Source organism: Macaca fascicularis, chromosome X (genome assembly GCF_037993035.2).
Source record: "Macaca fascicularis isolate 582-1 chromosome X, T2T-MFA8v1.1".
Classification (NCBI taxonomy): Eukaryota; Metazoa; Chordata; class Mammalia; order Primates; family Cercopithecidae; genus Macaca; species Macaca fascicularis.
This window is the reverse complement of record NC_088395.1, coordinates 17142933-17645387: the sequence shown is the minus strand read 5'-3', so window position 1 is coordinate 17645387 and position 502455 is coordinate 17142933. Positions and strand designations below refer to the sequence as shown.

General features: G+C 41.8%; 2 protein-coding genes and 1 non-coding gene across 21 annotated transcripts; all 3 read right to left on the bottom strand.

Annotated features, from left to right (window-relative positions):
• Positions 1 to 39357: 39357 nt before the first annotated feature.
• On the bottom strand, positions 39358 to 57389 carry SCML1 (Scm polycomb group protein like 1). Of its 13 annotated transcripts, none has more exons than XM_045383534.2 (8): positions 57315 to 57389; positions 50029 to 50177; positions 48713 to 48796; positions 48147 to 48230; positions 44843 to 44947; positions 43945 to 44458; positions 42391 to 42542; positions 39358 to 41103 (listed from the first exon to the last, which is right to left on the bottom strand). In XM_045383534.2, the coding sequence occupies exons 2-8, from the start codon at positions 50059 to 50061 to the stop codon at positions 40969 to 40971; spliced, it is 1107 nt and encodes a 368-aa protein (XP_045239469.1). In that variant the 5' UTR covers positions 50062 to 50177; positions 57315 to 57389; the 3' UTR covers positions 39358 to 40968. The 13 variants fall into 13 exon arrangements, with proteins under 13 accessions (XP_045239469.1, XP_005593133.1, XP_073885570.1 ...); XM_005593076.4 differs by lacking the exon at positions 57315 to 57389 and adding an exon at positions 56899 to 57086; XM_074029469.1 differs by lacking the exon at positions 57315 to 57389 and adding an exon at positions 56899 to 57086 and having other exon boundaries at positions 44059 to 44458.
• Positions 57390 to 58542: 1153 nt separating this feature from the next.
• Positions 58543 to 422364, bottom strand: NHS (NHS actin remodeling regulator). Of its 7 annotated transcripts, XR_010584371.2 has the most exons (10): positions 421255 to 422364; positions 107338 to 107490; positions 102756 to 102889; positions 75810 to 75872; positions 73552 to 73744; positions 70475 to 70606; positions 66557 to 69538; positions 66129 to 66255; positions 60840 to 62680; positions 58543 to 59384 (listed from the first exon to the last, which is right to left on the bottom strand). XR_010584371.2 is itself a non-coding variant. In XM_005593069.5 (9 exons), exons 1-9 carry the CDS (start codon positions 421820 to 421822, stop codon positions 62074 to 62076), a joined length of 4959 nt encoding a protein of 1652 aa, XP_005593126.2. In that variant the 5' UTR covers positions 421823 to 422364; the 3' UTR covers positions 58543 to 62073. The 7 variants fall into 7 exon arrangements, 6 of the variants coding, with proteins under 6 accessions (XP_005593126.2, XP_045239466.2, XP_045239465.2 ...); XM_005593069.5 differs by having other exon boundaries at positions 58543 to 62680; XM_045383531.3 differs by lacking the exon at positions 421255 to 422364 and adding an exon at positions 160330 to 160411 and having other exon boundaries at positions 58543 to 62680.
• A 19938-nt stretch (positions 422365 to 442302) lies between these two features.
• Positions 442303 to 442406, bottom strand: LOC123571515 (small nucleolar RNA U13). The gene has a single exon (XR_006695667.1). It is a non-coding gene; the product is annotated as a small nucleolar RNA U13 (small nucleolar RNA).
• Positions 442407 to 502455: the final 60049 nt, after the last annotated feature.

The following is a 502455-nucleotide window of genomic DNA, read 5'->3' as shown; positions in this document are numbered from 1 at the left end:
TGGGTAGAGGTCAGGGATGTTGCTAGACATTCTGTAACACACAGGACAGCCCCTAGCCCCCAACAGAGAATGATCTGACCTGAGATGTCAGTTGTGCTGAGGCTGAGAAGCCTTGGTTAAGCCATTTCTTGATGGACAGAAACGATGCGTGTGGAAGGAGACTGCAGCTCTACCCTGACAGCAAAGGCCACCCACACAAATGAGGAACGGGAGGAACTGTGAATGTGCATTTAAAATAGACCTGCTAGGTGGCACAGCACACTTGTGTCTGAAACTATACTGGCGAGAGACTGATGATTGCATGCCTGCTTTTAAACTTAAAGCTCTTTTTTTTTTTTTTTCACTTCTTGCAATTAGTATGTATCTAGCTGCTACAGGGAGCATGAACAGGAGGAAAAGCAGTTGTGAGACTGTTCTTTTATTACCAGGCCCTCTGTGTACAGGGTTACAGCTTTAGCTGGCCCTGTGTCATACACCCAGAGTGAATTTTCTTTCTCCTGCTCTTTTCCTGTGTTGTTAATTTTTTTTTTTTTTTCCAAAATGTGACCAAGTAGCTGTTTCTCGTCAGGCTAACTAGTCCCAGTCTATAGCATCAGCCACACGCCATCCTTTCAGCATCTATGTGGCACAGTCTTTTTTTCCATTTTTATTCCTAGTGTGGGTTTCTGGCCATGTTTCCTGAGCATAGCACATGTCTTCTGGTTTCAAATGGAACACAAAGGTGCCTGGGAACCGGCGTTTCCCATTCGTCTGCTGTTGTTTTTCCCCATGCTTACGGTTATTTCCTCCTGCCACTGCAGTGCTGGGTGGCCTTCCTGCACCAGCTGATGGGGCCCGTGTCTTTGCAATATGCTGGGAAGAACTGCTGAGTCTCTGGCTTTAAGGGGACAAAATTCGCCATTTGCCCTTTAGAAGCAAGTGCTTAAAGCCGAGTGACACACAAGAGAAAAGGAAGGCAATGGTAGCCTGTAATTACCTTATAAACCTCAAGCCGCATGTTTCTCTTTGTTGTATCTGGGAAGCCCTTTTCCTGTTCTTTTCCTGTGTTGTTAAAATTTCTTTTTCAAAATGTGACCAGATAGCTTTTTCTTGTCAGGTTGACTAGTCCCAGTCTATAGCATCAACCAGACGCCATCCTTTCAGCTTCTACAAATGGCAAGGTTTGTCCCCTCAAAGTCAGAGACTCAGCAGGTCTTCCCAGTGTATTATAAAGACACGGGCCCCATCAGCTGATGCAGGAAGGCCGCCCACCCAACTTGAGACGGCGGCACTGGCTGGGTGAGAAAGGCTGGCTACACAGCCGACCCTGGGTGTTGAGCCAGTGTGGGACAACTCCCATCCCTGGGATAAATTCCTGGGGCATGCCTCCCTACCCGCCCCAGCCAAATCCATTTATGATCCTTCCCATTCAACATTGGGAGGCTATTGTAATGGGGACTGGCTGTGGCATTGGGAGGCTTGCCCATTGAGCTTTGTGAAGGCTGCACACTGAGTGTTGTGTTGGGATCAGGGTTTTGCTACTGGGGCAGCAACACCCTCTGCCTGCCCCTCATCCAGGCGTTTGGTGGAAACTGGGATCCAGTCAGCTTGGCTATAAGCAGGCCAGGAATTAAGAGAAGGGAAAGCACCCATTGTTGTGGCCCCTGTGAGCCTAAGGTTCCCTGGTGGTTCAACTCCATGCCCCTTCCCCAGTCAGGAGTATGCAACCTTTCACACAAACCTTTGAATAAAAGCCATTAGCCCAGAACCATGGTTCCTGGACAGAGATGTGTGGTCCCCACAGGGCTCACAAAGAGGGCCACCAGCACACTCTCAGGCCCTGTGGTTTTTCTGCTTGATTCAGCCAGCTGTGATCACTCCTATCTCCCACCCCTCACAACTATGTCCAGTTCACCTACTCTCAGGTCTCGGCCATACAGGATTTCCAGCAGGCTTTTCCTCAAGACTTGATTTGTCATCTCTTTCAAAAATGCTTTGGGCCAACCAGAATAAAGATCAGCCTTTCAGGAAATAGGATTAGTCACCAGGAATGTTCAAATTTGCTCAGACTTGTCAAGATGGCTTCAGCTGGCTTCAGTTCAGAAATTGTAAGAAACTGGAGCAAGTTGTGAAGATCTGTGTTTGTGGGTAGTGATCATCCTGGCAGAGGAAAAACGAGTAGATCTAAAGAGGGAAAAAAGAGAAAGATTTAAAGAAGGAACAGGCACTGTCCTAACCACGGAAGTCCTTGACATTGAGTAGAATATTCTGAAATGAGGTCAAAGATTTGTTTAGATTGAAAGGCAAAAGTCTCACACTTTTAGCATGAAAAAATATGCTTACAACAGTAAAACTCCAAACAAAAAGAGAGAAGGAAGGAAGGAGAGAGACAGGGAGAGAAGGAGAAGCCAATTACTGAGAGAATATGGCAATAGACTCATTATCTTCATAAGGAGTATAATTAATACAACAGGACAGGAAAAGATTTAGATTCATTTTACAAGTGAGGAAATTGAGGCTCAGAAGAGCTTTCTGCTTTCAGATTTTAAGCGCCAACAACTAAAAACTATGTACTTGTCATAGTCTTAAATGTTGGGTCTAAAGCCCAATGAACCCACAGGAATTTGGACTCTTTAGGGGCAAAAGCCAGGATGAATTAGCAGAGAGTCTGAATTACGGATTTTTCTTCAATTATTTTCAAGACCATTCCAGTTAGCTGGAATGCCCAGAGCACTTGGCACAATGGTGAGGGGGTGATTTCAAGCTGAAGAGTGGGGAAGCCAAGCCTCTAAAAGCCGCACTCAAAAGCTGCTAAGCTGAAAACTTTAACAGCAGGGAAAAAAGCATAAGAGGTCATTTTAGCAGACTTTACTCCTCATTAAATAAAAAAGGCAATTTTCCACGACTCACTACCACCAGGTCAAATAACTCACCTCCCACATCAGCAAGACAAAATAGGGTGTAGTTGAGGTCCTTAGGGTGCTATTTTAACAAATTGATCATTTAATTTAATTAACCCATATTGGTTGACACTATCGTAAGTAGTATATATAAGTGCTTGAAAGAAGTAGTTCCAAAATATTGCAAATAATCCACCTGCAAGTGTTATTAGACCAAGGGATTTCTAAGTAAAGTGAGATTTTAGTTATGCCTTGCTGAGGTTTCAAACAAATTCGAGTTAAAGGCGAAAAACTGTTGAGATTTACTATTATTAATTCCACTTGTAGATTATTTTCCATCCAAATGTATTCTTTGTATACACTCAGATCAAACTGTAGGCACCCACTGGGCACAGTGGCTCACACCTGTAATCCCAGCACTTTGGGAGACCAAGGTAAGAGGATAACTTGAGCCCAGGAGTTCCAGACCAGCCTGGGCAGCATTGCAAAACTTTGTCTCTACAAAGAAAAAAAATATATATATATATATATATATGTGTGTGTGTGTATGTGTATATATATGTGTGTGTGTATATATATATACACACACACATACACACACATACACACACACATACGCAAAATTAGCCAGGCATGGTGACGCCTATAGTCCCAGCTTCTTGGGAGGCTGAGGTGGGAGGATCACTTGAGCTGGCAAGTCCAGGCTGTAGTGAGATGGCGCCACTGCACTCGAGCCTGGGCAACAGAGCAAGATGACCCTGCCAAAAAAAACAAAAAACAAAACAAAAACAAAAACAAACAAACAAACAAAAAAACACCTGTAGGCTCACTCTGCTAATAAAGATGATAAAGGCCACCAGGAAACAGTCCTCCCCCTGCTTAATAATGTTTTAAATCTAAAGTTTGGTAAGCCAGGCAATTAGTAAGAATGTAATAAACCCTTATTACATTATAGCTCCATGTGGTCAGTCCAGGATGGTATTGGGAAAGTGGATTTTCCCAATTTATGGTCTCTTCAAGTAAGGAACTTGAAGATTTTTTTAAATGCAAAAATTGTTATTAGGACTCCTTTCAAATCACATTTAGAAACATCACAATGAACAGGGGCTGAATTCTTTGACAGCAGGAACCGAATCTTATTTCTTTATCTCAAGGTTTCTCAATCTTGGCACTATTCACAGTTGAGGCTGGATGATTGATTCTCTTTGTGTGGGGCGAGGACTGTCCTATGCATTGTAGGATATTCAGCAACATCCTTGACCTCTTCCTGCAAGATAACAAAAATGTCTGCAGACATTGCCAAGTGTTCCCTGAGTGGCAGCATCATCTTTGATCCAGAACCACTGCTTTATCTCTAGGGCCTGACACCTGGCCCACAGCAGGGGCTCAAAAAGTCCTTGATGAATGAGTGCAATCAAGAAACAATCAGAAAGAGGAATCTGTAGCTGTAGCTGTGGTTTCTGGTGCCTCACTCACATTTTCTTATTTACTACCATGAGGCGGATCTTATCAGGAAACTTACTTGGTACCATTGTTCACCCATCCATAGGGCTGTCATTCATTCGACATGCTATGGGCCCTTTAGAAGCTTCTCTCTAGTAAACAGGGGTCAGCAAGACTACCCCCATCTCACAGAAAGGGCGGGCACTCTGCCAGTCCTGACAGGATCCTCATTATTTTACAAACACAAAACTGGAAGGACTTATTCATTATTCAAATCTCACTCCATAAATTGGTCTTATTTCCAAGGACAGCATAACCCAGGAATTTACAAACATTGCCAGGAAGTTTTCTTTTTTCTCTCATGTTTTACCTAAATCCTTTTTGCTGTAAGTGAGCCCAGTGTTTTGTTTGTCTTTAATGGAAACAAAAGTCACATCTCCTTCTTTTAGTAGTTCCCAATTTAAGCACCAGAGCTTTTTTGCAGCCTCCTATCCTCAAGACTCAAGGATCCTGTCTCCTCTCACTTTCTCCCAATTCCTATCTTATAATCTTTTGTCATCTTGGTTGCTCTTTCCCCAATTTCTTCATCTACTTTGTAGAATCAAGAACTCCAGGTAAGTGATGAAAAGGTTCTAAAATTGATTGTGGCAGTGGTTGTACAACTCTGTGAATATACTTTTAAAACTTTGAACTGTACACTTTAAAATGGGTGAATTGTTATGGTATGTGAATTATATCTTAACATAGTTACCTTTTAAGAAATAATAAAAGGACCCCAGATAGAAATTGGGAACTGACTATGGGTTCCAGCAAATCCTCCTGGAACTGAATAATTACTGCCCATCTTTGATAGTTATATCTCTGTTACTATGTCCCCATTTTCCATTGGGCCCCACCATCTTTGATTGATTATATGCCCATTAATACCTCCTCATTTCCCACATTTTCTTGGCTGTCACAACTTTGCTTGGAATGTCATCCTCCATGGCTCGTTTCCTGGAATCTGGAATCTCCTCCCCTAAGTGGTTTCCACTGAACAGACCTTCCCAGGCCCTCAGTTTGGTCCTCACTATTTCTCTGTCAGGGTTCAAACTCTGTTAGGCCATAGGCTTCTTAACTTAAACTCTCTTGAAGCAGACTAGGGTGTAAAAAGAAAAATCATAGCCACTCTGGCCTGGAGTCCCACCTGTCTGGTGCCTCACCCTGTAGGGCCTTCAAGCATTGCAACTTTATGCCATCTCCCCCTCCCTCCCCCAGCACCTCCCCATCAGGACTCTGGAGAGCAGAACAATGTGCCTTCCACTATATTGCTTTACATCTTATCCAGGAGCAGAAAGGACACTTAGGGCACATGTGATCTAATGACCTATAGGCTTAGAAGGAGGAGAACAGACTCCTGACCATACTTCCCTTCCACTGAAGGGAGATCTAGGCCCAGAGTAACAGTCAAGCATTCAAGCACTGTCCCCACAAAACAAAGACTTGGTCTCTGATTACAGGATGTCAGCAGTTGTCAGTGCCCAAGGTGGACACCATAGCAATGGAGAGATCATTGGAATGACAAATGTGCTCAGGAATTCAGTCTTCAGGGTGGCAGGGCCAGCATACAGAGTTAACCATTTTTTATTAACAACTGATGGTTTTTTAATGAGGCTTTGTGATTTCAGGCACAGATGGAAAGCAGCTAACAAGGTCTTGCCTGGTAGAAGTCCTTGGGGAAATCGTGTTAACACATGGATAACATTATTGGTAAAGAGGATCTCAACTATTGTGAGTGAATGGGTGCTCCTAAGGTACTTGAGCGTGGAGGAGAATAGCCTGTTTTCTTTGTGTGGCTGGGGAATACCACTCAACAGGCAGTATGAGAGCCAGATAATGGAAGGCCACTTCTTCAAGATCTGAATCCTTTTATTGGAAGTGTTTTCAATGGGAAACTTTTCAAAATGCATTAAGCATCTTGGCAAAGGAAACCTTTCCTTGACTCGGTCATTGTTATGAGCAGGGGCGACTGGCCAGAGCTGGGATGACACGATGCCCTCCAGGCTGTCCAGGGAAGGGGCTGTTTGTCTGTAGCTGGTATTGCCTCTCCTGTCTCCAGTGCCAACTCCACATGAGTGCCTTCCTTCTTTGCCTTTTTATTGGTTTGTTTTAAAAATCTTTTCCAATCCTGTCCCTTCTCAGCTTCCACGACAACAAGGCATGATTTGATCACCATCACTGGCCAACTGGCTCTCATCCAGAAACTGACCCATAGCGTGAAATTGTCCCCTGTTCCCTTTCAAGTGCCTCTTCCTTCCCCAGTCTGCAAGGCCCAACCCCAGTGTCACTGCTAGGGAGACCATCCCCAGCTCCTCTCCTCCCCATGCTTCCCTGAGACCCCCTGCACGGGAGGAACAGGCTAGAAAAGCCTCTCCCATTTTATTGAGCCAGTCTCTGTCCCTTGGGTGACAAGCTCCCTAAGAGCAGGCACAGCTTTTGGTCCATAGCGCGTAGTAGGAGTAGCTTATTGAATTGAAACCTGGAGCACCTTCTCTGCTTTCATACGTATCATTTTTTGGCCATATTGGCTCCATCCTAAGCTTGGCCACTGTCAGGCCTTTTTGGTTTGGCCCTATTTTGGATCCTAGTCAAAGATGACTTGTGCAAGCACCAGATGAATGGAACACCATGATTTAGACATGTGGGGTGTGATCCCCTGTCCTATGTATTTACTCTTTAGACCCTTCGTTTGTTGTGACCATCAGGGTTAAAATCCAGCAGAGCCCATTCGAGCAATCACAAATTTTCAAATAATTAAAATTGTAATTGTTTTACTGAAGTTTTCCTTCCTTCCTCCCTCCCTCTTACCCTCCCTTCTTCCCTCTTTCTTCTCTTTTTCTTTTTTTCTTTTTTTTTAAGCCACTCCCCAAAGTGCTGCTTCTGCTTAATTTTATAAATGGCAAGAACTCCCCAGGGAGCCCTGGTTGTTTCCCAGGCCTCATCTCCCTGACCTCTGGGAGGTACAGGTGTGAAGGCATGGAGGCACAAAGTACTTTCATCCCCCTCCTCCTCCTTATCTTTCATGGCACACCTCTCTCCCCATGCTCCGGTCTCTCTGCTTGTCTCTTCATTTTGACCTCTGCAGATAACGATGCTGATGCTCCACCTCTTCCCTCTCTTTCTCTTTCATAGACTCTGTTCCCGGCCCACAGTTCTCATTCCTTGTGCTTTCCTAGGATGACATTCTCATAGTTGTCTCCAACATTTTTTATTTTGTTTACTTATCTCTATCTTCAACCCTGACTTCTCTCTCCCCCTTTCTGTTTCTCTCTTTCTTTCCTTCTCTCCCTCCCTCCCTTCCTCTCTCTCTTTCTCTCTGCCTCTTTCTCTTTCTCTCCCCCTCACCAACCTACCATATTCATAGGCTGGTGTCTCATTCTCATTATCCTAGAACTAGACTTAGCATTGCCCATCCTCACCCCCTCCTCAGATCCAATGAATACCCTCCGCCTCTGCTGCTGCCTGCTTCCTGGTTCTCCAAGCAAGAAATGTGGAGCTGTTCTTCATGACTTCTCCCTCACCTTCACCTCCCAGATACCTGTCTTCTTGACTTTGCATCCCCAGTCTTCCTCAAATCCATCATTCCTTTCCGCCATACTACTGTTCTTGAGCCTGCCCACATCATCCTCTGTCTAGACTCTTACAATGGTGTCCAAATTGGATGGGCGCCATGCACCCATCTTTAGCTTGCCTGATTCTCTCCTCTATACTGCCACTGAGATCATTTTGGTAATAGGCAAGACTCACCATGTCATTCTGCTGCATAAAAGCCTGTGGTGTTGGATACCTCCACGCACCCTGTGGCCTCACATGTCAGCAGGCCTCCTGAGGTCAGGGCCAGCCCAGCACTGTGGCTAGAATTCCCTGCTTCACCCTATGTGTAAGCTCCAGGGATACAGGAAGGCTAGCAGTTCCCAGCCCTGCCTGTGAGGTTCCACCCTTGAGTGCCCTCCTCTTGACACTCCCTCCCCACTTTCTTGGGTCTTTTTTGTTTTTGTTTTTTTGTTTTTTGTTTGGAGATGGGGGTCTCTCTTTGTTGCCCAGACTGGTCTCAAACTTTTGGCCCCAAGCGATCCTCCCACCTCACCTTCCCAAATAGCTGGGATTATAGGCATCAACCACTGCACTTGACCTTCGCCATCTTCTTACTCTGACTAATCCTTCAGGATTCATCTCAAAACAACACCTCCTCCAGAAAGCTTTCCACGACAGCTCTGGCATAGGCTAAGAGCCCCTCTTGCCCTCCCATAGCAACATGTGCACACATCTGTATATCATCTCATCCATCTCATTCAATTGAAAGTATGACTCTGTCTATCCCACTATGTCACATACTCCTCTAGGGCCAAGGTCATTGTCATTGTATCTCACACACCTAACACAGTGCTTGACATGTAGGGGACCCTCAATAAATGTGTGTGGACTGCACCGAACCTATGTGGAAAGTGCAAGTGTGCCCTTCTTAGCCAAACCAGTACAATATATGGAAACGCAAACATACGAAACAGAAATATCTGGAATCTATAATTGACTTTGCAAAAGAAGATGAGCTACTTGATTCCTTTAAACCGTATGACTTACTCTGTTTTCAAAACAAGATGGATTCTTCAAAAGTGGTTTCTACACTCTTATAAAAATATACGTAAAACATAAAGCAAGCAGTAGTCAACATCTCATCACTGGTATACAAAGAAAACGTTTGAGCATTCACCTCCCCAGAGTTTGTGGATTTCTTTATAAACGACATGCATGGACTACCAAACAAATATGTACATTATAAAATAAGTGCAAAAATAGAAATGTTGGAAAAAATGAAACAAACATAAATAGGTTCAATATTTTCTTTCTACGCCCCAATTCATTATCTTATGTATCCCACCGGATCATAATGAAATGAGACTATTATAAATCTTTCAATTGGCTGAACACAACCTTTAAATTCTCTTAGAGAGCCATGCATTTCTCTTTCTTGAAATATGGGAAATAAACAAGCACAAGAGGTTTCTGCATCAGAAGTAGAATGAGTGCCTGTCACTACACCTAAGCAGGGGGATGGATGGAGACCCTGAGTAAAAGAGTGCCAGTGTTAAAGCCACAAAGTCTGGATACAATTGCCAGCTCTGCTCCTTTCTAGCTGTGTGGCTTTGGGCAGGTCACTTAACTTATCTGCTTCCATTTTCTCAACTGTGAAATGAAAATAATAAAATATCTTCAAGCATCTGAGTTTGTGCATTTGGGGTACCAAGGACAGGGTACTCAATAAATGAGCACACAGTAAGCATGAGCAAGGGATATAAATGATATAAATAATGACAAATAAATGTATTTGTATTATATCTTGTTTACGGATAATAATAGGGAGGAAGGTCACTACAATTCTAGATTTTAAAAAGCCTTTAATTCCAGTAAGCAGAGTTTTAGATTCCACTTTGTTCCATAAAAGTGGGTTTCCAGCCAGGCACTTTCATGCCTGCTTCCAGACTACTGACTAATATTTGAACCTAATGTAAATGTCATTTTGATTTCCTTCCCATTGGCCTGAGGAAACGGTTGATCGCTTGGCTATCAGCAAGAAAATGAACTCGTTAGAATAGGAGAAAAAGTGACACAGGCTGAAAGAAAGAAGCCTGAAGGCAAAATTGGCCTGGAATCAAAGTGGCATGTGTTCTTAGACCTCACCCTGCTTTGGATTCCTCGTCAGTAAAACCACAACTCAGCTGCCTTTCTCATGGGGATTGATGAGATAATGCAAGCGCCCAGGGCCTGTGAGTAGGAGGTGTACACAGGCCAGGGTTCCCTTCCTTGCTTGCAGTGAATAGACGCTAGGTGAGGATGGGACTTTCAGGTGCCCCCACCCAGGGACCCCTATCGAGAGGCCACGGTCCAATCACAGGGTCCATGGAAAGCCATGCCCTGGGGGCAGCTCTGTAGTGACACCAAGAGGCTATGCAGCCTTAGAAGTCTGCAACCTGGTGAGCAGAGGGGTTGAGGCTTCCACAGAAGTAAATTATACAGCTGACCCCCCTTATGAAACCCTTCTTACAAGAATCTGATGCCTTAGAGTGGATGAATTGTTATTTGAATTAGAAATCTGAAGTTTGCTTTACAAGAGATAACATCAGTTTCTTTTTTGAATGATGGAGGTTTCTTGAGTGCACTTGAGACACGATCTAGCACGTGGGCAACTTCTGAAGAACACATCTGCTATATAAATTGGGGGCAAGTGTATTTGAAATAACTACAGAAAAGGGTTTGTGAGGTGAGCATAGAAAAGGAATCTCTTGTTCATGCCATTTAAGAGCTGCTGACCTCTCCACCACGGGAAGAGGATTTTTTTTGCAGCAAAGGAATTCAAAAAGTCAGAACACCTCGGCTTCTCCACCCACCTGCTGGGAAGAAACCACCCTCTTACCCACTTCATCTGCGCTGGGATACAGCGTCCTCTGCTGGCAGACTACAGCAACAACCTCAGGGATCTTCCCTCCAGAGTGGTCCTGGCACCGGCACCGCCTAGCAGATCCGCCTCCTCTGTGAGCCTCTTGGGATATCCCTGGGGAGGGCCCAGACCGAAAATCCTGAAGGGTCCACATTTTCAGAAAAGAACCACCTCACCCTTCATTAATGGGAAACTGTGTCCCAGCAAAGCCAGGGAGAGAGAAGCTCACTGGCCTGGGACTTGGTAGCCTTGGTGACAGACTAAAATGAAAGCTGGGGACATAGCACACTGCAGGGTGTGGAGCTGAAGCAGTAACCTTGACATTTCTGTGGACGATAGGAACAGAGCAGGAGAATGTTGGGGATCTTCGAATGCAACTCAGGGGAGCTGAGGGACAGAAGGGGTGGTGGGAGCACAGGCCTAGCCTGGCAGCCACTGCCCTCAAGTGAGCAGGGAGGGCGGGCCAGGGGTGCTCCCACGACACAGCTGGTATTGGTCACTCTGCCAGACACCGGGTTTCCCACCCCGGCTGCATCCCAGGATCACCAGGGGAACTCTCAGGACGCCTGATGCCCAGCCTGAGCCCAGAGATGCCCATGTGCCTGGTGGTTACCTACAAAAGGGTGGCCTTGGTAGAGTAAAATTTGCCTGAGAATTTCAGCCTGTCTCCCAGGCTGAGTCTAGCACTGAGATCCCTGGGAAGAGGTCCGGGAAGTGGGGCCTCGGGTGTGCCCCAGGAGTGGTAAAAGGCAGCAGCGCCTCTAGCTGGAGGCAGCCTCCTAGTGAGGCACAACCTGGGCTGTCGCCTCCTCTGACACCGTCAGCCGACGCTGATCTCTGTGAGGTGCACGACTCCAGGCCCACCTCTCACTCACCTCCCTCCTGGTGGTGAAGCAAATCCCAGGGGGCATCCTGATGGATGTCCTCCTCCCACACCTGCATTTGGGTGAGGGGACCAGTACACACCATCCCACCCTTTCAGGGCCCCAGGAGGGTGGGCCCTGGTGCCCACTCTGCTCTCCTGCCCAGCCCAGTTCAACAGCAAGTCTGCAGCCTTGAGTCCAGATTGCAGAAGGCCAGGCTCTGGTGACCCTTCTGGATTCCATATCTTGATGTTTCAATGTCGAGAAAGCAAACAGGAAAGGCGCCCTTCAAATGCTCCAGTCAAAGGTTCCACTGAGACCACTGCAGAAAGCTCAGCTTCTCAGACCTCACCTCAGGCAAGCTTGAAAGTACTTTCCTCTACCATTTTAAAGAGAGAGAGTCGTGCTTTGCTTGAGGTCATTAACCTAACAGCTTGGGCTACTCTCAGAGGGACACTTGCTCTTCTGAGCACAGCCCAGGAAAAGGCAGAAGAAATCCCTCTTCTGTGGACCCCAAGGAACATATGTGGATGTGATGTGCATCTCAGGTAGGGCACAGAACACACGGTCAGCTCCTGTTGGCTGAAAGCTCCTGTCTCCACCTCAAGAGCTCCCAGAATGACCTGTCTAGAATGCGGATCTGATCATGTGGCCTCCCCACGTTGATCACCACCTTCAATTTATCCTCATGGCTCTTGGGATCCCCTTCAAAACCTACCCAAGTTCCTTCCTGCTCCAGGCCCTGCTTAGCTCTCCAAGTTCATAACAGTTCCCCAATATCCATTCCGTGTTCCAATCATATCCAATATCTGTGGTTTACCAAATGTTTCTAGATTGCACAGCCTGGCAATGACCTGGAATGCAGGGAAAATGTGTTGAACTTTAAGTATGGCCCCAAGTGCTCCAGCAGTCAGTTGAGTATGGAATAACGTGAGGATGAACAACTTGAACCTGAACTGAGAGAATGCTCACAGGCAGAGCCAAGATACTTCTGAGGAATTCAAGGTTTGCTCTACCCCACAGATAAATAGAGGGCCATTCAAGATCCCAAGTTCCTAGGACAAAGAGCTACAATCTTAAGTTGGCAGCACATAGGTCAAATTAGTCCTGCAAGCACATTTTGTTTGGCTTTTTTTCCCCCTATATTTAAGACTACATTTTAAAATTGGGGGATTTTACATGAAGATCTACATTTCCATTTTCCTTTTAAACATTGGAAAATCTGTAACATAAGGCACAAAACCTTGCACGCAAGAACTGGAAGGATTACTACCATCCTTAGGAGCAACAGGTGGGCTCCAGCCAGACACCACTCCCTCCAGTCACCTTTGCACACCTATGCACTACACCCCACAAGTGTCACTCAAAACACCAAACTGGCCCATCTCAAAAGCATGTTTGCAATTACTTTAGTGTGAAAAACGTTTAAAGCTTTGTGGTAGAAAAAATGCGATTTGTATCACCAAATCATTCATTTTCCTCTTCCTCTTGTTGGGAAAACTACTCTTTCCAGCTCTCTTGTACTTAAGCAAGGTCATATGACTAGTTCTCCCAGTGGGGTCTGAGTAGCACTGCCACAACATGTCACCTCTGGACTGAAGCAACAAAAAGACCCTGAACTACCTTCCAGCTTTTCTCTTCCCTTGATGTGATGGTCCTGGAGGCCATGTGTTAGAATAGCACAGCTTCCCCTCCCCCTGAAAAAAAAAAATAGAATAACAGAGCCACACAAAGAAGCAGCACCTACAGAGAACTAGACTTTGCCTGAGAGAATAAGCAAAGCTACTGGGATTTCAGGCTTTGTTTGTTACTGCAGCATAGCATGACTTATCTTGACCAATATGAGCATATTGATTCAAACCACATCTGAATCAGGCAGTTCACTTATGATCACATAATAATAAGGCTTAAAATCCTTTGCATTATCGTCATAAGTATGTCCATTTAGCAGGTAATGCAAACATTTGACAATATCTGGAGTAGAACTCAATGCTGATGGCCACCATTCCTTACCCTGGCCAGGGCCTCTTGATAGTTTTCTGATAGAGGGATGCTCATGTGTCACTGACTGCCCTAGGTAGCTCAGGAAAGGGTGTAACAGGGCACTCCTTTCTAACCAGAGTCATTTCTTGTGTACCTGCACTGTTTCTATCAGAAGCATTGCTATTGATTAACAAGCAGCCATGCTGTCTTCCGAAATACATTGATACATAAATTAATAAAGTAAGATGCAACATTAGAAAATAGTAATCTTCACTCAATCAATATTTCTCAATGGTGACACTAATGTTGATTATATATTATAGCTAAACTTCACATACATGAATAAGATGTGCACTCATGTATAGAAAAAGTAAACAGCAAAAACCAATATTTTAAGAACAAAAGGGGTAAAAAACAAATAAATCTACATATCCATAACTGCCTCCTAAAGCATATTCAAGAATTCCTTATTCTTCCTTGTAATTGACCTCATTCAGTCATACACAAACACCAAAAGACAAGTGAAAACAAGACCCAGGCACTCCACAACAGAGAAGATCTAAAAATAACTTCCAGAGCAGGTTGCACATATCAAACATTTCACACACCAAGAAGGAACTTTGCATATTTTCACTTTCAGGAAAGTGCATTCACTCCTTCAAAATCTTACTGGGACTTTCTGCAAAGATTTGCAGAGTTCAGATTTAACAGATTAGGACTTTAATCAAAAACCAGCCATCAAGAATTTCCTGTGCACTTATAAGCAACAGACAGCTTTCCATCAGATTCTGTGGTTATTACCAGTGGAAAGAGGAAATCAAGGGGAGGACAGCTTGGCAGTGAGATTTGGGGAAAATAGATTAGTAATCAAAGACGCTTTTTGTCTTTAGAAACAAGGCAGAAGGCCAGGTGTAGTGGCTTTTTCCTGTAATCCCAGCACTTTGGGAGGTCAAGGCAGGAGGATCACTTGAGACTAAGAGTTCCAGACCGGCCTGGGGAACCCAGGCTAGACCCCATCTCTACAAAAAATACAAAAATTAGCCAGGCATAGTGGCACAGGCTTGTAGTCTCAGCAACTTGGGAGGCTGAGGTGGGAGGATCACCTGAGCCCAGGGAGGAGAAGTCTGCAATGAGCTGTGATTGTGCCACTGCAGATCACATTTCTGATCAGACTCATTTCTTGTGTAGCTGCACTTTTTCTAACGGAAGCATTGCTATTGATTTCACAAGCAGCCAGGCTCACTCATGAAATATGTTAAGACATAAATTAATAAAAGAAGATGCAACATTAAAAAACAGTAATCATCACTCAATAAATACTTCTCAATGATGACACCCTTGTGGCACTACAGCCTGTGTAACAGAGCAAAACCCTGAAAAAAAAAAGACAGAAAAAGCAGGAAGTCATTATTTTAGTTATGTATTGCTGCAGAACAACATTGATTATCTCCCAGTTTCTCTGGGTCAGGAGCCCAACCCCAACTTAGCCAGGTGGTTCTGGCTCAGGATCTCTCATGAGGTTTCAGTCAAGCTGGTTGAGATCTCATCTGAAAGTTCAGTGGGTAATGGGGTAGGAATCCACTTTCCAAGATCACCTGCAAAGTTGTAGGCCAACCTTGGATCCTGCATGTGCAACTCTTGGGCTGCCACATGACATGGCAGCTGACTTCCTCTAGAGCAAGCTATTTGCGAAAATGTCTAAGACAGAGCCCATAGCATTTAAAATCTAATTGCAGAATTGACATCTCATCACTTCTGTCCTTAAGGGGATTCAGTAAGTTCAAGTTACACTGAATGGGAGAGGATTGCACAAGGGGTACAGATACCAGGGAGCAGGGATCATTGGAGGTATCTTTAATAGTCAAGAGAAAAGACCTGCTTTATCTATTTCAAATGGTTTTGAGGTGAGAGGAAGGTCTGTGTTCAGAAAATTGAAGCAGTTTAAAGATAAGTGGGCTGGCACAAAGTGTGTGGGTCAGAATATAGTAGGAAATGAGTTTAGCCAGGTAGGAAAGGCTCATATTAGAGATCTGAGGGCCACTATTATGATTATGTATTCAGGTTACATAAAAGTTATTTTAGATTCATGGCGCATAACAACCTGGAGAAGACAGCCATTATTGACTGTAAATGTGGGTAGCTAATGTCTGTAAAATGACGCAGCAAGAGATGAAGACAAAAGGGACAGACAGAATGAGCTGTGTTTTGGAGAAGGAGGCAACGGAATCTGATGACTGACTGCGTGTGTGTGTGTGTGTGTGTGTGTGTGTGTGTGTGAGAGAGAGAGAGAGAGAGAGAGAGAGAGGGAGAGAGATTAGACACCTACTTTCCAAGGGGGCTCCAATAAATATCATCCCTCTTTTCTTTGCCCACAGGTTCTGAAAAGTGGAGAAATAAAACAGCAAAGATGGAGGCTAAAATATCATCTTTCTCTTACTAGAGGATGCAGTTGAACATGAGAGTGCAAGAGGTCTGCAAGAGGATTCCAGTATTAGCCAGGCTCACCCACCCAGAAATCCCAGAAGCAGAAGATGGACCTGGACAGATTAGTGCCTAATCTACTCTTCCCAAATTTACTGACCAGAAAAAATCCCATCCATTTCCCCAGGAATGGAGTGAGCAAAATGGAGAAAGCGTCCAATAATTCAGCTGCCTTTACAGTCAGTAATAAGTGATACTCTCAGCCAGGACACTATGTGAACATAGTCCATACCAATGTATGGGATCCTCCCAGCCTCACTTTATAGATAGAGAAACAGACACCCAGAACCCATAGCTAGTGACTCCAACACCCAAGCTCAAAATAATTTGAAGAAGGAATTTAAAGTCTTCCTCAATAGTAAGGCTTCCTGGGGCTGCAGTTCCACTGTGTGTGGTGGGGTGAGCTGCGGCCAGGCTGTAGAAAAAGAAGCAGCGGGGCCTGGGGATGGGAAAGGCAAGAAGGCAGGCGGGGACAGGGTGGGCACCTTTTGGGACAAGATGCTTTCCCTTCTTGATCTCTCTGAACTGTCACAACCCTTGGGGGAGGGGTGATCCTCATTGGACCAAGGAGAAAACAGACTCGGATTGCCTGAGCTCTGTGAAAAAGCCACACAGGCAGAGGGTCCAGCCCTGAGCGCCTTGGGCAGGTCTTTCCCTCTCCAATCCCTTTCTGAAAGGCTCTGAGGCTCTTGGACGGAGAAGGGGCCCCGAAGGAGAGGCAAGGAAAGCTCCATGGAGGAGCCTCCTTGGATAGGGCCAAGCCAGCAGGAGCCGGCCCTGAGAACAGGCGGCCCCCATAGGCCCTCCGCAGACCCTCAGCAGGAACTGGTAGACCGTCTGCGTGCACTGGAATTTCTGACTTGGTGTGGGTTTGGTGACCCGCGCATGTGTTGGTACAGGAGTCCGTGTGTTGCCTTCACCCAAGGGGCACCCTGTCCTGGACTCGCGCCTCCCTGGCTTCCAGTGCTGGGCCGCTGCGCTCTGTGGGCCCGCGATCCTGGCACCCCCAGAGGATGGCTTGAGAAGCCTCCCTACCTCCCCTCCAGGATCCACGACTCCTCCCCCTGTGGAATGATGCCAACTGCGGTTGGACCCCGGCCCGCACCGTGGCCCAAGGGCTATCTCTGATGGTCTCCATTTTCACTGCTCTCTCCAGCCCCTCTGCTGCACCAGGAGATCAAGCTCCCCAGCCCTTTCCCTGAGCCCGTGGTCCTCACCTGCGAATCCCACCTGAGCAGTCCTCCTGCCTCTTAACCTGCCTCAGGGCACAGTGTCCTCTAAACACCCCCCTTCCAACCTGAGCTCTTCGCGCCTGTCTTACGTGTAGACAGCGGCTCCTGGTGACTGAAGTCAAGCCCTGTCTATAGGCCAGGAGCCCCAGCTCCCTCCCACGATGGCAACACGGCAGCAAGCACGACAGCAGGACCAGCCCTCCCCGAAGGAGGGCCAAGTCCCTGGCCCAAGGCGTGCCTCACACGTTTGCTGCCGAGTGTTTTCTTCTCCGGCCACTGAAATTCTCACGTTTCTTTTCCTCCCTGAACCCACCCCCCAGCCCTCCCTCCTTCCACCACCTTCCGCCTCCTGGGTCCTGCAAGCGCAGTTAGCCATAGCTGACTGCCGGCTTTCTGCAGTCCAAATCCTCTGGCTCCTCCCAGCTTTCCTCTGCCTTGGGGTCCCGTGGATTTCAGCGTGCGTGGCCACTCCTGCTGAGTTGTGTCTTGACTCCTGGAATTCACTTCTTCATTGAACACATCCTCACTGAGCACCTCCCAGGGTGCCAAGCACAATCCTGAGGCGGGGACAGAGCGGGCAGCCGCACACACCAGGCCTTGACCTTGACTTTCTGGTCAGCAAGGAGAGGGAAAACAGAAATGAACAAAATACTTTCCAGAGGCGTGGAGCACTGTGAAGAAAGTAAAAGGAGATGACAAGGAAGGGAGGACATGCCAAGAGGGACAGTCACAGAAGACTTCTCTGAGAGGCCACATTGGAACTGAGACGTGAATGGTCCAAACAGGAAGAAGCCCCAACACCTGGGAGCAGAGGAACCCAGGAAGAGCCACTGCAAGGGCGGGGCCTGAATTCAGGAGGAAGCTGGACATGCCGAAGCATCCAAGAAATGGCCAGGGCAGCTTCACAAGGGTGGCCGAGGGGAGAAGGATGGGTCTAATATTCAGTAAGGGTCAGAATCAAATGAGACAATGAGAGAAGGGAAGGAAACACAGCGCGGGTAGGTATGGACCCTACTAAAACAGAAAGACACGGACAGGAGCAGAAGAGGTGTGAGGATGGAGCACAGAAAGACAGAAGAGATGGGCGGGGGCAGATCCTGTGTGAGTATCAATGGCAGGAAGACAGGAAGAGATGGTCAGAGCCACATCATGTGTTGGTGTGAGTGTCAGAAAGACTGTAAGACATGGGCAGAGGCAGATCATGCGTGAGTATGAATGTCAGGAAGACAATAGGACGGGAAGAAGCAAATCATGTGTGGGCATAAATGTTAGGAACAGAGTAAGAGATGAGGACATGGAGATCATATGTGAGTATGAATGTCAGGAAGACAGAAAGAGATGGGAAGAGGTAGATCAAGTGTGAGTATGAATGTCAGGTGGGCAGTAAGAGATGGGAGAAGGCAGCTCATGTGTGGGTATGAATGTCAAGAATGCAGTAAGAAATGGACAGAGTCAAAACATGTCTGGCTATGAATGTCAGGAAGTCAATAAGAGATGGACAGAGGCAGACCATGTGTGGGTATGAATGTCAGGCAGACAGCAAAGAATGAACAGAGGGATATCATGTATAAGGATGAATGTCAGGAAGACAGTAAAAGATGGGCAAAGGCAAATCATCTGCGGGGATATATGTCAAGAAGGCAGGAAGAGATGGGTAGAAGATGATCATGTGTAAGTATGAATGGCAGGAAGACAGCAAAAGATGAATAGAGGCCCACCATGTGTAGGTATGAATGTCAAGAAGACAGTATAAGATGGAGAGATGCAGATCATGTGTGAGCATGAATATCAGGAAGGCGGTAAGAGAAGAACAGCCTCAAAGCACGTGTTGCTATGAATGTCAGAAAGGCAGTAATAGATGTGTAGAGGAAAGCATGTGTGGGGATGAATGTAAGGAAGGCAGTAAGAGGTGAGCAGAGCAGATAATGTGCTGTTATGAGTATCAGGAAGAGAGTAAGATATGGAAAAATGCAGATTACGGGTGGATATGAATGAAAATAAGAGAGTAAGTGAAGGGCAGAGGCAGATCATGTGTGTGTGTGAATGTCAGAAAGACAGTAAGTGATGGGAAGAGCAGATCATATGTGAGTATATATGTCAAGAAGACAGTAAGAGATGGGTGGAGGCAGATCATGTGTGGTATGCAAGTCAGGAAGCAGTAAGTGATGGGTAGAGGCAGATCATGTGTGGTATCAATGTGAGAAAGGAAGTGATGGGCAGAGCAGATCATATGTGAGTATATATGTCAGGAAGACAGTAAGTGATGGGTAGAGGCAGATCATGTGTGGTATCAATATCAGCAAGACAGGAAGAGATGGGTAGAGCAGATCATGTGTGGGTATGAATGTCAGGAAGACAGTAAGAGATGGGCAAATGCAGATCGTGTGTGGTGTCAATGTTAGGAAGGAAGGAAGTGGTGGGCAGAGAAGATCATATGTGAGTATATATGTCAGGAAGACAGATAAATGCAGATTATGTGTGGTCTGAATGTCAGGAAGACAGTAAGAGATGGGCAGTGGCATACCATATGTGGTCTGAATGTCATGAAAATAGAGATGGGCAGAGACAGATCATGTGTGGGTATGAATGACATAAAAACAGTAAGAGATGGCCAGAGACAGATCATGTCTGGGTATGAATGTCAGGAAGAAAGTAAGAGATAGGTAGAGGCAGATAATGTGTGGTATCAATGACAGGAAGACAGGAAGAGATGAGCACAGCAGATCATGTGTGGGTATGAGTGTCAGAAAGACAGTAATAAATGGACAGAGAAAGATCATGTGTAGTTATGAATGTCAGGAAGACAGTAAAGAATTTGCAAAGGCAGATCATGTATATTTATGAATGTCAGAAAGACCGTAAGAGCTAGGCAGAAGCAGATTATGTGTGTGTATGAGTGTCAGGAGGACAGCAAGGGATGGCAAGATACAGGTCATGTGTGGTATGAATGTCAGAAAGCCAGAGAGAGATGGACAGAGGCAGATCATGTGTGGTATGGATGTCAGGAAGAGATGGGCAAAATATCATGTGGGCATATGAATGTCAGGAAGAGAATAAGACATGGGCAGAGGCAGATCATGTGTGGTATGAAAGTCAGGAAGAGACTAAGAGATGGGCAGAGCAGCTCATGTGTGTATGAATGTAAAAAAAGACGGGAAGATATGGGCAGGGGCATGTAATATGTAGCATGAATGTCAGAAAGAAAGTAAGACACAGCCACAGGCAGACCATGTGTGATATGAATTTCAGGAAGATGGTAAGCGATGGGCCGGGGCAGATCTTGTGTGGTTATGAATGTCAGGAAGACAATAACACATGGGCAGAGGCAGATCATGTGTGAGTATTAGTGTCAAAAAGACAGTGGCAGATGAGTACAGGCAGATCATGTGTGGTTTGAGTGTCAGGAAGACAGTAAGAGATGGGCAGAGGCAGATCATGTGTGGGTATGAAAGTCAGGAAGACAGGAAGTGATGGGCAAAGCAGCTCACGAGTGGGTATGAATCTCAGGAAAACAGTAAGACGTGGAGAGTGGCAAATCATCTTTGGGTGTGAATGCCAGGAAGACAGTGAAGATGAGCAGGGGTAGATTATTTGTCATATCAATGTCAGGAAGTCAGTAAGAGAGGGTAGAGGCAGATTCTGTGTGGCATGAAGAGGACAGTAAAAGATGGGCTGAGGCAGATCATGTGTGGTATGAATGCCAGGGAGGAAGGAAGTGATGGGAAGAGCAGATCATGTGTGGGTCTATATGTCAGGAAGACAGCAACAGATGGGCAGTGGCAGATCATGTGTGGTATGAATGTCACAAAAACAGTAAGAGACAGAGGCAGAACATGTGTGAGTATGAAAGTTGAGAAGACAGTAAGAGATGGGTAGAGGCAGATGATGTGTGGTTATGAATGCCAGGAAGACCATAAAGGGTTGGCAAAGGCAGATCATATGTGTGTATGAATGTCAAAAAGATGTAAGAGATGGGCAGAGACAGATTATGTGGGGGATGAATGTCAGTAAGGCAGTAAGAGATGGGCAGAGCAGATCGTTTGTGGGTATGAATGTCAGGAAGACAGGGGAGAAATGGGCAGAAGCAGATCATGTGTGGTGTGAATGTCTGGAAGACAGTAAGATATGTGCAAAAAGGTCATATGTGGTACGAATGTCAGGACAACAATAAAAGATGAGCAGAGGCAAATCGTGCTTGCTTATGAATGTGAGGACAACAGTAAGAGATGGGAAGAGGTACGTCATGTGTGGGCACCAAAGTCAGGAAGCAAGTAAGTGATGGGCAGAGGAGATCATGTGTGGGTATTTATGTCAGGAAGACAATAAGATATGGGCAGAAGTAGATACTGTGTGGGTATGAATGTCAGGAAGACAGTAAGAGAGGGCAGAGGAAAATCATATGTGGGTATGTCACAAAAACAATAAGAGATGGACCAAGGCAGATTGTGTCTGGGAGTAAATGTCAGGAAGGCAGTAAGGCATGGACAGAGACAGATCATGTGTGACTATGAATCTCACAAAACTGGGTAGAGGTGGGAGAGGCAGGTCATGTGTGGTATGAATGTGACAGTATGACATTCATGACAGTGTGGTGTGAATGACAGTAACAGATGGGCAGAGGCAGATCAATGTGGTATCAGTGTCAGGGAGCAAGTAAGTGATGGACAGAGCAGATCATGTGTGGTTATGAATGTCAATTATACAGTAAGGGATTGGCAGAGGTAGACCATGTGTGGGTGTGAATGTCAAGAAGACAGTAAGAGATGGGCAGAGGCAGATCAGGTGTGGTATGAATGTCGGGATGACAGTAAAAGATAAGCTTAGCACGTCACATGTGGCATGAATGTCAGGAAGATAGTAAGAAGTGGAGAGGCAGATCACGTTTGGTATGAAAGTCAGGATGATGGTAAGAGTAGGACGAGACATATCATGTGTGACTGTGAATGTCAGGAAAATAGAGATGGGCAGAGGCAGGTCACATGTAGGAATGAATGTCAGAAGGGCAGTAAGAGATGGGCAGAGGCAGATAATGTGTGGCTATGAATGTCAGGACAGTAAGAGATAAGCAGAGGTAGATCAGGTGTAGATGGGCAGAGGCAGATAATATGTGGCTATGAACATCAGGACAGTAAGAGATAAGAAGAGGTAGATCAGGTGTGGCATGAGTCTCAGGAAGACAGTAAAAGATATGCCTAGCATGTTATGTGTGATATGAATGTCAGGATAACAGTAAGAGGTGAACAGAGGCAGATAAAGTGTGAGTATGGATGTCAAGATGACAGAGATGGTCAGAGGCAGATAATGTGTGTTGTGAATGTCAGGAAGATATAAGAGATAGGCAAAGGCAGATCACATGTGAGTATGAAAGAAACAAATGAGAATGGAATGGGCATAGCTCCTTCTTGTGTAGGTAGGAATCTTAGGTAGACAGTAGGAAATCAGCAGCGCCAGACAATAAGTGGGTGTGCATTTCAGGAAGACAGAATTTGTAGGGAAGAACCAGATCTTTTGTGGGAATGGGTCACAGGAAGACAGAAAGTGAAGACAAGTGAAAAATTGTATCGGAGAATGGAACAGAGGAAGTATGAAAAAGATGGAGATAGTGAAGTAATAGATGGGTATTGACAGAAAAACTGAAAAACATGGGTAGGGAGAGATTATGTGTGCATATGACACAGTATGACTGAAACTTATGAACATAGCCAGATCCTGTGTGGAAATGAGTCTCAGGAAGACAAAAAAATGTGCAGAGTCATATCATGTGTGTGTATAAATGTCAAAAAGACAACAAGAAATGGGCAGAGGAAGATCATGTATGGGTATGACTATCAAGAAGACAGTAAAACATGGGCAGGGGCAGATCGTGTGTGGGTATGAATGTTTAGGAATATAGTAAGAGCCTGGAAAATGCAGATTATTTGTAAATATGAATGTCAGAAAGACAGTCAGAAATAAACAGAGGCAGAGCATCTGTGGGTATGAATTTCAGGAAGACAGTAAGAGATGAGCAGAGTCAGATCATGTGTGAGTATGAACGTCAGAAAGACAGTAAAGATAGAGGCAAATCATGTGTGGGGAGGAATGTCAAGCAGACAGTAAAAGACGGGGAAAGGCAGATTATATGCGAGGATATATGTCAGGAAGACAAGAAGAGGTGGGCAGAAGTTGATCATGTGCAAGTATGAATGTCATGAACACAGTAAGAGATGGGCAGAGGCAGATCATGTGTGTGTATGAATGTCAGGAAGAAAGAGATGAGCAGAGACAGGTATGTTGAGTATCAATGTCAGGATGCCAGCAAGAGATGGGCAGAGGCAGATCATGTGTGGGTATGAGTGACATGAAGACAGTAAGAGATGGGCAGAGGCAGATCGTGTGTGGGTACGAGTGTCAGTAAGATAGGAAGAGATGGGCAAAACATCATGTGTGCATATGAATGTCAGAAAGAAGATAAGAGATGGGCAGAGGCAGATCATGTTTGGGTGTGAATTTCAGGGAGACAGTGGGAGATGGGCAGAATCATGTAATGTGTGGGTATGAATATGAGGAAGTCAGTAAGCAATGGAAAGAGGCAGGTCATGTCTGGGTATGAATGTCAGGAAGACAGTAAAAGTGTCCCATCGTGTGTGAGTATGGACCTCAGGGAGAATGAATGTGATGTGCAGAGCCAGATCATGTGTGGGTAGGGATCTCATGAAGACAGGAAATCATGGGCAGAGCCAAAACATGTATGCTTATGGAACACAGGAAAGTATTAACTGATAGGAAATAAGGGATCACGTGTGTGTGGGAGGCATAGAAAACAGACAGAGGTGATCAGAGGCAGATCATGTGTGTGTGTGATGCTCAGGAAGACAGGAAGAGGTGACAAGATACAGATCATGAGTGGGTTTGAGGCTCAGGAAGGCTCAGGTAAATGGGCAGAACCAGGTCATGTGTGGATGTGGGGCTCAGAAAGACAGAAGGAGACAGGCAGAGTCAGATCATGTGTGGATATGGAGCACAGGAATCAAGTAACTGATGATAGGAAATGGCAGAATATGTGTGGATATGGAACACAGACAGACAGAAAGAGATTAGCAGACCTAGATCATGTGTGATATGAATGTGAGGAAGGCAGTAAGAGATGGGTAGAGCAGATCATGTGTGAGTATGGATCACTGAAAGTGACTAACTGAAGGACAATTACAGAACATGTGGGATTTGGAACACAGAAATAAAGAAAGAGATGAGCATACCCGGGTCATGTGTCAGTAGAGATCTCAGGAAGATAGGAGATAGGCAGAGGCAGATCATGTGTGGGCATGGAACACAGGAAGATAGTAAGAAATAGGGGGGCAGTGCAGACTTGTGATAGTGGAGTTGTAGCAGCTGCAGGTGCAGGAGATGGACTCCATGGTGAAGAGTCTGGAGAGAGAGACCATCCAGAAACTGCAGGGCTCATGTTCTGGTGCAGCACCAGCGGTTGTGCACATGCGGCAGGTGCACCAGTGCATTGAGTGCTGCCATGTGCCTCTGGCTCAAGCCCAGGCCTTGGGGACCAGCTAGCTGGAGAAGTTCCAGGACTGCCTGACTGGGTGTACTGTGCATTGCAATGACAAAGCCAAAGATTCAACAGATGAAGGGAGGAAGGAACTGCAGGTGAAGCAGCCACTGGACGATTGTGTGCCCAAGGGTGTGGGTGGCCACACGCTTCTCATCCAGACCATGAGCAAGGCAAGGAAGGTGTCTCTCTTATCCACTGGGAAACCAAAGTCTTTGTCAGTGGCCATGGGGACTGAGGGCAAAAATATATTTTTAAAAGGAATGGGAAGTTTAATATTTTAAGCCAAGTTCATGAATGAAGAAATTAAGGATGGCATCAAGTGTAAGCTATATGCCACTTGCCTCTGGAAACTGGTTCAATCCTAAAAAGTGAAATGGAAAAAAACAGTGCTAAAATTTGGGTCAGAGATATTACAGGAGAATATTTTTAAGTCGATATGTTCTGTGTCCAGGGCTTGTCCTGGCAGCAGGGATCTCCCTTGTCAGAAGCCAGAGCCCTCTGCAGGACCAAATTCTTCCTCCACAGGACCCACCAGGCTGGTAGGGCAGATTCGGTGGAGCTTGAGAGCCGTTTCTGTTCGTTGCCAACCTCCTGTTTCCCAGAAGCATCACCACACCATTTTCTAGAAGCTGGGCAACAAAATCCATGAGGTCACTAACTTGGAAGAGGAAAAGAGTTTTCAGGGTCTTTGTTTCCTTAGTTTTTTAAATTATTTATTCAAGGGCATAAAGTTGATTTTAAGATGTGGAATTGGGAGGGATAGTAGTTTAGACAAGAAGTTTGAAAGTTTCCTTGCGGATACCCTCTTTTGACCATCAAGGTGTGGACGCGCACTTCTTAAAATTCTTGCACACTGCATCTTTCAGCCTGGGGACCACACAAAAACATGAGCAGTGACATCACACTAATTATGGGAAACAGAGCTTCCCTCTTATTGGCCGATGGGCCCTGAGACTGTCTGCTGAAGAATGACAGGACAATCTTCCCCTCACATTTTCCCCTGGAAGAAAAGGAGGTTTTGGTTGTGATCTATACCAGTATCCAGGAATGAGCAGGAAAGAAGGAGCTGTTGGCTACTTGGTTGATTATAAGAGAGTTGTGAAGTAGTAGATTTGGAAAAACCTGGTTTTCATAGAACAGAATGCAATGGAAGCCTAAATCCAGCATTGCTTACATAGCCCCTGAATGAACAGAGCCCAATTGAGACAAACCCCTGACCACAGGAAATTCAAGGAAGAGAAAGTAAGCAACTTGAGCTAAGATAAGCCGTGGCAAAGGAGGGGCAGTCCCCCATTATGAAAGATCATTTTTGCCTGGGGCCTTTGCAACACACAGTGTTCATGCCCTAGCATGGCACCTGATTGTTTTGATAGCAACCTCATTGTAGTTTTACAAGGTTATTACTTGAAATGGTAATATGCCTGTCTGTTCACTGTTTCCAGGTAGTGATATATTTTCCTAGTGGTTTGGTTTTTAAAATAAATAAGGTTTAATTTCTCCCCTCCCCCACAAAAAAGAAATAGGCAGATAAAACAGTGTGTGGGTGTGGATCACAGGAAGACAAAAACTGATGAGCACAGGTAGATCATGTGTGGATATGAATATCAGGAAGACAAAGAGATAGGCAGAGATAGATTACCTGTGAGTATAGAGGACAGGGAAACAGTAACTGATAGGACATGACAGATCATGTGTGGGTACAGATCACAGGAAGACAAGAGATGAACAGAGCCAGGTCATATGTAGCTATGAATCTCAGGAATACAGTAGGAGATGAGCAGAATGAGATCATGTGTGGCATGAATCACAGGAAAACAAAAACGGATGGACAGAGTCATATAATGTGCCAGTATGGATTTCAGGAAGACAACAATAGTTGGAATGGACAGAGCACATGTGGATATGGATCTCAGCAAAAAAAGAAAGAGATGAGCAGAGCCAGATCATGTTTTTGCATGAATATCACAAAGACAGAAAGAGATGGGCAGCACCAGATCATGTGTGTATGGATCAGGGAGACAGTGAGTGAAGGGCAATGACAACTGCCCTCATGTATCATGGGAAAACAGTACATGACAAGCAATGACAGATTATGCATGTGTATAGAATACAGAAAGAAAGAGTTGGGAAGAACCAGATCATTTCTGGGTATGTATCCAGGAACACAGAAAACAATGGGCAGAGACACAGAGTGGGTTTTTCTGAATCACAGGAAGACAAAAAGGGATGGGCAGAGCCAGATCATGTGTGCCTGTGGATCTCAGGGAGACAGCAAGAGATGGCCAGAGTCACATCATTTGTGGGTGTGAATCTCAGAAAGACAAAGAGGTGGCCAGAGCCAGATCCTATGTGGGTGTGATCCTTAGGAATACAGTAAGACATGGGCAGCACAAAACCATGTGTAGGTGTTGGTCTCAGGAAGACAGAGGGAAGGATGGAGCCAGATTATATGTGGGTATAGTTCTCAGGAGCACAGAAAGAGATGGGCGCAGCGAGATCATGTGTGATTTTGGAGCACACGACGACAGTAACGGAGAGGAAATGACAGATCGTGTGTAGATATGGAATACAGAAAGAAAGAGATGGGCAGAGCCAGATCGTGTCTTGCTATGAATCTCAGGAAGACAGTAGAAGATGGACAGAGCCAGATCCTGTATAGGTACAGGGAACAGGAAGACAGAAAGATCTGCATGTCCAGATCACGTGCAGGACACAGGACACGTGGATCACAGGAAGTCAGAAACAGAGCCGAGCAAGGCTATGTGTTGATGTGGATCACATTTAGAAGGGGAACAGTAGGACCAGACCTTATGTGGGTACAGAAAACAAGAAGCGAGAGAGAAAGTAGCAAAGATCAGATAATGTGTGGGAAAGATGGAAATAGAAGAGCAGAGACACTGTAGTGCCTGAGTATGGATCATATTCAGAAAAAAAGAGATGGGCAGGGGTTAGACCCTGTGTTGGTGTGGACCACAGGAAGACCAAAATGCATGTGTAAGCTGAGACCAAATCATATGCATGGATGGATCACATTTAGACCAAAAGAGATGGGTAGGGGTACATTCATGATTGGGTGTGGATTGCACTAAGACAAAAATTGTGGTCACAGATAATATATAGATTTGTATCACAGGAAGACAGAAAAAGATGGGCAGAGCCAGATCATATGTGAGTAGGAATCATGGTTAGACAGAAACAGATGGGCAGGGCCAGATTATGTGTGGGTATGGTTCACTGGAAGAAGAAAGAAATGGGTAGGGATAGACCAGACTGTGTGTGTGGATGGATCACAGCAGGAAAGAAAGGTGTGGGGCAAGGCCCAGGTCATATGTGGGATGAAAGATAGAAAAACAGGAAATGCCAGGCAGGGTGGCATTGTACATGGGTGGGCATGTATTAGTGTAAGAGAGTGAGATGGGCTGGGATTATGCCATATGTAGGTGTGGATCACAGAAAGATGGAAAGAGATGAGCAGAGCCAGACCATGTGTGGATATGGAACACAGCAAGGCAGAAGGAGGAGTGTAGGCCAGATCAAGTGTGGGTGTGGACCACAGTAAGAAAGAAAGGAATAGGTAGGGATACACCAGATCTTGGGTGTATATGGATCACTCTTATACAGAAATAGATGGGAAAGTATGATATCGTGTGAGGCATGGGCACAGGAAGGCATAAGGACTGGGCTGGGCGTGTGGCCATGTTGGGACAAGACTTTCCAGAGGCCAGGAGTGGCCAAGTGGGGATGTGGATGTGACGGCAGGAGTTATGGCAACCACGTCAGCCCACGAGCTGGAAGCCACATGCTGAGGAAAAGAAAACAAGATGGGAGGGAAATGGATCCCTGATATGGGAACACTTTCAGACCACCAGTGTGAAGAGAAAAGATAAATCAGTTTCTACCATTGGGAAGCTCTGGGGACTCAGGCTGTCTCTGTTGAAGTACCCAAATGCCATCCTAACTACTGCAATAAGAACTAAAGGATGCAGGAGGTGGGCATTTCACCACTCCTTGCTTTCTATTCCTCCCCACCCCTGCTCCTCCAGGGAAGTTTTAGTGCCCAAGGACATTGAGGAAGTGGGAGTGCCAATACAGGAGCTGGGGCTCAGGCAGGTGTACCTAGGAGTGATTTGGGGCTGCACAGGCAGCAGCAGATGGCAAACCCACACTCATGACTCCTCCCTGAGGGCGCTATTGACACAGGCAGAACTGGAGAGGGATAAAGTGGTAAAAAGAGGAGGGGAAAAGACTCAAGGATGATGAACAGGAGATGGCTGTGGCTTCGAGGTGGAGACATTAGCTGAGTGTTGGATGCACGGGCCAGGAACACAAGGAGAAAGTTCAGGAAAGAAGTTTTGCCTAGAAAGGTGGTGGTGGTGATTGTTGATTTTGTTGTTAGTGCCTCAGAGACTCTCATTAACTTCCAACTTTTTGCCCCAGGCCATAGCCTGTACTGTGCTTTCTGACATTCAGAGGGTTCTGGTAGCATAGTAGGTACTCAATTTTGTGAACATTCTATGGAGTCCAGAAAAGGCTGTGTTCCCTTTTTGAATTTGATGTCTATTAATAATGCTTTACAATATCAATATCTGCCATTTAATTTTGCATACATCTATCAAAAGCTGAGAACAAAGTCTTTCATCCCTGTTGCCTTTCTATTAAATTATCCATAAGGTCCATCTGGTTCTGCTTTCTACTGTTGATTACGTTTAATTGATCATACACACGTTCATGATCTGTACTTGAACCTCTTACCGGGTAGCCAGTCCTGATGCATTGACTGTTTTTGCCTCTAATTCTCCCTCACCTGGATCAGTATTATCACGGTGGCACTTTCTGTTTGCTTGCTGATCAGTTTCTGTCCAGTCCTTTATGTATAGGTCTGTCCAGTCCTTTATTTATAGGTCTCCCTATGTTGCCCAGGCTGGTCTTGAACTCTTGGGCTCAAGCAACCCTCCCGCCTCAGCCTGCCTAGGAACTGGGACAACAGCAGGCACCACCATGCCCAGCTCGACCCTTTATTCTAATGTTTAAGGTAAATGATAAGGTAGGCAAAAGAATATGATTGTTTCAATCCTGGAATCTTTTTAATGTGGACTTTTAATCTATTTCTATATGATGTCATTACATTAAATTAGTCTTCTGACACACATTATGTTTTTTCCTTATGTTTTTACTGTTTCTACTGCCTGCTAAATGGCAATGTTTTATTGCCTTTTGTCTTCCACAGTGATTTGGACATGATATAGCCTGTGTTCTTGAAATTGAACAATTATTATAACAGCAATGCGCTGCAAAGAAATCAGAGAGTGAAGATAAGCAAAACAAAGAAAACATGGCCAGAATCCCACCTGCCCCTCCACACCAACTATAGACGGGTTCATGTGTGTCTTCCAAACGTCTTCTAGACATGTAAAGATATGTGGGCATAAACACACAATGGGATCCCCTGGAGAAGGAATGCTACGAATCTGCTTGTGACCTGCTTTGATCAACATACCGTGTATCTTTCCATGTAAATAAATAACTTTCCCCTGTATAACTTTCATGACTGCAAATGTGTGCATTGAATGGGTGTAACATAATTTCAAGAGTTCCCCTATTGTGAACTCGTTTATGAGCTCTTTGTCATTTCTAACAATATTGTGATGAACAGGCTTGTTAATACCTTACTCTTTGAGCACATGGTTACTTCTGCAGGATACATTGGAAGCAGAGAAATTACTAATTACTAAATCAGTAGGTGTGTGCCTTTTACAGGCTTTTTCTGTGTGATGCCTAACTGCCTTCTGGACATGTTAAACCAAATTCACATACCATTAGCATGAGTATTTGACATTGCTTTGACCTTTGCTAAATTTTGTTTCAACTTTGATTTTAGATTCAGGGAGTGCACGCACAGGTTTGTTACCTGGGTATATTGTGTGATGTTGAGGTTGGGGGTACGAATGATTCCCTCACCCAGGTAGTGAGCATAGCACCCAACAGTGAGTGTTTCAGCCTTTGCTCTCTTCCCTACCGCACCCATCTAGTAGTCTCCACTTTTTTATTGCTGCCATCTTTATGTCCACCAGTACTGAATGTTTAGCTCCCACTTATAAGTGAGAACATGCAGTATTTGGTTTTCTGTTTCTACATTAATTCTCTTAGGATATGGCCTCCATGACTTTGTTAAATTTATAAAAAGTGAAGAATCACACACACCCTATTTGCTTCATGTTTCTTTAATCACTGGCGAAGCTCAACATTTTTCATGTGTGGCATCAGCCCACAAGTTGACCTGCAGTGATCCCTACCCCCTGGTATTCCCGATTCTGTGTAATCCACCCCATGGTGAATCAGGGATGGTCTGCGGGCTAACAGAACATCGCAGAAGTCGTCATCTGTCACTTCTGACCCCAGGCTACAAAAGACAGTATTTGTTTCCTGTAATTCACATGTTCCTTGTTGCTGAACCTGTGCTCAATTTTGTGATAGGTCTTTGGGTGCCTGTGCCTCTCTTCTGAATCGCTTCTGCTTCCCATCTGCTGCAGCCTTGGGAGCCTTTTACTGGAAGGAATAGGTGGCTGAGGTGGCAGCCCCATGAGAATGGAGGCCTTCTGCCAAAAGCCACAGTGGAGTCGAGGGCTCCAGTCAACGTGTGTGGGTGATCAACCATCCCGGGACTGCGGGGTGAGCCGGGGCACAAGTCTCTCAGTGCTAACTCCGGGGACATGGTGTAATCGTCCTACATGTGAGTGAGCCATCTGGGAAGTAGAGCCCCATCCTAGTCAAGCCTTGAGATGACTGCAGTTCCAGCCGACAGCATGTCTATGACCTGTAAGACCCTGGGGTAGAACCATGCGGCTGAGCAGCACCCAGATTTCTAATCATCAGTGTTTGGCTGGGCGCAGTGGCTCACACCTGTAATCCCAGCACTTTGGGAGGCCGAGTGGGAGCAGATGACTTGAGGTCAGGAGTTTGAAACCAGCCTGGCCAATGTGGTGAAACCTGTCTCTACTAAAAATGCAAAAATTAGCTGGGCATGGGTGTGGTGGCGGGCATCTGTAGTCCCAGCTACTCCGGAGGCTGAGGTAGGAGAATTGCTTGAACCCAGGAGATGGAGGTTGCAGTGAGCCAAGATCACACCACTGCAATCCAGCCTGCGCGACAGAGCAAGACTCCATAGAGAGAGAGAGAGAGAGAGAGAGACAGAGACAGAGACAGAGAGAGAGAGATCCTGAGTGCTTGTTGTTTTAAGCTGCTAAGTTTGGGGGTAATTTTGTTCCACACAAATAATACATTATGTTTTTAAAACATTTTATAAGGATTTAATATGTGATAAAGGTGATAAATTTACCCTTTGGGAAAAGTGTAGGAACAATTGGTTTATCCTGGGGAAAAGATAAAGGTTTTCAATCAAATGATCACCAGATGTACTGAGGATGTCTTGAAAAGAAAGCCACAGACCTACTGGAAGAGGGACAGGTGTGTCTTGACAGAAGCTCACTCCTGCTCAGGGTCTTTGGCCTTCGACACACACCTCCCTTGACCCCTGCCCATCATCCTTCAGGTCTTGGTGGAAACGACGCTTTCTCCAGAAGCCCCGCACAATCTTCTCAGCCAGGTAGAGGCTGCCTGGTGGATCTCTCATGGCTACGCCATCTGCCGTATTTTGCACACTCATGAGTTACATAGGCGTTTGTATGTTTCATGCTGTCTTCCCAGATAGACTGCGAGCATCCTGAGGCCGGGGATGGTGCCTGTGCTGTGCACTCTCTCATGCCCAGCTGCCTGTCAGTCTGCAGTGCCTTATATGGGGCGTTTTCCTCCCCCACTTCCTGGTTCTTTGACACGGGGTTTTGAAAACTCCACTTGGCAGTGTGTGCTCCCATCAGGGCTCTTCTGCTTCAGCTTCCACCTGCAGTGCTGTGCCTGTGGGGTCCACATGCACTACCCGCGCCCCGGCTCCAGGAGTTGCAGCCGCCTCCTTGGCTAGGGTTTGCTGGGTGTTTTGGAATTGACATAACCTGAAGGAACAACGCAAGGCGTGCAGCATGGCCACGCCCCGAATGACCGTACTACATGGCATCTGAAGACGCCATGGATTGTAAAACCCATCCAGATGTCAGACACGTTCATGCCTGGGAAAAAAAGAACATCTTAGAATTGATGATGTACGTATTTTCTCAATCCAGCTTCAAGGGCCTGAGAGTTGTAGAAATATTTCCCAGATGGGCAAACGCTTGCCTGCCCTTCTAATTTTCAGGGGTACCCTGTGTTCTGGTCATTTTCATTTTCTGAAAGGTATTTAGTGAGAAGGCGAGAGTGAGTGACTCAATGGCTGCTAGCAAGCTGTCATGTTAAACCAGTTTTTAATTCTCTTCAGAGCCACACCGTCCTCCAATAACTCCCTCTTTCTTCTGATAGTTTTAGTGCTTGACTGGCTGTATATAAAACACAGAAGTGAAACCAACCAGAAAATAATCCAAAGGCCAAATGGCACCTTATGCCAGTCATTCACCGATACTTGTGGAATGGCTCAGTATGTGTTTGCTACTTAAAAACTCAGCCTCAATCTCCTAACTCATCATGTGACTAAGAACGCCTGGCCTCCTGGGAATGCAGCCCAGTAGGCTTCAGCTTTATTTCACCATCTATTCTCTCTGAAGGCTGCTACCTATGAGGCTTCATCTACATAACAAGAATCTGGACCCCCACAATTCCCCTTATCTTAATGCAAGCATTTCTTTCTACTGACTTCAAGTCTTGGGACAAAGCTTAACTCTTTCAACAGGTTGCCAATCAGAAAATCTTTGAATCTACCTATGACCTGTAAGTCCCTGCTCCAAGTTGTCCTGCCTTTCCGGTCGAACCAATGTATACCTCCCATGTACGGGTTTTTGTCTTTGCCTGTAATACCTGTCTCCTTATACTGTATATGAAACCAAACTGTAACCCAAAAAATAAAAAATAAAAAATAGAAACTCAGCCTCGATCTGATTCCCAGGATTACGATTCTATCAGCAAGTAATTGATCCCTGATGGCAAGAATCAAAGCTGGTGAAACTCAGTGCCCTCATGAAGAGTTCATTCTAGTGGGGAAAGACATCCAATATGCAAATAAATAAACAAGTGAAGGAATGAATGAACCATGGCAGGAAATGTATCAGTTGCATCTCACCATATTTTTAAGCTGTGGTAATGAATCCCTAAATCCCAGTAAGTTACAACTGTAGACACTACTTCTTCCTCACATAATATGAAGGAGGCCACAGGATGGCCTTGGCCCAGCCCCACAGGCCTTCTTGCTTGCTCCAGAACCCAGTCTGAAGGGGCAGCCCTGTCTGGCCAATGCTGGGCTCACAGCCAAGGGAGAAGCATGAGACAGATGATCTCTCCCATGGGAAGGCTTCTGCTTGATGTGGTGCTCTTTAGTCCACTTGTGTACCTCCCAAAGGCCAAAGCAGGGTTCAGGGCCAAGTGCAACAATGGGCTGGGCAACAGAGTTCACCTTCAGGGAGGAACTGCAAATCCCATTGCAATGAATGGGAAGAAATATTCTTTGCAGGGAAGAGTTGATTGCTGGGAACAATAATCTAAGCAGCCATAAGTTTAAGTGACGTAAAGATAATATATCAGGGAAGGAGGCTAAGGGGAGCCAGGTGTGTGAGTGTCATGGGGTTAGAGGGGTGCCACAGAGAAACTGACAAACTTACAGGAGGAATAAACAGGTGATGTTCTGACGTTAGGATCGTGATGTATAGTGGAGACTGCTGGCTAGTTACCAAAAACCCATTTCCTCGTCTTCCTGGGTACACAGACTTTTCCTGGCCACTGTTAACAGTGAGGTGTGGCCATGTGACTGAGGTCCAGCCCATGGAGTGAGAACAGAAGTGATGTGTGCCCTGCCACCAGGAGTCCAAGGACCCCAAGGTCCTAGGGATGGTGGAGCCACAGACGGAAGGAGCCTGGGTCCCCAAATCACCATCCAGCAGAAGGACATCTACTTTGGATCGTGAGCAAGTAAGCTGGAGTGCAATGGCGCGATCTCAGCTCACTACAACCTCCGCCTGCCGGGTTCAAGTGATTCTCCTGCCTCAGCCTCCCAAGTAGCTGGGACTAGAGGTGTGCACCACTATGCCTGGTTAATTTTTGTATTTTAGTACAGACCAGGTTTCACCATGCTGGGCAGGCTGCTCTCGAACTCCTGATCTCAAGTGATCTGTCCATCTTGGCCTCCCAAAGTGCTGGGATTACAGGAATGAGCCACCGCGCCTGGCCAAAACCAGGGATTTTATGGTCTTTGGAAACCCACTGGTAGTGACTTCATAGTGACGTCGTTTACGGTGATGTTGACCTAGGTGGACTCTTCTGGGAGAGAAACTTCCCAACATGGAGAACGGTGTATATTGGCAAATGTGAGTCATGAGGGGCTTCTTCAGGTGTATGGAAGAGAACAGTATATGGGGAAAAAGAATGAAAAAGGAACTGAATCCCTTTGTCTGAAAAGCAAACACAATTAGAGAGGTAATAACTGGAATAACCAACTGAGAGAGTGCTAACAACTTTCAAACCACCAGCCCTTGTACTTGGAGGAATTCCCCAGAATATCCTAGAGGCAGAGGCCCCTTTGGAGAGGGCAGAGTGTGGAGAGCATGGGTGAAGGGATGAGGGTCTTCCCTTTCTGACCATCGCTTCCTCCAGGAAAGCAGATCAGATTCCACCATACACTGATGAGTTTCAGAAACACCTGTCATTTCATTCAACAGAATGGCAGACCTGCCACCCTGCCATTTATCTGGATTTGTGTCTTCAAGTCTTCCTGTTTTCTACATGCCTCCCAATTATTTACTGACAAAGGAATGAGTTGATCCTTTGCCCTGTTTTGTTTTTCATCTATTACTTCAACCTTGTTTCCTTTTCAACTACGACAGGAAGAACAGGTGCTTCTCAGTTGTAGGTGGCTTGGCTGTCTTTGGCTAATATTAAGAAACCTCAAGCAAGAAGTCTAAATATTATTGATCATTAATTTACTAAAATCCTCTGTATATTGAATGTTGCTTGACTTCAGACATCTCTGAAAAGTATAGAGAAATTTGTCTTCATATTCTGCATACTTAAACTTTTTATTATGGAAAATTTCAAACATGCATGACAGTAGAGAGATTTGTGTAATGGATTCCCATGTATGTATCACTGGCCACAACAAATACCAACATAAGGCCAACCCTGTTTCATCTGCATCTCCTTCCCCATTGAATTATGTCAAAGCAATCCCAGATATCATCTCATTTAATATGTAAAGTTTTTATAAGATACTTATTTCCAAGAGATAGGGGCATCATCTTTTCAAAATACCATTATAATACCAATTAGCACCATTGTTAGAAATGAATAGCAACTCTTCAGTATCATCTAATATCCACTGGGTATTCACCTTTCCCTGGATTGTCTCATGTATGCATTTTTCCTGTTGTTTTCTTTTAATCAGCATCTAAACGAGGTCTGTGCATTTACATGCCTTGCTAAATATGATGACTTCATCCTAGTACTAGTTAATACCTAAGGACAAAATACACACTTGTGGTAAGGCTTTTTACTTACGACAATGGATATAATTTCACATTTCAAAGTCTCCTTGGTAATTGTGAATTTGGGGCAGCTCTGATTAGATTGCTTTTGTTTTAATTTGTATTAGTCTTCAATTCAATTAGTGCAGTTTCTTTGCATTAAGCTTTTAAAGCCACCTGTTCAGCTTCTGAGAGCTAATATTTTATGTCTTAAGCCACCCATCTTTTCACATGTTAACATCTATGAAATCAGTTTGCATTTTATAATCAATGGTGATAGTTTAATAGGTAGCATTTTCCTTTACTGTTTATTAAACAGTGGTGCATCTTACAATCAAAGAGGTCTTAGATTTGATGAAATATACTAGTTTATTTAAACTAGGTAATATAAAGGGCCCTTTCTACGGAAGTTTTACTCTTCTTCCTGAACAGTGGGCCACCTTTACAAGACAGATATGCCGAAGAAGGTAGACAAGTCCAGGTCTGGTCAGAAACATATGAGCCATTCTGAATCTTCAGAATGGAAATGGTTTAATACAGAATCAGAAGCTTATATGGCTCCTGGAAGGCAGGGGCTAAGGTGAGGAAGTTTCTAGAATCCAGGAGTGCAAGAGTCACAGGGAAGCTCCCCGGCCCCCAGTGGTCTCAGCTGCCTGCACGACTGAAGTGGGTGAGTCTCAAGGTGATATCCAGAGGCTGCTGGCAAACCCCACATCTGCCTCCTGTTGATGCTTGAAAGCCTGTCCTGTGCAGCCACCAGAAGGAAGTGGTTTCTCCTCACCTCCCTCCTCCCCAAATCAGGGCACAGGGTCTCTTGGGGCAGAATCTTAAGAATCCACATCTACCGGCAAAGGAGTGTGGCAAGTGTCACGTCCAGGCTTTATGCCTCTAAGGACAGGGAGGAACCAAGAAGGGCTGGGATGGTGGCAAGTACCAACAATGTTCAGCACTTTAGAACACATCAGTGAATCCGTACGTTAACTGCAGAAAAGCTTAATCTTTTTCCTCTTACGTGAATATAAAAGGAAGTTGTAAGATATGTGTCCTGCTCCCAACGGACTGATTTCTGCCCCTGTGGAATATGTGCACCCACCCCACCCCTGACGTCAGTGGACTTGAGCCTCTGAAGCCAGCCAAAGCCAGGTGGAGGAGTGAGGCTAAAGGAGGAGCAGGGCTTGGCAAGGCCAAAACCCTGCCCTGGCCGCCCCATTGTCCCTGAGGGATTATTTCCACAAATGCATATGCTTAAGTGCTTCAGTTCCATGGCAGGAGAACAGGACACAGAATTATTGATGCATGAGGACACGTCACTTATGGGCACTTGGCACTGACTCACATGCTCTGTCATAAGTGCCCTGACGTTCTCCTTTTCATGAACGTTGGTTTGTCCGTTATGTTCTAGGCAGCTCAAGGGGAGGAGCTAGGTCCCTTATTTCTTAAAGATCTCCCCTCATTGCTGATAGTATCCCTAAAGCCAGAAAGGTGATCCCATAACAAGAGAGTTGCCTCTATTAGAGCAGGGGGAGTGGCCAAGCTCAATTTGAGCATGTGCTAACTACAGAGCGTCACTCTTAAGGTTTAGCGGCATCAACCTGCTGACAAAATAGGGCAAACAGCCAGAAGAGAGGAAGAACTGTCTGCCACACATTCCAATGGTGGGCTCTCGCTTGCACATCTTCTCAAACCTAAAGCTCTCCCACATTGCCTGGATCAGCCTCAGGGGACTTTGTGTGCAAGCCCCAGCATCAAGCTATAGCCCCAGAAATTTTAACCTACTTCATGTACTCAACCAACTGCGAGGACAATCCCTTCTGCAGCTTGAAAAAGCAGCGCTTTTCCTCCCAATTACACTGTCACTACTCACAGTATTTACTTTTTACTTTTGAATGTTACAGAAGGGCATGGTGTTTCTATGCCTGCAGAGGGAGGCCTTGGTTTAAAAGTTTGGGAAATCACACTCTAGAACATGTACTGTAAGACATTTCAACGATATGAAATCAAGCAGATGAAAGACCAAAGCAAATGCTAGGTGTTCCTGGAAGGTCATAGAGCTCAAGATGCAGAATTCTGCAGGTTACAAAGCATCGAAGGATGGAATGAGAGGCAAAGCTAGAGGAAGATCATTTCAAGTCTGGAAAATTCACAGGAAGGGTAATATGGCATGATAGTCTATGGACTAAAAATTTATAAACCAGATAGGAGAAAAAAAGGAGCCATGAATTACTCAAGTCTCAGATCACTCAAATTGACACCCCCGTTCCAGTCACTGAGCATCACCCCTGGAGCCTCAGTCAGGGCCCTATTGTCTCCAGTGAATCACAGGACACGCTGCTGGGGAGCAAGAGCAGTGAGGGTTTCTGTGTTAATTAGCTGGAGCCGCAGCTCCTGGGGTCGGGGTAGGGGTTGGATAAATGAGGCTACGCAACTGTAACCCCAGTCCTCCAAGGGCATCCCACCGGGGCAGCTGGACCATCTGAAGGCAGAGGGCCAAGAGCAGGTGCATGCAGGAGGCGGCCTCTGGCCCCCAGTGGTAAAAGAGCAGCCGGAGTTGCCAGCCAGGCGTACAGGCTCAGATGGGATGAGACATCTCGGGGCACGGGCATTTTCTAGCACTCTCGCATCACTGATGATATAAATAACAAAGGCTCTGAGTACAGATACAGCTCATCGACTGAACTTCTTACAGCCCCCCCGGGATCTCACTGAAGACACCTATAAGAAATCGGCCCTTGGCTCTTAGACATCTGTTTAGCATTAGAATCTGGGCAGGTTTTAAAACTCAAGTATTTGGACATGGAAAGCCACAAGCTTACTAGAGTGGCTCTATTTCAGTTCACACATTACAACAAATACACACATTAATGTAATACGGTGATGATAAATGAAATCACAGCTGAGGCTTTCAATGAACTACTGTGATTTAATTTTATTAATATTTTAAAATATGAAAACTGTAAAACATAGTATTTATGTAAACACCTGAGGACTGTTCAAGTGGGTACAGCATCTTCATACAAACAATTTGAAAGAAGACCAAGTTTAAGTAAGAATCTTTTGACATATAAGGAATAACATAGATGAAGCTATTCTTTAAATAGTTGCATTCATGTCTAAAGTACATCTGGCTTTCTAAAAAGAAAAGGTACATTCTTGCACCTGGTGAACATTTTCTTGACATTTATAACGAATAGCTAATGGTGATAGCACCAATTCTCATAGCTTATAAACCTTGTATTTGTTATACAATGTAATAACAAAGTTATAAATTTGTAACAAAATAATAGTGTTGAACATGTTTCCCTTGAAAGTTCTAACTTACAAAATAAAGCATCCAAAGATTAGTCTGAATTAATGTATCATTCAAAGTGTAGCAGGATTAATGGCTCAGAATTAAGCAAATTAATTAGAAACATTGCATAGGACAGAGAACTTCCCTGTATGGAAACCAATCTACAGATTGTTTCTTGTCCTCTAAAAAGTAAGTTGAGAGGTACTAGTGATGGCAAATAATCCATTTACATTTTACAAAATAAAACATCTCACTAATATATGGCTCATCCCACCTCTGTGGCAATACAAAATGCCATTTTAAATTTTTTTTAAAAAGATTACTTGTGTGTATACTTTAGGTGAGAATAAAATATAAAATACTATCTATATAAAGAATAAACACATAAAATAAAGTTATGTCTTTTAAAAGTTTGGACAGAGGTATCTTCATAGAGAGATGCAAACAATGTAAGTGTAGTTATATGTCCAAACTTAGCCAAAATATGAAAGTTTTAATATAATAGTTTGTTTGAAAAAAAGTAGTCAGACTTCATCCAAACCACCCTTGCTGTACAATATTTCTTGCATAAAATAACTATTCTATCTATCTTATAGTTTATCTTAAAACTGTTAGGAGCACTTAATAAAAGTTTATGAGCTTATTTTTTTCTCTAAATCTGAATAAATAAAACACATAGAGAAATAATAGCAGAAAGGAAAAGAATTTATATGGCTATTCTCTTTCTGGAAACTGGTAGAACACTGCAACATCAGACAGATAAAATACTCCAGAAAGAGATATCTATGGGTATACCTTTAAATTCTCTTCTGGGGAATAATTCCCATAGATTCAATCATAGAAGTTGTCAACCCCTGATAATACCTCTCTTAGCTGTTTTGGTTCTCTGTATCGAGATGAACCAGAATCAAAGGTTTTTTTTGCTTTTTGGTTTTGTTTTTCTGTTGCTTGCATGAAATATATTTGTAAACAATATAATAAAAGTAATGTTTAAAGACCTATGAAGAATGAATTTCCTATTGGACTATTCTAATACTATCTAGCAGTTAAATGGTTTTTAAAGAAGTAGACTGGACTATAACATAGTTCTACAATTCTAGCTATAATATATTTTGAGTGATACTTTCTACAAAACAAAAACGACTAAAGGGCAGAAAAATGATTCTACACTAAGAAGGCATTGGTACCTCTAGAAGTTGGCCCAATCTAAATTTGCACAAGGATTTTTTCAATTTTCAAAGCATTTTCCTTGTTTAAGTCGGTCAATGTAGTAGCATAGCTTCACAGCCGTTCCCAGCTTCACCCCCAAGTGCTTCAGCAACACGTCGCTCGTGAGTAGGAGCAGAGCCTTCCCATCAATTTCCTGTGGAGAGAAGAAACAATGCTAATTAATAATGATTCCATATTTTCATCAGAATGGTTAGTTCTTTATGAGAACATGTAAAGCAAACTAGAGAGCAGCTCATTGCAGATGTATATTCTTTGAATACACATCTACTTTATGAAAACTATTAAAAATATAACTTGTACAGTGAAGCACCATTTGGTAATGTATAAACTCACTTCAAGTTCTAAGAAAAAGGAAAATTTAACATAATATCTTAAAAAATAAACTGTGTCAAACTTAATTTTAAATATATACTGTACGTTGAATAAAATACTACACATTCATGACAAAATAGTAAAGACTATGAATAGTAAAAATGAATTTCAGATGTTCATTAGCTTTCTGAGAAGGGCTGGGAAGATGAGTATGTCAACATCAGTGCAAACTGTAAATGTCTATACAATGTTGTCTTTATGATGGATGCCAATTAGTTGTCTGAAGCTAATTAGATGCTAAAATTAATCACCAATTTTTTTACTATATTAAAAATCAGATATGTGGCTACTAATTTTGTTAGGACACACTGTGAAAATATCTGAATAAATAAAACATAGTCACAAAGCATCCTCCTAAAATTCCTTATCTTAATTGATCAACTTATGCTGTTAAAGCATGTAATTTGGTTTTATATGTTCCAGTTTAAAAATAAAATTTTATTTACTCATTTAACACTATCTGAAAAGACCTGAAATCCTTTATAGTACGACCTTTGTTTGGCGCCTTCTATACTTTTTCTACTAAGTAAAACTCAAAATTAAAGAAACTAGAACTTATAAAACTTCGGCCTAGGATATTACTTTGTGAATGGTCTGATAACAGCAAGAGGGTATTAGCATCACAAATCAATAATCGAGGCAAATGGAATCAGTTGTTGAATCACTGGTTATATAAAAAGAAGGCCACCCTGTTATAGCTTGTGGTTACCCCCTCCTCCTTGTGGTCCTGGTGCCCAGCTGGGAGCAGATAGGGGGAGGATCCTTATATCTGTCATTACAAAGGTGAGGTACACCTGAGTGGCCATGCTGAATCATAATGTTTTGAGAGGCTGAGGCAGTTTGTATTTTAGGCACTGAGATACCCATTTAAAGAACAGACCATTAGCCTACCATTTAAGGCTAACCTTGGGCAAAATAAGCTTTCTCATATATGGAAAAATCAGCTAATAGGGTTCTCCCACCATTCACACAGTATCCAACTGAAAGACCTGCACAGAGGTCATTCAAAGGCATTACAGCAGGAAAACAGGATCACAAGATACATTACATGGCTTCTGAAGAGGTCGACAAGAGGGCATAATGCAAGAGGATCTGTTTGTTTTAGAAATAGGACCACTGCTTCCACCGACCAGGTTGAAGGGTGCTTAGTGATGCTTCCTTCCTCTATATAACGGTCATTTTCAAATGGTGAGCTTGTAACTTCAATGTGGGGGGTGGGGGAGAGAAAAAAAAAGACAAATCACACTCGACCTGATCATTATCCTGAAAGAAGAGATGTTAGGTAGGGAGGAATGGTCTCTTTGTTGGGATCTTCTGTGACGTTCCTAGCAAGGAGTCAAGACTCCAACTGTAAAATCTAGTGAAAGCCTATATAAAGATGATGTGGGGATGCCTACACAAGAGTGTCCCATCTGACCTCCCCCAATAGCAAAAGCATGTTCAGAAGTTACATTAAAGTTTCAAAGATCACAAAACAGACTAAGCAAACCAAGTCTTCTTTGGCCACAGGCAAATATGGCAAAAGATCTGTCACTTGGGTAAAATTAGGTTAATCTAACCTAACGTATGACCCTCTTCAAGTATTTCAAGGAATTTCTCTCTTAATCTCTTTATCTAGATTAGGTTGATTTTACTAGCAAAATATAATGGAAATTCTCCAAATTTACAGTTTTATAATTGCTTAAATTTGTTCCTTTTAATCAATGAATCTCAATAACAACCCCATTATCTTTAAGAGCCAAATTAGTACTTTTATCAAATCTTCCCCATGTATTCAATAAGGTTATTTTTAGTATCATTTTACTCTTTAGATTTCCTGTCTCTCATGGCTTAAGTGCTAATGTGCATTTTGAAGAAAACAAGATTATTTTCTGCTGAACTAGGTCAGAAGTAACTAACATTTTATTTAATTCCTCTTTCATGTTTAATTGCATAGTAATAGAGATTTTGGTCAAAAGTTTATATGTTAAAAAAATAACTGAGATAAACTAGTGCTCATACTTCAGGAAGTTTTAGCTATGCTCTACACTAAGTTGTGTTGAAATTTCTTTGTGTATTGACAAGTATCCTTTTACTCACCCAGAGTGTTAGACTCCCTAAAATTAGTGTGTGATGACTAAAGTGGGTTTTGTAATTAGTTAAGAAAATTTGTTTCTCCAACCAGGACTATCAACACAATTTGATCTTTGTGTGTGTGTGAATTAGCCAAAAACATACCCTTTCTTCCCTACCATCTGGGCTCTTGCCATATCAGGAGTGTTTTTTATTTATCTAGGGAAAGGGTAAATAAAAATAGAAGATTTTAAAAAGCACAATGGGGCAGAGTTCTAGAAGTGCTACTCACCAGCTCTGTGAGCTTGGGGATGGCGTAATAAATGTGCCAACACCATGGGGTCATTATAAGTGGAGAAGAGGCATGTCAGTTGACTGATGCAGTGCCTTGCACATAATATGCACTCAATAAATGTTAGTCATCATTCTGATTATCACCTAAAACCAGCCCTCAAAATAGGAAACAAACAGCTTCCACTAGTTTGCATCAAGGATGTTGATAAATACAGGTCAAAGAGTGCTACTTGTAAATATGGCATTTCAAACTCACCAAAACCAGAAGGGAAGCAGAGAGATGATCCAGTGTACCTATTCTCCATCAAAGCTGAGTAACTCATCATCTCAGGGGCATGTACCAAACTGGGCTCTCCCTGGGCCAGCATACCTGAAGGTTGTGCTGCAGAAGCATGGTCAGTCGAGTAAGTGTTGTAGATGCTGTTAGCCCCAGGGTTGCCAAGGCAGGGCCCTGAAGAAGAACCATGCATTGCACCATCAGATGCATAATACGGCTGATAATTATGCTCGGAGAAATCTGAGGGATGCACTGGACTCGGAGTGCGGCTGAGGATCGGGTCCTCCTCCGGCTCAGCTCGCTGGTATTCTTCCATGCGAAAGGATGGCCTTGGAAGGTTGCTCGGGGAATTATTCTCACGCCTTGACACTGGCAAAGTGGGGCTATAACTTTCAGGGTAGGAGAATGACTCGTGAACCTCATTTTTCTTCATTTTCTGGCGTTTCAGCTTTTTAGCAAGCTGGTAAGAATAATTTTTGTATCCGTATCGCTTCTGAAATCACACAAATACAGCATAAACCAATAGAGAGTAAAAAAGTAAATGAGTAGTAAATACATTAATACTTATTTTCCATGAAACATTGCTTTACGTTATTAAAAATAAATGCTCCCTTTTGATTATATAATTCTTCAATCCTACATTTTAATTGTATTTTACACATTATAATTACAAACATAAAAATACGCAGTGTCATAAGTCATCAAACCTAAACTTCAGTGTTCTCCCAGCAGAGTTTAGTCTCCATCTATTGCTACAAGTATAGATATGCCTTGCTAATCTCACACAGATACTGGTACTCTCTCACTTCTAGCTTATTGGCATCTTTACAAACCAGAGGTTTATCACAGTTGTAAAAATGTTTTTTATAACACTTACACGGTTTGTCCACAGGGATCTTGCACGGAAACGTTGGATTTTTGAAACCTTTCTACGAATCACATCAATCTTCTTATCCAGGTTTTGCATAGCATCATATATAACCTATTATAATACAATGTAGTTATATAATTAGTATACAATATATAATTTCTATTTCAAAGAAAAGTAACGCAAAAATACCATTAAGCCAAATGTTAACTGCTAGACACAACAAAAGTTCTCAAGCCATCAGAAATGTCTTGCTCCTATTCAAGGCCTGGCTGTAGGTGACACAGAGCCAACAGGCTGAGCTCAGGAGCCCCAGCGTCCCCTCCCCTGCTCTATTCCATGTAGGCACTGAGGAAGCTCTAATGCTGGTGAATGAATGTTACACAATGCCTCTACGCCAGCACATTGATGATAAAGACTGCACATCAAGGAAGGTGCTATTTTAGGAAAGAAATCTGCTAAAAGAACAAAGACTCACTTTATGATATATATATGTAACATATATGTTCATATAGGTACAAATATGAAGTCTATATTATATACAGACAGTGAGTGTTCCATTCCAGAAAGAACACCGAACCAAATATAACAGATGTGACTTTTGGCTTCAAAGTATTTTTAAATCATGCAGTCAGCAATTAACCTTATAAAACCGTTAAGTACACATCTCTTATGTGCCAATCGAGCACATAGGAGACTGATAAAAATCTGAGAATTCTTCTTGAAATACACAGAAACTTTCGGCAAAGAAAAATACACTTAACAAAGGGCCAGAAACATTTCCTCATTCATTCATTCATTCACTCATTCAACTAAACCTTTATTGATGGCCTACCACCTGGCAGAACTACTTTGCTAGGTATTGAGAACATGAACCGAAAAAAAAGCTCCTGGCCGGGTGCAGTGGCTTATGCCTGTAATCCCAGCACTTTGGGAGGCTAAGGCAGGCGAATTGCTTGAGCTCAGGAATTGGAGACAAGCCTAGGCAACATGGTGAAACCCCTGTCTCTACCAAAAATACAAAAAATTAGCCAAGCGTGGTGGTGCATGCCTGTAGTCCATGCTACTAGGAAGGCTGAGGTGGGAGAATCACCTGAGCTTGGGAAGTTGCGGCTGCAGTGAGCCATGACTGCACCACTGTACTCCAGCCTGTCCTAGAGGAACTACCATCTCAGCTGGGAGAGAGACAAGTAAAAAGAGGATTCCAGTAGACAAAGTAATAAACAGCCTGGAACAGTGGTTTGCAAAGTGTGGTCCATGGACCGGTAGCATCAACATCACCTGTAAGCTCATTAGAAATGCCAAATGCCAGGTTGTACCCCAGACCTATGGAACCTGGAACTCTGAGAGTGGGGGCAGTGGTCTATGTTTTCACAAGCCCCCCATGTGATTCTGATGTCCCTAGTGAGAACCACTGGGCTGCAGCACTGAGGTAAACAGTGCAGGCTCTCGGGGAACATGGTTGGGGTCAAATACTAGAGTCCAGCCACTTATTGGCTGTGTGACCCTGGGCAAGTTACTTAACCTCTCTGTGCTTTGATGTCCTCATGTAGGGAATCAGGATGAAAATCTCTCTCAGGGTTCTCTCAAGGATGAGAACCTTGCTATAGTATTAGGTTAATACTAACAGTAACAGCACTACACTATGCCCAGTCCAACAGTGCTTAGTGGTCTCTTAATGTTACTATTGTGATTACCAGTGGTATGACACAGGCTGGAACAGGAAGCTAAGTGTGCACAGAAAAGCAGTCCTAACCCACGCTGCAGTCATGGAGACCTTTTCAGAGGAGGTAAGGTCTGAAGTGAGAATTAAAACATGAGAAGGCCCTCGCCAGGTGAGGATGCATGGAAGGGCTTACAGCATAGAAGGAACAGCAGCTTCATAAATACCCAGAGAGAAAAACAGGAAGCCAGGTGTGGAGACAGCGAGTATGAATGACATTCCAGGAGCGGGGCTGTCACCGGAAGGAGAGAGTGAGGATGACAGGAAAGGAGGGATGGGAAGCAAGAGAAGTGGCTTCTCCAAGATGTGGGAGAACTTGTAGAGGGGAAGGAGGGACAGGGACTGGAGCCAGAGGAGAGAGAGAGGGACGCCCGATGCAATGCGGGGCAGCTCTGAGTGTGGGGGAGGGGACTAGATGCAGAAAGCAGCAAGGGCATCAGCCCTGGTCACTAGAATGGTCAGGAAGGGGTCAGAAGAAGGGCGGGGATGAGGGCAGTTGGTTGGCTGTGGGTACAGTTATGAGGACTTGGAGGAGAGGACTGCCCCAGGTGCTCCACTATCTCCAGGAGTGAAAAGGCAGGACTAGGGAGCTGAGGTATGCAGGGGATGGCCAGGTCTTCCTCTGTTCCCAGCCTAAGCAGGATGGAGATGGACCCAAGAGGGAACTGGGATGGAAGAACAAGGCAGACTGGAGCACCACCTCTGTGATCTAGAATGGGTAGGGGAAGAAAGAGCCAGGCCCTTGGCAGCAATGGAGAGGGGCCCTTGGGGCCATTTCAGGCTGACCATGGCCCTGGGCACCTCCCCCTACAGATGCTACCTCCCACCTCAGCGTGCAGGCTTGCCAAGGGGGACCCTGACCTAGCAGTGCATGGGGAGGCAGGCTAGGGAGAACCTGCTCCCTCCCTTCCCAGCTCGCCTCTGCACCCACTTCCCCCCAAGACTGCATGTGTCCCTTGGAAGCACTCCACTTCTGTTCTCCCCCATGATCATGATAAACACCCAAACAATCTTACTTTCCAAAGTATGTTAGCTCATTCCATTCAAGAAACCTTATATATGGTAAGAAACATTATTTTTAAATATGTATAAACCTTCATTACCTCTGGGGTATGCAACTCACAAAATTCCCAGTAATCACATCTCTACCAACATGGTGATTCTTACAACCCCTCAAAACTAACTTAGGTATGTTTCTCTACAAAACCTTGATGGGTTGCCATTTTGTTTCCATTGAGACATCTTGATGTGCAGTTAGGCACATACTAAATTTCATCCAAATCAGTCAATTTCCTTTAAGGATTTTGTAGGGGAAACTAATTCATTACTGAGCAATGTAGATGAAAGAGACATAACTACATTTGGTTGGTAATGGGATTTTTAAAAAGCTATAAAATCTACATGTTGCTATTCAGGAGATGCAGTTCTAACTAGAAATTGTTTTAAAAAAATCATCACAATGGGGTGATAATCATAAAGAATTTGATAGGCAAAATTTCAATTAATTGTACACTTTCCCTTTATGTGAGATAAAGAGAATTTTTGCTTAACATTTTAGAAAGCTACATTGAAGAGACAGAACTTCCATACCTGGCAATGGATAAGGACATCATTAACTGTCTTCTGTTGCTCTTCAGTATTACAGGATGCATCAGATACAGTATTCGGTTCCTGCTAATATTTTAAAAGTAGTTAATGATTTATTTCTGTAACAGCCAAACTGAACACCAGGGGCAGGGGGGGAACTATATTTATTTATTTAAACTGTTTTTATTTATCACCAACTTTTCAAGGGGTTTCAGAAGTCTTAAAATAATCAGAGATTTTTAAAATTCACATTAATATGACAATGAAAATAACTGACAATTGAGGAAGGGGGCAAGAAAAGAATTTATTATATCAGAAGAACCCAGGTTTAGAGTTTTATACTGAAAGTAAGTACAAAACTGCTCTTAATTTTCTACTATATAAGAAAAAGGGGAAAGTAAATTGGTTAAGTGCTCATTCTCTGATGAAAGAAAGCATACAAATTCAGGGGAGAGAGATTTTCTTGAGTGTGAGTTTATGGGAACTCCATAGTATATGAGGAATTTACATCTTTTCCTTTAAAACGGCAAATGTTAATATATTTGGCAATTAGCAATTAATATACTTACTTTATTGACAAAATCAGGTTTTGTTTCATATGCATAAAGAATAGTGTCGTCATCTTCATCATAAGTAGGTATTCTTGTTTTTACCTGAGGAAGATGTATCAACAAATTAAAAGGAAAGATGAAAGACAGAACTAAAAGAAAAGTTGAGGGTTTAAATTTCACTTTCAAGAGGTTACAAAGGCCTATTTCTGATATCAAAGGACCTTTGCTCATTGTAAATACTATGACTACGTGAAAAGATGTATTTGCAGAACTGTGTTCTCATTAACCCAACTACACTTAAGACAACAGTTTTCACTGAGCTTAACCCTTTATATGCTTCATGGTAGAAAGACTAGTACTTTAGCACCAGAACTACTTTAAAAGCAAGTATTTCTAACCATGAACAAAGAAATAAATGTTACATGGTTTTTGATTTCTAAATAACCCAACAGTGCCCCTCTGTGGACAAGATAGAAAATATTTGAGCACCTGCTTTTCTTGATAAATTAATCTCTAAAGTACCTTAAAACTTCAAAAAATAAGGCAGGGTATAAATAAGTAAGGAGTAAATAACCATTACATTTCAGTATAATAACTCTTCATTCTAAGAATGAATTATGAACTATGGGAATAATTTTATAACAAACATACTTGGTAGTTATGTATGTTTTTGTTTCAAAATACATGATAGAAATCACAAAAACATATGGAATTGGGTTACAGTTTAGTACTTTTAAAAATATACTATCTTACCCTTGTATAGTGCCTTATGCTTTTCAAAGTGCTTTTACATAGTTATGTCAGAGAAAAATGACTCTTGGTAGGCAGTTAACATTATCTCCAAAGATTTTTGGAAAACATCAGGACTGATAGTAGTTAAGAGAATTGCCTAGACTACTTAGGTGGCATTAATATCTATGTGCTTATGTAACAAAAAAAGATGTTTTCTGTTAAGCCATATTATTTATAGTTTAATAATCTACATACTGATTCAACTTGAAGGATTAAGAAAGACAGAAGAATATAACAGAAATGTAAAAACAGCACAACCACTTTGAAAAACTGTATGGCAGATTCTCACAGAGTTAAATTTACATGAACTCCATGACCTAGTAATTCAACTTCTGTCTGTTCACCCAAAAGGAACATGAGTGTGTGTTCACAAAGAAACTTGTACACAAATTGTCACAAGAACTTTATATATTACTGTTAAAATACATAACAAAAATTTACTTACGATCTATGCATTTCACTGTATAAAATTAAATTAAATTTAGAATAGAAGTATAGCACAATAAAAAGAACAAAGACAGATTTTCAATTTGAATACAAACCACATCGATTTCACTGGAGCTGCTAGACATCATTTTTGTGCAACAGGAGAAACTCCACTTCCTCTGAGTTGGACCTAATTATTTTTAAACTTGCTGGAGGGTTTATTTGTGATACTGCTTAGTCACCTAAGAGTGGTAAACCTCTACTCCTGAAAAGCAACGCATAAAAAAGTTACTTCATACACTTACTACCTTAATAATATGGATATACTCTCAGAATGCTAACTCAAATAGAATTGGACTTTGGGTTGAATTTTAGAGAGTGACAAAACCAGAATTCTTCCATGGCCAATTTAGAATAAATCTTTTAAAACTGAAGGGCTATATTGCCCATGACTAGAAATAAGAATCAAATCAAACACAATTACAAACTGTGAAGTAACTGCTTAGTAACTTAAAGCCTACAGAGTAAATGCTGGAAACAAATGAACAAGAGAAGGGCAAACAAATGAACAAGCAAGGGCTAACTGCTTTTGTAAAGGAGCTCCAAAAGGCTCTTGACTAAGGAGAAAGCATTGCCTACAAAATGTAAGCCAGCAGTCTATTCTGGATTGGGTCCCCACCACTATGTAGGCTGGGCAGACCAGGAGAGACACCACCTCCTCATCCACCAGGTTTCGAACACCAGTTGAGATGATCTCTAAGGTCCATTTCAACTTTCAAGTTAGGATTGCCTTATTAAATTTTATATTAAACCTAAATAAATGGATGTGAAAGGTAAGCCAAACAATCTAAAATTAGGAAGATTTGGTTATGGCTCTGAGCCACTTAACTATGGAACTAGAAAACATTGGCTGCAACAGTATCAGATTATATCTTGTACTAGAGATTTGCTTTGAATGTCTGCATCACAGTTACTGGGAAGGGTACCTTAATGAAAGAGCTACCCCACTTTATTCTTCCTGAGCCAGAGCAGTAATGAGAGGCACAATTAAGGGATTCAGGTTTCATCTCTTTCCTGTTTCCCTTTCATTCTGTAGTGGAGACCATGAACCCAAAAGAGAGAAATAAAAAGGGGATAAAGAAGATGGGAGAGCTAACTCGAGTTAGATAAATGCAGACTAATGTTGCATAGAAGTATCAAGTTATAAAATACCTCTAATTGGAGCTGTAACTTCAATCAAATTTCACTTTTTAAACTATCTGAGTTTTCTGACCATAAAACTTATACAAGCTATCAGTAATTAAATTGTGGTATATTCATACAAAGGAACTTCACAGCAATGAGAATAAACCAACTACTGCTGTACACAGCAAGGCCGAATCTCACAACCATAACCTTGAGTTTAAAAACAGCCAGACACAAAAGAGTATAGTATATGACTCAATTGATATTAAACTCAAAAACAGGCAAAACTAACCTGTGGTGGAAAGAGTCTTTCCAAACCAATACTTTTAGGTCTACTGTAGTTACTGTAATGACTTCTTCGTATTCTATCTTGTAAATATGCCATGATTTATTAAACACAGCCCCCAATTCATAGATATTCAAGTTACTTCTAAAGTTTTGCTCTTATAAAGAACACTGCAGAACAGTCTTGCACCTGTGCAAGTAGTTCTATGGGATAAATTCCTAGAGGTAGAAACAATGAGTAGGTCTCCATGTTTGAAAATTCTCCTCTACTTCTTCCCACCAAGGAGGGCTGTTGGGGTCAACCAGATGTTCCAAAATAAACTAAGGTAGTATCCTGCTGGTCCTGCATGTAGTTTTAAAACCAGGACAGATAATAAATAGTACCAAATAGCTTCTTGGCATCAGATGACTAAGTGACTTTTCTCCTTAGATCTACTGATGCAACATATTAATACATTTCTTAATGTTCTTGGGGTGAGGGGTCCAGCTGACTATAAAGAACAACATTCAATTTGTTGGTATTTTATTTAGAAATTGTTTGCATCTCTATTTCTAAGCTCTTACATTAGTGAGATGGTATATTTCTCACAATTAATGAATCAGTATTGTATTGATACATTATTAACACTTGGTATCAAAATTTCTCTGCAAAATTAGCTGGGAAGGCTTTCACCTCTTTCTATACTCTAAAAAAGTTTACATCACACCAGAATTTTTGTGCTCTAAAGGGTTGAATTTATTTAAAAAAACTCTCTGGGTCCAGTTTTTATAACATTTTCTTTTTTGTTGTTGTTGTTGTTGTTTTTTTTTTTTTTGAGACGGAGTTTCACGCTGTTGCCCAGGCTGGAGTGCAGTGGCGCGATCTCGGCTCACTGCAAGCTCCGCCTCCCGGGTTCCCGCCATTCTCCTGCCTCAGCCTCCTGAGTAGCTGGGACTACAGGCGCCCGCCACCGCGCCCGGCTAATTTTTTGTATTTTTTTTTTTTTAGTAGAGACGGGGTTTCACTGTGGTCTCGATCTCCTGACCTTGCGATCCGCCCGCCTCGGCCTCCCAAAGTGCTGGGATTACAGGCTTGAGCCACCGCGCCCGGCCTATAACATTTTCTAAGTTCCTCCATGGTTGATGATCTAGTCAAATTATCCTATTTTTTCATGAGTTGTTTTGACAAATTATTTTTATCCAGAAGGATAATCATTTCATCATAATTACAGAATTTTTAGCAAAGCCACAGTTTTAAATTTTTATTTCTAATTTAATTTGTACTTTCTTTTGATTCTTTCATTAGGTATTCTATCTTGCTAAATTACTGACAACCCTGTGGGATAGGTTCTATTACTGTCCCCATTTTCCTTATGAGGAAACTGAAGCAAAGAACGTTTATTAGAGGTGTCCAAGGGAGAGAATACAGTCATGGGTTCTTAGTTTGTTTCTGGTTGGGCCAGTAAAGCCCCTTCCTCATCCCTCTTTTCCACTTATCCCTAGAGACAAAAACTAAAAAGCATAGCTTCAGGCTGCCAAAAGCCTAAAACAAAACAGAACAACAACAATGACAACAACAATAAAATACGGCGGGTTGGACAAGCTTGATTTAAGTAATTTACCCAGGTCCCATAGCTAGTAAATGGTGCAGTCTACCACCACACTCTATGCACTTTACTTCATTATTAAAATCACCTGGAATACCTTTGCTATCAATAACACAGTAAAATTCATACTCTCACCATGGCCTGCAAGGTCCTTCCATAATCAGGACCCCGCCCACTGCACAGAGGTCACTTCTTACCACTTGCCCCTTTACTCTAAGCCAGGGGTCCCCAACCCCCGGGCAACCGCCTGGTACTGGTCCTTGGCCTGTTAGGAGCACAGCAGGAGCTAGGAAGGATTATCGCCTGAGCTCCGCCTCCTATCAGATGAGCTGCAGTATTAGATTCTCACAGGAGCATGAACCCTATTGCGAACAGCACATGGGAGGGATCTAGGTTGCACTCTCCTTAAGAAACAGTTTCATTAGGAAACCATACCCTGCTAGCACTCCCCCGTCCTTGCATCTGTGGAAAAATTGTCTTCTACAAAACCAAAACCGGTTCCTGGTGCCAAAAAGGTTAGGGAGGGCAGCTCTAAGCCTAAAATATTTACTATGTAGCCTGTTTCAGGCGAGTTTGCAGACAATGGTTACAAGCTCTTACATCCAGAGAACAGAGAACTCCCTAGACACAGGAGCACTGTGCAGTGAGTCCACCACTGGACTCCCAACATGTTTACATCTCTGGTACATATACAAATCAACACCAATCTTGCACTCTTTGAGCTTCTCGCTCCTGTTATCCCCTCCGTCCATAATACCCTGTTGTATCTCCGCCTAGGAGAACTTATTCAACTTCAAGGCTTAACTCAAGTTTCACCTCCAAAAAGCAAGGGCACCATGCCAATGATCATCCCATGTGGATGTGACATGACTTTCCCTGAACTACAAGGACACTCACACTTTAATACTTCTACGGCAACTGTCACACATATCTGGTTACGTGAGAGGCAGCATCAAGCAGCATTAAGACCTTAGGCTTGTGGTCAGAATACCTGGGTTTGGGTCCCACCTCCTCCACATACTAGCTGTGTAAATAAGTTGAACAACTTACTTAAATCCTCTGTGCTTTTTTTTTGTCTGTAAAATGGGAATGATAATAGCACATACCTCATGGAATTGTGAGGATTAAATGAATTAATACATGTCAAGTGCTTAGAGTAATGCATGGCAAAGACAGCAAAGGCTTTTGAGTATTGACCACATCTATCCAACAGAACTATGTCTCAAGGAGCACATAGACAACAAGCCTGGGTCATAACATGTAATTTTTATTCACATTGCACCTGAAATGAATTGTTGTCTTTTAGGTACCAGGGCATGATGCAAGGAGCTGGGCTATAGTTATAAACACTTGAATCCAAGTCCAAATTGCCAAATTTGCCACTTCACTTTAGGTAAATATTTCACCTCTCTGTGCCTCAAATTTTCTAACCGGTAAAGTTGTAATAATATCTACTTCATGGGGCTATTTAGGCCAAAAATACAGTTAAACTCTCAGCATCATGCCTGGTTCACAGTAGACACACCACAAATTTTAATTCCTTTTCACTTCCTCCCTTAAGGTAAACAATTACACTTTACGACATTTTCTTAGAGTCTAACCATGACTAGAATGTGCAAAATTAATTTCATTTTTAAACCTCAAATCCCACAAAATGAGTTTACTTAAAATGAAACTCACTTATATTTACCACAGAAGTCTAAACTCTTTGTTTTCTTTTCTTTTTTTTCTTTTTTTGAGACAGAGTCTTACTCTGTCACCCAGGCTGGAGTGCAGGGGCATGATCTCGGCTTACTGCAACCTCTGCCTCCTGGGTTAAAGCAATTCTCCTCCCTCAGCCTCCTGAGTAGCTAGCGTAACAGGCGTGCGCCACCATGCCCAGTTAATTTTTGTACTTTTAGTAGAGACTGGGTTTCACCATGTTGGCCAGACTGGTCCTGAACTTCTGACCTCAAGTGATCTGCCCGCCTTGGCCTCCCAAAGTGCTGGGATTATAGGCGTGAGCCACCGTGCCTGGCCAACTCTTGATAACACCATAAATTTAAGTTCTTTTTCACTTTTTCCCACAAGATAAATTACAGCTTTACAACATTTTCTCAGAGCCCAACCATGACTAGATTGTGCAAAATTAATTTCACTTTTAAATCTCAAATTCCACAAAAATGAGCGTACCTAAAAGGAAACTCATTTATATTTACCCCGGAAATCTAAACTCTTGATAATACCACACATTTTAGTTCCTTCTCACTTCTTCCCACAAGATAATTTCAGCTTTACAACATTTTCTCAGAGCCCAACCATGACTACTACATTGTGCAAAATGAATTAATTTCACGTTTAAATCTCAAATCCTGTAAAAATGAGTTTACTTAAAATGAGACTCACTTGCATTTACCACAGAAATTTAAACTCTTGATTACACCATATACTTTAATTCCTTTTCACTTCTTTCCATAAGATAAATCACAGCTTTACAACATTTTCTCAGAGCCCAACCATGACTAGATTGTGCAAAATTAATTTCACTTTTAAATCTCAAATCCTGTAAAAATGAGATTACTTAAAATGAAACTCACTTGTATTTACCACAGAAATTTAAACTATTCATTACACCATACACTTTAGTTCCTTTTCACTTCGTCCCACAAGATTAATTACAGCTTGACAACATTTTCTCAGAGCCCAAGGCTAGATTGTGCAAAATTAATTAATTTCACTTTCAAACCTCAAATCTCGCAAAATGAGCTTACTTAAAATGAAACTCACTTATGTTTACCACAGAAATCTAAACTCTTGATAACATAAGAACAAGAGGCCGTCTGCTTTTCTAAGAGACTTTTTTAGACATTAAAGACATTTTCAAAAGTCGTAAATATTCGCTCCGGAGGCTCAAGGCTTTCACCTGCCATTAATTCATCAGATAAGGCACAGCTCACAATGAAGCACCACTCACGCCGGGACCACTTTGAGAAACACAAGCAAAACGGGGCCAATTACAACAGCCAGACCGCTCCGTTTGTTTTAAGAACAATCACTTTCTAAATCCTCCTGCGAGACTCTCAAAGGCAGCCCTTCCATTGCCGCCAGAACCGTATCCCATCGCCCAGCACTTGCCGCAGGCCGGACAAGTGAGGCCCAAAAGGGCACCCAGCCCACGGCCCGCTTTAGAAAACACCGCACTGCAAAGCTGCTGGGAAAATCGCTCTCTTTTAGTCAACCTGAAGCCACTTTGCCGCACTTGGGGAAAGTCGGGGAGAGGAGGGAGGGACGCGATCCGCCACCAACCAAATCAGAGCCTTTCCTGTTAACGACCGTGCGGCAAGGGGGCCGGGGCCGGGCCCTCGCACACCTCGACGGCCTCCCCCGCTCCACAGGGACCCCGATATCGCAGGATCTCCCGACTCCCGCCTCTGCTCCCGACACCCTACGTTTTTCTCTTCTTTCTCATTTACGTATTTACAATAAAACAGCGAAGCTGCACGGTCTCTAATCAAACGCGGTTACCATCAAAGCCTCACACTCTGTCTCAACCGCAAAAGGTCTGACAGGAAATCAACTCCGGAGTTTGTCAATTCTTTAAACTCAAAGCTCTGTTAACAAAGTCTGGATCCTTCCTCGCTCCCCACCTGCCTCCCCTGACAGGAGAACGACTGTAAAAGGATCCTGTCATCCCCGAAAGTCAGCACCAAGCACTTCACAAATTGTCAAATCTCAAAAGCTCACACGCGCGGGCACTCCAGAAAGGCTGTGGGGACCACCCAAAGCAGCCCCCTCCACACCGCGGCTGAAATTTGAGGCTGCGAAGTGCAAAACTCGCTCTTCCCCGCAAAGCAAACCCTCTCTCCTCAGGAGAGCCCCAGCCCCTAAGCCAAATCGTGTATTCCCGTGACAGGAAAGCTCAAGGTGAGGAAAAAGTACGACTGGACAGACCTATTTTAGCGACAGAGCCTGTCACGCCGGCCTCCGGAGGTCGCGGTAAAACTGCTCGCAGTAGTCCTGCCTCCCCGATGGGCGACAGCTGTGACCGTTAGGCCGCTCGACGCTTCGGAAAGGCCCTGGCGCCGGAAACCTGGTCACACGCACGAGAGACCAGTGATGCCTTGACCCCTGAGTGGATCAGAGAGCTCCCGCGACGCCGAGTTCCCACACTAGCGGTGAAGGGGGGGCGGGACTACCCGCTGACCAATCGGCGTCTGGCCACTGACAGGCGTCGCCTTTGATCGGCCAATCCGCGGGCGCTCTCCCAGCCCTTGGGTGAGGGCGGGAATTTGCTAAGGAGTGGGATGTGGGGCGGGGCCGAGGGCGGGAATTTGCTGAGGAGATGGCTGTGGGGCGGGGCCTCTTACCTCAGGTTTTTCTTGGTAAGACCCGCAGGATTGAAAATGGAGGTTAGACCTTTCAGAGACTCGCGAGCCTCTCGCGCTGAGGGTGGTTTCTGCGGCTGCGCAGGAGGCTGGCGCGCATGCGCAACCCTTCCAGTGGTGGTGTAGTTAGGGACGTGGTGTCCCCACTTCGTTGTTGGGGTGTCCGAAGCTTTTTTTTTTTTAATGTGATCCCGCCCCTCCCCCACGCCCTGTGACGCACCAGAGACGTCGACGTAAACTGGGTTTCCTGGACGCACGCCAGTGATTGACTTGGAATGAGGAGAGGGGCGGGGCCTTAGCAGTTGCCCGAGCCGGGTCTGGGAGGAAGGGCGAGGGAGGCGGAGGAGGGGACAAGATAATTCCAGTCTCCAACACCCAGAAGTTGTACTGGGGAACTAACACAGACCTTGAAGGCAGATTTACTGGATTGGATCCCCAGCTCCAACACAGTCCTTCTATGGCCTTAGGCAAACCATGTAACCGCTTTGTGCTTCAGTTTCCCCATCTGTAAAATGGGTATAATATGGGGATTACATGAGTTAATGTATGCAAAGCACTTAGATCCGTACCTGGCATAGAATTTTGCTATTGTAATAAAGGCTATGTGACATCATCTAGTGGCATATAGTCTTACATACTTATATCGAGGCTGCTCATCTTGGGAAGGAGACACAGTCTGAATAATTATCAGAAGCAAAGCAGGCAGATATTTCAAAGTAAAGCTATACATCTTTTCTTGGCCCAGAGAGGGGCCAAGAAAAGAAAGTATACTTTGTAGTAAACTACAAAGAAAGTATACTGGACGTTGGAAATTCTTTTTCCTCTCAAATACGAAGCTAGATTAGAGTCTGTTATAGATATAGTATATGTTATTTTTTTATTTTTGTTTTTGAGACGGAGTTTCACTCTTGTTGCCCAGGCTGGAGTGCAGTGGTGCGATCTCGGCTCACTACAACCTCCGCCTCCTGGGTTCAAGCGATTTTCCTGCCTGAGCCTCCAGAGTAGCTGGGATTACAGGCGTCTGCCACCATGCCCAGCTAATTTTTGTATTTTTAGTAGAGACGGGTTTCACTATGTCGGACAGGCTGGTCTATGTTCTTTTTGTTCCTACTTTTGCCATAATAGATCCTGCCCTTATGTCCTGTTGCCTATAAAACACTTGTGAAGCCCAAGAAATCAATTACGTAACAGTGAAGAGAAAAAACGATTGTTTAATTGCAGTCACGTTTATTTGCAGTTTCTATACACACTTTCTAGGTAATCAAACTTTTCTGATACATTTTTTTGAGAGGGGTTCACAATGAAACTGTCACCGTTTTTACTAAAAATAAATACAAGACTTAAAGTGTTGCACAGCTCTAAAATATACAAAGGCTTGGATTGAATGTAAACGTTGAAAACATCTTACAAAAGAAACCATCTTTGCAGCAATTTAAAAAGTTCATATTTACAAATATTACAAAAATACAAAATGGATGCAAGTCCATAAACCATTGTCGTTTCGGCCAGCATGAACTGGTTCTAGTACCAAAATAGTTACACTGTAACCTTCTTCATAGTTTTAAATCTTTATTACCATCTAGTTCTCTACGTGCCACCACTGCAGCAAATGTACTCACTCACTGACCTTTGGCAAGAGCAAACAGCATGTTTTGTTTGCTACAACTAGTCCATGTCCTCTACTTAGCCAAAAACAAAACAAAATAACAACAACAAAATCAAAGTAGAATTTTTTAAAAATGAAAAAAAAATTCCCCTACACAACACAGATATGTTGTATAAACATAAAAGAACAAAAAATCGCATCAGTGCAAACAACAGAAGAAAAGTTCGGATTGATGTTCTTCACAATACCTAACGTGTGTACTCTGCTTCAAGACGGCAGTGATGTTAAAGACAGCCCTAAATCTTGGTTTTGTTTGCTATGTAATCAAGTCATGTAGAATATTCCAGATTATTAAGGAACTTCCTGCTTTTTCTTCTCAGTTTGTAACTCAATACTCTTTTCCACAGTGAATTTTTAAATCCATCTTTATTTGGGTTTTTTTAAATCTATGAAATATAAAATAGAGAAACTCTGTTATAGATTTTTAGAGTAAACAAAATAAGTAAAACTATATTATAAGGGTTAGTTCTGTGATCATTACATATAGAAGGTATCTTATTGCCTCACAATTCAAGTCAATATGTATTTTAAAAAATATATGGTACCATTACTTAAATTAATGTCAATAATAAAAAGGTGACATTTTTATTAAAGCCAATTCATGTATTTTCTATTCAAGATTTAGAATCACTTTTAAAGCCCACATACCTTTCTTCACGCTTAAAAAACCCCTAACTACACAAAAGCCATACTGCAAACGAACTGCTTTTATGAAATTACAAAAGATCACCTACTGTGACTGGAAATGATGGTTTCTTATCGCATTTGCCTAAAAATTTTATTTTTAAAACTTTGCAAAGTGTACTTTTCAAATCATGAGACAGATTTATTCATATTCCCATGTGGTGTCAAACCATGCTGGCTTTCTTAATTGATGGGTTCCAATGAGAAATGATGGTCCATTTTATTCAAACCCTAAAACATTTTTCTTTTAAGAAAAAGTGTAACACTTTGTAAATGTTCAAACCCTTTACCAGGTAGCTTATCTATCCCCAGTGTGTGTGTGTGCACACACACACTCACACTCGCACACACACATACACACTCTCTCTGACTCTCCCTCCTCTTATACCCCTCCACCCCCAGCACCCATTTTACATACAAGGATGACAAGAAATTTAGTAACACAGTTTGTTAGTGAAAACAAATAGTAGAAGAAGCCAGACATTATTTTTTCTTTCCAAACAAACAAAACAACAGCAATCAGATTATCCATTCTTAGCCTGTAGCAGTTTAGAAATCATTTCTATTGAAAGACAGTATCTTCTTAGACCAGGCTTCCTCCTTCATTTTGCATGAATTATTCCGAAACGCAAACCCCCTTCCACACCTCCTACTTTCCCAACTACCACTTGCATAAGCTTAAAGCCAGCAGCTTGTCAATTTCTTGGTAACCTTGGTATGTTCTATCATTCTAATCACATTCTAGTCTTTTATAAGTCAGATCCCTTCTTAATTCTCTCTACGTTCTACCTCTCCCATTCAAAACCTATTCTAGCTGCTTGTATTTCTGACACAAGATTCCAAACATTAGTATCAGTTCATGTTAAAATCAGAGGTGTAAAAACCATTTGCAGATTTTAACTTGTAACTACATTTTTTTTCAGTTTTAAGACAAGAAAATTCAAGTAATTTCAAGTAATTCAGCTTGTTTCCCTGCCTTTATTTTATCAGAGCACCTGCCCTGACATTTCCTCTCCCACCCACCACCCTCCCCTTTTGCCATCAAGCAGACACTATAGTAAAACCAGACAAAAACTCAGTTGTATGTAGTATTGTGAACCAGAGCTGTTCCCCATTCCCAGTTTAACAATGAATATAAATAATGCATATACACATACCTATTTTCCAACTACGTTGTTCACAGTGTCATTTCTGTTAATTTTTAGGTAGCATGAATCTCATCAGCACAGAGAGAAAGCTTCACTGAAAACTCATTACAGGTACTTACTGATTAATCAATAGCTCTGTGGCATGCTTAGGTTTTATTTTTGTTAGTTTAAGAACGTGGAGCTAATTTCTAAACTCTTTAAGGAGTTTAACAATTATAGTCATTAGTTATGACTGTTTATGTCCCCAGTAGCCTAATATAAAACATAACCTAAAATTAACTACTGTTTTCCCTACTCATTCTCTTTAAAGCAATCCATTGAAAAAATTAAAATCTAAAGGACACTGTCAGATGCTGTTGTTCAGGGCTTTGTGTTGAGAATGATGACTTCTCTCATTGATTAAAAAAAAAAATCAAAAGCATGCTTTTCATTCTGTCCAAATTACCACACAACAAATCACAGCCATGGGTTGCTATTAGCTTGTTTGGTGCTGCAATTTGTCACAAACATGATTAGATCTGAATTCATTATTTTAAATTATTCATATTTCAGTATATGACCTCAAGATTTCCTTTAGTTCACCAGTTTAAAATTCATATTTGAGGTTTACCATTCAGAAATCATATTGGTGGACATTTAAATATGGCATTTGATATGAAAATGGTATTCACAGAATACAGTTATTACATTTTATTTTTGTGTATTCTATAAACAGTTGGTGTGCAGTAGATAATTGACCACATGTCCACTCATCATTGATAAATCTATTTACACATTTTTATCAAAAATATGGTATTTACATATGTGTAGTTCTTTCTTCTAAATTTTGCTTTAGTTTAATGTAAAAAAATACCAAACCTCCAGAGTAATTTCATCTTCTTAAAGAATAATGACAGTGAGGGCTTTATTTTCTGAATAGGCAGCTCTGGGAAAACGTTTTCTAGGTGTCATGAAAATTAGACATTTTTGTATCCTCTATTTTTGCAAGGAAGGAGATTGCGTAAATCAAACTATGCTAAAGAAAAACATGAAAGACTGCAGCTACTTAAAACATGGAAACTAATCAAGAATGTCTAAACCACTTTCTGTTTACCCAGCACATACTGTATTTAGAAATTCATTCATTGCTTAGCAGTGATGCTACCCCATTAAGTTGAGACTTTTCCCAAGTCCTCTATTCTGTTCCTTCATCCTCATGTGAGTAAGGGTTTTGGCCTTTGCCAGGCAGCCTGGTACAGGCACTCTATGTTGAACTCTGGGAGGAACGGTCGTCATGTGGGCTTCCGTCAGAATTTTCCGTCTCTCCCTCGGAGATCGCCTGCATGGGCGTGTTGTACAGCCGGCAGCGGACACTGTAGCGACTGCTGCTGGCTGCAGGAGGGGCCCGAGAACGTCCAACCCTTGCTGATGCTGAGGTGGCAAAGCTCTTCGAGGAAAAGCCTTCTGCATTAACTCGTGGGGAGCATGGAGAGAGTGGGGACAATGCTTCAGTCCCTTGTGACCCCTGATGGGCATCATCAGTGCTCTGAGGGGACTCTGTTGTGAGCTCCCCAGGAGGTTTGGGCAGGATGGGACTCTTCAGGATCTCAGTGGCAGACATGCGGTAACTGGAATCTGAGCGGCTGCCTTTCTTGAGCAGTAACAGCTTAAACTCTTCATTGGATGTGTTGGACTTTTTGGCATTTCGGTATATGAGACCAGGAGACCTCTGGCTGTTTGGGGTTGTCACACTGCTGCTGGGTGAAGTGATGGAATTGGCGCTGCTGCTGCTACTGCCAAGAGGAACTCTCGATTTGCTTCGAACAGACATGTCCCCGGAATCTTTTCTTCCCAGTACTTTCCTCTTGGATCTTTGAGAAAAGGAGAAAATGGGGCAAACATCTCAGTCCACGTTTTTATGAAACTGAATTATTCAGTTGTATTCACATATCTGTTTAAAATGCATTTTGAGCCTGTCCTATATGATAGGATACTAAGCATTAGGGCTATAGAGATGAAAAATAAGATACGTTCCTTGTCCTTGTAGCACCCACAATCTGAGAGAAATTCTCTGATAACCAGTGGACACAAATTAGGTCCTAGAGATGATCATTTCAGATAATGGCTAATGTGGAGGCTAGAGGTTCTAGAGGATATTCTGTAAAAGTTTAAGAAACTATACTGCTAACTGCCGGGTGCGTTGGCTCACACGTGTAATCCCAGCCCTTTGGTAGGCTGAGATGGGCAGATCACTTGAGGTCAGGAGTTTGAGACCATCCTGGCCAACATGGTGAAACCCCATCTCTACTAAAAATACAAAAATTAGCCAGGCATGGTGGCGTATGCCTGTAATCCCAGCTACTCAGGAAGCTGAGGCAGGAGAATTGAATGGCTTGAACCCGGGAGGCGGAGGTTGCAGTAAACCGAGATCATGCCATTGCAATCCAGCAGCCTGGGCGACAGAGCAAGACTGTCTCAAAAAAAAAAAAAAAAAAAAAAAAAAAGGAAAGGAAAGGAAAAAGAAACTATACTGCTAAGTAAACTATATTTCTGCTTCCAGGGGGTGAAAGACTATACCTTTTTCTTATTAACTCTGTCTCTGTAACACAGATGAAATGATCTGATGTCTGGGATTGGCTTCCAGATGATACCAGAGAAAGCAAGTGGATGGAGGTGTGGGTGGGATAGGGATTGTCCCTAGTTTGACAGTTGATAATCCTGGGTGATGGTTATGTCAGCAAACATTATACTATTCTACCTTTTAAAATCCCTCCATATAAAAAGATAATTAAATGACGTTTTAAGTCAATTCATCTTGGGCTGCAAATATCATTTCCTATAGCTTCGTAAGAGCATCAAGAGCATATTAAGCAGTAAGCCAGCTCTCTGTGAGGAATTGAAATCCCAGACCATCTCTGAAGCTCTTAAAGCTTTGTATACTGTAAGCTCTCAAGAAAACAAAATAATTCTTTTTGCTGTGATGTAAATAAACAAGTAAATAGATAAATAAGTAAACCCTGCACAAATGCAAGTCTAAGATTACCAACCTGAATACATCTATTGAACCTTGACACCCATCATCATATTATTGATTTTCTTTGGTAAATCAGCAGGCATAAATTTGTGGATCTTCAGTATGACTCAGTTCATTGATAAGCATTGGCAGCATGCACTTTCCTCAACTTAAAGATTCATACGGTAGAGAAAATGTGAGTTTCACAAGTGTAGATCTGCTTGATTTTGGTTCACAGAAACCTCTGTGGTTGATATCTTGTATATGCCAGTGTCTGGCACTCCACTAAGTTAGGGCTTTCAAACTAACATTAGCTTTTAGCACCTACCATATTCTAGACACACAAAAAAAGTTATCATCAGAATCAAATACGTGAGCTATAGGCATTCCCATGTGCAATAAGGGAATAGGTCCAGAGGTTTCAACTTACTCAAGACTGGCTAGGAAGTGGCAGAGTTGGGATTCAAATCCAGGTCTTTCTGACCCCACTATTTACATCCTGTCCACTATTCCACACACTTGCATTTGGTCCTTTGGGAGTAACTTTTTAACTTACATAGCTTTTTAACTTACATAGCAGTTTAGTAATTTTTCCTAGGATTGGAGATAAAGTGTGGGGGTGATGGAAATATAATTAGAACTTAGACTAGACAGGGGTGAAGGAAAAGAAACTAATGGTTCTTCACTCTCTGAGTAGAGAAGTATGCCTGCTAAGGTATGCACAGAAGGTGTTTCTGATTGGCTCTGTTTAAAACAATTGTTGAACAGCAGTACTCCTTCTTTATGAGAGAACCACATCAACAGAAAACAGAAATTCCTATTAAAAAGTAGAACGCGGTGGCTCAAGCCTGTAATCCCAGCACTTTGGGAGGCTGAGACGGGCGGATCACAAGGTCAGGAGATCAAGACCATCCTGGCTAACACGGTGAAACCCCGTCTCTACTAAAAAAAATACAAAAAACTAGCCGGGCGAGGTGGCGGGCGCCTGTAGTCCCAGCCACTCAGGAGGCTGAGGCAGGAGAATGGTGTGAACCCGGGAGGTGGAGCTTGCAGTGTGCCGAGATGGTGCCACTGCACTCCAGCCTGGGCGACAGAGCGAGACTCCGTCTCAAAAAAAAAAAAAAAAAGTAGAATTCCAGGAGAAAAAGATTGTAAGCTGCTTGCAGTGAATTTGTTTCAAAAATGATAACTTTATGAGGTAGAAAAGACAATCCCCAAGTTGTATTTCTTGGGAGTTTCATCTAGGTTCCCGAGGTCTAAGAAGACAGTCGTGTTTGTGAAAGGAGGAGGCACGGCACATCATGATTGGCTAGCTCAGTTGGATGTAGGTTAGGTGTCCAAGGGCTAGTTCCTGCTCTGTTCTTTGGTCATCAGCTACAAGGAGTATTTTTTGCAAATATGGACCACGGATCACAAGGGCTCATGGGGGCAGACGAGGAAGTATGCCTTTGCAGCATGGACACAACACTGTCCTGCAAAAGCAAACCAAAGGACCTGTATTCATGGAATATGGACATTAATTTTGGAGATGAAGGCCAGTACTATTAAAGAAATTTAAGTTCTAAGAAGAAAGAAAAACAGACAGCAAATATTACTTGTTCTGAGTTATAAAATGGACAGGAACATGTATTGTCTTTTCTCAAACTTGAGACTCTGTTTTGTGAATCAACTTTGTGTGCGTGTGTGTGTGTGTGTGTGTGTTTGTGTGTGTTCTCTAAGTTTTATTTTATTTTAAATTGACAAATAATTGTATATAGTTACAGGGTACAATGTGAGTTTTTTATTTTTTATTTCAATAGGTTTTGGGGGAAGAGGTGGTATTTGGTTACATAAATAAGTTCTTCAGTGGTGATTTCTGAGATTTTGGTGTATCCATGGTGAATCAACTTCTGTTTGTCTCTGCTGGAGTATGACTACAGCTTTGATCATATTTTTTAGGTTCAAGAAAATATTTAAAAGTCAGAGATTACACTAGAGTTTGAGCTTTCACTCCAGGTCACTTAACCACAGATTGTTTTCACATAAAAGCTTGTTCCAGAATGTCTTTTCCTGGGGAAAAATAAAGCCACTCTTACGAAAGTCTCTCAATAGAGGTCTATCAAACTCTATATAAAGATCCTATTTCCCAACTTGCATATCAGTCTATCAACTTGATTTGGAAAAATTATTCTTTGCTTGCTTTTGTTTTTGCTGAATGTATTACAATTACGAAAACCTTTCCCGTATTTGCATTTGTGAGAAGTACCTGAAAGGGCAAAACCTTTGTTGTACCTTTTGTTTTGGGGGACTTGGTAATGTTGCCTCACCTGTGAATGACTGCAAATAAATCCTCAGTTGTTCGAGGTTTGTTTGGGGACACGAACACACCCTCTGCTTCAGCTTGGGAGTCTTCACTAAGTGGTGAAATGATGGAGTCATCACTCGGTGATGATTCTTAAAATAAGAACAGAAGAATCTTTAAGAGGAAGTTACCCAGCACATTACTGTACTTCACTGACTCAGGGAACAAACAAACAGAAATTACCTTGCTGCCATTTTTTAAAAATGAGAGAGATACTTGTCAAAGCTTACTCACCCAGTAACAAAAGATTTTATCTCAATTGTTTTAATAAGTGCAAAGAAAGAGTGGAAAGAAACCAACACCCAGCTGTACCGTATTATTGGGAACATAAGAAAAAATTCCAGGAAGTGCCATGAGACGCATTTCCTTTATGACAAGTTATCAGTGACTGACCTTTCAATGAAGCCTCATCCACATTTCCTTGGGTCTCCTCTGCTTTGCTGTTATCAGAGGCACTTTTGGCTGAAATACCTGAAGCAATATTTTCCTGCTTGGAACATTTTTCAGGGAATGAATTTACAGGTGTTATCTCCAATTCATAGCTGATAGTACCAGGCACTTTGTCGTGGTGGCGGCTCATAATAAATTGATGCTTAAGTTGATTGCTTACAGCTGTTGCTCTAGTTGGTGAGTTTGACTGAGATGTGATTACATCCACAGATTCAGGTTGTGCAACTTCCTCCCCACCTGCAGAGTGTGCCTTCTGTACCTGTTCTAGGGTTTCATCTGGACCAGCTCCATATTGTATTATTTTACCATCCAAATCATTTGGGCGGGCAGCAGAGACCCTTTGAAATCCTTCTGTGGGAAATGCACAGTTTTTGGATGGTGTGTTTTCTGCAATAGGCTCAGTCTCTGTATGCACTTGGTCTTTTGTGACATTTGAATCTAGAAGACTGCTACCAGCTGAGGTTATAGTTTCTGGATTGCAGCGATTCTTCACATCAAAAGTAGGATTTTTTTCTAAATGTAGTTTAGCTGGTCCTATTTCAACTGCAGAAGAGTCTAAAAAGGACAGTATGGTGTCTTCAGTGGAGTACTGACGAGATACTGATTTATTTGCTGTATGCGGCCTAATCTTACCCGGAGACAAGGCAGCCGTTGTGAGTGTGCTTTCCTCTAAATAAGGGAGATCTGTATTATTTTCTTCTTTTTGCTTAACTTCTTCAGACTTGTTAATGGACCTAAGGTTAACAGATTTCAGGATCGTTGGTGTAATTGCAAGGGACGGTGGAGGATTTGACCTCAGTGTTTCTCCTACTGTGTTCTGCTTATTATGAGTAAAAACATGCAATGGATGACGGTGGTGGAATGGTTTGTTCAAGACATTATGAAGAGCACTTAGATCAAGATGGGTAGGAGGTATAATTGGAAGTTCAAGGTCTTTACTCAGTGATATAGTTCCATCTTTTAAAGAGGGTTGCTGTAGTGAGGATTTTCTTTCTGGGACTTTAGGTTTTCTTTTGCTACCTCCGGGAGACAATGGACCTGAAAAGAAAGCTGTAGGGAAAGAGGATGTTGGCGTTTCAGACTGGCTTGAGTAGCCACTTGATGGAGATGCCAAGCCAGCCAGCTTTTCTGGTGAAGCCAGTTTAAACTCATTGTCAACAGAAGGAAGAGATGGGGTAGTGGCTCTTGATTCTGATTGCGATGTTTGGGATTCAGAGCTCTCTGGAGATTTGATGCATTCAATGACTGTGGTACCCGTAGCGGTGCTTGAATTAGATAGAGATCTATAAGGATCATTTGTTTTCAAGTCATTTAGGAGCCAGAGGTCTGCATAGTGCGTGGATTCGGCACCTTCATCTTTGAATGGTGGGATATTCGAAGTGTCTAACTGAGGTTCCTTAATGTCATGTTCACTCTGGTTTATCCAAGAAGGTTCCTGCTTGGTGGGAAGACTGGCATTTTCCATTCGAGAAGGCGTGTTGGCGAAATCAAGAGGCAGCTTCATTTCTCTGGAACTGTGAGGCAGGTGCTGACCACTGCTTATCTTTGGTTCTTTCTTCTCAGAAATATCTGCGTTTCCATCAGACTTCCTCAATGATGAGCTACGTTTAGGTGGAGTCGGCTTTGCCTTTGGTTTCCTGAAAGAGATGCTTGGTCTTCCCTGCCTCTTGTGGTCTAAGTAGTCCTGCCAGGCACAATCTGGAAGACCAGGGGAAGCCCCTACACCCTGGCCATTCTCTGGGCCCAGGGCTGCATAGTGACAGACATAGCTCTTACTACCTTTGAGACCACAGTCAAAGTGCATGGACGTATAGTATCCTTCTGTGTCTACTGAAAAGTGAGAGCTAGTGTCTGCTTTGTCTGATGGAGACTTTTCCAGAAAGCTGTCATAAGTGGCCACGCTTGTGAAGCTTGGGCAGCCCAGGCTGTCTGCCTTGGGACGCTCAGGACTAAAATCCTGGCGGCAGGAGGCATCATGGTGGTGGTGCAGGTAATTCCACTCACTGTCACTTGTGTTGCTGTTGTTGGGATCATCCAGCAGGTCTACAACAGTGGAGGTAAAGGAGTTTGCCCGATGGCCTCTCACTTTATCCAAGTGGTCATTGTATTGTTCTGTCATGAAAACACTGGCATCCTCATTGGCATGAGGGGCTGTGTTTAGTGACAACTCCGAGTCACAGTGCGAAGAGCCAGTAAGTGGAGGAGAAGCTGCAGGAGGGATGGTTTCTGAGGTCTGCGAGGGGCATGTGGAGCTGCTTCCACTCCAGTTGCCGCTGGATGACTGGTGGTCATCTTTCTGGTCCATGTGGCTGCTAAGGAGGACACCAGCCGTGGAGATGCAGTGGATGGGGCTCCCAAACGTGTCTGAGTTGGAGGAGATGTCACAGCTGCCGGAGTCAGCAGCCATTCGGGACAGACGTGACCTTCCCCTCTCACTTAATTTGTGCTGGGGGCTGTGGAGATGTTGAGAGCAGGCTAGGCCCAAAGTAGGCTGGTGGTCCTGGGCACTCGGGCTGCTTGGAGCCTCACTGCAATCATTAGGGGTTCTTTCATGGTCACCCACAAAAGACTCTCCCTCTTCATATGCTGAGGGTTTAGCACCAACTTTGAGCTCAGCATCCCCACCTCTATTACCTTCCCGGGGAAGGCTCCGAGATCTTGTGCGGCTGCTCGCTGCAGGAGTAAACATGGTATCACCTTTGTCTGCTAGGGCAGAAATGTTGCCAGCAGAATGAGAAAGGGAAGCTGCAATGCTTTGACCCCTTTGAGCTCTGATTCTCCTTCTGGATGGGGCAGCAATCAGAATATCCTCGGTTTGGCACTCAGAGTCCCTGGTTCCGGATCTCCTATTGACAGTGTTGGAGGGGTCTGGGTTTGTGTGCACAATCACATTCCTTTCCCTGGCCACTGGTGATTCATCAGAATCTAGGGCACATGGAAAGCACAGTGAGATATTTTCTATATCAGCAGACCAACAGACATTCTGAGCTATGTCTGCAGATCTGTGGGCTGGCAGGTTAGAGCTGTTTTTTTTTTTTTTTTTTTCTTTAATAGAAAAAAAACCACATAGAATTAGGAGAGAGTTAAAATGCTTTAGGGTGTATATACATGTCCCCCTCATATATGTATATATACATACCAAGAGAAGATATGCTTTTATGTCTTTTGTGAATTTTCCCTCTCTTCACTATCACATAAATTTGCCACAATAAGTGACTACTTTTAAAAACTAAAGTACATTTTATCTTTTTGGCCACTACTCTTCATTTTTATTTTGTAATATAAACATGATGAAATAAAAATCATAGCTCTCATTATTAGAAATAAAAGTCTTATTTACAAGAGATGCTACCCTAATAATTTTTAAAAACTCGTAGGCAGAGATATTTTAAATGCACTAAACAGAATTGTCACCAAAGGTATCATATTATCAATATTCAATATTTCATTGCATATGCCTGAAATTTACCTTCTAAAATAATTAATGACATGAAAGTATATCTCTCTTAAATTAAGTTACAATTTTCCAAAAAGAAAACTTTCATTTACTCCTGCTACTTTTTATTCACAATTTCCACCTTAATAAAACTTTCAAAAATCAGCTAAGTATTACATTTCAGCCATAAGACCTGAATGTATATGCCTAAATCTATAAGGTCAAACCTTCACAGTCAAGAACAGAGAGTTAAAAAGTAATACCACCTGGCTTGCTGAATACAGAACAAATACACACCATTTTAAAACCTCTACAAGTTAAAATGTTTAATCATTTTTCTGTTTCATCTATTTCTTCTGTTTAATCTCCCTATCATCTATACTAGGCGGAGGAATGTTAACCATTAACATTTTTTGATATCACACCTATTTCTTGTTGAACTCTTCTGGGAATACCCGAGATGGTTTTCCTCCTCCTCAATTTTCGTCTCCGCTGTAGTACCGATTGTGAATGAACCAGAGAGCAGCGTATACTAGCCTCTCTGTCAAAGCCAACTCCTGCAACCCACAAATAGGTCTCATTAGCTTTAGAAATGGCAAACAAATTTTCATTTACTTGGAACACAGTGATATTAGTTGACAGGAAGTAAGGAAAGAGTTTGGGTTAAGCCTGTGAATGAATATAAGGGAGCTGTTATTCAGCTCTTATTTAAATTATGCTGCAGTACATTAAGCTTTACTTCTAAATGCAGCTCTCCACAACAGCTTGCACTGCCAACTAAAACAAGCAAAGAAGAAAAATCAAAAGAAAGAGAAGGGAAAAAGACATCCAAAAAATCCCTCTCACACAGAAATGGCTCCTTAAGGATTTATAACCTTTAGTTACTACTATTTACTGATCTATTTCTGGGCTCTTTGAAGCTGATACCTTTGCATAGGAAATTAGCAACCAGGATGCTAACCTGAATTAGCTCAGCTAACATATCCTGACCCATTTCTTCATTAAAAGCCATCTTTGTGAGGTTTTGTTCCCTCCATCTCTTATGGTCCAAACCTTCTCCCATTCCCCACGTGCGCGCGCGCGCACACACACACACACACACACACACACACACACACACACACCTCTTGCTGTGAAGAAACTCAACAGTCTAAGGATTTGTTTTTTTAAATCATCACCCAACTCTGTCTACTTTCTTCTGTTTACTAAACTCAGTGCTTTGTGGTTTAGCATGAGATGTCTTTTCAATATAAAATAAACATACAAGGCAGTTCCCAGTTCTGCACTTAAATGGATCCACTTTCTATACCAACTATAAATCTGGAATTCCCAGTCTTTATGCCATAGGTTTGTTTTTGTAAACACAGAGGGCAAACCATGGTGCTTGTTAGTTTATCTCTCCATAATCACATTATCAGCATTACATGCAGTCCCATCACAACTAGAATGATGAGAGGGGAGGTGAGGAACTCAAACCCTTGTCTGCACCATGGATTTTTCAGAGTGAACTTTGCCTCAGAAAGCCACGATGCCGTGCTTTGGAATTTGGTCACCTCATCATTTATCCTGATTGTTAAGCGTGGGGCTGGGTGGTATGTCAAGTCTTGGTTCAGCTGTATAATGAAAGAGTTGAGTTCTGTTTAACATCACAGTGCCAACAGTTTCTAGAACTCACTTTGAAAAATCTGTATGAGATATCATATGATGAATAATTACAATATTATTGGAGAATTCTTACTAATGGAATCTTTCTTAGTTCCAACCCAAAATTAAAATCCTTCATTCTGATCTTAGTAATTGTAGAATGCATTATATATAGACACAGACATTTTGTGTTATGTGGACATCATTAACAATGTTCTCATTAAAGCTCTTGAAATCAACATCTAATATAAGTTTTAATCAGAGAGTTCCTGAAATAAAGCAGAAGGAAAAAGTGTCCCTTTCCCTCAATCATAAAATAATGGCCCATAATCATAGCACTAAATTTGAAAACGAGATTTTACTTACAGTGCCATGAAAAAAGCACGTGCTGCTAATAATCAGAGGTTTCCAGAACCGAAAATTAGCTTAAGAGGGTGCCAAAATCATCCATTTTGGCAGCTGAACTCCCCTAATACATCCCATTTAGATTGTGGAGATCAGATAGGGGCATAGCTTTAGAATAATTTATCTTACAAGTTTAATAGGTCATCAGGAAAATTAACTCCCAACTCACCACAGGCCCATGAACTAGGACTCCTTTTTCTCAAGAAAAACATAATATCAGCACTTTGGGAGGCCGAGACGGGCGGATCACGAGGTCAGGAGATTGAGACCATCCTGGCTAACACGGTGAAACTCCGTCTCTACTAAAAAATACAAAAACTAGCCGGGCGAGGTGGCGGGTGCCTGTAGTCCCAGCTACTCGGGAGGCTGAGGCAGGAGAATGGCGTAAACCTGGGAGGCGGAGCTTGCAGTGAGCCGAGATCAGGCCACTGCACTCCAGCCTGGGCGACAGAGCGAGACTCCGTCTCAAAAAAAAAAAAAAAATAATAATAATAATAATATCTGTCCCAGATGTCTGGTCCATTTGCTTCCCCACTTTATTTGAGAGAAATCTGAGTGGGGTTAATAATAGCTGTGTGCAACATGCATCTCAAGTGACATGCAATATTTAGTCACATAGTACCAATATGCAAATCAGTCATAACATGGCTGTTTTGAAATTTTCAATATACAAATAAGTTAAAATGTAACTATTAGAGATGTAAGAAAGCTCAATGGATAGACCATTTAATTTATGTCTTTGAAAGTTAGAATATTTTATAACATGATTTTACTTACAACTAAGTTTACCAGATCCAATTGTGGAATTTACAACTGCTGCCAATAAATTTTTCAGAAAGGTCTGGCTGTGCTTCCATTCTATCTAGACTAATATTCACACTCTCAGTACACAGGAGGAGGAAAAAAGAGAGTGAAAGGAAGACAGCCTTGCTGGTTTTAAAATAGAATTCAGCCTTCATCTATGTATCCATGTATTTTTAGGTCAAAAATCCCCCAAATCAATACAGAAGTCTTAACAGTCTTTTAAAAAAAGCCTACCTTCATCCAAGGAAGCATGAAAACAGATTTTCTAGTTGGCCTACAGGACCATTACTTGCAGTTTGAGAAGCCTGGGTTTGCTGTTTTCTTTCTTGCAGTGCCACACATCATTATCATATGATTAATCACTGCCGCCTTCTCCATTATTTCAGTCAGCTATGGCCAAAGAGCTATTTGGTGATTTTTTTCAAAAAGAAACTGTCCATAATTTACATAACAAGTGGCCCAGTGGAAAACATGTAAATTGATGTTCAAAACCTGACAAAAGCATATCGAACATCCTCTGGGTTTGTATTTTGATGAAAAAGGCATTACTTGTTTACAAAATGGTATTCTTAGCAGCACAGATTTTGAACATATTTCGTACACAGAATATTCTGACCCGTCTGCCCCTAAGAAAAAGCCAGAACGATACCAGTGACATTGATGGGAATAATGCAAGAAGAAATCACTTGGGCATCTTGTTTCATCTTCTCCTCTGGCGTTGGGAGAGGTAGTGCTTTGCTCCAGTTGGTCTGCTTGTCCAGTGTAGAAGGGATATTGTGTATTGGGTTTTTCGGCCTCTGCCCTAACATGACATCTGTATCTTCATCCTCTGGGGGATGTGACTGCAAACAAAGTTCAATCAGGTTCAGCCATCATAGATTATACATAAACATACATATAAGGAATTTCCTAGTTTAGAGAAGTAAAAATGAGGTCAGAAATAGGCCCTTAGGACAAAGGAAGAATTCCTAGAAATAGTTAGTAAGCACAACTAATTGCAAGTATTATTTCAATAGTCAAGCAACACAAAAGGAAAGAAATGGGCTAAATAAACATGCTTCTCAGGTTAAATGGAATTAACAGGAGAGACAAGGTAGCCAGAAATCTGCAAACTTTACACCAAAGAAAACTGAGTCTCTATTCCAATGAAAGATCAACTTTTAAGCTCTCTCACCATAAATTTCTATCAAAAGTTTTGAGATCTCTAGATGACTAGGATCAAAGGAAGAAGATGAGTTAGACGCCTGTGAAAAGGTTCAGAAAACCTGGAGTCGGGAGACATTCCAGAACACATACCTGAAGGACAAGCCAACCTAATCTGAGAAGCCACATTAAAACATGAGGAGTTAATTTCACTGCAGGACTATGGCATTTTTAAATAACATTTAGAAAATTCAGTTTCATGAACACTGTATGCACGTGGAAAAGCAAAAGTGAAGAATTTCCCCCCACCAACGATAGTGGAAAATACACATCCTGTTACTGGGGAGAAATATTCCAGTAAGTTTATTTTTCAAATTAGGAAAGGTAAAACAGTCCTAGTTTATTTTCTTTTCAGCTTTGTGGTGCGAGACTTTTCCTCCAGCTGTGTAGTTATGGGCTTTGATTTCTATATGACATTGGAAAATTCTCCATCCAAACTTTTGATAAATATCAATATTGTCTAACTTTTATTTCAGGGTTGGGCTCCTAGGCCAGATTATTTAAAAAGCTCCATCCCAGTTTTGATTTCAGGGTTGGGTTTCTAAACTAGATGATTAAAAGACTCAGTTTTTACCACTCAACCTAGTTTTATTTATTTTTTACACAATTTGGAGGAAGGTGGGTATCTGTATAAAATAAATATATTTTGCTCTTATCCCAGTAAGACTTTAATAATATTCTGTCCTAAAATTAGGATCATCAAAAAATTTTTTCCCATCTTTACATTTGGAAGTATCATGCCCTGTTGACTCAGAGGATTTCACCTATTGTCAAACGAACTGTTCTCAAGTCCCCTTAAAGAGCTGATTCCAGAGCCACTTGTCTAAACTCACCCCCGGCATTTACTTACCTTGTCAGAGGTTTCTGCAAATCCCCCAACACACCCAACAGGATATGACTCCCCCCTTGGGAAAAATGTGTTCGTCATGAACGTTTTAGTAAAATATTGCAACCTTCTTTCTCTCTTCAGCTTTTGTGCAGATTCCCAGTGAAGCGAATAGCTCAAATAAAGTTCGAGAACAAAAGACTTTGTTTCCTAGGTAACTTCCAAAAAGAAAATAAGTTTGGTGCATGCAGAGAGAGAGAGAGAGAGAGAGAGAGAGAGAGAGAGAGAGAGAGAGAGAGAGAGAAACTGATTGAAAGAGAGACAGAGAGAAAGAGGGAGACAAAGAGAGAGAATGAGCACTAGAGAAAAACCCCCCACCACCAGAGGCTTCATTTTGTAGGCGATTCCTTCCTTGAATAACAATGGACTGCAAAGTGTTGAAAGGATAGTGACCTGACTACAGGCTCTGACCAGCAGCCAAAAGCACTTTTTATTTAATGGTGACAGTACGATCGGCTGCCAGATAATCCGTTTGTCTTGTTCTCCTTTTTTGATTTGAGAAGCTGAACATTTACAGTTCTGATAAATTAAATATAGGACAAGTTTCCTCTGCCGGACTACAAAGTCCAAGAGTAGTGTTAGGTGATGCAGTTTGCAGAGTGGGGGGCAGTGAATGGGGGAAAAAGGCAAATGGCATGACTGTCTAAGTTATATTACATTTAATTCAAGTTAGGAAAATACCACTTTTTAAATTAATTTTAAAGAAAAACCGTTAGTTAGAAACAAGAAAGTTTTCCATAAAGTTAAAAGAGGGAACAAGGAAGAGTGTCTGGACAGAGTGGGATAGGGCTGTGAAGGAATGTTCTCAGAACCAATACCTTTCTACTCCATGGGGTCATGTGGCAACACTCAGTGGGGGAGGGCGAACGGGTGCTGTTAAACTATGAACATGAAATGCAAAAAAGAAAAAATTAAAAATGTGCACACAACACACAGTGTATACTGGTTAGGCCAAATCTATGATATTAATGAAAGAATATACTGGGATAACTTTCTTCTTTCCTTCCCTCCTTCCTCCTTCCTTCCTTCCCTCCCTCCTTCCTTCCTTCTCCTTATTATTCCTTCCTTCTCCTTATTATTCCTTCCTTCCTTCTCCTTATTATTCCTTCCTCCCTTCCTCCCTTCCCTCCTTCCTTCCCTCTTTCCTTTTCTTCCCTCCTTCCTCCTTCCTTCCCTTCCTTCCCTCCCTTCCTCCTTCTTTCCTTTTTTCTTCTTTCCTTTCTTCTTCCCTTCCTTCTTCCCTTCTTCCTTCCCTTTCTTCCCTTCTTTCTTCCTTCCCTCCTTCCTTCTTCCTTCCTTCCTCTTTCCTTCCTTACTTCCTCCTTCCTTCTTTCCTACCTTCCTTCCTTCTTCCTTTTCTTCCTTCCCTCCTTCCTTCCTACTTCCTTTTCTTCCTTCCCTCCTTCCTCCTTCCTTCTTCCTTCTGTCTTCCTCTTTTCCTCCCTCCTTCCCTCCCTCCTTCCTTCCTTCTTCCTTCCCTCCCTCCCTTCCTTTTTTACTTTCCTCCCTCCTTTTCTTCCTTCCTACTTCCTTTCCTTCCTTCTTCCTTCCTTTTTCCTTCCCTCCTTTCTAATTTCCTTCCTTTCTTTCCTTCCTTTCTTCCTCCCTCCCTCCCTCCCTTTCTTCTTTCCCTCCTTCCTCCTTTCTTCCTTCCTTCCTCCTTCCCTCCCTTCCTTTCTTCCTTCCCTCCCTTCCTTCCTTTCTTCCTTCCCTCCTTGCTTTGTTTTTCCTTCCCTCCCTTCCTTCCCTTCTTCCTTCCTTTTTCCTTCCCTCCCTCCCTTCCTTTCTTCCTTCCCTCCTTCCTTCATTTTTCCTTCCCTCCCTTCCTTCCCTTCTTCCTTCCTTTTTCCTTCCCTCCCTTCCTTCCTTTCTTCCTTCTCTTCCTTCCTTTTTTCTTCCCTTCCTTTCTCCTTCCCTTTCTTCCTTTCTTCCTTCCTTTTTCCTTCCCTTCCTTTTTCTTTCCCTTCCTTTTTCCTTCCCTTCCTTTCTTCCTTCTCTTCCTTCCTTTTTCCTTCCCTTCCTTTCTCCTTCCCTTCCTTCCTCTCTTCCTTCTCTTCCTTCCTTTTTCCTTCCCTTCCTTTCTCCTTCCCTTCGTTCTTTCCCTCCTTCCCTCCCTCCCACCTCCCTCCCTCCCTCCTTCCCTTCCTTCCTATCTTTATTTTTTCAGAGGTAGCATAAATAGTGGTTAAGACCACAGACTCTGAAGCTAGACTGTCTGAATTCAAATCCTGCCTCCACCACTTATTTTCTGTGTGGCCAGGGGCAATTCCTCAACCTCTCTAAGGTCAGTTTCCTCATCTGTAGTAATACAGAGAAATAATAGAATTTTCCCTCCAGTGCTGTTTTGAGGATTAAATGAGTAAAGTATATGTAATATACTTAGAAGAATCCTGGCACTTAATAAGTTCTATACATTAGTGCCGGGTACTACTACAACAATTATTATTATTAATGTACTTACCTTGTAGCTGTGAAATATCTGTGAAAATGTCTTTGCAAACTGTAACTTTGTTATCTTTTAGATTCCAACACCACTTGCTAATTTGGCAAAGAATGAATTATTTGCTTCTGTTGGAGTGATTTTATTTTCCTGTGAACTACTTGAAAGAAAATTCTCTATGTGTAATTTCCTTCTCTAGACTGCTCAAAATTTACTTCTTTCTCCTATTCATAGACCACATTTGCAGACAGGGCCAGTTTCATGAGTGTGTGATCTGTGTAGCATTCCCATAGGGCCCTGCACTCAGAACGCCCCCATGCTTGGTTTCAGGTTGTGCTGTCACTGTTTTGAAATTCTTGAGTAAAGGATTCTTCATTTTCATTTTGCACTGGACCCCACAAATGATATAGCCAGTCCTATTTGGAGAATAATCTGGTAACCAGAATCCCCTCCTCAGGATCTACTGAGAAGGCCATTGAAACTTTTAAAACTCTAAGCCATATCAGCTTTAGATTCAGCTGGGCCTCTATTATAGCACTTATCTTACAGCATGGCTTTAATGGAACAGGAATTGGCCCTGGATGTGTCTATTTCATTTGTTAGATTGCGAATTCCTGGAGGTCAGGGGCCACATTTGATTTGCCTTTCAGTCTTCCATGATCCATCACTGTAAGAACCCATCAAAATATTTGTGCACCCGAATGATATAGTCTCTGTGTGTTTTAGCAGTGATGGGAACCCCAAAGAAAGTAAGGGGCAGCCAGGCACAGTGGCCCATGCCTGTAATCCCAGCACTTTGGGAGCCCAAGGCAGGCGGATCACTTGAGGTCAGGAGTTCGAGACCAGCCTGGCCAATATGGTGGAAACTTATCTCTACTAAAAATACAAAATTAGCTGGGCATAGTGGCGCATGCCTGTAATCCCAGCTACTCGGGAGTCTGAGGCAGGAGAATTGCTTGAACCTGGGAGGCAGAGGTTGCAGTGAGCCAAGATTACACCACTGCACTCCAACCTGGGTGACAGAGCAAGACTCTGTCTCAGAGCGGGGGTGGGGGGCGGGGGAGGAAAGTAAGGGGAATGCTGAAGATCTCAGGAGGAAGCAAATTCCTCAGAATCCAAGGGACTTATCATCTTCATGCAAACAGGTGGAAACAAGTAGAGGAAACTGCCAGTGATACTTGCTTCCTCTGACGCTGGGCCTCGTTATTCTTAAGCCCATGGCAGACATGTGTTTTTGTGGGGAAAGCTTGGTTTCTAATTCTGTTCTATTTTTCTAAGTTTTAACTGAAAGAGTTGCTCATTAATGTTCAAAGCAAAGCAAATGTCCCCTCCTCAGGCCCAGTTAACTTTGATCTAGATCTTATTTAAGACTAATGATTTTGTAGGGTCTATGGCTCCCTCGCTGAAAGTGACCATTTTGACAGATGTGGTATATGTGGTCCGAGTTCAGACACTAACCTGGTTCTTTCCTAAAAATCAGCCACAGACAATGACGTGGAAGTCTCAAGTAAGAAACCAGGGTGTGTAAATGAGAGAGAAAGCTCACGTAAGTAGGAAAAAAGGGAGCCTGATAACAAAGCCTACATGGGAAAGGAACCTACTTCAAAGAAACCAAAAGCTTTGGTGTCTCATGGAAGTATTTTCAAAAAATTTCATCGTCAGATACTGCAGGTCAGTAAACATATTAATGATATTAATGTTAATATATACATTATGGTAGTTTGTCTTAAATCTCCTAAGTCAGCTCTCCTGTTGAAGAGTGAGGGGTGAGGAGTGGACTTCGTTTTTCATCTGTTTGAGAAACCCACCAACCCCATTAAATAAGCATGAGGTCATACCTAACAATGACTAAGGATGGCAAATCCAGAGAAAGCACAAACTTTTCAGTTGTGGTCATTGTGATGGAGAGTTAAGGTCTCCTTGGGTTACACTCCATAGCAGATTTCTCCTCAGCTAATTGGTCTCTCCACTATTTTGATAGTAGCTCCAACCTCCAGCTTGTGAGGGTTGAAACTAGGTACTCTGGAGCTTGGATGTGGAAGGATTGTGTTCTTTGGTTCCTCTACTTAGACACAAGCTCTAGAGTCCCTGCAGATGGTCTGCAGATTCAGAGTATTTAAGTTTATAATATTAAAATGAGCTATAAGTATATAAATATACAGTTATATTTCTGGCATTAATTAGTAACTGCCTTAGTCTGGTATTTTAGAGGGCCCTCCACATAGAGGGGAGCAACACACACTGGGTTCTATTGGAGGGTAGAGAGGGGAAGAGGGAGAAGATTAGGAAAAATAATTAATGGGTACTAGACTTCATACCGGGGTGACAAAATAATCTGTACAACAAACCCACATGACACAGTTTACCCATATAACAAACCTGCACATGTAACCCTGAACTTAAAATAAAAGTTAAATAAAATTTAAAAACAACTAAAAGTAGAACTATCATTTGATCTAGCATCCCACTACCAGGTATCTACCCAAACGAAACGAAGTCATATATGAAAAAGACACTTGCACATGCATGCTTATAGCAGCACAATTTGCAATTGCAAAAATATGGAACCAACCTAAATGCTCATCAACCAATGAGTGAATAAAGAAAATGTGTTAAATATACACCATGGAATACTACTCAGTCATTAAACGGAATAAAATAATGTCCTTTGCAGCAACTTGGATGGAACTGGAGGTCATTATTCTAAGTGAAGTAACTCAGGAATGGAAGACCAAACACCATATGTTCTAACTTATAAGTGGGAGCTAAGCTATGAAGACGCAAAGACATACAGAGTGATATCATGGACTTTGGGGACTCGGGGCAGGGGACTTTGGGAGCAGGGTGAGGGATAAAAAACTATATATTGGGTAACAGTGTACACTGCTCAGTTGAATGGGTGCACTAAAATTTCATAATTCACCACTGAAGAACTCACTCATGTAATCAAAAACCACCTGTACCTAAAAACTATTGAAACATTTTTTAAAAAACCTTAAAAATAAAATAAAGCATCCTCTTTCCTGGATGTTTAGTCAAAAGAAGTAAGATTGTTCTGAATATTTCTGACTACATTGTTTATATGATGAATGCAATAATCAGTTCATAGTATATATATTTTTTCTAAATTATCTAAGAAATACAACTGCAAGAGAACTGCTACCTCAGGTCATCTCTGCATGGCTCAGCCTGCCATGCCTTAATGGGTGCTGATGGATAAGGTTAGGGAAAGCTGGATGCTGATCAAACTTATATGAACTAAATTATTCTTCCACAACTGTTTAAATGAATCCCGTTGCTTATTCAGAGAAAGACTAACCATTTCTTGTTCATAACTCTATTTTTCTGCCTCAACAGTGCTCAATAAATATGTGTCGTACAGCTAACATGCTCACGTGCCTGGCATAAGCAAACAAAAATTCTCTTCTAGAGAAATAACATCAAATTATTTCCACCCACATATAATTTTTCAGTACAACATCCAGTACAAGGTCAAAGACAGCAAAGCACAGGAGGAGATAAGACAGCATGAGCAGGAAACATCCAAAACAACAGATAATGGAAGCAGATCCACAGGGGACTCCTGATTGTGGAATCATCACTCAGTACAAGAGTGGCAGTGAACAACTTTGGTTTCCCCAGAATAAGCATGGTAGGAGAAGTGTTAGGCATTCATTCATTCAATTATTCATTCGTTCGTTCAAGATCATTTATTTGATGTGGATCAAAATTGGCCCCAGTGGAAACAAACTGTCAGGTTAAAAATAATTTCTCCCTCATGGGTATATGTATATTCACTGTACAAGTCTTTCAACTTCTCTGTACATTTGAGATTTTTCATAATAAACCGTTGAAGAAAAATGCAAAAAAAAAAAAAAAAAAAAAAAAAAAAAAAAAAAAAAAGAGTGATTTCCTCCTCTTTTTCCAGACTCCTATTCTGGCCCTTCTACCACTGATTTTGAGAAGCCTCAGACTCCAACTTGCAGCATTTTAGAATCAGCAACTACCAGCCATGCCCATCTTGTCCCTGACAAAAGATAATTCTTTTGATGCTTTCACTCCATCTCTATCCCTGCTGGCCTCATCAGCCATATCCTCAAATCCTTTTCCTAGCTTCCCATGAGTTGCTTCAACAAAAGCCAGAATTATACTTATGACCAGTGTTCAGAATGCGAAATAACAAACATTATGCTCAAAAGCAGCCAAATAAATGTCTTTGGTATATAATGAAGGAAGATTTTTCAAACCCCAGTCTTTCTTGAGGTATGTGTGTGAGAAAAGTTCATTTCTCCCCTTTTATGGCTATGAACAAGCACTTCCCCAAAGGTTTCAAGATGATCCCCAATCTTTCTCTTACTACCAAAAGAAAAATAATCCCTCCACTCCATATTTTACTTTCTTTTGGGTTTTATTTTATATGCTGATGGGGGCTTATTTTCCTTCGAAACTTTCCAAAAGACATCTGTTAAAATGTTGTGGGTATTCCAGCAGGAAATGTTTTGAAAAATTGGCTTTGGTTTGTGATCTAACTGATACCACATGGCACTTATAGCAGTTGACTTTCAGAGCTGATTTATTGCTATCATGCTGTCTTAAACATGAAAAATATTTACTGGAGGCTGGATGCTGTGTTACATTTGAAAACAAGAATGAGACCTTACTGCAAAGATGTCCATTGCAAACCACACTGGGTTTCTAGTGAGACGATATGGGCTTTTATTTTCACTTGACCATGGGGCTTGTTTGTCCTTAAGCCAAATCCTTGCATTTTTGCACATACTATGTCCTATTGGCCTCAGCTTTTCCTGCGCAGGAGTGTTTGTGGATGTGTCGTACATAAATATGAACTGCTTTGATCTTTCTCAAAGGCTTCAAGAAGTCTGACAATGCCTTCTTCACATGTCATTCTTGTTGCTACAATTATGTAGTACTTTTATTCCCTTGAGACTGTCTCAAAGTCTCCCAAAGGCTGGCACTGTGCTCTTATCTTCCAAACATGTTTAGTAACATCATTCTACATTCACCCTGTGCTTCCCCCTTCCCCTCTCCTCAACTCCAACATTCATCAAGGTGAACAATCATGGGTAAACACAATGAAGAGGTAGGCAGAAGTTTAAGGCACATCCTATGCTTTCTCTGTTTTAGGCCTTCTTCCCTCTCTGGGTTTGTCCTTTGCCACCACTCTCTCCTCGGCAGTCAGAGCCTTCATGCTTACCCAAAGTACCTGAATGCAGCACTCCCACCTGGCATGCCATCCTTAACCCCAAGTGCCGAAACGCTTCACACTAACCTTTCAGCCAGCTTCAAGGCTAGAAAGAAGCCCACAAATGCACCCTTATTAGGGTGCTGACAACACATCATGAAAAACCCAATCCACAGTGATTTATTCCAGTCACTGTGGCGAAGTTCTGGGTAATGGTTGTGGAGAGGGATATTTGGGAACAGGTGCCTACTGAGTTCTTTCTCTAACCACTATATACATTAATATTTATTTAAAACACAAAAAGCATTATTATTCAGGCCTGGGGAATATCCTCTTATTAATAAGTCTGTTTTTCCAAATCATGCTTTACTTCCTTTCCCTGAGAGATATAGCTATCACCACTTTCTTGATTCTCCTGAGGGACACTTTGCAAAAAAAAAAAAAAAAAAGTGTGTGTGTGTGTGTATATATATATATGTATGTATGTGTGTGTGTATATATATATACACACACACACACACACACACACACACACACAGAGACACAAAAGGCCAATAAGCATATATTAAGGTGCTTGACATCATCGCTCATCAGGAAAATTCAAAAGAAAACCACACTGTGGACTAGAGGGGCTAAGATGAAAAATATTAATACACTTAATGTTGATAAAGATGTAGAGCAACTGGAACTCTCATAAATGCTGGTGGGAGTGTAAAATGGTGTAGCTTTGGAGACTATTTGGCAGTATACAATCTTAAACATATATATATACCCTTTAATTCCATCTCAGGTATATAGACTTAAGAAAAATGAGTATGTCCACAAAAAAACTTGCACAAAAATACTTATAAAATACTTATAAAACTTATAGTACCTTTATTCATAAAAGCCAACAAACAAACAAACAATACCCCACAACTAGAAACAACCCAAACATCTCCCAGCAGCAGAATGGATAAACAGATTGTACAATCCTATATTCATACAATGGAAAACTACACAACAACATCAATCTCAAAAAAGTATATGTAGCAAAAGCAGCCAAGACACAAGTACATGCTCATTCATTTTTAAATCCTATCCTGTTGGTAGATGTTTGGGGTGTGACAACTCTCCCTAGTGAGCAAAGCTTGAATGGCGATGACAATGGTGCAGTTTTCACCCAAAAAGAGGCTTTCTGAAAGAGAGTGTGTGACTGCAAAGCATCTCTCTCTCTCCTTTTGATCTCAGCTGTAATGGAACAAAAATTCTTAGGGTAATGGAATGCAAAATAATTTTATATATGTTAAAGTTCAAGAACACTTTGTTTAATCACATCCTATTAATGAAGCATTTTAAATGTGCAAAGCATAACACAATTATATTTTGGAACATTTGTGGAAAATAATCCCCACATGAATGGAAAAGAGGGCTAAAGGGAACCCAGGATGGAGACTGCTTCCTGCTGGCTGGTCAGCACAGTCATTTATTCCCAGGAATTGCTCTGTACTGTCAAGAACACAAAACAGGGCCCACTGGACCATGATCACTGTGATGTTGATGCCAGTATCTTATTCATTCCCTGTGGTCAGCTTGGCCAATTAGTGGAGCCACTGCCAAGGGCCACTCAGTTCCATCAACCCTCAAAGGTTGCTAGAACCAAATAAAAGACATGAGTAAGGAAAAGGCAGGCCAGGCTTTGAAGTGCAGGGAAGAAAGAATCTTTGAACTCCTACAAACAGTGCAAATACCCTCACTCATATCAGAGAAGCTGGCAGTGTGAGTCAACAGAACAGCCCAGAAGTGATAGGAGCACTCCTCTATGGCCCTCAGCTGGGGGAGTCAGAGGCGTGTGGTAACTGCAGAAATGTCACACACACTCAGGCCCACTCCAAGGGAACCTTTGCACTGCTAACTCAGGCCAGCTGTGGCTGAAGCTCAGTAGAGCCATACTTGACCTCATCACTGCAAATTTTTAAAAAGCAAAAAATGTCAGACCTCACACATAAACCATGCACATTCTGCCTTTACTGTTTTTCCCTTTTTATTTGTTTTGAGTACAGATCTATTAATGTTAGCACATGTATAGACTCTTGTAACCACGACCACAATCAGGACATAGAACTGTTCTATTACCCCCCCCCCCCAAAACTCCCCTGTGGTATTCCGTTATAGTCGCAACCTCCCCCCACCTCTACCCCTGGCAGCCACTAATCTGTTCTCCATCTCTGTGGCTGTCTTTTTGAAAATGTCATATGAATGGAATTATACACTAGGTAACCATTTGAGACTGGTTTCTTTCACCCAGAATAATGCCTTTGTGATCCATCCAAGTTGTTGTGTTTATCAATAATTCATTCCTTTTTATTGTGAGTAGTGTTCCATTGTCTGCCTATATTTTGAACAGTGAAAAAAGTCTCAGGCATGCAACAGAATGTCAACCTGAGAATATTCTGTAATGATATGTATAGACAAGTACTTTTATTGACAGTTCCACTGCCAGGTAAATATTTAAAAGAGAAAGAAAGAATTCCAAAACTAAACTGTAGTAAGGAATTTTCTTTATTTCTCACAGTATTTAATATGAACCAGACTCATTGGTTAATGTTTTCATTAGCTATTGTGCTGGCTATTAAGCTATTGTCTCTCAGTTCTGAACCTATTCTGTGCCCTGCTGGGACTTTGCAAACATTTCTTCCTTGCCAGCTCCTCCCTGTTAGGTTCTTTCAGTGGGAGTGCAAGAGGGAGATTAGAAGGCTGGAAGAGGAAGAAGGGACTTACTTCTTGGCACTCACTGTTTCTGTTAGCATCATCCCAGCAGTGGTCCTTTGCCCCCAGCTATGGCAATTGGTTTCAGCCCTCATCTGTTTCCTCACTCCCAGAACCAGCCTCATTATGGCCCCCGTCAGAGATGCTAGTCAGACCCAGCCGTCTAGTACCCCTTTCTAGATTCCAGCTGTGTGTGGTCCTTCTTTGGAGCTTCTGATGCATTAGCACCTGGCAGGCAGCACTCCCTACTTGGAGGTCTGGGTCCCAGTTCCTCAGAAGCTTCTGAGCTCCAGAGCTCCTGAGGCACCAGCACCAGCCAGGCCATGGTTACTCTCCAGAGGTCTGAGTTCTAGTACCGCAGGCTGCTCCAATAACTCCAACCCCTTCCTTCCATTCCTCCAGCCCTGGGAGTGTTAGCTTCTTGCTGCTGTTACTATCTCAGTGTCACCTGTTTCCCATTTGCCCTGTTAGTCTTGTAATAATAATGTCCCTATGTTAAATTCCTTTTGTGAAAATAGCTGGTGTGGTTTCTGTTTTCCTGACTGGAGCCTGACTGATAAACCACATGGAACCAGGCTTTTACCCTCTGGCTTGCTCTTGACTAAGGTATCTAAGGTCCTTGCTGCTTCCTGTTCTGAGTCCAATCAGGACAATATGAACCAGCGTGATGTGGGGAGTCAACATGACAATGATCTCTGCAGCTTATGTTATGGCAGAGAGGAGAACTGAAATGATCTTAAAAGCAAACTGCTTCTGGTTAGCCTTGAAAATGGGTATAGAGGAGAAAAGAATTTGTTGTGGTCAATAGCTGTATCATTCCACCGGCCAGGTGTTGTGCTGATTTACTTCAAGAAAAATACCACATCTGAACAGAAGATACAATTAAAGTCACCAGCTGTTTATAGCCAGTCTCCAAGATCCATCTCCCTTCTCCAAAGACCAAACAGGTGAGTTAAATGGGAGGTATATAGGCATCACCACTTCTGCAATCTTATACCTGACACTAACATCAAACACTCCTCTCTCTACTAAACCAAAAAGCAATCTCTAGAGATTCAGGAAATTAATCCTATACACACATACCCTGACATTGTCATAAAGCACAGCTTCTTCAGGTCATTGTTATTTTTGTGCCCAAAACCCTTCAATAATTTGCTAGGCTTATGGAATAAATTCAAACTTTCTAGTCTGGCATTCAAGATCCTTCAAGATCTGGCCTACTGAAGCATTATAGCCAGTGCCCTCTATTGACACACCACTTTTCTCACCAGCCAAAGCAAAGTATTTGAACTCGTGTATACACTCCATCTCCTGACTCTTACGGTTTCCTCGGTCTATAATCCTTTTCCTCCCAGTGTTCACATCAAAATTCTACCCCATCCTCCAAGGCCTTCTCAAATACTACATTTTCCATGAAGTTTAATCCTGCCACCCCACCCCATTCCAACACCACACACCAGTTAGGCATTCACACTTTCAAGTCAATACAATAGAATTGCCTCTAGTCTCCATGTACTCTGGATGAAACAGATTATGTATCATTCATGTTTGTATCCTTCTAGTACTTATTAATAGTAGGCACTCAGTTAATTTTTTTTTCAAAATGAAGGAATAAATGAGAAAACAGTGGGAGAAAGGGCATTTCAGGTGGAGATATTATTTCGAGAGTACAGGAGGTTTTCTGGAGAAGCATGTGTAGTTTGGGTTGGCTGAGGTCTACAGTCTGTGCAAAGGATTTATGGGAAATCCACCCGGAAAGGTAAGTTAGTACCCAACTATAGAGAGTCTGGAGAGTTGGGCTAAGGATTTGAACTTATTTCTTTGGGCAGAAGGGAAAAACTGAAGGTTTGGGATCAGAGAAGAATTTGTATGTCAAAGATTCGCATAGCAAGGTTAGTATTTTTCTTAACTGATTTAAAGGAGCAAATTATCTGAGATACAGAGAACACCTAAGCCGAAGCAAGAAAGATTTAATTTGGATGGACAGAACCATTTTAGACAGAAGGTCATAAAACAACAAAATACTTTTGAGAGAGCTTATGAAGACATATGAAGACAATTTATAAAGGTAAAATAGATTTGTCTAGGACAAGTCTGGATATATCTAACTCTTATATAGCAAAGGCAAGGCTTGATCAGCGTTTCTCAATCCCAACTCTATTGTAAACAAATGGAAAACTGATTATCTTAAATGAACCCACAGAGAAAGGGAAGGATGGAAGAGGATGAACAACAGAAGACAGGGCTGGGGATAGGAAAGAGAACAAGGCAGTGAGAAGGTCTTTATCTCTTGGTCAAGTACTATTGAAACACCCTTCCTGCCAGCTCTGGTCTTTGACCTTCTCTCCTGGCTAGCTCCCCTGTAAGTTACTTTGATTTTTCTCAGAAGCTGCTTTCTCATAAGACTCATTTTTTTCTTCCTGATAGAAAATGGGAGAGTAAACATGGTCATTGTTTATAGCTCTGAACTATGACTAAGACGGTCTGGGTCCTAGTTTGAGTGACTTCCTTCATTTCCTTCCCAGTAAGGCAGTTGGAATGTCCCCTGCCCTTCAAAGACACATCCTTGCTAAAAAGAAAAGTTTGATTTGACATCAGTCTTTTATTTTAAAATCCCTGGATTATCAGGCTGTGAAATGACAAAGAATCCCTGATATTTTATTCCTGGCTAATTTTATCAAGTCTGGCAAACAGTACAACTGTAAAGGCAATATGTTGAAATGAATTCACTGTTGATCCTGATGATGAGGATTTAGGTCTTAGTGTTCCTCTGGAACCAAATCAACTTTTGCCATAGGGGCTCCATCTCATACCAAGTATCTTCATCCACTGCCATAGAGACCATCAGATATCCCACCCCTCGATCATTCTGATGAGGCTTGGAGAGGAAAACTTGTTGAGACTGCTGGCATCCCACTACATTTAAGGAAGGGTGACCTTACTTATCTGTCTAGATAACAGAATCTAAGCAGGGACTTGGACTTCAAGGGTCCTCATGGACTCTACTGCAGAGTGAAAGCAGAAAAAGGAGATGTTCCAACTCAAGTACTAACCCTGGTGAGTAGTGACTGTGTGGACTCAGTGGAAGACAGTGCTGTAATTGAATAGGAATGTCTGCCTTAGGCTTGCGAAAGGGAAGAGCAAGTGCATGTCCCAAGTATTTGCAGATCCAGGCCTGGACTGAGAGACATGACTGATGAGAACCAATGAGCTGAACATTCCATTCAGCAGCGGGTAAGGGTGAACTGCTATGGCTAATTGATTCCATAGTCGGAAATGGGAATCTATGCTGTGACAGTGTGTGCGGAGCCGAAGTGCTCAATACCATGACAGCTTTTAATCACCTTAGATCAGATTCTCTGCGATCTTCTAGATTTTGTTATATAAACTAAAGAAGTTCTGCACTAAGCATTTCTTGGGTGAACTCACCTTCACCTGAAGTCATATATCCATCAGAAGCACTAGGGGTGTAAGTGCCAACCCAGAAACTGTGAAATGTCTATGGTGCCAACTGTGTGTGTGTGTATGTGTGTGTGTGTGTGTGTGTGTGTGTGTGTCTATTTTGAAATAATTTAGACTTAAAGAAAAGTTGTAAAAATAGCAGAGTGTTCCCATTACTCGTTACTCAGCTTTTCCTAATGGAAAAGCTTACATAGCCATAGTACATCTGTTGAAACCAGGTCATTAGCATTGATAAATACTATTAACTAATCTATTAACCTTATTTAAATTTTGTCAGTTTTCCCATTGATGCTTTTTTCCTCAACCAGGATCCAATCCAGGATTGCACATTGCATTCAGTTGTCAAATTTCCTCAGTCCCCTTCATTTTTGTTTTATTTTGTTTTCGAGACAGAGTCTTGCCCTGTCATCCAGGCGGAAGTGCAATGATGCAATCATGGCTCACTGTAGCCTCGACCTCCCAGGCTGAAGCAATCCTCCCATCTCCACCTCCCAAGTAGCTGGGACCGCAGGCATATACCACCATGCCTGGCTAAGTTTTAAATTTTTTTTTTTTGTAGAGATGAGGTCTTGCTATGTTGCCCAGGCTGGTCTCAAATTCCTGAGCTCAGCCAGTCTTCCCACTTCAGCGTCCCAAAGTGTTGGGATTATGGGCGTGAGTCTTTGTTTTCCATGACCTTAGTATTTTCAAAGAGTACTGGTCAATTATTTTATAGAGTGTCCTTCAGTTGGGGTTTGTCAGATGTTTTCTCATGATTAGATTGAGGCAACATATTTTTTGACAAGGGTCTCTCACAGAAGTGTTATCTCAATGCATCACATCAGGAGGTCCATGTACAGGTGTGTTCCCTTACTGGTGATATTAACTTTGGTCACTTGGTTAAGATGGGGAGGACCAGGTGAACTTCTGTGGATTCATAAGAACCTTGGCTCATTTCTGACCCATTGATGATGACAAAAGGAGCAAAGATGTGAATGGACCAGAACCACTTGACAGCTGAAGCAGCAAACTGCACTTTGCTTTTTAATTATATGATTTGGATAGATGTTAGACAACATCTGCAGTGAGCTGTTACAGGAGCTATGCATGATGGTCAGAGGGAATAACTCAGATGAGCGACTGGGCATTATCACAGACAGAACCATCCAGGAGGCTAACTGGGATGGGGATGATGCAATATCTTTCACAGGATATTTTAAGTTTTTGGAGAAGGTGGACATAGAACAGAAAATGAACATCTGATTTCTTGACTAAAGAACTGAGACTAAACTGTTCCATACTCTCTAGTATTTAACAACTGGAACTTGAGAGTCCTCCTGTCCACCAGCCCCACCTACACCCCATCATGCCCCATCTCCCAAAATGCTACTATTGATGCATGACAACTCCAGATGTGCTTGGTCAACACAAGCCTGCCTTTGATGCAAACAGGGCATTACAGAATAGTACACCCAGTCTATTTCTCTTCAGTCTGAATTCACTGGTTCTCCATTTCTAAATGTTATCTCCACTCTTCTGCTGCTGACGCCACATGTCCATCCAGTCTGAGAAAGTGAGAGGGGGAACCATGCCAAGCTAATTCACTGGACTAGACTGTAGGCTTCCGCATGCTCCTTCAATCTTGTCCCTATGTCCTTTGCTTCCTGCTTCTGTCACCCAACAGAGGTGTGAATGCAGCAACTGCACTTGGTCTTTTAGTCTCCCTTCTTTTTATTAACCCCCCAAATTCCCTCTGTTACACATGGAACCCCAAGCTGTGCCTATTGAATATATTTCTGACTTGGCAAGAAAGTTCTGTGGTCTGGAAGTTTTTATTTACCTTCACTCATAAATGGGACTCTGGGATGTTGTCTCCCCGTGAGCTTTTCAGGGACCAGCACTTCTCTCAGAACAATGTGACCATCTCTTGGTCCCCTCCATTCTGCCCAGTCAGTCATCAAAGGTCTGCTTGATAGAGATACTTTTCTTTTAAAAATTTTTGACAGGGCGCAGTGGCTCATGCCTGTAATCCCAGCACTTTCAGAGGCTGAGGTGGGCGGATCATGAGGTCAGGAGATTGAGACCATCCTGGCTAACACAGTGAAACCCCATCTCTACTAAAAATACAAAAAATTAGCTGGGTGTGGTGGCAAACGCCTGTAATCCCAGCTACTCGGGAGGCTGAGGCAGGAGAATGGTGTGAACCCAGGAGGCAGAGCTTGCAGTGAGCCGAGATGGCGCCGCTGCACTCCATCCAGCCTGGATGGAGTAAAGGAAGCAGGAAGACCTTTATGAACTGATAAGGAGTGATTTCTAAGACATACTCTTAATTGAAAAAAAAAATTAATTCAAAAAAATTTTTTTTTTAATTTTTAATTTTTTTTAGAGATAGGGTCTCACTCTGTCACCCAGGCTGGATGGAGTACAGTGGTGTCATCATGGCTCACCGCAGCCTCCAACTCCTGGGCTCAAGCGATCTTCCTGCATCAGCCTCCCAAGTAGCTGGGACTGCAGACACATGCCACTGCACCTAGTGGAGATGCTCTTCTTGAAAGGCGCGAGGTGTACAACCAAGTGTTCTAGGTGGCTTGCCCAGGTCATTCTCTTTCTCTGGCCTGTGATTCTCCACACACATATCTACATGGCTACTTTTGTTAGTGCAGTGTTGGTTCTTCAGAAAATAGCCATATGCCTGCTGATTTGCTTAGTTTGGGGACACCATCACCACCACAATGGCTGCTCTGACAATATGCCTGGGGGCTTTCTCATGGCTTTTTGAACAAGGAGGCTGGGCACCCTATTGAGCCTCCTGCATTCACACCTCTGCAGCATGGTTTATGCCTCAATGTTATGTGCACTGGAATGCTTTCCACTTCACATTTCCAAATAGATTACTGTTAAGGAAATTCCTAATTGATCCTATCTGAGATTTAAAGATTGTCCTCAGTATCTTGAAGGATTTTACATGGGGCAAATGATTATGCTGGGAAGCTATAGTCAGCTCCTAATGGAGGTCTAAAGCATCAAATGTACTGTAGCATCAGCCGCCTGGCTGAGGAGCCTCCTGGCTCCTCATGTAGACCACTGCTAATGCCTTAGAAACATGGTCTCGCATTTGTGGCCAATCTGAGGTGGAATGATAGGCCTTTGAGCAAGGCAGTGCAGCTTCTTTGCTAGAGTCAGCTTAGTTTAGACTTCATTGAATCAGGTAATCAGGTTGTTGTCATCCTAACATCTGTCTGTGTAAGTCTCTTCTAAATCTGTCCTTGGTGGACTTTCTCTGACTCATTGCTTACTTGTTTGCTTGCTTCCTTGCTTAGGAAGGAAAACTTACACACAATTCTTTTTTTATTATTTTTTTGAGACACAGTTTTGCTGTATCACCCAGGTTGGAGTGCAGTGGCATGATCTCAGCTCACTGCAGCCTCTGCCTCCTGGGCTTAAGTGATCCTTCCACCTCAGCCTCCCGAGTAGCTAGGACTACAGGTGTGCGCCACTATGCTTGGCTGTTTTTTCTTTTCTTTTCTTTTTTTTTTTCTTATAGACGGGGGTCTCACAATGTCGCCCAGGCTGGTCTCAAACTCCTGAGCTCAAGTGATCCACCAGCCTCAGCCTCCCAAAGTGTTGGGATTACAGGTATCAGCCACCGCGCCTGACCCACACAATTATTCAGGAAGGGAATGGCTAAAGAATACCACCTTAAAGGGATGGGGAAGGGGTGGGAATCAGGGGAGTGGCCAGGTGGGATGACTCAAGTGTGAATGAATGTGAAAGAATGAGGAATTCCTTTTAAAGTATAATTTTGACTTTGAGATCAAGTGATGTAATACAGGAATTGTATAAAAGGGAAGAATTATCTGATAGTCATCTGTGGGGTACCTCAAAGGCTCTTTGACTTGCATATTTAAAATTCCTAAGTATATGACTTTCCCCTTTTGGTTGTATAGCAAGCTGTTTTGTTTTCATTTTGAGACAGAGTCTCACTCTGTCACCCAGGCTGGAGTGCGGTGGTGCAATCTCGGCTCACTGCAACCTCTGCTTCCCAGGTTCCAGTGATTCTCCTGCCTCAGCCTCCTGAGTAGCTGGGATTAATGGGTGCCTGCCACCGCAACTGGCTAATTTTGTATTTTTAGTGGAGAATGGGTTTCACCATGTTGGCCAGGCTGGTCTCGAACAAACTCCTAACCTCAAGTGATCCGCCTGCCTCAGCCTCCTAAAGTGCTGGGATTACAGGCATGAAGCAAGGTGTTTTAATCCACAAGTATGCCTTACTGTTCCATTTAAAACTATATTCATTAATCTATCAATAAATATTTGTGGTTAAAATGAAACAAAAATACTACTTTCCAAAGTTATTAAAGGTTAGCTATTTTCTTCCCCACCTCTTTCAGGGTGGTTGTTATTCATTTGTAATGTAGTTAGGTTTATGTGGTGCTGTTTGTTTTCCATTTGGGGTTCTCCTCACATCCTGGTTGATGATAATTATTTATTTATGGGGGGATATATAGAACATTACCTGAGCTATAACCCAAAAAATATACTCAGAGAAATGCCATCCCCCTTGAACCTGCCACCACCATCCCATCCCCCCATTTTTTCTATCCCACTCCCACTCATCCCCTGTAGGGAAATCCATCTCATTTATTTTTGGTTTATCCTTCCTGTACAGTCAATTTCATTATAATGCATGTTTTGAAAGTTCAAGTTTGTTCCACTGTGATCAATATCAATGTGATTGATATTGATTCAAATTTGTTCCAATGTGATTGATATCTTAGGTATCACATGAATATCTAAGATATCTTAGGTATTCACGTTTGAGCATAATGTGAGACTCTCTAGATGAACACAGCAACTGCACACAGCCGAACTGAGCTGCATAAGAGTACATAACACACACACATATCAAGTATCTACCCGCTACCTCAGTTCACTCCATATATTAGGAGCCACACCTGCCCACACCTGGTGTTATGACCTTCCCTCCGGTTTCAGGTAACCTTCCTTCCTGTCCTTCCCAGTAACTCACAAGCTGTGGCCCTTCTGTTGCCCAACCCCCAGCCAACTCTAGGACTTTTTTGGGTGAAGTGCCAATTTATTGCAGTATTTGTGTATTTTTAACCATTTACAATGTGTAAAACTGTGCTATTGTATTTTATTAGGTTCCTATTTGTGTGTGTGTGTGTGGTCATGGAAGAAATTTTTGAGTGTTGTGCCCCTAACTTCATTTTCTCCATAAGCCCTTTGTTTTTTATTGTGCAATTTTGCATAGTGTGGAGAGTTTTAGGGATGCGTATGTTGTGTCACAGCAGAATGGACTCTTTTATCCAAATAAGTGACTACTTGTATATTTTCTTATATAGTTATAGATCACTTATGACTGGGATGCATTCTGAGAAATACGTCCTCAGGCAATTTTCTTGTGCAAACATCTTAGAGTGTACTTACACAAACTTAGAAGGTACAGCCTACTACGTACTTAGGCTATATGGTAGAGCCTATTGCTCCTAGGCTACAAATCTGTATGGCATGTTACTGTACTGAATACAGTAGGCAATTGTGAAACAATGTGAAGTATTTGTGTATCTAAACACAGGTAAACATAGAAAAGGTACAGCAAAAATATGACATTATAATTTTATGGGCCCAACAGACTATATGCAGTCTGTTGTTGACAGAAATGTTATTATGTGCTATATGACTATATACCCTTATTTCTAAAGTGAAGGGTAGCATACTGTGGACACTTTTTTGGGCTTTGCCTTTTTCAATTAAGAGTATGTCTTAGAAATCACTCCTTATCAGTTCACAAAGGTCTTCCTGCTGCTTTTACTCCATCACTCTTCTATGTATAGGTATTTGGGTTGTTTCCAACATCTTGTAATTGTTAGCAATGCTGAAAGAAATAACCTTTTTGTGTTACTGGAGGTGTATCTTTAGTAGAATTGCAGAAGCAGAAGGTAAGTGCATATGTAGTTTGGTTAGATATTGCCAAATTGCCCTCAGTTAGGTTGGACCACGTTTGAATTTCCACCAGCAATGTATGAGAGTGCTTATTTCTCCAGTTTCACTAACAGAATACATTGTTATATTGTTTAATTTTTGCCAGTCTAATAGGTAATATGTGGAATCTCAGTGTTGTTTGCATTTCTTTTTTTTCTTTTCTTTTTTCCTTTTTTTTTTTTTTTTTGAGACAGAATCTCCTCTGTCATGCAGGCTGGAGTATAGTGGTGTGATCATAGCAACCTCAACCTCCCCAAGCTCAAGTGATTCTCCCACCTCAGCCTCCTGAGTAGCTGGGACTACAGGCACACCCCATCAGGCCCAGCTAATTTTTGCATTTTTTTGTAGAGATGGGGTTTCACCATGTTACCCAGGCTGGTCTCAAACTCCTGGGCTCAAGCGATCCTCCTACCTGAGCCTCCCAAAATGCTGGGATTACAGGCTGCAGAATGCTCCGGCCTGCATTTCTAATTGAGAGTGAGCTTAAACAATTTTTCTTCAGTTGAAGAAACATATCTATATTTTTTCTGAATTGTCTGTTCACATCTTTTCCTCAATTTTTCTTCCAAGGTTTTGCTCTTTTCTTTATCCCTCAATTTTTAAGAGGTATTTATCAAAAAATTATTTGTCAACAGTGCTGAGGTTGAGAAACACTGATCAAAGTTTTCCTTTCACCAAATGGCTATGCAGTTGTTCCAGCATCATTAAAAAACTCCATCTCTTGCCTCAGTTATTTGTGATGTTGCCTTTATTGAATGTTTTTATATATACTCTGGTCTCCTTCTGGACTTTGTGTTTTATTCTACTGATACATCCGTCTATTCATGTGCCAATACTACAATATTGTAACTGTAGAGGCTTTAAATATATCTTAATGTCTGGTAGGGCTAGGTTTCCTTTTTCAGGGAGATGTCTTTCTATTTGAAAAAGTCTAATTTTGTATCTTTAAGGAGTGCTTTAAAGTTTTTCTCATAAAAGTTTTACACATTTTTGGTAAATTAATTCCTAAGTATTTAGTCTTCTTTGTTATTGCTGTAAATGGGGGTTTCTCTAACATTAGATATATATACATATACATATATATAGAGAGAGAGAGGGGGAGAGAGAGAGAGAGAGAGAGGCATATATATGTATGGAAACATTAGAGGCATTTCTAATTAAAAATAGATATTGAATTTTGTTTAAGGCTTAGCCAGTATAAAAGGAGCTAACCATATAGGTTTTCTCCTCCTAGATCTGTTAATATGATATATGATACTAGTAGATTTCATAATATTGAACCAACCTTCCATTCCTAGAATAAATCCCATTTAGTCACAGCATATTAATCTCCTACTGTGATGTTATATTCTGTTTGCTAATGTTGAATTTAGTATTTTTGAATCAATAATCATAAGTGATATTGGTCTATAGTCATCTTTCTTTTTTATGGACTGTCTTTATCAGTTTAGGTGTCAATGTTATACTTGCTTCATAAAAGAAATAGGGAAGTTTTGCTTCATTTTCAATGCTCTTAAACAATTTAAAGAGCATTGGGAACATCTGGACTTTGAAGGTTTAGTAGAATTCCTCTGGGAAACCATCTAGGCCTGACGTTTTTTAGTGGCATGGCTCCTTAATAACTTCTTCTGGTTCTACCATGGAAGTCAGTCTGTTTAAGCTTACCAACTCTAATGAGGCCAATTCTGGCAATTTTTCTTCTTCTAGGAAATTACCCATTTCATCTAGGTTTTCAAATTTATTTGCACAGAGGTCTGCAAAATAGTCTCTTATAATTTTTAAATTTTCTTTTGTTTCAGTGGTATTTTTTCCTGTCATTGCTTATTTTATTTGTGCTTTCTCTCTTTTTCTTGGTCATGTTTTTTCAAACAATCACGACCTAATTAATAAATAAAAATCTTGTGTGTGTTTAATGTATGCAGCATATAGTTGGGTTTGCTTTGTGAGCCAAATTGAAAAGTTTTAAAATCGGCAAATTAAGCTCACTCATATTCATTGATATGACTAAACTCTGATAAATATTATAATTATGTGTATTTTGTTATATTTGTTATGTTTCTTCCTCCATAAGATGTGTTGTCTTCTCTCTTTATATAAAACAATTTTTTGGTATTTAGGAAGTTTTTTTTGTTTTTGTTTTTGTTTTTTTTTTGTTTTGTTTTGTTTTGTTTTTTGCTAGTAGTCTTCTTTGTTCTTATACCATTTTATTTATTTTTATTTTATTTATTTATTTATTTATTTATTTGAGATGGAGTCTTGCTCAGTCGCCCAGGCTGGAGTGCAAGCTCCATCCCCCGGGTTCCCGCCATTCTCCTGCCTCAGCCTCCCGAGTAGCTCAGCTCGGACTACAGGCTATTTTTTTTTTTTTTTTTTTTTTTTTTTTTAGTAGAGAGGAGGTTTCACCGTGTTAGCCAGGATGGTCTCTATCTCCTGACCTCGTGATCCTGATCTGCCCGTCTCAGCCTCCCAAAGTGCTGGGATTACAGGCGTGAGCCACCGTGCCCGGCCTCTTATACCATTTTAATGTCCTTAGTCCCCTGTTTTATTTTTCAAGCCTTTACTATCCGGTTGACTAGTTCTTACTGGTATCCTTTAACAGTCACTTATTGCCTAGACAATAATCAATTAGCTTATTCTACTTTCTTCTTTACCTCTCCCTTCTCTCATTTTTAGTTGTATCATTCTCTGTTGTCACAACATTTAAAATTGCACGTTAGTTTTCTATCTTCATGTCCACTTTAGTTTTAGTTTTAGATCTACATTTACTTGTATTAAAATGTATGCTACCCATCCTTTTGCTGACATTTCCCCAATTATTCCTTGGTTGGATGAAGCTTGTCCTCTGGTAGATTCCTCATAAAGGACTCATGGGTGTAAAATTCTCTAAGTTCCTGTATGTTGAAAATTGCTTTTCTATACTTGAAGTACAGCATGGTTGGACATAAAACCCTTGCTTCATATATTCTTTAATTGATCTTTTGCAATCACTCTATGTAGATCTGCTAATCTATCTCTTACTCCATTTGTGTGGCTTTGGTGTGTTTCACAAGATCCCTGGTTTAATGGCACCATCTTCTGTCAGTTCGTCGAAGTCGAATATTTTAGTGTATTTGTTTGTTTTGGTGGTGATGCAGGAGTTGAAGGACACACACAACTCCTGCGTGTCCTTGAATGTTTTGGTTTTATTTTGTCTTGCAGGGTCCTAGAAATTTCCTTTTTGCCTCTTTTTTTCTTCACTCCCAATTGCTGAAGGGCAGATTTCCCTTCCTGTTTGTCTTTGTCTCCCCCAGAAGCTTTATATAGAGAAAACTGCTCCTGTAAAATATACATACTTTTAGGTCCTTTTTTGTAGTTTGTGTCTATCTGAAAAAATTTGTACTATTTTTCAGACTTAGGGCAGACAATTTTTCTGGTGGTGGTTTTATATCAATCTTAAGACCCACTGCTAGTTCGTCTCTTCCATGTAGCTTTCTGAATCTGCCCTCCCTCACCTTGTAACAGGAGGAAATATGCTGAGACTTGGTGTTTTCTCTCTTTTTACTTAACAGTCAATGTGATGTTTGGGAATTCTCTGTCCTCAAGTTATGCTGATGGTGTGTTTTTCTGTGTAGTTTTATTTTTACCTTCTTGTTCGATATCATTTTTGGAGGAAATAATAGGAGATGGGGACCTAGGGTATCACCATTATCATCAGTTACCTGGGAGTCTCAGTGTATATTTTGATCCACCAAAAAACCTATGTATTCAACTGCCTCAAACAGGCTACTTTCCAGCCATCAGCACTGTAAGTCTAATAGTTTTTGAGCATATAAAAGTATTGTTTCTTACCAAAAAAAAAAGCTGTGTGGACTACTTCTAATGGTTAGTACCAAGAGTGAAAACACATGGTTGGATTTGCAGGGAACAGGATACCTGTTACAGCTCTGGCAAACGCTCCTGTTTTGATACCCATTTGCCATTCTCAATTTGACCACAGCCTAGAGAAGGAAGAAAAATTCCCCAGAAATTCTACCTGGAGGCAAATGGCTTTCAGTAACCGGGTTTTTGTAAACAAAAGTACTAAAGTACACAAACATACCTCACTGGGGACCCTTTCCTCTCCCTACCTTTCCCTAAATAATCAGTATTCTGATGCTTAACAAGTCAGTCTGCAACCAAGAGTTCATGTGGACAGAAGTCGATCCCAGGCAATTTCTCTTTCATATTGCCCTTGGGAACATTTTTACTACAAACTTTTTACATTTGGTTCCTAGCTAGGCCCAGATAACTCTTCAGATCCTTTACCAGCCTAAAGCTGTAGTTTCTGTGGTGCATTAAAGAAAAGGTTGGGATGCTATGTGCTAGTGTTGATTTCGTGAAGTTTGTTTCGATCTCTTCCCTGTAGCTGAGGTCGACAGTAACTTCATGTCCCAAATAAATGATCTTAAACTAATCTCTGGCTATAGAATTTCAGAATCCAGCAGGATGGAATAGATACCCTTTTTTTAGGAAGCCTTTCCCTGAAATGACCTCCTTTGCCACCCTTAATGAGTAAGGACTCCTAGAAGGGCTTTAATTAGAGATACTCCTTGAATTTTCAGCTAACAAAGCGTTTAGGGTTTTATGCTCAATTGGCTTGTCCTGTTTCCTGTGAGTTCCCCCTAGAGAACTTTTGGTACAAATTAAATGTCAAGAAACCAAGTGTCCTCTCTTCTCATTTGTAGGAGTTATGAGGTTACTTTGGAGCCATCACCAGATGCCACCAGACAGATGACACTTTGTCCCTTGAAATTTTAAAATATCCCATGGCACCCTTAGGAGTTCACTGCAGTGCCCTAAGGCACCTAAGCACACAGTTTGGGAATCACAGATATACAACCTTCCAGCCTTTTCCCCCTATGCATATGTATATGTACACATACATATACAGTCATTGACATTTTTTGAGATTATACTATACACAAATTTATAAACTATGTAAAAATCCCTGATAATAAAACATACATTTTCCCATGTCATTAAATATTCTTCTCTAACACTATTTTTGATATTGTATTCTATCCTATAGTTATATCAGTATTCATTAAACTAAGTCCCTATTGTTGGACATTTGAGATATTTGTGATTAATTTTCCCATTGTAAACAGTGCTTTGATGAACACCCTAGTGAATAAATCTTTGCATACACTGATTATTGCCTTGGGATAAATTCCTAGATGTAAAATTGCTGGATCAAAGGTTATGAATATTTAGAATTTTGCCCTCTAGAAAGAGTGTAACAGTTTATACTTCCTCTAGTATATGTGAGTATATGTTAAGGTTTTTCATTTGATGGTAAGAATTTTATTATAAATGATTTCAATATAGACTGACATTCAGGTATTTTAGGCATTGTGCTGGGCACTTGCACAAATACACATGCATAGTTTAATCTTATTTATAAAATGTCATATTTAGCCTCCTTAACAACCTTGAAAAGTTGATATTATCCCCATTTTACAGATAAAGAGACTGGGAGTCAGAAAGATACAATAGCTTTTTCCAAGTTACACATCCAGAAAGTTGTAGTGCTGGGATTTAAACACAGTTAGACCTATGATCTTATCACCATATAATAGATACTTCAGGGAATTGATTGGCTAATAATAACGTCTGATGCTTATATAGTACTTATGTATGAGGTACTGTTTACATGTATTATCACGTTCAATTATCATCCCAAGGCTATGAGGTACTATCTACTCCCATTCCCAAGACACTGAAATGACTAACTTGCCAGGGTCATACAGCTTGCAAGTGTTAGAGCTGGTATTCAAAGTCAGGCAGTTTAACTTCATGGTCCATGCCATTAATGATCAAGGTACAGTACAATAGCCTGCAGAGTTGCAGAAGACTGTATATCAATCTCATTATGAATACTTTCTTAAAGGAAGAAAAGCATGGCTTCACCAAATCTCATACATGAAAGGAGAGTTGTCTAAGAAAATGTCTATCTAGCAATTTAACTTCAAATTTCCTGTCCCTTTACCTGCAGCCATTTGTCTTTCAGCAATATACAGTCTTGTAAGCTTGAACTATGTTCTATCCAGGCCTAAGGGATATAACTCAAATGAAAATCTTCTAATCATTGTAGTGACCCAAACTCTTGAACAAATAAACAGTTAAAATTACTTAGAAATACTAAGTATTATCATTTGGGATGGACAAACTTACTGAAGTTTACCTAAGTGTAATCCATAGTCCTCTTTTATTGATATTTTTTAGGTAAGTAAATGAAGTACTCTCATTGCTATTCATCATTTTAAGCTTTTCCTATAGTCTTACTTTAGTATTTAGACATTATTAAAAATTATGCAGATCATGAAAAGGGTTATATTTTTATGTAATTTCTGTAAATGCTCAAAATTCTTCTCTTTCACCTACCCCTTCCAAGAAAACCAACTTAATTAGCCATAAAACATGTTATAATGAATGGGAAAATATTTTTAACATTTTAATGCAGAAAATGCCTCATTAAAAGCAAATGCCTCAGCAAGCAGATTTGAGCTGCTTAAGAACTTCTTTATGACAAATCACTAGCATGTGAAACTGCTCTATCTGAAGAACTAGAAAGCCCTAAGAGGCCCTTATCTCCTTTTCTTATCCTTGGGCTGCAGTGCAACAATGTAGTGAGTGCGACATGGCACTCAGTGTGCACTTGATGAGCACTGAAGGACCTGCCTGCAGTCCAGCTACAAATAGGAAAAATGTTTTTATATTTTGTCCAATATCATTCAAGGTCTTATCTGGATATGTTATATCATGTGGATTCATTTAGATGAAGTCTGTTTTTGGCTGGATATTTGGCACCATGTGACCCAAATATTTTGCATCTCTCTTGCATATTGTAAAAGCCATAAGAGTGCACAATTTAGAGTCATACATGCAAATTTAATTTCTAATAAAAACCTTAACTCATACCCACACTGTTGTAACTTCTTTAGACTTTGGATCTTGAACCAGAATGACAAGACAGCAGGAATGCAGACATTCAGAAAGGCAGTGTGGGCTGATTTGGTCCCAAAAGCCATAGTCCCTCACTTCAGTGTTGCCTGCTTAGAGGCACAAAGTGCTCAGTTGTCCCCACTGAGGCCCTAGAAGGCACATCTGCAGTGATGTGTTTGTAGTGGCTGCTGATAGTGCTTGCGGGTGTTCTGAGCTGGGCTCAGCTTCATCATCTGTGACCCATGCTTAAGGGCTTGGGCTGAGTTACAGCCACATCCATCTGGTCAGGGCTGAAAGCCGCAGAGGCAATGACATCACCATGGTATTAAGTTACCCTGGAGAATTAGCCTCCTTTGGAGAATGGGAAAGCATGAAATAATGACATGATTACTCTTCAAATGGTAATTTTTCACAACACTAAAGTTCTTTACCAGATCACCCCACCAAGTCAGCCATGCTGTTACTTTACTAGTAATAACAGTAGTAGCAGTTGTGGTTAACATTTCTTGAGGTCTTACTCTGTATCAGTCAGTCATTGGGCTAAGCACTTTACATGCCTTATCTCATTTAATCCTCTAGCCCTATAAACCAGGTACTATTAATATCCCTGTATTACAGATGAGGGAACTGAGGGCAAAGAACATAAGTAACATCCTGAATCCTTCAGCTTGCAAGCAGAAGAACTGAGGTTTGAAGTACATATTTTTTTTTTCCTGATTTTAGTCTGTAACTATTCTTGCTTTACTGCATTGTGCAACCAGTTAACTAAAAAATATGTCTGTATTCCAAAAAAGAGGCATTTCTTTCAGGAATGAAAGCAGGGGAAATTAATTTGTTCCCAAATGCCCGTGATTTGAGCTCTTAGCCAGCCCAGCCTCTTTCACTGGGAGGCAGGAAACTGACTCCCAGACAAACTGATGTTTCCTCAGGAGCAAGCATAGGGCTACAGGTGGCCACCAAGCTTACCGTTAAAAAGTGACGGTCCTTAACCTCACGCCTCCTCTGGCTGTGAGCTGGAGGGTAGGCTGGCAGTGGAGGAGCTGCAATGGAAAGGGGGGCAGCTGCTCTTTGCTCTCGGCGATCGCTCCGGCTCCGGTGTTCTGAGAAGGAGAAAAAGCAGTAATACTGAAATACACTTGGCATTTTCCATTTATCTTTTCCCCTTGGGAGTGTTAGCAAAAGGCTGTAAAAAAAAAAAAAGTGAGCTTTCATTACGTTAGCTAATTTGTATACCAAATAAGATTTTCAGAATGGTTTTTAATTGAACTTTCACTTACTATTAATACGAAATTGGATGCATACATTTCAGTGGGTCCATCTCATAATCTGTACAAGAGGGTTCACTTCTGAGTTCAGTGTGACTTATTTCAAAATAACACAAGCAACAACAACAACAACAAAAGTTGAGAACATAGTGGAAGATTTGCTGCCATCAGTACTGGAGTGGAAAGTAGGCACAGACACACCAGAGCTGCCTGGCCCACTCACTGGGTACAGGAGCTGGCTGTCACTGGCTCAGGGGAGCTGATTGCTACATATTCAGGAATTTGTGTGAGTCAATTTTTCAACCGTTGGTACCTGGAAATAACTCATGTTGCGAGTATTTGCAGCACATGTTTGTTGAGTGACTGAAAGTGAATTTATGCTTTCATTAGAGTCTAGTTTTAAAAATTAGAATGTGTTCAATTTCTCTGTATTTTGAATGGGCTGTGGCAGGTGCCTTCACTGCCATAGGCTTTTCTAGGTCCTGTTACTTGTTTCTGACAGGCCTCCCCAATGCTGGCTCCATTTTCTTTGCCCCATTCAGTGTGCTGCCTCCTAAACTAGGAACTGAGCACTCTTGAACTTTTTGATTTCTATCCATGTCTGACTTGGCTGTGCGTGTGCCTCGCCGCCTGAACATAGTGTCTGTGTCAAGAAGGTGTGATAGTATTCCCCATCTCCCTTTGCTTGGGATTCTTCTGACAAATGTTGGCTCCCATAAGCAATTAGAGCAAAGTCTTCAAAACCATGTAGGTAGTCTTTGCTAAACTGCCTCCAAAGTCAATGTTTATCAGAAGGCTGTTTAAGATAAATGTCTTCCTTGTTAAAGTGCCCACCTCCAATGCCACCATCATTATGCAAGCAAACAGTGGGCTTTTCTAAATGGGTAACACAATGAAAAGTGTTTACATTGTTAAATCCATAGAGAAGAGCCGCTTACAGGTGTTCCTGGTTAGGAAGAAGTGAAAGGAGGGGAGTAGTTGGAAGGGAAACATCAACTCAATTTTCCATTCAATTGCTCCCCTCCTACACAATCTTAAATATATATCTTTCTTTGCCCTAGGCTGGGAGTAGGCAGGCTAGATTAATGGCTCCCTAATAATACCTTTTTTCTGGTGCTGAGGTAGGGAGAACATTAGTTCACTAGAGCCTGAAACTGCAGTGGAATCCTGCTCCTTATTCCCTCAGACCAATGAAACTTATGCTGCAGCCCGAAACTTGAAAGGAAAGGAAATATAAAATATAATTATCTATTTATAGTTGCTTATGAATCTCTCTCTCCATGATTTATGAACATAAACAATAGCATCACATAAAGCCATTACTGGCTCTGAGCATTAAAGAATTACTAAGAAAACGAAAAAAGTAATCAGAGCCTAAATAACTTGAAATACATTTAGATGCTACTTCCTCCATGAAGCCCTCCCTGAAGCTCTATGGAATGACTTGGTACATTTCTTCTTAGCCTCCCTATCACTGTATTGAAATGACCTGGTTACTTGTCTGTCTCTCCACTAGACCAGGGATTCCTTGTGGGCAGCATATGTTATTGCTTTTTGACTCCTAGGTTCTAGAACACTCCCTTGCCTTCAATAAAATTTGTTGAGGGGTTTGCTATTAAGCAGATCTTGAAGGCAGCCAATTTCTAGGTTTTAATCTTGGTCCCCCAGCTGTCTCCTTACAGTCTCACCTCCAAAAGAAGCACAGAGCTGCTGCCACCACAGCCTCATTTGTCTGTGCTTCATTATCCACTCCGTCATGGTGGAAGTCAGGCTATTCCAGCTGTCCAAATAGAGAACCTACAGGGATGCTCACTGCGGCATTTGCTGAGCATGGCAGTTGTCTGATAGGTCAGTATTATTCATGGCCACCAGATGGCAGAAGCAGATTATGCTGATGAATACAGCAGTATGCTATTGTGTTTCTTGGACAAGGTTAAAAAAAAAAAAAAGTCACTTTCTAATTTTAATTCTACACTGCATGTTTTTAATTCCATGATGGCTATAATTCTTGTTTATGGCTCTCTGCAGTGCTATTAAAACTACTACACCCAAGATATGCTATCGAGCCAACCGCAAAACAAGCCAGTCTGTGGAGGGTAAAACGCATCTCCACAGTCTTCCTTCCAAACCCCAGGAGGCCCTACATCCCTGTCTCACCACCCCCAGGAGGAGGTTCAGAGAAAACTGATATTGGCACTTGCTGTTCTTCTGTTCTGCTTTAAGTCTAAACATGACAAAGCAGTGAAATGTGATAGTTTACAAGCAGCTTGGTGTTATCTGGTGGAATCCATAAAATCCTAATCAGGGATGACTTATTAATAAAATAAAGGGATAAAAATAATTACACCTAAAGGGCTAATGTTACCCAAGCTATCTAATGATGAGACCTGAAAAAGGATTCTGTGAGAACAATCAGATTCCTTTATAGTCATCCTGTGCCCTCAGTGTTCAATCAGTTTTCTGCAAAACTTGATTCAGTTCCACAAATGTTCATTGAGGACCTACTATATGTCAGCTTCATACTAAGTGCTTTGAATAAAATAAATTAATAAGATATCATCCTTGCCCTTGAGTTGCTCATAGATTAATGGCTTATTAGTGGTTGGTTGGCAAAACAGGCCCATAGTGGTTGCTTATAAGATTATAAGTGGCAGGATGGGAGGATGCACAGAATATTATGGGAAGGGTGCCTAATCCAGGCTGCAAAGGAATGGCAAGTGTGGAAAGAAAGATTTTCAGAAGGTGGCTTAAGTTAAAAAAGAACTTTTTAGCCAACTATAAAATTGAAGTGAATGGTAAGTATGCCAAAGATGCTTCTAGAGGATACTGATCATCACTCTTCATTTTAAGTGTCACATTGTCTTCCCCTAATAACCAAGGAAAATTTTTAGAAACAATTGCCTTAGGGATATTAGGAGGTTAGCTCTTTCATTAAAATGAAAAAAAAAGATGAAGAAGGGAAAAAAGAGGAGGAGGGAGAAAAAGATGGTAATTGAAGGCAACAAACTATTAAAGATGAGGATAGGGGAAAAGGCAGGAGTTATACAAATGTGGAATAAATAAGATGAAAACAATATTTATCACCATTTTGTTTCTCCACTTTGATAATGACATTAAAATATTTTACTTGCATTTTAATACTTTTGCAAAATGCCATTTCTTAAAAGAGTGCAGGGAATTTGGAAGAAAGACGTTGAATGTGTAGACACCATCTATCTCCATAGCAAGAATCTAAAGGCCAGAAAAAGCTGACATGTCCCCTACTGATGCCCACTTTAGGGGGCTCTAAAACAATGATGCTACTTTTTATTCCCCTTGTCCTAATTAGAATGGTTTTAAGGCACTGAAAAGCAACCAGTGTAAGAAAGAGCTGTATTCCTATTTTGACTGCTATGAGCCTATCTCTAGATTTCTCAGGACTGTGAGAGACATGTAAATATCAGTATCTATTTCCATGAGACACAGTGTATGACAAGGAGGAAAAGAGCTCTGGCAGGCATTTCAGATGCTTAGGTTGGGTCCTGGTACCACACCTGATCTGCTATGTGTGACCCTGAACAAGTTTCCTCACCTTTCTAGGCCTCCATGTGACCCACTAAAGAATGGGGGCATTAGACTGATCACTGGTTCTCAAGAGAAGCAGAAGAGCCCTCTAGGGGATCATTCTAATTGTTAGAATGATTGGGTGGGAGCCAAAGATGACAGCCATCCCATAATGCAAAGGATGGTCAATGAAAAGGTGTCCCAGGTCTCACACAATTTTAAATGTTCCATCAGAATCTCTTATAGGGGAAAAGCCTAGTGCCTATTTATGAGTCAAACTCATATAATCCATTATAATCCAAAGTATTTATTTTTTTGCCCATATCTAAAATATACTGAATGTACCAGTTTTAATGGCCATGCCATCCTGCCCCTTGGAATAGTTTCTGAAGGTCTGTACTTAATCCAGACTTACTTTTGACAAGTGCAAACATCTGACTGCTTCATGATGTCTTCTAGTGAGGTCACGCCTGAGCATTTGCATATTGAAATAGATATTATTATAAATAATTTCCTTTCAATTTCTCTTTATTATCATATTTAGACCATAATGCTATTTTTTCTTACATGTATGGGTAGGGCATATTACCCATAGATTTCATTTCAGGGTAGAAACGGAAGCATTTCAAAGTACTTGCTACAACGAGGGGGTGTGTTGGGGCTGATGGGACAGAGGACACCTGGATGGGACAACCTCTGAGTTGTCTCCTGCAAAAGCCCCCGAGCCCAGGATCTGTCACCTCTGCGCAGGGCTTGCAGGCTCTGCCGGGCATGGCGGTGCAGCTCCTCCACGCAGGGTGGCCTTGTGGCCGGGAGGAAGATGTTGCGCTGCTGGTGCCACGGGGCGCGGTAGTACACACTCAGCTTACTCTCGATGTCCAGGTTGGAGACGGCTGCAAGACAAAGAAACAGAGCATTGTCCATCAGTGGTTTTAAGTTGTGCTTTTGGCCAACCCTGGGGTGGGGAAGAGGACAGGAGTAAAGTCTGGGTGGAGTGGAAGTCCAGACTACTGCATTCACATTAAGAACTAACTCAAGGCCGGAGAAAGGTTTGGCATTTACGATACTGATAGGAACAACCTTTGCCCCTGAGCCGAGGCACAGAAGGCTCCAAGACACCAACAGTCTACCTATGACTAGCTAATTTCCTCTCCGTACCTTCATTCCTCACCCTTGGCACAGTCGCTCATCAACACTGACAAGCCCCTGGCTAGCCTGCTTGGGGGTGTAGATGGGGTCCTGTTTCTGAAAAATGTGGAGGAAAGCCTCGGAGATGAATGGAAAGGCTGCCTCACCTCCAGCCTTCTGGCTGGAAGTTCTCAGAGCTGTAGTTCTGCACGCTGCCCCTGCTGTCCACCTGAACTTTGGCCCATACCTTGCCCTGCCTTTGTCCCTTGTGGTCCCGTCCCCAAGGTATCCTTATCATGCCCTCCACCTACCGGCTCCATTGCCTGTCATCTTTCAAGCATCGCTCAGTTTCCTTGGTTTCACCTAGGGATGAGCATACACACTAAAGAAACCATCACAGGGGTAATGAGTATTAAGGGAGGGAAACTGCAGATGCAAGATGAGTTTTTGCAACTCATCCAAGAGATCAAGGAAGGAAGGCTTCCTTCCCCCAAACACAGCATTTAACCCACTCTCATCTTCTTCATGTACACATGGATCCTAGGATGGAACGCTCCGTGAGTTAAACAGAAATTCTGCTTGAAGCAGATGTTAGGAACGAGGAGGATTTTTACTAAGAAATGGCTGCAAAGAGGACCTCACAAGCACCTGGGTAGCCTGTCAGCCTCGGGAATGGCAAGAACTGACCCAGTCTGCTTTACCCTCCAGACACACTATCCAGATCCAGACTCCTGTCCTGGCCCCACCCCACTCCTCCCACCTCCCAGTCTCATCTCTTTCCACTCTGGTTCAGTAATGGGGGATTGACTGAAAAATCAGGCTCTGTCTGCATAAAGAAGTCAACTCCTACCCAATGGGGCAGAGGTCATTACCAAACCCAACAGAGAGGACCATGAATTCATGTGCTCATGACAGCTGGGAGAAGGGACAGAACATAAAGCCTGGCAGTGGAAAGAATGGGCAGGAAGCCAAGTGGGCAGTCCTAGAAGTAGAGGAGCTTCTGAGCACCCCTTCCCTTAGGCTTGTCTTTTCAGGAAGGTGGGAACCAGGATAGAGGGCTGGGCCAAGGTGACTAAGAGGTAGACCAAAAGACTCTTTCCTAGTCCCTCATTCCCTCAGCACAGCTGCCCAGAGGCTTAGGGTGGTAACTTTTGACAGCCCCTCAGAAACCAGGTCAAGTGGCCATAGCTCTTCAATTCTTGTGTGGGGAAAACCTGACACCCTCCTATTTATCTTAATGTTGGTCTGAAGAAAAGACTCATCAGAAGTGCATGGCAAAAACACAGATTCCTGGGCATCAACCTAGACTTTGAATCAGAATTTCCAAGAGAAAGGTGTGGCAATCTATATTACATGAAAAGTTATTTTTATCATCAGGCAGGTTTGAGAAACACAAAATGTCTTCTGATAATGTCTTGGGATCTTGTGGGAGTGAAAGGAGTTGGGCAACATGAGGGAAGGGAAGAGACTGATGAAAATGGAAACATCCATCCACCCATGGAACATTCCCAAGTAGCTCTTAGTCTCAGGCATGGTGCTAGGTGTTGGAACACAGCACAGAACAAAACACACAGGAATCCCTGCCCTCATAAAGCATTTGTTTTCTGGCTTCGTGCAAAATGGTTTAACTGTGATTCTGCCTGGACAAAATAGTTTGGGAGCAATGACATTGGCAGACTCTTCCTATTTTGGTTTCATACAGTTCCCTAGGGATGGTCCCGCATCAAGACTCTAGAGGCCCTGAACACCAAAAAGGTTATAGTCCTCACTCCTCCACCTCCACCTTTCTGCAGTAGGTGATCCCAAATTTCAGAATAAATTGGCATATCATAAAATTTTAGTGTAAAGATGTTCAGCAAATTATCTTCCCTCATTATTAAATATTAAATATCAAGTTACTTGAAAAAAAGCATTTTTTGGTGCCCATGCTTTGCTGATACCCTAAACACATTTCTACTGTGCTTGTTAGGCAAGCCAGTGCTGAGTTTCTGGGCTGCTAAACTCTGCCTGCTGCTTGGGACTGTGAATTCACAGATGCAAAGAGTAATGCATGAGTTCCAGCATGGGCAGCCTAGTCATGGCTCCCGGGAAGAACCAGCCCTCACAATGACAGCCTTCAGGGCCAGGTATCCTCACCTTTTCCTTTCCAAAATCTTTTTCTTTCTCCATTGAGAAGCTATATCAGATTTCTGCCACATATTAGCAGGTGAACATTTCACTCATCAGTTGCCACCATCCTGTCTATCTCTTAGACAGGGAAAGGAGGAAAACTCTTTAATGCCTTTGCTCTCAGTGACGTCATTTGGTCACAGAGCATTAACTAGTATTATGTGTCCACTAGAGCCAGGCAGACAGGCACTAATGGAGCTCTTCCAGGGAAAACTGTCCCATTTTTCCTTCTTTAAAAAATCTATTCCTTTTCTTAAGTAACAGTTCAACCACAGTTCAATCCATTCATTCATGAGCTGCTCCACTGCCATTGTAAGGCTGCCCTGCATCTTTGGGTTCACCATGCTCCCTTTTCCTCCCTATTTAACAATCTCACCATGGCTGAGTTATGCAAGATAGCAGGCTTAGTGCCCTAGGAATGTTTGTTCTCCTAAAAATGGAACAAAGCAAAACAAGAAGGTTTTTCCTCTGTTTATTTGGATACATCCAGGGGCCACTGTGTGATAGGCAGAATTTTAGGATGGTTCTCAAGATTCCTGCCTTCTTGTGCATGTACCCTGTATAATCCCCTATAATCCCCTTCCCTTGAATGTAGGCAGAACCTGTGACTTATGTTACATTACAAGGCAAAAAGGGTTTTACGGTCTGTACTCAATCTACTTTGAGTTAATCAAAAGAGAGAGTATAATCCTGAGTTAATACTTAAAAGAGACAAGAAGCAGCAGAGATGCTCTCCTGTTGGCCTTGAAGAAGCAAACTATCATGTTGTGGACAGGGACATGTGGCAGGGAATGGCAGGTGGCCTCTAGGAGCTGAGGGCATCACTCCTACAACTTCAAGAAACTGAATTCTGCAGACAACCAATGAACTTGAAAGAGAACTCTGAGGCCAGGCACGGTGGCTCAAGCCTGTAATCCTAGCACTTTGGGAGGACGAGACAGGCGGATCATGAGGTCAAGAGATCGAGACCATCCTGGCTAACACGGTGAAACCCCGTCTCTACTAAAAAATACAAAAAAATTAGCCGGGCATGGTGGTGGGCACCTGTAGTCCCAGCTACTTGGGAGGCTGAGGTAGGAGAATGGCATAAACCCGGGAGGCGGAGCTTGCAGTGAGCTGAGATCTGGCCACTGCACTCCAGCCTGGGCGACGGAGTGAGACTCAGTCTCAAAAAAAAAAAAAAAAAGAAAAGAAAGAAAGAAAGAAAGAAAGAAAGAAAGAGAGAGAGAGAGAGAGAGAGAGAAAGAAAGAAAGAAAGAAAAGAAAGAAAGAAAGAAAGAAAGAAAGAAAGAAAGAAAGAAAGAAAGAAAGAAAGAAAGAAAGAAAGAAAGAAAGAAAGAAAGAAAGAAAGAAAGGAAAGGAAAGGAAAGAAAGAAAGAAAAAAGAAAGAGAACTCTGGGCCTGAGATGAGATGAGATGAGATGAGATGAGATGAGATGAGATGAGATGAGATGAGATGAGCCCAGCTGACACCTTGATTTCAGCCCAGTTAACCCTGAGCAGAGGACCCAGTTAACCCATACCCAGACTCCTGACCCATGGATATTGAAACATAATAAATGGGTGTTGTGTTAAGGTGATAAGTTTGCAATGATTTGCTATGCAATAATAGAAATAATAGTAGAAAATTAATTGTATTAGTCTGTCCATTCTCATGCTGCTAATAAAGACATACCCATGACTGGGTAATTTATAAAGGAAAGAGGTTTAATGGGCTCACAGTTCCACATGGTTGGGGAGGCCTCACAATCATGGCGGAAGGCAAAAGACGAGCAAAGTCACGTCTAACATGGTGGCAGGCAAAGACAGCATGTGCAGGGGAACTCCCCTTTATAAAACCATCAGATCTCATGAGACTTATTCACTACCACAAGAACAACATGGGAAAAACCAGCCCCCATGATTCAATTACCTCCCACTAGGTCTCTCCCATAACACTGGGAATTATGGGAGCTGCAATTCAAGATGAGATTTGGGTGGGGACACAGCCAAACCATATCACTAATGCACATTCCCACTACTTTATCTACTTCTCTAGAGTCAGTCACTTGCTTTGTCTTGTCAACTCCTCCCCTCTGTTACTGCTCCCCAAAAAAGGGGAAGATAATGACAAGGGTTACAATAGGAAATAAGGCTCTATGTGTCATTTTTATCCTCCACAGCAGGAAAAAGGTTATTTGGATGTATCATTTCCCTCATCTAAGACTATAAGCTCTTGTGGGAAGCTCCAACCATATGCCAAGTTCTAAGCCAGGTGCATTATATTGATAATATCATGGTACCCTCACACAACTCAAAGAGGAAAATATTGCCCCTATTTTATAGATAAGGAAATGGGAACTCAGACAGAGTAAGTAAATTTGCTAAGTCATCCACCTGGTAAGTAGAAGATCTAGGATCAGAAACCATCTCTGTTTGGCTTCTAAGCTGCCACTTTTTCCCAAACCAATATTGAAATAAGTTTCCCTAAGCTAAGGGTGATGGGGTAGGGGAAGGGGAATGGGTCGTCTGCCACATAAAAAGGATCTAGTGCTTTTCAAAATAAAGAGAAAAGATTCAGAACTGCTACTATCTCTATCATTCATAGCATCAGGTATAACCAAGGACTGAGTGACTCTTCCAGAAAGTGCCTAGCAGGAGGTTGGGAAGATGGGTTCTACTATACCAGAAAGACAACAGCATAAACAGATAACCACAAAACCAAACTGCTGAAAGAAAATGCCATCGCAGGAAATGTCCACAGGCCAGTGAAAAGTCTTTATAGACTGATCTTAGTTCATTCCCCTGTCGAACACTGGAGATAATGTAATTGTCTAGATCTTGATTCATAGTGATGTATTGGAAGGATGGATATGGTCACTGGGGTCCTCTGAAATGAGCTAACTTAGACATTAAGGAAAACTAGTGGCTGCCACTCTTTTGGAAAGACCAGGCCCATTTCTAAGAGCAGGAGGAAGCCTGGTTTTAGGAACTACTGGGAAGGGGTAAAAATCAGGGGCAAACTTAGTCTTGCCCCAGCCTCTCCAGCCCCATCTCCCCTGCCCTGCTAGGGGTGTTACTCATTTAATCCTCTCTTTCCTAGCCTTGTGAGCATCCCACACTGCCTTACAGCTTTATGCCCTCTGGGAGCAGTGCAAAATGCTTATTCTTGGCCTCCCTTCCTAGAAAGCCTCCTTACCTCACATTCCCACCCCACACTGGCTTTCTCCCCTGCTACTCCTTCTTCCTTAAGAAGGGAGAGGTGACAGCTGAGATCAAAGTTTGACTGCTACATGTGGTGAAATTTTCAGAAAAAATGCACAAAATGACTGAGAAATGGAATTTGTACCCCTTCAAGGGAGGGAAGAAAAATTTTTAAATGTTCTCAAAGTGCCTGCAGACACATTTACCCACCCACACCTTGCTAATCTTTTTCCTGCCCTTCTACCATCATAGCCACCCCCAACACACAGCTTTGTGGGCAGGAACACATCCCTCTACAAACCATCCATTCTGATGCCCCATGACAGGGAGGAGTGTGTTGACACATTAATCAATTAATAAGCATCTGAAATTGTCAGTGTCACAGATATGTAGCCAGTTTGCTCTCCGGGTCTCTGCTACACTGAAGCCAATCCTCAGGAGCCATCAGCTTGGTAAGCAAAATGGTAAATCTCCCTAAGGTGTCTGTTGCTGCTGCCTGAGTGCTCAGATCTATTGGGAGGATGGGAAGAGGATTTCACCAAGTGAACCCCATGGTAACCATCCCCTTGCCCACTCTGCTTGGCAGTTTGGAGGAAGGAACAGGGTAAATTACAAGGAGAGCAAGGACCACCAAGGCTCCTGTCACCTGCAGAGCAGCCCAAAGCCAGAGCCAGTTTCCCAGAGTCTTTCCTTGCTGGGTTTCCTGTTCTGTAGAACCATAATAATTCAGATTTGTTCCCCACTATGGATGAAATGTCTAATGTTCATCTCTCAGCATCAGAAAGATCTAGGTCTCTTAACAAATTCCAGCATCTTGAAACATTCCAACACTTACAGGATAACATATCTGTGTGTTTATTTGTACACTAAAAGGACTAGAACAATTTTTCCCATAGAAATAGTTTTCCTAGCTTCGAAAACAAAATGATGCTTCATGCCAGGAAGACTGTTTAATTATTACTGTTACCATTGTTGTTTTAATGTCCAACATCCTGTGGAAAGACCAGTAGAAGCCTGGGTTCTAGTCGCAGTTCTGTCACCATGTGACATTGTACAAGTCATTGAACCTTTCCTGGATTCAAGTTCCCCATCTTTACAAAGGAGGGGTTTGAACTTTTTGATCTCTGAGTCCTGTGCTGTCCTGCCTGTCCTGTACTGCCCTCCATTTGATGCCAGTCACCAAAATCCACCCAGACTCTGTAGTTGAGCTATGGCAGGATGGGATGGTGAAAAGAGCCTGGGCTCTGGGATGGAAAGATGGATCACAGCATCAATGTGATCCAGAGCAAGTCTTCTATGAAAGGGAAATCACAGAGCCTTCATGCAGTGGCTCAGGCTCCAATTTAAGTAACAACGTCCTTGGCATGTGTCACTGCTTAATAAAGATTAGTACCCTTTCCTGGGCTGAAAACAAAAGAAGATTGGGAGGCCAGGATTAGGGTCCAAGTTCACAAGAGGAAAGTCTGGAGCTCTCCAAGTTTCTTTTTGCTTTATTTTGCCTGTCTTCTTGTTGAGTGAAGTATAAACAAAGATGAGACTACTAAAGATCACTCTTTGAGGGTCTCATTTCTGGAAACTGGAAAGAAGACTGCCCACAACTGGGGAGCCTGTGACCTCTCTGACAGGTTCAATGTCCCCAGGTCTCTGCCATCTGTTGACATGGACAGCATTTAGTGAAATGACTCAGTGATCTTAACTCTCTGAGCCAGTGGCAGAGTTGCAGTCCTAGACATTCTTCTTAGCAGCATTTTGTAATTTACTTGTTTATCTTCAGGTCATTCTGCTGCCATATTCTATACCAGACACTTCCTCCAGAATGTAAGCACATAGTCATCTGTCACAGCTCAGCTATTGTTTTAAGAAAATTCCTTTAGGCATCTAGCAGAGTCATTGGATTCTACTGCTGGAAGGGACTTCGGAAATTATGGACTTCTGTATGTTTTTTTGTTCAAACTGCAAGAGCATGACCCATTAGTGGATTGTGAAATCTATTTAGCAGGTCAAGACTAGCATTTTAAAACTGCACGTTCTGCACATGTACCCCAGAACTTAAAGTATAATTAAAAAACAAACAAAAACAATGAAATAAAATAGAGCAGACTGGAAAATACCCACGTGCACTGTATGCAGTGTTGTTTTGTAAAGCTATCACTTGTGTCACACATGTGCATGTGCACACATGTGTGTATGTGTATACTGAGTTGTGATGTAAAAATGTGTTTCTTACTCTGAGTAGCAGTCAAAACACTGTGAAAGCCATTGTTTAGGCCACTCCTTTCATGTGCTGATGAGAAAACTGAGATTAAAATATTTGACCCTAGATCACAGAGCTGATTTTTGGCAGAGGCAAAAACCAAAGCCAAGGTCTTCTGAGCCCAGGCCCATGCACTTCCCTCGGCAGCCTCTTCCTTCCATGGGGATAATCAGCCTAGCTTCTGCACCCTTCGTGTTTCTCGGTCATTATTTTCTACCTTTCACATTTATCAGATTGTCCTTAGGGGGGAAAAAAACACTTCTCACCTGTGGATAGCACACATTCCATCCATTTTAAAATTCCAGGTGCACTTCAGCTCAGAGAGCAGTTGTTGGGATGAACCAGCCACAGAAGCCAGGGTTTGCCCTGTGTTCCTTTACAGAAGGACACACCCACCAAGAGCTGCTCTGAGGGGACTATGGCTGCAAGAGAGGGCCCTGCCCATTTACAGTAACAACTATGAGCCACTTTGAGACTTAGAGTATACATATCATCAGGGAAAGATGACATTGATGGAAAACCTTTGTTACAGCAGTGGAAACGCACATACTCCCCTTTCTTCCTTCTTGTTAAAGATAGAAAGCTGGGTATTCAATGTACTCAGGTATTCAGTATATGAAATATCTGAACTCCTTTCCTTCCCTGTGTTCTGCCTCTTTTGCATTCTGAGTTTTCCAGAGCAAATAACTCAGAAGAGGATTGGATCAGGGAAAAAGGAAAGCCCAACTTGGTTACCTTGGTTGGCTTGTATGCCTAGAATGCCTGCACTGTTTGCCATCTATCTACCCTCCAAGCCTCATCTTCAACAAAAGCCTTCTACCTCCCACCCTCAAGCTGCTGGGCCACTCACTGTTTCCCACCTCTCATTTGCACTCCTCACAGACTATCTTAGATTGCCATACACATCTGCAGCCACATCCTTATGCCCCTGACAAGAAGAGCCACAGTTGATACTTCTTGAGATCCCTGACAATGCCAGGCATTGTCCCATGTAAATTCTTAAAGGAAATGTGTTTGATTGCTTTTGTTACTTGTTAATGACTCCCTGTATACTTTGGCAGGGAAATGAAATTGGCATAAATAGCTCAAGTGGGGTTTTACACCAACTGTGGGTTTCATTTATCCACAGGATTACAATAGAAGAAATTTAGATTCAATACAAAGAAGAAATTCTCAACCACAGGGGTCTAGAGAGGGGATGGATGGAATTATCAAAAGAGGTTAGAGAGAAGGGGTAGAGAGGGGAATGTGGTAAAAGAAAGAAAAATCGCAGGGGTGGGGAAAGTGAGTGGGGGAGGGCATGACCTTAGAGAGATAGTACACATTCTAGGGCCTGAGGATATTTTAGAAGAGTCTCTGATTTATAGAAAGCACTGACTCAGGTGCAGTACAAACTTGGTTTTTCAGCAGGAAAAATGTATTAGATAAAGTTGACATGTCCAGCAGCTCTGGGAGTCTGGACCTTCACTCAAACCCACTCACTTGTATTGAGCAGCTACTTTTGCAAAACTCTGGGCTAGGAACTAGGGGACACACAGATAGCTAAGACAGGATCCCTGTCATCCAAGTGCTTATGATGTAGTATTCATTTATTCTTTATTTATTTCCAGCATTTATTAAATGTCTATTATGTAGTAGTGAAAGGGCTACAAAGATTAAAATACAGTGCGTGCTCTCTCTCTCTCTCTTTGATATGGTTTGGATGTGCGTCCCTACCCAAATCTCATGTTGAAATGTAATGCCCAATGTTGGAGGTGGGGCCTGGTGGGAGGTGATTGGATCACAGGGGTGGTTTCTCATGGTTTAACACCACCCCCATTGGTGCTGCCATCACAATAGTGAGTTCTCATGAGATCTGGTTCTTTAAAAGTGTGTGGCACCTCCCCCCAACCCCTCTCAGTCCAGCTCCTGCCATGTAAGAAGTCTGGTTCCACTTTGCCTTCCACCAGGAGTAAAAGCTCCCTGAGGCCTCCCCAGGAATAGATGCTGCCATGCTTCCTGTACAGCCTGCAGAACCATGAGCCAATTAAACCTCTTCTCTTTATAAATTACCCAGTCTCAGGTATTTCTCTATAGCAGTGTGAGAACAGACTAATACTCTCTCTCTCTCTTTCTCTCTCTCTCTCTCTCTCACACACACACAGTCATTCAAAAAAGTCTAAAAGAACAACAAAAAGCCAACTCTTAATCCTGTCGCCAAAGGCCACTGTTAGCATGCTAGCATGTTTCCAAGCAGTTTTTTCAAGTACATTTCTAAATAGTTGAGATATAGCATATATACCCTATTGTATACTGCTTTTTAAAAATAAAAGAAATTGGCCAAGCGCAGTGACCAAGGTGGGCAGATCACATGAATCCAGGAGTTCAAGACCAGCCTGGGCAACACAGCAAAACCCCATCTCTACAAAAAAAAAAAAAAAAAAAAAAAAAAACAACTAAAACAAAACAAAACAAAACACAATAAACAAAACCCTCAAAAATTAGCTTGGTGTGGTAGCATGCGCCTGTAATCCCAGGTACTCTGAGGTGGGAGGATTTCTTGAGCCTGGGAGGAGGAGGCTGCAGTGAGCTGAGATTGTGCTACTGCATTCCAGCTTGGGTGGCAGAGTGAGACCCTGTCTCAAAAATAAAACGAAATAAAATAATTTTCCTTTGTGAATCAACCTCAATACTTATTAACAGCTGTATAATGTTCTGCCACGTGGGTGTACTGTAGTTTATTTACCCATTCTCCTAGCATTGGACTTGGATTAGCTCCCAGTTATAACACAGACTGCAAGGAACATCTCTCCTTAAAAACCCCTGTCTAGGCCACATTCTCCATGTGATTGTGAGTATGCTGTGAGCCAGACTGGAGATTTTGCTATCCTTAGCATGAACCAGGCTGTCCTTTCCTTGGCCAGTTTGAACAGAGGCTATCAAGACCTAGCTAACCCCGGAGTCCAGCTCCCTAATCAATGGATGGGGAGCAGACTAGCATCTTAGATGTACACATGGCCTAGTGTTTGATATATATATATATATATATATATATATATATATATATATATATCATATATATCAGATATATCTATATACATATATACATATATATATATATGTGTGTGTGTATATATATCTCAGCAAGGTACATCCTTTTAAAAACACCAGACACTAAGGTGGCAGTCGCTTGGCAAAGCTAGAAATTGTATTGTTTAAGCTACCATTCCACAGAGCACACAATAGGCAGAGGATTCACATTTGTTCTTGTCAAAATGTACCATCCTGCCTCAACAATGCTGATGGAAATATTTGTTCTTAACCAGGAACCATCATTGTACGTGAGGCTGTATGGATACAAACCACACCATTGGGGAACTAAGAAGGCTGCCCTCAAAGGCAGACTTAAACATTAACATAATAGGTTAAAATGGAGCTTCCCAAACTCCAGTATGCATAGGAATCACCTGGAGACTTTATTAAAACAGATTCTACTGCCAGAGATCTTGATGCTGTAGGTCTTGGATGGGATCTGAGAATCTGCCTTTCTAACAAGTCCCAGGGGGATGCTGATGTTGCCAGTCAGTGGACCACAGAGGCCTAGGTAACAAGGTAGGTATTAGATTGAACCATATTAAATTGGTGATATTCAACCATCTTAATCTTAAAAAACTATCTCAATAGTTCAATCTAATAATTAGTTCAACTCCAAGGTTAGCTTTACCAGAAGGGCCACTGTGCTCTTAGATAGCATTAAAGTGCCTGCTTTTCAGCAACCTGTACTGAAAGTGACCATCCCATCACTAAGTCATGAAACATTTGTGCCAGTTTTCAAGGCTTCCATGCCTGAGTTCAAACCAGGGTAGGAGAAATGGGGGCTTGACCCAATCCTTACTTCATCAGCCCGACACCGAAGAGACACTGTCAGTGTTACAAGTTTGCAAACAAGTAAAAGTATAGAAAGATAATACTGATCAGAAATAAGGAATTTGCTCTTTCAGGAGAGTGAAAGAAATAGTTAAGAAATACTTCCAAGATTATGGGTTTAACAAGGGTTAAAAATAAAACTCCTTGGTGAATGACACAAATCTGTTTCCATTATTTGAGATGAACCAGGTGAGGCTAATTACAGGGAAGACCGTGAGTATCATCCTTTAGCACCCATAGTTTCTTGAAAGCAGGCTCTCTCCATAAAATAAAGAATAAAGGAGGGAATGCACCCATGAAGATGAGTATGACATGTTAAAATCCCTTCACTCCTGTTCAAAGTAAGATAAGATGTCATAAACATGGGTGCCTCTGACATCCCAGGGAAGAAAATGGAGCTGGAGTGGGACAGGCAGGTCAGAGAAAGCATGTGAAAATCACCATTTTATTCAAGAACCACTGCACTCAGTCACTGGATATAAGAGAAAAAGGGTTCTATTTTTCAGTATGGCTCATGGAGCCTCTTCTGTCCTCTTGGACAGATGCCCTTGGCTTGGTTAGATTGTGAAGCAGTAAGGTAATTAGCACATGCATCCAATTATATATGCTAATAAATCCCTTCTCCTAGGTGGAGGTTAGTCTCTTAAAATCTACTTAGAGAACATCAGTGATGATGGAAAATTTTAAAATACTTACAAAAGGCCCCACATACCACCTCCACTACATTTACTTAGAATCACTACTTGCTAATTAGTATCTTTGCAGGTAGAAGAGAAGTGATGCTCTTTATTGGGCCAACAAAGAAGCTATAAATACGTGAGCCTGCAAGCCAAAAGGCATTCTTTTCCAAGGACATTTCCACCCCAAAAGCCTAGATATTTGTAATGAGTTATGTGCTCTCTATAACAGACATAGCTAGATGAGTGGCAAATACTTAACCCATAATGGATTCATTCTGGTGTCAGAAGAGATGGGTTCTCTTGTGACTCAATTAGCTTGAGTCTAGCTGAGTCTGCAGTGGTATCAAGGGAGGTGTACTACGTTCATCTTGCACATTTGCTGCCTCAGACCTAGAATCAGCCCTTTCTTGAAGAAGCCCTGACTCCTCTCAGATGGAATAGACTTTAGAGACCACACTCTGCATGGTAGGGGTATTCATCATTGCTAGGTTGTCATTAGTTCTAGCCTTCTTCAGTAGACAGGACTAGAAAATATGTAAGAAGGTGAAAATAAATAATGAGTTTAAACCATTATTGCCAATTCATATCTAAGATTACAGGTTTTAACTTCCTTGATTTTATAATTGATCTCTTTTGTCTTGTGCTGAAAATCTTGATTCCTAATGGCATAATTACTTATTTGAATAGTTGCAAAATGACTACAATAAGACAACTTAATTCAGTTTTAGATTTTTTTTTGTTTTTCATTTGTCATTAGGATATTTTCTACTAGAAATGTACAGTAAAGGGTACTTCGTTTGGAAGTCACATGAAATGACTGAAGGTGTTGAATGCAATGATTGCTAAGGTCCTGTGTATTCCTTTGGGTACATAAAGTAAGAAAACTATGAAAGGCTCCTGGCCATCCCATTCAGGTGGATCTAGTTCATAAATAACTAAAATCCATGTAAAGTTCCTGCATTTTTAATTTCCAGTTTATTTGAGAAAAACATAAAGACTTCCTTCCCTTCACATTCATCTGCTCCACGTGTTGCAGTATTTCGAAAACTAGGAGCTCCTCCTCTTCCTTCCTTAACTCGTGAACTCTGCCACTGGCCCCTGCAGGAGCTGGGGTTGCTTTGTTGAGTAACAGCACAGAGAAGCCCACACAGTGATGAGGAGAGACTTTGATCTCCAGAAGACTTGAAAACTCAAGTCTGGAGGTCTTGGCATTTATCCCAGAGATCAAACACATATGTTGGCACCTGCAGGGAAAAGGGAAATATGAACTAGCCCTTTTTGAGTCCAGAGCCTATGATGGAAACTCCACAAGCAATGGCAGAATCTACCAAAGGCCACAGGCCCATCAGAAGCTATGAGTAGCCTCCATGGGGATCTCTTTACCAAGGATTTGGTGAGTAGACCACCCACAGGGATCAGACAACTTCACCCCTGAGTGACTGTGCATGAGCTCAAATACTAAAAACTAGGTTGAACCCTATGAAATTGACATTTTTGTAGGTCAAAATAGTTGAATATTGGCAATTTCATGTGGTTCAACTTTACAGCTCTTAAGTAAGCAAATGAAGAGCCAAAAACTCAATAATCGCTCAAGCCAGATAAATGACACCCTATTTCCCCCTCCCAAGTTCAAGGCATTTCGTGCTTCTCTTCTCAGGTTCATTTGCTAAGGAGGCAGATAGAGATGAGGGGAGAAGAGAAAGCAAAGTTATAACAGGCAATTGATTCTAGAGGGTCGCGTTAGAGAACAAGTGACTTGGGCCCCGGTGCTGGCTGGCATGATGTGGAGGATCATCAGCAAAGCTCAACTCCAATCCCTCCAAGTGTACTGGAGGCCCCAGCTAATCACACTTGGGCCTGGGAAAGGAAATATGTCACCTCTTATTATGTCCAAGGGACTGTGCAGAGGTGCTTTAAAGAGAAAAGAACACCATCGGTGCCGTCAAGCAGTTTATAACCTGGTAGCCATATTAGACAAATGAGGTGATAATCCAAGGTAGGATCAAGTGTGCTGCCACACAGGTTCAAGAGACATGCTCTCTGGTTAAGGAAGAGGTGCAGGGAAGAGGTAACATTGAAGTAGGGAGGAGGGTTAAGGGCTGGCTAGGATCGGCAAATGCTGGGAGAGATTAGCATATGCTAAAGTGTTAGGTTGAACCATATGGAATTTCCCTTTTGAGGTAAAAATTTTTGAATATTGGCAATTTCCTGTGATCCAACCTAATATGAAGGTTAGAACGAGTCTGTTGGTATAGGTCCCAGGAGTAGTTCATTGTGGCTTGGCCAGGAGTCATGTGAATCAGAGAGGGGCAGGTAGGGAGCTTCTTAGGAAGAAGATGAAGACTACTTAGTGAGTATGTCCATGAACCACACAGTGGGTTAGGCTCTCGATATAGCTAATCTTATTTGGTTCCCACAATAAATCCAAGATGAACATTTCATTATTTCCCACTTACTGTATAGGTACAGAAAGCTTAAGATGCTTGCTAGAGGGCCGCAAGATGATAAGTCATAGAGGCAGGACTGGAAGCAAATACATCTGATTCCAAGGCCCAGGATCTTTCTGCCCCACATCACTTCCCCACAAAGGAGCAGATATTGGTGTGGGGAGACATTGTTCACCCCAGAAAAGAAGACTGAAGTGGTTCAGTGGAGGATGTTGGTGGCCGGGATGTGGAGCTCAGGCCTAATCCTCTTATGTAAAGGGAAGTGTCTTAGTCTCTGGCTCAAAGCAGAGCTCAAGACAAGTTGTTTGAGGATAGAGATGAGCTTTCTTGTGTGTGTGTGTGTGTGTGTGTGTGTGTGTGTGTGTGTGTGTGTGTGTTTTCTCTTCTAGCCGAGCAATGGTCTAGAACACTGGCCTGTGTGTAATAGGTGCTCAAATGTGAGTTGAATGGATCTGGCTCAATTCCATAAATGGTTCAATCTGTATATCTTGTGGTCCTTTTTGTCTCCTTTTAATCTATGTCCTTTCTTTCCTTGATCTCTCCTCCTAGACAAATTCTACTCAATACCAAACTCAAGCTGCACCTCTTTTGTGAAGCCATTGAAGACCTCCCAAGGCCCAGCTGGTTCATTCATTCATTGATCAATGAGTTATTAAGGACCTCCCATGTGCCAACCACTGTGCTAGGCACTGGAATAGAATGGTGGACATGACATGCACCATTGTCCTTGTCCTTATAGAACTTACTTCCAGGTAGGACAAAAGCCAGTAAGTAAATCGATTGATAAGGAAGAATGTCATTGGTAGTGATAAGCACTCTGATGTACTAAAACAGGGAGATGTGAAAGAGAGTAAGAATAGTGGGAGGTGTGACATTGAGGAAATGACAATGGCGACCTAATGACCAGGAAGGCCTGAGATTCTCAAGTGTAGGCATCAGAGACACCAAGGAGAGGGAGTGAGGGTCCCTGTCCACATGGAGCTGAAATCTAGTGAAATGACCTCTTCCTGTAGCTCAGAGTGGCCATCTGGCTTCACTGGTCACCAAAGCCATTTCCTCTTCTTTCTGGGCACAAAGCTAAACTATATTTCCCAGCCTCCCTTGCAGTTGGGTGTGCCACATGCTGAGGTCCACCTGGTAGAATGTGAGCAGAAGTGACACACACCACTTCCAGCCTGGCCCATTGAAACCTCCCACACATTCCCTTTCATGTTCTTGATGAAGATGAGTACAGAGACTTTGGAAGTCATCTGCTGAAGATAGTAGATTCCTAAGATGGAAGGAATCTGCATCCTTCAACCCAGCTAGGAGAAGAGATACCCACCAATGAGGCAAAACTCATTTTGGACACTATGCAAGTGAGGAATAAACCTGAATTTTATTAAGTCACTGAGATGTTTGGGTTTGTTACAGCAGCTAATGGTACACTAATTCACTGAACTCGCTGTATCATTGCTATGGGTACTCATTTGGTCCCTGTTTATCCTAGGACATGGCTTCTATTGTATCACTGTTGGATTCTGTGCTTTTCCTTAGTTTTTCCTTCCTGTATGTCCCATCCCTCTCAACTCAGATGGCAAGAGTGCAGTCAGAGGCTCGCCCTTCCAGTGCTTTGGTATCTTACCAGCTCTTACCAGAAGTGGGCGTCTGCTTTCACTGCTCTATCATGTCAATGGATGCTTTTATGTCCCTTTAAGTCATTGGTACTTTTAGGTAAGGGAATGACCAATTTTTTCATGTTTTTCTCTTTTAGTTTGCTGAGAAGACATGATTTCTAGACTACTATTATACAAATGTAATCCTATCATAGCCCCTTTCTAAATGGTGTTCAGTTCTGAATCGGGGACCTGAGTTAATAAGACAGGACCACCCATACACTGTTTTAATTGCTTGTTTCCCTGTCAAACTAGATGCTTTTTCAGGGCAAGGGGAGTATTTATTCTCTATATTTCAGCATCAAGGACAGTGTTGGACACATAGTAGGTGCTGCATAAATGCTTGCTCTATGAACTAATAAGGTTGTCTAATGTTGTTAAATACACCGGTAGGCTATAGAAATAATCTGCCAAAGTTTTTGTTCTTCAGAAAACATTGCTAAAGCCACATCCTCAATTTACAGTCAGTATTAACAAAAGCTTTTCCTTGAAAACCAGATGTATAGGAGTCAGGCTGAATTAGGAGTTGCTTTGGGGCATCCACAAAAATGAAGATTGTGCGGGAGAGTACACTAAATAGGGCTCTGCTTCTCTGCTGCAGCTCTGCTAAGTGGTGGCTTTCCCCCTCCTCTTTTGCTTTTTCTTCTCTAACTCAACCTTCAAATTAGCTCTTGGAATCTGCAGGTGGAGTAACTCTTTGTTCTAATACACCCTTTGCCAAGACTTGCCAGTGAAAGCTGCAAGTACCTGGTTGGCCCAAAGAGTGAGTTTGATTTCTCTTCAGGGTGGATCCTCAGGCAGTGCATGAGGAACTGGGAGTGCCTGTAGCCCAGCCCATGCTCAGATGCCTTCCCAGCACCCTCTCAGAAGTCACCCAATCTGACACTGCCTCTGGCCTTCAGGCACCCTCCAGCCCCAGATAGTGACTTTCGTTGCAGAGCTCACTTACTCAGAGACATCCAGGCCAGACCAACTTGGCCAAAGATCATGATCAGAAAAGGAACGGGCTACTCCATAACCTCAAAGAGTAAGGAAGTACTTTTTTGCATGTCATTTTTTTAAGCCCTCAAACCCATGCAGCAATTGGAATAGAGGTCAAATTGCAGAGGACAGCAACCTGCAAACCGAATGGAATGAGTCAGTGTCATCAGACTAGAGGTCTGTTTTGAACCCAAGCAATGGTTCAAGCTACACGTAGGGTCACACTGATTGTTCTAACAATGGATCAACTCCAGACATAAGCATTTTTGACAGAATTTGACATTGCAGAAACAGCTGGCTAATCTGGTCATTCCAGTAACAAATGAGAACCATTAATTATTTCATTACACTTAACCCATAAACCAGTCCTCTAACTGGATGTTTCCCAAAAGTTGCCAGTGAATTCAATTAAATGTGCTGATTCAGTCCTGTGTAGACATAGCATAGACCCCTGTTAGTGGGTGGTTATGAGGCTTCTTCTGTCAGTTCTGTGAGGGATTAAATATCAGGGCAAGAATGCTTACATGAAAAGATAAAGGTATTGAAGAGAAGGCAATTGGAACCTAAACACAACTTGGGAATCTCATTTTATTTAAGAATGAGCTTTGGCCACTCTTCTGACTTTTTGTAACCTGCTTTTAAAAGCTGTCAAACCAATAGGTTTGGTGAATACAACATTTATTTGCCTTTTATCCACCCACAGAAAAGTGTTCTTTCCAGAACAAAAGCCACTGGGGACAAGTGGTGCACAGAGATGCCCAGATTCCCATCCCTTTCACCATTGTGTCAGCTTACCATTGTGCACTTCTGAGTCTTCTGAGTAGCTATGGGCTCAAGTCCATTCTAGAAATGCCAATGTCCTTTGTGATGGAGTTTTCTGCAAAGCCACAGAGAGCAGGATCTACTGGGGCTGCCCAGGCAAGCTGCCTTTTCAGCAACAACATACTGCAGAAGTTTCGTCTTCCTGGGGTGAATTCAAGCCAGGGGCCTGGAGCAGAGCGTTCAGGGCCTGAACTATGGTACTAACAGGCCTTTACAGTAACAAGTGAGGATTTGGGGCTTTGGGGTAGGTTGTGTTTACTCGAATAGGTCCCCAAAAGCTCATCTCAAAGTTAATAAAATCCCAGTTGAATATTCCATTTTTAGTGAGGACTCCAAGGTTGTTAGGCCCTTCCTTTGCCACCTGCTTCCCTGAACTGCATTTTCTCCATCACTGTCTCTCCCTACTTCCTTCCTTTGTCCCCTTCACATTTCTTTCCCTGTTGTCCTTGGCCTGAGCCCTCTAGTGGATCAAGATTAGGGGGCCCTTTTTTGGACATATTAAATTTCCCAGTCTGCAAAGAAACTCTTGTTGTTGTTGTTGTTTCCATTTGGTATATAGGTCAAAAAATAATAGCTGTTATGGCCATGGCAAGGATGAAATCTTTAAGTTCCCAGAAACATCAGACCAGGAAACTGGAATAATGTTCTTATCCATTCATATTGAAGCCCCTGCTATGGCCCTCATTGTCCAATGCTTACCTTCATTTGTGCAACTGATTTCTGCCCTGCTTCTCTCACTCTTTCATGTGCTGAGGATAATATTGATGTCAATGAATTTCAGTCTTTCTCTGAATATTCATTCACTCAACAAATAATTACCGAACACCCACTACCTCCGTCTGAGGCACTGAAAGACATATGAGGTCTCTGTCTTCCTGGAACTTGCTGTCTACTGGGAGAGATAGATGACAAATAAGCATACAGATGTACTGTCAGGTGGCGTAAATTCTGTGAAGTCAGAAAGTGGAACAAGGTGATAAAGAGTGATGGGGTTGCTATTTTAGAGAGGATGTTGTGGCAGATGCTTCGTGCCTTGCCAATGTGCCTTCAGTATTCACTTCAACACTCAGAAGGCTGCTTCTCGTGATTCCCCAAGACCCTCTGCCTAATGGTGATTTTTTTCCCCTTTGACGATGGGAGAATGCTTGGCCCACATGCAGGGCAAGCAGGAAGTGTTAGATATTTAATGACACTGGGAGCAGCCCTGGAGCAGTGACAGATGCCCTCCTCTGCGGTCAAGATAACTCTGAAGTGTGTTCTACACTATCTCTCAGAGTTCCTCAGCAGGACTGAGTCACAGCTGCCCACATGGTAGCTGCTTGATAGCACACCTTTCTTAGATCCTTTCCCTTATCCCTCTCACTTCCCCACTCCCCTGCTGTGTTACTTGGGTTCATCTCTCTGATAGACTACTTGTACTCAAATTCTTGTCTCAGGGTCTACTTCTGGGGGAATTCAAACTAAGATAGTAGTTAGGCAAGGCATCTCTGCAAAGGTGACATTTGAGCAGTCTCCTGATCCAGTGAAGGGGTGAGCTGTGTGAAAACATGTGGTAAGAGAATTCCAAGCAGAGAGAACAGCAAGTGCACAGGCCCCAAGGTCGGATCTTGTTTGAATGTTTGAGGAACAGCAAAGCCAGAATGCAGGAACAGAAGGAGTGAGGCAAAAGGCATTAGGACAGGTCTTACTTTCCTCATTTCATAGTTACAGTATCTCCTTTAATCCTTTCTTTCACGATTTCCTCCAATATGCTCACTTCTCATTTCTCTGATGGCTCATTTTCTGAGAGTTGTCATTTTTTTTGTATTATTAATTTCACTCTATTTAACTGTATTTGTGTGTGTGTGTGTATGTGTGTGTGTGTGTGTGTGTGTGAGAGAGAGAGAGAGAGAGAGAGAGAGAGAGACAAGGTCTCACTGTGTCACCCAGGCTAGAGTGCAGTGGCGTGATCATAGCTCACTGCAGCCTTGGCCTCCTGGGCCCAAGCAGTCCTCCTGCCTCAGCCTCCTGAGTAGCTGGGACTACAGGTGTGTGCCATCACCCCTGGCTAATTTTTGTAATTTTTTTTTTTTTTTTTTTTTTTAGAGAGAGATGGGGTTTTGCCATGTTGCCAGGGCTGGTCTCAAACTCCTGGGCTCAAATTATTTGCCTGCCTTGGCATCCCAAAGGGTTAGGATTACAGGCATGAGACACCATGCCTGGTCCTTAACTGTACCTTTAAAAAGGAAAAAAAAATGTGAGGCAGAAAGTCTGATGTGGAACCACTGATTGGTGCAGGGGAGCTGGGGGACTGTCCATGACCCCTCTTAGGGAAGCCGCCTCCAGGGGAAAGCAGCAGGCTCTCTGCATTGTCATTGTCGCCCCCTTTCCTTGCCAAATTTAAGAAAGATGAGAGACTTCTTTTCTCCTGCTCCATGGTTATCCTCCTATCACTAGTACCTTCTCCTGAGAACTCACCTTAGGCCAAGCTTCATCCCATGTGCTTGACCTTCATCATCTCTGATGCTCACACCACTCTGAAAACCAAACAATACCTACATCTAGCTGAGGAACACAACCTCCTTCCATCTAGTTTACCCTCCTGTGGCAGATGAGGTGCTTCCCCTCACACCTCTGGCTCCACCTGAGACACCCCGGCAGCATTTTCCAAGGCCACAGAGCCCTCACCATGCATTCCAAGCCCTGTGGAGGCAGCTAGTTTGATCCTGAACGGGAGACTCCAGATCACAGAGGATGTGGAGTTCTCTTTAAGGCAGCTGGCATGAGCTCAGCACAGATGCCTCCCAAAGCAGGACTGCTTTGCTGACTCCTGGGAGGTTTATCATCAAAACTCCCTGCCTTGACCCATATCCTGCCTCTCTCCATTTGTGCTTCTGGCTGGAGCTACCGTGTAACCAACGGCAGGGTCTATTAGTGCTTCGTTCTGCTCACAGTTCCTCTTGGAGGAGTTGGCTTCTAAAAATTAGTTAGCAATAAGTGAGCCACGAGATTATAAATGTTAAAGCCTGAAAGGCAGGCCAGAGAGTCTGAGCTCTATTGACAGAAGTAATCTGTAATCTGTATGGGGAGTCCTCAATAAGTCCCTTAACATCTCTAGGACTTAGCTTTCTCTCAGGCTGGAAGCAATAACAAATAGTTTTAGGGCTCCCTTTTGCTCCTTTCTAATTGTCCTTAGTGTTTACCAAATTTCCATTCTACATCTGTATTTTCCAGCTTTCTCGGCAGTTTGATGGGGGCCAAATGACTGAGTGTTGGCTAATGGGATGTAGGCAGAAGTGATGTACACCACTTTCAGGCTGGATCCTTAACAAAACTTCCCAAGAGCCTTGGTTCTCTCTTTTCCCCTGCTGCTAGGAGGGTACATGTTCTAGACTTACACCAGACTTTGTGTAAGGAAGGAAGAGAAATTTTATTGTGTTAAAGCACTGAGCTTTGTTGGTTTATCTGTTATCATAGCATAGCCTAGCCTATCCTGACTAATCCAGTTTTTTATCCTGCCTGCTCATTCACTTATTCATTCACTCATTCATTCATTCATTCATTCATCCAGTTGCTCATTCATATTTTCAGCTTTCATTCATTCACTTGGTATTAACTAAGTGCTTACTGCATGCTGGCACTAGTACTTTAGCATAGATAAATCTTGGGGACTTTCCCCAGAGGAGCTGGATGTCCAGGTGAGGAGATGGATATGCGAACAGAGAAAATATTAAGAGTGTGATAAGTTTGTACTAGGTGCATAACACCATGTTGTTTACAGAGAAATAAATACTCAGAGGCCTACTCGGTCCTAGCTCCATTCTTTATCAAACTTGTTTCACCTAGGCAGTGCTTACCACTGCATACTGCACCATTCTAAAAGAGTTGCATTTACCTCTACCCTTCTTTCACCAGTCCATCATTCTAAATCATTTCCCTCAATACCATTTCTGCAGGCCATGCCCCTGTTTGGAAATAATATAGGGGTTTTTCATTTCCTACGTAAGATCTAAACTCCTCAATTTGGCATTGATCTGGCTCCAAGGTATCTTTCTATCATTGTTTTCCATTTCTTCTTTACCCAAAACTTCCACTACAACCAGATGGGGATAATCCATATTTAAACAACCCACATCACTGGTAATCCCATGCCCCATGTCTTTTCTCATACCATTCTTTCCCCAGGACTTCCCTCCTTGTCTAGCCAATCTCTTCTCTTCAAAGTCCTACCTCAAGTGATATGTTTGGTCTTTCTGCCTACTCTAGCCTACAGTACTGATACATTTAGCAACTTAGATGAAACATAAAATTCCTTGAAAAACTTAGCAAGGGACACAGGAGAAATAGAAAATACAAATAGTCCTGTAAATTCTAAAGAAATGGAATTCTTAATAAAAACCACAAGGAAAATTCCAGACCCAGATGGCTTCACCAGTGAATTCCATCAGACATTTAGGGAAGAAATAATACCAATTTACATAAATTTTTCTAGAAAATAGAGGAGGAGAGAACACTTCCCAACTCATTGTATGAAGTCTGTATAATCCTAATATGGAAACCTGATGACAGGCATCTCTGAAAAATCTATAGCTAATATACTTAATGGTGAAACATTTATTTCCCTTAAGATTGGGAAGAATTTTAAAAAACACTCTCATCAGTGTAATAAGACAAATAGATAGAAAAAGAAGAATACTGTCATTATTTAGACAACATGATTGTGTAGGTTAAAAACCCTATGGAATCTACAAAAAACTACTAGAACTAAAGAGTGAATTTAGAAAAGTCACTGGATACGAGAAGGTCAATATATAAAAATCAATTGCATTTATATATATACACATACATATAAATATAATTGATTATATATTGATTTATATATTGATTATTATATATAAACTAGTAATGAAAAATTAGAGAATGAAATAAAAAGAATACCATTTATAATAGCATCACAAATATCAAATACAAAGGCCAAACAAATCTAACAGAAAATATGCAAGTCCTTTACACTAAAATCTGCAAACTTTGCTAAGAGAAATTAAAGAAGACCTATTGATCAAAAGCTATAGCATATCCAGGGCCTGAAGATACAACATTGTTAAAAATGTCCATGCTCTCCAAATCCATCTATACATTCAAATGAATGCCAATCAAAATCATACCATGTTTTTTTGAAGAAATTGACAAGCTGATTCTAAAATGTATATGAAAATGCACAGGTTCTAGAATAGCTAAAACAATCTTGACAGAGAACAAATTTGAAGGATTTTTACTATCTGATTTCAAGACTTACTATAATTCTACAGAGGTCAAGACAGTGTGGTTTTGGCAAGAAAGTAGACATATAGATCAATGAAGCAGCACAGAGAATTCAGAAATAGACCCACACATAAATAGTTGAATTGATTGTTTGAAAAAGGCATTAAGTCAATTCCATGGGAGAAAGGAAGGAGTTTTCTGGTTTTCTTTTTACAAATGGTTCTGGAACAAATAAATATACATATGGGGAAAAATGAATTTTGACCCTACCTTACTCCATACACAACCAGTAATTAGAGAAGGACCATAGACCTAAACATAAAAGCTAGAACCATAAAACTCCTAGAAGAAAATGTATGAAATAATATTTATGAACTTGAGGGAAGCAGATTGTTCTGACAGTGTCCAGAGGCTAGTCATAAAAGAAAACATTAATAAATTGGACTTTGTCGAAATTAAAAATTTCTGCTCATCAAGAGAACACTATTAAAAAACAGGCAAGGTAAGTACTTGGAGTAAACATTTGCAATACAAATATCTAACAAAGAACTTTTACTCAGTGTATATAAAGAGCTACTACAAATAAAAAATATCAATAACAAAAAGACAAAAGAATTAAAAACAAGAAAAAGTCTTAATTAGACACTTCACAAGATATATGAATGCCTACTAAGTACATGAAAAGGCGTTCAACGTTATTTGTCATCACAGAAATGCAGATGAAAGCCACAATGAGATACCATTTCATATCCACTAGAATGGCTCCTGACATACCAAGCATTGATGAGGATGCAGAACAACTAGAACTCTATACGTTGGTGATGAGAGTGCAAAATGATACAACAATTTTTGAAGAATCTCTGCCAGTTTCTTATAAAACTAAACATACATTTACCCCATAACTAAGCAATTTTACTCCTAGATATTTACCAAAAGAAACGAAAAATGTAAATCCACGAAGATTTGTAGAAGAATATTCTTAGAAGCTTTATTCATAATATCCCCAAACTGGAAACAGCCCAACTAAGTCAGTGAATAAAGTATGGTATATTCTTACAATGGATTACTGCTTAGCAATAAAAAAGAATAAACTACTGATACATACAACAGCATGGATAAATTTCAAAAATACTATGCTGAATGAAAGAGGCTAGACATTTTTTAAAGTCATACTCATGATTCAATTCATGTAAGCTCTTGAACCAGTGAATCTAATCTACATGATAGAAATCAGAATAATGGTTGCCAAAAGGTGTGGCAGAGTGACTGGAAAGGAGTACTGAAGACATTTTGGGATGATGGAAATGCATTATATCTTGTTTTGGGGGGTTGTTACATGGATGTATATGTCAAAGCTCATTGAACTTAACACTTAAGACTTAGGCATAACTCAACTGTATGTAAATTATATCTCACTTAACAAAAAATATTACTCCTTCTCTCCCCCCCACCCTACAAAATGACATGTTGGATGCTACTGTGTTATATCATTATTTAGTATTTCCATGCATGGTTATCCATTTTAAACTTTCTTAGATTCCTCAAGCAGAGCCTGCACAATACTAGGGACTCCTCATTTGTTGAATGAATGAATGAATGAATGAATGAATGAGTAATAATCAGACAGAGTAAAATGGAAAGGAAAAGTAAAGAAAAATCAAAATATAACATCATACCAATTTCTACTGTTTCTATTTTCCTGGGAGTCAACACCACTGCAAACACAGGTCCCTATTCCCAGTGAAAAACAATAACCCAATATCTAAGACATTTTGCTTTTATCTACAATAAAAGAGGAGGCAAGGAAATAAGAGAAAGCTTTTTGTCTCCTAGATTTTGAGGTAACACCACATTATTATTACTATATTTCTTAACTCTAGTGAGATAGACCAAAAGACATCTGATGAATCACCTTTTCATTCATAAAAGCCTGCTTATATCTTTCATCACTTTTATCCTGCTAGAATAATAGCAGAGAAACAGTACTTGATGGGCCTGCATTATCAGATGCTATTGGAAAGGTCTAGATAAGAGCACTGAACCACCTATTAGTATTCTGCATGCAAACCCTTCTCTATAACCCAGAGTCATCTGTATCCTGGCAACCCTCAAAATTTCATTCTCATTGAATTGCTAGATCTTTATCAAAATATAATTATAGCCCTAATTTGAAAGATAAATTTTGATTGCCAGTGCCATGCCCAAAGGAAGAAATAATCAGGTGGGAGAGCACTTAGGCACAATTGTTAACCATATAATCAATGTCATGAATCATCCATCCCCTAAAAATCGCAAAATACAACTTTGGGGGACGTTGTAAGGGGTAGTATGAGGAGGGGAAAATCCTTGAGGCATCAGACTTACTTGTGACTCTGGTACATTATGTTTGCTTAACTTCTCATGCTGTCACTTAAGTGCTTGTCATGTCTTCCCAATTGGAAGTCTGAGGAAGGCCCAGGCTTCTGTGTGTGCCCACAGTGGCCCAGCCTGTAGTAGGAAGTAACTCAGTCTATAACCCCTCCTTCACTTGACCTCCAGGTAAAGTTTCTTGGAAGTAAGCTTTGAGACAGAAATTGGGGTGTGGGAAGCATATCAGGAAATGTTCTCTGGGCAACACCTGTGGAAGAAATGGATTAAGCAGGGCTGGGCAGAGGGAGAAGTTGGGCTAGAAGAGTCACAACGAAGGCTCAGCCCATCACATGGGGAGCTCTAGAGCTGCGATGGATGGCCCTGTAGAATTGTCCTGAGTTGAGGCAAGGTGGGTGGGCCTTTATACTACTGTATTGACCATTCATCAGATGAGTGCTGCCCTTGGAAGGAGTGTGACCTTAGGCGGGGTTACTTTCTTCAGGGAAGGACAATTTGCAAAGAGGGATGCAGCTGTGAGCTGTCAGCCATGGCACCTAGCTCTGGCGAATGAGTGCTTGGGGAATAAGTGCTTGAGCCCTGACGAAGAGGGGTAGACAGTGAATCAAAGTAGCCATTGCACCCTCACTGACTACAGTGACTCAGAAGCCTGGGGAAAATAATCTGAAATGGATTCCCAATGGATTGAACCCACCAGCCCATTTCTGCAGGAGAGCAGTTCTACCTCCTGAGGCAGGCAGGGGCTCCTGCTGTGCATGCTGAATCCCCTCGGAATGTGTGACTTGCCAGAGAAGAGTAAATGGAGATTAGAAATACTCCTGTCTTCAAGAGGGGAACATCACACACTGGGGCCTGTTGGGGGGTGCGGGGCAAGGGCAGGGATAGCATTAGGAGAAATACCTAATGTATGGGGGGCTTAAAACCTAGGTGATGGATTGATGGGTGCAGCAAACCACCATGGCGCATGTATGCCTATGTTACAAACCTGCACGTTCTACACATATATCCCAGAACTTAAAAGTATAATAAAAAGAAAAAAGAAATATTCCTGTCTTCTCATCCAATTGGTATGCTCCTGCCTTTTCACAAACTATCCTTAGTTTATGTCTGAGGATAGGTATTGATACCTTTTAAAAAATAGATACCTTTGAGACAGTATGGCAGGAGCAAGAGAGCAGAAATCACACACTTCTGTTCCCCTTCTCTTTGGGCAGTCACATCTACAGCCTCGATGCTTCCATAGGGCATAAATGATTTGTTAGTTTCAGGATGAAGAAATAATCAAGCATCTATTAATATAATAGTCTTGCTCCATTGGAGCAAAAGGAATGGATTTTATTTAACCTATATTTTAATGTACAGTCAACTCCTGCTGAGATCTTTGGGAATCCTCAAATTTGTAAATACAGAAGCTTCAGACTTTACCTTTGTGGATGTCTGTTTCCATGTCTCCTGTTATTTATTCCCCTGGTTAATTCCCTTACCTGGGGTTTGGGCTGGGCCTGTGACTTGCCTCATTCTGTTGGCAAAACAAGACACAGGCCCAACCTAAGAAAACCTGGAAGCTCCTGCCTTTGCACCCTTGGGCACTCTGAGTTGCCAGGTAAGAAATCCAGTTACCCTGCTGGAGTGATCACATGGAGAGACCACTGGGAAAGACTATGTGGAGAGGGAGAATCCCTGAGACTACCCAGAAAGAGACGTAAGCACAGCCAGTCCAGTGACCCAGCTGAACCTTGCCTGCAGGTGACATACCATCTGACCAACCACCAGCAAGACTAGCAGAGCTGTCCAGTTGAGCTTATCCCAGATTGCAGAATTTTGAACCAATAGATTGGCTTGTATCTTAAGCCAGTAAATTTTGGGGTGGTTTCTCCTGCAACAATAGATAAACAACCACAAAAAGCAATTTCTTCCAGAGTTAAGTGACTATGATGGCCTTGCCTGCCCCTACCAAGTCAACTGCCTCTTAATCTTGCACCGAAGGTTACGGTTGACCATGGCTGCTTTTCACAAAGAAACAGACCTTTTTATTACTTCACAGTGGTAACGGACTACACAACAGTGTCTATCCCAAAAATCTTGAAAGAAAAAAAAAGCTTCATTGGGCTGTTGGAGCTGGAGGTTGGGAGCTGAGCTTCTTCACTAGCTAAGTAGCTCAATCCTGTGTATCCATTTTATATGCTTGAGGCTCAAAGACATGCCTCAGCAAATTTACAAATGACTCCCCTCATGGATCTTCAAGGTCACTCACTTAAAAAGGAAATTAAAAATGTCCCAGTTGGACATCCCAGAAAGGGCTGGAGAAGGAGTCTACCAGATCAGAGAGGTAGTATAGTAAAATAATCCAGGGTTGGATTCTAGAGCCATAGTACCCAGGATCAAATCTCAAATTTGTCATTTGTTTGCCGTAAAACCTTGAACAAGTTATTTATCTTCTCTGTGCCTCAGTTTTTCATCTGTAAAATGGGGATAATAATAACCTCTACCTCCTAGGGTTATTGTGAGGATTAAATGAGCTATATATGTGCAGGGCATAGATTAGTGTCTGGTTATTCTTTGCCTGATTATAAGTGATTATACAGTAAGAACCAGAAGAAAATCATACATGGATTTTAAATCATATGAAGTCATTTTTAGTGACTACACATTATGAAAGCATGTCAGCTTTCAGAAACAATATCCTATATAACTGTTTTCATAAGAGGGCAGGGTCAACATAGCATGGTAGAAGGAGCACTGAGCCAAGAGAAGGGGATCTAGGTATGATTTCAGCCCTGCTATAAACCAGCTGTGTTATATGGGGAAAGTTATCTATAAATTGAGGAAAATGATAATGACCTTGCCTACAGAGGTTGGACTAGATGGTCCCTGTAGGAGCCTTTTATGTTTCTACATCTTTCCAAATCCCTTTAAGACAGGAAAGAGGAGGTGGAATTACTACCATTTTTAAGATGGAGATCTGTATTTGGCCATATGACTTGTCCAGAGCCAAACTCCAATATCAAAGTAGAGCTTAAAAAGGGCCCCTCCATGCCAGAGAGTGTACTGCCATAGCACAAAATGCACAGACTACATTTCCCAGTCCCCTTGCAGTTAGATGTGGCCATGTGATTGAGTTCTGGCCATGGAATGTGGGTGGGAGTGAGAGGTGCTGCTTCCAGGGTAATCTTCCATGTTCTTGTTTTCCCTTCTCCTGGTTGGATGCAGAAGACCCAGTAGGGGCTTCAAGGCCCTAGGAAATGGTAGATTCATTAGAAGAGACTAGGTTCCTTATAATCACAAGTCAAAAAGCTGTTTTGACATTATATAAGAAATAAACTGCTATTGTGTTAAACCCTGAAATTTGGGGCTCACCTGTTATGGTGTTTATCCTTCCCTGACCAGTATACTCACTGTGGGTCTCTAGTCAATTGCCGGTTCAGGTTCTGATCTTCAAGAGGAAAAGCTTATTCGACATTATTTAAGAAATAAACTGCTATTGTGTTAAACCCTGAAATTTGGGGCTCACCTATTATGGTGTTTATCCTTCCCTGACCAATATGCTCAGTGTGGGTCTCTAGTCAATTGCTGGTTTAGGTTCTGATCTTCAAGAGGAAGCAGCCCTTTCTATTTAAGACCAAGGGATCATTGATATCTTATTTGGTACAGGTCAAGTCAAGCCAATGATGTTCTTATAAAATTGAAATCTCAACCCATGGTCTTCCCATATCTACTCTTCTAAGCTGGCCAAACTTGGTCACTGTTGCACTGGGTCCTTATACTACATTTCATCATCATTAATCCTTTGTCTTCCATGGGGAACACAAAGATGGTGGAAATTTTAAAAATAAACTAGCAACTGTGTGCAAGTCTCCACTAGAAGACTAGAGGAATGATGGATATCTCGAAGGTGCTGTTTCTTGGTCTCTTCCTTCCCCCCAATCACGATCTCTATCTTAATAGTTGCCCAGTGATTATAGTTATGACATACAGAAAATAAAGGTAAAAATTTTAAATCGAAATTCATTTTGAAAGAGAGGGGAAAATCACTTGGTAGATTCCATCTTGAACAGAGAATGCTTGCCCTTACATTCCCTTGCTGTTTAGTTCATTTATTTCACTGGAGGAAAAAATAGGCATTTACATTTTTCAGCAATCGCTAATGCATTCTTGCCAAAAAATAAAAAATAAAAATCCCATCATCCAACCAAATCAAGAACAGAGGGGGCCTTTTTTTCTTCCAGCTGGACTTTGCCACCATTGCCATGAAAGAAAAAGTGAACAAGGAAGAAATGAAGGCTTTTGAAAATAAAGAATGAGGGAAGCCTAGCAGGCTTGCAGAATCTAGGACCCACGGGAGAAGACCTGCGCTTCCTGCTTCCACTGCAATCACTGCAAAGTCCTCAATCCCTTCCTATCTCCATTCCAGGTGGCCTCTTCACCATCAGCTGGAGGCGGCCCCCTTCAGACAGGCTGGGGCCACCCTCCTGCTGACCAGGAAGAGGCTCCTCACTCAACTGTCCAGGGGTTTCCACCTGGAAAGGAAAGAGTAGTAGCCCAGCTGCTATCCACACAGTAGGAAGTTGGCATGGTTTGAGTGCCACCTGGCCCCTTTTGTCCCTCTGTATTCTGGAACGAACTCCATTGTGAGGGAGTTGCTTGTTGGCTTTAAAGTGCAAAGGAGGAAGCCCTTTGGGGCAAGAGAGGGACCCTGTCCAGGCTCCCATCCTCCAGTCTTGCAGCCCAGTGGCTTTGGGCCTCACCCAGAAATGGATGAGGCTGCTCAGAGCTGCTGCCCTTCTCACATGGACCAGCATTCAACATCCCTGCCTTGCCTTGAGACCTGAAGGTGAATTGCTCTGAAGGATGTGTGGACCTGGTCTAAGGCTGTCTGGGGCCCCAAGTTTGGCCCACCCTCAGGGAGCTGGGAAGGAGACCCCACCCCTCTAAAAGCAGGGTCAAGCCAAACTGTACCTCCAACTGCAGGGCTATTTTTAGATGCTGTTATCTTTGCCTTGCTCACAAGCAGCTGTGAAAAACAAACTGGTCACCAAGAGGCAAGAAACTGCAAAATAAAAACCTCATAAAACAAAAGCTCCAAAACTCCAGAGCATACCACACTATGGCAAAACACTGTGCACCATCATGGCGGGACCTGCTGAGTCTTCCCCTCAGCGGGGTGAGGGAGGGTGTTGCTCTTTCACTGCCCATACATTCCTGGCCTAGCATGCCATGAGCAAGTCCAGCTTTGGCTCACTGTCCCTGGAATGGGTAGTGGGTCAGGCTGCCCCACGCATGGGCACAGATGGTGAGTCCTGGGGACAGGTGTGCCAGGTAAGTGGGAGTGATGGGGTTAACACTGCCACAAAAGGAAAAGCTCCAGCTCACTCCCCTCTCTTCCAGCTCATCCTAACAGCCCATTTGCCTTACAGCATCACAGCTCCTTGACAGTGAAACCCCTGCACAGGCAAAATGTCATCTAACACCAAGTGGCAGGGCAGGAACACAGGAGAGGGCACCAAGCAGGATCCCCGACTTCTCCCCAGCCCTTAGAAGCCCTCAAAAGGCCAAACCTCAGGGCGCCCTTCCACTCACAGCGCCGTGGAATCATCATTCCCCCTGCAGGAAACCCAGCACCAGACGCTGCAGCCCCTGCAGACCCCTCCACCCAGAGGGTAGGCAGCGTGGAAAAGTGCCGCCCCGCCCCAGAACCCGGGATCCGGGGTAGGGAGGAGGCGGCAAACTTAAAAGCTGCAACTGCAATATGCTTTTAAAAATAATAAAAGACCCCTGAAAGCCAGTGCTGTTCCCTTCGCCCCTCCGAGCTATGTGCGGTCCACCTTGACCGTCAGCTCACCCTCGCTCAGTTCTGCCAAGGGGACCCAGTTCTCAGATCTCGACCAAGGGGGATCTCCTCTCCGGCTAGCGCGCGGCTGGGCTGCGCCTCGAGCCTCCCCCGACCCCCAAGTTCACCCAGCACCCAGAGGTGCGAGAAATTAGTTTAATATGATGTCACTTGCCCATACCCCCTCCCCCCAGGCTGGTCCCATCTCACACACCCGCGTGGCCTGGGCTGCGAGTCGTGGAGCATCCCGGAGGGTTGCGGTGGGGCGCCACGCCGAGGCTAGCCTCCCCCGGCGCCCGCTCAGGTTCAGGCTCGGCCCTGGGCAGCCCGCCCGTGCATCGTTCCCCTGGTGCAGAAATCCTACCGCCGGTGCGCCCTGGGCGCGCCGCCGGGCCCCGCGCCGGCTCCCCGGGAATGCGGCCGTCAGGTGAGGTAGGCATGCGTGCCGGCTCCGCAGCGAAGCAGCAGCTGGCTGGGGCGCTGGGCTCGGAATCTGCCTCTTCTCCCTCTCCCCGCAAAAGAGAGGCCTCTCGGGGACTTTCCAGTGCCTTGTTGCGTTAGGACTGCATTCCCCCTTCCTTTTCCCTTTTATCTTAGTTTTTCCTTCAGATGCAAAAAGAGAGATCTCAGGAGTCCATGCCCAGTTCCAGCCTAACTCGGTCCACAGGCAGAGAATTATGAATGGATGCTGCCTTCTGATGAGGAAGTCGACTGGGGAGGTCTCTGCGCACGGCGCGCTCCATCAAAGCAGGGGCATTGGCCCCTCCACTGCTTCAATGCTGCAGGCTGAGACACCTAATTGACCACTGGGAAATCAGGTGCCCGGAGACCTGGGCGGGACGTAGCCCTGGGGCCACGCTAGGATCCAGAGCCTTGCCGGTGTAGACAGCTTCGATTTACAGCTCAGTGAATGGAGAGGACTGCGGCAGCCAAACCTCCCGGGCAGTAAGGCACGGCTGCACCAATGCTCCGCGGACAGCCGCCTGGCTCCGCGAGCATCTCCTAGCTCCACAGGGCTAAAGGGAACCTGCTAAAAATAATCCGTCCCCTGCCGCCAGCCGCAGTGAGCTGCAGGACTCAGTCCCCAGCCCCAAACTCGGTGGTGTGCGGGAGCCGGCCACAAAGCCCGGCCTGTGAGCTTAGACAAGCTGGAGGCTGCGGAGGATCCCGGATCCGGATTTCTTGTACCTCTGTGTTTCCTTCTCCCGTAGCGCGACCGCTGGGGCTGCGCGTTACCCATGCCCAGAGTGGCGGCGGGCTCCGCACATCACCAACAGGCTGGACCGACCGCAGCTGCTCAGCACCGCACCCCCGTGGCTCTCTTCTCACCTCCCTTATTCCTAGTTTATGGCCAACAGCAGAGGAAGGAATCAGAAACGCCGACCGTGCCAACCCCTCCAGCCCGGGCAGGAGGGTGGACACAGACTGGCGTAGAGCATGTCCCCGCATATAACAGGACTAGAGCACCCCAAAAATGTGACATTGCGTCCCCTTCCCCGATTCATCTCCGTACGCTGAAACCTCGCATCCTAGACACATCTCACCCTGCCCGGGCTGAAAAACACTGCAAGGACAATGCCTTTGCAGCCATGTATTAATCTCCAGGGAGCAGCGATTTACTAAACCAGACCTGAGGTTGAACCAGGGTTAAAAACTATGGCAATGTGTGCCCATAGCTTAAGTTGGTAGGCTCTCCATATAGCAACCTAATGCAGAAGGCAGAGAGCCATTTAGGGCCACTTCAAAGACAACACTTATGGGATATGTCCTAATCCCATACACAACAAGAAGAAACCCAGTGAATGAAATTATCCAAAGATGATTTGTGGGATGTTGTTTTTGGTAATACGTCTTTGAAACCTATTTAGGGAAAACTTGACTCTTTTCTGACTAGATTGCCTATTTTCAACTAGGGATGTTTAGGCGCTGGGCAGATTTGCATGTGTGGGCAATACTATATCCACCAGGCCTGTAACTTCTCCAGAATTCACAATTGTGAAACACTCCACTTGCCAAGGTCATAAGAAATATTGGGTTTTGCCTGTGTATGAAATAAAGAATATTTCCTAATTGGCATTACTATGAATTAATGTAGTATCACATGAAGTATCACCTAGAACCCAAGTCAGTCTGGGTTAGCTGTTCTCCACTAGCCTCCTTGGAGGGCTGCCAGTTGCTGGCAAGTACAGAATCTAGTGGGAGTCCCCCAGAAGACAGAGTGTGACTGGGACAGGAAGGATGAGGTGGGAGGAGATGGCATGGCCACTCCCCCAGTGAAGGTGAGAAGACAGCCATGTACCCCAAAGTTTAAGGGGTGGGTGGGTAAAGGAAAAGGTCATCAGAGAGGAAGAGAGACATTACTCAGAGAAGCAGGAGACCAGGATGGAAGGGGGAAGGGTCCCATCTCAGAAACAGGGGGATGGACGAAAGAGTTTTAAGAAGGCAGGGTGATGTATAATGTCAAATGTCACTGAGGGGTCAGTGGGAGGAGTTCTGCCTGCCAAGGGCAGACCTGAACCCCTGAGGCTTTGGGAAGGCTTGATGGATTGGCTACTGATGGGAGATGTGAAGTGGGTGCGAACACCAGTCAGAGCTTCTCAAAGGTAAAGGGAAGTCCTTCCCTTAGCCTTGCTCCTCAAAGCACCGGCAGCCCCTGGGGGTTTGGTAGAGATGCACCTTCTCAGGTCCTCCCAGACCTGCTGAATCAGACTCTGGAGTGAGGCCTGGCCATCTGTATGTTAACAAGCTCTCAGATCAACTTCAAACAGGAAGCCTCACCATATACGAATTCAAACCTCTCAGGTCTTGACATTAGAATTTACATTAGGGTGAGCAAAACGGCTGCCCTCAACAGCAATCCCTGGCAAGTGCATGGGTAGCTAGTGGCCAAGTCACTAATCATGCAGCCCAAGGAAATGAACTGCATTGCTTGGCGTTTTCAGGTCTGCTCTATCATGGGAGAGCCTTGACAATGAAGTCTGCAGAATTCCACAAAGCAATGAAAATGGCCATGTCTTTTCTCCTTTGTATTGATCTTTACAATAATGAGGTGGTTGTTAACAGTGATGGCAAAAATAATGATATAACTAGATTGCTTAAATTTGAATGAGATTTTAGCAAGTCCCTTGGCAGAGAGGTGAAAAAAAAGAAAAAAAAAAAAAGAAAAAGTAAAGAAAAGAAAAGAAAACCACATAGGCTTTGTACCCAGAAAGACCTGTGTTTGAATCCTAGCTCCTCCAGTTCTTAACAAGTGTGGCCTTGGGAAAACTATTTGACTTCTCTGAATCTTGAATCTTCTTTGAATCAGTTTCTCATTTGTAAATGAAAATAAGAATACCTAATTTATAGCGTTGCTTAAAAGAGTAAATAAAACAATAAAGCACCATGATAGTGCCCAGCACATAATAAAAGCTCAACAAAGATGGTTCCTTCCTACCTGTGTTTGAGGTCTTTGCACGTAATGCTCATATTGCATTTTTTTTGAGGTCCCCCTATCCTCTGTATGGTGGTTAGGGTATCGGATGCTTCCTGTGGCTCAAAGGTTCAAATATAAGCCCTTATTGAGTATCTCTTAGATGCCAGGTACTGTGCTGGGTGCTTGTGGGGATACAGCAGAGTCTGGATCCAGTTGGAGCTGACGTTCTAAGGAGTGAGTTTACCTCCCAGTCCATATAGGTATCCTTTTCTGATATATATTTTAAATTATTATTTTAATTGATACTTAATAATTATGCATATTTTCAGTATACGGTATGATATTTCAATACATGTGTACAAGGTGAAATGATCAAAATAGGGTAATTAGCAAATTGATCATCTAAAGCATTTATCATTTCTTTTTGTTGGAAACATTTAAAATCCTCTATTCTAGCTATTTCAAAATATACAATAAATTCTTGTTAACTATAGTCACCCTACAGTGCTATATGCCACTAGAACTTATTCCACCTATCTAGCTGTAATTTTTTAATTCATTAACCAAACTCTCCTTATCCCCACACCACCATCCCCAGCCTCTGGTAACCACTATTCTACTCTCTACTTCTATGTGATCCTTTTGGTAGCTCTCACATATGAGTGAGAACATGCCATGTTTGTCTTTCTGTGCCTAGCTTATTTCACTTAACATAATGTCCCCCAGTTTCATCCATGTTGCTGCAAATGATAGGATTTTATTCTTTTTTTATGGCTGAATAGTATTCTATTGTATATATAAGCCACATATTCTTTATCCATTCATCTGTCAATGGACACAGGTTGATTTCATATCTTGGCTATTGCAATTAGTGCTGTAATAAACATGGGAGTGCAGATGTCTCTTCGACATACTGATGTTTTTACTGAAAGCCAAGGGTACCAGGTCTCACAGACAATTGTAAATGTGTCCTTCTTTAGGACAGTGATGATCTATAGCAGGGGTCAACAAACGTTTTCTGTAAAGGGCCAGGTAGAAAGTATTTTAGGATTTGCTGGTTATGTAGTCTCTGTTGCAACTACTCTACTCTGCTGTTGTAGCTCAAAAGCAGCCATCAGTGGTGCATATATGGATGGATGTGGCTGTGTTTCAATAGAACCTTCTTCATAAAAATAGAGAGTGGGTGGGATTTGGCCCATGGGCCATAATTTGCCAACCTCTGATCTACAGTATGGCTCGGGAAATAACTATTTCCTTTAACTGGTATTGCCAGGAAATGGTAAAGTCTACATAGATAATTTTCCATATAACTAAAGTTTATCCAACCAAGAACAATTTTCTGAAGCCCCTTATTGTTCTGAAGCATATTTTATACTTTCCCTGGAAGAAACTGGTTAATCAGTTGTTCACTAAACTATCTCTTTCTTTCTCCTACAGCTAAACTACTTTCCCAGCCTCCCTTGCAGTTAGGTACAACCCTGTAACTGAGTCCTGGCCAATGGAATGTGGGCAGAAGCTATGTGTGCCTCCAGCCTTGGCACATAAAAGCTCTTACCTATTCCTACACACATTTTCTTGTCTTCCCTGCTGGCTGAACACAAAGGCTCTGTGGGATGGTGGATTCCCAAGATGGGAAGAGCCTAGGTACCCACCTGCATGCTAATCAGCATTAAACTGCAAGGAAAGTGAGAGGTAAGCCACTGAAATATTGGGGGTTTATTACCAGAATTAGCCTACCTTGAGTAATTCACTTTCCTATCTCTTTAATCAGATGCTACAAAACACAATTTAATGTTTTGTTGATTACTTAGGGTCTTTATTAAGAAAGCTTATTATTGGTCTCTATGGTAACACATTTCTAAGACTCCTTTTTGGATTTCCATGCTCTTTCCTTGGTATTTATTTCTCCACTATCACTCCTTTCTCAACCTTCTTTTAGCTCCTTTCCCCAGAGTTTAAGCCTCCAGTGAGCTGAGGATAACAGACACCCACGGTTGAGAAACATCTGTCCATTAAAGACGAGTTACCAATTCTCCGGCAAGAACCAAAAGGATACATGTGGGCTTGCTGACAATTGTTTGTAGCCTTGGGAAACTCTTTTCACTTACTTCCAGGTTTAGTGCTGTATTCCTGAAAGCTGAAATTATTGGAAGTTCAGCAGCCCTGAGAAGAGTGGGGGTATTTCTGTATTGTTGAGCTTACAAATTTTCAAAGCTTTCATTCTTTTACTAGCCATCTTGGGGGAGTCCATGATACAGATTCCAGTTCTGTCCTTCAACATGCATGGACTATTCAATTATCAAAATACTGTCATTTCCTGATTTTGTACATATATATTTTAGCTGTTATATGCTCCAAATCTCCATTTTAAATTCACCTTTTCTGGTTAATTTACTGTTTTGGTGACACAAACAGATCTTAATTGACTCCTATTTTACAGAAGCTGGAAGAATTGACTCTAAAAGGCTAAATAGTTTTAATTCAGTTCAAGAGGTGGTATGCCTCAGACAATTTACCAAGAAAATCCAGGTGTGCTTTAGACATGGTCTTTGGATTATTCTGACAGGTGGGAATGTGGTCCTTTCCCAGCATGAGGTGGGATACAGGAGAGGAATTCGTGGGGCTGGATCAAGGGGAGAAAGACTGGAGGAAGTCAATGGAGCCCAAATACTTTGACAGTCTGATTTTACTTCTTTATTGTAAAAACTAAGATGATCATATTTAAATGATCCTCTTGGTCTGTTTCTTCATCTATAAAATAAGGAGGGTGGAGATGATCTCTAAAATTTTCTCTACGTTTTTCATTGTGTAAGTCAATTTTTCTATGAGACTTGGAACCAAAAATACCTTCTAAAATGATTTCTGATCATCAGTACTTATTTTATCTTCCTGTTTAGGCTGAGCATCCAGAATTGGCCATTCTACCTATAAACCTCAGCATCTGCAAGGGAAGTAATATGTTCTGTGATCTGCCCAGGGCTGGATAACCTTTTGGTCCCAGAATGACCTTGAGGGTGAACTTGGGGATCCCAATTCTAGCTCTACTGTATTTATACCACACCCATTCTCTCCTTATGTTTACCTAGGGTGACTTTCCTGCTTTATTCTCTTTGACTCAAATACATGCTGAGACCCAATTATGAAAACTCAGTTTTGTCTCCAAGGCTTACTTCCCTGGAGCAAGTTGAATGTCCCCTCCAGAACTATGCATGTGGTAGAGCTTTACTTCTCACTTATCCCAGTAGCAGCACATTACTATTGCTGCTGCCCCACCACTGTTCACAAGGGACTCCCTTGACTTCCAGAAGAAATAGCTGCTATAAAATGGATCACTCATTCATAAGGAACTATATGTTTATTCATATATATTTTATATCATAACAAATGTAAATTAATTTCAGGGTGCGACTACCCAAGCTAGTATCTATGTGGCTGCCTGTATAAAATTTCTCCCTCAAAATTCTCCGAACCATCTGGCATAAACTACTGTATTGTGACCTGTTAAAATAAGTAACAGCTGTGATAATCCCTCTCAATTTATAGCAAGCTATAAAACTTTGCATATACTGGCAATGAATATAAAATAATAAATAAAACCATTATCATTCTGTGCTGTCTTGGTGGGAATTATGATGATTTAGCCAAAATGGAGCCCTATAGAATGCATCAGAGGAGAAGATTAAGCAAAGGTTTTGCCCAACGTGGCCTCCTCTAGCCCCCAAAGACTAACCTCACTATTTAGAATTCCTGGATGTGTTTGAAAATCTTATCCAATGTAAATACATCCTTTCTGAAAAAACATGGTTCCCATACATTGCTGCCCAACTTCTAGTATTTCAAAGCCTCCTTTTCTGATGGTGGGTTTCCAAAATTGCACAGTATATCCAGACCATAAAGAAAAAGCAAGCTATGCATAACTCAAAAATGTGAATAATCTATAGCACCAAAGCTAAGAATTGTCTTGGAATTTTTAACTGTAAGTTTATGTTTGCAAACATTGCAAAGATCCCAGGTTGAAAAATATTGTATTGAAGTCGTCTCTCAAAGATATGTAATATGTGAACAAAGACAAGCTGGTATCTGGAAGGGAAAGGGGTGGGACAGCTTTGATTCTGAATGAAAGAATCACTATGCCCACTACACACCAATTTTACAAAATTAAGGGGTCAAGGAAGGAAACTAGCACCGTGAATGGCTCTTTACTAGGTTCTGGGCATTACCCCATAACCTTATTTAATCCTCACAACAGATATGTGCCTTAAATATTATTATTCCTGTTTCATGGTTAGGAAACTAATGTTCAGAGAGGTTAAATAAGTTGCCCAAGGCCATCCAACTAACAAGTTGGAGAGACGGAGTTTGAACTCAGGTCTGTATGATTTCAAGATTCGTGCTCTTTCTACCTCACTATACTGTCTCTTGGGCAGCTGTTCAAAACCTTTTTCTGCCATGACCCATAGTATTTACACGAACCACTCATTATCACAACCGTGGGAAATTCCCACCCCTTTTTCTCACATTTATTTGAATACAAGGAGAGTTAGCCTACTATTGGAAGAACTTCAAATCCATTTTAATTTATGCATATAAAAATTTGCAAATACAGGTGCTTCGTTATTGCGATAGATTTCAAAAATAGCCATGCTACTTTTCAGCTCTTCCCAGCAAGAGGCGGAATCTGTTTCTCCACCTTGAATCTGAGCAGGCCTTATGACCTGATTTGGCCAGAAGAATGTGGTGGAAGTGACATTGTACATGTCTTAGCCTGGGCCTCAAGAAGCCTTGCAACTTCTGCTTCTGCTGGTCTTGGCACCTGTCCTCCTTACTGCTGCTCATGAAGAAGCCTGGTCCAACCTGTTGGATGATGAGGTACAGGTGGCCCAGTTGTCTCCTACCCCCATCTTGATCTGCTAATCACCAGACATGAATAAGGCCACTCTAGGTCATTCAGCCCACCTGACTATAGACATAAGCAAGCTCCACAGAGCTTAACTGAGCCATCCCAGACCAGAAGAACCAAGCACTAAATTTTAAGCCACTAAGTACTGGGTGATTTTTTATGCAGAAAAGGCTAACTAATGCCGTTCTTTAAAATAAATTTCTGGCCATATGTCAAAACAGATACTAATGCTTGAGGATTGTTGGTTTGAGCACAAGGATCATAAACTAAAGACTTAAAAAAATAAAAGATAAATCCTTTCTGATGGCTCCAAATACTGTCGCTGCTCAAGGTCTTCACAGTACTTCAATATGCCCCATGAAAGTGCCAGTTCAGAAAGGATTCCTATGGATACAGTTCCAGAAGACCACCTTTCCTCCTCCAATCCTGGGCTTGGCAGCTTGATTTTGGGTGATATGGTTTTGGGGAAAGAATCACCAAGGCGAATGGCTCAGAGCTTCCCTCAAGAAACAATCAGTGGATGGAAGCAAGAGAAAAAGAGATCATGTGTTTCAAGAATGCTAATGCCAATACATGATCCATTATTGAAATCCATCATTGAAATTAAAAAGTAATGCTGTGGGCCAAGAAGAACTATGATTTGTTAGAATATGGGGTCAGTTTTGTATTTAAAAACATAGTCATGCTGTCTTCCTAAGAAGATAAGGTATGCAAAGACACAGGTGGGAGAGAGGGAAAGAGATGTCCACCCTCCCTTTCCACACACTTGGGAAATGTACAGATGGAAACCCTCAAAAGGAAGGAAGGAATGCTGTAATTATAAACCAAATTAGAGCCAAAGTGAACTATCTGAGAAAGGAAGTTACAACTAAGTACTTAAAGCAGTGTTCTCAACCTTGACTGTATGTTGGAATTTCAGCATAGTGAAAGCAACTCCAAAGCTTGCATTCTTAATCTCTACAGGGATTACTAGCTTTATTTATTATACTCAGAAAAAATGTTCAGATTTGGACTTTCCACCAGTTTCTACAAAAGCCATTTCTTTTTAAGAAAATGCTGGGGTAACATATTACTTGATCGTTCAGCTATCTTAGCATGTGAATGCTTGTGCTCTTTTTCTTAGTATCTTAGCATGTGAATGCTTGTGCTCTTTTTCTTATTTTCTTAGTAAATCTTGGAGCCTTTGAACTTTGAATAATTTCTTTTTTCTTTCTCCCAGTGCCCTCTAGTTACACAAACACACACACACAAAATTACAGAAGCAGTATTTACATCTATACGTCTATGGCTTTTTCATTTGGTATTTACAGTGCTGAGTGAATGAATTAATTCAGTTCATTTTGCTTCTTAGGAAAAAAGATGTGTAATGAAAAGAGGTCCCTTCTGGTCTACTCTTGCAAGGTTTCATAAAGAGTAGATAAAGGAGAAACAGAGAGAAGGAAACCCTCCTTATAAACCTAAAAAAATATATTGGTCTGTACCCTAAACATTTTTTTTCTACATCTGCAGTTAAAAACGTACTAATTTTGTTCCAGAAAAGGGGATGTTTTGCTGAGCAACCTTATAAATTAAAACAAACCTGTCTATACCAGTATTTGCAGTCTCACCTAGTTCAGGTTCTGAACTTGTTTCCCAACAGTTTTTCCCAGTCTGAGAACATGCCTAGGACAGTGGATTAAGGCTCTAGTCTGGGACGTCCATTGGTTGCCTTCCCAGCAGAATCAGAAATGACATTTCCAGAGCAGAGGAGACATAAAAGTAGTATCATGTACTCAGTTGGGAGGGAAGGCTTCCTCGTTTGAGGATAGGGTTGAGTGGAATAGCAGGAAAGAGAAATGACCAGGTATGGAGAAATGACCAGGTATGGAGAAATTACCAGATATGGAGAATCAATGGCCCCTCTGAGATACTAGAAGCTTTACTAGAGAAGCCAGGTAAAGAAGTCTCCTGTTCTTGTCAAAAGCCCCTTATCCATGTCTTACCACCTAGACTTTGACATGAAAGAGAATCAAGGCACAGTTTGGCTTGCTCTTGTAAGGTTTTGGTTTACAGTAATTCACTTCTAAAAGGAGAAACGAAACGGCATGGTGGCTCATGCCTGTAGTCCCAGTGCTTTGGGAGGCTGAGGCAGGAGAATTATTTGAGGCCAGGAGTTTGAGACTAGCCTGGGCAAAATAGTGAGACCCTGTCCCTACAGAAAATAAAAAATCAGCTGGGCATGGTGGCTAATCCCAGCCACTTGGGAGGCTGGGGTGGGAGGATTACTTGCACCCAGGAGTTTGAGGCTGCAGTGAGCTGTGATCACGGTACTGCACACCATCCTGGATGTCAGAAGAGCAAGACCCTGTCTCTAAAGAGATACATACATACATACATACATACGTACATACATACATACATACATACATAAAAGGAGAAAGACAAAGCAACAGGAAGTTTCTGCAGAATAATTTCATAATAAGTGGACCATGTGTTAGAAAGTTGCTTTGCACATAGGAGCTCCTTCACTCATAAATATTTCTTAACAAACAATATTTTTAAAAATTGACTTTTTAAAACAGAGAAAATAGATGATTCAGATGTTTCTTGTCTCAAGAGGGAACAGTTTTGGGATCATAGAGATGTAAATCTCAGTAGGATTTGTAAGAAAGAAGTTTTCTGGCTTTCTGGGATGGTCAATATGTATCCAAGATGGCCTAGTGATGATGCTGATAGAACTTTGAAAGAGCCCAGCGGGGGACCACACTGAGGTCCTCCCTGCCCACTTCAGCAGTTCTAGGATGTCACTTTGTGTCTCTGGATTTAGGCTCCCTCCCTTAGGCCCCCAGGCTTCGGGCAGTAAGCCGTATAAATTGGAGCCATAGGGTGCAGGGGTCTGATGCTTAAATGCAGTCAGTCTTCAGCCTTGAAGTGTTCTGAAGCTCATTTCTAAGTCAGTTTTCCCTTTTAATTCAGGACACATTTTCCCATGGAAAAGAAACTACAGACGGTGTTTAGAGTTCCAGGTTTTTCCATCAAGGCTTATTTCCCCCACAATATTCCTGGAAAATATGTATTTGCAATGAAGAGTGGAAAATAATACTGGTATCATGGTAGTGAGTAAACAATATTAATATAACTCAAGAAGATAGTTTTAAAAATTAATTTTAAATGCCAGTGCCTGATGAAATGCAAGAATAATTAGAGAAAGAGTAGTAGGCTGATGGAGACTTTGGGGTCTACAAATGAAATATCTGTCTTTTTGAAGATTAATGATACTGATTCTCTATTATGTCTGATATCACTTGAAAGATTAACTCATTCCAAAAAATAATATTTCTTGAGTATCTAAAATCCACTAGACAATACTATAGCAGAGATGAAAGACCTAGTGCCTACTCTGAAGGAGACCATTGAATGGCTGCCTTGAGAGACACTTTTTTATACCTGGTTTTCAGGGGGACTTATGCATACTCCTGGCATTTCAGGAAGCCACAGGATAAATATAGAAGGATGTTCCTGGACCACTAGCTTTACTCAATGATTGTTTGAGGAGAGATTATTTTACATTACATAACATAGATAATACTGCTAATTTTATAAGAATGCTTAGGATGAGGCATGCAATTACAAAAAAAAAATTCAGATGATCATATAAAAGACTGTTTGGGGCCATGCCTGACTTTATCTCTCCCTATCTCCACCACTGGCTCAGGTCCTCATAGGGGTACTGGTTCACCCTTTTCCCTTGGAAGCACCACCATCCACTAAAAGACAGACAGGCACAACTATCTTTTCTTTACATATGGGCTATGGAAAGGGAGATATCTAAATCACCCTGGGCAATTTCAGGGAAGGCTTCCCCCAGAAAAGTGATGCTTAAGCCAAGGCTTCTAAACTGAAGAAATAGCCAGGCAAAATAGGTCATAAAAGCATTCGGAGGTTTTAGTGTACACAGACCTGTAGGCATGTGAGACAGCATGATGTGATGAGAAACTGCAAGCAATTTTGTGTGACTGGAACATCTGGCTGGTGTGGGGAACTTCAGAGACACATGCATTATCATTCCAAGGTGCAAGAAGGGAAGTGGAGGGGAAAAAAGATGTTGAATTCAAGAGTTCTCTGTTCCAGTCAACAGGCGGCATTGTTGGCCCAGGGCACCTTTGTGGTTATCCAGAGCAAGTGGCCTTGGGAAATTTGAGAAAGCAGATGGTGGTATGAAGATAGCCAATTGTAGATGGGAGACATTTAAAAATAGGTTTTTATAACTACAGAAAGAGTTGTAATCATATTTGCTACTTGTTACTTCATTCAGAGACTTTGAATGAGATAAAATATGGTCCCTGCAAGCAACTTCACCAGATGCTAAAGTTAAGAAATTAGAGGACAAACTATCATCTTTCTCATCATGGAAAAACACCATCTCTTCATGCGGACCTGCCAACATATCCAAACAACAGTGTTGGAAATTCTGCATTGTAACTTCTTGACCTATCACAACTACCAGCACTTGTTAATCTATCACCTTATATGATACCAGAGGACATTTACAACCTTATCCTGGGAAACAAACATTTGAACAATACGCCACTGATAAACAATGCTTAGCAATAAATATATCAGTTGCAGACAATCAAGTTGATTAGCAAAAAGTTCTAGTGTCATTAAAGAAACCAAAAGTGAAAGTAACAGACTTTACCTACCATGCCTCTCCCTTTTTTCAAGACACAGGACACTATTGGCTCTGTCCCTTGTCCAAGTGACACCACTTCTCAGTTCACAGTCTTGCATTTTGGTTGAGGCCATTTCTTCTGATCAGTTTTTGCACCTTCAAATCAGAACTAAATTCCTTCTACTTTGGATGAACTAAACAGAGATTGTAGCACAGGCCATGGCACATCTTTTAACCCTTAACCTCATTGAGAGCTCCCACTTTCCCCAAGGCACTGTATGATAACCTAAAAAATCACTTCCATGTTTAGTTTGGGATCATTATTTTCAAACCCCTGCAGACAGTATAATCTACTGGTAAACAACAAAACAAAACAAACAAACAATAACAACAACAACAAAAACATAGGTTTTGGAGCCAGAAAGAACTGAGTCTAAATTCTGGCTCTGTAACAACTAAGCTGTAATCTTGGGCAAGTTGTTATGTAAATATTCTAAGCCTCATTTTCTTCATCTATGGAATCAGAAGAATAATTGTACCTACATCAGAGGGTTGTGATGAGAATAAGCTATGACCAAGCAATTAGCATAAATCTCCTGAGCACATAAGTCATTAAATTACTTTTAACATTAACATCCTGGTTTCCCCCAGCCACTGCATGTGACAATCTCCTCAATCCCTAACATCAATGGACAAGCCCCTCTCAAACACATTATATCCATCACTTATGAGGCAAAAATACTTAGACTGCCATCTTAACTGCTAAACTTAAAAAAGAAATGTTTCATTGCTTATTTCCAGAAATACCTTTCCTTTCTGACTTGGATGAAATCACTGGAAGATAAACAGATTAGAAGAAAATCAAAATAACCGGAATGAATAGTTTTTGAAATTGCTAAAATAAGTTGCTAAAAACAAAGACCCCTGGAGAAATTATAGCATAAGCTATTAGTTTTATATTTACATCTTCACTTAAATATCCACCCACTACCAAAATTGTAAATCAGTGTATAAGATGTTATATTGGGAAATGGAGTGGGGTTAAAAAAAATCTTTTGATACTTGGTTGGGTCTGCTTTCATCTTGCCAGAGGCGAACTAATATTAACCAAAGTATACCAAAATATAAAAGATGACAGTCTCAGAAAGAATGGGATAAGATCAGAGAAAAAGGGGTCAGGAAAAAGGGCTTTAATTACTTGTGGTAACATACTTCCAATACCACCTCCTAATTGCAATGATAATAATAGTAGCAATGACAACAACTACAACAATTTATTCAGTCCTTATGTCCCAAGCAGTGTGCCATGTGCACTATTTTAATTATGCCATTAAATCTTCACAACAAGTCTATGAGATTTTGTAGAAGAAACCAAAGCTTAGAAAGATATACCCTAGGTCGAGCACGGTGGCTCACGCCTGTAATCCCAGCACTTTGGGAGGCCGAGGCGGGCGGATCACGAGGTCAGGAGACGGGCGGATCACGAGGTCAGGAGATTGAGACCATCCTGGCTAACACGGTGAAACTCCGTCTCTACCAAAAATACAAAAAAACTAGCCAGGCCTGGTGGCCCTCGCCTGTAATCCTAGCTACTAGGGAAGCTGAGGCAGGAGAATCGCTTGAACCTGGGAGGCAGAGGTTGCAGTGAGCTGAGATTGCGCCATTGCACTCCAGCCTGGGCGACACAGTGAGACTCCAACAACAACAAAAAAAAAAAAAAAAAAAAGAAAAAAAGAAAAAGAAAAAGAAAGAAAGAAAGAAAGATATACCCTAAAATGTTTCTCTGGCTAACACATTTCTACCAATTCATCAAAGCCTAGCTCAAATCTCACTTCCTTAGAAGCTTCCTTCCTTTTCCCTTGTCACCTCCTCCATCCCACATCCAGTTTTTCTTTCTCCAATCATTTTGAAGTTTGTTTTTGTCTTTTCTTTTTAAATAGACATACTTGGGAATATAATCACACATGGATATTTGGTTCTAATGTTCTTTCACAGAATGCTGAATGGGTTGGGTCTCTAAATGTAGCTGTGACACTTTAAAGATAGGTTCTCAGCTTTGCCCCAAATATAGAGCAGGATGTAGGGCAGATTCTATACCTACAGAATCTGATCTAAGCCTATATATCTATTAAATTGCAATAAATTGGATTTTTGCCCTTTACCAAGTTTCAGAATTCATAGTTATTTTCAGCTTGATATGTTGGACCAAGGGCAGAGAAATGTTGTTGTCCTACAGAGGGCTCCAGCCACAAGAATGTTGTGGAACAGGAAAGGAAGTCATTTTTTATCATTGAACTCAAAAGCTTCTTTTCTTATATGAATCAAAGGTGTATCTTATCTCCCAGATATTTCTTCTGAGTCCATCAGTGGCTGGGCCTGCCACCCTCCTATAAAAGGAGAGTAGACAAAGAGAAGCAGAATGTGATTTGGCAGCAAAGGACATTTTTCCCCGGCAGAAAATGGAGTGACTTTTAGCTTATCTGTTGTCACCTTGTTAATGTGGTCATTGTTCTTCAAAATAAAATCTCCTCTTCTTACCCATGATTTCCTTTGTGTAAAAGTAAATAAATAAAAAAGCAACTAAAAACTCAGTGGAGAGAGGTAGAAGGGCAAAAATAAAAGCCTAATCAAGAGAAGCAACAAATCAACTCTTTTTTACGGAAAAACACTCAACACACAATTATCTTAATTCTCCCAAGTGGTTATTTTGCTTGCTTTCTGAGACAGGTGTGGAAAGCACTAGAAACCCATGGCCCCTGTCATCACCCCTGGTTTTCAAAGCAGGAACTATAGGCCTATATTAGTTGGGATGCAGAATTTGTCATCCGTTTAAGCCTAGGGCTATGTGGCTGTTGATGTGTGCCCCTGGCCTGTTCTCAAACACATCCTTATTCAAAAATTAATCATGCAGCTCTTACTTGCCTGTGAATGTTTCCAGGGATAAAAACTTAGATGGAAAAGGGAGCTTAGTTGTTAATGGCCAAATGTCATCCATGGCAAGCATAACACAAAGACAAGGTGGTGAGAGAAGAGTGATTTACTCTATCTTGAAGAACAAATGAAAACTTCCTCCTCACTTAATTGCAAAGGTGGGATCAAGAAGGGAGCAAAGACAACATTCCTGGGAGGCCTCAGTTCCTTGAAGCTGAGGAAGCATTTGCATCTTTCCTCTTTTTGGAGCTTGACATTTGACCTCTGGATGCTGAAGAACCAGTTCTGTGTTTCAGTTGTGAATGGATATGGCTGAGATTAATTCCCTTCTGTATGTCCTTTCTGCCATTTCAGGAGCCAGGGGGTGCAGCTACATTCAAGATCAATGAGTTATAGCCACATGCAAGGCCATGAAAACTAATATCCTTCAGGAGAGTGGAGTTTCCATTATTCTTGCTGAGCCAAAAGGAGTAGGAGAGAGAGAGCCATGCTACCCAACAAAGTATTCAGAAGTACAAGGTGGGCTTCAGAGAAAATTAGAAGATTCTGCTTTGAACACAGATAAGTAACTTCCACTTCAGTCTACCTCTATATACAGTGGAGTTCTGCAGGATGGAGAGAGTGTGGAGAGCAGATTACAGTTGCTTATAGCTTCCTGTAGCCTTATCCCTTCCTAAATCTTACTATCTCCTCCATTACCTCCTATGCCCTGCAGACTCAGAGAAGGCAAGAATCAACCAAAGGCAAATAGGCATTTTTTAAAACTCACTGAAAACTTGATACGTCTTAACCTACTTATCCTGACAAAGTCAGTTCACAAGTCCTCTCCTCCATCAGCTTCACTTGGCTTCCCATGCCACCCCACAAGAAAGAGTTGGTTCCTCCTTCCTGTGAATGGGCCTCAAGGCACTGTGTTTAACCCTTCTGGTGTTCATGGGTCAGTATTCTCCTGATGCTATGGTTTGAACGTTTGTCCCCTCAGAAACTCATGTTGAAACATAATCTGCAATTTAACAGTGTTAAGAGGTGGGGTCTTTAAGAAGTGATTGGGTTATGACGGCTCTTTCCATAACCCAACGGATAAATAGATTAATGGATTAACAGATTAATGGGTTAGTGGATTAAATGGATTAATAGATTAATGGGTTAATGGATTAAATGGGTTATCACATGAATGGGTTAGTTATCACAAGAGTAGATATGTTATAAAAGCCAGCTTGGCTCTCAATGCAACCCCCCTATTACCCTGCGATGCCTTCCACAATGTTATGACACAGCATGAAGCCCTCACCAGAAGCCAACCAGATGCAACCACTTGATCTTGGACTTCTCAGCCTCTAGAACTGTAAGTAATACATTTCTTTTCTTTGTAAATTACCCAGTCTGTGATATTCTGTTATAGCAACAGAAAATGGACTAAGGTACCTGACTTGGAAGTCCTCAAGAACAGAACTGTGACTTAGTCATGTTTGATACTCAGAGCCAAGCCTAATGCCCAGCACAGAAATGCTGCTCCATAAAGTTTTGCTCCCCAAATGCTCACTTCCCTCAAGGCTCTGGCTATAACGTGCAGTCAAAATCCTACAGAGGGGAAAGCAACTCAGCTGGGTAGCCAGGAAAGAAGCCAGATCTGGGGTAAAGAAGCTCAAATAGTTCATTAAGGAACATCCCACAAGAGAAAATGAGATCAAGACAGTTCAGGGGAATTTCTGAATGGTGAGTTTTTGTGCTGAGTTTTTTCCTGGATTGCCTTGGCGTGCTCAATTCAGTGTAACATTTGGCTGCATGCCCTCCCCTAGGCACACTGTTGGTATTTCATGTCCCATCTGCCAGTGTCTCTGGAGGACATTAGGATAAGCAGTTTGATCCAGAAAGGATACCCACTGTCCTGGCCCTCTGCCCAAGACATGCAAATGGAGAGCACTTCCCAGCCACAAAGCTTTTGCCTATGCCAGTGATGTATTACTTTTGCTATTATTATCCATAGCAACCATGGATTGAGCATCTACTAAGTGCACCATGCTAAGTCCTTTGCCTGAATTCTTCCATTTCATCATTATTTAAAGAATACAACAGGCAGATATTATTATCTCCATTTTAGAAATAAGGAAGTTGTGATCCTATAACTTAGTCACACAACTGATAAAGGGCAGAGTAAAGATTCACATCCAGATCTGGCAGACACCAAAACCCATTTTTCTCAAACCATGCTGTCTTGCCCAAAACTAACTATTCAGAGGATGAAACCAACAACAATAAGCCCACATAGAAAAACCACGGAAATTACCAAAGCTATACTGTGAGGTAAATTTATAGTTTTCAATTCCCACATTTTTTAATGAAACATTCAATTTAAGAAATATTTTTAATAATTAAAAATCTAAAGTAAAGACTATAAAATCAGATACATTAATTTTAAAATACAGAACATCAGTAAAATTGACAAAATGGTCTTTGCCATGAGACAGTGGCAGCCTATGCCTTGCTCCCTCTGAATACAAGGTTCCCAGGAATGAACTAAGGGACCTAAGATGACATTGATACTGACATGAAAGCTTTGCTTCTGGGAAAGACAAATGCCCAGAGATCTGGGAACACATAATGACAATAGCTGTTGTACTCTCTGACCACTGACTATGGGTTGGCATAAGGGTCTGTGTCTCTGAGAGTTTGCCTGATCAGCTTAAGTGATTCTCACACCTGCCCAAGCCTCCAGGATACCCTTCTAAGCTAGACGCAACAGGAGCCTGAAATTTGAGTCACATGCCCACTTTTCCTGAAGACCATCCTATCCCTGGTAAGCCTAGCCCAAATATAGTCTATCAGCTACAACATCCAGCACGTGGCTGTGCCTTCCTCCCGACTGGGGAAATTTGGCAAGGGTTGAGAAGGATAGAAACCAGAGAGTTTGTTTTTCCCTGTATTATTCCTATGCTTACAAGGCAGTCATGAGAAACAATTGTTTCACAGCTTTAAATCTAGTAAATAGAACTCCCTTTGAGATTCCAGTTTGAAAGCTGGTGAAGATCAGAGTAACTCCATTGTTTATGTAATAAACACACACCCAAACCTCTAATATTTTTATAATGAAACCTGGTGGTAATAAAATTTGTGTTAAGGTAAAAGCAGTCATTTTCCCCTCAGCTTTTATTGTGCTGAATGCAATATCTGCCAAGTCCTACTTGAAGGCATCTTTGATTAAGGGCCTAGTCTTCCCACTTGTGAGCCATCCAGAGTTGGCAGGAGTACCATGACCTTGCTGAGACTAATGCCCAAAGATAGCCAAACTCATGACACGCCAGCAGCTTCAAAAAAGTTGAGCTCTCTGCCAAGTAGCCCTGTCACCACCACCAGCCCCACCCAGTCCCTTCCTGGTCTGTCAGCCACGCATAGGCCTTGGATCTTCAACTCTTAAGGGAAAACTAGGTCAAGCTATTCTAAAGGCCTTCTCATCTTTTGTATTGAGCCTAAACTGAAACTTCTGGCAGGGCCTTATTTCTTTGGTACTTTCTCCCATTACTTAGTTCTTCAGGCCTAATAAATAAAGACTATCTGGCTGTTGGACGTTCTCTCCTGAATCCACTGATCTGTATGAAAATGTATGAACTTAGGCCCTTAATTGTCTTCCTTGGTTCCCTGAGGGGAATTGGGGGTTTGAGTGGGAGTGCAGTTCTTACTTCTTACCTAAATCAGTGATTCTCAACCCTGGCTGCACATTGGAATCCACCTGGGGAGCTTTAAAAACATGCACTGTTATCTGGACCCACTCCCAGATATTCTGATTTAATTGGTCTGGGGTGTTTAATTGTTATAATTGGCCCGCCTCTCAAATAATGGTTATTTATCATAAATATATATGATATTAAGGACTTGTATTTGAACAACTTCTCTGCCACAAAATTCAGAAACCACAATGTCCTGAACAAACTGATAGAGGCTCCATGACACCCATTGGAAGCTGTCTGGTTCACAGGTGTGCTTCCTTCTTCTCCTGAGGGATCTTAAGTAACAAACTTGCACACAATAGTGCCTCCCCATCATCATGGCCTGGAAAGGCAGCTCAGAGAGAGTGTTCTCAGATAGCAGGTAGAACAAACCCCTCATTAAGAAAGGCTGCGTACACGGTGTTGGTAGCAGTTGGGCTAATAGGAGACCCTTAAAGCTTGGCCCTGTGTCAGCCTCTGCAGAGGCAGTGGAGGCAAATGTGCAGTGAAGGGGTTTAGCTGAGGCAAGGACAGTGGCCAGCATCAACTGTCACACTAGCCACCTCCTGCAGAACAACCTAAGAGCACATAGCAAGAAATGAAAGTAAGGCACTGTCCTTGACATTAAGGAGCCTGAGTTACAACTGAAGGACTAATAACCCCAGTGCTGGAAGAATACTGTAAAAAGTTCAATGCTTTTCAAATAGGGTTCAGTTGCATGGCCAGCCTTATATGATAAAGAAGTATAGTGAAGGAGGGCTTAGAGGACTAAAGAAATCAAGACAGGCCCCACAGTGGTTTAACAGATTTGTGTAAGGCCACTGAAGATGTAACAGAAACTAGAGGTTGGGGGATTTGGTCTGGGGACTCTCAGTTCAGGGCTGTTTTGGGGACACTGAGAGATAAATAGATCTTTCTCTGTAATCTCAAGATGAGGGTAAGATACTGAGGAATTCCAAGAAGACTGGAGGGGGCAGTGCTGGAAGAGAAGAAAGCAGCATAGGGCCTGGTGCGAGCCCATGCAGGATGGGGCCCCTTTCCAGCAGTCCTGAGCTAGAGCCCTGGAATCCTGCCCTGGAATTTCCACTTGAGCTACCCTCTGGCCCTTCTTTAAGATGTTCAAATGTCAGAGCAGAAGAGGAGAAGGAAGAAAGGGTTGTCCTCTCTGTCTTGGGTAGTTTGATGCCTCAAAAGGAGAGCAAAGGTGAAAACATTGGCGAGCCAGTATGAGCAATGCAAGGTCCTCAAAGCTTAGGAGCCACTGACCCTAAATGTCAAAGTCAGCCTTGAGTGAGGGTCAAGTGCAGATTCCCCTCCTCACAGCTGTTCCTGTGAAAGGGCTCAGTTTCACTGGGAAGCATACTTCTCCTCTCCCCTAGAATAGGAGGTGGCTACACACAAGCCCCTCTTCGTTAGACCTAGCCTCCCCCTCCCCTTTGTCTTGCCAGGAAATGCTGCAAACCCCAAATACCTGCATTCTTGGGCATGCAGCAGGCCAGAGCCATGCTTGGATTCCCGCTCTGCTCCTTAAGGAAGGGCCTTTTCTTTTATGCAAAGACGTCTCTGAATGCCAGAGAGCTGAAAGCTGATCTGCTTAAGTCAGCAAGCAGGGCAGGGGGGGATGGAGGGCGAGAGAGGGCAACCTTCTGCAAGGAGGATGGCAGATTTTCACAGAACCTCTGTGCTGCCTCTAGGGCTCCCCCCTGGAGGGGGAGATGGTCTCACCCAAGTGCTAGGCTGGCTGCTAATCCCTCCAGGGTTCACTTGAATGGCAAATCAGGACTCCAGGGCAGCCTGGACACACCCTGTCTCCAGAGGAGGGGCTTAGCACTTTTCTTTTTCATCCCTGGAGCAGTTTAGGTCCCAGTGGGACTTCTTTACAGCCTTGCTACTCCAAGTGCAGTTGGCCAGGGGGTTAGGAGCATAGGCATCAACATGGGAGCTTATTAGAATGCAGAGTCTCGGGCCACACCAGTTTAAGAAGCTCTGCCAAGTGCCATGAGGTTATGGAAACCATTAGCACACTGCCAGAGACAGGAAGCTGGACAAATACCCAAACCCAGGGAGCCACAGCAGCCCACCCCTACACCAACTGCCTGATCAGGAGAAGGAATATATTCCATCCCATCACTCCATCGCTGCCCCAGGTTGCCACCCATTCTTCTCACCAGGTTGGGGCTGGCTTACTTGGCTGTGAAATTTTAGGTTGGTGTGAGGGCGCGCTATTCAACAGGTCTACAAATATTTGCACACATACCGAAAGGACAAGAATGGTGGGGGTGGAGGCAATACAACTGGAGTTTGCTCTTTGCAGGTTATGAATCAATTTCTGATCCCTTCCCACCCACCCCCTACCAACACACACCACCTGTATCAACATGTTAGACTCTCGTGATGCTGATAACAGCAGTAATAGTGCATAGCAAGAATACTCAAACCACTTCGCAAACAGCAACCATCCTGGACCCCGTTCAGATCTTCCTCTTGGCAAGAAAGGGAGAGTTTAGGGACTTCCACGTCTTTGCCCTAATAGCCTTATGTTTTCATGGCACATTATTTGCCTCCCACCTGAGCCCAGCAAGTGAATCTGTGTGCAGAAGCTGAAAGGGAAGAGAGAAGGAAAGAAGATAAACTAATGAAGAGTAGGAGACGAGCTTTTGCTTTGCAGTCCAGAGAGAACAATAAAAGAACTACTAGTGAGGCAGATGGACTTGCTTTTTTCTCATTTGCCAGATTTCTGCTGATGGCTGTGACTCCCTGTATTGGATACTTCTGATCCTTAATCATGTGCAGTAAGAACCAGAACGGGTGACTTCATTTCCGAAGAGGAACTGAATGGCGCTGAGGCTCTGGGATGCATTAAGACAGCCCAAATCAACAGAAAGTCTGGCTGGAACCTCACAGAAATGACCCAGACAGAATCTTCAGCCTCCCAAGCATCTGTCAGTGGCATCAGTGGCTGGCATGGCCGTTGCCTAAAATCCTGCTAATTGCGCTGATCCCCTCCCTTTAGCAGAGAGTCAGGCCCCTGATTGAGGGAAGAAAGCAAAGGGCTAGAGAGAAGGAGGGAAGGTCAGCCAGAGATGAAGACAGAAGAGAGAGAAAGCAAAGAGGGTGGCCCTGGGCTTTACAGAGATTTGTGTGGGTTCTTAAAAGCAATCATGGTGGCCTTTTGAGTAGAAAACCAAGCTAAGCTAGTATTTAAAAATCTTCTTCAGGGCCCCAATCTTGCCTCAAACAACAATCACTCATGAAAAGACTCTCACGAATGAAAGGAAATGCTGCCATTGTTTTATTTTTTCTGGGAAGTCATAATAGGTTTTAAAAGGTTAATCTCCCTCTCAGCCCTGTTTTTTCCCTTCCAGTGACCCCAAGCTGAAAAGGAAAAATATTTGCACTTGGTGTTTAAAAACCACCACAGTGAATTAGCTTTTGTTGTTCATGGCAAAGCCACTATTTAGCTGCCCAGAATCAAACCAGATGTCAGGGAAGAAAGAAGGCCCTGCATCCTGTGAACTTGCCTTTCACCTTTGCAGAAGGGCTGAGGGGAAAGCTGGGCTGAGATGGCAAAATAAAGGGAGTTTGGTGCTCAACAAACCTGATGTGCACTTTTGATGCAAGCACTGGTTAGCTCTTGCTGGGGTGCTGTCTGCAGGACTAGAATGTAACAGGTCTAGGACCCTGGATGCACAACGTCTCCTGATTTCCAGAAGTTTTCTTCTGTGAACACTAGGCCAGCAGCCCTATTCCCATAGGTAGCAAAGATCAGAGATGGAGAAGAGAATTAGGAGACAGAAATAAAACACAAAAAGAGATCAGCAGGACTTGCTGGAACATGAAATTTATCAGTGAAGGTGAAAAAAAGAAACTGAAAGGAAAAGGATATATTTTCTTTCTGAGGCCTTCCGGAAGAGGATGAGGAGTAGATTATTACTCATTCTTGTTTTTCTTTAGGACACCACCCACCAACACTCACAGTTTAAATTGGGCAACCCCTCCCCCCGCCACCACCCCTGCCAAAAACAACAACAACAAAAAAAACCCTTCCTATGGGTCTCAGGCTGTTTATCCCCGTTTCCTAAATCTACAGCATAAGTAAACAGGAAGTTCTCTCTACATCAAAACTCTTTTTATCCACTCAGCAAACATTTAATAAGCTCTGACTTTGATCAAGTATTTCAGTGATACCAGAATGATTTGGATACTATTCCTGCCCAGGAGTTTACAGCCTAATAAGGAATAGCATTTCTCATTAGGGGAATATAATAATACAGTACAATAGTACAACAATAATAGCAACAATAATAGTAAAAGGCATCATTTTTCAAAATCTAATGATATGCCAGTAATTGCACTTTATATACAGTAACATCTTTAATCTTTACAATAACCCTGCACAGTAATTTTTATTATTTCCATTTTATAGATATAGAACTGAGGCTCAGAGAACTTGACTAAGGTCACACAACTATTAAGCTAGCCGGGGTTTGTTTGTTTGTTTGTTTGTTTGTTTATCACTGATGAAGCCCAAGTGCCTAGAACAGTACCTGGCACATAATAGGTACTCAATAAATATTTACTAGAAAGCAGTTGTGGGTGCAGGGGAAGGCTTTCTGGGGCGTTGGAGCTGAACTTTGAAGAATGGCTAGGACCTATGCAAAGGTGGTAAAAGGCACACCAAGAAAGCAGGAAATGAACAAATGTTTCTCTAAAAAAAAAAACTGTTTTACAAAATAGGAAAAAAAGATGGACAGGATAAAATAGCAGTCAGGAGAGGGATGATCATAGAGACTTGGGTCCTACTGTGACTGCCACCTATAAAGTGTGTGAACTTCACCAAGTCATTTAGTCTCTTGGTGCCTTATTTTCTTTATCTGCAAAATGGGGATAAGAATATTACCTACTGTGGCATAAGTTGCCAATTTCTTAGTAAACCTTCCACGTTCTCCTTCTCTTTCAAATTTATAAAATCTCATTTAAAAAACTGCACCCATTGCCACACAACCAAAATTCTACATATCCAGTTCTCCCTTTTAGTTAGGGATTGCTACCTGTTCAATGTGGTCAAAGCAACTGTAGTATGGGATTTCTAGAAAGACTCCCCAGAAGACAAGGGGCATGTTCCTTCTTTCATCCTGATGCTTAGGCCAATGATGTGATAACTGGCACTCCAGCAGCTATCTTAGACTGTGAAGATGAGGGCCACAATCTAGGGATAGTGGAACTAGGAGCTGGATGAAGCCTCGGTACCTCATTATTGCTGAGTCTGCATACAAGCCCTTAACTTCTTTTACACAAGAGAGAAATAAAGTTTCATCTTTTTAAAGCCTTTGTTGATCCCCAATAGATACATTTACCTCAAAGAGTTGCTGGGGGAATTAAATAAGATACTACAGATCAAGTAATTAGTGCTTGGTCTTATACATACTATGCACTGAAACGAATCTTAGCAATCATGTTTTGTTGCTGTTCTTATCACTATTATCATCAATATCATTACAAAATCTAGAATAGTCCCCTATTCTGCATTAGTCTGAGCCACCTTCATTCAGTTATTTAATTGTCCATTTGCTTAAAAATCCCTAGAACTGTGTCTTTCATGAGAACCTATTCATAAATCTTCCTAATATAGAGTCTCTGATAACAAAACAAAATGTTTCTCTTTGAATTTCATCACTAAATCATCCACACAACCAACAATAATGAAGATTTAGGTCTGTTAGTGAAAGGAGGATTAATAGGTTAACATCTCTGAGCATGGAGGATGGAAAGTATTAATTATATTTTAAACTTGGTCAAATATCCCTTTTTGGAAAACTCCATGGTAACCTGATGTCTCAAAAGTCTCTCCCTTTTCCCAACCAAATAAACCTTTACATTTCAGGACACATATGAAAAAAATTTAAAGATGCAATTTGCTGAGAAATTTCTGAGAGTCAACATTATATGCTGGACTCCAAGAGATTTGCCAAGGACTGTGGATCTTTTGACTTACATCTCTGCTTCTTAGTGTCATTGACAGATTGTGTGATTTGTTCCTGAACTTGATCAATGAATGCTTCTTAGAAGATCTAAGAAAAGAAATAAAGACAATGGGCTAGAATGAGTGGTTCTCATTGGTCAAAGGACTAGCTGCATTAAAATTACCGAACACTGAACTCAGGAAAACTATAGAATCTCAGGCCTCACTCCAGACCCACTGAATCAGAATTGCTGGAGGTGGGGCCTGGGAATCTGTATTTTTAAAGCTGCCCAGGTGATTCTGAGGTACAGTCAGGTTTGAGACTATTCATAAGTGCCCCTCCTCCCAACTCTGCCTAAGACTGGGTTATCTAGAAGTAAAGTCTAAGTTAAGACTGACACTATTGTTCAAGTAATATATGGAGTGCTCTTAGTAGAAGGGGCATGAAGGAAGCTGGATATGGTAAGGGAAGGGACTAAGCAGGAGTATAGTCTCAGCTGAATATTTGCTCCAGCCTGATCCCAAGGAGATCTCTGGGGCACAAAATGCACCACAGAGCTGGTCTCACCTGGAGGTCTCTGGGGAAGAGGGCAGCTATAGCATTTAGCAGCCAACACTCACAGCAGCTGGAGGACCGATGCACTAGCTTGTAAAGGAGATGTAGGCAGGGCATTAACAGCATCCACTACCAGCTCCAACCTGCTAGGAGTTGTGGTCAGTTTTGCACTCCGCTAGGGCTCTAATGTCCCTTTGCTGGCTTGACCCAAGGTCCCCTTTTACAGAAGAGTCTTGGATATGAGTTTAACTTGCAGGAAATGTTTCAGATGAGATTGGGTGCATTCAGGGTGGTATGGCCTTAGACTGCAGGAAGGGTTTCAGAATTCGATACAATCCTTTCAGTGGCCAGGGCCACCAAGCCGGCACACTAGATTGCCAATGCATCCACCGGGGTTATCATTTGCATGCTAAGTTGTGCTAGGAGTTGGCCCAAAGTCAATTTCCCAGAGCCCTTCTCATGAGTTCCAGCCATATCCACTCATATGCTCCATAACCAGTGACTCAGGGAATCTGGCCACCTGGCGATTTTTACCCTCTCTCTTCTCCCTTGACAAATCAAGATGCAGGCAACTGAACTTCCTTCGCCTTATTCTTGATGAGTCCCAAATAGGTCAGATCACTTTGGAGGGTGGCCAGAAGCTAATTTTGTATTCGCCACTGACCTGTTTTGTTCCTCTGGCATTTCAGGAAAAAGTTGGGTGAATGCCTTTTCTTCTTGTTTGCCTGAGTCCCCACTCCCTGGAGCTAAATTTGTAGCCCAGGCCAATGTGATTTATTCAGAGCTACTGCTACTTGTCAGTGGATTGCTGCCCAAGCTTGCTTGCAGCCCATCTGCTGGATTCCTGTACATATGTGAACATGTGTGGAAAATTAAAGGCCTGGCTGTGGCCTGGAGCTGCCTTGCCCCTCAGCTGCTCCAGCCTCCATCCACCAGGCCTGATGCCAGTGTCTGTTGCAGCCATCCTCACCACATGGTCAAGAAATGGGGAACCTCAATGATAAAGCACTCAGGACCCAGTTCCTGAGTCCATCAGTTGCTTTTCATCAGGAGACCAACCAAGAAGAGTTTACATAGTACTCCATACCACCGTAGAGCCCCACGCTACTCAGTCTCTGCTCTTATCAAGGAAGTGTTGCCATTTTGGTTTCTATATCAGGGCAGAGACCCAGGACAAGAAGCAGAGAAGGAAGCAAGAAGTGAGGAGTGCTGCAAAAAAGAGAACAGTATGCTTTGCTTTTGTGATTCATTTTAACTCAGGAGGAAACACAACACTTCCAACCAAAGTCTGGAGCTAGAAACAGGAAATATCCAGGCCTGACTCAACTGTCTCTTAAATTAAAGCTGTTCTTTAATTGCAAGATGTCAATCTCCCTCTCCCCCTCACCCCAGATTTCATTGTTTGTTTTGTTTTCAGGCATTTAGTTGTTGTTTTCCCTTTTCCTTCATACACTGAGAAATATCTGCAGATGAGCCTGCAGGACAATCTGGCCCTACTGTAATAACAGAAGTCTCAATTCTTAACTCTCTCCTCACTGTTTCCACTAAATCTAAAGCCAACATGCAATGGAAGTTTCTTCATGGTAATAATACAATAATGATAAACTTAATGGTTTATTCATTCAGTAAATATTTATTGAACACCTACTATGTGTCAGGCATGGTTTTAAGTTCTTTGTATGTGCTACTTCAGTTAATTCTCACAGCAACTCTACAAGGCAGACAATAGTATTACCTCAATTTTACAGATCAGGAAACTGAGGTGTAGAGAGGTTAAACAACTTGCCCAAGGCATTGGAAGTTGTAAATGGCAGAGCCTGGGCTCCTGACCACTATGCTGGGTTACCCCAATGATAAATGGTAGGGAGCCCATTATCCTGCCTCAGAAAGCACAGATTTACCATCTCCCATCCAATCTACCGTCTCACATTCCAATCCTAGTACAACAGACAATAAGCAAGAGCAGGATTGAAATCCCAGCTACCCACAGGAAACATCTGTCACTTGCTTTGCCGAGTTTCAGGAAGAACATTCACGTGTAGACAGAGTTGTGTGTGTATGAGTGTGAGTCCATGGGTGTAAGCATGCAGATGCATGCATGAGTGGCTACATATACTCCCTTATGCAATGCTCTCCCTTGAGCCTGGATAATGAGTTCCTATATCAAATGAAGTTGAAAACAACACTCTAACCTTCCCTCTTTGCACAGATCCCCACTGCTGCTTCCACAAACTGGGATAAAAAAAAAAAAGCACTAACACACCCTTCTAACAAGGCTGGGGACCCTCATCCTGGGTTTGAGCTGCCTCTCGGTATTGAAACCTTCCACTTGGCAGAGCTCCAGTTTTAGCAAGAACAATTATCAAGTACCTGATCACCACAGGGAGTCCAAAGACAAATACATACAAATAAAGACATTTTGGGAGAAGGAGTGAGAGTCTGTGGAGCTGCCATGTGGGCCCCCAAGTTCCCAGTTTAGAACCTTTTGCCCTCCCGGCTGGCACTTCCTCTTCCTTTCTCCAACCCTCTGGCCTTACAGAAATAAAATTTTCATTCCACCACATATTACTTCGACCCTTCCTTCACAACAAAGTGAAAAACACCTGATAGTGGCTTAAGCCTGTCCTAGGGTTTTTTGCATTTTAATGGAAATTAAGCCTATTGCTGAGAGGACCAACCTGGAATGGTAAAACCAGAGGCATCAGCCAGCAGGTAGAAGAGGATTTGGGCATGGGAGAGGAGGAGAAACCATAGGGTTTTCTATAGTTCTAGAACTAGCTAACACTTCACCTAAGATTGCATGAGGATCCTGGTAAAAACAAAACTGTATTAACTGTATTTTACACAGAAAGGAGAAAGAACATTAAAATGGTCCTAGGAGCAAGACCATTCAGGAAAAGAGAGACAGTATTAGATAATCACTGAGGTCCCTAATAGTTCTAGCACTCAGATTGAACTTTTGTTCATCTTTCGATGACTCTGGTACCTTTAGTGTGAGTGCTAAAGAAAAGCTTGGCTTCCCCAATCCAAATGTATTCAAGATGGTGCACAGTTGCTGTATTAAATATGTAACTCCTGATTCTGACTTGATTGTATTAATTGAAAGGCATTTTGTGCCTAGCCAGTAGTATTGTGTGGTCATTGGTCCTCTGACACTCTGCACTGTGGGCTTGGAAACAGAAAAGTTAGGGTATCTGGTTCAACAAGGAGCCCAGGAAAACTTCAGTCTTGGCATGACATTTAGCATGAAATCATTTCAACCAGAATGGTGCTAGCCCTCACTGAGCTCCTGATGGATGCCAATTAAGTTTATTTAGCTTGGCTACCTCAGATAAGGAAATTCCAGAAGCTTTCCAGTTCATTTTAGATTTATTTTAAATGACATCTTGCACCCAGATGCAGAATTCTTGTTGAGTCCAACATTAGGAGAATGGATATGATGGAATTATAAGATTGGCTAAAAGCTTAAGCAATCAAATTGGGGAAGGGGGAATATTAGAGGGAGATAAAACTCATTTTTCTCATTTGCCCATTCAATGGCAAACAGTTGACGAGCCACAAAACTTGCAGCAATGGGATCAAATGTTTAGACTTGGAATTCATCTTTTTCATTTGGAGAGTAGTAAGAGATCCCCATTGCGTCAAATGGAGTAACTTTTCATTTTCCTGTATTCAAAATGGCTTGGAAGTGATGCAGTTCACAAACAGAACAAAATCTTTAAATAACTCTGTACAGACTTTCTTCGGCTCTCTCCTTTCAAACTTGTTAAATTATTTTTGCTGCCTTTGAGTTATAAGATGCTAACCTCAGAGCTGCATTTTTGGCTTAGAATTTCATTCCATTCTGTCCCTTTACCTTTTGGATAGCATACCATTGAATGAAGGTAAGGAGACAAAAGGCAAGAAAACCTGCCCTAACTTTCTGACACTGATATGGAGTTCATCACTAAGAACTTAGCAAACTTCCCAGTGCTTAGTTCAAATAAGCATAGCAGCCTGCTCTAAGTCCACAGTGTCATCCCATTGAAGTTTCTGCCATGTCCAACCAGAAAGAAGTCCATTCTAGGGCTGGCTGGGGGCTGCAGCATATTTCACAGCTGTTTCAGAAACAAGGTGAGATTATTCTAGTTATGTGAAAACATCAAATGAGAAAGTCCTGGAAGCCAAACTGAAAGGGAACCTGCCATTGCAAACTATGGCTGCACAGTGATTCTCCCACCCCTACCTGTCTCTTTGTCCAATATCTCAACTTGCCTATGAAGAAATCCATCATGGCACCAGTTTTCTAGGCAAATAATGAGAATGAGTAAGTTTTTCCTAATCAAGTTTCTAAGCACTGAAGAACAAAGGGACAAAATAGATAAGAAAAGCAAAAGATTAAAAATTTAGATCTGCTGTCTCCAATATGGCAGCCCCTAGCCATATGTGGTTATATAGCACTTGAAATGTGGCAAGTGTGAATAAGGTACTGAATTTTTAATTTCATTTGATTTTAATTAATTTGAATATGGATGTGGCATTCAGTTATTGGAAAACTTTTAAGTACATTTGGAAGAATCTGGATTTGTGAATCTACTTTTTTAAATTTTATAGAATTATATGAAATCTAAATACAGATCAAGTATTTCTGATGAAAATTTACCATCTGAATTCAGATGTGCTACAAATGTAAATATACACTGGAATTTGAAGACAGTATAAAAAAGAATGTAAGCTATCTCATTAATACTTTATATTAATTTTATATGATTTGATTTTTATGATTATACTTTATGTTGATTTTATATGCCAAAATGATAATATTTTGAAAACAGTGGGATAAATAAAATTCATTATTAAAATTAATTTCACCAATTTCTCTTGCATTTTTTAAATGTCTACTAAAATTTTTAAAATTACATAAATGACTCACATCATATTTCTAATGCACATTGCTGGCTTAAAATGAACAAAAGCAATACATTTCAAACTGAAGGATTATAAAGTGTTGAGAAGAAAATATGGGTTTTGAATCAGCTAAGAAGCAAATTAATTCATGGTGATTTGCAGTAAGTAGCAACTCCCCATTGTGTGGGCTAAGTTAGAGGTTTCAGTTCATTGGACGTTTCTATTCTAAAGCTGGCTGATACTTGGCCATTGTGTTCTAGAGCAGTGGTTCTCAAGTTTTGTTCAGGGAACCTCTGGGGGTCCCTGAGATCCTTTCAGGGAGTCTGCAAAGTCAAAACTATTTTTATAATGATATTAATACACTACTTGCCATTTTCACTCATTCTTTCATGAGTGACATGTGATACCATACCAGATGGAACGCAGGGGCAGATATGAGAATCCAGCAGTCTTCTAGTAAGCCACATTGCTTGCTAGTCAAGAGATTTGCAAAAAAGTACAAGAATGCCATTCTTCTCATTGACATTTTTTGTTTTGAAAAGTATAGAATTTTTCCTCAAAATATTTTATTTATAAACATGTAATATATATAATGTAGTATATGTAATTATTGTTTATTGATTTTGAAATAAATTACTTTTATTTCTCATTTTTAATTTCTAATATGATAAATATTTATATAACTCATACAAACAAAAGCACTCTGGGGCCCTTAATAATTTTTAATAGTATAAAACCATCCTGATCTATAAGTTTGACAATCGCTGTTCGAGAAGGGCTTTGTAGCAGATGCTGTTGTCATCTTTTCCCATCATGCCTTGGCTCACCTCTAAGTCCACTTGTTGCTACTGTGACCATTTCCCACCACAAACATCCAGTTCTCTCTGTTGTTCTGCCTGAGGGCTTTCTTTCATACTGCAGGACTATTAATGAGGGTCCAAAACCCACGAATAACCAAGTGCTAATTGATAGTAGAATGGATAGAGAAATTCTTGTGTTTCACACCATGGAATACTATACAGCAATGAGAATGAACAAGCCACTGTGACATGCAGTATGGGCGAATCTCAGATATAATGTTGAGTAAAAGCTAGATACAAGTTGTATGATTCCATTTTTCTTAAGTTAAAAATCAGGTAAATCTAATCTATGGTGTTAGAAATCAAGACAGTGATTTCCTTTGGGGAGGAAGAACAGCTCATGGGGTATCCTGGGAAGCTAATAATGTTTTAAGTCTTGACCTAGTAGCCGGTACAGGAGTGTGTTCACTTTGTAGTAATTCCTTGAATTGTATGATTTGGATGCTTTTATGTATGTATGTTAGACATCACTCAAAGGGTAAAAAAATAAATCAAATACTAATTATCGTTTTTACACCATGCTCTGCTAGGCACAGAAAAGGATAAACCAGAATTTTCAGACATGGCTTGTAGTTTTGCCCTTTCATTAGTCCTTGTGAGAAATAAATAATAGGAGAAGATTTCATTTGGAGGTAGGCAGTTTGGGGGGAGCTGTCCTGCCTAAACAGTACAATGACGTATATTTAAATTGACTTTGAATGCCTTTATTTGCTTAGAACACACACAGCATCTCAGTCCCCACCACTCCTTAGTATGCTATGCCAACTCTGTCACAGGTTGAAGCTGGCTGCCTGGTTGTGTAGGCAATTGAGCTTGAGACCTACAACTCCAATGATAATTCCAGATGTGGTGCAAGCTCTTGTGCTATGCAGACCCCACAGGCTACACTGATAGTGAAGGCCCAGGGTGTGGCTACAGAGGGCAAGGAAGGGTGCTGGCATGAGGAAGAAGAGCATGGAGGATGGCGGTGTGTCAGGTTGTGTTCCTTTCTTCTACTGAGGGAGACAGTGAGGAGAGACTGAGAGGCCAGGATTCACAGAGGGCACCACTATGTAAGGGACATGAATGTGGCCTCACCAGCAGGCCTCTGGGGATATTTTTCCAGTCAAGAAATCACTTTTTGCCATCTCTATCACTTCCAATACCCTAGGTTCCTGTCAGTTGAGACTCATACCTATATCCTGTGGTTCACCCAGGTCTCTGGGGGAGACTGTGAAGGCCTCTTGGAAGACTGAGCACTTCACCCCGACCTTCAACAGGAACAAGCTACATCTCCTAGCGTAGCCTCTGTTCCACCTCCCCCCTACCCCCACCCTCACTTCCCACAGGCACATGCAAATGAAAGAAGGAGAAAGAGGCTGGGCTTCACTGTCTAGCATGACTCCACCACCACAAGGAAGGCTGGGGAATTTAGTCTTCCTGGCCGTGTGTTCAGGAAGAAGAGAAGAACATGCATACTGGTAAGCAGTAGCTGCCTCTGCCTCATGTTAATTCCCTTCTCCCTGCCTGGAGAGCCGACAACATTTTGCAGGGGATATCAAAGAGGCCACTGAGGGCTGGCCATAGTGGCTTGTGCCTATAATCCCAGCACTTTGGGAGGCTGAGGCAGGAGGATCTCTTGAGCCCAGGAGTTTGAGACCATCCTGGTCAACATAGGGAGAACCCTCGTTTCTATTATACAAAAAATAAAATAAAAAAATAGCAGAGCATGGTGGTGCATGCCTATAGTCCCAGCTGTTTGGGAGACTGAGGTGGGAGGATCACTTGAGCTCTGGAGGATGAAGCTGCAGTGAGCTATGATCACACCACTGCAATCCAGCCTGGGTGACAGAGCAAGAACCCATCTAAAAAAATTAAAAAAATAAAATAAAATAAGAGGTCACTAAGAAACCCCTCTCTGCCTCTCTGTCCAGGCATTGGCCCGCCCATGGAGCCCTCCCATACACCTTGCGTCTACCTCTGATGTTCCTGACTGCTAGACCTCTCAGACCACGCCTGATTGCAGGGCACTAAATGCTTGCTCTGCTGGCCTGCAGCCCCTATCGTCCTGCATCTGCCCAGGATCCTGCTCTGCGCCCTGCTGTCCAGGCCATTACCACACTCAGTGGAATTGCAACTCATTTCTGGTCATGGCTTGCTTACTGGGTGTACCCCAACAGCCTGGAGGCTATCAACTTATTCCTGCCCCAAGCAGGTACAGATGTAGCCTCAGGACCTAGGGCCTGTGCACACATCCCACCCTGAAGTGACAGGACAGCTGCCTGAGGTTCCAGAACATGATTTTGTTTAGCCATCAGGACTCCTGCCTTTGTTGGAGGAAGTGAGGTTGCTTCAAGACCACCACAGGTGGTTGGCAGACTGTCTTCATAACTGACAGACTCATTTTCTCTCTTAAGCAACTTAGAAATGCCTGCCCAAATACCAGGGCTCACAAGCCCATGTTGGCATTCAAGACGCCCTTGACTAGGGATGGATAAATGGGCATGGGAAGCTGCTTGCCAATGGCTTTTAAAGCCAAGGTACATTCTTTCCTTGTATCTCCAGGACTTTGAAATCTCTCTTGCCCTCAATAAATGAAATTTGAAAAGCAAGGGGGTTGAATGAAACCTGTGGAGTAGTGCCTCCCCACACCTACACTGGAGCCTTAGGAATTCAGACGCATTCAGTCAAATGGTCAAGGTTTGAAACTGAAACAAAGCAGGAGGTTTGTGTATGTTTTTAATTGAAGCTGAACAGCTGCAGCCCACCCAGCCTCCTCAGGGCCTTGCACACACAAACAAAAGCTATTCTCTCTCAGGTATTGATGGCTATTACACTAGCTCCGACTGCCAATTCAGAAGAGACCATTCACTTCACCCCGAGGACTGAGACAACTTGGAATTAGAAAATGTTAAAACTCAAAGTACTCTTCAGTCCAATCCCCTCATTTTACGGATGAGGAAAGGGAGGCCTGAACCACACTGCTAGAGAACAGCAGAACTAGGGCATAAACCCAGGCTTGCACACAGGCTCCAGCAACAGCCTGCTCATCACTAATGTTCAGGGAATGAGTCACCATCTGGGGGGCTCATTTCCTAGAGCCCCAGAGAAAGAAGCAAAGAAATAGCAAGACCATGTGTCGGGAAGGGGAAGATCTCTGAGGATAAAAGCTAATGGGTAGGAGCAGAAAGGAGACCAGGGAAAGCCCAGATTGCAGCAGACTAGGTTAGAGAGGCAGAAATGACTCTTCACCATCTTGAGGAGATGGACAAGGAAGCAAAAATAAATGTCATATAAAATCAAGTGGTTAAACGTTCAGAATCTGACCTCATCCTGCCTTTCCTTGTGTTCTTCCTCTGTATTAGCACCTGGTTGTTTACCCAGAATGCCCACCTCTTTTCTCTTGGCCTAGCCACACATTAAATGTCTCCTGTATGGTCCCTGTAGGCAATACCATGGGTACCTCAGATTGGCCATGGCCAGAACCAACTCCTCAGCATCCTCTGCACACTCACTCTTCCTCTGAGCTTCCTGTCTCAGAGGTGGGCACCCCTAACCTCTATGTCCAACACCCAAGCCAGGAACCTAGGCATTGCCCAGGACTCTGTCCTCTGCCGCAATCCTCAGGTCCAATCTCCTTCCAAGGGCCTTAAATTCTACCGCCCAAGCAGTTCCAGACCTGGCTGCTTCTTTTCGCACATTCTGACCTTTCCCGTATCAGGCCTTCATCTGGGGCCTGGGTTGGGGTGATTTCTTTACGGAGCAGCAGAGTGTTCTTCCTACAGTGCATGGTGGCTTGTTCTTCTCCTCTGCTTAAAATCTCTCCCATGGCTATCCATTGCTCTCTGACTTAAATCTAGACTCTGGAAACAGAGCAAACAAGGCTTTCCATAAACAACCCTCTACCTGCCTCTCATCCCAACTCCTCCCTTCAACCCTCCACTTTTCCCCTCCCCACCCAATATACTCTCTGCTCCCACCACTCAAGACATAGTCCCATTCCTGGACAGGCCACTTTCCCTCATCTCAGGAGCAGAGAAATTCAGGTATGTTCCTTTGCTCAGAATGTTCTCCTCCCAGATTTCTATATGGCTGACTACTTTTGGTCACTCAAACTTCAACTGCTGTGTCAGGGAAATACCCTGTCCTCAGATGCCTTTCTGACTATGGAATCTTCGGGATCCAGGCACTTTCCATCATATCAATCTGTTCCCCCCTTTTTTTTTTTTTCAGGGAACTTTATCCCATCTGACATTTTCTTGATTGTTTATTGTCAGTTGGTCTACCATTCAACTGTCGCCTTCTTGAGAGCTGGTTCATTCTGTTTTGTGCACTACTGTGTCCCAGCACCTAGAAACAGCTCTGCTATAGAAGAGGCTCAATAAGTGTTCGTCAAATGAATGCACAAAAGAGTAAAACAGCAAGAGCTGTCTTGGGCCATAAACAGATGATCTGGCTTTAACTTCTACTTGTATTTTTGCCCTAAAACGTTTTTGTTAAGGAATTTGGGCTGCCAATTGTTGAGTTTCAACTCTTAAAAACTCACACGAGCTAATAAGCCAAAACCTGAAAATAGATTCTGCCCTTGTTCCTAATTCTGATTTGTGTTTTGACTGTTAATTAAAAATGAACGTCAGTTTCCCTTCTTATATTTCCTATTGTTAGTCAGGAAAAAAAAATACAGCCTGCCTTACTTAAGTGGTCTGAGGAGCAGCTCATGAATGATCCTAAGGCTATTGCTCATGATTGATAACCAAAATCCCATTGTCATTCATTTATTTCCTTTTATCATTCAGTCAACAACGTGTATGTGTCAGGCACTGGGCAGAATGCTGGGGACACAACAATGAGTCAAGTTTAAATGGCCTTTACCCTCTCAGACATATGGTCTACAAAGAAAGAGAGTCAAGATCAAGAGCTAGATATTACCAGCCAGTGAGGTAAGAAGTCACTGTAGGTGCATGGGCAGTGGGACGAACACAGGGTGGGAGGCAAGCAACCCAGACATGGGTGGGGTTAGGAAAGGTTTCTCAGAGAAAAAAAATGTGAAGCTAAAGCCTGAAGTCTTTGGTAATTAACAAGAAGTTCTGTACCTTCCCCTCCATCCTCTGGAGAAGCCACTTACTAAAATGATCAGTTTTTACTACAAGAAACTGTCCACAGTTGCATCTGCCCTAGATAAAAAGCTGACTCAAACCAGAAAATCAAATAACCATGTGGCTTAATTGGACACGGTGATCAAAGAGACACATGGCTCATTGGTTATGCATTTTCACGACCTACTGTTCAGTGCAAATTACAGAGAAGTGTGTTCTACATGCCCCTCTGAAACTTGTAGAATGTGTATGAGGAGAGTACTGATTCTCTGCCACATATACAAGATTAGTAAGGGTGGGCTAACTTGTGTAACAAACAATTCCCATATTTCACTGGCTTTAGGCAACAGAGGTCAATTTCCTACTTCTGTCACACTGGAGCTGAGCACACACACAGTTCAGCTGAGATACTCTGCTCCATGCAGTCATTCAGGGAATCAGGCTCCTTCTATCTTGTGGCCCCACCTTCTCCAACAGGCCTAGTGTGCGTCACTAGATTCTCTGAATCTAGCTAACAGGCCAATACGGAGAGACTGTTTGGAGGACTAGAAAGGAAAAATTTAAGGCCAGGGCTGAAAGTGGACTCCTGCTCTCATCCCATTCGTCATAACTCAATCACAGGGTTCTATCTAACTAACTACAATGAATGCTGGGAAATGTAGTCTCTCTGTGTGTCCAGAACAAAAAGAATATAGAGTTGGGTAAATATCTAGCATTTTCTATGCCATAAGGACACCTAACAGTGTGAAAAAATACAGAATGGATCAGTTTGTGAAAACAGATCTGTAGTATTGAGTAAACCAATTAACCAACCACTAGACCACCCAACAACAATTAAACTTCAAGTTAAGTCTTAAATAACAGACTGTAATTTTCAATTGGTGAGTTAATCCTGCTTACTTTAGTCAAAGCATTTCCTCCTCCAGGTGACAATCAGAAGCAGTTATTAATTGATGGAAACAAATTATCTGCTTAATGCACCAGCTGTAACTCTGACAATGTTCAAGTATATAAAGTTAGTAGAAGAAACTAATGCCTGGTCATATTCTCAAGAACATATATGACTCTGTATCTAATCACTTACTCAAGGGATATTTACTAAATATGTCAAGTAAAATTTAAATCTGTACATCGCATGTCTCTATTCCAAAGTGAGAACACAGAAAGCCATAATTTTTCTTACCCATTGAAAAAACTTAGCACAAATAAACATGCTTAAATATGCATAGCTCTCTGAAGATACTTATTTGTACTTAGAAAAATAAAAATTTGCAGAGGGTCTTACAATTTTCTGATGAAAGTTGCTCTCTAAGCACAAAGCATTATTTGATTTGTCTGAACAAAATAATGGAGCAAGGTGAAAGACTGGAGAGTTTGGGAAGAAGCCAAGAATTAATGATGTGGATTTGGCTGTAACTGTACTCAAGAATTTTTCATAATGGTGGTACTGTGCTAACTTCAAAAGTAATAATGATTAAATATACTGAGTACTTATATATCATCTATCCCTAAACAAAGACAAAAAACAGATAGTTCCAAGGGCAAGAAATATGTCAGCACCACACTGTCACAGATCACAAATCCAGACCACCCTCAGGATGGTTATTTGGATATGTAATGAAATAATTGACAAAAGCCATTCCGAGGCCACGACCCAAATGTGTCAGCAGATCTGAATGTCTAAAGTTCATGTAGCTTGGTAGCACAGAGGCCTGCACACATTTTTCACATTAGGGAACAGATGGAAGCTGTAATTCCCGCCATAGCTGAGGGATGCCTTGCACCCAACAGCAGCAGATAATAAGCTCATTTGGGGAGAAATTTGCCATTTTCATCCAAGAGCTCAGTGAACTGCTGCTGAAGCATTCATCCAACTGTGGACAGTGTGCTTCCCAGAGGGAAAGAAGAGAGACTGCACCTGTTTCAAAACCTTTAAGGGTCTAGAGTCATTTCAGTTTCCCCTTAGGTCTCAAATCTCACATCAGAGCCAGCCACAGGATCCCATGCCTCACTCTCACAGCATTCTGGGGAAATAAGTTCCTAACCCCGGTTTCCTATTATAAATAAATAATACCAAGTGCTTTCACAGTTTTGCATGAGACACCGATTGGATACTGGCTTAGGTGACACATCTCATTTTCATTTGTTCCCAAACATTTTTGGTCTAAACTTTTCAAGCTTTAAATTGGTCTCTGGGGTGACATTCAATGGGAAACTTGAAGGAAGGGGAAAAATATATTCAATTCTCTTGGATTTGGAAAATATGCTGCTTGGCTGAGAAAGATGTTTTCCACATATTTGATCACCCAAAAGCAGTTAAGCACTGAAACTTCAAATATGTTATAATCTAATCAAAGCCATGTGCATCTAAAAACATGGCATCCCAGTGCTGTGGTCGATAAAACATGCAGTTGACTCATGTGCTGTGAGATGCTGGTGTAGACCTTGGCTGCAGAAGGAAGCACAGATCAGTGTGGTTGTGTGGGGGCAGCTGCAGTATAGACGCAGACCCCAATTCACAGCCTAGCCTGGCCAACAAACCCGGGAATTACACAGGCTGTTTCATCCCTGGATTTTCAAGTGCTTTGTCAACAGAATCCTATTACCTTTCACGACAGCCCCAGAAAGCCAGCAGTAGGCCCCAGTTTCACAAAGCTGATGGCAAGGCTGGGGAGAAAAGGCAGCTGGCTAATCGAAGGTCTCTAATAACCATCCCTGTCACACTTTTTTTTTTCTTTTACAATTAAATTGTGAGGACAGAGGAATAAGCTGAATGATACTTAGAAATCTTTGTGCCCTAGGACTGTGTGCCCTGAAACAATTGCCACTAGTTACATGTGGCTATTGGGCATTCGAAGCAAGGCTAGTGTTTCCAAAGAATGGAATTTTAAAATTTTGTTTAATTTTAATTAATTCAAATGTAAATGTAGAGGCTGATACTGAATCCAGTTATTGGGAAAATTTTAAATACATTTTGAAGAACTTGGATATGTGTATCTACTTTTTCAACTGTAAATTTTATGAAATCTAAATACATATCAAGTATTTCTGATGAAAATTAAGCATTTGAATTAAGATGCACTGTACGTGTGCAACGCATATGGGATTTTGAAGACAATACAAAAAATATGAAACATCGTATCAATAATTTTAAAATATTGATTGCATTTTGAAATGTCAATAGTTTGGACATTTGGGGCTAAATAAAACACATAATCAAAACTAACATCATCTGCTTCTTTTTACTTTTGTAATTTGATTATTAGACATTTTTTAATGACATCTGTGTTTTGCATTGTATTTCTAAGGGACAACTACATTCAAGAATAAAAAGAGATTTGCACAAGCAGATGTCATCTACCTGCCCAGCCAAGTTCTTATCACAGATGCGCATACATACAGACCCACCCAATGTATAAAATAACAAATGGCAACCAAAAATTTAGTGCCAAGATCTCTGAAGAGGTGGTGCCACCCAGCCAACTGGGGATTGTGACAAAAGTGACAGTGTCTCCACTTGACTTGCCCTTTGAAGGACCTTGGACAAATGAATCCCTTTAGCCATCCTCACAGCAGCAAATGCTAATCTCTCTTTACCTTTGATACAGGGATATCGCTCACTCAGTTCATTTACCAGGTTGTCATTAGGGCCAGTCCACTTGCTGGGTGCTATAGTGGGCCACAGAGACAAATGAGACATCGTCCCTGGGCTCAAGGGGTTTGCAATCTAGTTGTTTTCAGGCACGTAATTAACTTTTTCTTTTTAAAGGTAGACTGAACCAAATGCTGAAATTGAGCTCATAATAAAGGGTTCCCAGAGCACAAGGGTGAAGAGTGATGAATTCTGCCTATGGATATCAATCAGGGTGGGTTTTCCATGCAGTAACACTTAAGATGAACTGTGATAGGCATGCAGGATGTTGTCGGTTTGGGGGCGGGGGGGGGGGGGCGGCGGCATTGCAGATAATGGAAACAGCTGAGCCAAGGAATGCATGTAAGTGGATAGTGCATTCAGGAAATGGTGTGGGGGAAAAGGGAGAGAGAGGTCCTGACAGATGAGGCTGGAAAAGTCCAAAGGGACCAAATGCCAAGTGAATCAGTTGAGACTAGTGTGGTTTTGGAGGAGGGGAGTGATGGGCTCATGTGACCATGGCAATACTCCAAGCAAGAAACAGCAAGAGCCTGGCTGGGTGCAGTGGCTCATGCCTGTAATCACAGCACTTTGGGAGGCTGAGGTGGGAGGAACGCTTGAGCCCAGAAGTTGGAAACCAGCCTGGACAATATGGAGAAACCTCATCTCGACAAAAAAAAAAAAAAAAAAAAAAAAAAAAAAAAATTAGCCGGGCGTGTTGTCATGCACCTGTAGTTCCAGCTACTCAGAAGGCTGAGGTGGGAAGATCACTTGAGCCCAGAAGATTGATGCTACAGTGAGCCATGAGTGTGCCACTGCACCCCAGCCTGGGCAACAGAGTGAGACTATATATATATATATATGGCAAGAGGAGCCTGCCCTGGAACAGGGAAAGAAAAAGTGAGAGAGGGAAGATGCAAAAGGCATAGTGAAGGAATATTAAGCTATCAGAGAAGTAAGGGAAGAGGGAAAGGAGCTCATGGTGTTGTCATTAAGTGAGATTAGGGAATACAGGAGGAAGAAGAGATGTGACATGATATGATGTCTGAAAAAAAGCACTGAAAACTCTTTGGAAGAAAGCCTGGATTAACACAAGACACTGATAACAGACCACAGGCCCATGAACCCACCTAACGTCTAGTGCTGTACTTGGCTGTTAGCAAAAACCTTTATCACACAATGAAGATGGGAAATTGCTAAGGAGGGAAAAAAGTCTTCATTTTGTGATTTCCTGAGTTAATTTTCAAACGTGAGGTAGCATGAGTGTAGATTGTTGACATTTAATATATGTAACATTGGAAATGAAACAAACACATATCAAGCGTGGGTGCTAGAGTCCTAACAATACACCTATAATCAGTTGTAAGTCAAAGCTCTGCCCTTGGAAAATGTAACCCACTGTGATGAAAGGATTATGTAATTTTTTTCAGGGTCAAAATTATGAGAGGGTTTGCTTGTACAAGTGGAACATACACTAACACCCCCACCCCCACCACCGTTGCAAGGAGAGCTCAGGTTTCAAAAGCAAGCTTTCTGCCTAGCCCTAGCCCTCAGGCTGAGGTTCTGTGGCTTCAGATTGTTTTTGGCTTCAAGCAAAGGCAAGTCCTTCCTTCTGCTCTCAGAACTAATTCCAGCATTTATGGTTGAGCCTTGTGGCCCCTTGTCTGCTGACCATGTTAGGAGCTTCAAAGTCTTCGAGATGTGATTATTTGTTCAGTCAACAGCTCCACGCCTCTGAAAAGTGAGGGCCACTGCTTATAGCTATCACTCATCCTCTCTCTCTCTGTATTACTTCTCAACAGTGCAGACTTTCTTCTGGAGGACACTCAGCACTTTAACACCACCTCCCGAGTCCAAATGATACTAAGTGATACCAGGTGTCTCTTTTAATCTCACAAGAACAAACCAAACACTATGCCCCTATTCCTACCCCCAGAAGAAAGTACATATTGAGCAAAATGGGTCTACTAGTAGATTAACCACGAACCCATTAATTAATTCCATTTCATGGGGAACTGATGGATCTGTAGCTTCTTTATATTTTTCCATCATTTTTTGTCATCCTCAATAGAACCACCAGTCAGAATGATCTTGTTGACCATTATCCGATCTATAGATCATTCAAGTCTCTCATGCTTAACTACACTCTTCAGTATTTATCCCACTGCCACAGTACATTTAAAATATTTCTTTAAAAGGCCACCTTAAGAGGAACTGAATGGAATGCGTGCACTGTGGAGGGGAAGGATCATTCTCTTATGAGAAGTTACAAGAACAGAAGTGGGATTTGTGCTGTAAACATGAACCTGGGTTGAATTCAGATGCCAGGGATGGGTTTTCCTCCAGTGCTGACATTAGATGTGCCTTCAGAAACTCAGTTTCTCAAGCTCTAAGAAGGAGGGCAGAAAATGCTGCTTTCATCACAGTCAGTCAGAAGGGAAGAGCTCTTGTTCTAAAGATTATGACAATCAGAACAAGTAGAAGGTCTCAAGGAAATGAAGTTAGGCCTTGCAAATAAACTGAATCTAGGGGGAGGGGTTGTTCTTGTAGTATGAATGGCCATTTGGATCTTAACCCTGGCACTTGGAAACACTGGAACACTACCTTTAAGACCAGTGGCACCATCTCAGCTCACTGCAACCTCGGCCTTCAGGGTTCAAGCGGTTCTCCTGCTTCAGCCTCCCAAGTAGCTGGGATTACAGGCACCTGCCACCACATCCAGCTAATTTTTATATTTTAGTACGGACCGGGTTTCACCATGTTGGGCAGGCTGGTCTTGAACTCCTGACCTCAAGTGATCCACCTGTCTCAGCCTCCCAAAGTGCTGGGATTACAGGCCTCAGCCACTGTGCCCAGCCTTAGCACCTTTACTTTTTTGTTCAATGTCATTACTGCATCATGTGACATGTGTTAAAGAAGTGATGAAAACAGCACTTTTGAAAAATGATCAATCAGTGCATCTATACAGCATATTTATCACACACAGGCAGCCGAGGGGATGCAATCTAGTTTGGAAGGTAAGACATACATATGGGGGAGAAATGCCTTGCAAGGCTGTGTTTGAGCTCTGAGTTAAGGAAGGATCACTTCCTGCTGTGGAAGCCAGAACAGGGCCTGGCAAATAAGCAGAGTTTGGATAGATAGGGAGATGAGGAAGGCACATAACATGGGAAACACTGGACCAAACGGAAGATTCAAGGCATTTCCAGAGTGCAGTGAACAGGGCAGCAATCGGGACAAAAGTAGTGTGGATCTATTTTCCCATTTGCAAAATGAGGATAATAATTACCTTCCTTACAGGACGGCTATAAGAATTAAACGAGATAATGTGTAGAAAGTGCTTTGCATGGGGTGTGGCATGAAAAAAAGCTCAATAAATTTGGGGGGCAGTAGGGCAATAGCAACCAGAAAGGAACAAGGAAGGCTGGGAGAGATGTTTTCAAGGGAGACCTGTCACCCAGCTGGACCTGGAGAAGCAAAGGACAGGGAGCACCAAAGATGCCTCTGAGACTGGGGAGTCTTGGAAGTGGGAGTGTGGGAGGATGATTGACAGAACCAGGGGAAAGAGGCAGGAAAGCGAAGATTAGCAGTTTCAAACTTGAGGTGCTCAAAGTGCCAGAAGATGGTGTTTGTCTGTTTCAGCAAGATGAACAGCCACATTTTCACAATAATGTGTAAGTCTGGCCCCACCAGAGGAAAAAAAATAATAATAATAAAAAGTCATGGGGAAACATGCAAAGTCAATTTGGTCTGAATCTACCTGATTCAAATTCCTACTACTTGTTCCAGTTCAGTGATGTTTGGTACTTTGGGGGAAAACTGTGCTGTTTGAAACTTTTCATAATAACATGCTGGGGGTGTGGGGGGCAATCCTAGAAGAAACTTGTTGTGTGTGGAGGGGGGCGAGGTGCAGTAATGAATTTTACTGTTGAATCTCATTGACTAACCATGCATTTGTGCCTTACCAAAAGTTCTTTACCAAAAGTGCCAAAAATTCTGGTTCTCTTCAAATGCACAAGATCCGAATAGCAACCAACACTGACATCTTTGCTTCCATGGCAGTTCTCTAACTGGCTGCATCTACACATCCTGAGAACACAAATTTCACAAGGTCCCCTCCTTAACAGTACGGATTTGAAGACCCTTGGCTTTCACTCCCAAGGAGACTCCCTCATCTCTTCTCTGAGTACCTGAGTGTGGATAATTTGGTTCTTGTTTGTCTGCTGAAAATACTAAAAGTTTGAGAATTTTGCCCTATAGTCTTCCCTAACCTACCTATTGATAATAATTTAAATGGAACTAACATTGCTAAGCCAACTTTATTATGAAACAGTAAGACAAGTTCCTATTCAAACAAAAAATAAAAACTTTTCAAAATGTTTCTTTCCCTTTGATAGTTCTTCCCCTTAACTTTTTATTTTAAACCAGAAAATCACATGTTATATTCCAGTAGGGGGAGGGCTAAAAGCCTTCAACTAGCTAAGAGCACATTTTATCCACTGATCTAGGTCCATATGTGCAGGCACAGCCTTGAGCCTGAATGCAGGAAAGGTGCCTCTGAAACAAGGAAAAGGAAAGCGGAGGGTAGGCATGGCTGAAACAAACCGTGTGGGTTTTCCCCTCCCCTCTTATTGTGTTCACTGGCTTCCCTCATATAAATGGAAGTCTGGAATTAGTTCTTAAATCTGACAATGTGCCTAATGACAGGATATGGGTTGAGATCAAATAACCAACCAAAACAAGGGGTCTGTTTCACCTCGGCCACTCGGCATTTTGCTTTTATCTGCCTATTTGTTTCATGATAACTTTCAAAGCAGTTGACTGATTCTAATCAAATGTGGGGCATGGCTAAGGGTTTCAAGATTCATCTTAAGCTCAATATGTGGTCCCGTCAGCCATCCTGAAACAAAACAGTAGCCAGTAAAAGTTTCTAAATGGGCATATCTGCTGTAATCTTCAGCAGACTTCACCAAGGATCATACATGAGTAGTGGTTACAGATCTATGTGATTACACGGAGTGAAGTCTGCAGATCACAGACCCAGGAAGGTATCTAAATTCACTGCATACAATGACTTCTCACAGTCTTTGGAGAGGCAAGTGTTATCACCGCCCAGACAAGGGGGAATGAAAGCCTTAATAAAGGGGGACAAAGTTACATTACTTTGGCTATATCCTGTGAATGATTCATGAGAGAAACAGTTCAATAGATGTAGAATTCAATCCAATAGAAACAAGCAAAACTCCAGTAGCTAAATCTATGTAGTTGAAACAGGATCTTCAAGAAGCAATGTGGCCACAAGGTGATAGATCTAGACATTAGAAAAGAAATTGTTCAGCTTGCTGTATTGGAATTAAGTCTTCATAATGGCAGCACTAAAGGATGACTTGGAGGGCTATTAGCCCCTGCAAATATCCATCAGATTCCCACCAAAATCTACCCCAAATGAACAAATAATTATTCTGCCTCTATAAAACCATTTAAGTATCCCTTATAATGAGAGCAAAGTATGCAGTTACACATTTTCATTAATTATATTTGTTTTGTTTTATTTTGTGTTGATCAGTCCCAGGACAACTGATTATACCACTCATGTGAGAGGTAAAGAATTATGTTTTGGTGATATTCCTAAAGTGATTTATTTGATATTAGTTCTTTTTCCTTGTCCTATTTTTATAGACCCACAATACACAATTCACTTAAAAGCAATGTGCTTCCTGTGCAATGGAGACTTCAAGAGAAGTCCCCTTTCAGCCAGGCGGTCATCTTTAAGTACTTCTTCTGTAGAAACTCTGCAGTCACCAGGGAACCTTGACTATTCAATTGTGTAACAAATAAGGAAAGCCAGTTGAATATAACAGATCATTAACAACTCAGAAAGAACTGAAAGAGAAAAGTCTTCATGCTCAACTGTAGGGTTAGGATAACATGCTGATGGACTTCCAATTACCTCCTGGACCAAGCATCTCAAAAGTCTCCTGTCTAAAGCTGAACATCCCATTTCTACCCAAGGCTGCCGCATCTTAGTTTAAAATGTCCATCTCCACTAGGCCCACCAAGCTAGAGTCCTCAGAACCATCTTCATCTCCTTCCTATCTTCCAAATCCAGTAACCAATATCTGCTAATCCTATGTCTCGGTGGCACTCAACTCCAGCCACTCCTTACTTTCCATCACCTAAGCTACTGCCATAGATCAATGGTTCCCTTAACTCCCATGTGAACTGTTGCCTCCTTTCTAGTTTCCCCAACACTAGTCCATTTCTCTCCTCTGGTGATGTTGTCACATGACTGTAAATATCTTCCTCCAAATCAAACCCCATCATCTTTCAACATGCTAACATAAACTGTCTTGGCTCCCTATTATTTACAGGATTAAGTCAATTTCTGCCATGGTATTGGAAACCCTTCAGAATATGACACCAACAAAGATCCTCCACTTTATCTCTGGTTGGACTTCCCATCCTAACCACCAACACCACCCAAATGCTATGCTCAAACACATGGAACTTGTGATTCCTCTCTTTGGTGTTTTCAAACATTGTTCCCTCTGCCTAGAATGCTCTGTGTCCTGCTGAGCTCCTACTCATCCTTCAAGATCCAGATCAAATATCACCTTCTCCTTCAAACTTCTCTGATACTCCAGGTCAAAACAATGTCTTCCTCCTCTGGCCTCCCACAGCTTTTTATAAACACTTCCACTTTAGCCTTGGCTCAAGTTTTTCCATAAGGTAATTATTTATTTGCATACCTGTCTCCCTGGCTGTCTGACCCAATTTGGTATTAAATAAATCAATGATGGGGTGGCTCAGTGCCTTCCCACTGCAATAATTTCATTTCCTGGAGGCTTGGCACAGCCATGATATCCAGGGGTGATATCCAAAATATTTCACAACTGTATGGTCTGAGCACTGACCAATCAAATGGATTCTTGGCTGGGCTGGTGTGTCCCATCCAAAGCTCAACCTTGGCCTAAATCCCAACAGCCAGGATTTCAGTGAAGGTATTTTATATCTGATTCAGTCTTTAAAAACTGCTCAAGTTTCAAGCTGATTAAGTCAGCTAGGGCCTGAGGCTTTGAGTACTATTTGTTAAATCCTTCAGGATCCAAGAAATTGCCTTGAGTATAGATAGCAGGTTTTTAAAAAGTTACTATCATAATTATTTTTAGAAAGACTGGAGCCAAGAAGGTGAACAGTGGGTAATTGTGAGATTGCTTTGTAGTGACAAGGGCTTCAACACACACACAAACTTATATCCAAAAAAAAAAAAAAGTCTTTTCATTGTTTCTGCAGTCATAGTATAGCCACACAAAGCAGGCTTTCATTTATGGCTCCCTCTCCCTGGGAAGCCAGGCCTGAGAGTAAAAGATATCTTAATGTTCTCTTTCAAGGCTGCTGAGATTTAGAAACAAAGATTGGTAGGATGCTACAATATCAGCCTTTCTTTCACTCCCCTCCTGCCCTTTCTCTTACCTCCTACTTGCCTTTTTGAACAAAAACGATTTTTGAGCATCTCTTGTTTTACTTAGCTACCTGGAAATGTGTTCAAAGGAAACAGCAGTGGGTGGAAACTCAACTCTGAAGAGAAAGACTGGATTTGGAGTTTTGTGGCCCATGTTCGTGGATTTAAGTTTTAACCCACCAATGCACATTCAAAAGCTGCAGTTCTGGCCGCCTCTAAACTTTTCCCAGTACAATTTGGGAATTTATTGGAATAACCTGGACCTGGCCAGGCATGGTGGCTCACGCCTATAATCCAAACACTTTGGGAGGCGGAGGCAGGGGAATCGCTCAAGCCCAGGAGTTCAAGACCAGTTTGGGCAACATAGTGAGACTCCATCTCTACTAAAAACAAAAAAATTAGCTGGGCATGATAGTGTGCCTGTAGTCCCAGCTACTCTGGAGACAAGCAGGAGGATTGCTTGAGCCCAGGAGATGAAAGCTGCAGTGAGCTATGATCGTGCCACTGAACGCCAGCATGGGTGACAGAGCCAGACCCTGACAAAAAGAAAGAAGAAAGAAAGAAAGAAAGAAAGAAAGAAAGAAAGAAAGAAAGAAAGAAAGAAAGAAAGAAAGAAAGAAAGAAAGAAAGAAAGAAAGAAAGAAAGACAGAAAGAAAGAAAGAAAGAAAGAAAGAAAGAAAGAAAGAAAGAAAGAAAGAAAGAAAGAAAGAAAGGAAGAAAGAAAGAAAGAAAGGAAGAAAGAAAGAAAGGAGAAAGAAAGAAAGAAAAGAAACCTGGATCAGGCTGGGAAGAGGGGTCTTGATGCCATATTCAGGATGGGAAAGTTCTAGGGCTGCACTGTTGACTAGAGAAGCCAGTAGTCACATATATTTATATTTAAATTCTAATTAGTTAAAATTAAGAAAATTAAAAATTTGGTTCCTCAGTCACACTAGCCACATTTCAAATGCTCAATAGAACTTGAGTGTGGCTTGTGGCTACACTAGTAGGCAGCACAAATTTAGAACATTTCCATCATCATAGAAAGTTCTATTAGGCAGTGTTATCAGTGATTCCATTTTGTTTTGTGATGGGGTGAGGCAGGAGGGGGAAAGGAGTCATGCTGGGAAACAGATAACTCCTTACTAGGGGGAGAAGCAGAAAAGCCTGAAACATTTCTCCTTCCTCCTCTTTCCTCGCTTTTGTACTTATTTTCCTATTCCTGATTCTCCCCTTCCTCATTTTTGTGGATGGGAGAATCTGACCAGGACATACACTAGGGTAGAACTTCCCCAAGGGCTGGGAGTTGGAACCTTTTGTTCACTGTTATATCTTTGGCAGTCACTACAGTGCTTAAGAGGAGATGCTTGGTAAATGCTGTTGGATGAGTAATTCGATGGGGTAGGGTATCTCCACTTTCTTCTACAAGGCAGGAAACAAAAACATCCTCTACTTCCTAGCTTGACCAGTGGGAAACTGCTGTCTGGATCCACCAAGTACACCAGGGACCACCAAGGACACCTTCAAACTGCATCAACTCTCAACTCCCTGAGGCTGGACAAGATCTTACTTTTATCATGAGACTCAGAGAGGTAACTTGAGTCCTGGAGCCAGACTCCCTGAGTGTGAGCACTGTCTCTGTCACTTACAAGCTATGTGGCCTTGGGCAAGTCATTTAATGTACTCTGTGCCCCATGTGCCTCATGTTTAAAACGAAGATCATAAATAATATTTCCTACCTCATAGTGTTGTTGCTTATGCATTAATACACGTAAAGCACTTGGAATGGTTCCTGGGTTCGTTATAAGTGCTCGATAAATGTTGGCTATTGAACTCCTCCTGCCAAGCTCAGCCCGCTAAATGAGGAGTCTCAGTATGAATTGTGCCAATGAGCCCACAAATAGTGGCAGAGCTGAATACGCTCAGTAAAATGAAACACTGAAAACATGCTCCAGCCTTCTGAAACTTATATGTTAGGAGGCTTCTGGGAGTGCAAGGCATTTAAGAGATTTAAAAGCAGTACAAACCACCCCACCTGTAGGAAATAGAAAACTTTTTTAAAAACTGGGAATGGAAATCCTTTTTGGCCCCTCCAACTGGTCATTTTTGATCAAAGACAATAAATCAACAGGGTCATTTTTTATGGAAATGGGCTCTGAATATCTTCCAGTGACAGAGAAACAACTCCTTGCAAACTTATGTTTGAAGAGCCAGACCAGCATATGTAAGGAAACTTGGCAGGAAGACAACATGTCATGTCAGCCCCAGCAAGTATGGAGAGCAAGCCTACCCTCTCGTGACTCTCATGTCTACCAGGGGCCTCCTTCAGTTCAGCAAAACACTCTGACTCATAACACCACTGCAGGCCACTGCTTCTGGGAGTCTACTCATAAACAAACTGCCAAGAATCACCATGGCCAGGAGGACAGCTTCAGGCAACCCTCCTCTGTGGGAGTCTTTACAGCAGCCCACATACTGTCCAGGGCCTCTTCTCTGGACCCCCAAGTGACAGTTCAGGTACAAACAGACAAGAAGCATGTCAGAGAGTACAGGATCCATCTTGACTTAGAAGCCCCATACCCCACAGGAGGTAATATGTCTTGTAAACAACTACAGTTTCCAGGGGCCCCATATGGGACATGCCAGTACCAAGAGTTTCACACTCTGGGAAGCCCAAAGCTATGGTTTTTCACCAGGTATTCAGATTCATTTACAATCCCGTGGCATAAAAGCAATTTAACAATTGGGTCATTTCTACTATAAGCAATACTGCCTGGTAACACAGCTGACATTTCACCTTCACCACGTTTCCAGGGCAACAGAGCTGGAAAGTTAAAACAAAGACAGATTTCCACAGAGAAGGAGAAAGGTTACACTAACCCTTTCCCCACAGTGACAAACTCTTCCAGAGTTGGAAGCTGGCTAGTCCCTGCTCATTGGATGCAGGGACAGGAGAAGATGCAAGGAAGCTGGACCTCTACCTAGGGCTGAGGACAAAGAACGGCTAGCAGAAACCTAAGACGAATGGCGCTCCTTGGCAATGAGTACTTAGGATGGGAGATAGGGCTAATTTTATGAAGGAAAGACAATGGGCAAGAGACCTTTAGGGCCCCTATACTAAAGGGGCTGAGGTGGCTAACCCATGGTGACAGAGCATCAAGATTTGCACCACCAGGGAAAACGTTATGAGCCCCAAAGAACGGGAAGAAAATCTAAGTTAACCAAGCTACCCACTGGCTTGTAGTTAAGGGTCTTTGGACCAGCACTTTACCTAGTTTCTCACTTAGCATCTGTGTGGAAGATGCGCTTCTCCAACCTCTGTTCCAGCACTCTCATCATGTTTGTTCCAATAAGATACATCTATCTGATGGTGCAAGCGAATACAATTCCTGGCAAGCAAGCTGTTTTCTCTCTCACTCAAGAAAGCATATCAAGCTGGGAGTGAGAGTGAAGTTAGCCGTAGCCTTAAATCTGTTCTAATTCATATTTAAAAGTAAGACATTCCCAAATGTCTGGCATTAATAACAAAGTACTTGAGGCATAGCTCACAACTGACACATTGATTTGTCAGGACCAGAAACTGAGAATTGATGCCCCTTTATGTCAGTGTAAGAGCAGAGGAGAATATCCATGATGTTGTCTTTAAAACCCACCTCAGAATGTAAACAGACATAACTTCATCTTTCTCAAGTCAAACTGGGAGGCATCAGGCACCTCCTGCCCCAACCTGAATTGCCCTTGAATGTTTTATTGGGGTTGGGCTACAGTTGTGGGACACCCAAGGTAAGCCAGCTTTGACATTTCTTCATCTGATTTGGTCATTTATCTAATGTGAGGGACCCCAAATAGGATGCATTTTACAATCTCATATGATCCTGGGTCCAAAGATAATCAAGACCAGCTGGTGCTTGGCTTACTCAGGTTTAGAGGAAGCATTCATTCATGCATGCATGCATTCATTCACCCAACAATCAAATATCAAATACCTATGCTACATGCTGATGATGGTGACCTCAAAGAGTCCTCAAGGAATTCCTGGCCTCAAGACCTTAATTATTCAGATACCTGGTTACCCTTGGTCAACAACTCCTTCTCCCCTTCTTCCTCTTGAATAGTCTCAGAAATTCCTCATTCCTAGAGGCATGGCCTACCTGCTCTATAAAGGATCACTGTTGCAGGAAGTTACTTTCTAAAACAGCATCTCTGAAAATGTGTTTTATAGAACCCAATCCCAAATGTGGTAATAGAGCTGCATCTTCCAATGAGTTTAGAAAACCCTTCATGTTTGATCCTCTTTGAGAGAGTTATAATGTACTTCAGGATATTAAGGCTTTGATATGTTGTGCAATAAAGAAACCCATTTTATTTTTAAATCATCCAGTTTTCTCAAACTTTTTGGACCACATTAATAAGTGTGTGTGTGTGTGTGTGTGTGTGTGTGTGTGTGTGTGTGTGTGTGATCTATTAATATCCTGAGGAAACCATGCAGTTTGGGAGACACTTTATTAAAGCAATGTACCATTAATTTGATATAAACAACTCTTATCTGGAGATGTAATTTATTAACATATATTTGTGCTACATAAAATGCCTTATATTTGTATGCTATTATTAACTGATATATTTTAACACTATTATTTAAAAGAATATTAATAATATTTCATTATGAGGACACAGATATTGTTTAAGTGATATTCATTAGGTCCTAGAGTAGCATGATATGGGGTAAAGATAAGAGGTCATCAAAGAGGCAAACCCATAGCCCTTCAGGAATCTGTAGTCTTCCTTTCAATGACTATGAGAGGTCATTGAAATCAAGCTAATAGCACCTGGGCCAATGATATGGGCAAAATAAGTTTCAGTAGCTTATTAAAATATGTGCCCCCCTCTTACTGCCACTCTAGCTTTGGGTGTAAATCAGACTTAAGGCTTAAGAGGCTTACTGACTTGGCTATGAAAGCAGTAATGTTAAGGTGGTGTTGAGCCACTGTGTGAAGTCATAGAAACACCTTTTAGCACTTATAACTGTATTTTATTATGTTCTTTGTTTGAACCATTAATAATGAGAATGTGAATGAATGAAGAAATGTCTTAACTGTATAGTAGGTTTGGTAGGCATTGGTGAGAAGCTGTAGATTCTGGAAAGAGAAAAAAAAAAGCAAATTCCTTTTGTTCTATTTTCTGAGCTCTGAAATGTCTTGGAGAGAGATTTGAAATGGTTACAAGAATCAATTCAGTATCTCCAAATGAAGCCAGTATATTTCGTCTGAGACTATTCTGGCTGTTAGCCATCATATTTCTTGAATTCACTCTTCAGAAATAAGGAAAGTAGTTTATCTTGATTTAAACCCCCAAGCCTAAAATCACTGTTGCTAAATTCCAAAGAAAAGAAATACAAATGTGTGCACAAATGCACATACAAATGGAAATTAAAAGTTCAACAAATTTGTCATGTTAACAGCAGCTGGGTTGTTGCCAAGTAGCCTCATGTTCTAAGGGCACCCCCTACACACACACAGAAGAAACTCCACTTAAAGAATTATAGGCTGGTTGCAGCAGCTCACACCTGTAATCCCAACACTTTGGAAGGTGAAAGTGGGAGGATCACTTGAGACCGGGACTTGGAAACTAGCCTGGTCAACATACCAAGACCTTGTCTCTACAAAAGAAAGTTTTTATAAATTAGCTGGGCATGGTGGTACATGCCTATAGTCCCAGATATTCAGGAGGCTGAGGCAGGAGGATCACCTGATCTCAGGAGTTAGAAGCTGCGGTGAGCTGTGACCACACCACTGCATTTCAGCCTGGGTGACAGAGCAAGACCCTCTCTTAAAGAAAAAAAAAATTGTAGTTCTGCCCCATAAATATCCACAATTATTATTTGTCTATTAAAAGTTTAAAAATGTAAAAAAAAAAAGAACTATAAACATTGTCTTCTGTCTTTGAACCTTTCTCTTTCCCTAAATACTGTTCTCAGAGAAAAAAAAAAAAAAGTCAAAGTTAACTTGCTTAGTAAAGCAGAAAGCCACTTGCAACATCCATACTATGCTACTCCATACTGTTTTCCATTCAAGGTCATAGGTATCTCACTAGGATATTTATCTCCTCTCCATTTGCAGCAAATACACTACCTTTCTCTAGTAGTGTCTCATTGGCACCTTCCAGAGACTCACTCCTTTCTTAGAGTATAGTGGGCCCTCTCCAGTTGAGCAATCTTCCCTTTTCATCCTTGAAAGCCTGCCCCACCCAATTGCTGAGGCACAGTAGGAAATATTGTCAGTTATTACCAAAGACCAGAGGCCCATGTGGATGGAAGGGATGATTCTTCACCTCTTCCCTGCCTTTCCAGTTCTAAGCACTCAGGATGCTTTCCCGGGAAGATTCTAAAATGATTTCTCAGATTATCACTTAGTTCACCAAGGAATGCCTTGAGAGCCACATAGGTTTGGTTCTCTGTTTTTTTGTTTGGTTGGTTGGTTGGTTTTGTTGTTGTTGTTGTTGTTGTTGTTAGTTGTTGTTGTATGTATGTGTATGATCAGTTCTTATGCCTGATCTCACCAATGCTATTCCTTAGGAATCCTAGCTTGCATTATTTAGAAGGAGGAATTGTTTGCTGTTTTAGTTAACAGCTCTAAGCTCCACAGGAGGACTTTGATTGCAATCCTCTTATCTTCCTGGCATGCACTGACACCTCACATTTATATGTTAAAGCCAAGTTTGTAGGAGAATGTGTTGAAAAGCGACTCTCAAGGTTAAATAACAATAGTTGGGAACTTGATCTGAGCTTCCAAATAAGCTTTGTGACTTTAGACAGTGACTTAGTGCCTCTGACTTTATATGTCCTTTTACGTAAAAGAGGATAGTATCTCTCACAGTGTTTCCCAGAGTATTGAGGATGAGATCGAATGAAGCACCAGTGAACAGCAAACCTTTAAAAACCAAGTAGTTATATTCCTCCCAGGCAGAAATGTTTCTATGAATTATTGTTTCGGGACAGTGCTCCTTAAGGCACTTGAAAAATCTGCATGAGACTGCTAGTATCCAAGCCAATCTGGATGAATTTCCACACAAGATTTCCTAGGATATCATAGAAACATCTTTTATTTATTTATTTACTTATTTATTTATTTGCTTATTTTAATTTAGATGCTTTTTTCTTTTTTTTTTTTTTTAATACTTTAAGTTCTAGGGTACATGTGCACAATGTGCAGGTTTGTTACATACGTATACATGTGCCATGTTGGTGTGCTGCACCCATTAACTCGTCATTTACATTAGGTATATCTCCTAATGCTATCCCTCCCCGCTTCCCCCATCCCACGACAGACCCCGGTGTGTGATGTTCCCCACCCTGTGTCCAAGTGTTCTCACTGTTCAATTCCCACCTATGAGTGAGAACATGTGGTGTTTGTTTTTTTGTCCTTGTGATAGTTTGCTGAGAATGATGGTTTCCAGTTTCATCCATGTCCCTACAAAGGACATGAACTCATTCTTTTTTATGGCTGCATAGTATTCCATGGTGTATATGTGCCACATTTTCTTAATCCAGTCTGTCACTGATGGGCATTTGGGTTGGTTCCAAGTCTTTGCTATTGTGAATAGTGCTGCAATAAACATACGTGTACATGTGTCTTTATAACCATCTGATCTTTGACAAACCTGACAGAAACAAGAAATGGGGAAAGGATTCCCTATTTAATAAATGGTGCTGGGAAAACTGGCTAGCCATATGTAGAAAGCTGAAACCGGATCCCTTCCTTATACCTCATACAAAAATTAATTCAAGATGGATTAAAAACTTAAATGTTAGACCTAAAACCATAAAAACCCCAGAGGAAACATCTTTTAAAGCTTTAGACATAATGTTCTTCCTCCTTATCCAACAGTTACATAAGTTTTTAAGGATGATGGCTCCTTTCCATCATCAAATCCATTTGTCTTGATTTAAGATGTGGAAGCTGCCCATCATAAACAGTTCCACCACACCTAGAATATTTTAGTATTTTCTTTCCATGTTTATTCCTTACTTTGAGAACAAAATAATGTTCTTTTTCTGGCCTGTAATTGACAAGATTGTGCTTTACCTCCTATGAATGACAAATGCTCTACAGAGTCATCTCTCCACTTGACAACCTTCCTGCTTCTCCATGATTTCTCAAAACATAATTGGCAGGAAGCACAATGTCTATTTCTCTTCCTCACCCAGGTATTTATCCATCAAACCTGCTGAATCTACAAGTTTGGGTTTTCCAAGTAGCTTTTAAAAAATTAATTCCATGCCCTTCCTCTCCTTCATAACCCATTGCCACCATCCCCTCCAATGCCACCCCCTGTATGGTTTTACCACTTCTTAATAGTTACAATGCTAGCATCTATAATGGCTTTCCAGTTGTTTCCATGAGAATTTATTGGTGACTTACTTTCTCCCAAGTTCTTTATGCTTCTCTGTGCCCCGAAACCAGTCTGACAAATTACTTGTTTTAGAGTCCCTTTATATTTGTTCCTGGAGGTTTGATCTTGGCATTTATTATTATATGACTGGCACCTTGCCTTGAGGGCCATCATGCCAGATAATAGTACCAGAGTAGAAAAGCTCACAAGCTCCCACTCATATTCTCATTCTCTCCTCTCTCTCTCCTTCCTTTTCAGTGCCTCCCACAGCCTTTCTGTGTTTTTTTTCCTACCTTATTTTCCTCCTTCCCTTCCCCCCTCCCCTGCTCACCATTCACTGAATTACCTCTCTCCAAATTCCACCTCTCCATGAATAGAGCCTGACAATACCAGACAGCTGAGATCTACTGGAAAATACTAAAAATAATTGCCTTTTGTTATTAAAGTCAGATTTGGGGCTGCTGTTCCCTCCTAGGAATTTGTACAGTTTCCTGCAGGGATTCAGAGGTCCATACCCTAGTGCTGTTTTTAGAATGCAAAGGGCTATTTCAATAAACATGCCACTAAATTGACGGCGTCATCTTAAATTAACGTATATTGTTTCTTGTCCCATTTAGCTGTGGCTGACGCTTTTCTGGAATTTGCCATTGGAATATTTTACACACTGATCTCTTCCTGCTGTCCTCCACACCCTGTGTGATATTCAAGTTCCTTTTGAGATGCCAAAGGGCCACAATCCCCAACTCTCTCTTTCTCTCTCTTTCTCTCTGCCTCAGCTGCCTTGCCCCCTGGGGACGGCAGCATCATTTAACTTTTCCAGTGCAATCTTTTTTATTCAAGGTCTTGGGAAACCTCACTCAAGAGTCATCCTCCTTAGAACTCTGGTATTGACAGGCTGCCTTTTTGTCCATATACCTTTACATTATTAAAATCAGAACTAAATTAGTGTCTTAGTAGTAGCTGCCCAGCCCAGAAAATGATATGCTCCCTAGACTTAAAATATTACAGGCATTATTTATTGGGCTTGCTTTTCTATGTCTAAAACATAGGTTATCAGGCTTTAGGATGTATTAGAACCACCTGAAGTTTCTTAATCAAAAGGCACATTCTTGGTCTGCATCTCCAGAGGTTTTGATTCTTAGTGTGGGGAGGGGCCCAGAATGGACATTTAAATAGGAGCCCCATGTGCTCACTGATATAGAATGATCATCATAAAGATTTATGCTAGGTAACAGCTTCCCTGCACCAACTGGTGGTTTGTGACTTTATCCAGCAAAGAACTGTAATAAGAGTCATCAATCCATCCCATTATTTAAATAATGTAACTGGCAAACTGTTACCTAATAGCCCTCATTTTACATAAAAGACATTAACATTGTTATTCATTTTTGGGGTACGTTTGCAATTTAAAAATAATTATGTGAATGATAATATATTAGTATGGGTTCATGAGTTGTTAAGAAATGTACCATACTAATGTAAGACGTTAATAGGGTGGGAGGTATATGGGAGCTGTCTTTACTATCATCTCAATTTTTCTGTAAATCTAAATCTGTTGTAAAAAATAAAGTCTATTTTTCTTAAAACAGAAGAAAACAAACAAACAAAAAAATTCTGCCACCCACCAGAATGGCTATAAATTAAAAGACAGAAAGTTCCAAATGTTAGCAAAACTGGAACTCTTGTACACTACTGGTGGGATTGTGAATTGGTGCCCCCACTCTGGAAAACTGCTTGGCAGTGCCTGTGAAAGCAGAATATTTGTTTACCCTATGGCTCTGCACTTCTGGGTATATAGCCAATGGAACTATATCCATGTGTTCACCAAAAGATGTGTACATAGCAGCACTCTCTGTAAAGTCCCAAACTGGATATTAGCAAAATGCCCATCAATAATGGAATTCATAAATCACTTGTGACATGTTCAGAAAATGAAATACTACACAGCAACAAAAAGAAAGAAATTTAAACTATACTTAACAACCAGGGTGATGCAGAGGGAAATAAATCAGACACAAGGGAAAGTAGGCTGTATTATTCCACTTATATAAGTTCAAAAAACCAGTTCGAACTAATCAATGAAGGAAAAATCAGCACAAGGGTTATCCTTGGGGTGGGGAGCGAAATGAAGGGGTCTTCTGGGGCCAGTGATCTTTGGGGTTTTTTTTGTGAGGAGAGTAGGTACTTAGGTGTGTTCAGTTTGTGAAAATTCAGGGAAGTGTGCACTTAGGATTTGTGCATTTTTCTATATGTATGTTATACCATTTTATGAAAGCAATCCATGTTTTCTTTGGGGAAAGAACATAGAAGGGGTCAATATAGTGAATATAGACTCTAAACTAGATTGCCTTGGTTCAAATACCAGGTTTACCACCTATAAGCTGCATGACCTTAGGGAAGTCATGAAGCCTTTTTCACCTGTATGCCCTTATCTGTAAAGTGAGGATAATGATAGTACCTTTGTTGTGGGTTGTTATGACAATCTAATAAGTTACTATTTGCACAACACTAGTGTAAGACACAGAGTAGGCATCATATAAGTGTTTGTTAAGAGTTTTATTTGTGGGGGCACACTTAAAAATGTCTTTTGATGACCACTAACTACTTTAAAGGAGACTAAAGAAGAGTTAAGGAAATAAGAAAGGAATTAAACTTATTTCCTAGGTGGGATTCTTGCTTATGAGGGAAAATATTATCTTGGCACTTGGCCAGTTAATTCTGTTCTTCCTGACTTGGAGTCTGGACTCCCAACAGGCTCTGGGCATTGGTCCAGAGGCTTGACAACGAGCCACATCTGGGACTGCCAGGAACTGCCACAAAAGAGTCTGCCCAAGAAGGCCTGTTGGAATTGCTGGGGAGGGAGAGTGCCATCCAGTCAGGACCCATGCCAGGCCAGAGCCCCCTGAATCTACCTGCTGGGTAGAGCAGGCCCTGAATCCTGGCCTTTCCTCTAGCTCCCAGTCAGAACCTTCTCTTCCATCACAGGTCTCCTCCAAAAACAGCTGACTAAGACAGGGCTGCATTCATAGGCAGGAAAAGAAAATAAAGAGAAGAGAGAGAATCAAGCAGGAGTGTCCTACCCTCCCAGAAATAAGCCTGTAAGCATTCTGGGCACCCTCTCTCGCTTGAGTTTGTTCTTCCCTGAACATCCCTAGTGAATGAGGAGCCTGAGGAGTGTCTCCTTTTACAGGCAACCTCCAGAGTCCACCACAATCAGGTACCCGCGGTGTGGCTCGACCCACTCTTCCTCTCCCGGTTACTTTCTGACACAGCTGGCTCTCCAATCAAAGCTGAGTTCCCTCTTATCTAATCCTTTGCTTTAGGAAGTTTAACTCACCCTCTAAAGCCTGTGCCTGGAAAAAAATAAACCCAAATGAGAACAATTTTTATCTCCCATTATGAGTGGAAGTGAATCTCCTCTAGCTTGGCAAGTCTCCAGGAATATCCCACTAACTTTTAAGTCATTTCTAGCCTGCTCTCCTTTTTCTCTGTCTCCAGCTCTCTTCCAAATGCTCATTGAAGAAGAATGTTTCCCTTGTCCCTGCCCCTGCCACTTTAAAAAAAAAAAGAAGAAGAAGAAGAAGAAGAATAGTCTTAAGTTCCTGAAGCCATGTATGACAGACCGGCTAGTTTTACACCAAAACATTTCCCTTTACACCTTGGGCACACAGATGACTCTATTTCCTAGCCTCCCTTGCATGTTAGTGGGGCCACATAACAGTTCCAGCCAGAATATAGGTGGGCCCATAAAACCTCCATGCTATCCTCCATACTTTCTCTTTGCCTCATCTGCAGTCTGGATGCAGTAGCTGAGGTAGACTTGAAGGCCTTAGGGCACAGGGAAGTCATAAAATAGAAGGAGCTTGGGAGCCTGAATGCCTGCGTGGAACACAGGTCCTCATCCCTCACCTCCCCACTCCCACGCTTGGAATGTGACATGAACAAGAAATAAAGTTTAATTTGTGTGAAGCCCCTGAGACTTGGAGTGCCTGGTACTGACTAATACCCCAAGTTCCAGACTCTCAAACTTTCTACAAACTGGAACACCACATTCCTCTCTCCCAGTGGTTCCCTGTGCAGTCATCTTTGACCTTTCTGCATGGTAGGCCACACCTGGAGCATGTGCATCAAAATCCCACATCCTGATCCTTAACCTTTGACCTTGGTTCATGTTTCAACTTTTAATTTGGTTTCCTGCCTGTTGATTAAAATGTATTTGTTGGAAGTGAATTGAAAGTCTCAGAAATGGTGCCTGTTATTTCCATAACTGAGTCTTCAAGCCATATGCTCTGTGTATCCATCTGGGCATGTCTGGGATATTTGAATTAGTCCCATTGGCTGCAGTGTAGACAAACAAGCAAAGAGATTGGAAGCTGCCAACTCTCTCTATGATAGACAGGTCCTACCAAGCCATCCTTCCCATTCTAAGGAAGAACAATTGCAAGCACATTACTAAGAACAAGCCATTCATCATCCAGACTTTGCCTCTGCCTCGACTTGCATCCATAATGACAAGATACAGGCAGTTTTGTGGTAAACAGAGGCTGTCACAGACCTACAGACTGAAAAACTGAGTGAATTTGTTTGGCTTTGTAAGAGTTCAAGCTACCAAATTTCAATAAATAGTGATGAGTACAAAGTCTTCATCTTTTTTTTTTTTTTTTTTTGGAGGGAGGAAGTAGGTAAGCAAATTATCTGTAATTTAACTCCAGTCCAGGGCTCTGAACATCCTTCAGTAAGTTCTTATTTGGTGGGAAATTAGAACTCTTAGAGCTACGTAAATTCACTTTTCCGCTATTAAAGAACCAACACAAGTAACTGTTTGACTCAAGTTAACATTCACTCCTTGGAATAGATGATGAGTAAATATTTACCCACTGGCATAGCTGTTGAGTAATTGCCCATTAAAGAAGTTAAATGTTAATCACTTATTTCTGGACTGAGTAATTTCAACAAGATCCTATGACTAAACCATAAAGTCTAAAGGCAAGAAAAAAGCCCACATCCGTTTCTTTCTTTCAGTCTTGACCATACAGGAAAGGCCTACTCTCAGGAATGTCTCAAGTTAGAGTCATAACCAGTTTTCACTCCCTTAGTACTCAAAGCCAGCTAATTAATTGCCTTTTCATTGTTCTTCACCCAAAGAAACCTTGACCTCAGGTTAAGTATTAACAAGATTTGAGAGGGAAGAGTTGGACAGGAGTTTAGAGAGAATATGAGGGACATTTAAACTAAGAGGAGAAATGAAACCTGGAGATAGAAGACAGAAGATGTCATGAGGTTGGCTGTCCTACATCAAAGGGAAGTGTGCATGATAAATGCCATTAAAGTCAAAACCCTAGGCCAGATGTCACCACACTAAATTTCAACTTAAACGGAGGAGGACTTCAGCAGCAGATGGCCCACAAATAATGGGTAGGGAAAGTGTCTATGCCATCAGTCTCATGGAAAGGATCCTTGCTTGGTACCCACTCTTCTTCAGGATCAAAGAATGAGCTTGCAGGTGAGCTATCTGCACCCAACAAGGCAGCCTGCATCTGAATGAGAAGAGCCAAAATCCCTACAGAACTTCTACATATATTCCATGTTGGCAGGAACATATATAGCAGCTTGGTGGGTGTAGTGACTGCTGTTGATATCCACCCAGATCCCTTTAACTCTGGTGGAATCCTCCTCCCCACCAGTTATGAGTGTTGGCTGCTAAAAGCAACTCCCTTCTCTGCAGAATTGCCCTTCGCCAATGGGAATCATCTAGCTCAGAAGGTGATTCCTCCTCTCCCAGAGGCAGCCCATAGCTAATGACTGGCTGATAGCGTGGTACAAAAGGCCAGTGCCCTACTTCAAGGTGGGATCAACTCTGTGGTGCAATTCCTGCTGCAGTGAGATTGCACTGTAGCTAGTCTTTAGCTAAGGCCACAAACTTGCTTAGATCTTTTCCCCAGTCACAGCCTACTTCCCTTATGCCCCTTCTGAGAGCATGCTCTCAATGAAGCATGTGCACAAGAATCAATGTCTCAGTGCCTGCTCCTGTTCTGTTTGCTTCTTTTTCTGAACCTAAACAAAGACAATAGGACAGGCAAGACCTTCAGTCTCCCCCACTGCCTCCAAGTTGCCTTAGAATTTGTTGACAGAGATTGTGTGGACAGGTGGAATAGCCTGATCCCAGGGGTACCCCAGGCAGAATGGAGACAGAGTAACCCACCTTACTCCTTCCAACCAATGACTGAATTCCACTTGGAGGACAAGCCTCAGCGTGTAAGACTGCCAGGTACCTCTCTCCTCCCTTTACTGATCCATGCCCTCCCTCACCTGCCACCCACCCTCTCATAGATATCCAAGCAAAGACTCCCTTTCTTCCATTGGACTTTCTTCTGCCTAGTGACCCCTTCCCTCTAAGAAATGTCTTTGAGTTAGTGACCCCCTTCCTCACTTCTACACTGGCATGTTTTTTGCTTTTGTTTTTGGTTTTGGTTTGTTTTGCTTTGCTTTTGCTATAGGAATGTCTACATTGCATGGTGTACCAGAAAGAGTATGGACTTATTATATAAAGTGGGTGAACATGGGCCAGTTATTCAACTTTTCTGAACATAGATTTCTTCATCTGTAAAGTGGTGTTAATAAGACCTACCTCACAGAGTTGTTGGGAAGATTAAATGATATAAAAACTAGATTTTCATTGTTACCCTACATGGTACACAATAGGTACTCAGTGGTAGACTATCTGGTATATAGTAGGTGCTTCTCCTTAGTGGAGACTTCAAAAAAGGACAAATGGGTATAAAAAAGAAACTGAAAAAGCAAACTCTACTCTTAGCACACACAGACACACAGGCATCCCGCTTCAGGTCAGTTTCCTCCATCCATCCACCTACTCTCCCATCCATCTGTCCATCTACTCATCCATTCATCAGAAACCCCCTCAAAACCTTAGTATCCCTTGTGAGCCATGTATTGTGGATACAGAAGTAAATTAGACATATACTCCATGTAAGAAGTTTACAGCTCATTGCTGACAATAGCTGCATACCTTTTCCTTTGGGAATCCAGGGGTACCTGGATGGAGGTGGAAACAGGAGATCAGGGGCTCAGTTCCACACTGATAAGTCATTTATTCTTGAAGTCCTTCCTGTGTGAAGGATTCTTGCATTCTCCTATCAAAACAACTAGGTACCCCTTGGGATTTGATGGGAAATCATCCCCATTAAGTTGCTGCAGCCTGAAAGAGACTCCCAAACTACCAAGTTCTAAGAAATTGGGACTTCTTGACTGGTCTTCCCCATATGCCCAAAGAGCTCCTATTTTCCTAAAGACCAAAGGAATGGTGACTCCGAAATATGTTCCTTCCCAGTGGGCTCACTGGAATCCACTGGGATTCTTAATCCACTTACCATATTAATAATAAAAGCAGGAATGACTATCAAGGCCAAATAGAGTTCTAGGTGCTTGACATATATGTTAATTTCTCATGGTCCCAGCAACTCTGGGAGGTGAGTGTTGTATCCTCATCTTATAGTGGAGGGGACTGTTGAGGTCAGAGAGGTTAAGTGACTTAAGGTTTACAATTGGAGTAAGAGTCATGACTTGAACTCATATCCTACTTCAAAACCTGTGCTCATTTTAAATTTTGTGCCATGATGTTTCAATAAGTATGCTCTTACATTACATGCTGCTGCTTTTCTTCACCACTTACTTGTTGAATGGCCTTGGCCAAGCTTGTTTCCTTCTTCTTTTAAATTTTTTTTGGAAAAATGTTTAGGTTTTTATTATGGTAAATGATGAATTTTTAACATACCCCAAAGTAGATAGAACTTTACCATGAAATTCCACATACCCATCACACACATGTTACAACCATCTAGGACCCATCTGCCCTGTCTATACTCCCTCCACTTCTTCCCTCCCAGCTTGGCAGTGTCAAAAATCAAACCCCATTGGTCTGCCTCCAAAACCCTCCACCAAGCTGGTCCTTGCTTTGTCCTAGCACCAGGCTTTATTATAACATTCCTAAGGTCCACTTTAAATTATCATTTCCTGGCACATTTCTCTTTTTTAAAAAGTCATTGTCAAAATGAATAAATTTGATAGAACATTCAAATGGACTATAGAGAACATTTCAGGGCTTATCCTCAGATTTCCATTTGCCAGGCAAAGTTCTAAGGTGCCATTATTAAACTACATTGGTGATTGTTGAGACAATGTTAAAATGGGATAGAATTCAAAGCTCTTTTGCTCCAGCAAAAAGAAATATATAACCAAGTCGCTGGCTTGCCAACTGGGGAGTACAAGTTGTTCCTTTTCTTCCCCTTAATTACCTCTCAATGGAACATTCTAGAATACCCAGGGGGTAAGTTTCCACTAATCTTCAGGCCTCTTTAAAACCTAGGGCTGACACAAAAGCTAAATATAGAACAATATTCTATAAACAAAGTCCTGAGTCTAAGGATCCAAATGAGTCAGACATTGTTTTCAATCATGGCTTACAAAGAAAGTAGCCTGAATTGTGCTAATGGCTCCAACACCTCTGGATAGTATTATACTGAAGTACAAAAGACACAGAAGATCATCTCCAAGGAATGTATAATATGGTTGAGTGTATGGACTATGCCTAAATAAAATGACAGAGATAGACAGGTATATAGTGATTATTATAGTGACTGCACACTATTATACATACGTGTATTTGCATGCACATGTACACACACACACACCCACACACACACACACCAGTGGACCACTCCATCTCAGATGCACAGTCACAGTATGATGCAAACACACAGAAACACAAGACTATCCAGGGACCATGAGAGTCAGAAGCTTTAGTTTTGGTTTCAAGTTGGCCACCTCAGATAAAGGCAGCCAGAGGGAAATAAGGGAGCCTGCTAGACAAAATTCTTACGATCGGAAATATATTCCATTCCCTCTGTTCAGCCAGTAATGAGTCATTGCTTTCAGCAAGCTCCATCTCAGTCTTTTTGTTTCTAAGGCTCCTTCCATTCTATGATGCTATAAAGACCAACTTGAAAAACAACCAACAAGGTCAATTTCACACAGTATGGATTTATGGGGCAAGCAGTGTGATCCGGGGTCACACATTAGTTGGTGCACCTTGGGCAATTTATTACACAGTTTAAAACTAAGCAGTGTCAAGTGAGTTTGACCCAGGCACGAATGCATAAAACATACCTATTCTATGTGAAATTTTAAGGGCAGGGTGGAGGATTTTGTCTTCATACCAAATACCATGGAAAGAATAGAGACAGATGTTTTCCTATCCATTATGAGGGCTTAAAATGTAATCTGCAAGTATGTATCGGCTTCTGATCTTGGCTAGTAGATCTTGGGTCTGGTTGTGGAAGTGCAAAACTTGCTGCGTTGACACCCTTTGGCCACCAGAGAGCTCCCTGCATCCAACCAGGGGTGCCTATTGGATCAGTAAGCAAAAATTTGCAAAATGCAGGGTGCCTCCCTACAACCTAGAGCACAGATTCTATTGCTATCTCTTACACCAGCAAAATCCACTCATTTTCTCCATCAACAGTAACTCTGGCCTTGTCCTTTTGCCTTTTACAATGTGGGACTTGATGTATTCAGGAGGCAGAGGATTAACATGGGTACCAGGTTCCACATAGGACAAATGATTTCCCAGCTGTGGGGTAAAAGTCCTGGCCTTCAGATTTATGTGTTGCTTATGGCTACCAGAGCCAGTGACTACATGGAATACAGTACTCAAGAAAACTTGTTTTTATAGGTTTTATTTGGTGGCAATTTTCTTTTTTTACTCAAGTGGAAAAATAAAAACTAGTATAAAGAAGAAAATGATGATAATCCATCATTCCACCATCCCGGAGAAAATGACTAAGATTTGGACATAGTTCCTTTCATTTTCTTGGTTTTTCTTTGTGTGTGCGTGGGGAGGATGTGTGTGTATTCTTAGAGATAGTTGGAGCCCATTTGTATTCTGACATTTTTGGTAATTTTTCTAACCTGATATGATATTTTCTCTTAATTTTATAAGTGTTTTCCACATCATTAGATGCACAATGCAAGACAACTTGGAGAATTCAGAGGCACAGAAGAAAATTTAAAAACCCTTGTTTTTTCAGTACCCAGAGATAATCATTTTCACATTTTGGCATTTTACTGCCAGTCATTTTTCCATTTATGGTATTTGTTTTAACAAAACTGCGACTATACTATATATACCGTTTTATAGACTGCCCTTTTTGAATAATTTTATATAACAACCATTTCCTCCATATCATTAAATATCTTCCCAAAACATGATTTTTAATATCTGGGTAATACTAAAACTCATGAAGGGAGCTTAATTCATTTAATAAATTGTCTATTGTTGATCATTTGTGATGATTCCAATACTATTTATTCCAGATAGCACCAAGATGAACAACTTTATACTAATTGTATCCTATCATATCATCATTGATGATCCACCTAGCATAAGCTTTTAGATTTTGAATTACCAGGTCAAAGGGTTTGAACATTTTCAAAAGACAGATTCCAATTGCCACACAGTCCCCCAGAAATGTATCATTTCATATTCCCTTTAGGAATATATGAGAATCTCTGTCTCATCACACCCTCACCCATGCTGGGGATCACCAATTTTAAAAATGTTTGTGCATTTGATACACACACACTTGCACACACACAGAGAGTTATTTCTCATTGAACATTTAAAACTTCATGTGTTGCTCTCAAACAAGGACATGAATAGACAATTCTCAAAAGAAGATATACAAATGACAAACAGACATGTGAAAAAAATACTCAACATCACTGATGATCAGGGAAATGCAAATCAAAACCACAATGCAATACCACCTTACTCCTGTAAGAATGGCCATAATCAAAAAAATTTTAAAAAATAATAGACATTGGCATGGATGCGGTGAAAACAGAACACTTCTACACTGCTGGTGGGAATGTAAACTAATATAACCACTATGGAAAACAGTGTGGAGATTCCTTAAAGAACTAAAAGTAGATCTAGCATTTGATACAGCAATCCCACTACTGGGTATCTACCCAGAAGAAAATAAGTCATTATACAAAAAAGATACTTGCTCACGCATGTTTATAGCAGCACAATTCACAATTGCAAAAACATGGAGCCACCCCAAATGCCCATCAATCAATGAGTGGATAAAGAAAATGATATATACACACACACACACACACACACACACACACACACGCATACATACATACCATGGAATACTACTCAGCCATAAAAAGGAACAAAATGATGGCATTCGCAGCTATCTGGATGAGATTGGAGACTATTATTCTAAGTGATGTAACTCAGGAATGGAAAACCAAACATCGTATGTTCTTACTTATTAGTGGGAGCTGAGCTATGAGGATGCAAAGGCATAAGAATAACACAATGGACTTTGGGGACTCAGGAGTAAAGGGTGGGAAGGTGGGGAGGGATAAGGGACTACAAATTGGGTTCAGTATATACTACTCAGGCGATGGGAGTACCAAAATCTCACAAATCACCACTAAAGAACTTACTTATGTAACCAAATACCACCTGTTCCCCAAAAACCTATGGAAATAAAAAATTAAAAAATAAAAATAAAACTTCATGTATTGGCCATTTGTGTTTCTTCTTTTGTGAATTATTGAGAACCTAGTAAGGATCTAACACTATGCTATGTGTTGAAAAACAATTATCACTAAATCTTCCAAGAAACCTGGAAGACAGGTACTATAATCTCAATTTTGCAGGTGAGGAAACTGAGACTTAAAGATGTTGTGTTTTCTCAAAGTCACACAGCAAGGGAATGACAAAGTTTGGCTTCAAATGCAGATCCGTGATTCCCAATCTCATGCTCTGCCTACGATACCACATTGCCTCCCTGAGAAATTTTTGAAATGTATTTTTATAGGGGAGATAAGATTAAACAACCCTGCTATATCTGTACAAGAAATGTTGAGACTGTTAATATCCATGTAACTTCTACTCTGAAGTTTTAAACAAAAAACGGATGAAAGAACAATGGAGACTGTTTTATGGCTGCAGAGTCCAACTGCCTCACTTTCACAGATGAAGATTCTGAAACCCTGACGAGTTAAATGACTTGCTAGATAGTGAGGTTTGACCAAAAAATGGGGAAAGAGGGGAAAAAAAATCCCCCACAAACAGCACAATAACTTGAAAAGCTCTTTCATGCCTCTATGCTTTGCACATTTCTCTCTGTCATCCACCTGATGACTCAGTTAAGCTGTCAGGTCCTCTATAAAACCTCCCATTATTTTTTAAGGCAGAATTAACTGTCTCTCTCTTCCGTATGCATCTGTACTACAGCACTTACTGTATTATGTAGCAGAGATGTCCAACTGGCCAACAAAATTTTTTAATCCCTTCTGTGGTCTTGAGCTGCTGATGGAAAGTAGCTGCAGAGCCAGACTGGATTTCCAGGCACCCTCTTCCCAACCCTGGCATCCAGGAGTGGCCATGTGACTTATTTTTGTGAATGCTGTGTGAGAGCATAGATCTCCTACCACACTACACCCCTCCCCAGCCCCTGCCTTGCTTACTGCTTTTGAACTCTGTTATTTTGGAATATGATGCTTGGAACAAGGCAACCATGTTGCAATCACGAGACAAGTCTAAGAACACAAAGCCAGCATGCTGAGAATGACAAAGCAAAAGAATGGGAAGAGACAACCCTAGAACCATCTACATTCAGGCATTATATTTTGTAAGACAATCTTTACCATTGGAGCCACCATTACTATTACTTTTAACTTGCAGTTAAAAGACATCCCACCGTAGTCTCTGATTACTCGCCTCTGTCTTTCACAAGATCATTAGCTTTCAGGACATCCTTCATATTTAATTCATCTTTGTATCCTTGTTCCCTAGGTCTATTATAGAGCCTTACAAGGCTTCAACAAACGTTTGCTGAATCAAATCCACCAATGATATTCAATTTTAGTAAAAGATTGTGCTATGAGCAAATATTTCTTGATTTTCACTGGTCAATTTCTCTAAGAACCTATTTGCTTAAAACCACTCTTCCAGCTGTGGCTCCAGGAAGCTCTCTGCCATTCACACAGCCCGGTACAGAATTTGCTAGGCAAGGATTCATTTACTGCTTGTTAATTAGTCAAGTGCTGAGTGCACCACAGGACTCATTTTTACATTATTCGCACAATTGCGTAATTAGCATTTTAAAAGGTTTTCTAGGAGGCTGGCCCAAGTAAGTTTATCTTGAAAAATGCCACAAAAGGAAAAGAATAATTAACAAATCAGTTCCCAAGCAGATTTAGTGGACAATTGGCTTCAGCCCGAAAAGCACTGCATGGAGGACTGGTTTCCAGCTTGTGGCCAAAGAACGTATCTTTGCAGAACTGAAACTGGGAGGGGTTCTCAACCCTGTTCCCAGAGCAGCAGACCTGGTGAGGAAGGGAAGGAACACTCTGTGCTTGGTGGTGTTACGTGGTTTTTAGACTACTCAGTTTGACAATTAACTGAGGGCGCCTGTTCAATTTATTCCAACTAACTGGACAGTTACCAGTTGGTAGTTTGTTTTTAGAAGCTTAAGAAGTGCATGAGAGAGATCTCATTTTTATTAAGTGAAAAAAAATGTGTATTCTTTAATGTAGATGGCAGTTGCCTCATAAATTGATTAATCAATGGATTAATATATGTCAATGTATTTCTATCTTCTCCTAGAAACCCCAACTTACTAAATCAACATTGTCCCAGGTATTGGGAAATTCAGTTTTTGGGCCCCTTCTCTTCTCCTATAATTCATGAAAAACCTAGGTGACTATAGCAAGTCACTTTAGAAGTTAAGAGAAAATCATGGTACCATTTTCTGCCCTGTCAATCTCAAAGGGTTCAAAAACTAATAACAAGCCTGTGTAAAGCCAAGCTGTACAGTATAGCCAAGAAAGTTTTTCAGAGCTGCTCTGCCATTTTGGCCACAAAGCAGGAGCATCCATGCTTCCCATGGTGTTTCAGCCAGCAGTCCTTTGCTTATGGCATCTCCGCCCAAGCTTCCCAAGACCTGGTGGACTGACAGGGTTGATTAGAGGGCTGGGCTAAGGAAGTCATGGATTCTAGTCCTACCAGGGGTCAAGCAACATTAGCAGCATTCTCAGATCTTGGATAAATCCTGTGTTTGCTCACAGAAGGTGGTCAAGGAGCATGTGGTTAAAAAGGAGAATCTGATCTCTTTATTGAAAAAGCAAGTGACAAAGTGTCCTGTCATTCTGTCAATCTGATATGGGTTCCCAGCTACATTTTCTCTCAGGCATCTTATTATTATTAAATTCTCTTGTGGTGACTATAATTGTATGGTTTCCTTCGTACGTGTTTGAGCAGCTTTTACATGTGTGCTTTGGGTTCTCTTTGGATCCAAGTACCTTGAGGGCAGTGGCTTGTTTTCTAATGTTCTTGTAGCCATTCTCAGTTGGCATATCCAGAGAAGAGAGTCTGCAGTACACAAAGGACAGACATGCCCACACTCACCCAACCCACAGCACCTCATTGTCACTGCTCTCAGACCACCAACATGGCACTGTAAGACAAGAACTTCCAGACCAATTAAATAGATAAGAGGGGGCACAGAGAGGTTAAGTAACTTGTCCCAGGCCCCAGAGCTGGTTGGTGGCAGAACTAAGACAAGGAGATGGGTGCTCTGACTCTTCCACTGGACTTTTTGAATTAAATTGTGTGATAACAAATACACTCCTGGTTTTGAAAAGAGACCCCCAGAAAGCATCTCCAGTCTGGTCTCGCCTTTTGCCAGATGTCTTCGAGGTTCTTCTCATTTCTTCTGCTTTCTGTGTACAAACAACCACAGAGACATACTCTTATTATTTTTTTATAGTGAAATTGGCAAAAGAAATAGTTCTTTTTTTCACTTCATAAAAAACCCCTAAAACCTCAATCGATCTTCCATCAGCTCATCTAGAATGTGATTTTGGTTCTTTCTAAGTCAGTCTGAGTTATTATTACTATTATTATTGGCCATAAATCCCCCATGATATCCCTGGGAGGTGGGGCCTCCTCTGGATGATGGCATCTGTAGGAAGGTTGCAGGGGCTTCCAAGGGAAGGAATAGACTTACCTGGTGGACCCCTCCTCAGAGCAAAAGGCCCATTCCAGGTATTCTCCTCTCTTATTGAAGAGAGCAACCATAAAGAAAATCTAACCACATTGGATCCCATTAGATCTTTAGAAAACCAAACCAGAGGGCCCTGCTTCTTCAGTCACATTGTCCCATCCTGGGTGAAAATGCTGCTGGCAAAACACTGCTCATTGAGGTTTGCCACACTTCTAAAGGTCTGAATCTAAGAAACATGCACTCAGCACTGATATACAGAAAAAGTACATACTACTCACAACAATAGCTAATAGTAGTTTAGCCCAGAACATGTCAGATATTGCACTAAATCCTCACAACAACCCTATGAAGTAAGTGCTAATATTGTCTCACTTTTACAGATGAAGAAACAGGCACAGAGAAGTTAGGTAACCAGTCCAAGCACACACAGCTAGAGCAATAATAAATAATGATTAACTCTAAGGAATGGTTTGGAGAGGGGCTACTTTCCACTTTAAAAAAATTGTAGTCCAGGACTGGTGGCTCATGCCTATAATCTCTGTACTTTGGGAGGCCCAGGCAGGAGGATCATTTGAGGCCAGGGGTTCAAGACCAGCCTGAGCAGCATAACTAGACCCTGTCTCTATCCCCACAAAAATAAAAATAAATAAAAATTGTATGCATTACTGTTTATTACTTTTTTAGCCACAAGCAACTGCATTACTTCTGCAATTAAAAAGGATGTAGCAAGCTATAAAGTCAGCCTAATTCAGACTACATGAAAATAAAAGCTAAGTTCCTATGTTGATGACAATATTTTAAAAGAAAGTATAGCTCTCATCTTTAAGTGTTGAAGCCAGGCCAACCAAGTACCATCCAGTAAGGTTTTCTAGGGCGACTATTTGTTTGTGAAGAGGTATTGAAAATAGGGGACCTCAAGTGACTGGGGATGCTTAAAATGCTTCATCTTCTGAGGCATTTTAAATATTCTCCCAGCTTTCCCAGAGCTACTCATTTTCTAGTCCTTGGTGAATCAACATCCCAAATTCCACACTAGTTTCTCTAGTCTAACAAGGTTTGTTCATATCACAAGAACAGAGTAGCTGAATAAAATTCATGAATTACTGCCAAATCCAACATTTATATTTGGTGCCATCGCCTTTTGCAAAAACAGAACTTTGTGTGGCAGCTGCCACGAGACACTGATGGTGAACAAACACCAATAGGAGGCCCATCAAGGCAGCAGGCAAGAGGAAAAGGAGAAACAAGATACCCAGCTTCTCTGCCCAGGAAGCAGGAGCAGCAGCCACCCGAGTAGCTGGGGTGTGTGTCCCACGCTGCCCCCCCTCCCCAGGGAAGGGGTGGCCTCTCCTTTGTCCTCCCTCCTCAGAGCCTCTGAGGGGTGTGAAAGTCAAAACCCAGAGGAAGTTCAACAGTGTCAGGATGCAATTACTCAGGAAGGACAGGACTTTCTTTGAGAGTCTCTAATTTTCAAATCAGAGAATCTAGAAAACTCGGCAGCTCAAACTCTCCTCACTGCCCATCATACCCCTATAAGGAAAGCTTCTTGTCTTCTTACAGAGACACAGGACTGCCTGTCTCAGCAAACAAATTATCCATTTCGATCAGGGCTTCCTCTATGCCAACTCCCAACTCTCTCAGAAAACAGAGCAGGAAAAAGAGAGAGACAGAGAGAGAGAAAGAAGAATCAGGGACATCTGCTGGTTGCCACATCCATTTGCATAATTGGATTAATAAGCTCCATTTTGGAAATGGCCTAAATATATTTTTACATGAACATTGTTCTAAAACCTCATTAAGATTCAATTTACAACCCACCAAATAGCAGAAAACTTTCACTGGAGCTATGATATTATCCCCAGTCAAACCTAACAAAGGAAAGTATACAGGGAAATCCTACAATAATTTGTGGACATCACCGGCTTAAACGTGAAGTGGGGCAGGGTGAGGCAAGGTGTGATGGCATGAAGACCGACTTTCCTTCGTTTCCTTCAGGAGTTGCATATCTGCTGGGGGAATTCCTCCTCGCAACAGCCAGTCCAAATCTAGGTCTTCAGAATTCACCTGTGTCATTCCTTTGGCAGAAATAATTAGTTTGGGTGGCCATGTCTGGTGGGCATTTCAAGGCTGAATGAGTTTTGTTCAAGATTAACTACTCCAGATCATTCCCTTGAACACAAGATACCTTGTTTAGGGAGGAAGGAGAGAGGATTGATTTGTGTAAACACCTGGAGGTTGGGAGGCTCGTTACATCATCCTCAGAGGCTCCATCAATACCAAATGAATGAATGAATTTGGAGGCATTACTTGTTATGGGATGGATTTGTGGCATCTTTCCCATAGCACTTACTGCCACCTGACATAGTTCATTATCTCCGTCTCTTTCCTAGGATATAAGCTCTCTGAGCTCAAGGACCTTATCTGACTTGCAACCCCCTGTATCTCCTGCACCTAGAATTATGTAAGCAGTGGCCAAGAAATATTTGTTGATTAACTATGCAAGATCATTGGAAAGTGGCACTCCAAATGACATGTAGAAAGAGCCTGGTGGAATGTTCTACCCAAAGGTTATAAAACATCCAGATTCTTCCCAGAGCAGTTAAACTCCAACTCATGAGAGAAAGACCAAACCAATGACTCAATCAGTAGGTTGGCATATGGTCCCAGTGGGAGCCAAGGCAGGGCCTCAATGCCCATACCATGCTGACCCAGTTAGCTCAGACTCACAGCTGGCTATGGCCCCTCCTAACTTGGCATCCATTTTACATACCTGTGTGCATATGTGTATGGGTATGAATGTCTGCCTGTGAGCACACACTTATACAACCTGGGTTTTATTATCTTTATTTTAAAGAAGAGGAAACTGAGGCACATGAAGACTAAGTGACTTGACCTAGGTCATGCAGCTGGAAGGTTGCAGAGGCAGGATTCTCCCCTGAGCAGTTAGCCCCCTTTGCACCCACCTAAAATGTGGGGAAACACACCATGCATCTAAAAGGCTTCTCTGTGCAGAGTCAGGTTGTACACTAGCAGGCCCAGGGAGTGCGCTGTCCTCCATGTCTGAAGAGCTCTAGCATATCCAAGAAAAGGCCAAGGACTCTCTCTTCTCAAAGCCACCAGAGGAGCAGTTGCTATCGTTCCCTCATCCACCTCCTAACTGGACAACTCCTCTCACTTCTAGGTATGGATGGAGTTGAAGGAAACCCTGCTACACAACCTTACTTTTACCCCCTATGGTGTTTCAGCCTTTCTTGGAAAATAAATATATCAATTCTTAGTTATCCTTCTTCAGTAACAGGAAACAAGGAAAGCTACAGAATTTGGTAAAATCTCCTTTTGGCCAGCATTTCCACTTCCCCTTATACCAAGTCTTCCTCCCAGAAACACTCCCAGGCAACAGAACAAATGGTTAATTGAAGTTTTATTTCTTCTCCCCATTTCTCCAATGCTGGGTTTTAAAAGTAGGGAAATAGCTAAAAAGCAGGTAACAGAAGAGAAAAGAGAAGGTAAGTGAGGAAACTGAATAAATTTGAGGCCTCCATATCAGCTCCCAAAAACCCAACTGAATTATTTGATTTTAATTCAATGGCCGGACGGGACCAGCTCAGCAGCCCCATCAAGAAAGGGAATGTGGAAGGAGGGCCCTTTCAGGAGAGCCAATGGCACAACTTCCTCACTCTGCAATTCTGGAATCTTTTTTGTTTCTTTTTTGGAAGAGAGATTAACATCACTAAATAATAGAAGACCTACATTCTTGAAAATTTAATGACTGTCCTACATCAAGCAGCTGTCAAATTTCCTTGCTTGTTTTCTTGACAAAGTGTTTCATTCCAGACGTTCACAGGAGATCTTGCCTGCATCAGTTTCAAGTCACCACGAAGGGGAAGGTGAAAGGCAACCCTAGATAGCAGGAAATCCCAATTTCCTAATTAACCTGTTAATTCCAAAGGCCAGCCTGCCTTTCCCCCAAGCGATTCCACAGAAAGCACAGAGTGGAGAATAAACCAGCTACAGCGGCCTTATTTTACTCTGTTGGAATTATTAGCCAGCTACAGATGGCCTCATTTTACTCTGCTGGAATTATTAGCCAATTCCAACACACTTCTCCTGTGTGTCTTTGACTTCTCTCCCTTCCTTCAGTTCACTTCATGGCTGGTGGTCCCAATGCCCAAAACAACTTCTGCAGTGGCCCCCGTGTCTTCTCAGCTGGATTCTTTGGCTTGACTCCCCCACCTCCAGTCTCTTCCCATTTCTGGGGGACCCCCTACCATCAACTCTTGGGTGCAAGCTTCCATTCTTTCCTCAATATAAGTTCTCCACCTTCTTTCCCAGTCATAGACTTGGCCCAGTTCTCTCTCTACACTTTCACTCCTCTCCAGGAACAATATCAGGAATAGATGTTGCCAGAAATAACCTGAGCCCTGTCCTCTCACATTCTGATGTTACCCTATGCAGAGGGATATTGGAATTGCCCCTTGCTTCCTGTCTCCCTGGTAACCTCATCCAGAGTCACAGCCTTGAGATCAACTCTTTGTTCCAGTATCATGTCTGCATGGTCCCAAGAGGAAAGAGAACGTGAAACTCAGATTTCCCCACTGTGCTTGAGAGCCACCCCATGCCCTTGAAACTAATGATTAAGCTTCACTTTTAATTACAGGGGAATTTGAATGAGGCACGCTCTCCAATTTCCTCACTGCCCTCCCCGCCCCAGTGGTCCTGGCTACAGCAAGGTTGCCCATTAAAGTTCAACCGGACTTCAAACAGAGAGTTCCTGACATGCATGCTTCATTCATTGAACATTTACTTCTTGATGTATATTGCTAGCCAAGCTCTAGTTATGAGTAAAGAAGTCAATGTGAGCAAAGAATTCCATCTGGAGAGAAGACAGACATTTGTTTCCTGTCCTTAGTGACTATTAATAGCATTCGCTTCTCCTTGGAGACTGACTTCGGAAATGAGAAGGGGGAGGGGCTATCTGGCAGGAGCAACATATCGCAGCATCAAGCTCCACACTCTGTACTCTGCAGGAGACAGAAAAGCTACCGCTAACCCAAGTTAACACTGCAACCAGTTCCCCACGCCTCCCACTGCTGAGCTCCTGTGCTCAGTATTCGGCTAGATTGCTTTAGTTCATAGCAGTTATCAATTTCTAACATACTATCTACTTTATCTATTCATTATATTTATTGTTTCTTGTCTGCCCCCTCCCACTAGAGGAAGAGAGAAGGGACTTTCTCTGCTTTGTTCACTGATATCATCCCAGTACCCAGGATAGTGTGTGGTACGTAGTAGGTGCTCAATTAATACTTGTTGAATAGGTTAATGAAAATTAGCAGCTGAAGAAACCTTAGCTTTAAGTACCTAAAGAGAATTGTACATCCCAAACTAGTGTATGGCATTAAAGAATGCTCAAAGGAAGGGTTATATTATAGCTCTACAGTCCGTCTTTTCCCTTCTTTTTTTTTTTTTTTTTTCCTGGCATTTGGAGAGAGTGGGGAAAGGGGCAGGATAATGACTATCGTTGCTGAAATATTTTTAGGTCTTTGTCTTATTTTGAGTTCCCCAAAAGAGCAGACCTTGAAAGGATGATTCAGGTGCACGATTTGGGTAGTTCTAGGAAGGCCAGAAAGAGACAGGGGGATGTGAGACAGGGAAGGGAAGGATGCCGGTACAAGCCACTGTGGGCAATTGGGGCTCCATCCTGCTGGGGACCCTCTGAGGGAGAGTAGAGAACACATCTCACCAAGGAGGGGAGGAATTTAGGGTATTCTCCCACCAAATCATCCCCCCTCAACCCAACTTTAGTTGCCGGTTACTGTGCAGCAGAGTGGGGTGGGTGTTGAATACATTCCTGAAGCCCAGAGAAAGCCCTCAGACAGAGAGACTGCAATTCTTGAGGTGAGAAACTAGGTGTGTAGCCAATTTCCACTGAGCTACAGGTGACCACCGACTGGACCAAGGGGATAGGGGCAGGGCACTCACAGTATCTGCTATAGTTCTTCACTGTTTCCATCTGGACCCGCTATGCCTGCATGAAGAGGGGGTAATTGGTTTTGTTCTTTGTTAGTTGTCATGTCCACCTGTCCCTCATTAGCCTGGTTGCCTGATGTTTAGATTTTTCCTCTCCTCATCAATAAAGGCAATTGAAGTGTTTCCTTTGGGGGTAAAAAGGAAAGGGGGGGGAGAGGGGAGATAGAGAGAGAGAGAGAGAGAGAAAGCAAGCTAGAGAATGGAATCCTATAGTGCTTGAAAAAGACAGGAGAAGCAAGCAAGGCTGCATTCAAATCAAAATAGCATCAGGAAAAAAATAGGAAAAAATGCCTACAGAAAGTTTCGCTTTTTCTCATTCATTGTTAACACACTGAAATAAAGCACTCTATAAATATGAAGCACTGGGATGTTTGGAGAGCATCAACCTATTCAAGTTTAAAACATGACACACATTCCTGAGGAGCTAACTGTAAATTGTGTCATGTACTGAGAATTATTTTTTTCACTTTTTACTTGCTTTAAAATGCAAGACTTCCTGGCCAGAACAATTTGATCAGGGGAAATGTTTCTTGCCTAGAAATGGCAATAAATGTTTAAAAGGAATTTGAATTTCACCAGGCTTACAAATCTGAATTTGATTTCCTGCAACTGAACTTTTGGCTGAGATAATTTACTGAGTGAGTTACTTGATTTTCCACTACAACACACCTTTTTGTCCACTGGTACACACACACATACACACTCACACACATGCGCAGAGTCAGGGGGTGCGAGCATTATCCTTGGGCTCCAACAAAGCACTTCAAACACCCTCTCCAACACTGCAGGAGATGAGAGCAGTGCAGCAAGATAATAGCTAACACTTATTGAGCACTTACTATATGCCAGGTACAGTTGTAAACAGGTTTTTCTTTCTTTGTGGAAATACAATCTGCTCATGAAATATCTTGGACAGATGAATCTAAGAACTGACTATTTACCAGTTTTGATTATTTGATAACATCAATTGAATTTCTGCCATACGTGAGAAAACAGTCCAGCCTTACTTCTTGTTGCTAATGGCTGTTATTACATATGAAACTATACTCTTTACACTCTTGAGTATTTCGATATGTAGGAACTCACTGAATCCATACACCCTATGCAGCCAGTTACTATTCTAGTCCCACTTTACAGAGGAGGAAACCAAAACACAGAGAAGTTAAATGACTTGCTCAAGATCACTTAGCCTATAGGTGGCAGAGACAGAATTGGAACCCTGGCAGTTGGGCCTCGAGCCCAACTTAGCTAACTACCCCAACACTGGGATGCAGGAGGCATCTACTTCTACCCACATGTAACCTTGATGAAGGATATACCTCTTGGGCCTCAGTATCATCAACTAACAACCCAGATTATTCTTCATAGTTACTGAGAGTATATAATTTTCTGATCATTTCCAACATCTGGAAAATGCTAAAAGTCTTTAACATGAGATATTGGATGTTGGCATAATTAACGAACATCATTAACTGCAGGATTGTTCAGAGAAGCTGTTATAGCCTCTATTGTGTACACCCTTCAAGAGCATTTATGAAATGCTTACTGCATAATTAACAAACATATTTTATATTATTTCCAGGACAAGAGTGGTGCTAGTTTCATGGTTAGCACAGTAACACCTAACAGGCACTCACACAAACAAGTTTGTTGAATGAATGAATGAATGAATGAATGAATGAATGAATAGCTGGAAGTTATATCAGGGCATATATGTTCTATTAAATTGCAGAACTGTAGTACTGGAGGAGTCCTTAGAAACATTCTCATTCAACCACCCTGACAAAACACTCCTATCCCTTTTTAAAGATGAGAAAATGGAGAGTTTGATGAAGTACAGAAAGTAGAGGAAGGGAGACAAGACAGAATGAGGTAGACATAGACAGGTTTCTAACTCTGAGTCAGTTCCCATGTTTCTTCATTATTATCTTTAGAGCCAACTTTCAGCATGTCAGCCAATAAACTAGGAACGCTTTCCAAAGTCAAATGTGAATGATTTCTGAGGTGTTGGCAGGTTTTTTTTGGCCACCTTCTATTAGTATGAAAAATTGAGGTTTTCAATTTAAAGTGAATATTTCAATTTAAAGTGGATATTTAATCCACTTTAGATCAAATGTTAAAATTCAGGTGGCTAAGGGCATATAGACGTTTGACTCTAAGACTGGTGTAAGACATTCATCATATTCCATTTTCTGATTTAGGCACATAATATAAGAGACATTTGATCTAATAAAAATGAAGAAGATTCAACTATGATTTCTACAGCAAACTATCAGTAACCCTAGAAGTACAAGGCACAGAGGTTCCAGGTGACTGGCATCTCCAAAAGGTCGCCTTTATTTTCTTGTGCATTTGAACCTTTTCTCAAATTAAGTCCATGAGGATCTCAATGGATCCATCATAATTCCCTAGGCTCCTAGTTATCTTTCATGAATTCTGATTATGGTTCATAAAAATGTATAATTTATTTCATTAAGACACTAGGGAAGTTGATGGACCCTGGAAGTATGGAGTGTAGTGTTAAAAGAAGAAACAGTGGCTGCACTTAACAGCTGGGAAGGATATTTATGTCAGTTCCATTTGATCTTCCTACTGGCAGGGGGATTAGGAGAAGGAGGAAAACCAGAGAAAGATGTCGGGTCTGAAAACACAATCTCAGGCAACTGAGGTCCACCAGATAACCTTTAGGGCATTTTCTTTCTTTCCTTGTTTGTTCTTCTGTCTGTGTGCTGGGAGGAGAATGAACATACTATTTGTTTTCTTTGAAGATTTGCTTCTGATGAGAGATTTTAGGAATGCATCAAGGCTGGATAAGTGCCCATCCCTCAACCTTGAGATGCTGTAAATTGAACAGAACTGGATAGGGTCCATAATTTGCCTTTCCCCATCACTGCTTCTTGTGAAAGGGAAAACAATCGTGTGTTTATCCTCACCATTGACAGTGTGCAGATGTGTTTTCTTAATGGCACTTGTGACACGTTTATTTATCCTCTTGGGTGCTTAGAGCCTGAGCTTTTCACATCTTTTCCAGCTGTGCAGGGAAAGGCTGTTGGTAACCTTCTGTTTTTCAAACTAATTATCTTACTCTGGATTGTTTGTTTTGTTTTTAAGTAATTTAAACCACACAAATAGCCCTTGGGAGAAGGGTTATTTAATCAAGGGAAAGTTGTTTAGAACACCACCCATGAGATCTTCCCATAGTTCACCCTCTGGCCGGGACAAAGGTGGGGTGATGAGAAAAACTGTGATTTGCCTTGGATCAGTCTTTCTGAGAAAAATTCAAGAAATGTCAGGAAGGTGGGAAGAGACCAAATCTATACATCTCGTTATCCTTATCAGAGAATGTCTCTAGTAATCATACAAAGAAGAAATTAACTTCCAAAGGTGCAAAGCTGAATTCTGGTTCACTTTCTGTAATATTAAATTATTGGAGGGTGAATATATACATGATTGATTATCTGTGAGTCTGAGATCCAACTGTTCTGGGTGGCTGAGGATAGTGAGAGAATAATATATTAGGTATTCTATAAGTGCTATTTAGGGAATAACACTTTCTGGATACTCTAGACATTGAGAGAACTAATGAACTTCTAATATCCCTCTACTTTTCACTCTGCATCCTGCCACAAGGCCAAGAGAACCAATTGCAACAGACACTATCTTTTCTTGCTGTGCAACAGATCTATGGCCTCTTTGTGTTGAAATTCCAAGGAGGGTACCACTCTCTGGAATGAGACAGGCCTTCACTCGTGTCTGGGGCACACAATGGCAGGCAAGGGGGTAAAAAGATTTGGGGCAGTCAGAGAAGTCAGGCGAGCTGAGCCCCAGCCATAACCCTTTGTGCTTCCAAATAGACATCCTAGACATGCCAGATACACCAGCCATTTATGTGTCAATAAATATTGATTGCACACCTACCAAGAGAGGAGCATTGTGCTGAGTGCTGGAGGTACAACAGCAAAAAATATAGACATGGTTATTGCTTTTATGGAGCTTACAGGTTATTGGGGGAAGTAAAGAGAAATCAAGAACCTACTCAAATAAATGAAAAGACTTCTACTAATAAATTGTGAGAAGATTGATGAAGGATATAATGAGTGTGTTGAGATACAGAGTGTGTTGAGAATGGAGAAGGAGGAGGGATACTCAAGTATGAGGAGGAAACATTAAGTAGAGTTCTGGAGGATGAAGTGATGGGAAAAATAGCAGAGGAAACAGCAGGTATGAATGCTCTGAGGCAGGAAAGAGCTTGCATGTATTTTAAAAACTGGTGATGGACCAGTGTGCCAAGGGAGTGCTGGGCCAGAGGGAGTATGGCCCAGCATAAAGCTGGACAGGTGGGAACAGTTTGCCACATCATGCAGGGCCTTGCAGGCCATGGCCTGGAGCTTGGATTTTATCCTAAGTGCAGTGGGAAGGAAAGGAAGAGTTTATAAAGGGGCATGCCAGTGTGTGGCCCATCAGTTAAAGGATCACTTTGATGGTTGTATGCAGAATGGACTGCAGCAAGCACTAGTGGATGTAGGGAGGCCAGGAAGGAGGTAGCTGCTGTGGTCCAGGTAAGAGTACATAGTAGTTTTAGGTAGGCAGTGGTGCCAGAGATGGAGAGGAGGCAGTGGATGTTATTGAATTCTCTTCTCCCCTCATTGTCACTGTCTCTGCTTATGAAGGACCAATATCATCATGTTAAAACAGACCCTCGTGTCTAGTCCTAGGAACTGGAGCCATTCTGTGCCTCAGTTTCCCCATCTATAATGCTAACAGCACCTACATCATAGGATTGATTTAAGATTTACTTAGAATAGGGGTGCTGCTTCCAAGATGGCTGAATAGGAACAGTTCCAGTCTACAGCTCCCAGCGAGATCGACACAGAAGATGGGTGATTTCTGCATTTCCAACTGAGGTACCTGGTTCATCTCCCTGGGACTAGTTGGACAGTGGGTGCAGCCCATGGAGGGCAAGCCAAAGCAGGGTGGGATGTCACCTCACCCAGGAAGCACAAGGGGTCAGGGGATTTCCTTCTCCTAGCCAAGGGAAGCCATGAGTGACTGTACCTGGGGGAGTGGTACACTCTGCCCAAATACTGCACTTTTCTCATGGTCTTTGCAACCGGCAGACTAGGAGACTCCCTCCTGTGTCTGGATCGGTGGGTCCCATGCCTAAGGAGCCTTGCTTGCTGAAAGCGCAGCAGTCTGAGATAGACCTGGGACACTGGAGCTTGGTAGGGGGAGGAGCGTCCACCATGGCTGAGGCTTGAGTAGGTGGTTCTATGCTCACAGTGTAAACAAAGTGGCAGGGAAGCTCGAACTGGGCAGAGTCCACCGCAGCTCAGCAAGGCCTACTGCCTCTCTAGATTCCACCTCTGGGGGCAGGGCATATCTGAACAAAAGGCAGCAGACAGCTTCTCCAGACTTAAACATCCCTGCCTGACAGCTCTGAAGAGAGCAGTGGTTCTCCCAGCACAGCATTCGAGCTCTAGTGATGTACAGACTGCCTCCTCAAGTGGGTCCCTGACCCCTGTGTAGCCTGACTGGGAGACACCTCCCAGTAGGGGCCAACAGGCACCGCATATAGGTGGGTGCCCCTCTGGGATGAAGCTTCCAAAGGAAGGATCAGGCAGCAAAATTTGCTGTTCTGCAGCTTCCGCTGGTGATACCCAGGCAAACAGGGTCTGGAGTGGACCTCCAGCAAACTCCAACAGACCTGCAGCTGAGGGGTCTGTTAGAAGAAAAACTAACAAACAGAAACGAATAGCATCAACATCAACAAAAAGGACATCCACACCAAAACCCCGTCCATAGGTCACCAACATCAAAGACAAAAGGTAGATAAAACCACAAAGATGGGGAGAAACCAGAGCAGAAAGGCCGAAAATTCCAAAAACCAGAACGCCTCTTCTCCTTCAAAGGAATACAACTCCTCACCAGCAAGGGAACAAAACTGGAGGAAAATGAGTTTGATGAGTTGACAGAAGTAGGCTTCAGAAGGTCAGTAATAACAAACTTCTCCTAGCTGAAGGAGCATGCTCTAACCCATCGCAAGGAAGCTAAAAACCTTGAAAAAAAAGTTAGATGAATGGATAACTAGAATAAAAAGTGTAGAGAAGAGCTTAAATGACCTGATGGAGCTGAAAACCACATTACGAGAACTTCGTGAAGCATACACAAGCTTCAATAGCTGACTCGATCAAGTGGAAGAAAAGATATCAGTGATTGAAGAACAAATTAGTGAAATAAAGTGAGAAGACAAGATTAGAGAAAAAAGAGTGAAAAGAAATGAACAAAGCTTCCAAGAAATATTGGACTATGTGAAAACACCAAATCTACATTTGATTGGTGTACCTGAAAGTGATGGGGAGAATGCAACCAAGTTAGAAAACACTCTTCAGGATATTTTCCAGGAGAACTTCCCCAACCTGGCAAGGCAGGCCAACATTCAAATTCAGGAAATACAGAGAACACCACAAAGACACTCTTCAAGAAGAGTAACCCCAAGACACATAATTGTCAGATTCGCCAAGGTTGAAATGAAGGCAAAAATGTTAAGGGCAGCCAGAGAGAAAGGTCGGGTTACCCACAAAGGGAAGCCCATCAGACTAACAGTGGATCTTTCTGCAGAAACAATACAAGCCAGAAGAGAGTGGGGGCCAATATCCAACATTCCTAAAGAAAAGAATTTTCAACCCAGAATTTCATATCCAGCCAAACTAAGCTTCATAAGTGAAGGAGAAATAAAATCCTTTACAGACAAGCAAATGCTGAGAGATTTTGTCACCACCAGGCCTTCCTTACAAGAGGTCTTGAAGGAAGCACTAAACATGGAAAGGAACAACTGGTACCAGCCACTGCAAAAACATGCCAAATTGCAAAGACCATTGACACTATGAAGAAACTGCATCAATTAACAGGCAAAATAACCAGCTAGCATCATAGTGACAGGATCAAATTCACACATAACAATATTAACCTTAAATGTAAATGGGCTAAATGCCCCCAATTAAAAGATACAGACTGCCAAATTGGATAAAGAGCCAAGACCCATCAGTGTGCTATATTCAGGAGACCCATCTCACGTGCAAAGACACACATAGGCTCAAAATAAAGGGATGGAGGAGGATCTACCAAACAAATGGAAACAAACAAACAAAAAAAAGCAGGGATTGCAATCCTGGTCTCTGATAAAACTGACTTTAAAATAAAGATCAAAACAGACAAAGAAGACCATTACATAATGGTAAAGGGATCAATTCAACAAGAAGAGCTAACTATCCTAAATATATATGCACCCAATACAGGAGCATCCAGATTCATAAAGCAAGTCCTTAGAGACCTACAAAGAGACTTAGACTCCCACACAATAGCAATGGGAGACTTTAACACCCCACTGTCAATATTAGACAGATCAACGAGACAGGAGGTTAACAAGGATATCCAGGACTTGAACTCAGCTCTGCACCAAGCAGACCTAATAGACATCTACAGAACTCTCCAACCCAAATCAGTAGAATATGCATTCTTCTCAGCAACACATCGCACTTATTCCAAAATTGACCACATAATTGGAAGTAAAACACTCCTCAGCAAATGTAAAAGAACAGAAATCACAACAAACTGTCTCTCAGACCACGGTGCAATCAAGTTGGAACTCAGGATTAAGAAACTCACTCAAAATTACACAACTACATGGAAACTGAACAACCTGCTCCTGAATGACTACTGGGCACATAACGAAATGAAGGCAGAAGTACAGATGTTCTTTGAAACCAATGAGAACAAAGATACAACATACCAGAATCTCTGGGACACATTTAAAGCAGTGTGTAGAGGGAAATTTATAGCACTAAATGCCCACAAGAGAAAGCTGGAAAGATCTATAATCAACACCCTCACATCACAATTAAAAGAACTAGAGAATCAAGAACAAACACATTCAAAAGCTAGCAGAAGACAAGAAATAACTAAGATCAGAACAGAACTGAAGGAGATAGAGACAAAAGAAAAAACCCTTCAAATATTCAATGAATCCAGGAGCTGGTTTTTTGAAAAGATCGACAAAATAGATAGACCGCTAGCAAGACTAATAAAGAATAAAAGAGAGAAGAATCAAATAGACGCAATAAAAAATGACAAAGGGGATACCACCACCAATCCCACAGAAATACAAACTACCATCAGAGAATATTATAAACACCTCTGCGCAAATAAACTAGAAAATCTAGAAGAAATGGATAAATTCCTGGACACATACACCCTCCCAAGACTAAACCAGGAAGAAGTTGAATCTCTGAATAGACCAATAACAGGTTCTGAAATTGAGGCAATAACTAATAGCCTACCAATCAAAACAAGTACAGGACCAGATGGATTCACAGCCAAATTCTTCCAGAGGTACAAAGAGGAGCTGGTACCATTCCTTCTGAAATTATTCCAAACAATAGAAAAAGAGGGAATCCTCCCTAACTCATTTTATGAGGCCAGCATCATCCTGACACCAAAGCCTGGTGGAGACACAACAAAAAAACAGAATTTTAGGCCAATATCCCTGATGAACATCAATGGGAAAATCCTCAATAAAATGTTGGCAAACCGAATCCAGCAGCACATCAAAAAGCTTATCCACCACAATCAAGTTGGCTTCATCACTGGGATGCAAGGCTGGTTCAACATATGCAAATCAATAAATGCAATCCATCACATAAACACAACCAATGACAAAAACCATATGATTATCTCAATAGATGCAGAAAAGGCCATCGACAAAATTCAACAGCCTTTCATGCTAAAAACTCTCAGTAAACTAGGTATCAATGGAATGTATCTCAACATAATAAGAGCTATTTATGACAAACCCACAGCCAGTATCATACTGAATGGGCAAAAGCTGGAAAAATTCCCTTTGAAAACCAGCACAAGACAAGGATGCCCTCTCTCACCGCTCCTATTCAACATGGTATTGGAAGTTCTGGCCAGGGTAATCAGGCAAGAGAAAGCAATAAAGTGTATTCAAATAGGAAGAGAGGAAGTCATTTTGTCTCTGTTTGCAGATGACATGACTGTATATTTAGAAAACCCCATTGTCTCAGCCCAAAATACTCTTAAGCTGATAAACAACTTAAGCAAAGTCTCAGGATACAAAATCAATGTGCAAAAATCACAAGCATTCCTATACACCAGTAACAGACAGAGAGCCAAATAATGAGTGAATTCCCATTCACAATTGCTACAAAGAGAATAAAACACCTAGGAATACAACTTACAAGGGATGTGAAGGACCTCTTCAATGAGAACTACAAACCACTGCTCAAGGAAATAAGAGAGGACACAAACAAATGGAAAAACATTCCATGCTCATGGATAGGAAGAATCAATATCATGAAAATGGCCTTACTGCCCAAAGTAATTTATAGATTCAGTGCTATCCCCATCAAGCTACCACTGACTTTCTTCACAGAATTGGAAAAAACTACTTTAAAGTTCATAAGCAACCAAAAAAGAGCCTGCATAGCCAAGACAATCCTCAACAAGAAGAACAAAGCTGGAGGCATCATGCTACCTGACTTCAAAGTATACTGCAAGGCCACAGTAACCAAAGCAGCATGTTACTGGTACCAAAACAGATACATAGACCAATGGAACAGAACAGAGGCCTCAGAAATAACACCATGCATGTACCACCATCTGATCTTTGACAAACCTGACACACACAAGCTATGGGGAAACGATTACCTATTTAATAAATGGTGTTGGGAAAACTGGCTAGCCATATGCAGAAAACTGAAACTGGACCCCTTCTTTACACCTTATACAAAAATCAACTCAAGATGGACTAAAGACTTAAACATAAGACCTAGTACCATAAAAATCCTAGAAGAAAACCTGGGCAATACCATTCAGGACATAGGCATGGGCAAAGACTTCAAGTCTAAAACACCAAAAGCAATGGCAAGAAAAGCCAAAATTGACAAATGGGATCTAATTAAACTAAACAGCTTCTGCACAGCAAAAGAAACTATCATCAGAGTGAACAGGTAACCTACAGAGTGGGAGAACGTTTTTGCAATCTATTCATCTGACAAAGGGCTAATACCCAGAATCTACAAAGAACTTAAACAAATTTACAAGAAAAAAGCAAACAACCCCATCAAAAAATGGGCAAAGGATATGAACAGACACTTCTCAAAAGAAGACATTTATGCAGCCAACAGACATGAAAAAATGCTCATAATCACTGGTCATTAGAGAAATACAAATCAAAACCACAATGAGATACCATCTCATGCCAGTTAGAATGGCAATCATTAAAAAGTCAGGAAACAACAGATGCTGGAGAGGTTTTGGAAAAATAGGAATGCTTTTACACTGCTGGTGGGAGTGTAAATTAGTTCAACCATTGTGAAAGACAGTGTGGTGGTTCCTCAAGAATCTAAAACTAGAAATACCATTTGACCCAGCAATCCCATTACTGGGCATATACCCAAAGGATTATAAATCATGCTACTATAAAGACACATGCACACATATGTATATTTCAGCACTATTCACAATAGCAAAGACTTGGAACCAACCCAAATTTCCACCAAGGATAGACTGGATTAAGAAAATGTGGCACATATACACCATGGAATACTATGCAGCCACGAAAAAGGATGAGTTCATGTCCTTTGCAGGGACATGGATGCAGCTGGAAACCATCATTCTCAGCAAACTATCACAAGGTCAGAAAACCAAACACCGCATGTTCTCACTCATAAGTGGGAGTTGAACTATGAGAACACATGGACACAGGGAGGGGAACATCACACACCGGGGCCTTTGTAGGGTGGGGAGCTGGGGAGGGATAACATTAGGAGAAATACCTAATGTAGGTGATGGGTTGATGGGTGCAGCAAATCACCATGGCACATGTATACCTATGTAACAAACCTGCATGTTCTGCACATGTAACCCAGAACTTAAAGTATAATAATAATAATAATAATAAATCTAAGTAACCTGGAATGCTGATATATTACATGAAGGACAATTTCCCTGCAGAGTTGTCTGGACTGAAATAGACTTGTGTGTGAGCAAGAACTAAACTTCCGTTTCATTAAGAAAAAAAAAAAAAAAAAAAAGATTTACTTAGAATAGTGCCCAGCATATAGTGCTCAAGAGAAAAAAAATTGTTGGCTATTACTATGCCATCAGATTGTAGTAACTACTATTTCCTGATCATTTACTATGTGCCATATGCTTGATATAGATTATCTCATTTAGTTTTTACCCTAAATAGTGATAATACATATGGCAAACCATATGGGTTCTCCATTGCACTAGCATGAACATCATATCCAGCACACATGGAGGGGAAAGCCCTCTCTGGGGCTGCCTTCTACGTGGGACAGCTCACCTAGATGGCACTCTGGAATTGGAAGGGCTGACATGGACAGCTCTCTATGATGTGCCCAGCAACAATTCCATGGTTTTCATGCTAGCTGACTAAGAGGCCAGGAGGGTGGGAACTGTTCTCTTTGACATTTGTAGCCAGATACCATGGAAAAGTTGAATTTATTTACTGCTTCTGAGGATGAATTGCCTGAAGCTTGTGCTGCCAAGTCTCCAATATATTTCAGAATTAGACAAGAGGACTGGGTGTGGCGGGGAGGGGCGACTTACAACTATGTCTGGAAGGACAAAGAAGTGAAATTAGGGAGGGAAATGATACTATAAATAGCTTTATTCACATTTTGAAACACTACTTGAATTACTCCTCTGCCCTCTTTTAAGCTAGTCCCTATCTTTTTCCCCTTCTCCCTTTTTCTTCCTTCCTCCCCTCTGTCTGGATATTTTTTCTCTTCCACTTTCTTGCCTGTTTCCCTCTCTCCCTCTCTCTTTCTCTCTCTTTTCCTTCTCCCTCCTCTCTCTCCTTCTCCCACCTCTCTTTTTCTCTTCTCTCTTCCTCCCCCTTTCTCTTCTTCTCCCTGCTCCACAAACAACTAGAAACAGCTTCTTTTCTTCACTAGCTGTTCTTTCCCTGGAGCTCAGGGGCATAGGCAATATGTGGAGGGGAGGTGGAAGCCCCAAAACCCATCCATTTCCTCCTAGATAGGGGTCGACTTTGTTTGTTTGTTAATGTTTTCCTTTGAAGCTATAGGTCATTCTCGAGTGGATGAGACAGCACATAACCCCAGCGTAGTCTGCCAGGGATGCAGCCTGTTTGTCTGCATGGGGGACTGAGCTGAGGGGGAAGGAAGCCAACTGTCTTTCTCATTTAGGTCATCACAGAGAATGAAGTGAGTGGGTGGCAGGAGGCTGGGCATCACTGCTCCTAACCAAAATGACTGCAGAGGAATTCTATTCCAGCTTCACCTTCTGCCCAAGGCTTCAAACGCAGTTGCCACATTCGCATTTCTTCAAGCACCCAGCACACAACTGGTTACATAGAAACATTGAGAATCAGACCACTCGTGGGCCCAATTGGGATGTATCTTTTATGGTTTCTGTAATTATTTTTAAAATAAATGAATTAACTATGAGCTTCACCCTAGAGGCCAAATCTTCAGTTCAGTGTTAAGTAGAATCAAGATGAGAACTATTATTAGCTTCATATCGGAAAAGGCCATTTTGCTTTCACATTCTGGAGCACAGAAAAGGGCTCAGCTTGACAGGCAGATGAATAGCGATTACAGTGTAACTCTGAGAGGTATATCTGGTGCCCGCTCAGTGCCCGGGTGGGCCTGGCAGCCCCTCAATGAGTCACAGGTTAAATGGGGTGGACAGAAGCCTGCCCTGAATGGCACGAGGCTAGCCCAATATCAGGGATGTTCACAGTACATCCCATTGAGTCCAAGAAGGAATTCTCGGTGTTTCCTCTTCCATAATCACAAGCTGTAACAGATCAGATAAGCAGGTGTGTCAAGTGGCTTTTTAGAGGAAAAAAATCCTGGAATTTAAAAAAAAATGCTAATCCTTTCTGAATCTCAGTGTCTTCTCTTTCAAAGCAGAGCAGGAGATAGAAGACAATGAATTCTAAGGTCTCTCTCGGCTCTCAGCTTCCATAATTCATTCGTTTACTCATTCATTCATTGGTCCACAAATTTATTGAGGAACAAACAGGGACCAAACCCTGTGCTATGAGCTGGGGATGCCGTGAGCAAAGACACAGACAGAATTTCTCTTCTCATGTAGGTAAAGTCCAGTGGGAGCTGGTGTGTGCAACATTAAAGAAATCACAAAGAATTGTGAGTTCTAACTACAGTGAGAATGCTAAGTACAGTTTTCCTTACATAATAGAGAAAGGGCTTCCTAAGGCATCTGCTGAAGATCAAAAGAGATGTTCAGTTATTAACATGGAAAGTCAAGCAGGGTATGGTGGCTCATGCCCATAATCCCAGCACTTTGGGAGGCCGAGGCAGGAGGATCGCTTGAGCCCAGGAGTTGGAGAACAGCCTGGGCAATATGGTGAAATCCCACCTTTACAAAAAAATTTAAAAATTAGCTGGGCATGGTGGCACACACCTGTAGTACCAGCTATTCAGGAGACTGAGATGGGAGAATTGTTTCAGCCCAGAGTGGTCGAGGCTGCAGTGAGCCATGATCACACCACTGCATTCCAGCCTGGGCAACAGAGCAAGACCCTATTAAAAAAAAAAAAAGCAAGACAGAAAGTCAATTACAGCTCACCATTTGTAAAGAAATTCTTGGTTTGCAATATCCCCTTCCAAACTATAATTATAGGAAATGTAGGCTTAAGATACTTTCAGTCACATGACCATGCCTAAGCTATGGATCATGGTTAAACTCAGTAGGCAATGGGTATATATGTGTGACATTTGTATATGGTGTATATTCATGGGCAGAACATATGAGGCGTCTACTACATATGAATGCTGTGCAGGTGATCATTATGTTAAAGCAGCCACTTGGCCTAGTGTAGCTTTTACTTATAACTTTTTGGCCCTCTCTTGTAGCCTCCAAATATAGAAATTAGCAGTTTTCCTGAAGAATGTGATTGAATGGTGCCCACTGCAAGGCTGGTGTGAAGGCATGAGGCACTCAGCTAGTGAGATGCTAGTCACCATCCAGGAGCCCAGGGGAGCATGGTTTCACGGCTCTCTATTTGAAGTCAAACTCTAAGAAATTGTTAAAAACTGTAAAGCTGCCATTGGATGTTTATGAGTTATCTACTGCTGCATAACAAGCCATTCCATCCATTTAAGTCATTCTAGTGACTTAAAACAACAATGATTTATGATTTCCCATGATTATGTGCATACACTCGGTGGTGTTTCTGCTGGTTTTACCTGGACTTGCTCATTTGACTGGATTTGGTTGGAGGGTCAGCAGACTGGAAGGTCTGAGATGGTCCTGCTTACACATCTGGTTAGTGGTGCTGGCTGTTAGCAGGGTGCCTTGGCAGTCCTCCACATGGCCACTCATCCTCCAGTGAGTTACACCAGCTTCCTGGCAGGGCAGTCTCAGGATAGTGGCCAAGAGGGACACTACAAGGGGGACGCTACAGGCCTCTTAAAGATCTGGGTTCTGAAACTTGAACGACACCACTTCCGCCACATTCTGTTGCTCGAAGCAAGTCACAAAGTCAGCCCAGATTCAATGGAGGTGGAGAAATAGGCTCCACCTCTTAATGGGAGTTGCTGCAAAAAAAATGTGGCTATACTCAATTTGCCACAGGATGAGAAAGACATTTTGGGGGGAATTTTGCAATGCGGTTAACTTGTGGTACAAGGCTCCTTATGGAAACATTGGACTTGCCTTTGAAATGTGACAGGACAGAGTCATGAGCCTAAACAAACATTTCCACATTAACAATTTGGGGGAGTTTCAGAAGGTGCTCAGGACATATCTCCTAAAGTTGGTGTGTTCCCATTAAATCTATGAAATTGCTGGTATTTGACCATTAGGGCCATACACACAAAAAATGGCAATTTGACATCCTCTAACCTAACACATTCTGAAAAAGAAACACCTCATTTAGAGCTGTTAGAGAATGGAGTGTCCTGGTAAGACAAGTAGCCTAGTTAGCATTTGAACATTGCCCATTGTAGCATGCACACCACACACAGAATCACTCCATTTCAATGTTTGTACGTGATTCTGAAGCCATATAAGCGTCATCATTTGAAACCCCCAAATTGCATTGGACAGTACAATAAATGCTGGATTCTAGGACCTACCAGGCTTCTATCTAGGCCAGTGGTTCTCAATCAGCAATGATTGTGCCCCCCAGGAGCTACTTGGCAATGTTTGGAAACAGTTCTGGTTGTCACAACTAGGGAACAGTGCAACTGGCATCTAGTGGGTAGAGGCCAGGGATGCTGTTAAACGTCATACAATGCACAGGACAGTCCCAATAACAAAGAATTACCTGGCCCTAAATGTCATGAGTACCAAGGCCAAGACTTGGTCTAGGTGGATGCGAGGTCAGTTTCACATCCAAACTTCCATGGTCTTACCATTAGCAGAAAACAGCACAATTGCTGTTTTGGGTCTGTCTACTTCTAAAATTCTATTCATCATTGATCTGCGAGGTAATTGTACTTCCGTAAGTTTTCTGACTATTTAAATTTTGCATAAATATGCTATATGGGAGTGGTCATGTATCCAAATGGCCAGGTTATATTGCTTACTATACCTAGATTAGATTAGCTTTAGGAACAAACACAGTAAGAAGTCATTGAGTCTAAAAGAACGAAACCTGTTGAAAAAACATATCCATGCCAAACTTTATAGAATAGGCATAGCACTGCCCTGAAAATGTGATTCATACCTACATACCCCCATTCCCTCCTTGTGTACCTTTCCTCTCTGCCTCCCCAACCCATCCACCCACTCCATCACATACATTTTCCACCCACAGAAGCCACACACAGCCCTTCCTTTCTGGCTTTCCATTCAACCTCTCATCACCCACCAACCCCAGAGAATGACAAAAATCTTCTTGCGTGGCTGATTGACCCCATGAGGCTTTTGTGGTTAAAATATAAAGTTCCTGAAAAAACCTTTCCAAATCTGAATGGGATTGCAGTGACATCAAGGCTTTTCTTCTTCAATGCCTTTCATCTTTTTCAGACTCTGGCACTCTCCCCACCAGCTTCAAGTCAATTAATTGAAAAGTCATTAGAAAGCCCCTCTGCTGTGAAGGCCCACTTCATCAGCTCCATATCTGGGTCCTTCAAGAAAGAACAGAAGGGCCGATGGTCTCCACGTTATTGGTGCTTCTCCCACCTCCACCCTGTTCTGTTCTCAGGTGAGGCTGGTTGTGGGTGATGTCAGCGAGCTGAAGCAAATCTGCCCAGCCCATTAAACATTAACTGAATGCCCACTATGTGCCAGGCATTGAGGTCAGTCCTGACCTAGTGCCCATCCTAGAACATCATCTCATCATCATTTCCCTATTCAGGCATGGCAGGTGGACTCAGCTAGTTTGACCAAACAGGTTAAGTTTGTAAGAACAGGGTCTCTCTGTCAGTTTCTTCCACATTGCAGATGTTTGTCCTGTGGCCCCAGACACGAAATCCCTAGTCATTTCTCTTAGAAAATGCAAGCCATGGTCACAAGGAAAACCTAGAAAAGGCAGCGTGGGCACAAACCACGGCACAGAAGCAGCTGAAGGAGCCTGCTTTCTTGTTGGGGAGTCACTACCCAGAGCACATTTCAACATTTTCTGACTGAAGTTCTAGAGAAAATGCTTCAACTATGTCCACAGCCCAGGCAGAATTTTAGGGATTCAGGCAAGTATATCTCAAATATGCAGGAACTTAGGATTCTATTGAAAGGCATTACAATCTGGAATCTCATACTCGCTTCTTTTAAAATTTAGGTATAATTTGTTTTCAGTGAAATACACAGATTTCAAATGTATAGTATAATTAATTTTCAGGTCCCACACCACTATCCTCTGGTTTTTGTAAAACTCTCTTTCTTTAAAGATTCTTTATTATTCCAAAACTTCCATTATATTTTATTAAAGGATAGAAATATTTATCAAGACCATAACTATGAGAAAGTCCTCCTCCCCAACAATCTACATACCCACCCCTTTGTGATTATAGCAGCCACCATCAATGCCCTCCCCATCTCCCTTATACCTCTCACCTCAGTTCACTGCACCTGACTTCCAAAGACCCCTACCTGCATCTCTGTGCCTCGCTTTTTCCCATAACTGATGAAGGCCACTATACCCACAGGTTTGCCCTGAAATTCTGGGGAATTAGCAACTTCCAGGAGCATCTCTCAACAAATGATTCTTAGTAGTTGGGAGTATAAATATTCCAGCTGCCTCACTCCTCAGGTGGGATAACTCTGAGTTCTATGCATAGCCTCCCAGAGTCTCCCTTGGGATTCAGCTCCAGTTACTCACAGTAGCAATTCACTTAATAACCCTTCCTTGGTTTCATTCCCTTTCCTAATCCCCTTCTCCTCTCTTCCTACCAGTTTTTCCACCACCTCTCAAACAAACTACTTACACTTGAGGCCTTGTTTTAGGGTTTGCTTCTGAGGAACCCAACCTAAGATGCTCATTCTCAATCCATTTATAGAATCTACAATTTCAGGACAGTAGCATAGGGTTTTTCTACAGTATACACACATACACACATACTAAGGAAAAGGGTGAGAACAAATATTAGGGAAGGTGAAAGCCAGAAACACCAAACCTTGGTTCATGTGGAGTAGGAGTTTATTCCTGACCAACATATGAATTTAGATCCCTCATATCATCCTCCAAGGTTAGACAAACATGCCCCAGTTCCCTAGTCTTCCCTGTCACAAAACCTTAAGACCTTTCAACATTTTATTGCCCTATTTTGAGAGATTAGCATCATGATTTCTGTTCTTGGGGTTTATTCCTTGACTGCTTCAGTGACTTATTTCTCATTAAAACTTCACCCATGGGCCAGGCACAGTGGCTCACACCTGTAATCCCAGCACTTCAGGAGGCTGAGGTGGGCGGATCATGAGGTCAGGGGATCAAAACCATCTGGCTAACATGGTGAAACCCTGTCTCCACTAAAAATACAAAAAATTAGCCGGGCGTGGTGGCAGGCACCTGTAGTCCCAGCTACTTGGGAGGCTGAGGCAGGAGAATGGCTTGAACCTGGGAGGTGGAGCTTGCAGTGAGCTGAGATCACGCCGCTGCACTCCAGCCTAGGTGACAGAACGAGACTCTGTCAAACAAACAACAACAACAACAAAAACCAAAAAACTTCACCCATGAACCTGGGTCATTTCTTTATTTTCTAAAAATGGGCACCAAGCAGTAGACAGCTCTCCAAGCCCAAATCCAGCATTCCTGCCAAGCCAAGCCAGTGCCTTGGGAAGGCATGATGTATGTGTGTGTGTGTATGTGCACTCGCATGTGTGAAGAACTCAAAGTAATTCTATCCAGTGGCTTGAGGAGTACAGACGTAGACTCCTCTTGGCTCTTCCTCCTCCCCTCAAAACCCTACAAGAGGTGACTTCTCATTTCAATACAAAATTGAAACTTGTGTGAATCCTCTTCTCCTTCCCAGATGATGGAATGGAGACAGCACCTCTGAATCCTCCCAAGTGGATGATCTGGCAAAGGTAAGAGGCAAGACTTGTAGGGATTAGGACTGAGGAAAGAGCTAGGGAAATATTTTTATTTCTGCCTGTTTCATCACCACAGATACTGTTTCTCACTACCACAGAGCAACAACATCTATTCAGCCAAGGAAAACAGAGTCAATGGGAAATTCGAGGGAACTTAGAACAAGATTATGCTCATGGACCTTATGTCCTGGATGGTCACTGTGGAAGAGCATAGGGATTCCCAAGACTTTCCCTACAAGCCAGGCCTCATTGGACATTTATTTGCTTTAGGTTCATTTCTGAGAGAATGAGCTATCTGTAGAGAAACAGGAGTGGCTTTTGAGTAGAAATGGTGGGCAGGCATGAAGGTGGGTGACATTATCCTCTGATAAGCATTCTGAGAGACTGTGATGTTGAAGACCAACATCATTTAAAGGCCACTGGGAGGCCCTGGAGAAAAGGGCCTTTGGGTGGGACTGTTTCCTTGTGCAGGCACAGCCAGCAGAGTGAGCCTCTAGCTTTGAATTCAGTTGTTGAGGAACAATGTAAACGTGAATGTCTAAAGAATGTGATCACCTGAAAAACAATAGGAGGCTTTGTTCCAGGCAGAGAGAAAATAAGGGAGCATTTGGTTCTTTCAAATCTTTATGCTGGGGCCAGTAGAGTCTGTTTTCTAGCAGAAGGCTGTTTGAAGTGTGTTTATATGTCTACATAGTGCTGAACCGTGTGTTGGGGTTAAAGATGATAAGTCAGAATATTCATACCATCCTGATCTCATGGGGCTGCCCATCATGTAATAGCAGGATGATTCAAGATGGCAATGATATACCTGTTGCCTGGTCTCCCTTACATGGAGAGCTGAACTGAGAGAAACTATGAGGTCCCAAAGTGGGGTAAAGTGCCTGTGGAGAAACTTTTGTCCAACTCTGAACTGAGAGGGTTTTTTTTTCCCCCCTCATTGGAAGTCCAAGATACAGAAATTATTCTTTCAAATATAGGAGTGCAGCAAATCTAATCTTGAAGACCTCCTTCCAGTTGGCTAGCCTGTGACCCAGAAATCACTACCATGAATCAATGTGAAAGTGTGCCAAGCCACCCTGAGTAAGTTACACAGGGCTTGGAAGCAGGCAGCCCAAGGGAGAGAGGGCTGGCTCTGATATCAACCTCCAGATATCAGATTACAAGACTGAAAGGGGAGCCTTTAAGTTCCTTAAACCAGCGGCCTTCAAAATGCAGAGTATGCACTCTAGGGGTAAGGAAAAGCATTAGACTATGTGTATATGTATGTATATTTATGTACTGTTAAATGGTCTGTTTTTATGTTTTTTTAAAATATAAATTGGGTTTTTCTAGCAGACTCAGATATAAGGATTCAAGGGTAAAGAGTTTACTTCAGAGGTGCAGGGAACCCTGATAGGGTGATGGGGAAGTAAAACATGGAAGATAAGGAAACCAATAAAGAGAGAGTTAGTGAGTAACTGGAGCTTAGTCTCATGCGGAGACGCTGCAAAAGCAGCACAGAATGTCCGCTACTAAGTATTCTCCCAGGGGCAAGGGAGCTGGGATATTTACACCTTGGTTCCCATTATAAAGTGGATGAGGGCTCTTGGGAGGTGTCTGAATTCCCTTGCATGTCTGGACTGCCCAGGGAGCCAGCAGAGGGGTCTTCTCCATCTTTAGAGAAAGACTGCAGGCAAAGAGATGGAGAATCTGGCAGTTGGCTATCAAAAGAAGGCTTCCTCTAAATGTGAAAGGTTAGGGATATAGGCAGGGGCCTAGAGACTGTTATAGTAAGTAACTTATTAATACAGCAACACATGCATATAATTCATAAATAAATAATATAGATTTTTGTTCTACTTTTTTTCTTCAATTGGGGGGCATGGAGGCCAATGCCTTAGCCCAGGTTCCAGCTAAGAGCACCCTGCCTCACCTCAGCTGACTCAGGAGGCTTGAATCAAGCCTCTGCTTAAAGGTCTCTGAAGTTAAGTACTACAATCTCTCTTGGATGCAAAGGCCAGTATGTAGCAGTAAGTCAACCAGTGGGGATGGTGGGTATCCTAGTGGCAGGCAGGGCTCTACAAAGAACATGTTTACATGGACCTCTATCCCATGGTGTTGTATTTCCTTCTGAACACTAGCTCCTCTCCTCTTCTAAGCCAAAATCTTAAAGGCTAGCATACATTGGAGCATCTTCCCTTGATGGAACAGCCCTCTCAGGAAGCCACATAGAAAACAGATAGATTTGCACTATCTCTGATGCTTTTGCTACCCTGGACATGAGAAACTGCTTACATATAACTTGGATTCTCCTATCCACCCCTGGGAGACAAAAAGGCATTAGAGTTTTGAAGAAGATTCGTCTTTACTTTCTTTAAGAAATTCTATTTGTTGAATGAATGAGTGTGTATATGAATGAAAAAATGAATCAATGAATGCATGAAACAAACTTTAAGTTTATAATAGGAAATTAATCTTGGGGTCAAATGAGAAATTATGAAGACCCATTCTTTTCATGGCATCCCAACTCTGTCACCCTTCAAAACAATTTGCACAGCCTGCTCATGAAGGGGTAAATAGCATTTTGGAAGGTAAGAGATCTGGGGGAAACTTTCCTCACCTTGTCAGGTGCCTACTTTGTGCTGATCACTGCCCTAGGACTAGCACATGTTTTCTTGTATATTTAATCCTCCAGGAAGCTTTGAGATAGGTACCATTCCTCTCATTTCACAGATGAGAAGACTAGCTTTTTAAGAGTGTAAGTATCTGTCAGCAAATCACACAGCCGGTAAGAGGTGGAGCAGGGGTCAGAATTTAGCACTCTGACTACGAAGCCCATTTACATCTTACTGTTCCACAACACCTTCCTTACGACTCTAGCCAATGGGCACTCTTGGAAAACAGACTTCTGAAAGGTACTGTTACCATTGACTCCACAAAGGTATAGTTGAAGAAATAAAAGCACTTTTGGTATGACACTGACATCTCTCTAAATCTAATAATGAGAAAATATCCTTAATTTTGTCATTGATTATGATGTACATTGTGGAGAATGAGATGGGGGCAGGAGGCACAGGCAAGATTGAGTATCAGATATGTGGCTGCTGCCACTGAGGATTAAGGAGTTTGTAATGCCAGGAATCAGTTCTAATTCACCTTTAAATATGTTTTTCTCTTAAAAATTTATTGTAAGATATTTCAGACATATTGTACTAGGCAAGCCTCTAAGAGCTCCCCCAATGATCCCTGCTTCCTGGTATTCTTGTTGTTGTGTAAATCCCTCCACTTGAGTGTGGGCTGTACCTAGTGACCGACTTCTAATGAACAAAATACAGCAAAAGTGATGGGATGTCACTTTTGTAAGTAGGTTATAAAATACTGTGACTATTCTCTCTCTCTCAAAACCCTCACTCTGATAAATCTGGCTGCCAGGTTGTGAGTTGCTCTATGGGGTAGGACACATTGCAAGGAACTAAGGGAGGCCTTTGGGCAACAGCCAGTGAAGAACTGAGGCCTTGGTCCAATGGCCCATGAGAATCCAAATCCTGCCAACAACCATGTGCGTAAACTTGGAAGTGGACCTTCTGAGGCCTGCCAACAGCTATATGAGCAAGCTTGCAAGCAAATCCACCCCCAGTTGAGCCTTGAGTTGCTGCAGTCCCAGCTGACACATTAATGCTGCCGGTGAGAGCCTGAACAGAGGACCCAGTTAGACTGCGCCCAAACTCCTGGCCCACAGAGACTTATTTAGACTTATTTAGACTTATTTAGCCGATAAGCTCTGGGGTGATTTGTTATGCAGTGATAGACAACTAATGCAAAAAGGTATAAAGAATAACCTGGTGAATACGTGTGTACTGCCCATGCAGCATGCAACCTCAGAAAAAAAACAAATTACAAAGATACTTAAAGTCCCTTCCTTGCATTCTACCTTCATCACTTTCCCCTCTTTCCTCTCCAGATGCTCTCTGGAACCAGACATAAATTGAAATGCAAGATATATATATATATATATATATATCACTGTCAAGCTTTCCAGATGAGATATATATATCATAGAACCTCCATCACTAAGTATTCTCCCAGAGGCAAAGGAGCTGGGATATTTACACTCTGACTCTAATCATTAAGTGGATGGCTCTTGGAGGGTATTTGAACTCTCTCACACATCTGGACGGCCAAGTGAGCCATCAGAGGGGTCTTCTCTGTCTTTAGAGAAAGCCTGCATGCACGCGCACACACACACACACACACACACACACACACACAAAATCTCCCTTAACAACAAATAGCTTTGTATATATTTATGTATCTATATATAAATGGTATTATATTTCAGGTATCTTTCTGCGATATTTTCCTCAACAGTATGAGATATATATATATATCTCTCTCTCCATGTTCTAAGCCAGTCATCTTTCATTCCTGTATAGTAGTCCACTTTTTGTTACAACACAATTTATCCCTCCTCCCACCAATCATAAGGTATGATATTTTGTTAAGTCATATGAAATTGCCAATGTTCAGCCATTTTTTGCCTACAAAAACAGCTCTTTCGTATGATCCAACCTAACCAATTTTCATATACACAAACAATGGCCCTTTACTGACAATGAAAATGCTACTGATGGTAATTATTATATCATTATCTAAACTGATTCTTGGCATGGGCATCTGAGTCAGACAGCCCTGGCTGTAGAGCCCAACACTGCCACCTCCTACCAGTACAGCTTTGGGAAAATTATTTAACTTCTCTCCATTTTCTTCATCTATAAAATGGAGATAATGCTAATAACTACTTTATAGAGCTAAGTGAGGATTTCCTATGATGATGAACATATAGCCAGGTACACGGTGAGTACCCAATAAGCATCAGCTGTTGCTGTGGTTGTTTCTTTAATCATCTTTGTGATGGACTTAAACCTGACATTGACCCTTTTCCACACTAAGGCTCTATAGAGGAGCCCTCCTGGCGTGGCCATTTGCATGGTCTGTGCAGCCTTCGCTTCTTGCTCCAGCTTGCCCTCCTTGTCTTCCCCAGACTCCTGTTTCTTCTGGCTTTGGCCAGAAATTCCAAGAGAAAATCTTCTCTCGTCTCGGATAAGACTTCTAAATCAGCCTGCTCACATAGAAAAAGCTCGGAATTCTAGGAACAATCTTTCCTGCAGTCCAGATGTTTCTGTCACTCCCAGTCCCAACCTAGGAAGTATTTCAAAAGAAAGAAACAATTGAAAATAAAATCCAGACTTGATTCCCCTCCATAGGCTAACTCAAAACCCCTTTAAATGTAGTCTGGGATTGAAGGCCAGTTTCAACAGAATGTGTATTTTATCCAAACCCGTCTGCTCTTCTCTCTTGCCAGCAACACATTTTAAAAAATCTAATCTCTGTTTTCTTTACATGAATCTAGACCAAATGTGATTTCTCCCCTGCATGTGAAAATAAATTATTTCAAATGCAATTTTCTCCTCTGGTTTGTTCCTGTTTCTCCAGAGACCTTTGAAGGGTGTAACTCCAGATGCAAGCCACCTGCTACTGCAATGCCAGCAGGAATTCCTAGGCCCCCAAAACCTCCTGGGGGTGGGTGGAGGAGGGAGTATGGGGGGAATCTAGGCAAATCCCTTAGCACCTAGGATTCCTGCTTCACACTCCAAGATGGTATCTTAACTTCCCCCATCAATGAGGATTGGAAGAGTGGAAATTAAGAGCTAGGCTCAAAAGGAAAGGTAGAGATCATACTGAGTTCCTTTTATCCTAACATATGCAATCTGTGCTAAGCAGGAGCTAGAGAGAGGAACAGCACTTGGCACCTCTTTTGACCCACTGCTACTCAGAGTGTGTCCCCAGACCAGCAGCATCAGCCCCATCTAGGAGCTTGTGAGAAATGCCAATTCTTGGGCCCCACTCCAGACCTATGGAATCTGAATCTGAGAGTAGGGCACAGCATGTGGGCACTGTCAAGCTTTCCAGATGATGCTATGCATTCTCCACTGTGAGAAGCCCTGCTTTAGGTAGTCAGCCACATGCAACAGAGATTCATGGCCTTGGAGCTCAAATCATCACTGCAGTCTAGTGAGGGTACAGATAAACTACTGACTGGGAAACAAATCCAAACCAAGGTTTGAAAAAAAAAATGCGCTGCCAGCCCCACTCCCCAACTTCCTGAACAGCCCTCACACAGTCCCCCTCAGCATCAACACAATGAATTCCCTGCGAGGAAGATTCTTCTAACTCAAAGATTAATGGTCACAGTAGTTGTAAACATGGCCACTGTCCCTTAGAAAACAGCTGTTCTTCTCCCACATGGACACAGGGAGGGGAACATCACACACCAGGGCCTGTTGGGGAGTGGGGGGCAAGGGGAGGGATAGCATTAGGAGAAATATCTTAACGTAGATGACGCGTTGATGGGTGCAGCAAACCACCATGGCACATGTATAGCTATGTAACAAACCTGCACATTCTGTACATGTATCCCAGAACTTAAACTATAATTTAAAAAAAGAAAAAAAAAAAAAGAAAGAAAGAAAACAGCCGTTCCTTACAGTACTGCAAAATAACATGAGTCTTCCAGTGGGGCTTCACACTCTTGGAGACAAGTACAGTACAATAAAGAATCATTTGGCTGGGACAACAGACAGACACACATCTCAACATATATGGGTCAGTGAACAATGGCTCCTACTAGAATGGTCCTGTTGGGCCAACCACGACACAGTTCCTTGTTCTGCATAACATGCTTTTGTTTAAACTCACAGACCTCCAGCCATTGAAGGAGCTGACTTAAACCTGGCTGGCAAAGAAGGCTTTGACAGTCCAGGGCTGAGACCAGGCAGGGGCTGCCCTTATTTGCCTGTTTTTGGCAAATGGCGCCTAACGGGAACATCTTCCTTGATGACCTTGTCATCATCACCTTGTCATCCCTTACCATCCTCATGACCCATGTCCCTCTCCAGCTCTGGCCTGTGTATGAGAATACAGAATGTTTAAAAGGTCTCTGCACAGTGTTCTGAGGAAAGGCACTGATGAAACTTAGTCACAGAAGCTTGGAATGAGGAACTCCACCCTGACACTTCACAGCTGTCCTTATGGACAGCAGAAGGGTCTGGAGCAGCTCAGCAAGTCTACAGCAAGGCTCCTGAGTCGACAGTTTCCTTGAATCCAAAACATCTCTTAGTACAACTGCACAGTGGTTAAGAGGGAGACAAATATGGACATGCTGGGCAGCAGAGAGCTGACTAAAGGCCCTGGGGGGAGGCACTCTTTTCCTTAGCTGTGTGGGAGAGTTTTCCCAAAACTCCTGTGAGCCACCAAACTCACAGCTAGAATGGCCAAAATGAAGGAGCAAATTGTAGTTCTTAAGGAAGTTGTCCCCACTGTTCTAGAATGTCTTGCCCCCATTCTGTAGGTAGCACACAGAAGTTCTGTCGTGTTGCGCTGTGTTACTTGTCAAGTGGCTCCCAGACACCCAGGCATCTGTAGCCGGGCTCTGTTCTTCTCTTTCCAACTCCAGTAGGCCCATTGCAAATATTTGTTAATGGAGCTTGAGGCCTGAGAAAGCAGTCGTCTCCCAAGCACCGCTCCCCCGCTGCCCCAGCCCTGAAACAGGAGTTTCCAGGTAGCCACATGGGCTGCCCAGGGCATGAATAAAGAAAGAAGGAGGCTGGGAGGCAGAACGGGAAGGTCTGGGAGGAGGTATGAGGTCAGGAAAAGTTTGTAGTTGGGTTTTTTTTCACTAATAAATCTGATCACTCAAGTTCATTCCTGTTGCTCTTGGCTGGCAGGGCTAAAAAATAAGGTTGAGTCACCAGTGCTACTCATGACAAGTGCTTCCTGTGTGGGATTTGGGCATTTCTTTTCTATTTTCTTGGCAGAAGGAAGAAAGCAACATGAAGGGATGAAATAAAGAAGTGAGGAAAGAGTTAATCTGCTTTGTTACCAAGTTCTTAATCCAAAACCCATTCATGCTGGCTGTTAATGTATTATTAAGTACAGTAATGATACCTCAGACCCACCTGGATCAAACCACCCTCAGGGCTCTTAACCATCTCATTGCCAGCTCTCCACACCTCCCACTGGGAGGGCAGGGCCTTGCCATGTTCTTATTCTTGTGAGTCCTTCTGGCTCAGGCCTTGTTCAATTCCATACCCCAAAGGAAAGACCATCTATCTATCTTTCCTGACTCCTCAAAGGAAGTTTTCTAGGCTTTCTGCCCCTTGGTTATAGGCTGTGCCTTAGTTTGGTGGGAGGAGGAGCGTAGGACCCCCACAGATAAGAGTGATAGGGTGGTCTGCCCAGGACTGGGGAGTCTCCCAGCATGTGGGACTGTCAGCACTAACTCTAGGACAGTCCTGGGCAAACCAGGATGAGTTGGTCACCTAAGAGCTAAAAGCTGTGAGAACTTTGGTGGAAGTAAAGAAGAAGTCCTGTGTTATCAGTCAATTTCTGGAAACAGTGCTTATCAAGCACTAATGTGCACATGGATCACCTGGGGACTGTGCCAAAATGCAGACTCGAATCCAGTAGGTCTGGGCTGGGGCCAGAGATTCTGCATTTCTCACAGCTTCTGGATGATGCTGATGCTTTAAGTATGAAGGATCTAGAATTCCTCTCTATTTCAGGGAGGCCACAACCCATATCTGAGCATCACTCTGCCTTCCGATTCTTCTTCTATTCCTCATCCCAGGACAAATAAATTCTGTTGGTTTGGCATGGCCACAAAAAGAACAGAACACTACTGACCACAGGGTCTGCTAAAATGCATCTGGCTAGGAAGTCACAAATACTGGGGTGGCAGGCACTAGCCTAGAGTTCTTTCCCCACACCCTCTCCCTTAAAGCCTTGAAATTCAAATTTTCAAAGATCCCAGATGGAAGTCTGGGAAAGTTTAACTTTCTTGATAAAAAGGGAACAGATGTGACTAATGCCACCCTCCTCACCTTCTTTCCCCATAGAACACAGACATGATGCTTGGAGCTATAACAGCCATCTTGCAATCACAAGGAAAGGCCAAGAGAATTTCTAAGACACCAAACCCAGCACTGTTCAGCTGCTGAGCCAGTCCCTACAGCCTCTTATCTCTAGACCTTGTGCTCTGTGAGAAAAGTAAAACCCCATTTTGTTTAATGCCCTCCTGCCCCCAAGAGTTCAGGTTTTCTATCCCTTACAGTGGAATGCATTTCAAACTGATATAACTGATCCCTCAGCCAAATACTATTCCCAGCAGATGGTTAGGGTTGGCTGTGTACAGCTATGCAAACTGCACACTCCAGGAGACACCATCCAGAATGCCTTTGGACTTGTGTAGTGCAAAACCTGCATTAAGATGCAAGGTAGCCATGGAGGTAGTGTGGTGTGTGGTCTTTAAAGCCAGACCTTGGTAAAATCCAGTTCCATTACTTACTTTCCTAATTGGCCCTGGACCAGTTAGTAACTTCCCTGAGCCTCAGTTTCCTCCCTTTAAAGAGACTGATAATGCCTCTTTGGGAGGATTCTTGTAAAGACTAAAGATATGTGTAAAACACCTGGCACAGAGCAGATACTGTATAAATAGCATCTAAATACTATAACAGAAAACCCATATGATCTGTGCTGGTGGTTGTTTGGAGCACCCTGCATTGAACGGCTGCAGTGATTACAAGGGTCTCCTCCTCCCACAGCTGCAGTGTGTCAGGCCCAGTCTACCACAGGGAACATCTGTGAAAGGGTGCAGGCAGGGCAACGAACAAGCACAGTGAGGTGAGGGGCACATCAGGGAAGCACGCTGAGAGGCCACCCTTCTTCATTTGATTCTCTGCACTTGTGCATCTGCTGCATGCTACCATTTATGGGACCAGCAGCTTCATCAAGGGGCCTCCCTGCACCCCACCATGATGAATCTTTAAATACAAGTATTACCAGACCAAGGAGCTCTAACAGATGCCATGGAAACAGGCCATTCTTTTTGTTTCAAGTGCTGCGTTTACAGGAGGAAGATCTGACAGGGAAGATTTGGCCAGCCTAGGTGCAGCCATCAACATCAAGACTGCTAGGGAAGGGGGCAGGTTCCAGAGACAATCCATCCCGCTTACTCTAGTCTTCGAGGCTGAAAAAGAATTTGACTTCTGCACCTCAGCTGAAGCACCAGGACTTGAGTGATGATTTGGGTGTCATCCAGAAAGGCATTCTCTGGTCCAGATCCATTCATTCTTTGTAGGAATATTTGTTGAGCTCCTACTGTTCTAGGACCCGCAGGTACAGTGTTAAATAAGGCAAAAACCTTTGCCCCCATGCAACCTACACTCTAGTGGGGGAGGTGGATACTAATCAAAACACATACGCAAAATACATAGTTAAGGGGATACATGCTATGGAGAAAAATTAAGTGAGGAAGGGGGGTTCAGAGAGCCTAGCAGGTGACAATTTTTAATAGGGCAGTCAGGAAAGGTGAATTCTGAAGGACATAAGGGAGGGAGCCACGTGAATATCTGGAGAAAGACTGTTCCAAGCAGAGGAATAGCAAGAAAGAAAACCCTGGGTTGGATGGGCTTGGGGTGTTCTAGGGCCAGCAGGAAGCCAGTGCAGCTGCATAGAGCTGTGCAGACGGGGCAAATGGTAGAAGATACACTGGGCCAGGTCACACAGGGTCTTGTGGGCCACTCCAAAGCCAGGACTTTGGCATGCACCCTGAGTGAGTTGGCAACCTTTGAACGGTTTTGAGCAGTGGAGAGACGTGATATGACCTCTTTTAAAAGGACTATCCTAGCAGTTGTATGCAAAATGGATTCAAGGTGGGCAGAGGGGGCAGTGGGAAGACCATTAGGAGGCTGCCTCAGTAATCCAGGTGACAGGCAACAGTGGCTTGGGTGTCCTCTCCCTCCTAAACTCCAGACATTCAGGGTACCTAGTGGGGCTGGAGCAAAGAGAGGAGCCCCATGGCATCCAACTAGACACTTCTGTGACTCCAGGCCAGACCTGTGTGGCTCAGCCCCAGGCCAGCAGGCCAGCCCCTGACATTGGTGTCCAATGGCCACCCCATGGTTAAGCAATAGCAAAATCCAGGCACTCTCGGCCACATCCTACCTTTAACTGCTCACTGCTGCAACACCACAGTGCCACTAGAGGCTGACCCAGGCATCCACCAGCCTTATCTTTAGTGAGTTAGAATCTTGAAAGCACCCAAACAATAAAACATTCGTCTCCCCAGGATGTGTCTCTGAGAGGCAATGCCAAGTCCAAGGAAGATTTGAAATGTTCAAAAAGGAAACGCTAAGTGTGTGGTCAGGAACAAGCTCAGACTGCCCTGTGAATTCCTTTCTGCCTTGCAAAGCCAGCCAGCTGTGTGTGTGCACGTGCGCATGTGTGTGCATCTTGTATGCATAAGCAAGATGGTGAGAGTTGTGTCTTTGAAGGCTTTGGGTATCAAGAAATCAACACCTTACCTGTTTATTTACATTTATTTTTACCCTCTTAAGAAAAATCATGACCCTACAGTAAGCAGTTTAAATATCCTGCATTTGAATTTGAGCTCCCCATTAGAAATAATTCAATCTTTCTTCCAAATCCCTCGTGATCTCTAAACAACATCCCTTCTTGACCCAAGGGGCCTGTTTAAGTACCCCCATCCAGACCAAAGATGTGGCCCAACTCAAATACACTTGTTCCTTTTCCAGGGCTAAAGCCTTCCCCAATTCTTTTTCTCCCCACCTGTCTTCCTGTTCCCTCCTGTCCCTCATTCCCCAGCTGTTTTCTCTGGTGCTGATATCAGCTGCCCTTCTACCTCTGAGAAGATCATCCTGAGCTTCCTCTTGGAGACTAAATGGTGCCCATTTCTGTAAGAGACTGTAGCAGCAGCTGCCACCCTGCCCCCTCAGGCTTCTGCTAAACAGAAACGAGCTTTTCTGTGGTCAGCGCATCCTCACACCCACCGATGCTGTGAAAAGCTGGCTATAATGCCATTGAGCGCTGGGATGGAAGCTGACACTCTTGTCAGCTGAAAACCTCTAAACAGAAACAGGAGGAGAGCCCTGGGCTTGCAGGGAGGGGCATCCGACAGCTTGCCTTTCTTTTTCATGGTGGTGGGGAGGGTGGAGGGTAGGATGAGGCCACATTTTTGCTGAGTGCCTGGGACGAAGAGATCCAGGAACAACGGGGGCAGTTAGCACCAAAGTAGTACTTAAAGGAAAAACTCAGCCCTTCAGGCAGCAAGGCAAGGACAGTGCTTGTTGCCTTCCACAGTTTCCAGAAGAGCCTGTTATCCACAACCACTAAAGGACCTGGCCCTGGCCCTGGACCTGGCAGACACTGAAGAGGGCTGTTTTTCTGATGCTAATTTGCAGCCTAGCTTTTCTTTCTTTCTTTTTTTTTTATGAGGGGCCTACTCATCTTGAAACCTTTTTAAATAGGTCTCCCCCTCCCTTTCTTCCAGTCTCTCCACCCCTACCCTCTTTGTTTTTAGGCAGGAAAACTTGTTTCCCCCAAATGCATCCATAGAGATGGGAAAATTAATTTAAACAGACATGTGTCAACGCCGTTCTTTAAAAAAATGGGACAAGTATGATGTTACAAAATTGTACTTCAGGAATCATTATGCATAGCAGAGCATGGTGGTATCTCGATTCAACGTTCACCTTAAAAGCAAGGAGGAGCAGCCATCCCCCAGGGGCCTGTTGTCAGCCCTCTTCCCTTTCCTCTCTCTGCAGCCTGGCTTTTTTTCTGCTATTCATAGATCCCCTAGGATGGGCTTCTGTGAGTCCTCTGAGGCTGTTTGGAAGATCATGCATGGATATGGTCCATATACACATGTGTGGCATGTACAAGCATGTACACATGAGGATGTGTATACAAGTGTGTGAGAGAGCATACATGTGTGGGGGCACATGCATGTCTATATGTGTATATGCATGCAGGGATGTGTGTGTGTAGTGCATGTGCATACATGCATGGCCCTAGTTTCTAGCAGTCTTGAGTCTCTCCTGTCGTAAACTCATCTTTTCTCCCATCATCTCCAGGTCAAGAACTCATACGATTCTACTATGTTACTACCCCCACCCCAGCCTCTGTTCCCTGGGGATCCACAAAACTGGCACATAGATGGAGCTCAGGAAAAATGTGCTGAATGACTTCAAGCAGTCTGTTAGATAGCACTGGTGTGAGACCCACCTGCACCCCAATCTGCATAGGAAAAAAAAAATTCATTCATCAAATCTAGTCTTCCTTCTGGTTTCCTGGATCTTAATGGTCTCACCATTTTTCTTATCAAGCTCCATGTCCTTGACACCTTCACAGTTGGCCTCCCTCTAGCCAGCCAGCCCCCAAGTGGAAACAAGCCTCCAAAATGTATCTGGTATCTATTACATCCAGCAAAAACTATGTGCAAAATGGCCCTTGGGTCCTCCCGACCTATGCTGATTCTGGCTTGGCCTTGCAACTTGCTTTGGTCCATGAGACAACAGCAAGTCTGACTCAAGCACAGACATGAAGAAACACCTGTGCTTCCAGACTTGTCCTCTCATGCTTGCTTCTGGGGGCCCTTCCATCACCATGTGAACAAGCCCGGGCTAGCCTCCTGGAAGGCACAAGACCACATGGAGAGAGGACCCAACAATACAGCTGCCCCAGCTGAGATGCCGGCCATGGAGGTGAGGCCATCCTAGACCTTCCAGCCCTGCTGAGTCAGCTCAGACCAGACAGTCTGCCCAGCTGACTCACAGGATCATGAGAAAGAATAAGTGTATGTGACTGTAAGTCACTGAGTTACAGCAAGAGATAACAGATACACCTGCATTACTTCCCCACAGCCACCACCTCTAACATTTAGCCTCATTTTTCCCAACTCAGATAAAATGTCTATAGAAAACAGAAAACATTAAATCACATTTAGTTATATATTTAGAACTTCCCTTTATTGAAAGGAATCAAACTATATAAAATCAGGACTGTATGAGAGATGCTAAGTTAAATGGGTCACCATAATGACAGCCTAGAGACATGCAGAGTATGGCACAGAGTGGGCTCTCAATAAATACTGACTGGACTCTGAGCTCATCTAATCTGACGCCTGATTTTACAGATGAGAAAACAGAGGCTCAAGGAAAGTATGTGGCTTCCCTCAGTCATATAACTAACGGCAGGACTCCCCTGCAACATGATGCTCAATACATGAAAAAAGGGGGTATCCAGATGACTCATGACTTGCCTGGATCAGAGGGGTGGAGATGTGCTCAGCAGTGCACACTGTTCACTGCTTTGAATCCATAGAGTCTGTCTGGTTGTTTGTGACTGGCACACAGCAGGTGCTCAATTAATGTCAAATGAGGACACCCATGTGGAAAACTTGTTACTCTAAAGGAAAAAATCATACCTGCAGGGCCCTTCTTCTCCACTCACACAGAATCATGGAAAATGTACCACCTTCCCGATGCGAGAAAAAGTTTAGCTCTGAGCACCCTGCAGCAAATGCCTAAAGGGTGCAAACAAAAGGAGCAGACTCCCCCTGGACCCCAGGGAGGAAAGCAGAGGCCTCCTAGAGGCCAGCGTACATTGACTGCCCTCATTTATTTTATACTTTTCTCATTCTGTTGAGTCAAGGTCAACCTCTACGTGATCTGCCCTCTGATCAGTAGAGCAAGTCCAGGCAGCAGAACAATCAATGATCTCCATGCCATGCCAAGGACGTGTTAAATGCCACTTTCTCCTCCTCTCATTTTTCTCCAACGAGAAAAGCTAAACTCATTTCTACACAATCTTTCAATGGCAGCAGCCAAGAATAAAAAAGCCCTGTGTCTTTAATCCCAGAACTTTCAGTGTTTCTCAATTCCTTGTTTCATTTACATCATGTGCATATATGTGTGCATGTGCATGTGCATGTGTGTGCCATGTGTGTACAGGTGTGGCGTGAGCTCCTTGTGGGCAAGAACTGCCTTATTTATAGCTCTATCTCCAGTACCAAGCACATGCCTGACATTCAGTTATGTGCTCAGTGAACCAATGAATGAATGAATAGATCATACTCGGAGGTTTATCTGGGCGAGTGACCCCCTGAAGCTGCACTGTGGTTGCACCATGTAGCCAAAACATAAATTGTGTGAGCTTAAAACAAAGCCCCTGCACCATTTATTAAGTCATTGTCTCTCAGTTTCAAACCCACTTTTTCTATACTCTGCTCTGTGATACCAGGGCTGGGACTCTGCACACCTCATTTCTGTTTTGCCAGCTGCACCCTGTTTGGCCCTACCAGTAGGAGAATGAGACAGAGACTGGCAGGATAGAGGAAGAAGGGGTTTGTGCCTCCCTTTCCTCCTGTTTCCATGAGCATTCCCTAATAATAGCCCTTCATTCAGGCGTGGCAATTGGCCCCAGAACCTAGTCCCTTTTTTTGGCAGTCCCTGAGCCAGTCTCACTGTACCCCCTCTGAGACACCAGCACTAGCCAGGCAGCACTTCCTCCTCAGGTGTCTGGGTCTCAGCTCTGCAGGGTATTAACTTCAAAGTTTTCATAACCTTAATCCCCTCCCTTTGTCAGCCCAGTCTTAAGAGTGGTCACTGCTTTCTGCAGTTCCCATCTCTGCTACACTTTCTGCCTCTTCCATCCTCTAAGATCTATTTAACCAATGCCTTCTGCTAAATTCTCTGTTAAAATAGTTGGCATGTTGCTCTTCTATGGGCTGAATTCCAACTGATATGGGAACTATGGTGTTTGTAGGGGCAACAGCACCTTGTGCACTCCCCCAGAAGATTAGAAGTCAGGCACAGTGACCTCTGCTTGGACTTGAATAGGACCCTTCCAAATCTGGCTCTGACCTAGAGAACAGACAAAATGCCTCATGCCTACAGCAAACAGGACACAAACAATGTCCATGAGCCTGGACATTGGCCAATGTGTGGAGTATCTGGACAGCAGACACTCCAAAAATATTTACTGAACAAATGAATGGGCCCATGGCAGAGACAGCTATGTGCTCCTCAGGCAGGAGCCGGACTACATTTCCCAGTTGCTCTTATAGTCAGGGGTGCCCATGTGAATGAGTCCTGGCCAATGTGATGTACACCACTTCCAAACCTGACCCACAGACATCTGCCACCGGTGAGACTCCTCTGTGGACTGGCCAGTTATAGATGATCCAATGGAAAACTCTAGAGTGGAAGAGCCTGGTTTCCGAATGACCAGGTGGAGGACCTCCTGCCAAATGTTGAAACAGAAAACGGTGAAATGGGGCTATTAGCCGAGCAAACAATAAATGTCTATTGTATTAAGCTGCTGAGATTTGGGAATTGCTTGTTCCAGCAATTAGCCTCCCCAGATCAATAAAGAGGCCAAGGGCACGAGTTTGATCTCTAGTCCTGGCCATCACACTCTCAACGCAGGCTTTGGGGCATGAAGGTGGCTAAGCAGGAATTTCGATGATCAGCACAAGCTCATTTCAACACCTGGAGGAACAGCTCAAAGGGCACAGCCTCCTGACAGCAGGTCCCTGCCCAGCAGGGAGGGCACATGATTACAAGGAGTTCTTCCATCCTGAAAATGGAGTCAGCCAGTTTTGGGGCCTCACACAGGTAAATCTATGGAATGATTAACCAAATTGACTAGCTCCTGCAGAGTTAGTGTCGCTGGAACTCTTCACAGAATAACAAAAGATCATCTGCCCGGGATGACTTTAGACATTGAACTTGGAGGAAAAAGACTGAGCTAAGTGATTTTTTTCAATTAATAAATAAAGTATTATATGGGTGTGGTGGCTCATGCCTGTAATCCCAGCACTTTGGGAGGCTGAGGCAGGTGGATCACCTGAGGTCAGGAGTTCAAGACCAGCCTGGCCAACATGGCAAAACTCCGTCTCTACTAAAAATAAAAAAATTAGCTAGGCATGGTGGCGGGTGCCTGTAATCCCAGCTACTCAGGAGGCTGAGGCAGGGAGATTCGCTTGAACCCGGGAGGCAGAGGTTGCAGGGAGCTGAGATCGCGCCACTGCTCTCCAGCCTGGGCAACAGACAGAGACTCCATCTCAAATAAAAATAAATAAATAAATAAATAAATACAGTATTTTTATTGGAAAAATAGTATATGGTCATTGAGAAAATAATTAGAAAATCAGCAGAAGGAAGAAATTCCATAGTTGTACCATTGCACCATCCAGACAAATCAATGTCAAATGCTGATACATTTCCTTCTTGAATTTTTGCCTGGTTTATATTTTTTACATGGTTATGATTATACACAAAGCATCACGGTTAAAAATTGAGTCCAAAATGTCAGATTCAAATCCTATCTCTGTCGTTTTCCAACCATACAACATTGAATAAGTCACTTCACTTTTTTGTGTCTCTATTTCTTTATCTATAAAATGGGGACAATGATTCTAATCTCATTCAATTTGTAGCAAGAATTAAATGATGTTATACATGATAATACTTAGCATAGTGTCTGCCTGGCTGAGACAAAGCACTTAAGAGGTATTAGCTATAGTTATAGGCTATGGACAGAATTATCAATCTTGATTGAAAGAAAATAGTATCTAGGTTTTCTGACTATAAAAGTGACATTTCCTAATTGTGGGCAATTAGAAAAATCTGGAAAGAAATTATAAGAAAGAAACCATTATTTATAGATGCCCTGCAGCTCCATCTCTTTATCTTCATTTTGGCCTTGAAGGGCCCCAAACCAAGGTACTCCTAGAATCCAGGAACTTTTGAATGAAGTAGCTCCTGGTATCAAAAGGAAAAAGAGGAGGGGGCATGGAAAAGGGAGCAAAATCCCGAACTCTGAAGAAAAGCACTGACACAGGAAGATGTAAGGGGAAATTGACAGGACATGGAGAGGCATCTAGCCTCTTATTTTGATAGTAAAAGTCTTTGATTTGATGTCTCATGTCTCATGACTACAAAAAAAAAAAAAAAAAGAACTGCCTACAGAGTATTTCTGAAGCACCCTTATTTCCCCCCCTGCATGAGCTCTGTACAAGAGAAGCAGACAATGAGCATGTTTTCCTTCCATCAGCTCCATCTGCCTCCCCTGGGAAGAGGAACCTACACTTATCTGTGACTGGAATATGTTCTGACTTCTAAGTAGCGTCAGGTTCAGCAATGGGATCAACCTTCAAGCTCTGAGCATTTCCTAGTTATGTTAGTTTTTCTAGGCATTAGCTTCTGCCTTCTCATCTTATCAATGCTTAGGACAATGTTAAGCACTCATTCTGTAGCCAAATGGAATAGGAGTTGCAGGCAGGTAAAGCAAGAACTAAGATGAAATGCATTGCATCCATCCCTCAAATGCATCAGAATATCTGTTGCCCTGTGGCTTATACCAATGCTGCCGCTCAAAGTATGGTCCGTGGACCAACATCACCAGTATCACCAGGGAACTTGTTATAAATACAGACCTGTAGAATCAGAATCTCTGGGGGCAGGGCTCAGAAATCTGCATTTTGATCAACTCTCCTGATGATTGCTATGAACTAAAGTTTGAGAAGCACTGGTTTACACCACCTCCCTCAGAGGATAAAAAAGTATGAGGACATTATTAATAATATACAAGTAATCATAACAGCTAACATTAACTGAATAAATACTATGTGTTATATACTGTGTTATTACTTATATCTCCTTTACTCCTCATAAAAATCCTACAAGCTAGATATAATTATTCTACCCATTTTGTAGACAAGACAACTGGGGCTTAGAATGATCATATAACTTGTCCAAGGTTATCCAGCCTAGAAGTCATGGATCCTGAGCTTGAACCCAGCCAGGTCTGAGTACTACACATCTCAACTTTCTCTGTCTCTGTGGTCTGTTTCTCCCCCATTTCTCTCTCTCTCTCTCTCTCTCTCTCTCTCTCTGGATTCAGGACTTCCACAAGGAAAATTTCCCTTTGTGTAATTTTGTAGAAGCTCTACCTTCTCTAGATTCAGGCATGTGAATAATAAATGCTTCTGAAGCTGACCCAGCAAGCCACAATTGCTTGGAGAAAGAAAACTGCAAGGAAATGGCCAACCCCCTTCAGTGTCTTTGGCATTCGTTGTAATGACAGCCGGGCAGGTTCAAGCATCCTCAGGCCACTGCTGCAGTGGAACTGGTTGGCACAACCATAGTGGCATGCTTGGCACTGTCCTTGTTCCTGCTGGCGTGAGCCAATGCCAGGAAGGAATGAGCACCAGTGCCAGGCAGTGATGCCAAGCTTCCCCAGTGGGCTGCTTTGCCGCAGCAGGTCAGGCAAGTGGCAGAAATGCAAAAACCGCTCCTCTGCAACTGGGGGGCAGGCATGCAAGTACACAGAACCCTGGCAGGCTCTCCACAGGCTGCTTCAAAAGGCTCTGGCCATCTTGCAGGACAATGTTGGCAGGGAGGCAGGGCAGAGATATGTCAAGCAATCAGCAAACAATGACTTGTCAAACCAAGAAGATCAAGCCCTCCTTGCCATGCCTCTTTTGAAGCTTTAGATGTTCCTACTGGGGTGAGCTAGATATTGGTGAGCTAGTAATGCTTGGAATTTTGGGGGAGCTGGGTTTTGAACCTAGTGGTTCCAATCAAGGTCTGCTAGTGTCCAAAGCCTCTGTTCTGTCTACTGCACAAGGATAAACTTCCCTGGGGATGCTTCAATTTTAGGGCAGAAAGGTCCCAGACATGTGCTAGGAGCTACAGAAGGGAGGAAAAAGAGAAAAAATTGTCTAATCGCCACTGATCAATTCATTTGATAATTTTGTTTAGCATCTACTATGTGCCAGGCACAATTCTAGGCACTGGAGATACAGCAGTGAACCAGACACAGGTCTCTGCCCCCATAAAGCTTATATTCAAGAGAGGCCAAGCAGAGAAGCAGATACATGGTGTAAAGTTAAATAAACCAATTATATGCTATGTCGCAGAGCATTAAGGACTGTGGAGAACCATCAAGCAGGGAAGGAGGACAGAGAAAGGGAGTGGTTGTGTGATGTTTTAAATGGGGTGGTTGGGAAGGGTCTCACTAACCAATAAGGCAAGATATGACTCTCTCCTACAGAGGAAAGAGCCAGAACCATGCTTTCAGGGGAAAGCATTCCAGGCAGAGAGAACAGCAAGGGCAAAGGCCTTGAAGGAAGACCCTGCATATATGGTAGGCTTGAGAAGCAACAAGGGGGCAATGCAGTGGGGATGCAGTGAGAAAGAGGAAAAATGGTAGAGGTGTCATCAGAGAGGCATGTGGGTAGAAGGCATGTGCCCATCATGTAGACTCTTGTAGTTGCTTGGGACTCTGGCTTTTACTAGAAATAAAATGGAAAGCCAAAAAGCCTGGCTGAAAGCGAGGCAGAAAGACAAGGGCAGTGGCTAGCCAGGGAAGCAGGAGAGAGGGACAGTCACTGTACATCCAACCTGGACATCTAATGCGCTCCCAGGAAGAAGAGAAGTGTACGCCCCACTTAAGAGCAAAGAAAAGCATTTTTGATCTGTCTGTGCAATATTGGGCACCCAGAGAAATGCTTTCCTGGCCTCAGAAAGGTTGGCTTCCCCACAAGCTAAGGAAATTGATAAGAGCATGACTAGAAATCTGCCTGGTGAAGCCCCTTCCCACTTTGCACATGTTCATGGCTTCCTGCTCCATAACACCTATGACCCTCTCCCTGAGGGTTTTCTCTGGTCACTGGAACACAGAAGTGCCAGAGACTCAACATCTCCGGGAGCAGTTAGCAAAGGTGAGGAATTATGAAGAACACCCCAGCTTCTTCACCCCCTAGGCAGGAAACTCTGAAGTGTGTTCTGCTTAGTTGCCCAGAGGTCCCCAGTAGGACGGAGCCCCAGTTGCCCATGCTAGGAGCCTACTCTTTAATGCACCTATGTCAGCTTCCTTCTCGTCCCTGTGTTACCTCTCCAGTCCCTAACCACTGCTTCCAGGACCCACCCTGAGCAAAGAACATTTGCTCTATTCCTCGTGCCATGTCTGCTTTTAGAGGAAGCCAACCTAAGACACTGAGTCCAGGAAAGGCAGTGCACTTTTACAGGTCTCAGCTCCTGCACCTGAAAATGAGGGTGTGAGACTATATGAGTCCAGGAAACTTGCCAGCCTGCAGATGAGGAAATGCACAAACCTGAAATCTGAACTCAAGAAGTTCATGCTCCTGACCTGCCTCCACTTCCACCCTCTCTCCTCTCTGCGAAAGGGCCAAAGTCCCACTAGCCCTGGGAATGCTTGGCCTTCTGCAAGATGGGGGCACTGGAGGCCTCCACAGCCAGGCTGAGCAGGAAGCCCTCCTGCCTGCGGCTGGCTCTGCAATTCTCCCTTCCTGTGGATGTGCTGGGAACAGCTTCCCTTTTGTTTTCCCCTCTGATCCCCATCTGCTCAGCAACTGCCCAAATTCAATTCAGGCGTCGCGTGCCCCCAGCCTCCAGTCGGGCATTGTCTCTTAGGAATCACTCCAATCCCCCCAAACAAAAGCCCTCAAATCTGAATAAACCCTCTGACATCAGCCTGGCGGGTCAGGAAGCTGAGCAGGACAGTCCCCACGCCCGCCTCTTTTAAACCCTTTGGCTTTGCTGACCTTTGTCTAACCCCTAATGCAACGTAGTCTCCTGTCACTGCTAGGCCAGATGCCACATTTCCTACTTGACTTAGCCACTCTGCTGAGCCAACAGGCCACCTCTATTTTGGGGGAACGTGATACTTTTCTTTTTTGAAGTTCAACTTTGTCCTTTTACAGAAATTCACCTCTAAAGTATCTGATTTTTGAGAAGTTAGCTCAGGGTAGCACCAGGCAGGACCCTGTCCTTATCTCTGCCTGGGACAGGCTAGGAAGCATATTACTGGAAATTTTTCAGCTACATAATTTACTTCCAATTCACTTTGCTTTCTCCTCCTCATCCAAAGAGATTCTGTCTTCTTCTAGGTGTAGATTTGCCCCTTTAAACCTAAAGAGATTCTGTCTTCTTCTAGGTGTAGATTTGCCCCAGTTTAAACCTTTAATCACAGGAATTTCATTGTTCATTATGCTTGGATCACATTTAAAGATAAAGCTCTCATCTCCTAATGGTGCTTTTGATCGAACTTCACTGGTCAGTTTTGCTTATTGCAAAACCTAACAGAACAGGCAAAACATCTACCAGAAACTTCACTTCAAGTTTGATGCCATATACGCGCCTGAGATGGGAGAGATGGAAGGAAGACGCCCCACTTATCCTTTTTTTGTAAATTGGTCTTTGTCTTGCTTGGACATGACAAGAGTCTTTGCTTTGCTTTCCATCTGGCAAGTCTTTGCTGCTATTTCAATACATTTCATGACTCATATTTCAATTTATCTCCACAGTTCAATCACTTTATGGAAAATCAAGATTAGAATTCCCCAAAAGTTTCCTTCCTGGAAAAATTCAACTCACCATACACCATAAAAGCCTGGTAGCATGGTCTTCAAATACCTTCTTAGAACGGAAAAAAAGGGGCTTTGCAAAGAAACATTCTCAAAGGTTTCATGCAATGAACAAGAACAACTTGTTGATTAGTCAACACAGTATACATTTATAGAAAGTTTCCTATGTGTCAGACAGTGGCTAAGTGTGTGGCATAAGTGAGACCTATCTTGCCCACACAGGAATATACTTTTAGATTTTCTTAAAGAAAAAGAAGCAATTAATTGGGTTCCTCTAACTTTTCTGCAAGAAACAGAAAGGAAAATGGTGATGATCCCAAACCACCCCACTAGCAGAACAACAAATGGCTCAGGAATAAATCAATAAATCACAAATCTGACTCTGACCCAGATGGAGCAAACCTTCCAGTACTTTTTCCTTCCCTCTATACTCTACACATGGATCTCTGACTAGGTAGAGACAGCTGGGCATGTTATTGCCCAGGGATGAACTGGCTCTAAGAAAGAGCCAGTATAGGTTTGAATGCAAGTTTTTGTTTGTTTGTTTGTTTGGTTTTTTGAGATGGAGTCTCACTCTGTCACCCAGGCTGGAGTGCAGTGGTGCAATCTCAGCTCACTGCAAGCTCTGCCTCCCAGGTTCATGCCATTCTCCTGCCTCAGCCTCCTGGGTAGCTGGGACTAAAGGTACCCACCACCACGCCCGGCTAATTTTTTTTGTATTTTTAGTAGAGACGGGGTTCCACCGTGTTAGCCAGGCTGGTCTTGATCTCCTGACCTCGTGATCCACCCGCCTCAGCTTCCCAAAGTGCTGGGATTACAGTCGTGAGCCACTGTGCCCAGCCCGAACGCAAGTTTTTAAAGTTCATCACCAGCTACAGACACAGGGAAGACCTGTCAAATGAATGAAGGGGGAACTTGGCCAAGGAGTTTAGGGAAGCAGAGGGAATGAGTTAAATGTTCCCTTCTTCAACATTTCAGGAAGGAGGCAAGTCAGTGGTTATTTCTGACAATACAGAATCTATTCAAGAGTTACCAGCTGGGTGCAGTGGCTCACACCTGTAATCCCAGAACTTTGGGAAGCCAAGATGGGAGGATCACTTGAGCTCAGGAGTTCAAGAACAGCCTGGGCAATGTAGCAAGGTCCCATATCTACAAAAAGTTTCTAAAAAAAAATAGCCGAGCATGGTGGTGGGCGCCTGTGGTCCCAGCTACTTGAGGGGCTGAGGCAAAACGATTGCTTGAGCCCAGGAGTCCAAGGCTGCAGTGAGCTATGATTACACTGCTGCATTCTAGCCTGGGTGACAGAGCAAGACCCTGTCTCTAAAAGAAAAAGTTACCATTCAGCCACTCCTCACCACTCCCCAGACTGAAATATACCATGGTGGACACTATCCCAGTCTGAGGTTCTTGATCAATCAACTCATCTTAGAATGTCAAAACTAGAGCAGACTTGAGAAATATCTGTTAGCGGTGGTTGACCAGGGACGGTGCTGCCCCCTACAGGTATATGGCAGTGTCGGGGGTGCTTTTGGTTGTGACTAGGAGAGGGCCTCCCTTACTGCTTCTAGTAGGCACAGAGATTCTAGATGACCTGGAATGCTCAGTTCATCCCATGCAACAAATCATTGTTCCACCTGATCCACCTATCACACCCCAGTTGAATCAACCTGTGACCATCATTTTACAGAGGAGGGGCAAAATCTCAAGAAATGCCCGAGGTCAGAGGAAACAGTGAGACTAGGGTTGGTAACGCAGGTTTTACATTGTACTTCAGTGAAAGACATCGTTCCTTCTTTTTTTTTTTCCCAGGGTCACTCTGAAATGTTGCCTTAGTATGAATTTCCCCAAATGCCAACCCTGAGACAAGGATTCAAGTATAAATGATATGTTTGGGAGATGCTTTCAGGAAACATAGTGGAAGAGGGGGTAAGGGAGACGGGGAAGGGAAGGAAGCCATAAAGTTAGGTTATGAAACAGGTTTCTGCCACAGGCAACCGAAGTTCAATCTTGTTTGCAGACTCTGGAAGACACTGTAGTACACAGCTCAGAATCGGCCCACCTGAGAAGTGAGGAAGCTAGGGTATTGACTCTCCAGCTCTCATCTTTCATTGACTGAAGGCTGTTCAGGAACATTAATCCCCAGCCACTCTGCGTCTGCCCTGCTCGAAGGCTGACAGAAAGCCCTCAGGCAGAGAACTGCAGACACTTGGAGTAGGACACTGTCCAGGTGTGCACTGGGACACCAGATGCCAAGAACTTGTGGGTGGGCACCAATAGCATCTGCTAGAAAAGGACCAACATTGAACATGAGTCTGGGCACTTATTCAGTTCCTGAATCAAACAACCAGGGCTTGTGGAAATTGTTGGAAATTATTTTTTATACACTTGACTTTGTGTTTGGAAGAGTCCATACAATTAAATTTTGGAACCTCACAGTGGATTTGGCCAAGGGTCCCTCATGAAGCCATAGACCCTGGGGAGTTACCATTTATGGGGCCGCTAGAGTCATTAGAGTCATAACTATACTTTTAATTTCTCTCTTTGAAGAGGTTGCTGCTTTCTGAGCTCTTGTCCCTAACTTTCAAAACAGGAAAGTTATAGCAACACAAAAATCCACCAAGAGCCACCGAAGTCTCCAACATGAGGGTGTGTGCTGGCTAAGCAAAGGTAGCTATGGGCCTGGGGGAAGAAACACATGGCATTACTTCCCAAAAGTCAATGTCCCAGGCATCGCTAACAACACTGGCCTCCTTGTGACCTTCTTCAGGAGGCATTCTCTAATGTTCTCTCGTCAAAATATACAATTTTCTGCTCATGAAATCAACTCATAGTCTCAATCCTATGAATTCCTTCCAAAGACCCACTGGCTGCCAGGGCATCATGAATGCATCCTGGACAAAGTGTGTTAATGTCAGAGTAGAGACATGTGTGCATGCACACGTGCGCACGCATGCACGTGCATACACACACACACACACACACACACACACACACACAAAATGACCTTTCAGGCAACAGTCTGAAGAAGCCTTTCTTCCTCTCAGTAGGTGAGAGAACTCATCATCAAAAGGGAGAAAACAGTAAAATATCACACTTATAGACTCCCTTAATTAGGTTTTGTAATTAATTCTGTTAAGTGCTGACAAGACTTTTGCTCAAGAAAAGTGCATATTGATGGGAAGAGAAGAGAAACAACAATTTATTGGACATAGTGTTAGACATTTCTGTATTTATGTCATGTAATCTTCAAAACAGCCCTCAGAATAGGCATTACTATTAACCTCATAGTGCAGGCCATGAAAGCAAGACTTAGAGAGGCTGTAGGGGCTGCCCAAGGTCATGGGACCCAAAGGGCTGTGTCAGGAAGCAAACTCAGTTCTCCAAGACCCAAGGTCATGCCTATGACCCCAGCCCTGTCCATCTTCCTAGCAGGAGTCAGCACTTTGTGCTCAGTACTTGAAAATGATTATTCCCTGATTGCTTTAAAAGTATTAAACCCATAATTTTAAAAAACAACAAGGCCAGGTGCAGTGGCTCACACCTGTAATCCTAGCACTTTCGGAAGCCGAGGCAGGTGGACTGCTTAAGTTCCAGAGTTCAAAACCACTCTGGGTAACATACAGAGACCCTGTCTCTATAAAAAATACAAAAATTAGCCAGGCATGGTGGTGCATGCCTGTAGTCCCAGCTACTTGGGAGGCTGAGGCAGGAGGATCACTTGAGCCTGGGAGGTGGAGACTACAGTGAGCCATGATCATGTCACTGCACTGCAGCCTGGGTGACAGAGCAAAACCCTGTCTCACTTAAAAAAATAAAAAATAAAAATCAACAAGCAGCCTTACAAAAAAGGTTGCCAAAAAATGTGTAAAGGACTTAAGCACATAGACTCACGCACTGGAGACAATTCCATATAGAGCTATGTCAATGACTTTCACTTCTCTAAGAGCTCTGGCCCTCTCCCATGTCTTTGCTGCCCCCACACTACTCCGTGGTGGGCAGGGCAGACACTTGCCAGCAACTTACTAGCCTTTTCTGGTGATGGTTGTTGTTCATTATAGAAGAATCCGCGTAGGTCTTTGGTAGGCCCTGCTCTGCATAGCTAATACTCATCATAACAATAGATTCAGCAACTCTATACTACAGGCATTGTGCTGAATGCCCCACACACAGGATTTTATTTATTCCTCCCCATGGCTCTACTGGTAGAAGCTATTATACCCATTTCATAGATAAGAAACTAAGGCTTAAATAATTTAAGAAAAGGGCCCAAGTTACCCACCAGTGAGTGGCTGGGTCAAGGTTTGAACCCAGGTTAGCAGTTAGTTTACTTCAGAACCCCAGCCCCAGCCCCTTCCTTGGTCTGGGCTTTCTTCCAATAATGTTGGCATTTTCACTGAAGGACCAAGATCTCATCCCTTCCTGGGAGACATTCTAGAGACCATATTTCATGGTGACATCTCAGGTGCTCTGAATCTGCTCTTGTCTTTGTAAAGGAGGAAGTCTTCAAAATGCACAGTGAGGGGAGCACTGAGGTTGATACTAAACTCAAGGCACACTTCTGGTGCCATCGTCCATACTGTTACTGAATTCTTTACTGCTAGGACGTTCTCCAGAGACCTTTTCTCCAGGGAAATCTGCTTTTCCTCCCTTCAAGGGCAGGGACTGTATCATTCATCTTTGTTTCCTGGGGCTCGGGTCCAGTGCCTGGCATATAATCGGGGCTGAAGAAGTGTGCCTCGATGGATAGATTCATTTACATAGAAATGGCTTCCGCTTTGCACTAATTAAAACCAGAGCAAAGAAGTCTTCCTGACCTTGAGGGCCCATTCATGCTACCAATTATCTAGACATTCAGAGCTGAATTCTTATAAATTTAAAACAATTTTTAAAAGGCAATTGTTATAGGTTTGGCGGGGAGTCTGGTTTTCATTTTCCAGTATCATATTTTAGGAGACCCATGCTCCTACACACCCCCTATATGGAGTGGACAGTCTATGTGGGGTGTGAACCACTGCATGGAGTTGCAAAGGATCCCACTGACGTCACCAACAAATATTTGTTGGGTGCATTCTAGATACCAGCTCCTGGGGACACAAGAATCAACACAAATGAATGGGTCCTCACTCCATGAAACTTATAGTCTAGCAGGAGAGACATGCATTAATCCAGTTGTCACATTTTGGATATATAACTGCATAGGGCAAAAAGCACTATGAGGATAAGAAGGAGGGTCAGTAACAAATGAATCTCACTGGCTGGGGAAAGTCAAAGGAAGTCTCCCTGGGGAAGCTTGAGGGGCCATTGGCAGGATGCTGAGGCACTAAGCAGGTGAGGTGAGGCTGGAGAAAGCACCTCAGCTTGTGCAAAGGCCCTGTGGGGGCCTGAAATAGGCCAGTGTGACTGCAGCACAAAGCCAAGGGAGGGCAGCAGAGAGAAAGACAGAAGCATAGCCAGGGCCCACCCTAGGGGCCTTCAGGGCCATGCTCAGGATTGTAGGCTACAACCAATGATGTCACAGAAAAAGCTGAAGCGGTGGCAGAGGAGGGGGAGGGAGTAATAGTGCGGGAGACTTTGAATAGGTCACTTGGACTTGATAGTAGAAAAGACTGGACAAATGCAAGAGAGGCTACAAGGAGACCTCCGAAGACAGCTGCAGGAGAAGACAGGGCTTAGACCACAGGGGTGGTAGTTAGGGTAGAGGGCAGAAGAGGGATCTGAGAGATACTTGGACAGTGAAATGAATGATCTTGGTGATGGATTAGGGGGATAGTGAGGGAGGGGAAGGCCCACTTCGAGCTTGCAATCTAACTGGGAAGGCTGGGGCACCAGGGGATGAACTGGTGGGCCACTGAAAGGGGATGGGAAAGCTCAGAGTGGCCAGGAAAGGAAAGTGTGAGCTTGAATTCACAGCTAGGAAATGGGGGAGGTTCATAAGGGGGAGGAACTGGCCTCTCCAAAGGGAAGAAGGGGAAGGGAATCGAAAGCATGAGGCAGGGGGCAAGGGTGGCCTGGCTGGTGTGAGCGTTTCCATGGAGAGAGAAATAAAGGCTGCCAGAAGGGCCAGGGTTCCTCCAGAACAGCTATTCCCAATGTGTGATCCTCCACCTCACCAGAAGCACGGGCATCAACAGGGAACCTGTTTGAAATGCAGCAGATTTGGCTGGCAAGGAGGCTCCCGCCTGAAATTCCAGCACTTTGGGAGGTTGAGGCAGGAGAATCACTTGAGCCAGCAGTTCAAGACCAGCCTAGGAATTTGAGGCTGCAGTGAGCTATGATTGTGCCATGGTATCCCAGCCTGGGTGGCAGAGTGAGACCTTGTCTGGAAAAAAAAAAGAAAGAAAAAAGAAAGGAAGAAATGCAGATTCTCTGGCCCTGACTCAAACCTGATGGATTCAAAACTCTGAGAGTAGTATTGAGCAATCTGTGTTTTAACAGGATTGTTGAAACAAATTCCAATGTATGCTCAAATTTGATAACCACTGCCCTGGACCAGTGCTTCTGAAACGTTAATGTACGTCTGAATCACCTGTGGATCATGTTAAACAGCAAATTCAGATTCAGTCAGTCAGCAGTGGAGCCCTGATTCTGCATCTCTAACCAGCTCCCAGGGCAGACGATACTGCTAGTCCAAGGACCACACTTTGAGTAGCAAAGGTCCAAATCATCCCTTCACCCCATTCTGAGAGGTTAAGGGACTATCCATCTGCTTGCTGGTGACAAATGGGGTCGGTAGCACTCAACATAAGCCAAAATATCCATCTCTCCAGAAACCTGAGAAATGTCATGCTCCTTAACTGAATTTCCTCCACATTAAAGCCCAGCACTGGCGTCTCTCTCAGCAGGGCTGAAAAACCTAGTGAGCAGATCGAAATAAGCCATCCCCATCCAGTGACCTGGCTGGAGAGGGAGAGGAGAGGAGGGGATTTAAATCCAGAGATTGCTGGACATGTTCACTGAAAGTCACTTTCAAGTTCTTCTCGAGCTATTTTTAAATGATTAACCCCTTTCAGAGGGGAGTTTGATTAGCTTCAACTTGGAGTCAGTGCAGGGAAAGCATCTTTGTTCTTTCCTGTCTGTGGCCCAGAAGTAGAAGGAAGAAAAAAGGAAACCCCCTTGGCTGCCACAGAACAGCCTAAAGGACATGAAGCAGCCTGCACATCCAGAGAGTCTCCAAGCAAAGTGAAAGGCGCATGTCAACAGGGAACACCAAAGGGAAAACAAACTCAAAAGACAGGATGCAGTTGGTTTTACCTGACATCCCTTCCTATGAACTCCACACCATCATACCCTAAACACAAAATCTCTTCCTAAGAATGAAACTTAAAATCTGCCTCTTGGGATGAATTTAATCCTGAATGCCCCTCCATGTTTTTAAGAGCTACTATGAACTGATTTTTTAGAATTTTCTTTAAGGGAAAATGTACAAAGTGGCAAGAATTGAATACATAATTCAAAGACTTTGAGTTAGAGTCTGTGTGGACTCTGGGCAGTTGGGTCTCATTTCTGTTTTCTGCTGTTGTCTGCACTGGGAATGTGGAAGGAGAGCATTTTTTTCCCCTAGAAAAACAACGTGTCAGCTCTGTTTGTCAGCTTCAGTGACACTAAAGGCATTGCAGTGTTAGCCAAACTGGAGCCAACTGAAGCTTACACACTCCTGAGCAGGAACCAAATCATTGACTGGATCTGACACCTTTAATTTTCCAACCCCTTCGCATTTCTCTTTTGATTGCTCTTCATATATGTACGTGCGCTTTTCTGTATTTCATATACATATACACACCGACATCTTACTAGCAATTTTTATCTCCTTGACACATAATAAAGGCATCCATTCTCAGTGAAATCAGGCCTTCTGTTCAAAGTGTTTTCCCTAGAAAATATGGCAGCTTCTAATTAAATAACTCAATGAGCAGCAGGAAGGGATAATGTGAAATTTAGAGCAGCATTTCAGCTTATATAGCACCCTTCTTGACAAGCAGCACACAGTAGTTGACGAACTTCAGAAAATCAAGCTGTGCTACATTCTCACTGATGTGCTTGGAAAGAAAAGAGGGGAAGAAGGGAAGGAGGGAGGAAGAAAAAAGAAAGGAAAAAAGGAAGGGAAGGAGGAAGGAAGGAAGGAAGGAAGGAAGGAAGGAAGGAAGGAAGGAAGGAAGGAAGGAAGGAAGGAAGGAAGGAAGGAAGGAAGGAAGGAAAGGAGGGAGGGAGGGAGGGAGGGAGGGAAAAGGAAGGAAAGGAGGGATATTTGACACATCCCAGATACACACAGGGCAACACATCACCATTCCCTTGGCATCACCCAGCTGTCAATCTGGTGTTTGTGAAAGTGTCCTGTGCTTATGAAAAACGATGGTGTCCCAGGGCTGTCTAACCTTCCCAAATGACAGACCTAGAACATTCCAAGAGACCATATACTTATAAATATTTGAGAAATGGGGCATTCCCAGTATAATATATACTCACAGGGGTTGTCTTGAAGTGTGGGTGTCTTAATTTATTTTTCCTTCTTTTTTAAAGCCAGCAGCCATATCCCGAAGCCACACAGCATGTTTGAAGAAGGGGTAAGTCAGCACTCCGAGAGAGATCTGGTTCCTCAGAAAAGAGTCAAAGATGAGCAGCCATGAAGTTCCTCCATGGGTAAACCCAGCACAGCTGCCACCCAGAGCAACCCAGAATCAGTAGTTCTGTGATTATTTCTTAATGCCGACATGCATGACCCAGTTATTCACATGTAACTCAAGGATTCCAGAGTCAGTAGCATCCTTAAGGAAACATTTTCTCCTTCTGTGAGTTTAGTTATTTAAGGGCAGGGGTGATGTAACCAATACTAGACACAAGAACAGTCCTCTTGAGGAAGAAGAGAGAGGAGGAGGAGCCATATCAGAGGTAGGAGCACCCCACCAGAAAGCAACCTGCTAGATCAAGGGCTCCTTGTGGTGGCACTGGTGACAATTGAGACTGGATCATTCTCTGCTGTGGGAGATGCACTGTGCATTGTAGGAGGTTTAGCAGCATCCATTGCTTCTCCTCACTAGATGCCCCTTTTCCCCAGTTGTGGCAACCAAAAATGTCTCCAGACATTGCCACATGTCCCCTGGGGGTGAGGGAAGAATCACCATCCCCCACTGCCCTAGACAAAAGCCACAGAAAACAAAAGGAAGCAGTAGAACAAGTCGCCAGACACCAATTAATTTGGGGGTGGGGTTGGGAGCAGAAAGGGAAGAAAAGAATGTGGAGACATAAGAGTAGAGGCTCAGAGAGAAGGAACATCTCACAGGTTTCAGCCAGGAAGATCAAACTCAACTTGCAGATAAGACCAATGGGTATAGTCGTGCAACCCACAGACTCAGCATGATTATGGATCTCTTTGAAGGGAGCAGCGCTTTTATAGGGCAGGCCAAGGGGACAGTGAAGCCTATTTAAAAAGGGAGCATCTTGTGGTTTACCAGATATCTCAACAAACTTAAAGAATTCAACACAGGAAAAAAAAAAAAAAAAAGCCACCCCTGCATACTCCTTTCCTTAAACTTGGATACTAACAAAACTTTCTGTCAACACGTAGGAGCCTGAAGTGATTAAAGCAAAAGGGAGCACTCCCTCTATTGTGTCTGCTTTTAATCCTCAGAGAATTTTTCTTTTAGACACACATACAAACAACTTGGGATTTGTTGATGCTAACTGCAGAGGGGTTTATGCAAGGAGGGGCGGGGGCCACTCAGACCACAAAATGAAAGGGGAAATAGAAGCCAAGAGAGAGAGGGCCTGAGAAAGTTTCCTTCCCCAGCTTCCAGTCAAGAGGGCTGGCACAGTGCTCAAGGGCATTTGGCGTCAGTCACTGGACTGCTCCCCGAAATGCCCTGAAGGGGCAGAGCCAGGAAAGCTGGCAGGGCCCTCTCCGCCTTTGTCACTTGGAGCCCAAGTCAGCCAAAGAAAAGCTACATGCCACGTTTATCACGCAACAAAAGCCACTGCAGAGCCCCCCAAGGCTCCAATGCACTTAATAAAGGCTAACTGAATAAACAAAGAACAAGTCCTGAGAACATAAAACTCTTCACACCTGGGTACCCTCTTTATTACAGACTCCAGTTTAGCAAGAACCCAGCAAGCTCTGACCTTACCTCGGAAACAAGCCCAACAGGGTGAACTGGTCAGAGAAGGCAAAACTGGACACATCTTCCCATCTTCAACCCCCAGAGGAAAATGTCTGTTCTGTGCTCCAGACTGTTTTTGCTGGGGGTATCTTATTTAAATTCCTTCACTTGATTATATGTTTTGCACAAGTATCTGAAGTTTTGTTCATTTTGTTGTCAAATGAATCTTCCTGCTTCACTTCTAAGTGAGGTTGAGGACCTCAAGTGACATATGCATTCATGATAATAATAACAGCAACATTTATAGAGCTCTTACTACATGCGAGTTCAAAGCACTTGAAATAGATTAGCTCATTAAATCCCAACTGAAGTCTTATTTTTACTTTCTGCAATTATAAATGATCTGTATCTGTTTTCCTCCTCCCCTACAAATCCTCCCAAAACCAGAAATGCGCATAGAAATAATAGCCAGTCACGTATTAGTTGATCTCTGTGCTAGATTGTCAAAATGGCCGCAATCATTCCCCTTTCGGTATCTCCCCATCCATTTGCAATGAGACCTTGTAAGCCCTCCCATCGAGAGGTGGAGTCTATTTCTCAAAACCTTGAACCTGGGTTGGTTCTGTTACTTGCTCTGGCCAATGCAATGCAGAAGTGGCACTGTCTGAGTTCCAAGCCTGGATCTTGAAAGGCCTTGCACACTTCTGCTCACATGCTTAGAATTCTGTGATCACCGTATGAACAAGCCCAGGCTGGCCTGCTAGACGATAAGAGGACACTGCCAGGGGAACATCCCAGGTGAGGCCAATCTAGATCAGCTAGGCCTCAGCTGACCTATCAGTGATTGTGGACACATGCGCTAGCCCAGCCACAACCACCTGGCCTGGGCCTAGCCCAGACTGGAACAACCACTGAGCTCAACCACAGACTACATATATGTTTGTTGTTCCAACACCACTAAATTTTGGGGTAGTTTGTTTTCAAGCAAAGGTATAACATTCAAAGCATTAACTATATTCTTTTAACCTTGTGATTTTCCAATATGGGGTTACAATATGCAATGTTTTTGAAACTTATTTGACCGTAAACTTACTCTCCCTTTTCTCTCTTCTGTGTGTATATGCACATGCACATTCCAAGGAACACACACCCTAGGAAAAGGCTGCTCTAGATCACTCATCACAGGAGTAACTAGCATTGGTTCATCTGTAGGTTTTATGAAAAACAGCTGCTTTTCCTTCATGTCCACTTACAGCTTTTGCTGCTGTTCTGAAAACATTAACCTTAATGGCAACTGTAACAACCAGTGTTATAACAACATATAAGAGCTGAGAAATCTCCCAAACATTCCCCATCAGTCCTTTGTTCTTACTATGGGCTATAAAGAACTATTTAAAAAGACAAAAATCTTAATCTTAATAGAACTTAATATTCTAGGCTTACTAAAACAATAATCAAAGGTTTCTCCCATAAAAACCCCTTCCACTGTAAAAAAAAAAAAAAAAAAAAAAAAAGAAAGAAAGAAAGAACACAAAAACAAAACAGTAAATTGCTGCGAAAAATAGACAAAAATGAACTGGCTAGAAACTGATTAAGGATTCCTTTTGAACCAAAATCAATAAAGAAAAAAACAAAATTCCAAGCAATGCCATTCACTGCTTTAACATTCCAAAGAGAACTCCCACACAAGTATTTTGAAACATTCCTGGAAATTCATGTTTTACTTAATTCATCTGCTTCCACTAGCTGATTTTCCTTTTTAGTCCAACCATCCTTCTCAGAATTCAAACAATCTCTCTAATTTCATCCCTTTCTCTGGAGCAGGGTTCAGATGGTGAGAAGATATTATTACTGCTATCATCACGATCAGGTTTCTGTTGATCAAAACTGTGTAAAAGAACCAGGTGCAATTTTCCAGCAGATGCCACAAAAATGATAGCATATGCAACCAACATTCTACCATTTTTTTGTAAAGTATTTAAAAACTTATTTGAAAGTTATCTAGTAAACAATAAGTATTTCCAAAATGAGTTACTACATGTGTCAAAACGTACACCCAACAGAACAGGACTGCTTCAAAGGAGTCAGTCAGGGTCCGAGGAGGAAATCAAGGTCCTTCCCCACTTTGAGCTCAGCTACTAAGATCAGCAGGCTTGGTATGCCTTGCCCCCAATCAAATACTATTTTGAACTAACAAATATAGAGGGGATGATGGATGAAACCATTAAAGTAAATCATTATTCAGGCAAGAATCCTCTCCACCTAAAGCTAGGTGGAGAGAGTTTGATGAGGAATGGGATATTTACATAATGTCAAAATATCTTCCAACAAATTATATCTGTTCATTACAAAAGGAAAAAGAACAACTACACAGACACCAGCTTAACTAATCAAATATGACCTCACCAACAAGGACCAAATGGACATCTGTGCCTCCTGATATGGTCCCCAGAGAACAAATCACTTACATCACCTATATAGCATTCCAACTGAAAAATGCCTAAATCCAAATGTAAATGTGAAGAAACATCAGAGAAACCAAAATGAAGGAACATTCTATAAAATAACTGGCTGGTATTCTTCAAAAATGTCAAGGCCACAAAAGACAGAGGAAGATTTATGAACTGTTCTTGATTAAAGGAGACAAAGGAGACAGGACAACTAAATGCAATGTGGGATCTAGGACTACATTATGAACCTTAAGAAAATTGTGATAAGGGGCATTATTGGGACACAGAAAGGGCATTATTGGGACACAGATTACATAAAAGTATGAAATAAATATTATATTTTCTAAAGCTGATAGCTGTACATATACAAGAGAATATTCTCATTCTTGGGAAATGCAAGGGGTAAAGAGAATTTGATGATAGCTGCCTATTCCTAAATGGTTCAGCAAAAAAATTCACATATATATATATATATATATATATATATATATATATACATGAATTAGTGTGGGGGAGAGACGAGATAAATGTGGCAAAATATGAACAATTAGTGAATCTAGATAAAGGTATACAGGAGTTCTTTACACTATTCTTGCACCTGTCCTGTAAGTTTTAATTATTTCAAAATAAAAAGTAAGACAAACAAGCAAACATCACCAAACGTGGAGCTTGCTATCAGTGGTTAAGGGCAAGGGCAAGACAAAATTGGTCCCCAGAGTCGCAACAGAGAGCCAGCTCTCTTCCCAGCTACCCTTCACAGCACTGTCCAGAGTATTCCCCAGAATGGACCCCCTCTTAGTTTCTTTTGAGATGACGCTTTTGTGACCACAGGCCCCTGGCACTCCAGGATGCTGCAGGCCTTGAAAGAAAACCAAAACCACTTCGGGCCATGGTTCAACTCTTTGTGAACATTTTCTTCCTGCAGGTTTTTCACTGTGGTGGTTGGAGGTCTTATTTCTTTTGCTGGCACTGTTGGGAGAGAAAGACAAGACTCGGCTTTTATTGAGGTGTGAGGGGACCGGGGAAGCCAAGAAACACAAGCAGGGACTCACAGGTTCCAAGATGAGCTGTTGGGGTATTTACTGGATGCCACTGTATCTGTTATCCCTCTTCTGTGTAAAGATTCATTGAGGTCTGCTCATCTGGGGAGACTGCCCCTACTACTGGCTCTGCCTCTGGACTGTCAGGAGCCTTGGGATGAGTCTCATGGCTGCTGTATGCCTCGGTTTCCTCATCTGCTCAGTAGAGATAAGCAATCCTGCTGTGTCATCCCTGCCATTTTTGGCAGCAGCAGAGATCAAGACCTGGGGGTGGGCCCTGGAGAGACATCCCTGTCAGGAAGACTGGGTCTCTGCCTCTCAAGTGGCACCTGCTGCTGAGTTTCCTAATTCCTGCTGTGTCCACTCAATCATGTGACTGGGTTGCTACCTCAGTTTCCATTCCAGCACTCCTGCATTCTGTCAGGCCTGAGTCCTGCCAGGCTCTAAGACTCAGCCTGATGGTGCCCTAGTTCTCTCCCTGCAGAGCCATCAGGCACTCTGTACTCGCCCACTACCACCCCTACTCACCATATTCCACTTCCATGAGCACACATGCTAGACTCATGATACTTAGTGACAGAACTGCCTTGCTGACCATGGACAACTCCTCAAAAGACAGTCACCAATGCGAGAAGTGTTTTCTTCAAAGAGTCTTCCCTATCCATTTTTTTTTTTCCTAACAAGTGATGGACAATGTAACCTCAGAGATGACCTCTGACCTCTGACATAGAACCATACACCAGTGCAAACCTGACTTCTTGATGTAACTAGAGCAGGTACCAGGAAGAAGATGAATTAGAACTGCATGATGGAGCCACATCAGTTTCCCAACAGCAGTTACTGAAGGTGGCCTTGTTGGGTTCTCACATAATAACTTGGAGAGGAATTATCTTAAGAAAAAGAAGGAAAGATTTAGGGGCAATGTCACAAGATGGCTCCTAACAGACCAATCACCAACTTCACAAATTAACATTCGGGGTCTCTAAATCAACACCTCACAAAGAAAGCTTCCCTGCTACAGGCAAGCCCACATTTGCTCTGAGCCAGGCCTGAACTGAAATCCAGTCCGGGTTTTCCAGACGGCAGCACCGGGAACTTCAGAAGAGCAGCCACACCCAGGCGGCTGCAGCTCCTGAAACCTGGACCACAGAGGGCCCAGAGCTGCTTCCGGAATGGGTGGGGGCGGGGGGGGGTGGCTTCTGGCTAATATTTGAGCAAATGTGTCAGAGCTGCCCCCAGGGGGAAATTGTGGGCCTGACACAGAGTCCCACTCCCAAGACAGGTTCTTCAGAGGCTGTGGCACCAACCAGGCCAAACCATCTGGAAACAGCCAAGGTTGAAATATTCTCCAGCTCTCCCTCCCGCCCCCTTATCCTACATGTCAGTGGGGCAGCTCTGGAGGAGCCACTGCATTCCTCCGAGGCCAGAATCCACATACTAAGAGCTTGCTCCAGGCGACTTAGAAGCAGCACAAAGCAGAGAATCAGAAAGCACGACCTTAAAATGCCACAAAGAACAGTGGACACCATCTCTCAAGTGGCCCTTGTAGCTGGACATGGCTGTGGCCCAGGACCTACCTGTCTCTGTCTTCCAAGCCTGGGCCTCATGCCACAGACCCCAGGGAACAGAGACTAAGGTATCTTGACTTTGACAAAACCCAGTTAAGGGCTGAGCATGCGGACTGCTTCCTCTGTCAAACCAAAACGAAGCAACCAGGGAATTATCCAGAGAATTGGAACCAAACCCTGATTTTCCAACATCATTCGGCTAAATGAAGACCATTTCTTAGTTTTCCACGTTGCTTCAGCTATGGTGACCAGGTCTTAGCTAGCTTAATAATGAAAATGAAGCACTAGCAAATAAAAATACATTTGGCTTTGCAAAATGAATGAATGATTAAAAGAAGGCAATTAAGCTAGCAAAAATTGAGCAGACATCTCTCCCAAAGAAGCACTTTTGGAAACATATAATGCATTAGATGTAATAGATATTTGTAGGACAATAGCTGGTGGAATAGGCCAGGCATGGTGGCTCACGCCAGTAATCCCAGCAGTTTGGGAGGCTGAGGTGGAAGGATCACTTGATCCCAGGAACTTGAGACCAACCTGGACAACACAGTGAGACCCTGTCTCTACTAAAGACAAAAAAATTAGCCACATATTGTGGCGTGCACCTGTGGTCCCAGGTATACTGGAGGCTGAGGTAGGAGGATCGCTTGAGCCCAGGGAGGTCGAGGCTGCAATGACCCAAGATCATGCCACTGCACTCCAGCCTGGTTGACAGAGTGAGACCCTCTCTCAAAAAAAAAAAAAAAAAAAAAAAAGAAAGAAAAAAAAAAGGGGAAGGGATAGTGGGCAGGAGAAAAAGGTAGAACTCACTGGAGATTTTCCTCAGTAGCAAAAGCATAGAGAAATGGGAGATCCAGCTTAATTCTGCAAGGTCTCATCGGTCATACATTACAAGAAGAGGCATCTCAAACAGATCTGCCACTCTGCCCCTGCCATCACTCCAACTAGACTTTCTGGAACAGAGCATTTCTATTCCCACCATGGATATGACATTTCTGAGCACACAGTGAGGCCCCTAGCTTTGTGCTCCTTAGAGAGGGCCAAATTGGGGCTCCTTCACATAACTGGGTTGCAGAGAGTCAACGCAGCAAAGAAAGAATCTATAGCTCTTTAAAATTCTCAAGAGCAATGCTTCCTGGACTGTACTGTGCATGAGAACCAGTCACCCTGGGCTCTGGCTGAAATGCAGATTCTGACTCAGTGGGTGGAGTTGAGGGTCTTTGTTTCTAATGAGCTCCCTGACGATGCGATGCTGCTGGCTGCATGAATCCCACTTTGAGAAAGCAGGCTCTAAAATACACCTGTAAAGAAAGAGAGTGGGGGCAGGGTATGCATCCCAGTTCAAATAAATGAAAACACCCTCTACTTTCAGCCTCTTCTCCATCTTGAAATCATACTTGCAATTAAGAAAGAGGGTTCATGCTTGCACAATTTCACCCAAATAATGATGGCAATATTTAGAATGGATGGAAATGTGTTTCTGCTTTCCAATCATGTTTAGGGAAATTCCATTTAAAAATTGCTAATTTTCTTCTCTCCAGTCTCTCCCTCTCTTCCCTTACAACCCCTCTTAACATGACAATAAGCATCATGCCCTTCAGACAGCATGTTAGCCCAGTTGGATGGCCACAACTGGAGAAGCAATTCCTAAAAGGGGTAAAATGTTTCAGATCCAGCAATTCTACTTTCTGTCCAAATAGAATGTGAGCAATCCATGCTATCCTCAGAGCCAGTCCCAAATCCCTACAGAGCTTGCTTTCTTGGCAGTCAGCAAGATTATCACTGTCTGTGCTTTCATTATCCACTCTTAGATCTTAATCATTCGGAGACATTCCTATTTTCCATGTTTGCAGGAGAAAGAAACAAAAATGAAAAAGTACCTTTCTCATCAAAGCCCCCCAGGAATTGGAATTTACAGAAATAACATGCTATTGGTTATCTCGCCTAATCCTTTAGGGAACCTTGCAAAATTATTCCCTAGGGTGGATTCACTGGGTGCAGTCAAGTTTTAAATGTCCACAAAGATGAGGTTTCCCATAAATTCACAAATGTCAAATGGAACTAACTCTGATGTATGTGTCATATGCAAAGAATTAGGAATGATCAAGAACTAGTTCCTGGAAACAGAAATGTAAGTCTTGACATTTGCTCATTAAATCATTAAAAACTCCATAAGCACAAATGAGGGTGGGGGTGGAGAGTGGGAAACGCCTTATCTTGGGAATTGAGAGATTAAGAGGCAAAGAACTTGCTAAATCAGAATTAAAAGGTTGAAGAGCCCTACATGCTTATTTTAAATGAAATGAGGAGGATGATGATGATGGGAGGTACACCAGTGATCATCTCTCTTCCTTCCCCAAAGTCCCTCAGGACGGTGGTCCCAGTGGGTTATCCTAAACCACAAAGAAATTTGACTAATAGCTAGAAGCAAGTGGTATTAGAGCTCTTTTAAGCTTTTAGCCACCCTGCCCCTTCCTGGCACTTCCCATGTTTCATGTTTTATTTCAAAGTGAAACCCAAACACACTCCGGAACATCCGGGGGGATGGTGTGCGTGTGCAAGCGCTCCTGGGTCTCAGTCCAGCTGGCCCAAACCTCCTTGTTGTGTAAGGCCCTGAGAAGAGAGCAACACGCTGTTCCCCTCACTTCTCAACAGCTTACTCATTCATATCGGAAACTAAAATGGGCCGCAAAACAATGGAAAGACACATTTCAAAATAGTTACATTTCCTTCTTTTTTATTTTGTGGTTTTATCATAATCGCTTCCCCCAGAATAAGCCTTCCATGCTGGAGATGAAAGAATGAGTAGTGAGGGTTCCAGAAGGTCCAGAGGATTTTTTCTGCTGTGAGGTCTTGAGAAGTCAAGGAAAGCCAAAAGCTGCATTCATTCCCATTGCTTAGACCATTGCTAAATGTAATCATGCTTAATAGCACAGTATGGCTTTTACAACCATTTCTTCAATGGCCAATCTAGTAGAACAGCTGGTTTTTCCAGGAGGCATTGGTGCAGCACAGGAAGCTGCAGCATGATGACAGTAACAACAATTATTATACATATTGAACACTTACTAGGACCTAAGCACAACACTTAGTGCCTTATTCACCCTCCTCTAATTATCACAACAAAAGCCTATGACATAGAGACAGATGAGAAAACCAAGCAACAGAGAAATACAGTGACTTGGGCAAAAGCAACACAGCTGAGAAATGAGGAAGTCAAGTTCTGAACCCAGGTCTCAGCTGGCTGGGAAGCTGGTGCTTTTAACCAGAGGTTCTCAGAATTTGACTTAGAATCATCCAAGCCCAGGCTGGACTCAAGATCAACTAAATCAGAATCTCGGAGAGTAGGACCTAGTCATCAGTATTTTTCCAAGCTCCCAGGTGACTCTGGCGTGCAGCCAAATTTGAGAACCATTGTTCCCAGCCACCCTGCTTCCTTGCCTCCAGATGGAAAGGCTGGGCCCATCCTAGATCTTTGTTCAAGTCATCAGTAAATCTGCATGGAGAGCAAACAAGCATCTTTCAGCAGATGGAAGGATTTTGGAAAGGTCAAAGGTCAGCAGAGGCCAGCATGACAGGAATTGCTGTTACAGTATGTCCCAAGGGCTCCCGCTTGGTGTGTTCAGGGCAAAAGTGAACTCTGGTAGATCAACTGGAGGGGCGGGGAGAGGCAGGCCATGACAGCTATGAGCTAACTTGGGTTGTGGCCATGCGGTCACTCCTTGTGTAGATGGAAGCTTGTGACTCTCTTTACTACAGCATCTTTTGCTACCATAGTAGATTGTATTACTGTTTTCATCCTTATCCTTGCAGAAGGCTGACACATCCCCATCTTTGCTCTGTTGAACTCAGAGTTGGCTTGGCCACATGACTTGCTTTGGCCAATTAAGTGTGAGCAGAAGGGTTGTGTCACTTCTGAGCATAAGCATTAAGATCAAGTGTGTGATCACCATTTTCTCTTCTTTTATCTGCCACTTGGGCCAGCAGTGTTCTAGGCAGAGACCAATCCCATCAGCTCCAGTCCTGAAGTGAAGGAGACAGGAGAGAGCTGTAGCTGACCTGTATCAGACATTTTTCATGAGCAAGAAATAAACATCTGTTGTTGTAAACCGGTGAGATTTGGGAGTCATTTGTTACTGGGCTGGTCCTGACTGATACAATCACCCACCCTTGAAATACTCTGATTTCATCTATACTCTAGGGAATATGGATGAGACACACCAGAGTATTTCCTTCTCTATGGAACTCTTCTCAGGAGGGAGGAATGGAGACACCTAATATTAGTTATCTTCCCCTGATACCTTAAATCATTTCTGAGACTAGAAAGGGCCTAACTAATTGAAATTGAATTAAAATAAATGGATTTTCTCTCTCTTACAAATAAACAGCATTTGAAATTAGACACCTAAATCCTCCTCTTCTTTCTCTCTGGTCCCCTAATTTTCCACCAAAAGAGTGAGGGCCCATTTACAACACAATCAGCCCTCTAACATTCTCCCCAATACTAGTAGTTCCTTAGGAATGAAGATTTTGAGGCAGGTAGCAGCCTAACTTGACTTCCCACCCTGAAACCAGGGCCCTGACTGATTCAAAAGGAATAGGAGGCACAGAATGCAAATGACACTTTCCTTCCCAAGGCTTGGAAGTAGGTAACACGCTACACTATCTGTAACAGGTGATCCACTATAGCATTGAAGACTTAGAGGAAAATTACAGATCATTTAATCCAGTGATTCTCAACCTGGCTCCAACCTCAGAGGTTCTGATTTAATTGGTCTAGAATTGGATTTGGGCATCAACATTTAACAACAAAGTCCTCAGTGACTCTAATGTGCATCCTGGATTGAAATCTAATCCCAAATCCCTTTATTACCTCAAAGGCCTAGAGGAATGAAGGTCACATGGCTAGTTAATGGCAAAAGTCAAGACTAAAACCTTTCATCTGTGATCTCACTGCAATATGTTGCTCCTCAATGACTGTGTTTTTCTAGAACTACTTGCTCCCACGAATTTAATTAAAAGAAAGATGACAATACCAATGGCTAATGCTCCTGTTGGTCTGAGTGTTCAAGGGGCATCTCTGTGCATTTTATCCAGCAATCAGGGATAGACGTCCTCCACTAGACAGATACACAATAGGTACTTGCTCTTCTAGGCTTTAAAGCAGCCCTATATGCTTCTGAGTTGAGCTGATGTCTTTCATCAAACTTGGTGCCATTATGACACAAGTGTGGGAGCTTTGTTTGAGTTCTGGGCTAGCCATGCAACAAGCTTTTTTGCTTTTAAGGCTATAGATCCATATATTCCCTTTCCTGGGTTAAAATGTGTATGTGTGCGCGCGTGTGTGTGTTCCATTTGAATTACACTGGGGCCAAGTTGGCAGTATGTGAAGGTTGAAAGGTCAAGCAGACATAGGAAGGTATCACACAGGCAAAAATGAAACATCTCTCCCCTCCTGTACACTCCTCAATCCAATGAAAATAACACATTGGCAACAAAGATGGTCAGTGTTTTCTTCATGTGTGTGTGTGTGTGTGTGTGTGTGTTGTGAGTTAAATCCCCTTTCAAGAATATTTATTGGCAGTTACAGAGGAGGGGCATGTGTGCAAATGAGGGTATAAATGCTTGGGTCCATTTGCAGAAGCCAGCCCGTGGAAAGAAGTAGCCACAGAAGTCTGTCAAAATATGGAAAAACATTTAAGGCCGGGCGTGGTGGCTCAAGCCTGTAATCCCAGCACTTTGGGAGGCTGAGGGGGCGGATCACTGGGTCAGGAGATCAAGACTATCCTGGCTAATACGGTGAAACCCCGTCTCTACTAAAAAATACAAAAAACTAGCCGGGCGAGGTGGCAGGCACCTATAGCCCCAGCTACTCTGGAGGCTGAGGCAGGAGAATGGTGTGAACCCGCGAGGCGGAGCTTGCAGTGAGCTGAGATCCGGCCACTGCACTCCAGCCTGGGGGACAGAGCCAGACTCCATCTCAAAAAAAAAAAAAATTTAAGGCCTCTCTCTGACTTGAGCTAAATAAGCAGGATTGGGCCGGGCGTGGTGGCTCACGCCTGTAATCCCAGCACTTTGGGAGGCCGAGGCGGGCGGATCACAAGGTCAGGAGATCGAGACCACGGTAAAACCCCGTCTCTACTAAAAATACAAAAAATTAGCCAGGCGCGGTGGCAGGCGCCTGTAGTCCCAGCTACTCAGGAGGCTGAGGCAGGAGAATGGCGTGAACCCGGGAGGCAGAGCTTGCAGTGAGCCGAGATCGCGCCACTGCACTCCAGCCTGGGCGACAGAGCGAGACTCCGTCTCAAAAAAAAAAAAAAAAAAAAAAAAAAAAAAGGCAGGATTGGAAAACAATCCTCCTGCCTTTCGAAAATCATTCAAACTCAGTTCTCCAAGCCTAATGCTTCTCACCAAGTATCAGCTAAGGATGCACTGTCCAATATGGTGGCCAGTTGTCACATATGGCTTTGGGGTATTTGAAACTTGGCTAATCTGAATTGAGATGTGCTGTAAGTGTAAAATATATACAGAACTTCAAAGGCATACTACAAAAGAAAAATGTAAAATACTAATAATGTTTTATAGTGATCACATGTTCAAATTATAGTACTTCAGATATGTTGGTTAATAAAATATACTGTTAAGATTAAGTTCACCTTTTTTTTTTTTTACATCTTTTAACAGTCCGTCTCCGGCCGGACGCGGTGGCTCACGCCTGTAATCCCAGCACTTTGGGAGGCCGAGACGGGCGGATCACGAGGTCAGGAGATCAAGACCATCCTGACTAACACGGTGAAACCCCGTCTCTACTAAAAATACAAAAACTAGCCGGGCGCGGTGGCGGGCGCCTGTAGTCCCAGCTACTCGGGAGGCTGAGGCAGGAGAATGGCGAGAACCCGGGAAGGCGGAGCTTGCAGTGAGTGGAGATCGCGCCACTGCACTCCAGTCTGGGCGACAGAGCGAGACTCCGTCTCAAAAAAAAAAAAAAATAATAATAATAATAATAATAATAACAGTCCGTCTCCTAGAAAACTTAAAATTATACATGTGACTTGCATCCCATTTCTACTGAACAGTGCTGGACCAAGAAAATCATCTTAATCATTTCGTTGAAATAATCATTTCACTTGATTCAAGTCAGATGTGACAAGTTATTGACTACATTTGAAGAAATTGAGGCAGAATAATACTCGTTAAGAACCCAGACTTCCTGAGTTCCAACTGTAGTTTGGCCACCTACTATCTGCATGTCCTTCATATTTAACCTCATCTGTAAAATGGTAATAATCATACCTCTATCCCATAGGGTTGTTGTGAGAATTGAATGAGCAAAATAAATGTCCAGTGCTTAGAAGAGCACCTGGCAAGTGTGAGTGCTCAATAAATGTTAAGTATTATAATTATCCAAACCATGTTAACATTTTAATCATTTTAAAGGATCCTAAAAGGTTTTCCAGACTTCAACAGGCTACAGATGAAAGAGGTTCTACATTCAAGCTACAGCATATACAAAAACATTTCAATAACATACATGAACTTGTAAAATCTCACTAGTTAGCAGTTGAAACATCCTTCTTTGTATAATGTGGACAAGTCTTATCACTGAATAATTGGTATAATATTTATACCAATAAATATTCCTTGGTATATAATATAGACTCAGAATTTCAGAGCTGGCAGTTGAATCACCATTTATCCTATACATGAATTACCAGTTTTCAAAGATTCATGGCACAATGGAATACTCCCAATGTTGAAATGGTACTAAACATACTAACCCCTCTTTGATGATTTACAAGATATTTGCAGAATGTTTAGTAAGCACAGGTCAGTAACACATGAAGCATGGAAGGGTCATACAGGCACTGTCCTAGGTGATGAATAGGGCCAGCTTTCATTGAATCATGCATATGTCAGGTAATAACAACTGAGTATGTTTGACAAAGAATCCACGCACACTGCAAGAAAAGCCCATTCTGCTTCTTCAAATTTGTGTTATTTGCTCCAACTCTGCAAGGGCCCCTCATCTCTTGGATGACCTAAGCTGACCTGATTTATAGTTCAACTCTTGGATTCTGGGGAGGGCATCTTTCAAGGAGTCAGTGATCACTCATACCCACCCTGATTCTACCCACATAAAGCTGCCAGTCTGCCCCCACACATATTTCTACTTATCCAGAGAACTCTGTTGCTTCTAAGCCATTCGGTTGTAAAGAAACCAAAGAAAATAATGAGAAAGGAAACAGCCCTATAAGTGCAGCAGACCTTGGAGAAATCTCTCAGGGTTGAAACCAGGGTGTCTCAACCTTGGCACCATTTACATGTCCTGGGCGCTGTCCTGTACACTTATAGGAGGTTTAGCAGCATCCCTGGTATATTAGTCAAGGTTCTCTAAAGGGACAGAACTAACAGGATATATGTATAGATGAAGGGGAGTTTATTAGAATTGACTCACATGATCACAAGGTGAAGTCCTACAATAGGCCTTCTGCAGGCTGAGGAGCAAGGAAGCCAGTCCAAGTCCCAAAACTTCAAAAGTAGGGAAGCCAACAGTGCAGCCTTCAGTCTATGGCCAAAGGCCTAAGAGTCCCTGGCAAACCACCGGTGTAAGTCAAAGAGTCCAAAAGCTGAAGAGCTTGGAGTCCGATGTTTGAGGGCAGGAAGCATCCAGCACAGAAGAAAGATGAAGGCCAGAAGACTCAACAAGTCAAGTCCTTCCACATTCTTCTACCTGCTTTATTCTAGCCACACTGGCAGCTGATTAGATGGTGCCCACCGGATTAAGGATAGGTCTGCCTGTCCCAGTCCACTGACTCAAATGTTAATCTACTTTGGTAACGCTCTCACAGCCATGCTGATATGGTTTGGCTTTGTCCCCACTTAAATCTCATCTTGAATTCCCATGTGTTGGAAGAGGGACCTGGTGGGAGGTAATTGAATCATGAAGGCAGGTCGTTCCCATGCTGTTCTCATGATAGTGAAAAAGTCTCATGAGATCTGATGGTTTTATAAAGGGGAGGTTCCCTGCACAAGCTCTCTCTTTGCCTGTCACCATGGATGTAAGAGGTGACTTGCTCCTTCCTTGCCTTCTGCCATGATTGTGAGGCCTCCCCAGCCACGTGGAACTATAAATCCATTAAACCTCTATCTTTTGTAAGTTGCCCAGTCTTGGGTATGTCTTTATCAGCAACATGAAAACAGACTAACATACACATCCAGGAACAATACTTTGCATCTTTCAATCCAATCAAGTTGACACTCAATATTAACCATCACACCTGGCCTCTACTTACTTAGGCAGTAGCACCTCCCCCGAGATGTGACAACTAAATACATTTCCAGACATTGTCAAATGTCCCCTTGTGGAGCAAAATTGGCCCCAGTTGAGACCCACTGGTCGAAACCAGTGAGTTTCAACCTTGAGTGCACATAAGCATCACCCAATAGCTTGTAGAAAACAATGTAGATCCCTGAGCCCCACTCTCAAAGTAGTTTGATTCAGGAGGTCTGGGGTGGAGCCCAAGAATCTATGCTTGCAACAAGCTCTCTGGGGGAGATTCTGATGTGGTTGATCTGAAGTCTACATTCTGAAAAACATTGAACTTGCAGCCTGCATGCACACCCAGGTCAAAATCAAGGTTATAGAAAGCATGAACTTGAAACCAAAGCAGAAACAGACAAATGAGCCATGTGATATATAGGTTGCTTGATTGTGTAGAGCTACATGTGGGAGAAATAAGGTATTGAGATTAAAGAAGTTGTAGAGTAGAAAAGAGCCCATTTGTAACCTACCATGGGAAATTAAGAATGTGCTGAGCTAATACTGTAATTTTACCTCTTGGGAAGCACTGAATGCAGGTGAGTAATATATCTACCAAGGTTCCACGTTTATTTTTTCCCCTAATGAAGAAACCGAGCATTTACAGAATTCTGCTTCAGCTCATAATAATCTGACATTTGATTTTAGGTTTAAGCCCATTCCAAGAAACTGCAAATAGGCAGCCAAGATTCTCAAGACCTGTAAAACAGGGTTGCAGTCCCCAGGTGAGTTATAAGAAAATGAGTAGGTGAGACCAGGTAACTTGGAGTGCAGAGCCTCCAACAGGGACATTCTGGCTTAAGTTGTCACTTCTTATATCCAGCCACAGTCTCTACTGAACTTACTTGGGTGTGAAGGGGCTTGTGTTTTGCTTATCAGCCTTGTTCAACAGGAGAAAGAGCCACTTAAAAAATAAAACCACCATCAAGCTCTCATTGATAGGTAATTTTAGCTTAGGTTTAGAAGCAAGCCCTGCAACAAGAACACTAGTACAAGTATGGAAAATTCTGCTCCAAACACTTGTCTTAAAAACAAAAATTTGTTCCAATGTGACTGATACATTAGGAAATGACTTGGGCATCATGCAAATTTCACATTTGCTTATGTGCCATTTTGTCTGAAAGAAATAGTAAGTGAACACAGAAAAGTGCACCCAGCTGAATTGAGCTGCATTTACAAAATGCACACACATACACACCCTTGAACATCGACAAGCTACCTCAGTTCACCTTAGAAGCCACAACCATCCACATCTGGTGTTAAAATTTTCCATCGGGTTTCTGACCACCTTCCTTCCACTCTTGCATGGTAAGTCACAAGCTGCAACTCTTCCAATGACCACTTCCAGAAGCCACCTTCAGGGATTTTTCTAGGTAAAGTGCCCTATCTATTGTTGTACTTATGCATTTTTAAACCATACAACATGTGTAAAACTATAATTTTTATTAGGTCCCTATCTTATTTTTTATATATCACTACTTTTTTAAGTGTTGTGCCCCCTAATCTCATTTATCCCACAAGCCCTGTGGTTTTTATTGCATAATTTTGCATGGCATGGTGATTTTCTAGAAACTCATTTGTCATGTTATAGCAGAACTGACTGTAGTTTATTTGAGAGGCAAGGAAATGCTGGTAAGGAAATATAGAATCAAGTAAGTGAGACAGGAAGGAAAGGCAGCCTATAAAGAGTGCATTGTCAAGCATATTACCACTGTGCATGACTAGAGTTTAATCCCACTGGGAAATTCTGGGAAATGGTGCAGGGAAGTTCTGGGAAATGGTGCAGGACATGGCTCAGATTTATCCCAGCTGAGAGGCGATGGAGCTGGGGTATTTATACACCAACTCTTCTTGGGTCCTGGTTGAGGGCTGCTCCTAGGGGTAATTCCAGCCTGAATGTCTGAATCAGAAGGACAGAACCATCCCTCATGGATCCCTCCTTCCTGAGTCCCCAGGAAGGCAATGAGATGTAGATAGATGAAAATCCCAATGGAGCACACTGAAGTGGTAAGATCCAAGGGATATGAGTCATCTTCTTATGAGCATCTGCCACCAAGACAGAAGAGGGAAAAATACTGCAGAAGAAAAGAGACAAGAGATGGGATTGCACATTTCAAAACCTCTTACTATAAACCAGTGTTTTCCAAGCTTGCCTGGCACTAGGAATAACACAAGGTTTGTTAAAATACAGATTCCTGGGACCTACCCTACATCTATTGAATCAAATTCTCTAGAGGAAGGGCCCAAGAAGCTTTTTTATGGTGAACAAAACTCTCCCCATCCCACTGCCAGCCTCCAAAAGTGACTGTCTTATCTGGCAAGCCTGGGAAACAATGCCAAACAAATAATACACTAGTTCTCTCAGATTCTGACTGGCCTCAGAAGTTCCTATACTATGCGACAGGGGCAGAAGAGTGCCTAGAAATCACTATGGAGAGACCTACAGTGGTGCTCAGCCCCTCCAGCCCCCAACTGCACCCACTATCAGAAAACAAAGAGGTAGCAGGCAGGCTATGGTCATTTGTTTCTTCCCTTAATCTTCAACGGCAGTAAGTGGCTTATATAGAGCTCGAGGGGGCAGGCATGAGGGCCTCCCAGCCGAGGTCACATCCTGCCCACCCACAAGTAAGGTGACTTAAGGCCCCAGAATAGCTTCTCTCTTCCTAGAGATAACTCAGCTTCAGGAAATTGCTGTACATTTAATCTCCTAGAGCTTAAGGCCAAGGCAATCCCACCTCACCACCCATGGCTGAACACAGAACTGGAACGCATGGCTGAACACAGAACTGGAATTCTGCAGCCAGCCAGTCCATCTACAACCAGGGACAATCTCTTGTGCATCAGCCTCAATTCCTTACTTTTCCTTAACCCCAAATATGGCTCATTTCTGAGGCTGGTCAAATGAATAAAGCCCTCATCTATGCAACTGAATGATGGATAATATTGCTTTAGAATTGATGAGTAAATAAATCTATGTCTTCAGTTAAATTGGCCATTGAAGCCTTATGCTCACATCAAAAAATATCCAGATATAAAATGTCAGAGTAATGAGCCTGGAGTTTATTTTTACATGTAACAATGTCTGAATCAGAAAGACAGAACCATCCCTCATGGATAAAGGGAAATGGAGAGACCAGCTACCCAGGTTACTTTGGGAAAATCTAAACAGCCTCACCACTCAATTTATAACCTCACTACTCAAGTACCAGCTCAGCTGCTGCTATAGGAACAGTGCTAACCTTGGGCATGGGTATGTATTGGCCATCCCGGGAAGCAATGCTTTCCCCACTATTCACTAGTAGTGGTTCACATTGAAATCATCTTCACGTGACATCTTAGGAACAAATATCCCAACAAGAAAGCAGGAGGTGGGCATCTGCAGACCAGTAAATTCATGAGGTGGAATGAGACCTAGACTGGGAGGCTGTGTAAAGGCCCATGACCAATACTCAGGGAGAAGTGTGGTGGGCTCAGCCCTCTGAGGGAAAGCAAGGCAATTTGGAAAGTTCTAGAAAGGCACCCAGAATTCTGTGCCTAGCTCTTTCTGCTCACTTGATATTTCACTTCCAGGGTGCTTAACTATAAAACAGGAGATGGTTCATATGATCGGAGATAGTGGGAAATAGAAGGAGATACTGAAAAAGAGAAATAACAGTTTCTAGTCATAGTCAATGTTAAGGTCACCAACGGTGAACAACTGTCAGGGATAAACTTCAAGGTAGACCCTGGGAGACCAGGGTACACCTTTCGGGATTGAGAGCTTTTATGATGCTTATTCCACATACTAAAGTGCACTGATTAAAAAATGTTAGTAGAAAGTTACTCTGTGCTGGATTATATTTGCTGCATAAGCACAATGTAGAGACGCTGGAATTGTCTGCTGCTACTATTGTGGCTGCTGTTGTTACCATCATTATGGCATGATAACTGTAAAACTACACTCCTTTATTACAACTAGCTTTTGATGTAAAGAAGGCAGTTTGCACGTGCCTGTTTTCTAACCATTTCTGATTGCTAAGTGGAGAGGGAACAAGGCCATAGAAGACCCAGTATAGGCCCTGGATTGTCTACCTTTAAGCTGTGTGACCTTGAGCAAGTTCCTTAACCTCTCTGAGTCTCAGTTTCTTCATTTGTAAAATGGAGATGAAAGTTATAAAGCTGGCTACCTCAGATGGTTGTTATAATGGCCAAATGAAAACCCCATGTAAAAATATTTTTTAAAAATAACACACCATAGATATTAAAATTACTTCTAACTACTGGGCCAAGTGTGGTGGCTCACGCCTGTAATCCCAGCACTTTGAGGGGCCGAGGCAGGTGGATCACCTGAGGTAAGGAGTTCGAGACCAGCCTGGCCAACATGGAGAAACCTCGTCTTTACTAAAAATACAAAAAATAGCCGGGCATCATGGTGGGTGCCTGTAGTCCCAGCTACTCTGGAGGCTGAGGCATGAGAATCACTTGAACCTGGGAGGCAGAGGTTGCAGTGGGCTAACATCACACCACTGCACTCCAGCCTGGGTGACAGAGTAAGACTCTGTCTCAAAAATAAATAAATAAATAAGTTACCTCTAACTATTACCTGAAGTTCAAGAATAAGAAAGAATGCCTCCCAACAACACCATTTGCTGGAGAGCAGTGGATACTTTAAAGGGATTCTACCTGAACCCCATCACGCCTGCAGGACTTTCACTACCAAATGCTAAAGATACTTTGTTATAAGCTAGTTCCCTAAGAGGGATTCCAGGGAGAGTTCTTTATTATAGGAAGCAGCACGACACGTTGGTTACATGAAGGCTCTGGGTTTGAATCCTATCTCCAACCCTTACTAGCATACTTACCTTCTCTGTACCCACACTTCCACATGGTGACTTTCCTTGTATATGTCCAAAAGAAATGAAAACTGGTACTCAAGCAAATACACACACAAATGTTCACATGGCACTATTCACAATAGCCAAAATGTAGAAGGAGCCCAAAAGTACATAAACAGATGAATAGATAAACAAAAGGTGAGCCGGGCACGGTGGCTCACTCCTGTAAGGAGTGCCTTGGGAGGCCAAGGCAGGTGGATCATTTGAGGTCAGGAGTTCAAGTCTAGCCTGGCCAACACGGTGAAACCCCGTCTCTACTAAAAACACAAAAATTAGCCGGGCAGTAGTGGCACATGCCTGTAATCCCAGCTACTCGGGAGGCTGAGGCAGGAGAATTGCTTGAGCCTGGGAGGCGGAGGTTGCAGTGAGCCGAGATCGTGCCACTGCACTCCAGTTTGGGCAACAGTGAGACCCAGTCTCAAAAACGAACAAACAAACAACAACAAAAAAAGATAAACAAAAAGTGGTATATCCATACACTGGAATGTTATTCTGCCATAAAAAGGAATGAAATACTAATACCTGCTGTAATGTGAATGAACCTAGAAAACATTATGCTAACTGAAGGAAGCTGGTCACAAAAGAATGAATATTGTATGATTCCAGTTATATGAAATGTCCAGAATAGGCAAATCCATAGGACGGAAAGTAGATTGGTGGTGGGAAGGGGCTGGGGGGAAATGGGAATGGTGGGGTGACTGTTTACCAGATATGGGATTTCCTTTTGGGGTGATAATAATGTTTTAGAACTAGAGGTGATGGTTGTACCATAGTTCATCACAACGGTTGTACCATTGTGAATGTACTAGATGCCACTGAATTGTTCACTTCCAGAATGGTTAATTTTGTTATGCAAATTTTGCCTAAATGAAAAAATATACAATTCCAAAATAATAATAATAACAATAACAACCTCAGGCTTACTATGAGGATTAAATGAGATAGTATATGGAAAACACTTAACACTATGCCTGGCAGAGTAAACACCCAAGAAATGCTGTCCTTTATCATGCTTGCCCCCATCTTTCAGAGAAAGAAGGTGAAACACCAAAGCCACAGTGTGAGAGATGAGCTAGGTTAAGACTGAATGTCATTCTTGACTTCTAATAAAAAGGGCTAATCAAATTTGTGCTCTAGAGACAGAAGAACACACACCTCTCCCTCACCTAATGCATCCAAAATCCTTTAGCAGTTTTGTCTACGTCTTGGACAATATGCCAATAAAGAAAGTGATCAGACACCTCAGATAAACAATGGTGAGAGGGGGCCTGGTCTTTACTAAAAATCCCCATCTGTAACTGAAAAATAAGCAATAGTGCCTTACGTTCTAAAAGGGAAAACCTTTTCTGGCAAGAAGCACGGAGAATCCCCAGAGGCAAAATTTTCTGGGAATTTAAAAACACACCTGGGATGTCTTGCCATTCTTCATTTTTTCACTTTGATCTTCATTACAGTGGGGTGAGTTATGTTTTTTTAGGTATTTGTGTTTTTCCATCTCAAAGCAAAACTCTAGCACAAGTGAAGGGCAGCAAAGGTGTGACAGACAAGTTCACAGGAGCACCCAAGTTACAACAGAAAATATGTCACCACAGAAATACCTCAGATGTCAAAACATCAATAACATTATCTCTGCACTCATTTCATGATTCTTAATGATCCATGAACTAAGTACACATTTATGAAGCCCATAATATATGGCATCTGAAGATGTCACCTTTTACAAAGGAAGAGTAGAAACTTTTGTCCTCTTTTTGTTTGTTGGCTACTTGGGGATTGTTTGCTTTAGCAAGAAGCCTAATAAGACTGGCCAATGGGATTGTAATACAACCCAGATACAGAGTGGAAAAAAATCTGTCAACTATAAAAGGTAGTAAGGAATCTGAAAAATAGACACTTCAAACTACACTCCATTATGGCAAGATTAGTCATCTAATCTGACTGGTGTTTTTTTCCCAGCCTTAAATGTGGCCAGGGGGAAGATATGTCACAGATTTATGCCCTAGAAACCAGTGAACCTGAAAAATCCCCCAGTGGATTCAAGAAGGCACAGCTACATTTACTTAACAAAATCTACTTTCCAACTGGAACCTAGCTGCAACGGAGTCTGGAAAATGTCATTTCTAGCTTTCCAGCCTCTCTAGCACATTACAGGAAGATATGCTGGAAGGATGTGAGAATAGATGCTAGAGGCCAATCCACTATCTTGTTGAGAATTAAAAAGGTGGATATTTCTGTAGTTACCCTCTCTTTCAAGGAATTACCAACAGTCACAAGGAGAAAGAGGCAAAGATTCAAAGTCCCTGAAGTCTCTCAGTACCATCAGGACGAGTACACCTGACTTTATTTATGTATTAATTACAGAGTCTCACTCTATCACCCAGGCTGGAGTGCAGTGTGGTGTGATCTCAGCTCACTGCAACCTCCACCTCCAAGGTTCAAGCAATTCTCCCTGCCTCAGCCTCCCCAGGAGCTGGGATTACAGGAGCCCACCACCACACCTAGCTAATTTTTGTATTTTTTAGTAGAGATGGGTTTTTGCCATGTTGGTCAGGCTGGTCTTGAACTCCTGACCTCAGGTGATTTGCCCACCTTGGTCTCCCAAAGTGCCGGGATTACAGACATGAGCCACCGCACCCAGCCAAGTGCACCTGACTTTAAGTGGGGTGTGTGTGAATAAGAGATAGGAAAGGCAGCCTGTGGGTGCTGATTCTAGGACTGAGTGCTTTAGAAATGTGAGGTGACAAAGTTCTGACTTGGCTCTAACTTAAATTTCACACATGGCCTCTTATTTCCATATTCCTTGGTTCTATTTCCGTGGGATCCACAAAGTGAGGATTTGGCCGAGAGTCAGATGAGGAAGAATGATGCTGGGTGTGAGAATTAAATCTGATCATGTTGAAGAAAGCACCTGATGCTCAAATGTGATTCTTTTTCAGGGTATTAAGGGGAACTAGTGGGGAGAAGAAGGGAAAAAAGATCCTACATTCAGTCATCTTCCCTCCTCAGGCCCCGGCTCACCATTACAGATGCACACACACGCATATACAGGCACATGCACACACACTCGCTCACACACATATCCACACAATATTTTCACCCTCACCCCGGCTGGAGAGACAGTGCAATTTAGAAAAATCAGTCAATCAATCAATCTTGAGTCAGGAAACCTGATTTTGATTCTCTGTTCTCTCACTGTTTGGCTCTGGCAAGTCACTTTCCCTCTTTGAGCCTCTGCTTCTTCATATGGAAAAAACAAAACAAACAAACAAACAAAAAAAAAACGCTGATCCCGATGTCACTATTCATTATGCAGATTAAATAAGAAGGTGTAATCTGTGTTCTATAAAGTAAATCACAATAAAAATGACAGTTGTCATTTTAAATCAGTAAATATAACTTGTATTAGCTATTTCGGATGAGCAAAAGTTAAAAGCTTGGTAATACCTAAGGTTGGAAGGAAGAAGGTTCTCGTACACACAGGGTAAAAACACAAATGTTGCAACCTAATTGGAGGGTAATTTGGCAAAGTTTTCTCCAGTTAGAAAACATACCACCCTTTGAACTGGCAATTCCACTGTATGGAATTTACTCCCAGACATAGCTGCAAAAGTAAGCCCAATTATATGTAAAAAAAAATACACAATGCAGCAATGTTGATAGCAGAAAATGGAAAAACCTACATCTGTCAGTGGGGACTGGTTCAATATATTATAAAGTTTTAAATACTCTGCATCTGATTAAAAAAAAGAGTAGTTAATTTGGAACTAGAAAGATGTCTAAGGTTTGTTATTAAGGCAACTAAAAAGCAAGATAATGAACATTGTGTGTAGTATGAGATAGATTGATTTACATTACATATATACATATATATATTGACATACACACACACACACAGGTAGTTGAATAAAATTTTTCTGAAATGATACACATGAACCTGTTAGCAGTGTTTATCTTTGGAGCGAAGACTAAAACTCAGGTGAGAGGAAGACTTTCACGTTTCATTTTATTTCATTCCTTTCTTTAGAGCTAGGTTTTATTTTTAACTGTGTATATGTATTTTATTTTTTTAATTCAAAATTACACACCATAAAAGAAAACTACCAAGTGGAGTAAAGAAACCCTTTTTGCAAGTGGGCATTGTAAAAATAATAAATCAGCAAATGGAAACACTGTGTTGCCACATGTGGTGACCCAGCCTCAGTGTTTAGTGACATTGCTCTGTTAGCTGCCAGTCCTCTCTCTCCTGAACATCCTTGTCTTTGGGAATTATGAAAGGTAGAGGAAGGAGGGGAAAATAGAAATGGAAAGCCAAAGGAAATAAATACAAAAAAGCCCAAGAACATATGGGAAGAAAAGATGATGTAAGAAGAGGGTGAGAGAAAGTCAACGTTTGACCACATTCTCTAGCTGGCATGGAACTGTGAAGGGAGAGACAGCTTGAGGGTCAATTTCACATCTTTACATGTACAGTTTGTATTTAAGTGAATATTTTCACCATAACGATGGCTGTGGGAGAAGTATACATATCTTGTTAGCTGAGAATCTCAAGAGGTAGTAGATATGTAATCTTTTTACAGAAGACTCCTGTTGTTCCTAATATTTATACAGCTATATATACACAGATGGGTACCAGCACAAAAGAGTAAAACTTTCACATCTCTGCAGATTCAAAGCTGTAGAAACCACTTATAAAAACGTGTCAGCCAGTGTGTCCCTAGTGTCTTTCAGAAGCCTGGTTGTAGGGGATGCTAATAAAATGCTGCTCAAAGAGTAGATTTCCTGGTAAGACAAGAATGGCAAACACTTGAATAATCAAAGTTGAATTGATTTCCCAATTGCAGAACTAGGTTCCTCCAACATGTTCAGTGTACTATGATTCCTCAAAAGGGTGAGATGTGATATGCAGTATCTCCCAGACTTCCTGTCTGGGGTACCCTTTCTTTCAAACATGGCACTGCATTGGTGGGTCTTGGAATGTGCTTTCAGAAGTCAATTCATTCAAGGGTTGTTTCTCCTCCTCAATGTTGAGATCACAGAATGGCTGGGCATGGGACTTAAGAGCTATGCACAGAATATTGTACCCAAAATAATTATTTCAACACATGGATCAGGATAAAAATTATAAAAGCCAGGTGTTATGGCTTACAAAACACCCTGAAATTATCACTGTCCCCCATGATATTAGTCCTGGAATTAATTCAGAAGTTATACATTTCAACTCCTTCATTGTACAAATAAAGAAATGGTGCCCCAGATAATCCTCAGCAGAGAGAAAACAATGCTAGTGGTTCTGAGCTGGGACTCTGGAGCCAGAATGAGTAGGTTCAAATCCCAACATTTTACAGGACCTTGAGTAAGTTACCTGACCTCTCTGGGCTTCTATTTCCTCATCTGTAAAATGAAGATAGCAGTAGTCTATATCACATAGGATTGTGATACGGATTAAGTGGGTTTGTAGCTGTAAAGCACACAGGACACGACCTGACACATAGTAAGTACCATATAAATATTTCTTTAAGCAAAATAAAGTCACTGGGATCTTGAGGTCTTAAATTGGGGCATCCTCACTCCAACATTATCACTTTAATGCAACACTTCCACTGTAATCAAACAGTAATTTTAAAAAGTGAAATGAAAAAGATAATGGTTTGGCCATAATCAAAAAGCCAATGTTAATGGGAGGTTAATAGGCCCATCATTGCCAGGGCAAAATCCAAGAATTCAAATAACACTTTCCCTTCTAGAAACACATGTTGTGTCATTTTAAAATTTATAAGAGCCAGGAAGGCAAGGGATGCATTTATATTTTTTTCCTTGCCAGCCTTAAGGTTCTAGAAAGATTAGGTCATTTTTTAAGAGGATGTTCACAGTGTGCATTGGGGACTAGGGAGGTGGGAACTGTAGACTCAGGATACTGGAGGCACAAGAGAAGGAAGAGTTGAAAGTGGGATGTAGAGAAACTCAAAGGAAAACAGGGTGTGTTTCTGAGAGGTAAATGGATAAAGTTGGCATATAAACATGGGCTGAGGTCCTCCTCTTTAATTTATTCTAAAGCAGAAGCATTGGGCAGACTAGAAAACCCTGACTTCCAGGAAACAACAGGTGCTGGAGAGGATGTGGAGAAATAGGAACACTTTTACACTGTTGGTGGGATTGTAAATTAATTCAACCATTATGGAAAACAGTATGGCGATTCCTCAAGGATCTAGAACTAGAAGTACCATATGACCCAGCCATCCCATTACTGGGGATATACCCAAAGGATTATAAATCATGCTGCTATAAAGACACATGCACATGTATGTTCATTGCGACACTATTCACAATAGCAAAGACTTGGAATCAACCCAAATGTCCATCAGTGACAGACTGGATTAAGAAAATGTGGCACATATACACCATGGAATACTATGCAGCCATCAAAAAGGATGAGTTCGTGTCCTTTGTAGGGACATGGATGCAGCTGGAAACCATCATTCTTAGCAAACTATCACAAGAACAGAAAACCAAACACCGCATGTTCTCACTCATAGGTGGGAACTGAACAATGAGATCACTTGGACTCAGGAAGGGGAACATCACACACAGGGGCCTATCATGGGGAGGGGGGAGGGGTTGCACTGGGAGTTATACCTGATGTAAATGACGAGTTGATGGGTGCTGACGAGTTGATGGGTGCAGCACACCAACATGGCACAAGTATACATATGTAACAAACCTGCACGTTATGCACATGTACCCTAGAACTTAAAGTATAATAATAATAACAATAGTAAAAGAAAACCCTGACTTCTTAAATGCAGATTGTTCTTAAGTCAAATGGCATTAGTTGTCTTGTGCTGGCAGTTGAGTTTCAGCCTGAATGCTGAAATGCACATTTGTTAACTAGAGCGTGGAGAAGGTTCCAGGCAGAAAAGGGGCATGGAAGGAGGAGAATAAATGGAGAGGGAAAGGGCAGTGTCTGTCTGTCCACTGCCCTTCACTCTCCTGCTCCAACTGCAGAGGTTAAAGCTGGGCAGAGTCAATGAACTGCCCATGAGATCGTGTTCACATGACCTTCTTGTGAAACTAGCCCCTCCCAAGCTTTGGAAGGAAACTTCCAAATATTCAACAAGGAGAAGGGAACATTAACCAATGCAGGAAGAAAAAAATGGAGGAGACCCAAGGAGACGAATAGGCCCTTTTTTTCCCGAGTGTACACAAGCTGCAATTTAGAATAGTGCTTACAATGCTGGCCTGTGATATCGAACATTGAGGTAAATAAAAAGAATTAACTGAGTTCAACGGACTCTCCACCAAACAATTGAAACTGGAGGCGTAAACATCAGAAGTAACCCCATGGGGAAACTGTTTTCTTTGAAGATGTGCCAAAGACTCTTAATATTCCCAAGCGAGTTGGCCTAGAGTTGCATTTTCTCACAAGGATAGTGACCAGATTCTATGAACCCCAAATCTATATACTTGGTTTCTCGCTGAAAGGGAATATCTGAAATCATCACTGTCCTGGAACATTCAAGACTTGTTGTTACCCCGGCCACACATCTTTTTGTTTGTTTGTTTGTTTTTGAGACAGGGTCCTGCGCTCTGTTGCCCAGGCTGGAGTGCAGTTGGTGTAATCACAGCTCACTGCAGCCCTGACCTCCCGGAATCAAGTGTTCCTCCCATTTCAGCCTCCTGAATAGTTGAGAATACAAGCACCCACCACTATGCCCAGCTAATTTTTATAGAGATGGAGTTTTCCCCCATGTTGCCCAGGCTGGTCTCAAACTCCTGGGCTCAAGCAATCCTCCTACCTCTGCCTCCCAAAGTGTTGGGACTACAGGTGTGAGCCACTGCATGGGCCCTGCCCACACATCTTGACCTTCCCTTATTTCCACCTTGGCTATAGTCTCAAGGAAGTAAGTCCCTCTAAATATCCTAATCCCCCCACCTTCTTTTTTCTTGAGATAGGGTCTTGCTCTGTCACCCAGCCTAGAGTGCAGTGGTACAATGACGGCTCACTGCAGCCTCAACCTCCCATGCTCAAGTGATCCTCCCATCTCAGCCTGGGCCCACAGGCATGCATCACCACACCTGGCTGATTTTTTTTCTAGAGACAGGGTTTTGCCATGTTGTCCAGGCTGGTCTCAAACTCCTGGGCTCGGGCAATCCTCCCTCCTCAATCTCCTAAAGTGCTGGGATTACAGGTGTGAGCCACCCTGCCTGACCTGATCCCTTTCTTGGTCTCAAACTCCTGGGCTCAGGCAATCCTCCCTCCTCAATCTCCTAAAGTGCTGGGATTACAGGTGTGAGCCACCCTGCCTGGCCTGATCCCTTTCTTGATCTCCTCAAGAAGGGCTATTAGCTCTGGTCTATTCTGACCTCCCCATAAATCAGAAATGCAGCACAACTTTTAAAGAAAGCTATAATAATAGATGTCACTTATTGAGTATTTACAACATGACAGGCAATTTATACAACACTATTTCACTTAATCTCTCAAATAACCCTTTAAAACAGGTACGATTATCCCCACTTTCAGGTGAAACAATAGTGTCTGGGAGCAGTTAAGGGACTCGACCAAGAAAGCTCATACAGCTGATAAACACTGGAATCAAGATTCAAACCCCAGTCTGCCTAATGCAAAAGCCCCACATACTTGTTCCTATTCCATGCTACCTCGAACCCTTGTCATTCTCTTCTGGAGGAGCAGCTGACAGTATGTGCAGAGGCATAAAGTCCTCCATCAAGGCACTGCTTAAAGCTCATAAAGTCCTTTCCCTAGCTTCACATAGAAAAGGAGGCACAGGCCTAGCTATTTATTGCTCCTGCCGATTGTTCAGAGTGGAAGTTCTAATCAGACACCCCAGGAGGAAACGTGGCCAGACATTATAACCGGCAACAATGGGATCGCAGCCAGGGCATTTCTATGAATCCTTCCCTCCTCCTCCACAACCTTCAGAAGACAAACAAATGATAAGACACAATCAGAATCAAGGAAGGCTCCCAGCAAAATCAAACCTGACCTCAGCCTAACAAACATTCACTTCAGTCATCTGGGTTCTCCAGCTTTATGGCTTAAGGAAGCAATTGCATTCAACACTCCTGTGTCTGCTGTTTGCTCTCCATGCCTTAAAGCCCCAGCTTGTCAATCACCTCTAGAAGCCCAGACTGGGAAAGGCACTGGCCTTCCTTTCCCATCTACTAGGGGATTAATTTCATCATGCCACTTATCCTGGTTATCAGTTCACACATGTGCCTCAGAACGCTTCTCAACATAAAGTCAAAGTGGTTTACAGGCACGGAGGAAGTCCCAGACTCAATTCCAAGATTAAGATTAAAACAGCAAAATATGCTCAGACCTATAGCCAGAAGAAAGATGCATTATTAAACATAGTCATGCTATAGCACTCCATACCGGTGGATGTCATGCTTGTTATTTGACTATCCACATGAAGCCCATCTCCTTTCAGAGCCCTGCATGGCAATGTGTGAGAGCTGAAAGTTCATCTCCTTTCAGAGCCCTGCACCCAGGACAGGGCGCCCCACCCAGATTCCCTTTACCAGGCCTGTGTAGCTATCCTCCAGATACTGTGAGTGGTGGCTGCTAGTGTCTCGCAACTACCCACTTCTCAGGAGAGTTCCCCTTGGCTGATGAGAGCCACCTTGCCTGGAAGGTAAGTCGCTCCTTTCCCACAGGCAGGAATGATATAGCTACAAAAGCTGTCTCCCTGCAGATAAACGCAAAGCTAGGCTCCATCTGAGACCACATTCTGGCTCAGCAGTGTCCTGTGCCCCATTCAGCTTCCTTCATACTCTTACAGGTTTCGCCCGAGAACTCTCTCCCAATAAATCACATGCACTAGAACCCCTGTCTCAGGTGCTGTCTCTAGGGAACCCAATTCAAGACACAGAGTTGGAAGCAAAGATAAGTTCAAGAGTAAAACCCTGCAATAAGGCACCCCATGATAGCATGATTCTGGATTTAATGCAGTTAGTGATGGGTTGTGCTTTCAAAAAGGGGCAAAATAAAGTTCTATTTAGGGGAAAGTGGATAGAAGAATTGTGTAGGGGAAGGTGAGGCTGGACTGGGAAATGGCAGGCAACCCTGACTCAGAAAGCGATGCGGGGAGGAAGACAGTAAGTCCCTGAGTCCCTAGTATTCTTCTGACCCAATCTCCCCAAATAGACCAATGAAAGAGTGCCAACTCCCCAGGAGATTCCTGGAGTATCCTAGCCAACCATAGAACCCAGAATCATCCTCACGAATATTTAAGCCAGAGAGGTCCAGTGCCACCAGAAACTGCAGCCAGTGATAGAACAGATTTGGATCACACAGTCAGACTTCTGGAACTCCTAGCCAGGTAGCTATGAAGACTTGCCCAATTTTTCATTGACCTCATGGCATGGCATTTTACTTGCACACTATGAGGGAAGTTTACTGTATTATATTTAAGGTTGTTCAATTCAAAGTGGGCAACAATTATAACCCCATCAATTTTTATCCATGAAATTTTCTAAATCTGCACCAACACAGGGAGAGGGTTTAACATAAGCTTTCAGCATGTGAGCAGCTTAAAAAACCTCACGCAAGTATCCAGAACATCCAAAGAGAGAGGACATCATGGCTAGAAGATATTTATTTCTACACAGCTATAGCTTGATCAAGGTCAAGGCTAGGATCTCTTTGATGTTTCTCCACAATAACTCTGATCTAACTGTCGTGGAAGTATGAGTTTGGGCTGAGCATCTTGTTTTTCCGGATGCTCAAGGCACTATCATATTGGACCTGTGGCTAAATGGAAGGTATAGCAACATCATAGCAACAAGGCTTGTGTCATTTTCTACTCCCAAACCTAGACATCACAGATACGCACCACATCATGCCATTATATGAATGTTAGACTATACAAACAAGAATGAACAGCAACAACCTCTTGACTGCAATACCCTGAATTGCAAAATCATGTGGTGTTGGATGCCCCAAGTTTTTAGTTATACTTTGTGAGAACAGTTCCTACTCCATGACTTTTGGACAAGGCAAAATTTTTACCTGGGGATGAATCAGATAGAGGCAGGTGTGGGACGCCATCAAAGGGATATCTCTTGACAGATCCCTTTGAGATCCCTGCAGGTACAAGATCAATCAAGTTTAGGTGAGGAGATAATGCCACAGGCACAGGAGATCTCATACGCTGCTGGTGGTGTTTCCATTGGAAAGACCACATTGGAGAATAATTTGGTAATATCGAGAAAGCTGAAGAGGAACAAACCTTTTGGCCCAGAAACTTCATTTCTAGTTATATAACCTAAAGCAATGGCTGTCAATGCTGGCAGCACATTGGAATCATCTGGGGAGCTTTAAAAAATACAGGTGCCTGGGCTTCACCTTAGTGTTTCGGATTTAATTGGCCTGGGTGCAACCTGGCAGTGGGACTTTTCAAAGGTCCCTAGGCAATTCTGATGTGTACAAAAGATTAAGATCCACTGCCCTAGAGACCTTTTCCCCTATGTGCCATAAGGACATTTGTCATAATTATTTGTGACAGCACTGTTTGCAGGAGCAAGAAATTGGAAGTAACCTAAATACCCATCAATAGGAGTATGCATAAATAAATTGTACTATATTCCTTTAATAGCATTCCTCAGGGCAGTTAAAGATGAATACAGTATGCCATGTGTATCAATATGTTTAAATCATAAAGCAAGTTACAGAAAGACACATACATTATATGAGCTCTGCAAAATTTAAAAACATGTTAATACTATTATTGAATATATACATATGTAGTAATGATATTAAAACATATCGAGTTGAGAAATACAAAAGTTAGAGTAAAAGCTAACACTGAGGAAAGGACAGAATTAGATTAGGATGGGAAAGCAGGGGCTTTCAATTCTAACAAACATTTTATTTCTTTGAACAGAAAGCAGACATGGGAGAAACAGTAGCTTTGGTAGAACTGAATGGTTGATACATGACTGTTATCTCATTCTCTGAAGGCTTGCATAATAAATATTTAAAGCTACAGAATATAAAAGTGATCAAGCAGATAAAGTGACTCAACATATACATAAGCCTCAACTTCATCATAAACTCAACAGTACAGAGGACAGAGGTAGCAACTCCTTAAAAGAAACCAAACAAAACCTTGAAGACCTTTTACTATTTAGGCTTTATTAAGTCCCCAGAAAAACTCCAAGGCATTAGTTGCATGCTATCAAATGCTGTCGTGTGTATTTAAAACAAAAAGGCACCTGTCAAAGGGAATGAACAGGGTACTGTACATGTTGCATGTTCCCACCCATTCAGTGAGCATTTCTTTTATGAGAACCTATTGTGCACCCAGCCCTGAATGAGGTGTAGGGTTTCCCTTTTATCTAATCCCAATCATGAACCCAAATAACCATGAGTTTCTTTTTTCATTGGTAAAAGTTTGCAAAACTGCTATGAACCACAGACACAATTTTTCTTCCGCCAGGGTTTTCCCATTTTGGTTTAAGGGCATCAGATGTCTCCAATTATCTACATAGAGAGTTGTGGAATGAACGACAGCAAAAAAAGTCCTCTAAACAAACTTACCTTTAACAGAGAAATATCTACGGAAAGTGGCATCCTGGGGGTGGAGGGAGGGCAGTGGATAGAGGAAGACAACCGTTCTGCAAAATCCAGCAAATTGGGAGAGGGTTTTGCAAAATAACAAAGGTTGAAATTATTATTTTAATCAGAGCTGATTAAGTAGTATCTAGAAGAAGAACGGGTGGTGTATTCTAGTCCTTTGGGTCTATCAGCTTGTTGCCAAACCAGTTCTCCTTGCAGGACATTTGGCAGTGCTCTTTTTGACATCTGCTTGCCAAGATATTCACTGACACGGTCCTTTGTTGAATGACTGGAGCTTTGGTCTTTGTGTCCTAAAATCAACGGGAGTTTCTATCTGGGTCTCAAACACATAACTGGACAAATCTAAACCACTTTCTCTCACCTTTACAAACTTCTGAGCTCTTCCTTTTTTATCCTGGAAAGCGGTCAAAAACGGATTGCTGTCAAGCCTGTTTGAGGTGGGTGGGGGGACAATTAGGAAGTGGGTGTCACCAAAGAAACAGGCTAAATCAGGGGTCCTTGGAGGAGGAAAATTCAACGGCACAAACCTAGTTCCAGGAGTGTACCCACACTTAGGAGTAAAAGATGCTGTGCTGCCCTGGGCCTATTCCCCTAGATCCATTCCTCACCTTCTACTGCTTTGCTTACCCCTGCAGGCTGCATATCCCAGGTCTACTGGCTTCTAGCTGGGCTCAGCCAAGAGGAGGCACCCAGAGGAGATTGGAGGGCAGGAGGAAGGGAAAAGGTAGGGTATTTCCTCCCTTCACTCTTTTTTTTTTTTTTTTGAAATGAGCTGTTTTGTTATTATTAAAATTGTTTACAAAAATTTATCAAAAGAAAATGTTAACATAACTCTAAGTTTTTTAAAAAGCCAGCATTTTAAAAAATGTACCCAGGATCAAAATTTCTTGTCTGCAATTCTGAAATCCAAGAAGCTTACAAGAACCAAAAGACTATTCTGTACCTAAATTAAATGGCAAAACATGACCTTAACTAATATAAAACTATAGACTTTATTCATCTTACTTATTGTGAATAGCTGAACATTCCAATATTAATGTATTTGATTATACAATCTAATCCCAGATTATACTGGAGGTATCATACAATATACAGTTTACCAAATTACCTTTTTATATTTAATCATTTCTCCCTTCACTCTTAGAGACCATGGCCATGTCTCCTCTGGGGTTTCCACTCCTTCCAGGCTGGCTCACCATTGTTCCAACCTTTCCAGAGTGCCACCAGCTCTTAGGTTCTGGTAGCTTGGCCCCTTCCCTATGTCCCTCCAGCTTGAGAGAGGCAGCATATTACTACCATTGCTAAACTCCGGGTTACCTCACCATTCTCTGTGTGACTTCTCAGCCCTTCTATCATCAGTGGAGCCAATTCCTTATATTAAATTCCCTCTGTGTGAAATATCTGCAGTAGTTTCATTTTCCTGGTTAGACACTCGATGGTACAGACACTTTGAGACAGCTGTGTGCCAATCGGTTTACAACTGGCTTCTAAGGTACACTTGGCCGAAATATGCCAACAGGTATTTAGTTTTGACTCAGAAGACCTAGCCTCATATCCTTACCCTCAGGCTGCCTAGGAGCATAATACTGGACATTTATACAACCTTCCTAAGCCCGTTTTCTCATTTTTAAAACTAGAGATAATGGTGTCTACTTTACTGGATTCTGAGAAGCTTAGATGAAATGATGTATATGAAAGAATACATCTATGTATCTCTAGAATGCGAAACAAATCTATACAAGTATTACTGTGATACCAACAATATTATTATTATTAAGTTTTTGGTCTATGAGTAACATTTTTATAAAAATGATTCATTTTATAAATATAAAATGTTTGCTCTTTCCTATCCACTCATCTCTAAAGGGCAATTTTTATAGGATATTTTGAAGTGAATATTTCCCTGTCTTTTGTAGAAATGTTTACCATGTAAATACACAGCCAGGCCAAGATAGAAGTAGGATTACTAAGTTCTGTTGGGACAAGCCCCGGGTAAACACAGAGTATCATGTAATGGATGTGTGAGGCAAGGCTGGGGAGTGTTTGGAGGCAAGGGGTGAGGAGCATTTACCTGGGCTATCAGTATTCCCTGTAAGCATTAAAAAGCTTGAGTTCTGCTTCCCTGCCTCAGCCAGTTGTTTTGAATACCTCCAGATTAGAACAGCCAAAGGTGAGTTTAGAAGTAAGAAGTGCCTCAATCTGTTCAACTATTCTTGAGCTGAACTGACCCAACCTTGTTGGTCCATGGCTCCAATACAAAAAAGTGATTGTGACCATCAGAACTCTTAACACCCAAGGCCAAAGCAGGCACTTATCCATGGGATGTTATAATATTTCAATGGCTGGGAAGTCCCTTCCTCAATGGCATGCACGTGCAAAAACTTTTGGGTTTTTAAAAAATTCTCCCCACTAGCCCTCTGATACCTACATCAAGGAAAACAATTTTATTCTACCCTCAAGGACTGCCAGTTCTCAGGGAATGAAATGCTATGTGACTGTGATCTTGGTTGTTTTGCCTGGGAGCAGGATCTTATGGAAGAGGGTCTGTGATGCCCCATAAGGAGAAGGATATCCCAGAAAAGGGGAAAGGGTGCAGAAGTTAATGGCTGGGAGCACCAAAGGTGAGCCTCATGCTTCACGCTTTTTCCAAGCACTCTCCACAGTTATGATTAAACAGAAGGGGAAAGATTCCCAAAACAAGTTTGGAGTCAGAAGTCAAAAATATCAAATGGTATTTGAAAAATGAACAAATGTCATTCCTTCATATTTTGGAAAGACAGCCATGTGGAATTAGTTCAAGAGTTATCCAGGGCCAGGCACGGTGGCTCATTCCTGTAATCACAGCACTTTGGGAGGCCAAGGCAGATGGATCACTTGATCTCAGGAGTTTGAAACTAGCCTGGCCAACATGGTGAAACCCCATCTCTACCAAAAATACAAACATTAGCTGAGTGTGGTGGCATGCGCCTGTAATCCCAACTACTGGGGAGACTGAGGCTGGAGAATCTCTTGAACCCAAGAGGCAGAGGCTGCAGTGAACTGAGATTGCATTGCTGTACTCCAGCCTGGGGGATAGAGTGAAAATCTGTCTCAAAAAAAAAAAAAAAAAAAAAAAGTAATCCAAGTCATCCAGGACCTGCTCTGTACTTCACACCAGAGCCATTGCCTCATTTAATCTTCCCATAACCCTTGGAGCAATGTCTTATTCACCCACCTTTCAGATGAGGAAATAGAGGCCCAGAGAACCAAACTTCAAAACTAGGATCCCTAACTCACCAATGAGTGCATTCCTTTGCCCTGCCCTGCCCTCCTGGTTGGTAACATCTTGGAAATCAGTGGAAAGCTCTTCCTGGTTGTCATTCTCTCCCTTGCAGGTTAAGGTGGCAAAGTGTCGCTCCTGAAACTGTTACGTAACTACAGAATCACCTAAAAATCTTGTTTAAATACAGATTCTGACTCAGTAGGTCAGGCGTGGGGCCTGAGATTCTGCATTTCTAACAAGCTTCCAGAAGATACTGATGCTGTGGTACAGGGACCCTACTTTTGAGTAGAAATGGCATACATTTCCATAACTTCCCTTTCCTCATTCACTTTCAATTCAGGGGGCTTAGCCATCCACTCATTTGAAATGTACTGAGTGCACTAAGCATCTACTATATGCCAGGCACTGTGCTGGGGGACTGGTGATGCAGTGGACAAACAGACAAAGCCTTTTCCTTCATGAAGTTTACACTGCAGTGGAAAAAGACTGAAACTAAATGTGGAAATGAATGAATAATGCAGCATCAGGTATGTGCTGGGAAGCATGGAATAGACCATGACTGAGGACAGGGAGGGGATTCTCTGACCCCAATGCACACTTCTGGGACACTGACCCATGATCAGTGGAACCAAGCACCTCTAATGGCATTTCTAACTCAAGCCATCAGCAATCCATACAAATGTAACGGCCCACCTGCTATGTATAAGTCAAAGTATGGGATGAAACGATCCAGTATCTAGGACTGACTTCAAAATAATATAGGAAGGGAAGTGGGTAAAGGTATAGGTGGAACAAGATTGGCTGTGAGTTGGTAATAGTTGAAGCTGGTTCATGGGTACCTAGGAAAGGTTCATCATATTGTTCCATTTATTATATGATTGACCTTTTCCACAATTAAAAAAAAAAACAGAATTCAAGTATGTAAGTGGTTGGAACATAATATCTGCCTTGCAAGAACTTACAAGTCACCATGTAGCTTGATCCTATATCAGGGGACCTTAAGCTAGAATTCAGGGGGTCCAGAAACTTGCAGAGAAATTTAAAATTTTATTTTTAGTCATCTCTAACTGAAATGTAGCATTCCTTTTAGTTATGATCATAGGCAACAAACCACAATAGTATGAACAGAACCTGTTACTCCATCACCAATAGAAAGACCTGCAAAGAGACTTAGACTCCCACACAGTAATAGTGGGAGACTTTAACACCCCACTGTCAATATTAGACAGATCAATGAGACAGAAAATTAACATGGATATTCAGGACTTGAGCTCAGATCTGGACCAAGCAGATCTAATAGACATCTACAGAACTCTCCACCCCAAATAAACAGAATATACATTCTTCTCAGCACCACATTTAACTTATTCTAAAATTGACCACATAATTGGAAGTAAAACACTCCTCAGCAAATGCAGAGAATGGAAATCATAACAAACAGTCACTCAGACCACAGTGCAGTCAAATTAGAATTCAGGATTAAGAAAGTCACTCAAAACCACACAACTACATGGAAACTGAACAACCTGCTCCTGAATGACTAATGGGTAAATGACGAAATTAAGGCAGAAATAAAGATGTTCTTTGAAACTAATGAGAACAAAGACACAATGTACCAGAATCTCTGGGACACAGCTAAAGCACTGTTTAGAGGGAAATTTATAGCACTAAATGCCCACAGAAGAAAGGAGGAAAGATCTAAAATCGACACCCTAACATCACAATTAGGAACTAGAGAAGCAAGAGCAAACAAATTCAAAAGCTAGCAGAAGACAAGAAATAATTAAGATCAGAGCAGAACTGAAGGAGATAGAGACATGAAAAACCCTTCAAAAAGTCAACGAATTCAAGAGCTGTTTTTTTAAAGATCAACAAAATAGTTAGACTGCAAGCCAGACTAATAAAGAAGAGAGAAGAATCAAATAGACACAATAAAAAATAATAAAGGGGATATCACCACTGATCCCACAAAAATACAAACTACCATCAAAGAATACTATAAACACTTCTATACAAATAAACTAGAAAATCTAGAATAAATGGATAAATTCCTGGACACATACACCCTCCCAAGACTAAACCAGGAAAAAAGTCAAATCCCTGAGTAGACCAATAACAAGTTCTGAAATTGAGGCAGTAATTCATAGCCTACCAACCAAAAAAAAAAAAAAAAAAAAAAAAGGCCCAGGACCAGACGGATTCACAGCCAAACTCTACCAGACGTACAAAGAGGAGCTGGTACCATTCCTTCTGAAACTATTCCAATCAATAGAAAAATAGGGACTCCTCCCTAACTAATTTTATGAGGCCAACATCATCCTGATACCAAAACCTGGCAGAGACACAACAAAAAAAAGAAAATTTCAGGCCAATATCCCTGATGAACATCGATGGGAAAATCCTCAATAAAATACTGGCAAACCGCATCCAGCAGCACATCAAAAAGCTTATCCACCAGGATCAAGTTAGCTTCATCCCTGGGATGCAAGGCTGGTTCAACATATGCAAATCAATAAAGGTAATCCATCACATAAACACAAGCAATGAAAAAAACCACATGATTATCTCAATAGATGCAGACAAGGCCTTCAGTAAAATTCAACACCCCTTCAAGCTAAAAACTCTCAATAATGTTGATGGAACGTTTCTCAAAATAGTAAGAGCTACTTATGACAAACCCACAGCCAACATCATACTGAATGGGCAGAAGCTGGAAGCATTCCCTTTGAAAACCAACCCAAGACAAGGATGCCCTCTCTCACCACTCCTATTCAACACACTATTGGAAGTTCTGGCCAGCGCAATCAGGCAACAGAAAGCAATAAAGGATATTCAAATAGGAAGAGAGGAAATCAAATTGTCTCTGTTTGTAGATGACATGATTGTATATTTAGAAAATCCCATCATTTCAGCCCAAAATCTCCTTAAGCAGATAGGCAACTTCAGCAAAGTATCAGGATACAAAATCAATGTGCAAAAATCATAAGCATTCCTATACACCAATAATAGACAAACTGAGAGTCAAATCATGAGTGAACTCCCATTCACCATTGCTGGAAAGAGAATAAAATACCTTGGAATACAACTTACAAGGGATGTGAAGGACCTCTTCAAGGAGAACTACAAACCACTGCTCAAGGAAATAAGAGAGGACACAAACAAATGGAAAAACATTCCATGCTCATGGATAGGAAGAATCAATATCATGAAAATGGCCATACTGCCTAAAATAATTTATAGATTCAATGCTATCCCCATCAAGCTACCATTGTCTTTCTTCACAGAATTAGAAAAAACTACTTTAAATTTCATATGGAACCAAAAAAGAGCCCGTATAGTCAAGACAATCCTAAGCAAAAAGAACAAAGCTGGAGGCATCATGCTACCTGACTTCAAACTATACTACAAGGCTACAGTAACCAAAACAGCATGCTACTAGTACCAAAACAGATATATAGACCAACGGAACAGAATAGAGGCCTCAGAAATAATGCCACACATCTACAACCATCTTCCTTTGACAAACCTGACAAAAACAAGCAATAGGGAAAGGATTCCCTATTTAATAATTGGTGTTGGGAAAACTGGCTAGCCATATGCAGAAAACTGAAACTGGACCCCTTTCTTACACCTTATACAAAAATTAACTCAAGATGGATTAAAGACTTAAATGTAAGACCTAAAACTGTAAAAGCCCTAGAAGAAAACCTAGGCAATACCATTCAGGACATAGGCATGGGCAAAGACTTTATGACTAAAACACCAAAAGCAATGGCAACAAAAGCCAAAATTGACAAATGGCATCTAATTAAACTAAAGAGCTTCTGCACAGCAAAAGAAACTATCATCAGAGTGAACAGGCAACCTACAGAATGGGAGAACATTTTTGTAATCTATTGATCTGATAAAGGGCTAATATCCAGAATCTACAAAGAACTTAACTAAATTTACAAGAAAAAAACCAAACAACTCCATCAAAAAATGGGTGAAGTATATGAACAGACACTTCTCAAAAGAAGACATTTTTATGGCCAACAAACATATGAAAAAAAGCTCATCATCACTGGTCATTAGAGAAATGCAAATCAAAACCACAATGAGATACCATCTCACATCAGTTAGAATGGCAATCATTAAAAAGTTAGGAAACAACAGATGCTAGAGAGGATATGGAGAAATAGGAATGCTTTTACACTGTTGGTGGGAGTGTAAATTGGTTCAGCCATTGTGGTAGATAGTGTGTCGATTCCTTAAGGATCTAGAACCAGAAATACCATTTGACCCAGCAATCCCATTACTGGGTATATACCCAAAGGATTATAAATCATTCTACTGTAAAGACACATGCACACGTATGTTTATTGCCACACTGTTCACAATAGCAAAGACTTAGAACCAACCCAAATGGCCATCAGTGATAGACTGGATAAAGAAAATGTGACACGTATACACCATGGAATACTATGCAGCCATAGAAAAGGATTCATGACCTCTGCAGGGACATGGATGAAGCTGGAAACCATCATTCTCAGAAAACTAACACAGGAACAGAAAACCAAACACCGCATGTTCTCACTCATAAGTGGGAGTTGAACAATGAGAACACACAGACACAGGGAGGGGAACATCACACACCAGGGCCTGTCAGAGGGTGGGGGCTAGGGGAGGGATAGCATTAGGATAAATACCTAATGTAGGTGACGGGTTGGTGGGTGCAGCAAACCACTATGGCACATGTATACCTATGGAACAAAACTGCACGTTCTCCAGATGTATCCCAGAACTTAAATTATAATTTTAAAAAAAAGAAAGATAAAAAGAAAACACAGATATTTTCACATCACAGAAACAGTTATTTCAGATATCTGGAAATAGTACAACTTTAAGACTTCAACTAGATCTTGATAATTCGTGGGTTAATAAGAAGGACATATTTTACTATATCACAAATTCATATTTGCAAACTTTATTTACATAAGTAACTGTAGGTCATTTGTAATTCTACGTATTTTCAAACCTCAGTCTGAGAAGAGCCCAGATTTCACCAGCCTGTCCCAGGGGTCCCTGACATAGAAAAGGTTAGAAATGCCGGCTCTAGTTTCCAGGTCTAGGTCAGGTTTCTGGAGGTGGTGATTGCATACCTCCATCACCCCTGTAACCCCACATGAGGCCTCTCCTGCCTGTAGCTGCAGGATGTCTCCCATCCCTTCCCCTACCAAAAAATGCAGGTCTTTCAGCCCTCAAGCCCAAATGTCACCCTGACTGGAGGACTCAGAATGGGGGAAAGGGAGCTGGAAGCATCTGGAAATTTCCAGTGTCTTGAAGATAAGCCCTGACTCTAGTATGACAGAATTCAGGCAATGAGGTAAGAAATGTTGGGCAGTGGGCCAAATAAAATGTAATATTCTCTGCTTGTCCTTTCTGGCTCATCTATGCCTTATCTATGGGAATCTCTACCCGTAGCGGAAACTCCTGAATGACAGTTGTGTAGCCATCAGATTCTGACAGAAGCGAGGCGGGGAGGTGGGAGGAAAAGGCAGGCAAGTGGGATGCCGGCAGGATACAGGTGAGGAGAAACACATTAATAGGATTTTTGCTGGTTTAGAGACTTGTTCAAATTGGTTGCAAGAATGGGAGCATATATTGGCATAAACCCCTGCCCCCTGCCCCCCACCACACTGCGGAGGGCAGCAAGAATAAGGTTATGTTCAGAGCTATCAATCCACACTTTTTATTTTAGTGTTGGGAACACCTGACTCCCTGGCACTCCCCACACTGGGGGCTTTGGATCCTGAAAATATTGCTCACATTGAGACACTTCATTAAGTGTCTGCTTTCTACCAGAGTTCAGGAGATAGAGCCTTGTGGCTTGTGTACACCTGTTAAAGAGTCCCCTTCACTTCCCCTTGCCTTTTATCCAGGACTAAAATTACAGTCACTGAGCTGGTCTTGCCGTTCTAAGCCTGTAACTGGACACATAGGACAGCCAAGGCTGTCCCAGCATTCCGTAGAGGAAGAAAGCAAGGGCGGGTGCATCAGGGAGAGAAGGGGACACTCAGGGACATGCCATGTCATGAGAAACTAAGGCCCTGGAGACCGTGAGAACTAGAGCACAGCTATCTTGCCATGACATCTATCCCATGCCAAGGAACAAGGGCAGAAAATACATAAATAAGTAAAGTAAAAGGCTGCATTGGAGGGTGGGAGCCCTAAATTAGAAGCCTCCCAAGGCCTGAAGGCAGAAAAAAACCCTTGATAACTGCTGAGTTGCTCCTCATTCACAAGAGTGGAATTCCTGCTAGAAGCAAGGCCCGGGACTCCATGTTGGCTCAGTCACTTCCCAGTTGTGTGACTTGGGCAAGTTCCTTAACCTCTCTAAGCCTTAGCGTCCTCATGCTTAGTAAATGGAAATAGCCTATCCCGGTTTCCATGAAATGTTAAATGAGACATTTGTGCTAGCATTTTGCAAACTTCAAAGTGCCCCACACTTGTTTAGCATGCTTCTTGCTTTCTGGAGCAGGACAGTAGAGTGGCTAAGAGAGTAGGCATTGGGACTGGACTAGCTGGGTGTGAATCCTGGTTCCACTGCCTCTTGGATGTGTGCCCTGCAACAAGTTCATCAGTCATTCTGTGCCTCAGTTTTCTTTTCTGTAAAATGGAGCTTAACCATAGCAGCATCTACCCCATTGGGTTGTTATGGTGGTTAGATATGTTTATTGGAAAATGAATACGGAAAATGTTCTAAGCATGGAAAATGCTTAGAACAGCACCTGGCACACAGTAACATCCAAAAAAATAATAGGTAGTCTGTTTATTGCTCATTTATTATTGTTGTTGCTTATTATTGTTCAGTGATAACTAATTTCCCTGCTGGTCCCACTGAAGGTAAAGTATATTTTACTACTTATTGCTTTTGGGCTTGGCCATGTAACTTGCTCTGTCTGATAGGATGTTGGCAAATACGATGTGAGCTGAAGCTTAAAATGTGCTTGTTCTGTGGGGCTTGTCCTCCTGTGCTTCTGCCATTGCCATAAGAAGAACATGCCCCGGAGAGCCCACTGTCCCAGAAGCACCAAAGTCACATGGAACAGGCTGGAACCAAACCTGAAGATGATAACCCAGCCTACATTAGCTACATTAGCTAATCAAGCACAGCCTACATTAGCTAATCAATGAACAGACCTGCAGCTTGAAGCAGCGTCACCATGGCTGATCTGCAAAACTGAAAACATGACAATAGATACTTGCCACTGAATTTTAGAGTTACTTGTTATACAGCAATGAGTGACCAATAGCTACTGTTATTTTTACCATCTAGCTACAGCTTGTACACTTTGAGGCTGTAATGTTAAATTTTAAAAGTCACTCCATTCCATTTTTGGCCAACTCTCATCATTAAAATAAACAATAGAAGGAATTGTTGTCTTTTCCTTGTAGGATACATAAAACAAGCATCTGTTCATATACCCAACTACCATTTACTGAGCACCTATTACATGCAGACAGATGTCACACTAGGTACTGGGGAAACACAAGCTTCAGGACCATCTCCATTTAGTTCCTGCAGTGAAATCATCTTTTGCTGCCTAATATGCTGATTCTTAGAAGCCAAGTTGTGCCCTGTGATATATTAGTCCCAGCTAGGGGAGGAAGGCTTGCATGCCATGATCACCACTGGAATCCACCAAAGTCTTTAGCCAGCCATGTGTCTGCTCAACAGGAAGGCTGTCAGTGTCCAGGATCCTCTCAGCCCTATAGAAAGTTCTACAGCCTTCAAATTGCCACTGATGTTCAGAATCCAAAACACTGCCATGTTTTTCCTCAATACAACCCAGCACAAACCAAGGATCAGAAAGGCAGTAAGTTGCATTTCTCCTCTCCTTCAGGCTAAAGCAGTCCTGGTCTGTAACAGCCGACTGCTTTTCTGGAGCTTGGGAAAATTGTAAAGCAGTCCATCTGGAACCCCACCCCCATCACCCAGAGCTGATCCTTTAGAACCTAGCAGGAGCAGGGATCAAGGTCTGGGCTGCTATTTTATCATCCCTTAGATGTAGGCCATCTAACAGTCTATTATCCAACCTGGGCCAACTGGCAAAACTCCAGGTCAGAGTTTCATTTCAGAGTCGGAGGGCACCTCAGAAGCTGTTTCACCCACACTGTCCTACTGACCTCAGCCTCAGCTCCAGGGATAATGAAAGGGTTTAGTCTGCAGATTATTCCATTTGGACCCCATTGCGAGGTATAACATAATGGATGTCGTGTGCAGAATGTTTACAACTCTCTAGAAAGCATATTTTTTTCTTATGTGCAACATAGAATGTGATAGCATAAAAAGAACTGGTGAGTGTTTATTTTTCCTAACACTCACTTGGTTTGTAGAAATGCAAAATGTGTGTCCCCTGAAGTTTGAATTAGTGCACATAGGATTGAGACTGGTGCTACGTAGGTAACCTGGAAGCCTCTTTAGATCTACCATAGCATAGTTATCTCAAGCTTAAATTGGCCATTAAGTCTCAGCTTTTACTTTCTATCATGCTTCTTTGCATGAGGACAATGGTAGCTGCCAATATGTGCAATGTAAAACATTCTCGCCATTGGAGCTAAAGGAAGAGGGGGGCCTCTCACACCACTTATTGGGAAATCACTCCAATCTAATGCTGCTGCCATCCACTCTGAGGACAGTGTTGGCTTCTGCACTAATTCTGTATTTTTGATGCTTTGACATCTTGGGGCCTTGTTCACCCTAGAGGAGCTGCCCCTCCCAGGGCTAGGTAATTCCTACAGATAGCAAACAACTCACCTGAGAGAGCTCCCTTCATATGCGAACCAACCAAACCAGAGCCCACATCCCAACCACTTCCTTTATGGAGTTCACACTCCAGTCACCATTCACCTGCCCTAATCATCCCAGGGCCAAGTATCAGACAACTAAGGCATAGATGTCTTAAGGCATAGATGTCCTTAGTTGTCTGGTACTTGGCCCTGAGATGCCCCAGAGCCCACTGAAATTCCTGAAACTAGCCAATCCAAAGCTTAATTACCCTGCCTTGCCTGTTCCTTCCCATGAAAACCACAAGTATGTCTCTTGTCCACAGTTGTACCCTCTCCTGTCTCCTGACCCACCCTAGTGCTTCCCCGTGTGGGCCCCCATGGTGTGGTATAGCCCCCGCCCCTCTTGGGAGGATCTGTGAGTAACAACCTGTCTTTTCAATGGAATTATTCATCTCCTGATCTGTTGGCCTCACTGTACCTGAATAATAATAAAACCTACATTTTAAAACAGCTTCAGTACCCAGGAAGGAGGAAGACAGTAAGCCAGTAAGCCAAGACCTTATGTTACCAAGGCAAGCTAGTTCTTCCAACTGTGTGGTGGCTGATTGCTCAAACCCTTTCCTTTGGAGGAGTGAGGACTGGGAACACATGAGGGACAAAGAAGCATGTTCAAGAGTAAATGTTAAACAACTGGCTTTTAAAATAAAAATGCTTTGATTAGTAGTGTTTAGGAATTCCATGATGTAAATAGTCCTACCATGGTCGATTTCAAGCTACCAATGTGAGAAGAGATGTACACAATTGACTCTTGCAAGCCTTTACATGTCAGCTCTGGCACATCAATGGAATAGGACCACCTACCATTTGCTGGGAGACTCAAGGGAATTCCCAAAATGTGGCCCTGGAGATCCAAGAGTAAAGCTGCTTGACACCTCCACAGGACAGGCTTTCAGAAGAAGAAAGGAGCTTGCTTTCTCTTTGGAGAACTATGGGAAGTCTAGGAAAGAGTGCCTTTACTACATTCCCTTAAAAGTCCCTGGGCATCTCTTATGCCAGTGTCTCTCAGGGGGAAATATGGCTCAAGAGTTCAAGGCATGCAGGGTGTGGGAGAGAAAACCTGAGCTCTGCCATCACAAAGCCCTGGCCTGGACGGCAAGCTCCACTGCTATGTGACCATGGCTGAGTTAGTCTGACTCCAAACCTCAGTGCACTCATCTGTAAAATGAGAATAACAATTCCAAACATTGCTGGATTGTAAGGCTAGGAATAATGCACGTTCAGAGAATAGCACAATGCCTGACACAAACAGGAGTTCCTAAACTGATCAAGAGAGCCATAAATAGATATTTTTCATTCATTCGTAACTGAAATTTATATTTCCTTCAATTACGAGTGAAAGTAACAAACCACAGTGGTATTAGCAGTACTTGTGAGTTTCTTACCAATAGGAATTACAGATATTTTCATATCACATTAAAGTTGCTATGTTGAAATATTGTTTTACACCACCACTACTTCAAATTATAATGTTTGTTGGATTCACCACTAACTCTTGTTATTTAATGTAGTAATAAAGGAGCATATATCTATTATAATATTGAAAAATTTTAAATACTTTGATAACTGTATTTCAATATACTTGGCTTCCTTTTTAATCCTATGTATTATACTTTATGCATTAAGAAACATTATTCTGAGAAGGGATCCATAGGTTTCACTAGATTGCCATGTTTCAAATAAACAAGAATCCCTGGAGTGATATTAAAAATGGTAGCTACTTTATTATTATCATTATTATTATCCTCACAGCTTCTGGGGCATTAACAGACTTACCTGGGTGACAGTAGTGGAGCAGATGCCCCCTGGAAAAGTCTCAGCTCCATGTCCCCACAAGGTGTCAGAACATCACGGAAGTCACTGATCGAAATGTCTCCATTCCCCATCCCCTCCCCATAGCCTCTGGTAAATACCATTCTACTCTCTAATTCTATGAGTTGTACATACAAGTATTATTTGTCAATTAAAAATAAAATAAAACTTTAAAAAATTTTAAAGAGATATCCACTGAATAGGAGGATGGTGCTTACTGCCTGGTGTTCTCTCTTACCCACCAGAAATCCTAACTATGGCTTACCTGGCCCCAGACAAGGCTCTCCAATCCATGACGGCACCAGATGCAATTCCCAACTCCATCCCCACCAACTGGCTGTTTCCTGAGTTACTTTCATGCTTTGACTCCTACAGGAACTGGCCACGGCTACTCCTGGAGTCCTGGAAACATGGCTACTGGATGTCCTCAACAAGTACCAATCACTAATATTCTGCCATGATCTATGATTCAGAAAACCTAGACATGGCACCTTCAGCCCTAGAAGATTCCTTGAGGCCAGAGTGTCTGCATCTATGAGCTGTTTTGGAGGTTGGAAAAATGTTTAGGAAGTAAATAATTTTGTTGGTTAGGCTCAAGCATTGCAGAGGAAATGGAGCTTACCTTATAGAGAGGGACTGTGGATAAATTGCTACTTGGGCAGTTAATACTTTGTCATGCTGCTGAGACATTTCAAGAGCTCCCTAAAAAAGCACTGAGATGTCTCTTGTCCTTCCCACTGGGAATGAATGGGCACCCAAAAGTTGGCAGCAGAAATTCCACTGCAGGAGCTCCCCTGGCCTACTCAAAGCACTTAGAAACATAAAATGAAGCAGTCCTTTCGTTCTTCTCCACAAACCTTTGAGCTAAATATTATTAGTATCCCCATTTTAGAAATGAGAAAACTGAAGTAAAGCTACTTGCCCAAGGTCACACAGGTGGTAGGTAACAGAAGCAGGATCTGAACCCAGTTTAGTGAAGCTCTGAAGCCTACATTGTTAGTCACTATTCAAAATAGATGCATCCTGAAAAAACTCCAAAGATTGAAAAGCTTCCTGGCTAATTAGGTACATTTAAAGCAGTATTTGAGGGGTTGTGGTGACTTTTGATCCTGAACAACTCTCTGGCTACAGCCAACACACCAGCCTTGGCTACTGACTGTGAAGATATGAAAGTTCTGGTTGATTTGATAACCGGGAGCCAAAGGATGCCTTGTCAGCTGAGTTACTAGGATAAGCGCATCAGCTGCACAGAGACAACGCTCTCTGCTCTCTTGTCATCCTCTCTGTCTCTTAGAAGATGTGTCAGGAAGGATCATCTCAGCTGAACTCCATGGTGCCCTGCAGGGAATGCTTCAGAGTCCTGGCCCTGGACGTGATATCAGGTTTTCTGATTCTGGCTTCAGCAGAAAATTCCAACCTCCTCTCTCCCATATGATTTTCAAACAAATCAAGGACATTCATCACTATGTTCAACCTTTGAGTCTCCCAACCTGGAATTCTGATAATTCCATTGAGGTTATTGGGTCAGATGTAAGAATTATCTGGAATTCTTTTGCAATGTCACACAGCAGTTTTTAGTCCAGAGAATACCTTGAAATTATTTCCACAGCTCTTCGAAACAGTAGCATCTATTTTACTTGACATTATGCTGGTAAGTGTTTAGCAAATGACTTTCCATAGGGGAAAAAAAAGTCCTGACTTGTAGTGCTTGCTGATTTCTGTGGTATAAATACTCCCACCATGGCTGACTTCATATCAGCTACCAACGTAATGTCACTGAACATGGAATTGGTAAGAAATGCACACAGCTGGCTCTTGTGAACAAGCTGGCTCCTGTGTACCACAGCCAAGGATCCAGCACCCAAACTTGCTATGAATTACTGAGTATATGCACAAAAGAATATAAATTGTTCCATTATAAAGACACATAGACGCGTATGTTATTTGCAGCACTATTCACAATAGGAAAGAAATGGAATCAACCCAAATGCCCATCAGTGGCACATTGGATAAAGAAAATGTGATTCATATATACCATGGAATACTATGCAGCCATAAAAAGGAATGAGTTCATGTCCTTTTCAGGGACATGGATGGAGTTGGAGGCCAGTATCCATAGCAAATAAATGCAGGAACAGAAAACTAAATATGGCATCTTCTCACTTATAAGTGGGAGCTAAATGATGAGAATACATGGACACACAGAGGGGAACAACAGATACTGGGGTCTACCTGAGGGTGGAGGGTGGGAGGAGGGAGAAGATCAGGAAAAATAACTAATGAAATAACTAATGGATACTAGGTTTAATATCTGGGTGATGAAATAATCTGTACAACAAACCCCCATGACACACGTTTACCTATGCAACAAACCTGCACATCCTGCACATGTACCCCATACGTATAATAAAGGTTAATAAAATAGAAAGCTCATCTTTTAATGGTCCTCAGAATACCAAAAATTCACTAAGCTGTCTGTGATGAATAACAAGTATCTGAGGTCGAGCTGGGCCGCAAGATCTTGGGAGCTGATAGCATGGTGCCTCTTCTGTTCAAAGCCAGCCACTAGGGCAGCAATGCAGAAATGAGGCAAAATAGACCAGGCATCCACCATAGTCACAAAGGTGCACGCTGGGGAGATAAAGCTCATTTCACCATATAATCTCTTGAGTACTTTATACCTGGGTAAGCATTATCACATGATTCTTAAGCTTTCATCCTCAAAATGACTGCGAGGCTGGATAGTCACATTCCTTTAGCTTCCCCAATGCCTCTGAGATGAACATCAGCTTGGGGTATGCATTTTGCAGGGGGGTTGTTTTATTTCTGTTTGATCATACTTATTATTTACTTCATCCTCTGTTGGATGTTTTTCCGTTGATTCTTTTGGAACTGTTGAAAGGCATCAATAAATAAATGAATCCATATAAATTAAATGAGTGAACGAATGAAGCTCAAATACTTTGTAAACTGCATAACAGTTGTCATGACTAACAACAGCCCACCCACCACATATCCCTACTGTCAGGGTGAACCTCAGTGGTAATCACCTCTACTGGAACTCTTAAGAGGGGCCTAGATAAGCAAAGAAGACTAATATCTTCATCTTGATAGTAATGCAAATAGCAACCACTGATTGTCTACTATGTGACACACATTAGACACATATTACAGACAATTACAGACAAAAGCACTAACGATGTAAGCAAAATCATGGCCTCTTTCCTTCTAAGAGGAAAAGAATCAAGGTGGAAAGAAGTGGGTAAAGGGATGGAAAATAAGCATCCATATAGATGGGCTATTAGAGAGTCTGGGAGAGTTTGGGAGAATTGAGAAGAATGGAGACAAAAGAGAGAAAGAACCTTCTGAGATGGTTAAGTGTCTTTGAGATATGAAAAGAGGCAGATTTTTAAAAAAGAACTGTTTCTATAGATTATGAATTGGATCTCCTTTAACATTTTGAGAAACAAGGATTCTATTCTATTATCACTTCTGATCGCTACTATCACTTCTGGTTGCTACACATTTCCTATTGTAATACTATACAAAGGCTAGACCAGGTGGAGCTCCAGTTATATTGGATGTGTAATATCTCTGTTACTGAAAATAGTTCTTCAAAATAGGCATTTTTATTTTCATTTTATGGATGATGAAACAGAGGCTCAGAGAGAATAAGCAACTATTCTGAAACAACACAAACTGATAAGTGACTGAGCCAAGATGCAGTCTCCTACTAGGAAAATAACAATAAATATTGAAAACAATAAGTATAACAACATTCTATTTACAGATGTATTAGTCCATTTGCATTGTTATAAAGGAATAATTGAGGCTGGGTAATTTATAAAGAAAAGAGGTTTATTTAGCTCATGGTTCTGCACACTGTATAAGAAGCATGGTGCCAGCATCTGCTAATGGTGAGGCCTCAGAAAACTTCCACTCATGGTGGAAGGCAAAGGGGGAGCAGACATGTCACATGGTGAGAGAGTCAGCAAGAGAGAAGGGAGGAGGGTGCCAGGCTCTTTTAAACAACCAGCTCTCATATGAAGTAATAGAGCAAGAAGTTATTACCTTGAGGAGGGCACCAAGCCATTCATGAGGGATCCACTCCCATGACCCAAGCACTTCCCACTAGGCCCCACCTCTAACATTGGGGATCAAATTTTAACAAGAGATTTGGAGAGGACAACTATCCAAACTATATCAATAGAAAACGGATCAGTTATTGGGGACACAGCTATGTACAAGTGACGAGTTAACATCCATGCTTAGTAAATTTAGGTGGCATGGCTGATATAATTGTTCCAAGGATTCAAGAAAGTTCTCAGAGGTTCTCCTGGGTTAGGGAAGAACTTTGCAACATAGACCTTACACCCTCATTCTCCCAAGTGGGGCATCTGCCAACCCCAAGAAGTAAGCTTTGGAAGAAGGTGTTCATAATATCCCAACATCTATCCCTCTTTTCTTCTATATTTAGATGAGCATAAGGCTTCCCAAAATATAAATGACTCCTTGCACTTTGTGGGAGGGTGGCTGTGAATCAAATCCTGATCCATGTAGTCTCAGCAAAAGTGCTGTGCCCGAATCTAGGGAAGGTTGTCTTCTGTGGAAGGGGCATGTTGTTGACTTCCCCTTTTTCTCTCCTATCCATTGTCTGGAATGTGGACACGGCAGTCAGTCATCTTGGACCACCAGAATGAGGACCTCACCCTGGGAATAGCAGAGCACCAAGATGAACTGATCCTAGGACCCTGACTAGTATATGAGAAAGAAATAAACTTCTACCTGTCTAAGCCACTGTTATACTGGGTCTTTGTTAGAGCAGCCAAACCTTCCTTTTAATCTGATAACCCAGCAACTCTACTCTTAAGTACATGCACAAAGAGAAGAGTATAGAAGTCCATCAAAAAACAAGTACAAGAATATTCACAGCAGCCTTGTTCATAATAGCCAAAAGCTAGAAACAACCCAAATACCCATCAACAAGAAATAAATAGTGATACAGTTATATAATGGACTATTATCTAGCAATTTAAAAATGAAGTACTGATACACACAGCATGGATGAATGTCATAGACATAATGTCAAAACTGCATTTTGATTGCTTCTTGACCTTTTGGCTAAGAGTAAGTGAAAACTGTATTCTATATGATTCTATTTACACGAAGTTTAAGAACAGGAAAAAATTAATCTATGGTGACACGAGTCAGAATAGTTGCCTCTGGGCAGGGTGTATGGACTGAATGGGGACACAGAAGACTGAGGAGTGAGGACAATGTTCTTGTATATCTTGGTCTGTATGGTGGTTGTACAGATATATATAATCAGGGTTATAATTGTAGTTATATATGTATTTGTGTAGTGATTTTTTAAAATCTTCCCTCTAAAATCCTTTTTATTCCATGTTTTTTCTTCCAAACATGATAGAACAAATTCCATGTTGAGGAAAAACATATGCACGCACACACACACATACATGCATACAAGACAAAAGAAGACAGAAAGTTCAAATGCTGTGGAAAACATACTCTACTCAGTAGAAACACTTGCAACATCAAATACACAAAAGAGAAATTAATTTGTGGCTGCCTGTTGAAGGAAAAAAAATAGATTACTTCCAAAAGCCAGAGAACACAGCATCTCTGTGGAAACAAAGTTTCCATGGCTGCAAGACCAGAGTCAAGAAGAGAAGAAAAAAAGTCATGTCAGAAGCAGCAAAGTTTATCTTTCCCTCCTCAAATGTCAGTGCCCACTGATCACTAAATCACTCCCATGGCTTATTAAAGTAAATGTCACAGAAAGTTACGGACACCGCCTTATTCATTAAATGCACTTGAAGAGATTTCTGGGAGAGAATTTTCTTTTAAATCAAATAGGAGGTTTGCACTGCAGTAAGACGGTTATAACCCATACCAGCCAGAAGGTCGTTCATAACACTGAATAGGTGTTTGATGAGATGTTTTTATTCTCAGGCTGCACTAAAAATAGGAAGAATGTAAAGTTTAAACTTTAAGGCAACTTACTTGCAATGCATTCATCTATGTCTAACTGGCCATCATGACCCCTCAAGACTACATGGAAGCCGTGTACTAAGGAAGTCATGGGCACATGCTTCTAGACCATACACTTGGCTCCATGTAAGAGTATATATATTATAAAGAGAAACGCAAAATCGCCATGCATTTTTTAAACTAGCTTCAAAGTAATTTTGTACTTGAAAAATTGAAGCCCCCAAACCTTCAGGGTATGCATTATCTTTTTTCTACCATCAAGAGCACTTCAACGGAAAAGTTTCAGAAGCACTATCTACAGATGCACAGGCTAATATGGTATTTAAGTTTAAATTTAAATTAATTAAAACTTCATGGTTTTAGGGCTTACATTTCACTCTTTAATCCATCTTGAGTTAATTTTTGTGTAAGGTGTAAAGAAGGGGTCCAGTTTCAGTTTTCTCCATATGGCTAGCCAGTTTTCCCAACACCAATTATTAAATAGGGAATCCTTTCCCCATTGCTAGTTTTTGTTTGGTTTGTCAAAGATCAGATGGTTGTAGATGTGTGGCATTATTTCTAAGGCCTCTGTTCTGTTCCATTGGTCTATATATCTGTTTTGGTACCAGTAGCATGCTGTTTTGGTTACTGTAGCCTTGTAGTATAGTTTGAAGTCAGGTAGCATGATGCCTCCAGCTTTGTTCTTTTTGCTTAGGATTGTCTTGACTATACGGGCTCTTTTTTGGTTCCATATGAAATTTAAAGTAGTTTTTTCTAATTCTGTGAAGAAAGACAATGGTAGCTTGATGGGGATAGCATTGAATCTATAAATTATTTTAGGCAGTATGGTCATTTTTATGATATTGATTCTTCCTATCCATGAGCATGGAATGTTTTTCCATTTGTTTGTGTCCTCTCTTATTTCCTTGAGCAGTGGTTTGTAGTTCTCCTTGAAGAGGTCCTTTACATCCCTTGTAAGTTGTATTCCTAGGTATTTTATTCTCTTTGTAGCAATTGTAAATGAGAGTCCAAACCCTAGAAGAAAACCTAGGCAATACCATTCAGGACATTGGCATGGACAAAGACTTCATGACTAAAACATGGAAAGCAATGGCAACAAAAGCCAAAATTGACAAATAGGATTTAATTAAACTAAAGAACTTCTGCACAGCAAAAGAAAACTATCATCAGAGTGAACAGGCAACCTGCAGAATGGGAGAACATTTTTGCAATGTATCTATCTGACAAAGGGCTAATATCCAGAACCTACAATGAACTTAAACAAATTTACAAGAAAAACAAACAACCCCATCAAAAAGTAGGCGAAGGATATAAACAGACACTTCTTGAAAGAAGATATTTGTGTGCCCAACAAACACATGAAGAAAAGCTCATCATCACTGGTCATTAGAGAAGTGCAAATCAAAACTACAATGAGATACCATCTCACACCAGTTAGAATGGCAATCATTAAAAAGGTAGGAAACAATAGATGCTGGAGAGGATGTGGAGAAATAGGAATGCTTTTACACTGTTGGTAAATTAGTTCAACCATTGTGGAAGACGGTGTGGCAATTCCTCAAGGATCTAGAACCAGAAATACCATTTGACCCAGCAACCACATTACTGGTTATATGCCCAAAGGATTATAAATCATTCTACTATAAAGACACATGCACACGTATGTTTATTGCAACACTATTCACAATAGCAAAGACTTGGAACCAACTCAAACGCCCATCAGTGATAGACTGGATAAAGAAAATGTGGCACATATACACCATGGAATACTATGCAGCCATAAAAAAGGATGAGTTCATGTCCTTTCCAGAAACATGGATGAAGCTGGAAACCATCTTTCTCAGCAAACTAACACAGGAACAGAAAACCAAATACCACATGTTCTCACTCATAAGTGGGAGTTGAACAATGAGAACACATGAACACAGGGAGGGGAACATCACACACCAGGGCCTGTTGGGGAGTGAGGAGCTAGGGGAGAGATAGCATTAGGAGAAATGCCTAATGTAGATGATGGGCTGATGGGTGCAGCAAACCACCATGGCACGTGTATACCTATGTAACAAACCTGTACGTTCTGCATATATATCCCAGAACGTAAAGTATAATAAAAAATTCAAATAAAATTCGACTAAAATTAAAGAAAATTTAAAATTCAGTTCCTCAGTTACATTACCCACATTTCAAGTGCTCAATACCCCTAAGTGGCTAGTGGCTACCATATTAGACACTGCAGATGCAGAACATTTCTAGCATCACAGAAAATCCTATTGGACAGCACTGGTCTAGATACACAAAAATCTAGTTAATCTATGGAAACTCTTTGAGATCCTTCCCTCAGAGCTTGAGAAGAGGAGAAGGTCTAAGATATTAGATAGACTGTTGTAGAAACTCACCTTAAATTTCAAGGTCGCATTACTTGAGAGTCTACAAAGTCCTAGGTATTGGAAGGGGAATCAAAGAAACAGGCACAGAACTTGGCTTCAAGAAGCAATAGTCATAAACTAAACTAGTAAAAGAGCATAGAACGAGACCTCTGACAACACTACATCTATAATACCATTCCTCACCAAACCCACAGAACCTTGGTGTCAGTTTCAAGGTCAAGCCCATTCAGTTATAAAGCAGATCAAAAATGGATTATATTAACAATGGGCACAGAATTCATCTTGAGCATGTTAGAGATGGAGATCTGATTTTGGTTGGGAAAATCCCTTGGTCACTACTTGATGTGAACTTTGAAACTTGGTGCAGTGTTCAGCAACAAGATTACTAAAGATCTGGCAAAGTCTTCTTTGTAACACAAGAAAGTGAGTGTTTGTTCTCAAGGAGAACTGGAAGAAGCAAGGATGAGAAGGGAAAGAAGAAGCTGGCCAAAGGACATGGTATTGGGGTTAAAAGGAGCAAAGTGGTTAAGTGGAAGTAGCTTCACAATTAGTTCCTCATCTCTGCCTGGCACATGCATACCCACTGACATCTGTGGTGGGCAGGATCTAAAGTGAATGTGGCATATCTTCTTGGACTTTTCATTTTACTCCATAACATGAGGTGAGGTAGCCCCAGGATATTTTAAGAACAGGGATATTCAAAGTTCAATTTGAGGTCATTTTCCATGGTAGATTGTTTGCAAAAAATGACCACAATAATTTCCCTTCCTCTATCCACACCCCTTTGCAAAGACACTTTACAACCCCTCCCATCACTAGGTGAGTCTATTCCTCCATCCCTTGAAATTAGTCCCACTTTACAATTTGTTTTAGCCAACAAAATGCAGCAAAAATTGTATCATGCCAGTTGCACAAGTAGGGCTCAAGAGACCTGTTCCCACTCTCATCTTTAATTCATTTATTATGGAGTAAAATAGAAGGTCCTAGAAGATGTGCTTTGGACAAGCTCTCCCTGCTTCCATCCACCCCTGCCCTGCCTCAGTATGTTCCCAACACAGTAACATAAGCCATAATGTATCCCTTTTTTGCTAAAAGTCCCCCAATAACTCCCCATCTCATCTCATTCAGAGTAAAAGGCAAAGGCCTTGCAAGCACCCAAAAGATCCTGCATGTCTTGCACTGTTGCCCTCACCTTGGGATTTCTCCGAGCTCTTCTCCCACAGCTCATGCCTTACCCACACAGCTCTGACCACACCAGGCTCCTTGCTATTCCTCAAATATGACAGGCACACACCCTAGCCTCAGGGCCTTTGCACTTACTATTTCCTTTGCTTGGAACTCTCTTCTTCAGATATCCACATGACTCATTCCTTCCAGGTTTTCACTCACATATCCACTTCTCAATGAGGCTTTCCTTGATTGCTTAATTTAATATGGCACCCTCAGCAATCCTTACTCCCCACCTTTATTTTTCTTTTCATTACAGTGTCATCACCTAAGGAGCTGTATAACATATTTATTTTATATTGGTCACCTCCACTAGACTGCAAGTTCTCTGAAAACAGAGATCTGAATGTGTTTTGTTTATTGTTGTATCCTCAACACTTGAAACAGTGCCAGGAACATAGGAATGGTTGAATAAATATTTGTTGAGTGGATAAATGAATGTATGAAACTTGGCTACTGTAGCAGACTCTGTCAGTGCCCCTGCACATATCCCTCAGACCTTTCAGGTAAGCACCAGGAGATTTCCAACTGCTAGTGCCTGCATCTCTGAGCCTATGGGCTAATTTTCCTGAACCAGGACTGTAGAAGGTCACTCTGCCCGTGCACAAGGTGGGCTGGAAATGCCAAGGAACTAATGAATGCCTCCAGGAGCAGCCTCCAAGCAACGATTATTGGGAGGTTGGTGTATAAATACTCCAGCTCCCTTGCCCCTTGGGTGGAATAATCCTTCTGTAGGATTCAGCTTGATAATGTCCTTTACTTGTTGCCCTCCTTCCCTGTATCATATTCTCACTACCTACAGGTAGTGTTATCCTGTATCCTACCCCCCCACACACCCACACACAAAATAAATTACCTACACTTGAATCATTATGCCAGGATCTGTGTCTGGGGGAACCAAACCCAAGACAGTAGGGAGACCTGGCTGATTTCTGCATTACATATGGAGCAAACATTTTCTGAATCCCATTATGTGCCCACATGTTAAGCTCAACACATCTAATTCCTGCTCTCAGGCTAATGAATGGGGCAAAGATGGATTTATGAAGACTGTTAAATTATAAGTTACACGACTGTCCTCACCATTTACTACTTTCCAGGAAGAAAAGGGGAGGGAGGGATTAAAAAGCCCATTACAGCATCCCTCAATAGCTCTGCCCAAGCCCCAATGATATGTCCTCAGCCCATCTCTAAAATCAAATAAACAAAAGCTGCACTGCTTCTTCTTTAGGCTTCTGAAAAAATGTGCTGTACTCATAGTGTGGTCTAGCCCAGCTAATCCAAGCATCCTGAAGCTATCAAGGCTCTAAAAACTCAGGCTTTCTCTGCTAATCCCTCCCCACTTTTACACCCTTTCTTGGTCTCCAGTCTCACCCACCCCCATCCTCCCTAGAGGCATTCCTCTGGTGGATAAATCAGAGCTCTGAATTCTCTTGTGATGTTGTAACAAGCTGGCAGCGGGCATGACATGTAGCAGGGGAGGGCACAGGAGCCCCTAAATCAGAAATAATGAGATTTCTTTCTCAGAGGCAGCGTGAAATGAGAGGCAAAGAGCAAGGCGGCTGGAGATAGGAAAGGGACGAGGTGAGGGGCAGGAAGGGAAGTGAGATAGCTGGAAGCAGCTTTAACCCAGTTTGCACTGACCTGCTTTTAGAGGTGTGTGTGAGTTAAAGAATGTGTGCATGCCTCTGTGAGTATGTACATGTGTGACATGCACAGCTATTAAATTAAAGATAACTGGCAGGAGAAGCAGAAAAGGCTTATGGGAAAATGCCCCTGCCCAATGATCACAGGCTGTTGGGCATCTCTGATGAATCAATGTTTGCAAACAGGCAGGGGAGATGCTTGGGAAGAAGCCATACTAAGATGCAAACTTGTCCTAAAGGACAAAATAGAAAATGGAAACAGAACAACCAGATGGATGGCCAGACAGACACACAGAAAAGAATTGAGGTCAAACTCTCAGAGACTGAATGGCTACCAAGCTCTTATTTCCTCTGCAGCAACCGCAGGTCACTCTCTGAAAGAACTGGAGGCCGAGACCTGCTCTCTTTCTTGGCTTATTATCTGAGTGACATTCGTTCTCCGTGTGGCTGGAAGTCAGTGAAATACTAGCCTACGCTGACAGTCTTGACTTCTTTCTAAATTGATCTGGGCAGGGTGTCTGGTCTGGGACCAGGTTTCCTTCTCATCCTTCCCCACACTTCCGAATAGCTACTGGGTTGTGGCTACCGCCCAATTCAGAAGTTAGAGGAAAATAAAATGGCTCTCTGCCTATCTATGCCACTGGGGGATTTATAAGTGGTTGATTCATCCTTCTATTCTCTGTCTCCAGTTTTCTCTCCCCTCCCTCAATCCCTTATTACTTCTGTGTTATAGAAATTATGGCTTGTTCCAGGGCAGGAAGGAGAGGAATGCAAGAAGACACATACCCTACTCCTCATTCTCAGGCACAGGGAGTTTTATCAGTTCCCCAGGTCTGGGATGATGCCATTTGAAAAGGCTTTGCCTGTCTGGGTCTGGCTGGGGGCTTATGATCAGAATAAGATTGAGATGTCATACTGGATGCTGTGGGGTGCCTCTAAGGTCTCTCATTCTGTATTGAGGTACCCCGTCTCCCAGCTGCTGGGATTATTGGCTTCTGAGAGCTCAAAGCTTTTTCCTGCTCTGGAAATTGCCTTCTGCAGAAAGGAGCTGCCTCACGCAAGCTCCTGCCCCCTACCTAGAAGAAACCTGCATCCAAAGACTGGTCATTCGGAAAATACAAAGACCAGGCCCCCTTGCCTCAATTTGGGACAACTCTAAAGGACCAGCTTGCTTCCAGAGCTGAGGTCTTTGTTGTACTGCATGACAGTTCAGCTCTTCCCCATGCCCAGCCCTGCTTCCCTCACTCCCTGCAGGTGTTGATTCCACTGGCACTCTCCAGTAGCTTTCCTGTGCACAGGTCTCCATCTCAGAGTCTGTCCCAGGCACCCAACCTAAGACAGATGTGTAAGAAGGAAGCACATTGTCCTAAAATCACTTACAAACTAGATTCTTCATTGAGCTTGAGACTTAAATAGCACATGACAAAGTTCATTAATACCTAGCCTTCTCAGGATATAAAGACTTACATTAAATAAATCACCTAGTGGTTAGGCTCAGGAACAGAAGGGAAGAGCAGGGAAGACTTTCAGTTCATACGAGAGTAAAGGATTCACCATTTTTCTCATTTCCCAGTTCATTTCAATCTTCAGTGGCAAAACTAGCCTTATCCACCAAATGTGGCACGTAAAGCCTTGTTCATATAAAGAAGGAAACAACAGGCACTGGGGTCTACTTGAGGGTGGAAGGTGGGAGGAGGGAGAGGAGCAGAAACAATAACTATTGGGTAGTAGGTTTAATACCTGGGTGATGAAATAATCTGTACCACAAACCCCTATGACACAAGTCTACCTATATAACAAAACTTCATGTGTACCCCTGAACCTAAAATAAAAGTTAAAAATAAAATAAATAAATAGATAGATAGATAAAGCATTGTTCATGTGAAATATAATGCAAAAATGCAGGTCACATATGTAATTTAAATTTTTTCCAATAACCACCTTAAAAAATTTTTTAAAGGAGGTGAAATTAAATTTAATAATGTGCTTTATTTAATCCATTATGTCTAAAATATTATCATTTCAACATGTGATCAATGTAAAAAAAATTACTAATGAGATATTTTACATTCTCTTTTTTATATTAAGTCTTTGAAATCCCATGTGCTTTTACAGTTAAAGCACATCTCAATTTGGATGGTAAATTTTCATCAGAATTACTTGATCTATATTTAGATTTCATGAAATGGCTGAAAAAGTAGATTCACACACCAGAATTGTTGCAAAGAACAAAAACTTTTCCAATAACTGAATCAAACACCCATTTTAAAATTTAAACTCATTAAAATTAAATGAAATTCAAGATTCAGCTCCTTAATCGCACTAACTACATTTCAAGTGCTTACAGCTCTGTGGCTAGAGGCTGCCATATTGAACAGCACAACCTTAGTGTCTTTAACAATTGCATATCTGGGTCGATAATAAATCGGTTATTCATTTGAGGAAAAACAATCAGATTACTCTTCTTGTGGGAAGAAGCATCCTCCCTCTCAGTGATCTGGCTGGTTCATATATGTCAAAGAAATAGCTTCCAGTATAAATGGGCCACTGTTCAAGAACACTACACTCACTCATTTCTATATGGGCTCTTTAAAAAGAATTCCATCTACCACCACTTACTCTTTCCCACCACTTAGTAAGTTGGGTTCTCATTTTTCTTCTGGTATCTGTCAAGATTTTATTGGCACACCCTTGCTTCCTGACTTGGCTTGACAGTCTTGATATTCTGTGGTAAATAAATCATGTGTGTTTATGTTCAAACTTTTCACTGTCTACAAATCATTGGAAAATTTGAACCTTCCTCACCCAAATTTGTACTTAATCCATGGTCTCTATTACTTTGACACCTTTGAAAAAGTAGAATATAACCTTTTCCCTCTGTTACAGCTGCTGTTTGGAACTTGAATTCCCTTTGCTAAAAGAAACATGCCTTTGGTATCACACATTGAGAGACTCACCCACGAAAACTGTTCTGCACATGGTGACTACATCACTCCACCAGGTCAGTGTTCTTGGGGTCCAAAAAATCCAGACTGATTCCCATCAGACTCTAAAAAGCACCCTAACCTGAGTCTGTGGTGGTCTGGATGCTAGACCCAAATTCCCCTGGACACAGGATTCACAGGGAACATTTCCTGTGCTCACAGTTGAACATCACTTGGAGGTAAACACTGACCTTTGAACTCTCAAGGTACGTTGAAAGTGGCTACAAAGGACACTACAGGGTCGACTGACAAAATTGAAGTACAAACAGTTGGTTAGACAAGAATATTGTTATCAATGTAAAATTTACTTAAGTGATAACTATATTGTGGTTGTATAAGAAATTATCCTAATTCTTCATACTGATGTATTTAAGATAAAGAGCCAAGACATATGCAACCTACCCTATAATAGTTCAAATAGAGACAGAGAAAGAGAGAGAGAGAGAGAGAGAGAGAGAGAGAGAGAGAGATAGCTAATATTAAAGCAAAATGGGCAAAACATTACAGAGAGATATTCACAGTCACAGCCAACTTGTAGCTCCCTCCCTGCAGGATATTTAAAAGGGTGTTTTTTGTACTATTATTAATAACAATTTTTTCTTACAACTCTTTTGACATTATTTTCAAATAAAAAGTTAAAAACACAGAAAAAAAAAAAAGAAAGTTTCTCTGTCTTGCAGAGAATATCCTTCCCTGCATTTAGAATCAAAGGAGCTTCAAGCCAGAAGGAATATTGGGAATCAGATCTCTTTGTCTCTCTCACATTCTCTCATTGTGGATCTAATGGTGGGAGCCTGAAAAATGGGGTTGGGGTAAAATTTTCATCTTTAACAGGGTACTACAGATATGCTTTTTCATAATCCTAAACATCCCAGCTATGTCTCTTGTCTCTCTCTGTCTCTCTCTCTTTCAATATCTATCTGTCTGTCTGTCTATCTATCTATCTATCTATCTATCTATCTATCTATCTATCTTGCCCTCCCGCATGATTTCTCCTTCCCTTTCACTTTCTCTGATCTACCTTAGAGTCACAGATAATGCCCCCAAGATGCCGAATCCTTGGTGCATTCCCTGATCACATTTCACATACCAACTAAACGCCTTGATCTTAACACAAGTGGACATGGTATCAGGAGACTTCCTAGGAAAATCAAACCTATCATATTGCAAACCAAAGTCAGAATGAGACACAAGAATCCCTGAACAAATTTACGACCACTTCTATGCCACTTTATACAGCAGGGTTCATCAGATGACATTTTGCTGTGAAACCATTCAGTGTTCTCTGGACTAAGATTTCACCCCAGTGGTTAAGTGCTTTAACTAAATATTGAGCTCCCATCAATTCCCTCCCTGCCCCTGCAAGCGCATATCCCCATCCCTGAAGGTCCATGCACAGAGATTCTCCTTGTTCACATAAGCCTTTATTTTCTACTGTCTTAGAAGCATTCCTTAGCTACGCACCTTCCTACAGTTTGATTCTGACTCCAGTAATTTCCTAATTATAGAGACAGATTTTCTGTCTTGTTATTCTAACATGGATTTCACTTTAATCTGGAAAAAGAGCCCCAAAATGTGGTTTGAACTTTTTCATTCTAGCATAAACTTAATCTCCCTATGGTTTCAATTACAGCAGTAAAATAATATAAGTAATACTGCAAGCTATAGAAGACATTTGTTATAAAGGAATTAACAAATGATACTATAACAGCAATCATATTCATAGGTTAGAAACCAGTCCATACCAATTTAAATGTTGTTTTAAAACAGCTTAGTTGAAATGATAATTTGATAATTTGTTATTTTTTTAAAATCTAAGTATTGCTCTTTTCCACCCTGGTGGCTCATGCAAAAATGGGAAAGCTTGGCAAATGAGAGATTTAAACCACAGACCCCCAGACATGGTGGCTCAAAGGTCTAACCTAGTCAGCAAGCCTCATCATAGCTGTGGTTGGCTATGGTCTCTGCACTCAAGCAATCTTTAATGTGCAGAGATATAACAGACATATACAAACCAAAGTAAATAAATACAGAGCTGAACAAGAAGAAAGGCATGGAATAAAAGGCTCAACCAAACCAAAAGCTGGTTCTTTGAAAAGTTCAATGAAAAGATAAACTTTTGGCAATAATAATCAAGAAAAAAGAGAAAAAGTAAAACAAATATTAGAAATGTAAGGAGATAAGTATAATAATAATAAATAAATTTAAAAAAAAAATCAAAAAAAAAAGAAATCTCCCATGATGTAAATTTTAATATTTTGTGTTTTTGTATGACGGATATTTTGTATTTTTAATTTCTTATATATGACAACTGAAATAAAACCTCCCATTTCTTCTTCAAAAAAAAAAAAAAAAGAAATGTAAGGAGATATAGCACCTACAAGTTTCTCCCATTAAACATAAGTTCCAACTACCTTCCTTGGATATCAAGTACCTAAATTTTAACACCAGTTTCATTCATTCATTCATTCATTCATTAAATATTTGTTGATGTGCCAGAGATACACAATGATCAACACCCCCCGTCCCCACTCCCAGCCCACCTGAAGCCTACCTTGTCTGTCAATTGCTATGAAACAAAGTAAATAAATATATCACAAGCCAGGAAGCAGACTTGCCTTGAAGAAAAGTAAAGTAGATCAGGCAGGGGAACATAATGGAGATGTCATTTTAGATAGGGAGGTAAGAAAAGGTCTATTTTATTAGATGATTTTGAGCAGAGCCTTGAAGGAACTGAGAAAGCAAGCCATGAGAATATTTGAGAAAGGAGAATTCCAGCCAGAGGAAACAATGAGTGCAAAGGACCTGTGATATATTTAGGAAGCCAGTGGTAGCTGGAGTGCAGTGAGCAAGTAAAGAGACCTGAGCAGAGAGATTGGCAAAATAAGGGCCAGTAGTACTTACCATGCTTGTATCACAGGGTTCCAGCAAAATCATATAACATCAGGCATGTGAAAGGGTAAGCACGAAGGATTACATTCTGCTTTGAAATGAACTTAAGCGGGGGAGTCAGTTTCATGTGGGCCTGTCTCTATATTACGGCTTCGCTTCTTGGGCAATAGCTTTACATACCAGAGAAACAAAAACCCAAAAAACCACTGTCACCATAACGGCTCATGCAGGCCCTTGACAGTCTGAAATGGGCAGTGCGTGGGAGTAGAGTATTCTGGTTTGGATAATTAAGGGAGCAGGGGAAGCCCTGAGGCACACCACCTGGATTCAGCTCTGCCTCATTTAGATGGGTGGCCTTAGGAATGTCACTTAGCTGCTTCACCCCTCAGTTTCCCCAGTTGTAAACAGGGATAAGAACACGCCTGTCTCATAGAGTTGATTTGCAGAGTTGAGTAAAATAGCACCCATAAAATGCCAGCAGCCCCCACATACATCAATCCACCCCAGTCTGCTGTGTAGACCTGCTTTCCCCTTTCTCAAGTGAAAACGATAAACTCAAATCATCTCTTTTCAAACTCTTCAAAAACAAACAAACAAACAAACAAAAACGGCTGGGCATGGTGGCCTATAATCCCATCTCTTTGGAGGCCAAGGAGAGCCGATTACCTGAGGCAAGGAGTTCGAGACCAGCCTGGCCAACATGGCAAAACCCTATCTCTACTAAAAATACAAAAATTGGCCAGGCGTGGTGGTGCATGGCTGTAATCCCAGTTACTTGGGAGGCTGAGGCACAAGAATCACTTGAACCCAAGAGGCGGAGGCTGTAGTGAGCTGAGATCACGCCATGGCACCACTGCACTGCAACCTCGGTGACACAGTGAGACTCAAACAAACTTATAGAACTCATTCTTGAAACAATATGTTCTTTGTAATTTCACCACTGTCTATGAAACAGATGAAGGGGGCATTGCTCTGGCTGAAGCAGAGCCCCAGAGCCCCACACAAGCTCCCCTCTCCCCTCACTGAAGATGCCTGAGCTCCTTAGAGGATATTGAGGCGGAATCAGAAAAACACCAACCAGATACATGTTCTGTGGGGCCTCCTCCAGTCGTGAAATCCCATAACTACCCTCTCTTAGATAAGAAGGAGGAAAAAAGCAAAACAAGATTTATGAATAGTGCCTTTGAATGATTCAGAATTTTCTCTCTTGGATATACACCCAACAGAAATACAAACTCATGTTTTCCAAAAGTCACATCCAAGAATGTTCATAGAAGTACTACTAGTAATAGCCCCAAACTGGAAAACATCCAAATGCCCATAGAGAGCAGACTGGATCAATACATTGTGGTCTATTCACACCACGGAATGCAACATGGATGAATGAACCACTACTATAAACCATGACATGGTTGACTCTCACAAACATAATGTGGAACAAAAGAGACTAGGTATAAAAGGGCACATACTGTATGATTCCATTTATATAAAGTTCAAAACAAGAAAATTAATCTATGGGGTTAGAAGTCATAAGAGTGGCTATCTTGGGGGCAGGGCAGGTAGACAGAGACAGGAAGGGCTTCTGGGGTACTTATAATATTTTGTTTCTTTTTCTGTCTTGAGCTGGTAAAAATTCACCAAGCTCTACTGTTAATCTTGGTACAGTTTTCTATGTGTATGTTATGCTTCAATTAAAAAAAAATGTATTAAGGCCAGGCAAGGTGATTCACACCTGTAACCCCAGCACTTTGGGAGGCTGAAGCAAGAGGACTGCTTGAGTCCAGAAGTTTGAGGCCAGCCTGGGCAACATACCGGGACCCTGTCTCTACAAAAAAATTTTTTTAATTAGCTGGGCATGGTGACATGCGCCTGTAGTCCCAGCCACTTGGGAGGCTGAGGTGGGAGGATAGTTTGAGTCTAGAAGGTCGAGGCTGTAGTGAGCCATGATCATGTCACGGCACTCCAGCCTGGGTGACAGAGCAAGACCCTGTCTCAGTAAGTAAGTAAGTAAATAAATAACCATTAAAAAAATGAAAAAGAATTTTTGGTGAGGCCCAGCTGTGATAGTAACTAAATCTTCCTGTGGTGATCATTGGTTTTGGCGTTTTCAGTAAGAAAAAATAAAAAAGCTCTCCCTCATTTCTTTAAATGATGAGCTGAGAGTGAACGGAAACAGCAACTTCTACACTGACAGACACCTTCTTTCAGGCCCCTCATATATGGCTGTATCTGCCAAAGGCTCACATCTCAAGCTGCAAGAGAAAGATTTTAAAGTACTTTCCAAACTGTGATCAGTGGCAAGGAACTTTTCTTTTTTTATTTTAGATGTCGTGGTGAGCTCATTCCTCATTTTTTTTTAACACTGGCAAATAGCATGATAGGAAAAACCAGCAGTGGGTATGGAAGGTGAGAAGAGTATAAGAATTACATGTCATGTCTAGAAATCCCATGGCTTTCTTTCCTTTCTCTGTTATGATAGATCAATGAGTCTATTTTTCACATGTTCATAATATAAGCAGAGACAGACCATTCCCAAATCCCTGGGGTGGCAGTGGGGGATGGCAAGAGACAAAAATAAAAATGATTATTTATAATCATGTGTTCAAATTCACAAATTTGTCCTTTCTCACGGAGAGGGTCTAAGTATATTTTACATATTTTTAATTAATCAAAATAGCCAATTAATCAAGTCAAAAATATGGCTCTTATCAATTACATAATGTCTTTTTAAAATGTTTTATTCCAGTTTCACCTACATACCATAAATCTGATCAAATGATCCCTTCAGAATATTCTGGTCAAGAAAAAAATCCTTGTGTGGTTTTGTTGTTTTTGTCTGTTTTGCTTTCTCTGTTAAAATCTAGGCAATCTAATTCTTGGGTTAAGAGCCAATTAAGGAATTAATTAGTGCAATGGTAATTAATTTAATTTTTAAAACAATATTTAGGGGAATAACTTTAAGTGAGAAAATTCAGGTTCTAAAAACATGTTCAATTATAATTGGCAAAATTATAATTTGGAAGAATGGTAAACTAAATTGCTATGAACTAAAACTCTAATTTTAACCACTATGAAATTTAATGTCACCTCTCCATGGCCCTCCATTCTCAAGAAAGAGTCCTAAGGTAGTAGGAACTCAATATGCCCAACTCCTATAATCACGAAACCTTATTAAGTTCATTTGTTTAGTTTGAAATGAAACCAAGAGATGAGATGCTGTGTTTGTCGCTGAAAGGAAAGAACAACAGTTTTGGGAAACTAGATGAACTCCCCTTAGTAAGTAAAAGTACATTTCTGTCTTTTTTTTTTTTTTTTTTTTTGAATTTAAAAGAAAGGAAAGGCAATTTCAGTAAGACCATCTTCATTAATTAGGAATGTTAAGGTAATGTAAAAGAAAAGGTAAATTTAAAAAATGGTACAGCAGAAAGACTACTGGATTAGGAGTCAAGCAGGAGATTCAGGGCTGTTCCCTTCTTCTTACCATGTCTGAGGACCAGGAATCTGAAGCCCTTCCAGGGCCTGCTAAGCTCTTATGCCCTGAGACTAGATGCTGAGTACAGGAGCCAGTAAAAAGGAATCTTTTACTCCTTGTGGGTCCATTGGCCTTTGTACGTTAACAGCAGGTTCACATGGACATCCAGAGCTTACACATGACTGTTCGCAAATCTGATTTTCTTCAACAGAAGCCCATGAAAGGAATCTACGAAGAGAGTGTCCAGCTTCTTACATCACGGGATCAAACATATCAAACAAGCTTCTATCACCAAGGTACAGACAATGACATAAAAGTTGGATGTGTGCATTGCCCAGGGCGGGAAGGTCTGTGTTTCTAGACTGCATCAAAACCTCGCTCTGAGGTGATAATAACAAAGGAGATGATGGGGTCTGGCATTAGATAATGGATCTCCTGGCAGTGGCTTCTGCCCCAGTGATGCAACTGGATTCGTCAACCCTCCAGCAAGGAACTTTCGGTTCCTCCATCCCATTTTATTGTTGACAAGATTACAATAAGATTATTTTCAGACTCTTTCCACTACGAGGTGCTTGACTGCCCCAACTCTGGCCAACTTCTTCCACTCAAGCCTGCCTAATAAACAGACCTAGCCTTTCCATTTATTGATCAGCCACTAAGTCAACATCATTATTCAAAGCTTAGTTATATACCAATTCTACCTGGGAAGTGGCCTTGCATCATCTAATTCTAACCTGTCTTGAGCACTGAAATCCATTCTAATGTCCTGACATGAAGACATTCCTTTAAACACCTGAGAACAACAAATTGGATTTTTCCAGACTTCCCCCATCTGTTTTCCAATCACTTCCATATGGCATCTCTATCTCCTTCTCTCTAGCCTCGCCCTCTTGCCTGCCCCACTGCAGCTCTCTCAGTCAATGAGGTAAATATGATGCCCGACAGGGCAGGAGGGCAAAACTTTATTTGGTTTCAGACCAAATGTATGATTACCTCCACAATAACCACATCTGTGATCTGTGCTCTGTTTGCATTTGTAGGAAGGCACATGCATGCAGATGCACATCATTTTGTAGGGCATGCTTACACACCCAGTGTCACAGCTAATCACCATATGCTAGACATTCAAATTCCGTTATATAATGAAGGCAGGCCATAGAGGAAATAATAGACCAGCAGAATGCTGTTTCCCCAGGGGCAAGGAGGGTGCTGCTGGGTGAGCACACAGCAAGATTTAAGCTCTTTCAGAAAATGGATGTAAAACAGCTTTGGCATGTTAGACATTATACATGATAAAGTAGAACCACACACTGATGAATATGATGCTTTAACATAGACAGGGCAAATAGAAATTGCCGCGCACAAAAGCATAAAACAGTGAAAAGCAAAAATGATGTGTTCCCAGAGAAAGGGAACACTCTTGGACTCTAGCTTCCATTATGTAAGGAGTAACTTTTTTTTTTTTTTTTTGGCCCGGAAGAGCAGATTCCTCTGAGATGCATACAACCCTATTCTTGCTTCTTCATCTACTCCTCCAGCAATCTGAGAAATTAGCCAAAGGGAATTTCATTTTTTATTCCTCTCCACAAAAACCATTATAAGTATTAACAAAGAACAACCTCACCCTTATCTGAGCCCTGCACCAACAAGGGCACAAAGAGCCCTTTCCTTTAATGTCTCTGCTGCTGTCTTGACCACATATGATACACAGAAAAGAAATTTCAATCGAGGTCTCCAAAGTGCTTCTTAAATTCCTTCCATATTTTTGCTTTGGGGCATTTACCAAGACTTTTATGAGTCAAGCAGCCAACTGCATCCATTTATTTGCCCCATAGTATCATTGCACTCTTCCCAAAACCATCTAAAAGTTTCTGAGCTCTGTTCAAACTTAGCACCCCAGACACCTACACTCCACAATTGTAGTCACTCCAAGGGACTTACCTGGAGACATAGATCTTGCTGCCTCCATAAAAATGCATTTGTGCATCAGTGACTTGCTGGCCATGGTAAAGGCTCTCATAAGCTGGCTGCAAGTTCCCACCTTCTGTTCTACATCTTTCCTCCCAGGAATTTAAAGCACTTTGCCGATAAAATACCAGTGTCCACATATTGCCAGCTAGAGCATCAGAGATCATGCCCGCCTTGGTTTGGCAGGTTGGTGTTTCCATGCAGCTGGTTCTAGCCTCCTCTTCTCCCTTTACAGATGCACCGCTACCATGACATGGCTGCTGGTGGACCAAAGGCAGACCTGGCTATACATGGGGACATGAGGCATCTGGCACTAGGACTTTTCTTAAAGTTCTTATAAAGTAAGGGAGGACAATGGTGGGACAAAAGGAGGATGACAGCTTTCTCTGAGCACAGTGGTGGGCCATTTTCCAGTGAAACACTAAGCTGGGATCTTCCAAGTTGATTCTTGCAGCTGGCTGCTGGCACCAACCCTAGAGATTCAGAAGAATCACCTCTCCCCTTATCTTCATTTTCCTTCTATTATCTGATCTTGAGAGCACTTTAGAAATGGGAGCCCTTTCCATCACTTAATTATAGGAGGTGGGGTGTGGAGGTGGGGACTCATTTCAGGACACTGGTCAATCCAGGACAGACTTGCTTGTTGTGGCTTCTCATTGTTATGCACTGACTCTTCACAACCACCCTCAAGGCTAGGTGCAAACCCTCCCAGTGAGGAACCAGCCACCTCTTGAGTCTGAAAGCTGCTTGAGTCATGCTCTTTCACAAGCCTTAAAGGGTCACTGGGCCATCTCCTTGATCTCCAAGAGTCCTCACTTTTCTGTCTTTGGAATTACATCAACCCTACAGGAAACTGGTGGGACTCAAAAAACAATACCCCAAAATGAAGGCCCCAGCAGCAGCCTCAGAAGCAAAAGTTTTTCTCTGACCTTCTCCTGCCTCTATCTCTCAGTCCCATTCTCTCTAAGGCTACCCATGGAAACTAGAATCCCTCTCCCCAAAGGCAGGTCATAGAAACCAGAACACCTTTTCTCCAAAGCCAGCCATAAACCTACAAATACGACTCTGACTTTCACTCTGCTTTTCTGTGTAAAAATTGACTATAAAGAAATTCTTCGACCTACTTTGTTTGACTGTAGGTCATAAGACCCCCATTCCAGAGGGATCTGCCCCACACTCGGGGGAAAGGAATGAGGCTCAGAGAGGCCAAGAAAGATATAGGTAGACAGGCCTTGCTGGGTTTCCCCAGTCTATCAGCATTCAATCAGGCCCTTTTTATCCCTGTTTCTCCACAGCTCTCCATACTTTGTTAAGACTAAGCATAACAAAAAAATGGACAATTTCCCCTGGATCTTTGGGTCTTCATCCTGAAGACCCCCATGTATACATGTTAAATACGTTTACATGCCTTTTTAACAGTTTAATCAATCTGCCTCTTGCCGGTGATTTTCAGCAAACCTCCAGATGGCAGAAGGGAACATTTCCCTTGTCCCCAACAAAATCAAGAGGCAAAAATCTGAAAAGTCAGGGATCACAAGAGGCCACAGCAACCCTGGAATATCAATTTTAATAATATCCTATTTATCTGGCCTTTCAGGGTATGACATGCTTTACCCAAGAAATACTAATATCATCATCCCGAGAAGTACTAATATCATCATCATGATCATCTATGACAACCTTTCCAAATTACATTATTTAATTACCTCTTCTGAACACCAAAGCATATAAACCTAATCTAACCTTTCTTCCTCCAGGGAAAAAAAAAAAGCCACTGTACCAAGTAGCAAGACAATGACCACCCCGCCCCCGCCACCCTCCTCCCACCCAGCAAACCCCCAGGAGCTATGGTGCTTTATATGGGGTATTTGTCTCTACAACAACTGCCCAAACTCTCTTACTTTGAGTTCTTGTGCTTTTTGGTAAACTAGTTCTTCCGAGATTTCCTTCATTGTCCTATGGTAATGAACTTATAAGCTGTTGTCAGATTTTTTCCTTAAGTCCGTTTTAATTGCTTTGCTAATTTATGCAAGGTAGAGACCCAGATGAGTGAGCATGGGAGCATTGCATGGGTGCCACATTGCATAACCCAGTGTGCTATTTGCATCACAGTTCATGCTACTGGTGCCCCTTGGAGTAAGGGCAGTGCACAGTCAGCTCCAACATATACAATGGGCAAGAAATACTAATATCAACTAAAAAACTTCCCCAGCAAATATATAGGCTTTGTGACAACGACTCTAGACGCTCTGCTCTATGCCCCTTATTCTTCTTTCTTATTATTGTCATCTATGTTCTGGAGAGTTTCCAGATCCCCCTCCCCAACATCTGTAAATTGAGACTGTGAAATAAATTCTAAGTAAGTGAAATGATGCCGTGAATTAGATAAGACAGTTGACCCTTCAGACCTGGATTTGAATCTTAACTTGCCCATATACTAACTGTGCAGCCTCTTAAACATACAACTTACTTCTTGGAGCTTTGGTTTCCTTATTTGCGAAATGGGGATAAAAGCAGTCTTTGATGGATCAGATTGCCTTGTACTTCATAAAGTACATTTCAATGTACTTTACATATATTTAAATACCATAATGTATGTAAAGTACTCGGAACAGTGCCAGGCACATCCTAGGTCTTCAATTAATGTTACTACGTACTAATCATTATCCCTATAGTTTGGTGGCACATCAACTCAATTTCAATAAGCTCATAATGGGCAGGATGGTATAGTGGTTAAGAGCCCACAGACTCTAAAGCCAGACTGCCTGGAAAAGAATCCTGGGGCCATCTCTTACTAGTTGTATGATTTTGGCCAACTTCTCACTTTACTTCACTTCTCAGAGATACAAGTCATTCCTCTGAAAAATAAGGGAAATAATAACACCTAGTTCTCAGAGCTGTTGCATGGCTTAATATATATATAGTACTTAAATAGTATCTGCACTCTGTAAACATTTAATAGATGTGTTGGCTGACCTTGTCGCTATTATACTTTCTAACTTGGTGGATAATTATTCAAATGGCCACAAATTCATCCTTTTTCCTTTTTCTGCATTAACATCTTCGCAATATAACATTGCAGATCTCCCATCATGATGTAGAATCTATTTCTTCACTCATTGAATCTGAGCTGGCCCATGTGACTTGCTTTGGACAATGGGCCATTAGCAAGCATAATGCAAGCAGAGGCTTGAAAAGAGGCTTAGGAACTGGGACTTGTCCTCTGTTGTTGCTCTTAGGAACCCTGTGTCTGTCTACCTTTTGAATGAGCCTAAGCTAGTCAGCTGAAGGATAAGAGACCACATGGAAGGGAATTAAGTCACCCCGGCCAATGGACAGCCAAAAGCTAGATCTGTGGCCCAGCCACAAGCCCTACTGGCCACAGATGCATATGTGAGCCCAAAAGAGGTTTGCTGAACCAGTCCAGAAGAGAAAAACTGCCCGGATGACCCACAGAATTGTGAGCCAAATAAACGGTTGTTGTTTTAAGCCATTAAGTGTTGGGGTGGTTTATTACACAGCACAAGCTAACTGAAACAGGCCTTGTAGAGTCTAACATGTAGTTCCATGTACCATTCTTACTTCTGATTCCCTGTCTGCCAGGCTTCTGTGGCCAGCCCAAGAATTGGATGTTGTGAAGCTTTTTAAAATAAACACACACACACACATACCCCCAAGCCATGTCCTGGCTAACTAGTTTTTCTAAAGAGAAAAACTCCTCCTTAAGACATTTCTATTAAAAACAGCTTAAGGGGAAAAGCTTCTTGGTGCAATTATAGTCACACACATGGGATCTAAACATTGGAACACACCAAGAAAAGGACTTTGTGTTTGGAAGGGACATGATGACAAAGGGTGGGCTCTAAATAATTCCAAGTTTCCATTCATGGAATTTGGGATTGATTAGTCCAAGGAGCTAGAACTAGCTCAATGTCACCTCCCCTGAAAAGCTTTCCTTGGCTCTTCTCACTACCATCATTGTCTCGCTGACTTTCGATACCTGGCGTGTGCATTTAGGCTTCGGATCATATGGAATCCTGTGTGGCCCTAGAGAATTCACTTGATCACGTGGATCTGAGTCTTCTTTACCAAATAAAATGCTACATTCCTTGAAGGTACAAAACCTGTCTCAGTCCATCACAGTACCTAGCAAATTCCACGCACAAAGTAGGCATTCAAGAAATTCAGTGGTCATTATATAAAAAGAAACTCTCCAAGTTAGAAGTGAATACATATTTTGTACCCATGGAGAGGCAGCATAGCAAGGGAGCCCAGGAACACAGATTCTGAGGTCAGACTCTCTGGGCTTGAATCGTTACCCCTCAACTTCCTAACTGTGCATCATTTTCCTCATCTGTAATTGCTGATAACAGAAGCAACTACCTCATGGGGTTCTTACAAGAATGAATTGAGGTTATAAATATAAAGCACTCTATCTATATAACAGAATGCTATTTGGCAATCAAAAGGAACAAACAGAAACATTACTCTCAGTGAAAGAAGCCAGTCACAAAAGATCACATATTATGTAATTCAATTTATATCAACTGTCCAGAAAAGACAAATTAATAGGGAGAGTAAGTAAATTAATGGTTGTCTGGGGCTGGGGGTGGGATTGGGAATTAACTGTAAATGGGCATAAGAGGTGACAGAATCAAATTGTGAAGACGGTAGCATTACTCTGTAAACTCACTAAAAAAAAATCATTGAATGGTGCATTTAAAATAGGTGAGCTTTATAGTATGTAAATTATATCTTAATAAAGCTGCTTTGAAAAATGTAAAGGCTTAGAGAACAGAGACTGGCATAAAATAAGCACTAGGTAATTGTTTATGAAAAATAAATAAATAGGCATTGTACTTAGGAAAATGTGAGTATAACAGTGTTCCTGGATGCTGAACCATCTTCATCTTTCTAACCTCTTGTTCACCCCGCCTCCCCCTCACAGGGATCTAAAGCTGGGGATCCTCTTCCCATGAGTCCAGGATGCTGCTAAACCCAGCCATATGTATCTCCTTGGCTGCTACTGTCCCTCCCACTGCCAAAACTAGCTCACGATGCCAAGCTGTATTTTATTATATTGAGCCAACTGCTCTTATGCAAGTTTTCTCTTTTGGAAGGGGGTGTTGGGAGGAGGGAATGATCACACTATTGAGGGAGGGAGATTCCTTAAAACCATGACTCCAAAAGCAGCTGCTGATTACTCACAAAAACCCACACATCCTTGTCCTTGACAAACGTTATGCCACAGGGTAGCTTTAGCCCTGATCAAAACACAGACAACAATAGCCTCTTGGTCAGAAAGAGAAAAGGAGATAGAGGGGGAAGGAAGAGTTAAAGAAAGAGAAAAGGAGAATAAGATGAGAAAGAAAAAACATTTGAAATAGATTTACAGCAAGGCTCTGCCACATATGCAGGAATAGGGAGGGCTTAATTTGTAATAAGTCCCTGGAACAGACAAGAGTCCCAAGCATACAATTCTTGTAAACTTGTGGCTTTAGCATCTTGCCCCAAACCATCTGCACAGAGTTCTCAGCCCTTCTGTGAAATCATCACTCCACCCTGTTTTATCTTCTGGCCTTCATTACAAACTGGCCCATTCACTCGGTTCCCATCAGGTTACATGCTCAGTTGCTCACCATTTCCCACATTGATGCTGACAGAGTCTATCTTCCCAGCCATTTAAACACATCCATCCAAATTTTCTGAGACGGAAGGAAATATGACTCCACCTCCTCACAGTCTCCGCAGACTTGGCAAAATGGATGCCTGGAGTCATGCCCAGACCTAGTAAGACCAACCCACTTTCCCTGTTCATACAGTAATTTATGTATGCAATCAATCAAAAATTATTTATTGAGCAACCACACATGAGAGAACCTGGCTTCCCTATCCTTAGCAGTGCTTCTCAAACTTGAGAATGCATGGGGACCTCCTGGAGAAATGCTAAAACACAAATTCCTGGGTCCCACCCCCAGAGCTACTAGTGCAGTAGGTCTGAGAGTAGAGTCCAGAGTCAGCAGTTCTAACAAGCTCCCAGGTGACGCTAATGCTCCTGGTCCATGGACCAAACTTAGAGTAGCACTGCTCCTGGGGTTACGAAGGTGAATAATAGGTGGAGCTTGCCTGAAGTAACTATAATCAATTACTGGACCTAAAGAATGCATGCACAAGCCAGGTGCAGTGGCTCACACCTGTAATCCCAGCACTTTTGGAGGCCAGGGCAGGCAGATCACCTGAGGTCAAGAGTTCGAGACCAGCCTGGCTAACATGGCAAAACCCCATCTCTACTAAAAATATAAAAATAAGCTGGGCATGGTGGCAGGCGCCTGTAATCCCAGCTACTCAGGAAGCCGAGGCAGGAGAATTGCTTGAACCCAGGAGGCAGAAGTTGCAGTGAGCCTATATCAAGCCACTGGTCTCCAAACTGGGCAACAGAGTGAGACTCCCTCTCGCGCCTGTAATCCCAGCACTTTAGGAGGCTGAGGCAGGAGGATCACTTGAGGTCAGGAGTTCGAGACCAGCCTAGCCAACATGGTGAAACCCTATCTCTACTAAAAATACAAAAAATTAGCCAGATGTGGTAGTGTGTGCCTGTGGTCTCAGCTACTCAGCAGGCTGAGGCACGAGAATCACTTGAACCCCAGGGGGCAGAGGCTGCAGTGAGCTGCGATCTCGCCACTGCACTCCAGCCTGGGGTACAGAGCAAGACACTGTCAAGAAACAAACAAATGAACGAATGAACAAAAAGAATGCATGCACACACAAACACATGAAAAACAAAACTTTAACACCAGCTAACACATGATGAGTCTTAGCCTTAGGAGAGACCCAGACAGCAAGTGAGAGAAATTGAGAGAAAAAGTTGGACTGTATGCATATATCTCCATACATGAATTCTTCATGGGCAAAAAAAACCACATTGTATTCATTTTTCTACTTCTAACACCTGGCACATAGTAGAGGCTCAACAGAATATTCATTTAATAAATGAATAAATATAAATATAGGTATTTGTTCATTAAATTTATGTAAGAAAGTTTCATGTCTTGGTTGTGCATTTCTCTGCCTTATCAAAAATCAATGAGTCAACAAGCACTGAAAGAGCACAAGGACTGTGTGAGGTCTGGAATACATTCTGTGCTGGATCTCACGATTAACCTGATATACATAGTTTCTACCCTCATAAAGCTAAGAGTCTGCGGTTTCGCTGTATATGATGCTCTCCATACTTTAAATCTTAAGCCCACTGGGTCCTTTTCTGAGATCTCTGTCTTGAATATCGCAGTCTCCAGCTCTAAATCTTGGTCTGCTGGCTATGGATTTTGGGGTAAGTTACTTAACCTCTGATATAGTTTGGATATTTGTTTCCTCCAAAGCTCATGTTGAAATTTAATCTCCAATGTTGGAGGTGGGGCCTGGTGGGAGATGTTTGGGTTGTGAGAGTGGACCCCTCATGCATGCTTTGGTACCCAGGAGTAAGTTCTTACTCTATTAGTTCCCATGGGAACTGATGGCTAAAAAGAGCCTGGTCTCTCCCTCCACCCCGTCTTTCTTCCTCTCTTGATATGTGATGCCAGGTGAATCCCTTCACCTTCCATTATGAGTAGAAGCTTACTGAGGTGCTCACGAGAAGCAAATGCTGGTGCTATGCTTCCTGCACAGCCTACAGGACTGTGAGTCAAATAAACCTCTTCACTTTATAAATTACCCACCCTCAGGTATTCCTTTATAAAAACACAAATGGACTAAGACAACCTCTCGTTCTTCTGTTTCCTCATCTCTAAAATGGAAATAATAGAACTGCCATCACAAGGCTAGAATCAAGACCGAGCTCATTGATATAATAAACTTAAAACAGCACTTGATACACAGAAAGGGGTTGTTAAATGTTCACTGTTAATTTTTGTTTGCATTATTATTATCAACACTATCTTCATCATCATTATCATTATTAAAAACTGATCCCCTCAAGGGCAAGATACTATCAGCTTATGGAGTTTGAGATAAACAAAACAGGCCTTCTGGGCCTCAAAAATCCCAGTCAAGTCCTACAGCTTTCTTTCTTCGCTCTATTTGGTTTTCCCATCCTCCCCGAATCCGCTCTTGTAGCAGCTTCTTGAAACATCCAACCCATTTACAAATCAGAGCCATTGCTGTGATGGCTTGGGTCCAGGCCCAAGCTGGCAGGATCAAGAAAAGACAGGCCCCTCTCATTCAACCCCACATATCCTACTTGTCGCCCTTTTGGAAACCAGTGACTCAGATGTAACTCTCCTGCAAGGTAGCAGCTGGTGGGCTTTGGCAAAGCACACAAAGGGAGCGCATTCTCTCTCCCAATGACCCAGGGCACCAAGGAGAAGGTCTTAATGCTGCACTCATTCATGTTTTAGCCTAATTAAAATGGCATTACTAGTTTCAATAGCAGGTTTCTTCTGCCAGCTGCAACTGGTTCTCTTCTCTGCAGCTTTTTCTTCTTGTTTTTATAGTTTATTGATCCCCAACATTAAACTGAGGAAGGTTAGATTAAAAAATAGCAGCTCAACTCTTTCCTCTCTCCCTTGTCCTGTTTGAAATCCCGGATCTGCAGATAATTATTTGCCATCTCTGTTTATCTAAACTGGCTCAGAGGCCTCACAATGGGCGAATTTTTATAAACCAATAATCCAGACTCTTCTAGGTGAACAAATGGACTTCATTTTATAATTTGGTATAAGATCTCCCAGGGGCCAGGAGCCTAGATTTTATACAAACCAAGATGTGTAGATGTATATGCATTTATGTCTGTATGCAAATATCTCAATACATGAGTTCTTCATGGGCAAAAAAACGTATTATATTCGTTTTTCTACAAATGAGCCTGGTTGCTTCAAAAAGACACCATGTTTCTTCTGGTGTCTGGCAGGTTGAGGTGACAGGTAATAAAATGCACCTCACAGCCCCTTTGTAAATTCTAAATTCCTTACTCTCAAGAAGGGGCTGCTTGCCTGCAAATATCTCCAGGACATTTTGTGAAGAGCTCCATTTTGCCTGCCTTGGCTACAAATTACATACCACCTTGCAGTCCGTGGTTCAAGATCCCTGTAGTAGCAACATGGTGGCATTTAGGGAGGGGTTCAACAGCCACATCAAGCAAAAGCAGCTCAACTCTGAGTTGAGATTTACAGGAACAGGGCAACAGGGTTTAATAATATTTGGGATGGAAAGTCAGGAGATAATGATAGAATAAATGACACTCCAGTAAATCCACTACCAGGAACCCTGGTCCTTTTTTTTTCATCCTCTGGTATTTATTCTTTTATCCATCTGCTCTTGTGTTCATCACGGGTTCATCAAGTGCCAAAGAGACTATATATAGTATGCCAGTTGAGGGCATGCACTTTGGGTTCAAGCAGACCTGCTCAATTTCCAGTTCTACGACTTGACCAGCTGTGTCCTTAGTCAAGCCACTTGGCTTCTCTAAGCCTCAGTTGCCTATGTTCAGTTGAGTATGGTTGTTGGAGCTAAATGAGACCATGTACATAACACCTGGCACAGTTCTCCAGCATAGGAATGAGCTATGGAATATGTTATCATGATAATGGTGATGATGATGGTGATAGTGATAGTGATGGTGATGTTGATGACCATGGTGATGAGGAGGAGAAGGAGGAAGAGCAACTGTCTCAGTTATTGTGAGGTAACCAAGGGTAGCTATTAGTCTTGTGAAACTCTTCTTCCAACACCAACATTTCTAGTCTTTTTTTGTATGAGAAACTACATTTGATCCTTCCAAAACCCTGGGATTCCAGCTCACAGTTGCTGGGAATGCCAGCCTCTGACAAAAGTAGTAGAGGGAAAATTAAAGGGCAGTTCCACTTTACTTTTCACTATTACCTATAACCCTCTCTCCCCTCTGGCACCCTCTAGGATAGCCATATTAAACCCATGAAAAGAAGGAAATCTGCACATATCCCTCATGCTTGAGCTTGGAGCTCAACCTCTAAGAGGTAGAAACCAACAGGGACCCTCCTCTGATTGAACATAAAATTAAACTCTCTTATTGCAATTTGACAGATGACCATTAGTGGTATTCCAGGCACAGAAACAAACTTCAGTCCCTCAGGCCCTTCTCTTCAATGAACACCAAATGGAAAGACAGCAAGAAGAAATTGTCATGAAGCTCTTATGATGGAGTCCATAGATGCCTTATGTTATTCCCTTGTGCACTCATAAAATTTTGTTCTTCTTCAAGTGTTTTCATACCCTTTGATGCTCACAGGAATTCTAGAAGGCAACTTATTACCGAACTCATTTAACGGATGAATACACTGAAGTGGACAGAGATAAGATGGCTCCCCCAAGATCACAGAGCTGTCACTAGAACACTAAAAGTTAGAACTTCGGTCTCCTTATTCCAAACTTGAGTTCTTTTCACCAAGTGGCCTTCTGGCCAACATTCAGCTGCTGAACTGAGCTTGTAAATCTCCATTAGCAGAATGAACGAATGAATTGCTTGTGGCTAGAATAGAAAGGGAGTCAGTAGCTCTGAGTCAGGTACCAGGAGAACCTCAGAAGTCGCCTATGTGAATGTCCACCTGGGATTGCCAGTGGCTAGGACCACTGACCAGATGGTGTCCATGAGGAGTTCTTGACTTGCTGTAGCCCATGTCTTCTGTGATCTCTTCTGCCTTGAGTTTATTCCTTCATCCCATCTACCCAGCATCTTTCTTTACTTGGCGTTCCAGTGGGAAAGGACTGGTTAACCAATGAGCTTCAATGCTATCAAATAGCCTATAAATCAACAGGGCTCCAAAGACTCAGAGTTGGGCTCCTATGCAAAATTTGCCTGCTCTACTTCCTTCTAATCCAGAAAGGGAAGCATCAGCTTCAGGACTCATATCATTCAATAACAATACAAACATGTGGGGCTGATTAACACCAGACAAGAAGACGTGAACTCTGGAGCACACTCATAGACATAGACATACCATGGGTATGGGTACATCAGGATGGCTTTAATTAAAGGCCCCCTGCTGCCATCTTCTTTAAGTTACTGTTCTACTTGCATAGCTTTGTCTCTTGACTACAAATCACCTGAATCATCCTCCCCAGGATCACTGTAAGATTTCAGCTTCAGGATTTCCCTCTCAGACTGACACATATCAGTAGGAACTCCTATAGTGAGCAGTGACCTCCATGATGAGTTTGTTCATCAAAGGATTACATCCTTGAGCAGTGGTTCCAAACCTTTGCTGTGTATTGGTCCCTTTGGAAAGCTGGGGAAGCCAATGGACCCCTTGTCAGAATAGTTATTTTAAATGCATAAGGTAAACTACATGGGATTATAAAGCAAATCAATTGTATCAAAATACAGTTATCCAAATACTAAACAGTAAATTTGTCATACAGTAAAATGTGCACTTGTTTATCAACACACTGAATAACAAAATCTAGTAGTGAGTCTTATACCATCATAATTTTGAGGTAATAATGAGATCTCTATAGGAACAGTAACATGATACAGAAATGTTTATGATTTCTGCTAGTGACCAAGCTACAGGTACAGCTAACACTACTGTGATTTGTGTCTTTATTTGCAATGGAAGAAAATGTTAAAGTCCAGTTCAAAATTAGTAAAACTAAAAATGTCATTTTTTGCTGAACCCCATGCCTTCTATACACAGGTCCTTTGGGTGGGGGATGTGGATATCAGGTTAGGATCAACCCTTGTCCCCTGGTCCTAGAGACAAGCCACATGGATAGACTGCTCAAAAGGAACTCAGTGAGCTACCTATATCAATGAGAGTGTATGTCAACAGTCAATTTTTGGTGGTGGGGAGAGGGAAATTTCTAAATATTGAAATAACAATCTGAGCCCCTGACAATGAAGAAAAGATTATGTTCTGGGGCATGGCACTACAAGCCCGGTTTAACTACAGTTAAATACTCTCAAAGCAAGGGATCCAGGGACCATTCCTGATACAATTAAAGAGACAGGCTTGTGGATTTTTCCAACTTGCTCACTTGTCATCCATTATATTGTTTCTCTAGGTATTAAAAGAACTTTCCAGGTCAGTGGTCTGCCATGCCACATCCCTGGATAAACTGCCCAACCTACCACAGCTCAGGAAAGACATGCACATAGAAGAATGACTTTGGCAGCCTTTTTCTTTTTTACCATCTGCTCCTGACCCTTCTCATGCCATAGTTGATTGGACCAAGGGTGAGCACCAGATTCAAGGGCAACCTAACTATTGCCTGGTAAGCAGCCAATGATGTGGCTGGAAAATAATAATCTTTAAAATGATCTACATCAGACAGCCTCTCTCTCTCTCATGCTCCCCTGGAGAATGTGAACTGAGACACACTGCAAAAATGCAATTACAGGTGGAAATCAAAGCTGAAAGAAAGTACAGAGGAAAGCCCAGAATTTGACTAAGGGCAATTACAGGGGGAAAAAAGAACAGATACTGAGCCCAGGGAATGGTGGAGCACTGCACTGGAGACCATGGGCCCCACTGCAGGGTCCCCGGGGAGGCCCCAGATTTAGATTTTCCTTTACTTCTTGTCTCTGTAAAGCCTCTACTTCCTATCTCCATAGCAAAATTTCATGAATAAAATTCAGGGCATTATAGAAAAAAATCATATTTTTATTTTCACTAAGCTGGAAATGAAACTTTGCATTTCCTTCCCCACTTTTGGGAAGCCTTCATATATCCTCCAAGATTGGGTGAGGTGCTTCAACAATGTGCCCCCAAAACCCTTTCACCTATTGCTATCAAGGCAGAAACTATGTTCATCATAATTGCCTATTTATATATATCTACCTCCCAGTTAACCATAAGTTCCTTGAGGGGAAGGGCCCTTCAGGAATTGTTGGTCTCCTTTGGATTCCCATGGCTTGGCACAGTAAATGTCCCATAGTATATACTTAATAAATATTTATTAAATCAAAGAATTACATAAATCAACAGGGCTCCAAAAACTCAGGAAGCCATAGAGACATAAAATAGCAATTTGAGGATGCAAGTTTAGTAATCCAGCCACAGCAATTAAGAGGAAAATAATGGGGCCAATACCAAACTCTATAGGAGAATATTAGAATTAGGTCTTTCATACAACATATGTTAAAGCAATTTGGTTCACTGAACATTGACTGTGACCTACTATAGGTTACACTACCTTTTCATAAGGATTTAACAAATATAAGAGGGTAAAACATGCAGAACTATCTCAAACACAATGCAGAATGAGATACATACTATAAGAGATAGACCATTTGGGGGAGAATTGCTATTAGAACTGGAGTCAACTGACCTTTATCTAAATCTTGCTCTTCCCCCTAATTAGTAATAGAAATCTAGACAAGTTGCTAAACTAAACCTCAGTTTCCCTGTTTGTAAAATGGAGCTGATAATACAAACCTAATAGAAAAGTCACAAAGATTAAATGCAATTATTATGTGAAAGGACATGGTGCCATAATTGGTGCATGACAGGCATTCATTAAAGGTTTGGATTTTTTCCCTCATATATAAAAAACTGTTGAATTGTACATGGTCAGCAAGGTGATGGTGGTGGAAAATAGGAATTTAATGTGTGATATGTTACTCCCAAGTCCATTTTACCCATGACTATGCTAGAACAAAATTTTACTGTATTTGGAGCAGATTGGAAGGAAGGTCTAGCTCAGCACTAGAAACAAAGAGAAATACAATATGAGCTGCATGTGTAATGTTAGCTTTTCTAGTAGCCACATTAAGAAAAGTCAAAAGAAACAGGTAAAATTAATAATTTGTTATATTTAACCTAATATATCCAAAATATTATTTCAATATGTAATCAATATAAAAACTTATTAACAAATACTGTACATTCTTTTTGTCGTACTAAGTATTTGAAACCAAGTGTGTATTTTACACGTACAGCACATCAGATCTCACTTCCAACTAGCCCCATTTCAAGTACTTAATAGCCATGTTTTGCTAGTGGCTGAATGGGGCGGGTCTAGCTTGTATAAAGACAGCTGTGGAGGTCACCTCACCAGAAAATCATTTTTTTGTTTTCCGACGGAGTTTTGCTCTTGGTGCCCAGGCTAGAGTGCAGTGGCATCTTGGCTCACTGCAACCTCCGCCTCCCAGGTTCAGGCTACTGCCTCAGCCTCCTAAGTAGCTGAGATTACAAGCGTGTGCCACCACGGCCAGCTTATTTTTGTATTTTTAGTAGAGACAGGGTTTCACCATGTTGGCCAGGCTTGTCTCGAACTCCTGACCTCAGGTGATCCACCTGCTTCAGCCTCCCAAAATGCTGTGATTACAGGCGTGAGCCACCACGCCCGGCCCAGGGAATCAATTTTATTTAGACAGTGAATAAGAGCTCAGACTCTGGAACCAGACTGCTCAAATGCTGGCTCTGTCACTTACCAGCTGTGTGATCTTGAACCACTGACTTCATCTCTCTGTGCCTAATTTCTTCATCTATATTGAGGAACAGCAATACCAGCTTCCAGAGTTGGTGAGGATTAAATGAATTAACACATGCAAAATGCTCAGAGTGGTATCAGGCACACAGTAAGCTATCAATAAATGTTAGCTGGTATTATTATTACAGCTCTGGGGGAGACGGGCATGAAGAGAGTAGCAGAGAAGTATAAAATCTACAAAAAATTAGAAGTTTGCTACTCCCCTTTCAGTGTTAGCTGAACTGATTAGGGAGCTCTGCTGTTCTCTTACAGGCCAATGAAAGTGAGAATCCTGGTACATAGCATCCCAGCATGAAATGGTCCTTGCAGAGTGGCAGACCCTCAAATTTTCAATCTGAAGGCAATCCAAGGAGCTATGGTTCCAATTAGGAAGGTAAAGCTTGCCCAAATACCATTCCCCGCAGTTTGGCAGGAAAAGCCATTTACAACAAACCAGACCATGTCTCCCATTTTCTGTCTTTGTTTCTCTGTTCAAACATTTGTAAATCGTTCAGAACTTGGGAGAGGTGGCAGCAGCAACTGTTTTAAAAGGCAGAGCCAGAATCAAATGAAGGCAGGGCAAACACACAAATGCTCAGGGGGATTAGAAGCCAAAATACAAATAAAAAAATACAGATGAAATTAAGAGCAATATAATTCTTGTCTTCCGGATATAAGCAATTAAGTCTTCCTGGAAATCACTTCTGATTCTTACAGATTAAGAGCTATCTACATCTCTAAACTCCTGACTGATTTTTCCTTTAAATCTGCATCAAATATGTCTATTCCTCTCCCCTGGCATCCCGCACATTACTTCTACAATAGTGGCACAAGTCAGTTTAAATGCCTCCATTTTTATGTACTTTTTAATTGAAATATCACTTACATACAGTAAAGTGCATAAAACTTAAGTATACAGCCATGTTAAGGTCATTCAGATCCAAATATGGAATATTCCCAGTGCTCCAGCAAACTTCCTCAGGCCCCTCCCAAGATAATCACTCTTCTGTATCTCAGAGGAGGACTTTGCTTGGTTTTGAACTTCACATAACTGATATGCCACCTTTCTCTTTCCTATCAGAAATGCAGCCCTAGATAGGACGACAGGTCCCCAAACACATCAACATGCTACACTCAGGCCCTCTGACCCTAATGCATGAACACTATAGCTCTAGGTTCTCAGGTATCCAAAATCCACTTCTAGTTCTGCTCTGTAGGACATCAGACCCACTGCCATGGGGCAATGAGCTGAATCATAATAAGATTTAGCTTTATCTGCAGCAAGATGGGGAAGTCTTGCTTCCCATAGGGACTTCCCTTTCAGTTGAGTGGACAAGTTAAGAGCTGGAAACAGCCAGCCTGGGTCTGAAGCCTAGCTTTCTCATTTTCTAGCTGTGTGACCTCAGGCAAATTTCTTCATACTTCTGTGCCTCAGTTTCCTCATCTGAAAAATGGAGACGACAACAGTACCTGCTGCCATAGATATTGTAGGGATTAAATGCTTAGAGCACTGCTTGAAACATGGTACTTCATAAAGTTTAGATATTATTATTATTATTATAATCTAGACAATGCCCTTAATGCCTAGACCAGCCAGCAAACGAGCACTGTGCACATACAAACACATGCTCACAGATGCACACATATATATGCACATATACTTACACACACACGTGTGTGTGTGTGTCCACACATATGCAACTCCAACTCCCCTCTGCTCAGGCTATAGATGACAAAAATTCTCCTCACCTTCCTACAAAGCTCCTGCTCATTAAAAACCAGAGGCAAGAGATCAAAGTAAAGGAAGTGTAAAACAAGGAGAGGAACCTCATTCATAAGGAACATATTTGCCTTAAGTAGGTCTGGGGAACTCAAATGTCTCCCTCTCTGAGTGCACACTGGGTTCACTCATTCTGAGATGGCACTATGTGAGCTGGAAGTCACCAAATAGCCATAATTCCTGATGGGAGACCTGATTCATGGGCCCCAAATCGAAAGGAGAAAGGCAGTTGGATTACTCGCATTCTCATTAGAGTAAATACTAGATACAAAATCAAGTCATTCCAGAGTATCATCTTAGAAATTCTGTTGGCTTTTAGAATTCCATGACATCTATGAAATGTCCCAGATCTCCAGGCTGGAGAGAAATAGGAAAGTGGCATTAGGTAGTATCAAGATGTCCTTGGCTCTAAAGGGAATACATTTGACAACTCTAAAGATTTTTTTTCTAGACAACAGTGAAAGTTTTCAGAGATGCTATGATCATAAGTAAGGAACTTTCCCACTAAAACATCTAGTATAATTACAAATATCCTATGATATATCTGTCTCCAACATTTCACCCAGGAGGTTACCATGGGCTAAAAATATACTGCTATACATAAGAGGATCAGAAGGAAGCAGCTCAAAACCCAATCTTAAAGATCAGTTCAACAAGGAGGGGACTTGGGAATGGAACAGTGATGGAGCTAAAAGACTCTGAAATCCCAAGATGGCCAGTAACATATTGTATGAAATAAGGAAAGGCCTTTCTAAGCAAAAATAGTTATACTTCTTTAGATCTCAAAGAATTTCAGATCTAGCTATTTCTTCTTGTTTTACAATTAAAGAAGAAAGGACAGAAAATCCTCTCTCTCTCTGTCTCTGTCTCTCTCTCTCTCTCTCTCTCTGTGTGTGTGTGTGTGTGTGTGTGTGTGTGTACGTGCGTGTGTGTGTGTGTGTGTGGCCAAAGTCCAAACTTTTATTGTTGACTCAAAATCTTGCTAATACTGTGTCTATTTGTTTTCAAAGTGCTGGCCAGCAAATGTTGATATTAGCCAAAATTACTTGGACTTTGGCCATTACATGTATATAAAAACAATGAAATTTTATTTCCTTTTCCTCATCATTAGTGAGCCTATTGGCTTAAAATACTTTGAAGTTTTCCAAAGCAGTTCTGTGGTTTATAAACACTCCAATAGCATCACCAATAAAAACTACAATGTCCACCTGTCCCTTTTGCCCTCAGTTAGAAAACTGCATAAGAACTAGATATCTAATTCCCACTTAATTTCTTGTGGTAAAAAGAGGGGGAAAATCAACCCTGCTCACAGGTTCTAGTTAACAGGATTGAATTATTTCATAAAATTAAAAAGATGTGCTTTCAGAGTTAGAATCTTGTGATCCTAATGCCTAGCAGACACAATATGACTTTGGGGCAGATGGGAAAGAGAAAATTCATAATCCCTGCCCTAAAGGTGAGTCAATGAAACATCACCCCTTAGCTCCTGGCCTTCTGAAAATAAGCAGAAATCAAGACAGTAGACAATTAATACTGGCCTTCATTTCAGAAACACATGGAGACCTATCTTGACAACTATCTTACCCAGCTTCTCACTACCCAGCAAATACCAACTGGCACCCACAAGCTAGGTGCAGTCATATGTGCCATTTAGGCCAAAATTAAAGAGTTGGCAATGTTACTTACTGATTGCATCTTTAGGACAGTGAAAGCTGAAGTGACTCATAAAGTTCATGCAAAAGAAAAAAAGTTTAAGATATATTAAGCCTAATTTTGTTATCCAAAAAAGAAAATCTGCAATAATTAAAGGGGATGTTGTAAAAGAATATTTAGTGACACAGAAATATATTCTTGCTCTAATAAGTGAAAAAAAATCAATTTACAAAGCAATATGTAGACTATAAGCCACTTTTTTTTTTATTATACTTTAAGTTCTAGGGTACATGTGCACAACGTGCAAGTTTGTTACATATGTATACATGTGCCATGTTGGTGTGCTGCACCCATTACTCGTCATTTACATTAGGTATATCTCCTAATGCTATCCCTCCCCTCCCCCCTCCCCACAATAGGCCCCAGTGTGTGATGTTCCCCTTCCTGTGTCCAGGTGTTCTCATTGCTCAATTCCCACCTACGAGTGAGAACGTGTGGTGTTTGGTTTTCTGTTCTTGCGACAGTTTGCTGAGAATGATGGTTTCCAGCTGCATCCATGTCCCTACAAAGGACATGAACTCATCCTTTTTTATGGCTGCATAGTATTCCATGGTGTATATGTGCCACATTTTCTTAATCCAGTCTGTCACTGGTGGACATTTGGGTTGACTCCACGTCTTTGCTATTGTGAATAGTGCCGCAATAATCATACGTGTGCATGTGTCTTTATAGCAGCATGATTTATAATCCTTCGGGTATATACCCAGTAATGGGATGTATAAGCCACTTTTATTAAAACACATACAGAACAAAACCTGAAGGATATATACCAAAATATTAACAGTGATTCTCTCTGGGTGACAGAGTTGGATATTATTGTTATTACTTTTATTTTATTGATCTTTATTTTTTAAACTGTGTTCATTTAATAGGTTTTATACTTCTATACTAAGAGAAAAAGTAAAAACTGCTGCAAGATTCAGTTTTACTTAAGTCCTAACTCTGCCAAGAGTCCAAGATCAATGTTTGGTCAAAATTCTTCCCTAGAACAATCTGCAGCTATACACAACAACATGGATGAATCTCAAAAACATAACACTGAATGGAAAAAGCCAGACACACAAAAAATAATTTAGCACAAACTAAATGATTTCATTTACCTAAAACGCAAAAAGAGGCAAGATAACACTACGATGTCAGAAGTTAGGGCAGCATTAACCCTTGGGGTAAGTAGATACTGTTAGCATTATTTATTTTTTTGCATTATTTCCAGGGTTTCTAGTTGTACTTAGTGGGAAGGACCTAGGAGAAATGAGTCTTTCGCATCTTGTGTGGGCTTCCCAGCCTAACACAGATCCTGTTTAAAATACTTCCTCTGTTGTAAAAGACAATCTGGTGGCCAAATGAAATGCCTGACGTGCCCTTTGGGCTCTGATCTACACCACAACCAGCCAATAGCACATATCCAAAATTTTACAGATACAAGCCTGCATCCCAGCACACGCATCAGGAAGGAAGCATTTCCAAACTCATTTTCCCCCACATTTCAGTGCTCACTGGCTGGTAGTACCAAAAAAATAGTATAAACTGGGGGTGAAATAAAAGCCATCATAAATAAATGATGCTTTTGCTATAACATTGCAAAAACACAAAGCCAACAAGACAGTTCTGGATGGAAAAAAAAGTGCATAAGACTTCCAGAACCCTTCTCAGCACCATTTCCCAACACTCTCACATATTGGGCCAAAGAAACTCTTCAGGACGTAGACAAATGGGAAGTCAGGAAGGACAGAAGGAACTGTGGTGAAGGTAGGAAGGAAGAGAGGCCTCTGGGTGCCTGTGGTGTGCTGGGTAAATTCCCAGGGTTGCCTCCCCAAATCCTCCCAGCCAACTACAAACCAGGCATTGCAATGCAGTAAAATATAGGGGGAAACTTGAGGCTCAGCCAGTGAGAGTAGTGTTGCCCAACTTTGGCTGTATATTAGAATCACCTAAGGAGCTTTTAGAAATCCCAGTGTGATGCTCAGGCACAGTCTATACCAATTACTTCTGGATGTCTGGAATGGGGCTCCGGCACCAGCATTTTAATAAACCCTCCAATTTATATCCAACGTGCAGCTAAGTTTGAGAACAAATGGCTTAGAGAAGCACTTCTTAAACTTTAATGCACATACACTGGACATTAAAATCACTAGGTCTAGGGTGGGACCTGAGAATGTGGTGCTGTTGGTCCCTGACCCAACCTGGCCTAATAAGGGTATGGACCACAGCCTGTCAGGAGCTGCAGGAAACCTAATTTCAATTAGGGGCAGAAACATGTTCCAAAATAGATATTTTTCTAGCCCCTTGTGCCTGCTTGCACACAATGAGTTTCCAGATCCATTTCCCCTTTGTACTAACGCATATGTGTGGGCCCTCATTTTGCCTTCCTCTGCTTTACAGAGAAGCTAATGCAAGTGCAAGACACCAAGTTTCTGGAACATCAAGTCAGAAAGAGCCAGCTGCCTCCCTCAGTCCCACCCTGGTAGCTAAGAGAGGCTGAGTCCACTGGGGAAGTAAGGGCTCCCTTACTTCTATACACTCCCTTATTTGACAAGATATTAGGCACAAGCCATGCCAGAGTGTGTGCATTAATGAAGTCCACATGTAACTGCTTAAGAGTAAACACTCACTTAATCCCATGTAGCTGAAATGTCTAACAAATGAATTAGCTGGTGGCATCCACTTAGGATATATGATCCAATTTATATTATGATTTCTTTCTAAGGGCTGAACTGATTTCGACACGTATAAAAATGTGGTTTCAATCACCCACAATTGCTCCATTTGAACAAGGCGGAGGGAAAGGCTTTTAAAGGGCCCAGACCTGAACGGAGCAAATTACAAGATGGAATGAAGGAAATTTGCAATGGGGCTGGGAAGGGGAGGTAGGGAACCTTAGAGGCATTGCTACTGCCATCAAGGAGCCCAGGAGACTCATCTGCACTGCTGGGTTCACTCAGTGGTGGGCCACTAATCAAGCATGTAGGTGCAGCCTTAAGAAACAGCTCAGAGTATTCCTCACCACCTCCTCCTTCAGACTGCTTTCATGTCCATGGACCGTTCAGGGGACCCAGAATCATTCATGAACAGTCAAGTTATGGGGAGAGGACAGGGCTCTGGCAAGCACCAGGTGGTCATCCTAAGACCAAACAGAATAGCATGTTTACATGCTCAAAGGACCTCTATCCATATTGGCCTCAGTTAACCATGCCAAGAGGAAGACATGGTGGAATACCTCAGGAGGCTAGGAAATTCACGAAAATATTTCTCAGTATATAGTTGTTGGCTTTTTCTCATTCTATTGTCACAACAACTCTATAACATAGTAATATGATTAGTATCTTTTTACACATGAGAAAACTGAGGTCCAAAGGCCAAAGTCACCTAGCTGGGTAATAGTGTTGATTCTAGGGAGTATGACTCCAGAAACCAAGTACTTAATGAATCCTGTGGTCTGAGGCCTACGTGTTCCCTTGGGCCTTGCTGGCATGGCCTGATTTCCTATGGTACATCTGAGACATCAATGTAGCAGTCTTTAGAATAGCCATGCAACTGCTGAGATCAGGCTATGCCAATGTCCTTTAAAATGTGAATCCCACAGCTGTCCACATGAAGAGGCTCTCAGGGCCACAATAGCTTGTCACTGTCTGTCCATCTGAATGCAGAAAACACAGAAATAACTACTCTGTTTTTATGTGCTTAGGACCAGGCTAGTGATTTTCACGTATATCTCATCTCAGTTTTTATAGAGAAAAAAATAAACAGGTACCGAGAAGTTACGTAACTTTACAGTCAGCTATTTTGCTTTTGAGTAAAGAGCATCTGGGCCTAAATCTGGTGATTTTCCCCCCACTCTAATCTATGCTAGAATTATTCTAAATAACGACCCGAATTATCTGATGCAAATTTCCTTGGAAGAGCATGAAATGTCCATTTATTCTCTCAACATGAATGTTGAATGCTTCTCCCTAGTCAAACCAAGTTCCATGTGAAACCTTGTGGCTGGGACACATTTCCCAGACTTTCTTGCAGTTAAGTAGACCTGTGTAACTGAGTTCCAGCCAATGGCAAGTGCAGAAGTGATGTGTTTCTCCTTTAGGTCTGACCCATAAAAACCTGCCAAATCCGCTATATTTTCCTCCCTTATCTGCTGGCTCAATTCAAGGCTCTTTGGCACTGGGGAGTGGCAGAGCCAATGATAGAAGGAGTTTGGTCCTTAGAATGACTGCATGGGGCAGAGCACTCTTCTATCAACCCACACTGGACTATAACATGAGCAAGAAATCAAATATTACTGTGCTATACCACAAAGACTTTAGCATTTATTTGTTATGACAGTTAACCTATCCTGACTAATACACAGATCACACTCATTTCCTTTATCTTGCCACTTAAAAAATCTTACTTACTGTTTGTGTCAGTGATTTTTCAAGTGTGGTTCCTGAAACAGCAGCAGCAGGAGCTTATTACTAACACAAATTCTCAGGCCTCCCTCCAGACCTACTAAATCAGAAACTTGGGGGCAGGGGTGGTGAGCCCAAACATCTTGTTTAAACAAGTCCTCCAGGTGATTCTGATGCTCATTCAAGTTTAAGAACCACTGGCTTAAGTGAGTAGAAATTCACTGGTGAAATCTACAAGACTTCCTGCAAGGCTCACCCAGCTCCTCCTTTTCTGATCTCTGTTCCATTCACTCATTTTGGCCCTTAACTACATATGGTCACTGTCATTGTGACCACACTGCTTCCCCTGTGCTGTGCATGCTTGTCTCAGGTTCCCATGGGGCAGAGAACACCTCCCTTGCCTATTGGTAAAGGAAGGGAGGAAGGAAGGAAGGAAGGAAGGAAGGAAGGAAGGAAGGAAGGAAGGAAGGAAGGAAGGAAGGAAGGAAGGAAGGAAGGAAAGAAGGAAGGGAGGAAGGAAAGATTGAAAGGAGGAAAGGAGGGAGGTGGGAAGGGGCATTACCCATGATACAGTGCAGGGCAGGAAAACCAAGTCACTAATTACTGACATTCAGAAAATAGAAAGTGTCAAGCGCCAAAACATTAGGAGACTGCTCAAGCCACAATTCAGTCAACATTCTCACCCTCTCAGTATCTCAGTTTCATCTATATAGTTGAGATAATAATGAAACCTACTCTCACTGGAATGAGATGAGGATTTAAAGAGAATTGTGTAAGGTGCTCAGAATAATGCCTGGCATGTAGAAAGTGCTCTATAAAGATTAGGAGTTACATCTTATTGGATGACTGACCTGGGGAAGCCATCCAACCTCTCTGAGCCTCAGTCTCCTCATCTATAGAAAAGGGTATTGCAAGGATGAATTGAGATTATGGATGGTAGGTGCAGAGCACCAGGATCAGCATGGAGGAGGGGCCAGACTGAGGACTCATGAGCTCCCTCTTCCCCAGCGTCTGCCGTCTTTATATTACTAGGTCTTACTTGTGCAATGCAGTGGAAAAGAATACACATTTCCAGGAAAATAGGGTATAAGTTATACAGAACACAGTTCACAGCTGGGAGTGGTGGGTGAAGGGCAGTCACTGAGAGCCTGGCCTTCCTGGGAGAGTTTGGAACCAGAACAGAAACTGACCCAGTCCCCCAGAGAGATGATCTATGGGAGGATAGCTCCTTGGGCTCCCCAAATCCCTGCTTAATTTTAAAACAAACAGCAACAATGGCACCATTGACTTTGATTCAGAGAAATCTTTGTCTAACTTTGAAAAACTGCAAATGGCAGCTAGAGAGCAAAGGTTAGCCACAGCTCACCTCAAACTTGCTATTAATGGATTCCAAAAAGGAGAGGGGTTGCTTATTTCTGACCTCCTTCCAGTTCGCCCCTTCCTGAACTGAGGCCAGAGAGACAGGAAGACAAGGAATGTCCTTCCAAACTCTTTTCTTTTTTAAGATTAAAAGCAAATTTACAAGGTCAAGAAAACCCATAATGTTTACTTAGGGTGAAGAGGCATGCAAGAGGAGTAAGGAAGGTGGCAATTTTAAGCTTTATTTTCTTCTCACTCTCTTGCTTCCATCTGTCCTTGAGGTCCATTTCTTTTCCTTGGATGTTTCGATGTAAAATCTCCTAGACTTGTGAACTGGTACACTTGAAAGAGCAATTTGGTCATCTCCCACAAAGCCAAAGACATACATGGCCTTCAACCCAGCGAGTCCATCCTTAGGTGCATCTCCCACCCTGGAACTTCCACATTTGTGGACCGTGACCCACATGGTAAAAGTAGTTACTGTATCATTAAACTGTTTCCTTTATTTATTTTATTATTATTATTATTATTTTTTGACTGAGTCTTGCTCAGTCACCCAGGCTGGAGTACACAGGCACATTCTCGGTTCGCTGCAACCTCTGCCTCCTGGGTTCAAGCAATTCTTCCACCTCGGCCTCCCGAGTAGCTGGGATTACAGGCATGAACCACCATGCCAGCTAATTTTTGTATTTTTAGTAGAGACGGGGGTTTCACCATGTTGACCAGGCTGGTCTCGAACTCCTGACCTCAAATGATCCACCCACCTCAGCCTCCCAAAGTGCTGGGATTGCAGGTGTGAGCCACCACACCTAGCCTGGTTTCCATTTTAATTGGGTGTCAAAGTAAATTTGTTACTTTGTTATTGAGACAAGTTTAATGAAACGGTAACTACTCTTACCATGCGCAACATATTCTGATATTTTCCAAAGCCGTTGATTCTATGTCATTTTCTAAAATACTATTTGCAACCCATTTGTTCAAGTTCGTGATCCATGAATGGGTCACAACACACACTGTGAAAAGCTCACACATATATGCACAAAAGCAATGTATGTTCATTGTAGCATTGTTTGGAGGAAGAAAAACTAGAAGCATCTGAAGTGTCTATCAATAGGAGAATCGATAAATAAACGGAAGTAGTTTCATATAATGAACTCTACATAGCAATTAAAAAGGAATCCATGGGAGCTACAAGTAACAATATGAATAAATCTCCATACATAACGTTGAGCAAAAATGACAAGTTGCAGAAAGATACAACCAGTACAAAACAAGGTCTACAAATTTTAGAACATGCACAATAATACCAAATGCTGCTTAAGAATATATAAATATATATTAAAATATGAGGACATGGCTGGGCGTTATTAACACCAAATTTCAGGGTGTGGTTGAAGAAGGTGATGCTATTAGGAAGAAATCTACAATCACCGTTTTCTTTGTAACAGTTTACTTCTTAATCTTGGTGGTGTTTCTTATAGCATTCTCTTTTTCTCATATATATGACATTTTTATAGTTTAAAAAAATTCCTCCATGGAACAGAAGTCTTGGGACAATTTTGCTTCCTCCTTTTGGAGTCAACAGAATACAAGTTTTTCACTCTTAGCCTCAATCTCCATCAAAGAGCAGAAGGTGACCTCAGGATGTAGACCTATGGGCACATGCCCCACCCCCCACCCCTGCCACCTTTCTTCCCAATCTCTCTTCCCAATCTGTCAATGTGCACCAATTTTGAAGGAAGATGGAGGAACTGATGCTAGGTCTGGGACTTCTCTGGAAAAATGGGGAGATCATGCTGAAATTCACTGAGGTCCCTAGAGAGGTGTCAGTGATGGTGGAGGCCATTACTCCTGACCACATGCTTCCCCAACACTACCCATAACACCTCCCCTGGGTCTAGAGAAGCCACAGAATCTAAATATGGTATCCAGTGCCTCATTTCCAATTTATATCAGGATCCTCAACACTCTCCCCTCCCAACCAAATTCAGGCAAATGCTGGTTCAGATTAAATTTTGTTAGTTTGGCCATCTCTGTATATCACCAAGGAGAGTGTTGGAGAACTATTTCTTGCTGAAGACATCCCCATTTTATAATTGGAGTGATTTGTTTTTTTAGATTTCTGTCACCAGAGCTAGAATTAGAACTTTCCAGATTCACAGACTCTTCTAGCTGAAAGAAGTCTTAGACCAGTGCTTTAGCAATGTCAATGTGCAAGCAAATCTCCCAGGAAACTTGTTCATATGCAGTTTAGGGTGCAGGAGATCTGCAGTGGCCCAATGATGCTGGGTTGAGAACCACTCTGGGAACAGCAAGGTCTCAGAGCACCCTCCCCACCTCCTTTAAGATGAGAAAGCTGCCGAGGCCTAGGGAGGAAAATGACTCACTCATTGCCTCTCAGGACTAGGATCTGGCTCTTCAGAGTTGTGCTTCAGTATTTTTTCTACAGCAGTTATCAGTTGCTGGATACAGCGATCCAGCTAATTAGCCGTGGGGCCATGAAGTTTCTGGTTATTCCAAATGTAAAGGACAGCATCAGCCCATGAAACTGTTGCTTCTGAAAGTGGGGTTCACAGACCAACACAATTGGTATCCCCTGGGAGCTTGTGAGAAATGCAGAATCCCAGGCCCTGAGCCCAGACCTACTGAATCTGCATTTTAAGTAAGATCCCTAGATGATCCACATATGCACTAAAGTTTCAAATGCACCAGCCTAAGCAATACACAAACCCGCATACCTGATGGCAATTCTCCATGTGTCACTATATCTTTTAAAAAATTTATTTTTAATTGACAAATAAAAATTGTATGCATTTATCACATACAGCATGATGTTTTTAAATGTATCCTAGGCACAGACCACTAGCTCGCTTGTTCGCTTTTCCTCTCCCTCCCTTTCTTTGAAATGCTCACACACAGCACACACAAAATTAGCATACACAACTGATGCTTCCTTAAGGGCTTGTATCTGTGACTTAAAAATAATAGGGAATATTTGTTGGACACTTGCCAAGTACTTTATATGTGTTATTGAATCCTCATGACAGTCCTGTGATGTGGAAACTATCACTATCTCTATTTTACAGATGGGAAAATCGTGGCTTAGTGTGGTTAGGCAATTCACTCACACCTTACCGGAAGTGCTACTGGCCGATGAGGAAAAGCTGAACGTCGATTGCTTCCCAAATTCTGATCTAAAAAGATGCCAGAGAGTTGATCGCTATGACACTGAAAACTGAAGCCTTCCTGGGAGAGGCCCAGGGATCTCATTCCTGTCCTGGATCTGGGCCCCATTTCCCAAGGAGGGAAGGTACAGCACTTTGTGACTCTTGCCTGAAAAGCCTGCCTCCCAGAGAAATGGGTGACTGGAAGGAGAACAAACAGTAAGAAGAGAGAGACAATCTAACCTCAATGTGTCAAAGTTGAGGAACGCATCAAATCCTCCTAGTGTAAGGCATCTAATTCTTCTAAACAATGAATGGTTTTCCTGGTGCTTTTGGACTACAATGTATGTGTGCATGTGTGTCTGTCAGGTCATCCTGAAGAAGCTTGGGCTTGCACCAGCAGGGGAGGGCAACAGGAACTCTTGAACCTATGGTACTTAAAAAATCAAAACACAGCATGGTATGGTAGCTGGAGACACACACAAAGTGCAACGAATCCTCTCACCTGTACCTCAGGCAGACCAAGCTAATGGCCCACCGCATGTTTTCTGGGTGTGTGAATATCAAGCTGCAGTATCCTTCTCAACACAGTGCTTCCACATAGTGTTGAGCTACTATCAAGTGATGATGGCATGCAATAGGAAACCTACCTGCCATCTCTGCTGAGGTAGTGAGGTTTCCCTGAGCATCAGGAGACCAGGTTTCCGGTCCTAGCTTTGCCACTAACTAGTTGCATAACTTTGGAAAAGGCACTTGGCCTCAGGTCTTCTGTTTCCCCAGCTGTCAAATGGGAGAACTTTGGGAGAACTTTGAGGTAAGAGAGGTTATTTCTGGCACAGAACCCAAGGTGACTCTCCTGGACTTCTTGGATTCCAGCAAGACTTTTTTCCCTGTGTGGTGATGGGAACCCAGGCATTCAGCTGGATGTTACACTCACATATCTGAAAAGATACAAGTCAGGCTCCATATTGCCACAGCTGCCCCCCCCGCATCAGAAAACCACCAAGGGGAAAGGTGGCTTGATTTTTTTTTTTTTTTTTTTTGCCTAAATATGTACCAAGATTCTCCTGGCAAAATGGCTGCAGTATATGACACAGAAATAATCACTAAAATTTTATTTGTAAAGTAGTTTCTATATATCTATATATATTTGTGAGGAAAGCATCTAGATATAGATCATTTCCAAACATTTGTTTCCACACCAAGTGTCCAAGGTGTCTAGAAAAATGTATGCCCAAGAGTTTCCCATGAGAAGACAGAACTCGGATAAAGGGAGGGCTTCTCTTTAAATCTCTGAGAAAATCCCAGTAACGATAAGGGATTTTGTGAGAAAAATAGTAAGAATGGGTCTAAGTTTTTCCTTCAGTTTTATTCTTAAACAAGCTATGGTCTATATTTGGGATGTTTCCCCCAAAACCTCACAACCTTCTGAGAGATGCAGGGTATCTGAGAGATACCCTGACTTCAATTCAACACCCAGCCCCAACTTTTTAAAGTTGTTTTTTTAAAAAAATATAAAACAACAACAAACAAATTTAAAAAAAAAAAACACTTTTTTTCCAACTCTGTAGTTTGACTGATAAAACCATAAGGTTAAGGCACTGGTTTCATGCTTTCCAAATAAGAGCAAAGTTGTTTGCTTTTCATTTTAAGGTAACTCCTCTTGCGTGGGCACAGGCATCTTTGATAGCAAGGATTTCAGGGGATTCCAAACACATGAGCAAAACAATGTGGCCTGGGGAAGGCAGCATGAGTCCTGCAAAACCCAAGCCTGTTTAGTATGCAGGCCTGGGACCTGAGGGTCTCCATGGTTCTCCTGATGGCGGCAAAGACTGATAGGCCCAAGAGTGAAGCAGAAACAACAGCCAGTGGACTCCTCCAATATGTGCAGGGCCCCATGCTGACCAGATAAATCCCACTGGATTCTTTGCAACTCCGCTCACTAGCCTGCTGAACCATAAGCTGACAATTCTGATGCTGCAACTTGCCCAACCCCAGTGAAACGCAAACAACAGCAACTCTCGAGCAGGGCTTGCACTTTGGCCCTTTTCTGCTTAAGAACTCAGAGAGAGAGGCAGGTTTTCACATTCCCAATCCTTGTGCTTGTCTTGCCCTCCCAAAATCACCAAGGGCAAGGGAGGAGATAATTAGAGCCCGCAGGCAGAACCTCACTGCTGGTGAAGGCCCATCAGACTTGGAGCTCTGGAGAAAAAGGATCCCTCTCTCCATACAAAGGAAAGAGTGCCTGAGAGGCGGCTTATCTTCAATGAACCATTTTCCTCCTTTTGCCCTGCTCCCCACCCATCCTATGACACATCTCACTTTGGGATGCCTTCAGCAACCTGGAAAGCCTTCAGTCCCTCACATACCAGCTAGGTGCTTTACTCCTCCTGGCCTCTCTTTGAGCCTGCCATTCTAATGACTCTTGACCCTGGCTGCACATCAGGATCACCTGGAAAGTTTATTTTAAAAACAAAACAAAACTGATATCTGGACCTACTCTGCCATCCTGTACCCCACCCAAGATTCTGAGTTAACTGGCCCAGTCTACCTCATGTGGCTCCAAAGTACGTCAACGCCGAAAACCACTGAGCCTTTCCCTCTGCCTGGCACACACCAACTGCCCTGCCTTCCTTCAGCTGATGAACTCTTCATATGCCTCCTTTTGGGTGTCAGTGGAAATGTCACTTCTTTCTAGAAGCTTCTCTGGCTCTCCCAGCCTGGCCCAGGTCTCCAGCTATGAGCTTCCATGACACCCCTAGTTTTCCTCACATTGCCTTCATAGTATATGGAATTTGTTCATTCAATTGCCTGGCTTCCAACAGATGCCAGCTCCAAGAAGGCAGGGGCTGCTTCTGGGTATTGCTTGCCATCATGGCCCTCACACCCAACCTAATGCCTGGGCCAGAGTAGGTGCTTAATAAAAAACTGTTTGAATGAATGAACGTGCTTGATGTCTTCAGCATTGGGTCTTTTCCCCAGGACACATTGGTAGCAATTTTTGAATCAAGCGTTTTCTAAACTACAATAAAATATTCTGTTCCTCATTATACCAACTAAGAGGGGAAGTTTCCAGTTGGGTTTTTGATACTTGGGGTAGAATACCTCCCTGGACTTACACTACCAGCAGGTTTAGGGTCCCAGTTTCATTTATATGTCTTCATCCCATGTATAGCAGTGGCTCCCACCATTCGCAAAGACTGAATTTGAAATGCCTTGCTCTGGAATTCAAGACCATCTGTGATTTAGAGTACAGTGTATATATTTAGAGTATAGAGTATAGTGCCTTTTCCAAAGTTATTTGAATGGCAGGCTCAAAGAGAGGCCAGGAGGAGTAAAGTACCTAGCTGGTATGTGAGGGACTGAAGGCAGAGATTGACTAGTTTTTCACAAAACCACTTGCCTTTCCTCTGGACACACTGCTAGACCACGGCTTCCAACCTCCCTGTGGCTAGATGTGGCCTAAGGCTGGCCAGTGGAATGTGGATGGAAGTGATAAGCCATTTCCAGGCAAAGCCCATAAAAACTGCCTTTGCACTCCCCCATACTCACTTGCTCTCATCCTTGGGCTGCTGGCTGAATTCAAGATCCAGTGGAGGACTCCAGGGCCCAAGAGAGAATGAAGCCACAAGATGGAAGAAGCCTGGGTTCTTGAGTGACCATATGTAGCCTCCACCCGCTGCTAGCCCACATTGGTATGAATGGGAAATAACACTTATTGGGTTAAGCCACTGAGGTTTTGGGATGTTATAGAAGTTAGTTTATCATGGATATGTACATTTTTAAAAACTGCACCAATTTACCAAAACTTCAGGGTACATGTAATCCATAAATTCAAAGGTCAAAGTGAAGAAAAATCACCTTGAACCACTCCATATTCCTGTTTTTCAGGCACACAGCTTCTTCCCCCAGAATATGTGTGAAAGAGTTCAGTAAAACTCACTTCTCTACTTTGCAGTTTGGTCAAGCGTTGTCTGATCCTAAACCAAGTGCAGGGATCCTTTCAGGAGCCAGCTGGCATCCATCTCCCTTTGACCTGCCACCTTTCCTCTAGGCATCCAGGAAGGAGCCTGGCCTGTGTGTGGACCAACTCTGCTCTGATCTGTTGGACCACCGGCCAAGTGACTTCTCATTCTCTCTAACCAGCCATGCCCTAGAATAGACAGGCCCAGCTCCCCACTAGACAACCACAGCATTTCAGGCTATGAACCTGAAGGAAGGAAGGAAGGAAGGAAGGAAGGAAGGAAGCAAGGAAGGAAGGAAGGAAGAAAAAATATGTGCATAATCTGAATCTGAGATCATTTTGGGTGTTCATAGCCGTGAACCTCTTTCATGAGGTTTCTAGCCTTCAGCCAAGTTAACCAAAGTGGGTACAGTGAGGGGGAAAAGGCATCAAGTGCTGCAGACCAAGCTGCAAAGTCAGGCATGGAGGGAGGAGACTGGGCCCAAGGGTCCCCCAAACAGCAATGGTGAGAAGTTCTGTGATGCCACCTAGAGAACATTCTTACCACAAACACTCAAAATAATCCACATAGGGTAGAAAAATGGGAAGGCCGTTACGTAATTATTAATGCTAACAGCAACTCAGCAATAACCTGACCCTAGGATCAGAGTCAACAATTTCCCATGGGCCACAGCACAAAGGGGACAATAGCTCTCTCTGTACCATTCTTTTCTAATGCAAGGCTCCTGGGTTTGCCTGATCCCCCCCAGTGTGGGAAGAGCCACAGGGTTCCAATGGCTGTTTTCTTTCCATCAAACATTTGCTTATTTTTCTCATCTTAAGTCTTGTTATTGGTAGGACACATGCCTAATGGACGATGAAAGATTCCGTGCGTGTGTGTTTCAGACAAAAAACAGAATGAAATTATAAGACTGACCTAAAAACCAATAAAGTTCCCCTTCTCCAATTTCTCCAAAGCTCTTACTGGATTTTGATACCCAGCAAGGGTCCTCAGACACCTTGGAATTGCCCGCAGGAACACTTGATGTTACCGTGTTCAAATCAAAGGGTATTAAACATTAAAGCACTTGGAAAACATTGCAGGTCTGCGATGGTTTCATCTGTATAGTGCGCGTGCGCGCGTACACACACACACACACACACACACACACACACACCCCAGTACACACAGGCAGATGCATCTTTTCTTTGGCAGACTTCACTATCCTTTCTTTAGGAACTTAACCCCAGTAAGGAGGTTGATTTCCAAGGATAACATCGGAAGTTGCTTGCCATCCCTTCTTTTGAAAATCTCTATAGAATTCCACAAGTGTGTGCGTCTTCGTTATCAACAATGGCTATTTCTGCGTGTCTCCATTGGTCATCTCTACATCCCCAATGCCTGGTGTAGAGCCTGATGCACAGTTGGATTAAATAAATATTTGATAAATTTAATTGCAGTTGGAATTCAAGAGGAGATGAGGGAACAGGCAGAAGCTTTGGTTGTGGTGAATTGGGGCTTAATGACTCTTGTTTATACACACACACACACACACACACACACAGAGAGAGAGAGAAAGAGAGAGAGAAAGAGAGAGAGAGAGAGAGAGAGAGAGAGAGAGACGTGCATTCAAGGAGATAAGAAGGCTGGAAACCAGGAAGTTCCAAAAGGGCATAAATTGACTCTCCAACTCAACTTTCTTAAACTGGGGCTCACATACCACTGGGGTCCCCAGAGACTTTCTGGCAGTATGTAGGCATATGGATAGCTTTAAGAGATTCAGTTTCCATATTTTCTGCTTCCATATGCATGCCTCCCAAAGCTGACCTGCCATCTCTGTGGCCGCTCTGCTTCTCCATATTCCCTTTTCACAGCTGCCCTCCTCCTTCTTTAATAAAGAAAGGAAAATTGCCCACCTATTCTCAATCTTACGACGGTGCAATTTCCTAAGGAGTAAAAATCTCCTCAGCCCCAAACCAAGGTATTTGAGTCAGCATCAGTTTAGAGGGAGAATTCCCAGGGCAAAGAAAGAGCATTTCAAAAAAATTTGAAGGCCACGGTGCCATATTTTATTCAGGCAATAAATTCATAGCACAGCTTTGTGCCTTATATATCTATCTGGCCAGCCAGCTGCCTACTTATCCTAAAACCAGAACTCAGAAGGATGAAGATTGGCCAAGTACACATGTTAACACATTCACTTGAATCAATGAAGAAACTCCTTTCTTTACACTGACTAAAAGCTAGTCTAGCTTGGCTGATGGTTTGACAATCAGAAATGACTTTGCAGTTAGGTCATGTAACCTGACCTAATAACTTTTTCATAAATTGAAAGGTTTTAATGAAGATATACTTAAAGCATGTATACGATATACACCAGTGCTTCTCAGACTTAAATGTGCACATGAATCACCTGGGGATCTTACTAAAATGCTTGTTCTGATTTAGTGGGACTGGAGAGGGACCCAAGATTCTGCATTTCTAACAAGCTGCCAGGGGATGCTGATGTTGCTGACTCATGCATCCGACTTTGAGCTGTGAGAACATACAATGTGCTGGAAAATATACTTTTGTGATGAATTCAACTTATGATGAGAAAATTCAGATATCAAATGTAAAATATACAAGGGGTGCTTGATTTTTTCAAAAAAAAGTATTTTTAGGAAGTATTCCAGCAAGAAAAGGTGGTAGACCTCCAATGTGGGTCACAGCTGGCAGTCTGACCCCAAGAAGTTTGAATCCAGCCTCTATTATCTGTGCAAGACAGAACTATACTCCTGCTTTGGAGTTAATCCCAGAAGAATTTACTTCTTTTCCAGCCCTTCACATAGCTTGTGCTTTATGGTGACGGACTCAATGGCCCAAACCTTCAGCTGTGGGAATCATGGCTTCAGCCATTGAATGCACACAGCCCAGTCAGCTGGCAGAGTGGGCAACAAACCTACAAACAATCAGCAAGGCACTCAGGTTCTTGATTAAAGAGTAAATGGCTTCATAAACACAATCATAACAACAGTGGCATGAGTTGGTGCGTGTCAATGTGCACATTTGGGTAGAGAGGGCCCAGAGACACATGTTTTGGCAGGTGCTAGGTCTTGGCAAGACTGTAAGCAGAATCACAAAGCAGCCCAAGTCTGTGGTCAGTCCCAACTTCCTATCAGTACCCCTTTGCCATCCAGGTACCCCGTAAAGGTGGATTTGGTCTCTTCCACATTCCATTAAGTGTAGCCTCAATTCCCAACACAAACCCACACCACACCTCTTTTAAGGAATTTTATAGCAAAAACTTAACCTAAACATGTATCCCCAAATCCTCTGGACTAGCAAAATCCTATTCAGGTTTATCTCCATGTCAGAGAGGTGGGAAATATATCAAGTTCTGTCAGCAGGTCAGCCAGGCCGAGCATGCCAAGTGATCTGGCTTTATAGACAGCAGATTAATCTCAAAGCTGGAACTACTTTAAGACCAGGAAGTAGCCTCTTTTCTGATTAAAAGGTAAGTCAATAATTCTGGGTCCTTGGTCCACCACTGTGATAGATCCCTTGCAAAACAGGCACTCTCAGGCAGTCTTCTCTGCAGAGCAACCATGATGGATACTGACTACTGCCTTGAAAGTGCTTTGACACCCCCAGATGGAAGGAACTAATCAATTATGCTTCTCACTTAGAAGCACGCTGCTCATTCATGCTGAAGATAGAAGTCCAGATAAAAGTAGAATTACTGGGAGCCCAAGATCCAGAAAGAAAATGAGAGAGCTGAGCTGGTCACTTTGAATGATGTGCATGTGCCCCAAGCCTTTGAAACACATGACATTTTCCAGCAGCCAAGCACTCATCAAATTGCAGAATGTCGAAGCTACAAGGAAACTCAGCAATTATTTAACGATCCAAATTACTTTTATTATAGTGAAGAGGAAGCTGAGGCCTAGAGAGGTAAAATAACCTGTCATATAGCTGAACAGCAAAAGGAACAGACTCATTACCCTGGTGATCTCCTGCCACACAGCCCACCTCATGAAGCTCTCTCTCAGGCCAAGTTTAACAGATGAGAGAACAAGGGGCAGTCTGCCTATGCAAAGCAGGTACACACAACAAGATTAGAGCAAAGCGGGTTTCCTCCCCTGAAGCTAAACAGCCCCCATAAGTGAGCCTGAGGGGATGTTACGTGTTAGGATAATTTCCTAGGTGTGCTGGCAGATGTTTCACCAGCAGGGGTGGTGGGGACCCTTATTTGCCATATTTGCCAATTTCTGTAGTGTAAATACTCTCATCATGGCAGATTTCAAGCTACCAACTTGATGTCACTGAACAGCAGTTGAGGAGAGATATGTGCAATCAACTCTTGTGAGGTGATAGAAGCTGGATCCTCCACACCACTGGAATTTCTGAGAAGTCTACATCACGGGTTTAGGAATGAAACAACTTTCTGGCCCACAAGAATAAAACACTAGGTTTATGAGGAAAATCCTAGAAGCATACACTCTAGCGTTCACTCACTGAAACTCTGATTCTCTCTGGATCTCCTAGACCTCACAGTTCCTATATCCATGGGATCCAGAGAGAATCAAAGTTTGGAGAAGTTACTTGGTCCATCATGTCTATATCTCTGGGTAGTGTCCTACCAAACTAATCCAAGGCAGGAGCATTGAGAGGTGGAATCCACATTCCCTATCTTAATGCTTTGGGCAACCAAGCATTCCTTTCCCAGCGTAACAGGATCCAGTTTCCAAGGTCATACGTGAGCTCAGAGCCCCATCTTTACCAACGTCAAAGGTGGTGCTTGGATTCAGCTTCAGGTAGGCCTCCTCAGTTCATGTAAGCAGGAAGAAAAACATGTAAAACTGAATTCCTCCTCAATTTCTTTCTTTCTTTCTTTCTTTTTTTTTTTTTTTTTTTTTTTTTTTGGCTGAGAAGAGTTCCAAGGCTGAGGGCAGCAACTCATCAGGAAAAGTTCTTAGCCTGTTCTTTCTTTTTGCCAAACATTGATTTGCTAATAGAGAAAATAACTGGTGTATAAACAAAAGTGGCTGATGACATCCGAGGGTCTGGAGCAATTCCTCCACATCATTCTGACAGCTAACAAATGGAACTAGCTCTTAGGGAGCATGTTTAAGGAACAGCTGGAATATGTAACGGACATTTTTCTGTGAATTTGACAGGTCAAGCTCCATCATGGTTGAGCTACACTCACCTGACGTGGATCAGAATGAACTCTGCCATTCCTCGGAAGGTTGCCAAGAGGGCTTTGAAGAGAAGGGAATCCAAGAAACTTAGCTTCAGACATGGAGAACAATAAAGACCAGACAAATCAAAAGCAAACCTGATTTAAAGAGAAAGATCTATAAGTGCCAGTTGTTCAGGTTTCTCCCTGGTTTCCTGACCCTATTATGAGCGCCACCAACATGAAATAAGTACAGCCCTTTCCAGAGGGTCACTTGGAGGGAAGACCCTGCCATATGTCACCTATTGGTCTTTAGCTTCACCACCACCCCAACACTTGATAAGGTCAACATATGTGAGTTCCTAAAAGATATAGAATATACAAGATACTTTCTGTTATACAAGGATTCACTCCAAGCATCATTAAAATGGCAAACTCACTTAGGACCCCTAAGATAAACTGATTTACCAAAATCCGGTTTATTCTTAGCATATGAGGAGCACATCCATTCTCTAAAGCAAGGAGATTTTCAAGATCAATGAGCAGAGAAACTTTTCAAAAGAATTTTACAGAACTGTTTAAGATAACAAGCAAACTAACAAACTATTGAGTAAACCTAGTACTATTCATTTTATTCTTCCAAACTCAAGGGAGTTATTCCAAACAATAACGTACCTAGAAAAGAACCTGTGAAGATTGCAAGATTGTCTAAAGAAGCCACCGGGGCAAGAGTGGTGGACATGCTTCTCCACACGACCCTGCACCGAGACCACTCATTGTGAACTCCACCCAAATGTATAAACCTTTGGGAAGCAAAGGATGAATTGATTAGCTGCAATCTGTAGGCCCAATCAATCCATCTCCACACTGTAGGGACCTGCACAGGATCTCTCCTCAAAGTCTGGTCTTTCATGAGGAGAAATTCACTTCATAAAAGACATGATCAGAAGACATGACAGCCTGGAGGAGAAAACTACTGCTAGGTCAGTGGAAGTTCTCCTGTTTATGAAAGTGAGAAGAGCACGGAGCATTTGTCTCTCAGCTTCTGTCTCCCTTGCAGTCTTCTCACTTATTATAATTCAAAAATCACCTCCATTTCAAGGAATCCTTCTCCTTCGGGGCTTCCAGCTCAAGGTGGTCCGGTTTGACCTCTCCTGACACCACTTCCTCCCTCCACCCCAAAGTAGATTAGGCTCACCTTGGATAACTACCAGAACTTGATGATTAAAACATTCAGAGCAAAAGATCTTCAGAGGTCATGCCAACTGATAAGCCAAGTTAGTAGTAAGGCATAAAATAAGGCGTTACTGTCTTTGTTCTGTGCTGATCCATGCGTCGTCCTGCCTACCGTGCCAGCACTTTGGTCTGTGAAACATGCAGAAAAGGCAAGAGAAACACAACTGCTGACAAGAGGATGAGGAAAGGAAGAGCACTTCCAGCAGGCACTCACTGCCTTGCCTTAATTCTTACCACTTCCACAAGCCTTTTCATCTTCAAAGCACTTGAGGAACACTAGCTAATTAATCCTCCCAACATCCCTGCAAGGTGAGGAAGGATTATCTCCATTTTACAGATGGAGAAATGGAATATTTTGAACACAGGCATAAAACCCAGTGACAGATAGAATTGCCAGAAACTGGGCTGGGATCCTTCCTGGTGTCTTTGATGCCCACTCAAGCCTGCCAAGGTATCTCATCCCCAACCTGAGGACTGCCAAAAGCTCCTAACCAGGATGTAGCCACGCAGACAGAGGGCCAGAGGCAAGACAGACAAGGCTCTCATGCTAACCCTTCCAAGTCTCTAATTAATTCATTATCTCACTGGACTGTCTGGTTAGGGGAGGCCCCTTTTGAAGTTTAGATGGAGGAGGAGGAGATGCCTGCTCAAGTCTTCTTCTAAGCAATTATTTGATATTCCTCTCTCATATCTTCACCCTGGTTGATATTTTAAACCATTGATGAAGACAGCACATGCAATGATAGAAATCCACATTAAATCCTTCCTGGAACCAAGGCAGGTTCTAAACAAATACATGAAAAGCCATTGGCACAGTGCTTTTATTATTCAAGTTTTCTCATATTTTGAGACAGGACTTTCTCTTAATCAAACCCCAGCTGCAAATGCCAGTTGGAACCCTGATCAAAACCTACTAATTAAATGCAGTGTAGGAATTTCATGTCTGTCCCAGGCCTATTACTCAAGGCATAGTTCCAAACTGTGGTGGTCTTAGAATTTCTTGGATTTTTCAAAAGATCTAAAAATCACGTGGAGATTCAGACTGCTAGTGCATTTTCAGAATTGCCACTTTGAAGTTTGACCCAGTCACCCTGTCAGTAGCTATCATCAAATCTTACCAATTTCTACATTTTTTTTCATAATATTACCCACCCCTAGAAATGAAACCTGTGTGCTTCACTCAACCAAGTATATAACAAATAAAGAACTTGGAGCTCACCTTCCCTACTCTTCCAAAGTGTCTCATAGGTTCTTCTTATCAGAAAGTACCCAAAAAAGTTTGTGAACTAAAATGTAGAAGCAGTGGCAGTAGGTTTATGACAGTGACTCTCAACTGAGAGTAATTCTGCCTCACCAGGGATATCGGCAATATCTGAAAATATTTTTGGTGTCACAACTGGACAAAAGAGGAATAGATACCACTGGTACCCAGTGAGTGGAGAACAGGGGTGTGACTAAACATCCTACAGTGCACAGACAGCTCCACAGCAAAGAATGATCCAGGCCCAAATGTCAGTAGTGCTGAGGGTGGGAAACCCTGGATTTGAAAAGAACCACCGAGATGAGACACATGCTAAGCATATAGAGGGTTTTCAATAAAAACCTATAGATCGATGGTCTGAATCATTAGCTGCCCTATCACTGGGGCCAACTCCTACTGCCAAAACAAAGTCAGACAGACCCAACTAACAACAATTCAGTTGGCAATTCCACTTTTTTAGAACCTAAGTAGAATCCTGATAGTTTTGTTACCCAAGTCTGTGAATAAAAGCATAAGGTTTATTTACTTTAGAAGTCTCACAGGCATAATATTGATCAAAAGAACCCAACACAAAAGATACATATTATTATTGTATGATTCCATTTATATGAAGTTCAAAAACAAACAAAATAAATCTATGATAACAGAGGTCTGAATAGTATTTTCTGTTGTGAAAGGCGAGGTATGAGTATTGACTGAAAAAGGTGCATGAAGGAACTTTTTGGATCACTGGAAATGTTCTATATCTGTATCTGTTTGGTGGTCACATAGATGTGTACACACATCAAAAGTTATCAAGCCATATACTTAAGATTTATTCACATTACTGTATGTCAGTTATACCTCATTTTTTGAAAAGGAAAACATTAATTCAAAATAAAAAGTAGAGGCCAGGCACAGTGGCTCACACCTGTAATCCTAGCATTTTGGGAGGCCGAGGTGGGCGGATCACCTGAGGTCAGGAGTTCAAGACCAGCCTGGCCAACATGGTGAAACCCCATCTCTACTAAAAATATAAAAATTAGCCAGGTGTGGTGGCACACACCTGTAATCCCAGCTACTTGGGAGGCTGAGGCAGGAGAATTGCTTGAACCTGGGAGGCAGAGGTTGCAGTAAGCCAAGATCACACCACTGCAGTCCAGCCTGGGCGACAGAGCAAGACTCTGTCTCAAAAATAAAATTTAAAATAAAATAAAATAAACAAAAAGTACAAAAAAGAAAAACAGCAACAGTATAAAAGTTTAAAACCACGGTTTTCAACAGGTAGATTTACATTAACACAACTCGTTCAAATGGTAAATATTCACAGCTTTCATCCAAATTTCATTTCCAACAGTTGTCTTCTTTCTTAATTAAAATGCAAATACAGACTTGATAGCTAGAAAACAAGGCAGGAAAAAATGACTCTCCGCCAGAAAGAACACACCAACTTATTTCTCCTTCAAGCAATGAAATTAAATCCAGGTCTGAGAGACCAGGTCTGTCTCCACAATCCAGGCTGGCGTGTGTGTGTGTGCGTGCACACACACATACACACACACACACACACAGAGCTGCCTTTGATGTGGCTGCCTGGGGCAGCTCATAACAGGAATAACACTACCTAAAAACCTAAACAATTGCACTTCATAATTAAGAAACCACCCCTGTCCTCTCCCTCCCAAGAATAAAAAAAACATTAGTTTCCTGCTACTGAAAAAAAAAAAAGATGGCAAGTACTTTTAAAATCAGTAAATTCTCATCTGTCCCCCAAATGAATTCCTTCATTTTAGTAGTCCCCTCCATGTAACACCTGTCTCTATAGTTCTTATTTCCATTTTAAAAGCATACCATTATAAATCATTATAAAAATGTTATAACTGTAAGTAAGAAGTCAGAAGAATGCAGGAAAACAATATTCAACTGCCAAAGGAGAAATTAGTACTTTTTAAAATGACAATTATTAAAGAATGCCAATACACATTTACTGAGATTAGGCCACTGTGAGGTTGAAGATTGCTTTTCTATAAGGAAGTTCAAAATATCTACAAATAATTTTTTATGTGATCTCTCTCTTTGCTTGGATTTTGAGCTTTAAGGGGACAGGAATTACTTTGCCAACTTTATATTTAAAATGCCAAGGTAAGTGCAAAACCATCAAAGGCCTTCAGCATCTGTCTGGTGAATGATAGATGGATGGATGAATGGACAAGTGAATGAGTGAAAGCATGGATGGGTGGTTGAATGGATGGGTGGACTCGTGGATGGGTGAATGAGTGGATGGGTAAATGGGTGCAAGAATGGATGAGTGGATGAATAGATGGGTGGATGGGTACATGGATAGTTCAGTAAGTGGGTGGACAGAAGAATGAATTGATGGGTGGATTCATAGATGAGTGTGTGAATAAATGGATGAGTGAATAAATTAATTAATGGATACTTGGATGAGTGCATGGGTGCATGGGTGGATGGATGAGCAGATAAGGGATAAGAAGACGGAAGTCAGGTTAATGCGTGAATGGATGAATGAACAAAGCACTAGCAAATAAATCATAGGCTTTGGCAAATTATTTTTTAGCTTCTCAAGTTTTTTTCATTAAATAGCTCATTATAACATTTCTCAGAGTCAAGTTTATAGTCGGTACTCAGTTAATATTTATTACCTGGTTAATACTAATTTTAAAAATTAAAATACAAACTCATTTTAGAAAGGGGAAGGAATCAGCAGATTGCATGCTGAGATAGAATACTATGGCATAGAGAATTAAAATAAATCTACAACCACCAGATTTGCTGAAGAAAGTCACGATCAATACAATGGAAATCGAAAAATCCATGAGGGATATACATAAGGTAAACATGAATTTGCTCCCAATATCTAGAAATATCAGGAAAGACAGAATTACTTATTCCAAAAGTATTTATAAGCAATTCAAAATTATGACTTTCTAGAAAAGAAGCTATCATATGCCTTACATTTTAAAGTGATATCAGGAAACAATTTTAGCTTTTCATGATACATACCTTACAGTTGGTTGGCCGCAGAGCCTTGAGGTGGGCAATTCATGGCCATGACTAGAATTTTCTAGAACTTCTAGGCCATTATTCTTTATACACTAAATCTCACATTCTCACTTTCTAGAACTTCTAGGCCATTATTCTTTATACACTAAATCTCTAAATATTATCTCTTTCTATCATATACATGCACACATGGGCACATATATGATTCTTAAAGCAGCAGACCAAGTTTAAGCAACATTACATGAATTGACACAATTCAGGGCAAATACCACCCAGGCTTCCCACAGCATTAAAGACAACAGTTATTTTTTTCATGTTGTCTACATGTGCATTTTGTCTACATTTTTGTTCTCACTTCAATCCAGAAACAGCAGTCACCCAAAAGCTTTCTTTAAATGTTCCTATTCTGAGAAACATACTAGATGGCAGAAGTTTATGTTCAAGTTCAGAAGGTCCACTTGAAAAAGAAAAATGTTTCAATTGAGAATTTTAGTGCAAACCAAAGATTAACAGCTCAGAATTCAATTTAAAAATGTTCCTGGTGCTGATGGCAGGCCACTGAAGAGTTTAAACAAATGATCTGCCCATAAGCAGTACCATGTCTTTCAGATTTCCAGGCTCTGTACTAAAAATGGAAAATTCTGTTTATGAAAGTCTATAGCAAAACTTGCTGATTTTACGATGCATTTAATAAAAGGAAAGGATATATGTTAAACTATAAAGACACTAAGATTAAACTGCAACAAGAATATCTACAGCAGAATAATCCCATTCCTTTTTGGTCCTGTCCACAAATACATATACAAGAGAAGGAAGGAGTGGTCTCTGCTCCGAGAGCCTTAGCTGAGAAACTTAACGTTTATCAGTCTCCAGCCGGACATCAATATTCTCCTCTACTTGCTCTTTGCTGTTAGAGCTGTTCTTTCTTTTCCTTCTTCTTTCCTCCTTCTCTTAGTTTTCCTTATTCATTCTTTGACTCTCTCGTGCCCTCAGTTTCTTTTCATTTATCCTCTTTCCTTCACTTCCAAATTAAATGGGCTGAATAAACATCATCACAAAGAGAAGCCTTGCGAAAATGCACTGGGAAGGACCATTGCACCAGGCCTTTGCAAAAAAAAATTATCATAGGCTCTAATGCCACATAGAGATTTGAGGATGCACAAATCCTCAGATAATAGAGATTTATCTTTTCTGCAAAGTTAGCCTGAACCTGGAAGAAGTTGAGGGAATTTCTGGCCTCCTTGGCATTGGATTGAAGGCAGCCAAGAGTGAGGAGAAAGAAACTATCCTGTTTTGACAGATTAGAATTGGGACCTCTGGGGACATTCTCCAGGTAGGCCCCGCTGAAGAAACTGTAGTTGTAAAATTTCTCCCAGAAATGTAGGAGGAAATTACCCAGAGGGGCCAGTCCATTTCAGGATGATGAAGAGGTTATCTCTACACTTCTAACCTATTTTTAAACAAGCAATAGTAAAACGTCTCCAACATTCAGAGAATGAACGAATTCTCTGAATGCACCATCTTGCTCTCTCATAACATTAAGGCATTCACACATACACTTGCCATTTAGCTCACTGTTTACCTTCTCTTTTTGCATTAATGCCTTGCTACGTGGTTTTGTTGGAAAGAGTCCTTGATAGACAAGGACAGCACCTTCCAAATATTCTGCAGTGAAAATATCAGGCTTTGTGCTTAAGAGGAGATTTGAGCAGTCTCATGATAAATAATAAAAATGAAGCCTATGCTTTTCCAGGACTTTGCAATTTTTGAAGTTCTTTCATGAACTTGCTCTTGGGTGGCAAGCATAATCCTGACCTGAGTTGCTTAAAATGAGGCATCTGCAAATGTGGCTGCAAATGGAGGCCATCACTGACAAAACGGAAAATTGCAAAATTAACCAAAGGCACAACATTGACACACAAAATCTGTGGTCTTTTATTTCTTATCCAAATGTGAGTCACTAGACTGTTCACAGAACATTCTGCAGAATATGCAGATATCTTTACCACACTGTAACTTCTATGAACATGTTTTTAATGCCCAATTAGGATTGGTCTGATTAACACAATGCCAATAAGGACAGTAATGCAGGAAAAATTTTTTTCTCAGATAAGCCAATGATTAATCACTGTAAATGACAAAATGGGCCCTGAAGGCCATAAGTTAGTAAAATTATTGCTAAAAATTTGGATTTTATATTGCATTTTGTTTTACTTTTGGCAGGTGGAAGAGTTTCATCACAAGTTTTGTGGCTGACATGATGACATGAAACCAAAGTGGTTCTGATGCAATCGCCCAATCTTAGTGCATTTGCTCCTGCTGCTCTGCCTATCTACCCTAACATGGTTTATATAATTCCAAAAGGTTTCAGGAGAAGAATAATTTTTCAGATAAAATCATTACTGAATGTTCACTATTTAAATGTAGAGAGCTTGTATGTTAATTTTAAAAACCTTTTAAAAAATATGTTCTTATAAATTACATATTGTCTATGGCTGCTTTTTCTTTACAACAGCAGACTTTGGGTAGCTGTGACAAAGACTAAATGTCCCACAAAGCCTAAAATATTTACTATCTGGTCCTTTACAGAAAACAATTTGCTGACCCTGGTATGCAATACTTCAATTTAAAAAAAAATCTTAGTTTTTGTGTCTTTGAAACTTAGACTCTGTGTGTGTGTGTGTGTGTGTGTGTGTGTGTGTGTGTTCTGTCTTCTTAAATTCACAGACCCACACATACAGCAGCATTGTGTCATCACATAACAACATTGAAGTGTTTGTCCAGAAGGGCGATAAAGAGGGTGAACGTAATTATCTTTCTATTTCTTGAAGAGAACACCCCCTTTTTCAAGGCTCATTGAAAGAAAACCATGACTCTTTGGTAACTAGATAACAATTTACACCAATCGCAGTGACTGCCTTCCAACTCAGATGCACTCCCTAGTTTGTTTCCCTCTCTCTCTCTCTCTCTCTCTCACACACACACACACACACACACACACATACACACACACACTCCTACATTTTCCTAACAGATTCCAACCACTCATTCAGAAAATATTTACTGAACACTGACTAGATGCCAGGTGCTATGCTGGGCCCTAAGAATCCAAAACAGAATATGATATGGCCCCGGCCCTCACCAGGCTTGCAGCAGACTGCAACAGACATGTAACATTTGATTACAGTCCCATGCAGTAAGTACTGTTAAGAGAAATATCTGTAAATATGAAAACATTTTGGCAGCAAAGTGGATAGAGTGAGCAGATGAAGTTAGGAAAGACTTCACAGAGGAAGTTATATTTCACTTGTGCTTGGAAGTCTGAGTAGGAGTTGTTTGCAGTGAAAAAGAGAAGAAAAGGTATTTTAAGCAGCAGGAGCAACAGCACATGCAATGAAGTGAAATAAACATGGTAGGTCTGAAGATCTGCACATCACATGTGCTGGAGTCCAGGGGAAGTGGGGAAGTGTAAAGGGATGAGCTGGGAAAAGTGAGCTGGGTTTTGAACTTTATCTTTTACAGGTGACGGTTATAGGCATTTGTTAAGCAGAGAAATGGCATACTCTGATTTTTGGTTTAAGATGAAAATGTTGGGGGGTAGGGTGGAGAGAGGATGAGGGTAAGAGAGAGACTGAAAGCAACGACTTCCCAGATTTATCAGTGTATGTTCACCGACACACAAGCCCTCTCTGGCACACTGAGTGAACAGGGCATCCATAAATGGAAGATATCCTGGTGCCTGAGGGAACCAAGGAAAGAGTCCACACAGTCTGTTGGTTGGAAAATACAGAGCAATCATAGCATGTCAATTTTACTTTCTAAGAGGCAAACACCGGTCGCCTTTCTGTTGCAGCTTGTGAGCCTGAAAATCTCCAGTACCCAGAGCAAGCCCATGCAAATGGCAACAAAAGTAGACAGAAATGCTACAGTTTCCAGCTTTTATGCTTGTGGTCAAAAAAGAATGAAGACTCTGTTTCTAAGTCCAGAAACATCGATTATTACAATATCCCAATCGCAGCCCAGACATCTCCAACTTGTGGAATGTTTGTGCCATACTCTCCCTTCAGAAATGCCTCCTCATTACAGAATTCTTGCAAAAGTGAAATAATTCCAGCTACTGTTTTTCCCATAAAAGGGACCACTGTGCTTCTGCTACTTCCCCCCAGCATGTTTCTGTAGGTGGTCATTTCAACAATAAAGGAAGTTCAAGGGTTCAAACAGATTTCCACTGTTACAGCCCAAAAATTTGAGGTTTTTTCAAGGAAGTCCCCCCTGCTGAGCAATTATGCTTGAATTCAAGGCTGGCTCTTTCTTACCAAAGCTGTGGGGAGAGGAGCGCTGAGGGGAAAAGGGGTAAGGAACTGAGGGAGGGAAGGGGAGAAGATAAGAGACTAAAGAAATCAGGGCACTCAGTCAGAAGTAAATGTTTGCAACCGGTCATCTGATACCATGGAGACTCAGGAAGGCGGAGGAAAGAGGAGTCCAGAGGATTGATTCATTCCCCATTCTTATTTTCAGCTAGTTTTTACTCTGATAGATCAATGCACTTAGGAAAAAAATATCTAGAGGAGCCACATGCGGGCTATATTGTGTCCCAGGGAACAAGTTCAAAAAGGTCCTGAAAGGAGCCAGATAGATAGAGCCAGTGTCCCGGCAGAGAACATTTGCTTGTTCTTGGTGCAGACTTGTCATCTGCTCAGCTATCCCCAGCCAGGTCTCCACCCCTATGTGATATCCCACGACCTCCCAGGGCAGGGCAGGGCAGGCTCAGTACCAAGATGCCAGCCAACCCCCACCCCCATGCAGTGTTGCCAAGGGCAACAGAGAACTGCAGCCTCACCATTTTCTCTTCTTTCTGTCCTCCATTCTTGAACCCTTACTGCTCTGCCTCTAATCTTTCTTTCCTCTGCCTCTGTGGAAGGGTGCAAGGAGGGGGAAGGTCTGTCTGTCTTTCTGTCTGTGTTGCCTATCCTAAAGTAGAATTCATCCAATTCATCATTTTCAGAGTGGATACTTGAAAACATTATAGGCTAGGAAAACTCTTGTTCCCCTTTGCCCTCATGCTAAAACTCTCAGGGTCTCAGCCACCCAGTGGCTCACCTCCCAGGTCCCAGTGCAGGGAGATCTCTCAGGAAAGCATCTCAGGTGCCATTTCTTTGTCACTGCTAATGACCAAACTGCTAGTAACGTCTTAGAGAAAACAGGCCCAAGCTAAGAAGAGGCATTCTCTAAAACATATTACCTAATTGTTTCACTGGCACAGGGCTGGGGGCGGGGGTGCGGGAAACATGAAATAAAAGCCTGGAAAGTCCACATATTTTTAAAAGCAAATTGCACATAAAAGTACATGACCGTCAATGATTTAAATGACTGAAATGTCACACTAACATTCATGACCAAACATGCTGATGGAATTTATGAATGCACAACTGTACCTCAAGCCACCGGGATTCATTTCTGGCCTTCCTGCCTCAGGTGATTTTTACACCTTTGCTTACTGCTGCCTTGTACTGGGATTCACTCATTTCACAAAAAAGCAAACTAAGGTTAAGAGAATGTCAGTGGTTTTGCAGAGATGCTGCAACCAATTGCACAGAAAGTAGTAAGGGAAAAAATTCTCATCTCAACACTGTCTGGGCCAGTCCTCCTGGAAATTTGACCTGGCAGATCAAATGTCCAGAAGAAGTAGCGTGGACCATAGGACAGTGTCATTTTGTGTGCCTTTCTGCACCTGCAGTTTAGATGTGGAAAGATCAGTTATTTCTTTGAAAAAAAAAAAAAAAAGGAAAAAAAAGTTAAAGCTGAGAGTTTAGAAGGTAAGACCTGCAGCCTGATTCTCTATACGATGGAGCTTCCCAAATACAAGTCAGGACCTGGTTACAAAAGGCCAAAGCTCTTGTCTGATTGCCTTCCTCTTATAAGGAAGTGCCCCAGGATGCTGATTCAAAGCATATCCAAAGTAGAAGTGTAAGGTTTTTTTTCTATGCTTACCTGCTTTTTCTTTGGGTGCAACTTTTGAAACTGTCTATCGTTTCAACATTTCCAGTGTAAAAGGATTAACAGAGTGATAGCTCCCCCGAGGACAAACAGGTGAGCAGATAGTACAAGCCAGATTTATCATCCCAATAAATCCAGTTTTCAAACAAACAGTCTTTGCCTTTGGAAAAGCATGATTCTCTCCCATTTCTGGGCAAATGACTATAGTTTTCCTTTTCTGTGAAGAAAGAAAAGTATTTTGAATAGACTCTGAAAAGATTAATCAATCTAACCAAGCTTGTGGTTTCATTTCAATTAATGCCTAGTTTAAAACAGCTAATGACATCAAGAGAGAATGACTCATAACAAAAGCGACTTGCACAGCCCACATTAAAAAGGTCCATGTGAATAGCATCATCACCACTAAAGAGTAATAATTAAGCAACCCATATGATCATGATGCAATGAACTTGAGAGGAGAAAAGATAACAATGACAACACTACATAAACTTTAGTTGGATAAGGTAGCCACAAACCCAGAGAGAATCGGAGTATTTATTTAGAAAATGGAACATATTTATTGACTGTAAAACAAAATTACATGTACAGGAGTTTTTCCAGACTGATCTCAAAAAGGCATATAAACATTCATTCTTGTGTGTATGTGCAAGCACACACAAAGCACTAAATACACAGGTAGTCACATATTCGACTAGGTGCCATATAGAAACAATTTTTCAATTAGGCTATAGTTTAAAAGCTTCATAGTTAAGATCAGAGACTGACAAACTTCAGCCCACAAGCCAAATTGACCCACCACCTGTTTTTGTATAAACTTTTATTGGAACACAGCCATGCTCACTCATTTACGTATTGTCTATGGCTGCTTTCGCACTCGGTGACAAAGTTAAAGAGCTGTGACAGAGACTTCATGATCTGCAACGCTCAAAATATTTACTCTCTGGATCTTTAGAGAAAAAAATTGTGAAGCTTAGATTAAGATAATGGATACCTTCTGACTCACACATAAGTCAGCATGCAAACATTGTTCAAGTTTGAGTCAACAAGCACTAGACTTTTTTTCAGATTATTGGAAAGTGATGTTAAATACCAGGACACACTAAGTATTCAGTTAAAAGGAACTTTTGAGACTTAGCATAATTGCTACCTTTGCTTTCTCTCTCTCTCTCTCTCTCTCTCTCTCTCTTTCTTCTTAAGACAAGATCTCACTCCCATTGACCAGGCTGGAGTGCAGTGACGCGATCACAGCTCACTGCAGCCTTGACTTCCTGGGCTCAGATGATTCTCCCACCCCAGTCTCCTGAGTAGCTGGGACTACAGGCGCATGCCACCACACCCAGCTGATTTTTTCTTATTTTTAGTAGAGACGGAGTTTTGCCATGTTGCCCAGGCTGGTCTTGAACTCCTGGGTTCAAGTGATCTGCCCACCTCAGCCTCCCAAAGTGCTGGGATTACAGGTGTGAGCCACTGCACCCAGCAACGCTTGTTTTCTACCTCAATTTCTTTGAAAACATTTTTGAGTTATGTTCTTGATATGATGATAAAATACATATATATTATCTTAATATACAACATATGTTATAAAGGAATACATTATTTAAGTATATAGATATCATTGAAATGGAGCCACACTAATGTTACTCATCCATATTTCAAGAACTTCATATATGCACAAGGTTTTTCTCACTATTTCATATGAACAGATACACTTAACACTATAATGACATTTACCATCATTCTTTATCACTTCATTCTATGTCACTGCAAACTTCAGGGAGCTATATAAATAATCATGGGTGGCTGAACATTCATCTAAAAATCTCCTGTTACCAAAAGTATGAAATTACACATAATTCTAATACCATTGTGAAATACATCTTTCCTGGATATAACAACAACTTACCCCTTACAAAACAGATTATCTTATTTCAAAAAAAAAAATTTACTTGTTCTTATTTCTCACAGAGAAAAAGCTGTGATTAAAAGTGCACTTGGGGCGAATATAAACATAGGGTAGGGAACCAGGAAAAGGAAAATCTTACAGAATATGGTCATGGGTTATTCTACACTACCTGGATATATTTCAAAGAATATTTCATTTTTTCCTCTATTTCTAAGTTCAATATTTCTAATTTCATTTTTCACACGGAGTCTGTTGATTATCTGTATGTGATATGAAATTGTCTTCTTTTTTAAAAAAAATCCAAATGTAAGGCCTTTTGCAGTTTGAGGTGAAGGATTGAGCATAATATGCATCGCTACTGTCATCTTCTGTCAAACCCATGCCCTGAAGGTGACACAGACTACGATGAAGTATAGTACGGTAGCAATGATTGGGTTATACTGTATGTAGATGCAGGCTGTTACATTCATGATTTGGATCAAGGATACATGACCTCATTCCATGGCTAGTCAACCTAGAGCAAATGTAATTTATTGGCGCCAGGAGGCCTCATTATGATCTGGCATTCAACACAGCCCATTCCTCTTACTGAAGTACACATCTTAACTCCCCTTACAAAGGAAAATGATAGCTACGTAAGAAATTCATAATACTAGTCTTCATTTTATTGACAGGATTTCTAAGGTAGCAGAAAGAAAATAAATTTGCCAACCCATTATGGAACATATGTGGCATATTAAAATGATTATGAAAAATGAATAAGAGACGATCATTCACTTGAAACCTCACTGAAAACATTGGGATAACCCTTTTATGATACTTAGCCAAAATCGCCACCTCTTGGGAAAAGATTAACCTGCCATTGCTTAATTTAGGACTCCAAAATATCCTTAATGTCTTGAAAGCCACTTGTAACTATAATTTCTCTTTATAGTTGGACGTATCTCCACCCACACCACACTGCTTTCTAAGTTTCACACAAAGACAATATGGTGTGCTGGCTCCTTCCAAATGATTCACAACAAGCTCTTTTAAAGAAATTTGGAAGATATAGCCCAAGAAGCAGAAGTTTCCTTTGACTAAATGATAGGATGTTTGCCTTTTTTGATGCAAAGGCAAAATTTTGGAGCAAGGAAGAGGTGTGATATAGCATATAAAATTGGAGGCATATAAGATACTAACATCTGCTCATGGGCTTATGTGAGAGTTTTCCAGGAACGTTCTATTATAAGTACTTTAAACAAAGGCAGCCATTTCAAAACCAATGGAAATGAAGTCCTGCGTTTTGGGAATACCAGGAAAGGGAAAGGAAAGGTGTCAGGAGGGACACGGGTTTCTTTACTCACTGGTGTTCTAAGTGAAAAAAAAAAAAAAAAAAAAAAAAGCAGAGAGTTGCTGTCAGAAAGGTCAATCTGGTTTCCTTTCCATGCTTTGCTAAAAGCCTGTACCACCTTTATCTGGGCAGATAATGAACTAGTTATTATCCCAACGCAAGGTCCTGACTCTTTCTACACTCCACATCATCAACTCGCCATGCTTAATTCAATCTGTGTTTATGCAACTCAAAGTAATCCCACCAGATTCAGCCAGCCCCTTTCCAGACAGCGATACTGTTGCTAACATGAGGCTGGTATCACTTTCAGGAAGGATGAGGAGAAAGCTTTATCATGACAAGGAGACCACCCTCAGACATAGCCATTTTTTTAGTGTTCTGGCATGCTTAGGGGTTTTCATTTCTCAGTGGATCTGAGATAAGCCACCCGGAGAGCCTTTAATTGTTTCTTTGAGGCTATTGTTATTTATACTGTATGGACACTTGAAAGGCAACTCTCAGGATCTCAGTAAAAAGGGGTTTCATTCTCTGAATCTCACTCTAGGCAGAGAAATACTGGCTAGGCAAGAAATCCTGGATGTTAGAGCTGTTTTGGAAGCAGCATTTTTCTAAAAAAGCATTAAGTACATAACATTTCTCATTTGTGCCACAAGTTTTGCTCAAGTCCTACCCTGTTTACCTAGGCCTCATTATTACCCCATTATAGTATTAATCAGTGCTGTTTGCCAAAGGAAATCTTTAGCTTTCCTCCTTCTTAATAAGATTGTTTCACCTACTTATTTGAGTTTGGATGTGGCCATGTGACATGTGACTTGCTTTAGCCAATGAAGGATGAGCAAAAGTGGTATGTGGCACTTCTAGGTGAAAACTTTAGGAGTCAGTATACAATGTACTATATTCTCCTTTGTGACACATGTGTCAAAATGAAGCCTCCATCAGTCTGGATCCAAGAACAATTACAACTAACAGAGCACCCCTGTTGACACCCCTTAGACATGTTGTGGTATAGGGGAGAAAGGAACATTTGTTATATGAGCCATTGGGATTTGGGAGATGTTTATTGCCATGGCATAATCCAGCTTATCCTGACCTTCCAGTTTCACCTCTTTTTACAACTGCTGCTCTGTCTCCAAAACAAGAGCACCTGTCTGTAATTGACAAGCTTAGGAGAATCCCCATGGAATAGTAATTTAAAAAAAAAAAAAAAACCATAATGGAAGGAAAAGACAAGGGCACAGTAAACCTATGTTCGATTGACCATAGATTTTCATTAAGTGCTCCTGCCTGACTCATTTAAGATGCTTCACACACAGTACTATGTTTTTTTAACATGAATAGTCTAGTACCACGTTTAATTTTCATCATCTTTGTCTTGATCAGGAAACAGAAGATGTTACAGTGGGCAACAAGTACCTTGTGTTACAAACTGATTATTTGTACCCAAAATGCATATGCTGAAGCCCTAACCCCCAGTGGGGCTGTATTTGGAGATGGGGACTCTAAGGAAGTGATTAAGGTTAAACAAGTTCATGAGGGTGGAGCCCTGATGCAATTGAATTAGTATCTTTATCAGAAGAGACACCAAGGAGCCTGCATGCGCTCTCTCTCTCTCTCTCTCTCTCTCTCTCTCCTCTCTCTGTCGGGTTCTCCCTGTCTCTCTGTAACATATGAGGATACAGCAAGAAGGCAGTTATCTACAAGACAAGAAAAGGGCCCTCACCAGAAACTGAATTGGCAATCACCTTGATCTTGGACTTCTCAGTCTCCAGAACCATGAGGAATTAATTTCTGTTGTTTAAATCACCTAATCTATGGTACTTTCTATGGCAGCCCTAGCAGACAAATACACACTGGGACTAGTTAAATGGACATGAGTTGGTAATTACTTGGAAAAAAATTTCTCTCAGGGCTGAGGCACTAGAATAAAAGAAAAGAGCTTATCCTAAGGGAGAAGGGAGAACGAGTTGGAAGGAGGGATTTGAACAATCCTTGACAGATGGATGTTGTTTTGTGGGAGCTCAACAAATACTTGTTATGTACTGTTATGTACTGCGCACTGGGGATGGGGCTGGGGACACAAAGACAAAGGACACATGGGCCCTGACTCCAAAGAACTCATAATCTAGTGGAAAACACATTGAATAAACACATTGCTTCAATACCACAAACATCTACTGAGCACCCACCATGTGCTATTAAACATCACGCTGGGAGTTGAACCAAGCAATACATTAATATTGATCATCTGATCATTCTTCATAGAAGTGCATATACTGTTCAGGCAGGTGCAGTGGCTCATGCCTGTAATCCCAGCACTTTGGGAGGCCGAGGTGGGAGAGTCGCTTGAGCCCAGGAGTTCAAGTCCAGCCTGGGCAACATGGCAAAACCCCATCTCCACAAAAAATACAAAAATTAGCCAGGCATGGTGGCACATGCCTGTACTCCTAGCTACAAGAGAGGCTGAGGTAGGAGGACTGAGTCCAGGAGGCAGAGGTTGCAGTGAGAGGAGATCGCATCACTGTACTCCAGCCTGGGTGACAGAGTGAGACCCTGTCTCCAACAACAACAACAACAAATACATATACTGTTACATTATGAGCAGAATCAATAAATAATGGGGTGGGTAGGGGTATGGGGAGACAAATGCTCCCTGGCCTCTTCACCACATGACCACATGACAGCACTATTTTCTATTTTCTTCAGAATGTTGCCCCATCTTCTTGGGTCAGTCTCAGTCTGGCTGACTTACCCTGGGAGACCTCAAGAGAGAGTGTGACCAGGACGGAGTCTTATAAACATTCAGTGCTCACTAAAAATGAACCAGTAACAACCAAATATTCAGCTCCACCATGTAAATTGCTTAGTTCAAATAAAAGGTTATGTGGTCACATGTCTTAATATGCAATTCAAAGTAAGTGATCACTACACAGTATCTGAATGAAGCACACCATTCAGCTATCATGAATAGTAACAGAAGCAGATTTGAATTCTTACCTGAACACTGGCAAAATAATCTCCCCCCAAAAAAACATCAACACTCCTCAGAAAGAGCTTGATTTTCAGAGCCTTTCCTAAAATCTTATGGATCAAGCCTTACAGTCTCATTCAAGAGACCTAAGGCCCAATCATAAAGACCCATAACTTCACTGTTGGAGAAAAATTGGGTTATAATCCCTGAAAGAGGTGGTACAGATGCCATCCAAATTGTCTAGGCTTTTTATTACTATTAGGAAAATCAAACAATTGGAGAAGGGCTTCAAAATATGGTTTATAGGGATGAGAAGGGAGGGTGAAAAAGGAAAACAAAATATAGTATTAAGAAAACAACACTCTGACACCAGAAGAGGAAACACCACAATCTCCCCATAACTCTGGATTTACTACATTAATCTTTTAATACAGAAAGGATTTGCTGAGACAGATACCAACATAGGTATTATTAGATGTTGGTCACGCTCTGCTTCTGCAAAAACAATGCATGGGAGATGATGCCAGCAGCTGTAGGTTTCTCAGGTATACTTGAGCCTTTGGGAGGGAGGAAGGATGGATGGAAGGTTTGCGAATTGACATGCCCTGGTCCTTCTTCCACAGGGATGCTTTCTTTCTGCTGTTAGGATTTTGGTGCTAAAAATTTGGTGTTAGGTTCTATGGGGTAAGAAACTCATCCTCACCCTCTTTGCCCCTGGCTGCATCCTCCCACATCACAGTCAACCTTTAGCTTCTCCCTCTTCCTCCACAATGGCAAAATCCAGAAACTAGACTATGATAGACTGGGGAAACCATAGCCTTCGTCTTTAATAAGGTAGGATGGCAAGGTAACGTCAGCTTTCTGTCTGAGTGAGGTTGGGAGACAGTGTTAATGATTCCTGAGAGTGTAATAGTGTGTCCTAGCAAGTTCACACACAAACATTTATGTTTAAAACGTCCTAGCTCTGTGGTCTTTTGTTTTGTTTTGTTATAATGAAAAAGAGCCCCATGGCACAACCCGGCCTAGACACTGCTGTAACTAGCTGAGACATGGGGTGCTGCAACGTGAGAAACATTTTAGCTGTCTTGGTTTTCTCCACCAACAATCAAAGGGGACACTGGAAGGCATGGATCCACAGCTCACAGAGATGTAAACATAGGGGAGGATTTTGTGGTAGCTTCTTGCAGACCCACTTGTTTAGACAGGAAAATAAATGGCCAGCGGTGAGGGATAAGGTCAGTCATGAGACATATTTTCTAGTCTCCCTGATTGCAAACTAAGAGGACATCTTCCAGAAAATACTTTGCCAATGTGAAAAAGGGGGTTTGGGGTGGAAATGGCAGGAGAGGTAAAGCAGTCACGTGGTCTTGGGAAAGTCATCTGAGCTACTTTGAGCCTCGGTTTTATCATCTGTAAGACTGACATAATAACTCTTGGTTTTCTTACCTCACCATGTTGTTACAAGGATGAAATGAGATAAGGTGTGGGAAAGTGTTTTAGAAAATTCTGAAGAGCCACCCACAGGTAAGGAGTTATTATATCCCAGCTCATCCAGAAGTTGAGCCTTTGGAGGCAAATTTTCAAACTAAATTGTTGGTCCATGCTAGCTCTCACAACGTGGTTCTCTTGCTTCTGCCTACCCACCTGGAGCATAGTTCTCTTCCACCCATAGGGAACTGGGTTGTGGGTGAAGCCTGAGTGAATGTTTCAGTTGAGGAAGCGTGGTCTCAGGGATGCTCTAACTGTGAAATAGAGAGTGGACACATCACGTGTGCTACTACAAACCTGTTCCCTCTCAGGCAGAGGAGTGACAGGCAGCTGGGTGCACGCACCAGCATGCCGCACACTACTTCCATCAACCTAGGAGGCACGTGTGGAAAAAGCTGACACTGTCACAGTCTACAAAATCCAAGAAGCAGTCCTTACCCCTCTCCTATGTTACCTCCTCCTTTGTCCTCTCCAAGAAAAGAAAATTCAAGATTAATTTTTAAAAATTTCTTTCCCTGTTGGATTTGAAGGAAAGCACCTCACTGGGAGCTGGACTCCTAGGCAGCACTACTCTTCTCTCTCATTATCTGTAACCCTTCCAAGGTGACCAGAGCCCTGAAATCCACTGTGATCAGTCATCACATGTCCCTCCTGACGATTAAACTGAATCATCTAAGAATCAAGATGAAACCTAGAATCCAAAGTTCACTCATTCAACAAATATTCACTCAGCTCCTACCACATTCCAGGCAGGCACTAACTGGTGGCGCACAGAGACCTACTACTTGCTCACCAAGCCTGCTCATGGCTAGATGGCATTTTCTAGCAGCCCCTGCAGGTATATGCAGTCATATGACTGAGTTCCAGCCAACGGAATATGAGTGGGGGTTTATACCCAACTTTCAGGCAGAGCCCATTAGAAAACTTCCTATACAATTCTCCATTCTCTCTTCTTCCATCTGTCTGTCAGATGCAGACTTGGAAAGAGAGGACAGCCCTAGGAGATAAGAGAACTACAAAATGAAAGGGGCCTAATTGCTGAATAACAGTGTAGAAGGTTATCTACTGAACACCCACATTGAATTCCACGTGAGTAAGACATAAAACTTCTGTTGTCTTCAGATACTGAGACTTTTGGGGTTCTTTGTTACAGAAATTAGCCTATTCTGATTATAGAATTAGGAGTACAATGTGGACTAAGCCATGGTCCCTGATCCTATGAAGTTTCCAGTTTAGTGGAGGAGCACAAAAATAAGCAGATAATTGCAATAGAATGAGATAATTGCCATGGAGAGAGAGACACACACAGAGTGTTACGGGCAACTAACTCAATGGGGAGGGTTAGTCAGGAAAGCTACCAGGAAAAAGTGGTATCAAAGTTGGGACCAGAGGAAGCTGTATGAGGTGCTAGAGAGCTTGGCATATAAGAAGGAAACAGAAGAATCTTAGAACTGGGGCCATGGCAATGAATCTAGGGAGGCAGAAGGAGAGATGAGGCTGGAGAGAGGCTGGGACCAGGCTCATATGGCCTTGAAAACCAGTTCATTTAGATATTATTATAAGAAGCCATGGAAGAATGTGAACTAGGAATTGTACCTTGCAAGATTTCACTCTGCAGGAGTGTAGAGAATGGTTTAGGGGAGAACAAGACAAGGCAAACATAATCACCATTGAAAACCTCTTCCAGAAACTAACATAGTGCTTCAGACTCTTAGACATTGACACCAACCTGGATCCCATCCTCCTTACTGCACACTTCGGTCATTGTTATTTAGACCTTTGACCACCTTTTCTGAGGGCCCACTCTTAACAGAATCACATCTCTCTGGCCCTGGTGCTCCCTCCCTTTCTAATTTATATCCCTCTTCCTGCCAGCCTGGCCTCACTCCCAGCATCCTTTTCAGCAAGCCCAGAGGGAATTAGGACACAAAGCAAGAGGCTATACTATTCCGTTTTACACTCCTTGTAAACAATGCTCATCAAATATCCAGCATTATACCAAGAGACAAGTGCCTCTGAAAACAAGGACAAGACAGCAAGGTGATTTTTACTATAGCATTAGCAGTCAGACACAAGCAAACAGTCTGTCAGAAAGACAGGCAGCAGTTGTCTAGAAGGGCAGGCACAACCACTATAGAAATACAACTAAAATAGCTGCACCTGTCCAGGTAGCCCTGGGAAACTTATGAAAAAGGTAAGTGGGGAGGGGGCTTCAATCTGAGGGATCCACCAGGCAATCTGGTTCCTGAGGAGAACTCAGGCGCCTCAGCCACAAAGGAGCAGATGTGGCCAGGAGTGAAGGACACTAAGAGAGAGGGAGCCAGGAAGAAAAAGATCAAGAAGGGCCTGGGGCAGATTTCTATTTAAAGCACAACCTTAAAAGGATACAGAATCTTATTTTTATTCAACCCTTGTCCAAGTGCAAAGAAATAGCAGTTTATTTCCCACATTCATCTCCTGCTCCCCTTTGAATGACAGTGTGGACAGCATGGCTACATTTCTCATTCTGTGGATGAGATGCCAAAGTGTTCAAGGTTGCTCTGGTCTTCATTCCATCACCAGATATTACTGGTGGAGACTGGGCTACATTTACCGGCAGGAATGTGCCCCATAGCAGTACTTTCAACCTATGAATGTTCCACCAAGAATAGTGAGAGAAAACGATCCAGCCCTGCTCTCAGCCACGAAAACATGCCACCTCAAGCTGGGCTTGGAGCCTGCAATCCTTCTCTTTGTCCTTGGTCAGCCCTTGTAGCAGAAGCTGGCTAGCTGTTCAGCAAACCTGTTTATCTTTTCCTCCTGGACACATAAGTAGACTGTATGTGCCAATCTCTCCTGCAGTTAGGTGTGGCCATGTGACCGATTTCTGGCCAAGAGAATGTGAGTGGAAGTAAAGGAAGTTACCTCCAGGCCTGTTCCATAAAACCCTCCCAGGTTCAATCCTCCATTCTCTTTCCCCATCCAGCAGATGAGTGGGGAGGCCCAGGACCTAAAGATCCAAAAGACCAAGGACCAAAAAGATAGCAGAGAAAAAACATGGAAAGAACCTGGGTCCCTGAGTCACCATTTGGAGGAGAGCCATTGAGGATTGTCACCTGACCAAGGTCAGACAACTGTATGAGAGAAATAAGCTTTTCTTGTGTTCGGCCACTGAAAGTTGGAGTCTGTTTATTACAGTAGCTAGCCTAATATGACTAATACAGCTCCCTCTCCTATTCTTTTGAATGGGAATTTCAAATGTTCAACATTTTCCTCAAGTCCCCTAATATCCTCTACTCTTGGTAAAGGACATCATCTTATTTTTAACAGCTTTATTGAGATGAAATTCATTCTTTAAAATGTGTAATTTGATGGGTTTTGGTATATTCACAGAGTTGCACAACCATTACCACTATCTAATTTTAGAATATTTTCATCACCCCTAAAAGAAACTCCATACTCATTAGCAGTCACTTCCCATTCCCTTCTTCCCAGCCCTAGACAGCCACTAATCTACTCTCTGTCTATAAATGTATCTGTTCTGGATATTTCATATCGTTGAGATCATGCAATATGTGTTCTTTCACTTAGCATGTTTTCAAAGGTCATCCATGTTGTAGCATGTATCAATAATTTTTATTGCCTTTAATCACCTTTTCGTTGACAATGTTTTATTGCATGGATATCCCACATTTTCTTTATCCATTCATCAGTTGATGGACATCTGTGCTATTTCAACATTTTGCCTACTATGAATAGTGCTGCTATGATCATCAATGTACATGTTTTTGTGTGAGAATATGTTTTCAGATCTCTTGTATATATTTTTAGGAGTGAATTTGTTGGGTCATATGGTAACTCTACATTTAACATCTTGAGGAACTGCCAAACTGTTCCCACCAGCAATGTATGACGGTTCCAATTTCTTCACATTCTCACCAACACTTGCTATTGTCTGCCTTTTTTATTTTATCCTTCCCAATGGATATGATGAAGTGGTATCTCATTGTGGTTTTGATTTGCATTGCTTTAGTGACTAGTGATGTTGACCATCTTTTCACGTGCTTATGGCCATTTTTATGTCTTCTTTGGAGTAATATCTATTCAAATCTTTTGCCCATTTAAAAAACTATGTTGTCTTTTTACTGTTGAGTTATATACGTTCTTTATGTATTCTGGATACAAGCCTGTTATGGGTTGAATTGTGCACCTCGAAATGATATGTTAAAGTCCTAATCCCCAGTACTTGTGAATATGACCTCACTTGGTAATAGGCTCTTTGCAGATATAATCAATTTAAGATAAGGACACACTGGATTAGCGTGAGCCTTAGCTCCAATGACTGTTGTCCTTATAAAAAGGCCATGTAAAGACACACTGAGAAGAGAGCACCCTGCAAAGATGGAGACAGAATGTAATCATGTGTCTAAAAGCCAAGGAACACCAAGAATTTCTGGCAACCACCAGAAGCCAAGAGACAGGCAAGGAAGGATTCTTTCTTAAAACCTTCAGAGAGAACATGGCCTTGTTAACACCATGATTTTGGACTTCCAGCCTCCTGAACTGAGAAAATTAACTTCTGCTGTCTTATGCCACCCCAGTTTGTGTTAAGTAGTCACAGCAGCCCTAGGAAACTAATACAAAGTGCCTTTTCAGGTAAATGGCCTGCAAATACTTTCTCCCATTTTGTGGGTTGACTTTTCACTTTGTTTATGGCATCCTTTGAAGGACAAAGTTCTTTATTTCTATGAAGTCCTATTTATTTTTTCTTTTGTCACTTGTACTGTAAGATTCATATCTAAGAATTAATTGCCCTATCCAAGGTCATAAAGACTTACTTTGCTTATAAGAGTTTTATAGTTTTAACTCTTAAATTTAAAGCTATGACTGCTTTTGAGTTAAATGTTGTGATGATATGAGGAGGGGGCCCAACCTCATTCTTTTGCATGTAGATATTCAGTTGTCCCAGCACCATTTGTTGAAAAGACTATTGTTTCCCCCCATTGAATTGTCTTGGCACCCTTATCAAAAATCAACTGATCATAAATGTAAAAACTTATTTCTGGACTTTTGATTCTGTTCCATTAATCTATATCTGCATCCTTACACCAGCTCCACACTGTCTTGATTACTGCAGCTTTGTAATAAGTTTCAAAACTGGGAAGTGTGAGTTCTCCCACTTTGTCCTTCTTTTTCAAGACTGTTTTCTGGCTATTTTGGGTTCCTTCTCTTTCCACATTAATTTTAGGATCAGTTTGTCAATGTCTGCAAAAAAGTCAGTTGGGATTTTGATATGGATTGCATTGAATCTGTATATTGATTTAGGGAGTATTGCCATCTCGCAAACATTGAGTATTCTGATCTATGAACACAAGATGTCTTTCTATTTATTTAATCTTTATGTTCCTTCAATGAACTTTGATGTTTTTCAGTGTATGAGTCTTGCACTTCTTTTGTTAAATTAATTCCTGAATATCTTATTCTTTTTGATGCTATTGTAAGTAGAATTGTTTTCTTCTCTGTCTCTCTCTCTCTCTCTCTCTCTCTCTTTCTCTCTCTCTCTTTTGAGATGGAGTCTTGCTCTGTCACCCAAGCTACAGTACAGTGGCATGATCTTGGTTCACTGCAACCTCTGCCTCCTGGGTTCAAGTGACTCTCCCGCCTCAGTTTCCCAAGTAGCTGGGATTACAGGCACCTGCCACTGCGCCCGGCTAATTTTTGTATTTTTAGTAGAGACAGGGTTTCATCATCTTGGCCAGACTGGTCTCGAACTCCTGACCTCGTGATCCACCCACTTCAGCCTCCCAGAGTGCTGGGATTACAGGTGTGAGGCACCACACCTGGCCTTAGAATTGTTTTCTTAATTTCTTTTTCTGATTGTTCATTGCTAGTGTATAGAACACAACTGAATTTTGTGTATTGATCTTGTATCCTAAAAGCTTGCTAAACTCATTTATTAGTTCTAATAATTTTTGTGGATTCCTTAGGATTTTCTGTATACAAGATTATGTCATCTGTGAGCAGAGATGCTTTTACTTCTGCTTTTCCAATTAGATGCCTTTATTTTTTTTTCTTCCAATTGCTCTGGCTAGAATCTGCAGTGTAATGTTAAATATAATTGGCAAGAATGGACAGCCTGTCTTGTTTCCAATCTTAGGGGGAAAGCATTCAATCTTTCACTGTTAAGTACGATGTCAGCTGTAAGTTTTTCATAGATGTACTTCATCGGATTGAGGAAATTCCCTTCTACTCCTAGTTTGTTAAGTGTTTTTGTCATGAAAGGATCCGAATTTTGTCAAATGCCATTCCTACATCCATTTGGGTGATCATACAACCACACCTTCTTATTACACAGAAAATAATGACCACTGAAAAAATTCAATTTCCAACCATCTTCCCCTTCTTATTTCACTGTAACAATCTGTATATCTTTCTTCCTTCCCTGCCAGACTGTGAGTTACCTGAAGTTAGGGGTCCATCTTAGACTTATTTGTATCTTCAATATCTAGAGAGGTGTATGATATGTAAGAGTCACTCAACAATAAATGTTTGTGGAAATGATGAGGATAAATTCATCCCTCAGAGACACCTAACAGAATCAAGAGCTGAAGGTTCCTTTCCATAGGAGGAGCTGTTGATGGAAAGACTGTGACTGGGAGTAAAGCAGGAATGCTCTTAGGGTACAGTGTCCCTTACCACAAGCAGTAACTATCACCAGTCTCAAATATATACAATCTGAAAACTCAAGTAGGGGTCGGGCATGGTGGCTCATGCCTGTAATTCCAGCACTTTGGGAGGCTGAGGCGGGTGGATCACTTGAGGTCAGGAGTTCTAGACCAGCCTGGCCAACATAGTGAAACCCTGTGTCTACTAAAAATACAAAAATTAGCCCGCTGTGGTGGTGTGCACCTGTGATTCCAGCTACTGGAGAGGCTGAGGCAGGAGAATCACTTGAACCCGGGAGGCAGAGGTTGCAGTGAGCTGAGATAGCACCACTGTACTCCAGCCTGGGCAACAGAGCAAGACCTTGTCTGAAAACAAAAAAAAAAAAAAGAAAAGAAAAGAAAAAAGAGAAAACTCAAGTATGTAGGAATCCCCATGGTGTATAGAAAGAGCCATGCTTTCAGATCCTTGTAAAAATGGCTTTGGAATTAGATAGTTTCAAACATGTATTTTTCCAATGTCCAAATTAAGAAGAAAAGATATAGCAATAACTTAGTATTCTTGTGGTAGATAGCAAAAAAGGCAACAATTCTCCTCTTCTTGTGTCCAAAAACCTTGAAATTCTCCAGTCAAGAAGTAGAGTCTATTTCTTCACTCCCGAAGTGTGAACTGGTCTCATGATTTGCTTTGACCAGCCCTAAGCCTGGGCCTCAAGAGGCTGTGCATGCTTCCCTTCTCTGTTGAAATTCTGCTAAAGAAGAGAGACTATCAACTCAGTAACCCAATTACTCGGACCAACACCCAGACAACCCTGAGAGGTAAGACCACTTTAGACCAGTCAGTTCTCAGGTGACTTGCCAGTCGACCAGTAACTCATCACAGACCAGAACAAGCCCAGCTAAGACTAGAAGAGCTACCCAGCTGAGTCCAGCCCAAATTGCCAACTCGTAGAATTATGGGCTAAGTAAATGGTAGTTGTTCTAAGTCACTGATTTTTAGGGTTATTTATTACACAGCAAAAGCTAACTGATACAGAGGCAATGTCCACATAAAGTTAGAAGACCAAGTCTTATTCCTGGATTGTTCACATGCTGATTTTACAACTTTGAGCCAATCACTTTATATTTTTGAGTCTCGATCTTTAAACAAGAGAAACAAGGAAAGATGGTGGACTGGTCAAGTGCTTTGCAATTATCATTAAGCAGCCAACCCTTTTCCTCAAATGATAGTTTACAAGCAACCTCAATATATGAAATAGATGAAAAGGAATCTGTTTTGGTTCTGGAGAAAGCTCCAGAGCTTCTGCTCAGCTTTCCTGTCATTCCTGTCTCCTACTCCCACCTTCACTCCCTGGAATGGCACCACAGGGATCTTGAGATAAAGTCTGGAAAACATTATCCCCTTCAGTTTTTCTAAGGCCTCTCTTAGGTTAACATTCCATGATTGTAGGCCTGAAGAGGAGAGGTAGTTTCGCATGAATCAAGACAGGTTGGTCCCTTTTGTATCACTGCCCACTCTTTGTGGCAATTATTTGTTTACTTGCCTATCTGCTTCACCAGACAGTAAACAACTCAACTACACAGACAGCTTCCTCCTTATGGAGTTCCTTCTCCCACCCCAGTGATTACCACATCCCTCAACACACAGCATCTAGCCAAGAAATACCATGTAAATGGATACCTGGAAAAATGGGTGGATGGATGGATAGACAAATGGATGGATGAGTGGATGAGCAAACAACCACATGGAGGGATTGTTATTGCATAATCAATGAATAAATCAATGAGCACATGAATAACTTTGATATGTTATTCACAATGTTTCAAAGGTAGGATGAATTTAGCCTTCTCCATGAGCAGAAGGCCAGGGCTCCAAATTACAGTTTTAGCAATGCCAAGTTACTCTCAGCATAAAGTCTGAAAGAACAGTAATTAAATTACTACATCTTGAAAAGCAACCCCGGTTATTTCCAATCATTAATTCCTTTCAAAGGCAGGAAGCATCTCTCTCCATACTTTTTCCCTGAAAATGCCAGCCAGCCTCTCCCCAACCACAACCCAGCAAATCACCCTCCTTCATGGGCAGTTAGCTCATGGTGCCCAGAGATTTAATAGAACAAGAAAATAAAACATGATCTTATACCTTCAAACTCAGAAGATCACCAAGCACCCATACATATCACTTTACTCCAGTGATGCTGCATCATTTCTGTGGGATTTATTATTCATCAAGGGTTTTCCCAGAGAAGACCCAAGGAAAGCTCACTTAACATGCCACCCAGTTGGTTGTGTGGCCATGCCGGGAGGGGCTCCTGGAGTTATTCTGCAGATTTCCAGCTCTGTGCTGAAAGCAGGAAGCCCATAGGGAGGTGTACTGGCTCAAGCCAGAGATTCTTCCCATCCTCCTTTAAAGCTTTTGCTTCCTGATCTAAGTTCTTAATGACTACCTTCCATTTAAACTTATCTTTAGCTTTAAAGGAGGCTAACTTCAACAGTACTGTAAGCCAAGATAATCTGGCCAGAAAGAAGTCTGATGAATTTAGTAGCTTTTTTTTAAGGTGGGGAATGAGCATGAAAAAAATGCAATCTGGAACAGAAATAGAAATAAATCCCACAGACATGATGCAACGTTGCTGGGGTAAAGCAATATGTATGGATGCCTGATGATCTTTTGAGTTTGAAGATGTAAAGTCATGTTTTATTTTCTTGTTGTTCTATTATTTAAACTATGTGTCTCAATGGATATATTTTTCCTGCCACAATGTTATTTAAAGTTCTCAGAACATTCTGAATGCCCAATAACTGTAGAGCAGCTACTCGGAGGCTGAGGCAGGAGAATGGCGTAAACCCGGGAGGCGGAGCTTGCAGTGAGCCGAGATCGCGCCACTGCACTCCAGCCTGGGTGACACAGCGAGACTCCGTCTCAAAAAAAAAAAAAAACTGTAGAGCAGAGTAGGCATCTTACTTTATACAATCAGTATCCTCCTAAAAAGCTGTGGGCATCAATTTGTTTATAAATGGAATTATCGTACCATTTTTCAAATTTTCATTAGTTTTTGGATCATATAGGTAACACAGAGAAGCCACAGTAATCTTGTCTCCTCACAAAACAGAGTTATCTACCACCTGCTAGACATAACTATTGTTAACATTTGAGAGCAGTTTTTCAAACCGTGGTTTGTGGCTCATTAGGAGATCATAAAATCAACTTAATAGGTCATGACTAGCATTTTTTAAAATGAAACAAAAGAAAGGAGAAGAGAAAAGGAATAGAATTAGAATAAAGTAGAATAGGGTAAGAAATGATAGGATAGAATAATACAGTAAAAAAAAGAGAAAATAAATAAATAAATATATCAGAACATACCACATAAGAAAATACAAGTATTGCTATTAAACTATTGTTTCAGCTACACGTGTCTACTGGCTCACAAATGTAAAATGTATTTCTCATAGTAGATCATGATCAAAATATGTTTTTAAAATACTGATTTGGTATATACCCTTTCAGAGATTTTTTTCCTGTATTCTTATATCTTCTTAATAAACATGCAATAAAATGCACAGTATTTGGTAACAAGTCATTTTAACTTTGGAATGTATCATAAACATATTTCTGGGCTAATAAATATCCATTTGTATAATCATTTTAATGGTGGTAAAGTATTTCACTGTACCAATGTGTAGTAACGTTGTTTGCTATACCAATGCACAGTAATGTTGTTTTTTTTAGCCAATTTTCTATTGTTAATCATGTAGGATATTTCCAATATTTCTTATTTATAAGCAGTACTGAAGTGCTTACATATTATTTTCTTTTATTTACTTTTGCGATTATTTTCTTAGATTACATTCTGAAATAGGCATACAGCTTTTTGTGTAGCCAACTGCCTACCAGAAAAAGTATACCAATTTATAGTTCCATCAATAGTGTCTAAAATTACCCTTATGGCCACCCCAAACTTAACCATTATCATTTTTTTCATCTTGGCCTATCTGAATAAACGAAAAAAAAATGGCAATCTATTATAATTTGGGTTGATTTGTTCCTGAATTGGTGTCCCCCACAGTTCATTTACACCAGGTTTCAAGCAACCTTGGAGAATACAAAAGGGTGACCACTCAGCTAGAAAAGAAACTTGTGTATCCATAAGGTGAATGTTTTGGCTTTAGGTAGTAAAGGCCTTGATTCATAAAATGACTCCTGCTACAGTGAATGACTTATTTTAGTCAATCAGCATGTTCCTATTAATTTTGGGGGGAAACTAAGCAACTAATTAGAACCAGACATAAAGCCACAGCCTCACCCAAGTACATGTGTTAACTTATAACCCAGTTATATGCCTGCTCTGGCTGCACCAGAAGTACCTCTTGATTCATGGACCATTTTGCTTAGATGTTCCAATTTCAGCCCTTTTGAGTGTTCAAAGTTGCACCTGGACATTGTCTTCATGTCTTTTTTTTCTTTGCCTCTGTTCCTCCATCATAAACTGGGAGGCAGAATGTCATCTCAGTGGCCATAAGGTGGTGGTGATGGGAGGAAGAGTAGTAGGCTGACAGAGAGAAGCAGGGCAGAGCAGAGGAGGTTCCCAAACTGAAGATGCAAGAACCACATTTGAATCCAAGACCAGACAATTTTGTAACACTGTGGTCTTAAAGCCAGCAGTGGAGCCTTCATTTCCTCATCTACTAAAAGAATATTATATTTCCATCACAGAATTTTGAGGGGCTTGTGAAATAACATGACATAGTACTTGCAGAAGGCAGTCACACAAGAATGTTGGGGTGGTATATGTGAATTTGTTTGGTATCTGCCTCAACACATTTAGAAGAATCCTGTTGATAACACTCAATCATCTAAGACAAAAAATCAGCGATCTTCCAAAAACTGGGGGTGGGGTTGGCCATAGGAAGAAGTTAAGGGGTTGAAGAAAGATAAAGTATAGGCCGCGGTTTTAGCTATCACCTACAGAAAAGACAGGCAACCTGGGAGAAGCAGTGGATTGAAGCAAGAGTTACCAGGTCCTCAGAGGCAATCTGGATTTTTAAAGGCCTCTTATTCTGCATGAAGCTCATTTGCATTCCACACCTGGTGAGTGAAGAAAAGCATCCCTTGTCTAACTTCTGACTTCACAGAGCTGCCTCACTAGGCCTCCATCAGTTTTTAAAAGGCAAAAGCAAATTACATAGTCACCTCTATATTTGAAGAAAATCTTGGTTAATGTTCCAAAGTAATTCCCTCATGGAAAAATCAGCTCACCTTTTCTGTAGTTAGGGGGAAAAAAATGAAGCACTTATAGTAAAGTCTAAAACCATGTTCAAATTTATCATAAAAGCCCACTTTCAAAGGCCCAGCTGTGTGTCACTCAGCAGCCAGGTCCCCGGGGCTTTTCACAACCATTTTTTCAGACTTAACTGTAAAGGCGTCATACACCTCACACCCAAAGTGAACTAAATGTTCAATCAAAACACAAGGCAGCCTTCGGTCTGCTTTGGCCTCAAAGATGTTTCAGATATTCCTGATATGCTTGAAGGGAAAGGCTCAGACTAAAACATTCACCCCTCAATTCTCCAATCATGGTCATTTCAAACCAAACAGTGAGGGACCCTGTGGGGCTGAGGGTGCGGGGCGGCGGGTGTGGAATGTCATACTATTCATTGAGTCCAGTATTTCAAACTCAGCAAGGAAGTCAGGGAAACTGAGCCTATGCCAGGAGTTTCAAAGAAAGTTTTAGAATTTGCTTGAGGCCTTTTAAACCCCCAAATCTACAAAGTTCTGTCTAGCTGGGGTTGCTCCATCTCAGATCAGACATCCAAGGCTCTGACAGCAAAACCACAAGAATAAATCCTCTCTGCTGTGGATAGGAGGTCCTCCTCACTTCTTTGTCTCTTATCCTTCTGAGGAAGTTCTGCCTTGCCTAGATTTTCCATGAAACCTTGATAGCAGGGGCACTTACAGAAGGCAACTCCCGATAACTCCAAGGCTAATCCAACCAAGTGATTAGAGAACTCATCACTCTTCCTCCTCCACTGTTTCCCCAAGGAAAGGATGCAATTTGAAAATCCAAGAGGATTCTCCTTCTCACAGAGGAAGAGCTGAAGCAGTGCCAGTAAAGATTCCAATGTCAAACTCCAATTACACAGTTTGCAAGTGATTTGAAACATGGCTTTGTGAAGAGCCAGTGTCTGTGAATCAAAAGGCCCCCAACTATGCTCCAATTTTTTTTTTTAAAACTGGGGGGATTCCTTTTAAGTAGATCGGGTTTCCGCTATTTTAGGCATCAGAACTTTGTTATTAAACATCAGTGATAATCTTTTACATTACAGAAAAACAGATCAAAGCTTTTGCTTGGTGTAGATCAGAAAGTCAAGGTATAGCAAGGAATAAGAACAGTCATTGTCATAGCCTTGAAATGTCTTATTGAGGAAGAAAGTTTTGTAAAACTTCAAGGAAAGAAGTTTTTAACCCAACAGAAATGTGTAGGTACATTCACCAAAGGACAGGAACTAGAATATTCACAGCAGCATTATTCAAAATAGCCCACAATGGAAATTATCCAGATGCCCATACCATGGTATACTCATACAAAGGAATACTATACAGCAATGAAAATAAATGAACTACAACTACATGTAACAACATGAATGGATCATGAAATATAATTTTAAACAAAAAATCTAGATATAGAAAAGGCATATACTATATGATTCCAAAACAGGCCAATGTAATCTATGCTGTCAGAGGTCAGGATGATGGCTACCCTTGGGAAGGCAGGATCAGAAGAGAACATTGGCAGGATTTCTAGAGGGCTGAAAATGTTCTGTATCTTGTCCCAGGTACTAGTTTTAAAGCTGTGTTCTGTTTGCAAAAATTCATTGAGGCAGTACACTCATAATTTGTGCACATTTGTTACTTGCGTTATAATTAGGTTTTAAATGTGTAACAAATCAATCTATATCATTTACATATGAAGAGAGAGAAAGGAAGAGAGGCAGAATGAATTCTTTTGGTAGCAACATTTCTCTAAAAACTGGAACTCTGCTAACAAGATTTTATTTCCATTTGCTTACTCAAGGAAAGCTGTCACATGGCTTCTGGTCACACATAGGAATTCTGTATCTCTCAAAAAAGAAAACTCTGCAGTTTAGTACATCCTTTATTCAGAGAAGGAACATCAAATACTTTGGAGTAACTTTGTCATCTGTGCATTTTCAGGAAAACTGACCCTTTTTGCTCCCAGCACTGTACCTCTGTATTAGTCACGGTTGACTAGCTGCTGTAACAAACATCCCCTAAATCTCGCAATAAAAGTTTACTTGTTCCTCACATGAAATCAAATCAAATGTTGGCAGATAGCCTTTCGTGTGGTGATTCAGGAACCCAGGCTCTTTCTTTCTGGTGGCCCTACTATCCCTTAGGGCCTCAGAATCATCTGTTGAACCCTCTGCATGCAGCCAGCAGAGTGGGAAAGAAACAAACTACAGAAACAAACTACAGAGGGTTGTTTAGGAGCTTTTATATGGCCTTCCTACAAGTGGAGCAATTACTTCCACATTCCATTGGACAGAGAACTCTGTCACATGGTTACAACTAACTGCAAGGGAGACTGGGAAATGTAGTCTAGCCATGCACCCAGGAGCAAAAGGGAAGGAGTTGGTGAACATCTAGGCATTCTCTGCCATGCCAGGTCTATAATCTCCCCTCTGCTAGCTGTTCCATGCCTGATGTCTGACTACAAAGAGAAGACATGTCATTATAGGAGAGGATACCGTCATTATAGGAAAAGATACAGAGTCTCAGAAAGCAAAGGCATGGGTGCTTGCATTCTACACCACCACTTCCATGCAAACATTCACATCCAGGCCTCCTCCACCCATCAGCAGAAGTACAAACTGCCCAAGAATGAGAGTGTAATGGCAGCCAGATGCTAAATTGTTCTTGCAGTGCTTCACAACATGAGTTAGACGAGCCAAGTCAGAAAATGGGCAGCATTCTTTTCTTCCCATTTCACCATGCATCCAGCTGACCAGAACATTTACACTGTTTCAGAACTCACAGGGCTGGGTTTTATCCGTTTTCATACCTATGTCCTTTACCCAAGCCTCTTGATAATAATAATGATAAAACAACAACAAAAGTAGTACCATCAATGGCGTACACATATTAGCCCATAGTATGTATACTGTGTATATGCCATACACTGCTGGCACTGTCCATGAATTAATCACTTAATCTGCATAACTCTATAAAATGATTACCAACAGTATCCCCATTTCACAGATAAGCAAACTGAAGTAAGAATTTGTCCAAGGCCACACAGCTGGTAAGTGGTAGAACTGATAGAATCAAAGACTGAGATATACTCTTTACTAGAAAGTTTATTCAGGTTAGGAAGGCAAGCATGTGATCATGACAAAACTCCAGTCCCTCAGGGAGCAAACCTTGAACCTAAGCTTCAAAAATGCAAAGCTTGATCCAACCAGGCTGGCTGGGCCACAGAGAAGCATACAAAGCAACTTGGAAAGGGAGCAAAGCATAAGTTGATAGTTAAAAGGGGGTGTCTGTTTGTTTGTTTGTTTGTTTGTTTTAATTTTCCTTCCCACTTAACAGCCACTAAAACCTTTGAATTGACAAATCAATCAAGAAAACCCAGAAGGGCTTCAATTTTACACTTACAAGCCAATATTCTTAATAGCCTGCTCCACTCATTGTCTTGACTGAAATTTATTTGTAAGTGAACCCCATTTCTCATTATCACCTTCTACCCTATAACCAGCCTGAGATTTGCTGGTGTTAGGATATGGGGCAAAGGGTTAAAATAAAGCCACACAAGAGGCAAGCTTACGCAATATATTTTTCTTCATGCAATTGGATTAGTTTTAATTAGCAAAGGCTAAAAGTTTGCCAGATGAGTACTGGGTGACATCTGATACCTGAGCAGGGTTCCAACATCTCTTTTCTCATACCAAAGGCATTTAACACAAGTGATACTGTTTGAAAATCTTCCAGGGAACCCTTCCCAATGTCTCTTCTTGGTTTTCCCACTTCTCCCCCACATTGCCCCAAACTTTGAAGCCTCTGTCTCTCCTGTTTGTGCAGCAGAAAGCCCTATGACTCCTCACATGGAAAAGGATTTCTGTGGTATTTATTCCTGCTGCACTTCATGATGCACTTCTTGAAGTTAATCTCTACAATCAAACTCTCAATAAACATGTGCCATCTTGTAAATGAATCACTTCGGCGGGGGAGGGGGTGGGCTGAGGTAGCAGAACTCTGACACAAAATTTAAAAGGAAAATAAAGCTTTCCTCGCATTATTAAAATATAAATACCAGCTCAAGGAACAGAGTCCAGATGAAGACTGGAGAGAAACATAAATATTGATGTTATATTCTAATGAACATTAGATCTCACAGGCTGTCATCTGTCCTCACAGCTACCACCTCTTCCTTCCCTTAGATTTCTAGTAGGAAAAATCAAGAGTAACTGAACTCTAGAATAGGGCTTCTTATTTCATGAATCTAAATGCACTTAGATAGGACAGTCATAAATCCAATTCTAAACAATTTTGTCCTCCATCCAGGCTTCAAGCATCATCATAAGCTGAAAACACAGTTTGCGAATCAGTATTTCCTGCTACTTAGAAATGTACCAGAGAGTATTAAGGTCTTTTTATTTTTTCGTGTTTTATTAAAATGTTATTTTAGCTTTATCTTAGAAAAGGCTCCTACTGGCCAGGTGCGGTGGCTCACGCCTGTAATCCCAGCACTTTGAGAGGCCGAGGCAGGCAGATCACTTGAGGTCAGGAGTTCGAAACCAGCCTGGCCAACATGGCAAAACCCTATCTCTACTAAAACTACAAAAATGAGCTGGGCATGGTGGCAGGCACCTGTAATTCCAGCTACTTGGGAGGCTGAGACAGGAGAATTGCTTGAACCCGGTGGGTGGACGTTGCAGTGAGCTGATATTGCACCACTGTACTCCAGCCTGGATGACAGGGCGAGACTCCGTCTCTTAAAATAAATAAACACATACATACATACATACATACATACATACATACATACATACATACATTAAAAAGAAAAGAAAAGGCTCCTACTTCTAAGTTATCCCTGGGGCCTCTGCAGCTAGATTTTTATCCTTGTCAAAAACCTGATTCTCTGCAAAATCAAGAACCATGATGTCATAAACAGCCCAACACCATCAGACCAAAAGTGAGGAAACTCCAGTATTTCAATTTGTCTTGTATGTTTTATAAATGGAATCACTAATTCTTGGTCTTGATTGAAAGCCCAGAAGTCCCCCCATGGAATTATCTTCTTCCATGTCCATATTCACACAACAACCTTGGTAGGAGATAGTGCTAGGCTATCAGAGTTCAAACACTGCTTTCCTACCTGAAAGTAGTATTACCTATCTGGAGTGAGGAGAATGTTCTCTGTCTTAATAGAGGTGTGTGTTATACAGGTGGATACAGCTGTTAAAACTCATCAAGATCTGTACATTTCACTGCATCTAAATTATATCTTGATTTTTTTAAAAGAGTATTAGTTAGGACACTTTTTAAATTTTTCCAAGACAGCAGATTAATCAACAAGACCATAGGAGAAGTGCCTACTTCCTCAATATTCAATGGTTTTGCAAAACGCATTAGACTTGGAGTAAGTCTGGCAGAGTGAGAGGGGAGAGGAGGGCTTTCTTGTTCTTTTCAATGTTGTACCCCTCTGTATGAGTTGCATGCCTAGCCCCAAACATGAAACAACAACCATCAACAGCTCTAAGTTGGATCCAACCACTTCTCAATACTTTTAGCAGACCACCACTGTCTCTCACCAGGATTACTGCAAAAGCCTCCTACTTGGTCTCCTTGCTTCTACCCCTCTTGCTTCTCCCGCGGTCTCTTCTTGCCACAATACCCAAAGTGATCCTTTTAAACTCTAAATCAATCATGTTTCTCCTGGGCTTAAAAGCTTTCAATGACTGCCCACTCCACCTGGAGCAAAAGGCAAAGTCCTCTCAGTGGCCTACTAGACCCTAGATGATCTGCCCCATTACCACTTCTCCTTGCTGGCCTCTTATCCTCCTACTCTCCTCCTTGCTAACTCCTCATCTACCACACTGGCCTCCTTGCCATCCCCTGATCACATCAGGCATGCTCTCACCTCAGGGCCTTTGCACTAGCTCTGTTTCTCTCCACTGGAACACTCTCTTCCTCCAGCAATCTATGTAATTTACCCTTACCTCTTTCCAATCTTTGCTCAAATGCCACTTCCTCAATGAGGCCCACCTGACCACTCCATTTAAAATGGTAACTCCACCCCAACTCTCTGGATCACCTTCACCTTGCTCTAGTTTCTTTTTGCCCACAGCACTTACCACCTCCTAACATGTTTTGTAATTTCATCAAACGTATTGTGTTTATTATTTAGGATTTGTCTCTCTCCTTTGAAGCATAAGGTCTTGGTAACTTTTTTGTTTACTGATGAAACTCAAGGGCCTAGAATAGTGACTGCTGTGTAATAAATGAATGAATCTGGATGATAAGATTATTGGTCAATTTTTTCTCTACTTTTCTGCATAACAGAAAGAAGCCACACACACACACAAAAGAAACTTAATAGACATCTTTGACCATGCAGAGACACACAGCATTGCTTGGTCAGCTGTATACTTTACCCTGACCCAGCACTTCACAGATTCAGGCACAGGTTTTCACCTACTTGAAAGAAATTAACGCATACCTCCTACTCTGTCTGATCCAATTATAGCAACAATAAAATAGCCAATAATAGCCAATAATTATCAGAGGCTAACTGTGTGCAAGGCACAGTTCTCAGTGCCTGCACACCTTGACTTTCTTAGTTTTGTCAACAACCTGATGCAATCAATACTGCTTTTATCTCCATTCTGTAACAGATGAAGAAAAAAATTCAATAAATTGTCCAGAGTCATACAGCTTTGAAGGAGTGGAGCTGGGATTTGAACCCACGTAGTCCAGCTTCAGAGTCTACACTCTTAATCACAAACTCTCTTGCTTCTCAACAATTAGCTAAACTAGACACTTGCCAATGTTACTCAAACTGAGCCTCAGCAAATGCCAAAAGGTCATGAATTTCAACCTTTCCTTAAGGAACAGAGAACAAGGACATCCAGGTACCTGAAAAGAAAGGAAGGGAAAAGCACTCTGACACTCTAGAGCCAGAGAAATGAACCCTAAGACCCACAGAGTCCCCTTGTAGTCCAACGTTACAGTTATTCTGTGACCAACATGCCAAAACAGATTTCCCCTAAATAAACTCCTTACTCATTATATATAAGGAAATTAAAATGGCCCCTCTGATTGCTGGAATTGAGTCCAGTTTGAGCCAGATTAACCTCATTTCCCTTTTGAGTAGGGTAATTACACCGGGAGATCAAAAGAATGCTACAGACATATGGTATCTTGATTTCAGCAAACCACTTAACAGTTGCTCGTGATGATAGATATCATGAGTAAGGTGGAGAAATGTGATTTGAACAGGAAGGTAGGGGAGTGCACCCGTGGCTGCTGCAACAATGAAACCCAAAGAATGTTGATTAATAGATCTCAACTTGGAGAAACATTGCTAGTACTGCCTGCCAGTGGGCTCTGGCCTTGAATCCATCTGAACAATAATTTTATCAAAGATGTGGGTGATAGCATAGAATCTTGTTCATGGTGTATGCAGAGAGCAAAATGCTGTGAGCAGTAGCTGACACATTGAATCAAGATTTTAAACCATCACCACTGACTGGAAATGAAAGAGCAAAGCAAGCAAGATTCAATTTAACAGAGACAATGGGAGACTCTTGTGAAATTTAAGTTCAAAACACCAACTGCACACATGGAATAAGGAAAACCTCATGTTAAAAACTGCCACTATAAAGCAAGGGAGTTTCCTGGGCCAAAAGAGCATTTTTACACCAACAGTGTCATGCAATGGTTAAAACAAGGACCACATTAGGGACATTCTTCTTTTTTTTTTTTTTTTTTCTTTTTTTGAGACAGAGTTTTGCTCTTGTTGCCCAGGTTGGTGTGCAATGGTGCAATCTCGGCTCACTGCAACCTCCGCCTCCTGGGTTCAAGCGATTATTCTGTCTCAGCCTCCTGAGTAGCCGGGATTACAGATGCATGCCACCACGCGCAGCTAATCTTTGTATTTTTTAGTAGATATGGGTTTTCACCATGTTGGTTAGGCTGGTCTTGAACTCCTGACCTCAAGTGATCCACTCGCTTCAGCCTCCCAAAGTGCTGGGATTAGAGGCATGAGCCACCACGCCCGGCCTGGGACATTCTTATAAAGAAAGGAATGGGTCCATTTGTGCCCTGCACCTGTGGCAGAGGACAACCAGAGTGGGAGCAGCCTGGAAACTTGACATTAGGAAGCCTGGTTGAAGGAACTGAAGTTGTTTTACCTGGGATGAAGAAAGCTTAGACAGTGCCATAACAGTAACCTCCAGATCCTTAAAAGATGTTCTAGAAAAGCAGTTATAGGTAGATTCCCTATGACATGAGACACCAGAACAAAGACGAAAAGGCTTGCATTACAAAAAGACAGATTCACTCTCAATGTAGATAAGGACTGTTTGAGAATGGGAGCTATTCAGCAATACAATTGGGGCAGGGGTGGCCACTTCCCACTCCTTGGAGTCTCAGAGGGCATGGAAACCAGATGAGCTGCCATTTGGGACAGCTTTAAAAAAATTCCCACTCTGGGTGAGAAGTTTGATTCTATGGGTACTAAGGTCTTTCCCAACTGTATGATTCCAAGATTCTAGGACTTTTGTTAAATTAACTTTATTTTTGGTTAATTTCACTTTGAAGGATGTAGGCACAGATATCTTTAGATCTAGCAATTACACTTTTAAGAAACCATTCTTAAAAATTCATACATATAAGCAAATATATATATGGAAAATGTTTATATGAGATTTGTTTATAATAACTAAAACCAAGACAATGCTACCATGTGGGTAAAAGGTGGTTAAATGCTTTGAGCATGTTTGTGCAGGGGAATATTATGCAGTGTTTTAAAAAACTGAGGAGCAACCTCATGATTTGAGATGTCACATGTCTGTCACCAATTAAACTTAGAACACACAAAAAAATGAAAACAAAATAAAAATAATAATAATAAAGTAAAAAATTTTGGGGGATATAGTCTTACTCTGCCACCCAGGCTGGTATGCAGTGGCATGATCTTGGCTTACTGCAACCTCCACCTCTTTGATTTAAGCAACTGTCCCACCTCAGACTCCTGAGTAGCTGGGACTACGGGCACATGCCATCATGCCTGGCCAATTTTTGTATTTTTTGTAGAGATGGGGTTTCACCATGTTGCCCAGTCTAGTCTTGAACTCCTGGGTTCAAGCAATCCTCCCACCTTGGCCTCCCAGAATTAGGACATTTTTTAGCCCATAAATGCCCAGGTCCTCAGATTACTCATTCAATACAGCCAAACCTCATGTACATTAATGGATTGAGAGACGTCAGAAACAAAAATTGACCATACCTGTTTTAGTCATTCACAAAAATAAAGTAGACAGTTTCCCTGCCTTCTGGGCTTAATCTGGTGGGTGGGCTCTCCAAAACTTTGTTTCAATAGATTTCAACCCCAGAATGAGATCCTTACATTCAGGAACCATTCCTACCTCATTATTTTTGTTCCCACTTGTTATTAAGATAGGATTCATGAAGAATTCTTGATGCAAGAAAAATTTTCAGGAATTTTTGTGATTGTTTGTTCCAGTCTTACTCCTCCTATGATTTTTTAATAGAATGTCCCTCAAAATCTTGTGCCCCACAATTTTTAATAAAGCAAAAAGAAATTAAGCTGAACTATCAAATAAAATTCCAACTATATTTAAAATTGTCCTTGACTCTAAAATTTCAAAATGTCATACAAAAATCAGTGAATCTTCAAGACTCTGGGACTAACATGGGACAATAGGAGAGATTTTTATGTGTCATTGCCTTTTAAAAGTAATGCCCATTAAAAGTAGACTAGAAGTGCTGAGACTGAAGATGTTTCTGAGAGTTTATGTGGACTTTACACTGTCCTGATGGCACTGTGTAGAAAAGGCCTCCACACACAGGAAGAAAGAAATCTTTATTATTATCATCTTAGTAATATCCATCCAACAGAATCTCAAGGATTTCTTAGGTAAAGTAATTCAGGAGTTTTGATTTAAAAGTCCAATCCAGTATAACAAGAAAAGTCTAGAAAGAAATGTGACACTGCTACTGGTTATGAGGAAATTACAACAATGAATCATTAAACCCTTGAAAGATTGTATTCTTCTCAGCCGTTCTGTGATGGGTTTCAAAGCAGCTTTCAATGAAGCTGTTAGGATCTCATAATGCCTCACAGAAGCTCACTGAACAGGGCCAGGAGGAAAAGAATCTTAACCACAATTACAGAAACATCCAAGAGAACACACTAACCAAACTGCAAAGGTTTTTTATAAGTGGTGGACTGAACAGAAAGGGAAGGAAAAGCAGGACTATCCTTCCAAAACCAGAATGAGCCCATGATCAGTGTTGCCACACCAACCCAAAATGATGAATTCACCCAAGGTATTACCTCCTGGTTCCCTTCAGAGATTAGCAGTTTCTGTGTCTGTTCTGGCTGAAAATTATCCTTCTCAAATAGGTAGTTTGGATCTCCTGGGGCTGTCACTTATGCATTCCAAAGGGCAATAAACAACACTCTCAAAGGCTTGTCAATAGAACATGGAGAAATTGAGGGGGTATGTCTTCATTATCATAGATTTGAGTTCCTTTTGTTACCCTTCTCACTGCTGAAGCACTGAAGCTCTCCCATGCCAAGACAGGGATTCAAACTGTGCATCCGCTAATGGTAGTAACAGCTATTTCCAGACCCACTGATATGGTTTGGCTCTGTATCCCCACCCAAATCTCAAGTCGAATTATAATTCCCAATGTTGGAGGAGGGACATGGTGGGAGGTGACTGGATCATGGGAACAGATTCTGCACTTGCTGTTCTAGTGATAGTGAATGAGTTCTCATGAGAGCTGGTTGTTTAAATGTGTGTAGCACTTCCCCCTTCACTCTTGCTCTCTCTCCTGCCACCATGTGAAGATGTGCTTGGTTTCCCTTTTCCTTCTGCCATCATTGTAAGTTTCCTTAGGCCTCCCTTGCCAGGCCTCCTGTACAGCCTGCAAAACTGTGAGTCAATTAAACCTCTTTCTTTATAAATTACCCAGTCTCAGGTAGTTTTTTTATAGCAGTGAGAGAACAGACTAATACACATACCATAGAGTGTTCTGGCAGGGGCTGGGGGTGTGGCTAATATAATAATCCTGGGCTAAATAGTTTAAGGAAGAAGAGTGAGAAACATCATCTCTACTATACCCCCAGCCCTAGGTCTTTGCCTTCACAGTTTAAAGATTAAATAGATTGTCTTGGTTGCAGTTCCCCCATAAGTAGACCCTATGACTGCAAGTACAGGTTTGAGTGCAAGTAGTTTATGTGGGAGGTGACTCCAGAAACACCCATAGGTGCGTGAAGAAGTGAGATGGAGAAAGGAAGACAGCAAAGATAGATGTGTCATCAAATAAGTCATCACTATGGGTAACTGGAGCTCAGTCCTACTGGAGGATTTTGAGAAATGGTGGAGAAAATGCTACAGAGTTCTCCTATCCAAGGAGTAATGGCACTGGTGCATTCATCCATCAACTTCCTCTCCATATTTAGTTGAGTGCTGCTTCTCAGGCATTAACCTGCTGGCACTTCTGGCCTTCCCTACATGCAAGGCCAAGCATGGTCCATAACCCAGTACAAAACAAAAGTTCCAGGCAGAGTTACAGGAGTTTGCAGTAAGTAGCCTTCAGCATGAGAGATGACAGCCAAAGGAATATAGACAGGGCACCAACCGTGTCTGCTGTACAGAATGAAAAAAGCTAAGATAAAGGTGAGCACAGAGTTCTAGAAAAGTTCATAGGTTGAGGAGGTGACTGAAGTGTCACTGCAGTACAATGGGGAAATGATGGTCTTTTCAATAAGTGGCAGTAGGCCAATTGTGCATCCATATTTGGGAAAAAAGTAATCTTGAGCCCTACCTCACACCATTTGCAAATATCAATTCCATATGAAACATGGATCTAAATGACAAAGGCAAAAGAAAACTTTCTGGAACTTTTGGGATATCTTCATGACCTCGAGGTTGGTGAAGAATTTGTTTAAGAACAAACAGAAGATAACACAAAAACACACTAACCATAAAGAAAAGGATTGATAAACTGGACTATACAAAAATAAGAACTTCTGCCCTCAAAATATAACACTAAGAGAGTGAAAAGGCAAACCACAGAGTAAGAGAAGGTATTGGAAATACATACAGCTGACAAATGACTCATATTCAAAATACATAAAAGACATCTGTAAGACAGTAAGAAAAGGTGCAAAGAACCTTATTGAAAAATGAGCAATTACTTGGGCAATGAAATAATTTGTACACCAAACCGCTACAACACATGATTTACTTATATATCAAGCCTGCACATGTACCCCTGAACCTAAAATAAAAGTTAAAAAAAGAGAGAGAAAAGAGAAATAAAAATGAGCAAACATCTTGAAGAAGTAATCCACAAGGAAGAATATCTAGGTAGTTAAAAATTATATAAAATGGTGTTCAGTCTCACAAGCCATTAGTGAAATGCAAATCAAAACCAGTATGAGATTTCATTACACATCCACCAAAGTGGCTACAATTTAAACATCAATACCAATATCAGTGAGGATGTAAAGCAACCAGAACTTGCATATACTTCCAGGATTATAAATTGGTACAACCAGTGTAGAAAACTGTTCAGCCAAACAAATCATCCCCTTTGATCTAGCAATTCTTCTTTTAGATACATACCAAATAACTGTATACATAAGCTCATCCAGAAGCACGTAGAAAAAATTGTTCATGCAATAGCTCCCAAATGGAAACAACCCAAATGTCCGTCATCAGGAGAATGGATCAAGAAATTGTGGTATGTACACACAATGGAAATTTATTCAGCAATGAGAATGAACAATTGGCTATATATGCAATAAGATGAAAGAATCTTACATACATAATGTTAAGTTAATAATGCTAGAAGGAAGTATATATGATTTCACTTATATAAACTTCAAGAACAAGAACATCTAATTGATAAGCGTAGAAATTGGGAGAGTTGTTACTTTTAGGAAGGGGGATATTGACTGGAGGTGGCTTGAAGGGAGGGGAGGATGTTTCAGGTGCAGTAACATTTCTTGATCTGGGTGGTGTTTACATGAGCTGTTCACTTTGTGAAAATCAACCAAGCCAAACACTTATGGTCTGTGTACTTTTCTGTGGGAATGTTAAACTTTAATATAAAATTTATTTTAAAACTTAGTAACTAAATAAATCAACAGCAACCAAAATGCCAACAACATTAAAACATCTAAGGATGAACATACTGGAGTTGAAGCCCAGGAAGTGCTTCCAAAGTCTCAGGTTTCAGTGACCGAGAAGTTGGACTCTTCAAATTGATGACCATCAGTCTCAGAAGGCTCTCAACACAGCGATATCATCCCAATACAGTTCCTTAATGCCTTCACGTTCCCTCTCCGAGACAACTTATTAACACCCTCTCTTCTCTCTTCACATTGCCAACACTCTCAGCTAATGACCTCACCCCATACTTCACAGATAAAATAGATCCCCTTGTAGAAGAACACCCCATCCCACCACCAGCAGTTCACCAGCCCACCTGCCTCCCTGCTCGTATCCTTCGGCTTCCCTCCAGGGGCCATGGATGAAATAGTCTCTCATCTCATCCCCTCTCAGCTTCTCAGTGATATCCATAATCATTCAGTTCTCTCCGCCAGGATCATCAATTCACCCTTCTCTTGGAATCCAAACATGCCCAAGATATCAATACCTTTTAAGACATTTTTCCTTGATACTGTATTCCCTTCCAGCCACTGCTCCATTTCTCCACTCCCCTTCAGAGCCAAACTCCTTACAAGAGTTGTCTGTAGGGCTGGGTGCAGTGGCTCACACCTGTAATTCCAGCACTTTGGGAGGCGGGAGGACTGCTTCAGCCCAAGAGTTCGAGACCACCCTGGGCAACATGGCAAAACCCTGTCTCTACAAAAAATACCAAAATTAGCCTAGCGTAGTGGTGCACACCTGTAGTCCCAGCTACTTGGGGGGCTGAGATGGGAACCTGGAGAGGTCAAGGCTGCAGTGAGTTATGATTAAGTCACTGCACCCAGTCTGGGCGACAGAGTGAAAAAAAAAAAAAAGCTGTCTGTAGTTGCTATTTCCTCTCCACCTCTCCTATTGTTTCTCCAACCCTTTTGGTTTGGCCTTCTTCTCCACCCCTCCAATGAAATGGCACCTCTCAAGGCCACTAATTAATTACAGGTAGCCAAACTTAATAGCCTCTTCTCAGTGCTTATCTTCCTCTCAGAAGCACTTGACCAAGTTGACTTCTCCCCAGTTCTGGAAACACCTCCTGGCTTGCACCATACCACACTCTTCTGATTTTCCTTCTAGTTTTCCAGCTGTCTTTTCTCAGCCTTTCTCCTCCCCTGTGAAGTTTTCAAAGTTGAACTGCCCTGGGCTAAGTCCTGGCCTCCATTTCTTTACTATCTCCACTGTGTCTAGCTCCAAGGCTTCACATGCTGTCTCCACTCTTAGGTCTCACATTCACATCTCCAGCCTGGACCTCTCAACTCACACATGTAATTGTATAAGACACATCAGGTATCTCAAACTTAACATGGCTCAAATATAAAACTATTGATTCCATTCCCTCCACAAGAAAATATCCACTCTCCCTCTAGCCTTCCCCAATTCTACAAACGGTAATACATTCTACAAGTTATTATTTTTTTTGTTTTTTGAGACGAAGTCTCGCTCTTGTTGCCCAGACTGGAGCGCAATGGCGCAATCTTGGCTCACTGCAACCTCCACCTCCCGGTCCAAGCATTTCTCCTGCCTCAGCCTCCCAAGTAGCTGGGATTACAGATGCCTGCCACCACACCTGGATAATTTTTGTATTTTTAGTAGAGATGGGGTTTCACCATGTTAGCCAGGCTGGTCTCGAACTCCTGACCTCAGGTGATCTGCCCACCTTGGTCTTCCAAAGTGCTGGGATTACAGGTGTGAGCCACCACACCCGGCCACATTCTACAAGTTATTTAAGCTTTTCATGCAAAAACAACAAACTAGGAGTCATCCTTAATTAATTTTTTTCTCACACCCTGTACCCAATCAAATTAGTAAGTCCTGGCAATCCTATTTCCAAAATGAATTCAGAATCTAACCACTTCTCACAGTCTCTACAGCTACCTCCCTGGTCCTAGCCACCATCACCAGTCACAGTGTCTAACTGGTTTACTAGCCGCCAGGCTTGCTTCCAGAGTGACTCTTCCAAAGTGTACATCAGATTATTTTGCCCCTGCAAGAAGACCCCTAGCCTGTCTCAGGGCAACAGGAAGCAGCTGTCCAAGGATGAAATAGCAAGCAGATTGCACAGGGGAATGGTGATCAGGTGACAAGGATATACAGGGGGTGTGAAGGCACCCTCAAAGGAAGAGGAAAAAGAGCAAGGTTTACTTTTAGGCTTCCTCTCCCTTTCAAACTCCCCTAGGCCTGAGCAATACTAAAGGGAGATAGATGCATAATGCAGCTGATGCCACTGGTGCCCTACCCACAGCTACTTTGCCCTCCCCAGAGGACCTCTGTCAACATTCCTGTGCACATCATAGGCTTTTTGCATCTCTCTACCTGGCCTTGGGAGCATGCTGGGACTACATGTGGGGCAAGACCCAGAAGCCATGGAGTTCATGCTCCAGGTGCTACCTTCCATCTGTGAGAAGAAGTTGGTGCATAAATACTCCAGCTTCCTTAATCGTTAGTGGAACATGTTCGAGGTGTGTGCTCAGAGGGTCGCCAGCTGGATTGAACCCCAGTTGCCCACAGGGCTAACCCGCTTACATGGTGTACTGGCTTTCCTCTTTCCTCCCTTCCCCATCTCACTTCCCTACGTGCTCTCTGTGCTTCCAGGGAACCCTTCCCAAATAAATTAATTGCATCGAAATCCTTGTCTCAGGCTCTGCATTCTAGGAAACCTAAACCAAGATACATAATAGTGTGCTGTTTCTCCCAAAGGTAATACCTTTTATAACATCAAACAAGAACAATGTCATCCCGAATTTAAATGGACAAAAGAAGAGAGAGATCTGGACATAAAGTGTGGAGATAGCATTTTAGAAAATAAAATTTAAAATAATAGGAGATTTTAAATCTATCCCAGGCAGAAATTAGCCCCGTGTTTATTACTCATGTACAAATATGTGTAGAGTATATATTCACCAACTATATGCATACACTCAAGATCCTCTCTTATCTCTATTAACTATGAGTTTGTACCACCGACAGTTAAAAGGACTTGAAAGAACTGTGATACATTCCAGGTACATAAATGCCCACTGCTGCATTTAAAGAGAGAAAGAAGTGGGCACGTTCTGCTCTGGCAGTGAGTTTCACTGGCGTGAAATCTAACTTGAGGAGAAGTGTGTCACACACACACATACACACACACAGACACACACACACACACCCCCCGGGAAATGTATGCACCACTCAACAGTCTGCAAAACTTCCCTCCAGTTCTTTTGAAGTGAAGTCACCACTCCCCACAACCGCACTCCCAAGATATCTGCGCTGTTGAAAGTGAAGGGCCTGTCCCCGCTGTGTGGTTTGGGGTAAAAAGGAGGCAGGATTAAAGCGCTCATTTCAAGTCCCAAAAGTAAAATACGACTTGGCCTACGGCAGTCCTAATTCTTTCCAGAACTCATCCCCGGAATTGCCCTTTTAAACAACCAGTCATTAACCCAACTCCGGGTCTTTTATAGCTGCGAAAAACGATCGAGCACATCATTTATTCATTACGCTTATTATTATTGTTATTGCAGAAAAGCAGTGAATTCCCGGGGCGGGGTTCAAAGGGTTTTTCGGAGGAGGAGGGGGAGAGGGAGAGAACACGCGGGCGGGCAGGGACCGCTAGGAGACTGGGCTGGACTGTGGGGCAGAGGTGTCCGGAAATCCCCAGGGAAGGATGCCTCCAAAGCGCCTCCGCCCCTCGCGCTCCTAGGCCACTGCGCACCGGCGCAGCTGCTGCAGCAACCAAGGAAGCTTCTTACGTAAGTCAGAGCCGCTGACATCACCTTCGCCGCGAGCGTCGCAGCCTGACTAGGCGCCAAAGGACCGTCGCGCCAACCCAGCGCCCCTGTCTACCTCCTGGGTCGTTCCTAAATGATTCTGCCGTCGCCAGATTTGGGCGATCGTGAGCCAAGGGGACTGCCCTCGGAAGGGAGATGACATAGAATGACTATTTATTGGGAGCCCTTGGGTGTCGTAAGAGGGAAGTCAGCGGACAGCAAAGATGCCCAGGGGTCTCCCAGACTTCCTTCCTCGTCGTCTCCCTGCAGCCCGCCTGGCAGACTAGTTAAGTGCTAGACTAAGTCCACGTGCTAATAGATTTGGGCGACAGTGCACCGGGGCAGAGGAAGACAGCCTGTGGGATCCTCTGGGGGCAGATGGCACAGAGCCATTTAGTAGGAACCCTGGGCTGTTCAGGGTAGAAAAGATGCCCAGGGGTCTCCTCGATCTCCCTGGGGCCCCTGCCTGACACTCCCACCCTCATCTCTCCCTGACCCTCCCCGCGGCCCCTCCGGGCCACAAGGGTTTTCGGCAGAAGCACTACGGAGTTCACTCTAGGAGGCGAGCAGCGCCACGCTACGTCTCACACGAGGGCAAGGCACAAGTTCGGAGCTAGGGGCAGCACCTGAGGTCACAGCGAGTGACGAAACAGCCGCGGTGCTGCAGCAGTCTCAAAAGGACACTCGCTACTCCTGGAACCCCAACCCCAAACATGCATGGGGTGGGCTATAGGGCTCAGGGCTGGGCTTCTGGAAACCACAGGAGTTGCAACCCTCCTCGCTGCCTCCCCGTGAAGGATGTGAAAGGCGAGCCCCGGAGGTGAAGGACAGACCCTCTCTGCCTCCTGTGCTCCCATGAACGCTCCCTTTCTGCTCCCTCTCAGCCCACGCTGCCTGCGACTTCAGAGGTCGCCCTTTTAACTTTCCACCGTCCACGTCTGCATCACTGAATCGGGGTCCAGCCCAGCCACTCAGCACCAGGAGGATTGGGGTGGGTCCCAGGGGATGGTAAGGGTGGAAAGGCGAGAGTAGTAAGGTGCAAGCTGTAACGGGCGCGGCGCCGCGGGGCTGGGATTGCCGCTGCTGGGGACGGCGCGAGGGTGCGGCGCGGAAATCCAGAGCCTGGCGGGCGGACGGCGCGGGTACTCACGCACTGCCTCCTGCTTAGGGTCAAGCGTGCTGAGGACGCGCTGCACACCGCCGAGCTTGCCCTGCAGCGCCCAGACGCGGCGGTGGGTGAGCTGGATGTCGCTCTCGAGCTCCTGGAAGAGGCTGCACGCGTGCCGGGCCACGTCCGAGAGCTGCCGGAGGACACGGGCCAGAGCCGCGTTGCTGACCGCGCATAGGTCCAGCATGAGCAGCACGGCCGCGGCCGCCGCCGCCGCCGAGGACGCCTCGCCAGCTGTGGGCGCCGCCTCCGGGATCCCCGCCGTGCTCTCCTCGCCAGCGACGGACGCCTCTCCGTGCGGCGGCTGAGCCTGGTCGGCCGGCGCGGGCAGTGGCGGCGGCGGCGGTGGCAGCCCTGGAGGTGCGGGGACCGCGCGGGCTGGCTCCTCTGGCCCTGGCGCCTCGACCTCGTCCAGATCCCTCCGGCCAGGCGGCTGCAGGGGCGGCGGCGGCTCAGCGCTGCCTCCACTCGCGTCCACCGCTGGGCCAGGAGCAGGGCGCCGCTGCCTGCACAGCCATTGCGGCTCCACGATCCGCTTGGCGAAAGGCATCCCGCGCAGCCAGGCGGCGACTTTCTGGTCTCCTCCGAGCGCCCCTGTGAGCCGGAGACCGGGCGCGCCCACCTGAGCAGGGAGGGGGCAGGAGTCCGGCAAAGGCGCGATCTGGCAGTCCGGATACGCAGGGGGCTCCTCTGCTCACCTGGCCTCCTCTTCCCCGCCCTCTCCCTAGCAAATCAGTCCACCCAGTCCTCCTTTGGGTGCACCGTTCCCTGGGGAGGATGACAAGCGCCCCGCACAGAAATTTAGGGGTGCGCCTGGTGTCTTCTCACTTGCTTCCAACCGGGGTCGACTGGCTCAGCTCCATCGTTTCTGTGCTCGCCGTCGCCACCCCGGCCACTGCCGTCGCCGCCGCCTATATAAATGGGCGTGCGTGTGTCTGTGTGTGTGTGGGTGAGTGGGTGGGTGGGTGGGTGTGAGTGTGTGCGCGCGCCTCAGTTTGAAAGTACCCCGGCGCAGGCCTCTCCCCGCGCGCCCTTCGGCCGCTCCGGGGAGCGATTGCGCCCGGGATCTCTCTCCCTGGCTGGGCGGGGAGGAGGTTTCGGAAAGGCGCTCTGAAAACCCGGAGAGAGGAATCTGCCTCCAGCCCGGGCGCAGGAGGCCGCGCGGGGGTGACGGGGCGGACGCAGGGTGGGGGAGGCCGGGGCGAGGGGGGCGCAGCGCCCTGTGCGGCCGCTGGGAGTCACTGGTGGCCTCGCCGTGCTGGGCGCTTTCAGGCGCAAAGACACTTCCTCACATTCAAGGGGTTGGAATTGAGACTGTCAGCTTGGTGGGGGCGGGGAGTCCTCAAGTTGGGAGTAAGGGTGTGGGTAGTAAGTGCACAGGGAAGAGGGTGGGGTATTGGGGATGCGGCAGATTTGGCGTGTTGGAGCAAGTTTTTCGCCGAATTCCAGCTCTGTACAAGACCTTTGGGTTCTCACAGGGAAAACTGGGCTGCTCCTCGGAGATTCCCCGGCTCTGAACGCAAGGAGACAACTGGGGAGGGCGAAGGGCGTAGGCGCGTCTCCATGTGGCCAGAGCAGCCAGAGTGCTGTTTATACCCCTTCCCAGGTATCACGTGGCCCCCTGCTTTGGGCACGGTCTCTAAAGAATATCATGAATGAGACCCAAACCACCAATGAGCAAAATCCCAGAAAACTGCTTACAAAACTCATTGCACGTTGGGTGAGATAAACGGCGTTACCTCTTCATCACCCTACTGTGCTGGTCATACACTGGATTTTTAAAGTTCTCCATCAGAGAGATGATGATTTACAGAAGGGAAAGTTTTCCCCTTCAGTTAACTGAAAGGTATAATTTCTTAAAAGGCATGCATTTTCGATTGCAGCAGGCTGCAGGCTGTATGCCGTCAGCCCAAAATGTAAAAAGAGTTTGGGAAATGTTAATAAAACACGTGCTTTCATGCCTCCAAAAAGTATACTGTAAAAATATTTTTTATTTTAAAGCCACAAGCCTGATCTTGGGAATGCAGCCTCTTTTCGTGTTTCTAAAGAGAACATGGAAAAAATATGTTTTATGGCAACAATAAAGTCCTCCAGACCTGCGGTGGTGTCTCCTCTCCTCCCTGTAAAGGCGGGAGAGGGAGGAGGCTCCAATAGTCAGCACTTTGGACTGGCCCAGACTTTGGTTTTAAAGGCTTCAACAAACCCTTGTTTTAGTCTAAAAAAAAAAAAGATCCCAAATTTTTGGCAAGGACATATCCTTCTTCATAAAAGATCCAGGCTGAGGCTTTGGGGGTAAAGGGCCATGATGTCTGCAAAGTACACATAAATGTTTCAGTAACAACAACAAGAAGAATGATGATAATAATAAAGATGTGTATGTATGAAGAGAGAGAAAGAAACAAAATACGGCAAAATGTTCAAAATAGTCTAGGTTAAGGGCATATCGGGGTTCATTGTACATTTCTTGCAACTTTAAATTTGGTTTTGTTTCCAAATAAAAAATGAAAGAAAATAGTATTTTGGAACAAGGTCTTTTAAGGTTTGTTTTTTATCTCACAAATCTGAAAAGCATTGAGCTAGCTGTTTTTAAATTGAGCTTGACTTTTTAATACGTTCAAAATTCTGAACATGAGTTTTGCTGGGTAGGCAAGCCAGACACTTCTCCCTAAACACATGGAAGCATGGAGAACAATGAGGGGTATTAAAGGCATCTGGTTAGCAAGCCTTGTGGCAACAGGCTGCCCTGCCTCTCACTCTCCCTTACCTAGCACTGTCCTATTAATAGCAAGGGCGCCAGTGGAGTGGGCCCAGCTGAGCGTTGACAGGGGCAATGAATAAGTGGTGTGGGACTCTCACTCCTAAAGGGAGTTTCAGATTATTGGCAAGTTCCTTCCAGGGCTCCCAAAAGAAGCGATCAGAAAGGAAGGGCAAAGGCTCAGGAGAGAAAAGGTTCAAGGGGGTAATTAAGCTAAAAAACAGGCCAGCTACCTTAGTGTCTGCCCCCAAGTGATCAGCTCAGATTCAAGCCGAGATTTCAAAATGATTCAAAGCACAGTTCAAGGATGCAAAAAGGAGTGTCCTCTTTGTAATCTCCTCGACTCTGACTTGTGTGCTAATAAAGCCCTTTGGTTAAAATTTTAAAAACCTTTAATTTTGGCTTTTGATCTCCTTCATTCTCGCTGTCCCCTCCCCTTCCTTTAGTGGTGGTCCCCAGTGACTTTTCCAAGAGCACATTACGTTTTTGTTTTGGTTTTGGTTTTATCTGGGGGGAAAGACACCCTCCTTCAAAGCCGCCAAAAACAAAACTAATACAAATGATCATATTAATCGATACGGTTGGTTGGTGTTTTCTCAGTCCTCTGTAAGATATGAATAAAGGTATCTTTAGAAAATGTAACGATTGTTATGCATTAGTGACACCATTTAAATAAAAACTGCTAGCTTTGGGAAGGCAGCTTCAAGACAGTCTGCTGGCCCCATCCTACCCTTTTCCCAACTCAAGTCCCTCCCATGGGGATTACACACACACACACACACACACACACACACACACACACACACACACACATTTTTGGGTTTTATTCCTGCTTCCTAGAACTGAAATACTGAAATTTTAAAAAGGGTAGTAACACATATAATCCTGATAGGATATGTGAATAGTTTTAAGCTGATGAGTTTTCAGCATACCCAGGAGCTATGTCTTTCTTGTTTAAATCCTGAATTGTAACATTTTACTCCAAGTTTTCCCACAAAAAATTCTGATGAAGTCAAGGTTGCTTTCTGAAGCCAGATTGTTACACCTGATTGTTACACCAGATTGTTATGTGTGTGTTGATCTCTCCCAATCACACTGCCTCCCCACTATTCATGTACACATATTTACTTACCAGGCACTTGTAGCCAAAATAGAAGGGAAAGGAAGCATTTTTAAATGACCCCATCGCCGAATTCCCAGCAGTCATTCATGCAGCTCAAAGGCCAGCACAATTTGCTCATAAATTCAAATGTTTGGTCAGTATAAACTGTATGCCATTGTAAAATGAACGAAATATCCTGTGTCACCACGCCCCACAGTTACATTCTTGCCTGCTCCAGCACAGAAGGAAGAAGGGCTTTGCTGAACGAAGATTGGCATTGAGAGCGCCGTGAGGCACCACTGTCCTCAACCTGGCTGTCCTCATGCCTCCACGGAACCCTAGTCAGGCTTCCTATAGAACCTCACAAGCTGCAAAGCAGAGATTCCTAAAACACTCCTCACTAAAAATGTTCTGATTCAAATATCCTACCATTATTTACACTTGAAAATATTTCTTTTGGCTAAGAAATGCCAGGAGATACATGGGGCACGTTAGCATAATCATTGAATTATAGTGACTGAAGTGTCTTTTCCTCCACCTAATTGCACCAGTCCTCATTTAATCGATGTAATCTACTCCTAAAAAGCCCTGCCACTAAGTAAAATCCTGCTAAATAAAAATATTTCCATTAATTTTATTGGAAAAAATTATGAGCATTCCATCCCAACCTAAGTTACTTAAACCATTTCACAGATAGAAAAATATAGCAAGTTTACATCAGTGAAGGGCTACAATTTGAAAGTAAATAAATATAGTTTGTACATAAAATGCAATGTTACAATATCTTGTGAAGGAAGAAGAGCAGATTTGAAACCGGGTGGTGAGGAGTGGAGGAGGAGGGTGAGGTTGTCATTCTTGGGAAATTGCTGGAGAGTCATGTGGTTCACAATGAAGCAGAAAACTTTTTGGAGCTCATGGCTATCCTACACTTAAACTGCACTTACGAATAAAGTTACAGTACAGAACAACACCTTAAGGGAAAAATAAGGGATAAACTTCAGAGAGCCTTAAAACGTATGAAAAGAGCTCATACACATAGCTGACTGAAGGATCACAGAAAGCTGTTACTCACTCCTCTCTCCCCTACACCAGGAGGCCACCATCGTCAGGCTCTCCAAGAGGTTTCCCCAAGTTTAATGTTAGTTGCTGAGCTCTGAGAGTCCCCAAATCCCTCTTTCCTTTAGTTTTGCTGGCTCATGGGAGGAAGCTCACAGCCCATGGTTGTATGCTATCTTGAATGAGGAAGCATGCATTCTTCCATATGTGTGGAAGCCTTCATAGCTTACTTTTCTTCCATAAGCCTTCATAGCTTACTTTTTGCAACTCTAAGGTCCAACTTCCAGTTCGGGAACCTTGAATGTGGCTTTGTGTGCAGGTATTCCCACGAAACACTGGGAGAGAAACGTATTTATTAATACTTCAAAATATTAATCCACCATACACATAAATATATTTACACATATATTGATAACAACCATGTGTATAGTTTCGAGGGAGAAAAAAGACTATATACCACCACTGAAGGTTTTCCCTTGTTTCAGCTTGTGCTTTTCTTCCTTAAAAATCTTCATTTAGTCTATCAAGTGTGAAGGACAGGAGTTTCTCTCTGCATTTTATTGATAGCAAAACATGAGCAGAAAAAAATAATGCTATTAAAATGGTTTTCCCAAAATGCCAAAGACTGTGAATACAAAGGCTATTCCAACCAGCCTTTTTATCTTCCTGTGCAGAGAACTGTTGATTACTCATATTGTTTCCTGTGGGAGGAATTCTTACTTCTTTCTAATCTTCAAAAATCCTAGCCTCACATTTTACAATTGAATATAATTTTAAACATGCCAAATCTGGATTTAGTCAGAACTGCAAATACGTAACTCAAAATAACTGACAGAATTAAAGCAGATGGCGATAGCAAACAACAATGGAGTTTCATTCACTTATTCGTTCCTTTGGTGATGTAACAAACATTCACCGGATGCTTCCGTTTACTGAGTGCAAACATCTATTGGGTGCTCAGGCCTCTGTGAGATGCCAGAGATATAAGAGGAAAGAAGACATAAACATTGCTCTCAAAGGGTGGGAAGACAGACACGTAAACAAATAATTGTAGTGCAACGCCAGGCAAGCTATAATAGAGATAAGAATTAAGTGCTATTCAGAATCCCAGAGCGATTAACACTGTCTGGGGGGAACACAGACTGGAGCAGCGATTCTAAAGACAACACAAACTTCCGCGCTGGTTCTCACAGGTTAGAAACCGAAAGACCAAAGCCAAGACAAAGCATCACTACACGGTTAAAAACAAAACAGAGTGGCTAAAATTAAGACACCCTCCAACCAGCTGCAAGAGAAAATGAACTTTTGACTGTAATCACTAAATGGCCTTCCCAACAAGTCTTTTAAAAACCCTGAAAACCAGGGGTAGGAGAAAAAATGTGGAAATTATGTGGGTTTTTTTTCTTTTAAAAAATAGCTGATTTAGAATTTTCACTCTTTGGCAGGGCTCAGTTTATAAAGAGGAAGTGGAAGATTTTTAATATATTTCCTATGAAGAAAAGTCTTCAATTAGGTATGATGAACCACAGTCTCTAGGGCACAGGGTGCTAATAAAGCTAAACAACCATTCTCCAGGGGTTCATAAGCTCCCCCCACTTTTTAACTGTTCAGAATTTCCTCCCCAAGCACGCTTCTGTGATGAAAACACCCAGTGCTGGCCGTGACCCAGAGGAAGTGCTTTTGACTGTGGTGGTCCTATAATAAATCAGCTCTTTTGGAGAGAAACCTGAGGGAGTAAAATCTACAACTCACATTATCAGTCTGGGGTTGAGTCCTTGTGAAGAGCAGAGGCAGCAAACTTCAAACTTTATCAAGATTGTGGTGCTCATTAAGGAAGTGAAATTGAGCCAAATTTGAAGGAAAGCACTGTAGTAATTACAGAGTTATGAAGATTTAAAAGCTATGCGCCTGGGCATGCAGAGCACAACGTGTTTCCTTTGGGTTCAGAGACACCGCAATTACAGGGCTTAAGGGTAGCAAAGCACCGAATTAGAACTCCCCATTAGTTTGATTAATCACTGATGTAAGTGCAGGCACTAGAAATGGCTGTCTTATTTGTGTCTCTTCCTGGCTCCCCTCCCCCTTTCTCTCCTTCTATTTCCTTTACAAAATCAGGGGGCCTGGGAGGAATACAAACCGTATATTAATGATAAGAAATTGGGTACAAGAAGGTAAAAACTTCCCGAAGCTTAATGACTTCTCTACATCAGTGTTGGCTTTGCCAAGAGTTGTATAATATAGCATGTTCTTTCCTCTTCCTAGGCTGTTAAATGTTAATGGTACAATAATGGCATGTTAGTAAATCTAATAAGAAAACTAGAGAATAACGTATTTTATGTGGGTGTATAACAAGTTAACATCACCAGGGGAAGCTCACTTGGATAATAATATATGATATTGCATTAGACAAGCTGTAACAAACAACGATAACAATATCTGGCCAATTAGCAATACTAGGTAAGAGTCTTATTCTTTGGAAGGAACTGTTACACCCTTCTGATGAACTTAGCTAACAAATCTACTTGCAGAAATGGTGTCTTACCCTCTTGGGGCCAGGATATTTGACTCGGTGCCTCCTCATCAATACAACCAAAATTACAGCCAATTTTATGAATGGGGAACACAAAGGCACAAAAATACCAACACACCACTTCAAACCCAGCATGATCAACCACTCAGAGAAAGAACTCCTCTGTAAATGGAAATTCAGAACTCTTGGAGCAAAGGCACTTTAATAGAAAGGCCAACCCTTAAATTGTGCACCCAGATGACCTTAATGGGAAAGGTGATTTTTCACCGGGAGATTTGTAACTAAAAAATGTCACTAAAATGTACTTATGTGGTCCTTTTCATATTTGTGCATGAACTACAGGACTCCTGGGATCAAATCTGAGACAACCAACCAGCCATGCCTCTTAAATTATTTTTTCGGAGGTGTTTTCTTTCTCCACTTCAATTGTAAAGATCCAGGAATAACAGCCCAGTGCACAAAGTAGTCATTTTTATTTCTCATCCTGTCTCGATGGCCTCATAATGGGTTCAATAAGAGTCTGGAAATAATAAAACCTTCTCCATGGAGAAACCCAAGACTCGCTATAAAGCACGATAGCAGCTAGGAGTCTCCTATAGTAACGACAACACTAGCAGAAACATTGCAAGAGTCTGAATTTCCTACTGTAAAGAAAAAGAATTTAAAAGATGACCATCCTACACACTCACTAGTGTACAGATGGAATACCAGGCCACTAGGATGAAAATAAACAGTGGTACAAGAATTTTGTTGGAAAAAAAAGGCTGTAGGCAAGTGCCTTAGTTACAGCTTCATTTTGATCTGTTTTGAAACATGTTTAAAGTATTTCCTGCCTACTGACTTTGGGGACAACTTCACCTCTGGTTGCTAAGAAAGTCATAATAAAAAGATAGAAAAGCAGAAAAAGAGGAAAGAAGGGATTTTGAGTTTTTAAAATTATTTTCCATTTTTATTTGAATGTTGCCTTCTTTGCTATTGGGTATTTGTGTTCACACACCCATAGGCTTAGTGTAGTTTTGCTACAGTGGCAGACACCCGTTATCCCCTTCTTCCTTCCTAATACCATCCCAATTTTGTCCTGTGTGGCAATGTCACCAGCCAGTCTGCTCCTAGTCCCAGACTCCCTTGCATTCAGGATTGGGCAGATGACACAGTTCTGGACAAGGACATCCACATGGAAATCTGCTAGAGATTTCTGGAAATGTTTCTGTTTTCCTGATACAGGGGCTGCTGCTTCCTGCTCCTTCCCTTTTCATCTCCCCCGTCCCCCCTTCCCCCCCTCCCCCCCCCCCCCGCCCCCACACACACGTCAGAATGGAATCCAGACTGAGATGGAAGGACCATCCTGTGACTGTGTCATACATGAGGATAAAAGTCACATGCAAAGGATGGTAAAGCCAAAGGAAAGAAGGCTCCTGGATTATAAATAATAAAGCCAAGTGTCCTCCCATACCTGGATTTGTCCCACTCCAGATTTCTTGTATTTGTGAGAAAAAATGTCCCTATTTGGGTCAGCCACTGTACAAGCAGTCAGATGTGGTTCTGACTCGCAGGAGTACCAATTCCCTACAAAGCAATTCTACAAAATTCAGGAGATGAGAGTTCTGGATCTGTCTCACTCATTCACTCCATAGATGTTATTCAACAAATACCTACTATGTGTCTGTGACTATTCTAGGAACCAAGGAATCATCTGCAAACTAATGAGAACAAGACCTGCCCTTATGGAGCTTAACTTCCAATTAGGGAGAGACAATTAGCGAGAGACAGGCACACAATATTAAACATTCATTTGTTCCACAACAAACAGTTTATGTATTCAGGAGCTGCTTCTACTGGGTTTATATACTTAAAATAATAAAAGAAATTATATCTGTAGCAGATGATGGTTGATTCCCCTTCCAGATTCCCTTCACCCAGCCAGCACACCCAGCCCCCATGGCTGTGGATGTTAACTGCTCACAGGTGCACCCTGCTCTGGAGGATTTCCTGTATATCACAGGGTCCCACCTGGAAGATTATATCCCCCAAGAAGGGAAGCCCATGGCCAACGACTCAATGGTAGGGTGCAAAACAAACCCTCACAAAAACTCACATTCCAACACTCTCTATGGCATCAGGCTGAGGCTGGCCTTCTCCTGAATCCACATCTTTGCTTAGATCCTTCCCCTGCCACCTCTGCTTCCTTCACACTTCACAGGTTTCTCCTGGGAGCATTCTCTTACTAAATTATCTGCACTGAAAATTCCCCACCTCAGGTTCTGCTCCTGGGATCCTGATCTAAGGCAGTGTCTGTTGCCATTTTTCTTTAATTAATAAGGAATAGAATTTGTTGCATTTCTCCTTTGGAACAAACCACCAGAAAACGTTCCCATTTTAATTAAGGTTAGTAGAAATTAGAGGGGCTTGCTTATAACTCACACAATATATCATCATCCAACTAGACATAGCTAGCTACCATGTTGGTTCTGACCAGTGTAACATACTAATAATTTTAACTGCTAATCATAATTTGACCCTCAATTGGCCAGTACATAAGATAAGATGCATAAGAGTTCTTAATATTGAGGCACAAGTTAATGTGAAGCATAAAAACTAGAATAATTATGATAATCTCCTCTAGATCAGTATTCAACTGATCAAAATCTTATGTACTCATCAGGATGTTTCTGGTACCTCAATAATTAATGTTAAATTTAGAAAGTATACTGATAATTTTACCATTTTGCATTTCCATTAAATAAAAACTTCACACTGTGATTTGTTATGCTCATAGAAAATAGCATTAAAACTTTTATCCTGGAGGGCGGAGCAAGATGGCCAAATATGAACAGCTCCAGTCTCCAGCTCCCAGCGCGAGCGACACAGAAGACGGGTGATTTCTGCATTTTCACTGAGGTACTGGGTTCATCTCACTGGGGAGTGCCAGACAATCAGTGCTGGTCAGCGGCTGCAGCCCAAACAGTGAGAGCTGAACCGGGCGAGGCATCGCCTCACCTGGGAAGCACAAGGGGGAAGGGAATCCCCTTTCCTAGCCAGGGGAACTGAGACACACAACACCTAGAAAATCGAGTAACTCCCACCCCAATACTGCACTTTACCAAGGGTCTTAGAAAACGGCACACCAGGAGATTATATCCCACACCTGGCTGGGAGGGTCCCACACCCACAGAGCCTCCCTCATTGCTAGCACAGCAGTCTGTGATCTACCGGCAAGGCAGCAGCGAGGCTGGGGGAGGGGCGCCTACCATTGCTGAGGCTTAAGTAGGTAAACAAAGCCGCTGGGAAGCTCGAACTGGGTGGAGCTCACAGCAGCTCAAGAAGGCCTGCCTGTCTCTGTAGACTCCACCTTTGGGGACAGGGCACAGCTAAACAAAAAGCAGCAGAAACCACTGCAGATGCAAACAACCCTGTCTGACAGCTTTGAAGAGAGCAGTGGATCTCCCAACATGGAGGTTGAGATCTGAGAAGGGACAGACTGCCTGCTCAAGTGGGTCCCTGACCCCTGAGTAGCCTAACTGGGAGACATGCCCCACTAGGGGCAGACCGACACCCCACATCTCACACGGCGGGGTACACCCCTGAGAGGAAGCTTCCAAAGCAAGAATCAGACAGGTACACTTGCTGTTCAGCAGTATTCTATCTTCTGCAGCCTCTGCTGCTGATACCCAGGCAAACAGGGTCTGGAGCGGACCTCAAGCACTCCCCAACAGACCTACGACTGAGGGTCCTGACTGTTAGAAGGAAAACTAACAAACAGAAAGGACACCCACACCAAAACCTCATCAGTACGTCACCATCATCAAAGACCAAAGGCAGATAAAACCACAAAGATGGGGGAAAAGCTGGGCAGAAAAGCTGGAAATTCAAAAAATAAGAGCACATCTCCCCCTCCAAAGGAACGCAGCTCATCACCAGCAACGGATCAAAGCTAGATGAAGAATGACTTTGACGAGTTGAGAGAAGAAGGCTTCAGTTCATCAAACTTCTCAGAGCTAAAGGAGGAATTACGTACCCAGCGAAAAAAAACTAAAAATCTTGAAAAAAAGAATGGAAGAATGGATAACTAGAATAATCAATGCAGAGAAGGCCATAAACGAACTGACAGAGATAAAAACCATGACATGAGAAATACGTGACAAATGCACAAGCTTCAGTAACCGACTCAATCAACTGCAAGAAAGACTATCAGTGATTGAGGATCAAATGAATGAAATGAAGTGAGAAGAGAAGTCTAAAGAAAAAAGAGGAAAAAGAAATGAACAAAGCCTTCAAGAAGTATGGGATTACGTGAAAAGACCAAATCTACTTCTGATTGGGGTGCCTGAAAGTGAGGGGGAAAATGGAACCAAGTTAGAAAACACTCTGCAGGATATCATCCAGGAGAACTTCCCCAACCTAGTAAGGCAGGCCAACATTCATATTCAGGAAATACAAAGAACGCCACAAAGATACTCCTCGAGAAGAGCAACTCCAAGACACACAATTGTCAGATTCACGAAAGTTGAAATGAAGGAAAAACTGTTAAGGGCAGCCAGAGAGAAAGGTCGGGTTACCCACAAAGGGAAGCCCATCAGACTAACAGCAGATCTCTCGGCAGAAACTCTCCAAGCCAGAAGAGAGTGGGGGTCAATATTCAACATTCTTAAAGAAAAGAATTTTAAACCCAGAATTTCATATCCAGCCAAACTAAGTTTCATAAGTGAAGGCGAAATAAAATCCTTTACAGACAAGCAAATGCTTAGAGATTTTGTCACCACCAGGCCTGCCTTACAAGAGACCCTGAAGGAAGCACTAAACATGGAAAGGAACAACCGGTACCAGCCATTGCAAAAACATGCCAAAATGTAAAGACCATCGAGGCTAGGAAGAAACTGCATCAACTAACGAGCAAATAACCAGCTAATATCATAATGACAGGATCAAGTTCACACATAACAATATTAACCTTAAATGTAAATGGACTAAATGGTCCAATTAAAAGACATAGACTGGCAAATTGGATAAAGAGTCAAGACCCATCAGTTTGCTGTATTCAGAAGACCCATCTCACATGCAGAGACACACATAGGCTAAAAATAAAGGGATGGAGGAAGATCTACCAAGCAAATGGAGAACAAAAAAAAGCAGGGGTTGCAATCCTAGTCTCTGATAAAATAGACTATACAGCCATAAAAAAGGATGAGTTCATGTCCTTTGTAGGGACATGGATGCAGCTGGAAACCATCATTCTCAGCAAACTATTGCAAGAACAGAAAACCAAACACCACATGTTCTCACTCATAGGTGGGAATTGAACAATGAGATCACTTGGACTCGGGAAGGGGAACATCATATACCGGGGCCTATTATGGGGAGGGGGGAAGAGGGAGGGATTGCATTGGGAGTTATACCTGATGTAAATGATGAGTTGATGGGTGCTGACAAGTTGATGGGTGCAGCACACCAACATGGCCCAAGTATACATATGTAAGAAACCTGCACGTTGTGCGCATGTACCCTAGAACTTAAAGTATAATAATAACAAAAAAAAACCCTTTTATCCTACATTATCATTTTTAAAACCTTCATATATGTCATATATAAAAAGTACAATATAAATTATTAGCATCATGTCATGAAAATAGTTTTTGTCTATTTTGATATCTGAACATAGATTTAAATTTCTTCTGAATTTTGATGTACAGTCAGTCCCAGAACCACATACAAAATAATATGTCGATTTAACTTGTTGACAGTCTAGTTTTTATTAGATAAGCAATTTAAGGCCAATAAATAATGTCATTTTTTAAACAGGAAAATATTAAAATTTGTCTTTATAGATTATGAATAGTAGTAAAAAATTACATTGAGTGTGTTTCCTAGTAAGTTTTAATTACTTGTTTAATCACTATTAACCTAAAATTAAACAATATTTGATTAAAACTGGGTTTTTAAATTATTTACCCTACAAAAAGAAGAAAATGATCTTTTAATGTTTTAAGGAACTGGAAAGATGGCATTACTTTCAAAGGGATTCAAGCATCCATAAAATGGAAATGCTGAGATAGCTGTGGGAGGAATGATCTGAGTAAGTATGATTGTTCTGCCATGAGCTCAATTTGCAGCTGTAGCATGCTTTGGGAACTTAATCTTTTATCATATTAGTAGATAATTAGATAATAGTTTGTAAGTATTCAAAAGTAGAACATTGCCCCACTCTTCCCTACTGTTTCATTGCACAGCCCTAAGGTGACCACTTTTGGCCAAAGACTACCTTGTTAGTGTCCCATAGCCTATGAAACCTTCCTCTGCCCTAGGACCTGTCTTCTTATACTGTGATTTTTTCTAAACAAGAAGAATTTGGCTTAACCCAGGGGAAAAAATGTGATAAGATATGAAATAAACCAATGATACAAATCTCTTAACTGTAGAAACCCTGAATTGAGTTTATGGACTCTCTAGTCCTAGAGATCTTTTACAATGACCTGTCTCCAAACTCAACATCTTGGTGTTTAAACATTCAAATACCTAGAGGGAAGGAACGGAACTAAATGACCCTTCTGATTTCAAGGTTGCATGTTTCCAACCACTGATGTTTTCAACATTAATCCATGCTGAATTCTTGCATGCTGGTTTATTGTTTTTAATGTTAAAACACATGAAATGTACACTGCAGATTATGTCCACACCAGAGGAATAAAGCAATGTATAAAATGAAGGTAACATGAGAGAACTGTTAGACTTGGGAGGTAAGAAAAGCTACTGAAATTGAGTTTCCATTTGGGCCAATTCCATCAGTTTTACAATAACTATGGCTTGGTTTTTCCACCCAAAACAGGATTCCGTCTTAGTAAAGTCCTGGAATCGGTATAACCTTTCTTCCTCCTTAGTCTTGTTTTCCTATGTATGCCACTTGAGTGGCTAAAACATAGAACAAATTGACAGGCTAGTCCATGCATCTTCATAGCTCTGCAAAATCCCTCTGGGCAATTCTTCATAAACAGAAGTATTGGCCACGTAAACATAGTATTTTAATTAAACATTGTATTGAGTTATAATACCTAACTTAAGTACTTTATATATTAATGTCAGTATCTATTTATTATATATGTTACAAATAGACAAAATCTAATTCTGTGCTATTGCACAGCGGTTTACTTTGCTGTTCCCTCATATTTTAAGAAACCCTGTAATGTATTTAAGAAACTGTCATTGTAAGGAGTTCTAATTGCATGACATTGGCCCTCTGTGGTTAGGGTAGCATCCCAAGGGTGGAACAGGGGCTCAAAATTGGGAACTCTGAGAACCGCATTCTCTCCCAGTGATTTCAATGACTTAAAGCAATCCTTGGGCAAGTCACCCATCCTTTCTTTTCTCACTTCTCTTTCAAGTCATAATTCCCAGCTTCACATATGGCAGTTCTGAAAACAAGCCTCAAGCAAAGGGCTTGGTGATTCTGGGATAATATGAACCACCAAGTACTACTGCTATCCAACATGATGTTTTTCCTGGGAGAAAACAACTCCTCCAACCTATTACCCATCATTGCCTAAAAGGGTTTCCTTGGTAAACACAGCTGGAGGTTTGCACATTTTAAATGACGCAAACAAAAATCCACCTCAAATCTCTGAAGTTACTCTTCTGTGGTCTAAGAGGATTATTAGGCAATAGCTTCCCAGTAACCAGTCTCGAATACATTCTTATTACCTATTTTCTTCTAGTGCCTACACCCACCTTACAAAACAATTTCTCTGCCCTCAGGGTTCACTTTTGGAGATTAACACATGTTGGTTCTTACCAGGGTATGGCCCAACCCAACATGATGATGTGCTCTCTTTCTCCCACAAGCTACCACCATTCGAGGGCATGGGAATTCAATGTTCAATTCACGCAGTGAGGTTTTTAATTTTTCTCAAACTTTTTCTATTAGATGCAGTATGAGGAGTGTGGGGTTACCTTGGCCCTACTTCATGATTTAATACAGTTCTCAACCTTGGCTGAACATCAGAACCACCTGGCAAGCTTTAAGAAATATTTACACCTAGACCCCACCAAGAGGTTCTACTTTAACTGGTCTAGAGTATAGCCTGGGCATCAGGATTTTTTTTAACTCCCCACGTGTTTCTAACGTACAGCCAAGAATATGAATCAACTGGAGTAAGAAGGCTTGATTTACATGCTGCCACTAATTAGCTACATGGCCTTGAGCAAAAGAAATACTCATTTATCCAACAGGTATTCCTCGACAGCTTCCTGTATACAAGACAGTGCTAGGGGCTTTATCTCCCAGCCTCTCAGATAAGTGAATTGGACTCAACAATTTATTCATTCATCCAGCAAGTAAGTATTGAGCACCTATTACCTACCAGGCACGTGCCAGGCACAAGGGATACAGAAGTGAACCAGATGGACAAAACTCCTGCCCTCATGGGCTTACAATTTATTTGGGGGAGGCATGACCACATACAAGTAGTGAAAAAGTGAACAGCAATGGCAGATAAAGAATGGGAAGGATGACGGGATGAACAGACCGGCAGCCACCATGCCAGCAGTGGTGGGAGTGGTGGAAGTGGGAGGAATGGAAAGAGGCAGATAGGTTCCAGAAACAGTCAAGGACTTAACATCACCAGAACATGGTAATGTATGTGACATAAGGGCTAGAGCATGAAAGGAGAAAAGGCCAATTCCTAGGTACCCAGATTGATGGGCCATTCACTAGGGTAAAGAATGTGGGAAAAGAATCTCAGCCACCCCAGGAAGTTGTGAGGGTGTAGAGCTCAAGATATATGGAACCGGAGGAATGAAACCAAACCCACTCTATCGGGCAGAGGAGGGACCTTAACTAAGAAATGCAATATCTCATATAGGTTGCCATCTCTCCACCTGGACTGGGTCTTTGCATAGAGAAAGGGGTGGCCATTAAAGAGTCCATTCTCAAAGAGCCAAGGCTGAGCAACTTGAAAGGGAAAAATGAATAGACAAACCAACTGTGATCATATAATGATGTGAGGTACCAAGTTCACCGTAGAAGAGCGGCCTTGCAAAGTGTGGAAGCACTTAGGGAAAGAATTCTTTCTCCATCTGGGTATAGACTATGTTGTCCCTGAGAATCAATATTTGTCCTTGGGTGATCTCTACAGGTGTATGTGTGTGTGTGTGTGTGCATGTGTGTGTGTGTGAGAGAGAGAGAGAGAGACAGAGAGAGCGCGCTGCCCACAGCTACTGTCAGACAAGCTGAAGAGTAAAGACATGCATCTGTCCCTCACCTTAGCGTGCAGGTCTTGAGAGAGAGAGAACAGATATATACCACCCAGGGGACAGGGCAGAGGTCCTCCCATTGACTAACTCACACTGGGGGAGGGGTCCTGCTGGGGGAAGAGGGATGCATCCTGGGGGTGAGAATGGTCCTAGTGGATGAACATTTCCAAAAGGGGAGAGGCAGAGGTGGAAGAAGGAAGGACTTCCACAGAGAGAGCTGACTTGAGGTGGAGGCGAAGAGCCAGGGCCAGGGCATGAACTGGGGTGTGCTTCTAAGAGTTCCCCTGTGACAGCTAAACACCTCAAAGGGTCCTGCGATTTTTCATCCTTCCCTTCACAGGTGGTTTTCCCTTTGATGTTACTCAAACCTTCCTCACAGACTGACAGACCCGCATCACAGTCTGGTTGTGTCGGAAAAGAAAGTGAGAGCTGGGACCCAGCAATCATCACTACACCCCACTCCACCCCCACACCGCAAAACTCCCAGACATACCAAAGTGCAGGCCTTCTTAGGGCTCCAGACCTCCACCCACAGTGAAGTTCTTTGTGCCCCCTGTTGGAGCCGGAAGTAACATGTGACTCAGGGAATCCAAGAGACACCAGTGGACAACTTGGGAATGGATCGGGATTCAATGTGACCTTTTCTCAAATACCGTGCGGAAGCCAGCCCTTAAGAGTGAGATGGAAACTTCCATTTGGTTTACTGAGGCAAAACACCAGGCAGAGCGCCTGGTTTGGAGTTGGCATTCAGTAATTGGTAACCATTATGATGATTATAATTATGATTATTATGATTATTGAGATGCAGTTGCTGTATAGCTTACTGTGGCCTTAGATGATCTGGGAATGATTCACAGACGAAGAAGTCCTACAGGCTCAGGACAAGTATATTGTAATGTGGAGGGCTTGAGCCATGATAAAAAATCCAGCTCCATTTTTCTTTTCAATCACTGCTGTAGTCAAGGGAGACCAGCTGCAAATCAATCCTCATCCTTTAACTCCAGCAACTGAAGCTCATGCACAACACGTTGAGATCATAAGTCTGAAGATTTCTGAGAGGCTGTACTTCTTGCTCCAGAAAGGCTCATCCCTGCCACTGTGCCCCTTTGATGTTGTTTTTCTAAGGGTCAGGAGATGCCTCAGAAGGCTCGCTGTGCTTCATGCTAGAGGCCTAAGGAGGCCAGAAGATGCTGCAGGAAGTGAGAGAAAAATCAGAGCAAAGTAGGATGACAGGGCAGGATGGGGACGGAGAACAGGTGAAGATAGGACCAGTTGGGATCTTAACAGGAAACCAATGAATGATCTGAAGAGCATTCTTTTTTTTTTTTTAAGGATATATTCTTTATTCTGATTGTGATTATGATTTCATGAGTGTACACATATAAGTGTACAATTAATTTCTTATATATGTGCACCTTATTGAATAGCAATTATATTTCAATAAGGCTTTCTTGGAAAAGCTGTAAACGAATAATGAACTCTGCTTTTTTATTGTACTTATTTACTTATTTAATTTTTTTATTATACTTTAAGTTCTAGGGTACATGTGCACAATGTGCAGGTTTGTTACGCATGTACACATGTGCTATGTTAGTGTTCTTTTACTGAGGGACTAATTACACAATGGCAGCAAGTGGGCACAATGCAGGGACTCAGGACTTAGCAGCAGAGCTGTTACCACCCCTAGGCCCAAAGGAAGGGTGCTTACCAGAAGGAGAGAGTAACGTAGGCAGGTTTTCTTGAAAGAAGCAGTGACCTTAGGGCATGGGACAGTATCAGCCCAAAGATGGAACTGAGCAGAATAAATACCTAAATCTCACTGTCCTCCCACCCCTGACCCACCATATCTACTTCTGATACTCTCCCCAGTTCAAACTCATCTGGAAGCCTGTGGATTAGAGAATTCTGTTGATGTAATCCATGTAAATAAAGCTCATAGGCCACAGAGCAAGGTGGAGAAGAACAAATAGAAGATCCCTGGCACAGTAGAGGAGGGACATCTAAGGATTGGGATTGGGTTATTGGGTTTCTTTTTCTTTTCTTTCCTTTTTTCTTTCTTCTTTTTGGTCAAGAAGATAAGACCACAGGCCCATCAGCAGCAGGATAAGTGAAGTATAACTAGCCCAGAAATGGTGATGAGTTTATGTTCACCATCCAAACCCTCTCTTTACCCCTGGGACAAAAGGCAAACCTCATTTTGGAAACAGTGATGTCTGGGAGCAGGAGTAGGAAGAGAAAACCCTAGAAAAGAAAACAACGATTTGGCAGTAAGACAATAGTAAGGAGTAGAAAGTGACTATACAAAGTGTAGGTAGCTCCTTAATAAAGGGGCCAAGCCTGGAAATCTAGGAGTCCAGTAAGGGGCAGGGAATGAGGTCCAGATGAGATACCACATTTGCCATCATAGTCCAAGATGCCACTTTATTTTCTTTTTACCCATTCTCCTCCTGGAAGTCATACAAACCTTTCCCCAACATGACTGTGTGTGTGTGTTTTCACTTGTCACTAAATGATTGGTATTCAACGAAATGCTTCTATTTTTGGGGGCATTAACATCTCTAAAACAAGACGCAGAAAAGCAGAGGGAGGCAGCTAGGGGCTGCATTTAATCTTCTCTAATATCGCACTGTGAAGGAAACCAGGGAATGAAAACATAGTCATTTAGAAAATGGTTGATGAGTCACTGATTGGCACAGGGTAGAGAAAAAGAGAAGTCATTATTCATTCAGAGTATGCCTGGTCTTTAAAAATAGGCTCATCACTCTGCTGGAGGGGGTGTCTGGGCTTTAGAGACTGAGGGGCATGGGCAGGGGGCAAAGGGCAGGGACAGAAACTGCCCAAGGCAGTCAGAGCCCCCTCCTCCATCTAGATGTATCTCAACCCTTGGAAACCCTCCAGCTCTAAGAAGCAGAGAGACAGCTTAATGCACCTTGCTCTTCCTGTAGCTCTTTCTTGAGACTTTAGTAATACATTTTGGGAAATTTCAGCTTCGAGGGAACCAGGCCAAGTAGAAGAGACGGCACTTTTTGTGACGATGTTTTTGCCAACAAATGCAACACTCCATTACTTGCAGAATTCCTTTGCTAGGTCCTGGACTACCCAGATCTCCCTGCTTTTGACCCCCTGTCATTTATTGGCCATTCTATAATTTCATTTATGGAGGTGGGGGGGGATTTAGAATCTATCACATTAGAACATGGTGAAATATTTACTGGAGGGGGAAAATTAAAGGCCTGGGTAAGCAGACGTTTAAAGGTTGCCTGGAAATTTTGTTTCTGCATGTATTACAGGAAAACAAAACAAAATAAAAACTCTGCCTAGTAAGGATTTGCCTTTGCCTAATAGTTATTGGGCCTTAACATACATATCTGGCCAATGGGTGAGGGCTTGAACTGAAAAGAGGTTGATTGGTTTGCAATGGGAAGGGTCGAGAGTACATAACTTCAAGGAAGAGAAAAGAAATGGGGCTTTCATCATAACACAATAGTTAGGATGATGAAGTTATGATGAAAGGTGAGTGAAGAGGAATTTGGTTGAGTGCTATGAATGGAATTCCTTCTTTACATTTTGTGGATACCGCTGTAAACAATTTAAATAGGTTTTCAATTATTTTGGATTGTTAGAGCAGTGTATCTTCTGAATATGCACTAAGCGGAGGTGAACACTAGGGTGGCCCAGATTTATGCAGATTACAAAGGTGGCCAGGTGTGGTGGCTCATGTCTGTAATCCTAGCACTTTGGGAGGCCTAGGCGGGAGGATCGCTTAAGCCAAGGAGTTCAAGACCAACCTGGGCAACAAAATGAGACCTCGTCTCTACTAAAATTAAAAAAAATAATAACAACAACAAAAACAAAAAATGTAAAGTACATCCCTTCCATGCATATGTGTGCATCACACACATACATACAACTCCTTTATGCTACATTTTGGTTTGTTACTTACTTAGTTGTCTTTGCTCATACTAGGATAAACTTACCTACTCTAAGTAGGTACAGAAAAATAAAAGTCTGATTCTGGAGTGGAAAAAAAAAGTAGAAAGATTTTCAAGGCCCAAGTTAATCTCTGCCTGGAATTCTATTCTGAAAGGGCAAGAACAGCTGAGACAGAATCTTCTAACTTTCGGTCCTTCCATTCTTTGAGAAACTGCTAAGGTGCTGGAGGTAAAAGAGTGACTCAGTAGCCTGCATACCAGTGAAGGATGTTTCTATTTTATTGGGAACATGCAACTACAGTTATTTCTCATATAACATTATTTTAAACATTATTCTACGCACAACATAAAATTTTACTAATAGGCTCTTACATCCTTATTCTTCATCAGAGTAAATAGTAAGTAATTTTTTTCACATCAGATGGGTAATGCACCAGCGTCGTAAGAAGGTTTGAGGGAGGCACATCTCACACACGAGCATGAAAACCCAATCATCATGCTTATGAACCACAAAAAAACTATGTACTTGAATGTTATATATATATATTTAGTTCCTCAAAATCCTGAACATGGGACATAGAGAGTAGAAGAAAGGTTACCAGAGGCTGGAAAGGGTAGTGGGGGGTTGGGAGGAGAGGTGGGGATGGTTACTGGGTACAACAGAAAATAGAAAGAATGAATAACACCTACTATTGATAGAAAATAGGATGACTATAGTCAGCAATAACTTCTTTGCATATGTTTAAATAACAAAGAATGTAACTGGATTGTTTGTAACTCAAAGGATAAATGCTTGAGGGGATGGATACTCCATTCTCCATGATGTGCTAATTTCGCATTGCATGCCTGTATCAAAACACCTCACATACCCCAGAAATATATACACCTACTATACACTCACAAAAACCTTTAAAAATAATTTTAAAAAAATTTTTTTTAAATCTTGAACATGACTTTTAGGCATACACACTCTCTTTTTATTCAACCAAGATCTGACTCTTCTAGAAAGAATAATTAAAAAATATAATAAAATAATTATACATCATAATCAAGCAGGGTTTATTCCAAAAATGTAAGGTCTCAGCTGACATTTAAAAGGCATTTGATATTTGCAAACTATGCACCTGACAAAGGACTAGTATCCAGAATCTATAAGGAACTCAAGCAAATCATCAAGAAAACACAAATAATCCCATCAGAAAGGGGGCAAAGAATAGACTTTTCTCAAAAGAAGTTATACAAACAGCCAAAAAACATATGAAAAAATGTTCAACATCACTAATCATCAGGGAAATGCAAATTAAAATCACAATGAGATACCACCTTACTCTTACAAGAATGGCCATTATTAAAAAGTCAAAAAAATAATAGATGTTGATGTGGACGTGGTGAAAAGAAAATGCTTCTGCACTGTTGGTGGGAATGTAAATTAGTACAACCTCTATGGAAAACAATATGGAGATTGCTTAAGATCTACCATTTGATCCAGCTATCCTACCACTGGGTGTCTATCCAAAGAAAACGAAGTGATCAAACGAAAAAGATACCTGCACACACACATTTATAGCAGCACAATTCACAGTTACAAAGATGTGGAACCAACTCAAGTGCCCATTGACCAATGAGTGGATAAAGTAGTATTCCATGGAATACTACTCAGCCCTAAAAATGAATGAAATAATGTCTTTTGCAGCAACTTGGATGGAGCTGGAGGCCATTATTCTAAGTGAAGTAACTCAGGAAAGGAAAACTAAAAATTGTATGTTCTCACTTAAAAGTGGGAGCTAAGCCATGAGTATGCAAAGGCATACAGAATGATATAATGGGCCTTGGAGACTCAGAAGGGGGAAGTGAGGGATAAAAAAATGCTACATATTGAGTACAATGTACACTACTCGGGTGATGGGTTCACTAAAATCTCAGAATTCATCACTGTATAATTCATCCATGTAACCAAAAACCTCTTGTACCCCAACAGCTATTGAAATAAAAAATAATTGGAAAGAAAAAAAAAGTATTTGGTAAAACACAATGCCCGTTCTGATAATAATTCTTCGTCAACCAGAAATATAAAGACACTTCCTTAACAAGATAAAAAATATCTTTCATAAACCCATAGCCAACATCATGTTTAATGTTACTAAAAACATCAAACAACAAAAAGCTAGAAGCATTTCCACTGAAGTAAGGAAGAAACAAAGAATTCCAGATACCACCACTGTTGTTCCATTGTTGTTCAACATTGCCCTATAGGTTCTAGCTACTATGATAAGACATCATTGAACAGCAATAAGAGGAAAAACTTATCAGTATTCCCAGATGATGTGCTTGTTTGCCTGGAGAAACCAAAACAATCTAATGGAAAATCAATGTACCAAATAATCAAATTTATTAAGATGGACCAGTTATTTTTAAAATACACAAAACTCATTTATATCATTTTTTTTCTATAAATTAGCAATATATAGTTAGAAAATGTATTGGGAAAACATCATGTTAGTAATAGTAACATATGTTTTTTAAAGTTAGCTTGAACATGCACAATGTGTTCCACTACATGTTCATCTGCAACTTCCAGCAACAGAAATGACCACTGTCTTGAGTATTTACTATGTTCCAAGCTCTGAACTGAGACCAAACTTCCCAAAATGTAGTACATATGTGCACACTTTCCATTTTAATATTGATTTTACTGTATATTATAAGGAAAAAACTAGCACATCCAACCTGTGATTTCATGGATATCATTGCTTAGGATGAGCTTTAAGAAGTCTCTTTTAGAAAGCAAATTTATTCCTTGAGGAATCGCCATATTGTTTTCCATAATGGTTGAACTAGTTTACAATCCCACCAACAGTGTAAAAGTGTTCCTATATCTTCACATCCTCTCCAGCACCTGTTGTTTCCTGACTTTTTAATGATTGCCATTCTAACTGGTGTGAGATGGTATCTCATTGTGGTTTTGATTTGCATTTCTCTGATGGCCAGTGATGATGAGCATTTTTTCATGTGTCTGTTGGCTGTATGAATGTCTTCTTTTGAGAAATGTCTGTTCATATCCTTTGCCCACTTTTTGATGGGGTTGTTTGTTTTTTTCTTGTAAATTTGTTTGAGTTCTTTGTAGGTTCTGGATATTAGCCCTTTGTCAGATGAGTAGATTGCAAAAATGTTCTCCCATTCTGTAGGTTGCCTGTTCACTCTGATGGTAGTTTCTTTTGCTGTGCAGAAGCTCTTTAGTTTAAAGGATCTAGAACTAGATGTACCATATGACCCAGCCATCCCATTACTGGGTATATACCCAAAAGATTATAAATTATGCTGCTATAAAGACACATGCACACGTATGTTTATTGCAGCACTATTCACAATAGCAAAGACTTGGAATCAACCCAAATGTCCATCAGTGACAGATTGGATTAAGAAAATGTGGCACATATACACCATGGAATACTATGCAGCCATCAAAAAGGATGAGTTTGTGTCCTTTGTAGGGACATGGATGCAGCTGGAAACCATCATTCTTAGCAAACTATCACAAGAACAGAAAACCAAACACCGCATGTTCTCACTCATAGGTGGGAACTGAACAATGAGATCACTTGGACTCAGGAAGGGGAACATCACACACAGGGGCCTATCATGGGGAGGGGGGAGGGGGGAGGGATTGCATTGGGAGTTATACCTGATGTAAATGACGAGTTGATGGGTGCAGCACACCACCATGGCACAAGTATACATATGTAACAAACCTGCACGTTATGCACATGTACCCTACAACTTAAAGTATAATAATAATAAATAAATTTAAAAAAAAAAAAAGAAAAGAAAGCAAATTTATTTCAGCTAATAAAAGGAAATTTTATTTTAAAAGGGAAACGGGCAAACAGTAATCAAGGCAGTGTAGTGATAGGTCCATTTGCCCCTCTGCACCCACCTCTGTCTGCCTCCTTCTCTCTGTCCTCTACCAAGAGGCTGACTGGCATGGACCATATCATCAACTCCCTTGCTTCTGGCATTTTGCTGAACTCAGCCAATGGGAAGCCCCAGCAGGAGATGGCAGGTAGGAGGAGAGTGAGGCTGAGGTACATGCTCAGTTCCCTCCTTCCTCTCCAGCTGGACTGTTGCAGGCTGACTGGGCCCTTCATTGATGGCCATAGTCCTGCAGCCTTCTCTAAACAGCTCCCCAGTTCTGTGTGTGTTTTCTCCTCTTGCCCCCTTCAGGCCTGGCGTGATAACAGATCCCCACAATTGCTAACCTTGGGTCCTGCACTGTCCCTCAGTTGGTTCCCTTGAGCCCTGCCCACACTTTTGTAACAGATCCCTTTCCTAAACTTTTCTCAAAATTACTCTGACTGATATGGTAATATAGGAATGACTCAGGTCTGGGAAGCCACACTGTGCTATTAAGTCATCATAACAACCTTTTAAGATGAGTATCATTATCCCTATTTGACTCAGGATGAAAGTGCAGCTTAAAGTCTAGGTAACTTAGCCAATGTCACTGAGCTATTAAATGGCAGGCCCAGATGGGCAATCTGGGTTCTGTCTGTCTGCTGTCAAAGCTTCCTTAGGCTTGATCACTTCACCACACAGCCTCTCAGGTAAACACAAAACTGTGTCCCACCTTGCTGCTAACCCATCACTTCCTTGTTGTAGTTCCTCCAAGTAAAATATAATAGTAACTCCGGCCAACCGTGACCTAACTCCTTGGGTTTCTTTTCAGTGCCAAATGTTTTGGAAGGTCTTGTTCTGAGGAATGGTTGGTTATGTATCCTTGCATTTAAAATCCCCTCAACTATCTAGTGGTTTGGGGGTTCAGTGAGGAAAATGAGCCCTATACTAATTTTTAGTATCCTACAGAACTGACACTGCTGTAGTTAGTTATGTCCCATTTGAGGTGATAAAAATAAAGCACAGTAATCCCACACCCATCCAAGAATGGCAGACTCCTGAAGTGATGCCAGCCCTTATTCACCCACAAGAGTTCTCATAACATTTAAGCCAACTAATAATAATGACTCACGCTGTTCTCTTTCCTTCCATGCATTTTAAAGGTTTCATAAACCACATTACACTTTATAAAATCATTCTTTTCTGGGAGAGGACTTACACTTTACTCTAGAAATAGAGAGAGAAGATCAGAAATTTTAAATAATTTGATGAAGTGCATTTCACTTTTTACTGAGAAAAATTTGAGGGATATTAACCTTTATTTAGTGTTTTCATTTTTTCTTCCTCACTTGGAGAACAACTAATTTTATAGATTCAAGTATTTAATACTTTCCAAGTACAAATTATCTTTTCAGTTTTTAATAACAATAAAAGAGATTCAGGTCCCCACATAGTCGTTAGAAGGAAGTGTAGCATTGTAGATAAGAGCTTGAACTTTGGCATCAGCAGCCCTGCGACTGAGTCCCCAGTTGTGTTATCTCAGGCACGTTTTTCAATCTCTCTGTGTCTCAGGTTCTTCATATGTAAAATGAAACTAATAATGGCGTTGACTTCATAGGGTTATTGGGAGAATCCACGTAAACTTTAAACATGGGGCTTAATACCAATTACTATTATTACTCTATGGAACCTTCTGTGATAGGCACTGAAGAGGGTCAAAGATGAAAGAATCTCTGCATGCAGGTGGATTATAATTTTATAGAGAAAGAATGAGAATAAACAACTACAAAAAAGGTACAACTAATGGATGTTCCAACAGAAATACAGAGTGTCATAGCAACACAGAGGATGGAGAAATTATTTCCAGCTTTGTATTCCAGGGAAAGATGCATGACAGAGATTGCATTTACACTGACCCTGAAGATGGGTGGGGATTTTAACAGTTTGATTAGGTGGAAGGGAATCTTAGGCAGAGGAAACAATGGGAACCAAGGTCCAGAAGAAAGACCATCAGTGTTGTACTCAGAGAAGAATGAACGGTGATGCTTAGCTGAAGCACAGTATGCATTAGGGTTGAGGGAGACAAGGGGACTAGAAGGGTGGACAGCAGAAGACAAAGCATAAGATACGCTGGAGGTGGATGGGCATATGGGCACATAAGAAACTAAAGCCAAGAAGGAAAGGAAAACTGGAATAGCGTCAGCAATTCTGGGTCCTACTCCTGATTTGTATTAATTAGGCCATAGGACCTCTGGATTGAGTGTTCCTTCACTTAGGAATGGAGGGCATTGGACCAGATGATAGGCAAGATCCTGTTCAGACACATCATTGTAAGTCTAAAAAGCCAAGGTGGTTAGTAAGCCATCTTCAGCCTGAGTCAAAATGCAGTAATGATGTGTGCTGGTGATGTCTCGGGTTGAGTGACCATATCAGCTGCCCTTCACAAACCTTTAAATTGCAGGCCAAGCCACCTTTCATTGTGTCCAGTCTGAAAGGGGAACAGCCCATATGAGACCAGAGGTATACATCTCTCCTAACAGAGCTGAAAGATCCCCCCATGAAAGAAGATAATGACACATTAAAAATAGGACTTCCCCATCATCTATCTTGGGGCAAAAGCAAAGACTACATGGTTTGGCCTTAGTAATGATGCAATGAATGCAACCATTGTTTGAATAACATAATAATAACATTTGGCAGGGGTTTCTAATTTTGCTAATGGGAGAACAGCAATTTTAACCAACACTCTCACAGAAGACACATAAAAAACTAATGAAATATGAATCAATGAAAATCTAATGAAGGGACAGAAATCACCCATTTTAATGAAGATAATTTAACATAAAGAATTGTCAACTAGGAATGAACTTATTAATCAGGTAATGGAAAATGCAAAACAAGAACACTAAGTTATGACAAAGGTAACATCTGCTGCAGGCTGCTACAACTCCTGGGGTTGGGAAGCAAAGGAAAGAGACATAGGAATTATAAAAACTTAGAAGCTTGGAGGAGAGTCCCGTTGGGCTAAGACCCAGACCTCTCAGTAAGTGACATCAACCAGTGGTGCCGGTGTCTCATGGGGGAGTGGTGGTGGGGAAGGGTGGCAATGAAGGTGATCTGGAGTGTTAGAAAACTGCAAACTACATTTAACTGCCACTGTCAAGGAGCCATGCTTCTGGTGTGATGCTCACAGGAACACAAAGCAAACAGGAAGGAGAATATCCTTTCCTCCATCTCCTGCCTTCCAGTCTCCTCTAGTGCTCCCTAGGTGGCCAGCTTGAAAAGAAAAATGGGTTTGCACAGTCCCTGCCCCAACATCACAGGATGGAGTACAGAAGAGTGCTGTATCAGTCTTGCTATAACAAAATACCACAGACTGGGTGGGTTAAGCAACAAAAATTTATCTCTCACAATCCTGGAGGCTGGAAGTCCAGGATCAAGGTGTCAGTCACCTTGGTTTCTTCTGAAACCTTTCTCTCTGGCTTGCAGCTGATTTCCTTTTGTTTCCTCTCATGGCCTTTCCTCTGTGTATGCACATCCCTGGTGACTCTTCTTCTTATAAGGACATTAGTCCTGTTGGATTAGGGTACCACTCTTATCACCTCATTTAACCTTAATTCCCTCTTTACAGGCCCTATCTCCAAATACAATCACATTGGGGGCTAAGGCTTCAACATGGGAACACAACTCAGTCCATAACAGATGGGTTTGGAGCAGAGAGACAATTACATTACTCACCTGCACAAAATATATGAAACATCCTAAAAATCATCTAGGAGCTATGAGATGGTGAGAAACAATCAGACTAAGATCCAGAAAAGAACAGAAACCTTAAAAGTTAAGAAAAGCACTCAGAGCAACTTCTGACCTAGGGGCTTTTTCTGATTTGGAAGGGACCACTGAGATGCACTTTCAACAACTTCATGGGACTCGGGGATAAAAGTTAAAATCTAGGCCCACAAAATGTGGGAACCCAGGTAAAGAACCCCTCTTTTCACTGAGATTTTGAAGGCTGCACCCTTTAAGGAAGAATGAAAAGGAAGTAAATGAGCCTTTACAGGATTTGCTGCTTGGTTTCACCATCATCCGGGGGCTCTAAAAATCCCAACCTTTGACTTTGAATAAAGGTGATACTAGACTGCTCTCACCCCCAGGATCCAGCAAAAGCAAAAGCAAATCTTTTCCAGAAGAAAGTAGCATCATCCTAGGTAACAAATAATTGATACAAATAATTTTTTGTATACAATATCCAGCACACAATAAAATATAACCAGGGACATGAGGAAACAAGATAGCATGGCTAAGGATAATTGAAAACAGTGGATAATAGAAAAAAGTAACAGATGGGTGACATATATAGAATTGTTAGATACAAACTGTAAAATTACCACTTATTATATTGAAGAACATAAAAGCCAAGCATGAACATTTCAGCAAGAAAGAGACAATATAAAACATGACAAAGCCAACTTCAAAGAGAAAATACAAATTTTAGGGCTGAAAAATAAAATGATCAAAATTAACAACTCAATTAACAGCTTTATCAGCAGCTGAAGAGAGAATCAGTGGATGGGAAGAAGGGTCACAAGAAATTATCCAGATTAAGTCAGGGAGAGACCAAAGGGAGGAAACTATAGAAGAGTGAGATTACAAAGGACAGAATGAGAAGGTCCACATTATGTTTATTGGAATTCCTAAAGGAGAGAAGACAGAAAAACAGACGATTTTATATTTAAAATCCAGCCTAGACAGATCATAGTTAAATTGCAGAAAACTAAAGGTAAAGACAAACTTTTAAAGGAAATCAGAGAAAAAGACAGACACTTTTAAAAGAACTGTAGTTAGACTGACAGCTGACTTCTCAACAGCAAGAGTAGAAAGCAGAAAACAGATGATTAATATATCCAATGTACTGAAAATAAATGACTGACAACTTAGAATTCCACATCTGATGAGAATATTCTTCAATAAAACATGCAAAATAAATATTATTTCAGGCAAAAATTGAGAGTTATCTATGAGAAAATCAATGCTAAAAAATGCTTTAAAGCATTAAATAAAGCTCTTCAGGCAGAAGGAAAAAAGAAAATGACCCAAGATCAAATGTTAGAAAGGCAGAAAAAGAAATGAAGAACTATGAAAATGATAAATATGTGGCTACATGTAAATGAACTTCGTATAAAACAGTAATAGCTTGTGGATTTAGAAATTTTATTTAAATATACGTAGATATAGATAGGTTGAAATAAATAGGTTAAAAACAAAAAACCCAACTAAATGCTGTTTATAAGAAATCCATCAGAAACAAAAGAAAACGGAACAATTGAAAGTAAAATGATGGTAAGATGTATACCACCCAAATACAAACAAAAAGAATTCTGGTGTAGCTTCATTCATATCAGACTAAATGGACTTTAAAGTCAACATTCTTTGTAATAATAAAGATAAAATGTATCAGGATGATATAATAACTAAGTTGATATGCAAATAGCATGGCTTCAAAATATATACAGCAAATTAACAGCACTACAAGGAGAAAGAGGTAATTTCCACTATCATAGTGAGAAATTATAACATCCCTCTCCCAATAACTGATAGTTACCTGACAAGAATCAGTAAAAATACAGAACTGAACAAAAGAGCTAACAAATTTGATCTAATGGGCATCTATAGAATACTCCATCCAACACCTGCAGAATACACTTTTATTTCCTAGTACACATTGAACATTTACAAAAATTGACTATATACTGGGCCACAAAACAAGTTTCAACCAATTTCAAAAAATTAAAATCTTGAAAAATACGTTCTCAGATTGAAAGGAAAATATTTTAAAAATCAACAACAAAAAATGATCAGAAATCTGTAAAGATTGAGATTGCCTTCTAAGTAACCCATGGGTTCAAAAAAGAAATTACACTAAAATTTACAAAATATTTTCCCAACTTCTTATTTTGAAAAATTTCAAAATCATAGAGAATTTGAAGTAATACAAAAACACTTGAATACACTTCTCTTAGAATCATGAGTTGTTAGCATTTTGCTGTGCTATTTTTCTTTCTTTCTATGTGTGTGTATGGCCTGTTTAAAAAAATTGCAGACACCATGTTACTTTACTATATATTCTATAAAAATAAAGATGCTCCCCTGTATAACCACAATATCCTTACCACCCCAAGAAAATTAAAATTGCTATAATACTATTTACTGCAGAATATTTTCAAATTTCTTCAATTCTTCCAATTATATTCTTTATAGCTGTGTTTGTTTGTTTTTGTATTCAGGACCAGTTAAAGATCATGAATTATTTTCAGTTGTTATGGCTCTTTAGCTCCTTTCGTCTAGAATAATCATCTTTTCTTTGTTTTATTTTATGGTCTCTCATGACATCGACATTTTTGAAGAGTCCAGGCTGATTTTCTTATGGAATACCCCATGTCTGATTGTTTCCTCATTATCAAGTTTAGCTTCAACATTTTTGGTGAGAAAACTGCATAGTTAATGCTGTATGCTTCCCACTGACTCACATCAGGAGACATAGAATGTGTTTATCCCATTTTTGATGATGCCAAGTTTGATCACTAGGTTAGGTGAAATATCAAGGAGCCACAAGGTACTTTTCTCACTTTGTAATTAATAAGTAATCTGTAGTGTGATAGTTGGAGATGATGTGAACATCCTGTCCTCAAATAAGTTTTTACTCTGTGGTAGAAATTATTTTGAACTATATGAAAAAAATGCTACATATCAAAACATGAGGGATGCAACAAATGTAGTGCCTAGAGGGTATTTTATAGCCTTAAAATGCATAAAACAACCTTAATACTAATGAGCTAAATATTCATTTTAATATGTTAGAAAAAGAATAGCAAGATAAATCCAATGAAAGTAGACAAAAATAATAAAAAAGAAAAATATTTGAATAGAAAACAAATATATATTACAGAGGATTAACAAAGCTAAAACTTGATTTTATTTAAAAGGCTAATAAAACCAATAAACTTCTGGTTAGTCTAATCTTGAAAAATAAGAAACAGCACAAATTTTCAAAGTTAGGACTGAAAAACTCTTATAGACACTAAAATGATAAGTTGACATTGTAAATATTTTATATTCCTCGAAAGAAAATTTAGATAAAATAGACAATCCCTATATAAAGACAACTTATCAAAATTGACATGATAAGGAATAGAAAAGCTTGGTGAAGAAGAACACAAAATGAATTTAATGCATAAATAAAAACCTTCCAATAAAGAAAATCCCAGATCTACATGGCTTTATTGATTAGTTCAACCAAACAATTAACAAAGAAGTAGCTCTTAATCTATTGTTTTTATGGAGTCTTGCTCTGTTGCCAGGCTGGAGTGCAGTGGCACGATCTCGGCTCACTGCAACCTCTGCCTCCTGGGTTCAAGCAATTCTCCTGCCTCAGCCTCCCAAGTATCTGGGACTACAGCCGCAAGCCACCATGCCCAGCTAATTTTTGTATTTTTAGTAGAGACGGGGTTTCACCATGTTGGCCAGGATGGTCTCGGATCTCTTGACCTCATGATCCACCCACCTCAGCCTCCCAAAGTGCTGGGATAACAGGTGTGAGCCACCACACCTGGCCTTAGCTCTTAATCTTAAACAGACTTCTCCAGATAATAGAAAAAGGAGTAAACCCCAACTTATTATCTAATCCTAGTATAACCTAGGCTGCAAAACACCACAAGGACATAATGGGGTAGATGTAAAAATCCTTAATGAAATATTAACAAAATATAGCACTATATAACAAAGTTGGCATTATCCCAGGAATGCAAGGCTGGTTGAGCATTAGCAAATAAATCAATGCAATTTGTTACAATAACCAACCAAAGGGTGGAAATCATATGCTTATTTCAATTGATGCTGATAAAAACTTTATTTGTACAGCTTCTATTCATGATTTAAGATTTTAGCAAATTAGATACAGAAGGAAACATCCTTAATCTGATAAAGAGTATCTACCAAAAACCTACAGCAAACATCATCCTTAACGGTGAAGTGTTGAAAGCTTTCCCTTAGAAATAACTTTTTATTAATCAATTTCTCAAACATACACAAATTGCAGAAATTGCTAAATTAATACTCATGTACCCATCACCTTGAGTGTATTGTCTCTGATATTAGAAGTAAGACATGTGTGCTTATTAGGATATTTTCTATTCAACATTGTTCTGAGAGCTCTGGCCAGTGCAAAAGTCATGAAGAGGAAAACAATTAAAAATAAGAAAGAAAGAAAGAAAGAAAACCATCATGACTTGCAGATGATGTGATTGTATGCATAAGAAAATCCAAAATAACCTACAGGTAATTAATTAGAAATAAGATAGTTTAGCAAAGTTGCTGGATATACAGTATATTTAAAAATCAATTGCACTTCTATATACCAACAACAAACAGAAAATGAAAAATTTAAAACACACCATTTAGAATAGCATCAAAAAAATACCAAAGATCCAAAGGTAATGTTAACAAAATATGTCCAAGATCTCCACTAAAAAATTTACAAAATTTTGTTGACAAAAATTAAAGAAGACTTAAATAAATGAAGAGATTGTTTATCAAAATGAATCAGAAGAGTCAACATATGAAAGTATTGGTTCTCTTCAAGTCCACAAATTCAATGTAATTTCAATAAAAGTAATAATGTTTCTACTTGTTTGCTCTGTAAAACTTGATAAGCAGATTTTAAAATGTGCATGGAACAGCAAACGGTCAAAGACAGGCAAAATCTTCCCGCAGATACCACAGGCAGCTCAGGGACTGCACTACAAAATGATCCCTGACTGGCTGCATTTTAAGGTTTTACTCAATTTTTTCTTCTCATAGTCCTTCTGTGTCATGATGAAAATGATACAGAATGGGATCAGAATCAGCCCAACCTGCCACATTACACCTCCAAAATTCAGTTTTATGTGCAAAAGAAAGAGACTGATATAAAGAAATTTCAAGAGCCTTTTTAGCTCTAAACAGTTTCTCCTTCATTAATTCAATTTACACTTGTCATGCATTACGTATGTAGGAGACATGGGTCTAAGCACCCTACACGTGCTACCTCTTTTCATCCTCAGGGTACACTAAACATCTCCCATGTACCCAGCACAACTGTAGGCAATGAGGATTAAGGATGACCCAAACATACCCCTTATGCTCAAGGAATTCACCATCTAGACAAAGTCACAAGAGTTTGTTTTCCTGTCTTTCATATCTTTCCTTCTCCCTCCCTTTTTTTGCTGCTTCAGCTCTTCTTTCTCTCTGACTGAACTTCCATATAGCTGAACATATGTCTGGCTGTCAACACATGGCATGTTTTGCAAACAGATAAACAATGGCACAGATGCAGCGCATATATATATATATATATATATATATATATATATATATATATATGCATCTATATAAATAAATACATATATTATATATATTTATTCCTGGCCCACAGATTCCCTAGCTTGGCTTCATCAGACTCAGCAGAAAGTTTTGATAATTCTCTTTCAAAAATTCCAGAATCCACAAGCAGTCCATGTATCCTCTGGCAAGTGGTAAAATTTTTCGATGTCTTCTTTGGTGTGAAAGCCAGAACACCTTTTCCCCTCTCTTTCAATTCAGAGGCCTTTAATACCAAAGCCTTCATCCTCACTCTCAACTATTTGAGATGTTTTGATCAAAGGCTGCATTGTTCATTAAAGGTTCTTTTGTTTTTGCATTTGGCAGTGATTCATTATCTTCTCTGTGCCAGTGGGTCAGCCCTACTGGGACATGGATGGGCTGTACTCTAAGAGGCTTAGGTCTATATTGCCTGCTTAAAAGTAAAAATAAATCATGTTGCAGATAGTAGAGGCTGCAGCTGTATCTCACATCAATTGCCATTTCCCTGCATGTCGGCCTGATTGACCAAACCTGCATTTCTTTGTCTGAGAGCTTTCTCTTCTCTTGCATACAATAGGCCCAAAGTGCTCGTGTACCCTACTCTCCAGCATCCCTCAATCAGTGGCCATTGGGAGGTGATGGATAAATGCCCCAGCTTTCTTGCTTTTCAGTGGGATAACTCTGAGGCACTGGATCCCAGAGTTTCCACTTTGAAATTTGCTTGATGGTGTATCCTTTATTGGCTTCCTTCCTTTTCTTCTCTCTTCCCCACTACCCCCTCTACCAGTCTTTCCTGGGATCACCCATGAATAAACTACCTGCACTTGAATCCTTGTGTCAGAGTCTTCTGTGGATCCTCAAATTAAGACAAGCTATAATTCAACTTTTGAAAAAAAGATGATCAATGATAACACAGGATCTCCTCAACCCTGGACTTTTACTTGTGGTCCAGGAGGCAATCCACAATTTACAAATGTTCCTGGATGTCAATGAAAGCAGCAGCAGATCTGAAGATGTTGCAAATACCATGCCCAAATTCTACTGGGTCACTTGGTCTGGAGAGAATTTCTCCCAGCAGCTAAGTCCTGTCCTCCAGCCATGTGGAGATCGTAGTGGAGGAGAGAGTGACAAAGTTGGATCCTGGCACTTCTTCTACTCCTGTATGGTTTCTTGTCTCCTCCTTCTTAAGATCACATTTTGCTCCTTTCCCTTATAAAGAGTAACAAGTACACAAACAAATCAATAAGGGAAAACAGGAATCTAAAAAGAAAGTGAAGATGACTCTGATTGTTCTAATAGTTCATCTGAAGATCAATTTCTACTAATTCTGAGTTAACATTTCACTTCTAAAAACTCACGTTAGACCTAAGAAGTCAAATGTCATTTAAGAAAAGTAGCTCCTGACAGAAAGTTTTTAAAATGTTTCTGTACTATTCATCTTCCATTTGCTTCTCCAAATTTTTCAGGGAAATCCCAGTGGCCAAATTTGACTTATTATAAGATTAATATGAAGAGGGAGGTAACAAGAGTTTGGGATAAAAGTGAGGCCATTACATCTCAACTCTTAATCTGTTCGATAAGCTCTACATGAACACTAACAGAACTTTTTGTAGTGATGGAATGTCCTAGAGCTTTGCTGTCCAATACAGTAGCCAATAGCTACACATGCCTACTGAGTACTTGAAATGTGGATAGTGCATTCAATATGTACTGCAATTATTTAAATCATTTGTATATTTTGTTATTGTATATGTTGTACAATATAGCTTTATAACTGTATTATACTAACGGTTATTCCAGTTGCAGTTTTTTCCTCCCATCCTCTTCTTCTCAGTGAAGCCCTGGCTTGAGCTAATTTTTCGGTCTTTGACCCAAGCATCCCTTTCAGGATTGATTTTCTGCTCTTGATTTCCAGACCTTCTCACTGTCCACCACCTCCCCAGTCTTTGGGATCTATTGGTAGAGTTGCCTTCATGAGGGAAGTATCATATACTTGAAGTCATCTGTCTTCAAGCCAAACTCCTCTGTAACCTCTTTTCTATTGACTCAACTTAGAGGGAGGGACATCAAAGAAAATATGGCTGCCTGCCTCATATCTTACATTACCTATGTAGTACCTCCTTCCCCTCATCCTGGGCTTCCTCTTCATTTGTAGAGGAGACCTTCACAAATGATCCCTTGAGTAGTGAGGCAGATGCTATCCGATGTCTGCATATGTCCCCTCGGAGCCCTTTACCATCTTCATCCTCACCTGTCCCCCTCTGTTCCACACACAGCTGACATCTGCATCTCTATGTTGGAGGACAGTCCTCGGGTTGCAGAAGTGCCTGGAAGTCCATAATGCAGGGAGTCCTGATCCATTAATTACCATGGTGGTGGTGGGGAGAGGGTCTCTAAATAGTCTAGCTGTCTTGTTCCCTGATGAGGACCTACACTGCCCCCAGAGTAGGGCTGTCCCCCTCTTCCGGACATTGCTGGATATCTCACCTTCTGGGCACTCTCCCCGTTCTGCTCCCATTTCCTTACTGGATTTTTTGAATCTTCATGTCAGAGGCCACTACTGGGGAATCCAACTCAAAACAAGTGTTGTTTTGAAATAAAAAACCAAACCTTAAAATCCACTAGTTTTTTAAACAATCTCTTTTTTTTAAAAAAAGTTTGCTTTTAAAGTGACCAGTGGGTGGAAATGTCTTGCAATTAAACATTTAAAAAACATTTAAAAACATTTTGAGCCTAGCAGAACAGATCAGTCCTACCTTAAACTCTTGAAAAAGTTTTTACCTGTCCCATGAAAATGTGTTCCTAAAGGTGACCAATTCAAACATTTGAATCAATGGATCAGTGTCAGGCCCTCAAAATAAAAAAGGAAAGAGAGGGATGCTTTTCTATTGAGCAAATATTTGTTGTGGGTGCACCATGTTTGAGGCATCTGTGCCAGATGAAGAGATGAAAGTAACAGCACACCCAAGTTGCTCTCAATTTAACACAGTTTCAGATAAGGAAGATGCTAATCACATTGCTGCTTTGCCAAGCGTACTTGGTGACAAAGAGTTTTCAAAGATGGAATTGGGCTATTCAAAATCTTTTTAAAAAATTCACCAAAGGGGCTATTTTGTGACCTAGTTTCTTTATTAAGTAATAACGTATGAAACGGCTTGTTTTCAGTCCTCAGCAGCTGCCAAAACCTGAATGTATTAAATCCAACAGATCACAGCCATTCGGGAGATCTATTAATAGCAAGATAATTTTCAAGTCCACTGTACTGAGTAGAATTTTGTTTTTTAGTTTGGCATAAAAAGCATTCCATATAACGTCTGGTGAGTTGTGTTTTGAGGTTGCATTTTAAAAAATAAATCAGGCTTGTTTTCAATTAAGGCAACAATAAATCCATCATTGTCCGGTATTTTGGCTTGGGATATTGTGGTACCACAGCTAATATCTAGGTTTGTGGATACCTAAATTAAAACACACTTGTCTGTTTTATGTTCTTGTACTATGTTTCTTGGTATTTATTAGGCATTACACAAATGAAAGAAAAAAATAGCTCTTTGGCAAGGAAGCAAGTCGTGATGATCCCATGAAGTATATTATCTAATGTGGACCCTGGTCTACTTGGGACATCTCAAATGAGGGAGAAGAACTATACAAGGTCAGAAAAGGCAACACTTGGCTGGGTGCAGTGGCTCACACCTATAATCCCAGCACTTCGAGAGGCCGAGGAGGGCGGATCATGAAGTCAGGAGTTTGAGACCAGCCTGGCCAACATGGTGAAACCCTGTCTCTACTGAAAATACAAAAATTAGCATGGTGGCACACGCCTGTAATCCCAGCTACTTGGGAGGCTGAGGCAGGAAAATTGCTTGAACCCGGGAGGTGGAAGTTGCAGTGAGCCGAAATCGCGCCATTGCACTCCAGCTCTGGGCGACAGAGCAAGACTCCATCTTGGAAAAAAGAAAGAAAGAAAGAAAACGCAACACTTTCTTTTTCCTGTTCAAATCATTTATCAAATCCTTCAGTGTACGTGTATGTGTATGTCTCATTTAACAAATTGTTCCCTACCACAGGGTCAAAAAGATATTGTGAATGTTAATTTTTATGTGCCAACTTGGCTAGACTATAGCATCCAGTTGTTTGGCCAAACACCAGTGTAGATATTACCATGAAGGTGGTTTTTAAAATATGATTAGCATTTACATCAGTAGACTTTTACAAAGCAGATTACTCTCCATAATGGGGGCAAGCCTTGTCCAAACAGTTGAAGGCCTTAAGAGAAAAAAAGGCTGAGGTCCCCCAATGAGGAAGGAATTCTGCCTCCAGACTGCCTTTGGACTCAAGACTGCAACATCAACTCCTGCCAGAATTTCCAGCCTGCTGGCCTGCTCTGATGATTTCAGACTTGCCAGCCCCCACAACTATGTGAGCCAATTCCTTAAAATAAATCCCTCTCTCTGTCTCTCTCATATATATATTATATATACATATATGTGTGTGTGTAAATGTATACACACATATATGTATATATACACACACACGCATACGTATCTCTTATTGGTTCTGTTTCTCTAGAGAACCCTTACTAACACAACTATTCTCCTTTGTGTGCTTCTAAAAGTTAAGTTTGGGATTTTACAACTAAGTTTTTAACCCATCTGGAATTGATTTTGTAGATATATTCTGAATTTATTTCTTCAGCCAATTTCATGTGCTTTGGGGAATAAGAAGAGGTAAACGTGTGTATTTACCAGTCCTTTTGGACTAGACGTTTTGGTATCCTTTTAAAAACATACACATCTAGTCCTTATTGTAGAGATTCTGGTTCAGTAGGTCTGAGGTAGGGCGTAAGAACCTAAGTACTTTGTTAATTCAGATAATTCTGAAGTTCACTATCTTAGGAGAAAATATAGGTGAATATTTTTGTACTCTCCACATGAGGAACATCTGAGAATGATGTTTAAGGAAGAATCCATTAAGAAAAAAGCTTGAAATATTTGACCACATTAAGTACTTTTGTGAACTTCTTATTGTAGTTTAAAGTGTACCCATAAAATGTTTAAACTCCTGTACAGTAAGCAATACCATAAGGAAAGTTAAAAGTAGAATGACAAACTAGGGAAAATGTGCAACATGTATGACACAGTTTGAGGCATCTCATAATTTTTTTTTACATACACATATGTAAAAAATTTACCAGTATTTACCAGTAAATACTGCAGAGGCAACAGAAAAGAGCAGAAGGACAAAGAACCTGAGTTAGGGACTCTCATTGTCTCAGTCGGAATCCTGACCCCAGCACTTACAAATAGGTGGACACAATACTGAACCTCTGCCTTTGTTTTCTCATCTCTAAAACAGGAATAATAATAACTTTATAGGGTCATAGTGAATATTAAAATAGGTATGTCTTGTAAGGGCTTAGGCACATAGTAAGGCATCAATAAATACTAGCTTTTTAATTAAAAAATTAACATCTCAAAGAAAAATAGGCAGAAGACATAAACAATTCATTAAAAGCAACAATATCAACTTAATACAAATGGTGATGAACTTAAAAAATGTTCTCAGTAGGAAAATACAAAATAAAATATGGTATTATTTTCATCATTATCATGAATCAGATTAGCAAAGATGAAAAAGGTAGACAAAATCTCAGGTTGGAGAGGGTGATGGGAAAAAGAGATTTCCACACATTGCTCTGTGACTGATATTCAGTATGGTTATAAAGGTAAATAACTTATCCCACTACTACCCACTACCCCAGCGGCCTAGGTCTCTCCCACAGGACCTGGGCCTCTCCAGAGTTCAGCAACTGAAAGATTACCTCCAGGACTTTGCTCAATGCTAAGGTTAGCATCCATTCTGTGGTTAAGTATTTAAAATATCATCTCTGAATATAATCTTTCTGTGGAGTATTCTGACTGTATATCAGAAGTTCAAATATGTATACCAAAGAACTAATGAGAAAAATGTATAAAAATGTATGTACATAGAAGTTTATCATAAAATTGGAAACAACCTAAAAGTCACACAAGATACTTTGGTTTGATAAAACTATACATTGGGAAATTATGCACACCATAAAGTGAGAACATTAAAATGTCCCCAGTGTGTAATTATTGGGAAAAAACAAGTTATAAAACATCATGTTTCATATGATTTCATTTGGGTGTGTATTTTTCATGTGTTTGCATGTGATATACATAAATATATACATATATATATATGTATGTACACACACATATATATAGTTTTTAACAGTATTTAGCTGTGGTGAATTGCAAAAAATGGCCACTAATTATTTCTATCTCTGTATGCCTGTACCTTTGGAATGTGACTTTGGCACTCCTCCCATTCAAAGGTGAAGTCTATGTCTTGACCTTTTGATCCTGTGCTTAGCCATGTAACTTGCTTGGGCAAAGGAACATTTGCAGATGTACTAGTAGAGGCCTGAAAACGGTTTCTGTTTTGGAGCTTTGCCTCTGCTGCTGCACTTGCAACCCCAAGATCACAACATGACTAGAGAAAAACTGAGGTGCCCTGGCCAACTGTCAGCTGTGAGTGAAGCAGTCCTCAACCATCCAGCCCCAGCCAAGCCTCTAGAAGACTGCAGAGATACATTGAGCCCAGCCCAAATTGCCAATGCACAGAGCCATCAGGTAATCATTGATTTTTGCTTCAAGTCACAGCGTTCTGAATGATTTGATATATTTTCTCAGGTCCTATGGTCTGAATGTTTTTCTCTCTTCAAAATTTGTGTTGACATCTAATCCCCAGTGTGATGGTATTAAGAAGTGAGGCTTTTGGGAAGTGATTAGGTCATGAGAGCAGAGCCCTCATGAGTGGAATTACTGCCCTTACAAATAAAGCTTGACAGCGCCCTTTTGCCCTTCCATCATCTGAGGACACAGAAGGTGTCCTCTATGAGAAATGGGTCCTCACCAGACACTGAATCTTCTGGCACCTTGGTCTTGGACTTCCAGTGTCCAGAACTGTGAGCAACAAATTTCTTTTGTTTATAATTACTCAGTCTAAAGTATTTTGTTATCACTGGAACAAACTAAGACACCAGGATAATAGAATTTGGATACTTAAAAGTTTAAAAGCAATTTTTAGTAACTCTGCATTTTCTGAACATTTACAAAGAAGATGCATTACTTTTAAAATCAGAAAAAGGGCGGAGCAAGATGGCCGAATAGGAACAGCTCCAGTCTCCAACTCCCAGCACGAGCGACACAGAAGACCGGTGATTTCTGCATTTTCAACTGAGGTACTGGGTTCATCTCACTAGGGAGTGCCGGACAATCGGTGCTGGTCAGCTGCTGCAGCCCGACCAGCGAGAGCTGAAGCAGGGCGAGGCATCGCCTCACCTGGGAAGCGCAAGGGGGAAGGGAATCCCTTTTCCTAGCCAGGGGAACTGAGACACACAACACCTGGAAAATCGGGTAACTCCCACCCCAATACTGCGCTTTAAGCAAATGGGCACTCCAGGAGATTATATCGCACACCTGGCCGGGAGGGTCCCACGCCCACGGAGCCTCCCTCATTGCTAGCACAGCAGTCTGCGATCTAACCGCAAGGCAGCAGCAAGGCTGGGGGAGGGGCGCCTACCATTGCTGAGGCTTAAGTAGGTAAACAAAGCCACTGGGAAGCTCGAACTGGGTGGAGCTCACAGCAGCTCAAGGAAACCTGCCTGTCTCTGTAGACTCCACCTTTGGGGACAGGGCACAGCTAAACAACAACAAAAGCAGCAGAAACCTCTGCAGATGCAAACAACTCTGTCTGACAGCTTTGAAGAGAGCAGTGGATCTCCCAACACGGAGGTTGAGATCTGAGAATGGACAGACTGCCTGCTCAAGTGGGTCCCTGACCCCTGAGTAGCCTAACTGGGAGACATCCCCCACTAGGGGCAGTCTGACACCCCACACTTCACAGGGTGGAGTACACCCCTGAGAGGAAGCTTCCAAAGCAAGAATCAGACAGGTACACTCGCTGTTCAGTAATATTCTATCTTCTGCAGCCTCTGCTGCTGATACCCAGGCAAACAGGGTCTGGAGTGGACCTCAAGCAATCTCCAACAGACCTACAGCTGAGGGTCCTGACTGTTACAAGGAAAACTATCAAAAAAGGAAGGACACCTACACCAAAACCCCATCAGTATGTCACCATCATCAAAGACCAGAGGCAGATAAAACCACAAAGATGGGGGAAAAGCAGGGCAGAAAAGCTGGAAATTCAAAAAATAAGAGCACATCTCCCCCGGCAAAGGAGCGCAGCTCATTGCCAGCAATGGATCAAAGCTGGACGGAGAATGACTTTGACAAGATGAGAGAAGAAGGCTTCAGTCCATCAAACTTCTCAGAGCTAAAGGAGGAATTACGTACCCAGCGCAAAGAAACCAAAAATCTTGGAAAAAAAAGTAGAAGAATTGATGGCTAGAGTAATTAATGCAGAGAAGGTCATAAACGAAATGAAAGAGATGGAAACCATGACACGAGAAATAAGTGACAAATGCACAAGCTTCAGTAACCGACTCGATCAACTGGAAGAAAGAGTATCAGCGATTGAGGATCAAATGAATGAAAAGAAGCGAGAAGAGAAACCAAAAGAAAAAAGAAGAAAAAAAAATGAACAAAGCCTGCAAGAAGTATGGGATTATGTAAAAAGACCAAATCTACGTCTGATTGGGGTGCCTGAAAGTGAGGGGGGAAATGGAACCAAGTTGGAAAACACTCTTCAGGATATCATCCAGGAGAACTTCCCCAACCTAGTAGGGCAGGCCAACATTCAAATTCAGGAAATACAGAGAACGCCACAAAGATACTCCTCGAGAAGAGCAACTCCAAGACACATAATTGCCAGATTTACCAAAGTTGAAATGAAGGAAAAAAATCTTTTTTTTTAAATTATTTTTTATTATTATACTTTAAGTTCTAGGGTACATGTGCATAATGTGCAGGTTTGTTACATATGTATACTTGTGCCATGTTGCTGTGCTGCACCCATCAACTAGTCAGCACCCATCAACTCATCATTTACATCAGGTATAACTCCCAATGCAATCACTCCCCACTCCCCCCTCCCCATGATAGGCCCCGGTGTGTGATGTTCCCCTTCCCGAGTCCAAGTGATCTCATTGTTCAGTTCCCACCTATGAGTGAGAACATGTGGTGTTTGGTTTTCTGTTCTTGTGATAGTTTGCTAAGAATGATGGTTTCCAGCTGCATCCATGTCCCTACAAAGGACACAAACTCATCCTTTTTTATGGCTGCATAAAATGCTCATCATCACTGGCCATCAGAGAAATGCAAATCAAAACCACAATGAGATACCATCTCACACCAGTTAGAATGGTGATCATTAAAAAGTCAGGAAACAACAGGTGCTGGAGAGGATGTGGAGAAATAGGAACACTTTTACACTGTTGGTGGGATTGTAAACCAGTTCAACCATATGGAAAACAGTATGGTGATTCCTCAAGGATCTAGAACTAGATGTACCATATGACCCAGCCATCCCATTACTGGGTATATACCCAAAGGATTATAAATCATGCTGCTGTAAAGACACATGCACACGTATGTTTATTGCGGCACTATTCACAATAGCAAAGACTAGGAATCAACCCAAATGTCCATCAGTGACAGACTGGATTAAGAAAATGTGGCACATATACACCAAGGAAAAAATCTTAAGGACAGCCAGAGAGAAAGGTCGGGTTACCCACAAAGGGAAGCCCATCAGACTAACAGCAGATCTCTCGGCAGAAACTCTACAAGCCAGAAGAGAGTGGGGGCCAACATTCAACATTCTTAAAGAAAAGAATTTTCAACCCAGAATTTCATATCCAGCTAAACTAAGTTTCATAAGTGAAGGAGAAATAAAATCCTTTACAGATAAGCAAATGCTTAGAGATTTTGCCACCACCAGGCCTGCCTTACAAGAGACCCTGAAGGAAGCACTAAACATGGAAAGGAACAACCGGTACCAGCCATTGCAAAAACATGCCAAAATGTAAAGACCATCGAGGCTAGGAAGAAACTGCATCAACTAACGAGCAAAATATCCAGTTAATATCATAATGGCAGGACCAAGTTCACACATAACAATCTTAACCTTAAATGTAAATGGACTAAATGGTCCAATTAAAAGACACAGACTGGCAAACTGGATAAAGAGTCAAGACCCATCAGTCTGCTGTATTCAGGAGACCCATCTCACATGCAGAGACATACATAGACTCAAAATAAAGGGATGGAAGAAGATTTACCAAGCAAATGGAGAACACAAAAAAGCAGGGGTTGCAATCCTAGTCTCTGATAAAACAGACTTTAAACCATCAAAGATCAAAAGAGACAAAGAAGGCCATTACATAATGGTAAAGGGATCAATTCAACAGGAAGAGCTAACTATCCTAAATATATATGCACTCAATACTGGAGCACCCAGATTCATAAAGCAAATCCTTAGAGACTTACAAAGAGACTTAGACTCCCATACAATAATAATGGGAGACTTCAACACCCCACTGTCAACATTAGACAGATCAACGAGACAGAAAGTTAACAAGGATATCCAGGAATTGAACTCATCTCTGCAGCAAACAGACCTAATAGACATCTATAGAACTCTCCACCCCAAATCAACAGAATATACATTCTTCTCAGCACCACATCACAATTATTCCAAAATTGACCACATAATTGGAAGTAAAGCACTCCTCAGCAAATGTAAAAGAACAGAAATTATAACAAACTGTCTCTCAGACCACAGTGCAATCAAACTAGAACTCAGGACTAAGAAACTCAATCAAAACCACTCAAGTACATGGAAACTGAACAACCTGCTCCTGAATAACTACTGGGTACATAACGAAATGAAGGCAGAAATAAAGACATTCTTTGAAACCAATGAGAACAAAGATACAACATACCAGAATCTCTGGGACACATTTAAAGCAGTAGGTAGAGGGAAATTTATAGCACTAAATGCCCACAAGAGAAAGCTGGAAAGATCTAAAATTGACACTCTAACATCACAATTAAAAGAACGAGAGAAGCAAGAGCAAACACATTCAAAAGCTAGCAGAAGGCAAGAAATAACTAAGATCAGAGCAGAACTGAAGGAGATAGAGACACAAAAAATCCTCCAAAAAATCAATGAATCCAGGAGTTGGTTTTTTGAAAAGATCAACAAAATTGACAGACCGCTAGCAAGACTAATAAAGAAGAAAAGAGAGAAGAATCAAATTGACGCAATAAAAAATGATAAAGGGGATATCACCACCGACCCCACAGAAATACAAACTACCATCAGAGAATACTATAAACACCTCTGCGCAAATAAACTAGAAAATCTAGAAGAAATGGATAATTTCCTGGACACTTACACTCTTCCAAGACTAAACGAGGAAGAAGTTGAATCCCTGAATAGACCAATAGCAGGCTCTGAAATTGAGGCAATAATTAATAGCCTACCAACGAAAAAAAGTCCAGGACCAGATGGATTCACAGCTGAATTCTAACAGAGGTACAAGGAGGAGCTGGTACCATTCCTTCTGAAACTATTCCAATCAATAGAAAAAGAGGGAATCCTCTCTAACTCATTTTATGAGGCCAACATCATCCTGATACCAAAGCCTGGCAGAGACACAACAAAAAAAAGAATTTTAGACCAATATCCCTGATGAACATCGATGCAAAAATCCTCAATAAAATACTGGCAAACCGGATTCAGCAGCACATCAAAAAGCTTATCCACCATGATCAAGTGGGCTTCATCCCTGGGATGCAAGGCTGGTTCAACATATGCAAATCAATAAACATAATCCAGCATATAAACAGAACCAAAGACAAGAACCACATGATTATCTCAATAGATGCAGAAAAGGCTTTTGACAAAATTCAACAGCCCTTCATGCTAAAAACGCTCAATAAATTCGGTATTGATGGAACATACCTCAAAATAATAAGAGCTATTTATGACAAACCCACAGCCAATATCATACTGAATGGGCAAAAACTGGAAAAATTCCCTTTGAAAACTGGCACAAGACAAGGATGCCCTCTCTCACCACTCCTATTCAACATAGTGTTGGAAGTTCTGGCTAGGGCAATCAGGCAAGAGAAAGAAATCAAGGGTATTCAGTTAGGAAAAGAAGAAGCCAAATTGTCCCTCTTTGCAGATGACATGATTGTATATTTAGAAAACCCCATTGTCTCAGCCCAAAATCTCCTTAAGCTGATAAGCAACTTCAGCAAAGTCTCAGGATACAAAATTAATGTGCAAAAATCACAAGCATTCTTATACACCAGTAACAGACAAACAGAGAGCCAAGTCATGAATGAACTTCCATTCACAATTGCTTCAAAGAGAATAAAATACCTAGGAATCCAACTTACAAGGGATGTAAAGGACCTCTTCAAGGAGAACTACAAACCACTGCTCAGTGAAATAAAAGAGGACACAAACAAATGGAAGAACATACCATGCTCATGGATAGGAAGAATCAATATCGTGAAAATGGCCATACTGCCCAAGGTAATTTATAGATTCAATGCCATCCCCATCAAGCTACCAATGACTTTCTTCACAGAATTGGAAAAAACTGCTTTAAAGTTCATATGGAACCAAAAAAGAGCCCGCATCTCCAAGACAATCCTAAGTCAAAAGAACAAAGCTGGAGGCATCACGCTACCTGACTTCAAACTATACTACAAGGCTACAGTAACCAAAACAGCATGGTACTGGTACCAAAACAGAGATATAGACCAATGGAACAGAACAGAGTCCTCAGAAATAATACCACACATCTACAGCCATCTGATCTTTGACAAACCTGAGAGAAACAAGAAATGGGGAAAGGATTCCCTATTTAATAAATGGTGCTGGGAAAATTGGCTAGCCATAAGTAGAAAGCTTTCCTTACTCCTTATACGAAAATTAATTCAAGATGGATTAGAGATTTAAATGTTAGACCTAATACCATAAAAACCCTAGAGGAAAACCTAGGTAGTACCATTCAGGACATAGGCATGGGCAAAGACTTCATGTCTAAAACACCAAAAGCAATGGCAACAAAAGCCAAAATTGACAAATGGGATCTAATTAAACTAAAGAGCTTCTGCACAGCAAAAGAAACTACCATCAGAGTGAACAGGCAACCTACAGAATGGGAGAAAATTTTTGCAATCTACTCATCTGACAAAGGGCTAATATCCAGAACCTACAAAGAACTCAAACAAATTTACAAGAAAAAACCAAACAACCCCATCAAAAAATGGGCAAAGGATATGAACAGACATTTCTCAAAAGAAGACATTTATATAGCCAACAGACACATGAAAAAATGCTCATCATCACTGGCCATCAGAGAAATGCAAATCAAAACCACAATGAGATACCATCTCACACCAGTTAGAATGGCGATCATTAAAAAGTCAGGAAACAACAGGTGCTGGAGAGGATGTGGAGAAATAGGAACACTTTTACACTGTTGGTGGGATTGTAAACTAGTTCAACCATTATGGAAAACAGTATGGCGATTCCTCAAGGATCTAGAACTAGAAGTACCATATGACCCAGCCATCCCATTACTGGGTATATACCCAAAGGATTATAAATCATGCTGCTATAAAGACACATGCACACGTATGTTTATTGCGGCACTATTCACAATAGCAAAGACTTGGAATCAACCCAAATGTCCATCAGTGACAGACTGGATTAAGAAAATGTGGCACATATACACCATGGAATACTATGCAGCCATCAAAAAGGATGAGTTTGTGTCCTTTGTAGGGACATGGATGCAGCTGGAAACCATCATTCTTAGCAAACTATCACAAGAACAGAAAACCAAGCACCGCATGTTCTCACTCATAGGTGGGAACTGAACAATGAGATCACTTGGACTCGGGAAGGGGAACATCACACACCGGGGCCTATCATGGGGAGGGGGGAGTGGGGAGGGGTTGCATTGGGAGTTATACCTGATGTAAATGACAAGTTGATGGGTGCTGACGAGTTGATGGGTGCAGCACACCAACATGGCACAAGTATATATGTAACAAACCTGCACGTTATGCACATGTACCCTAGAACTTAAAGTATAATAATAATAATAAATAAATAAATAAATAAATAAATAAATAATCAGAAAGAAAGAATATCTTTTTCTATTAAAATTTTTTTAAGTAGAAAAGAAAGCCTCTACCTGATTTCAGCTGTGTAGCACAATAGTTATAGTAATAGCTAAAACTTAAATAGTACTTACTTTGTGCTAGGCACTACATGTTTTACATATATTATCTCAATCCCCATGCTAATTCAATTGCAGAGTGTACCGTTATCACTTCATTTCTCTGGTTCAAAAATTTGAGGCCCAGAGAGTTAAGTAATTTGTCTAAGCTCATGCAACTGGTGAAATGACAGATCTGTGGTTGATCCAAAGTAATCTATTTTCTGAATCTAGCACTACTCAAGAGACAAAGCCATACCTAATCTGAAAGGTAATTTCTCAATGATTTGGTTTCTGAAAGTTACAGCTGTGAGATATCCAGGATGCTCCCTGGTCTTTCTTGAGTTTCCTAATTTTATATGCTTTCACTGAACAATAAAATGTTGGAGTGGATGTGATAGAGAAGATGTGCTAGAACTCAAATGGTTCAATTTCACTGCTTATTATCAACTCTTATACAGGAATTTATTGAAGGGGGTAGAGGGTGCTAAGCCTCTAACTAAAAGCAGGTTTGCCAATTGACAAGTTCTTAAAATTTATATTTTCCCCATTCATCAAGACAGCTAACTACAGAGAGCTATTTATAAGGTTGTTTATCCCACATTCCATTGTGCAAGAGGCATTTTTATACCACTCATCCAGCACAGTTCTGTACACACTACAAACAGCAAATGCCCAACAAAAGTCTAGATGATGATGATGATGTTCAGACATATCCAGAAAGTTCTTAACAGGGGGTGATGTGGCTGAGTAGTTAAGAGTAGAACTTTAGAGTCAGATTATATTTAAGTTCAAATCTCAGAGCCACCATTTATAAGTCATGGGTCCTTGGGCAAGTCAATCTCTTGGTTCCTTTGATTTTTTTGTGTGTCAAGTAGAGACAAGAAGGTGGTTATAAAGATTTAATGATATGACTCTTGTCAAGAATTTGGCAAGAGCTGCTACTCTCTATCATCTTCATCATCATCATCATTATCATCATTATCATCTCATCAATAAAAAGTTTAAAAACTATGACTCCAACAAGTTCTAAGTTACCTATAAAGTTCAATGTCATTCGAAGCAAAAATATAGGAGATCTTTACTGTGGAAGACAGGACTGGGAACATAAAATTCTTGGTGACAGTCTTTAATTGTGGTCATGATACAAGATAGCGGCGTTAGGTGGTCAAAAGGAATCAAGATTGATGATCCCATCTGGAGTCACCTGATGATCCTTGCCATTTCCTGAGAGAAATTGCCTCCAGATACTGTTGTGACTTGGAGATGTGAGTCCCATTCCAACTCAGCATGGCCACAGCCATAGACTGTCAATGCCTGAAGACAACAGAAAGCAGGCCTGGGCCAGGTCTGCCTTTTCATTATTGCCTTCCTACAGTCATAATTACCCAACATGAAAAGTTTCTTCTCTTCCAACAGACAGAGTTACTATATCCAGTCTTGGATTAATAATTTGAAGCCTGCAATGGTTAAACCGTAAACAGGACAGAGTCATGTTAAAAAACAATCACACACAACAAACAGATTTTGTTAAATAAAAAGAACAAACCAAGGGAAAGGTCATAGCTTTTGTATTTCTATAACAAATGTAATGTAATGAAAATCTATATCTGCTGGAATTCCTCTGTTTTTCAGGTTATAAATAAAATTTTCCTTGAATAATCACCTTGCACACTTTCCTTAGGGGAAATTGTTTACATTTCTTCATGTCTTTGTAAATGAAATAAACCTCTTGTGATGGTTAATATTGAGGTCAACTTGATTGGATTGAAGGATGCAAAGTGTTGTTTCTGGGTGTATCTGTGAGGGTATTGCCAAAGGAGATTAACATTTGAGTTGGTGGACTGGGAGAGGCAGACTCACCTTCAATCTGGGTGGGCACCATACAATCAGCTGCCAGCATGGCTAGGATAAAGGAGGCAGAAGAACGTGGAAGGACTAAACTGGCAAAGTCTCCCAGCTTTCGTCTTTCTCCTGTGCTGGATGCTTCCTACCACTGAACATCGGACTCCAAGTTTTTCAGCTTTTGGATACTTGGACTTACACCAGTGGTTTGCCAGGGGCTCTTGGGCCTTCAGCCACAGACTGAAGGCTGCACTGTTGGCTTCCCTACTTTTGAGGTTTTGGGACTCGGACTGGCTTCCTTACTCCTCAGCTTGCAGACAGCATATTGTGGGACCTCACCTTGTGATCCTGCGAGTCAATACTCCTTAATAAACTCCCCTTCATATATACATATATCCTACTAGTCCTGTCCCTCAAGAGAGCCCTAACACACCTCCATTTAAATCAGCATTTCCTATTCAGATCATTCCTTCAAAAGAATGATGAACACATTTGTTTTTCAAAATACAACTTAGTGGTGAACTTAACTGGTATCAGAGGCTACCATAAGTCAGCTCAGTTTGAGAGATACTTTTGACAATTAATGGTTATGATACCAGAAGTTCCTTTGGGAGATTGTTGCAGTAATGGTCCCCAATTTGTTCAAGTCTTCTGTACCCTTGCCCTTAGGTAGTCTTCTTCTGTACTGACTCTGTATTGTTTGGCCATATGATTTGTGTGGCCAATAGGACAACAACAAATGTGATGCAAACAAAGATTTGAAAAGCACTTGCCACATTAAAGCCATCCCTCTCTTGTTATTCTTGGGACTTTTGTGAAAGCTGCCACGTAAACAAGCCCATCCAGGGCTGCCTGGTGGCTGATGAGAGAGATTCATGGCTGGAACTCAAATGGCTGCCTCAGCTAACACCCAGCCAATATCCTTGCTGACCCAGCAGCTGCCTGCAGGCACATGAGTGTCACCCAGCTGAGACCAGCAGAAGACTCATCCATCTGAGCCCAACCCAAATTGTCAGACCACAGGATTATTGTTATTGTTGTTTTAAGCTACTAGATTTGGGGTGGTTTGTTACACAGTGAAAGCTAACTGATATCATGTCCCAGTGAGAACAGAATTGTATCAACAGCATCAGAGCAAATGATTGATTCCGTCAGAATGATTTTACATATAAACAGCTGTGACTGAAATCGACATAAAATATCAGGAAGTGAGCAAATGTGGGGTGGCCCATCCATCCACAGAAAAACAGTTATCAACGTGGTCACTATGAAAACTAGAACAAACATAGCTAGAGAGATAAGTTAGGCTATGGGCCAGATTTATTATGCAGGGGTATGGGAATGGACTGACCTCTCACCACTCAGTGTTTGGAATCAACTGAGTAGACACTTGAAATGATAAGGATTTTAAGAATAGTAAGGGCCTCCAATTCAGCGCCACCTAAAACTTCATTTGTTTGCTACTTGCTACTTGGCATTTTGTTTTACATCAGGTTCTTGAAGCCTTTTTGGTTGGACAAGCTCAAATGGCTCATGAAACAGGGACTTGTTCTATGATGTTGTTTTCCACCTACTTTTCCTAAGTGTGTACTCTGTAAGAGGTCCCTTAGAAAATGGGTTGTGTGGTCTCATAAGTCACAGTACACTCTTTACTCCTCTGGGAATTTCACAGTATACTTTGACATATTAAAGGCCTGTTGGCCTTCATTTACTCCAGCACTCCCAAAATATATTTGATCATGCAACTCTTTTTGTAAGGTATATTAAAACCTCATAACCAATGTTTGTCAGGGTAGACTTTGAGGACTTTTTTTACTTTCTTATAATGAAATATATCACACATACAGAAAAGTACATGAAACACAAACATGCAGCATTGTAGAACAAACACTCTTATAACTACTATCCAGGTCAAAAAATAGAATATTGCTAACCCCTTCACTAGACCCCTCTGTACTCCTGGCTCATCACAGACCCCACCCTCCTCCTTAGAGGTAGCCATTTCCCTGACTTTATGATAATAACTTCCTTGTAGTGTTTTATTTTTATTTTTATTTTTTTGCCACATAAGTATGCAACCATAAACTATCGACGGTTTTGTGTTTTTTTTTTTTTCTGTTTTCAAAAGCTTTGTAAATGTAATTATACAGTATGTATTGTGGGGGAATACTATACTTAGGTACAAGTATTTTCAACTTTGACAGCAAATGTCAAATTGTTTCCCAAATTGATGGTGCCAATTGACATTCTAATCACCAGTGTATGAGAGTTTCAGTTGCTCCACATCCTAGGTTATACTTGGTAATATGAGATGTTTTAATTTTTGCCAATCTATTTGGTGCATAGTGGAGAATTTAATTTGCCCTTTTCTGATTAGCAATGAGGTTGAATATGTCTTATTATGTTTATTGATCATTTGGATATCTTCTTTTGTATGGTTTATGTTCAATTCTTGCTTATTTTTCTACTGGGTCTCTATTTCTTTCTTAATTTATAGGAGTGCTTCATATGTTCTAGATAAATGCCCTTTATTGAGTATAGGAGATGAAAATGTCCTCCTTCTCTTTATGGCTTGATTTTTCTCTTTCTTTCTTTTTTTATTTTATTTTTATTTTTTAGTATTCCCTACAGAAATAGAAACTTTTTCTTTTCCTTAATAGTGTCTTTTGTCAAACAGAAGTTCTTCATTTAAGTATAATCAGAAGGTATCAATTGTTTTCCTTTTATGCTTAGTTATTTGTGTGTCTCCTTTAATCATGCCTGTCTCCATGTCCAGTGATCTTCTGGGGAGCTGGACTTTGAATGGTAAGGTCTTTGGTCACTGGTAGTGGTGAAAGCCAAAAACTTCAGGCTTCAGACAACTGAGGAGAAAGGAGAGAAGGTAGAAAGGGGAAGGCCAGAGGACAATAGATAGCAGCAGGAAGGCAACATGTGCCCTGTGGGTGAATGGAGGGTATGATTGAAGGCAGATTAAATGTCACTTTTACCATCCACTTACTCATACATGGAATGACAATAATGGAATATTAATACAAGTCAGTTTATTTCATAATGTTAGAAACCGTTTTCAAAATAAAAGATAGACCGGAAAAACATTTTAGCTAGACAAGGTTTTCTTTACAGTTATCTATACTATTGTGTGCAACAACATGAAGCTTGGTATCTTGATATATTCTCACTCCAGGTATCTGCTTTATTCTCCCATGAGAAATGCTACAAGGACAAGAACATTGCATTCTACTGGTAGTGATTGAGGAGAAACTTATTGGAGGTCAAGAAACTGACATTTCTTGGGTTGCTACTACATGCCAAGCACTTGTACTGAGCTGTTGACATACATTACACAGTTCATTTCTTTTCAATTCTGGAGGGAGGTATCATTATCTCTTTTTTTTTAATAAATGGGGAACTTGAGGTTCACTGGGGCAAAATAACTTGAGTAAGGTCACACAAGTCAAACAACCAGTCAATGACAAAGGCAGGATTTGAACTCAAGGTTGAATCTAACCCCACAGCCCATGCTCTCCCACTGCAACATGCTGCCTTCCTGTAGGAGCAAGGGACTTTGGAAGTGTTATGGACTAAATATTTGTGTCCCCCCAAAATTTATATGTTAAAATCTTAATCCCCAAAATGATGGTATTAGGAGGTAGGTTTCAGAAGTGATTAGGTTATGTGGGCAGAGCCTTCATGAAAGGGATTAGTGCCCCCAGAGAGCTCCCTTGCTCTTTCCACCATGTGAGGACTCAGCAAGAAGATGGCTATCTATGAACCAGGAAGCAGGCCCTCACCAGACCCAGAATCTGCTGGTGTTATGTCTTGGACTTTCCAGTCTCCAGGACTGTGAGAAATAAATGTTTGTTGTTTAGGCCACCCAGTCCATGGTATTCTGTTATAGCAGCTCAGACGGACTGAGACAGCAACACTGCTCTATGAAAGTGAATTAGTGTTCTCCTTTGCTGCATGATAAATTGGTGAAGAAAAATCTTTATATTCACGTCTGTCTTTATGTGGGTTACCCTGGAGGCAGAACCTAAGACAAGGATGTGAATGCAAGCCGTTCCTTTGGGAGCAAGAAACAGCAGGTGAAGTGAGACAGAAAGGGGACGCAGCCAATACAGGGAACATTATCAAACATAAGGGACAATTGGAGCTCAGTCCTGCTGGGGAACTCTCAGAGGCCATGGCTGCCCCACACCCCTGAGTTACTCTACTTCATAGCTACTCCAACCTAGGAGTGGGGAAGCTGTGTATTGATCCACCAACTCACATCCATCATTGGATGAGGGTAGCTTTTTGAAGGATTAATTCTTCAACCCTTTGGGCTTGCCCTGGGGGTAGTCCTAGATGCTCCTAGGGCTAGAAAATTTCCTCCGGCAAAGCACTGCAGTTATTTGCAATAAAGACCTTTTGGTGTACAGGTGGATACAGAGGGGATATGGCAGAAAACTGATACTGTCTGCTACATCCTTTACTAATAAAAGCCAATGGAAAATAAAAATAATCATGAGCTCTGGTAAAGGAGAGAAGGCTACAGAAAAGTTTAGAATCACTGTGCAATGGAATATTCCTGAGACGTTCACACTTGCACCATCAAATCTAATTTGCCACACTAAGGAAGTGACACTCACCACACTGCAGTTTAATAATTTAGCTATTATTCCAGAGTGATCCTATTAACAGTCTATTCATTTTCTCCATGGCAGTTCAGTCATTGAAATTCACCACTGTGTCTTGTGACTATTAGTGATACTCTGAGAAGCATTATATGAGCATGTACAAAAAAAGACTTAACAAAGATTTCCCACGCAACCTGATACTAAAGACATGATTACCACAGATGACTGGAGAATAGACTGGGCTGGGCTTGATCTCAGAACTTTCTCTTATCCCTGGAGTGTTTCATCTTACCTTCCCATTCAAAAAATAGGGGAGGAGTGGATAGTGGGGGTGGTACTTAGAGATTTTAAATACTAAAAGAAGGGTGTTTTTTTGTTTTTTGTTTTGTTTTGTTTTTGTTGTTTTTGTTTTGCTTTGTTTTGTTTTGTTTTGTTTTCTTTTGTTTTTTGACAGTCTCGCTCTATTGCCCAGGCTGGAATGCAGTGGCACAGTCTCGGCTCACTGCAACCTCTGCCTCCCGGGTTCAAGCAATTCTCCGGCCTCAGCCTCCCAAGTAGCTGGGACTACAGGCGTGTGCCACCACGCCTGGCTAACTTTTTGTGTTTTTAGTAGAGACAGCGTTTCACCATGTTAGCCAGGATGGTCTCAATCTCCTGACCTCGTGATCTGCCCACCTGGGCCTCCCAAAGTGCTGGGATTACAGGTGTGAGTCACCACGCCAGGCCAAGAAGGGGCTTTTTAATGCTAATTAACCTACATAATCCTTTTCAGAGACTAGAACTTTCAACTGTTTTAAAATAGGAAAAAGGTGTAAAAAGTGGGAAGGAGGGAAGAGTTAACTATTTTAAGAAGCAAAAACCAAAGTGAACTTGCACTGAGTATAGAGAGAGCTGTGGTGCTGGACAGATTCACAAGAAGCAAATGTTAAAAGAAAAATGCTACAGAATTGAAATAATTTTCAGTTTCTGGCTCAATTCCTTGCTCGATGATATACAATTGGAGCCCTGTCTAAAACAAATGTGCCGCAATTTAATTCATTTGCTTTTGTGAAAGTAGTTTTAGACCAAGGAATAAAAGTAAAATTTTGCTAATTAGCTAACAAAGCAGTCACTCCTTTCCTAACTCCCACCCCTCCATACACACATACACAAATACATGCACATGCACCCATACCTTTTTAAAGACAACATTTTCTTTCTTAAAGATGAAATAATTTCTAAAGAGTTGAAATGCTTGGTGCGTATTCTAGCCTCAGGATTGTTTTTTGTTACTAGAGCTAGCTAAATTGCTCACTGATCATGGCACAAATGATAGAATCAGACTGGCCTGGGTTAGAGTTCTGGTTCTCCACTTACTGATCTTAGTTTCCTTTTTGTAAAGTTCCCTGTTAGTAGGGGAAAAAATATGCTTCAGTGGAAAATTATGCACTGTCCAGAGCAGAGGTAAACAGAAATCTTTTCTGTAAAGAGCCAGCTAGTAAATATTTTAGGCTTTGTGAGCTATATGGCCAATGCTGCAACTACTCGACTTAATGAAAGCAGCCATAGACAATACATAAGTGAATGTGTCCAATAAAATTTTATTTCCAAAAACAGGCAATGGACTGCATTTGACCCATGATCAGTAATCTAGAGCACAACTTTTCTGGGTTATATGATTCTAGCCTTTCATTGCCATTCAGCAAATTTACAACTCTGTATTTGCAAAATAATTTGTGTCCATATATATGCAAATTCTGTCCAGTAGAGGCTTAAATTATTTCCTTCCCCCACTGTAGAAGAGACAAATTTTGTCTCAATTTGCATATTCATTTCAATATTCCTGATCTATAAACATGTTTGTTCTTTGACTCTCCCTTCAACTGGTTGTAACATCTTACCAGCTCCCTTACTGAGTTAAATCTTTAACATTATTAAGAAAAAAAAATTCTGACACTTGTTATAATGGTAAGGATGACTTTATTCAGGACTATTGCAATATGTGTCAGCACTATTGTCAGAGGCATTTGAAACAGAGCGACTCCATCTTGAGTGAGGGCTAGGAAAATGAGGCTGGGACTTGCTGGGCTGCGTTCGCAGAAAGTCAGGCATTCCTAGCCTCTAGATGTTTAAGGTTAAGGGAACAAATTAATAATGTTTACTAAACAGACCCAGACTTGGGAATGTCCAGATATCCCGATATCTGGAAAACAAAGGCATTCCTAATTTTGCTTTAAAGATAATAATATTGATTCTTGCAAAATATAGTAATTAAGAAAATTAATGCTTCGTCACAAATCCTTGTAGCAGAGCACATCTCCCCATATACATAGGCATTGTACCTAGGGTAGGCATTCCTCCTCTTACTTTCAGGAATGTCCTACTCTGTCTATGGAGTAGCTGTACTTTCACTACTTTACTTTCTTAATAAACTTGCTTTTACTTTGCACTGTGGACTCACCCTGAATTCTTTCTTGTGTGAGACCCAAGAACCCTCTCTTGGGGTCTGGATCAGGACTGCTTTCCTGTAATACTATCATAATAGGAGAGAGAGGCCAGACTCAACTCTGAATACAACAAAGATAGCTGGGTATTTATAACCAACGAGCAGAGTGAGTGGGAATCAGTGGATAAAAATTACTAAGAAGAGACATCAAGGGAAGGAGGATTCTTGCTAAATTTACTTAACAGGATTCTTGCTAAAGGTAAGCCAAGATAATCAGCTATTAGTAGTGGGGGGATTCATATTAAACTGACTTAGTAATATTCTTGCTAAAAGAAGAGATACTCATTTTTCCTTTGAACAATATAAATCCATTTTTCATTTGGTTGCCTTTTGTTCATTAGGGACAAGCTGAATCATCTGTTAGATTTGGTATTACAGCAGTCAATCACGGAGATTTCTAGATGTTGAGTTCAAAGCATCCTGAGTCCTGTACACAGCAGCAGCTCCAGGCATGAAAGTTCCTCATTGTCTAGCTTCAGTTTGCAGGGCTTCTTTAAGTCCTGGTGGAAAGTCAGCTACAAACAACCTAGAGTCCAAATAAAGTTCTTGACAATCGGGTTTTAACTCTCAGTGGTGCCAAGTCAGGAGAGTGGGAGAAAAATTGAAAATGTTAAGTTGGAGAGTTGTAGCCAGATATTGGAGGAAACTAGAAAGAATTGGAAATTGGTAGCATCACACCTGTAATCCCAGCATTCTGAGAGGCTGAGGCAGGTGGATCCCTTGAGTTCAGGAGTTTGAGACCAGGTTGGGAAACATGGCGAGACTCCCATCTCTACCAAAAATAAAAAAAAGTAGCTGGGCATAGTGGTGTGTGCCTGTGGTTCCACCTACTTGGGAGGCTGAGGTGGGAGGATTGCTTGAGCCAGGGGATGGGGGAGTTGCAGTGAGCCAAGATCATGCCACTACACTCCAGCCTGGGTGACAGTGCCAGACCCAAGAAAGAATGAAAGAAAGAGAAAGAGAGAAAGATAGAGAGAAAAAAAGAAAGAGAGGGAGAGAGACAGAAAGAGAGAGAGAGAGAAAGGAAGGAAGGAAGGAAGGAAGGAAGGAAGGAAGGAAGGAAGGAAGGAAGGAAGAAAGAAAGAAAGAAAGAAAGAAAGAAAGAAAGAAAGAAAGAAAGAGAAAGAAAGAAAGAAAAGAGAGAGAAAGAGAAAGAGAGAGAGAGAGGGAGGACAGAAGGAAGGAAGGAAGGAAGGAAGGAAGGAAGGAAGGAAGGATGGAAGGAAGGAAGGAAAATTGGTGGCAATAACTGTCAAAATGTGCAAGATGGCAGGCGCCAGTCCAATTTACAAGTGGATAACAAGGTCTCAAAGACAATGAGCAGGATTAGAGTCTGATAATTCAAAAGGGTGTGCTATGATTTTCTACTGAAATACAAAATTTCTCTCTATAGTCATCCCCTATTTTTGATCAAAGATAAGCAAATAAGGTTATTCATGTTTACAAAACAAGTCTGGCCTCCTTAGGTTTGTCCTTATTGTTTAGGTAGGTGCAGCAAGAATGATCATTTACTACATAGACCTGTTTTTCATAAGGCATCTCAGATTAGACTTTTTAAAACCTCTTGGCCCGGCACAGTGGCTCACGCCTGTAATCCAAGCACTTTGGGAGGCCGAGGCGGGTGGATCACGAGGTCAGGAGATCCAGACCATCCTGGCTAACACAGTGAAACCCCGTCTCTACTAAAAATACAAAAAACTAGCCTGGTGTGGTGGCGGGTGCCTGTAGTCCCAGCTACTCGGGAGGCTGAGGCAGGAGAATGGCGTGAACCCGGGAGGCGGAGCTTGCAGTGAGCCGAAATCACGCCACTGCACTCCAGCCTGGGCGACAGAGAGAGACTCCATCTCAAAAAAAAAAAAAAAAAAAAAAAAAAACCCTCTTGAGACTAGGAAACCAAGCCGAGAATTCGCCTCAGACTTCACCTGCAATACCTATAAGGTTTAAGTGAATTCCTTTCTTCTCAAGGCCCCTAAAATACCCTAAGGTTCTTGGGACTGCCAGGAAGTGACATTGATTACTCATCTGTAAAACTGGGAGAATTATAAGCCATGTACCAGGCTGGTTTTTCCAAGAGGACTTTGTAAGCATTGGTTCCATAAAGTCAACCTGAGCTCCTTAAAACTGTCCGTTCGTATCTGATTCTATGCATCATTCTCAAGTGTGACATTCTAGTCAAAGCCTTGACAATATAATTTTTCCAATTGTGTCCTGTTACAAGAACAGTTCCTTATTGAACTCATGTGAATAATTATATTATCATGGGAAGAGGAACACTTAGTTTCCAAATTATGAAGAGACTAGGCAGGAAGAAAAGATAAATATTTCATTATGAGTTATAGATATCTTAAGAGCAAAGGGAAAGGGGTTCCTTATATTCAGAAAATGGAATGTTAGAGAACCAGCAATATTCCAAATAAAAGTCACACAAATCATAATCCTTCTTTGTCAGTTTATTCAGTCTCATGTAATTAATTCTCACTCTACTTGATCTTGGGTTAGCAATTTTATGAACCCACTAGCTTCTTTACTAGAGATCTGGGACTCCTTCCTCTGTCCAGTGGTATGGTCTCAAAGTTATGTAAGCAATGCCATCAGAAGATTGTACCCTAGAGTGCCTGTCATAGTCCTTTCCATGGGTCTATGAGACAGTCACTTTTTGCTGAAGATGAGGCACTCTGGCTTGTAGGTGATTGCAAATGCTTTCAGAGAAAAATAAGAGTAAAACAAAAACTATCTGTGGAGGACAAAAGAATTAAAATAGCAATGGTTAAAGATCTGACGAGAGTTCATTTGACAAGGAAATTTGGTTATTTCTGTGGCATACAACAGTTTAAAATAAGATCCAGAATAATGACTGATAACATTATACCAGGATGTATCATGGACCGCAAGGATATTGACAAATTGCTAGGAAGTTTATACAATTTCTGGCATAATTTTATTAATAAGATTTACTCAGTCAGGCGCCGTGGCTCACGCCAGTAATCCCAGCACTTTGGGAGGCTGAGGCAGGCAGATCACGAGGTCAGGAGATCAAGACCATCCTGGCTAACACGGTGAAACCCCATCTCTACTAAAAATACAAAAAAATTAGCTGGGCGTGGTGGAAGGTGCCTGTAGTCCCAGCTACTCTGGAGGCTGAGGTAGGAGAATGGCCTGAACCTGGGAGGCAGAGCTTGCAGTGAGCTGAGATTGCACCACTGCACTCCAGCCTGGGCGATGCAGCGAGACTCCATCTCAAAAAACAAAAACAAACAAACAAACAAAAACATTTACTCATGCTAATATTACCTAGAGAAGATTAAGCATCTCTTCTTAATTGACAATGCTTTTTATGCAGCTCAACATTTTAAATAAACCTAATTTTTTAAAGAAAAATTTATTTTTACAAAGTGAAAAAACAAATCCTTTAGGATTTTCCCAGGGTCCTTTGGAAAAACTCAAAGTCAGTTTGAGATCAGTAAAATTTAACTTACAATTGATTTGGGTCGGCTGGGTGCGGTGGCTCATGCCTGTAATCCCAGCATGTTGGGAGGCCGAGACTTGCGGATCACCTGAGGTTAGGAGTTCAATACCAGACTGGCCAACGTGGTGAAACCCTGTCTCTACTAAAAATACAAAAATTAGCCGGGCGTGGTGGTGGGCACCTGTAATGCCAGCTACTTAGGAGGCTGAGGCAGGAGAATCGCTTGAACCTGGGAGGCAGAGGTTGCAGTGAGCTGAGATCGCAACATTGCACTCCAGCCTGGGCAACAGGAGTGAAACTCCATCTCAAAAATAAACATAAAAATAAAACAAAGGGGGGAAGTTGTCAAAGATGTCAAAAGGTTTAAACACTTGGCTAAGTGAGATTCTATGTCACTGCAAAACAGTATTTAGTTACTTATTTAACCAAAATAACACTAAAGATTTCAAAAATAACTATAGGAGGTTACATGATTGTAGAAAAACCTCAGCTCTTTTAAAAAGTAAAAAGAAGCAGAGCACAGTGGCTCATGCCTGTAATCCCAGAACTTTGGGAGTCCTAGGTGGGTGGATAACAAGGTCAGGAGTTTGAGACCAGCCTGGCCAACATGGTGAAACCCCGTCTCTACTAAAAACACAAAAATTAGCTGGACATGGTGGCGGGCACCTATAATCCCAGCTACTGGGGAGACTGAGGCAGGAGAATCATTTGAACTCAGGAGGTGGGAGTTGCAGTGAGCCGAGATCACACCACTGCACTCCAGCTTGGGTGACAGAGCAAGACTCCATCTCAAAAAAAAAAAAAAGTGAAAAACCTCAGTCCTCTTAAATAATCAAGAACATGATAAAGATTAACATAAAGCACAGAATCTTTTTCATCTAGGTGGGTTACTTAAAAAGTAAAGAAAAACCTCTTGTAATCTCTTATTAACAGCAGATCAGCAATCCAAAAATATTTTGTCATTTTCAACAGAGACAAAACCAAATTGTATCAGTGTATTTTTGATATTGAAGTTCATTTCTTTCTTTTTATTTATTTATTTATTTATTTATTTATTTATTTATTTATTTTTGAGACAGAGTTTTGCTCTTGGTGCCCAGGCTGGAATGCAATGGCGTGATCTCAGCTCACCACAACCTCCAGCCCTCGGGTTCAAGCAATTCTCCTGCTTCAGCCTCCCGTGTAGCTGGGATTACAGGCATGTGCCACCATGCCCGGTTAATTTTCTAATTTTAGTAGAGACAGGGTTTCTCCATGTTGGTTAAGCTGGTCTCGAACTCCCGACCTCAGGTGATCCACCCAACTTGGCCTCCCAAAGTGCTGGGGTTACAGGCATGAGCCACCGCACCTGACCTGAATTTCATTTCTTTTAAAACCTTGTAAATAAATCCATCAGACATTAGTTAACTTGGACCACATATGATTCCTTTTCCAAGATTCCTTTTCTGTAAGCTTTCTACAACTTTTTTAGCCACTTAATTGCGGTATTATTGACACACAGAAAGCTGTACATATTTAATGTATACAACTTGATGAGTTTACATATAAGCATTCAACTGTGAAATCAAAGCCTATCCATCACCTTCAAAAGTTTCTTCCACCATCTTTATCATCTTTTTCATGTGATAAGAACACTTAACATAAGAGACTTCCCCTTAGAAAATTTTAAAATGTACAACATAGTATTGTAAAATATAAGCACTATGCTGTACAGATCTCTAGGACTTACTCATTCTGTATAACTGAAACTGAACCCTTTGACCAATACCTTCACATTTCCTCCTTCACCAATACCCTGGCAAGCATCATGTTACTCTCTGCTTATATGACTTTGGGTAGTACAGACATTTTAACAATATTCATTATTCCAATGCATTAACACAGAATATCTTTCCATTTACTAATATCTGTTTTAATTTCTTTCATTAATGTCTTATAGTTTTCAGTGTGTAAGTCTTTCACTTCTTTGGTTAAGTTTGTTCCTAAATATTTTATTCTTTTTGATGATATTATAAACAGTATTGATTTCTTATCTTTCTGTATACATAGTTCATTGTAAGTATATAGGAATGCAACTGATTTTTGTACGTTGATTTTGTATTGTGGAACTCTTCTGAATTTGGTCATTAGTTCTGGAGCTTTTTTAGGTGTTTTTAGGGTTTTCTACATATAAGATTATGTCATCTGCAAACAGAGGTAATTTTACTTCTTTCTTTCCAATTTGGATGCTGATATGGTTTGGCTATGTCCCCACCCAAATCTCATTTTGAATTGTAGCTCCTATAATCCCCACATGTTGTGGGAGGGACCCTGTGGGAGGTAATTACATCATTCCCGTGCTGTTCTCATGATAGTGAATAAGTCTCACAAGATCTGATGGCTTTATAAAGAGGAATTCTCCTGCACACATTCTTGCCTACCGCCATGTAACACGTGCTTTTGCTCTTCCTTCACGTTCTGCAATGATTGTGAGGCCTCCCCAGCCATGCTGAATTGTGAGTCAATTAAACCTCTTTCCTTTATAAATTACCAAGTCTCGGGCATATCTTTATTTGCAGCATGAGAACAGATTAATACAGATGTCTTTTATTTATTTTTCCTGCCTAATTTCTCTGGCTAGGCCTTCCAGTACTATGTTGAATAGAAGTGGTAAGAGCAGGCATCAAGGTCTTTTTCCAAATCTTAGAGGAAAAGTTTTAAATTTTTCACCATTGAATATGATGTTAGCTGTGAGCTTTTCATATGTGGCCTTTGTTGTGATAGTTAAGTTATTTCTACACTTAATTTATTGAAAGATTTTGTCATAAAATGGTGTTAAATTTTGCCAAATGCTTTTCCTGCATGTATTGAAATGATCATGTAATTTTTATCCTTCATTCTGTTAATGCAGTGTATGACATTGATTGATTTGCATAGATTGAACCATCTTTTCATCCCAGGGGACAAGTCTCACTTGGTCATAGTAAATGATCCTTTTAATATGCTGTTGAATTCTGTTTGCTAATATTTTGTCGAGGATTTTTGCATATATGTTCATCAAGGATAATGACCTATAGTTTCCTTTTCTTGTGATGTCTTTGTCTGGCTTTCATATCAGGGTGATGCTGACCTCATGAAATGAGTTTGAAAGGGTTCTCTGTTCTACTTTTGGAAGAGTTTAGAAAGAATTGATATTAATTCTTCTTTAAATGTTTGATAGAATTGACTTGTGAAGCCATCTGATTCTGGGCTTTAATTTCTTGAATGGTTTTTGATTATTGATTCAATCTCATTTGTTACTGGTCTGTTAAGAATTTCTATTTTTTCTTGATTTAGTCTTAGTAGGTTTTATATTTCTGGGAATTTATCTATTTCTTCTAGATTATCCAGTTTGTTGGTGTATAACTGTTCATAATAGTTCCTTATGATCTTTTTATTTCTATGGCTTCCATTGCAATGTCTTCTCTTTAATTTCTGATTTTAATTATTTGAGTCCTTTTTTTTTTTTCTTAGACTAGCTAAAGTTTTGTCAATTTTGTATTTTCAAAACACCAACCTTTAGTTTCATCACATTTTCTATTGTTTTTCTATCTCTATTTCATTTATTTCTCTCTAATCTTTATTATTTCCTCTTTCTGCTAACTTTAAACTTAGTTTGCTCTTCTTTTTCTAGTTCCTTGAGGTGTAAAGTTAGGTTGTTTATTTGAGGTCTTCTTTTATAATGTAGGCATTTACCAGTATAAAATTCCCTCAGTACTACTTTTACTGCATCCCATAAGTTTTGTTATGCTATGTTTTCATTTTCGATGATCTTGAGATATTTTCCTTTGATTTCTTTTTTGACCCAATGGTTGTTTAAAACTGTTTAATATCCACTTATTTTTAAATTGTGCTGTTGTTCTTTTGTTATTGATTTCTACTTTCATTCCATTGTGGTCAGAAAATATACTTGAAATGATTTCAATCTTCTTAAATTTGTTAAGACTTGTTTTGTGACCTAGCATATGATCTGTCCTACAGAATGTTCCATGAATGCTTCAGAATGTATATTCTGCTGCTATTGGGTGAAATGATCTGTATATGTCTGTTAGGTCTGTTTGTCTATTTGGTCTATACTGTTGTTCATATCTGCTATTTCCTTATTGGTTTTCTGTCTGGGTGATCTATTAATTATTAAAAGTAGTGCCCTGTTTCAACAAAAAATTAAAAATTAGCTGAATGTGGTGGTGCGTGTCTGTGGCCACAGCTATTCAGGAGGCTGAGGTGGGAGGACTACTTGAGCCCAGGAGGTCGAGGCTGTAGTGAGCCATGATCATGCCATTCCACTACAGTCTGGGTGACAGAGTGAGACCATGTCTCAATAATAATAATAATAAATAAAAATAAAAGTGGGGTATTAAAGTCTCCTACTATATTATATTACTGTCTATTTCTTCCTTCAGATTTGTCAATGCTTGCATTATGTATTTTGGTGCTCTGATGTTGGGTGCATATTTATTTATAATTGTTATATCTTCTTGTCAAATTGACCTTTTATCATTGTATAAGTTTCTTTGTCTCTTGTGACATTTTTTGACTTAATGTCTAATTATCTAAGTACAGCCAGTTATACTTTCTTGGTTACCATTTATATGGAATATCTTATTCAATCCCTTCACTTTCAGCCTATGTGCACCCTTAAATCTAAAGTGAGTCTTTTGCGGATATCATATACCTGGAACGTGTTTCTTATCCATTCAGTTACTCCATATTATTATTATTATTATTATTATTATTATTATTTTAGAGATTGGGTTTTACTGTGTTGCCCAGACTGGACTTGAACTCCTGGGCTTAAACAATCCGCCTAGTTCAGTCTCCTGAGTAGCTGGGACTACAGATGCATATCTCTGCACCTGGCCATATCTTTTTATTGATGACTTTAATCTGTATACATTTAAAGCAATTATTCATAGGTACAGACTTATTATTGCCATTTCATTATTTGTTTTCTGTCAGTTTTGTGATTATTTTGTTCCTCTCTTTTTCTTTTGCTATCTTTCTTTTGATTTGATTTCTTTGTAGTAATATATAGTCTACGTTGAAACAACACAGGGATGTTACATTAATCTATATTTGTCTATATATTTACTTTTACCAGTGAGAGATATACTTGCATTTGCTTTCATATTTCTCTTTAGTGTTCTCTCATTTCAACTCGAAGAACTCCCTTTACTCTATTTAGCGTTTCTTGTAAGGCAGGTCTAGTGGTGACAAACTTAATCAGTTTTTGTTTTTCGAGGGAAGTCTTTGTCTCTTCCTCATTTTTGAAAGACAGTTTTATCAAGTATAGTATTCTTGGTTGGCCAAGATTTTTTCCTGTTGGCTCTTTGAACATGTCATTCCACTCTCTCCTGTCCTGCAAGGTTTCTGCTGAGAAGTCCGCTGATAGTCTTATGGAGGCTCCTTTGTAAGTAACAAGTCATTTTTCTCTCACTGCTTTCAAAATTCTTCCTTTGTCTTTGACTTTTGACAATTTAATTATAATGTATCTCAGTGTAGACCTCTTTAAGTTCAATCTTTTAGGGTTCTTTAGATTTCATGAATCTGGATGTTCATTTTTCTCCTCAGATTTGGGAAGCTTTCATCCATTATTTTTAAAAATAAGCTTTTGCCTTTTTCTCTTCCTTCTTTACTTCTGGAATTGCCATAATGTCTAAATTAGTTCACTTGATGGTGTTCCATAAGTTCCATAGGCTTTCTTCACTCTTTTTTTTTTTATTATTCTTTTTTCTTTGTTCCTCTGACTGGATAATTTCAAATGATCTGTCTTCAAGTTCATTGATTCTTTCTTCTGTTCAATCAAGCATATGTGTGATGTTCTCTATTGAATTTTCAGTTCAGTCATTTTATTCCTCAGCTCCAGAATTTCTATTTGATTCTTTATGATTTCTATCTCTTTATTCAACTTCTCATTTTGTTAATGTATTACTTTTCTGACTTCATTTACTTTTCTGTGTTCTCTTGTAGATCACTGAGCTTCTTTAAGACAATTAGTTTGAATTCTTTGTCAGAAAATGTGTAGATCTACATTTCTTTGAGGTCAGTCACTGAAGTTTTATTTGGTTCTCTGTTGGTGTTATGTTTTTCCAATTCTTCATGCTCCTTGTGGCTTTATGTTGGTATCTGCACATTTGAAGAAGCAGTCACCTCTTTTAATCTTTATGAACTGGCTTCATTAGGGAAAGAACCTTACTAGTCAACCCTGCTAGAGATTCTGGGTGTCTCTCAAAACTTTTCTATGGATGCACCTGTTCTATTCTTCTTGCCCCTTTCTAGAGGAGAAGTCTTAGGATTTTAGGTCTTCTCTCAATCCTGCAGAGCCATGCCAGGTTCTGAGAGCTGTTTAATTCTTTTCCCAAGGTCAGTGCACCAAGATGTCGGAAAAATGGGTGCAAGCTCCAGTTCTGTCCCTCCCCCCGAATAATCAATCACAAGGTTGTGAACCTTCTCCAAATTCTGCAGTTGAGTCAGCTGCAGAGATCCATGCCAGCTTCTGGATATCTGTGTGCCATCTGTGAGGGCACATGAGGCACCATTTATGGGGGCATGAGCTAGCTGACTACTAAAGTCTGTGGGCTAGTTTGCTGCTGGGGTCTGTGGATGGGATGACCAGTGGGGTCCACAGGCTGGCTGGCAGGCTCTGCAGGCTGGTCGTTGAAATATGCTTGTCTGTTTGAGCACCTGTCCCTTTATTTTGTTCTTGGCTGCCCCCAGGCAATCTAGTCATACTAGTTCCCTCAGCATTCTGTGTGAGGAGAGAGAGAAGCATTCTGGGCAGCACCCTCAAGGACTAGGGAAGCTGAATGCTCATGTCACCTTCTCTTTCCCCCTTAGGAAAAATCACAGGCTGAGGGTGGGTCTCTCTTGGCCCTGAATTGTGCCAGCTTGGGAGAAAGATAATGCAGGTAAAGTGAAAATATTCTTCTTACCCTTTTTAGTGTGGGCATTCTCTGATTGTGTTCTCCACTAAGGTACTAGAGCCCGTCAGCTGGACTCTAGGTATTTTATTCTGTGGATAATTGTTGAATTGGTATTTCTGTGGCAATACAAGGGCCAGGAATTCCTATTCCTCCATCTTGCTGACATCACTCTTTTTCTACAATTTTTTATATCCATTTAATTTCTGTCCTACATTTTCCTCTTTATACTTTAGGACAAAATTACTATTTTTCCCTTAACAAATATATATCCTATATACCTTGTAGACTTTGCATACAGTTTCCCTTTGTCCTTATTGTTAAACTTTCATTCTACTTACATCAACTTAATACACATGATCTTAACAATTATGCTTGGATTGTTCATAAAAATTTCTTAAGACATTAAACAAAGCTAGCCATCATCTCAACTTATTTCCCTGATAAATATTTTTATAGCACATGCACATTAGGCAAGTATCAAAAATCAAAAACCTAAAAAAAATAAATACATGAGTTTTCTGTTTTACTGCTGCTCTTGATACACATGAAGTAATGGATATCAACAAATTCATTTTCGTGCATCTTTACTCATACATTTGTTTAGTTTGAATTTATAATTTTTATAATTTTTATCATTTGGCAGAGGTAATAGTACCTTATTTGAGTAGTAAACCCAAGTAGAATACAAATGTATATTCATATTATAAATAATGATAATTTAGGAGACATATCTGTTTTTATGAAACCGATATCACATTAGTCTTGTTTGCCAAAGATTTACCTAAACTGTATGTACCTGAAAAATATTTGGGTTAGTTTCTATATTTCTGGGAGTTTTAGAAATATTTAATTTATGTAAGTGCTTATGTAATATGTAAGCCAATTTGAATAGCACTTCTTTATGGGATTTTGTGAATTAACTTGGTAATACCATCTGGATGTAGGAAACTATCACATACAGACATTTACATACTTAAGTGAACATATAAACAGACACAAATAGAAGCCGTCTAGCTTCCATTCTAAAATTTTAACCATGAGTCAGGTAAAAATACAGTAATATAAACTCACTAATTTGGCTGGGCAAGGTGGCTTATGCCTGTAATCCCAGCACTTTGGGAGGCCGAGGCAGGTGGATCACTTGAGGTCAGGAGTTTGAGACCAGCCTGGCCAACATGGTGAAACCCCATCTCTACTGAAAATACAAAAATTAGCCAGGCGTGGTGGCATGCATCTGTCATCCCAGCTACTCAGGAGGCTGAGGCAGGAGAATCTCTTGAACCCAGGAAGCAGAGGTTGCAGTGAGCCAAGATCATGCCACTGCACTCCAGCCTGGGCAACAGAGCAAGACTCTGTCTCAAAAAATAAATAAATAAATACATACATACATACATACATATATAAACTCACTAATTTATTTAAAATAGTTGGCTCTTTGCTCCACTTTATATTTTTATCTGAATTGTGTTTCTGTCAGATGAAAAAAGTTAAGGTTACCTGCTCAATAGGAGGCTAATGCTTTTTGCCAATATTTGCAGAGGAGATTATTAAGATTTTCTTTTGCCCTGATATGTAATATTATGGAGGCTGTGGACCAAATTTTAGGTGAGGGATCTTTTGCAAATACCAAATGGCTGTCTGAGTGTTTCCAAAATTCATCTGAGTGAATAAAATATCCAGTCTGTTTCCAATTACTCTGTTTTTCTTTTTAGCCTTAGGTAGTTGCCATTAGGAGTCCCTGAGTCCATTGAGATCCCCACAATGGGAGGCAGGAGGACTAAAGTTCAAGTGACAATAGAGAATTGAGGCGCTGGAGTGGTATAGAAAAAGTCTGGCAGGGAGTGAACAGAGGGATAGAAGAGATAAAGGCATGAAGGGACTCAAGGGTACTGAATTGAAGACTTAAAGTGGTAAAAGGGGGAAGGAGAAGCAGAGGTGATGGGAAGGGAGAGGTCTTACAAGAGCTAGTTTGGGGAAGCCATTGAAGTTCTAGATTATTCTTAGTAAAATCATGCCAACAAGAAAGAAAGTGGACAGAATAAGTACCCTATTACTGGAGCATATAGTCAACAGGAATTCCAGAAGGGGGGTTTCAGACATTCCTATGGGAGAAGCAAGATCAAATAAAAGGCACAGACACACTTCACAAAGAGCCAACAAAAAATTTTCAGCACAGGAATCAGGTAATAAATTCCCACTTGAAACAAAGAGCCAGAAAGAAGGACTTTCAGCCCAAGAGTCAGGGAGTGAACATCTACTTGAAACAAGGAGCCAAGAAGACCTTCCAGCTCAGGAGGTGCCTTTCAAATAAAAAATGCTGAGATTCTATCCCAGCCTCAGAGCGTATATTCAGAATCTTAAGAATTCAAAATTGGTCCATACCCTGCTTCAATGGACTGGTATTCAGAGCATTAGCTCAGAAGTTGGCATACCAATGAATCTCTAATCTATCTTTACTTGGGGTCCTGGTGAGAGGCTTAGGGATCCAATATTGATTCTGATCCTGTTTCACTCATAAGTCACCATAACTGTTAAAGAAAAATTATTCTGATACTTGCTAAAATGGTAAGGAAGACTCTTTAGACCTATTGAGACAGTCATGAAGACTATCACAATAGGGGAGAGAGGTCAGGTTCAACTCAGAATACAACAAAGACAGATGGGGATTTGTAGCCAATGAGCAGAGTTGCAGTTGGGGAGTCAGTGGATGGAAAATTACTAAGAGGAAACATCAATGGTATGGGGATTTTTGCTAATCCTACTTAACAGGATTCTTGCTGAAGGCAGGCCAGGGTGATCAGATATCAAAGGTGGAGAATGAGGAATTTGATCAGATATCAGAAGTAATCAGATTTTGAGGAGGGGGAGATTCTCACTAAACTGACTTAGCAAGATTCTTGCTAAAACTGGGCTAGGCAGGTTGAATAAAAGGCCCAAGAATGAGGCCTAGTTGAAAAGAAGTTTCAGAGGAGCCTGTCTAAAGTTTGGTCAAAGAGAGAGTCTTTATCAACATGTGTTCACTTTACATCTGTATGAAAGTCATGATTGTACTTTCTTTGACAATTATCCCTTAATACAGCCAATGTTTTTGAAGAGATTAGCATAGCACCTGGCACATTGTAAGCATTCAACAAAGTTGTTGTTGTTATTATGGCTGTTGCTGTTGTTATGTTGATGTGAATCTATGTTCCAACAAGAAAAAGAGCTCAGCCCAGATGGTTCAGATGAAGAGACTTGAATGAAGAGATTACTTTATGAGCAGGGTAAAGGAACCAACAAGGGATATTAAAGCACCAAGAAACCATGATGAGCAACCAGTATCTTCCCTGTGCTAAAGGAGATGGGGAGGAAATAGTGTCACTGGATCCCAGTGACAGCTTGAGCCATAGAAAAGGGGCCACCTATCAGGGTATGTTGTTATGAAGAGACCCAGCTCTCGCCAGAGATGGAGTGCTGAAACAGGGAGAGACCAGGGGAAAAAAAATATTCTAAACTTTCTCTCTTATTGCCTTCTTTATCACCTGCTAGGCCCTCTCATTGGCTGAATCCAATTAGAAATCAGCTGGCAGGGGAGTGTGGGTGATGCAGTCTGCCTCTCCTGGCACAGATCAGGGCAAAGAAGTATAGAGAATGCATCCTGGGGTAGGGGGCTGAAGAATGATCAGCACAATTATTACTACTATATTTTTATAATGCTCAAAGCCTATGGAATATGCAACACCAAGAATGAACCCTAATGTCAACTATGGACTTTCGGTGATAATGGTGTGTCAATGTAGGTTCATCGATGGTAAAAAATGTACCACTCTAGTAGTGGGTGGTGATAATGGGGGAGGCTGTGCCACTGTAGGGGCAGTGGGTATATGGAAAATCTCTGTACATCCCACTCAATTTTGCTGCGAACCTAAAACTGCCCTAAAAAAATAAAACCAATGATCATGGCAGATGGGAGGCAGGACTAGATTCAGCTCTGACTTGGATGGACAGAGCAGTGTGTGGAGGCTCGCATTGTGAATTTTGGCACCAGATCAACTGCAAGAACAAACCAGCAATCCAGAGAGGACCCAAGACCCTCTGAAGGAAGTGGACTGCTCCTGCAGGACCCGGGAGACACCCCAAATACTGAGTACCCCAACTGTGGAAGTGGGAAAGGGAGAGCTTCCTCTCCTGACACACACCCCCACTGGAGAAACTGAAGGTCTGTTTGCAGGAGAAGTTTTCAACCTTACCTGGAACTGAGTAAATTTAGAGAGCCAAGTGAAATACAGGGGTAGAGGAAGCAGAGGAAGGCCCTGGGAGCTTGCTGGGTCCCCAAGCAGGCCATTCCTGCCTGGCACCACAGGGATCCATTGGGAGGGCGGCCAGAGGAGCAGGGAGTGGGGAAACACCACAGGGAGAAGGAAATCTCCAGCTGAACTTTGTAACAATTTGAATGGGGCAAGAAGCCTCCTGGCCAGAACTCAGGGCATGAATCCAGTGTGTAGACTCCACAGGCCGGGGAAGAACTAAGCCCTTTTCTTTCACAGCTGGGAGGTGGGTAGCCTGGGGCAAGTTCTCAAGCCTGGCTTGCCCACTGCCTGGAAGCAGACTCGGGGCCGTTAGAGGGGGCATGGTGGGAGCGAGACCAGCCCTTCAGTTTGCATGGGAGCTGGGTGAGACCTGTGATTGCCGGCTTTCCCTCACTTCCCTGACAATCTGCATGATTCAGCATAGGCAGCCATAATCCTCCTAGGCACACAACTCTATTGACCTGGGAACCTCACCCCCATCCCCCACAGCAGCTGCAGCAAGGCCCACCCAAGGAGAGTCTGAGCTCAGACACACCTAGCCCTGCCTCCAACTGATAGTACTTCCCTAACCCATCCTGGTAACTGAAAACAAAGGGCATATAATCTTGGGAGATCTAGGGCCCCACTTACCACTGGGAGGCCAACCAGCACAAAAATAGAGCATTAAACCACCAAAACTCAGAACCCTGACAGAGTCCATTGCACCCCGCTGCCATCTCAACCAGAACAGGTGCTGATATCCATGGCTGAGAGACTCATAGACAGTTCACATCACAGGACGCTGCAGACAACCCCCAGTACCAGCCCGGATCCAGGTAGACTTGCTGGGTGGCTAGTCCCAGAAGAGAGACAACAATCACTGCAGTTCGGCTCACAGGAAGCCACGTCCATAGGAAAAGGGAGAGAATACTACATCAAGGGAACATCCCATGGGACAAAAGAATCTGAACAACAGCCTTCAGACCTAGATCTTCCCTCTGACAGAGCCTACCCAAATGAGAAGGAACCAGAAAACCAATTCTGGTAATATGATAAAACAAGGCTCTTTAGTACCCCCCAAAAATCACACTAGTTCACCAGCAACGGATCCAAACCAAGAAGAAATCCCTGATTTACCTGATACATAATTCAGGAGGTTAGATATTAAGCTAATCAGGGAGGCACCACAGAAAGGCAAAGCCCAATGCAAGGAAATCCAAAAAACAATACAAAAAGTGAAGGGAGAAATATTCAAGGAAACAGCTTAAAGAAAAAAACAGTAAAAAATTCAGGAAACATTGGATACAATTATAGAATTGCAAAATGCTCTGGAAAGTCTCAACAATAGAATTAAACAAGTAGAAGAAAGAAATTCAGAGCTCGAAGAAAAGGTCATCAAATTATCCCAATCCAACAAGAAAAAGAAAAAAAGAATAAGAAAATATGAAAAAACCTCCAAGAAGTCTGGGATTATGTTAAATGACCAAATCTAAGAATAATCGATGTTCCTGAGAAAGGAGAGAAGTCTAAAAGCTTGGAAAATATATTTGGGGGAATAATCGAGGAAAACTTCCTTGGCCTTGCTATAGACCTAGACATCAAAATACAAGAAGCACAAAGAACACCTGGGAAATTCATCACAAAAAGATCATCACCTAGGCACATTGTCATCAGGTTATTCAAAGACAAAGGAAAGAATCTTAAGAGTTGTGAGACAGAAGCACCAGGTAACCTATAAAGGAAAACCTATCAGATTAATAGCAGATTTCTCAGTAGAAACCCCACAAGCTAGAAGGGATTGAGGCCCTATCTTTGGCCTCCTCAAACAAAACAATTATCAGCCAATAATTTTGTAGCCAGTAAAACTAAGCATCATATATGAAGGAAAGATACAGTCTTTTTCAGACAAACAAATGCTGAGAGAATTCACCAAAACCAAGTTGCCACTACAAGAACTGCTAAAAGGAGCTCTAAATCTTGAAACAAATCCTGGAAACACATCAAAACAGAACCTCTTTAAATCATAAACCACACAGGACCTAAAATAAAAATACTAGTTAAAAAGCAAAAACAAACAAGCAAACAAAAAACAAAGAATGCAGGCAACAAATAACATGATGAATGCAATGGTACTTCACATCTCAATACTAACATTGAATGTAAATGGCCTAAATGCTCCACTTAAAAGATATGGAACCACAGAGTAGATAAGAACTCACCAACCAACCATCTGCTGCCTTCAGGAGACTCACCTAACACATAAAGACTCACGTAAACTTAAAGTAAAGAGGTGGAAAAAGACATTTCATCCAAATGGACATCAAAAGCAAGCAGGGGTAGCTATTCTTATATTAGACAAAACAAACTTTAAAGCTACAGCAGTTAAAAGAAACAAAGAGGGACACTATACAATGGTAAAAGGCCCTGTCCAACAGGAAAATATCACAATCCTAAACATATACGCACCTAACAATGGAGCTCCCAAATTTATAAAACAATTACTAATAGACTGAAGAAATGAGATAGACAGCAACACAATAATAGTTGGAGACTTCAGTACTCCACTGACAGCACTAGACAGGTCATCAAGACAGAAAGTCAACAAAGAAACAATGGATTTAAAATATACCTTGGAACAAATGGACTTAACAGATATATACAGAACATTTCATCCAACAACTGCAGATACACATTCTATTCCACAGCGCATGGAACTTTCTCCAAGTTAGACCACATGATAGGCCATAAAGCAAGCCTCAATAAATATAAGAAAATTGAAATTATATCAAGCACTCTCTCAGATCATAGTGGAATAAAACTGGAAATAAACTCCAAAAGGAACCTTCAAAACCATGCAAATATATGGAAATTAAATAACCTGCTCCTGAATGAGCATTGGGTCAAAAACTAAATCAAGGTGGAAATTTAAAAATTCTTTGAACTGAATGACAATAATGACACAAACTACCAAAACCTCTGGGATACAGAGGTGCTAAGAGGAAAGTTCATAGCCCTAAATTCCTACATCAAAAAGACAAAAAGAGCACAAACTGACACTCTAAGGTCACACCTCAAGGAACTAGAGAAACAAGAACAAACCAAACCCAAACCAAGCAGAAGAAAGGAAATAACCAAGAGCAAAGCAGAACTAAATGAAATTGAAACAAACAAACAAAAAAATACAAAAGATAAATGAGAAGCTGGTTCTTTGAAAAGATAAATAAAATTGATAGACTGTTAGCAAGATTAACCAAGAAAAGAAAAGAGAAAATACAAATAACCTCGTTAAGAAATGAAACAGGACTGGGCACAGTGGCTCATGCCTGTCATCCAGGCACTTTGGGAGGCCGAGGCGGGTGGATCACTTGAGGTCAGGAGTTCGAGAGCAGCCTGGCCAACGTGGTGAAACCCGACTCCACTAAAAATACAAAAATTAACTGAGCATGGTGGCGGTTGCCTGTAATCCCAACTACTCAGGAGGCTGAGGCAGGAGAATCACTTGAACCTGGGAGGCAGAGGTTGCAATGAACTGAGATCATGCCACTGTACTCCAGCCTGGGCAACAGAGCAAGACTCCGTCTCAAAAAGAAAAAAAAAAAAAAAAAAAAACAGGAGATATTACAACTGACACCGCTGAAATACAAAAAATAATTCAAAGCTACTATGAACACCTTTACACACATAAACTAGAAGAGATGGATAAATTCCTGGAAAAATACAACCTTCCTAGCTTAAATCAAGAAGAATTAGATACCTTGAACAGACCAATAACAAGCAGCAAGATTGAAATGGTAATTTAAAAATTACCAACACAAAAAAGTCCAGGACCAGTTGGATTCACAGCAGAACTCTACCAGACATTCAAAGAATTGATATCAATGTTTCTGACACTATTCCACAAGATAGAGAAAGAAGGAGCCCTCCCTAATTCATTCTATGAAGCAAGCATCACCCTAATACCAAAACCAGGAAAGGACATAATCAAAAAAGAAAACTACAGACCAATATCCTCGATGAACATAGATGCTAAAACCCTTAACAAAATACTAGCTAACCAAATCCAACAACATATCAAAAAGATAATCCACCATAATTAAGTGGGTTTCATACCAGGGATGCAGGGATGGTTTAACATAGACAAATCAATAAATGTTATACACCACATAAACAGAATTAAAAACAAAAATCACATGATCATCTCAATAGATGCAGAAAAAGCATTCAACAAAATCTAGCATCCATTTATGATTAAAACTCTCAGCAAAATCAGCATATGACGGACATATCTCAATATAATAAAAGCCATCTATGACAAACATACAGAAAACATAATACTGAATGGGGAAAAGTTGAAAGCATTCCCTCTAAGAACAGGAACAAGACAAGGATGCCCACTCTCACCACCCCTCTTCAACATAGTACTGGAAGTCCTAGCCAGAGCAATCAGACAAGAGAAAGAAATAAAGGGCATCCAAATCAGTAAAGAGGAAGTCAAACTGTCACTGTTTGCTGACAACATGATCATTTACCTTGAAAACTCTAAAGACTCCTCCAGAAAGCTCCTAGAACTGATAAAATAATTCAGCAAAGTTTCCAGATACAAGATTAATGTACACAAATCAGTAGCTCTTCTATACACCAACAGCAACCAAGCGGAGAATCTAATCAAGAACTCAATCCCTTTTACAATAGCTGAAAAAAAATACTTAGGAATGTACTTAACCAAGGAGTCGAAAGACCTCTACAAGGAAAACTACAAAACACTGTGGAAAGAAATCACAGACAACACAAACAAATGGAAACACATCTCATGCTCATGGATGGGTAGAATCAATATTGTGAAAATGACCACACTGCCAAAAGCAATCTAGAAATTCAGTGCAATCGCCATCAAAATACCACCATCATTCTTCACAGAATTAGAAAAAACAATTCTAAAATTCATATGAAACAAAAAAAGAGTCCACATAGCCAAAGCAAGGCTAAGGAAAAAGAACAAACCTAGAAGCATCACACCACCTGATTTCAAACTATACTATAAGGCCATAGTCACCAAAACAGCATGGTACTAGTATAAAAATAGGCACATAGACCAATGGAACAGAATAGAGAACACAGAAATAAACCCAAATACTTACAGCCAACTGATCTTCAACAAAGCAAACAAAAACATGAAGTGGGGAAAGGATACCTTTTTCAACAAATGGTGCTGGGATAATTGGCTAGCCACATGTAGGAGAATGAAACTGGATCTTTATCTCTCACCTTATACAAAAATCAACTCAGGATGGATTAAGGACTTAAATCTAAGACCTGAAACTATAAAAATTCTAAAAGATAACATTGGAAAAACCCTTCTAGACGTTGGCTTAGGCAAGGATTTCATGACCAAGAACCCCAAAACAAATACAATAAAAACAAAGATAAATCGTTGGGACTTAATTAAACTAAAGAGCTTTTGCATGGGGAAAGGAACAGTCAGCAGAGTAAATAGAAAACCCACAGAGTGGGAGAAAATCTTCACAATCTATACATCTGACAAAGGACTAATATCCAGAATTTACAACAAACTCAAACAAATCAGTAAGAAAAAACCAAACAATCCCATCAAAAAGTGGTCTAAGGACACGAATAGACAATTCTCAAAAGAAGGCATACAAATGGCCAACACACATATGAAAAAATGCTCAACATCAGTAATGATCAGGGAAACGCAAATCAAAACCACAGTGCAATACCACCTTACTCCTGCAAGAATGGCCATAATCAAAAAATAAAAATCAGTAGATGTTGGTGTGGTTGCAGTGATCAGGGAACACTTCTACACTGCTGGTGGAAATGTAAACTAGTATAGCCACTATGGAAAACAGTGTAGAGATTCTTTAAATAACTAAAAGCAGAACTACCATTTGATCCAGCAATCCCACTGTTGGGTATCTACCCAGAAGAAAAGAAGTCATTATATGAAAAAGATACTTGCTTACTCATGTTTATAGCAGCACAATTCACAATTGCAAAATTGTGGAAGCAACCCAAATGCCCATCAATCAATGAGTGGACAAAGAAATTATATATATATATATATATATATATATAAAATACATATATATATGTATATGTGTGTGTGTGTGTGTATATATATATATAATGGAACATTACTCAGCCATAAAAAGGAATGAATTAACAGCACTCACAGTGACCTGAATGAGATTGGAGATTATAATTCTAAGTGAAGTAACTCAGGAATGGAAAATCAATCATAGTATGTTCTTACTGATATGTGGGAGCTAAGCTACGAGGATGCAAAGGCATAAGAATGATACAATGGACTGTGGGGACTTGGGGGGAAGAGTGGGAAGGGGGCTAGGGATAAAAGTCTACAAATATGGTGAAATGTATACTGCTCGGGTGATGGGTGTACCAAAATCTCACAAATCACCACTAAAAAACTTACTCATATAACCAAATACCACCGATACCCCAAAAACTTATGGGAAAAATTAAAGACACAAGTAACATCAAAAATAAAATCTCTTTTAAAATGTTATGTATTTTTACAATGCTTCATATTTTCTAAAACTTTTGCATAAAATTTGTTGTGAAGAAATAGGGCAATTATAGTATACCCATATTACAGACAAGGAAAGTACAGCTTCAGATACTTCAAGTTCAACTGACAAGTGGGAAAGTCTTCTAAGTTCAATGTGTATAGAACAGAGGTCAGGCTTTGCTGGGATAAAATTCTAAAGAAGACAAGGAAGAAAGCAAAGATAATTTTTTTCTGATTTTTCTGGTTCACATATTGTGTCCCCAGTAGAAACAAGAGTGTATCTTACTTCTTGCCATCAAAGTCTGTCCAAGTTTGAAGGGGTGTGTGTGTGTGTGTGTGTGTGTGTGTGTGTGTGTGTGTGTGTAGGGGAGACAACCTCATATGCTCATTCTCTATAACTTCTCCCAGAACTCTTGTTTGTTGAATTGATTATACCTTGAGAGATGCTTTCCCCTTTCACACACCTACCTCAACTAGTTTCCTGAGGGTGGAGTGGTCCACAAGGATGCTCAGTGTAGGGTGTGTCCAAAGCTCAAGGGTGGGGTAGAGGGCTATCAGTGTACCAGCTTTAGAACCTCCCTGGCAATCTATTCTGTCTACCTGAAAAAACTCATTGACCTCTTCCCCTGGCTGACTAATCTGCCTCTTTAGAGCTTTAATTTAAATGTTACTTCTGCAAGAGATGCCTTTTCTCTCGACATAAATTAGCTTTCCTCCATTATTCTTTTTCCGAGGCCTTGTTTTTTTTCTTCAGAGTATATCACGATGTGTTGTCATTTAGGCATTTTCCAACCTGTTTATTGCTTGATTTCCTCTCTATAAACTACAAAGTTCATGAGAACTGGTAAACATCATTTTCCAGCAATAACCCAGTGTTCATCACAGGCCCTGATGTGGAGGTGATAACTAATAAATTTGTGTTGAATAAATGAACACATGAATAAATAAAATTCACTAAATGAAACTAGTCTTCTCATGCAACAGCCTTCAATATCTCCAACCAGAGACTATGAATATCAACATACCAGAGGGATAGTAAAGCATTTTGCAATCAGGACAGATCTGACAGAAGATTATAAGGACTTGGATTTGTATTCTGATGAGGTGGGAAGAAGCCACTGGAGGGCTTGAGACAGCTTTTGTTCCACCTTGTATTGCATCTAGTACCCCTTCCCATCCCTAGTGACTTATAGTAGGCACTCAGTAAATTTGTTGATTACATTTATGAATGAATCAATAAAAATACAGTCTCTAATCCTGAAGAGCTTATGAGTGTTGTGATGAAAGAGACTTGGTAATCACCTTTATATATTTTAAATGGGTTTATTGTCTGCCTTGTCTCCACCATTTCATTTAGAAACAACTTCAGAGGAGAGCACAAGTCTACAACAGATTTCAGATCCTTGGGGGCCTAGCACAGAGCGTAGCATCATAAGACCATAAGGGTGTACCAGAAATACTCTTCTGGCTCTCATGCTGTTTCACCATATTGGACTTTTTTTTTTTTTTTTTTTTTTTAGATGAAGTCTCACTCTGTTGCCAGGCTGGAGAGCAGTGATGCGATCTTGGCTCACTGCAACCTCCACCTCCTGGGTTCAAGCAATTCTTCTGCCTCAGCCTCCCAAGTAACTGGGATTACAGGTGCATGCCACCACGCCCAGCTAATTTTTGTATTTTTAGTAGTGGCAAGGTTTCACCATGTTTGCCAGGCTGGTCTCAAACTCCTGACCTCAAGAGATCTACCCACCTTGGCCTCCCAAAATGCTGGGATTACAGGCATGAGCCACCGTGCCCAGCTGGATTATTTTTAATGCAGTGTATTTCACACGCCAGCCCTCTAGCTAGACCCTGGGTACCCTCCCGGAGGAACTACCAAATGTGGTTTCCATCATTTTGCACAGCCAAGAGATGGCTCTGAGAATTCTAGTCTTTCCCTTGGTTGTCCTGACTCTCCAGTCCTCCCTGGTTACAGGGTGGAAGCAATGGTTGCTGGTCTGGAATCATTGTTTTTTCTCTATAGACTAGGGGATAATGTTTTGGGGTTGTAAAAAAGAAACCAGTCTTGGTTTTAGTTTCAGCCCATTATCAGTGTGTGTGTAGGCTCATCATTTCACCTCTCTGGGCTTTCATTTTTCTCACTCATAAATTTCGAGAGTGAAGGGTGGATAAGAGCATTCTCAAGATCTCTTCCTGCTCTTCTAGGATTCTAATCTCTCATATGACATAAGAAAATGATTATTTAATTGGCCGCAAGCTGTCTTCCAGCTTCCAGAATACTCCTAAACCATGTATTTGCTGAATCTCTGGACCATTTCCAGAGATTTCACATTTTGTTCATCCTGAAGGCTCTCTTATTTCTGAAATACCAGACCCTAATCAGTTTAGTAACTGGAGTTTATTTTTATTTTTTTGGCGCTGGATTTCTGACATCTGGAACAATTTCCTGTCAGATCCCGGAAGATTCTCTCCCAGCGTGTCTTCAACAGCAGCAAACAATTTACACCCACCCAGGACCCATCATGTTTAAGATGTCTTGTGGCATCTTATTACAATTAGGAGAAAATGAAACCAGGAGCTCAGTCTGATGAAAATTGAGGTTGGAAACCATTATTAAAATAGAAGTTATTAATACAGGCAAAATGTAGCTGAAAGTGCCAACTCATGTGAGGTGGTATGTTTGGGAGGGCAAGGAGAGAGTGCCAAGTAATTATGTCTGCAGTTCTGTGGGATAGGACAAACTCGAGAACAACACAAAGCAATCTACTTGTTGGTTAATGTGCAAGAGATCCTGATGAACTGATAAAACAGTAGAAGCCATTCAAAGACTCCTGGGACAGTGCCTCTAAACATCATTACCTTTCAGGACTAGTTAAT

Excerpts from the sequence above, each read along its gene's own strand:
- SCML1 (XM_045383533.3), bottom strand. The coding sequence starts at position 48,925 with ATGAGCAAAGGTCCTTTGATATCAGAAATAGGCCTTTGTAACCTCTTG. Across the intron at positions 48,231-48,712 it reads AACCTGATTTTGTCAATAAA|CAGGAACCGAATACTGTATC; the intron begins GTAAGTATATTA and ends TTAAAATATTAG. Across the intron at positions 44,459-44,842 it reads GATCCCTGTGGACAAACCGT|AAGCGATACGGATACAAAAA; the intron begins GTAAGTGTTATA and ends GTGTGATTTCAG.
- NHS (XM_005593069.5), bottom strand. The coding sequence starts at position 421,822 with ATGCCTTTCGCCAAGCGGATCGTGGAGCCGCAATGGCTGTGCAGGCAG. Across the intron at positions 70,607-73,551 it reads TATTCCCATCAATGTCACTG|GAGTTGGCTTTGACAGAGAG; the intron begins GTATCGTTCTGG and ends TGTGGGTTGCAG. Across the intron at positions 62,681-66,128 it reads TTATTTGCAGTCATTCACAG|ATCCAAGAGGAAAGTACTGG; the intron begins GTGAGGCAACAT and ends CTTTTCTCAAAG.